Source organism: Camelus bactrianus, chromosome 13 (assembly GCF_048773025.1).
Source record: "Camelus bactrianus isolate YW-2024 breed Bactrian camel chromosome 13, ASM4877302v1, whole genome shotgun sequence".
Lineage (NCBI taxonomy): Eukaryota > Metazoa > Chordata > Mammalia > Artiodactyla > Camelidae > Camelus > Camelus bactrianus.
Genome location: NC_133551.1, coordinates 34,092,604 through 34,669,319, shown reverse-complemented (window position 1 = coordinate 34,669,319; position 576,716 = coordinate 34,092,604). Strand labels below are relative to the sequence as shown.

At 42.3% G+C, this 576,716-nt stretch overlaps 1 protein-coding gene and 2 long non-coding RNA genes across 12 annotated transcripts; 1 reads left to right on the top strand and 2 right to left on the bottom strand.

The window, feature by feature from the left end:
- Positions 1–215,141: 215,141 nt before the first annotated feature.
- NFIA (nuclear factor I A) lies at positions 215,142–565,084 on the top strand. Of its 6 annotated transcripts, none has more exons than XM_074376373.1 (11): positions 215,142–215,162; positions 225,743–226,274; positions 398,235–398,300; positions 445,314–445,388; positions 462,588–462,705; positions 468,692–468,819; positions 490,945–491,073; positions 509,268–509,446; positions 511,719–511,884; positions 528,403–528,494; positions 557,674–565,084. In XM_074376373.1, the coding sequence occupies exons 1-11, from the start codon at positions 215,160–215,162 to the stop codon at positions 557,689–557,691; spliced, it is 1,506 nt and encodes a 501-aa protein (XP_074232474.1). In that variant the 5' UTR covers positions 215,142–215,159; the 3' UTR covers positions 557,692–565,084. The 6 variants fall into 6 exon arrangements, with proteins under 6 accessions (XP_074232474.1, XP_045368625.1, XP_045368608.1 ...); XM_045512652.2 differs by lacking the exon at positions 215,142–215,162 and adding an exon at positions 219,847–220,356 and having other exon boundaries at positions 509,268–509,431; XM_010949816.3 differs by lacking the exon at positions 215,142–215,162 and adding an exon at positions 219,857–220,356.
- LOC123615263 (uncharacterized) lies at positions 549,333–552,864 on the bottom strand. 2 transcript variants are annotated; one of them, XR_006722814.2, is made up of 3 exons: positions 552,263–552,864; positions 550,889–551,071; positions 549,333–550,148 (listed from the first exon to the last, which is right to left on the bottom strand). It is a non-coding gene; the product is annotated as an uncharacterized LOC123615263 (long non-coding RNA). The 2 variants fall into 2 exon arrangements; XR_006722825.2 differs by having other exon boundaries at positions 550,970–551,071.
- Positions 564,852–575,897, bottom strand: LOC123615248 (uncharacterized). 4 transcript variants are annotated; one of them, XR_006722805.2, is made up of 5 exons: positions 575,651–575,897; positions 575,422–575,515; positions 568,655–568,702; positions 568,368–568,491; positions 564,852–567,091 (listed from the first exon to the last, which is right to left on the bottom strand). It is a non-coding gene; the product is annotated as an uncharacterized LOC123615248 (long non-coding RNA). The 4 variants fall into 4 exon arrangements; XR_012511224.1 differs by lacking the exons at positions 575,422–575,515; positions 575,651–575,897 and adding an exon at positions 569,137–569,529 and having other exon boundaries at positions 564,852–565,429; positions 566,878–567,091; XR_006722802.2 differs by having other exon boundaries at positions 575,422–575,897.
- Between the last annotated feature and the right edge of the window lie 819 nt (positions 575,898–576,716).

Sequence of the window (576,716 nt, the reverse complement as noted above, 5' to 3'; positions counted from 1 at the left end):
GCTCAGGGAAACACAATTATTTACAGATAATTTTTAAAAGGTGGAGCCAGATTTCAAATCCAGTTCTGATTCTCAAATTCCAGGCTCAGAAATACATGACCATGATGCATTGCTGGTGAAGATGGAGGGTTCTCAAGAACAATTCTCTTCACCTGACTCCAAATCCTCTGCCCTAATTCCTCCACCACAGCCTCCACAGTAAGAAGACAAGATGGACAACAGTTGAAATTCTTTCTCCCTTTCCAGGGCCCAGCTCCCTGCCCAGCATGGGCCAAACTTCCATGGATATCTGACCTTTGTAAATTGGGTATTCAGAGGTCAAGAAATGTTTTTCTTTTGCACACCTTCTCTTTTTTTTTTTTTTTTAATTGAAGTATAGTCAGTTATAATGTGTCCATTTCTGGTCTACAGCATAATGTTTCAGTCATATATATGCCTACATATACTTGGTTTTGTATTCTTTTCATTATAGATTGCTGTAAGACATTGAATATTGTTCCCTGTACTAGTCAAAAGAAAATTTTTTTAATCTATTTATATATGTAGTGGTTAATATTCACAAATCTCAAACTCCCAATTTATCCCTTCCCAACTGCTTTCCCCCTGATAACCGTAAGACTGTTTAGTATGTCTGTGAGTCTATTTCTGTTTTGTAGATGAGTTCATTAGTGTCTTCTTTTTTCTTTTTTTAGATTCCACATATGAGTGATATCATATGATATTTTTCTTTCTTTTTCCAGCTTATTTCACTTAGAATGATGATCTCGAGGTCCATCCATGTTGCTGCAAATGGCATTATTTTATTCATTTTTATGGCTGAGTAGTATTGCATTGTATAAATATACCAGAGCTTCTTTATCCAGTCATCTGTTGATGGACATTTAGGTTGCTTCCAGGTCTTGGCTATTGTAAATAGTGCTGCTAATGTGAACATTGGGGTGCATGTGTCTTTTTGAATTAGAGTTCCCTCCAGATATATGCCCAGAAGTGGTATTGATGGATCATATGGTAAATTTTTAGTTTTTGAGGAATCTCCATAGTGTTTTCCATAATGGCTGCACCAAATTAAGGCATACTTATTTTTGAACTTCCACTATAGATTTCTGGCAAATCCATGAGTGTGAGCTTTTTGAAAATGCCAAAAGCCTATGAAAATGCTGATCTTGGCCTTGGAAATCCTGGTGGTTGTAATTAGTTAGCAAAAGTAAAGATGACTGACCATATACAGTCAGAATCATAACAAATTGTACTACAGAAACTACAGGTCCCAGGGAGGGCTGGGACCTACAAAGGAAGCTGGACATTTAGAGACATTTTCCGGAAACCAACAGAACTAAGAGGGTGTTCTTCTCACAGGCTTGACACTGGCTTGGTCCAGTTTTCCTTCCCACTTAGACATGGATGCTGAAGAAGACAGAGCAAAGACAGAGATGAGAAACAAAAAAATCTTCCAAGGCCTGAAAAGCAGGTCTCATGGCAGTGGGGATTTTTTTAGGGAGAAGACAAGAAAGGAGCAGTTTGCTTTCACATCATCTTGATTTCTGTGAGCCTCTCACAGCACTCAAAATTGTTCTCGATTATCTTGAAAGTATATTTGTTATTATCAGGAAGGCTCCTTTCAGGAAACAGAATCCCCAAACCGGAAGCAGTTACCATGAGTTGGGCACTGTGTTCTCACCATAAGCCCTCCCCGCAACCCTGTAATTATTGTCCTCACGTTACAGGTGAGACTCAGAGAGGGTTAAGTAACAACCAGGGTCACAGAGCCAGGATGGGGCCCACTGGCTCCCAGGCTGGCCCAGCCCACAGGCAGAGCTCATGCTCACTCGCTGCCCACTGACTTCCCTGGAAGTCATCTTGTCCAAACTTCATCACCCTGTGGAGTTGGCTGGACAGCATCCCCAGTGAGTGGCTTTGCAGTCTGCATTTGAATACCTGCTACCAAATGCATCTCACTATTTCATTTTTTTTTATTGTGGCAAAATATGTATAACATGAAATGTATCATTTTAACCATTTTAAAACATACAATTCAGTAGCATTTAGTACATTCACAAGGTTGTACCCCCATTACCACAATCTGGTTGCAGAAAGTTGTCATCTCCCCAAAAGGAAACCCCCTTACCCATGAAGCAGTCACTCCCCATTCCCCCTCCCCACAGCCACTAATTCACTTTCTGTCTCCATTACCTGCTTATTCTGGGTAATTCATACAGATGAAATTGTACAAAATGGGCCTTTGTGTCTGGCTTCTTTCACTCAGTCTAATACTGTCAAGGTTCATCCATGTATTAGCAGGTATCAGTACTTCATTCCTTTTCGTGGCTGAATAATATTCCAGTGTAATAGATATACCACTTTTATTTATCCATTTGTCCATTGCTGGCCATTTGTGTTATTTCTACTTTTTGGCTGCTGTGAATAGTCTTATTCACATTTTGAACATCTGTCTTCAATTATTTGGGGTGTATACCTAGGGGTAGAATTCCTGCTTCATATGGTAATTCTGCTTAATTTATTGAGGAACTATCAAACTATTTTCCTTAATGGGTGCACCATTTTACATTCATACTAGCAATGTATGAAGTTTCCAATGTCTCCACATCCTAGTGGAGTCTTGTTATTTTCTGTTGTCTTTAATTATAGCCATCCTAGTGAACATGAAGAGGCAAACCTGGTATGCTTTTGATTTGCATTTCCCTAATAATTAATAACACTGTGCATCTTTTCATGTGCTTATAGGACCCCTATATTATATTTTCTTGGATAAATGTCTATTCGAGTCTTTTGCCCACTTTTTAACTGGGCTATTTGTCTTCTTGTTGTTGAGTTATAAGAATTCTTTTCCTATTATGGATACTATACTCTGGATGGATACATGATTTGTAAATGTTTTCTTCCTATTCTGTCTTTTAACTCTTTGCACAGTGTCCTTTTATGCAATAAAGTTTTTAAACTTGTGAAGTCCAACTAACCTAGTTTTTCTTCTGTTGCTCACACTTTTGATGTCATGTCTAACAAGCCATTACCATAGCCAAAGTCATAAAGATTATGCCCAAGTTTTCTTCTAGGAGTTTTATAATTTTAGCTCTCATAATTAGGTTTTGGATCCATTTTGAATTAATTTTTGTATATGATATGAGGGAAGGGTCTGAATTCATTCTTTTACATGTGGATGTCCAGTTGTTCAAGAGGCTGTTCCTTCTCTATTTAATGATCATGGCACCCTTGTCAAAATTCAATTGACTCTCAATTTTATTCCATTGATCTATATCTCTATCTCTATGCCAGTACCACATTATCTTGATTACTGCAACTCACAACTTTTTGAGGCAGCTCTTTTAGCCTTCAGATATTCCCACTCACTTGTTAGAAAATTCTTCCTCACCTTATGTTGAAATATATCTTATGTTACAGCTAATCCCTGATCTCACTTCTGTCCTCTGGGGGTCTCACGATTACCAACAGCAACAATGATCACTAACCTTGTTAGGCTCTCATTATTTTCCAGGTATATTCTAGGTGTTTTACACCTATTGTTTATCACAGTATGTCCTCAAACACTACGGCTACCATCATGACCCTCAGTTTATAGATGAGGAAATGTGTCATAGAGAAGTTAAGGGACTAACCCACTCAGTTACATAGCAAGTTTCAGATCCAGGTTGCAAATCCAGACAGTTCAGCTTTCCAGATCACACTATTAACCTGCAGGGTGGTTGAGCAAACATTCGCTGAGTGCCTCTGGGTCAGTCACTGGGTTAAGAGCTACAAGTACAAAGGTAAATGGGCCCCTTCTCTTGGCCTTCATGGAGTTCATAAATTATTGGAAAAGATACCAGTCAATATAAAGTCTCTTCTAGAGAGCGCTGTAATGCAGGAACACCAAAGATAGACATTCTTCCTGGGGAAGGAGGAAATTTTCCTAAGTTCACAAAATCCCTTGGATCTCCCCACTCCACTCCGCTGTCCAATCTAACCCATGTCCATGGTATCACTGCTAATATAAATACCACTCAACAGACGTTCAGACTCTCTGGACCACTCGTGCTCTCTTGAGCTTCACATGACCCCACACGGACCTGGGACACTGGGAGGGATCATTCTCCAGTTTGGAAGTTGGACATCGGTGTTTGTATTACCATCACCAAAATGATTTCCCCACCCATTTCCTATAGTGCTTGAACTCTTTAATTTTAAACTCTTTCCATTGGTAAAGGTGTTTACTCTTCCAAAGATCAATTATCTATGTCGAAGTAAGCAAGTAGAAAACTACACTTATTGAGGACCTGTCATATACTAGGCATTTTATATAGACTATCTTAATTTAGCCCCAGAACAACACAGTGAGGTAAGCATTATCAGCCCCATTTTACATAGACAGAAACTGAGACTCAGAGTTTAGAGAAAGAAGTGGCACCTAAATAGGTAAGCCTGGGACTGCCTAATCCCCGTGCAGAAATACCTTTGAAAGCTTCCCCGAAAAGGGAACATTTAGTTTATGTGTAACCACTTTCTGGAACTAAGAGCTCATAATCCACATTTGACCTAACCCATCACGGAACGTCTTGGATTGTTAGAAAGTGCTTCTAGCACTGAAAGCATTCTGGAAATGAAATGGGCTGCTTCAGGGAGGCAATGACCGTCTCATCTCAGGACTTTCTCAGCTGCCAAAAGGCCTTTAGTTTATTTTGAATGGAGATTCTCAGTCCCTACTTAGCCAACTCCTTCTCAAGTGCAACACGCCAAAAATGACACTCCACCACCAGAGCAGATCTGAATTCCTAAATCATTCCCTAAAAGCAGAGAGGACAAAACTGATAAGATAAAGCCATGCTCATTTTGCCACTTTTCCCAAAGGCAAGGGCATTGCAGGCAGTGGAGAGTCAGAGGAAAATTAAACTATAAAGAAATATTTGACAATGTTTCCTTAATCGCCGTCTTTATCTGCTGATCCAGCCAAAAGCGAGGGGGCAGAGGTGATCCTTGCTATGCCACAGTGAATAATGCAATCATATTTTTGATACCAAACTACATTTAACTGCCATATAAATCCTGCCTGCCTCCATACCACACCTCATTATCTCACAGGAAATGTACAACTCCTGAAAAGTCAAATGTGGTCAGACCTGTGCTTCCAAAGCTGGGATGGAGACACAAAGCTGAGAGGCAGATGCTTGCTGCCCCAGCTGTCCGGCTTCCTGGGTGCACACCAGGAGACTCACCCCGGTATCCTTGGCACTGGTTTGCTCTGGGACAGTTCACAGCAAAACACACCAACTTTCTCTGATTCAGTTTTTCATCTTTAAAATGGGCATAGAGGCTATCATTATTCCCATTTTGCAAATGAGGAAAGTCAGGTACAGAGAAGTTAGAAAATTGCTCAAGGTCGAAGTGAAACATCTAGCCAAAGAGAATCCAGACATCAAACCCAAGTCTGTCTGTCTTAACTCACAAGCACACTCTTCCGTAAATGAAAAAGCTCTAACACTGGGACTCAGTGGGACCTTGCTGGAACCATTAGGGTCAAAAACCTTTAACAATAGCTTCCACAGTTTGGAGCATCTTATTGTCAACATCTGAACAGCCCAGATTCCCAAAGGAGGAAAAATGTGCAAAGTAAGCACATTTAGAAATGTTCAAGCTTGATTTCGGGGAATGCGATGGGAGGTAGCAGAAATGACTGGTGCAGAGAAGCAGGCAGAGTTCTTCCTCCATCTCTTTGGAGGGCAAGAGGAGGAGGATGCCACTCTGCCTGACTTGGGAAGAAGAAAGGAGCACGCTGGGTCATTTTTGCCCTGTTTCCAGCTACATGAATTGAAAAGCCAAGTCCAGGTTCAATGCATCATTCTTGAGGCGGTGAACAAAATCCCTCTTTGTTCCCCCGTGAAACTTATCTCTGAAGAGCTGCATAACTTCCTGTGAGATACAGCCCTGCAGATGTGCCACAGGAGACCCGCCTGGCTGTGCCGCCATCACTCAAAGTGCAAGAATGGGCACTTTGTGCTGCTGGGCTGAAAATGACACTCACTCCTCTGATCCCCACTGGGGTTCCCAAGTGGACGAAACTTCCTGCTTAGAGGAGGGGCCACGGGGAGTGTGTGTGTGTGTGTGTGTGTGTGTGTGTGTGATTTTGTTTTGTTCCTTTGCGAACTTGTTTAGCTATTTATAGAGCACAAGGAGAAAGCAAGGGGGCAGAGTGTAGCACAGGGTTTTGCAAACTGTATTCCATGGAACCCTTCCAAGGGCGGGAGACCCTGAGGGCTGGAAATAGAGAACGGGGTGGGTGGGAGGGGCAGGCACAGCTCCAGACCTTTATGTCTGCCTCCTGCTTCCCCTGCCAACACCACCAACAATAACCATCACAGCTGTTGTACTTCTAACAATTTGATGTAGTGGGCTAGAGAAGATTTTATTTCAATAAAGACTTTTATGACTAAAAAAGTGTTGGAAAACCACAGTTGCTGTAGATAAATTCTACTCTCAATTCTGCTAAAATGTTGCTCTGTGATTTTGAGTAGTTCTTTTCGACTCTGGTCTCAGTGTCTTCATCTACAGAGCAAGGAAAAACATCAACTCCTCTAATATATTTTAGGTCAAAGGAGGAATTGGTTATAACAAAATAGGCACAGCTTTCCCCTAGAGGAAATGAGAAAAGAAGGAAACTCTCTCTGGAAGATGGCTTAATTTTCAATTAACCTAGGGTAAGAGGCTCTTTCTGACATTCCGATGATGGGCCCGGAACTAAATTAGCACCAACAGACTGTGTACGCAGTACACACAAAGCCCCTGTTGGTGCTACTAAAATTAATGGGCTATTTAAACAGCACTCTTATAAGGGACATTAATTTTCCTCTGTTGGGAAACATGAGCTATCCTAAACTGGCATGTAGGTAATCCAAAAAAGGGAAAAGACAATGAAGTTGGAAAAAAGAAAAGGAGAGGATCAAAAATTTCTGATTGTGTGTGCCTGTGGGAACTACGGATGGTGTAAGCTATGAAAGAATCTATGCAGGATTGTTCAGTTGTCAACCTGGCTAAACTGGGACCTTGGGTTCCCAGAATTCCCTCTCACATGTGATTCTGAGTCTGAGTCAGCCAAAAGAGGAACTTGTATGAGATTTGAGGAGCAGCAGTAGAACAGGGGCCATCACTCTCTGAAAGTCTTATTGGGGCCAGTGACAGACAGAGGGCCCCAGTGGTTTCCAGCTTGTCCTCACTTCTCTACATGGCTAGCTCCTTTTCCTACCTGGGGCTCTGCTCAGCAACCAGAGGTCCCAGGCTCACCATCAGGCACTTGACAGCAGACCCAAATGGGCGGTAGTAACACAGAGATAACAACTTCCCACTGACTTCGTTCACTATGAGTTGCCCCCTCGGAGGTCCTACCCCAGCAGCTGGACATGCTTGACTTGTCAGGTACCCCTGCAAGGTCTAACTTGTCCTTTTGCATCAAAGCTTCAAAAAGATTGGTTAGCAACACATTTCTCAGCTACTTCCACCCTCCTTTTGGACCTTCACTGCATCAGCCCCTTCCACGGTTGCATCAGTCAATCCCTGCTCCAGGCACTCACAGGAGCTCTGCTTTCCTGACTCATCCCTGAGAGGTACAGAGAATTCTGCCTAAAAGTCAGAAACTGCCATAGCATGAAATCCATGATATGTGGCATTGCCTTTAAGACAGCAGCAAGCAGAGGTTGGAAGGGCAAGGAGAGCATTGCTTACAGAGGCTCTAAGAGCAGTGAGTAAACAGGAGGCCAGAGAAGGGGCACACAGCATTACACAGTGGTGAAGCAGCTGGCAAAGCTGTCACTTGTGATGGGAAGACAGAAAATGTTCTGAAAAACTTGTGGATCTGCCTAAAAGCATTTCCAAGTAGGATGTTGAAAGTGTCAATTGGCATCTTTTATCTACAAGCAGCAAGTTGCAGAAAAAGAGATATGAGCTAAAAAGAGAAATGACCAACTTTCAAGGAGAATCTTCTAAATTATATACTCAAATCAGACTGGTATGAGCAAACACCTGTGTGTGTGTGTGTGTGTGTGTGTGTGTGTGTGTGTGTGTGTGTGTGTTACACATATGCAATTTCAGATTTGCTGAGTTAGAAAATAAAGTTAATTTCACATTCCATAGTCTCTACAGCCAGCAAAAGCTTCTTGAATTAAGCACCAGCCTCAGAGTAAAGATTAAATTAAATATGTGGCTGTAAGAAGCTTTATTAAGATCTCAGGAATTTTTAAATCAGTGACTTCTCAGTAAGCAAAAAAGAGTTAAAAATCTTAAGGGTGTCACCCCTAATAGTCATAAGGTAAAGAGCATAGGGTAAAGAGAAGTATTTCTCAAAAAGACTTACTGATATGGATTTTGGACATGAACTGAACTCCAGTAAGATACACAGAGACCCACAAAACTTTTAAGAAACCTGTATTACCAAAAGTACCACCAAGTTGGATAAAAAGGAATAGAAACCATTGAAAATGATAAAAGCCCTCTGGGTGCCAATTTTTTTCCTGGGCAGAAAGTAGGCTTATAATGCTCTCACCTGCAAACACAGACCAGCTCTTACCAAGAGAAAGAAAGAGCTCAGGCATTTCTATCAAAATAGAAGAGAATGAAGAACAAAGGAGAACAGTGGGTTAGAGAACCACACACAGGGAACAGAGCTGAACCCTTGTCAGTGAGCATGCCCTACCACTGAAGCAGGGAGCTCGGACCACATGTGCCCTGCTGGATTTCAGAATTTCTATGGAAATTCTTTACTCTTTACCTTCTAATCTTCCTCTTTTTTGAATGTGTCTCTTGCAATGATCCTTTCTCTGCTTCACCGTTGTATGCTGGATGTGTGAGAGATAAAGAACTTGTTTTTCAATTAATAATTCTCTGATAGTTCAGGAGCAGCTCCCCCTAAGATGCTGCATTAGAGGAACTTCATCTCCATCTAGACCTGATGCAGACAGTGAGATAATGACTTCAAGCCTTTGCCATCATGGAATGAGGCTTTAGGGTGGGAGGTAGGGGGGTTCCTTATCCCGTAATAAGAGGGTGAGTGTAGTTCGTAAGTGGGAAGAATGTAAGTAAGTGTGACCAGAGGATATACTGTAGGGTAGGAGTGGAGGGAGTACAAACGGCCACAAATGCTTTGAAGTTCCTACCATCAAAGCAGAGAGTCGATTTCCCTACCTCTTTCATCCGGGATGGCCATGTGACTTGCTTTGGCAATAGAAGGCAAGAGAAGTGATGCTGTAGGGCTTCATAGGGCTTCTACTCTTACCCTTGTGCATGCAGCACTTCCATTCTCACTCTCTTGGACACTAACACTGACTTTATGAACAAGCCCACAACATGCTGAGAGAGACTATGGAGAAGTAGACGAGATCAGTCATCCCAACCGTTTTAGCCATCCCAGTTGGGACCCAGTTGAGTCCCAGTTGAGTCCTAGATATATGTGAGGCCGTCTAGACCAGCCACTCCCTAGAAAACCAATGAACTAACTTTAAATGCATGAATGAGCCCAGTCATCACACGAATGAACCCAGTCCAAATTGCTAGTCCACAGAATCATGAATAAATAAATGGTTAACTTTGTTAAGTGTCTTGTTGTGCAGCAGTGGAAAGCAGACGAGGTTTCAGGGAAACAAAACCTTAAGATGAAAATCTGGAATTGACTCTTTTGGAGAACAGGGACTAGGGTGAGGCAAGCAAATTATCTGGAATGCAAATATTAAAAAAGCATTCACTCTCAGGGTCATGCAAGTGCCCCCTCAAATTTTGCACTGTACTCATCTCTCTCCCCCAACTCTAGACCCTGGGTTTCCTATATGACTAGGTCAAAAGGCAATAATGATCCAGCTGTCAGTGGTAAAAGCAATACTGCTTATCCACAGTATAAAGTGGAAAAATTGTTACTTAAATGATCACCTGTAGCACCTAGAATCAACTGCCTATGAAAGAGAAGTCCATAAGCGACCGACCAGCTGCTGCCATAGAACGTTTTAGTAATAATAAGGAGTTTAGCAGAAATAAGGAAAATTTTGGGAGAAAATGATGAGTTTAGGGCTTTAAAATCCCAGTTCGAAGTTTGATTAAAGAACCAGAAATCTTCTATGACTACACTAAAAGAAACCATATCTCTTGTAGCTACAGGTAGAGATTTCAGGAAACCAAACCAAAAATCTAATCCTACAGGCAGCTGAATTATAACACAAAATGTATCACAAGCTCACAGGGTCTTGTATTAAAGTTAAGGTATTGAACAGGAAGGGGTAAGACCCTTGAAATAGGAATGATGCATATGAGCAGATTCCAGTGAAGCTGAGGACCTTGAACTCCAATTCTTCAGAGTATTCTTTGCCAATAGAAGCGATATTTCCTAATAGTTTTAGGAGAAATGATGGTGAAGGGAGGGACTGAAAAACATTAAAGAACATGGCTGAAAGTAGAATTGTTTTGCCTAGGAAAGAATACATGAGCAGGAACGTGAAATTTGACTCTAATTATTTGAAGAGCTAGCTACTGCAGAAGGTTTAGATTTGTTTCACCTCACCTATAAGGGCAAATCAAGAACCAATTAGTAGATGTGTATATACTACTGTTTCCTTGTCAGAATTCTTTCCTGGTATTTCTTGATAATGTTTTTATTTCCATCCTAAATGCCAAGGAAACCTGTCGAGAAAATAGGAAAACAGGACAGGTATTATAATTTTCCTGCAAGAAATCCTCCTAATGTTTATGTATGTCAGATCATCCCATGGTGCACTTTAAATACCTTAAAATTTTATCAATCGTGCATCAATAAAGCTGAAAGAACTGAGGAGATCCCTCAAAAAAATCATCTTAACAGCTTAGCATCTCCAATTACACCAAGTATCTTCCATTTTCCCCTTCACATCCATTTTTCACCCTTATCCACCCTGTTTTGTACACTGGAAGGCTGTCTTGTATGGACTATGTCCAAAGATTCCACTGTCCTCTAGCTTTTGGATAGATTTGGCCAACAGTAAGCCATGGCAGGAGAAGAGAAGAAAGAGAATGAGGGCAAGGCATTCATTCAGCTGGCTCCCTCCCTAAAAGGTCATCTTGAATTGTCTGTGTCCCATGACCAGTCAAAGCGGTCTGTTCTACTGATTACTCACAACTGCTTCGTCCTCTCATCCCTTCACCTAAGGGAGACAGCTCTTCCACACTTGCCAGCCTCTGGATACTGAAGTATCTCTTGTATTCTTGTTAAAAGTCCCTTTGTAAATAGACCTTCCTTTACTCATCTCATTGGAATGTGTCCTTTAGTTCCTGTTGGGACACTGATTTATAGACCAGTGGAAGGAGAACGTCTCTTTCCCAATAGTTCTAGCAAAAGTCTCAGGGCTGATGTTCATTGGCTTCCGTGTCATAGCTTTAGTTACATGATCACCACTAACTGTGATAGAAATGCAGTGTTTTGATTAGCCAGACCTAGTTCTTGTATCTATCCCTGCGAGTAAGGTCAGTCCCACTGGAATCACATAGACTGAGAGTTTGAGAAAGATACTTCCCCAAAGCAAAATCTAAGTGAGCACGGATGTTAAAGAAGAAACATCTGACATCTACAAAATCAGGCAAGTCACAAATATTTGGAGTCCCAGTTCACCTGTAACATAATAGTAATACAGTATCTAAATTGGATAAATGGACCAGATTCTCCTTTATGTTTTCTTTTGTCTTTAAAATCTATGGATCTAACTTCAACAATGCACAGTGACAGAACTGAACAAATTTAATTCTATTTCCTGCTCTACCAACAAATATCTCTATGACCTTGGACAAGTCAGCTCTTTTCTAGGCTTCTATTTTTTTATCTGTAAAATGAGAAGGTTAGATTAAATGATCTCTTGGGTGTATTCTAGATGTAAAATCTCTGTGAATCTGTGATTATCTCTCAAGTTCCAGTTCTGTTAGGGTTCTTAGATTGCAAACATACAAACAGGCTCAGTATAACATCAGACTCTGCCTGCCAGAAAAAAAAAAGGAATGTATTAAAGGGATATGAAAAGACAGAGAGTCTAAGGAAAGCATTAAGAGCAAAACTTTGGAAACATAGGAAATCATAGACTATTTGAGAATTTAAGCATTAATGTAGGGTCATCTCTTTAGGCACTGCCTACACAATGAGTGAGCTCCATTTTTCATCCCTCCATCCCACTCAATATTCAAATTCCCAAGTGTAAGCCTGGGAATGGATTAGTGGGAGCTGCCTTCTCATCTTCTGTCTGGGGTTGGCAGAGCACTGCACTGACATTCCCACCAGGACAATACGCCGTGGAAGGGGAATGGTTCCCAGAAGGTAGAAAGGATGATGAGCAAGTAAAAATTACCAACACCCTTTATACTAACCAGCAATGGCATCAGTATTCTCTTTTGCTCATATTTCCAATGTAGCTCTGTATAAATTCCTTTTAAAGTTTTCCTGGAATTACACATGTTGTGCCCAAGTCACAGTCTGAGAATTTCAAAAACATAAATAAATAAAGGCTCAACCTCCAAAATTCAAATGAATTGGCTAGGTCACTAACAGATCTAGGGATTAGAAATGATGATTTGAAAATGAGGTCCACTTCTCAGGAACATTGTGAAGCAAAGACCAATAACTTGGTTTTGTTTCCATTAGACCCTATTATTTTTCAGCCATGGGCAAATGCTCACAAAATGAGATATTACTTGAATATATGAATGCAAAATCAAGAACTGCAGCTGAAAGGTGAATAATTTATAAATGTACAAAATGATACCAGCCCTCCTTCAGCGATTATCAATGTGTATAGATACCAAAAGCACATAATTTCACAGTAATTATCCAATCCCTACCTTGAGGCTTCAATATCAGCGCTGAAAATTATGTACCAGTGATACTTGGAACTTGTAAGGTTTTAGAATGGAGTGAAATTACCACGAATTAGCAACTTGTTGGTATCTTTAATCAGAATTTAAATATTTGGTGTGAAATGGACACGTTACAGGGGACTGCGTGTGTGTTAGCAATATGTATCATATGTGCAGTCACCTTATATTTATAGTTCTGTGTTTGCATGAATCCTGGATCTGTTTTCCTTGCCTTCATAAACATTTACAAAGCTTACATTTTTAATTTCAGATATGTTTCCTTTTTCTAAATGTGCTTAAATCCCATCATGTAGCTAAGATATTTCATTAATAAATTAAAATGAGTTTAAAATCAAGTAGAGGGGGAAACGTGAAGAATTACTGTTGCACTTCACATCCCAGGCTTGAAAGTCGTAGGTGCTTAGCTAGCAGACAGGCCTACTGATGCTTCACAGGACGTAAAGCAGGGCTTGGCACACAACGTACTCAACAAATGAGTCATGAAGAAATGAATGAATAAATATTAACATGGTGCACATGAGTTTTGGGGTAGAGTTAATATTCCCTTTCCAAGTAAGGGAACATCAAGAGATGTTTAGAAGGTACCAAAGGAGATCTAGAAACAAGAGGTATATTTCCAAACTATGGTCTACTCCAGGCCCCTACCATGGCAGTGATTTTTGGCTTAAGCTGTTTGTCATTATGATGAACACTGTGCCTGATCTAACACCTCACCGTGGCATGGAAGTGGAGGAAAGATGGTAAAATGGGAAAGCCTGCCAATACAGGTATGATCCTTCCCTATAGCCTGGACTCCCACCTTCACTCTCTAAAGACACCTCAAATTGAAAGAGAAAAAACAGAGATGAATGAGAGTTTGAGTTCCTTCAGTTCCCCACTCCCCCCACACAGTGGAATCTGTCCACCTTCCCTAAGGAAAGCACAGTCAGCGAAAGCAAGTGTTTCCTAACAACCTACTGTGGATGGACACTGCTTGTGATGGGACATAAAGGTGGATGCAGCATTGTTCCTGCTCTCACTGATGGGTATATGTGTTAAAATTAAAGGAAATTCTAGAAGAAGCAATCACTGGAAGCTAGGTCAATAAAGGCAAGGTCTGCAGACAAATTAAGTCATTAGCCGGATGATAAAGTTTGAGATGGCTTATAAAAGAAGGCAGAGAGAGGAACCACACTTTCGATGAGAACCGCAGACTTAGAGTTAGAAATGGGTTTGGACGCTGGAGACCGGGAAGATCAGTGTGACTCAGGAAACAAAAGCAGGGAAGTAATTGAAAATCAAATCCTGCTCTTTCCCTAAAAGTCAATTGTTTCTAATTTTGACTCCTCATTAAAATAATCCGAGAAGCTTTAAAAAAAAAACAGGCATTTTATGGGCCCCATCTCTAGAGATTGATTTAATTGGTCTGGAGTGAGGGCCAGGTATATTTGTTTTATTTCTTTTTTTTTTTTTTTAAGATCTCTAGGTGATTCTAATGTACAGCCAGCGTTGAAAGCCACTGTTTAGGTCATCAGAATCCACCAGTTGTATGCAACTGGCATCATTTAAAAGAAGGCTATCAATACTCCTAAATATTCTGCAATCCAAGTCCCGAGTCATTGGATGTAATGCAGATAACATTTTGTAAATCTTAAACAAATGTCATTCAACGCCTCACTTTGTATTCTTCTACCAGGAGGCTGAGCAATGGGGCTTGTCGCCACGTAAAAGAAAAGGGTGAGATCCCACCCAAACAGTGGTTCTCTTTGAATAAATATAGTGCCCAGATCCCACGGTCCAGATATTCTGACTTGGTAGTCTGAGATGAAGCTCAAACATCTGTGTTTTCTAAATTCTCCTGGCCACTCTCACATTCAGGTCTACTCCCAGAACAAGACACTGACTTTCTAACTCCCACCGCAGACCAGACCAATTAAATCAGAATTTCATGGGTGAACCAGGCCGAGTGCTCTGTAAACCTCCTCTCATGACCACAACGTGCAGCCAATGTGGTTTATCAGATAAAAATAGGGATTCCAGCATTTCTTACATCATGTCACACGTAGAAATTGACTATTTTTCTAGTATAAGAAAGAAGAAGCAGACTTACAGATATAGACAACAAACTAATGGTGACCAGTGGCGATAGGGCGGGGGGAGGGGCAGTATAGAGATATGGGGCTAAGGGATACAAACTATTAGGTGCAAAATAAACTACAAGGATATATTGAACAAGATGGGGAATATAGCAAATATTTTATAATAACTATAAATGGAGTATAACATTTAAAAATTGTGAATCACCACATTGTACACCTATAACTTATATAATGTTGTACAATCATACTTCAAATAAATAAATAAAAGCTATTGCTAAAGTTAGAAAAAAGGCAATGTGTGGCACACAATGTCTTTTTGTTCATATTATGTCCATAACATGTATTATTTTATTTTTTATATTATTTATTTTATGTATTTATATTATGTAACACTGGTTATACCAGAGGAGAGGTATTGACTGCAACGGGGCAGAGTGGGAAACTTTTCTATATGTTTTCCATTTGCTTTTTCTGTTTGGAGTTTTTATATGAAAATATATTATTTGATAATCTTAAATAATAAAATACACCTGTAAATTTTAAAAAAAGAAGAAATTGACTACCTTTAAGTTACACTAGAATAAATTGGTAGAGACCTAGAGGCTTGGAATATGGATATATGGGGCCTGATTTTAGAAAAATACCTCTTTATGATTACATAATTATGATATAAAATTTTGAAAAATTATAAGTGGTTATAAATGTAGAAGTCATAGAAAACTTCTTAAACTGATTTCAAAAATTATAATGAGAGACTGAAATTTGTGTTTATGACTAAATCTTCATCATCAGATTTTTTATGCTTGAAATAACTACAGGCTGTCTTTGATCAAGATTTTTAAACTAATTACCTCCTCAAATTCTTCTTAATAATCACTATGAAGAAAAAAATTTCATCTTTTACAGTAGAGGATACTAGGGGCAAGGGGCAAAATGGATGAACACGGTCAAAAGGTACAAACTTCCAGCTATGAGAGAAATAAGTTCTGGGATCTAATATACATCATGATGACTATAGTTAATATATTTATATATTTGAAAGTTGCTAAGAGAGTGGATCTGAAAAATTCTTATCACAAGGGGAAAAAATTGTAACTATGCGGGGTGATGGATGTTAACTAAACTTACTATGGTAATCATTTTGCAATAGACACATACATTAAATCATTACGTTGCACATCTTAAACTTGTACAATGTTATGTGCCACTTATATCAATAAAACTAAGGGAAAAGCAAATATTCCTCATATTCTGAAGTGGAGACTATCTTAGATGTTGGCAATGGCACAAAATACAAGCTTTTAAAGCATGTTTTGAGGCTATGCAGCAAGACACATGAAGAAGTTTTTCCTTGAGGTTCGAAAGGTGTTAGTCATGAAAGGAGACATGTAGGGTTAAAGGTTGTGTGTGTAGTCCTCAACAACAGATCCTGAGCAACAAAGGTGCCCATGTGTTCTTGAATAAACCTGTCTTTTTGTGTTTGTGATGTGCACAGCCTTCCAACGCAAACCCCAGAGAGAAAACTCCTATGGCTTGAGTCAAATGAGAATGAAAGAAGTTAAACGGTCTCTACAGATGACATGATCTTAAATGTAGAAAACCTTAAAGATTTCACACACACACACACAGTTAAACAAATAAATTCATCAAAGTTACAGTATACAAAATCAACATGCAAAAATCAGTTGTGTTTTTATACACTAACAATAAATAATCTGAGAAGGAAATTGATAAAACAATCCCATTTACAACAGCATCAATAAGAATAAAATAGTAGTAAACTTAACTAAGGAGGTAAAAAACTTATACACTGAAAACTACAAAACATTACTGAAAGAAATTAAAGTCATAAATAAATGGAAAGAGATTCCAAGTTTATGGATTGGAGACTTTAAACTGTTAAAATATCAACACTACCAGAAGCAATCTACAGATTCAATGCAAGTTCTATTAAAATCCCAATGGAGTTTTTTGCAAAAGTAAAAAAGCAATCCTAAAATTCATATGGAACAAAAAAGGACTCCAAATAGCCAAAACAATGTGGTGCCAGCCTAAGAACAGACATATGGACCAATGGACTAGAACAGACAGCCCTGAAATAAACCTATGCGTATATGGTGAAATGATCTTTGACAAAGTTTCAAACACTACACAAAGGGGAAAGGATAGTCTCCTCAACAAATGGTGCTAGGGCAACTGGACATCTACATGCAAAAGAATGAAGTTGGACCCTTATCTCACACCATATACAAAAATTAACTCAAAATGGATTAAAGTCTTAATGGTCTTACACGTAAGACCTGAAACTATAAAACTCCCAAAAGAAAACACAGGGGAAAGCTTCATACATTGGATGGCAATGATTCCTTAGATGCGACACAAAAGGCAAAAATAGACAAGTGGGACTACATCAAACTGAAAAGCTCCTTGTGCATCAAAGAAAACAATCAAGAATGAAAAGGCAACCTAAAGAGTGGAAGAAAATCTTTGCAAGCCATATATCTTATAAGAGGCTAATATCCAAAATATATCCAAATAGATCCTACCACTTAATAACAAAAAAAGTAACCCAAGTAAAATGGTCAAAGGACTTAAACAGACCAAGAAATACAAGTGGCCAGCAGGTATATGAAAAGATACTCAATGTTACTAATCATTGGGGAAATGCAAATCAAAACTACAGTGAGATAGATATCACTTAACAGTTATTAGGATGGCCATTTTTAAAAAAATAAATAAAAATAACAAGTGCTGGCAAGGATGTGAAGAAATTAGAACTCTTGAGACCTGTAGGTAAGAATGTAAAGTGACACAGCTGCTATAGAAAACAGAATGGAGTTTCCTCAAAAAATTAATAAGACAACCATACGATCCAACAATCCTGTTTCTGGGTACTTATCCAAAAGAATTTCAGTCAGGATCCTATAGAGTTATTTGCACCCCACCCCATGTTCATTGCAGCAATAGTTATAATAGCCAAAAGGTGGAAACAACCCAAAAGTCTCGTCCAAAATGAATAGATAAAAATATATAATATATACATGCAATGAAACATTACTCAGCCTTTAAAAAGAAGGAAATCCTGTCATATTGCTATGGATGAACCTTCAGGACATTATGCTAAGTGAAATAAGCCAGTCACAAAAGGATAAATATTGCATGATTCCACTTATATGAGATGTCTAAAGTAGTCAAGTGCTTAGATGCAGAAGGTAGAATGGGGGTGGCCAGGCGTTAGGGGGAGGATGAAATGGTGAGTTGTGGTTCAATGAGTATAGAGTTTCAGTCATGAATGATGAAAAAGTTCTAGAGATCTGCTGTACAGCAATGAGCATATAGCTAACAATACCATGCACTCAAAAACTGTGAAGAATGTTGATTTCATGTTACATGTTTCTACCACAGAAAAAAACCAAAATTAAAAAAGACAGATATGAACAACAGCTACACTCCATAAGCAGTTAATGATCTAGACACAGATGATCTCCATGGTCCATCCCAGTGGTTTTGAAACTTTTATTGACATTGGAATCATTGTTCACTTAAAATTTTCCCTGTAAACTCAATAAGGAAACTATAAAAGTAGAACTGTTTGTGTTGAGTTGGGTTGGAGGGAAGCGATGCAGATTTTGGACAGCACACACTGTCACTGAGACCTCTGCCTCTTCCTGTCAGCCTGATCCCCAGGTACCCCTGACCTCATCTAAGCTCTCCTCATTTTATAGATAAAGAACCTGAGGCCCTGGGAAGAAAAGGCCCAGGAGTATTCAGTGAGTTGGTGGCATGGCTCTGGCTGGAATCCACATCTCCTGGTTCCTAGCTTGGTGTTCTCGTTAAGCTCCTCGTGACTAACCTGGGAAATATCCAGCTAACCGTAGGAGGCCACAGAAAAGCAGTCGGCTGTGGAGGGAGGGGGGATTTTTATAACTAATCAGCAGTAGACACAGATTTCCAATTTCAACAGTTTTTTATGCCTATTTATTTCCATTATAGAAATAATATCCATTCATTAAAGGAACTTGTGAAATTGCAGAGAAGCAGAGAAAGGAGAAAAAATTATAATCCCACCAATTATATACACAACCATTAACACTTGAATGTGTTTTCTTTCTTTTAATGAGTAGCTTGTTGAGTTTTCATTGAACTGTGCTCATTCAGTATGTGCAGTTTCATATCCTGCTTATTTACAATATTGTAAGCATTTTCAATTTATAAACAATTCTTTCTCTCATATTTATAAAATATTGCTTGGAAGTAGTTGTGCCATGCAGAACATTTCTTCTAGATTTTTCACCATTTCAAATAATGCTAAAGTGGACATATATCTGTGTATATAATGTATATTTAACAACCATTGATCCACCTTGATAGTGTACCAGAGGGAAATTATGGCATTAAAGAATTTGAAGATTTTTAAGATTTTTGGTACCTAGTTCCACATTACTTATAATATGTATTTTCTTAATTATGCACAATTATATAAGCCTTGTTTTAGAATTCTGGAAATAGAAGGAACTCAGAGGCAGACAACTGCTGAAAATCCTGACATTCTCCTTCCCCATCTTTTTGAAAGCATGTACATATACACACAGAGTTACCAAACTCAGACCATTGTGCTTAGGTAGTTTTTGGTAGAATGGTTCATGAGCGTATTTCCATGTCAATAAATAATACTTGAAGACCAAGCAGATTTTATTAATCACAACATTTTATCCCAGTCACACAGCCAAACACACTCCTGTGAGTCAACTCCCAGTGCACTCAAACCCATATCCCTAGACACAGGTAACAGAATACTTGCAGGCCCACCCCTAAGAGCACAACTCTCAAGGAATAACCCTGGTTGTAGTTCTCATGGGAAGCCGCTGAGAAACACTCTAGAATGAACGTAGGCAGTTGCAATAACATTTTCCCAAATTGGCACTCAACTCAGAGTGATGGTCCAGCATGCCAGTTGCCAAGAGCAGCTGTGGGCCCTGAAACTTGGGTCCCTTGCTCTCATGAGAAGAGGTTTCCAAAATCACAGTGGCTAAGGCAGAAGTTTTGGCATCAGAATGTTCCAGCCTCAAGTCATGACTCTACCTCCCACTGGCTGTGTGGCTTGGATTAACTTCCATAATTTCTCTAAACCTCAGTCTCCTCCTACGTAAAATTGAGTGACAGTAGTTGCTGCCTCATAGGTTGAAATGATGATCAGATGAGACAAAGCGTGTAGAGTACTTGGCACCATAGCCTCGCAGACACGCAATCCATTTTAGCTATAGTTATTAAACTATTTGAGGACCTTTGCACCAGCTTGTCTCTGACCCCTCACAGCTTTCTCTTCTCACTCACAAATAGGACTTTCTCTTTCTCCATTTCTCTATTAACAGACAATGCTATTTTAACTGATAATTCCCAAAGACGTCATTCTGGCAATGAATATGGCAGTCCACAATGTGATCATATTTATCTTATCACAAATGGCATTAATAGCTCAAGCTGGTTGAAATTGTCATTAACTATTTTAAATAAATAAGTTTCTTTGGTGCTTACTAGTCCCAGGAGCTTTATATGGCTGTATCCCCTTCAGTCTTTACAAGCCTGTGAACTATTATTATGACCATTTTTCAAGTGAGCAAACGGACATATAGGCAGTTCAAGAAGTTTGTTGAAAGTCTAGATGGTGAAGACTCAGGATCTGAATCGAAGCCTACTGAACTACAAACCCTAAACCCCATTCACGAGGCCAGGGGTCAATAAACTTTTTTCTGTAAAGAGCTGGATAGTCAATATTTTAGGCTTTTCCAAGCCATACGGTCTCCATCATTACTACTCTCCTCTGCCACTGTAACGTGAAAGCAGCCGTAGACAACCCGGAAACACATGAGTGTGCCTATGTGCAATAAAACTTTATCATGGACACTGAGATTTGAATTTCATATCATTTTTCTATGTCACCATATGCTATTCTTCTTTTCGTTTTTTCCCAAACATTTAAAAGGTAAAAACTATTCTTAGCTTGTGGCCCATATAAAAACAGATGGTACAATGTAAGTTCCATCTACAGAGAGAATGTGATGATCAGGTAACATGAGACTCTCCAGGCATATTAGGCTATTTTGAGGTGACCAGGCTCTCCCCTAGGTCTTTGCGTGTTATTCCTTTAGGCTACAAACTCCAGCCGTTGTCCCCCTTCTCAACATCTACCTTTGTCGGTCATACTCCTTGTCATACTTTAAGCCGAACTTCACTGTTACTTCTTGCAGGAAATGCAATCAACCCACCCTACCCCCACCCCCATACTAAGTTTGGTGCCCTTTTTCTGCTCCCGCAGCGCCCCGTACATTCCCGCCAGAGTGTCTACCACACTGGGTTGGAACGGCTGGCTTACCTGCTCCAAGGACAAGTGCCGTGAAAGCAGGCTCCTGTCTTGATTATAATTGTACCTAGTGACTAATACAGTGTTTGGAATATACGAGAGCTCAATAAATGTTGAGAGGAGGGACAGGAGGGAGGGAGGGAAGTAGGGAAGGGGGAAGAGACAAATAACAGATGTCCTTAACCATAAATACAGGCTCTGAATGGGATATGGAGATGCAGGAGAGTAGGGGAGGAGCTGACTCCAAACCATTAGGAAAGAAGTGGAAGAAAAATTGCCCGAAGTGGATGCAGAGATCCTATTTCTGCTTCTCATGAGGGGTAGGTCATGATCTCCTCTACAGATGGTTGCCCATTGTGATGGGACAGTGAAGAAAGGCAGAAACAAGTCTCTCAGGTTTGTCCCATCAAGGCCCAGGCAACAGGTACCAACTTAGACATTCTGGGTGCCCTGTGGATTCCCAAGTCATTTAGGTCGTGCTCTTTGCCAGTGGAGTGTAGACCTGGCAATGGCTCAAAAATCAAAATGGTGTCTTTTAAACATGTTACCTTTTTTATATATTTTTAAAATGTTATAGCAAATAAAAGAATCCAACTGGAGACACAAACAGAAAAGAAATTAAAGGGTCAGAGGTGAGATGGGGAAGTAGCTAGCTAAAAGCCTTCTTCCAGCTTTAAACAAATTTACTCTTTTTAAGAGATTATCAGAGCTTGGATTTGTTCTCCAAAACTCTCCTTTGAAGCTAAGAGTTTAATCATCCCACACCATTAATGCTTCAGATTTGGGATTTTTTCCTTGTCTTGGTCAGGTGCTCTGTGGGAAAGCTTCTCTGAGACAAAAATATAGGGATTAAAAAGCACCAATTTCTCACAGCACTGCTGCTCTTTTCTTCCCCCTCCCCTCACCCAAACTCTCTTGTCCATCAGTGCAGTGCTCCAGGGAACATGCCAACACCTGCTTCTACCAAGAGACTCTTCGGAGGTGCACACACAGATCTGATTGCATGGGTTCAGTCACACCCCAGATCTCTCCCTCATTCACTCCCTGAATGCTTGTATTTGCCAAAAATGATGCCTGTCACTGGAGAGCTGGAGAAGCAGCCAAGAAACGCCCACCATCACACTCACGGCCTTGGCCTCCTTTCCCTGCCCCCTGCTATGTCTCAAAGAGAAGAGGTGCTTCTGGATATGGACTGGCACCAGCTTGTCTCTGACCCCTCACGGCTTTCTCTTCTCACTCACTATTAGGACTTTCTGTCTCCCCATTTCTCTGTTAACAGACAATGCTGTTTTAACTGATAATTCCCAAAACTGTCATTCTGGCAATGAATATGGCAGTCCACGATATCCCCTTAAAGAGGTGTACTACTCTTAAAAAGAAGAGGTGTATTGGGTAGATTCTGCTCAAAAAGGGCGTGAAGCCTTCTCCCTGCCATTTGGGAAATGAATAAAGCTATGGACTTTGTATGGACATGAATTCCAGGCCCAAGTCTGCCACTAACTTGGCTGGTGTCTTTTTCACAAAGCCATTTGACTTCTCTGAGTTCAGATGCATCCTGCGACACACCATCCAGATGCCCTATAGCCATTGGGAGCATTGGAAGTTGACAGTTCTCGGCTGAAAAACCCTCTGGATTTTTTTCTTGGCTGAAACACCCATGTAGCCGAAAGCTGCATTTAATGACTGGTTGGTCACTGCAAAAGTACAAAGGCCTGGCCCCCTTGACCAATTTGGAACAGTTCTGCAGGGCCATCCCAGCTTCCGGGTTCCCTGCAGGATTAGCTACGCCCTTGTCGGGACTGCATGGGGTTTTAACTCTGCCCAGTCCTCCTCCTTTTACTTCCCTGCAGGTGTTGATCCCAACAGCCACCCCATAAAATTCTTGCACACGAATCTCTCCACAAGTCTTACCCAAGACTCAGAGTTTGCCACCCACCTGGGATACTGGTCCTTAGCTTTCCCATTGATCCATGACGGGGCTGTGCTAGACGTCTCCGTTCCTGTCCGTAAACCTGAGTAAAGCCCAAAGGCCCAACTGCCAGGTGTGTGATATAACCATCAGAGGCAGCAGCAGCCGGGTCTCACGTGCCTCTGAATCCAACTGAACTACAGAACCCAGGATACGGCGCTTCAAACGCTATGAAACAAGTGTTCGTGGCAAACAGAGACACTAAATACTAGGGTCTCCGGGTTGGAGCCCTGTCTCTGCCACTCACTTGTGGGATGACTCCAGGTGAGTCTCTCTGCTGGGCCTCATTTTCTTAATCCACAAAGTAGGAGGTTTTGTCATGTTTCTCCCTTCTCCTCATTTTAAATAAATACATGTGCTCTCTGCTTTGAAAAGAAAAAAAAAAGTTGATCTTTGGACACATCAGTCTCTCAATACGAACCAAAATCACACACTAGGTACCTAATTAAGTGTGACTCTGAATGGCGCCCTCTGCAGGCCTGGTCCTTGGAAACCTGTGGTCTGAGGCTGGCTGGCTGACTGTACAGGGCCAGACAGACACAGCCTCCCTGGATCCATCATCCACAAAGGAGAAACCTGCTGCAAGCTCAAGCTTCAGTTTATAAGGTTCTCGTGTATTGGGAATTCTCGTGTATTCTTGACGGGAATGGAAACTAACATATATTGAGTACCCGCTGCGTTCCTATCACTGATTTACATACTTTTATGTAGTTAGTTCATTCAGTTCTAACAACACTCCCTCAAGTTAGGCCATTGCCATCTCCACTTTACAGATGAAGGCTACAGAGGACACGACAAACTAGAGTCACGCGTGGGGAACGTGGAAGGACCAACGCTAGAACCCACCATGGTTCCATCCACGGTGCTAGGAGTGTCTGGTCCTTTGTCTTGTCAGCTAGAGTTGGGCTCCTTGACAGCAGGCCCCATGTTTCTCTTATTGGTCTCCTAAGCACCTGGCACCGTGGCAAGCCTCTGTCATTACTAAATGCATGTTTATAACATGAATTAATTAGACCCCCTGACGTCCCCACTTGCTCTTTCTATTACACTGTCATACAATCAGCCTTGCTTCGTCACCTCTGAATTTTTCTAAAATGATCAATCTTGAGACAGAAGATCAACCCCAAATCATGAAGATGTAGCTTATTACAATCTCCCCACTTACAGGGGGCCACCAGTCATTGGGTCCCTTTGGGATTCTGTACCTGGGTCACTGGCTCCAGCACTGTCTCTTTGCATGAGATTGGCTCGCTTGGGCTGGCCGAGCTAGGGCATCCATTGATTATTCCTAAAAAGCCATTATGTTTCTGAAAGCCGTTACATTTCAAGGTGGTTTAAATACATCCATCTCGTCATTTTTAACCATGCCCACAAAAAGCATCCTAAAGATATTTAATCATTCAATTAGACTAAATGAGGCCAAGGTATACGCTGCTGCCTCAGAGGTTATCATACTTAATAAAACATACTTTATAAACCCCATGAAGGCTGTAATTAAATTTACAAGGAGCCCTCCGCATAACGTGAACAAAGGATGTCTGAATCTCGTGTGGGTGTGTGTTTTGTGAGTGTGTGTGTGTGTGTGTGTGTGTGTGTGTGTGTGTTTTAAAGTCCTGTTCCATAAGGATTATAGCTCCCCTGCTGTTTGGAAAAGATAATTTCACTTGTAACACTAATAACTTGAGCAGGGGAGAAGCTGGCCTGGTGAATGGAATGCACTTCACTGCACATCTTGGCTCAGCTAGAAATCGGAAACAGATGGTCCTTGCGGCTGGTTTCCCACTCGAGCCCGCGCGCTGCCAGCCTGTGGTCTTCAGTGAGCTGCTGCTGGCAGTCTGTGACTTGAACATAGTAGGGCAGTGGCAAAAGAAATCAAATCTCTTCCAATGAGCAGCAAGTTATAATGAAATTTGACAGATCTGACATTCTATACCCAACATCTAGTTAGAATATATTAACCTTTTCGTTTTCTTAAGCGCCTTGCCTAGAAGTTGCGAATATACTTATTAGAAGGTTGGGTTGTAGGCCTTTTTTTTTTTTTTTCTTTTTTTCTCTTTTAACAGAGGGCAGAGGGTTTAGCCCAATCTTGGGTGGCAACTGGTTAACAGAAAACGCAGAGAAAATAAAAGTCAGAGAATCTCTAAATGGCAACGAGGCCCAAGAACGGCCGCTCAGGAGACAACCAGTTCTTTGCAGGGCCTGGTGGGTGAATTTCTGCTGAAAAAAATTATCAATATTTCTCCTGAGAAAAAAAAAAAATACATAACCTAGATCAAAAATCCGGGCCATCTCCGGGCATATCATTAAAATGGATGGGGCTGTCTGGACCCCCTGGCATTTTCTTCAATTCTGCCCTTTTCAGCTTTACAGCATTTGCTTCTGCCATACGGTGAGAAAACCATGCCAGGTGACTTGGGACACTTTTTTTTTTTTTAAGTCACCACACTCATGCCCAGTAATGGTGAGTACCTGTGCAGAAGACTTCACTCCTTTCTTCCAAAAGGGCTAAGTCTCCCACCGGCGACTTTGGCATTTTTCTGGGCTTTGGAGATCTAGGCTGGCCGTGCTTTTGTGTAGATTCTTCCTCTGATTTGGAAGCTTGCGTGTGAGTACACACTCGTTTTCAGTGTTAGACAGTGATGTCCTGAACATCATTTTAGGATTTTCCACCTGATTAAGGCTAGAGAAAGACCTAGGTCTCTTAATAGTCTATAATCCCCTCTTCAATACAGGCTTTTTTTTTTTTTTTAAAGTCTTAGACACCCATTGCCCTAAACTGAACTTCTCTATAGTTTCAGCAACATGGTACATTTCTAATTTCATTATTTCCAGAAGCCCGGTGAGTCAAGGCCATACCGATTTATTAACCCCAACATCCAATGATACAAAAGAAATTGTTAAAAATCTTCTGAGAGCTCACTAATTGGAGCAGGAAAAGCGTGGGCTTTTTTGTCAAACAGACAGAGTCAACTCTGCTAGTCCTGCTTTAGTTTGTGTCCCGAGGCAAGGCGCTTACCTTTTTACCCTGATCTGCACATTGAAAATAATCATACCAACCTCCAGGGGTGTTATGAAAGTTAAACGATTTATCAAACCTGAAAGCACCTTAGAAAGGGTCTGGCACAAAGCAGGTGCTAAGTCCTTCCGTGGCTTAGGAGCAGTACCCGCGTGGTGAAGCGCTGGGGTCATCACTCCCAGGCTGGGATCCTTCTTCCGTCTCTAACTCCAGGCCCCTCAACAAGTTGCTTCAGCTCCTAGAGCCTGTTTCCTTGTTTGTCAAATAGGATTAATGATAGATCCTACCTCATAAGGACCTATCTTAAAAAAAAAAAAAAAGATCTTAGAAGAGCGCCTGGCTAAGAGAAAGTACTCAATGCATGTTAGCTGTTATTATTACACGTTGCATTCAAAATCGAGTTGCTCTTCTCCTAGAGTTTCAAATGTACTCATGGCCCTAGAAACAAAGCTTGCAAAGGAGGAAAAAAAATTGTTGCCTACTTTGCAGAAGTTCCTGTTAAATGAGTGAAGGAAGAATGGAAGGAAGGACATACGTTAATTTAAGACAAATAATAATATAGTCAGTCTATGTGAAATTATCAGTGGATGATACATATAAGGAAGACATCAGGAATTCCAAGTTGTGAGAGGTCACTGAGGACTGGCTTCTTGAAGGAGGGTGTTGACTTGGAAAGGCAAATGTTGTCCTGGAAGGGGCAATGTTTCAAGCCAAGGTAAATGAAAAGGCTGTGTAAATATGAGAAGAATGTAATCACATTTCAAATCGACGAATATGCTGTGCCTTTTCACTATCTATCTTTTCACCATTTGGGGAGCCCCTACCATTTGTCCAGCACTGAGCTTGACCTCAGAGCTCCTGAAACAAACAAGACACAGCCCCTGCCCTCAAGGATCTCAGAGTCTGAGAGGGGAGGATGACTGGGAGGCAGATGGTTCCAGGAGAGGGTGCTAAGAGCTGAAATAAGCAAGGTACAGATTATTATAGAGACCCCTTTTTTGAGGTTCTCCCTCAACAAAGTACTAATAATAACATAATATCAATAACAAAATAATAATTGCTTGAAAACTCATTACATATCAGGAAGTAGTGACTTTATGCATATTTTTGCTATAAACTAACTATACATACATATATATTTAATAACAATTGCTATCTTCATTTTTCTGATTAGGACACAGAGAATCAGAGAGGTTAAGTAACCTAGGGTGGTCACACAGTTAGTAACCAACCAAGGCAGGTTATGGGCAATTGGATTTCAGAAACTGCCTTTCCCACGACTCTACTCTCCAGCCTCTGAAAGTCATTAATATTCCACTTCATTTTGACTTTTAGCAACATATGACAAAACCCAAAACCTCTCCTTGGCATCGTACACCTGTTGGCAGCAGAGTGTTCAAGGCCTTGATCCAAATGCACTGCAGCAAAGACAGATGGGAATCCCCCATCCCCTCTGCTCTCCCAGGTTGTTCCTATTCAACCAAGGTGGGGGCAGGGGGGTAGCTGATTTGGGTAGCATTAGCCATGACAGCCAGAAAGAGGCTGGAAAGTGACTTGTTTTATTATCCCAGAGGCTTCATTTTCTGAGAAAACAATCCCCTTTCTAGGGTTCCCCCAAAGTCCCCCAGACCATATTCCTCATCCATGCCCAGCAGCTTAACCCATCACTTGACTTCATAGCTACGGAGATTCCTACTTCTTATGAAACATGTTCAAAGGAAGTAAGAAAGCCCAAATCCTGCTGGGCTCATTTCTTGATGAGAGTGCTGTTTTTGCCTCAGATTCATTCACGTGCCGTGGGAAGAAGTATTCAAATGACAAGAGTTAAATTCAAAGCATGTAGCCGCTTTCTGTTATATTTTTTTTTCGTGTGACTGAAAGCAAACCATTTACATGTTTGTTTCCAAAAAGGCATCTGTCAGCAATCAAAGGGGAAAAATGCATAAAGCAAATGCAATTGTTTGGAGTAGCATTTCCTGGATCATGTTAAATGCTTGAATTGCTCCCCATTATGCTCACCAAATAATTTCATTTCCCACAATAATTGCAATATTTAACATGTTTTATTTAATCTTGTTTTAAGGCTATTAACAACGGGCCACACTGTGAAAAGACTGATTGCTATATGGAAAAGGAGAGTTTCCACCAGCCTCTCAGAGAACAATGATAAAGTTAAATGCACCTAATTGTTCTGGGTTTAAAACATTATTATCCAATAATATTTCTCATTTCTTTATTCAAAACTACTGTGCCATCTCCTGTAAAATCCTCGCGGGTATTTCCATCATTCACAAAGCGAAATCTGGGCTGCGGTTTACCTCATGCCCCATTCATTCATAAATACTGGGCGTGCATAGGGTGTTCTGAGTCTCAGAAATGCAGCGCCTCGGATAAGAGACACCTCCAACTTCAGAGGCTGCTGCGGGACCAACTCAGAAATTGGACCCACAAATTTGGACCCACAAATCCAAAAATATCCACGTGCCTTTATGCCTTGGGAGAAGGCTGAGGAGACTATAAAGCAAAGAAACTTTGGTTTTGTCTGCTTGTCAGAGGCAAGTAGGAGAGGCTGAAATGGAACAAGAGGTCGATTCAAAGACAGAAATGCCACTTCATTTCTTTTTCCCTTTTATCTTCTTTTCCCCGGTGTACGCTATTTTACATTTATATAGAGTTTTCAACTTGTTTCTCTCTTTATTCCTCTAAATGGTAAGCTGAAGAAAGACTAGGTCATTTTAATGACGCTGCCGTTACACAAGGCAACCACCATTTTGACCGGCAAGCTGTGGGCAAGGTCCTGGCAGAAGGTCCGTTTGCTTGTGGACACTGAAGGTAACTTAGGATTCCCTGTGCTGCCACAGACTCTTTCTGAATAGAGAGGTGATGCCAGCGTAATAAAGACTACAAAGACGCTTCTAAGAGGAACGACAATAACCATATTTGATGATCATTCCCCATACCACTTCCTACCCCCCATATTATTAGAAGAAATGCCATCAAATGAGGGATGAGAAGGAAAATAAATGCCTTATTTATTGTGTTTGTGGTTCAGTCTGTAGAAGCAGTCTGTGCCTCATGCTTTAAATCATAAAACATTTCAGGTGCACCTGGATAAAATTTGCTTTGCTGAAATTATTTTTGTCCAAACAGCTGTTTACCTGATGCTAAGTGGTTAAAAGAACACCAGCTAAGGAAGAGGTCAGAAATAAGAAAGCAAAAAAGCCACCAAATTTAACCTCTTCGGAAAATATCATGTGTCCTGAATAACTTCATCTAAATATTTTTCAGTTGAATCATTATTATTCAGTCAAAAATGTGATGAGAAAAATCCGCTGGATAGTTGGGCTCTAAATGCACACATAGTTCAACTGCCCTGGAAAATACTGTAGATAAATTCTCTCATGCTCCGGAGTACCTGAGTAGGAGACCTGCTGTGTAGAGAATTGTAATATTACTGCTAGTTTCTTGGAGATCAAGAAATCACTCATATTCAAAAAAAAAAAAAAAATGGGATGTGTTTGGTACACTGTTCTTAAAAAGGTATTTCTGCTGTTCCTAATTTCACATGATTAGAAATGATAAAATGTAATACATACAAGACATTCTGCCTACTTCTTCCTTCTTAGTCCTAAAGTCAAATGACTTGAAATTCAGCAGTTACTTGGACTTCTCAGTTAAATAAAAAAATTTAAAACATCATTTACAGTCATTCTTATTGGTAGGTCCATGTTGTGGTTTATTTTTCCAGCTAAAGAGAGGATGTGTGGTTAAAAACCCCTGTGACAGAAGATGGCTTGGTTACAGTAAGGAAAACAGATGCAATTTTCCCCGAATAAGGAAGTACTCATGTCAAGTGTAGCCTGAATTGTGTTAAACTGGATTGATAATGACTGATCAATTTATTTACAAAGAATGGAAAAGCCCAGAATTAATTTTTTGTAAAAAAAGGTACATCTAAAAGGAGAAATGGTGCCTAGCCTAGATTAGAACTTGTGAAATATCAGTAATGTCTTTACTCACAGAAAAACACACATCAAAATACAATACCAAAGCTGAACCAAAAATCAAGGGACTTGAACACCATCCCCTCGTGTTTACGTTCCTTCACCATCAAATCAACTAATTATTTTTTTTTAAATCAGGTAAGGAAGGAGAAATATTTTTCCCTGGGTGTTTTTTTTTTTTTTAACTCCTTTAAAACCTGTTTAGCTGTCCCCAGATTTAGTTTGAGACTTTTCGCTTTGCTTCCAACGAGATGTGTAAGACAAGAAAACTGAGCTAAACACTTTTTAAAATGCACAGCTCACGTTCTTGAGAAAAGTGGCTGTGAAAAACAGATACTGCATCAGACTTAAAGTTGAAGACGCGGGGGGAGTAGGAAGGAAAAAAAAACAGCCCAAAACATCGCATGATAGTCTCTAAACAGTTCCATCTGTCAAGCAGAAATTTTAGGCTAATAGCCTGTGGCGATCTCCCTCCGCAGTCCACTACCTGCCTTTGTCCTATTAAATCTCTTTATTCTCCTTAAAAAAAAAAAAAAAAAGAGGGGGGATTGGTTGTTGGAAGGAAAGGAAAAACCTTGCAGACCAAAATCATCTGAGTGATGAAGCCCTAATTTTAACTGCCTCTCTTTGATGTGTAGCAGTGGGTTCTTGCTTTTTAAAAAGGAGAGAGAGAAGACAGTGCTCGGAGCAGAAGACTTTTCATCTCCACTTCACCTTGCCACTGGGTCTGTGAGAGATTGGTTCATTGTCAAGGAGATTTTTTTTTTTACCCATGATTCCATATGGTATGGACCGGACTACATGTTGCCCCACATGCCACTGCAAATGTTTTCTCAATTAGGTGTCTTATCTCCCGTGAGTTAGCATCAGATGAAGCTTGCTGACAGCGTAATGGCAGGGAAAGCTTCCGACGGTTCCATCAAATGGCAGCTCTGCTACGACATCTCGGCCAGAACTTGGTGGATGGTGAGTTGGCAGCCGGGCTGCTTTTTTTTTTTTTTTTTTCCCCTTTTCTATTTTCCCTCCCTCTTTGACAAAATGTCCCAGACCTCACATTCATCAAATTCACATTTGATTTTTTTCACACTCTTCAGTGAGGCAGCCTCACACTGCTTCCTCTTGCCATCCTCTCTCTGCCACTCTGCGACTTGAGTTCCCAGGAATGCTGGTCCTGGTTTTCCATGGGACAGTGTATAGGAGTTGTTTGGGTTTGGTTTTTTTTTTTTTTTTTAATTTTTTTTTTTAAAGAGTATCAGAAGTTTTAAGGTAGAGTTGGATATTTTAGGCAAGCCGGTCTTGGGGTAAAAAGATACTTGTCCTGGCCCTCAGGTTTTACTCCCTTTTTCTAGCTTTACATCCCCTTTACTTTTGTTTTCAGGGACTGTGGGGTGCCTGGTTTGTCCTTGGCTGTGGTGTTTTCCGAGGACGCGTGCTGGACACTAGGGAGAAGTAAACCCTGGTGGGTTCCGGTCCTGCCCCATTAATTGGGTTGTCTGAAGTCACCTATGAGAGAACTGTGGTCCCCACGCCCTGTTTTCCATCCAGGGACCCACAGCTCTCATCTAACTTCTCCCCATTTGTTTATGTCAGGGCAGGTCTTAAGTCTCTGAGCAACTCTAGCGCTGAGTGGAAGAGACCCACACACGCTATCTTTTCGATATTCTGGGCACAAATAAAGTTTTAGCAAAGTCCCACCATGCGGCCGCAGAACGAGTTAACTCACGTGTCACGGTCAACCAGGCCAGACCACCTTTGACATCTGTGATCTATAAGAGGTGGACGGAGTCGGGAGGATGCACAATGGCTTATTGTCATGGGAGACGCAAGTCCTGTGAGGAAGGGAGTCCTCAAATCATTACCGCCCTCGTTAGGGTGGTGTCCGTTAAGGATTAATTCGTTAGCAGTGCATTTCTAGTTTTCTGTAATTATTATTCTTGCGGCAAGCGTGAATTCTTCCAGGGAGAGAAAAAAAAGTTTGCCGCCAGGACAATGAATGTATTATCCATTCCTAACTGGACCGTGAACTTCAGCTCATTTCACATAGATATCAGTTTAAGAAAAAAAAGAGAGAGAGTGGTGTTGAAGGGGGAGGCTGGCGAATGGAATTACAAGACGGGACATGTCGGTTTCATTGTATGATCTGCGGGCCGAGTCCTCCCTTCCCCTTCCTGGACCAGCGGTGGTATCATTTTGGCAAGTTTTAGGAATTCTGAGGACTGAGAGACTATTACAAGTGAGCTTCCGCAGGATTCTATCCGGCTGCTTCTTGGGGTGCAGTGTGTCCCTCCTAAGGATCTTGAGTTAAGGTGGTTGTGGGTATGTGTGTACATGTGTGTTTTTCACTTGCAGTTGCTTAACCGGACGTTAGAAAGTTTACCAGTGATTTCAGCACAATGTTACTTGCAGCTTTTGGTTAACTGGACTAGCAGCAGACTATTCACTTCGATCCTGAACTTTTATTCAGGGCACTTGTTTTCCCATTAGCGTTTCTGCCAGCAAGAACAAGGTTTGCTTGTATGCTGTGATGTTTTCTATTGCCTCGCCTTCTACAGCTTGCTAAACACTAGAAATGAATGTACTGATTGGTTCAGCTATTATTTTCTAAGCTAAGTTGTAAGTTTGTTTTTTTTTTCAAACTGCACGCTGATGTCATATTCTGGGTGACATTCTACTTCCTTGTATTTCAAGAGCTCATAGATTTTATAGACTGTTACTTTTTATGGCAAATTGTGTCATCTTTTTTTTTCTTTCTTTCTTGCAAAGATCACCAAATGCTCCTCTTTTTCTTAACTTGCAAAACTGTCATTTCTTTTATGTAAAATTTACTTGGAAGTTGCTTTTCATTTAAAATTATTTTACAGATGTTTTACCGCAGGGAAGATAAAATATAAAAGTGGTGGAAACATTTAGCAATACAGTTGACTGAAAATAAACAATGCTGTAAGCTCACAGGCTGCACACTACAGGAAGTTTCTCAACTTCAATACTTCTAGAGCTTTTGCTTTGAAAAGGGGGCGAGACATCAGAGTTCTCTTTCAAGAAGTTGTGGAAGTTACTATAGAGGATAAATCAATTTTTTTAATTCCCCTCCAAGGTGTCCACACACCACAGCATTTTACATCTGTCAGTTACAAATAATTTTGATGTAACTTTCCCGTTCCTGATGGGAAATTGAGGACTTTGGTAAGGGGGAGAGGGTTAATTAAAATTAAAACAAATTTTGCATTTTCTCCTAGCTCTTGTCTTTCCTTGAATAGCATTCATTCCCTCTCCCTCCGCACCCCCACCTCCTCATTACCCCAAACAATTTTCCCCAACCGAAAAAAAAAAAAATTTAGATTTGTCCCTAGCTGATATGCTGCTTTAACCGAAGAACAGTACAAGATCGGAGTTTCACACTAAAGGCAAATAAAGCTTTAAAATTACCTCATGCGTCATCTGGCGGCACAGACTCCGGGCGGCATAGTGGGAACCTCCGGCTTGGTCCTCCCAGCATACAAAGGCAACTCAGTGAATGCCCCCTCCGCCCCGTGGAGGGTCGGCCTCAGCTGCCAGCACCAGGATATGCAATTTTGCTTTTTAATGAATCGTAAACAATTTGTATGGCAAATGAGTTTGTTTGTTTTAGTTTGGGGGCATATGTTGGACCAGGTTGTAGACAGCCATTCCCTACTCCAAAATTTGGGGGGAGAGTGGAGAGAGCCCCGGATCATTTTTAGTTTTCTAAATAATAAAGACCCACTGGAATGAAAGAAACTGGTTAATAAAAGACTGAGAATAACAACCTCTCGCCTCTCCCTCCCTCCCCATCCCCACCCCCTCTCCTAACGCACCCTGGCTTACAGTAGGGTTCTAACTGCACTTTTTGCCAACTAACTGAAGGTCGGTCGGCTAAATTAATCGTGGTTTTTTAAAGTGTAAAATTTAGCTTTGTCTTTAAAAGGCTACTTTTGTTTAAGAAACAAGAGTTTTAAATTGAGAAACACTGAGAAGGGCCTTCTCTTTCTTTCTTTTTTTTTTTTTTTTTTTTTTTTTTTGGTTGAAGCTAATGTTGTCTTGAGAGGCTTGGGTATAAGAAATGCTAAATACACTTTTGATATCAAAATGGAGCAAGAAAAAGGTCTTGACATCCAAAAGTCAGATGAAAACTTTTACTCCAACCCAGGAAGTTGTGAGCAGCTGAGACGTTAACAAGCAACCAGGGTTCGAGCATGTACATTTTAACAGTAATTACCTTTGGCGCTGCCACTTATGAGAAATCTTTTGATATCTGAGCCACTTCTCTAATGCTTTAATCATGCAAATCAAAAAATAGATATTACGTATCAGCTTCATCTAGCTCTGCTGTGACATCTCTATTTGAAACCTTCCGACATAAAACTAAGGAAAAAACCCTTGTGAAATTTTCCTTCACCCCAAAGGAAATGGGAGCACCCTGGATGCCTGTATATGCTTCAAAATATAATTCTGCCCCCTGGAATTACCTCCGTTCCACCCACGTGGCATTAAAATAAAGGCAGGATAAACATTCTCCTTTTCTGAATGATTTACTGATAACAGGGTACTATGGGACTATTTTTATGTGAATTATAAAAGACACTTGTCTTGCTGCTTCAGTCAAATTTAAAAACTCATAGTGACTATGAAGTAAAGGCTATGAAATCATCCTGCAGCTTCCTCGCCCCTTGCTACATTCCCGAGCACCTATTTTGGTAGCATTCTCTTTAGAAATCGCCATACAATTTTTCAATGAAGAACTCTCCATCACTTAATCCAAATTTTTATAACTCAGGTTTTGTATGCCAGGAAAATACTTGGGCAGGAAGGATATGCTATGCCTTATAATGTAAATGCCTTTTAAAATATATCTGTATATAGGGGTGTGTGTGTATATATATACACACACACACACACACACACACAAGGTACTTCTATGAAATTGTGTTCAACAATTCCGAAAAACCTCTCAACTCTAGCCTACTTCCCAAATGACTGGCAGCCCTAACCACTGCAGACCCAAGAACTCGCATTTCATGCAAACCTTTTGTTGGTATTTGCTTGGATTCACCTCTTATGTCGTATTTATCATTGCAATTTTTTAAATGTTAATTCTCAACTGAACGGCTTTTGTCGGTGATCCTTTTCCATAGTTCTTTGAAGGCATTGCCTAGTGAAGAATTTTCTATGCCTTTGCACTAGTCCTTTCATGATGGTGATTAAAATGACTTGGAATTCGCTATAACGGCTATAAGTGAAAAGAATTAAAGTGAGGGAATTCAGTAAATAGTAAATCCTATCATATTCTCAGCATCCAGTATTTTTTTCAAAAGAAAGTGTCCATGATAAATATATTTACACAAGTTCTGTTTCAAGCATTTATATACTTGAGCTTATTTTTAAAACACACAGTTGTCTTATTTTTTAACCACCATTATCAATATGTGTGACTCAATTAATATCCAAGAATATGCATTAACTTCAAAGGTCTGTATGTTCCAAACATTATTTTCTCACAGTATTAGCAATAATCAGTTGAATAAAGTAGTATTTTTTTTCTCCCACATCCATTAAGACATTATCCTTATCATTTTCTTCTTGGTTAGCCTTATACAACATTTTTCAAAGGACCATTTACTGTGCTTTGGAAGAAGCAGATACATTAAGCTATGTTCCTCTTTTTTTTCTTTAAATCAAATTATGATCCAAATGTACTTCATTCAGGAATGTGATTGGTTACTTAAGCTAGCCTATGTATTTCTCCTATCTCTTTTAAAAATCTTGATTTCCTGTTATTACGCTCCTATTTTTCCTGTGAACTCTAGACAGTAAAATAAGTGCTTTGTCCTTACTTATTTTCTAGTTGATTTTCCTTCACCTGTCCTGAATATTGTCAGGAATGTTTCTAATTTAAAACCAAAAGAATCAGGGGCTGATTAGAAGACAGGAAATTGGAGGATTAAACTGTCTGGTTGAACTTCCTTTACTTATCAGCACTCAGTAACTCACACTGGATTACAAACTCAGCAGGACAATTTTTACAAAGCATTGTTCCTTCTGGATGTTTACATATATACAGTGCATGTGCGGGGTGGGGGTGTGCGTGTGTGTGTGTGTGTGTGTGTGTGTGTGTGTGTGTGTGTGTGTAGATACATGTGCGTGCTGTATGTGTCCGTGTGTGCATTCATGAGTATGGAGACAAAACAACCAGCAGCTGGTAGTTATAAGTCGATGCTTTAAAGTGGGATAGTTTTAAACCAAAGGGGCATGAAAGTTCGTTTAAAGACTGTAATCCCGGGATATTCTCGAAACTTTCTTATTAAAACAGTTCTGTGCAGCCAAGCAAATAAGGAGATACTATAAGGGAGAAAGCAAGATGCACTATTTTGGAAATAGGAAATAGATGGCGGCCGACCTTACCTAGCTCATCTCTCCTTCGTTCTGCTCCAAATTCCCAGCACTCATATTACTGAGTAGAGAAGGTGAGTGAGAGGGTTAATCCATAAGGCTTCCAAAGCCACTTTGCGATCCCCTTGGCATAAGCTGAGAAGGGACTCTCTCTTCCTGGGCCTGCAGGTCAGAATGTTCCAGGTGAGTGTGTATTGCGAAATGAGTGTTTGGCAGGGAATGAAATAGCAAATCAGGGCAAGAGGGTCCGGGTTCATCTTAGGCCATTAGATCATTTAAATTTGAAAATAAATAATAAAAACAAACCACTGACCTAGATTTTTACTGTGCCGTGCACATTTGCAGAGCTGTGTTCTAGAAACCATGCTGAGAATTCCTTTTCCTGACCTCACTCTGCTCACCTGCCTTGCCCTCAATAAATCTTTGCTGATTTGGCTTAGGAGAGCTCTGGAATAATATCTAACAGTTTTTCCTGCTCCCGATTGAAATGGTGGATTTTACTGGGAAAAACTGATGGAAAAAATGGAAGAGATGATCTGGCAAAATGAGTTGGTCAGTTAAACCGATAGATCTGGGAGTTGAAGTGTAGGGGCTTGTTCTGGTAGTCCTTCATTCATTCAGATATGTTCTGAGCCCCTGCTAAGGGCCTGGGGCCGAGGTGAGGCGAAAATCAGCAGCTGTTTCTGCCAGGTGCAATCATTCAAGGTTTAAAGGCTCTAGGAAGCCAACCTCTCCATACCTAACTGCAAATTTCATCCTAACAGCAAACAATGGTACAAACTGTCTGCTAGAATCTGTCCTAGTGCTTTACATATTTTTTTTTCATTTAATCATCACCATAAACTGTGAAGTAAGCATTATTGCCCCACTTTACATACAAGGGAACTAAACTTCTGAAAGGTGGCACACTGCCCCAGGATGGGTACACACCAAGAATGAGCTGCTCAAACTGCATGCCCCTTGGCTTCATCGTGGACCACACTTGTCATAAACAAATTAATTCTTCTAGCATTAGAATGTAATGGCATTCAGAACTTTACAAGATGAGGATCATCCATCCATTTGTGTGATGGCATTGTGGGGGCACAAGTTTGTTTGCTAAGAAAATAGTGGCCAAGAAATTACAGTGTGTCAAAAGCAAGAAAGGACACTGGTCTTGGGAGTCCCAGTCCCTGTTCTGGAAGAGTTGTACCAAAAATAGTTCCCATTATGCTGCAGAAATGTTTTGTATCATCACCAACTAAAGAAAGTCACGAGAGACATGAGAGACTCATGCAAAGGAGTCACATTTTCATCAAAAGATGGATGGGTCAGGGAAACCCACGGTGTTGAAGTTCTTGCTGAATATTAGGGACATTATTTCTCTAAGCAATGTAATCTGTATTTAGCAAATATTTCACTTGCAGTTTTAAATAGAACATACCAGTTTTAAAAGGCCATCCTTCCAAAGAAAGGTTTCTGGTGCCTCTCTCTCTCATCTTTAAAAAGCAGAAACACCAACACAGAACAGTATTGCTGTTTAATATTTTTCTTTGCTACAAGAATCACCAATTAAAGGATTGTTCCACCATAGTCTTCTGTAAGAGAAGTTACAGTGTAGGATATATATTGCATAATGGCAAAGATCTTAATATGCTCCCTACAAGTAAACATCTATTTTCCAGACAACTGCTGACTATAAACAATATGTCTCAGCCAGAGCTCTTGAATGGTGCCACATGTTGGACAGATTTTTCTAGTCCTCATAATCCAAGTTTCTTTCGTGATCCTTGATGCGTACAGGCTACTGCCCTGCTGACTGTTGGAAATGGATGATAATTGGGAATAATGACCATGTCAGAGGTGGGGACGCCTCATCCTGGGTGGAGCAGCCCTCCGCAAAGTCGCAGCGCAGGCGGGCTCGAGGGTGGGGAGTCAGTGCTCCTGAACAGAACCAGACATTCGATGAGTGCAGCAGACCCTTCTCACCTCAGCAGGTACCACGTTATGGGTGCCAGCTCCCCATGTGACCCAGGTGTAGACAAGGTCTATACCCATCCTAAGTTGGCCCTGTCTGCCTCCCCCAACCCCCAAGTCGTCCTCATCCACCCTCTCCCTCCCGGATACATGACTCCAGTCCTGCTGATAAAATGCCTTGGCAGCTGGGTTTGATCAGCCCCCTTCCCATGCTGAAAAGATAAACATTGCGGGCTTAATAATTGACTTCACCCGTTCATTTAAGAATCAATTAAAATCATCGTAAATTGCTTTGCTGTGTTTTAAGAAGAACAGTAGCCTGTATTCTCATTTTTTGTAAGCGTGTGAGAAACAACCTAGTAACAGGTGATCAAGTCTGGACTCCCTCCGACTGAAGAGGAGGGAATCCTTGAATGCTTGAAATCCATTGCCCAACACTGGGGTACAGGTGGAGGCAGGACTGTTGGTAGACCTGCCTAAGAAAGGAAGGAACAGGGTGGTGCTGATGTCATTTCTCAACTGAAAAGTCAAGAAAGAACAAAGCTTCACACAGGGGGCCACGCAGACATACTGCTTCAGAGCAGGCAGGTCAGCCTCGCAGAAGACAATGAGGATGTAATAAATTAGTGGGGATAGCAGAGTCTGTGACAAACCAGAGAGAGATACCTATTTACCACTAAACAACAGGGAACACAGCACTGTACTAACCAAACAAAACGCATCCGCTACCTGGGGGCCTAAAGCTATTGAGCAGAGACTGTGGATCAGAAGATAGAGTGGGATTCCAGCATCAAAGTGTTTCATTCCACAGAAAGCAAGGAACTTAAAGGCAAATACCCCTGGGGAAAAGATCACAGCTACATAAACCACAGAAACTCCACTGCAGGTTCGGCCCATTCACATCTGATCTTTTACTCCTGGCGGGCTTTTGTGGGTGGGAGGAGGCAGGCAGAGGACCATGTGAGTATCCAAAATCAGGGAAAGGGCCCTCACGCAGGGAAGGCGGTGAGCAGAAAGGGGAGCTAGGAGATACTGGAGGACGTGGAGGGGACGCAGAGATGAGAACTTGGTGGTTGCACCAGACCTGCCTTGCTGAGCCTCACCTGCCCACCCCAATTCCCTCGACTCTAGCCCCAGATTTCTCAAAGTGGCCTGGGAACCCCTAGGCTCTCGTGGGCTGTGAGTTCCAGAAAAGGATTCTTCACTAGCACACGCGTAGGTCCTCATGCCCTATTTTCTCCACCCAGCAAATCTACCCTCCTGCCAGGCCCAGGACAGATGAAGCCATCCCAGGCTCCCGGAGGTAAAATGAGTCACTTCCCCACCCCTCCCAGCTCCACAGCCCATTGCTCACAGTATTAGGACACTGATGAAATAGTTGGAGTTTTTCTGTCTGCTCTCCAGCCCTACTGTGTGGCTTGGCCCCAAAGTCTCAGTCTTATATTACTTTTTAGCTCCAGGAAAAGAGAGAAAAGGCGCATGGGAAGTATCCCAAGAGAGTGGTTTTGTGCAGCTCAGTCGGCGGCTGCAGGATTGAGAGCAATTAGGACTCGTGGGCCTTCCACGAGTGTACTTCCCATCCCGAGCGCAGGGGATCAGGCAGCGTTTTTGCGGAGATTTGTCCCTGCAGGTGTGTGCACTGCTTGCCATGTGTAGGGACGGGGACCAGCCAGCGCTCCGCCCAACTGTGAGCTAATCCTCAGAAGCCCCAGTGACCCCAACATCATTACCTCTAGGCCCCCAATGGGGAAACTACGTAGAGAAGCCAGTAAGTAGTTGGCGAAATTCTGAAGCCTACCCTGTAGTGACCCCAATATGCCCAGCCTGCCACACTCTGACTCAGGCTCAAAAAAAAAAAAACAAAAACAAACAAACTTGTGATAATTCAATGGGGACAAAGTTTCACTCCATTTTATAAAGGAGAAGGGGGAGCCCCAGAGTCTAAAGCTCCCCCAAAGTCAAAATCATCACCAAGCCCGGGTCCAGGACTTGAGTCTTTGGTGATCCTTCCACTAAACGCCCACTGCACTTACTCAAAGGGGTATGGCGCTGTTTCATTAAAAACAAGGGCCTCCCCTCCCTCACCCTCTGAGAATTAGAGCAGATTTTGGTTGTTTTCCTGTTGTCTGTATTTTTTTTTATTTTTGTGCAAGAAACGTGTATTTTTTATTTATAAAAATGATATCTAACTAAATCATACGCACTAAAGCTATTCATTCCCGTGGATGTCATGAAAATAGACGTAGCACCAGCCACAAACATGCAGGGACATCATGGGAGCCTGGGCTTTGAGGACGTGCATAGTTTCAACGTTGAGTGACACCCACTTATTCATCAACTTCGGTACTTAACTGCTGAGTTGAAGATTTCCTTTCCTCTAATGGGGCATGTGGTCCCTTCCATCCCCAGTGTGGCGTAGCAGTCAAGAGCACAGACTGCGGATTCAGGTGGGCCCGAGTGCATCTTGGCTCTGCTTTGGATGGACTATATGACTGTGGACAGTGACTACAAATTTCTGAATCGAGTTCCTGAAACTTGGAAGTACAATCATCACAGTGCCGTTGTGAGGATTAAATGAAACAATGCGTTTTGCCCACGCCAGAATCCCGGGAGGCATTCTAACACCTTCCTCTTGCTTACTCCACGTATCTAACTCGAGAGATCCCGTCGAATTTACCTCCTAAATAATTTCTAAGTCTTCCCACTTTTCTCCATCTCCACCACCCTCCCCCAGTCCGAGTTACCATCATGTTGGCACATATTGGCCAGTGGTCTCCTAACTCGTCTCGTTGCATGCATCTTTGCCCCCTGTAATTTATCCCTCACACTGAAGGCTAAAGGATCTTTTCAAACACAAGTAATCTGTGATTTCAATGGATTACCCTTGCTCTTAGATTACACAGTTCGGCGTGCTGTTGCCTCCCCAAGCCTGTCGGGGGCCATTCTTCTTCTCCCTAAATGTACTCTAGCAGTGAGTGAACCTTCTTTTAGTGCTTTGAAATCTCCAGAATGTCAGATCTTACAGTCTTCTCCTTTCCCTAGAACACATTCTTCTGTAGTTAACATTTCCACTCCTACCATTCTCGATACAAACATGGCTTTGTCAGGACGCCACCCCTGTCCCCAGACAGGATCTGAGAACGCTGCTGACTGGCTCTCGGAGTCCTCCAAGTCCCAGCAGGGCACTTAGCACTGTTGGCAGTCACAAACATACGAGATTATTTGATTGCTTCTTGTTTCTTCCAAAAGACTGTAGGCTCCATGAAGGATAATGATTTGCTCATCTGTGTTTTCTTGTACCCAGAACAGTGCCTGGCACATAGTAGGTGATAAAACTTCATTCAGTGAGCAAATGAATGGTACAGGGCCCACCATGGTGAGCAGTCTTCATTATTATTATCATAATTAACATTTTACATATACAGAGAGGTATTTAAAAGTAGATATAATATCCTTTCAAGAAAACTCATTTCTCCCTAGCAAAAGGATTAGAGAAATGGAGACTTAAATTAAGAGCTGAGAGCCTCAACCAGGGCTTAATTCCTGGCTGTTTCACATCTTAAGAGTGAAACTTGGCCATGTGATTTCACATCTTTGATTGTTGAGGGTTAAATGAGTTAATGCCATTGATGTGATTAGCATGGTGCTTGGCATACAGTAAATATTTAGTAAATGGTTTATTATTACTATCATTACTGTGGATAATCCCAAATCTTCCTCTAATTGTATGGTCTTTAGAAAGCCCCTTAACCTCTCTGGTTGTCAGCTTTATCACCTGTAGAGTAAGAATGCCAACCTCGAGTGGTTCACAGGGCTGTTTTAATGATCAAATAAATCAGCAGGCGGAAGAGTTTCTCTGAAACTTACAAAGCGCAAAAGACGCGTAAGACACCACTATTGAGAAACCTAAGAAACACAGGTTCTAAATAAACACATTCAACCCAAATTCTCATGCTCTTTTCAATATCTTATCATCACGATAGCCTCTATGGGGAGAATGAGAGTCTGGTTCAACACACCTACTCAACAGTGCCTTCGAGTAGTTGATACCTGAAGGTATGGGCGTGAGAACAGAGACAGTGCCGTTTAAGAACATGCGTTCTAGAGTGACAACGCCCGTGTTGAATCCCGCCTCCAACCACCTCCCAGCAGTGTGACCTCAGGCAAGTTGCTTACTCTGTTCATCTGTAAAGTGGGACAGAGGATAATACCTGCCTCGTAGATGGCTGGAAGGATTAAGTTGTGTAATCTGCGTGAATCACTGAGAACAGCGCCGGACGCATGATACACACATAATAAGCCTCAGCTGTCATTGAGACTGTGATCATTTCTGCTGTTACCATCATCATCACCATCCTGTGATCTCCTGAATGTTGACCTCCTGTTGCTTTACAGGAGATCAGTATTCAGGGGTGCAGGAAGATAGCAAGACCGTTAAACGATATCTAACAGACTCATTCCTCCAAGATGGTATATTTGGATTTAGAGACAAATGTGTTAGATTAACCTGGCCTATCAACTCAGTTCGGGCAACACAAGGACCATGTGGCTCAGACACCTCAGAAACGGAGAGAATTTATGAAAGAACATCCTACTGACAATAGCCTCATCCCATGCTGTGGGAATCACACATTTTGTGATAAAACTTCATGCCAGCAAATGTGCTCCCTTCTCAAGATGTAATTCCATTTCCCAAGAAAATTCAGTGAGAGAGGCCCACAGAAGAATTCCTGTGTCCCTTGAATTCATGCTGAACTACAAGCATGCTTTCTGCCCTTGGAATTTGTCACATGTTCGGTTCAGCCTAACAGCCTTTACTCAATAGTTTCCACAGAGCAGCAGTGACCTCTTATTCCCCTGGGAGAGAGAACCATGGCCTGTGTACAACTACCTCACGAGTTTTATTTATTACTGCAGGCCACAGTGAAAAACAGTAGCAGTGTCTCTTTATCCAAGAAAACTACATTTGGAAACCATAAGAGTATATTCAATATTAATATTAAAAATAATAATAATAGACAACGTGTATTAAGCACATCTGTGTGCCAGCACCTCTACCAACTACTTCACTTGCCTTGTATAAGTTTGTTCCCACAATAGCCCTGTGAAATATTCCCATTTTACAGATTATAAACTGAAATGTTAAGGAACTTACCTAAGTTTAATTCCAAAAGTCAGTAAGTGATTGACCTGGGATTTCAACCCTGGTCTAAAATGCATGTTCTCAACCGCCTGACTGTACTATCTAATTTAATGTGTTGTTACATTAATGTTTGCTGTTTAAACTTCATATCAGCTATTAATCATATTAATATTTTTCAGCATGGAGAATAAGAACCATGGAGCTGGCATTGAGACCCAGGGCTCGAGGTTGTAGCACTAAAGACCTTCTGAAAATTGTAATAATCAAGCCCCTTTAGGTGCATCCTTGGTACTGAGTCAATGGAAAGAATTGGAGAGGTCTTTTTTTTAATTGAGTTATAGTCAGTTTACAATGTTGTGTCAATTTCTGGTGTACAGCAACATTTCTTCAGTCATACATGAATATACATATATTTATTTTCATATTCTTTTTCACTGTGAGCTACTACAAGATATTGAATATATTTCCCTGTGCTATACACTATAAACTTGTTTATCTATTTTATATATATCAGTCAGTATCTGCAAATCTTGAACTCCCAGTTTATCCCTTCCCACACCCCTCCCCCCTGGCAACCACAAGTCTATATTCTATGTCTGTGAGTCTGTTTCTGTTTTATATATAAGTTCATTTTTTTTTTTTTTAGATTCCACATATGAGTGATATCATATGGTATTTTTCTTTCTCTTTCTGGCTTACTTCACTTAGAATGACATTCTCCAGGGACATCCATGTTGCTACAAATGGCATTAAATTGTCATTTTTATGGCTGAGTAGTATTCCATTGTATAAATATACTACAACTTCTTTATCCAGTCATCTGTCGATGGACATTTAGGTTGTTTCCATGTCTTGGTTGTTGTAAATAGTGCCGCTATGAACCTTGGGGTGCAGGTGTCTTTTGTGTGTGTGTGTGCAGGTGTCTTTTTGAATTAGGGTTCCTTCTGGATATATGCCCAGGAGTAGGATTGCTGGGTCATATAAGTCTATTTTTAGTCTTTTGAGGAATTGGAGAGCTCTGCTTTTAAAGGGCTTCTAACTAGAAGTCCCTAATTCAATCCTTCCCAATATTCTGATACTTAAGCTACCAAAGAAGACAAGACTTCTTAAAAGTACTGACAACTGGTTCTAAGAAATTTCCCACTGACATTTCTGGTAGGAAGTTCCACTAGCCACACATCTATGATATTGAATAGAAACATACAATTAGTGGTCCATGAACTGCTCTGCTCCAAAAATAAAATAAAAGTCCCACAGGCACATGGCAATAGTTAGGAAGATCTTTTGTCACTTCCCCTACCTCTTTCTGCTAATTCAAAAACACAAATTCTGCAGCACATGGAGATAGCTGTTCCTCTTTTGCCACTAAAATTTCTGCACTCACTGAGATAATGTAACTACTGCAAAATAATTGAATAGGGATGACAGAGAAGCTGGTGGTGACACAATGCATCCTCAGAAATGTGGTCCCCATTTGTAAAACCCAAAAGACAGGGGAAGAAATGGACGATGCTCCAGGGTCCTTGCATGCTGGGAATTGTAGGTCTATGTATTTCGTTTGCTCTGTATATTAGGGAGTCAGGCATGGGATAAGAAAAAAATTCTTGTTACAGAACAGCAAAATAGCCAAAAGATGCTAATGTGCTGGAAATCAGGCCAGGACATTAATCTGATATACAATAGAGATCTGGGAAGAGGATTTTGGCAGAAGCCAACTGGAGAGCAAGTGGTGCCAGGAGCAATACACGCACCTCATATATAAGAAAAAGCCAGGTCCAGCTAGTTCTCTTCCTATCTGAAGATGGATAAATAAAAAGGAACATACAAAATAGAAAACATTAAATGCTGCTGGGCAAGAGTAAAGGGAGACTCAAAAAGAAAAACATCTGAAAATCATAAAGATAGAAACAGAAGGAAAAACAGAACAATTTGTACTCTAAAACAAGAGAAGAGAGCTATTAGAAAGAAAATATGTGATCAAATAAAAACTAGAGGATAAAATTTTTAAAGAGCTAGACAAAATCACGTGGTAATTCAAGAAAATTAGCAATATTAAGTCTACTGCAAGGCAGATTTAATAGTGTGAAAATTGATCCAGTAATTTCAAGGGCAAACTTTCAATAACTTGCCCAGACACACACAAATCACACTGAGTGTAAAATTTATATGACAGAGACTAACACCTGTCCCCAGAAACCGAAGGTCCAAGTCAAGGATTACAAAGATATTTCCAAATAAAAGAGAACAATTGGACAGGAAGCAATAATCAAAGGCCATAATAGAAGGAAAAACAACTCTCTGAACTAGAGGGGAAAGAAAAGGGAGCACACGTGAGATATTTATAGGCTGAGCCAAATTCACTATATTCCAGGCAAAGATCATGAGAAAGCCATGCCTACCTCGCTCACCTGCTCTTCAGGACAGGAAAAAACATCATCTACAAAAGTGGATGGGAAAGGAGCAAACATTCACTAAATGCCTGATCACATAGAAGAGATTCTAAATTCCATTTAGAATTCAAATTGTTGACCCTGAGAATTAGAACAATATAAACCTAAATCTGGCTGTTGGAAATTAAAAATTAGGTTGAAAAGAGAATAGATACCTTCTCAGTTACTAAGGAAACAAAAAACACACATAACATTCTGTATTTTCAAACCCCCAAAGCAAAAGAAATGGCAAAAAAAAAAAATCAAAATCAAAAAGAAAATAAATTGTGTTGAACAAAATGACAGAAATAACAAAGTCATCTAATGACTTTAAATACATATGATAAAAGGCACACGTTAGGAAACAAAGATTCTCAGACCGGAGTGAAAAAGATAAATCCATCTATCTGCTGCCTCTAAGAGACACACCTAATACAAAAGTGTCCACATTAAAAATAAAAAGAAAGGCAAAGAGTTATTGAATAGGATGAAATTAAACATAGAAGAGACAATATTAATATCTGGCAAAGTAGGCTTCAAGGCAATAGTAATTAAACATGGAAAAATAGATTACTTATTTATGTTTACAAACTGAAGAATCGCATAATGAATCTACAATAGTAATTAATCCCTTCATGCAGCAATTAACGTAATATCAAATGATATAAAGCAAAAATGCTCAGAAAATTAAGGAGAAACTGACAAGAACACAATCTGTGTATGTAATTTTAACGCAGATTTATCCACTTTTTCTAGTTCAATTAGAAAAGCCAGAAATAATAATATGGATATTTTAAACAAATATAATTAATAATATTAAGGCTACTAGATGATGTTGACCTCCTACACACACAGCATATGCCATCTTTAAAAGCATTCGTAAAAGCTCTACAAAAATGTATTATGTCATGCAGGTGTGTGGACACCCACAACAGTAAATTCTAAAAGTAGAAAGTACACAGACTTTCTTGTCTAGCCATATATAATGAAGCTATAAAGTAATATCAAAGAATAGTCAACACCATACTTAATGGCAAAACAAGAAGCATTTCCATTAAGATCAGTAATGTAAACGTGCCCAAAATTATCATTATTTTTTAATGTCCTGGAAGTTCTGACCAACTTAAAAGATATGAAACATAAATACAAGGTATAATTATTGAAGGAAGCTAAAAGCATTATTTTCAGATGACCTGATTAAATATTTAGAAAATCAAAAAAAATGTAAAAAAAGAAAAACGGTTGCAATTAATAAGCTAGAGTACGTAAGTGACGGCCATGAGAGAATTATACAGAACAATGGCAGATGAATGACATAATGGGAAATGACTCCATTGCCAATCGTAACAAAAACAAAATCATGAAACACCTAGAAGTAACCCAGCAAGTAGTATGCTCAACCTGGATGAATAAACTATACATCATTGCTGAGAAGAGTTTAATAAATATATCCCCAGTGTGCGGCTATAACATGCTACATCCTAAAACTGCAAATGTAAAAGTTTTCTCTCAAATTAATTTATAGGTTCAATGCCATACGTGCCAAAATCCTAAAATATTGCAGTAGTTTGTCTGTTGCTTTGTTGGAGTTTATTGGAACTGAAATGTCAGAGAATAAACATTTTTACTTTCGATTTCTATATAAATCTGAGATGATTACTATCTTCTTCATTAGAATGAGGTGTTATTATACCACGTTTCAAGGATAACGTTATCACCAAATAAAATGCATTAAGTTTCTAATGTGGGAGATACTTGACTCATTGAGGATAGGAACTCCTAAGAGGTATCAGAAAAGACTGAGGCCTCAGAAGGAACCAGGATCGTGGAGGAAGTTATTTCATCTTCCCAGGGTTTTTTGTTTTCTTTGGTACCTGGATTATATCGTATTTGTTGGAAATCTGTGACATAAATTTAATTTTCTTTATTTTATGGATAACCTTGTTGAGATGCAAAGAGATTCAGTAATTTCCTGAATGTATGCAGATCACAAATAAGAGGTATGGATGAATTTTTCTCAAACTGGAGAAGCTGCAGGCCTCGATAAGCCAGCAGGAGCACTTCCTCGGTGGGCGCGAGCTCAGTAGGGAATGCTGGACCTCACCCACCACCTTCCCAAGAGCCACATACATCACATCACACGAAGTGGGATCCTTAGCTGGTCAGGTTGGGGTCTGGGCTGGAGTTCAGGCTAGGTTTCAGATCAGGTTGAAGTTAGGCGTACAGTGAGCAGGGCAGTTGAAGCTGGATTTAGGGTAGGGCTAAGGTTTGGGCCCAACTTAGTTTTAGATGCAGGTTTAGACGTAGAGAAAAAACATCACACACTCCTGGACAAAGGAAACAAGCCATTGTATTGGAAGAGGGCTTCATTCAGTGTGGCCAACATGAAGCATGCAGTGGGTGTGACTGATCTGAGAGATCTGCATTGGCAGGAAGCTGAAGATGGTTTGTAAGTGCCAAGGAATTATTTTAAATTTTTAAACGGAAAGTGATATGATGAGATTTATCTTGTGAATAATAGCTCTGGCTACTGTGTGGACAATGGATGGAAAGGAAGTAAGACTGTGGGAACAGAGGCCAGCTGGATACATCTCATACCTTCTCTGACCAACCTCACATCCCACTGTATTTCTCACTCTCTCCTCTGCACAGCCGTAGCAGCCTCCCTGCTGTCCTGCCATCGGGACCATACACACTTGCCTCAGGGCCTTTGCACTTGCTTTTCCCTCTGCCCGGAATGTTTTTCCTCCAGATATCTGGAGTGTATTTCCTTTGAGATGTCTGCTCAAATGCCATGTGACAGGTCCCTTCCCTGACCACCCTAGCTAGATTAGATACTGCCCATACCCAAACATACTTCCTTTCCTACTTACCAATTTTATTTTTCTTCCTTGTATTTTTCACCATTTATTTAGTGTCTGTCCATCTCCACTAAAATAGAAGCTTTAGAAAGTCAGGAATATAGTCTCCTTGACTGCTCTATCTCCTATATCTCGAAAAAATGCCTGGCACATAGTAGATACTTAATAAATATTTGTAGAATAAGTGAATTTTGAAAATATTTATTGAATGATCATGATATGCTGGTACCTTCTAGTAGGGGACACAGACAAGGGAACGGATAATTACAGTTCAATGCAGCAACTAGAATGATAGAGAGTTGCACAGAATGCTAAGAAAGAAGCCAAAAACTGAGTCTGGGACTATCAGAGAACACCTGAGGAGGAGAGGGACCTGAGCTGGACGGTGAAGACCAAATAGAAATTCAGCAAACTGAAGGGGGAACATGGTAGAGAAGTAAATAGAACCTGTAGAAACATCAGGAAAGAAGAGCAGGGAAAGCATCCAATGTGGTCCATCCAATGTAGTTAGAGCAATTTTTCAAGGACTTGGCAAGAGATGGACTGATGGGGTAGTTAGAGGAGGGAGGATGTTAAGGAAATGCTCTTATTTTCAATTGGTGTTTAATCAGCAGTAGTTTCACTGGAAATTTCTGTGCTCCATCCTCTTGTCCTACTCGGTCTTTAAACCAACCAGTCAATTATGAAGTCTCTAAGGAGACTGCTGTGGAAAGAAACAAAGGGTTGAATAATTTTTTTAAATGAACATCCTTCCCATCCAAAAATGTACTTGCTTTGAAAGTGTAACCCTTAAAATGTTGACGTCTTTTTTCTAAAAAGAAGAACACGCTCAGGCTTGGAAAAGTTTCCATCTAGAGAACATTAATGTTCTCTATAGACCTTTTGCCTTTCCTGAAACAAATTGCTCCCTTCGGTTGATCCTCTGGGCACTCGTCACTGTCTACAAAAATATCTCAGTCAATCGGTACTTTTGGAGAAGGGCTGGTCTACTTGATTTTATTTTCTAGGTAGCTGAGAGTTAACCCAAAGGCCCTTTTGGTTTCCACTCTGGAGGCTAAGATTTCTTGTCAGATGTGATAGCATTCTTTCCTGCCTCAACAGGACATCATGCTGAGTCTGTTTAATGCCTGAGGACTTGCAGAGCTCACCCGCATTGTTCTGAGCATAAGTTAATGACTTTAAATTTAGAAACAAGAGGAAATTTACACTGGGAGCTATGTGAGCTGCCAGGCACTGACCTGACGTTTTCAAACACGTTGACCTATATTCTTTCAAATGTAAGTGTGGTTATTCCCATTTTCCAGACAAAAGAACTAAGGCTTCACAGAGTTCATAAATTGCCCCGTATCGTAAAACTTCCCCAAGATGGTCTCAAATCCCATGGTCTTTCCTTTGAACCTGAGTTGGGGACCAAGGCCCTAAAAAGTAGTTCTAAAGAGTTGGGGCTTTCCCTCAACAAACACCCTGAGGCCCCAGATTCAGCCAGGCAGGAGCCAGCAGGTGTGCTTTGAAATATCTTCCCTGTGGTGTTAATATACCAAGTAACACTTTTGAAAGAAAAAAAAAAGGTTTCAGTTGAAGTCCTTATGGTGGCCTCTTATCCTATGACAATAATTAGAAAGCAAGAGAAAAATGAAGACTTCCACTGAATTTAGTTCAGAACAGTCAGGTGTTTATTTTACTTTTGGACGAATTCTCTTGTTACCACAGGTCCTGCGGATAAAAAGGAACCTGCAGTGAGCTAACCTGGAATAAGACAAAGGTGAATTTAGGTTGCAACCATCTCTGGAAGACTTACTAAAGGACTGCAGTCTCTCAGCTGCAGATGGGGCTGGTGCTCTAAATTCTCCACCCCGACTCTGCGGGACCTTGTGTGCTGTGATGCAGTTGTGGATTGAGTGCTCGTTCGCTTCTTCCTTCCTTCCTGCGTTTGTGTACTGAGTGCCTGTGATGGGCTTTGGCATCAGTGAGGAGCGTAGATCTCTCTACCACCACATCATGCCCCTGTCTGAATACCGTTCTTTCCCTTTACCACTGTCTACAGGGACCCGAGGGCGTGCCACACCTCTCCTGTACATCAGCATTCTGAGCAGCTGAAGGTGCCCAAAACTCCGCCTCCTGAAAATGGGGGCAACTACTCCATTTGACCTACTTGCCTGCCTCCCTCTTTCCCTTTGAGTCCCATGGCAGTACAAACTAAATAATCTACCACTCTACCTTGTTCACATTATTTCCTCACTCCTCACTCACAGCTGGGAGGTAGGGATTCACCAACACACTCTATCTGAGGTGCAGAGTGTAAGTTCTTTCTATTCTGAGCTACCATCTCGGTGAAATGCCACCTGTGGGCACGTGTGTCCCTCACCTTGTGAGTGAGGGAGTTTACCACATTATCAGCCTTCTTTCTTGAGTCCTGGTGGAGTCCCAGGGTTGACTGGGTTGAGCAAATGTGAAAGTTTGAGTTGGTTTACTCATGCCCTGACTCATCAGGGAAGAAAAGAGAAGATTCCAAGAAAAAGGAAGAAGCAATTGGAAAACAGAGACTTAAGGCTCCAAATGAACCACTTCACTTTTCAGAGATCCACTCATGCATTCTGTTATCTAAAGCACTTTAAATATTACAGAAGATTGTTCTTGTCTCCCAGTCCCCAGTCCAGGTGCCTAAGTAACCAACCAGCACCTTTCAAATCTAGTGCTTGCTATCTTTGGTGATTTTTATTTTACCTAATCTTAACTTGAAATGTCTTCTCCTGGGCTTTCCCTCTAACTTTGGAAAACAACATTCATTGGATGTGCCACAAGGAGAACTGTTTTCTCCCTTTGGGGATGAAATCCGCATAGGTCACCCAGTGTGTGTGTTTCACGTCTCCAGCAGCCATCTCCAAAGAGCACAGAGAGACAGCACATGCGTCCTCCACAAGCCCCCTGAAATTATTACAAGAATACTTCTGGTTATTTTAGGAGCATCTTTGTTTGGGTACAGATACACCACGTAAGACCTCTAAATGGCTAGAGATTGTGCTGGTCTTTATTATCTTAAGCCAAGTTTTGTCAAAGTATATTCTGTGGAACACTAATTCCTAATTGTGTGAAGATAAAAAAAAAAAATTCTGTGTTTGAATAGATTAGGAGTCTGCCTGACCAGCCAGAGTTACACTTATTTATTGACTGCAGAATTTCACAGTGCTGTTGTGCTTGTGATTCTCCAAGAACAATTTTGTAATATGCAGCACCTCTCTATCTTGCTGTGTGCCCTGGGGCTGTTACTTTACTTTTGATAAGCCTCCAAAATTAGAAGTTTTGACTAGATTATTTCTGGTACCTACCATCTTCCATCCCTTAGGGTCTATGACACCTCTTCCTTGAAACAAAGGTTTCTCCTAGAAATATTGCCTATCACTTCCCACCACTATCGAATAGAAGTCCCTTCCCCGATTCCTGTGTTCCTGTGGTCCAGCAGGACGTGATGGAGGCTGTCTACTGGGGAAGATGCAGAGAGAAACTTTATAATCACTTCCAACTGGGGGAGAGGGAGAGAGAGAGAGAGAGGGAGGGAGGGAGAGAGAGACTGCTTGGAACTGCTACCAATCGTGATAATAATAAAGACTGTGGCTCTTTTTGTTCCTTTCCATCCTTACCACTGTGGCGATGATCTTTATCTGAAATTACAAACATTTTCTGTGACAATTTGCTTCCACCCAGCACATCTGGTATCTGGCCAGAAACTGTAAATTGATGCTCCCCACTCTAGTGTCTGACTTGGGGAAGGGGATGGGAAGATGGGGGGAGCAGAGGAAATGTGGCTGCAGAGACAGACCCCGCTGAGGCATGTAAAATGCATGCTCCCCTAATAGGAAGCAGAGCAGGCTGTGATAGAGACACAGGGACGGAGAGGAGCAGCTCCTCCTCGTCGTGGGGAAGGGGAGGGGGGAGGAGCTTTGGTGCCCAGCCACCAAAGACTCAGGACCCAGCAGGCAGGCCTGGGAGGGTGGAACAGGAGCAGGGTTGCCTGATAAGATAGCGACAGAAAACCAGGAGATAAAGGAAGTCTGGCCCGCAGCAGCTAGTCTAGGAAGCAGGCAAGGGATCAGCTGACATGGACGGTGAAGGGTGGCCGATGCCGGGCAACCAGAGCTCTCAGTACCGGAGGCAGGGCTGTGAGGGGCAGGGTGGCCTGGAGCGGTCGGATGGGAGCACCGTGGCCTTGCCAACTTCCAATCAAGATGTACATCTTTTACTTAAAGGGAAACCAGTGAGGCATTCAGCCCACCAAGCTAGTGGCTGGTTGGCCAAGAAGTATTTAACCTTACAGGTGGACAGATTCTCCAGGAGGAATTTGGCACAGGAAAAATGGCTATTTATATCAAGGCGTGGTTATGGAAAAAGAGATCAGAAGGAATTCCAGCCACCCCTCCCCCACCCCCGCTCTCGTTACTATAGAACTTCACACTGTTAACTAAGAGCTTCCCATACTTTCATTGACTCATTCAACAAGGACTCATGGAAAACCTATCGTGCTCCAAGGCTGGCATGGAAAGGCCACAGACTGAGGACATGTGCCAAGGAACAGGACACTGGCCCTGGTCTTAAGGAACTTTTAGCAATTTCCTCACATGTGTTGACTGGACAAAATTTCTGCCTTGCTTCCTTCCCAGGTTTATTGTAAGAACCTTAGTGGATGTGGAAGCAATGCTGTGAAATACTGAAAACAATACAAACAGAAGGGAAGTATTATCATTATCCATGTAATTTGAAGTTCTGGGAATTTAAGTCTGAGATAACCAAAATTCAGTTCTGCTCCTTTGCTCTGGATTCCTACGTTTTGTAGATTCCTAAACAATCATATTGAGTCCCAGTTAGCATGAATGAAATGAGTCTATGTCTTAAACAATCATTAGGCACCTGATTTTGCCTCCTGTATTTATGCCCTCATTGTAACTAGGGAGGAAGTAGCTAAGGGCGATGTCCTTTAAGTCAACCTGGGACAAAAGGTATTTCTCTGCCCGGCATGGAAATGATGTTAAAAGTGACAGGCAGAGGTTTAGGGGAACTACCACTCTAACCCAGAGACTTTATGCTCCACACTGAAGACCTGCTCATATTCAAAAGGCATTCAGAACAGAGACTGGGAACTCGTGGCCCTGTGTGCCAGGCGGTGGGACCTACCGACAGGTTCAGGAAATGTCACACCTTTGGGTCTGTGCAGCTGCCGTCTACTTCTCCATCCCAGGGAGCCGGCCAAGGGGCCATCAGCACCCTCACCAAGCACACTTTAATTTATTAAAGTATCATGGAAGATTAGTCCTGTCCCAAGGTTACAATTATTGTCACACTTCTAGCCCACTGCCCACTGACCTTGATGATAGGGTTTTGTAATTGCAGTAAAATATACTTGATACATATAACATGAAAATTATCACCTTAACCTTTTTTGAGTGTACAGTTCAGTGGCATTAAGTACATTCACACTATTGTGGCAACCATCAGCACTATCCATCTCTAAAACTTTTTCACCTAAAATTTATATGATTCAGCAATTCTACTCCTGGGTATTTATCCAAAGAAAACAAAAACACTAATTCAGAAAGATATATGCACCCCAGTATTCATAGCCACAATATGGAAGCAGACTAAATGTCCATCAACAGATGAATGGATGAAGAAGATGTGGTAAAAACACACACACACACACACACACACACACATACATGCACAACGGAATATTACCCAGCCATAAAAAAGAGTGAAACTTTGCCATTTGCAACAACATGGATGGACCTGGGGGTGCCTTATACTTTGTAAAATAAGTCAAAGACAAATACTACATGTTTTCACTTATATGTGGAATCTGAAAAATAAAACAAATGAACACTTATAACAAAACAGAAACAGACTCACAGATACAGAGGACAAACTAGTGTGGGGGAGGGGCAAAATAGGTGAAGGGGATTAAGAGATACGGACTACTAGGTATAAAATAAATAAGATACAAGGATGTAATGTACAGCACAGGGAATATAGTCAATATTTTATAACTTTGTATGATGTGTAATCTATAAAAATACCACATTACTGTGTTTTATACTTGAACCTAACATAATATTGTAAGTCAACCATACTTCAATTTAAAAAAACTTCAATCCCATTAAATAAATAGTAACTCCCTGTTCTTCCCTTTCCCCAGGCCCTGGTAACCACCATTTTACTTTCTGCCTTTGTGAATTATGACAATTCTAGGTACCTCATATAAGTAGGATCATAGAATATTTTTCCTTTTGTGTCTTGCTTATTTCACTAAGCGTAATGCTGTCAGGGTTTATCCATGTTGTAGCATGCGACAGAATTTCCTTCCTTTTTGAGGAAGAATAATATTCCATTGCATGTGTATGTCCTAGTTTATCCATTTATCTGTCAGTGGGCATTTGTGTGGTTTACACCTTTTGGCTACTATGAATAATGCTGCTATGAACAAGGATACAGAAATATCTGTTCAATTTCCTCCTTTCAATTATTCTGGGTATTTACCTAGAGGTGGAATTGCTGGATCATATGGTAATTCTATTTTTAATTTTTTATGGACCCACCATAGTGTCTTCTACAGTGGCTACAGCATTTTACAGTCCCAACCGCAATGCACAAGGATTCCGATTTCTCCATAGCCTCGCCAACACTTGTTACTCTCTGTTTTTCTGGATAATGGTCATCCTAATATGTGTGACTGGTTATTTCATGATTTGATTTGCATTTTTCTAACAATTTGTGATGTTGAGGATCTTTTCCTGTTTTTTGAGGATAGATTTTGAAGTAAGACTCTGCTTCTTCTCCAGAATTTCCACCATTCACTGCCACCTCTTTTAAATGAGAAGCAAGTCTCTCTTGCGTTCCTCCTCCAGCTGCTAATAATGTGACTTTCCCCATGTCGTCTCTCACCCTGGGGCACCATCCCTGGACCTGAGCATGGTTTACTCAGGTTAATATCAGTGTGTTTGCCTCCCATGAGTACACCCAGACTAGAGGGGCAATGAAGGCTGGCTCTGTGCTTGGGAAAACTAGCCACTATTTTTAAAGTTACCCCCAATAATCTATTGATGAGTGAACGTGTTTTCAGAGAACCTGGAATCATTTCATTTATTTTTTTCGTTCAGTAGTGTGTACTTGTGACCAGCACTGTCCTAGCCAGTAAGAAGACAAAGGCAATTATGATACAGTCCCTTAGGCTTTTGGAGGGCTTGGTGACAGTTGGGTGACATACCATTCACCCAGAGGAACAAAGACCGCCTCGGAGAGCCATGTGTTATGCATAATTACCCAGCACAACAGCTCTTCATGAAGAAATGATTTTACAAGTCACTCTTTTATTTACTACCTCATTCTTTTCCTATTTTATTTAGGTCATAGTAATCCACACAAATAATATTTTGTCCTTGGACAGTGTCAGCAATGATTGAGAGCATGCACTCTAGAGACAAATGGACCTAGTGTCCAAAAGTATTTCCTGTGTGACTATGAGGAAGTTACTTAAACTCTCTGAGCCTCCGTTTTCTTGTCATTTTTAACAGATATGAGCTTATAGTGCTTAGCACAGTGCGTGGTGTGTAATAAACACTAAAAAATGTTGGCTTTATTATGAGGTAAATGCATCCCCTTGTTCCTTTATTTGTTTTTAATTTTTTAACTTTTTGTTTTTGGCAGGGGAAGGGAGGAGGAAGGTTCTGATTCAAGTTTTGTTGTTGTTTTTTTTTTTTTTTTCCTTCTATGGCTATAGGATCCTCCTAAAAATAAAAAGCCAAGGTCTTCCTGAGCCCCCCTGGAGTGTCTCCATGTATTTCCCATGGGGCCAGGTCTCACTGGGACTATGACATATATTTTCATCAATGTGATTTCAGCAAAATGAATGTTTCCCCCTTAGATACGCAAACCTGAAAAGCAAAGTGATTATCTTGCATAATTCCTGAAAACTTCTTTCCCCCAAGAATCCACTGTGTCAAATTCAGAAAGGGTATGACTTTCTGGTTGTAGCAAACTGAAGACATACTTCAGAGGACGTGAACCTGGCAGGAAGTTAGTGATTCTTAAGGAAACCCCCAATTTGGGACCAGCTTGAGGTCCATTTTCAGTGGGCAGCCTGCTCGCTGTGTGTGCCGACTTGGACCTCAGGTTCCTAAGCAGGTGTCCTTGGTTTAAAATTTAGCAGCTGAGAACTTAACCTGAAACTTTGCCCTGGGTAACTGCTGTGAAACACACCTGTCTGTGTTGGATTTAAAGTTTGGGCTACTTGGGAAAGTTGTCCAAGCCAACTTCCCCCACCACAGCCCAGGAGTTTGGATCAAGGAGGGTGCTGCGTGTCAGCTTCAGTTCTAAGCTGCCCAAGTTTTGCTCTTGGTTATAAAATCGTCCAACTCCAGAACTCACTTCCCCTGGGTTGTGACTTTCATTTGTTAGTGTTCCAAGCTCTAGCCAAAAGAGATACGTAGAAGAAAGTTTGAGATCATTATTCTTAGCCCCGGCAGTTATATTTGGCAGTTTGGGGGATGAAAAGAAGTCCATGGCAGGGAGGCACATCTTCCAATGCCAGCATTGACTCTTCAGAACCTCTACGTGCTACAATTCACTTGTGTCGTCACTAAAATAAAATTTTAAAAAGAGAGAGAGAGAGAAGGAACACACCTCCCCTCCCCTAAAGAGAGCCAGCACCTTGAGTTCAATCAACTAGAGGGCGGGGAACACTGAGTGTCTCCATTTGTAAAATGGTAATAATAACAGTCACCACCTGCTTCCCAGGGCTGGTGTTCCGGTTTGTGTTCCTTTCGGGGAGGGGCTTGAGGTCCTTGAGTCCAAGGTGTGGTGCACAGCATTCTAATTCCCACCGAGGGTGACATATGGAGAGGGAAAGAAAGTGTATAGATACGTATGTTTCTGTTTAAACTCTGTGTGCAGTGCTGACTTTTATCTTATTTTGCCTTTAAGCTAAACTGCATGGGTCACATTTAGAGCATATGTTGTTATCATTCGCCTTTTTTAGCTCAAGAAAATTGAGTGAATAACGGGTATTGTTTTCCTACTTGCCGTGGTTAGAATTGTTGCACATTTCAAAATCTCTGGCTCGACACACAATACAGCAGATTCTTTTATTATTATGCCCAGGGTGAGGGGGCTTCAGTTTGGGTTTCCCCCACCCTATCGTCCATGAATAGTATAGATCCAGTTTTGAAGATTTTGAAATTGGCACAGAATTACTTGACAAGTGAAAAATTCTTTTCACCTTCCTTGAGAAAAAGAACGGACAATGACACCATCTCACTGTTGGCTACCCATATGCCTCTCACTCACAGCCTCTTAATTGGTCTAATGTGCTTTTTCGCTTTTTGCTTTTTTTCCTACAATGAGCTTTCACATTGGTGATCTTACATTTTAAACTCTTGCTGGGGACCCATCAGTGTTTAGTTAAGACAGAACTTGCATTTCTGTCTGCATTTGATTTAAAATAGAAACCAGGTGGTACAAACCCAAAAGGTTGGTGGTGTTCCTTGGATGTAAGACGTGAAATGGGTTTAAGTAACACTGTATTAGTCATGAGGCAGAAACGGACTAATGTTGACATGACTCGAAATTCACATTGTTGAGTAAGTGAATATGTGAGAAGCACTTGCTAAACTAAATGAGTTTTGCAGTTGTATGCACATTTGTGTAATCCTGTTTATTGATGCCTGAAACAATTTGCAAAATAGAAACAAATCCACGAAAAAGAAATATGTTTGGAATTATTTGTTTATATGACAATTTTAAAAAAACACACACACACACAGGAATCCAACTGCCACATTTCATGCACTAAATATACCATATGTGGAAGATTCCCCTCAGAAAATTCGACAGCAACCTTTACCATCTGATGCAGAACAATAAGGAACAACCCTACGTCTTTGATATGCTCTGTCAATTATTTTAAGCACGAGAGTTAGTTTTGTAAATGTTTTTAGCCAGACAGAGTATCAGGATACCTATACTATTGTCTTTCGTGTTTAGAAGCTGATGAAGAAAAACAATTTCTCCTGACATGATATGAATATGGGTAATGACATTGATAGAAAAAAAAAATAGGAAGAGTTGTACATTTTCCTGGGGGAGAAAAGAATCCATGTGTTTTTAAGGAAATGAATATAGGCTTACGATGGGCCAGGCACTGTTCTTAAGTACTTTACAAATACTAATTTGTTTGATCTTTATTACAATTCCTTGATTACTGGGATTATCCCCAGTTGTCAGATGAGGCGACTGGGGCACAGAGAAGTTCAGTAACTTGCTCAGAGTCACGCAGCCAGTAAGTAGAGGAGCCAGGATTCCAAGTCTAGCTCCAGGGTCCGAGCTCGCAGTACCACACTGCTGCCTCTCCGCAGGGTAAAACCTCCACGTTTTAGAGATTTTTTTTTTTTTAAAGAAGATTCCGGTTCCCCGTTTAAGTTGGCACCTAGACAACAGCACTTTATTTCTGGAGCTCAGATGCTAACTCACACAGTCTGCCTCTGGGCCTGCTGGGAGTCCCTGGACCCGAGGGACCCTCCCTCTCGTGCCCACATCCCCAGGCCCCGCGTCTGCGGGCGAACACTTGTTGCCGTCTGACTCACTTAAGAAGTACAAGCAGCCTTAGCCCCACCAGCTGCGCTCCCAGACTGGAGCACTTCTCCAGACTTGAGGTTAATCACCTGCAAATTCCATTAGCTTCATACAGAGTGAAAATAAAGAACAGACGGCTTCACATGGGAGCCTGAAGTCAGGTGCGGCTCCCCCAGGCTGACCGGCAGGTATCCGTTTTTTCCCCCAGCCTCAAAGGAACAGAGCCTTGGATAGGAAGACGGATCAAAGGAGGGCTGTTCCAGAATACCTCTGCTGATGGAACAGCTCTCAGAGGGTGCCCCCTCCACGTACACCCTGACTCCTTTTTTTTTTTTTTTTTTTTCTGGAAAGACGTAGAATTTGGAACTCCTGTTTGTTGTATTCCAGCTGCTATGAGGACAATCCCTAGGAGCACTGGGGGGTACGCTGCTGTGGAGGGTGCTTCATCCTGATGACAGATTTCTCTGCCCACTACACACGATGGCCCAGAGTCTGGTTCAAAACGGCTGCCGTGACTTTGAGGTGGTCCTTACTTGAGGCCGTGGGGTCCTTTTCATAAGGCCTGATGTCGAATGGCTTTCAAACACAAAATCAGAGCCATGTTCCAAAGATCGTTGATGTTTTTCAAAGAAGAACAAAAGTGGACTTGCTAGGACATATTCAAACACAAGCTGTTAGTTTCTCATTAATCTAAGTTGACCAAACAAAAGCTTCGCTGGTAGAATAAAAGAAGTATTATATGGCAGGGTTGAGTACGCTAGCCATTTCCTTAAAAATGCACAGGGCTGTTCGGCTCCTTGTGGGAAGCCTCCCCGTGATCAGGTGAGAGTTCAATTTCCGTTTGACTTTTTAAATGTCATCTGGTCATTGTCTAAACACGCTTTTCCCATTCCCTGAATCCCTGCCCCATGCCATTGGCTGGGTTACTGTTTTGCTTTGAGAATTTTCCCGTGTCTAATTACTTACCTCTCCCTACCCCAGATTAGGGAAAATATTGTCACCGTTAAAAACAGAAGAAAAATGCAATAACCCCATTGCTGGGAACTTGTAAGCTAAGCAACCCCCATCACAACTGGCCCCTTTCTAATCATAGTTTGTGGAGGAATGAAAGATGTAATTGTCTGGAAGGGATGAATATGGGATCCATGCTGGCTTGGGGGTCAAAGGTCATCACATGCAAAGGTCCCTTTCTCTCTGGCACGGCGCCCTTTGTATAGCATAGTTTGGCAGCTCTCTCCTTGCACTTCGGCTACCTGCCAGTGCAGCTGGTACTGTGTCTGGTGCAGACAACAAAGCGTCACTCAGCAACCAGCAGCTCTGCATGGGGCCGCTTTTCTCAGATGACAAAGAAGGATGGGCTATACATTCTGCCATCGCTGCCCATTAAAAGGACTCTTAAATTGCATTACTACAAGTTATTGTTAATTATGTAGTAGTCACTGGAGCTGTAGGCGCTTTCTGGGGAGGGTGATGGGGCTATACGCTGAGGGAAGAAGGAAGTGGGGGAGGGGTGACTGTGTCGAGAAGGGGTACCCAGCGCGAGGATGGGTGGGAGGGAAAAACAACTCCTCTGCCACCTCAGACCCTAGGGGCGTGAACAGGGGAAGCCCTCGGTTTTGACGACCAGCTCTGAAGGTTAGCGATGTTGCTGAGGAAGAAGGAATCCCTCGGCTGAAAGAGTCTCTGATACAGGCAGTTTGGAAATTGTTCTGCCCACCCTCCATTCAAAAAGCCGTATTGGAGTTTTCCAGTGTTTTCATTTAAGAATAATTTTAAGCAATTTATCACTTGGCTGTAATGCATTCGCTCTGGGCTGAAATCAATAAGGGCTGCAATGTGGAGATAAGGCCTGTTTGAAGGTTGGGGAAAGAGGGCCAGAGGTTGCCTATTGTCAAATAGCCAGAAAATTAAAATTACAGTGATGTTTACCCCATTTGGCCATCTGGGGTAGAAATAGAGCTCCATTGGCGTCGCCCAGGTTTTTCGAGGGTGGATTCTTGGAGATATTTTTATTGCAGGGGTCCAGCTCCATCCACACTGTTTTTAGAAATCGAATCAGTACAGCCATGTGCCCCTAACCGAGGAAAAGCCTCTCACTGTTTCCGTTAAATTCTTCTGTAACGTGTCGGGTGGGCATTTGTTTTCTCTCACGCTGTCTTTCTAATGTTTCCTAAAGGCAGTGACTGAGGTTTTGCGACCTGGTCATTCATTTGCTTGTCCCTCCCCAGGGAATAAACACACACATGCATTTTCCAAAAAGGTGGAGCATGGGGCTCTTATCAGTCTTCTTTGGCTTGTTTTGAGGTTTTTGGCCATTGAAATGAGATGACGCCGCTCTCCAAACGTCTGGCAAGTTTTTCACGATGTGTACCAAACTCTAGCAGGGAGAGGATCCCAATTTGATGTAATTTCGTGGCAACAACACAGCGGCACGACTTCTTACTCCTCCCCATCCCCCACGCCTCTCCCTCGCCACCCACCCCCCCCCTTGCCCCCGCACCCCAGCTCCCTCCTGCCAATCCTCTTCAGATTAAAAGAAAATCCAAGGGAAACAGGACACAATGGGGGCAGATGAAAGTCCTCAGTCTTTAGTTTCTGTCTTTCCTTCTTGTGTCTAATTTTCCGCTTCTTGGTAGTTCTGATCTCAGCTATTTGCAATAGTTATATATAATTTAACATTATACAAAAGTATTGTCATATCAAACATCATGAAATGGATTCCAAAAACACCATCTGGTATTTGGGAATGCACTGTGAGTTGGGAACGTGAGAAGAGATATTCTTTGCCACTTTGCTTGGGACCCAGCCATTAGCAGTGTAATTGCCAAGAAAAGGTGACAGGCTCTAGGCTTAAAACAAGTGGGTTCCTCCCCCCTCTCGCCTATTAACTCTTGCGAGTCCTCAACCATATGAAAAAGGACTCTGAGGACAGAGCAATTTAGAACACAAAAACAAAAAACAAAAGAAGGAGGAAGAGAAAAAAGACTGTGGAATCTGATGAAAAATAGAAAGCAGAAGTACCCACTGCCTTGTTGTACTTGTTTTACGGAGAGAGTAGAATCCGAAGAAATAATGTGAGTCAGATACAGGAGGGTGGGGACTGGGGACGGGTTAACTGTGCTTTAAAGTTCTGGGGTTTTTCAGTGGATTTACATGATGAGAGTTTTAGTCCAAAGCTTGTTTCAAAATCCTCATTAGTTTCCTCTAATCCACCTAAAATTATGAAGACCTAGATTGTGAAGGTCGTCTGTGACGAGTCAATCCAATTTCATGGAGGTTTGCACCCACTTCTCTCTACGGAAGAGAAAATGAGTAACTTGGAATTGTGCTCTGTGTCTATAGTTGCGGGGACGGCCACATGAGAGAAACAAAGAAATGCAGAAACTGTCCACTTTTATAGACCTGTACTTGGTTTCACCAATTTGAGATCAGAACAGTTTAAAAAAAATCAATAAATAAAGCACGCCGGGTAACAAGGAAAAGGAGTTATCCTACTGGATGGAAATTAGAGACAGGACTTCTTAGCAGGAGATAAAAATAAGCGAACAGCAGGAAAAAAAAAAAAAAGACAAAAAACACAGCTACTTAAACCTCTCCTTGCTATGTTCAATCTGGCATTCACAACCTGGGTCTGTCTCTGTTTCCAGCTACAAAAATAGTTTACGAGGGTCACGGTCTTTTTTCCCCTCCGTGCAGTGTGTCAGAAGTCGGGATGTGCGACCCAGAACTGCCATTCCATTACACAGAATAAAATGGTATCTGCTGGGTGGATGGAGAGGCTGCCAAAGAAGACACAGTGAAAGCTAACCCTCTCCGTCTAGCTCCTGTTTTTAAATATTTATATCTCTGGCAGACTTTTGGGGGGTAGAGGAAACTGCAGGCTCTTTTGCTATCTGTCATTTCACCCAGGCACAGGAGAGAGAGTCTCACCACTTGATTTTCCTCGAGTTTGGCACCAGGAACAGGCGATGGCATTTCTTCGGGGCGGTGAATTTCTCTTTGTGGAAAAACCGGCCTGGACCAAGGATTTTTACAAGAGCCAACAGCAGCTTTCCATACCCGCCTGGGGCAGGGCCAAGTTCCCATTAGCACTGCTGTTACAGCTCTGGCCTGCCTTGCAATCAGCCAAGCAAGCCTAGGAGGGAAGCCGGCCTGGGCCCGGGGTGCTGGGAAGGGTAAAGCACTGGAAACGGGCACTCTGGCTCCCCAGCTGGCCTCTGTCATTACCTTTCTTCGTGAGCATCCGTCTCCCTCTCCCCACTCCCCAACCCCCTCGATTTCCCTCTCCAAGGAATCAGTCACCCCAGTCAGTCCACCATTACCTCTGCCACCTCCATCAGTTCAGGGCCTGGAACGCTCCGTGAATCTTGTAATGCTGTGGGACAGTCTTGCATTGGGTGAGAGGGTGGTCTTTAGAACCAGGCAGACCTGCATCTTGCCCATGGCCAAGGTACGTGGCCTCTGCCACAAAACAGGGTAGCTCATTTCTAACAGGAACATCTTACGGAGTACGGGAGACAGTTTGTAAAGGATCTAGGACACCACCGGTGACCTAGGGAACACGCAGTATCCTAAGGTTATTGTTAATATTAGCAAGAAATGCATCTGGTTCCATCAGGAAACCTTTAATACTTCCCTCTTTTTCTACCAAGTGTTGTGTTAAGTGCTCAGAATGCAGAGAAAGAAAAGATACAGAAGCCACCCTCAGCAGGCTCTCCATCAGATGAGACTGGTTCATCAACCACAGATTAATTTTAACTTTCTTCCTCTAGTCTCATGCCTTTGATCTCTGAATTTTTACAGTCTTTCTACAGCATCTTTTGGCAAGAACAGTAACCACAATTGTAATAATAGTGACCATCAACTTGACCTTTGCCATGTACCAGGCCTTTTACATACATTAGCTCATTTCATTCTTTAGGTCTATACCCTCAACCATGATTACAAAAGAAAAGCTGGAGAATTGGAAAAACTAAGTAGCCTGCACAGGAACAAACAGCTGGGAATACGTAAGGCTCAGTGAAGAGCAGGAATAATTTCCTTTTGTTTTCTTCATGGGAGAAGTGACCTTGCTCAAGGTTCTCAGATTCTTTTCTGATTCTGACAGTGACTAGCCTGTCATTTGTTTCAGACCTAGGCAGGATGAGCCATAGGGGCATGCAAATTACTTAGTCACCAGATAGTTTTAAGCTTTGGGTGTCCCATAGGCTTTGGGTGTTCTGATAGAAACAAAAATAATCCAAAACAAATTCTCCCCTCAAGGAGAGCAAAGTCCAGAAGAGTAAAGAAGGACGGAGTATAAGAAACTGTGGTATGCAATAAAAGAATGATATGTTCCGTTAGAGAGTTTCAGGATGCGTTGTATCAAGACTCCGTTAACCTCCCGCTAGGACTGGGCTGGAATAGACTATCAGGCAGAGTTTGAGCTCAGGTGATAATGAACGTGCAGAAATAATGAGGAAAGGTGCTCCGGGTGGAGAGAAACATCCGAGCAGAGGCCAAGAGGCAGGAATGGGTCAGAGGTGTGCTGATAAGAGTTCATGGAACTAGACCTGGGGAAAGCTTTTGAAGGCTTGAACTTGGATAGCCAGGACTGAGAGGAGAGGACGGATGTCAGACGAAGCGGTACCTTGCCAGATTTTATGCACTAACTTGTTGCTTAAGAAATTTTCCTTGATGAGGACCACGTATGCTGTTACTTAATAGATATTCCCGAGGAGGAAGACATGTGCTGAGTTGATGGGGAAAAAACAACAAACTAGCACCCAGGGCTCAGTTTTCCTGCTGGTTCCCACGAAACCATTCATTCACGTAAGCATCCAACATTTATTCAGCAGATACTCTGCACCCTATTTGGCACTAAAAATCGAAGATGAGTAAGATATGGTCTATTCCTTTGAGGCATCCACCATCCAGGAGCAGAGGCAAGCACATAAGATAAGAATTCTAAAATGGTACCATGGGGTGGGGGATGGGTATAGCTCAGTGGTAGAGAGAATTCTTAACATGCACAAGGTCCTGGGTTCAATCCCCAGTACCGCCATTAAAAATAAAAATAATAATAATAATAATAATAATAGAAAAAAAGCAAAAAATAAAATGGTGTTGTGGGACAGTGCAATATTGCCAAGCAAGAGGGTGGCCTAGAGGGTGAAGTGCCTACTGTTGCAGGGGCCAGTGAGAGAAGGCAGAAAAGGTCCGCTTAGGGTTGAATTTCATGCTCTTCCTTCAAGTAAAAGCACTTTGTGAATCTAAAAAGCACGGTGCCAATGTTACCTGTCATTTTCTCATTCTTTTTCACAACCACTGAGGTTAAGTCAGCCCAAGAGGAAATGAAGGCTTTATTTTTAGAGCTGGAGGAAAATCTTAAAGATCATAGGATGCACTGGCTTTTAGAATGAACGAGCATGTCTATACGTATATGTGTATGTGTGTGTATGTGAATGCAAACATTGCTATTATATTGACAAATATTGCTTTATAATTTTGGATTGATATCATTTACATATTCAAGTGCCACCAAAAAGAGCAGAGTTTATTCAGATCCACCCCAACATCTGATCTGGAAGTGATGGATGCTATTTGCCCTCATCGCCTCAGTAGCGTCTGCATTTCTGTATTTTGTCTTGAATACGTGGCCATACGAAAGTTCTGACTGCACTGATAAGCAGTCAGAGTGGTAGCATCTGTGGGCGTTTTGTTTGTTTGTTTGCTGTTAACAGCTTTACTCACAACCTCGAGATACTCTTCCTTTCCTCTGAGCCAGAACATTGAAGGCAGTGTAGCGAGACATTTCAGTTTCAAAGCTGAATCCGTAATGACACGTAGGATGGTTCTCTATCTTCTTTGACATAAATACGAAAATCAGACGTGAGGAGCCCAAAACTTACACTGAGGCTGCAGTAGTCTATAAAATGATCCATGGAGATCAGCACGTCTCAAATTCACAAGTGTCTGAATTGAAGTGTTACGCCCTAATAAAAGGATTGGCCTAAGCAACTGACTGGATATTTATCTGGCATGTAGTCGGGGTACCTGTGACCCACTCACACAATTTTAGGTTGAAAGTCTGAATTCCAGAAAGACCACCGCAGAGCTATAATTTATAATCAATGACATATTTATAAGGAATGAAGTTGTATGTACAGACATTTCTGTTAACATTTTGATGGGAATCATTTTTTAAGTATAATTAAATGCATCCACAGAAACTGTTAAAGTTTTCTTCTGAGACTATACAAAAATTAGTAACCTAGCAGCTCCAATAATTCTGTTGGCAGTCTAATATAATATAAATATAAATGTACATATAACAATATAAATATAACATGTACACACACAGACTTAAGTATATTCATGGATTTTTTTTTTATTTGAGGGGTGGTAATTAGGTTAATTTACTTATTTGTTTTAATGGACGTCCTGGGGATTGAACCTAGGACCTCGTGCATGCTAAGCATGTGCTCTACCACTGAGCTATATACCCTTTGCACTTTATGGATTTTTATTTCAGTTTTCAAAATAGTTAAAAATATATTACAAAATGAAATTTGCATCTTGCACTGCCACAACAAAACAATTTAGTTCCATGAAAACAATCTGAAAGCCATTGGCCAGCCTAGATGTCCCCAGTGGACCACATGCAAGGTGATTTAAGGTGGGACACAGACATTGTTATGGCTCTTCCATATATATACTGGCTCTTCCACTTTCCATCATGATATACATTTTATTTTCTTCCTAACTGGTTTAGAACCATATAAAGAAAAACACTAAGTAACTAATAGCACAGGTGAGTATAGAAAAAATATAATAGATAAATGACTGCTGTGTGGCAAACTCTAATCTAATACAGCCCACTTGCCAATCCAAGTGGAGCAATGAAGGACCAAAAAGTTGTTCTTTGGTGGCAGATGAGGACTTGCCCCCATTTATCCTCACTCTTAATTCAGGAAGTCTATCTTTTCCGTGCTGTAAGGGCAAGACTTGCATGCTCAGCCCTTAGGTCTGATGGCTTCATCACCTACATGTGTGGCAAACCGAAAAGACTTACATCTTAATTGACGATCTACAGATAAGCCGAGGCCGGGTGTCTTTAAGGACTTCTTAGTGCTTCCCTGAGTGCATCTGAGTATTTTCGGCTGCTACCTATGGAAAGTAGGCTTAAAATATAAATATAATATAAATATTTTATATATAAATAAAATATAAATTATAAATGGCTCTTATGATTGAAAAGCCCAAAGATAGCATCATCTTCAGTTACGGTTTGATCCAGCAACTCATAGTCACCCAGTTTCTCCATTTGCCTTTCTTGGAATCCTAAGGCAGGGATCTTTCCAAGTTACTTCCTCATTCATATCTAGCGGGACAGAGTTCCAGCATTCCCAAGAAAAATCGAAGAGCTACTCTCTAGATCCGTATGGTCCTATGGCCCATCCTTAAACCAAAACTGTGCTCAGAGGATGGAAGACACTGCTTGAACAGACCCAGTTATGTGTTCCATGCCTAGAGTGCAGCCTGGAACCACTGGGCTCTCCAATAGGCTGTTAGAAGCTGTTGGGATTGAAGACAGGTGAGAATAAAGTCTGGCAAGGCAACCACAAATGTCCTCAGCAGTGGAGAAAAAGTAATGTTACTGGAGTGGAAACCTTTAGATTTGATCTTGGAAAGACTTTGGATATTTCCCAGGATATGTCATCTTCTTCAGAGGTATTTATGAAGTGTTCATATGCGAGGGGAAAAAGTGGTGTACCGCCAGCCACCCCGGGCGTGCGCTCACGGCCAATGTCCACAGGATATCTGTGTGAATGTCTCCTTGCTGAATACCACTTTGGGGAGAGATTTCCCCACTACATTCCAGGCTGGGCCATTGCCCTACTTAAGAATGTTCTTACTAGTGGCTTTTTGTTAATGGGAGTGTGGGGGTACAAAGATAATACAGTCTGGAAACCAAAAAGAAAAGAAAAACAAACCATAGTTTCAATATTTGAAGTTGAGGTTTGAGGTGGAGGGAAATTAAATGGCTCTGGGAGGAAAAGCACTGCCTTCCAATAAAGATGCTGACTCCCCTCCTCGTTTTCCTGTGTGTTTAAGGCTTCCTGCAAAGCACACACTTTAACTCCCTACCACCCTGAGAAAGCAAGCTACCTCAAGGGTAAACCTTCTGCAGCTGAAATTTCCATCCATGGAAGTCAGGCTGCGTTTCAATAGTAGTCCAAAGGATGTGGCTCCCATGCAGGTGAATGTCATCTGACACCTAGGCCAGTGGAGAAGGATTCGAGGAAATATCGGATCTCTTCCAAAGCCCCTTGACCACCTAAGGCATCAGTGGCTGCTTCTGACCCCTTGTAAGTGGAGGATTGAGCACCACATCAACTAAAAGGGGCTATTCACTTTAATTACTTTATCTAAGCCTCACATTGAGCCTGTAGGCTTATTTACCCCATTTCACAGACAGGTAAACAGAGGCTTAATGAAATGAAATGAATGGTTCCCAGTGGTTCTGACCACAGGCTATGGCATGACCTTGAACCAGTCCCTTCTTTCTCAGAATCCCCGCTCCTCTATGAAAGGAAGCCCTTGGCCCTGGAAATGACTTCCCAGCTGCCTCTGGTCTCTGAGGCCTCAGACTGTTTGTGTTAAGCCCTCCTCTTCCAGTCTGTGAGGTCCAAATCCTGGACAGATGTCTCTCACCATATGCTGGGGGTGATTTAACAAGGCCAAATGGGCAGCCCCGTGGTTAGAGGCGCTCTCCATTACATACACGCCGGGTGCTGCTGCCCGCCTGGCTGTCCCAGCCCTGCCTGCTCCTTCTCCGTGGCAGCCGCCTGCAAATGCAGATGCCAAGCAGCGGAAGATATTTTTAAAGCTACAGCATCTGGCTCCTTGGCAGCCTCCGCCCGCTGGTGGGCCGGGTGTTTTGGAGTTGCCTCTGGGCACTTCACATGGTTTGGCATCTGATCCATTGTCTGGGCTGCCTTTTAGAGCAAGGCTTTTATTGTAAGGTGGGGTGGGGGTGGAAGGAGGGTTCCCCTGAAACCAACTTTTGATTATGACCTGAGCCGCCCCCTCCTTGACATCAGTATGTCTCTGGATCTTTCGTCCTGGTGGGGATTTTTTCTGTTTAAAAAAAAAAGTGATGAAAGAATGAAAGAAAGAACATTTCCCCTCTGCCAGAGTGGGTTTGAATAGAAAGCTGTTCAGTAGCTGTGCAGCTGCCCAAACCTTGCCCACCGTGTCCACATTCTGACTCACTCAGAACACGGCTTTCTTGGCATTCAAACTTCCCGCAGGCTGGACTAGTCCCCAGATGTCTCCCCAGAGAGGTGGGGGATTTCTTTTCTTTCTTTTTTGATTCCTCCTGTTTTTGCAAACGATGCTGACGCTTCCTGTCTATATCCAATAGCTATTCGGAGAGGGGAAAATGGGGAAAAAAAAAAAGGACAGTGACACGTAATTCTCCCTGGCAAGCTGTATTAAGTTTTTTCTTTTTCTTAGAAAGGTGCCTTAGAGGGAACACCCGCTCCCCAGCCTGGAAACTCAGGCTTGGGGATTTGGCCCTGATTCAGAAGAACACCAGTTTGAAGATGACTTCACGTGAGGATTTCAGGCCTGGTGACAAGAAAATGATCTCAGTTGGGGCAACAGGCTCCCGTGTGATAGGGCTGGGCAAGGCACCAGGCTGCCCCTCACCCGTGACTTGGCGAGAGCACTGAGTGTGGTCCTTTCTCCAGCCCGCAGGCACAGGGAGTCCCTTGGCTGGGCCACCAGTGGGCAGGGGTGAGTGCTGGGGGCCCAGCTGGGCTGGCCAGAGGGCTGTTTTCAAGTATTTATTGGACATGCTTGTCTCCTTACCTCATTCGGCTGTGTTGGTAAGAGACCCAGGAAACCGGTCCTCACCAAGCAGGGGTCGGCCACCGACGTGGAGGGCTGAGAGGGAGGGGAGTGGAGGGCTGCATTTTCTCCACTCGCAGTCAAGAGGAAGGTGGCAGTGGTCTCATCTGAGGGGTGATAGGGGACATTGCTAACAGTTACTGAGCACTTAGACTCGGCACAGTCCTGTGCTTTACCCATGGTAGCTGGTTAATCCTCCTCACAACCCCAGCAAGGAGATTTCACCATCCCCTCTTTACTGGTGTGGGAACCGGGCACTGATGGGCGAGCTAACTTATCCAAGATCACAAGCTGATACGGGGTGAAAGAAACACTCTAGTTCCAAAACCCACCTTCTTGACCATGAAATAAAGATTGAGACAAATGAAGGCTGACACGTTTTGAAACAGCACTGAAGACCAAGTTCAGCTCGGAGCTGCTGGTTCTTTTTGGTCAACCTTCTCTGGAGTGAAAGGGGATTTATGAAGGGTGTTTTAAGAAGAAGGTGGGAGTGATTCAAAATATACAGCCACTCACTCCTAGGCTTTTCGCTGTGCTTGATGAAGCCTGTCTTCCTTCTTACCCACGTTGGCCAGAGGGTGTGCTGTCACACTGGCCACCAGGAAGGAGCTTCATAAAAACGGGAGGTGTTTGAGCAGCAAGAGCCGCCTCCCGAGGCCCTGGCGTTGGCAGAATTTTGAGTGGTTGCAGGAAATCCAGTTAAAGCGGAGGCTGCTGGAATTCATTCATTCATTCAAAGTAGTTATTCAGTATCTTCTATCAGCACCAGAGAAGGGGGATGAGGGAGTACCAGGTGAGGGAAGGGTTCCACTTAGATGAGGTGGTCAGAAGAGTTTAGTGTGAAAGGTTGAGATCTGAGTAAGATGCTGAGGGAGGTAAGTGATAAGCCATGAAGGTGTCCCGAGGAAGAGAGGGGACAGCCACTGCAAAGGCCCAAGGTGAAGCATGCCAGGTATTCAGGCAACATCAGGGAGGCCCGTGTAGCCAGAACAGCGTGAGTCAGGGGAGAATAGTAAGAGATGAGAGATCAGAGCAGGAGTGGAAGTGGGGGAGATTGTAAACATGATCTATTTAAATAAGCTTCATTCAATGAGATACTCCCAGTGTCCCCGGGGGAAGGAACAAAATATGAGTGACAGGTAGATGGTTCTCCAAGGCTCAGGGAACTAACAAGCCTGAAGGCCACAGGGGAATGCAGTTGGCCCCTACCTTGGCTTGGCATGGCTTGGCTCTCTTATGGTAAATTAAGACCAGACCACAGGAATTGAGGCTTCTATGCAGTGGGAAGATGAACTTGACAACCTCACAGGAATGCCAAAAGGCTCTGGTCAGAAGAAGAAAGTGTGGGGCTTCTTTATGATTTAACACCTGCAACAATGCCTGCCTTGTCTGCTGCAGTGCCAGGAACGCCACCATGTTTAGCTCTTTGGATTCTGAAGGCAATAAATGGAGGTGAGAGGGCACCAAAGGCGAACCCTACCCATTTCAAAATAACTGTCAAATATTGGAATGTGTCTCATCCTCTCTTAACTTGTTTTCTCAATTCTAAGGCCTCTTTTCCAGCATCTTATAACTTCACCCCCTTGGAAATGCCCAGCAAGTATTTTATTTGGTTTCCTGAAATGGTCAGAGCTACTGGGCCCAAAACTCTCACATTCGAAGCTTTTGAGGAGGGTGCCAAGGGTCCCCTCTCTATCTATGGTTATGTCTTAGGCTAAGCATGCACCAGCCCACCAAACCCAAGAAGAGGTACATTTTACTGAGTTGTACATCAGGGCGATAAGCCCTGCTCTGTCACTCAGCAGCTGTGGGACCTCTCTGGGGCTTATCCTACAATATGGATTGTAAGTCCTGCCCAGCAGAGATTTTGTGGGATTCAGACTTAATGCCTACAGGGTACCTGACATAAAGCAAAGCAGAGAGAAAGGAGGGAAGGAATGCACTCACACCTGTGTCTTCATCTGTAAAGGGAAGGTGTTGTCTGAATCATTCACCCGGCAAAAGTTTTGAACACCTTCTCTGTGACAGCTGCTGTGCCAGCACCCAAAAGCCCCAATATCTGATACCCTGTGGGGAAAATGTAAAGATGGAAGTCTGACAGACTCCATGAGGGTCTGGGAGGGCCCAACTGGTCAGTCGCCATCACTCAAAGGTGAATTTCAAGACCACTCTAGGACGAGTTTCTGTCTGACGCTTTTCCCTTCCTGGTTTTCATTCATTGCTTTATTGCTATGATCCTCGCAAGTATTTTAAATAAGCTGTAAAATTATGGTATCAGTTTATAAATGGAAAGTCCACCATGTCTCATTTTGATGACCATTATATGATAGACAAATACGCATTATTCTGTCAACACCGTCTCTTTAGTGCCCAGTTAGCTCCTCCCAGGATTCACCATGAGCTGTGGGTCTCAGAGCTCATCGAGGGGGTACACAGTGTCCACATTGCTAGTGCAACTTACCAGCTACATAACATGTCAGGGATGCAACGTGCTCTCTGATGACTTTTTTAAATAAATTCCTGGTATGAGCATCGATTTTTTAACTTACAACACTAGTGAGGATAAAATTGTGCTTGGGGCTAGACTGCTTCATCATAGCAGCTCTAACCAGCCGTTTTAATGTCCTCTTGGGGAAAAATGTGTTTGTTTACTTATTTATCTACTTGCTTACTTACTGCGTATTTGGTATCAAAAACATTTTCCAAAGTACGTTGCAAGGAACATCAGTTACACAGGAGTTACTCCAAAAAAGGGTTTCATGGTTGAGTAAATTCAACAAAGTGAATCAGGTAACTTGTAAGTTCACAATGGAATTCTGGTTTGCAGCATCCTAAAATGATAAAACCAGTTAGTTGAATAAGTAGGACCTAAACAGGGAGTCATCCTGAAAGCAACTGTGGGTGTTTTATTTTTAATAATCCCTATGAATTTGTATGGTGGGGGTAGTGGTCATTCCCCTGCACTCAGATGAAAATTCAGGCAATCCTGTGACTTTTCTGAACTGCTTAGGCAATGACTCAATTTAGAGATTAGAATGTATCTGTTAATACTCAGTCTTCTGGGCTGGCTCCTGCAGGTGGGTGGCATGCTCCCACATCTTGGGTGTGACTGGTTTTCTCTCTCTCTCTCTCTCCATCTTTTTCCTGAGGCTGCTTAGGCTGACTCTGACCCCTTTGTGGTTGGGGCACACCGAGGGGTCAGGGTGGGGGTGGGGGTTGTTGGAAGAAGGGTGTAGGTAAGTTCCTCCTTGATAGGTACTTTCATAAGATGGCTTTTCGATCTCTGGGCCTGGCAGGGGTGAGAGATGCCTTTTTTGTCATGTGCACTTTCAGAGGGCCTCGGAGGACCCCCTGTTAGGCCCACTCCCCAGCTGCCTCTCCCTTGATCTGATTCTTATCAGCTGCAGCCACTGATGCACATCCCCACTGTCCTTCCTTTGAGGGCCTCTCCCTTGCACGCTGCCCTTGGAAGCAGGACCCCTTTTTAAAGGACCCTGCAGGAAGCAGATGGAAAAGTCAGACGGGGTAACTGAAGGGAGTTTAAGGAAGGAACTGTTTACAATGGAGTGGGCAGGGTAGGACAAGACCAGTAAGAGAGGTGAAGTGCCCTGAAACTGGCAAGAGCAGAGAGCTATTACCACCCCTCACCATAAAGGGACAAGTCAAGGGAAAAGCTGCAGGAGACGGCCACCTAACAGGAGCCTCCACAGCACAACGTTTGCCAGCCTGGCACCCAACAGGGAGGCAGCCGGGGAACAATTACCCTGACCTCTCTCCTCACATTTTCCGACCTCCCATGCTGCCTCCTATTGACCAAATCCCACCAGAAGTCAGAGGGCAGGGAGCCCTGTCAAGGTAGCTGATAGAAACCAGCCTCCTAGGGCACAGAGCAGCGTACTGAACGATGGAGAGCAGATTTAGAGGAGCAAACAGAATACCCATTCGTGACCTCAAGAAAATGCCCTTAGTTACATGGGTTCCACAGCTTCGTGGACTGGCCCCCGCCTGACACTTCTGCTTCGTCTTCGACTGCATTCTCTCTCCCCCTACCCTTTTTTTTTTTTTTTTTTTGAGCTTTAGAACCTGGTTTTATTGAATGCAAAATGCTCAAATGCTACGCATTTTGTACTTTTCTAAACATTCTTCAACTGTCAGCTATTTAGGTTGTTTTTAACTGTTCCAATAATGCTGTAGACACATCCGTAAATCCTTGTCAGCCTCACTGAGTATTTCCTTAAAATAGACTCCCACAAATGGAGATTCTGCTTAAAGAATTGTATGTGTCCATTTGGGCTGCCATAACAAAATACTGTAGATTGGGTGGCTTAAACAACAGAAATTAATTTTCTCACAGTTCTGAAGGCTAGAAGTCCCAGGTCAAGATGCTGGCTGATTCGATTCCTGGAGAGAGCCCTCTTCTGGCTTGTCCGTGGTCACCTTCTCACTGCGTCCTCACGTAGCAGAGAGAGCTCTGGTGTCTCTTCCTCCTCCTGGCAGGGCACCAGCCCTGCTGGATTAGGGCCTCACCCATCCGACTGCATCCTCTCTTCATCTGCCACTCCGGCTATCCCGGACTTCTCTCCATTGCCCTAACCACGGGCTTGTTCCCTGCACCTGGAATGTTCTTTGTCCACCTTCCACTTAGGATATCTTTTTCATTCTTCATGGCTCATTTTAAGCATCACTGGCTCATGGGATCTTTCATTTAAAAACCTGTACTTCTTTTACACATTGTTTTGTGCATTTGGGGTTCATTCATTACTTTCAGTTACAGACAATTCTCTCTTCTCCTCTGGACACAAGCTCCTTGAAGGCAGGGCTGCTTTCTCTGGGAGCCTGACACGCAGCAATTCAGGAAGAGTTCACTGAGCCATCGGCTTCCTCTGCCTGGGCCTCAGTTTCCTTGGTCAGAAAACTGAGGACTTAGTGCAGACGATGTGAAAGGCTTCTTTGAGCTCTCAAATTCCATGAGATGTAAAAGCTATTCCCACAGGTGAGACCCTCTTGACTTCTCTGTCAAGAAATTCCTTCCAAGTTTATACATTAAGCAGGGAGTACAGTAGTGGGGGAAAGGCTAGGAAATCTCAGATTACTTACAAGAGGCAAAAAAAAAAAAAAATAGCATTACAGTGGATGTATACCATTTCGCAAGGAAATGAGCAATCTCTTCTTTGATGGACTATGTGAAAGCTAAACTGGAAGGAATAATTAGATTAAATGGTGATGTAAACTGGAAAGGAAGCATTACTTCCTGCCCTGCACCAAATGTCTTACAGGTGTCAGCGGGACCCACCAGCTTAGTAATTAGGGTGCTTTAACTGTCTCCACTTAACTATGTGCAAGTGATTGAAAACGGGAGCCTCACTGGGGCCCCTGGCCACCAGGAGACCGTTTTGGTGAAACGAGCTTTGTTCTCCAGGACAAGGGGTAAAATAAAAACTAGGATTTATGGTAAATGGATGTTGTAATGGCTTCTCTTTTCCCCCACGTGGCCGAGGGCTCTGCTAGCATGGGCCCCAGGAGCCCTGGGACCCCAAAGAGAGCATACCTGAGGGGCCCCCAAATGTGGAGCTGGAGAGCTGAACTCTGATTGGAGGGTCAGCCAACTTTTGTCAAGACCTGATTCTTCCACTAAGAAAGTGTGCAATTGTGGGAAAGCAAACCAGAATTCCCTGATGCACAAAGGGGACATGGTGACATTCCTGACACATGGAGGGTTCTGGTGTGCAGCGGAGGCACCATCAAATGATGGAAGCACTTCCGCTTTGGAGCCAGCCACCCTTACGTTCCAGCCCAGGCTCAGCCACTTTCAATGTGGGCGACCTCCGGCCAGTGACGTATCCTCTCTGAGCATCGGCTGACTGGTATGAGAGCTTGAGTATATAATACGACCCACATCGCAGGCGCGCTGAGCAGTGTCTGAGTTGGTTCTCTATAACATGGCAGCAATGCCAAAGCTCCAATAAATGGCCCTCCCGTTTCCTAAACATCGGTCTTTTACTTCATTCATTTATTCATTTGGCAAATATGTACTGAGTGCCTACTGTGTGCCTGGACTGGATTATACAGTAGCAAGGCAGCCGTGGTCCCAGCCCTCAGGAGCCTCACTGCCTGCATGAGATCGGGGAGCACAGACTTCAAGTAAACTGACAAGTCTATGCAAGAGAACGCACAGCCCCTGTGAGAGCAGTCAGTGGTGAGGGCTATTTGGATGACAGCTCAAGGAAGGCTGCTCTGAGGAGGTGGCGTTTAAGCAGAGACTTAAAGAATGAGCTGGCGTAACCCAGGGGAAGCGTGGGCAAGGAGTACACCAGGCGATGGGAAGAGTATGTGTGAAGGCTCAGAGGTGGGAACAGGCTTGGACACGAGAGAAGGCCAGGATGGCGAGAGCTTTGTTCACAAGGGAAAGAACGTCGTGCGGTGAGGCTGGCGAGGTGAGCAGAGACCAGCTCAGAGGGAGCTGATTCTACACGCAGGAGGAACAGCTCCCCCCAGACTCCTCGTATGGGGCAGAGTCCCTGCCTGGGTCCCTGGCTCGACGGTCACCAAGGCACCCTGGGAGAGCAAGCGATGCCTCGTCTGGGTGGGAGATCTGTGTCCTAATCTCAGATTTGTCACCTAATCCTTGTAAAGGATATCTTTTAGCTTCATTTCTACACGCCTCAGTTTCCCTCCACCCGAACAAGATACACTTCGGCAAAAATCCTCCAACCTCGAATTCTCAGATTCCAGATTTCAATTTCTTGCCCACTTCCTTGAGTGTTACAAACATTGGGACAGTCACCTCCAGGAACAAAGAGGAGGGAGCATCTGCTCTGTTCAGTCCCGCCCCACTGCCATCCCCGGGGATTCTCAGGAGAGGCACTTAGAAAAGGGAAGCAAACACAAGGGCCCCACAGAGGATGTGCTGTCAGTAAGGTAAACAGCTGTCAGGGACAGCATGACAGTATATGGGGCTCCTGCCAGCCTTTGGGGAGGAGAGAGAAGCATTCTGCTCCCCAGGAGTGGAGCCTGTAATGTGATCCCCCAGGGTGGAGCCTCTCTGAGGACACCTGGAACAAAGAGACCCTCAGATTTTCCACTTGGGCCTGCTCTGTTCTGTAATCATGTTAACTTCTGGTCCAGCGGTCCTTAGACTAGCCAGACCTCTCCCCATATTGGCTGGGTGGGCACAGGCTAAGTCAGGGGAAAAGTGAAGGCAAGAGTCCTGATGGGTCAAATCTTGCAAAAGGGACACAGAGTGCTGAATGGAGGCACTGGCACAGCTTGGCCTCCTATAAGTCTTACCAGATCATGGCTCAGCCCTCCACATCACCTGGGTGGAAGATCACACTACTCCAAGAGATCAGCTAGGATCTAAAACAAATGAGCATCATTCCCCTAGGATTCACGGAGAGCTGCAGTGTGCTAACCCTATGTTAAACCCTGGGGCGACAAAGTCAGAATCTGCCTCTATCTCTGAGAATCAGAGTTTATAGCTTAGGTAGGCAACGAAGGCCAGCTGGCAAGTGGGCCTGTAAAACAGTCAGCCTAACTGCAGCACGGCTCGAACTGTTGTGGTGTAGAAAATGAAGCCGCCAGTAGGGCTGGAGTTGAGGAGGACAATCTGTAGAGGTAGCGGGGCTTAAAAAAGGACAAAGATTCTCGCACAAAGGAAGGAAGAGGATGGTCCCAATGGTGAATTCGATCCACGAAAGCAAGGAAGTGAGAAAGAACACAGAGAATTTGGGAGAAATCAAGGAGCCACTACAAAGTGCCGGAAGCTTGAGAACTCAACACCTAGTCCAGTTTGAGGCCCCAGGCAGTCCCAGGACTTTGACTAAACATACTCTGTTATGGGTTGAATCCTGTCCCCTCGAAAGATATGTTGACATCCCAACCCCCAGTGCGTGTACCTGTGACTTACTGGAAATTGGGCCTCTGCCAATATAATCAAGTTAAAATGAGATCATGGGGTAGACGTAACCCAGCATGACTGGTGTCCTCGTAAGAAAGGGAAAATGCCTTATAAAGACGGAGACACACGGGGAGAACACCTTGTGAAGACGGAGACAGAGATTGGAGGGAGGCCTTGCAAGCCGATGGGCACCAAAGATGGCACCAGCAGCTAGGAAGAGTCAAGGAAGTATTTAGAGGGAGCAGGACCCTCCCAACACTTCAGTTTTGGGCTTCTGGCCTCCAGAACTATATGACAAGACAGTTCGGTTGTTTAAAGCCACCCAGTTTGTGGTACTTGTTACAGCGGCCCTCAGACACTAATGCACACTCGTGTAGTCTCACTGAAGGCGCCACCATCCATCACAGGAACAAGGTGAAGGTGTAAGAAATGACCCCCTAGAAAAGAAGTTTGCACTCCCCAGAAGGAATTACACATAAAGAGACTGGATCCCCACATCCTGGAGAATACTTGGCAGAAAGGAGGTAGCAAGTCCTTTCTGAGAAAGAACAGAGGGGACCGTTTGGTTCATGGGTGAAGGTATAAGCTTTAGAGTCAAAGAGGCCAAGGTTGAGCCCCACTCTGTCCCCTACAGCCTGTGAAACCTTGGCCGAGTCACTTCCCCCTCGGGGCTGTCATCTTTTCAGCTGTAAATGGAGATGCTAACTGAACTGAGCTCATAAAAGCAAATGACTTTTAAAAGAAATAATGCACACCAAGTCCTCAGCACAGAGCCTGGCTCCCACCTCCCCCAGTGTCAAGCATTAGCTTGGGGGCCCCCCAAAGTCACACACTTCTTCTCACAGCTGTGTTTTGTCCCGTCAGCCTTCACAGGCTTCAGCCTCAACCAGAACACCTCCATCCCTCTCCCCTGACCGGAACTCCTCTCAGCCTCAGGGCCCACTCCCACCCCCTCGGCATTTTCCTCCTCTGAAACCCTGTAACCCACAATGGTCTTGGCCATCTGACCCCTCTTTGGCCATCAAACACCAAAAAGCTTGGGGTTTTTTTTTCAATATGCTCTGCCTCCCTCCCTAGTTTGTTACTGCCAATAAAAGCCAAAGAAAGAGAAAAAGAAAGGACATTTACAGTCTTTAGTGCTTACTCGAAGCCAGACCCTGTTCTGAGCACTTTATATTCCTTACCAGTTCATTCAGTTTCACTTAACTTCATTCTCCTGCCACCTCCCTAACCTACATCTCTAACTTCTTTACCTCCTCCTAGAATACACCTGCCACATAGCAGGTGCTCAATAAAAGCTGCTCTATGTGCGAATCCCTTCAGTTCTCCTCTGAGTCAGCAGGAGACAGGAAAAAGCGAGTCTAGGGCTGTGGCCAGCAGATAGGGGAGGGGGTTCTCCTTTTGTAATGGGCTCGGGAGCCCAGAATCTGCACGAACCCCTGCCTAGCACACTTTTATCGACTCTTCTGCCCACACTGCTGATCCCTGCCAAGCTCCCCGCCCAAAGACTAATCTTATTATTGGTAACCTCTTCCCAGCACTGCGCACCGCAGGACAGCCCATTAGGGCCTGATTACTGCTCGTCGCCGCGCGGTGGAGGGTAACTGGATCCCCAGCCCTGTGCTAAATGCTCCATCTGGAGCTTCTCTCCCTGAACACTGATGAGGCCTGCTCCCTCCGCATCCTTAAAGGTCTTCTGAAGGCCGGCTCAGGTTTCTGAAACCTGCTGGTCATGAAGATAGCACCGTGGCCCGAGGTTTCTACCCACAAGAACCAAACAGGATGGCAGAGACCTACTCTCCCCAGGCTCGTTTCTCACCTGCACCCTCTGACAGCACACGTCTTAATTCTCTATCTTCTGGAAGATTTTCTCAACCAATATTTATTGAACAGCAACTCGAGGCCAGGTATTGTTCTGGTCCTGGAGTGAGAGCAGCAAATAGAACAGAAAAAAAAAAAATCTCTGGGGGGAGGGTATAGCTCAGTGGTAAAGTGCAAGCTTAGCATGCACGAGGTCCTGGCTTCAATCCCCAGCGCCTCCGTTAAAATAAATGAGTAAACCTAATTACCCGCCCCCCAGAAAAAAATCTCTGCCTTTCAGAGCTTATGTTCTATCAGAAGGAGAAAAAGGATAAATTTCATTTTGAAAAGGTAAATTCCAGAGATTTTGTATCTCAGTTTGCCAGGGCTGCCATAACAAATGGAGTCGCTTAGATGACAAAAATGTGTGGTCTCAGCTGGAAGCTAGAAGCCTGAGGTTAAGGTGTGTGCGAGCGGGTCCCTTCCTTGGCTTGTAGGCGGCCGCCTTCTCCCTGTGTTTCTTCCATCATCTTCCCTCTCCGTGCAGCTTTATGTGTACTTTTTCTATTTTTCCTTTTTTAAGGACATCAGCCTTGTTGGGTTGGGGCCCATCTGAATGATGTCATTGTAACTTGATTGCCCCTCTAAAGACGCCATCTCCAAAAAGGTCACATCCTGAGGTACCGGTGATTAGGATTCGAACCTACGAGTCTGGGTTGGGGGGGACACAAGTCAGCCCCCGCCAATGCTAGAATAACGTTCTTAGAATTACAACGAAGTCCTAGAACTAGCATTGTAACTTAGTAAGTGCTGTGGAAAAAATAAAGCAGGTAAGAGAGAGAGGAGTGCCAGGGCTTGAGGGAGCGTTATTAAACAGGTGGTCAGGAAGGAACATTCTAGGCAGAAAGAGAAGCCAGAGTAAATGCCCCAAGGCGGGAGCAGGACAGGCAGATTCTGGGAAAACAGAGACTAATGTGGCTAGAACAAAGCAGACGGGATGAGGAGTTGGAGATGGGGTCAGACAGGGCAGGGAGGGTGGGGAAGACTGTGTTCTTCAGCCTTAGCATCAATGGAAATCTCGGGGAGACTGTAAAAGGCGCACGATCTGGTTCTGCTGTAGCATCTGAAGAATTGTTCTCCTGGAAGTTATGGTGTCGGGCAAAGAAATCTGTCTTCACGATCACATTCCACTTTCTGCAGCTTGTGTGGGGCCTGTTGCATCTTTCGCTGCAGTGACCCATTGGCCTGAGACCCTGTTCTCAGGGGCACTAGTGCAGGATTTTTACAAGGCTGCATCTTCCTGTGTCCCCAAGATCCATTTCCTCAGACTCCCTGGACCGGGAACATCACAGGCCTTCTGCCGCGCATACCAAATTGGCCTCCGTGGACCAAAGCGTTTTAACGTTCCCACCACGGGGCTCTTCTTGGCCTCTTGTTTCACATCACACTACAGATGCGAAGAGGAGCGAGCCAACCTCTAAGCTAGCACCAGAGATCATAAACGCTTCAAAAGTGGCCTTCTTAGGGAACAGAAGCCCATAAAAGCTTTTACTAACAAGACAATAAAAGGTGGAAATAGTTATGTTCCCAGACGTGGCCAAGTGGTGTGTCATTAGAGGCAACAATGTTTGCTTCTGAGAGTCATCACCACACTCGGAGGAGTCTGGAAATCCCCTCCCTTCTCCTCCTGACTGAGCATGCTGACTTGGACTGCAACAAGTAGCTGTTTATCTTAAGAATTGCTAACATGGACTGAGGGCCTACAACGTGCCAGGCATGTTGTAAACATGTGCATTTAATCGTCACAGATATTAACTGTAGATGTGAGTATTCCTACTTGACAGATGCAGAAACTGAGCCTCAGACTGGTTACTTTGCCAAAGATCACACAAGTAAGCTAGTGAGTGATGGAGCTGTGTCCTAAACCCAGGTTTGGGTGATTTCAAAGCCTATTCCCCTCACCAAGACATCTTGCTGCTGCCCAGAGACTCAATTTGCGGACTAAATGTCTCCCTTTGATACGTTCCCTCATTTAATATGTATGTGAAATTTTCCTTGTATGTTTCCTCTCTCTGATTAAAAGCTTATCACATTATAAAATTCCAACTAAAAATATTAAAATAGTACCCCATTGTTTCTTCAATATCCATCTCCCATATTACTTCTCTATGAAGCCTTTCCTGATAACCCCATTCCCCCAACAAAAGCTGGATGTATTCTCTCCATACTCTGAAACACTAGTAAAACAAACATAAGTTTGGAATTAAATAGACTTGTGGTCAAAGCCTATCTCTGTGATATTGAACAAGTTATTTACCTCCCCTGAATCTCACTTCCTCATAAATGCAATAGGGATTAAAATGTGCATCAACAGATGACTAGATTTAGAAGCTGTGGCATATTTATACAATGGAATACTACTCAGCCATAAAAAAAAATAAAATAATGCCATTTGCAGCAACATGGATGGACCTGGAGATTGTCATTCTAAGTTAAGTAAGCCAGAAAGGGAAAGAAAAATACCATATAATATCACTTATATTTGGAATCTTAAAAAAAAGCCAAATGAACTTATTTACAAAACAGAAAACAGACTCATAAACATAGAAAACAAACTTACGGTTACTGGGGGCGGGGGAGGGGGTGAGATAGGATAAATTGGGAGTTCGAGATTTGCAGAAACTAACTAATATATATAAAATAGATAAACAATAAATTCATACTGTATAGCACAGGGAACTATATTCAATACCTGGGAGGAACTTATGGTGAAAAAGAATATGAAAACGAATATATGTATGTTCGTGTATGACTGAAGCATTCTGCTGTACACCAGAAATTGACACAACATTGTAAACTAACTATATATATACATATATATATACATATATATATATACATATATATATATAAAATTCATAGCTCATATGGTTTTCATAAGGATTGAAAGAAATGTGTGTAAATAGCTGGCCAATAGTAGTTGCTCATTAAATGTTAAGTACCTTCTCCCACTCTCTTATGACCCTGAGAATATGGTGCCTTATTGAACAACTATTAGTTGCTTGCCTTTGAAAGCATGGTCTGTGTCTTTACCCATTTTTGCAGCCTCCATTATAACAGCTCATAGCTGGTGCTTTAGAAATGTTTATGGAATGGGTTTAAGTTGCAATTTACTAATCTTTCCCGAAAGGAAGTTAGAAAGAATGGGAGGAAGGGAGGGAGGGAGGCAGGAAAGGAAAGGGGGAACATCCCACCAAGGGAATGAGTGGCAGTAAGAGAAGCTACGGATGGCAGCCCACACAGCCAAGAAGGCGGATACGTCACACGGGCGAATTCATCTGTTCTCTAAAGTTGTCAAGAGCTAGCCCCATTAAGAGCCGCATCCCTTTTTATCCACATATACCAAGCACACAAACACTTGCGCCTTTTAATGGCCTGTGTTAGAGCCAGGACCACTGTGAGGAGTATCTCTATAAGCATTAAGAAGTTCCATTTTGTTCCCTTCCCCCCCACCTCACCACAAAAGCCCCAAATAGGCAGGTCATGGCGCCCAACAGGTCAGGGTCAGGTCCCTCTTACTCCGCTCAGCAAAGGAACACCTAGTTCCAGGTGCCAGGCTTTGCTTCCTCTCAATCTGCTGGTAGCGAGGGAGGGAGGGAGGGGAAACTGAGCCCTCTGCTCCCATGCCTCCTAATTCAATTAGAACATGCTGACTTCCCTAGCAGGATTATCGCTGTCCTTCCCCAGCGCCTTTCCCTGTCAGGAAGTCACCAGTGGTGTCCCAGCATTTGCATGTTGGACTCCTCCATAACACAGAAATCAGTTAGTAACCTCAACAACCGAGTGCAGAGTTCATAATTTTTATCTTTAAATTCATCTTGGCCACCACTTTGCTCCCTCCCAAAAAGTGTTTTAACACTAATGAAAACACTCCTTTTTTGCATGAGCATCATTCCAACATTTCATCACCAGTCTCAAGTGTGAGGCGTCGTGGGCCATTTCTAGCAACACCGGGCAGGAAGAGAGAAGGAACAGGCACGTGTTCCACTCATGGGGTGACAGTGTTCCCTAAGCCACACCCCAGTCCATCAGAAACGTGGTGATAAAAGATGAGATAAAGTAGACAATTCATAATTTATGGGGGAAAATTTAATCATATGTAAGCCGAAATTGAGACATGTATCTATAAAAGTATTAGCAGGGGATACTGGAAATCCCACAGAGCCCTCGCTGCAGTCAGAGTGAGCTTCCTAAACCACAGATAGGATTACTTCATGACCTGCTTACAACTCTTCAATTGCTTCCCGTTGCTGTAAGGACCAAGTCCCACCTCCTTAATGCGGGCTGCGAGACCTTGCAGGCTCCCCTCCCTGCCCGCGTTCCCAGTCTCACCTTCCATTTCCACTGTGCCACACACACGCGTGCACATAAACCCACACACACACCTGCTCATGCACACACATACACATGCACACACACACGCCTGCTAACACAAATGCACCAAATCAAGTACACTCACTAGCACACACAGACACATGCACCCAAACACACATGCAAGAACAGGAGCACACACATGCCCAAACAAACACAAGCACACGTGCACACTTTCCCAATACGCCTATTGATCTTTCAGGCCCCAGAGCAGACGTTGCTTCTTCCAGGAAGCCCTCCTAGAAAACTTGAGGGTAGATTAGATGCCTTTCCTATGACTCCCATGTACTTCCCTTTTTTAACCTGTCTACACTGTTTTGTAATCGCTTATTTACCTACCTGGTTCCTCTAACTAGACCACCGGGTAAGGACTCTGTGTGGACTGTCTACTGCTGCAGCCCTGGGGTCTAGGACAGGACCTAGCTCAGTAAATATTTGTCAGATTAAATTTAATTGAAGGGACAGAATTTAACATGACCTGGAAAATCTTAGGCAGGCCTAGCATGTAGTAGGTGTACAATAAATATTTGTCAGATTAAACTGAATTAAACCAAATATGACTTAGATAATCTCAGGAAGGCAAAACTGAGATTGACTGTATTTCAGGAAGCTGATAGCTGGTTACTAGTGTCAAATCCTGTCGGCGTGCGTGATGAAACATGGTGCTCACCAAGGAGGAAGGGCCGTGGTGGGAGAGGGAAAACACTGCCCAGAGGCAAGAGTGGGCTGTTTTCGCCCAGCCCTGCTCAAGGGGAAGTCAGAGGGTGAATCACTGGCTGCTGAAGAGGGGGCTTCGCTGTGGGCAGAGGGTTCACTGGGGTCTCAAGGTGCTTGGCCTCCTTTCCCCAGACTCCATCTTCACCCAACATCCCAGTTTCCCTGCACATCTCCCACAGGGAGACCACACGCTGACCCTAACATGCCTGTCCCGTTGGCAGCTCTGTCTCTCACTGAAAATGAATAGATGGGCCCAGCTCGTGAATGGTCTCCCGGAAGCCGGGCTAGCAGGACTCCGTCCCGAGCCCCGCTCCATTCTGCGTTTCAGAACACATTATCAGGTTTCTCCATGTGCAGAACTGCCCAGCCTGGGCGGTCACTGGTCCCCCCAGAGCACACTGCTCTTTTATTTTTTTTCTGGACACAGTGGGAAGCAAACCTAAGACTTGGGGAACACAGGGCCTTCGGGAAATGACTCTGCCCCAGAAGCTGGCCACCCTGGAGCCGTCAGACAGTGGAGGCCCCGTGGGGGCGCAGGCAACGGCCGGCAGGCTGGTGCTCAGGGGGGTCAGACAGGGGCTGGAGGTATAGTCTTTGGTGGCAGGAACCTGGCATATGGGCCAGGGTATCAGGCAGTCCCAAGCTGTGGGGAGGGGAACAAACATGCATTAAGTAGGAGATTGGGGCAAGACTCCATCCGGGAGCAGATGGGGTGAGGAGCGGACACTAGTAATATCCTAACACCGGCTTCGGTTTGCTGCGAACTGACTTTGTTCCAAGCAATATCCTCGGTTTCTTGATAAACATCTAATTTAATCTTCCAACAGTCCTACGAGCCAGGTACCAACAGCTTCCTCATTTACAGTGAGGAAATCACCCTGGATACAATACTGAGGTTGTCGGTATATTTGCATGACCGATATGCAATTGCCTACATTGGGCTGTCATTTACCTTCTTCAAAAATGGCAATTACATGGGGTCCAACCGGATAGTCGCCATCTCCAGGAGGGTTGGCCCAGGAACTTGGACAGGACTGGTTGTGCTGGTGGGAATGAACAGAGAAGCCGGAAGTGAATTAGAGGAGGGTCAGCATGACACGAGCAGCTGGGACTGGAGGGCACAGTGGCCACGGTATGGGCCATTCCAAGAGTGCCGTTGTCAAGGCCCCGGCAAATCATGGCGGGGTTTCTGGCCGAGGGGTCTGGTCCCACAGACTAGCCAGGTGTTGTTTACCAGGCCAGTCACAAGAGAAGACTGAGCTGCCCCCTTTCCCAACACCCAGAGGCCCAAACAGCCGCTCACGTCTCTGTCAGCCCTGGCCGAGCCTCTTTCTGAGAACAGAAATCAGATCACATGTTGCCTGGAGTCAGATATGTGACCAGACTCCATGCACTGTGCAAGATTTCACCGATGATGAAAATAACTTTCTCCTGCTGCATTTAACATCTGGTGTCACAGATTTTTGCTGAGAGCCATAAAATCACTAAGTTACAGAGAAAACCTCATTGTTGAAAAATACATTTATGGAGGGGCAGGTGGCAGCCGGTTCTGGGCCTGCCTCAGAGTTCAAGGCAGCCCTTTGTGTCCTGGGTGGAGGAGGAACTTCACGAGGCCTGGGGATGGATCAGGGGCAGTGGAAAGATTCACCCGGGCTGGTGACTCCGTCACTGAACAGCTGAGGGAACTTGGCATGGTTCTTTGACCTCTCTGAACTTCTCTGTTCCTATCTACAACAAAAAAGCGAGGATAAAAATAGCCACCCGCCAGGGATACTGTGTGGACGCGATGTGATAGTGCCTGGCCCGGGAGCAAGTGCAGCTTCCTGTCTCTGTCTTTTCTTTTTCATTTTTCCTCTCTGACATTTCCTCTCAGACTCCAGTCTGCCCGTGCACTGCGTCATTTGTCGAAGGTTTGTCCCCATGACGCTCCTTCAAGCTTGGCCCAAGTGGGTCCAGCTGGCCCCCCGTGCTGTAATCGGGATGGAGGCCCTGATGTCCTAGTCTGTCTCTCCCAGGAAGACGGAAGTTCTCTGGGGAAAGAGACCGTGCCCGTCCACCGGCGTCTGGCACACAATAGATGCTCGGAAATTCACTGAATAGAGGTGTGAATGGGATGATGTCAGGAAGAAGCGGGAAGGGAGCAGGTGGTACCCTGATGCCTTCTGTCAGCCAGCACCACCCAGCAAGCTGTTAGACCTGGGGATCCAGGGGTTCGGCGATAAGAGGGGGTGAGCCACAGGGCCCCTCAGCTCAGCTGCTGAGCAGGGGCTGGGACCGGAGGGACCACTCTCTGCGGCAACTCCTTCACTGACAAGGGGGACAGCTTCTGCTTGTCATTCTCACAGCTGCCTTCGAAATTCGCACCAAGTGTCATTTCCCCTGCGTCTAAATGCTGCTGCGGGTGGAGTGTGAGAAGGGAGCATCTCAACGTGGCTGACCTTGGAGCGCACCCCAGTTGGTATAGACGCTTTCTCAGAGCGCATCCCATCTCCTATGTTTCTCTCCCTGCCCACCTCTCTTTCCCCCTCCTCCTCTCTCTCTTTCTCGGCCTCAGTGTACACCTTTCTGTCTCTGAGTACGTGTGCACTGTCTCCCAGGCACTCGACACTCTTTTTTTTTTTAATTTTTTATCGAAGTGTAGTTCATTTACCATGTTAGTCTCAGGTGTAGAGCAAAGTGATTCAGTTCTATATATTATATATAATCTTCTCGGATTCTTTTCCATTATATGTTATTACAAGAAACTGAATATAGTTCCTCATGCTCTACAGTAGGTTCTGGTGTTTCTGTCCTCTCTCTCTGTCCCTCTCTGTTTCTCTGTCGCCCTGCCTCCGTCTCCCCATCTCCCTGTGTGTGTCTCTGTGTGTGGGTGTCTCTCTCTCTGTCTGTCTCCACCCTCCTGCCGCCCCCTCCCTCCCAGCCTCTCCCTACCTGAGCCGCTCCTCCAGCTGTCTAGGGTCCCAAACAGCCCGGCCACTCAGCACATATTTTTAACTCCCACTTACTATCTTTGCCGTCGCCATTTCTGGCTTCAGGCCACAGCAGACAGAATGTGAGAAAGCAAAAACTAATGAGCTTCTTCAAGAGAGGAGAGGGAGCTTCTGTTATTTCACTTAGTCCTCAGAGTTTAACTTCTGGCACTTCCATCACATCTCCAAATGGTAAGTGAAGGTTGTTACTTTTCAGCGTGGTTGGGCTGGTGTAGCACATTTCATCAATTAAAATGCACCCTCGGCGCAAAATCACAACAGGGCCGGCAGGAAGGGTGCTAGTGTGTGAGGAACTTGTTTTTTTTTCCGAAGTTACTTTTGTTCTGTGCGGTTGAGATCTGTTCAAGGCAGCCTTATGCTCCAAACAACAACACCGTTCACGGAAAGCAACGTGGGTGTGATCCAGGGCGACGCCTGGCCCTGAGGGGCTGAGGCCCCTCTGGTGGAGCAGAGGTCTCTGGATTTAGCTCGGGCTCTGCTAAGGCTACCCAACCTATGGGATGACCTGGGTAGGTCACCCAACCTGCCTGGACCCTGCTCCTGAATCACCCATCCCTCACCATAGGCCACAGGAGGAATTCTCTTACTGGAAAGATCTTAAGAAGTGAGAATGAATGAATGAATGAATGAATGAGATAATAGGCTTCACCAACTTCCCTCATTTTCATTCACTCAGCAGGTTCTGATGGGACATTACTGCCTGCCAGGGGCCATGCTGGCCTCAACATTTGGAAACATTAGCTCCAAAGATTTCAGCCTTTCTCTCCATCCTGCCCGCCACACGGGGGATGACCAGAGTCACCATGAAGGATAAGCCCCTCAACCTTCCATTCTTTCTACTTATAATAACTGCGTGAAGGGAGGCACCTTTCAACAAATTACTGCTGTTTCCTGGTTGTCAAAGGAATACCCTTATCATAACTAAATGTAAATTAGTCACAGTCCTTGCTCCCAAAGATCACCACTGTCTTCAAAGGAATGTTATCTCTAGTGTCACCAGAAACAACAAAGAGGACTACTAAAAATAGCTGAGTCCCAGGGAGAAAACCTAAGTTTAATTTCACATGTGGGCTGAGCCCCTGCCTTGCCCAGGGGGCCGACTCAGAGCTGTGAAATTAGTACAGTGGGGTCTGGCCTTTTAGGGCTTGGGGAACACTGATTTATGGGTCACCTTTACCCAAAAGTTTAAAGCCCAAGTCTAAAATCTCTAAACCAAGACTCTAATTTGAGAATGGGCTCCGTATTCAATTGTCCGGGCAAGTGTTTCACCCATCCTGACGTGTCCTGCCCATTCCACTCCCCGCAGCATCGATGCTCTGCCATCACCGCTGCTCACCCCTCCTGCTCTGCCTCCTTCCCAGGGCTCCGCTTGCAGAGCTGTGGCTGCTTGACAGCCTTATTCTTGTGCAGCATCAGAGAGATTCACAGTAACATCCGGGCAGGACGTGAAAGATGAACAAAGCCGGGTGGTGGCCCATGAGCCTCACCTCACACTCTGCAGGCTCCTGTAGCTGCAGCCTCTGATAGCCCGGTAGCGGCTGCTCCTGAGTGCTCTGGACTGGGCAGGAGGTGGACACCCTAGGAGAGCCCCGGAGGGGGTTGCTCAAAATGCCTGTCCCTCACAACACTGAAGGTGAGGGAAGGTGGTAGTCAAACGAATCTGGGAAGTGCTTCTGACTGCATCCCAGTCACAAAGCACGTTAACACATGGAAGGCTCTGAGAAATCCACTGAACTCACTTTACCCCAGCAACTCCCAACCGTCTGACCATGGATGCTAAAACCACTCGGCAACATCCTTGAAAACTCATTATGGGACATCAGTGGCAGTTAATGTTATTGTGTAAGTTATTCCTATTAATATTATGTGAATCTTATAAAAAGAAACATTGAATCTAGTGTTATTAACAACATCCTTCTCTACTCTCACCACGGCCAAAGTCATTATTACTATTGTGTACAAAGTCGCCACCGGTCTGGCCCCTGCTCAGTCCAGCAGCCCCACCTCCCGCCCTCCCCACACTTCAGCCTTCCCAGATTGCTTGACATGCCCCCAGACGCACACGTGCTTTTGATTGCCTTTCACTGACATGCTCATCTACCTTATCTGTGCTTCCAAACTGTCCCCATCCTTTAAGGCGCAGATTTTCTCCTCTGTAGCGCTGTCCCTGAACATCCCAGGAGGAGGACACCCTTTCTTCTTCTTTCCTGATGTTTTGCACATACTTCATCCACTGAGTAGGAGTTTTTGCTTCCACATCTGTCTTCCCTGGCAGACTGGGAACTCCCAGAAGACAGAGACAGTGTCTTATTCATCTTTGCATTCACAGGATTCAATAGAGTGACTGAGTCACAGCTGTTTCCAAATAAAGAGATGAAAATGGACCCGCGTTCAGAGATCAGGCAGAGCTCAGTGAGAGAGACAGATGAGGAGGATGCTCGAAATAGGGGAGATGTCGGCAGCAGTTGGCATTTGGAAGCTTTGGCTGTGATAACCTGGTTTCAGTAAAGTCTTTCAACAGCACTGGCAATTTCCAGTCTTGTGGGTGGTCTGGATGGGGGACTGGAGAACAGGTTCCCAGGGGACTAAACTTCAGACAGAGCACCAGGAGGTCAGGATGAAGTCAGCCCTAGAAAAACCAGGGGAACTCAGATGCGAACCTGAATCATTGAGAACTACTCCCTAGGCTGACTGAGCTAACAGCCCAGAGTCCCTTAAACTCCCCTTAAGTAGGGAGAGGGCTGAATCCAGATTCTGGGGCCAGGCGGAGCCCACAGGTGCAGGTCAAGTGGCTGCACCTGGGGGATTAGAGGACTCCAGGGACAGGATGCCAGGCTGACCATTAAGGCTTCCAGATGCTTCTCTGTACGTGGCCCTGCTAGGGTTTGCTTCTGTCTCTGTGATACAGCCTCAGACTCCCCAACACCGTGAATTTCTACATTCAGAACCCCAGGCCAGAAATGTGGCTTCAACTCTCTTTGAAAATCATTGGGGCCCTAGAGTTTACATCCCAGGATCCAACTCATGGAGTTGTCGTCCAGGGAGCTGTCCGCCACGGCGTGCTCAGAGCCAGGTCGGGAGCCTCCGTACAGACTCAGACAGTAAAAGCCAGCTCTCCAAATGGTGTTTGGATGAAATTAAGGTGGATAGTTAATGAGTGGGATTCTTTCACAAGAAAAGAAAAGTTCATTTTCTCTCCCCCTCCACCCCAGCACCTCCCTCCCCGAGCAATAATCCTTAGACGCACAGCAACTGTTACTGCTCTATTCTGAATCTAGGTCTATGCCCCTGACCTCAGTTGGCCATCCTCACCCTATTTCTTCTCCCAGAGTTGCTCCCTGAAATCCACGTGGTACTTGGGTATCTTAAAAGCAAATCATCTTGAAATGTGAAGAATGCACAGAGATTGGTAACCCCAAAGCCATCTGATTTATTTTGCTTTCTTTAATGTCACAGTCATCCTCTTAGATGAGCAGCACTTCCATTTTACAGATGAAGAAACTGAGGCTAGGAGAGGTTAAATAATTTTCCCAAAATCACAGTTTTCTTCCCTCCAGTTCATTTCCATTCCTGTAGCCAGAGTGATTTTTTTTTTTTTTTTGTGGCCAGGGTTATTGTTCTAAAAAGGAAAAGTGATGTCACTCTTGCTGAAAACCCCTCAATGGCTCCCTACTGTCCTCAAGGCAAATTTTCCCTCCTTAGCCTGGTAAACAAGGCAACTCACACACACACACACACACACACACACACACAAACACACACACACACACAAACACACACACACACACACACACACACACACACACTGTTTATGTCTCAGTCCTATCTTTCCCAAGCCACCCTGACCTTGACCCCCAACCTTAGGCTCCAGAGTCTAGCCACACTGAGTTACATGTTGTTTCCCAAACACACCGCTGGTTCTTTGACATGCTCTCCCAGCTGGCTGTCACTATCTCCCTACTAGAACGAAAGCTCCTTGAGAGAAAGAACTTCGTTCTGCTCACCAATGCTGTAACCACAATGCCTACCACAGTGCTTAGTGCACAGTGGGTCTTCAGTTCTTGCAAACTACTCTCTCACACTCTTCGGGGCCCATCTCATGTGTCACTTCCTCCAAGAAGTCTTCCTGACACCACAGTCAGGTCCCAATCCCCCTTTACCCTTCCCTCAGATCACCACATATTTAGGTCTGTCATAAATCTGATCAGACCCTACTGTGATTTTCTCTGTACTCACTGCCTGACACACACTAGACAGTAAACCTGAGAGCACGATTATGTCGTGTGTATCACCGCGGTACCCACAGAGCCAAATACAGACAGAAGGTGGAAGTCAGAGGGGGGACATATGTCTCTGGAACCAGTGTGTGGAGCCACCACAAAGATGCTACCCTTGAAAATTCTAGAGCAAGATTACCCGAATGGGTGGAGGGAGAGAACACAGATTTATCACCTTAGCTATGGGTACCATTTGCTTTTGCTGAGTCACTGGCCAAAGACAATATCCGGCATTGACAAGCTTAAAATATGAAGGGAGGAATGATCACAAATGAAGTGTTGGGACTGGGGTGTCCACTCACCGATGGCTTTTCTATTTTGATGCCATTCAGCAACCCCTTTCCTCTTGTAGTGTTAGGACCAACATGGTGGAATTAGAAAAGTGACATTGAAAGCATTTAGTATTTGGACAACCTGTACCAGTTAATGTCACTTACGGACGTTTCCAGTCAGCTGTACTCCACCAGCTTTGGACCCAATTAACAATTCTGCCCCCAGATAAGCTGTAAGGTGTGTTTCAGGGTCCGTGAGTGAGCCCATCCTTTTGACCTTCCCACCAGCGTGGTTCTTCTCCAAACTCTGACAGGTTGCCTTCCACAGAGTGGAATTCAGGGCATGTGTGTTGGTGAAATCCTCTCTCCTCCTCCTCTACACCCCAGCTTAAAATTCAATCTTTAGGGTTTAGAAATTCCATGTAATTCAACAAATAATTGTTGGAATTACATCCAATGTCCCTAGACTGTGCCAGGTGATGAGAAGGGACTAGCATTTTCCTGAGCACCTCCTCTGTACCCGGCACAGGGCCATTATCCCGTTTCATCCTCACGCCAGGATGGAGAGGTAGAAATTATCAACTCCGTTTTACCAGAGGGATGACTAAGCCTTCCAAAGGTTTGGGCACGTCTTCAAGGACGTGTCATTGGCAGTTGGTGGCATGGAAATTCAGAACCATGTCTGGAGGGGTGAGTAAATAGCTCACTGGTAGAGCACATGCTTGGCATGCACGAGGTACCGGGTTCAATCCCCAGTACCTCCATTAAAAATAAAACGAAACGAAACAAAACAAAACCATGTCTAATTCCAAAGGCCACACATCCTTTCTACTTCATCTGCTGACCTCCAGCATTTTGTCTTTTGACAAAAAATATTTTATTTTTTACATAAGAGAAACATAATGTATAATAAATTACTTTATATTATATACTATGCTTACCTCAAACGTATAGTATACAATAATATACTTAATACTGTATAGTACATACAAATAATTACATAGTACAATTATTATAAATTATTCCAGATTTATTCTATGTAAATGCACACGTCCCCTTGGGACAGATGCAAAGAGGAGAAAGGAAGGGCAAACATGAATGATGTGAATAACCTGGCGGAGAGTGTGGCACAGATGCTCGGGTTGGGTGAGTTTCAGTGGGTTTCAGTGGGTTTCATTGGGTGCAAGAGTGGGAAGGAAAAGGCTCTAAATATCGACTATGCACTTACTCTAACTTGGCAGGGGCTTTTCATGTGTTTTCTCATCCAATCCTCAAAACAACTCTATGAGGTTGTTAAAGTGAGGAAACTAAGGCTCAGAGAACTAAGTAAATTGCTCAAGTTCACGCAGCAAGGAAATAGCAGAGCCTGGATTCAAGCCTGGGTGACTCTGGCTCCAGGGTCGACTCTCCTTCCTTTGTCCCAGGCTGCATTGTCCCCGGGGCTCTCCACGGGGGCCTTGAGCACAAATAACGTCTAAATAGGAAATGGATGGGGGGAGGGGTGTAGCTGTGCGATGGAATGAAAGGATGCGCCCTGAGGGATTTTGCTTATTTCGCAAATAACCTGGGACTCCTGTCCAACAGGTCAAAGAGCCTCGGGCTAGAAGCCCTGGTTCTCATCTCAGCCCCGCCTGTAACTGAGAACTGGTCACCCAGGAAGTCCTGTAAACTCCTCGGGGTTTGGTTTCCTCTCCTGCAAAATGAGTCTCCTGAGCGAGGTGATGGAAGACCCATGCAGCCCTGAGGGCCTGAGGGTCTTCAAAACGTCACAGCAAATACAAAATTCTCTGCTCCTCAGACCATTACCATCCAAGGATCTGTCCTGAGGAGCCGTGTGTGTCCAGACTGGACTGTCAGCCAGAAGAGTGCTTTTTGCACCATGTTCTCTGTCTATACAGGCCTGAAAGTGTGCTAAACATTGACTGAAGTGTTGATATTTTGCTAAGGGAAGACTCTATGAGCAAGCACCTCGTACAATGCCCTGGGGGTGGGGGAGTCGGTCTCGGGGCTCAAGGAAAGACATGTTTATTCAGTCAACAAACGTTGACCAAGGCCCCACACACAGGGCCTGGCACTGGGCTGGCTCATGGATCCAGGAGCGAAGTGGCAGCCGAAGAAGCGTTACACAAATAATGACACAAATACGGGAGTAACAACCGTTGTGTTCCTTTCTGAGGCTCTCTGGGAGACGCGGCAGGGGGCAGACAGAGAAGTCACGCAGTCAGTTTTGTGTTACTCCAGCTACTATGTGAATCAGAGACGGCCAGATTGGAGGCAGAGGGGCCAGTTAGAAAATCCACTGCAACAGACTGACATCGTTGGGATGTGGAGAGTGAGCGCGGTGGTGTGATGTGAGGGCACCCACCCCGCAGCTGGTGTTGCTGGGCAGGAAGGCGATTGACACTGATCACCACGCACCCGGTGTGCGTGGTTCACCCATCCAGGGAGGCAGGATGCCAAGAGGCACAGGTGTTCCATCCCATCGAAGGCAGCCTCTGCCTCTCCTGATTGCATAAACAGGCCTCCTGCTTTCCTGCCTCCTCAACATCCAGCATGGCCCCCCGGGAGTCCTGGCCTCCCATTCAGGGTGCTCAGACAGGCTGCAGGGGTCTGAGCAGGGGTGAAGGCTCCTTATGGGTATCAGACTCCAGCGGGTCCCGGAAGGACTGTGGGTCCACCCTGTGGGCCCGGCATCCTGTGATCTCCACGTGGTCTGCATCCGCTTGCTGCCATCTGTTTCTCATCGTGGCTGAGCACGAGCTTGTGCGTGTGGTCACCATCGCGCAGAAAAACCACCCTGCCAACAAATGGGAAAATGTTCAATTTCATCCTCTCTCTTTCCCTCTCTCTTTTTAACTGACTTCCAAAACAGACATTGAAAATATAGACCCTTTCTCTCAGGCCTCCCCCAGCCACAAGGAAAATATAACGACACTGAATTCCCCTTGATGTCCGTACTTTATTGAAAGGGTAGGGGACCCCACTGCCCGTGTACAAGGGCCAAACCAAAATAGGATATGTGAGCAAAGTGGTTGCATCCTTTTGCAATCAACTATTATAAAAGTTGGCCATCTCCTGTTGAACAAGAGAACATGGAGTTTCCAACAGGCGCAGTTTTATTTTACATAATTGTAACCATCTCGACATGTCAATTAAGACAGAATGTTACCTTTGGGATGGGATCAATTAGGGCCCTGAAGATTGAATTTGGAATCATGATTAGCCTGTTTTACATTTTGCCTTCATTTTCTAAAATATACAATTGTCTGATTCAGCCCAATTTTTAAAAACATATTGTAAACTTATTTATTTTTTTAAGCCAAAACAGACGTGGGAGGCCTTGCTAGTAACAGGAACCATAGCGAAATGGAGTTTGGGGGTGGTGGGGTTGCTATTTGATTAGAGTCAATTCTTAAATTTCCACAGCAAGAAAATATTGAATGTGGTGTAATGGTTGCTGGGTTTTCTTAAGAACTGAAATCATTACACTCTGGCCGTGATCCAAGTCCTTCCCTTTTTTAGGTTACGATTTGAAACGGTGCAGAACATGCTATAGTGTTGTAGTCATTCATGTAATGTCATTGAATCGAGCTTCTGGAAATAGACAAAGGACTTTGTGTCCCGAAATGTTCTTCTGGTGGAAAATTGATAGCAGCCTGAGATATGCTATTACTGGGTTTGGTTCTGCCTCCAAATTTGTGCTGAGTAAAGTGATTTCATGAGAAAAAGAGATAGAGAGAGAGAGAATGAGAAAATGAGCTTGCAGTTGTGTAGAGAAGCTAAATGCTTAACACAAATGCTGCATGGACAGAAAGCACACATTTTCCAGCAGAGATGTGCTGATTTTTCCAGGGGTCACTAAAATAATGTGAATGTCTTCACTTGCTTCTCTTAAGATGTTGTTGCCCAAATGGAAATGATGGACAGACAAATGGATGACATGAAACCCCCGGGTAATTCTCCCAAGCCCTCCCCTCCCATCCCTGCCCTCTGCAGTGTTTTCCTATTCATTGGCCAGATTCGTCAGGACGATAAGTGAGTCCAGCTTCACCAACCACGGGATGCAGCCTGAATGCAAATCAAGTCTTGGCCTGGATGCTCCAGCCAGGACACATAGTGCTGGGCACAAACCCATGCCCGGCCCATTCTGTGCCCCCCAATTCCTTTCCAAGAGTTGCCATCTTCATCGCTATCATCCCTTGCAAAAGGAAAAATTAGAGCTATCAGTGCATGATGTGAAAGATATGTCAATAAGCCCCCTTTCTACATAAATAGCATATCAAAATATTACTAAATAATGCCATTGACTTTGCCAGCAGGCAGAGGACTCCATCTGGAGATAATATCTTCCAACTGAGAGGCGTCCAAGGTGCCCTTTCCTAGGCAACGGGCAAGTTGACCATTCTGTGGCTAAATCCCGTCCTCTCTGAATACACAGGCTCTCAGCAATCCCCCTCTTCTTTGGTCATGCCCAGACCACCTGCACCTGGATCCGGGAGTCCAACAAAATAATCCTCTTTCCTTGGTGATGGCAACAGCATGATCCTTTTCTGAGCACCCTCCAATAATACCCAAGTATCCTCTAGAGGGACCCGAAGTAGCAGATAGTAGATCCTAATGAGGCACAGAGCTAGCTGGCTGGCTTGGCTGGCCGCACCTGCACTGTCCTCTCAAGTGCGCCTATCAGCCCGGTGACAACAACAAGCTCTCCAAGGCGTCAGGAGTGACACCTTCTGAACCAAGCCTTCTGCACTTCCCCCTCATTCACGAGCCTCTCCCTTCTGTGAATTCCTATGTGATTAGAGACTGAGCCACATAGATTTTCTTTTTACTGTCCTCAGATATTCAGCACATGTCCGCTGAGCATTTATCGTGTGCAAAGGACAGTAAGGCAGCAGAGGTAAACAAAGCATCCACAGAGTCCCGCATCTCCCCATAATCAGTGTGACTCCCCCGCACCGGCTCTGCTGAAGTCTAACTGTCCCGGAGGGTTGTGGGAGGGGCTTGCATTGTTCTCGTGGTGACCCGGTCGCTGGGCTCCTTTGGTAAATGCCATTACTGCCTGGACCTCTGTCCACCTGGTCAGGAAAGAGGTCATTTCTACTTATTTAAAAGTTCTTGCAAAACATTTGTGAGTTCAGTAGATTTTTGGAAGAAATTGCTGGGGGTTGTGGAGGGAAGAGGAGAGAGTAATGCTGCAGCCACACAACATCATGTGAAGCATTAAACATAAAAGGCTGGACCATCTCCCCAGCAGAGCCTTTCAGCATCTCTTCCCCAGCCTTTTCGTAGTTCACTCATCTTTTTCCCACCAGCTCAGCCTCACCCCTTTCTCCTCCTCTCTTCTCTTCCCTCTCAGAAGAAAGAAAATCATTTCTCAAAATAAAGGGATTCACAAACTAAATAGATTCTGAAATTTAATGTCCGCGGTCCCTTCTATTCATGAGCAACCTCAATATCCCATGACTTGAAGTAACTTGTAATAGGGCTAATATAGATTTTTTTTTTATAATGTTGTTTGGAGAATTAAATAAAAATAAAATTTGAGTCCCTCGTCCTGGGAGTCCTTTTGTGAGTTAGCTCACCTTCCCCTCCTCAAGTACAGAGATTTCTAGAATCTAAGAAGTTGCATAGAACTCCAGGGGCACCCTCCTAAAGGTCAAAGCTCTGCTTTTGCAGCCCTGGCCCTCAGGGGGCTCTCTGTTTTCCTTGAAATCCTGAATGATTTGGAAAAGACTTAGGAGTGAGGCTGACCCAACTTCAGAGCTCAGCCCTGCTCGCAGCACTATAACTGCCTGAACATGGGCTGCGGAGGCCCTCGGAGCCTCCCTTTCCTCATTTAGAAAATGAAGAAAATAGTGGAACCAACCTCAGAGGCTGTGAAGATTGAATAAGATGCACGTAAACCTTCCAGAACAACACCTGACAAATAGTAAGTGACCGGTGAACGTTTGCAATGTTTCAATATTCTTTGCCCCAAGATGATGGTGGTCGTTCCCAAAGTCTGGTTGCCCAGCCCAGACCGTGGAGTAAGACCCCTCAGGACACTAAAGCAGGAGGCCTCCCCCTTCGGGATAAGTGTAGCCTTAGAGCAGACCGGGGTGGCAGAAAGCTGGAGACGTTGGATCCAAAACATAGTGCAGTGGATTCCGAGGGCAGCCCTAACAAATTACCATCCACTGGGTGACTTAAAACAACAGAAATGTGTCTGTCACAGTTCTGGAGGCCAGAAGTCTGGAATCAAGGTGTCAGCAGGTCTGGACGCTCTGAGGGACAAATGGTCCCTCTCTCCTAGCTTCTGGCAGCTGCCGACAACCCTTGGTTCTCCTCGGCTAGTAGATACATCACTCCAACCTCTGCTTCCATTTTCACATCCTCTCCACGTGGGTCTGTCTTCTCTTTCTCTTCTAGGGACACTTGTCATTGGATTTAGGCTTGCCCAGATAATCTAGAATTGTCTAATCTCGAGATCCTTAATTACAACTGCAAAGACCCTTTTTTCCAAACAAGATCACACACCCAAGTTCTGAGTAGATATATATTTTGGAGGCCACCACTGAACCCACTATAGAATGTGCCCTCCTATTAAGTGAAAGAGATGAGGTAATATTCAGCAACATCCTCAAAGAACAGATGATCATTAGCAAGGTGACAGCACGTTAACATCCAAACCAATAGAAAATACAGACATTGAAACATGTTAAAACCAGAAGGGCAAAAATGATTCCCTTCTCCCTAGACCAAAAAGCACTTCCTGGGAGGAATCCATGGTCACCTGCTGAAAATTCCAAAAGTCAGAGTCAGGAAGTTTTCCCGGTTTATTTTGAAAAGGCATTTCCAGCCTAACGAGGATTTCTTGATTCTTTCTGCTGCTGGTGTTTCTATTGATTAGAAAGGAAGATCGCAGGCAGGGAAGTGTCAAGGTATCCTTGAAGATGCCAGTGCGCTGTAAGTGCTGAAGCTGAAACATGTCAAACAGGAAGGGAAACAAGCCTCTCCACTACCCTCCCTAAAGACAGCTCCTGCCAAACGAAATAGAATGTTTATATTGTGTGCGCCATGTTTATATATCTTCACATCCTCTTTCCCGGTGAGTGTTTTGCAAATCGATTAAGGTCGTTGCAACTGTGGTTCCTCAATTTCAAGCCCCATTTTCTTTTTTCCAGGTTAACTTCAAGTGAACTTTAAGGTTTTCAGCTTTATTGGAATTTTGTAATGCTCAAAAAGGCACTTTGACAAAAACGTTAGAGGAGCAAGTTAGTGACTTCCTATCTGCGGTATTGTTTGTGAATATAAAGGGAATTTCAAGTCCAAAAAGAGAAAAACCAAATCTGATTGTTGGTTCATATAAATTGTTGTCTTTCCTAAGTATATAGGTAAAGAACAAACACTTAAACGTCACTTACATGTGTTTATCTAATTTTGTATAAACAAGTCATCGAACCCATTCATTCTTTTCAGCAAATCTTACTGAGTACCTACACTGTGGTGTTCATGTACTGTTCAGGGAGTGCAGTGGGACAGCCAGACACATGCCTCGTGTTAGCCAACCAAGGTCGCTCAGACGCCCCTAGATCTCCCACAGTGACGGGGTATTTATTACCCGTCGAGTGTACCCCATGCCGTGGTTGAACCTTCCTAGCATCCGTAGGAAACAGGGGAAAGCAGATACCCGGAACCACCCCAGAAATTCTGATTCAGCTGGTCTACCCTGCACACTGGACCCAGGGACCTGCGACATTAACATGCACCTCAGGTGACTCTGGTGCAAGTTCTTCACAGGTGGTCCACGGACTGTGTTTTGCAAACTGTTTATCCCATTTGAAGGGAGTGCCAATTGTGCTGCTAGACCTGACTTACATTGGCTCAGGGCGTGCACAAGACTGAGCCTCCTGCAGACAAATCACAGATCAAAGGGCTAGAATACATCCTTCAGAAAATCACCCTGGAATTTTCACCCTCTGTCAAACTTCCACCCTTTGGAGTCACACAGAAGGCTTAGTTCATTCTCTTATTAACTGTTTACTGAGAGCTGGTTCTGTGCCATGCATGGTTGTTGGTGCAGAGGCCACAGCACAGAATGAAATGGTCAAAAACCCACCCTTCTTGGATCTTATATTCAAGTGGGAGAATGATCCTCAGTTATCCTCCTCCAGTTTCATGCATCCATCCATTTCACAAACATAGATTGCGCTCGGCATGCTGAAGGGTGTTATGCTTCAGAAATAAACGACAGTCCTACCTTCTAAGCAGCCTGCAGTCTAGAGAGGGAGACAGACAAATACAGCCCTTTAAGACAGGTTATTAAGTGCAAAGATGGAAACGTCTGAGGGTGTTATGAGAACTCAGGAAGGGACAATCAAGGAAAGGTTCCCAGAAAAAGTGACATTAGACCTAAACCTTGAAGGACAAGTAGGTGTTCACAGCAGGCACGAGCACATCCACAGAAGAGGAGGAAACTAAACGGAGCTCAGCGTGCTTCCAGCAAGAGTAGGAGGAGGAGAGAACAGAAGGAGGACGCAGAGCTGGGAGGGGACCCCAAGTATGCACTGGACATCATCCTGAAGGCCATGGGGAGCCACTGAAAGGTGTTAAGAAAAAGTGGGGTAACCTACTCTGATTTGTGTTTTAGAAAGATGTCTCAGGTTCAGTAAAAAGCATGGAATTAGAGGGGAGAGAACAGCAATGTGAGATGAGTTACAAACTTACGACAACAGAACAGGCCAGAATGATAAAGACCTGAACACACAGGGTTGAAGGGAGAGGCAGAGAGTTGAGAGATATTTAAGAAGAGGAAGACATGTGATGACCAATCAGGTGTCAGGAGTATGAAGGCGGAAGACAGACCCTGAAACAGCTGGATGGCAATTACTCTCCCCAGTTTTTTCTTCGTTAACCTTCCCTCAAGATTAATAACCCAGTTTTCAGTTTTCACACCATCCTGGTTCCTCCCAGTCACACTGCTATTCACAATAAGTGAACTGAATTAATAGGGAGCTTGACCATGGTCTCTGTGGGACAACATACTCTAGTTGAAACTACTTAAATACCTCAGTCAAGTTTAAATTATCTTCAGAGCGTCAAATCAACTAGTTAAAAAAAAAAAAAATTGGTAATAATCCAAGGCAGAACATGCAAAAGAAGTGGAAAAGCTCCTTGCTGAGTAACTGAATCTAAAGTTCATACAAACCAAATTATACCCCACGGCCCTCAGAAAATGATGGCAGGCTGAACAGAATCACCACAAGTCCAGAAGAGTGGTTCCCGGAAAGGGTGGGGTGGGGAGGGGGTGTGGGGAGGGCAGGCAAAGTGCTGTTAAAGAGCAAGTGATAGAGGTCTTCCATTATAGTTGTAACGTTTTATTCTTATGCTGACGGCGGGCATGGGTGTTTAGTTCATCCCCTTGTACACTATTTGCTGGGCCTGACATATTTCAGACATGCGCGGGATCGCATTAGGGACCTGGGCACTACGATTGGATCTGGACCAAAATTTCCAGGAGGCCCTCTGGATGACCTTGCTGGCAAGCTTAGGGACTTTAGCAGGTGCCAACTCTTTTCCCACCTGGGTATTGGCAGATTCTTGCGTTATCTGAGGGGATCTTATGTATGGAGAGTGGTACCCATAGCTAGTTGTATTTGATTGCTTCCTGAAATATTAATTACATGTATCTAGTAAATAAAACTTGGGGAAGGAAAAGGAAAAGATGAAAGAGAGGCAACAAAAGTAACGATTTAAGCCAGTAGTTTTTATATTATGTAACTGGAAGCCCTAGACACTCTTTGGAGGAAGACGATTAAGCGACCCACGCTGGGCTTCCCACCCCAGCCGCCCGTCAGTGTTGTCATCTGAATGTGTTCTGGCTTTCCACCCAGCGGATTATGTGAAGGATGAGTTCTACAGTTTACAAAAAAAAAAAAAAAAAACCAATTATTTAGTAAATGATGGATTTTGAAAACTAGACATTTTAATTTCCTCCTTTTGTTTTTCCACAACCAGAACTTAGGCATGACTGGTTCACTATCTGCATACAGACACATATGCATAATGTATTCATACTCACATACACAGCTTATGCACGCACACACCGTACATGCACAATAGTGTCAATGACCAAACGGACCCAGCTAGGAGGCGCAATGTCAAATCACCGAATGCAGAGCCCGCTTTCCCGCTACTCGCCAAAGGGAAGAACTGTTTTTGTTCACGCTGACTTCTCCACGAAGCCTTCTGTGATCACCTGAGACACACTAAGGTCTCACTGAGGGCTGGTCCTGGTACACGTTGAGTTTCTGCTTACAACTCTCCGTCTACTAAGGCCCACCATCACCACTCCAGGACTTGTCAAGTAAGCAAACAAATGAATGAATTAAAAATGAAAGGACAAAATAAGAAACGAACAGATGAATGGCGGAATAATCTGTCTGATCAATTCATTCACAAATAAATCGGGTCCTGCCCTCATTAAAGTTACGGGTCACCCACAACATGGACATATAGGTACATTTCTACACATGTTAATTTCACAGCCGGAATCCACGCCTGACCACATTTTCATGTGCGAACACTTAGACTCAAGGCAAAAGGTTTCTCTTAAACTAACATGATTATCCTTGACAGTAGCAGGATAAACAGACGCATGTCAGAAATTTGTTAATTATCTTTCTGCTGCTAACCGCCGCTGTGTTGATCTGCTTTACCGTGCAAAGGCTTTTTACTGGGAAGCATGTTGGGGGCCTCCTGGGTGGAAATCTGCTAGGATGCAAGCAGAGACCACTTAATGGCATACTTTTCCGTCACTTTTCTTTCATGAACGAATCTGAAGGCCAACAAGTCAGTCCTAGTGGTTTCCTCACTCAATAGAAAGAAAGGAAGACCTACAATTAAAATCCAATTCAGTTATTGTTGGCTGAGCAGAAGGACTGTGCTGGATGGACCTGGTGAAACGCAAAGATATACTCAAGAAGCCGACAGTCTGGGTAGGTTTGCAGACAGTTAATTCGTTTATTTACCTACCTACTATTTACTTAACATATATTATGAGCCAGGCACTTCTGCCGAGCCCCGGTGGTAGACATAAATATACTGGCACATTTCACGCCCAAAGAGCGTTTGCAGTGCAGCAGGTAAGGCAAATATTAAGCAATAAGCACACATACAAATGCAAAATTATAAATGTTGTAAATGTTCTATAGGGAAAGAATGAGAGTCTATGAAGAGAAAAATAGTGGATAACATGCTTTAAAGGGAGGGCGAGTTCAGAGGTGACCTCTCTGAGAAAGTATCATTTGTGCTGCCCCCTCCTTGTGACACTTTTATATTTCATGGTGCAATGTATGTAGCAAGGGCTAACAAGATGCAGAAAGTTCTGTGGGCATTTCCCTGCAGCTAAAGGACTCCTCCAAGAGCAGGCGCCTGGGAGGACGGGCAGAGATTTGATATGTGAAGGGAACTGCATGAACAAAAGAAGGGAAGAAGGAAAGAAAAGTGTGTGCAGGAAACAGCAAGCAGTAGAGGGAAGCTAAGGAACAAGGTACAAGGGGTGACCGAAAAGGACCTGACGGTGGAGGGCCTAGAATGCCAGGCCAAGGAATGTAAACATTCTTCCACAGGCAGGAAGTAGGGAGCCATGGAAGGCTTATGAGCAGGGTAGTGGGAGGCTCAGACTTGTGTTTTCAGAAACTCAGAATGCAGGTGAGTGGGGAGTGGATCGCAGGCAAGGACATTCAAAAGGTGGGCAGGACAGCTTGATCCAGATGAGATTAGTAAAGGCAAACAAAACTGCCGTGGTCTACATGAGAATGCTGAGGGCCTGAAATGGGACAGCAGGTGCAATAAGAAGAAGGTGTGACCAACAGCAGACGTGGGCGAGGTGATCCCTGGCTGGCCTTGGGAAGAGAGAGGGTGGTGTCCACTGTAATGCTAAACTCTTGAGTCTCTAGGACTAGGGAGACGGTGGTGTCACTAACCAGACGGGGAGTTCTCTGCACAGCGGCTCATATCAATTCAGGCGTGTCGCGCCCATGCTGTGAGGGCCATGTCAGAGGCCAGTGGGCTGACTGCGCAGGGCAGCCACAGGCAGGGCTTGGAGCCCCAGGGCCCTGCGTGTGTTCTGTTCAGCCAGTGAGTGATCATGAAGAACTTACTGTAGTCAAGCCTGGGCCTCCCTGAGAACAGGCATGGCCGCACCTAACTTAATATTCTCCAGGATTATTACTGCTAATAACTCTTTATTGGGGAAATCAAATAGCCGTAACTTTTCACTGTTGTTGGAAAAGCTGGAGGGGTGAGTCACATGCTACCCACAGAAGAACTCGGTCCACGCTAGCCACACAGTGAAGTTAAGTTCAAATAAAATGGTTTGGAAGAGTGTTTCATTTCAGAAAGGCTTACCTTCTCTCTTCCTCTTACTGGAAGTGAGTGTTGCCGAGCATTAAAAGACTCCATGTCCTGCCTAGTGTTTAATATAGGGCTCCATTTTTTAATTTAATCTACATGAGATCAATACTAGAATCCGTAAGTAGTAAAAGCAGTTGCAATAAACCTTTACATTCATAACACCGTGTGGTTTATGAAACACTTTGGCCAATGTTGCTCTTTGGATCCTCAGAACAACCCAGGAGTCAGTATGGCTGCCCCTCCTTTCCTTCCAAGAAACTGAGGCTCTGAGAGGTGCCCACGGTCACCTAACTCGAAAGCGTGGAGCAAAGGTTGAGCCTGGAGATGTATCGTATTTGTATCCTACTGTGTATTTATGTAGCATTTGATAGTTTAAAAAGCATCATCGTGATGACGCCTTAGACTTCCCAAGGGCCCTGTTGTTGGCTTTTCGTGACTCCCTCTAAGGCAGAAGGACCAGAGAGGATGAATGACTTGGTGACAGTCATAAGGAGAGTGGCAGAGCCGAGACCCCAGGCCTGGGTTGCCTCTATCCCCTCCCTACTCCATGCAGACCTCCTTCCAGGACCACCAGAGAGCAAAGTGGGTTGATTATCATTATTGGCAGACAACGAGGACTGTCACGGCTCCCTGGAGTTCCCTCTTCTTTACACACCCTTACCCTACAGGTAACACTGAGGAAGATGCCTTAAAATTACTGCTCTTCCCTGCAAATTTTTCAGAGGTTCCAGATTTGACAGCCCCAAATGAAACATCATCACCCATACACCCCACCACCATGTCCATCTCACTCACAGAGGCGACTGAGAGAAACGGCTCTTTGAACTCCAAACCAAGTCAATCCAGCCTGCCGACTGATGCCCACTCCCATGGGTCTGCTCAGTTCATCCCACTGGGCAACGCCAGAGAACACAAAGTCCCCCTGCCCGGCACACAGATCCTGCAGAGTAACCTGAATAAGCTGAGCCACCGTCAGCCATTCTTGCCCCGGCGCCTGTTGTCAATGGGTATCACAAACTGTGCTCCAAAAGCTCTGAAGCACAGGACAGGCTTTTACCAAAGGCTCCTTAATGGAGCCAGAGTGGGAGGGTTACATTTCACGTCACAAGGCAAAATCTCCTCTAACTCATCCTTGGAAATCTCTCTGATTCCCCCAAGTTCCTTTTCCCTAGAGTTGCTGCTACCTCTTTCTTCCCCCTGCACTTCCCCTAGACTCCTCCCCCCACCCCTGGAGCCACTCCCACCACGCCCTGTAGGTCCCTTACTTGTGGAGCAGTTGGCATCTCCATCCACTAATCACACTCAGGAAACCGAAAAATATCCCTTGGAATCCACTCTCTTTAAACATTCAGGAACTCTTGAGCAGAAAGAGAGAGTTAGAGAGAAATTCTTTAAAACTATTGATTTAGTGATTGTTCCTGTCCCCAAAGAAAAACATAATGGCCAACATTTTCTGTCTCAGGTTCTTTGGATACTTTCTCCCTTATTCTCAAAACAGCCCTATAAAGCAAGTATCATGTCCCATTTTACAGATGAGTACACTGAGGCTTAGAGGAGTTAAGCTACTTACCAGCTACAGCTGATGAAGTGCAGACCCAAGTCTATGTGACTCCAGACAGCACGCATCCGTGCCACACTGCACAGAAACAGAAACAGCAGAGGGCTGCTCTCCCCTTTGGGAGCCGCCCTCTCCCCGCAAACTACCCAGCTCAAGCCAGCTGCAGCCCTCCCCCTGCTATGCGCATGTCTCCTCTGGCCAGAGGCAAAAGGAAGCCTGTTACCTTTTCAGCTGATAGACCCACTTCCTGAGCCAGCCCTGGGTGCTAGTGCACATGGCCCAGCTCTCTCTTGCCCCGAGACCTGCTCACCAGCCTCTAGTCACATCTGGAACGTATTTGAAATTACCTCTAACCACAACAGCAAAATAAGTTCTTTTGAGTCGAAGATTGCAAAAGATTAAGCAAGTGGCTCAGGCTGACTTGCTTGAGTTCAGCACAGGAGATCCGTATCCCTACTTCCCCTGCTCTCCCTGGCTCTGCTGGGGCAACTTAACGTGGGAAGTTTGATCTGACTGTTGTCACTTGGGAGCACAGAATCCTTAGCTCTTTTCTGGACTCATGGACTCTACTTGCAAGTGGGGAGCAGTGGGCAGTGGTCTAGAGCTAGTCGTGTTGGAGCACTCAGCTTTGGAACCGAATTGCCCCCAGTGTGAGTCCTCCGTCTGCCACTTACTATGATCTGTGTGACCTTGGTGAATTACCTAAGTGCCCGAAGCCTCGGTTCCCTCCCCCCCCCCCAATAAGAGAGGGCTGGTGAGGAGTAATGAGATAATGCATGCACCCAAAACAAAGTCCTCAGGAAATGTAATCTATCCTTACTCCTATTTCCCACGGCAGCCTCAGCTCTCTCCTGATTCCCTAAACTTGGGGTGGCCATTCGACCTCCAGGCCCCAAGTCTCCTCGCCTGCATTGGCAGATGGGATTCAATCTTCTCTCAGGTCCCTTCCTGCACTGATTATCTACGAAGCAACCTCCATTTTGCATTTTTTTTTTTCCTGCCTGTTGGATATAAAATAAAATCACTCATTCCCAAAACCTTTCGGAAAAAAAAGGACTCCGCTTGGCATGGGCTTTCATTGGAAACAGCACTTCATTTCCAGAATTGGAATAAAAAGCATGTGTTGTTTACTGTTTGTTCAGGTTCAGAGGGAAAGGGAGATGGTAGAGTAGCTTCGCGTGACAGGGAGATCTGGGGCGGGAGGGCAGGTAGAGTTAACGTGTCAAATCCACAATCGGGGGCCCCGGAGGGTCTTCTGTTCTATGGATTTGCCTAGAGAGCATGAAAATGACACAGCAGTATTCCCGAGATATCCATCCTGGAGTGGAACCCTGCAAATCAGAAGCCAGGGAGCGATGGTTGATATTGAGAGGTGCCAAGCAGAGGAAGCAGGGAGGTGATGAAATGACTATTAGCCTGAGATGGGGAGGGGAGGGAGAGAAAGAGAAATAGAATGGTAATCTGGTCTCAGATCAGCCAGGCTCCCGCTTTTGGCCAAGCCAGCAGGCTTTGCCAGCAGCTTCCTAAACGCATCCACCAGCCCCATCCAAGTTCCTGCCAGGAGGCATCATTATAGATGAATCTCTGCCTCGACTCTATTGAGAACACATGAAAGGAAAGGCTTCCTACCCCATCTTCTGAAAGAGTTTTGCCATTTGGACAGATTTTCAGGGTCACTTTCCGACCCATCTTGGGAAGAATAACAACAATCAGACCCCTCCTGACTTACTTGTTTGAGGGAACAAAAACCACACATCTTTATTCACAATATAAACTGGTGCCCAGTCCTAGCTCCTCCAGCTCTCTGAGGCGCCTCTGCTACCCTGTCCCTTGCAGGTCCCCCCTACCCTTTGGCCACTCTTGGAAAGAAACATCCTTCCAGTTAAGCATGTTTGACTAATTAATTTCTTCCATCTGTTCTTCCTCAGGAACTTTGACCATGAAACAAAAGGTTCTGAAATAGATTTGGTTCTTCTATTGATAACCAGGTCACCCGTAACTGACGCAGAGTAGGGTATGGAGGGCTGAAGCAGAGGGTACCTAAGATCTGTGTCGCCTTTCACTTGCCTGACTTTTACACAAACTGCTGATTCATCCAGTAGGTTAAATGCATGGAGACATCTGAAGCTGCATCCGAAAGAATTTCATCTCTGCTTTGCAAGGGAATTTTTCAAACCTAACCCTGTTCAGATCATTGGTGGAAGGAACTGGGGAGGAAGGGCAGTCAATAAACTAGTGAACAATTGTTGAATGAATGAATAAACAATAGGAACTGAGCTACCACCACGAGCCACTTCCTTTAGCAGGTGGCTTAGAGGTTTTTCATCCTCAGAATAAGCTTGTGAGTAGGTAGAATAATGCTGGGGTCATAGATGAGGCAACCACAGCTCAGAGAAGCAAAATAACTTGCCTTGGGTCACCCTGACCTTGAATTAGCTTCAGATGCACACCGCCCTCAGATCTACTCCTACCCAGACGTGCTGGGAAATGTGCATTCTTTGTTGTGAGTATATTTTCCAAGATTCTGAAGACTCAGAGTCTTTAGCAGGACCCCATCGCATCTTCAGAGGTGGGGAAAACAAGTGAACATGACCAGTCTGGGCGGGCTCTCCCTGACAGCTCCGGAGAAGCAAATGTGGCCTTGACGTACAAGCTCCCTTCATTCAGAGAGTCAACATGATTTGAAGTCAAATGCCTTTTATCTGAATTGACAGCAGGTTTCTGATCAAATATTACTGAGTCTGCCTCTAGGTGCAAACGTGGGTGAGCTCCTCTGTTTCCCTCCAGTGAATGCCTTGTGACTCTGGTGCCAGAACCATGTAGTTGGACTCAGCCTAACACAACGTGACAGCGAACCTCCAAAGGAGAAGCCAGCGCCTCTCCGCTGTCTCCCACATTCCCTGTTTTTACAGAGTGCACGTCTCAAACCCAGCGTGCGATGAACTTCTTAATGTGCCAGTTGTTGCCACTTGGAAAGGTCACTCTTACATTTGTAATCTTTGCATCCTGTTCCCAGCCATGGATTTAGGGAATGGAAGAGAAAGGAGCCCAGCGTGAGTGTCTGTCTGGTCCCTCCAATACCATGCTGGAAGGGGCTGAGAGAGGGAGAGGCCCCAGCCAATAGGGGCTGGGGGTGAGGGGTTGAGGGGGCTGAGGGCTGGGCTCGGCACCCCTGAGGTTCGAGTCGGCCCTCAACTGATGTCCAGGCAGTCTGGTGAAGTCAGGACAGATTCTCTCTGGCGCCAGAGCCATGCCCACTCCGGCTCGTAGTCGATTGAGATAACCTTGACAGAGCAAACAATGAACGGCACATCACTTTCCTGAGGATGCTCTGGTACCCGGAAAGATCTCTGCCAAAATCTCATTCCCTTGCCAAGGCTTCCAGGTGTTTCTTTGTGTTTGTGCAGAGAAGTAACATCATTTTTTCCTTCAGTTCAGAAGAGGTGGTCCAAAGTGTTTAAGCGACAGTGGCTGCAACATGTCAGAGTGGGAATTTATTATCTCGGCCCCAATAGGTCTTAATAAGCCTTACACAACTGTTTAGACATTTATTCTATTAACGGCTGTTCATTCTGGTGGCTTCACCTGAATATTCATGATCTTCCTCTCCCCAGAGCTTCAGTATAGCAGCTGTTTGAAACCCGCAGCAAATGTTCAAGAGAGTTCCACAAATATAAACACCCTCAGAGCTGAGTGTTCCAGCCTTGGCCTCCCAAGGGCTAGCCATGAAAACATTGATGTCAAGTGATTTTTGGAGGGCAGCACTGACAGAACTTAAATAGTCCTCCCCCTTAGGGGGACCCCCGCACTCTAACTGGGACATGACCACACGGACAAAGGGTCCAGGGGAGCCCGCCCGCCTCTTTCCTTGTCCACAAGATAACGGCCTCCTTCCTTGCCCCCTCCTATCCTGGGAAGTTCTGAATAAATTCCATCTGGAAGTAAAGCCAGAGCCTCCGGGCGGATGGGACGCGGGTGGGACGTGCCTCACACACTTCAGGGAGTATCTCTGAGCTGGTAGTTTGTGAAAGTGTGGTGGTTTGTGCGCGGAATATTTTTAGCACAAAAATTTCAAAAGAGAAAGAGTTGGCGGTGATTTTCCAAAGGGATGTAACTAGGAAAGACAGGATTCATTTACCGGGAGGGCGACCTGGCATGAAATTTACTGAGCTCGCCCCCTGGAGCATATGTTCTCCTCCTTTGGAGTCAGAACACAAAATAGAAAAAAATTCCAGCCCGTCTTTACGACTGAACAAAGCTCCACTTCGGGCAAGTTGCTTAACCACCTTGTGCCTCAGCTTCTTCATTTATCGCTTTCAGGGGGCAGGGATGTTGTGTCAAAGAAGATGAGTATGTGGCACCGTTTTATAAACCAGTAAGATATGAATGTATTGAAAATAGGACGTTCCTATTGTCCTGAACACACCCAAAGAAGAGTTATAAGAACCAGTCTAAAATCATAAAGCTAAAGGTGAATAAACATATTGTCTAGCCTCTTTGTGGGGTGCCAAGGTCACCTTGAGGTGAGTGAGCACTGCAGGGTGAGCAAGGACGTGGGGCCGTTACACGTGCTGGCTGCTGGAGTAGAAAGAACATAGGTTGGAGAGTCATATTGACCTGGCTTCAAATCCCAGCACTACTGCTGAAATTTGAGCAAATCTCTTAGCTTTTCTGAGCCTCAGTTCCTTCACTTGTAAAACATAAAGAATATCTAACTTAGACTTTTGCCCCAAGGCTTGAGGGAGCAATGCGCAGCACAGTGCCTGGCGCAGCTCCCACCAGACGTGGGTCCCTTCTCTCACCTTCTGCCCCTGTTGCTCAGCTGGCTCACACCCCCAAGCAGGTTTGCCCTCGATCCCTCTTTCCTCAGCTGGGGGGATTTGAGAGCCGGGATCTGGATGGACAAAATAGCCCTGCCTCCAGCCCGTGATTTCTCCAGCCAGAATCTCACCTCTACAAGCTGAGAATCTGAAACCAGGAGCAGGCAGGAGAGAGGATCCAATCCCTTCCTAATTTTTTTAATGGCCTGGAAGGCTCATTCTTTCCTTGGGAATTCTGTGAGCTGGAAGGCGAGGAGAGAGGTTTGAAGGCTTTATTGCAAGTTTATTCCAAGAGGAGGAAATAAACTTCTCAAGGAAGGTGATCATCCTTGGCCACATGCCCTCTTCTGTGCTTCCCCAGATCTTACCGCACGTATTGTCATCCTTGATTTTTCTTAAATCCATCTCCCTCAGTAGATGAATGCTTCTCGACTTTTTTTTTTTTTATAAAAGCCATACTTGGAGTCACATAAAAAGCTCAAGTCTTCCTTTCATGGTCTGTGGAATTCAAAGGAAAAGAAATATCATGATTAAAATAAAATCAATGCAATTATAATATCAACATGTTTTTGCAGGCTTCCTTTGTAATGCAACTCTCCATCCCATGCTTGAAAAAAAGTCCTAATATAATTGAGAAGGCGAGAACCAAACATGCATGGGGGAGGGGATGAATTCATATAACATGTGGGAGATGCTATAACAGGGGATCAGTGCACGTCCTTGGGAGCACATCGGAGGAGGGATTCTGCTGGCTGGGAGAACCGGGGAAAGCTGCAGAGAGAGAGGGGTCACAATTGAGTGGACATTCTCTGGATGGAAAAGACAGAATAAGCATTACAGCACAAGCCACTGCATGGGCAGAGGGCTAAAGGCAGGACAGGGGTGACGTGGCAAGGAAACGGCAGAAAGTTCTTTGTGGCTGAAGTGGTTTAGCGGGGAGCAGGGCAAAGTGGGTTAGGGCCCCTTGTGCTGCGCTGAGGACCTGGGTGAAATCTGATCAGCAAAGGAGGAGCAGCATCATTAGGACTTTATTTTAGACGAAAACTACACGCATGTTTATGATAAAGAAGTGAGCTGGGGAGACCAGAGATAGGGAGAGCCTACGTGACTTATTTAATCCTCCCAATAACCCCAGGAGGGAGCTATTATTTCTCTAGAACAAGGAGTCCATGACTTGCTCTTTTGCTGACAAGTGATGGAGCTGGGACTCAAACCCAGTCCTTCTGATTTCAAGTCTATGATTCCTTTCCCTTCTCATCATAACTCATTAACCCCCACAACCACAAAATGCAGACAATGAGTTGCTTTCCGAGGTTCATAACCTTTCTGTGGGCTTTCAGGGGTTCCTAACTTTTTGTGGGCTGCAGACCCATTTAGCAGTCTGGTTTCAAGCCTAGAAACCTCTTGTCAGAATAACTTTTGAATGCATAAAAGTGCATCACATTACCAAAGATACTAATGACACTGAAACATAGTTGTCAAAATATTTAAGATGGTAACGGAAGTGCTTCTTTATTAATGCATCAAATAGCCAGCTCTATTGGAGGGAGAAATAAATGCCAGAATTTCAAAATAGTGGTCAAATAAATCACATTTCAAGATCTCTTCAACAACTGTTATGCGATATGGAAATACCTATGATTCCTGTTGGTGACATCGTCATGGGCTTTGCAGATGTGAGTGACTTGCTTCTAATCGTAATTAATAAAAATGATGAATTTCAGTTATAAATGAGTGAACATAACGGTGCAATTTTTCTCACCCAATTCATAGATCCCTGACTAGTTTCTGTGGACCTTGGTTCAGAACCTTGAGCAATGTTTCAAATTTGAGATAGCTGCTAAGAGGGATTTCTAAAATATTTGGGATGGGGTCCTTTTTTTTCCAAAAAATTTTAAGAAGCAGAACTTCAGTGATGAAAGAGTTCAAAGCAGAAGGACTCTGATTGATCATTGTAAATTGATTATAATTCAATTTAAAAAATAAATTTAAAGGGGGAGGGTATATAGCTCAGTGGTAGAGCGAATGCTTAGCGTGCACAAGGTCCTGGGTTCAATCCCCAGCACCTCCATCAATAAAATAAATAAATAAGTAAAACCTAATTACCTCCCCCTGCAAAAAGAAACACACACACACACAACACACAAATATGTATATATATGACTGAATCACTGTGCTGTACACCAGAAACTAACACAACATTGTACATCATCTGTACTTTAATTTAAAAAATAAATTTAAAAAAAAAAAAAAAAAACAAAGGATTCTGATTGAAGTGCAGGTTGGAAGGCTTGGAGACTCACCCCCTGGGTCCCCTGGTCACATCCCTCAGGCAACCCTGATGGAGCTAGCCCGCAAGGCATTGCCTCAGAATCCCAGGGCTCCCCAGAAAATACTTTGCTGTGGTTTCACACCATGTGTCAGCAGTGCTCAGCTTTCTCAAGACAGAGATCCAGAAGGCTTTCCAGAAAACACACTGCCAACCCACTCTCAGGGAAGCTGGTTTTAAAGGGAAGTTTCTGAGCCACCATGGCTCTTCAGGAATGTTCCAGAGGTAGCATTGTGCATACACAGGCTGCTCTCAGTGAACAGTAACGGTTTCAAGCTAATAAGGAAATAATCCATTTTCAGCAGATGAAAGAAGGGGGATCAGAGAGGTAACCTGAGCCGAGGGGACTAGCAGTGCCAAAAACTTATAATGGAAACTATCTAAAGAATCCAAGACCCTTTGTTAGATATGAATGATGTCTTTTTTCTGGTGAAAAGTGTATGAAGAACTTGAGAAGAAGGGCCTGAGTGGATTTTATGAAACAACGTCTGTCTGAGGAGGAAGGGCCCGGGGTAAGGTTGCAGCTCCACTGTATCCTTAGGTTACGTAACGCGGAGGGAGTTGAAAGATGGTCAAACCACCACAATATGATGTGCTCTGTCTTTGAACCCTCTCGTCCGGGTTTTAACTGTAAGTTCATACGTGTTTCCTTGAAATACCTCTCTCACTAAGTGTGTGATGAACAGCAGAGATGGAAACAAACTTAATTAAGAAGGAATTCTATAAGGGATAGTACACACACGTGGTGCTCCCCACTCTGAGTGCCAAAATCTTTACTGTAACAGCCAGGAAGCTTCCATCTACTCGAGATACCTACATACAGAAATGCTTTAAAATTTTTAAGGCAGGATTTTTAAAAAAATAGAAAAACTCTAAATGGATTTTGCTGAAAATGTCTAATCCCATTCTGAAATAAGGCCTAGAATTTTGGCTCCACTACCAGAATGCAAAGAATTATAAAATATATACAATAGGCTGTGATATCAGTTTATACTTTCCTTTTATTCATTCATTCACTTATTTATTCAAAAATGACTTATTGAGTGGCCTTTATGATCGATGGACTGAGCTAGTTGCCAGAAATACACTGGAGAACAAGACGTGATCGTTTGTCCTCATAAAGACATATTCTAAAGGGGAGACAGGCATCAAACAGTGCCTATTCAGTTCCTCCAGAGAGAACTGATTCTCAGTCTTGAGTGTGATTAAGAATCACCCAGGAAGCTTGTTAAAAAAATATGTATTACTTGAGGGGCAGGGGGAAGGTATAGCTCAGGTGTACAGCACATGCTTAGCATGCACGAAGTCCTGGATTCAATCCCCAGTATCTCCATCAAAAAATTTTTTAAAATAAAATAAATAAAACTACATATTCCTAATTCTGCAAACCTGCAGTGGGGCTGAGAAGTTCACATTTTTAATCAGCTCCACAGTGAGTCTCATATAGGTGGTTGGAGGACCAGGCTTTGAGGAATGCTGCCACATTGTGTTGTACACCAGAAATGGACACATTCTAACTGATTATATTTCAATTATTTAAAAAAAAAAAAAAAAAGAATGCAGCCACAAATGAGCCCATAGAACAGGCAGCCTTTCCCACCCACCACACTCTCATCCCACACTCTTAACACAGGAACGCCCATGTCTTACTTCAGAGCCCTTATAACAAGCCTGGGTCTTTGTCCCCACACGTTCTTAAAGCTTAGTCTTTGTAAACACTAGGTACTAGGTGTCAATTTATTTCTGGGGAAAACTGCGGTTCCCTCCAACACGCTCAGGGTTTTACTGCAGCTCCCGGTCTCTCTAGCCTCCATTTTTAGGCAGCTACCTTGTTTCTCCTCTCTGTGAGCTTTAGCAGCAGGAGGAGGATCTCATACCCCTCCGGGCAGGAAGAGTCACGTTCTGCTTACAAGGGCCTTGAGTCCTTCCAACACTATGAAATAGCCCACCCCACCCGGCATTATCAAAGGCATGATGGTTTGACTTCCTCATGCCTCATAGCACAAATGCACACACACGCACACGTGCACACACACATGTCCATGTGCACATAAACAGGTTTGCATATACAATCTATCTAAATGAAGTCTGCCATTTCCTTAGTGTCATCAAAAAGTAGTAACTTTCAGACTCTCAGCTATAAACCCAATACAGCTAGTAATACACTCAACAAGTTGACTCCTATCAATTCTATTTTCATACAGACACCACAAAGTGAAGAACTGCAGTCTCCAAATGCAATGACCCTTCCTGTTCCCATAAATCAGTGTTAGGATCATCCCTGACATGACACGATGCCTGAAACATACTGGGACCCAGCCCATAACGGCAACAAATGAAAGCGAGACTAGCTTTTATCTTCCTCCAAAGCACAAATTGTTGTTGCATATAATCTCTGAATCAATTAACTATATCCCAGTGGATTCCAAGCATAATACTTTTTAAAGTTAGTCCTTATATTTCTTATTTCTTCTTAATATGGTAAGACCTTACTAATAAAAAATTAATTGCTTAGGGCTGAGCTGAATTAGTGAGGAGTGTGAATTATAAATTGTCTTTTCAGAGCAGTTTTGTTACTATAAATACAGCTAGATTAAATGAGTGTTGCCAAGTAGAAGGCATGCTGCCCTGCCCTGCTTTAATGAGTAGATAAGAATAATTTGTAATTAGCATACGAAGGCCACTAAATTGCTTTTTTAAACATTCCAAGCATAGGAAGAACATGCTTCCGCAGCACACGTCACAAGTGTTATCTGAAGCTGGCTCTATGAATACTCAGTAAGGGTGTTATAGCAGATTTAAGCACTGGATGTGTTTCTTTGAAGTCCATTTCAAAATTTCCATAATTCTGTGATCAACTGAATGTAACATCTTTTTTTTTTAATTTGGTAAATTCTTTTATGAATTATCATAAGTTCCAGAACTAGTGAAAACCAAATTGATAACTTTAGCTGAATCTAATTACTCTAGTCATTTCCTGATTTTCATAGGGAAGTTAAAATTTAGTATCCCATCTAGAGTGTCATGTTCCTGTAGCATTATTTACAGTAGCCTACGTATGGAAGCAACCGAAGTACCCATCAAAAGGTGACTAGATAAAGAAGATGTGGTCTATACAGACAATGGAATATCACTCAGCCATTAAAAAGAAATGTATAAAATCTTGTCATTTGCAACAACATAATACCTGGAGGATATTATGCTATGTGAAATAAGTGAGACAGAGAAAGAAAATACTGTATGATTTCACATACAGGTGGAATCTTAAAAACAAAACAAATGAACAAACATAACGAAATAGAAACAGACTCATAGACAGAGAGAGCGAACTAGTGGTTGCCAGAGGGGAGGGGCACAGGGGGATGAGTGAAATAAGTGAGGAGATTGAGAGATATCAACTTCCAGTTATTAAATAAATATAATAGGGGTGAAATGTACAGCATAGGGAATGTAATCAATCATATTGTAATAACTGTGCACAGTGATCATTTTGTAATGTATAAAAATATCAATTCACTACATTGTACACCTAAAACTCATACAACATTGTAAGCTAATTATATGTCTTTAGAAAAAAAAGGAAAAGAAAATTGAAATTTTAAAAAGTGTCATGGTCCATGGTTTCAGTTTCTAGCTGAAAAAAAGGAGAAAAGTTCTCTCTAGAGATGGAGAACAGCACAGTCATAAAATTAGGAACTGACATAATGTACTGCTTACTTCCAAAAGCCCTGCATCTTTTTGCATTCACAGCTTTTCTAGACAATAAGTATGGAAAGTTACTATTAATAACACCATATTAAAGAAAGAGAACCCAAGGGTCTGTGAGCTCTTTTAGGATTAAAATTCAGGCCTTCTGAGTCCAGAGTCTACCTGGTATGGAATAGAAGCTTAATGTATATTGGTTTAATGAATGAACAAATTGATCATCAATAAATCAATAAAAATAATTAGGGATCATCCATCTAATGCAGGGAAAGCACTGGTAGGCAAAGGCGAGATAATCATGCAAACACTAAGCATCCTTCAGATACTTCGGAAAACAGGAATCCTATCAGGATACGGAGCCAGGGCTGGCTGCGTCCTTTGCAGAGCCTGGTGCAGAATGAAACCTCAGGGCCTCTTGTTCAAGAAGTGTTAAGAATCTGAAGACCACGACAACAAAGCACTAAACCGAGCCCAGAACCCCTCTAAGAACAGGAGCCCTGTGCGGCTACACAGACCATACACGCCTGAAGCTAGCCCTGCACACAACACTCTACAGCTCCGAGTACTGGCCCTCGGTGGGGATGACAGCATCCTGGAGGCAGCAGTTTGGATGTTGGTGGGTGGGCAGGCTCTCGGATGGTGCAACGCTTGGAGGCCCTGATGGAATGTAGGAGGCGTGGGCCAAAGGGTCTAGAGCTCGTCAGTGTCAGAGAGAGCCCGCACTGTACAGAACCTTCCTGCTTCCCGGAGAACCTTTGAAAGCCCCCACCCAATCTTCACTCAGGTGAAAAGCCTGTTTATAATGATCTGAGCTGGAAAAAAAAAAAAAACCTTTGTTTTACATATCCAGGATGTGACTATTCTATCCATTCTGGAAAGACTGCATGCTGCTCCTTTGGAACTTTGTCACTAAAAACAGTGACTTCCATGACAGCAACACATCATCCAAAGTCATTGTTGCAGAAGTACAAGGATCTGGCCCCTGCCTTGTGTTTCCAGTGGGGGCCCAGCCTTGCTTTTACCTAAAGGAACATGTGTTATTTTATCATACGTGATTTTCCTTTTATATTACAGTTAGAACATTATTTCTTTTCTCTTCTTTACTTTCTTTGTGTATATATATTTTTTACTAAAGTATATACTGTTTACAATGTTGTGTCGATTCTGGTGTACAGCATAATGCTTCAGTCATACATGAACGTACAAATATTTGTTTTCATTCTTTTTGCACCATAAGTGACTACAAGATATTGAATATAGTTCCCTGTGCTATACAGTATGAACATGTTGTTCTTTTTTTTTTTTCTGATTGGTTGGAGGTAGGTTATACCATGAGAGCATTTCATTTTATGTTGGTAAAAACAGATTTCAAAATATTTGTTACATAAAGTGGCTTTGGGTATGAAGGAGCAGAGAACCACAAGCTTAGAGGCATAAGATTACAAAATGTTTCAGCTGGAAGGAATTTGGGGGTTTATCTACTTCATTGACAGATAAGGAAATTGAGGCTGAAACAGATTATATATCTTGCCTAAGGTTACCCAGCTATTGTTGGCAATGCCAGGGTTTGAACCTATGCTAATTTCCAGGACTATATAAAGTAACTAATTCTTTCCTTCTTTCCTTCCTCCCTTCCTGCCTTCCTTCCAACAAACACAACCGAACCCTTACTGTGTGCCAGTCATTGGAGGAGGGTGGTCCTGATGACTTAGAGATGACCAAGACACAGGTCCTGCCCTTAGGAAGACTACAGACTGGCCAGAATACAGGGGTGAGCCCAAATATGGGGCAGCATGCCTTAGAGTAGACTTATGTTCAAAACATTAAAGGGGACAGATGACTGAGTCTTCCCCAGGGAGTTGAAGGCTGCCCAGCCAAGGTAAGATTTGAATCTCGAGGTGGGAGAGAGGCTTTGCTCTGTAGGGATAAGGTAGCTTTCATGCCAAGCAGTTGTGCAGCATGGACAAAGACACGATGGCCAAAACGAGACCATCTGTAATCAGGTGTGGACTGTCCACAGCCCTTAATGTCAAGGAGCACTTTCCAGAAGCATGGGGTTGGTCATCATTTTGCCAAACCTAGCCAAGCAAAGAACCAGCAGAAAGCAGGGCCGACTCAGAAGACTTGGGACTCCCTGAGGTCATCGAGGAGAGAGGAAATGAAGGAGGAAGTTTCTGCGCTGCTCCGTGGGTGACGAGGGCCTGATGTGGCCACTGGCCAGAGGACAAGCCAAGAAAAGAGCTGGTTGGTTGCTGATGTAATTAAGGGGGTCACCTTACTGACTCTCACCTAGCTTGGACCAGACCTCAATACCCAACATCAACTGCTTTAATAAGAGCAAAGGAAAGATTTACAGGACGCGGGTACTTTTCATTAGAGAGGACCAAGGGGAAATACAACGTGCTGGCCCACCAGTGAGGGGTGGCAGCGTGGCTCGCAGCCTGGCAACTGCCAGCCAGACGGGACAGTGAGTAAGAGGAAGTCCAGTGAGACAGGCAGTCCAGTGTCCAGACTCGTGCTTATCAGAAGTGTTAGAAAAGGCTGTCCACAGATGACCAGATCCCCTGCTTCCCTCCTCTTCCTCTCCACGCTGCAAACCCTGCCACCCAGCAACCTAGGACCCAGGCAGAAAGGCTGCCATTCACTGAGCTTGAAAGTAGGCACTGGCTTGGCATTTTTTAGGCATTATCTGTGGTCTTCACCTCGACCCTACAGGGGACGTATCATTTTCTCCCCATTACAAGGGAGGAAACTAAAACGAACGAAGTGACTCTTCTATGATGGGGCTTGGATTAAAATCCAGGTCCCTCTGATCCTTGCATTTAACAATATTCTCTTGGAAACAGGACTTGGCATCTATTTTTTGTCTCGAGGATTTGAGTTGAAGCCACTCTACCCTGCCTAAACTGACCAAATTTTAATGTTTATTAAGCAATTACTATATGTCAGATACCAAAAAAATATTATGCCATTTGGTCTTCACTACCAGCCTAGGGGGTTGCCCTACTGTTATTGTCCCCATTATAGAGATGAGTTAACTGAGGCTGGGAGAGTTCCCAGTTAGCATGTGGCAAAGTGAGACCTGAACACAATATTACCAGATTCCAGATCCCAAGTTCTAATCAGCTGCATCCTAGAGGTTTCTTGAAGAAAGGATAAATGAAAGTTACAGATGGGCAATCTAAGTAGACCTAGGGAAAACTCAAGGAATATTATCCATCTGTTCAAATATCCAACAAATATTTACTGAGCTCTTCCTTCATCTCAAGCATTTTTCTAAGCCTACAGGACACAGTGAAAATCATGGGAATAACATTGTTTGGGGGACAGTTTTGTATAAGTAAGGAACAAATAAGAAAAATGAGAAACGTCCTGAGAGAGAGAAGGACAAGGAAGAAAACAAAATAGTGTGGCGGATGGGTCTACCCTCCATCCAGTGAGCAGGCAGGTGTCGACCTGAGAGTATTGTTTGTAAGTTGAGGCTTCAATGCCAGGAAGGTTCTAGCCATGCCAAAGTCTAGTGGAAAAGGATTCTAAGTGGGTGAAACAGTGAGTGCAGAGACCAGAAAGCAGGAAGGCACTGGGCGCATCCACAGCAGAGAAGGCCACTGTGATCTGAATGTGCGGAGGGAGGCGGGCTGGGGCAAGACGTGGTCTAAAGGAGGAGTGGCCGGCTCTCCTCCCGGCTGCTGAGCTGTCATAGGAATTGGACTTCATTCTAAGTAACAGAGGAAGATCTGGAAGGTTTCAGCATTTTAAATGATTTGCATCTCAAAAACATAATTTTGTCTTTCTCTGCCTGACTGACTTCACTTAATGTGATCATCTCTAGGTCCATCCACGTTGCTGTAAATGGCATTATTTCATTCTTTCTTATGGCTGACATAGTATTGTAAATTAACTAGACGTCAATAAAAAATAAATTTGAAAAAACATGATTTTGGCTGCTGTTTGGAGAAGACAGGAGAAGATTCAGGGAGACAAAAGGGGAGGCCACTGCAGGAGTCCTCCTGGAGCAGGAATGTGGCTGGATTCGGTGTAAACAGGAGACGTAAGGAGGTGGACACATCCCTAATGTGTTCTGAGGGACGAGCTGGCCTCACGTGCCACCTGGCGCTTTCATAAACGGACAGGAGCTGCTACTTTCTTGCCACCCAGGAGGTGCCCTCTGCCCGCGCTCTCATCACATTTAGCCTGGCTTTGGCCAAGTTACACGAGGAAAACTGAAATAACAGAATGGGATGCCATCGTCACTTCTGCTCACCTGGCAAAGGGTTTTATGAAGTCCCACCAAAAACAATGCCTGCCAGGAAGCCGAGCAGCTCCCCTGAGCTCTGCTCACCATGGCCCGGACAGAGAGGAAAACCACTGGCAGAGAGCTCCCTGCTCTTCTGAGCCAGCCCCAGTGATGGTTTGTGTGCTGTGGTCAAAGTGGCAATCACTTCAGAAGAGACAGAAAATGTGATGAACCAGGAGAAACCCCTATCGCCAGGAAGGGTCACCTCATATATTTGAAAGCTACTACGCAGTGCTGGTTTCCTCATGGGACATCAGTGAAAATACGAGGACGGTCTGTCTACTACCAACAGGTTTAAGTTCCCAATCTAGACACCAGGGGAAATCCATCTGAAGGGTAATGAAGAATGTGACAGGGCAGCGTTCCTCTGTGACATGTCCTCAGGAGGGAAGACAGCCGGTGGCGTGCAACTGTCTGCAGGTCTGACTCCAGGAGACAGAAGGTTGGCCCCCAGGTGAACTGTCAAGAGAAAACAAATTGAGGGAACCCCGGAGAAGATGGGCCTTGTGCATAACTGATCTGACAGAGCGCTGCCCACTGCATCACCACAGCTGAAATACGGCCACTCTCCCACGGGGGAGTGCATTTGCTTTTAAGGACACCAGACTCCATCTATTAAGGCAAGTGTTTAAACAGGAAAGACAACACGTCTGTCAGTCTGAGCTAGTGATTCTGGAAACCCACACACCATGTCAGAGCCTCAGAAATAAATATACGTACCTAACTCTAGCCTAAATCAAAAGAAAGTTTATCCATCGAACTCGGGAAGGGAGTAACAAACAGGCTTATGACAACTGCCCCTCCTGACTTTTGGTTGGTTAGTTGTATTCAAAGAAAAAAAAAAAAAGCTGTCTATTCTAGGGAATCTTCACAAAAAGTGGTTCTAGAAGTATTCTCAGCTCCTTGGGTTTGCTTCCTTCCTAAGGGTCGCATAGAAGATGTTCCCCGTTTCATCAACAGATACTTATTTAGTACCTACCATTTGTTCATCCTTCTGCTAGGAACAATATTAAACAAGACAGGATACCATCCCTGCCCTCATGGACTTTAGAATCCAGTCTGTTCTTAGAACTTTCTAGATATTAGGCATGTCTGTGATGAAGGGTTAAATTCAGTTTAATTCAACAAACCTGCACTCAGCTCTTATTCTGAGCAAAGTAATATAAGGACAGTTTAAATATTATCCAGTCAACAAATATTAAGAAAACATGTGTGATTTGGGAGATTAGCTGTATGGGGAGACACGTAGTTGATTTGGATCTAGAAAACTGCCTCAGGGAAGCTGCTGTGTGGGAGCTGTGATAAGACTCATTCCATTGATAACTGTCCATAGATAAACGTTTAAAAATGGTAAATACCACTGAAAAAGAGAAGTGCAGATACAGAACTTTGCCAGGAAGGATGAGGGGATGACCAGTTCTGGGAGTTGGGCAAAGACTATTCTCTGCCTCAATTTCCTAATTCAATCACTCATTCATTTACTCTACAAATAAAACTTGAGTTCTTGCTGCCTTCCACATGCTGCTAGGGTCTGGGATGAAAATCGTACTAGAAAGGAGGAAGATGCCAACTGACTGGAATAGGTACCTTAGCAAATGCCTCCAGGTCAGAAGGAGGCGCCACGGGGAACTGAGGAGGGAACTTCCAAGGTGGCCTGTGATGAGAGGCAGTTAGTAAAAGAAGGTTTTACCAAGTAGCTGAGCTTTCACTGGGTGCAAAAGAAAAGTGAACATCTCAGGAGAAAGAAGAAGGTTGACACCACACTCCAGGCAGAGAAATGAGAGACTCTCCCAAATGAGAGACCCAGAGGGACTTGAGGGCCCACGTGGGAAGCAAAGAAGGAGGCTCAGGGTGGAGGCTGGTCGGGGCTCCTAAAGGTTTCCCAGCGAAATAGGAGGGGAGGTTAACAGCTGAGGGGTGCAGGTAGAGTGGTCTAGGGGGACCGAAATGGCAGGTTATGATCTCAGAGGCTGCTTTGAAAATGTGAGAAGATACTCATAAAGAACAAACTCTAATTCGAAAAGATACATGCACCCCAATGTTCATAGCGGCACTATATACAGTAGCCAAGACATGGAAGCAACCCAAGTGCCCATCAACAGATGACTGGATAAAGAAGCTGTGATTTATCAAATATATATATGTAATGGAATATCATTCAGTGATTAAAAAAAAATGAAATAATGCCATTTGCAGCAACATGGATGAGGGATGAGCCTCGAGATCATCATATTAAGTGAAGTAAGCCAGAAAGAGAAAGAAAAATACCACATGATATCACTTATATGTGGAACCTTAAAAAATGATGCAAATGAACTTATTTATAAACTGGAAATAGACTCCTCATCACCAGCCTCCAGTCTGATGCATGTGGCCGGCTGCACACGGAGGCCTCCTCCAACTCGCAGCCCAGACGGACCCACCCTTGTGGAGGAATCAGGCACGGGCCTTTCCCTCCCGCAGGGTGGGCAGGGGCCGGCCAAGTCAATGACCCCTCCTCCTGTGACCCGATGTCATGACTTTTTTTTCCTAATTGTGGCAAGAATACTGAACATGAGGTCTACCCTCTTAATAAATGTTTAAGTGTAAAATACACGAATATTGACTAGAGGTGCCATGTTGTACAGCAGATCTCTAGAACTTACACATTTTGCTTAACCGAAACTTGCTGCCCTCTGACTAGGAGGTCTCTCTTTCCGCCTCCCCTCAGCCCCGGGCAACTACCATGCCACTCTGTGATTCTGTAAACGTGACTGTTTTTAGATACCTCATAGCAGTGGGATCCTGCAGTATTTGTCTGCAACTGGCATACCTCACTTAGCACCATGTCCTCAAGGTTTCTCCGTGTTGTCCCATATGGCAGGATTTCCTTCTTTTGTAGGGCTGAATAATATTCCACTGTCAGTATAAGCTACATTTTCTTTATGCGTTTATCTGTCGACGGACATCTAGGTGGTTTCTACATCCTGGCTGTTGGGAACAGGGCTGCAATGAACATGGGAGTGTTACTATCTCTTTGAGATCTTGATTTCAATTCTTTTGGATAAATACCCAGACGTAGGATGGCAGGATCATATGGTAGTTCTAGTTTAAATTTTTTGAGGCGCCTCTATACTGTTTTCCATAGCAGCTGCACCATTTTCCCTTCCTATCAACAGCAGACAAGGGTTCCAATTTCCACACATCCTGGCCTGAGTCTCTTTCTGGGTTCTGGAGTAACAATGACTCAGGAGCTTTGCAGGGAAAAGGCCATCGCCTCCTCTTCACTTGCTGCCACAGCAGAGTGCTGAGCTGTCAGTTCTCCTTCCTGGTTTGCCTGCCCGCCTTGCAGATAAAAGCAGAGAAGGAACCGGGATTGGCTGAAGCGGTGAATTCACGGCTCTCTAGAGCGTGTCTAAAAGTGTTTGTCAAAAAAAGAGTTAATGCCCGCTTCTCTGCGGGAAGCTCGAAAGAAATGAGTGTTCTGAAGTGTAGAACATTCGCTTTTACGGTAGGTGGTGTTATTGTTACATGTTCATACAGACAGTGCTAATTAACAATCCTAAAGGCCACATCATTAAATTATTTCTCAGCTTAAAACCCTGCAATGTTTAACACACCCCAGCAATTCAATTATATCTAAAACACCAGCCTGAACGCCACGCATCCATCTGCAGCTGACAAAGTGCAAGTTGCTCTTAAGAGCAGGTGAGGCTTTAAAAAAAAGACAGAAAAACATCTGACAAGCTGTCCCTCTCCCTGGCACACATTCTAAATATTAAAAGCAACAATAATCTTTGAAGAAAATTTAAAGTGGACCTTACCTTTGCCAGACAATGAAATGTGGACTCTACCAATTTTTCTGTATATGCAGCTATGAAGAATCTGGTGAGATTTCCTTAAAGATCTCACCTGAAAAATCGAACCACTGCCCTCAAAATCTAAGGTCTACTGGGTTTCACTGTTTTTCCTCTGGGTCCTGCCACCCATCCTTTGTCATTTCTAACCACGGCAAATTGCATTTTGGGTTTGATCTCGGGGCAGAGTCATGGCTTTGGGCTGGGCTTATCCTTGGTGTGTATCATAGTCAGCACAGAGCACTCTGAAGAGCACACAAAATCTCTTTGTCTCCCGCGTAGTGAAACATCTCAAGTAGAGAGTGCGGTGAGAGAGGGCTCCGATCCAGCTTGAACACACACATGCTCATGTGCACACACACACACCCCGAGCTCTTGCTTTTCCCTGCTGCCCCCAGCCTCGCCGTGGTGAGTCGGTTCTGCTCACAGGTGCAAAGACTTGTTCAGCTGGCCAGGTGGCCGCCAGTCTTCTGGACAAGATTTGGCAGGCAACACCAGGACAGAGCCTTCCGCTTGGAAAGTGCTGGTGCTGAGACCGCATCTGGGAGCAGCACATACATGATTCCACTGGTTTTCACACAAAGAGGGAGACTGTGCCAGTGGCCAGCTGGGCACTTCACTGCAGCCAGAGAAGCAAGAGTGGGAAAGAGACCCACCTGATTCTCCACACGGTCTCCGCGAATGTCCAGTCTCTGTATGAACCATGTCCTCCGTCCTCCTCTCCCTAATACTATCCCAACAGTGCCCTTTAAGGAGGCCCCACTCAGCTCTATGGTGCCAGACTTCTGTATGTCCCCTGCTCCATGGCACCAAGCACAGTGCCTTACACAGAACACACTGTCGATAAAGGTTTTCTGGATGGAGGGATGGAGGGATGGATGGACAGACAGAGATGGATTGGCAATGGATGGATAGATGAATTAATGCACGATGGATGACTAGATGGGTGGAGGGGTGGATGGATGGTTGGATGGAAGAATAAAGCAAGTGAAGATCCTCTAATGCCTCTCGAAAAGAACTGAGTCCTCTTGCTGACAGCCTCAATCTGGACTCTAGATCTCCAGAGAGGTGGTACAGGCTGGTGTTAGCAGGGCCAGCCGTGCACTTGTAGAGCTGCCAGTCCCCATCCCTTCACTCATGGCATACCTCGCTTACCGGACACGGTATTCTTGCCAACACATTTAAGCCCTTTCCTCTCAGTTTTCCCCAGTAGTGCTCCAGGCAGGGACAATTTATTATCAAACAGGATGCAACCAATTTTCTGTCCCAGGGTTAGCATATGGGCTTTGGGGTCTGACAGACCATTGTTTAAATCCTGATTCAATCATTTTCTGACTGTGAGACCTGGAGAAAGCTACTGAAGCTAAGATACCACAAAATTAAGCCTTTTTTAATATATATGTATAAAGGAAGACAGAGAAATGAATTTGTGAGCTTATTGTGTTGATTAACAAGAAAAATTACTCAGCACCTGAAACGTTAGATGCTCAATAAAAGTTAGCCGTTTTTATCCAGACACTATGGGTTATGTCCCTGGTTTCTGGAAAAGGCCCTTCCCTTTCCATCATTGCCAAGTTTATTGCTCAGTTGCACCTCTCTGAAAGTGATGACGGAGAAAAGGCATCACACTGACTTTGGTCTGCTGAAAGTCAGGCTAGATGTGTTCCCACAAGAGGCAGCACCAGTATGGACAGAGGAATCATCATCTGGAACGGTTCAGACAGGCATTGCTTGGAGGAAGAACAGGAAAACGAACGGATCTGGAGCTGAGAAGACGGGTTCTAGTCAAAGCTCCGCCCCCAACCAGCTGGAGAAACATGGAGAGGTCAGCTCTCCCCGACGGTCCTAGAGGTCTTCTGTGAAATAAGGCCACTGGGGTCCATGGATGCTTCAACCCTCAATTTTGGGATTCTAGCTTGTTGACATTTCTTACTCCTTCACTGAAGCCTGTCCTGACCTTTCCCAAGGGAGAATTTATAACACTTGTCTGTGCTGTGCATCTGGAAGTGAGCCCATGTCCTGGTCCTCTTATAATGATGATGATAGCATACACTGGTCATTCCAGCTACAGGACCAGGGGCTGTTCTCGGCTACACACACACAACCATTTAATTTTCCCAACCTTCTCACTATGAAGTAAGTAATATCAAAATTCCATTTTACAAATGAGAAGCTGATGCAAAAAATAAAAGTAACTTGTCCGAGGTCAAACAGCCTTAAGTGCTGGGGCAAGTATTTGAACCCAAGCAGTAAGGACCTGTTGTCTTTGGATAGTAATTGCTTGTCTTGTCATTTAGCATCTCCCTTCCCTCCCCAGGCCTGAGTGGAGAGGCCATGTGGTGCAGTGGCTGGGAAAACGTCTCTGGCCTAGCCGCTCTGTATTTGAGCCCTGGCTCTATGACCTGCTTTGGGTCTCCATTTCCCCAGGCATAAAATGAAGACAGGAGCTGTACTTCCTCCCAGAATTGTTATGAGAATTAAACGAGTTATTCTAAGTAAAGCGCTCAGAGCAGGGTCTGGCACACAGCAGGTGTCACTCAGGCTTTTGCTGTTACTGTGTCTAGGAACCCAATCAAAAGCATCTCCACTCGCCGTGGGTTTCACACATAGTCAGTGCCTTCGTGTTGCCTCAGTTGATTTAACTGAACAGCTCAAGATTGTGGTTGAGCGATTAGGAGCCAAACAGACCAGGTCCAGTCCCAGCTCAACCACAAATTAATTTTGTGATCTGGATGGAGCATTTCAAGTAACTTCTTCTGAGTCTCAGTTTTCTCAGTTTACAAAATGGGAATCCTACACGCTTCCTTGTAAATCTTACAGAACTGTTGTGCTACTCAACTCAACAAGGTGTATGTGTACACAGAGCTTAAGCTATTAGAGGAATGAAAGGGACGTAATTTATTTTAGTCTTGAAGAAACCACCTCCCAGGGGCCCCTGAAAACCTCCCCTTGAGGGTCCTTCTCAACTGACTGCAGAAGCAGAAGAGACAGTTTCCTCCAAAGGGCCCTGTTTGTAGGACTCTTGCTAAGCCAGATAATGTTCTTGCAAAAGCATGTTGCAGAGGGTCCCTTGAGCTAATCAAACTGAAGGAACCACCACTCTGTGTCCAACATAGGGTGAGTCGTGAGTTTTCTGGTATATATGGCTGTTCTCTGAGGCATCCAAAGAATGTTGCCGGCAGTGACAGATAGGTCCACATTTAGTTTGTCGGAAGTTAGGTAAAACACGATGTTACAGACCAGACAGAATTCTGAAGGAGGCGTTCATTGCCCTTGTTATTTCCTGGTAGAGTCGGACACACCTACATTTCAGTGCCAGCTCAGCCACTTACAATCCGCTGACCCACTGAGAGTCTCCCAGACTCTCCTAGGAGAGCTGTAAGGATCAGAGACCCAGCACAGGCGCCCGCACACAGGAGAAGCTCTGTGAATGTAATAGCCATTGTTATCATTTCCCTCTTCAGAGACTCCCAAGGCAGTTGTTTCAGCCTGAATGCAGGGACCTAAGAGCCCCCGAGGTCTGCCTTACCTGTTCCTTCAGCCCACTGCAGACAACACTCCATGGTCTGAAGCTTTCCCGGCTTCTGCCAACAAGCCCTCCTTTGTCCCCCTCTCATCAGATAGGCCAGCTCCTGCTGAGACATGTGCCTTCTAATGTTTTCCCACCCAGGTAACATTTGCTAAAGACACAAACTCACAGCAGCTCTTGAGGACTCTAATTGTGATCATTCATTATCATGTGGCCCCAAACTCCCTTTGGTAGAAAGCGTTCCATCGCTATTATTAAAGTCTTAAAAAAAAAAGTTCTTCTCAGGAACACTCAATCAGTTAGGGCCACAGCCTAAGGTAAAAACCCTCACAGAGTAGAGAACAGAAACAGCATCATGTGGAGGAAAAATCACAGGTTTTTGATTCACAGAGGTCTCTGTCCCTTAGGCAGCTTGTGACCTGAACCCATCTTTGGAATCCGTAAAGGAGAGATGGTGAGGAGATGCAGCTCCTGAGCTGATCATGGTATCTAAAGGGGATGGCATATCAGTTAGCTCCGCTGCCTAAGAAATCTCCCCAGAGCTTAGGGAGCTATAATAACAACCACTTGCTTAACTCGCAAGTCTGTGGGTTTGCACTTTGGGCTGGCTCAGCTGGGCAGTCCTGCTGGGCTCTGCTGGGGTCTTGAGATCTGGGCTCAGAACTCACATGACATCATCCGCACCACATTCAACTGGTCAGAATAAATCCCCCAGCCAGCCCGGATTGGAGGAGGGGGGAAATACGCCACCTCTTGATGAGAGTGGCTTCAAATCATTGTGGCCATATTTGAATTCTATCATAGGTCATAAATATAAAACATCCAGTCCTCAAACTGAGCTTTCTAGCATAGTTTTGGTTCCGAAATTCTTGCGGTGTTATTTTATACGAAACTAAAAAATATATCTGTCAAGCCTTTACAATTCAGCGTTGTGCTAGATGTTGGAGAGGAGGAAAGGATTTAAAATATGTTTATGACACGGTCTCTGCCCTCAAAGCGCTTATAATCTAATTGGGGGGTGGGGGGAGACACGCATACACAGAGATGAATTACAAGACCGGAGTGAAACAGCAGTATCAAGCTGGAGCAGCAGAGGAGAGAGACAGAGACAGAGACAGAAGTGTCTGGAGTCAGGGGGCTTATCAAAGGAGGGAGGACTTAAGCTGGGTCTTGAAAGATGGTGAAAGTTGGCGCAAAGCCCCAAACTGACATGACTCCCTGACCTCCACTTTCTATCCAGTCTTCCCTGCCCGGGGCCCTTCCTTCAGAAAGGACTCCCTGCTCCACAGCTCACATGATGAATCTCTGTCTCGCAGCCACAGAGGGAGGAAGGGAGAGCCTAACCCTCAGAGCCATCAGTCAGAGGGAAGACCTTTCTTGGTGATCATCAAAATGACATAGTGGAAAGACTGTGGGTTTTTTTAGTTCCAAAAGCTGGCAGTGTCTGTTTGTGCATCTCCTCCTAGACTCCATTTCTTCACCTTTTATTTCTGCTGGGGATTGTTCCTACAGCAGTACATGGAACATCCAGAGGATTGGAATATAATGCTTTGGGCACATAGTAAACAATAAATAAAATTCAGTCCCTCTTTCTCACGCTTTTCCATTGCCTCTGCCATTACATCTAACTTAGTTATTAAAGTTTCCATTAAGAGTAGTACTTAGTAAGTATCACAGCATGAGACTTTCACTGTAATAGTTGTACAGCAAAGCTCATCCCAGAAGACCCCAGGAAGGCACCTGGCATGAGAAATGTGCCTAATAAGTATATGTTCTTCCTGCTTGCAGTTCCTGAATCCCGTCCTGCTCTCTCATATCTCCGTGCAAACCACCCATGTTGCTCTTTCTTTCTAGAATAACCACCCCCACCCCCACCCACCCACCTTGCGAAGGAGCTAACCCCATTCCTCTTGGGCGTCTATGTCCTCCTCCAGGAAGACCCCCCTGCCCCTACCTCCCACCCATCCCCACTTTGGCTTAGGGATCTCTCCTACTGCGCCTACAGAAGTGCGGGGAACAGTACAGGACTTCAGAAAATGGTTATTGGATGGCTGGAGGGATGAATAGAAGGATGGTTCACTGAGGTATCCCAAACGGAAATCAATCTGCCAAGCGCTCCTTTCACACCTCTGAGCCTGTACACGGGGCCTCTTGGGACGCATAAATTTCTCAAATCAGAGATGGAAGCTAAACTTTCTATGATTAGGTGGGAGTGAGTGATTAAGGCTCCATCTCATAGAATAATAGACCTGACGCGGAACATTCCTGCTCAGCATGTGCACACTTAATACTCACAGGAAACAGCAGGTGAGCAACATAATTAGAAGGAGATGCATAAACCTGAGGAACAAACGCCATTCCCCGCTGGAAGTTTTCAGGGACAAACTTAAGATAAGGTCCTTGGAGACGAGATTCTTTACCAACTGTCAGATTCAGTAAGCACAAGACCCCAAGCCTGATGTGTTTGGGAGGGAACTGTCTCCGTCCATGGAGACTGAAGCTAGTTGCTCCGAGATCCCTAACAGAAATCATTTTCATCCTGCTTCCGCTAGCAAGGGGACCAGGAGACATCAGCTCGCAGCTTCCTCATCTCTTCTTCTCTCCCGCCCTCCACCAAACCCTTGGTACTCCTCTCTTCCACCTCCTCATTCAATGTTTCCTAAGTGTTTTGAGATCAGAGGAAAAGAAACATTGTTTATTTAGCTTGAAACACCAGGAAACTTTTCTCTGGGGAAAAAAAAAAAAACACTTCATACAAACAAAAAAAACCAAGGCAATTGATTCCAATATTAGAGTAATGAAGAACACACTATCCGAATATAATAAAGCAAAATGTATAACATTAGTGTATGAAATTTTAAAGAAAAGTGTCAAACCAAAGACAATCACTAATCTCGCTTCCATATTTCCTCCCTCTGTTCTTTCCTTCTTTCCTTCTTGATACACACACACACACACACACACACACACACACACACACACACTCTTACTGACTGCATGTGCTGGGCAGTCTGCTAAGCTCCTCATGGTTAGCCCTGAAAAGGGCACAACTGTTTCCCACAACCCGAGGGAGGCTGGGGCGTGTAATACCCAGCCACGGTGCGGTGTGAGGAGTGTGATGAGAGAGGTGGGTCCAGGGTGCAGTGGGGATGCCAAGAAGAAACACCCAAATCAGCCTGATAATCACAGAAGGCTTCCCAGAGGAAAGACATCTAGGGGACAAAGGTGATTTTAAGGACGGGGGCAGGGGTTGCCAGGCAAAAATGGGATGCGGGTTCCATGCAGTGAGAATAGCAGACACAAAGTCAGAGTGATGGATGGGCACTTGCAGAACCACAGGTCACCCACTGTGATTAGAGGAGTCGGGTAGATGAGGCTAAAGAGATGCACAGGAGTCAGATCATGAAACATCTTGTGGGCAAAGCTGGATTTGTACTTGATCCTAAAAGCTATGGGAGCTGTAGAAGGGTAGTAAGCAAGCAATGCTATGATCTATTTCCATTTACCAAAATGGCTTCATCGTGGGGTGGAGGCTGGATGGCAGGGGAATGATGCTAGGGGTAGAAAGACTACCTGGAAAAGTACTGGAGTGAACCTGGTGAGAAATGATGAGGGCCCGACGGACCAAGGCAACGCCCACTGGAAAGGTAGTGGGTCTTTTAGTTTTGGATGGAACTATGTATTTCTGGATAAAACGTCACAGCAAATAACATTGCGGTGACCGGCATTTCCTCTGTGTTCCTTTTATATTTGCTTTCCGTAAGGATCTGGTTGAGGGAAAATGTGCCTTAGCAATCACTGTGCTCAGAGCCCGCGTTCTTGTCCGTTCCCATCACATACCAGCTGGGTAGCTTCGGGTGAGTCACTTGTTCTCTCTGAGACTCAGTTTCCTTGTTAAGAAAACAAGATCATAAAGCTTACCTCCTAACGTTGTGTGATAATTAAGACACAGCAATTTAATATATTATTGTTCAGCCAAGTAAGTCTTAAAAGTGCAGTACATCAACACGTACTGGACCGCATTAGGAATATTTTGGATGCAAAGACAGAAAAGCCAGCCTAAATTGGCTCAAGCTAGGGAAAGGGACATCCTGGAAAGTCTGCGAGCAGGTTTGGCTTCAGATGCAGCTCGCTTCAGGCTCAGATGAGGTCACCAGGACCCAGATCTTGGCTCTGCTGCCCCAGTGATGGCTCTGTTCTCAGGCTCACGTCGTAGTCCCCTTCTCGCTGCTAGCAGCTTCAGACACACCTCGTACCACCCAACCCTGTCTCTTCCAGCAGGTTCTTCCATAAAGCCTGGAACCCTCTCATTGCCCTGAACTGGATCATATGCCCATCCCTGTAACCAGAAGATGGAATTCGTAGATTGATTTATGGGTATGTCACGTGGTCCACCCTGGGGGGCAGCCAAAGGACTAAGGATGAGGAGGGAGAATTCTTTCAAAGCAAAAGTGGAGTCTGTTACCAAAAGCAAAGGGAAGATATAGGAGTGAAAAGGCTCCAAGTGTCTCTTACACACACTTCGCAGTTGTGCACCACTCCAAGCCTCTGGGTGCTAAGCTGTACAGAGAGGAAGCAACCTTGCTGTTGTCACCACTGTCCTGAGTTGGAGCACTGAAGAGACGTAGCCCTTCGTTCCACTTAGGTCATGATCGTAAAATAGTTATTGATTGTTAAGCTTTGAAGTATTCTTCCAGACGCTTTCACAACACGTACGAGCTATTCGGGGATCGCCAGGCTTCCACGTGACTCATTTAAGAGGCACTCCTGGAGATAATAAGAGGCAGAGGGCAAGGGAGAGCTTCTAGCAACAAGAGAGGGCCTAACAGGCAGAAATCAGAGAAAAGAACCTGACAGTAATCAATAGTAATTGTATTTATAAGTGGCATCCTCTTCCGCCTTGGAAAGTACCTTCTAGCCCCTGGGGACTTACCCATCTCTACAAGCTTGAAATCATCTCGCCAATCTTTTGCATCCAGCCTCCTTGTGAGGGGACCCCCGGAGTGAGTTGCCATTCTGCACTCCATCGGAGAGCGTCCAAGGGTCCAAGGGCAGCAAAACACTATATAACCAACAACTGCCCGGCCATCAAGAAGGGGGACCACCAACAGCTGAGAGGCTGGATCCCATTATCTCTCTGACTCTAGAAGAACAGAGAGCAGATGAAGCCTTTCCTGTCCTGGAAGTGGCAACATTCGCAAACAGAATTCCCCCTTGAAGGCTAAACCTCAAAATCAGTTTCCTTTAACTTCATTCCTGGACACGTCTGTAGCTCTCTCCTCTGTCAGAAAGCAAGATTCTTGTGGGCAGCAGCTGTATCTTTTTCAGGTCTTAAGCCAGCACCTCCTTACCACTATGCCTCCTGACCCAGAGTAGGTGTTTCATAAGTGTGTGTTGAATCAATGAATTCACTTTGCCAGGCACTGGCAAATGCAAAGATCTAAAAGACAGCTTGGTCCTCACAGCCTGGTGGCACCAAAAAAAGAGAGAGAATATAATGGACTGGAAACAAGGCAAGGTGTTCTAAGTGCTCCCTAAACATGCCTGGGCCTTTTCTGCTTATGAAGCGTTAAATCAAACCCGTTTTTATTTGATTTTCATGACACCCCGGGGATATTGGCATAACAGATCGGCTCCCCTCATTTTACAGACATGAAATCAGTTACTTGGGATGCAAGAGGTAGAACGTCACACAAGTGACGAGTGACAGAGCCTGGACTGGCTCCGAACCCCGGGTCCGGGCTCTTGCTCTGATGGCTCTGCAGTGCTCCAGGTTGAATGCTGGCGGGGTCAACTCTGAACACCAGAGATGGGGTGGAACTGACTTAACTGTAAAAGATTCGCCTTATATCACTAAAAGAGCCCTCTGTTAGTCTCTCTTCCAATCACCACACTGTATTTGTGTAGCAATTTTATACATAAAAGACTAGGGAGAGGCTTCAAGTGTCTCAAGTCCAGACAAAACATAAAACTAGTCAGCAACTAAGTTGAAACTAGACTCTAAGACTCCTGTGTTACCACTCCCCCTTTTGCCTTCTCCCTGGCCTTGAAAAATTAGAGAATCGTAGAATCTTTGGATCATAAGGATAGAAGAAATCTTTTGCAATGTACCCTCCCACCCCACGCAGACCTCTAGCGAGAACACACCACTCCCCATGCTGAGATACCGGCCTTTCACTCTTGGAAACCCCTATTATTGGTCTTTCTGTCATTAACAGACAGAACTCTGACTCCCAGCCATTTCCACTCGTTGGTTCTGCCCTGGTTCAGTTTTATTCTGTTTTCATGGGTACTTGCCATGCACTAAGCACCCCACAGACAGGCACTATTATTACATCCATTTTGCAAACAAAGAAACGGGGCCTTTGAGAGGTTAGAAAACTTATCCAAAGTCACAGCGGGGAAGCGGCAGCCCAGCTCTGCTGCTTTAAACTACAGTGCTGGCTGCGGCTTGCGCTTAAGGGACACACGAATGAAAACGCTCGCCTGCCTCCAGACAGAGCAGAGAGGACCAGTTTTACAGACACGGCTCCCTCTGCACCACTCTCCTGTTTTACAAGTCAGTAAATGTTCGGGAGCTCCCAATCCAATGTACGGGGTTAATTAATAATATGTAAAAGTTTATAGTTTATACAGTATAATCTCATAAACATTTATTAGTATGCTAATAGAGAGTAATGGCCATGTGAGCATAAAATGAGATGGGGGCTGACATGACAGAGCAAAGAACTGTCAGAAAATTCGTGGTATCATTCCTTACCAGCAAGGGTTTTACAGGGATGAGCTCCCCGCAGATTCGTTTTCCGGGTTGCACCTCTGGATGACGGTGACGGGGTTGAAAGAATGCTGGACTTGGGGTCTGTTGATCTGGATACTAGTCCTGAATCTGTCCGTAAAGAAGGAAAGGGAGTTGACCTTCACTGAAACCTACCCTGCACCAATGCCCCAGGAGGCACCTCCCCAGCAGTTTCTCCAACTGTTCTACCTGGGTGAGCTTAGGCAGTTGCTTGGCACATATTTATTCAATTATGCTGAGTTGCAATGAAATCACTCCCCCTCTCTGGGCTCAGTTTTCTCACTTTGTCTCTGAGATTCCCAGTCTTCTACCAACTCTCCCGAAGATATCAGGCAAGTGACATAAAATTTAAACCATCTCGCTTTTTTGAAGTCTAAGGCAAAGCAGTTTAGTACAAGAGCGACAAGATACCTAGACTCCTGTCCATCGCTGCCCTCGGTGACCAGGGGAAGTCACTTGAGGTAATGTGCTGCGGTCAGTTTCCTCACCAGAAAATAGAGATAATAAAGATGTCAAGAGATGAGAAAGTCATGAACTATGTTGTAGTGTTAGAAACTCATGTGTGTGTCTCCGTGCACAACGATTTACTGAGTACCAACTGTATAAGCAAGCTCTCAGGCTGGGACGCTGGGGACACAGCCCTGACAGAGACTCGATTTCTACATTTATGAAGTTCACAATGTACGTGGGGTGGAGGGTGAAGGGTAAGAAGTAATCCTTAAACAAAGTTGTAAATAAAGTTCTAGAGGAAGAGAAAGAACAATTCACTTCACTTGGATGGGATTTTTTTCAGGGGATTTTTTTCATTAAAGAATGTTTCATTACATTTTTAACTTAGCCATGAAAGATGAGCAGACAATTTTGCCACTTGACTTTTTTTTTTAACCTAACATTATGTTTACAATGCATTTAGATTTTATTATAACTACTATATATTTTCTTTTAACTACTGTACAGCATTTTATTTTATGAAACCCCAGTATATTTTATTTGCCTACTAAGGGACAATTAAGCCATTACTGTTTTACACTATTAGGTTGACTGTCCCTGTCCATGCTTCTGTTATGTTTGAGATCTTCCGTTACACTGGACAATTACAAGTGAAGTGACTGGTGTACGTTCCTTAGCAGGTATTGCTAAACGGCTCCCCAAAGGACATGGGCAAATTAATACAATTATGCAAGATATAAAATCACATAAGCAATGTTATGTATTATTTGTGGAGACACTTAAATATAGTAAAAGTGCTTTGGGAATAGTTATATACCAGACTCATTATGGTGCTTATCTTGGGGTGGCGGTGGGGGGGTACCTTTGCAAATGTCACCCTCTCTTAAAGCTGGGTGATGGGCATATGAGTTTCTGGTAAACAGCTTCTTTACTTTGCTGGATGGAAGTCTGAAGTCGTTCATAGTTAATTCTGTTTAAATTAGAAGACCCATATCAAGCTGGGAGATGGGGAGGAATGGGCTTTCCAGATTGAGGAAATGACAGCACCGGGAGCACAGAATAACACAAGCATAACCTGTCCCAGGAGTGGCACAGGGCACTGCTGGGACTGGAGTGAAGGATGCTGGGTTAGGGAGGAGAACGGGAAAGGTCGGTGGGAACAAGCCACCCAAGATATCTGGACATGTTCTGACACCAATGGGGAACCACTGAAGCTTTGTGAGGCCACTTGGCCCATGTGCTTCTTGCGGGCCTCTGGCCTGATCTGGGCAGTTCCACATGTGCCCACTGCCCACCCCTCCTCCTCACGCATCTCCTGACCTCCAGCAAGATGCTGCGGCCTGAGCTAGAGAGCCGGGCGGTCAGGAGGCTGGGGCCCCTCCAATGGCAGCCTTTCGAGATGAGTCAGTGCAGAGCTGCGAATGTGGAACATGCACATTGTCTCATGCACAGGTGTGAGAATTGGAGGAGCTCTGAGCCAGAGCCGCCCTAAGCTCGATGAGAGTTCAAACAATCCCCAGAGCCAGCGAGAAGAAAATTGTCTCATAAAACTTCCCATTGATTTTAGTTGGATCCTTATAAATTCCCGTGGGGCCAGATTGCTTTTAGCATGATTAATACCCCTGCCTTCCCCGAGGCACGTTCGTTCTCTCTCTGTCTCCCCCTCTAACACACACACACAGCCACGCACACACACACACAGCCTCACCCGCACACGCTCTGGGTCCCACACACTCAGGCATCCTCTCCGTCAGTGACGTGAGCACACACACACACACACACATCTCTGCCTGAGCGCTTTGCACATTCCTTCCACACACGGTTAAATGTTTCCCTTGTCAGGAAACTTCGAGTTGGTTTCCTTTTGTAATGTGTTTTTCACACTTATCTCAAATCTGGCTAGGCTTTGCCTTATGACCAAAATTTTCCCTTGAAAACACCCCGAGTTCACTTCACCCCAAGCACGGGCCTGCATCAATCATGGGGCCCGATGACTGGTGGGCCGGCCCCACGCACCAAAACAAGTCCTTCAGCAGCCAATGCTCGGCCCAGAGGGGGCTCCCCAGGGTTCACCTGGGGACAAGACGTCTCGGGGAGTCCCCCACCCATGGGGGTGCAGACCTGGGGCCAGAGGCTGGAGGGGGCTTCTCAGGTTTATAAAGGAGCCGACACAGCCCTCTGCTGTGTTCAGGGAAACCCTGGGAACTGGGGGCGGGAGGGGTGGTAGGGGGAACAGGGTTACCTGGCACTCCCTGCATCGCCGAGCAAACTCCAAACGAACTTACATGCGGAAAGTGGTCCCCGAGGATACAGCTTCCCAGCAGACGTCAGCCTTCAGGACTTGTTATTTCAGTGGGGAAATAAATGTGTGTAATAAGAAGGGAAAACATCCGTAATCACTCTTTTTCAAAGGCACAGGGCTTAGCAGAGACGTTAGCTCACGTTTCCCACCATCAGGAAAATCCGCTTGTCAATCAAGGACCATCTGCTGCCGGGGACCACATGCCGCCGCTCCTCCATCGAGCCTTCTCCATCCATGTGGCTCCCCATCCTCTCTTCCAATGCTCAGTCTTAACCAAAACCTATCCAAAAAAGGCAGATTGCAGCTGGTAAGAAAGCACTTTGGAGAAGGCCAAGCTGTCCAGAATGATGTGGGGGCGCCTGAGCAGTAGGGACCTATGGCCGAGAAGCTCGGTGGGCAGACCACTTGATGGAGCTGTTTAGAAAGGGGGCTTCATCCATCTCACGGCACTTTGGGAGACTCGGGATTCTAAGCTCCGTCTCAGGCCTTCACCTACCACTTGGGTGGCCGTGACCTCTCCATCTCAGCTCTCCTACAGCTCATCACAAACGCCTGTGTCCTTAGTGACCATCCCTTATGCAGAGATCCTTGCTCCCTGGATGGAGTTTATGGAATTTGAAAGCACAAACTTGATCTCATTCTTCCTTCATCCCCACAGCTCCTAGCACAGCAATTAGCATACAGTAAATGCCTAATGAATTGTTTGATACGCTGAAATGCTTTGGAAAGGGGGTGTGTGCAAAAAGATGGTTCTGGGATGTTGACTCTGTCTGGAAGTTTCCTATAAAGCACACAGTTCAGATGGGGTTGTGTCATTGAGCTAACCCGCCACCGCAGTAGCTCAGATACAAACATGGTGACCCAGGGTGGACCCTCTCTGTTCACAGTGGTACCCCGTGGATGCAATGGAACATCTCCAGGTCTTTACTGCACTAGCTCTTTTGCAAAGCAGAGTGGTTAAGAGCAGGGGCTATGGGCATCATGCTGCTTTCTGCTCAAATCCTAGCCTTACCTCTTACCAAATGAGTGACCTTGGGCCTCATCTGTGTCATTGCTAAAATGGGATATGAAGAGTCTGTGCCTCATAGGGTTGTGAATTTATATGAATATATATGAATATATTTGAATAGGAACTGGCATATTTATGTAACGATAAATATTTACTGGAGCCAGGCACTGCTCTAATTGCTGGAAAAAAAAAAAAGGCAAGAAATTAAAAACAACAGACAGAAAAAATCCATATCCTCAGGGAGCTAGCTAATAGTTTAGTGGGGGTATCACCCTAAACAAATCGTAGCAACCCTCATAATTTGTTTATTTTTATATTTCTACAGCATCACCCTTTGTCTCCCCTACTGGCCTGTATCTCCAGGCCTGGCAAAGTTCCAGGCCCACGGTGGGTATTCAGTCAACAGCTTCTGAATGGACAATGAGTAGATGAGTCCATAATTGTAAAATGGCCATATTTATGTCAATCTCAAAAGCACATTAGGCAACATGTATTGAGCCGTGGTCCAGGGGCTTGCCTTAACTGAGGATTCAGGCCTCACAACAAACCTACCAGGCCAGAACTATTATCACCGCCATTATACAGATGGGGAAACTGAGACAGATAGAAGTTAGAATCCCTGCTCAAGCCCACCACCTAGATGAGAGTTCATGCTCATCTGCCCATGCCATCCTGCCTCTCAGTAGAACAGAATAGGCCAGGCCTTTTTTTTTTTCTGAAGTTTAGTCAGTTTACAATGCTGTGTCAGTTTCTGGTGTACAGCATAATGTCCCACTCATACATAGACATACACATACTAGTTTTCATATTCTTTTTTCATTATAGGTTACTATAGGATATTGAATATAGTTCCCTGTGCTGTACAGTAGAAGCTTTTCGTTTTGAGATTTAAAGATACTAACTATTATGTAGAAAATAGATAAACAACAACAGAATAGGCCAGCTTTTTTAAATGCACAGTGGATACTCTTTCCATGGCTGGGAGGACGTCAGCCAGCACTTGGATGACTGGGGCCACTTAATTCACCTGCCTGGCCTTGGTCCCACCCCATTTGCACAAAGCCACCAGTGATGATCACCCTTAGTGGCAGTGCTGACCGAGTCAGTCACCTGGTCCCGTCCCTGCCTGAACACCGCCCCCCCCCATCACCACCATCACTGAGCATTCCTGTTGCCTCTAAAATATTCTTCAAAAATTTTTTTTTATTGTTATGCACTGTAAGGAATACATTTCACATGGTAACCCAGTACATACAAATGTGCGTACGTAAAACTGAAATAAAAGTTTCCCTAGACAGCACCCGGCCCTCTTGTAGGCCGTGTGTCGTGCTGGGTATTTTCAGTCCCTCTTCCAGGTCCCCCCTTACCTGTTCCACTCTGACCTGCTCTGGCTTCAAGGTCTGTCTTGGCTGCTTAGTGGCTGGGGTGAACGCAGGCAAGTTATTTTACCTCTCAAAGCCTCAGTTTCCTTCTCCGGTAAAAACGGGGGTGACAGTGATAACGCGCAGCTCATACAGGATGAAATGGGATGGTACGTAAATTCTTAGAGTGTGCCCGGCTTATAGTAGCACGCCAAGAAATGCTTCCTACAGGTGTGATTACTTTGAGTAGACACAACAGTAAACGTGCATTCATTTTTGTTAAGGTGCTTTAGTGCCTGGCTCTGATTTAGTGAGAAGGCCTCAGACAGAGGAAGTGTGTCCACTGTCTTGTAGCCACATGATTAAAATGCCTGTTTTAGAAGCAAAGCCACCTACATGTTGTTTGAGGCCATTTTTAAAACAGATTCAGATCAATTGCCACCCAGATCCCAACTGTCCCCGCCCACACGTTGGAAGACAGCTTTTCAACTGAAGCAGTTTCATCTCTGGCAGCGTCTCCCTGCGCCCAGAGTCAGAAACGTTAGCCCGTGACACCCCTAACAGACTTACCTAATGATGCGTTTCAGGTGGCGGGGGAGGGAGGCACCCGTAAGCCGGGTCTCCCGGGTGAGACTGGGCTTTTGCATGAGCACAAGCAATGGCTTTTTATTCTCCGGAATTTGGGATTATTCCCAAAAGGCAGATACCCAGGTTGACAGCCAAGTCCTGAAAGGTGCCAAGGCAGTGTATCAGGGAAAAAGAAAAATCCCAGGTTATAAGTCACTTGGAAGGCCGTTTAATTATAAAATGTGTGAAGCTGAGTTTTAAATGTGAAGGTTCATACGGGCTGTTTCCTAGGACCCTTTGAAGAGTGTTAACTCGTGATCGTTCTAGGAAATTTATGAAGGTCCCAAGCCCAGAGCTATATGTTATTTCCTAGGCTCCTCAATAATTCCCAGTTACAAGGAGCAGGTATTCACTATTCAGACATTCCAATGCAAGCATCAAACGTTTATTTCAATAGTCTGATCACCGCAAACTCCTCTAACTTTGGAAAGTGTTCAGCGTTCTTCAAATAATATTTAAACAACACCCTTCTACCACCCACCTCCCTCCCTACAGCCCAATAATGTGAATTTTCTTCCTATCTACACACACACACACACATTTCCACTTTGAAAAGATAATTATTGCTGACAGAAACTGCCTGGCACAAGATACATTGGTACAGGAGATTAGCCACTAAGCGTCCCAAAGAACCCCACCCTAACCGAAAGCCGACTCCCTCCAGTCCCAGTGGTGAGGATGGGATGACAGTCTTACTGCCTCTCACCTTCTCTCCACCTGTCACCCCGGCAGATCAAGGGAAAGGGTCAGGAAGGGTTGGTACCAGACGGTACCAGAGGCCACCTTTCTGTAAAGCCCCATGCAAGTTTCCAGTCTACAAATAGTCTGGGGGCAGAGCAGCCTGGGGGAAGGGAGAACAGACACCAAAGATGAATAGATGTTTGTCCCCACCCTCGACCTGGTCACCAAGCAGTAAGGGACACAACCGACACACCAGCAATTGCAAGCAGCGTGGTGCCTGTTGGGTCAGAATTCTGAGCAGCCTCAAGACCCCGGTTTGGGAGAGCTGGCCCGGTGGTGGGGTCAGTGTTTAACAACCAGCTCTCCAGGGCAGAAGAAGCTCAAATCTGTAGTTCTTGCCAATTGCTATGGTGTAAATACTCCCACTATGATCAATTACAAGCTACCCAAATGACATCACAGAACAGAGGATTAACGGTGGGGAGTGTAGCTTGGTGGTAGGGTACTTGCTGAGTACGCATGAGGTCCTGGGCTCGAGCCCCAGTACCTCCATTAAAAAAAAAGTAAATGAGTGAATGAAACCTAATTACATCCCCCACCAAAAAAAAAAAAAAAAAAAAACAGACAGTTGAGGAAAGACGCATGGTGGCACATGAGTACATAGTATTCCCACCACACAGGAACAACAGTTCTAATGACCACGGGGGTATAGATCTTAATAAATGTGAGCTGCCCAATCTCAGACTTCTGTGGTGCATGGGAAAATGGAATAAAATAACTTGGGAGCGATGAATTTTGAGTACTTACAAACTCTATTTTAAGTATTGTGTATTTGCTAATTCAGATCTTTTTTTTTATTGGAGTTTAGTCGATTTACAACATTGTGCTAGTTTGAGGTGTACAGCACAGTGACTCAGATATACATCTACATATATTGCTTTACATAGCCTCTTCCACTGTGGTTTATTACAGGATATTGAGTATAGTTCCCTGTGCTACACAGCAGGACCTTGTTGTTTATCAGCTTTATGTATTGTAGTTTATATCTGCTAACCCCAAACTCCTAATTTATCCCTCCCCCATCTCTCTTTCCCCTTTGGCAACCATAAGTTTGTTTCCTATGTCAGTGAATCTGTTTCTTTTTCATAAACAAGATTATTTGTGTCATATTTTAGATTCCACATACAAGTGATATCATATGGTGTTTGTCTCTCTCTGTCCGACTTCTCTTAGTATGATCATCTCTAGGTCCATCCATGTTGCTGCAAATGGGAAATTGAGATCATTTAAATTTCAGTAGTGGCTGTGTTTAACAACCAGCTCACAAAATTCCTGCAACTTTTAACAGTTGGCTTTTAAGGGTGGTTGCATCCAGGGCACCGCTGGATGGACCTCACTGGGACAGAGGGCAGACCAGGGCCCCAGGGCCAGGGCAGGGGTTCAAGAGGCCAGATGTGAGCCAAGCACTTGCCTGAAGCCATCTGGAGTGCAAGAGCCAGAGGTGCAGGCCAAGCCAGCATTTGCAGGGAGCCGAGCGCCAGGCACAGAGGAGACAAAGCACCAAGAGAGGACCAAAGGAGCCGGAGGCCAGCTCCACAAAGAAGGTGCCGAGCAGAGCTGATCTGGGGCCAAGCCTTGGTCAGAGAGAGAACACAGAGAACAGGGCAGGCACAAGAGAGGAAGTTTGGGGGCTGAGAGACTGCGCAGCTCCCGTCCGTTAATGAATACTCCTGATAATTGTCCACATGCACTTGGTAATCACTGTGGGGAACGACTTCACACAGACAAGGTGCTGGTCTAAAGGCTTTGCCTGCTTTAGCCCGCGACTGATAGACCCATTTCACAGATGGGGCGGGCAGCCCGACTTCAGAGCCTGTGGTGCTGCCACCTGCTACACAACGCAGGTGCACGCGTGTGTTGGGCTGGTTTAAAATACTTGGCGGAGAACAAGACAGTTCCAAAGCGGGATAGGTCCGTATTTCCCAGACTGTGCGCCAACAGTTTGCCTATGGGGGAGGGGAAGGGTTAAGTTAAGCAGAGGCTGATCTTACTTTTTGGTGACCCCAATACACTGACTGTGAGGACACTGGTGGGAAATACAGATGTAGTCCCTGCCCTCCTAGAGCTCCAGTCTTTTTCTACCCTTTTTCAATTGTAGTATTGTCAGTTTACAATGTTATGTTAATTTCTGGTGTGTAGCAGAGTGATTCAGTTATATATATATAACTTGCTGCCCGCGTCCACTTTCTCTAAACACAGCGACTTTGGTTCCCTTTGCTCCCAGGCCAGTGACTGCCAATCAGCCCAACCCCTGCCCTACGCCGGCCCCAGGCCCAGCCTACAGCCCAGCCAGGGCAGAGCCCTGGGTCCTTGCCTCAGAGGGGAGACGCTAGCCTGTGAGCTCCTTCAGGTTTTACCAAAAATTTTTTCCGGAGGACCTAGCACAGTGCCTGGCACAATAAATACGGGCTGAACAGAACACCGAGGCTGCCGGAGCAGAGGGAGGGCATTACCCCTGTTCCATATTTATTAGGCCTTCTCATTTCATGATTCACTGCATGGGACACGGGCCAGCCGCCTCTCTTCCCTTAGGAAGTGGCCTTCTAACTCAGAATGACACAGGATCTCACAGTTCCCCCGCCGGGAGCCACAAAGACCTCACAAATGTCTCAGGCTGGCTGGAAGCGTTATACTGGGTCTCAAGTAGTGTTTTGTCTGCAGCTTGTCTTTGAATGGCAGGGACACGTGAGGAAGAGCTATCAGGAAGGGCCAGGATCTCGCAGGCAGGGCTTTGGGGAAGTTCGGGACCAGGTCTCCCCCACTGACCGGGGAAAGTTTCCATGAATTCATTTTCCTCTCACCCTTCGTGATGCTCAGTTTGCTAACTCAGATGAGGGGAGAGGTCTGTTTTCAATTAGGGCTTCTCGAAAAAGTGTTTTTAAATAGCCTGTAAAAATAATCCAATAGAGGCCAGAGAGGTGGGAGCTGTTGTCATCATCCTGTTTGGAAAATGTCACTCAGAATGCACCCAAAAGCAAGAGAAGGAGGTTGTGACACCTTCAAAAATTGAATTTGTGAAATGAACCTGCCGGATTAGTTGTCCCCTTTTGTGCCAGCTTTAACGTGTCCTCCACCAGGGAAATCCGAGGCCCTGGATGATTAGCCGGTTTGGATCACGTTACCCTGTTTGGCTCTGCAGAAATCACACTTTTCATTTTGTCTTTAATCCTAAAGGTCACCGGGAAAGTTGGCCTCAAACACAAATGATACTTTGTGGTCTTACTTTCAGACAATTATCAACTCATAAATCTTGGTCAGACAGTAATGAGGGTGCGAGAAATAATGGAATTCTGTCCAGACGAGCTGTGGTGGAGAGAGGAGAGGCCAGAGGGTAGAAGAAAGTCGGAGGGAGGGGGTCCAGGGCCCAGGAGCCACAGAGTCTCTGTTGATTCCCGTTTGTCCTTGTCGAATTGCTGCATTCAAAGGTTCAGATGGATGTGAGTGAGGCCATTAAAGTTGGTGAAGGTCCAGGAGAAGCTCAGAAAATAGAGGGTAAAATCTAAATAAGAGATTAGGTCTATTGGTGGCCGCTAGAAAAGAGAGAGAATGCGAAGGCAGCCAGGGGCTGGGATGCTGGGAGTCCCAGTTTAGCCAGTTTCCATGCTGTGTGGCCCTGGGAGAACCATTTAACCTCTTGGGAGTTGAGACTGGGGCTGCCGGCTCCTCCTACATCACAAGACTGATCATAAGGATCACGTGAAATAATACACTGAAACAAACACTAAATCCTCAGAAGAGACCATATTCTTAAGTTTGTTAGCTCCACTTAATAAGTCAACAATAATTTGGAGAAAATCCTGTAGGCTCCATATTCCAAACATGTCTAGAACTTCTCTGCTTCTTACCAGCTCCCCTGCTCCCATCTCAGTCCAGTCCAGCCTCACCTTTTCCCTGGCTTATGAGAATAGTCCCCAGTCATCTTTCTTTCCATGAGCGTCCCCTCCTCCAGAATTCATTCTTTATCCAGCATCTAGTCATGAGCTCTCAAGTACATCATGTTACTCTTCTGATCCAAATCCTCCAGTGGTCCCCCACTTCGCATGAGTGTCTTGGTGGGGAAAACCTTTCCCCCTCCATTTCCTGTGAGTTCCTTGGTGGGGAAGGAGAGGAACTTTTGTACCACTCGCCTTCATAACCAGCCCGGCTTGCACCCATGAGAATCCCCTGCAAGAACCTACTGAGCTGGCAGCACCCGTAACAGAATGGGAAGGAATCAAATTCGGCTTGAAATTACCAGCATTTTTGTTTTCAACACCAAGCATTGCCAGTCAACTCATGTCTTATGCCGTCATGGCACGTTAGAGTATTTTTCCATATGCGGTGTCATTTCACCCTTAGCCCAACAGGGTCGGTGTTTCTGTTGTCTTTGTACTATAGACAAAGAAGCAGATTATACAGGGAGTCCTTGGCCAAGCCCTGTCTTACACCTTCTTCGAGCTGTAAGTGAATTTAGCTTGGCTGGTATGAACAATGACAACAAACCTTCCCTGCCTGGCATCCTGCTGCGTGGATGTCTGTCTGTCTTGCTTCCTCTGTCCCCCACTTACAGTGAAGGTGATTTGGGTGCCATGACCATGTCAGACCTCCAAGGGTCTGGCCCAGTTCTGGGAACAGGGTGGTTTTGCAATAGTAGCAGAGGGTGAAGTACGAAGTCAGTCAGCAAATGACTGAGTCAATAGAAGCCTTGTGAAGAAAGAAACCAAAGGGATGCTGAGAAAGGGGGTAGCGTGGATGAGGGCGGTCTACTTTGGGAAGAGTTCACATTTAGGCTGAGATCTCATGGATGACTATTTGCTCCCTGGTGAAGGAATCGGCAGGACAGAGATGACTAGCAGCTGCTCCCTGGAAGCTTACTACGTGTAGGAGCAAAGATTGCGTGCATCCTGAGAACAGCACTTCTGAAAAAGAAAATGGGAAGCGGGGGTGGGAATGGAGCCACACATGCTCAGTCTTTTCTTTTATTCAAGGAACATTTATTGAGCATCTACAATGTGCCAGGCTGCTCTAGGCACAAGGGCTGTGAACACAATTCATGGAGCGTGTATTCTAACAGAAGAGACACAGACAATTTAAAATATAAGGTGTTAGGTACTGAGAAGTACTCCAAATATAAACTAAATAGGATAAGAAGGGGACAGAGAATGAGAGATGCAGGGGTCGTGAGAAAGGCTGACAATTAGGTAGGATCAGGAGACCCACACTCCTGAAATGACGTTCCTGCAGAGGCCCAACTGAGGGGAGAGGAGAGGGTTAGCAAACATTTTAGCCACAGCAACAGCAAATGCAAATGCTCTGACGCAAAACTACCTTGCCACATTCCGGAAGAGTTCCAGGAATAGCAGGCAGCCCAGTAAGGCTGGAGAGGGTTGGGCACGGGAAGAAGAGAAGGAAGAGGGGAACACCGGCAGGTGTTACCAGGAGCAAGATCACAAAGTGCCTTATCCCTCCAGCAGGAGCTTGGATTTGGATTTTACTCTGTGCACGGACAAGCCATTGCCTGTTTTTGATCAAGGGAGTGGTATGACCTGATTTATTTTTAAAATATCATCCTGGCTGCTGGGTGGTGAGTGGCTTGCCAGAGACTAGAATAGAAGTCAGGAGAGAGACGACACCGAGTGGTCGGGGTGAGAGATGATGGCGTGAGAGACTCTGATTCAGGTGCGGCCTGAACAACCAGGTTGATGGCATTGCCACCACCTTAGAGGGGAAAGCAGCGGAGGCCCAGGGGGTGGAGGACAGTGTGTGATGCTTGGCGGAGAGAAGAGAGCAGAGCAAGATGGTCGTGCTCCTTCCTTCCCTTGGTCGCTCCAATCAGGTCAGCCAGTCAGTCTTCGGGAAGGAGGACAAGAAGTGTGGACCCCTCCTTTCTCCTCCTGGAGAGATGAGGGGAAATTTCATCAGAGGCCTGTAAGGAAAAGCTTATAAATGCTCACCCTAAAACTCCATTTTGTTTTCAGTTTAATTCACCTGGGGAAAGGAGTAGAAAAAAAGGGGTAAAGAAGAGACAGAGAAACATGTCAACAACTAATAAAATGTCAACTGTTGGAAGTGCTGGGAGGAACTTTGTCTTACTTCCCTGTTACTATTACCTATTACTGTGTCCGGCACAAAAGCATTTGTTGAATTGGATTGTCACACAAAGGAGGAATGAGGGATAAAAGATAATTCTGAATGAGGGGGTCAAAGAATTCTTGGAAGAGGATTTAAAGTCTTAATTGAAATCTAAGTTTGTTGTTTCAATTGATAGCATTACTCAAACATTCAGTAATATTATGGTCCTGGTACTATGTAGACCTGCTTGGACAAATGAGGCTCTGCTCAAAGATCTTGGAAGCTGAGAGTACACCAGCCCAGAATAAGTTGAGACCTCAGACAAAGTTTATAAAAACTAATACCACAGTAGAAAGTTATTAATTATAGACTGTGGTTTTCTGTCTCTCCTCCACCAATTTACTTGTTGTGTGTCCTTGGGCAAGTTACTTACCTCTCTATGCTTCAATGTCCTTATCTACATAACGGAAATTTTAATAGTAACCATCTCATAAACTTGTTGTACAAATTAAGTGTGTTAATATGCATAACATACATATACTTAGAATAAATGCCGGGCACATGGGAGAGATACACCACTCCTACTGCTACTGCTGGTAGTAACTGCTACCAGGACCACTTTAAGAACAGGTCTAACAAAGTTAAGTGTCATGCAGTTTTATCCATTCCAAGATGTACATTCCTGAAAATGCTTTTTTTTAAAACAGGAGGGTATAAAGGGTAAATATTAAGAATAAATGATAAATAGAAATATACCAGGCAATAATTAAGTATTCTATTCCATTAGAGCTATTTTTTAAAAGCTAAGAAAAACACACATCCTTGTTTTTCCTCTTGTACCCATGAACTTTGAAGATTCTTTCTCATCTATTTGACTGTTTTCTAATGGTATCCAAGAAGGAAGTTTTCAGAATAAAACTAGGGCCTTATAAAATGAATGCCTTACAGGCAAAACAAGCACCGGGGAGGCTGTGGCGCCCTCAGCGGTGCTGATGGGAATGTACCTACAGTGACACCGCTGCTTTGGAGCACAGTTTGGCGGTTCCCCAAAAAGTTATCCTAGATTTGCCATATGAGCCAGCAACTCCACTTCTAAGTGTCTAGCCAAGAAAATTAAAACATATGTTTGGATGAAATGTATGCATGAATGTTGCTGCAGTTGTTATGCATGACAGTCAAAAAAAGTCCATCAGTCAGTGAACGGTAAATGAAAGTTGGTATATTGACATGACAGAATATTACTCAGCCATCAAAAAGAATGGAGTACTGATACTTCCTACAACATCATGTTAAGTGAAGGAAACTAGGCACAGAAGGCCACATCGTACACGATTTCATTTATACAAAAACTCCAGAATAGAGAAACCCACAGAGGTAGCACGTAGATTAGTGACAAGCAGCGGGTAGGAAGGCGAAGTGAGTGACTTCTAATGGTTACAGGGTTTCCTTGAGGGGGTGATGAAGACGTTCTGGAGTTAGAGAATGCATATAGCTGCACCACTTTGTGAATATGCTGAAAACCACTGAACTATATATACTTTAAAAGGTTGAATTTTTTTAATTAAAATAAAAGGTTGAATTTTATGTTCTGTGATTATATCTCAAAGAAATTAATAGATGAGAGTTGCTATGCATGTCCCTATTTGAAAAGGATTTTTATATCATTATCTAGGATTTAAAGGCTGTGAGATTATTTAATAAGACAATATACGTAAAGCAGCTGACACAAGGAAGATGCTCGATAAGCCTGAAGGGATTCCGTCATTCTGAATGAGGACAGGGTCATGGAGTCGAGTCCCGTGGGCCACCAGTCTCCACACAGCTCAAGGACCGAGCACATGTGCTCCACCCTGCTGGTGGCAAGGTGGAATCACACAGCAGGGAGAACTGGGCATAGGGGTGGGGGAGACACGGCTGGATTGGGCTTTACCACTAACTCAGCCTGTGATCTTAGTCTGTGACCTTAGTCCGTGACTTCCTTGCTGTGTCTCAGTTTCCCACACGCTAAATGATAGTTTTCAAAAACTTTTCTCCTACCTCCCAGGATTATGAGAATCAAGTGAAATCAAGTATCTGAGTTGACTTTGCAAAGTTGATGTAGGAGCTTATTACCTACAAACTAAGCATCTCCTTGATGGGAAAGGCACCTTACAGAATGATAGCTAACATTTTGTAGAGGGCTCACTCTGTGCTCAGCACCGCTCTAAGTGCTTTTCCAAGAATTAATTAACTCGCCTAATCCCTACAACAATCTTTTAAAGCCTGAATTATTACTATCTCTGTTTTTCAAGTGAGGAACTGAGTACAAGGAGATTAAGTAATTTCCCAAAGTCATGTGACCAGTAAGAGGCAGAACTGGGACTCAGACCCAAGTGCCCTGGCACCAGAGCTGGCGCTTTCCACCTCTAGCAGTGTTGAGTGTATCTCCATTTTACAGACGAGGAAACTCATGAGACCACATGCATAAGACGGTGGGAGGCAACACCATGTGCCGAGCCATTCCTCAGGCTTCCCTGTGCTCTCTGACCGCAGCCCCATGTTACTGTTGGGGAAACTCAAAGCACTTAATCAACATAATTGACTTACCTAAAATCACCAGCTTAGAAAGTCATAAAGCCAGGATTTGAGCCCACTTCTTTCCGACACCAAAAGCTCTGCTCCTTCCACACCCCATGTCTGGGTTGAATTTGCCCTGATGCCAATAATAACCCACACACACAGTGTGATGATGTGGTACGCTTTTGCCAATGGGTTTGAAGTCTCATCTGGATATAAAAGGGGCATTTTTTGCCTCTCAGACCAGAGATGCTGGTCCACTGGCAACATTTCTTTTAGCCACTGAGCCGGGACAAGCCCGTGACATGATGAGTTACACATCACAGAAAGACAAAACCCTTAATGACGATGCTGGCAGAGTCAGCCCTGGTGGAACTAGGAGCAGGTGGTGCTGAAATTAAAGAGTAACGGGAAAGCAGGGAAATTGTGGCATACTTCATTTGGACTGATAGGCAATTTTTGGTCCACTCCCATGGAAATCACTTGGGGATAACCTAGCGGTTATTAAAGGCACAAGGCTTGTGGAAAGACCCATTTGTTACTGAGTCCCTGCACCAGAGTTCCGGCTTTGCAAAATGTCGACATCACAGAGTCTGATTTAAGCCTAACACAAGAGGCCACAGTAAATCCTGTCACTTAGTAAAAAGCAAGGGAAGACAGCATCTTCCGAGAGATATTAGGGGGCAGCGACATGCAGGTGCCCAGAAATGTCTAAATATGGAAAATAGACTGAAGCGACAGTTACTTGTGTTTTCCAGAAATGAAGGCTTCCTATAATGAAATTGCAAACCTTAGATTCTGCAGTGGGAGCCACAGGGCCGCAGTGCCACTCCCTGAGCATCCCCTTAACCTCCTGAGTCTCTCCATCGGTCCCCTTGTGACATCACCCCTATGCAAAATCTGCCAGGGACACCGACAGTTACAGACTCAGATGTCTTGTCCATTTCAGTCAATGGCAACCCTGTCGCTCCACTGTATGGGCCGTAAGCCTGGGAGCCTCCCTTGGCTCCTGTCTCTTCTCACAGTCCACATCCAATACAACAGGAAAGTCTATTACTTCTACCTCCTAAATGTGCCCAGAATCCAACCACTCCCCTCGCTTTCACCCTAATCCAGGCTGCCACCATCTCTCATCTGAGTAAGGCAACAGCTTCCTAACTAGTTCCTGCTTTCATTTCTGCCACTCTACAGTTTTTCCTCAACACTGCAGTTAGCAAGATTTTATTAAAACTTAAACAAATTATGTCATGTCTGTGTTTACACCCTCCAGTGGCTCTCCATCTCAATAAAAGCGCAAGCTCATGTTCTTACACTGGCCCGCAACACCTTCTTCATGGTGTGTCCTTCGTTACCTTCCTCACCTTGGATCTTAACTCCTCTCCCCCTGACTCTGTACCCGCTCCCTCGGCTTCATGCTGTTCTTCAGATGGCCCAGGAGTTGTGGGCCACAGAAGCAGAGCCCGCCAGGGCTACGAATGGGCAGAGCATCTGATGCACCTCCAGAAGGTCCCATCACATCTCACGATTTGTCTGGAGGAGATGGAGAGCAAGGATCTGGGAAATTTGGAGAGAGCAGGAGTTGAGCACAAGTGCAGGTCTCAGCAGTACGGAAAGGAGACAATGAATGTGCCGGTCTCCTATCGGCTCTCCATTAAACTTCCAGTCCCTTCACTCAGTGCCCGAAGCCCATCCTGCTCTCTCACTACCTTCCAGTTCTGGCCGCCACACCCTCCTGGGCCCCTTCTGTTCCCCTGACTCGGTACCAGGCTACTATGAGTTACCCAGACCAGTCATGCTGTTCTACACTTGAGAACCCTCACGTTTGCTGTTTCCTCTGTGCAAAACCCCTACCCTCTCCTTCTTCATCCACTCCCTCAACCTTCAGAAATCAGCTTGGATCAAGGCAGAGCCTTCCTCCCTCTCCCCATGCCTCCCTCGCCGCCAGTCCACACACCCGCACACACACATTCCATGTGACCTCAGATACCCCTCCTCTCTGCACCCACAGTGCCACACACTCACGCCTACCACAGCGCTTTGCCTCTGTATTGTAATGACCGATTTGTCTCATCCCCGCAGGATCACACGTTCTTTGTTGGCAGGGACCAATTCTTGTGCATTTCTGCATCCCCAGCATGTAACACAGGGCCTGGCACATGGTAGGTGACCTCTCAGCTTCTGGCACATGCACCGAATGAATGGAGGAGGGAGAGTGGGTGTCCTATTGATACGGAGCTGGTCTGACGGCAGGGATAGAGCAAGCCCCAGTCACAGGCCTGGCGGTCTCAGTCAAACCGTGAGCACTTAGGAGGCTGGAAAAGACAAAACGGGGGCTGGTCTTACAGGAGGTAGGACATGGACAGGTCATCAGAGTGGATACTTGTGTACAGGAAGAAGTCAGGGAGTCAGACACCAGACTAGAAGAGAAGAGGTGGGGTTGGTCTCAAAAGCCAGACAAAAAAGCCCAGGTTAGGGATGATGTCTGACAGCCCATGCTGCTGCTGAGCTAGGAGGAGCTGTGGTGGATGGAAAGAAAGCCAAACACTCCTGCTGATGAGAACCGAAGGGTGCAGGGATCCTGGATGCTCCTTCCATTGTGCGGTTTCCATGGTATCTTGGTCCGTCTTCATCCTCCAAACCCATGGCAGGACCAACGGGGCCATCCCTTGGCAGAAGCTAAAACAGGTACCGTTGTATTTCCACATTTAGCCTTGACAGCTTTGTCCCTCTTTTCACCACTTCCTCTCCCAAAAGTACAGACAAAAAAAAATTCAATCACCACATTCACATTTAGCAAAGTCCTTGAGTCAGATGGCTTGAGTTTAAAGCCCAGCTGTGCCACGTGCCCTCTACGTGATCTTCAGGGTTCCCTTCTATAAAGTGGGGGTGATGCTAATAGTGCCTACCTCACAGGGTTACGTGAGGATGAAATGAGATGCATAAAAAGCATTTAGCGTGGTGCCCGGTGTACAGTACTCAGCGAACGTTCCTACCTATTGTAATCCGTGCTGTGCTGTTATTTACGGCCCTGGAGTTATGAACAACAGATGATGGAGCCAGACCATAGCGTTCCAATTCCGTCTCCACCTCTCACTAGCCCTGGGACCTCGGACGAGTTACTTACTTCAGGCACTTGCTTCAGTGTCCTCATCCGTACAATGCAGATAATAACAGACTCACCTCAGGGGGCTGTTAGGAGATTGAAAGTGGTCAATAGTTGTAAAGCTTTTAAGGGGGAGGGTACAGCTCACTGGTACAGTGTGTGCCTCTCATGCACAAGGTACTGGGTTCAATCCCCAGTACCTCCATTAAATATAAATAAATAAATAAAAACCTAATTACCCCCCAAAATAAAAATATATATATAATTTAAAAAATAGTTGTAAAGCATTTAGAACAGTGTCTGGGTGACACAAGAGCTATCTAAGTATTTGTAGAATAAGTACGTTATTACTATTAAGAACCAGTGACTTACTGTGTGGCCCCCACCTGAGACACAGCAGGGCCTCAGTATCTGAGGATGTGAAACCCTGAATATGGAGGACCAACTGTATTCATTGCACTACAGCATTTTACATAAGGGACTTGAGCATCCTCAGAGTTTGGTACCTGCAGGGGCTCCTGGAACCAGTTCCCCTCGGCTTTCGAGGGACAACTGTACCTGCATTTCTTCAAAAGGCCCAAAGGGAGAGCCTCCCTATGTCAATGGCCAAAAGCGATGGCTGTGGGTGAAGGTTATACTGGGGCTCCCTGACGTCTCGCAAACTGGACCCTGTGAGTGCCAGCCCTTTCTCTCTACTATGCTTCTGGGTTCACAAGGCCCAAATCAAGGCCCCAGGCCTGCTGGGAAGGTCCCCTGAGTCCTGACAACATATGACAAAGTGGTGGGAGGGAGTGGAGTGCCCGCTGAAAACGGCTGACCTGGTGGACTGGCTGCTGCCACAGGATCTATTTCCCAGCGTCTCGGAAGTTGCTGACTTCAGCCTTTCCAGAGTAAAGCACCGTCCACGGTCAGAGACAGCACCGAGGCGAACACGCAGCACAGCCGTAAATCTGAGAGCCATATTATTTAAGAGGCCTGACTTTCTTGTGTTGCGATATTAAAGCAAATCTGCCTTCTGCTCGTAAATCAGCAGGGCTATTTCCGTCCTCAGCCACTCCGCTCAGCCGTCTCGAGATGCACACAGCATGCATTTCACTCACTCGGGAGGTGCAGGTTGAGAAAAGTAAAGGAAGATTCGTATTTACCCCCTCCCCAAAACTGTCCTCATGACTCTGCAGGCACTCTCCTTCCCTGTCCTGTGAGCTTAGGTTCCCAGCATCCTCTGGTGAATCACAAAAAAACATAGCATGACCCCTGGAGATTGGCATAGCACATTACCCTCACAGCATCCTGGGTGGATGGAGTGGGTGCTGTTAATCCCAGTTTAGAGATCATGCAACTGAGTATCAAAGATACTAAGTGACTCTCCTGAGATCACACAGATAATGAAGCAGGGGAGCCTGAGCTGACTCATATCCCCTGACTCCTGGTCCAGTGCTCTTTTTATGGCATTAAATGTCTCATCATGAATTTCTTGACGTGCATAAAGGAAAGATGTGCAGGGGCTTGCCTGGGGAAAAAAAAAATGAGGTCAGCTCAAAATTTTAAATGAATGTTAATCGAGAGTCTGCTATGTGCCAGGTACTTTCCAACACATCGGCACACTTTATCACGACACTGAACTTTCTGTGGCTTCCCTTCACCCAGAACGTAGCCCAGGTCCTTAGCACCATATACAAAGGCTCTCTTGATTTTGGCCCTGACTATTGCTTTGGATTCATCTCCTCCCAGTGCAGGTCACAACCTTTCATTCATCTTTCTGTCCTCCAGGAAGTCTGCTCTGACCCACCTCCGCCCCGACCCCATCCCCTGGCTGGGTTAAGCTCTGTTCGCTCTCACGCCAGCACTTTCCACACTACATCACCAGGCTCGGTTTACTCCTCTGCCTCCCCCTCTGACTGTGACCCCCTTAAAGGCAGAGATATTGCATGGTTCTGGGGAAAACAGTAGGTGCTCAACCAGTGTTCCTGGACTGAATCCTCACTCCCATCCAATCCCGTGAACATCATTATCCTCGTTTTACAGTGAGGAAATGGAAGTTCAGACACGCTGCAGAACTGTGCACTGTCAGCCTTTAAGAGGGTCCCCAGCTCCTGAATGGGACTGAAACTCAGGCTTCTAGCCCACGCCCTCACCTCTGTCCCCTCCCCGCCTTGTTCAGTCTTGAACCTTCCATTGATTTCTGCTTTTCCAGCCTGAGTTAGTGCCCTGAATTCGCCCTGCCGTTCAGTGCCATCAAGGCAGAAGGGAGAAGGAGTGTGTCCTGGTTTCTCTCCCACCCCAGTTGGCATGCCTCAACCATCTCTTGAGGAGGGACCCTGGTGGGTCATCCCTGAAGGGACGTTGTCCTCAGAGGTTGAAGACAGAAGGAAGAATATTCATATTAATTCACACACACAGAGCGCTCACTCTGCCTCAGGCACCCCCCCCAATAACTAGACCTATCAGAAAGGAGAGAAGACTGTTGGCCATGCCTGGAGGGATTCCTCTCAGGGCAGGACAGGCACCTGGCAGGAATGCTACAGGCAGAGACAGAAGCATTTGGAGGGGCTGGGGTGACCTAAGGTGACTCCCATAAACTCTGAATCTGGAGCCTCGGGCCCGTAGGCCTTGGGCCACTGTTTCTCCTACCCTCCCTCCCCCAACCCCTCCTGACTTTTCCAAGCACTATAAAAAGCAAAGGCTTTGGAAATGTAATGAAACTAATTTTGTGAAAGATTCTAAAATGTTCCATAAGTATGGCTCTAAGTGATTTTGTTTCCAATACTTGCTGGCAGAAAAATATTACCCCTGCATTTCAATGCAGAGGAAAGACGCAGGCTGTGTTTGGCCAAATTCATTTATTTAAGTTATTTCCTAAAATGAGTGTAATTTGCAAATCACTAGGATTATTTTCTCCCAGTGCAGGTTAATGCCTTATCCATGGCCCCTGAAAGGGACACTTCTTGCAAAAAGAGTTATTAGTTTTTTATTTAGAATGTACTGTATGGGTGATTTGTGGGTGTAACAAACCTGAATAATTTAAAGTAGTCTTTATTTGCTGAGAACTGCAGGTTTGTTTTTTTTTTTTTTTGTAAGTAGATTTTAAATCTTTAAACTTTCAGAGATTAAGAAAGATTGGCCAGGGATTTATTTGTAGCAGGAATTTCTTTTTCTTAGGCTTGTGTCTTTCCCAGCACACATTCTTCTTTCCTGCCTCCATCCAGAATCCTGTAATGTCAGCTCTGGAAGAGACGGTAGATGGCCATCATTTAGGGCAGGGGTTTTCAGACTTCTTTTATGGCCAAATACTTGATGCAAAGAAAGTTGTAACCCCACTAGCAATAAAACAAGGAAAACCAGAGTTATTCTGGGAGGGGACCCTTTCTCAGGTTCCCCCTCCACCCTGGTGCAAAGCCTCACAGAACCCCTGCGGAATACAGTTTGAAAACCAAGACCCCTCATTTTACAGTAAGAAGACTGAGAGCGGAGGGTGAGAAATGACTTACCCAAGGTCACTCAGCAAGTACGAGAGAGAACAAGGGCTAGAACCATGTCTCCTGATCCGCCAGCTTTAGCTGCTTCTTGCACGTGTTTTTGCCATTTTAACATAGGTCTATCAACCATCTTTCAAACTCCCACCTCTTGAGGGCAGCATAAAGAGACAGGAACACAGCCCAGAATCGCCCTCACTCATGTTAGTGAGGTAGTGATTGTCGTCCCAGGCCACGGGCCCCGGGCATCCTCAGGACATGCCAGCATTTAGCAGCCAGACTCCGTCTCCAGCAAGGCTGGGTGAGCTTGTCATTTCTAAGCAGGGCACGTTTTTCTGCGGTCCCCTTTCCAAAGAGCAAATGGTGACAGCAGCCGGGAATGCAGAGTCAGCAGAAGGGAAGTCGCTTTGCCTGCAGAGGCCTTGCAGCGACCCGCACCCTTTGCCTCTCTCCTCATTCTGCCTGGAAACCCAGATCTTTTTTTTCCTGGGATCTGGGGTACCCCTGTGCCAGCCAATATCCACCAAAGGCCTCGTCTCAGTCCCATTCCTCACACAGATTCCATACGGAACCAAGGGCAGTTTTTGTTTGTTTTTGTGCTTTTACTTCCAAGGAGAAAAGCACCATGTTACATAAGAGGTCTTTTGTTTGGCTAAAGACCTTGATGAGTTTAGGTCCGAATTCAGTGGGCAAAGTCTTAAGAGAGCTCAACTTCACCGCATGAGGAAAGGGACAAGTTTGTTTTGTTTTGTTTACTAGAAGTGATGGAGTGGACAGGAGAGGGGACAGGAGAGGGATGGGGTAGGGGTGCGGGATTCTGCCACCTGGCAGGAGGCTGGAGTCCAGTTTGCCAAACTGATGATAGGGACTTTAAAAGCAAAAATCCCTAACATGAAATTTTAAGTTATCTGTGGTGTTATTTTCAATACCTTGCAGTAACTTATGGTAAAAAAGAATATGAAAATGAATATATGTGTGTTCATGTATGACTGAAGCATTGTGCTGTACACCAGAAATTGACACAATATTGTAAACTGACTCTAGCTCAATAAAATATATATATTTTGTGTATATATATATATATAAAATAAATAAATAAAAATAAGTTATCTGTTTGAAGCAATCAAAATCCTTCCTACACCTCTGCTTTCAGGAAAATCTTATATACATTCAAATGCCTTGTTGTGGGTGGCTTTCCTGGCGGAATTCAGGAGGAAGAGCCGAGTTCATATTTCAGTTGGAGAGGTGAAGAACCAGACGCAGGAGCAGGGCAGCGAGAAAATCCCCAGAGAAGGCGAATGAATTAAAACCGGAGCTCAAAGCCAGAGCTGACCACCAGAACAGAAGACTCTGGGCAGGGCTCTGTCATCTTGGGGAGAGTTTAGTACCTCCACACTCCACGAAATGGCCATCTGAGTCTGTCTCCTTTTCATTTTAATGGATGGGGAGACACCAACTGATGTTCAATTTATATATCCCCTGGCCAGAGCATCTAACACTGTGGAAACACAGATTTTGCCCATGCTATCAGGGGACTGGGTGAGTTAAGATGTAGTAACAGTCGTTAATTCAGGCTGGTAACATTTGCTGACTCTAGCTGCAAACTAGACATATTGAGAGTAACTTACTTTCTTTCTTTCTTTCTTTCTTTCTTTCTTTCTTTCTTTCTTTCTTTCTTTCTTTCTTTCTTTCTTTCTTTCTTTCTTTCTTTCTTTCTTTCTGTTTGGTGTATTTGTGCCTGCTTGGGTGTGAATCTACCAGAAATGCTTTAGTCCCAACTGCACAAGCTCTCACGGGGCCATGTGTAATTAGTGAAGTCACAAGGTCAAGGAAGAATGATTATTTCACTCCTAAGCAAAAAGCATAAAGGAGGCTCCCAGAATATTTAGCTTTTTGCGGATAGTAGTGATCAAAAACAACAACAGTAACAAACGTTCTCGTTCTCTGAAAAAGATCATCTGAGGTGTTGGAAAGTCCTAGAGACAGACACAGGTCACTGCTGAGGGTGAGGCCTAAATTAGGTCCAATTCAAAAGATAAGGGAAAATATGGGGGGAAATGCACACCCAGCAATTTTGGGAAAGGACCTTGGTTTCATCTCCAATATCCTCGAAGTTGGGAGAGAAAAGACTTTTCTGGGGAGAAGACCTCAGGGGAGAGGGAAAGCGGGGCTGGCAGGGGGCTGGGATGGGGGGGAGGTGCAGGTTTTCCTGGAAGATCAAAGGAACGGGCATGTTTAACCAAGCAGGTTGGTCCCCAAAGGGCGGCTACTTTGGAACATCCCAATCATGATTTTTTTAAATTTTATATTGAAGTAAGTCAATTATGTTGTGTCAATTTCTGGTGTGCAGCACAATGTCCCAGTCATGCATATACACACATATATTTGTTTTCTTTTTTTTTTTCCATTAAAGGTTATTACAAGATTTTGAACATAGTTCCCTTTATCCCTTTGTTTCCCAAGGTTTCTTTCACTTCCCACTACAGCGCATCTCTAACTTGCTGCATCTCTAGCCGGGCAGCCCAGGGTGGAGGCCAGAGTACTCACTTTGGCTCCAGAGGTTTGGATCCAAACCTCAATTCCACCCTTCTCTGATCATACGACCATGAACAGGTCAGTCAGCTACCCAAGCCTCAGCTGGGGCATTATTAAATCGTGAGGTTTCAAGTGCTTTCTCTTTTAAGGAGCAGAACCCTTTCTTTAAGTAAAGCCATATTCAGAAGCTCTGTATACAAAAGAGATCAAAGCAGAGTTGGTGGGAAGGAAGTAAAGGTGACCGGGGCAGTCCCTAAGTCACCAGCAGACACAGTGCTGCAGGGGCACCAGTCACCTAGCAGGTTGTGCAATGGAGCAGAACTCACCTTAAAGCTCCACAGAGCACAGTCCAAAAAAAAAAAAAAAAAAAAAATCACAGGACAGTATCAGGCCCTTCCAGTTCCAACAGACGATGGGAACATGCCTACTCCAAAATAGACCTGTCACAGGGCAAAACCCATTTGCCGCTTTTGCCCCAACTCAGCCTGGTTGCCTACCCACCCCTCCTCCAAGGAGACTGGAGGCTGGGGAATTTCGAATGAAAGAAGAGGCTAAAGAGGAGAAGAGTGGAAAGAAAAAACAAAACAAAACAAAACAAAAGAGCACCCATATAAGCACTTGGTTGTGTACACCTGGATCTAACTGTAAAACACTGCAGGGGCACATTGCCATCATGAACAGGATGAATCTTGACTCGGAGTCTGGAGATCTGATTTCTCGGGTCAGTTCTGCCTCTTCGTAGTTGCGCAACCTCTGACAACCCACCTGTGGAATGGGAGAGACATGGATGCCTGCCACACATGTCTCTTTTGAGGAACAGAAGAGAAATATGTGTGAAAATACATGTAAACGGCGATGTGTATGGAATATAAGATATTATTATTGTATTATTATTTTCAGTGTATCTTCCTAGAGGTGCTGTGAGTATTTTTTATCCCACCAAATCTCCAACTAGGATTCTGTTGATGTTTCGGGAATTCTGCCAACTACGGAATCACGCTTCCATTTTTTAATAAATTCAAACACTTTAAAACTATGATTCAGTGTGGTAAAAGAAAACTACAGGATGCCCAGAGAACATTCAGGAGCGGGAGGCACTGCCTGGGATTGGGGGAGCGGGGAAGATTTGCTGGAGGAAGTCGTGTTTGGGGCCTAAAGGAGGCAGGAGAGGGGGGCAGTCAAGGGAACAGCATGAGTGGAGACCCTACCACAGAAAAATACATGGAGCATTTAAACAAGTGGAGGAAAGAAGGCCAGTGTGGCTGGAGAGAGAGGACCACGGCAAGAGTCTTGGAATGAGGTTAGGGAGCTAGGCAGGCAGGAGCCAGACCAGGCTTTTATCACCAAGCTAAACCTGACATAGGATTCAGAAAATTTTGCTTCTCATTTTTCTCTCATTAGCATTTTCCTTCCTTTGGACACTAGTCGGGATGAGAAATAAAAATGTCGAAATATGGAGGCATGCTGGCCGGCCTGACCGAGCACAGCTGTAGGGCAGGCGTTACACCGGAATAACTGGGAGCAGCAGCACACGGCGAGTCCGGGCACACTGGGATGTTGCAGGAGCGTTCGTTGCATGAACGAATGGCTGAAAGGATAAATGAGTGACCTGCAGGTTAACCATTCATTTCTCCACAATTCTACCAAAAGAACTGGAAACTAATTCGTTAGGCTCTCAGCCACGGGCTAGACCTTCACCCACGGAGAGCAACCCACCCTGTCCCATCCCCCCAACAGCAGAAGACAGACTCCGGGGCCTCAGTTTTTGTCTTTCATTTTAATTCGCTTTCATACGTCATGCAATCAAACACCTATAAAGATTTTCTAAATTCGAAGAAGCCTTTAAAATCATGTTGTCTGAAGCCTTCAACCTCCCCCCTTAGATCCCAACCTAAATCTCTTCAGCCTCTCTCCCTCCCTCCGGATCTGCGCTCTCTTCTAACAGCTCCTCCTGCAGTGGGCATCTTTTTGCCTCTCAAACAACTGGAAGTGTTAAAATGATTCTTCCTTAAGGAGAAACCTACCTCCCTGAAGCACCCATTCGTGACCCTTAGTTCTCCTGCTCCTTTGAAGATATACTGATTAAGTCTACTTCCTTTTTCAAATAAGAGCCTCTCAGAAATTTCTTTCCTCCTTTTGCTCCACGGAAATCATATGTCAGTTTTCTATCAGAAAATTGGAGCTCTGTTCCCACTGAAGATTCTAACATTCCAGGGTCATGGGCACGAAACACAGCACTTGCAGGTGGTGTCCCCTTGTCCTTACTGTGTGCCCTAGGTCTTCATGTAGGGAGTGCAGTAAAATAAACCTCAGGACCTTTGGCAGCTAAGGCTAAGGTTTGAGTTCAGTTTGAAGTCTCCAGTGAAATATGTTGGGTGGCTTGACCTCTGACACTTGTGAATCTTAGCTCACACAGTAAAACTATCATGACTCATTCAACCCAACTGGAGGGAGTTATTGGCAGGTTGCAGGGTAGCAGGGATGACTTAAGGCGTTGCTTTTTGAGAAAGGAAACTTGCATGAATGAAGACTGACTGATCTGTTAACCCCCAGAGAAGGTGTTACATATAGGTCAAACCTGAGTTCATTGCCAGGGCAGCCGTGCTGAAGGGCTCTGGCTATAAATTCACCTCATTTCAGCATTTATAATAATGGGTTTAAGAACTTTGAAGAGTGTCCAAAATAACTTAATGAAGCTTATTTTTGTTTTATGGGTCGGCTTACAATAGGGCCATGATCTTTACTTTTTTTTTTTTTATGACCAACCACTCACTACACAGGACAATTTCTTGTCCTTACCGTCAGGTATGATCCTCTGCACTCTCTCAAGTGGATACACGGAGCAAAAAAGAAAGGTTCCATGACCCCCAGAAGGCTTGGGTCAACCGTGTGACATACTATGGCACTACTCTCTGGGCCACCATTTGCTAAATGAATCCACTTGACTTTAATTATAACCCAGATGTAATCTTTTATAGCTTAATGATTTGTTCTCGAAGGCCCTCTGATGAACTATAAACAGTTCCCTAGGATCCAGTGAAAATAGTTTTTATTTCTCATTTCTGTTTCTAACTAATTGTTGAGCAATTAGATTGAACCTTGATCGGTGTCAGTCCCTGCAAAATTGCACCATGGCAGAGTCTTAATAATGATCAGTGTCACCGCAAAATTAAGATGCTCTGGAAAAAAAGATGAAAAGTATTTGGAGGGCAAATTCTTCTTAATTTATTCAATTAAAAATGTAATAATAGTTTGTCCTGAAACAACACCTATTACCTAAGCTAATTAGGTCTTTCGGCACCCCGGTGAATGAGACAGATACAGACAGATACGGGAAGATGCTAAGGTTACGTGGCTGACTGGTGGCTCATGGAATAGGAGGCCATGGCAGAACTCAGCAGGGGACCCCTCTTGCTAACTATCCTAGCCCAGAGCCAACAGTCACAATCTAAATTAAACACCCCTAGCCCAAGAGAGTCACAGAGATGTCACGATCATACCAGAAAAAATTACACCCGGGGCTTGCCTCAAAACACCAAACTTGCATCAAAGGAAAGGCATAACACTCCTCTCCGCACCACCACCCACCTCCTCCCTTGGAAAAATGACGGCAGTGCCATTTCTAATTCAGTGTTATGCTGGGAAGGTTGCAAATTAATTACAATTATGCCTTCTTTGTGCCAAGTGATAATTTACTGCAATTAATTATCCAAAGATCTACTGCTGTCAATTACGCTACTTGCTCTTGAGGAGGGAGGAGCTATTTGTGAGCCTCTGAAATCTGTAACCAAGTTATGTTTTGCCCTTTCTATTTCCCATTTCCAATTAAGCTATTATCATTTGTTTTCATTATGCCAAACACAATGGAAAAACTAACACTGTTACTCTAACCTTTTTCTTAATCTAAACATTATCTAGACTTTCATTGAGTCAACATGCCTATTGTTACACCTGCGAGGCGTACGTAGAGGGAGGCGTACTTCAGAATTAATGAGCGCAGCTGCGGTCTCTCTTACATTCAGCACTTGTGAAATAGACCTCTTTAAAGTGCCATTATCACAATATTGATAGAGTTATTTATAGCATTGCAAACGCTCCCAGTCATAACAGAGGACTTGTTATCCACAGCGAGTTCATGCTGCTGTCATCCCCTGGCCTCCATCCAGCGCTGGAGAGCAGGCACCAGGTGGACCATCTTTCAGAAATTAGCTCTGAAAGACCTCCAAAAAACTTTTGCTCAAAGTGAATCTGATCATGCAGAGTAGTTCAAGTGATGGAGTGACTACCTGTAGGAAACAGAGCAAGTGGGCCTGAGCCCAGGCATTTAAGGCATGTCACCTATGACCTGACCCAGTACAGTTCTGCTGGGAAATGGAAACTCAAGGTGCAAGGTTCGTGCTATTTCTTCTTCTGTCAGTCAGAGAGAGGTCTGTGCAGAAGGTCAGTGTCAGGAGAAATTGTCCGCCTCCATACCCTTGCTTGTGCACGCCCATTCAATAGAGGAATGACTACCTCTTTTTTTCTGTGAATGGAACTTTTTACTTGCACCTTTTCCTCCCATTAGACTTTAAGCTGTTTGTGGATTAAGCGCACACCTTATTTATGTTCTTATTAGCACAGTAGGAAAATACTCTACTCCGTCATGAGCACTGTAAACTTATTTAAGAATCCTTTGTCACACATCAGCCCTGTGTTGAGCACAGCACAGGTCCTATAAAGCACAGACAGATATATACATACATGTCTCATCGTTTTCTCTCTGAGGAATGTCATAGTCTAGGACAGGGGTTCTTGACCTCTTTTGGAAGCTATAAGATCCTCTGTTGATCTGCTGAAGTGAACACTTTGAGATATCTGTGCAGAGAAAGCGAGATGTCATTAGAATAGATGCCAGGGCCAGGGCTCTTATGACAGAGGCTGCCTCCGAAACCATCTGTCAGCACAAGGGTGAGGGGCTGAACTCAGATGTCCAGACCTTTTTACAGGATCAGGGGATGCCCTCCAGCTGTCCTTGGATGCTGGCGGTGGGGCTGAGAGAGAGGACAGGCAGTGACTTACAAGGCCTCTGCAAAGTAGGTGACAGCCTGTCCAGGATCCTCTGAGAAAAGTGACAGGCTTCTCTGCAGACGATGGACTGATTCTCTGACACCTGTCAGGGTGCCCATGTGGCTGGGACATCTCTAGATACTGCACCCAGTTTTAGGGGGTCACAACATTATAAAGCCCATCCTGGGACACCCCCCACCCACACCCCCAACCCATGACTAGAGGCAATGAATGGATCAATTGCAAGAATTGTGTGTTGGTTGAACTTAAAAGTCCTAAGGGCAAGGGCATGCTCTGGCCTGGGATAAAAAAGCTGTTAATCAGCCTTCCTCCCAGAAGCACATTCTCTCTAAACTGATAGGGCCTGGCTCGCTTGAATAGTTAGGGCCAGCCAGTCATACCATATTTTTGTAAGTGTGTGTTTGGATTTGATTTCCTTTTCCTATCTGTATTCTGATCAAATCCACCCACCGCACCCACCGGCCCCCACCCCCCGCCCAGTCTCACTCCTTGCAAGTGATGAAGACAAGCACATGCAGATCAACGCTGCCAAGCGAACAGGTCAGTCCCTTTGCCAGCCTCCACCACGGGGCCAGGGAGAAAAGAAACCCAGCTGAACGGGAGCGATAAGCCCTAATGCATAATCCTCCCCACCCACCCAGCCACATCTGAGCTTGCAAACAGGCATTCAAAAGTGACCCGGGCTCCGAGGGTTTTCGCAGTGCTGGGTTCTCCCCAGCCAAGCCCTGCCCTGAGTTCCATTCCACAGACACCCAGTCTCTTGCCTGCACAGCCATCCTAAAGGGAGACAGGGCAGGTGCCCATCCCATGCGAGTAGCCTGTTACGTATCTCAGGGCACAAGGCCAAGCAGTTGCATACATCCTGGAGAACTTCCCCCTGAACCCCACTGCCTGCATTTGTTGGTGCTAAAGGGGATTGTTGCCCTTGCAGAGGGCAGCTGGGGATGGCTGCCACCGGCAGCCTGGGCACACAGTATTCACCAAGTGCTTCTCTGAGAGGCAGCCCCTGCTGTAGGCAGAGCCTGGGGAGGTAGGAAGCCCAAGATTCTAAGTCCTAGCTCTGCCGTATTATTGTCACTTTTCCCTCCAAGTCTTAGCTTCCTTAGCCAAAGGGAGGGGTCAGCCTGAATGAGAGGGTGCAGCCTCAGCCACCCTCTGGGACCTGGCAGGTCACACAGACGACAATGAGCGAGATAGGGAGTGTTCACAACCGAGTGGACAGAGAAAGCCTGCACCACCTATAAAGGCACTTTTCTTCTAAAATTTCAAAATGTGCTTGAATGGCAAAACATGTCTGCAATCGAAATTCACCCTGGGACTGTTAGCTCTGGCTACTGGCGACAACCAAAGTGAAACGATGCTGTTGGTATTTCAGTACTTACTTTATTTAGTGGCCCTTCATTTCAGAAGTACTTAGGATGTTTTGAATAAAGTTGGTGAAATTAAATAGATTTCAAATATGAAATTTAGCTGAGCCTCCCTTGGCCATTACTGGTTCTGCTGCTGCCTTTGACATCCGCCCCTTCTGCCTGGGGCCCCTGGGAGCAACCCATGTGCGAAGGAGCCGGTCCGGGTGGGCTCGGAGCTCTCCCACGGGGACCAGCCCCTGAAGGCAACTTTCAGGACCTCTGCCTCCGGGCAGCTCCTCTGCTCTGTCCCAGAGCTCCTGACTGTGCAGGTTTTATTTCTCTCCTGTCCGCCCAGGAGAAATAGCCCTGCCTGCAGCCCACCCTTCCTCTGCGTGTGTCAGGCAGGAGGAAGGGGTGTGGAGTTCCACTCAAAGCTAGCTCTGCTTAGGGAGCATTGGTGGTGATATTCTTCTGTTTCTGCCAGTCCCATGTCCAGCCTTTGTGTCTGTGCGGAGGGGAGGAAGAAAGTTCCCCTGCTCCGTGTTCCTCTGGCTACACCCGAGCTTGCCTCTCTCACTGCACTTTCATACCGCGTTACTATGCTTTCGTCGTTCATGTGTCTGTTTCTCCCGCTAAAGCTGTAAGCTCCTTGAAGGCATTTCTGTGTCCCCAGTACCGAGCACAATGTCTGACATATGGTAGACCCAACTCATTTTTTTCTATTATTCCTTTCTTCTTGTTTATTGCAAGGATATTGCATTGACATAAACAAAATGTTTAAAGATAGGGCATTCTGGGCTTGGGGGAACATAAACGTAATAACCATAATTTATAATTATTTGTATTTGTGTTTGATGTCTGTCTTCTCCACTCTAGTGCATTGCCAGCACCTAGCACAGTCCCTCACGTAGAGTATGTGCTAAATAAATATTTTCTGAATGAATGAATGAATGAGGGGAGGAAAAGCACTTTGCAGAGCTTCTATTTCTGTCAGCCTCCCTGGACAAATTGCTTGGGCTTCCTTGTTTTCTCAAACTCACCTACCAGACTCCCCCCTCTTAAGGAACGTGTTGATACTTTATATCTTTGTGTTGGTTGAGGGTCTGGCAATCTTGAAAGAATCCCCTACGCCGAGCTCATGAACATACATGATAAACCAGACTGACAGTTAAATCAGAAAGGCTTTTCATAATTTAATTAAGCTCCCTTAAATGTAGACATTAGTCAAGGACAACTTTATTGATTGAGTCTAATTGCATATATTTTCTTACACTTTTACTGAAGCCTATTTTTCAAGTCACTGGAAAGACTGCTCCCATTTCTGAAAGGGAATATGCCAAAGCAATGTTTTAATTCATTACCTTTTGGACATACTGTCATCCCCTGGCTAGCACCAATCTGTTACAGAATGTGATAGTGTAATTACTTATAGGACTCCCAGTCCACCTTTTTACAAGAGTTCACTACTAGAAAATTCTGAAGCTCTGTCTGCCTTTCATTCATTTAGTCAATCAGTCATTCAACAAACATTTACTGAGACTCAATTATGTGCTAGAAATACAGAGATGAATAGTACACAAAACTACTCTCCAGAAATACCCAGTTTGATGGGGGAGGCAGATGAATAAATAGTTAATTTAGTGTAATGTTTCCAATGAACTAAGAGCTCTGTATAAGATACCGGGTAGCCCAAAGGAGGACGGGGTGATTCATGCAGGAGAAATCAGCTTCACAGAGTCACATGTGAGCTGGGTTGGAAAGGGAATCGGAGTGCTTTAGGCACTATAATAAAGGCACCCCAATAAAGTGGGGTAAGGGCATTCCAGGCAATGTAACCACCAGAGCAGATACATGCACAAAAGCAAGTGAGGAGTAGCTAACGCACTGAGCGTCTCAGGTGGAGAAGCAGGTCACACTAGGGAAGGAGCCAGAGACCACAAAGAAAAGGCTATCTGAGGACTTCAGGCACAGTCAGCTCTGCACTTCAGAAAGATGATCCCAGCAGCTGCATAGAAAATGGACCCCAGGACAGTAGACTTCATGCTTCCTGCTGAAGCCAGTCCTGTCCACCGCCTCCTGCCCCAGCTTTCAGCGGACCAGCAGTGAGTGTCCTTGCCTCTTCTGATGTCTAGAGGCTACCTATAGGCCTTGATTCCTGGTCCCTTTCTCCATCTTCAAAGCCAGCGGCATTGACTGTCTCTGACCACTTTTCCATCCTCACCTCTCTGACTCTCCTCTTCAACCTCCCTCTTCCACTTTTAAGGACTTTGTTTATTACACTGGATCTACCTGGATAATCCAGGATCACCTTCCCATCTTAAAGTCAGCTGATTAGCAACCTTAATTCCTTCTGCAACCTTAATTCCCCTTTGCCCTGTCAGGTGACGTATTCACAGGTTCCAGGCATTGTGACATGGACATCTTTGAGGGGCCATTATTCTGCCACTGCATGGAGGGAGCATGCAGGTTGAGACCGAATTGAGGCATTTTGAGGAGGAAAGCATCGTATTGTGATAGAAAGAGCAGTTTCCACTGTGGCTTTGAAGTTAGAGACCTGGGTTAAATTAACCAATCCATGTGTCTGCCATGAATTTGAACATGTCCGTTGATACCTCTGAGCCTCAGTATCTTCCTCTATCAAGTGGGGATAAAAATAACTAACTCCCAGGAAAACTGAGAGAATAAAATATTTGTACATAATGACAGGCATATGCAGAATAGATAAACAAGATTATTCTGTATAGCACAGAGAAATATATACAAGATCTTGTGGTAGCTCACAGTGAAAAAAAATGGAACAATGAATGTATGTACGTTCATGTATAACTGAAAACTTGTGCTCTACACTGGAATTTGACACAACATTGTAAAAGGACTATAACTCAGTAAAATAATGTTAAAAATTAAATTAAATTAAATTAAAGAAGAAGAGCTTGGCCAAGAACAAGCACTCTGTGAATGAGGAGGAGCGGAATGCTGGTTTCGGCTACACCATTGGGAGCTGGCAGAGGAGCAAAAGGAAATAGAAAAAGCAGAATCCATGCCACAAAGAGCCCAGAATGTCAAATATTGACCATGAAATGCTCTCAAAGATGCTGACCAGAACAATACTGAATGGCTTGAACGTTCACCAAGCAAACCTGAGTGTCAGATGAATTAGAATGAGCAGCTTTGGCATGCAGAGTCCCGAAGGACAGGTAGGCTAGCCCCCCCTCATAGTTAGAGTTCCCATGTTAAGCCAATAAGCAGAAAATAAATCCCCCAATTCTGCTGCTGCCCATGGCGGACAGCATGCTGCCCTCTAAGCCCTCAGTTCATGTTTGCACATGATTTTAATTCTGCCCTAACTTCTGATTCATAGATTTCCAATTTATCCAACATCTGGAACTCTCAGGGCACTGGAACACCACTCTAGGAGCCTGCTACTGTGGGCCTCGATAAACATTTGTTGATCAAAAGCCGCAAATGTGGGGAAAAGAAGGTTTGGAAACTAAAACCAGGTCTTTTGAAGTGGAGCAGAATTTGAAGAATTTAACTGTGACATATTGAAAAACATATTTTGCAAGGGAGCAACTGGGGACAATCATCAACTGAGAATAGCAAAAACATCCAGGAGAGAAAAAAGGAAAATCTAGAATCTTTGTGCATGTGAAGGGAATGTTTTGGACTTATTTTCCCTTTTGTCACAATCATGTGTGTGTGCGTGTGCGCACACATATACACACACACATAACCTGATTCAGCGCCTAATTACAATCATCAAGCATAACCCTGAACATCCAGAAAGCTTCTTCGTAGCACCTATGACTATTACACCATCCAATATCCCTAACTAATACTTGCCAATCAACAAGAAAAATCTGTTTCATAAACTTTTTCTGCAATCCACAATATACTTGGTTGGTATTTCTAGTTAGTTAGTTAGCTAGTGTGATATAAATTGATACATTTCCGATACTAAAAATAATATGTTTAAAGTAACTGTTTTCCTCCTGATTATAGGACAACCAATGAACAATGGGCTTATTGCACTGATCTCTGCCAATAATATGAATCGTGTTAGGACATATGCAGTGAGCTCCAAATGTGTCGACTTTGGCTTCCTGATTTAGAGTGCCCATCAAAAGCCTTCATCATAGACCAATGTCATTGTGTCTCCAGAAGTTTCCTTTTAAAATGCAGATTTGTTCTTGAGCAATGAGCAAGGGAGGCGGAACCAATATTTGTAGAGCTCCTCCCTGAGCTAGCCATTCGTGGACATGATCTCGCTCAGTCCCCACAGCAACCCTGTGGACGGGCAATTATGAGTCCCATTTTATAGACGGGAGTGTGAACCTTGAAGAGTTTAATATCTTGCCAAAGGTCTTTCCGCCAGTAAGTGGCAGAACCAGTTAGATCCAGTTTTCTCAGCTATCAGTGGCTCTAGCTTAACTTCCAGCTGCCAAGACAACTGGAAGAGGACCACAAAGCTGAGACAAAAGTCACTAATGAACTAGAACAGGTGCTGAACCCTACAGGGTGGGGCCTGAAAGGAAGTCATCCTCACTCTTTGACACAATGTTAAAGAAAACCTCACTGAACTAGGAATTCCTGATTTGTGCAACTCTAAAAAGAAGCCAAGAAGGATTTCAGCCAATAAATCAATCCCTGGATAGAAGCTGAAAGCATGGCAGGTAATAGTAACAACCACAATCATGATAATATTCATTCAGTACTTAATATATGCCAGGCTTTCTCCTAAGCACCTCTGCAATACAAACTCTTTCAATTCTGCATCCTCGCTGTGAGGTTGGCACCATTGTCATCCCATTTTTTGGATGAGGAAGTAGAGACACAATGGGGCCACAAGGTAAGTGGCAGTCCGGTTTCAACACTCAAGCTCTTATCCACTAAACCTCATTGCTTCCGTAAGGGGGGCTCTGAGTCAACCATGCTAATACAAGAGGGTCTTTTATCTGCAGAAATAATGACACTTGCATGTTTCTAAACTTTGCAATTTATTAAAAGAACATATTCATTATCATTCATTCATTATTCATTATCTCAACTGATTCTCTTAAAGGAGCCTGAAAATATATGTATGTATATATATATTTTATCCATACGGTGTGAGTTTGTTGTTCATTTAACAAATTTGTATGGGGTGAGCATTTGTTTTGAGCAAGCATTAAAGACAGAGAAGTAATCAAAAAGCATCTCATCCTTGCCTTTATGGAGTTTACAATATAGTGGATAAGAAATCCCTTAATAAAGAATCACATGAGTATGTAATTACAAGTGGTGCTAAGAGCTTTGAATGAAAAGTACTGGGAATTACGAGAACATATAATAAAAGATGACCTAGTCAGGCATTCAAAGACTTGCTGATAGATCTAGTCTGGAAGACATCCCTGAAGAAGTTAATTTGAGCTAACTTCTTAGAACAATTGAGGCTTGATTTGCATTTTACCATATCAGTAAGGACTTCCGCCCTATTCAAATTGCAAGCACTTTTCATACACCTTACTTTTTCCTATTTTTCCCTATCAATTGTCATCTTCTAATTCCAATTTATTTATTTATTATGTTTCTTTTTGGTCTGAGTACTCCCACCCCTACAACTCAAAAGCAAGTTCTAAGAGGGTTGTGAATCAGTTGCATTCACTCGCATCTTTGGCTCATACAGACACTCAATAAATACAACAAAGAAACTAACTGAAGGGGATTGGGGCTGAAGGAACCAGAAATAGGTGTTGGGGGTGGGGGGTACTTTTCAGTAGAGAGATCCCTCTTTCAAAGGTCCTGGGGCAGGAGGGCGTGTCGAGTTTTGAAGAAACTTAATTAAGCCCATAGGGCAAGTAAAGAACAGAGCAATGGAGAAAGTGGCAGGAAATGAGGTGGAAAGGAATATTAGAACACGTTATGAGGAAATGGAAATTCAGAGTGAACGATCCCCAGAATGGAGCCATACGTGTATTTCAGGGTAGATCTAGCCTGCTTTGTCATCGCTTAGAATTCTCTCAGAGGAGTGGAGAGCTACCTGCCCCTCAGACAAAAATGGCCAAGCTTAAGAGGACAACAGGGAGCAGCAGAATACTCAGATTGGGCGAATATTTAATAGATTGTTAAAATTACCCATTGACCATGCTTGGGGCAGAGACGTTTGATGGCTGTGGTTGATTTACAAGTAGCTGGGTATTAATGTGCAGGATGTCAAAGTGCATGAATTGTGTAGAGTTTCCTAATTCTGGTTTGTTAAAACATGATATTAAAAATGTGGTACCCTAGATCATCACTGTCTCAGCTAGAGGTAATCGATACCATGGCACGTAGCCAGCCTCACTGGAGGAAAGAGAATGTTTCGGGAGGCCGGCAACGCCAAACACTCTAGGACCCACTGATGGATTCCCACCTGCCCGCCCCACAGCACCTTTGGCCTCTTACGGGCAGGAGCAAAGTCTTCCTTAGGACAAGATGGTGGATGGTGGACTCCTTTATGTCCCTCCACCTGGCTCAGAAGAGAGAGGTTTGTGTCTTTTAATTAAAACAGACCTTTGTCAAACTAGTGTTTTGACTCGAAGCTCATTTAATACAGACTCCCAAATTATGCCTAACATGTGGTCAGACTCATGAAACCCTGTGACACACTATTACAGGAGGTGCTTTGGGCTTGCTTCTGTCAAACAAATTAAATGCCTGCACTTCATACACTTCACGAGGCCAAATTAAACACTCGTCAAAGGGGAGCTGCCTTTTAGCGTGCAGTGCCTGCAGCCTTCTTGACACCAGCGAGCTTTCTCAACAAATCCCAGACTGTCTGCACGGGATACGTGACGACGGCATTTTATCTCCTAGGCAGTCGTTTCAAAGATTTAGGTCTTCCAGAAAAGGAGGAGTCTTGTCCCAGCTACTCTGAAATTCTCGCTAGTACATGAAAGACCTTAGCCACCACAGATAGTTCATTCTTGCAAATAAACATTGCCATAGGTGTCCACTATCCATTTTTTTGTCCAGAAGGTAATTTATAGTAAATTGAATGGGATCACCATTCCAGAAACCCTTCCCAAAATGCATGGCTGAAGGCCTCTGAGGACAGCTATTTGCAAATCAAGCTATGGTAACTTACTTTGTGACTCAGTGTTCTGACATGGTCACTGCCAATTCTTTGGTTGCTAAAAACTAGAGCCATCCGGGACCCCATTTAGATGACAATGTAGATAAAACCTAACATAAGCTTGCCTGGTTGTGGCTTTGCCAGCCAGCTGTTGACCTGGGAAGTGCTTTAAGGAAGTAGAACCTTGCTCTAAGTCATTTCCTGACCTTCCCCAGTCTTTATATTCATTCAGGAACCTTATGTGTCGAAGGCTAAAAGAGACCTGAAAGAACATTTGGCCAAGTAATTCTCAAAAACAAGTCAGCTAATCCCAAACTCCCAAACAAAACTTTTCATAAGGATTTGTAGATACACACTACTATCTATAAAAAAGGTAAACAGAAAGGTTCTACTCTGTAGCACAGGGAACTACATTCAGTATCTTGTAATAGCCCATAATGAAAAAGAAGATGAAAAGGAATATATATATATTGAATCACTATGCTGTACAGTAGCAATTGACATAACATTGTAAATCGACTATGCTTCAATTAAATAAATAAATAAAAGTCAGCTAAACAGCTACATCAGAATTGCCTGAGGTGCTTATTAGAAATACAGTTTTCTAGATCCCAGCCAGATCTACTGAAACAGAAGCTCTGGTTGTGGAGTCTAAAGATCCATGTTAGTAATAATTTCCTCAAGGGGTTTTGGTCTATAAACACCACATTTGAGAGCCACAGAATTCTGTTCTATCCCTCAACCCCGTAGTCAGAATGACAAATAAGCCCTCGTGGCAGATGACCCTTTATATAGAGATGTGATACACAGTCCCCCTGATCTTTTTTACTATTATTTATGAACGGAGAAAAGCCTCAGGTTTTCAACACTAATATCACATCTTCATCCTATTATGAGTTTGGTAGGGCACTGCGTCATAAGGAAGAATAATTCAGCACTGAAGTCAGTACACAAAAGTTTCAGATCGGTGAGTGGGTGATAGTGGCTGGAGGTACAGACGAGGTCACGGTCAACATCAAGTCCCTGATACATCCAGCTGGAGTAAGACTCCCGTAAGTAGCTGCTCTAATAGGAAAGAAGTCCAAGACCATCAGTGGAGGGGGCCAACCAAAGCTGGGTGAGGGCCCAAACTAAGCACGTTCCATGTATTAAATCACTTCATACCCGACAGTGGCCCTTTCACATAGGCATGGTTAATAACACTATTTTAACAAGTGAGGAAACTGAAGCACAGAGTGGTTAAGTATCTTGCCCAAGGTCACACAGATAGTGAGCGCCTGAACTGGGCTTCATATCCAGGCAGGGTAGCTCTAGAATCCACATTTTTCATCACTAAACCACCCTGCTTCCTCGGAAGACTGATGGTAAGGCGTACGATCTAGTCAACAGGGGAAGTGGAACGCTCAGTGGGCAGGACAGTCAGAAGCCTGAGTGGAGCACAGGTCTGCCTACTAGTCAAAAAAAAAAAAAAGAAAGAAAAGGAAAGAAAGCTGCCTTTGGTGAGCACTGGGACACTTCAGGCAAACTGAATCCTAGACCGCACAGCAGCAAGACTAATTCCAACCAACCTCACCCCAGGGACGGTGCAGGGCTCCTTCTGTTGTCCCTGCTCTAGAAGGGACTGGCTCAGGGAAGAAAGGTGTTTGGAACTGCCTTACATCGAGGGGTGCCATAACAATCTGCCCTAGATGGCTACAACAACAGAAACATGCTTTCTTGTAGTTGTGGAGGCAGGAAGTCTGAGATCAGGGTGCCGGCGTGGTGGGGTTCTGGTAAGAGCTCTCTGTCTGGCTTGCAGACGGCCTCTTTCTCCCTGAGGGCTCACATGGCCCCTCCTTGGTGACTGTGCATGAACAGAGACATGCACAGGCACCAAGATGCTTCTCCTTTTAAAAAGGCACCAGTCCTATCACATCAGGACCCCACACTCATGAGCTCATCGAAACTAAGTTACCTCCTCATCACCGTATCTCCAAATAGTCCCATTAGAGGGAAGAGGGGTTAGGGCTTCAACATACGAATTTTGGGAAGGACACAGTCAGTCCACAGCAAGCATTTGGATACTGTGGGAGAAGGCCGTTCCAACACCAGCAACGACCGTACTGCTTCCTGCGTGGAGAGTCTCCTGTGTGCCGGAGGTCAGGGACGTGGAGGACTTCAGAGTTCGTGAGTGGCCGAGCCAGGCTCCGGCTCTGCTGAGTCTCTGAATCCCTATGCCAGAAACGACACTCTGGACAGTGGGTCCCCTTGAAAGTCTGAATAAAGTTATGAACCCTCTGCTTAGAAAAAAACACACACAAACACAAAATTTTGCAGATAATTTTAAGGGGCCTCCCAGCAATCTAGAGGTTAAAGTAAGCGGAAGCTTAGGATGAACATGGTTTTCCTTTTCCTGGAGAATCAGCATCTCAAGCGGCCCTATTGCAGAGTGAAGCAACTTTGGCATGAACGTCTACACCACAGCACGTGCGTCAAAGAAACTTCCCTGTTACACAGGCTGCACTGGGCTAAGCTCCAGGGCACCAGGCGTCCCCCCCCATCTCTTTTTCTGGGAACAGTTGTGATGGGGGAAGAGGAAAATGGCTGTCTAAGAGGTACCAGAGGAGCCAGCGGAGGTCACCAGAGCAGGAGGCTAGAACAGAGATGCAGCCAGGGCCAGCAGACGACCCGGCATAACAGGAGGGGAGCGCTCAGCTCTCATCCGCAGGGGCCGTCCCCTCCACCCTGGCAGCTTCCGTTCACCTTCTCCATGAGGAATGTGGGTTCAGTCAGTAGGGACACACCTTCATTTTTTTTAAAGCAAAAAATCTAGACTTTTATGTAAAATCTTCCCATTTCCAAATATCGACCCTTCAAAGACATATGGCTTCAGAATTTCATCTTTTATGACCCTTAGTTTCCCCATCAGTAACATGAGGATTATAGTAAGATGAGTCTCCTAGGGTTTTTTAGAAGATCAAATGAAATAAAGTATATAAAAATGCTTTATAAGCTATAAAGTGCTATATAGGTGTTAACAGAGAAACCCATAAAAAGCAAGTTCTCTCCAGAGGTAGCGATGGTGTACTTAATAGCGGGGCGTCACACACCCACAGAATTTGAGCAACAGCAAAAGGGATCTTTTTTAAATGCAAATCAGATTATATTCTCTCTGGTTTAAACTCTCTGATGGCTTCCCCGCCCACGGGAAATAAAATCAAAGCTATGTGCCATCTGGGTACCACTGACCTGTCTGACCTGATCCCCAGCCTCGCCTCACTTAGCATGCCCTGGGCTTGCTTCTATTCCTCAGCCACAACCAGTGTGGTGTCCTCTTAGGGCCTTGGTGCTAGACAGCTCCTCGGCTGGAACGCTCTGCCCTTGACCTTCTGAACAGTAGTCTGATCATTCAGCTCTCAGATCAACATCCCCTTCTGAGAGAGGCGCCCCTATCCAGAAGGGCCACCTTACCACGCTCAGCAACAGCACTTGACTTTGTTCTCAGTGTAGCCCTTCTCACTGTCTGACATAGTTCTTGATTTTTACTGGCTGGCTTACTGAACAAGTATGTCCTCCCAGGAACTAAGCTCCAATTAGAAGGGTCCAATCAGTCTCCTCCACCACTGTATCCACCAGCTTCTGAATCAGGTCTGGTACATGGTTGGAATTATAAATATGCATTGAAAGAACAGAGTCTTACAATTAGTATTACAGTAGAAATTTTAGCAGAAGAGCAGAAAACACTTTGGACTGGACCGATGCAGTTTCCTGTGTCTCACCCAGATGCACTGAACCAGAATCTCTACGAATGTGGTCCAACTATCTGGATTTGTAGTAAACACCTGAGGTGGGTGGTTCTGTGGTAGGTGACCTCAGAACACATTTTTTTCAAAACACTGGATTTACAAGCCAAAGACTGCGTTCTGGATCCTATTTATTTTGCAAGGTTTCATGAGGCCAAAATATCTAATGGTAGGTAAATTCTTTGCCTACGCCAGACTTGGAGAAACACAGGCCCAAAGAACCATTCTTTCCTTGCCCTCCTGTCTGGGACAGAAGCTCGTGTGCCCCGAGGCAGCTCCTTCCTCGCACGGACCTGAGCACGTTCTGTGCCTTGTGCCACGTGGCACGGCTTCAAGGATGAAAGACGACTACACCAGCTCCTTTTAGCATTTCTAGCTCGTTAGCTATTCTTAGGCCATGGCAACCTGGATATACTTAAGTCTGTCCATGCCATTTTTAGAGTGTAGATTTTTATAAATTAATGAAACATTCCACTATGGTCTGTTCAGTGTAGTTACACAATATGAATATTATTTTTTAATGACTCTAGTTTGAGGGTCAAACATTGAGGAATTTGGGTTTTTTTCCTCAGCTCACCAAAAATGAAGCAGACTTCTGTAGAAAGAATCATCTGCAGAACTGCACAAAAGACTGATGAAGAAACTGAAAAAGCCGAGGTATCAGTCTCCAAAGAAGAGAAAAATAGTAATAACTGAGCTCTGTGATTGCTGCCTCGGGGTCAAGCAGCCTCACACACTGTCTCAGTCCATACGCACGACCCTGTAAGGAAGGGGCAGGATTCTCCTGCTTGACAGATGAGAATTGTCAAGGCATTAGTCACCTGCCCCAAATGGGATAATTGCACAGTTGGTTTAAGAGCCCAGGCAGCTGGCTACCCCAGGGCCGTGTACTTATCTGCTGACTTCCCCACAGTGAAAGGCTCTTCTCTGACACCACAGCAATCGGTCTGCACTGGCTCTTCATTTTCTGGGTTTCACTCTAACCAACCAATTCCCTTTCTCACGGATACCTTCTCGTCCTAGATACAATACCATCCATTATGCCACCATCAAGCTCCATTTGCTTTTCCAGCTTCTCCTCTTGAAGGTGCTTTTGCATAGATCTCATCCCATCCATTATGCGCTCATTTTGTAATTGAAGTCTTTGGATTTTGGTGGAGGGAGGGCTCCTTGCTGATGCCTGTAACTCCCTTGAAGGATCAACTAAAACGCCTAGATGTTTTTCCAGTCTACCGATACGAAGCTAGGCTTGTATACTTGTGCCATTGATTTTTTTTTTAATCCAAATTCAGAACTTTGCCTATGTCTCTGTGGGATTTCATCTTGTGGTTTTGGACCAGTGTTGTAGCTTGTCAAAATTATTTTAAATCTTGATTCTATCATCTGCGGTACTAGCTATTCCTCCCAGCTTTCTGTCATCTGCAGATTTTTATTAAATGAAACATCTATTCATTGTGCAAATAATTGATAGAAACGTTGAACTGCACAAAGCCAAGCATAGACAGTATGACAGGAGGGATTTTTTCTTTTAATGAATATAGTACCAGGCTGAGCGTGAGGATGAGAATTTAGTCACTAGAACTGACCCCGGATGCACTATTGAAGAGTGTTGGCCCATCTTTCTCCTGATTTTCTCCATAATGCCACATTCTGACAGATGTACTAGTGTCACGATCGCCACTTTTGAGGTGCCTTTTCATAGACTTCCTTGGTGTCTGTAATTCATTGCCTTGATAGTCAACAAATATTTATTGACTACTAATGGAGTAAAATTATCTGTGCATATGTGCAGGAGTTACAGAACTGAGGAAAATAAACAATTAAGTTGATCACCAGGATAAATAAATGCTATTTGAGGATAGATGATACAGGAGGAAAAGACGGAGACACATTCACATGATGGCTAAGAGATCAAGAAAGGCATTCTAAAGCAAGTGTGCCTGGGTTAAATTTGAAAGTCCAGTATATACTGGCAGGACAAGGAGTTGGAGGTGGAGAGGTTGTCATGAGCTAAGGTCATAAAGCCCCTAAGCCATCTTAGAAGGCTGGGTTTTATATTAATAACATTAAAGGTTTTCATTTAAGACTCTGTGCATGAAGTCTTCCCCATAAACTTCACCTTTCTCTGACGTCTCCTGCCTTGAAAATCTTACAGCAGTTTTTCTCCACCCCAGGGCAGGTTGCCCCTTAACCATATACTCTTATATTTTTACCTCATTAATGTGCACATGTATCTTTCATCCCTCAATTCATGGAAGGACATTGGAGACTCAACTATGCTCACGTTCCCATTCTGTCCACAGTTCTAAGCACCAAGATGGTAGTGACCAAATTCTTGATGAACTGGATAGAGGTAACAGCAATGAATGGCACGCAATAGCAGTGAGAGATCAGAGGGGAGGGTGAGACCCAAGAAAAAAATGGCACATAGTGAGGGGGCCTGGAGGACTGGATGGAAACTCCATGAAGGCAGGGGTCATATTTGTGAGGTTCCCTCTTTGTGCCAAGTGACCAGTGGAGTGCCAAGTTTTCCTTTTTGGTAAAATAGACAAATGAAATGTGTTGCACTCGTCTCAGAAGCACCATAAGTCATACTTAACTATTTGCATGTTCAGTCCTACTTTCTAAGGACAGAATGTGCCTTTGTTAAGGTTCCTGAGCATGAGCTGGTGTTGATTTGATGCACGATTTCTTTACACACGTCAAGAAATACGGTAAGCTTTTGGAGGGTATGCCAAGCTCACACACAAGCCAGTCTGATGACTTTATGTTGTCTGATAAGCTAGGACACATAGACAACAGATGGAAAATAGATTGGAACTTCCGTGTTAGTCGAGAATGGCTGGCTAAGCTCTGTGGGAAAATGAGGCTCAATTTATGGGTGATGTCTGTTGGCCACGGGTGAAGTATGTGGTGACTGGAAACCACAAGGGCTATTCAGATGCCACCCCTGATAGGCATCACCTTTGATGTGACTTTCTTAAAGAGTTTTGGCACAATCTAAATGCTCAGCATCATCCTTCACCTTATAAACTGTGTGCGTGTGACTCTAGCCTTTTCTTTAAACTTTTTGCTATGAAATAAAACATATCTAAATAACATATTGCTCCAAAACCCACTACTAAACAAAAATACATAAGATATACATACACAGTTCAACAATTTGTCCATAGTGAGTATATGTGATACCACCACTCAGGTCAAGACATAGAACGTGATCAATCTCTTACAAACTCCCCTTTCATTCTCCCTCCCGGAGAGTACCCACCATTAGCCTGATTTTTAAAGATATCACTTCCTTGCTCTCATTTACAGTTTTATCACCCAAGTATGTATCTCTAAGGAACACAGTTTAGTTGTGCTTTGTTTCCTTTTCTTTTTGGTATTTTCTCTAAATCAAACCACATACTGTACTTTGTTTTGTAGTTTTTAATCAATATTATGTTTGTGACCTTGATCGCTTTTGCTGCAGGTAGCTGTAGCTCATTTATTTTTCACTACTGTATAGTATTAAAAAGTGGGAGTATACACAAATTTTATTTATCCAACCTACAAGTGATGGATATTTAAATTGTTACCAATTTTTAAGTAGTTTGAATGATGTTGCTGTGAACTTTCTTATACACATTTCTCGGAGCTCACATTTCTGTTGGATCTTTGCCTGGAGAGCAATTGTTGGGTCATAAGGGATTCGTGTGTTCAGCACTAGCAGATAATGTCAAACTGTTTTTCATAGTAGTTGCATCAATGTCACTTCCACTAGCATCGTATGAGTATGTCCACTGTCCCATGTTCTCACCAACAGTTGGTTTCGTAGTTTATTAATTTTAGCCCTTCTGATTTGTGTGATATTTTATCGTGGTTTTAATTTTTATTCCCTGATGACTAATGGGCATATTTTATATATATTTTAAGCATTAGGATATCCTTCTTTGTGAGGTGCCTGTTCAGCCCCATGTGCCAGATCTTTCCATGTTCTTTTTTAAATTATAGGAGTTATTTTTTATCTGCTCTGGATACAAGCCTTTGTCAGTTACACCTGTTACAAATATCTTCCCCTATTTGGTAGCTTTCTTTCCACTCTCTTAATGCTGTCTTCAGAGGAAAAGAAGTTTTTACTTTTATGTAGTTCATTATTATTCAGTTCTTCTCTTTAAAGTTTATGCTTTATTTTGTCCAATTTAAGAAGATGTTCCCTAGTGCAAGGTTGTAAAGATATGCTACTGTACCTTCTAGAGGCCTGGCTGTTTTATCTTTCACTTTTCCAGTTACAGCCACCTGGAATTCATGTGGTTTGTTGGTTGGTTGGTTTGGTGCAGAGAAATAAGTCATTTCACTTTTTCCTTAAGGATAGCCAACTGACCTGGTTTTGAAAAAGACTGCTCTGCAGCAATATCTCTGTTTTGAATCAAGTGTCCACGTGTGCATGGGTCTCCTTCTGGAATCCCTATTTTATCCTGATTCAGGTGGCAATGCTGTACCAGTTTCTGCAGCTTCGTGTGCAGTGGAGCAAATCCTCCCACTGTTCTTCATCAAGTGTCTTGGCTATTGGCACTAACGTATACGTGTAGAATAATCCTCTCAAGTTCCATTTTAAAGATCTTGTTGGGATTTTAACTGGGAATACATGAATCTACAGGTAATTTTGGAAAGAAATAACACATTTATAATACTAATTATAAATGTATAATACTAATACAATTAGGAACATGGTAGAGCCCTCCTTTTATTTAGGCATTTTTGTATAACATGATTGTTTTCTTGAGGTTTGTCCAGAGTATCTGAGAGTTTTGATGTTATTGAAAAGAACATCTTTTTTCAATTGTTTTAATTGTTTGAGACTGGTATATAGAAGTGTAATGTTTTTGTATATTGACCTTGTATCCTGTAATCTGCAGAACTCATGGTTAATTCCAATAATTCATAGATGTTTTGGATTTTCTACACACCCAGTCATAGTATACAGGTAATGAGGGTTCATTACTTCCTTTCCAGTCCTTATACATGTTATTTCTCTTGTTGCCTTGCCATACAAGCTGGGATCAGTACAATACTGAATAGAAATAGTGACAGAAGTCATCCTTATGTCGTTCCCAATCTCAAAGGTTTTGTCATTTTACCATTAAGTGTGCTGTTTGCTGCTGGGTTTTGGTAGCTACTATGTTCCTGATCAAGGAAGTTTCTTTGTATTCCTAAATGTCAAGGGCTTTTATTAATCATAAGTGGATGCTGAATTTTATCAGACGCTTTTTTTGTATATATTTAAGTGATCACATAATTTGTCTCCCTTATTCAGTTAATGTGGCATATTTGTTGAGCTCTGTATATCAAACCAAACGAATGCCTGGAATAAACCCAAATTGGTCACAATTTACTATATTACTAGAATATATTGCTAAATTTTCTTTGCTAATCCTTTGTTCAGAATGTTTACATATGTCTTCATAACGGAGAGTAGCATATAATTGTATAAACTGTCCTCATCAAGTTTTGGTGTGAAGGTTATGCTGAGCTAATAATCAAATAGGTAATGTTCTTCCTTCTTCTAGTCTCTGGAAGAGTTTTTGGGAAGACTGGCAATATTTCTTCTTCAAAGTTTGGGTAAAATTTACTGGGAAAGCCATCTAGTTCTAGATTTTCTTTACCAAATGGCTTTTAAGTATGGATTCAATTTCTCTAATAATTATCAAGTTACTCACACCTTCTCTTTTGACTTTTATCCATTTTGAAAGTTGTGTTTTTTAGGGAATTGTCTATTTCATCCAATCTTTCAAATATATTTGCCTAAGGTTATTCATACTATCCTTTTATCAAGTTTTTTTAATGTGTGTAGTATCTGTAATCATGTCCCCTTTTCCATTTGTGACATTGGTTATTTGTGTTTACCGCTTTCTTTTTTCCCCCTTAGTCAGCCTGTTGAGGGATTTATCAACTTTATTAGCTTTTTCAGATTAACTTTTGGATTTGTTCATCTTTTCTCCTCTATGTTTTTTTTTTTCTATTTCATTTGTTTCTGCTCTTATCTTTATTATTTCCTGCCTTATATTTTATTTGAGTTTAATTTTCAGCTTTATCTTTAAATTATTATTATTATTTTAACAGACTTTATTTTTTTAGAGTAATTTCAGGTTTACAGCAGAATTGAGCAGAAAATAGAGTTTGCACATAGCCCTCCCCACCCACACATACATGTCTTTAAATTGTTTTAGAAAAGATGATTAGCTCATTGATTTTCAGCCTTTCTCCTTTTGTAACATATGCATTTGAAACTATAGATTTCCCTCTGCTCATGGCTTTAGTTGTATCTCACAAGTCTTGATATATATTTTTTCATTATTTTTTGGTTTAAGTTATTTTCTAAGTTCCATTGTCATTTATTCTTTGAACTGTGAGACTATAGAACTATGTTTATCAATTTCCAGATATTTGGGGATTTTCCAGCTATCTTTTTGTTACTGATTTCTAACTTACTAGCATGGAGGGAATTCTTTTTTTTAAGTTTTTGATACTTTCTTTATGGTGAAGTTTTGCATGTGCTTAGAAAAAAATGTGTATTTTGCCATTATTGGTTGTTTTATTCTACACATGTCCATTAAATCAAATATGATCATACTGCTGTTCCAATCCTCTATATTCTTACTGATTTTTAGTCTGCAGGTTCTGTTAGATATGGAGAGTGATTATTAAAATTTCCCATTATGATTACAAGTTAGTCTATTTCCCTTTTTAGTCTTATCAATCCTTGCTTTATATATTTTTTGTGCCTGTTATTGGGAACATACAAATTTCCTGTGAAATAAATCTTTCATCCATGTAAAGCGTCTCACTTCATCTCTAGTAATGTTTTGTAAGCACCTACAGTGCACAGCTGAACAGTCTATGTTTGGCTAGTACTTGTCTTTGGTATATTTTTCCTCTCCTTTGCTTCAGTGTTTCTGTACTTGTATGCTTAGGTATGTCTTTTCTAAATATGTTAAGCATTGTAATGTAAAGTTTGTGTCTTATAACTCCTACACCTGGAATCCCTGTGGGTCTGTTTCTGTCGCCTGTTGGTTTAGTTAGTTTTCATCCCTGTCACTTGGTCCCCTCTTATGCCTGCTGATTTTCTTTTCATATTACATGATGGTCATTGTATTTGAGAATGTGTTTATAGACTTAACTTGAGGACTAGGATGCGGTTACCTTCCCCAGTGAGGATTTACACTTATCTCTGCCCTCAAGCCACAGTCACTTCAGTTCAACTCAAAGATGACTCAGAACTTGTCTGGGTCTCTGCTGGACCTCTCTATTTTTGGTTCGCCCATACTTTCAGAGCTCATCCCTTTCTAGGGTCGTACCCAGGACTCCCAACCTGGTCAAGTCCTGGTTTCCATCTCTCTCTCCCATGTTCCAGCCCTCAGCCACCGTCTCTAGAGCTGAGATCCCCCTGGTGGAAAAGTAAGCCCAGATGCTCAGCTTACCTGCTGGGCCTCACTCTCCTGCAGATCCTAGCCAGGCCATTCTTCACGACCTCGTTAGTTCTCCAGTGCCTTAAATCTGATATTTTTATATTTTCCTCAGTTTTTCGTATTGTCCTCAGAGAGATGATCGATCCACTTACCTTACCCGCCATTATTAGACAGACGGACATGCCTGCTCCACTTGTTTGACTTTTTAATGGAAATAGTAATTTATGTCATTTTTTTATTATGCTTTCTTATTAGGAAAGTTACACATTTCCACTGTCAAAAATTTAGAAAATACAAACATAAGGAGAAAATAAAAATTGCTCATAATTTCACAGTTCTGAAATGTATTTTCTATTTGTCCTTTTTCTATGCATATATACAAACATTTTTAACAAAAATGAGATCACACTGTACTTATTTTTAATAGAACTTATTCATTTAATATATCACAACAGCTTGCTAGCTTTATAGTATTCTAGTGTATATATATACCGTAATTCATTTAAAAATTTTCTAGAATTGGAGATCAAAATTTTCCCAATTATTTATCATGCTATAACCACTATCACAAACATTATCTCATCAAATATTCTAACAGTTCATGATTATTTCTTTAGGATAAATTCCTAAAAGGGGAGTATATATTCCTCATACCTAAAAGATACAGGGCATTATATTCATTGCCAGGTTGTCCCCCAGAAGAGTATCATCTGTGTACACTTCTACCAACAGTGTTTGAGAGCAATATTGTCCAGCTCCTAAAATCAGATGAGAACTTCTGAGCCATTATTTCCTTACCAACATACGTGAGATTTATCATTTAAAATAAACAAAAAGCATTCTAAATATTCTCTGTCTTGCTTTTGCCATCACTGTGACTTTCATTTCTTCCTTGGTACATAAAATAAGCCACCAGCTTGGGGATTGGAGAGATTTAGGGGCTTAGCATTGGAGACCAAACATTTCCTCTAGGCAGGGGTGCGGGGCATATAAATGCTGGTTTACTGTTGGTTGGCTGAGGATCACCAGGGATGACCACTGACTTCCAGCCCTCCAGTGGCTAAAGCAGGGCACCTCCTTCTGGTTGGTACTCATTCGCTCTATTAAAAAGCTGACAAAGCAAATGAGTAGAGAACTTTTTTTTCTGGTAACTCAGAAATTAGCATAATACCTAAGCAACACTCTCACACAGACAGACTTTGGTTTGAATTCCCCTGTACTAACAAAGTCCAAACTCCTTAACAGAACTTTTGAGATCTGACCTGTTCCCACCCTCTCCCACCTACACTTCCTTCTTCCTGACCTCTCACCTTAGCCAGCAATACTGACCTCCTTTAAGTTTCCAGATAGAGCCACGCTTTCTCTCTTTTTCTCCCCTACACCAGGGATATAGAGTCCTTTGCATGAAATATCCTTCTTCTATACACTGTCAGCCCCAGTTTATCCCGCAAAGTTCAGCTCAGAGGTCGTCTCTTCAAGGAAATCTCCCATGGCTCCCGCAGCCTGGCACAGGAGTGACTCCTGTCTCACAGCACTTCACCTTAACCTCTGTCACAGCCTGGCACTCTACACTGTGCCCTCTGTTTACCTGTCAGTGTCGCCTTAAGGACTTGTGATGTCAGGGACTGTACCTTAGCTCTCTTTATACTCCAAGCACTGCACCTGGAAAATATGCTCCTTAAATTTAAGTCTTTTCTTCCCTTGTAGATGTTCTTTCATTCCTTCCCCAAATCCAGGACTTTGTTTTTATTAAAGAAAATACAACCTAAAAAAATCTCATCCCCACTAGTTAATAGTGGGATGTAGTTGCATAACAGTCTAGAATGATAAAACTGGGAGGGACGTAAGTAATCATAAGCCACGTTCTCTATTTTTACGGCAAAGGAACTGGATTTCAGGGAGTGGAGTGACTTGTCCAAGATCATACTGCAAATTCATGGCCAAACTAGAATGAGAATACCAATCTTTTGATTTCTAGACCAATACGCTTCCCGCTAAGTCAAAGATCTTAAGAGCAGCATCCCAAAGGAGATAATGCTTAACTCACAGAAAAGGATCTCTGCTGGTGGGATTTCAGATGCTATGGCCTCCATACTAGGGAAATAGCTGATGTCTCTCATTTTATGTCACGTATGTCCAACCAAAGTGAGCAAAGAGAAACTCTACAGTATTAACACACAGGAAAAAAACCATGGTACACCGTATATTTAATAAAGAGGATTTCGTTCTATGTTCATTATTGTGTTAGTCTTTTTGAAGGTGAAGAAATAGAAACAGTAAGCCACACATGCTTTTTAAACTAAGTATTGATATAATCAAAGCTGAGCTTCAAAGATTTGCTTTGCTTGGCTTATCTACTGTTCTAACACTACCCTACGGAAAATAGCAGATATCTGTTTCTGAAATGTATTATGACTTAAGTTGATAAGCTAAAATGAATTGTGTTGTTTTAGTTTTATTTCTAAATGGAATTTATTTATTTATTTCTAAATAAAATTAGAACATAAAATAGTAAATATTAGGCCCTGGCTTAGCCCACGGGGCGCTGTACTATAGAGGTGAACAACATGAGCTCTGGAGCCAAACTAAGTTTGAGCCGGGGACTTCTAACTCACTTTGAGCACTTTTGTGCCTGGGCGTTCTCACCTGGAGAATGGGGATGTTAACAGTACACATTTCAGATGGCTGTTTTGAGGATTAAATGAGATAATACCTGTAAAGTGCTTAGAACAATGCCAGGCACGTGGTAAGGCTTAGAATTAGTCATTACAGCAGGGGCTCTGCAAATCAATGTAAGGTGGAAATAATCCAAAGATCCATCTGGGAGTGGAGGCGAACTACTACTGCCCCAAAATACAAAGCTCCTGCTATTGGCATTATTTTAGGGAATGGAACATATCCCCATTAACTCCCTAAAGAAAAGTTGATAAAATACAAGAATGAAATGTTAGCCCGTAACTATTCGTAATTTCTGGATTTCCACAAAGCAGTTCTTCCGAATCGTAATTAAGGGTTTGAAAGTCAAATGATTTAAGTGCTAGTTTTAATTACCGCTTGGTGAACTTTAGTGTGTTAGAATTGTCACAACTTTCCTTAAGGATTACTCTGAAGCCAGGCAGTACAGTGGGAAATTATTAACTCCTACTTTGGTACAGCAATTATCTGCATTACAAGGTTTATGCAATTAGCTGTTTAAGATGTCATTATATTTTGCCATCTGGTACACAGGAGTTTATGCATATGAACAGGCACGTGCTGAAGTGATTTTCACTATATGACTTGTTCTCAACCCAAGTCATCTCTCTAATGAGGGGAAGTTATCGTGCACCGTACATTAGTGGCAGGTGCACACTATCAAGCTTCATTTTCATCGGAGACCTTCGTTTTTTCCATTTTAAAGTATTCTGCACAAGTGCTGGAAAATTAATTAGTCGTCTGCCATTGCACAACGCCTGCAGACATGTTCCTTAGCAGTTAGAGGGGGGCACAGCTTCACTTAGGGGCCACTCCTCCTCCTCCCCCAGACGTCTGCAAGGAACCCTCGTTCGGTTAAAAAAAAAAAAAAAAGGCAGGGCGTGAACGGCGGCAGGAGACTGCCTCTCGGGAGCAGGGAAGGGGCCCCTCTCGGGAGCAGGGAAGGGGCTCCTCGCGGCGGGGTCCGCACCCCCTACCCCGGCTTTCCACCCAAGGGTGAGCGCGCCGGGCGGGGGTGGGAGCGGCGCTGCGCCCCCGAGACCGCGGCCCGCCACCGCTGTCCCCGCGCGGGTCCCGAGCGACGCGCATTGGAAGGGCGCCCTCTGCCGTCCGCTCGCGGCCGCCGGGTAAGAGGAGAGGTGTGCAGCAGCCGGCGTAACTTCTCACCAGGTTCGCGCGCTGAAAGCCCGGCTCTCCCGAGGGGCTTGCAACGCTGCGCACGCGCTGTGCCGGGACCCCGCAGTCGGGCGCGCTCGGGCCGGGCAAGGACCGAGCCCCCAGCCCCCGGCCTCCGCTCCCAGGCCGGACGCCCGCGCAGCCACGGCTCGCGTGCAGGCCCCGCGGGCGGCGTCCTCCGCGGCCTTAGCTTGGAGGGGTCGGGGGAGGGGGAGGCGGTAGCGGGGCGGGGCCCTGGGCTCCGAAGGCCGGAAGGAGAGAAAGCCCTGGTCTGGACGGCTGCGGGGCGCGGGGCGTTGCGGGGCCCTGGCACCTGCCCCGTGAGGTGGCCTCCGCCGCCCGCCCTGGGGCCTTTGTGGGTTGGTTCCGTCTGAATCGCCGCGGGGTCCAGGCGTCCCGGAAAGGCGCGCGGGCACCTCACCGAGGCCGGCCCCACGCTGCTATTGAAACGTGACACTGACGAACGAGCCGGGCCCGCGGCTTTCTTTGGGAGGGTTGGGAGTCGCCCATCGCGAGGAATGTGGCTCCCGGGTTCCCGAGGAAACGTTCTGCCCCCACGGTTGCTACCGTCCCGCGGCTCCCCCCGACACCTCCCAACACGCACGTGTTTCCTCTTTCCCAGTCCGCGTGCCAGGAGGCGCTCCTAAGTTCCGCTCCGAGAGCTGGGGAGGGAAGGGACCTTCTGAACACGGGGAAGCGTGGCTTTGAGGGGGCTGAGGCAAGAAGGGAGTCCTTGAGCCTTTTGTTTGGGGGCTCTGATTGCAGAGGAGACTTGCCTTTTATATTTGCTGCCTGAGGGAGCCGTCAGGGGGACCAAGGTTGAAGAACCTGGCTGAACCTGACTTCCCATCCCCCATCCCCTTTGTCGCGTTTATGCACCAGCCCTTGTCTGGGGGGCGGGGGGAGCAGGGAGAGAGGAGTGTTTAGAAACACCCGACAGATATTTCTAGATAGAGGACAATGTGAAGCACTGAACCAGGCACCAGCAGTTACTGAGAATGAATGTAGGAATTTACAAGTTGATTAGAGAGATTAAAATTTTAAAAAGGAATAAATTGGTGTGATTAAATATTCAAACGGTGCAGCCAGGCTGTGTGTACAAATGAAGAGTGGGTAAAATTAGAATTGGCTTACTGGAGCCTCAGAACTTCTGTACCTGGGCATCCCTGCAAGTGGATTGCAGGTCAGAGGTGATTGTGTCAGCTCAGCACAGGAAACAGATACTTAATAAAGTTTGAGATGATGGTGCCAAGAAAAAGAGCCAGTCATTTGTGTTGGGAAAGAAAGTTGGACAAGTAAATTATAGCCAGACTGAGAAGGCTGAGGGGCCTGGAATTGAGTGGATAATGTAGGAAAGCATGTGCTTTGGGGCCAGACTAGGTCTAAATCTCATCTATGCCTCTTTCAAATTGTAATCAGGAGTCTTTTTTCCCGTCTGTGAAATGGGTAATTATGCCTCAGCGCCGTGCGGATGACACAGGGTCATATGAGACAGTATGTCCTTGGCCCTAATACATTCAGTGTCAGTACTACCCCTTCTCCTCTTTTACTGTTTCAAGTGTTCCCATGATCTCTAGGCTTCTTCAACGCATCTTTAAAAGTTATTTAAATAAATATGTGGCTATGCCCCTCTTGCTTAAATTCAGGCAGCTCTGCTGCCTCCAGACACTCAGAAGTCTATGCTCTACTGCTATCTTTTATAGCATCTAAATTATTTGAAAACACTGAGTTTTTACTATAAGCTTCTATGGTCATCGACTCTCTGAGCAACTGTCCTATCTGTCCATCTGATGCCAATTATATGTGACGTGGGTTTATTAGACCCTCACCAATGGCTCTGGCTGAAAACATTCTCCATGAACAGGAGCGGGGTTCAGCTTGTCAGAAAACCCTGACACTTGTCTGTTGTAAAGAGCCATTTCATTTTATTAAATGTCTGCCTTCCTAGAGCTGAGCCTACACAGAACAACCTCTGCCTGTAATTGACTTGGGGAGCTACTCACATTCAGAAGTTCTGAGGATGAGACTTTGGAAGGTCAAGGCTCTGATTCAACACAGGTGATGTGAAGAATACTGAGTTTCAACGTGGTCTGTGGATCAGATCCCCACTCTGTCCTTTTATTACTAAAAAGAGCCCTGGATTGCTGCTCACTGTTGGGGAAAGGTTTCAAAAGAAGTAGCTAAGATCTCCAGATATACACCCATACACACCCTTACACCAACCAGTATGTTTCCATGACACAGAAGTACAATTACCCAACGGAGAATAAAACAAATGTCTTCAAAGTAGAATGTCGTCTCTTATGCGTATGTGTGTGACTGTAGAAAGAGGACAAAAGCTATAGCTCTCACCTTTCCTAGTGTCTTCTCCATTCATTAATTTATAGGACTATACCTGAAGATAATGAAGTGAGTAATTAAAGTTCTAGGATGAAGATAGTAATTTTTGAAGAGAATTATGTTATGAACACATCGGCTGTTTTTTGAACACCGACCCCATCACTTTATTATGACAGAACTAAGGCATGGACCTAGGAAGTGGGAGAGTCAGAAGTTTCTACCCTAAAGTTTAGAAAGTAAACCCCAGGAGAAATACTCCTGTATTTTTCCGTATCTCTGCTAGCACCCAGAACAGTGTGAAACACATAAAATAAATTCCACAAATATGTGTTAGTCTCAAATTTTTCCTTCACAAAGCCCTCTTATCTAATTACCAACTGGTCCACAAAAGCTGACAATCCAAAGCCATCTGATCTTAAATTTGATAACTTTATGGTATTAGTTACACAGTGGGGTTTTCCTGTTAATGAATCTCCTGTGGTATCTGTTTCAAAATGAAAATCTATTACATTATTAGAAACACTCTCAGTGTCCGGAAGCTGCATAGAAGTGAAATGCAGTTAAAGTCTGTGCTCTTGACATTGAATTGGCAGCAGAAGCATCAAGGCTGGACCCAGTAAAAGAAAGACAAAGTGGGATGCGCATATTTACATCCCATACCCCTATCCAGAGCCTTCTTTAACCTCCCTTTTGATATGGTTAGTTATTCTCAAGTGTGAAAAGGAGGTGTTCTGGGTAGGAATGATGGTTTGATTTGATACTTAGGTAAGAACTATTGAGTAATTGCTACACAATGGAAAAACAAAGGCACTGAAAGGAGTATAATTTTCCTGCCGGAATAATCCAGTCTTTTCATCATAAACCATTACTATTGTATGGACACAGACCAGCAAAAATATTGAGTGTGCAAAAAGACATAAATAATTTTTGTAACCAAATCAACAGAGCACTATCACTGTAGCTCAGATGCCTGGCATCTGCTGTATTATACCAAACTTGGCAATAGCTACATTATATCAAACTTTTCAATGCAATAGTATTTGTTAGAATGAAATTGGGTTGGTGCGGTTATTAAATAAAGATGCTGTTATATTTATAAAAGTATAAATCAACTCATTCTTTGGCTTCTTCACCCCGACCCCTTCTTCTACCATCAGTATTTCCTTAGGAAACTTTGTAATATGCTGCCATTCCTAAAGGCTATAAATACCATCCTTTACCACACCTTCAACATGGCAAAACCACCGAAGTATCCACTTCTCCAGGTGACTTTCCCAGGAACATGTGGCCCAGAGCTAGTTGGGTCTATGCTAAGTTGTGGTGCAAGAAGGCACCTGGATGCGTAGTCAGAAGATCTGGGCTCTCCATGACCTGGCTCCACCACTTCTCCGTAGGACTTCAAGTGACCAACCCTCTGATCTCCCTGAACCAAGCTTTTCTCTTCTGTGAAGTGTTATGAGAATTACATGAAACCTCATATGTAAAATTCCTAATACAGTAACCAAGCACATAGTAGGTATTTAATAAATTGATGTTAAAGGTAGATTCTGAAATATAGATCTGGGGCTGCTAAAATAGGAAAATTACTTTAAAGGAAAAAAAAGTACCAACGAGAGCTTGTATCCCCATGTCTTTATTTCCTCATCTCCAAAATGGGGATAATATACACCATGTAAGGTGATAAAGATTAAGTTAGGTAATACAGCGATAGTAAGTGATCCAAAGTATAATGTGTTATTATTTGTCTATGAGAAGAGAATTAGCTGGAGAGAGCAGATATCAAAACTTCCACTAACAGGTCCTTCTATGCTAATCAGACACTCAAACCTCTCTGGCTCTCTCTCTCCCCTCTTCTAAGGCCCTAATCTTCAAAAAACAGAAAGCAGCTAGACAAAGTCTTATAAGTTAGATTTCTTGGGATAAAAAACGGTTTTTTCATGTTAGAAACTGATGGAAGCTACATCTAGGAGGCACCTATAGTTTCTCATCTACATCATCTCTGTTAATTCTCTCAAGGACCCTGTTAGACATGTACCGCTATTCCCCTTTCAAAGGATGAAGAAACCGAGACTCAGAAAGACCGACTAACTTGTCCAAGGCCACACGGCCACAGCTCTCAGTGAAACACGCTGCCCTCCACGAGACTACGCTGCAGGAGGGACTTCTTTGGTCCTCAAATCCCCCAATTCCTGTCTTTACTACCCGGACTCCCCACTCCCCCAGAATTCATTCTCAGTGCCCTCACGACTCTTTCTGCTGCCAACAGACCCATAGCTCTGGGGCTCAGAACTCAAACTCAGGAACTGAGAGATGGCTCTGGACAAAACAGGGCTGTCTCCCTTTCTCCCTCCTGCTAGCTGGAGCTCGCCTGTAGGTGGCGCCCTGACTCGCTCGGGGGAACTTGAAGGGCGAGGACGCGGCTCACCAGCTGCCTCCCCTCAAGGCCAGTTTAAGTAGTCCCTTGGCTGAAGCTCAGCACAGGAACCCTGGTAATGTGGACGTGCCCCCCTGCCCGGTCTCTCTTCCTCTCCCCGCCCCACCACTCCCCCCTCCACCCCCTCCCTCCCCCCTCTGGTGGCGCGGTTCGGGAGCGGTCGGCCAGCGCTTCCTCGGAGGTCGGGCTCGGGAGCGGATCTCCAAGCGCTCTAGGCCGAGCCCGGCGCTCCGGGGCGGTGCTCCGACCCCAGAGCCTCGGCCTGCCCTCTCCCCCGCCCGCGCTCCCTCCCCGCACCCCCTGGTGCCGCAGCTGTAGCAGGGGTGGAGGGATGGGGGAGACTGTGACCCGTGAATGCTGGGCCGGGCGGGGCAGCTTTAAAAACTTCTGAAAGGTCATGTTCAAAGCCTCCGAGGACCGAACTTGGGCAGGATGGCGGTTTCCACGGAGGGGCCTACAAGGGGGCGGAGGGTGCACCTGCAGGGCCGGGAGCGCGCTGCCTGAGAAGAGGGTCCCGGTACCCGCGAGCCCTGAAGTCCAGGCCCCGCACTCGCCACCTGGCCTCGGCCTCCTCCGCCCCAAGCCCTCGCCCCCTCGGGGGGAGCCCGCGGCCCCTCCCGGGACCTTGGCTTTCATCCTCCCGGCGGGACAGCAGCGGGGCGGGGTGGTAGCCTCTCTGGGCGGCGCGTTCCCCGCGGGGGTCTTCCTTCCCTCCGGCCCCTCCCTAGGAACTCGAGATTTCGCAGCAAAATTGAATTCCTGGATTTTAATTCCAATCCACCCGGGTGGGAGACGGCTGAGGAAGTGGGCATCGCGATGCAGGAAACGTTCCCATTTCGCCTCCTACCCCTATAAAAATCACCGGGGAGGGTGAGAAGGAAGGGAAAGCGGGAGGAGGGGCCGAGCTGAGGGAGGGGAGGGGGCGAGGGTCGCACAGTGGCTGATCAGATAGTGATCCTGGCCTCGCCTGGAGTCGTCGCTGTCGCTGTGGGCCCTGGTTGTGCCATCTGCGGGCAGATGGGGAGGGGCCGCCGCTGGCCAGGGCCGCTCTTCGACAGACTGGGAGCCGACGCCGTCACTCGCGGGGCCGAGAGAGGACTAAAGGGATTTTCATTAGTAGGGCATTATGAGGATCATCAGGCTCCAAAGTCCTTCCTATAGAGGCTCTTGAATGAATTAGGTAAATGATTTGCTCCATTGGTAGTTTCTGAAGAAGACATTTTCTCAGATCTGAAATTGAGCGCTTTAGGCGGGGAGCAAATGCGCGGACGCTCCTCCTAGGACGGTGCCCAGTCCAGTGGCCTCTCTGGGTGTGAATTGCTGAGTGAGTTAGTGAAGACTCGTGGGGAAAGGTGGACGAACAAAGCTGTGTGGTTTAGCTAAGGAAGAAAAGGCGCTACTGAAAATAGAATAATTTAAAAATAAACTACGTAGTTTATTATTTGCTCAGAGTCCTTTTCCTTGATTTGAGAAAGTAAAATACGTGAGTTGGGGTTTTTTTTCAATTAGCGTTTATTACACTTTCTCAAAGGCCTTGAAAGAATTATTTTAGTAAATTTCAAGAACAATAGTGGTTGGCTTTACAGACAGCAAAAATGTGGCGAACAGATCGGTGGACTCCAGGAGAATTTAGTTGCAACATTAACTTCTAAATTTAGTGTCAACTTTATGTATTTTTTAAAAATAGAGAGGTGTTTTTTATTAACTCATACTTCAGGAGGTAGGGAACACTGAGAAGGAAAGAGACCGAAGGAAAAATTGAGCAAGGAAAACAAAAAGAGAGACGAGATTAGCTGTTAACAGTCTGGTCTTAAACGAGTCCCACGTCGGCATCCTAATGCACCGCACATTTCTGGTAGTGTTAACTTTATCCAGAATATTGGTCGGCCTGGTCTCTAAGTGCTTCCTACGAAACAACAGGCTTAAGCAAAACGTGTTCCCTTTTGTGAAGGTCTAGCACTTGCTTAATGAAGTTGCCCCAGCGGAAAAAGGGATCCTCCTGCTGCCGGTTTCGCTGTTGAAAAGTCAGCAGGTGCGGGCAGCATCCGAGACGCTAGGGCAGGGACCTGGGGGTCCAGAGATGGCCCCGATGGCCCGTCGGCAGGGTGTCCTGAGTACCTGGCCCTGGCATTTTAGGAGACAAGACCTGGCATGTTGAAACTGTCCATCTGATGATGTTAGCTAAAAGATCGAATTTCCTACAACCTACAAGGCAGCACAGCACTCCCCCTATACAGGGTGAAAACAACGTTTTTATCCCTTAAGACCAAAATGTAACATTTAAAACAGGTTGAAAGCATGGTCAAGGGCTCAAAGGCAAGTTTGTCTTCCACACAAGGCAAGTGCAGGTTATCAGGGTAAAAAGCAAGAAACTTTGTAAAAGTTGGAATCACCATTCAAAGAGATAGTTTAAGGTGCTTCAAAATAGCCTGGTAACGGCAAGAGAACCAGAAGTATTTGGGGGTGTATTTGTGTTTGTGAAGGAGAGTACAGACTTGTTGTGCTGTTGTTTGAATGATTTGATTTACAAAAAGCAGTCCTAATTCTCAAGAAGCTAGAAGGCTATACTTTCTGGGCAAAATACTCTTCATGACTTCCCCCTCAGAGTTATGGGGTCTAAGACCTTTGTAAGTTCTCGTGACCTGAGAAATCACACAACTAGCCAACTTTGCAACTCTTCTCTTGAGTTCATATACAAAACACACAAACCTTGACTGCAAAATAATTTATGTATTTTTTTTCTCCAAGAAAGAAACCACAGGGAGACTTTCTGGAGATGAGGGCTGTGTTAGAGCCCGTTCCTTAGCAGTGGGGCAGGGGTCAGACAACAGACTGGCACAAACACATATCTTTGCCTAACTTGGCACCCACATTCCCACTGTGGGTGACCGCACTGCTAGCTGAAGAATGAGAGCTTATCCACCTCCAGGGTGTGAGGACCAAGGCTTGATGCAGGGTCCAAATATATGCCCACAAAACACAAAAGGGGGGCTTAAGTCTGGGTGTTGGGAAGGGCTACCCCAAAGAAGAAGTAAGGGACTTCCAGCAAGCAGTGAGAAAGAGCCCAGAGGTCTGCAACCTGTCAGCTCCATGACTTCCCACCAGCCCTACAATATCATTGCTGTGGTTCCAGAGTTGGAAACTGCAGTTTTTAATTGGGGCTAGGTCGAGCCTCCCCCCTTCCTCTTCTTCAGCCCCTCTCTGTAAGCGGATTTGCTTTTCCATGCATCGCTGGCAAGTCGCTTTTAGGAAACCTGGCCTCTGCGAAATGTTTTAAACATGGTAATATATTGCAGTCTTATTAAGTCCCCCTCCAGAAGTGCGTGAAAGGGGCTCTGTTTTCCTGAAGGATCCAGGAACTATCTGAGCAAAGGCTGGCCCAAGGAAGGCTGGGGTTGACTTCACATCCACTCACAGGAAGGCAGCATGTTTTGTTTTTGGTTTTGTTGTTTGGTTTTTAACGCCCAGGAGATTTTAAATTCACACTATACTCCCCGGGAAAGGGAAAAAAGCATTGAACTTGTTCCCTTCATTACAAAACATCCTAGAAGTCTGTCTGAGAGTAGAGGCTACTGAGTTGGTGGAACCACCAATTAATATGGAGAACTAGGCCACCTGGGCCAAGTTACTGGGGCAAGAAGACACAGAGAGGAGGGGACAAAAGTCTCTCACAGGTCTCCACTATAAAGCGGGGCATGGAGAGCAGAGAGCCCCTTCTAAAGTTCTGTTGTGCTGGGCATCTGATCTTCCTTCCAGGACAGCTCGCCGGGGAGTCCGGTGGGTTTCAGCTTCTACCTTTAAAGTAAGGGTTGGTTCTGCTGCATTCCCCCCTCCTTCCCCTAGGGATGTGCCCAACCGGCATGGCGCAGGGTCAGCCCGGAGCCAGAGGGCGGCTCCTGCCGCCGGCCGGCCGCTGTGCACAGTGGCCTCGGCCAGCCGCCTCGCGGTCATGACCTTGTCGGGCAGCTCCTGCGACTCCCGCGCGGTCCCTCCACCCGCCCTTGTCCCCACCCCTCTCAGGGCCTGGAGTGGAGGATCCCTGGCCTGTCGTCTGGGTCAGTGATGATAGAGGGTAGACTTGAATTTATTTACTCTCAAATTCCCCCAGTACCTCTGCACCTGGGAAAGTCCGCGGGGACCGTGATGAGAGAAGTCCTCGCAGGCACTCCTCGGAAGTCTCCGCAGGCTCCGGGAGGCCAGGCGCCCGCGGCTTCCCAAGTTGCTGCGGGCGGGAGGAATGAAACTCCAAGGTTCCCACCTTTGGCTTCTGGAATTTTTAAAACTATATAGCTATCTTGGGTTTCCTTTTGATGCCTTGCTGCGCTGTTTTCGGAGGGGTGTGCCCGTGTGATGGTGATGGAGAGGGTGGCAGTCCCCTCAAGCGAAAAGGAAGAAGGCAAGCAGGTGGCGTGGAAGGCAGCACACCCTCTTCTATTGATTTATTTATTTAGGAGATAGTGTTCATCAGATTGACAAGTGGAGTCGAGCGCTCACACTAGCGCTTGGAACATTAAACTTTTCTTCCTGCGCTTTCAGCAAGACCTTGTCTGGCTAATGGAGAACTGAACCCGGTGCCTGCAGCCCCCTCAACTTGGGGTTGGACGTCACCCTGGGCATCCCAGGTCTGCCAGCCCTCCCTAGGACAGTCTCCTCCCCGGCCCTGATAGAAGAGTTGGTGCACCTGGGGCCTCAGGTGCCGCAGAAGGAAAGAAGTGGGACCTTACTTCCCCACAAGCAGTGACCTAAGCCTGCCAGCGCCCACCCCGTTCTGGAAACACCTAATCTCCACTTCCTCTATAAAGCTTAACTGCAGCTCGCCTCCAATCCCAAACTGCAAACACTAGCGGGATTGCTCCCTTAAGCGTTCCGCGCCCGTGACCCTCCCTAAAGCCTGGTTCAAGTCCACGCTCTGCAGGGCATTAAGAGAAGAGAGAAAGTCAGGATGTCACTTTTCCCCTTTAAACTAATTACGACACAAAGGGAGCACGCCAGAGATTTGCGATTGTTTTGACTCCATAATTCAATGACAGAGACTAGGCCTGAGGTAACAAATTGTGTAGGAAAGAAAATGTCACAACTGGAACAGGCAGGAACTGATTCCTTGGAAACTTCTCTGCAAAGAAAACCTTGGCTTCCTCCCACCTGGATAGTCCAGATACATATTAATAAATATCCCCTCAACATTCAGAGCCCTTTATTCCACATGTGCATTGATCTGGTCAAGTGGAGAATTCTCCGGTTTCATAACTATTGAATGTATGGGGATGGAGGTTCGGTAGAGAATGTTCTGGCCTATTCTTAATAACAATAAAGACTGCTGAGCTCCTTGCTTTAAGCTGACATCATAAAAGCCAGATAAAATAAAGTGCTTAGAGGCCTTAGTTGAAATCCAGGAGCAGTTCAAAAATCCCTGTATTATATCTGGCCTTGCTTTCCCTGTGTTTATATTGGAGTAATAATAACCTCTAACATTTATTGAGCTGTTTGTTACATGTGCTGTGCTCTGTTCCAAGCACTTTAATATAACTCACTTATCCTGACAACAGCCCTACAAATTGGTTGCTATTATAATCCCCATTAAATAAGTGGGAAACTGAGGCACAGCTAAAGTAAGTAATTTGTCTACGATTACTTGGCTAGTGCATGTCAAAACCAGCTAGGGATTTGGTTCTAGCACACACACTCCTGGCCACTTACCACACAGATAAGAGGGATGTCCAACAGTGGTCTCTGCCTGTGACCCTGCTTGGAGTTGTTTTCTGAAAAAGTAGACAGAGAGTAGTAATTAATCCCATTAACTCAGTCAATCTCGATAGCCAGTCTGGCCCAGAAGAACTGTTCTTACCCACTAAAAACTTTTCTCTGAATCATCCACGTAATTTAATTCATTTCACAAACAGGTTATAAATGAGAACATTGAAAATTGTTCCAATCCCAAAATCCTTTTGGCTGATCTTTGAAAATAGTCTCTACCCCCAAAAACATAATTACAAGATTACGTTGTCATTCCCAAAGAGCACTCATTATATGCTATATATACTTCAGAGCTGGGGCAATAGCAGCTCCTAATACAGACACAGTCTTTACTGTTAAGGACTCAGGCATACTGGGCTCACCACTCTCATCATCATCAGTTTAAACAGATGCCACCTGAAGAATGTGACCTCTTTTTCTCTCTGCATTAAAACCTCCTCCCTCCCCCCCATCATCTTTCCCTCCTAGATGGTATCATGGCCTGTCAGTGCAAAAAAAGACCTAAGGAAGCATAACATTTACCTTCTGCGATTTTACAGATGAGAAAAGAGGGCCATGGAAGAAGAGACCTGCGGAAACTTACAGACTATCCCAATGCCTGGGATACAGGACTCCACACCCAGTTCAGTCTTTCTCCCAACCCAAACTGACCTTAGGATTTGTGAAGATATTTAGACTAAGAGCCCACTTGAAAAAAGAGTTTTAACAACCTTTTTTTGACCCAAGGTATATAAAGAAGGGGCTGTCTTACGCCTTTCTTCCTTTCAGATGTGTTCCTGGAATGTCTTCACCAGATGTTTACCCAAGAAATTACAGTGGCAGAATCCTCAACATGTGCCTGCATTTTCAAAGCAGCATTTTAGATCTGAGCCCAATTAACTATTTTATTTTCTTTCTTTTATTAAAAAAAAAAGAAGGGGGGGGAGGATTTTAGTTTTCCCTGCAAGGGATCGGAGTCTTTGCAGAGTCTGCGTTAACGTCACTCACTTTCACTCTGGGACGTGCTAGTCTCGCAGTCTAGTTTTGTTCAGACTTTATTTTGCTCTAAGCTGAATTACAAGCCGCTTGTCCAGGCTGCAAAAGATAGGAGTAGAGGTTGGGGGTGAGGGGCTCTTTTGCTCTTTTTTTTTTTTCCCCTTCATGTACATGAAGTAATCTGGAATCATTCCACTCGGCCCTGCGCGCGCGCACACGCACACGCACACACATGTGCCATGCATGTGTGGGCGCCTATGGACCTGTGTAGACGAGCATTTGTGATTTAAAGTGACAGGACCAAGAGCCGGAGTGAAGCAGTGAATTATTTTGCGTGATAAATCAGCCTGATCGTCTCCACACGGTACTGGCATTATTCACCCGAGTGCTCGGCGGTTACGGCAGACGTGCACTGCGGCAAAAACCGCCTTGGAACCGCTAGTTTTGTGGCCACTGCGGCGGCGGCGGCGGCGTGGGGGCGCGAGCACGGATTGATTTTTCAAGATCTCGTCTCCGTCAGTGAGGGTCGCCAAACCGAATCGAGTTGACTCCAGAAGCCTTACTGGATGCATACGGATTGGGTTTTGTACCTGAGATCGTTAAAATACTTTTATTATTTATTTATTTATTTATTTATTTATTTATTTATTTATTTATTTATTTATTTATTTAGAGGAGCCCAGCTGTTGGTGCAGGATGGGAGAGAGACCTTTCTTCTGTTTTATTTTCCTTTTACGTTAAAAAAAAAAATGAAAATGGCTACCACGGCTTCCTGAGCACTGGGGAGGCCAGACTTTTGCCGACGGGGAGATGATGCTTGGGCTCCTTTCTTCCCTCTGTCCCTTCCTCCCTCCCTCGCCCCCATCCTCCTCCAGCCAGCCCTGCGACAGCCCAGGGAGAAAAATGGTCATGGGCACTTGTGCGGGTCATTTGTCCTCACTCTCGCTCTTTTCTTTGGACAAACAGTTACCTTTTTGTTTTTTTCCTTCATTTTACAAACTGATCCTTTTCATCTGGTTTCAAATTTTTAATAAAAATGTGCCCGGAACAAGTTGGATTCGCCTTCTGCTCACCCAGCACCGCAGCGATTCAGCAGCAGCGGGGGTGGGGGTGGGGGCAGCCGCCTTACCCGATCTGTAGCGCGCACCTAGGGCAGACTCAACTCAGAGGTCACACACACCTTTTGGGAGGGGGATGGGAGGGGGAGCTAATTAACAAATTAGTTGCCAGATGTGTATAATGCCTTCGAGTTTTTAAAAAACACATTCAGAATTTCACTTTCACGTGTTCACGATTGTATCGCTCCTCTGTAGAGCCGAGCATATGGATTATACCAGACTAACCATTTACATTTAAAACGTAGTATTCCCGAAGGCTTGGGAGACTACTTTGGAGTCCCGCTTTGTTTGCAGGATAAAACCTGAGTGTCTTTCGAGAGGGTAGGAAAACTTTTCCATCCGTGAAGGTGGCATTGACATATTTATCCCAGATTTTTACTTCTCCAGAAACTGCCTACAAAGCTATGGTGGTATTTGCCAAATTGGGACGATAATTGCTGTGTCGACGTGTGAGTAATGACACAGTGTTGCATGATAATAATTTCAGCGACTGTGTTTTTGTTTATGGTGATGTAACTTTCCCAAAGTTTGTTTGTAGCTTTAAAGGGTTTAAGTGCAGAGCAGATTGCAAGGGAGAAGCTGCCCCAAGGAAAGTGAGCGTGATTCAGCCCTTTGTTTCGGATCTGCACTCTCCAACTTTATCTGCAGTTCCAACCTGTAGGTCCCAGGAGCAGGGGTGGAGGGAAGAGGCCAAGCTGATGACTTGGCTTTACCTGATAAAGTCTGCCTGAAGTGTCCATGACATGGAAGAATACTCCTGTTCAAGACAAAAAAGACGGGGGAAAATAAAAAAGCCAGTGGCAGCAGTGCTGTGAAAATCCAGCTCAGTTAAACGTGAGCATATAACATAGTTGAAATACAGCTTTTTAATGAGTGTGTCTCAAGTAGTAAGAATGAGTGCAAATGAATTCAAAACTAACCACCACATTTGCTCCAACATTTCAAACATACTGAGTCTGTCATGTGTTCATGCTGCTGTTTCACAGTCCATGATGTGTAGACAGTGCACACATTCCACGTCATAATGATTTGGAGATAGATGTGTATTTTAATTCAGTCCTTAGAGTAGAGACAAATGAAAGCAGGTTATACATCCAGGTCCACAGAAGGGCGGCCTACCAACTCAGAGGGAACCCACGGTCTCCCAGCCAGCAACACCCTCACTGTCCTTTTTCTCTTGAAGACCAGGATTCCAGGGCCCCAGAATTGGGCATGAATCTGATTTGTAACTATAAAATGATATACCAAAATGTATTAATTCACACATGGATATATGAAAACTAACAAATAAAGAAGTCTTTGTTGGCCATTAGGCAGGGCTGTAAATGGGAAATGCTTCCCTCAAGTTTATCTGACTTAATACTGGTTTTTGTTTTTTTTTTTTTTTTGGTGATATCTTCTGTGTAACCATGATTTGCCATTTATAGAGACCCTATTCAGGCAGGGGAGTTAGCTTTTTAAAACATTTGTGGTATCAAAGTTTTTTTAAAGGGGAAAAAATTTCACAAACTAAAGCTTTCTTATTATAGGAAAAGTTTAGTCAAATTCTTAATGTGTGGCTGCTTTATAACTAAAGTGACTAGGCATTTCACTTGATGATATTAATAAATATCTGAACACTATAAAGATTAATTATGGTTTTTTTAAAGTTAATTGACCATGTTTTTATTTTCAAAGTAACGAAGTCTGATAGTGAAAAACTTAAGATTTTCTCATATTGGGATTCTGGGATTGCTCTATTAATGAAGTGTTTTTTTGATTTTCAGTTTAGGATTGTGTTAAACTTCCATATCACAAGGTGTGGGAATATAGAAAGGTTTTTTTGTTTGTTGGGTTTTTTGTTTTTGTTTTGTTTCATTCTGTTTTTACTTTAAAGTTAATTCGGTTATTTTATCTACAGTCCATGGAAGTCTGTTATGATTGTACCTGGCATACTCATTAAGACAAATAGTTAAGTAATGTTATATAATACATTTTTTAAAGAAAAACTAAAGCAAAGGATTTGAGCAAATTGAGACAACTGGAGTAGTCAAGTAACAATATCAAAACAATACATGCACTTGTAAAACTATATGTTTGAGTCATTATTTACACTCAAATTTACAAAAGGAAAAGGAGGAGGAGGAGTTTTATAAGCCTCTCCAATTAATATTCAGCTTACGAAATAACAGGTGTTTGTATCACTGTTTTTATCCACTGGAAAAAAAACTCCTCGTCATGCTACGCTCACAGACAAAAAAAAAACTTCAAGTAGTGTTTTAAATAGCACCCAATATTGACATTGCAATGAGTCTTTCAATTACATGTAATATAAAATCCAAGCATATTCTCAAATTTTGACTTTGAGAAACTAAACTGAGCATGCATCACTATATTTTTAACCCCCTTTGAAGCAAGTATCATACATATTATATTTTCAGGATTTACTCAAATATACTGCTACATAAGGATGTAGGATTTACTGCAATCTGATATTCAAATAGAGACTTTCAAAAGTTAGTCATACTAACATAAGACATGGATTTGGAGGCAGAGCAGTGAGGTAGGATGTGCCTCTTCATTTGCTACAATGTCACGTGTCATATGTATTTACTGACCTGCAGAAGGTATTCTGCTCTGGCCTTCTGGCAAATAAGGTAAACCAGCCTTGCCTAGAGTCACCTGCCTCTTTGAGATCAGATCATCACTTACTTGTCCCATATCCCCAGAATGTAATGTAGTGCCAGCTACTGCAGCATCCAGTAAATGTTTTCCAGACTTGAATTTATTTGCTAGTTCCATTTTTTTTCTTAATTTTTGACAGTGAGTGTAAATTTTGGAAGTGGAAAGGGCTAGTAGAAATACTTTGGCAGAAAATCAGTTGGGAAAATTTTGTTTCTATCTGCTATTTCATGACAAATTAAAATATATTTGATTTATTGTCAACTTTATAGCTCTTGGGAAGGCTAGCAAACTAATAGGAATAATGTTAAAACCAGAAACACTTACCATTCTTTGGCTTCTTTCTTGAGAGAGCACTTCTTTTTTCAGTATACCAAAAACGTACCGTGTGCCATACAAACTTTAATTTTTCGGCTCTCAGCCTGGCCCTGCTTGCAACAAGCTGGCCATTTTAAGCATCCTCGCCAGACTAAAGCACTCTTTATAATTGGTTCTCCTTGCTCTCATTTTGGTTTTCTTTCCTTGGTAAACACAAAGTAAAAAACCATGCCAAACTGCCAAAATTTATTGAAGGCAAATGTCATTCTTTCCAGCATTATTTTACTAAACAAAGCATGAGTGATAGAATGCATCTTAATATCTGCAGTAAACCGAGGCATTATTCTTTCATACTAAAACTCAGAGTATTTTCCCAAACAACTCGTTTCTGCATTCGTGTGATCTAAGATAGAAACCAACTTCTTTTCTTCACCCATTAAAAATAATGGCCTTCAGGGATCATTCATTGTTTTCATAGATATACAATCTGCTGATGCAGCACAACTTACAACTTTCATAGTAAAGAAAATATGAGGTATATTAAAAAGGAAAACAGCATCAGTGTGTATTTTTATGATTTTATAATACTATATTATTTATATAAAGACTATTATATAAAGTCAGAACTAAACTATTTGCATCTCAATTGAGGAAAACTCCCACTTAATTAAATATGGATTTTCTTAAGTTTTCTCATAAAATATAAGGTATTATATTAATACATGATATTTAATTTTTTTAACATTGCAGATAAAGGGATAATAATCTCCTATCAGAACTTCTTTTAAAATTACTTAATGTCATGGTTCTAAAGAATTAATTGGCAAACTAATGAACTGAAGAGCTTAATACATTCCCAACCATAGTGAGTCGTTTTCACAGTTAAGGGGAAATGGTTGCCACATATTTTTCAGTATAAGGAGAAGTACAGTACAGCATTATTTACCAAGGTGAAATAAGCTTGATCTAATTGTCTTTTGTTCCAGTTAGGCTCTGGGACACCTTGACTAATTTTCCCACTTTCAAAGCAAAAGGAAAAAAAAATGAGATAATGGAGCAGAGGAAGAATGGGTAACTTGCTTTGAACCCCTGAAATCCATTCTCTACATTGTTGTCAGAGTGATTTTTCTAAACAAAAACTGATCTTGTTACTACCTTCTTTAAGCCCTCAGTGGCTGGCTTGCCATTCATGTCAGGATAAAGTCTAAAATCTTAAAAGTTGGTCACTAGGCCCGAAGTGTTCTGACCACATTTACCCTTTCACCCTCCTCTTGGTAGCTGCTCTCCCACTAGCTTGCAGTCCATTTTATTTCTTCTTTCAGCTATTTCCATAGCCTGCCTCTTCCTGACTCCCATTCCTATTGGATAACTTATCTTTGAGGGGAACAACAACAACAACCACAACCATGCTGTAACATTCACAAAGCATTTCCAAACTGAATGAATGAAGAGATGAATAGATGTACTCATATGCTAAGGAAAATATGCAGAATAAGAGACCCTTAGAATTTCAAAGGACCTTGGAAATCAACTAGTTCAAAGACATCATTTTTCAGGAGCAAACTGAGAATGGTCCTGTAAATTCAAGTGGCTTTAAAGATTACACAGTTAATAGGAGAACTGAAACTAGAATCCAAGATTCCTGGTGTTTATGAAAGCAATTCTGTAAATGAAGTAAGTCATTAATGAATTTGTTCAATTATTTTTTTTCTCCAAAGATAAACTAAAATTACTATTTCCTTCTCAAAAAATTACAAATAGAATTACTATATGATTCAGCAATTCTACTTCTGGGCATATATCTAAAATATTGAAAGCAGGGACTCAGATTTGTGTACACCATGTTCATAGCAGCATTATTCACAACAGCAAAAAAGTGAAGCCACCCAAGTTTCCATCAGTGGATGAATGGATAAATAAAATGTGGTATATACATACAGTGGAATATTATTCAGCCTGGATCAGGAAGGAAAATCTGGTATATGCTACAATATAAATGAATTCTGAAGACATTATGCTGAGCAAAATAAGCCATTCACAAAAGGACAAATACTGAATGATTCTACTTATATAATGTACCTAGAGTAGTCAAATTCACAGAAGCAGAAAGTAAAATGGTGGTGGCTAGGATCTGGAGGGAGAAGGGAATGGGAAGTTATTGTTTAATGGACACACAGTTTCAGTTAGGGATGATGAAAAAGTCCTAGAGATGGATAGTGATAACAGTTGCACAACAACGTCTAGAGATGGATAGTGATAGCAGTTGCACAACAACATGAATATACTTAATGCCACTGAACTGTACATTTAAAAATGGTTAAAATGGTCAATGTTATGTATATTTTTCCACAATTAAAAAAAAAGCCATTTCCCTAAGGGATCTACCGGTATAGTGTTAGATTGTGCCTTATCTCCCTACCATGACCCACCCAGGCATTTTTTTCCTGTAATTTTCTTGGTTGACTCATAATCCTGATTCTTAGCCTATTAACTGGGCTTTGAGGCAAGCCACCCATTTGTTACTGCTTGAGTATCCAACACAATAACAGCAACCCCAATTCTATAAATTCTTTGCTGGAGTTCCCTTTGTTGATCCCGTTTTGAGTCCCCTTATCAAAGAGAGAGTTCAAGGGAGGCTGGAAATCTAAAGGATGGGGCTGGAAAGGACAGTCCGAACTCAAGGTCTGTGCCTACTGGGTTTTCCAGTTCCTGTTTCCCTCCTCTCTACACTAGTTTTTGGGGAGTGGGATGTGATCTTAGGAATATTAAAATGAGTGTGAAACACCCCAGGGTCAAAGGGTTCAGCCTTAACTGGTTCTCTGCTTCGTTTGTTGCTGATGTTCTGGGCCTATAGACACTGATGTCAAACCAAGGACCCTCTAACTCAGCAGTACTGAGGGCACGAGGATCCCCAGCCCAGGTCACTCCAGCCATAGCCGGGGAGCTCCTAAAACAGTCCTTGTAGAAGATGCCGTCCTGCCCACTCCCTCTGTCCTCCTGCTGGCTGAAATCTCACCCAGGGACTGAGGACATGGTTCAGTGCATCATAGTGCAGATTGTTCTCTTCATGACAACCTGGTCTGTGTGTGTGTGCGCACGTGGCAGTGGTGGTGATCGTGGTGGTGAGGGGTTATGTGTTAAAACTGTGCAGGCCTCAGAATGTCTGTGTTGCTTTTGAACAACCATTCTTGAATTTGAATTTTATAATTACATGAATAGTGTGTATTTTGTACGTTTTTATCTTTTGTTTTTTAAGTTGATTGCAAGGTAGCTCAAAGTCAAAATTGCAAGTCAACTCTAGAGAAGTACATGGGCTCTCATTGCATGTATTTCGGATACACATCTTGGCCTTGAGTTTACCTTATTTCTATCTTAATAGTCTCTCCCTCTCTCATACACACACACACACACACACACACACACACACACACACACACATACACAACTAGTGTGTGTGCATGTGTATAGATATAGAGATAAATATAGATACACACACACACACATCTCCACTCCAAAACGTTTTTGAATAGAGGCAGGATAAATACAGCCACTAAATATGCATGTTCTTTATTCTGTGCTGTGTTATAAACAACTGTGGGTGGTATAGGCCTTCACAGAACAGCAACCTGCTTTTTCATACAGTTTCACATTCATGATTTCATTGACTGCTCCCAACACCCCAAGAAGTAAGCTGGGCTGGTGATATTGACATTTTACAGAGAAGGAAGCCGGAGGGAGAGGTTCAACAGCCCGAGGCCACAAAGCACAGAGAACAGAGACCCAGATCAGCTCCCAGCTTTTCACATCAAGCTGCAGTTCTAAACTGTTGCTCTCATCCCGACCCTCATTTATTCTTCCTGAAAATTATCCTTGAACTGTCTGAACACGTTTGGGTAAATCTTCCAGGTACCAACCTGGATTTTCTAGCCGTCCCTCCAATTTAGATTATGAAACATTTTCTTCCTCCGATCAGATTCTCTAACAGTATTTCTTCACTTCCTCAGGCCTCTGTTCAACTTTGATACCAGAGATAGTTATTCACTCCTTTCTCATTCCTGCAAAATATCCTTTGCATGATGTAATGAAACTGGCACTGCACTGGGGATTAATTCTTTACCAGCTGTGTGGCCATGAGCTAGCTACTTCATTCTACTAGTTGCAGTTTTATCATCTGTAAAATGTGGCGTTTGGAGACTTCTGAGCTCCATTTCTGCCCTCTTTCTGTGGACTGGGAACTCACACTTTGCTAACTTCACTTTACTCATGACACGGATTTCCTCTGCCTGGTTGCCCTAGCGGCTCAGTTGTGTGACATCAGCTTTGGTCTTCAGGAATTTCTGCAGTTGATTGTGGTCCAAGACAAGAAGGATGGGTCTAGGGGTGGGGGGAATGAGGAGTTGTTATTCAGTGGGTGTTGAGTTTCAGCTATGCGAGATGAATAAATTCTAGAGATCTGCAATACAACACGGTGCCTACAGTTAACAATACAGTATTGAACCCTTTAAGATGTTCTTACCACAAATAAAAGGTGGGTGGGGAGGGTATAGCTCAGTGGGAGAGTGCTTGCTTAGCATGCATGAGGTCCTGAGTTCAATCCCCAGTACCTCCAATAAATAAATAAATAAACCTAATTATCTTCTCCCCCACCCTCAAAACAACAAAGAAACAAAAACAAAACAAAACAAAAAGTGGGTGTGGAGGGCACAAGGAAACTCTGAGAGGTGTTGGATGTGTCTATTACCTTGATTGTGGGTACCAGGGATAAGCTTACATATGTCCAAACTCATCAAATTGTATGCATTAAATATGTGCAGTTCTTTGTATATCAATTATAATACCTCAATAAAGCTGTTTTCAAAAAAAAAAAAAAAAAACCAACCAGGATGGGTCCAAGTGTTTGCCTTTGATTACGATTAGAGCCGCCCACTAACCGTTAAAATGGTACTTAAAAAAAACTGAAGCTTGAACTCTTCCCTAAGTCAGACCTCATAGCTGGAGCTTGGGGGAGGAATGCTAAATGAATTGAATTCTATTCAACCGCTCACTAAGTGAACGACCTTGAGTAACCCCTATAGAACCTTAGTTATCTCATTTGTGTGATGAGAGTGATAATGGCTGACCACCCTATTCAGAAGGAAAGTTAAAAGTGAGACCCTGTGTGGAAGGCCTGCCCGAGCAAGCTCAATGTCCTACTATTTTTCTGCTTACAAATTTCCACCTAGTGATAATGCCATGTCTTGTATCAGCCACATTCCTGGCCCTGTATTCCAGCAGAGGGCAAGAATGGGAAGCTAACCATCTGTTCATCTGTCCATTTGCACGTGAATTTTCCCAACAGTGATTGAGGATCTACTATGGCCCTGTGCTTGTAGGAATACAAGGAGGAATGAAGTCATTGCACTTTGAAGGAGCTCATAGTCCAGCAGACATACAACGTGAAGAGAGCTGTCCTAGAGAGGAGCAGAGGATGCTAAGGAGCACGCGGGGGACTGATGGATTCTGCCAGGGGAGTTGGAAAGTAGCTTTAAACCAGTTCTTGAAAAAACCTCATTGTTTTTAGGAAAAAACAGCAAAACAGCACACAAACAAGGGAAGAGAGGGATGAACACGTATGGTTTGTTCAGAAAGTAATGTAAAGAGAAAAGTGAGTCATTTAGTGAGGTTGGGATGCAGGGGGTAGCAGAGAGAGTTTAGGTGAGAGGAGAATCTGGAAAAGGGGGCTGAGAATAAAATCAAGTGTAATCTGTACAAAGTTGGGGAAAAACCACAACATTTTAGAGAGAAAAAAATCCAAAAGTACCATGAAACTGTTTTATAATCTTGATCATTAGTTATAGTAAAAGATAGGCTGCTGTATCGGAGACAAAACATAGCAGGTTTTTTTTCTTATTCTTTCTACATTTTTCTTTCTTTCTTTAAAAAAAAAAGCCCAGTATTTTATCCTTGTTTTTTGGGGGGGAGGGGAACTAGGTTTCTTTCTCTCTTTATATATATATATATTTATTTTTAATGGAGGTGCTGGGGATTGAACCCAGGACCATGTGCATGCTAAGCACACACTCTACCACTGAGCTATACCCTCCCCCACTAAAACACAACAGTTTAAATATGATCTAGTCTGGAGAAGCAGCTCTACTCCATGAGGTCATTTAGGGACCCAGGCTCCTCCCATCTTGCTGCTCCCTTGTCTCCCAGCGCATTGTCCTGGTCTTCGTCACTGAAGTTAGGTCTCTAACATGGCCTCATTGCAGCCTTTGGAAAGGCCACAAGTTGACAACAAATTTCTTTTAAGCAAGTGACATGGATTTTGGACTCAGCAATACTGCTCTTATTCTACTGAGAACGTAATCATGTGCCACACCTATCTGCAGGGAAGCCTGAGAAATACAGGTTCTAAACTATTCATCAATGTATCAACAAATAGAGAACAGATTGAGGGGGGACAATAGTCTGCCACAACCTGCTTATTTGGGAGCCTCACTAAGTCCTAGATTTAAATTTACTTCTAGTATTTATCATTTATATTGCCATATTGGTCCTCTAAATGCCAGTGTTGATTACTTAGCCTAAAAAGCACTCTGATGATCTAGGATTGCCCATGCAAATCAAGAAAATATGAAGTATATCCCTGGGTGTTCAACATTCCACTTAATTCAGAAATTTAAAATTACTAGAAAAAATTGTAATTTTGAATTATGTTTCTAATTCTATAAGACTCTGATGTTCTAGTCTCCCTATCAATGCCCTGCAAGAAGATTAAGTTTTTATTTGGATCAACAAAGCAGAATTCCTGGAATAGCCTACTATTTTCAAGGCATAAAGCCAGCCTAGGTGGAAACATGAGGCTCTCAATGGGGCTGACAACTCAAAATCACCCTATTTGATGTGCGGCTGATTTTCAGTGGCAGGTTGGGGTTGAAGTTACTGGAATACAAATCTAAGGGTGGGAAGAGCCAATATAGAGCAGACAATCTATGTGAGCTATTGTTATTGTTACTGTTATTGTTTTAAAATTAAGGGGGGAGGGTATAGCTCAGTGGTAGAGTGTGTGCTTAGCATACGCGAGGTCCTGGGTTTAATCCCCAGTACCTCCATTTAAAAATTATTTAATATTGGTAGGTTTAAGTGATATAGAAGTGGCAGTTTGTGGGAGTGAGAAGAGCCTCTTTCACTAATAGATCTTATCATACACCATGTGAATATTTTGACTTTGGGGAGAGTCTGGAAAAACTGCACTCCTAAATTGCCCCTGCTGATCAAAGTCCCTGAAAACGAATGTCAATGGTTCATCTCCCTGGCTTCCTCACCTCCCTCCCACCCTCTACTCTTCCCTCCCTTTCTCTCCCTTGCTCATTCATTCCTGCTATGCTGTAGTTCAAGGCTTCATCTTCTCTCACCTTTTTCTAAGTGCTGTCTTTACCTCTATTGCTAGAATAATCTTTCTAATTTGCAAATCTTACTTTGTATATCTTTTGGTTAAATACCTTTGATATCTCCCCAGCCCCCCAAGTAAAAGTTTAAACAACTCACAAGGCTGTCCACCACCTTGCCTCAGTCTTGCTTTCTATCTTCATCTCTAGTACCTGTTACACCAGCTAATACTAGCTAGAGCAACTAGCCACAACTGAATCCCTCCCCATTCTCTGGCCCATTGCATACACTGACATCACCCTGCTTTCCGGACAGGGGTGCCCTGCCCGTTGCTAGTCCACCTGACAAATGCATACTTTTGGCCCAACATAGATGTAATTTCCTCTTTTTTTAGCTTTTTAGCAGTACATCCAGACAAAATCAGTCATTCTATCATCTGTAGTCCTACTGCTTTTTATACATACCTAAGTTGCACAGAGCATTTAATCACATTACATTTTTATTACCTTTGTGTCTTGTTCTGCCATTGGACTGAAAGCTTTTTGGAGGCAGGGATAATGTCTTATTCTCTGCATTCCCAGTTCTTAGCACACTCAATGTGCCTAGAACTTGGTTCATATTAAACAGTGATAGTATTATTATTATAGTGACCGTATATTGACCACACATAATGTACTAGGTAATTTACATACATTATCTGCAAATGTCCTATTTTTCAGATGAGGAATCTAAAGTTAACAGAGGTTAAATAATCTGCCTGGAGTCACATAGTAGGACCAACATTAGCACCTAAGTCGGACTCCAAAGGTGGATATACAAAAGGTCACTCTGGAAATAGTGCTAACCTACCACATTAGACTAAGTTAATGGACTACAGACATTGTACACAAAACTCACTGTTACCAGCTACTGACAGGGGCTGGCTTGCTTAGCATTGGCTATTACTCAGACCACGGCATTTACAGAGCAGTGCAATACAAATTGATATGACTTGTGTATTTCAAAGGCCCTTAGCTCTTGACAAAACAGATCTCCATTCTTACAATCAGTTGATGTCCTGTTTTACTGGTGTTATGTAACAATCTCAAAGTCACACAGTCTAGCACCAGCTGAACTAGGCCTAGAACTTTTTTGGTTACTTAAAAAAATTATTTTTTCTTTTTACTTAAGCCACTACATCCCACCAAGTATAATTCTAGGGTGAAAGTAGTTGCCAAGTGGAAATGTATGCTCAGTGGAGGAGGCCAGGATTAAATGCCACAGACCTTCTAGAGCCAAACACTGTCTGAATCTACCAAAGGCAGACCAGAACAGCAAAGCTTGCCTAACACCAAGGATAGCCACAGGACTGTACCTCCCAGTAATGCTGCATCAGTTAGCTAGTTGTAAAGTGCAAGTCTAAAGCCAAAAATGTGGTTCAAAACAAAATAGGAGGTTTCTCTAACCTCTAATTTAACTATGCAGGGTCCTGTTATTAATTAATTAGGTAGCTTCACCAAGGACAGTTAAGAAAATCACACAACTGCCAGGATGCTTCCTATTCCTCTTGACTTCTTATTGGATAATTTTTATCAAGTGAGCTAAGCACACATTTTCCCTTAACTCAGTTATTCAGCAAAAAACGTCCTAAGCTACTTAACTGAGGCAAAGCAAACACATTAAAAAAAACAAAAACAAAAACAAACACAACAACCAGAAATAGCTCGTTGTGATGCTCTCCATTTAAAGAGATACTCCCCCCCAAAACTACCACTGCACCAATAGCCAGTTTGTTGTTTAAAATAAACACATAAAACATTGACATTGAAATATTCTGAGCACATGATCTTAAAGAGTCTGGATTAATAAAATAAAATGAATCAGTGAGATGAAGGACTTAATGTTCAAATAACTGTTTGAATCCCCCCCCCCCCTTTAAATGTTGAAACTCTTATAGCAGCTCTTCTTTTGGGGGAATGTGAGATGGAGGGGTGCATTAAACTTTGTGGAACCCAGGTTTTGTAAGGATATTGACAATTAGGTGCTTGCAATTAAATTAGAATTTCACTGTATCTCCTGCTTTAAAGGAACAGCTTTAATTTTGAAGGAGCCCACCTAACAATTTTATGTTCAGCCATCTGCAGACAGTAGAGCCAATGCCTTTTTCTTTCTGAACCTAGAGTTGAAGCTTTATTTCACTGCAAATTCTGTGACATTTTGCACTCTCTTGATTTAATGAACCAATGAGGATCTTTTAACTCTTGATCTACACCAGTGCAAATAAAGGTTAAATCTCTCACTAACCATCATGAACTAGCCTAATAACTCACGAGAGGCTATGGAAAAAGAAACCGAGAAAGCAGGTGTGCAGACTTGATTCAAACGTGCAAAACCCGCACAACCGCAGGCAAAGGTACTATATCCTCACGTCTCCCTAGTACTGGCTTCGAGGTACGCGAGCGGGGGAACTCCTACTGCGCCAAAAACACCATCCTGCGAGCGGGGCCTAGTAACACAGAGGCTTTTCTTCCGAACGGTGTCCCGACCGGAGCTTGCGCTGAATGCTGGGGCTCCTATTGGCCATACGCCGTGGGGGAGGAGGGGACTGGCCGGGAGAGCAACGGGAGGAGGGGAGAAAGGGGCAAGGCCTTTTCCCTGCCCCCTCCCGGCCCCCTCTGCAGGCAGCCACCGGCGCCTCGTGCGTGGTTACTATGCAAATTGCAGCGATTGCGGAAATAAACAAGGGGGTAGGGAGAGGAGAGAGGGACTGCGAATCGATTGCAACTTCTGCAAAGTCTCGTACAATCCAAAGCACACAAGGCAAAACCAGAGAGAATCTGAGAACCAGCCAGCCCGGGTTGGATCGCTTTCAAAAGAGGAGAGAGAGACAGTGAGAAAGTCAGAGAGCGCGCATTGAAATTGCAAAAGCCTCCTGATTTGGAGTAGAAAAAAAAAAAAAAATCTCCAAGAAGCCTGCAATTGGCCAACAGCTTTTAAAAAAATCTCTTCCGGGTTTTCAACGGTTCCAAGTTTATATAGATATCTTTTTTTTTTAATGCACAAAAAAAGGGACAACAAATGAAGCAATTCGTCTGAACAGTTTAAAGTTTCTCACGTACTCTTTTTACATTGCAATGGTACGTGGTACATCTTAAACTTTCTATTTTACGTTTATACGATATGCGTTTTATAAACAACTATAAGGGTAGAATGATTTTGTTTAATGGTTAAGACTTTAAAATTTCTCTAGCTTGCATATGCATTGAAATGATTGCTGGCTAAATGTCTATTGTGATGGTTTTGTTTTAAAGATGTAGCTTTATGGATGGTTTTTTTTTTTTTTTTTTTTTGCTGTGTGCATCAGGGACCGGGTTCCCTATTTTTTTTCCCCGAGACTTGAAAAAAATTGCTGAGCTTGACAGATTTTTTTCCTCCTAGCGCTTGCTCGGTTCCAGAAAGGGGAAAAAAAATCCTGTACGTGCTCTGTTCTGTAAAAAGACGTCTGGCCTTAGCAGTCAACCTAACCCGAAAAGAAACGTCTGGACCCGGAGAATAATTGACGATTCGATCAGCTAATCAATGGGACAACATAGGAGATTGACAAAAGCTTTATCCAATCATAAGGAAGCTTGGGTGTACAATGGTTCGCAATAGCCAGAGGGGGCGGGGCAGAGAAGATCTGAAGTTCTCTGCCGCTCTGAAGGGGATGGTGTGGTTCAAGCTGTCAAAGCTACAGGCTCTTCCGGATTTAGCAAGCACAATAGGAAAGTGTTTTCAAGTTCAAGAGAAAAAAAAAAACTAATTGGGTTTTATTTTATTTTTCGCGTGAATCGTATGCTTTCTTCATTGCCTTTTGGAAAAGTTTTTTTTTTTAAATTCTGCTAGAGAATCTTTTAACTTTGCATGAATTATTATTTTTAAATCCGGGAAGTTGTTAACGGTTGTGGAAGGTGAGGTTCAACTTTTAAAAATGTGTGGCTTAAAAACTGTGGGACTGTAGTGAGCTTTGGGAAATAATGTATTGCATACTTAGCGTTGCAAAACTTCTCACTCTGATTATCTTAGAAACTTTGGCTTTTCAGGTACTTTGAAGGAATAGGCAAAGCCTCTCTTCTTGAACTCTGAACAAGAGTTTTAAGGAAAAGAGAATGTTTCACAGGTGGACTGGCAGCTGTTTTATACATTTGAAAGGAAGAGGGGAAGAACGAGAGTGTTTTTCTTGACTTTTCTCGAATTCTGCTGTTCAAATATACGGTCAGTAGCGAATAGGATATTGAGACTGGCCAAGTTCACATTTCTTCTTGTTACCACAATAACCCCTGTAGAGGGTGTGTGTGGAAGATTGCTGACTTGCTAACTCTTAGCTGGAGTCTGGCCTCTTGGACAAGTCTTTGACACCAATCCAGTGGAAACCAACTGCAGTAGCTTGTCTTGGAGACAGTAGCTGGCAGCTTCTGACTAAAATATATCCATCTCTTCCTTCCCTCTGAGCAGTGTAGACACCTAATTCTGTTGGGAAGTGAATGGAAAATAATATGGGCTCTTTCCCATCTTTGGATTAAATTCCCATCGAGCTATTTCCCAAGGCTTTAGGCCTTCTAATCAAATCTGGCCTGGGCATTTGATGTAAGAATCTGCTTGGATGCTCAGTTCAGCAACATGATTCAATTTAGGAAGATACGCATGTAAGAAAAATCTGCACCCATGTGACTGCAGGTCAAAAAACTAGAGAAGAAAAATGTTATAAAATGCTAGTGATAAAGTTAGTCTTGGGAAGAGCTATAGCAAATGGCATTGTCACTTATGAACCCCAATTTTGTCTTCACTGCTTTGGGCATTAAAATCTAAATCACATTAATAAGATTTTCCTATTAAGTAACCACCGAAATGAGAGGTATTTGAGATGTACATATAAGTGAAACCTTATTGACGTAATTTATATATCTAAGAGGATTTCACTGAAACTGGCAAGGTAACATTTCTGCAAATAAAACACAGCAAATGCAAGGCTGGGCTCTGTGCCAGGAAGAATATGGATAGCAGAGAGCATGACAGCAGCCTCCTTTGCGCAGAGACAATCCCATTTCAAGGCAGCCTCCTAGCACTTGCAAAATAAATGATTGGACTGGTTATTTCCAATAAGGGGTTTATCCTTCCTAACAATGGGTCATTTATATGATTGCAGTAAACTAGTTTTCGTAGTTCACCTGTGTTTCCTCCACTGTCCTTTTCTTTCTTCTGTATGCCCTCCATCCCTGCTCTCTTTCAAGTGTCTTAGTATCTCTGTGAACTCTGGACAAGGATTTACTTTTTCAACTTGGGAAGAGGGGAGAGAGTTGGAAATGTTTTTTACCCCCAGACTGCCCTTTGAGGAACATCTGTTTCTTTGTGTGTGTGTTTAAATTTATGCCTGTTGGAGAGAAAGTTACCAGAAGCCTCTCTGTAACTGTAACTCTTCTACTGTATTTTTCTCAGTCCTGTTTCCAAAGGCTGTAGTTGGAACTGTGCTTTGTAGTGTTTCCCCCACCTCCCCGCCACCCCCCCTCCTCACGCGGGGGAGGGAGCGGGAGCTGGCGGAGATAGGAGAGAAAGCTGGAGCGGATGTGAAGGGCTTTGGTGCTGAACTTGGATCCAGCCCCTGCCTAGAGGGCGCAAACAATCGTCCCATATCCAAAAGTCTTACGAAGGGCGCCAAAAGTTACTTAAGATAATATTGCTAACCGCAAAAGCTGGAAATCGCGGGCACATCCACTGCTGCAACAAAAGAAGTTTTTAAAGTAGAAATATCAGCATTAAATTACTTTCCCCCATTTTTTTTAAACAAGGGCGACGTGCCAGTCCTTTTTTTTCTTTCCTTCTTTAAATCCTTTTTCTTTTTCGTAAGATTTAATTAAAAGTAAGAATCTTTGCTGTTTTGGGAAGAAGCAGATGTGAATTCTATTTTTTAATACACCAAAAGAAAGATTTTAATCTGCTCTGGAAGAGAGCTTCCCAAGAGTACACACTCGGAACAATAACTTCTCACTGTGCCTCAGTTACATGTTGGAACTGTCAGCCAGAAACTTCTATCGAGGAAACTTGGAGCGCGTTGAAGTTATAGATCCCAGCAAAGGTTTTCGTGGCCAGGGATGTTGTCTCTAACTCGGCTTGGCTTTTAGGGCGTTTCTCCTTTACTAAAGTCCAACAAGAACTAAGGAAAAGCTGTTGTTTAGTTTGGAAAAATGGGGCTCTCTCATTTAAGGTTTAAATCATTACTTCCTCTCACCCCATAATAAATAACAGAGATGTCCAAGGGTATTTAGAAGCGGGGCGTGTGAAAATGGTCTCTTGAGAATTCAGGAATTATTTTGGCAATAAAGTAACAGGAGAACAAGCATAAAGTAATGTAGAAAGATGCAGAATATTTCAGAGGATTTTATTTTGTTTTCTCCAGTAGCCTATTTCTCGCCCCTTACTTTAAAAAAAGGGGAGGGGGTTGCGTGCGTGGGGGAGAGTCTGAATGAGAGTGGCCTTAACATGCCACCTCACTCTCACCTGCAGAGTGGGCATTCCTACAGGAATTTCCTCTTTTTAGAGGCTCTCTAGCTGTGTAACCTCTACCAAGGTGCAGATTCCCCTGTCTGTGTGCCAGAGTCTTTCAACGTGATACACTCATCTTTCCTTTTGGAATTTTGAGAAGGTTTAGAAAATGCAGCAGGCTGCAAACTAGACTGAGGGAGATGAGGATGAAGTGATGGGATGGGGGTTTGGAGGAAGGAGGTACACTTTTCCCCCCCCAGCAGTGAGGAGAACCTAAAGAGAAAATATGAGGTTAAAAAAAACTGGAAAAGCAGGCTTATTGGCAACTTGCCAAACCCTAAAAACCACCCCCCTTTTCTGCCAAAACAATACTTTAGCAAACCTAAAATAATTGCAGGAAGCTCTTTTCCATTTTAAGAACTATTACCTGGGGGAGGGAAAAAGAGGGGATTCTTAAAAGGCACCCTTCCAGAGGTGTCCCAGGAACAGGGACGGTAATGATAGCCTATGTCCAGTTCTGGGCACGCGTTTGTGGACCAGAATATCTCCCTTCCCTAAGGGGACAGCCCTTTCGCATTTTTTTTCTCCTCCTAAAAAGAAAAAGATGTCACAGCTAAACCACTGTTGTTTCTGAACGTGATAGAACTTTTTCTATGGCGTCTGTGTTCAAACCCACTAGTTTCATAGTCCTGGGAGGGAGAACGCTCATTAATCTCCGCCTCCCTTCCTCCAGACAACCCCCCCAGCCCCCAAATCCGGTGAATCTTCCTTGTGAAAATTTCCCCCACCACCCCCGCTTCAGGAGGCCACAGGACTGAAGCTGCACAAAGTTTGCAGAATTTTGTGCATAATTACCTCTGCCGACGATCTATTCCCACAGAAAGCTTCGTTGGAGAGATTACAATGCTCTGAGGCGTACCGCGTTTCAGAAGGGAAAAAAAAGTTACCTAGGAGGTCTGATTTTTTAAAAAATTTGCATACATGCAAATTTGCCCCCTGACCTTCTCCGCGGTTCTCTTCGTACCCACGCAGGGAACCGAGGGGTGCAGGGCAACCTCGCAAAGTTGCCCAAGTCCTCCACCGAGGTCCGCGAAGGTCTGCGGCGGGGATTGGGGGATGGGGACGAGGAAAAGTAGTTTTGTTTGCTTAAGCACATCCTGTGGCAGCCTATAGCTGCCCGGGAGTACAGACTGTAACTGCTCCTCACTGCGTTACCCAGTAATGCGCTGAGCGGGGACGGGGGGGCGGGGGTGCCGAGCGAGCGAGCGAGCCAGCCAGGGAGCTAGAGAGGGAGCGAGCGAGGAGCGAGCGCGAGCGGCCGCGGAGGCTCGGGACCCGGCTGGCCGCGCGGCGCCGCAGCCGCCCCCTCCCCCACGCACCCCCCCCCCGCCCCGGCGGCGGCGCGAGCGGGCGGCGGCCGTGCGGTGCGGTGCAGAGCGGAGGCGGAGGCGGGCGCGCGGGTAGCTCGCGGGCACCGGGCCGGCGGGCGCGGGAGCGGGAAAGGGTGCGCTATGCCTTTAACGCCCGCGTACAGTAGACATGTATAGTGGAGTGTAGGGAAACTCTAGGCGGGGTTAAAGTTCAGCTCATGGAGCGGCAATAGCGCTGGCTGGCTGCAGTTGAGCCGAGTTGGAAATGTGAACGCAAGAAGCAGGCTTGATTTTTTTTTCTCCCTCCTTCTCTCTCTCTCCTCCTCTCTCCCTCTTTCTCCTTTCTCACCCGCACTCACGCACACCTCCAAACCGCACACCCAGACGCACACGCACACCCCACCGCCCGGCAGTGATGTATTCTCCGCTCTGTCTCACCCAGGTAAGCAGCTGTTTGGATGCGGAGAGGCTGGGGGGGTTGGGTTGGCGGGGGCAGACCTGCGGCCGGGCCGGGGGTGCCCGGGACCCCCGCGCTGGCGGGGTCCGGGGCATGGGTCCTGGGGTGTGCCCGTGTCTGCGCGTGTTTGTGTGTGTGCGCGTGAGCTCGTGGAAGGGGGGGCGGAGAAATACAGCTTTAAGAAAGTAACTTTGTTTCCATGCGGGTGCATTCCTCTTGTACGGCCATTTGTGTGGGCACATGGCTAATGGCGCCCTCTTATTAATGCGTTAATTAATATCGGGGCGATTGACTGCGGAACGGCGGTGTTTTCGGACGCCCCGCACGTGTTTCAGCGGGGTTGCAGCCCATGACACGCTGAAATCTGGACTCAGCGTTTCTGCAGTCGCGAGGCCGGTTTCTGTAGTTCCGCGGCGCCCGTGGAGGGGGCCGCGGACGGAGTCCCCGCACAGCCCGCACGCTCGGGGCCGCTGCACCCCCGGCTGCAGGAGAACTCGGGTCCCCTCGCCCACGACCCGCCCGCCGAGCCCGCGCCGCGGCAGCCTCCCCAAACTCTTACTTTTGTTTATTGTTTGTCAGCCTTTGGGGTCCGGCCGCGGGAGGAACGCTGGCTAGCGCCCCGGGCCCCGGCCGGGACAGCGCCCCTCGGACGCGGGCCGGCGGCGGCGAGCCGGCCCCGGGGCTCCGCGGCTCGGGGCCGTGTGGCCGCGCGTCCCCCCGCGCCGGCCGTGTGGAGCCTGCGTCCTCGCCGCCCGTCGCCGGCTCGCTTTCCCCAGTGAAAGTTTCGGTGCCGGGACGAGCCCACGGTGCGCAGGGCGGCGAGCGGCGGAGGCCGCGGGCTGCCGGCCGGGGCGCGCCCGGCGGAGTTGGGCTCCCGGCCGCGAGCCCGAGCGGCGGCCCGGCCCGGACGCGGCTCCTCCCCGCCACCGCAGCCTCCCGCCGCCGCCGCCGCCGCCGCGCAACTCGGGCCGCTCCGCGCGCAGGACGGGGGCAACTTTTCCCCTCCGACTCAACTCGGAGCGTGGGTCTCTCTTGCCCCCAGCAACCCCGCCTTTCCATGCCCTGTCTTCCCATCCCTCCCTTGTCTGCACCACCCCTAGGCAAAATATTGCTACTTCACGGCAACAAATCTGGTCTCTTTTGAATATATTATTTATTTTCTTTGACTAAAAGACAAGAAGTCAAAGTGATTTTGCGCTAAAAAATTTTTTTTTTTAAAAAGAAAAAAGTGTGAGCCTTCAGACTGTTTTGGTACATTGCGATCTGACCATTAATCACCCACATGAAGTTTGTATGCTTCATATAAAAATGTTAATTCACCACTCCCTTAAACCTGCTACCACTTCTTGCCTTCATTTAGCAGGAGATAACGGTTTAACTGGAATACTTTCTGGAAGGCTAAAAAGTATCAAGAGTTTCTTCTCTCTAGATTCTGGATTTATTTCCCACATGACATTCCTTCTTACTGCAGTATCTAACAGTAACATACTGGCTATTTGATCTCAGAAGACTCTTAAATGCATCTTTTATGTTAAAATGGTCTGGGATTTAGGCCTAGCATTAATAATGGATAGCAGTTGCTTTTAGTTATTGTAAAAGTTTTAAATTTTTTTCCTAACAAACTTCCAAAGTTCCTATTTTAGTAACTTGTGGAAGTATGGAATGAAACTTTTCCAACCACTTTTGGCAAGGTTCACAATTGCATATGGATAAGATGCAAAGTGTAAGATAATTTGAATGAGTTATGACTACAGTGAAAATGCTGAGATTCAAAGGCTGAAGTTCTAGCTGGCAAAAGTTTGCAACACATAGAACTGGTTGATAATACCAGTGTGCTGCAGTAGTGGGGAGGGACCTTAACAGACACATTAGCCTCTTCAGTTAGCTCTCAGTAGAGAAGTTTATATTTTGGGGTGGTGCATATATGAGGATACCTATATATCCATGCAGGCCCAGGACATAGTCAGGTATTTAACAAAGTCGGATTCTCTTGGTTCATAAGCTATTATCAATTAAGAAGTTTTTTTTTTTTTAATATAGTTGGCAGTGTGATGAATACATTCAGTAGGCCTTCTTCTGGAAACACCACTAAGAGAAACGGTTACTTAGTGTAACAGTTTGTGAAAAAAATGTACACTAAATAGTGAATGAGAGCCATATATTTTATGAGTTCTTCTTTTAAAAATTGATTTACAATTTATTTAACTTGCTGGAATATTTATAAAGCTTTAGAGCCAGTTTTAAAAAGAAAAACTTAGGTAGTTTATTGGTCATTAAAGAAAGAACGGTAAAGCAGTGATAAAAAGTACTCTGAATGGAAAGAATAAACTCCATATATGTGTATGCAGTTTTATAAAACTTTATCAGGAAAATGCCAGACATCTATTTTAATCCATGTGGGCATATCATAACCAAATCATGTACCTGGCTGTGAGATGATAACAGTAGAAATTTATAGGTGAACCTTTGCAAGAAGTAGTTCCAGAAGTATCAGCATTCCGTAGTTCTGAAACTTGGCTTACTTACAAACACATCAACGTTGAAGATGCTGATTCAAAGTCCTACCGTGTTTGAAACAGGTTTTCAGGTTTGTTTTTATTGGTGGCCTGTAACTTTCTCATCGAGTACATACGTAAAATATTCTTTGTATTCTCCTGAATATTTTGAAATATTATGTAGCTTATAGTGATATGTGCAGCAACATAATTTATAAAGGCATAGGATTTTTTTTAAAAAGCTCATTTATGCTGTGCTTGGACATTTCCTGCAAGTTAATGATATTCTTTAGTTTTGATGTTCTGGAGTATTTCTAATTGTGCATTGAGAATAATAACTAGCACTTTAATGGTTCATGTAAGTAAGAGTTACACAAAACGTTGTGCACTTTTATTGGCACATTCTTAAAACCTTTGGGGAATAATAACTTATAAATACTTTTGATGCAAAATTGGGGATTTAGATTATTCTTAGTGATTAGTTGACATAGTTGGCCTCATTTAAGGATTTTTATGATGAGATATATGGGCATTTGGTTGGCAGGTAAACAAAATCCTTTTGAACACGAATGAACGCAGTTCCCAGTTCTCTGAGAACCATATTGGGAGTATCTTCGAACACTTAAATGACACATTAGGAGAGTTATTTTAACTGTTTATTATCATTAACAAAGCTTTTTAAATAAGACAGCATTTTGACATAAATATGAATTGTTAGGATCTCAGTTATTCTTCACATTATAAAATGGGGCTGAGACTTTAAAATGAAATCCTCCTTTGGTGAAAGCTCACTTTGTAGTTAAGGTAGACTCCAGGCGTTTTTACATAATTCCACGGAGCCTGGTCCCTAGCATGTCCTGTGTATGTAAGAAAATCAGTCAATGTGAACGACTGTTTCAAACCCCAAATTTATGTGTTTTATAGCATTTCAAGGATGAGCTCAGAATTTAGTAATGTTTAAATGCTTTGCTGTTTGGCATATACCTTACTAGATAAACTGTGACTTGAAAAATTCTCCCCCCACCCCATTTCTCGCTTCTAAAGTATAGCAATGGGAAAGATTCTCAAACACCAGACTTTAAAAATGCTAATAGTTTGTGGTAAAGGATAATAGAATTCTTGTATTTTTCTCTGTTTTCTCTCCAGTTAAAGAATGCACACATGTTAGGAAACTCTTTTGGGGTCTTTTATTGAAAAAGAGCAGTTTTCAAAGCTCAACTTGAAATACAGAGCCTGAAATTTGTTCAGAGAGAAAAAAAATAAATGTCAATTATTGAAATGATTTATTATGTATTATATTAACATAAACTTTAAAAAACCCATTGTATGTAGTGTTTAGATGATTGATTATAATTTACAATATTTTAACAGGCTTGGTTGTTAAAATATTTCACCAATTTTAAGCACTCAGTTTACATTTGAACATTAAAAATTAATAATTGCTTTAATAGTAGTAATATTTTGGACATTACAATTACTCGTGCCTCCAAAGTATAAATTTAGATGGATATTAGAAACCGAGAAAGAATGCGTTTTAGAATATTTGTCTGTCCAACACCCTTTGAAAAAAAGTCATCAAATATCTCTTTGGTTTTCTTATCCTCATTTATTTGAAAGTAAATAATTTATCTTTTAGGGGGATTGTATGGTGGAGAGAAGTTATGTAAGATTAGTGTGGGTTGGTTAATCAAAAGTTAGATGGACTCAGAAAGGTTTGTGGAGGTTACTGTTTAATTTTTCCTTAATTTTATATTTCTGTTTCCTAAGAAAATGTCAAGTAAAAGAATCAAACATTTTTAATAAAACAGTAAGAAAAATTTAAATGTTTTAAATTCAATTTTACTTTTAAATTACTTGAATTTTAAGAAGCAACCATGAGGGTTTTCCTGGAGTCTCATAAACATTGAATATACCAGGTTTCCTGTTTCCCTGTGAGAAAAAGCCTGAAATACTATTTTAAAAATTTAAATAATTATTCTGTTTTTTAGGGATGATTATTATTGAAGGTATTTCACAATCATGTCAGTAAATTAAATGTATTTAGTTGCAACAGTGTTGTCACAGTGACGCATTCTGTTTACTATCTGGCTTGTATGCTTTTCTTTGTTTTTTCTTTTTTTTCCTTTTTGTTTCATTTTTATAGTATAAGCAATTATGTCTTAGACATAGATCTTTTATTTTAATCTGATGAATATCAAATTCATCTCTTCTTTTGTATACGGACCTGCCACATTTTTCTAAGTTTTTGACGAAAAAGATTTGTGTGCAACTGTCACACTTAAAAAGGAATTCAGATGTTACCAAAATGACTAAGAAACAGATCAGAGCCTACATGCAATATTTTTAGAGGGGAAAGTCTTTGTTTTCATTGATCGTGGAGATGATTTTTGCTCCTAGACTTCCATAAACATTGACTGGCATCTAAATGTTTAGGATTTGCCAATCTGGCGGCCGAGCCCTGGCTGTACTACAAGTAGTGAGGTCAAGGCTGGAGCAAAATTAGATATGCGTTCCTTGAAATAGGGTTAAGATTGTATGTTGTTATAACCATTTTGATAAACTTCACTTCCTAACTAAAGGATTTGGGATGTAGGCCTGACAGTAGAACGTGTTACACTTCGGTGAACATACCAAAACAGTTTTTAATTTTTAACAGTTTTCTTCTTTGATATTGTGAGACGTGATACTGATAGTTTTTCCCCCATCAGACTTCCCATAGGGATCCCATGTATGATTTTGGTAACATAATGCTTGAATCAAATTTCAAGTGAAATAAGGTTTTTTTTTCTTTTTTTTTTTAAGGTGACCATCTGAAGAAATGTTGCTTCCTTTTGTTTTCATTACAGTTACATTTTTGTTTTTATTCATTTCCCCAGGATGAGTTTCATCCTTTCATCGAAGCACTTCTGCCCCACGTCCGAGCCTTCGCCTACACATGGTTCAACCTGCAGGCCCGAAAACGAAAATACTTCAAAAAACATGAAAAGCGTATGTCAAAAGAAGAAGAGAGAGCCGTGAAGGATGAGTTGCTAAGTGAAAAACCAGAGGTCAAGCAGAAGTGGGCATCTCGACTTCTGGCCAAGTTGCGGAAAGATATCCGACCCGAGTACCGAGAGGATTTTGTTCTTACAGTTACAGGGAAAAAGCCTCCGTGTTGTGTTCTTTCCAACCCTGACCAGAAAGGCAAGATGCGAAGAATTGACTGCCTCCGCCAGGCAGATAAAGTCTGGAGGTTGGACCTTGTTATGGTGATTTTATTTAAAGGTATTCCGCTGGAAAGTACTGATGGCGAGCGCCTTGTAAAGTCCCCGCAGTGCTCTAACCCAGGGCTCTGTGTCCAGCCCCATCACATAGGGGTTTCTGTTAAGGAACTCGATTTATATTTGGCATACTTTGTGCATGCAGCAGGTAAGTGCGATGGGGACAAGTCGTCCCACTTGCTGGCGTGGGTTTCTTTCCTGACGACCTCTGTCTATGCTGGGACATTCTGGGACGCCCGACGGCAGGCCGCGTCCCCGCCGACAGTGTGCTGTCAAAGGTAGACCAATGGCAGAGGAGCCAGACACTCCAGTGTTGGAGGGTCCACCTTCATTCAGGTGGAAAAGCATAGCTTTGAGAGAATTCTCGCCAAGTTCAGTTCTTTTGGCAAGCCGTGTTATCAAAGGTGTTGGTAGTCAGTTATGGCATATGTTTAAATCTCATTTTTTGATGAGGGCTGAGAAAAGCTGTGTAAAAACCTTCGTAATAAAGAGCATATTTGAACTGGCAGGTGATCTAGTTAAAAGGCATTTAGTTTGGTAGTGAGGCAATATTTTTAGTTGCTTTTCTTTTGGGAGTGTTTTAACCTACTGGGGTCACTTGAACCCTCTGCTAATTAAGAAGAGGTTGGAGGTAAGATTGCTATCAAATTGCTGATCATTTATGAAGGAAAAAAAGTCACATTAATACGCAAACTTAGTGGCTTTCATTAGGAATACTTGGCACTGTTTAAGAAAGCTAAGGGAAAAAGAAACCAATTCTTTAAGTAATTGATGGAGAAGCTAATCTTAAAAGTAACCAAACCTGTATGGTTTGACACATGAACACATTGAGAAATCAGTATTGATAATTGATTTAGTGAGTTGCTTTGATTCATAATGAAATTATTGTTCCAAGGCGGTTTTCAAGGCATGTTTTACCTGTTCATATTACAGCATGTAGAGTAGCATTCAGGATAATAATATTGAGGGCTGGATGAAATAGTGCATTTTCACTTTGTTCCTTTCGCCTTGTTTTAGACAAAATGCTCATTGTGTGATGTGAAAGCTCAGGTCTTGTGTAACTTGCTGACTTTTTATATGTACATACTGGTCTCGCTGGATTACCTTCATAGCAGTTACTTGAGCCAGATGGAAGAAAGAAGGTGGTGGCGTCCTACCAGTAGGTTGTTTTGGGGGTTCACGTATGTATGTATTTTTTCACAAAGGAAAGAAAAGATGCTACCTGTAAAAGCGACTCTGTATTGTTTGGCAAAACATTTTTAATTTTAAAAATGTGAGCTGTTTTTTTCAAAGCAGCCAGCCGATAGCCTGTTCTCTATTATTATTCTCAATATATGTTTTAGGAAGAGAACTTTTGTTATCCATCTGTCCTTACATAAGAAACTGGAGAAATTTACTTTGCAAGCACGTCACATCATCATTTGCATTCTGTTGGCAGGGGATAGATGAGTATTTTAGAGGATGTGATCTGTAAGTGTTTCAAATATTTGGGTTTTTGAAAATGTATACTTAATTATAAGAAGCGCCTGTTGCTTTAGCCAGTTATGGGCAGCGAAAAGGAAAAGGCCACATCTTTCTCAAATGACCTCTAAACAAGAACAGGTGGCCCTTTCTTAACCCCCTGTTGACCATATTGTTGTTACTTCATTTTGTCTATTGAAAAAGCAGGGTTACAATTTTTTAAAAATTTATTTGCATATATAAGTGGAGATTCTGCTGGGGCAAGGTGCAGAAAAAGTGTGAGTGTCAGAGGGGCTTTCAGGGAGTGCTCTTTGAAAATCTTGTGTTTAATCTCTTCAGTATTTGGAGAAGTAAACAATTCATAAGCGATAGTAAATGCTCTAATGGACCAACGTAGAAAATTGCAGGTGCCAATGGGTGATGCCCATCGTGGTATATGCTTCCTTAAGGGGAAACATGGAAATGAAATACCTGTTACCGTTAATCAGTGTGAGCAGCATCCCTTCTAAGCTTTAACTGTGAACCTCTCCGTCAGATTCCCCGAGATGGAGGCTTTCTCACTCTTGCGGCCGTTTCATCCAGGATGTTCTCTTTCGCTGTTGGGTTTGTGCCTGTGCTGGGACTCCTCATCCTAGAGGCATCACGGTTGCTGGTGGTTTCAGTGACCTGAATGGTGATGTTGGTAAAATGGCAGGGAGAAGGTTGCTGAGCAGAGTGAGCATCCTTATTGCTTATGAAAGATTTATTGACAGCACCGTGGATCAGACTACCTTTCGGTTTGGTTTTCGTGCGTCTCCCAGAATCCCTCGGTCGCCTGAACCCCGGCCAAGTGCAGGCCATTGGCTCTGCCCGCGCAGCCCTGGCCGCCTGTGCGCACGGGTCCGGATCTGAGGGGACGTGCGCAGGGCCTTTTGTCTGAAAATATTCCAGATTTGATTTAAGAGATTCGGAGACCTGTTATTTGTGGAAGGGAAGCTGCCAATACAAATAGGAGGTAGATCGGTCCACTCACATACAACTGATTTGACAAGCATCTGTTATAATACTGAAGATTTGTAAACACTAAACAATGTTTTTACCTCCTTAAAAGTTTTGAGAACTTGCCAATATTGGCAGGAGGCAGAGACTCTGAAACGTGCTTGGAGAAACATGCCAAAACCATCGCGGCCGTTTCACCTATAGCCTTTTTTTTTTCCTCTCTCCCTTCTCTTTCTTTCAAATGTTTTTTTTTTTTTTTTCCTTCTGAAATGCCTTTTCCCCCTCCCTTGATGGCCATAGAAAGATCTTTTTTTCTTTCTGAGAATGCATACAATAATTACTGCTTCATGCCTCGGCCTCTTCTTTGGAAGGAAGTTGAAATCTTAGAACACACATGTAAATATGGGAAGCTAATGCAGAATCAATCCTTCTTTAAAAGCAGAGGTGATTTATTCTAAGACTTATTGAGACGCTAAAATACAATACATAAACTGCATTCCTTTTCTTTCCCCCCTGTAAATCCAGGGGCATTAGAACTGTGTGAATTTTGTGGCTGATAAACAGTACCCAGTGTAATGGAATCGGAGTGATTCCATAAGCCTGAGAATTTCATCTCGTTAAAAGTATAAAAGAGTAAAACCATTTTATGCCCTGAATTTGGTCTCTGTTGGAGCCGTCCTTCCCCTGGATCATAGGACAACTTGGAGATATTATGGTATTGCGGCAAATGGTTTTCTTTGTGGGCGTGTAACAGTAAAGCTAATTTATGGCCAGTCTTTACCAGATGATCTGTATCAGAATCTACAATATACCCGGCACGTGGCAAGGTCACAATTTAAGTTGTTAAGGTCATAACCTTAGCCACCAGGCATTTGACCTTTTAGATAAAGTTAACCTTTGTTCATTAGTAGGCACTCAACCGAGAACTTTCTGGAGAGTTTTTTTTTTTTAAACTGCTTCTGTATAACTTCTGGTAATGTAATCAGATTCTAGAAAGATTCTCAGTTGAGTTAGTTAAATTTTGTAAGAGGTTAGACTTTTTAAGGGCTCATCTCTCGGAGAGAGGTATGTTGCTGTATCTAGGCCATAAAATGACAGTGTCACAATTTACTTTTCATAGTTATTATCTGCTGGGGGGTAAGAATGAATGCTGAGGCAGCTGTGTAGAGACATTTAAAAACCAAAATTAAACAAATAGAATTATGTTTAATTCAACTTTGCTAATTTTCAAGTGGCCTTAGGCCCAGAAGCTAAATCACAGTGAGCATCTTCACTTTTTTGCAGATGAAAAAATTTCTAAGGTCGGAAATATTTTCAGTGGCCTTAAAATTCACTTTGAAAGACTAATAAGTGACCAGAATTTGTCAGGTAGTTGCTGGAATTGTCAATTAGCCAGTGAGAGAGTGAATTGAACGTGTCCTAATGGTAGCAGTAGTAGTTTAGTTTTAAGGTACAAAGTGAACATTTTTGCAGTATTGTTTTAGTATAGTAGTTACTGTACGTGATTACCTCCACACTCCTCCTGTTACCGCCTTTACCTAGTGTTGCTTGGACCCTGGATAGTAAAGGTCCTGTCACTTACTGAAAGAGCTGTGGCAGTGTCTGGGAAGTCTGGTACCTGTCCTGGAACCCCGACGGGGGTATTACTGATTACCACATTACCTGTGCCATATTGTTCACTTAATTACGCTGTCCTGAACGCTCAGTTTAAATTATTTACGTTACTGCTGGTTTTGCTCTAAGAGGCCATGTATTATTCCGTTTCAACAAAGAGAAAGAGAGACAGACTCCCATTCAGGTGCATTTTAGTTTTATTTTGGCTTTGTGATTGCCATTCCTTCATACAGTAATAGAGAAAGCCGTGATATGCAGATAGACCAGATGGTCATGTTGACAGATTGAGAATTCACTTCCTACTGCTTCAGAGCAGGTGTAAGATGAAGAGTGTCTGTGTCTGAGCGTGTGTGCGCTTCGTGTGCATGTGTGCGCACACCCAGGCTGCACACAGAGTGCTGTTTAGAGCAATGGGAATGATTTCTTTTTTTTTTTTTTAAGCTGGTGCTTTAAATACAGCGTAACTATCTGTGTAAAGTTATCAGTGCATTCAGAAAAATAATTGTAAAAATTTTAAGTGAGTAATATTAGATTATTACAGTTTGTAATTTTATGCCAAATTAGTTCTGATAATTTTTAAATGTTTAGGTAACTTACCAAGTTAGTTTGTGGCAACAGTACGTATCTGAAATATATTCAGTATGCTGTTAACAAGCATTTGTGTGTACGTGTGTTTACACACAATTCTAAGACTATACATTATGCAATTAAACTTCTTCAGTACCTTAATCAACTCTCTAGTAGAAAGTTGTGCAGTTAGCACCTGTGATTTATAGTAGTAAACTGTATTTGGAAAAAGCAGGGGTAAGACTAACATATAGTGATATTTAATGAAGAGAGCAAGTACCGCCCTTTCTCAAATTCTGACTCTAACCTTAAACTAAACTGAAGGTGGATTTTGTGGCTGATTGATCTACTGTAACTTTTTGGTATATATGCACACCGTTTTAGAAAATTTCACTGATCTTTCCATTCATCTTTGAATTCTCTGAAGGAGACATAGCATTAACAGTCAACAAACTTGAGATTAAATACGGCTTTTACATCCTTGAGTGTTTTCTGTGTAACTGGGATTGTAACAATGTCCTCTGTTTAGAATGTAGTAGCAATATCCTTTATCTAGAATGTAGTGAAAAAGAGGGAAATTGAAAGGCCGAGAGTGTACAGGAACAGAGAGAAAGGGTTGTTCTGGAGTGAACCTATGAAAGGAGGTCAGCTCATTTATGGCTCAGAGGTTTGAGTGTTGGTAAGAAATTTCCCAATGCTGCTGGCTTGGATTTGCCTTGTCTTCTTTTCCACCCAGTGATGGATAGCATTAATTTAAACCTATTTAGGGCTAGTGTGGGAGAAACCACAGTCTTTGTTGTGGTCACTGCTGTACACAGTAGGACTGGGTGTTCTACTTGGTTAAGGCCTCAAGCTGCTTCCAGAGGATGCAGAGCAGCCTGTTTGTTTTTTAAAATTTGCACAGAAGCAGCAACAATTCTAATTGCTCACAAATGTTAATATAGATTATTGAAAACAATTCTGAGGTTAGAATAGAAGAAAAAACATGAAATACAGATTGCATTCAGTGAATGTGCTAAAAACCATTTTATTATCATTTCAGCAATAATTTCCCCATGGCTGTTTAGAGATTAGACCTTGCTTTTAAATATATTATAAACTGTAAATCCTTGGGAGATGGGGCCAGGGGAGGGAAGAAGTCAGGTGGAGGAGGAGAATGAATGAACTAGCATGTTTTGTTAAGAGAAACAGAAAACCGTGAACTTAATCACAAATGGAGATGCTCTAAAAAGTGTTTTGGTTGAAGTAATGACTAAAAGGATCCTGAGCAGCAAGATATCAAGTGGAGCATTTATAATCCATCTCCCAGTAATATTTGCATTCCTTGTTTCAGACTTAGAGACTGTTGGGGGCTTTTGGAGGTTGTATTCAAATTTTTAGAAAGAAAAGTTTTGCAAAAACTCTCTGTCGTGCTTTGGTGTCCAGCGAGGGACACTGTGGCATGGGTAAACTTGGAAAATGGGCTAGCGAGATGTTTATCATTATCATTTTGCTTTTTAAAGGGTAACTTACAGTATTGTCAACATTTTGGCCATCGCCCACTAAGGCAACTGTAAGGTAGAAATGATTGATCCAAACTTTAAGGTCCCCAAACTTATCAGAATTCTCTAGCTGCTGCTAAGACAGAAATGACTTCTTCCCTAGGCTTTTCCCAAAATATTAGAAAACAAAGCTTCATGTTTTGTGATGGTAATTCAGCAGGGTGAAAGTGTACATTATCTACTGGAATTAGTCCTCCGATTGATATTCCAGTGAAACAGACCTGGCTTATGAGCCAAAGGAATGAGCCCGCAAATGACAAGTTGCAGCGACTTCATGGCAGAGGATACTTTTGCTGTTCTATTTGTAAAAGACACTAAATGAGATAAGATTGAGAGCAGTAAGCTCATTTGTGTTATGTATTTTGGTGAGTGTTGTTCTGTGATATACTGCTAATCTCAAACTCAGAGACGATTAGGACGATCTTAATAACTGGAGATTGAAGTGGAATAACTCTAATTTTTTTTTTGAGAATTTTAAACTTATTTCTCTTCATGTCTTTCACATATTTTCCTAGTGGTAAATATTTTGGACCTAGATCAATTGAGAGTAGAGAGAAGGAGACGAATGGAAAAAAGGCAGGCAGGCAGGCAGGCAGACAACTTTTAGTGAGTGTCTGTTTTGCAGCAAGCACAGTACTAAGTTCTGCCATACATTGTAGCTTTCTTTTTACTTTTTATTTCTTTTCTTTTCTTTTTTTTTTTTAACTTCACAGAAGTACTGTAAATAAGTAATGCACTGTCCATTTGTGCAGGTGAAAATCAAGTCTCAGAGGTGCCAAGTGACTTGTGCAGAGCATGGTTAAACCCAGGCCTCCTGAATCCAAATCCTTTGCTCTTAAAGATAAAATTCAGATCCATTCTATATCCCTCTTTATAGCCTGTTGTCTGGGGTAGGATGTCATTTAAATGGTATCACACACCTACCTTGAATCAAAAGGGGAAATAAGTCAAAATCCGGACTCTTCCCACGGAGATATTTTACTGTGGAGTTTGGTTTCTAGCCACATAACGAAGCCACACTTGGTTACGAGAGGGAGACATGGTCTCATGCTTTTTAGTGTTGGGGTCAAAATCTGGAATGACTTGTTCTTTTTTGTTTTCAGAATGTTGAAGTTTAGTGAATAGAAGCATTATAACATAGGTTTAAGAACTTTTTGGGGGGAAGGATAAGAGAAAGATGAATTGGTTCTAGGTGCTTTAGCAAGCCATTGAGAATTAAAGCAAGCATTATTTTAAAAATCAGAATTGCATGTCATATTTTGGTAGGTAGATTTTTGTACATTTTTATATGCACAAGAGATAATATATTTCTAACTTCTCTTGATGATTAGATTTAAAATTTTTAAATTTACTTTGCTCCAAAAAGATGCTTTGACCATGGCCTATGTATAATTATTTAAAAGAAAGCAAAAATGGAATTTTATTAGTTAAAAAATTGTTTTTTAACTTAAAAGACAAAGGAAGAAAATTGAAAATAGGGACAAGTTTCATCCTAATGCCCTTAAATGACTGATTTATTGATGGATTTATTTAATACCCCTTTAAACTTAGGCAAGATTACGTCTTAATGACTTCAGTGCAGGAGTTCAAAGCCTCACTCAACATGCATTGTATCATTGTAAATAGAAAAAAAGACCAGTAATTATAATTTAAATTACATTAATTCATTTCTATATTAATTCTTCTTATCTTTATTTTTAAAAATATGCTGCTGAACCAAACTTATGTTGAATAAAATAGAAATATAACTTTATTTTTAAGTGTCTCTTTAGAAATGCTAATAAGTCTAAAAGTTAAAGTGTGGAGTACCAGCCACCCTAGAAAGGGAAAACTAAGGTGTGTAATAAATGTAATTTAATTGGAAACAAAAGAAGATTGCAGTAAAAAACTAGGACTCACATCCCGTGGTCCTCTCCCTCAGGTTCAGTACTGCCTACCTTTCGATGTCTGGGGAGTGTTTACAGTGGTCCCAATAGCTGTGAGTTTCCAAGGAGAAATGATTTTCAGAACATTTATATTCATGTAAATATTTATATTCATGTAATACTTTTTTTGAAATGCTCTCTGGGTTAAAAAAGGTGAGATGAAGCAAAAGTAGCAATAAAACATATTTTTAAAATGAATAATATTTAAAAATTGGTGTGTGTGTCTCTGTAGCATCTGCCATTGTCAGGCTGTTGTCTTTGTTGCTATGGCTGGGGTGATTTTGTTTCCTGTTGTAGTTTTGCCAGCCCCGTGATTGGACAGTGCAACATGTTCACGCTGTTGGGGAAGACACATCTGTGGTGAGTCATATAGCTTTATCTGAGTGGTAATTTTGGGTAGAGAAAGGTATTTATCAGTGGATAATAGGAACTATGATGCTACAACATTAATTTTCAAAATTAGGGACATATTACTTATGATAGGAAACTCAGAACTGGCTCTTGTGTGTTATGTGCCTACCTCTTCCCTCTTCCCCTGTTCTGTGTATTTTAATTTTAAAGGGGTGAGTTACTTGATTTTAAGCTCCTGTGCAAAGTGAATATTGTACTTCCGGGACTCCACCATTGTCACTTTCAGACATTCCGTTGCCTTTCAAAGAAGCTGACGTTGCACGTCCTTAGGTTGACAAATTCTCATCAACTTTTGTGAAAATTTTGGCTGCAGAAGGAGTCAAGTCAAAAGAGGGCCACAGACAGATGGATTTCAGTGTTGAGATGACATCAAGCCCTTCTTGTGGCATTTTTAAACATTCCAAATGAATGAGGAATGGAAACGCTTAAAGAGCTCACTGTAGAATGAGTAATTAAGATACTGTGCATCTGCATATACACTTTGGTAGCATTCTATTCAACAGAGCTGGATGGGCTCAGATATAATAGCAGATTAACAATGAAAATCATAAACGTCTTCTATGCTGAATATAATTCATAAATAACATTAGATATTAAAAATGTTGTTGACAGAAAACAGCGTATACCTGAGAATGTATTTTTGGCATTAAGTAGTTCGAAGTTACAGATGAGTGGGTTATAAACGTTTAAAATGAAGCGAGGATTCTGGATCCGAATTTGGCAAAAGCTTTCTTTGTGTGTCTGTGGCAAGGTTTTTGTGTGGATGCGTTTTATATAAAAATTACTGAGTTGCTAAAGTTTCTGATTGATTCATCTGGTTGGCTTTTTATCCCCTTCTTTTAAATGGTGGAGGTTCTCTTTGGGAGAGTAGTTTCAAGTAACTTCTGAGAATGAAGTCTTTGTAACTTGATACTGTTCAACAGCGTAACTATTGTTGTGTGTTCCTGTCAGGGAAAGATAGTCATTGCAATACTTTTATTGTATGGCCTCTTAATATGTGACAAGGACTTTTATTAAGAATTCTTTTTTCTCTTAAATGTACTTTTAGAAATCCCTTACCCTCCTGACCATTCAGGGATTACAGTGGTTTTTAAGAAGGTTCAAATGAATTTTTATTATTTTCTCAGCTCATTTACAGCCCAGACAAAAGTCTTACTTTTAAAAAAAGGTTTGGAATCACATGTTTTAGATTTTCTGTGAAATAAGGTGGGACTAGGAATTAACAGAAAAGTGCCACCCCATCAGGCCCAGGATGAGTGCAGTCCTTAGAGAACGAGGATCTTGCAGCCTGAAATGTTAGGATTGGAAAACGAATTGTTCTAAAGATATTTGCCCCTCATCTCAGAAAAGACAGCAAACATGCAAAATGGATAAATGTAATCCTTTGTACTTTGACCACTTACATTTTTAACTACAGTGACTCTGATTTCTCTAGAAAGGTCAGAGGTTTCAGACAGAAAGCTTTGTGATTCTTCAAAGAGAGACACTTTCAATTTTGCCGTATAAAGACTGATTATGCCCAGCTTTTTACTTGATTTGCAGTTGGGCCTTGGAGGTGCTGGGGTCGGGGCGATGCTGAGTAAGTGGAGTCGGGTCATGAGACAGCAGAACTGGAGGGAAACAGACAGACTGGAGAGGAACTGAGATCACACTCAGAGGTTCGCATGTTTGGCCCTTTGTCCCCAGTCACCTTTCTAACAGTGACGGAGAAGCTGTCCCTGTAACCGTGCAAGTCTTGCTTTGTGCTGGAGCATTCTGTGGCAGCTTCTTTTAAACACTGGGCCCTTCGAGGAGTTTACAGAGTTCACAAATGGGGGCCATTTCTTAGGGTTGGCTCTGTTGGTTTTCTGAATTGTAGATATGGGTTTCTTCGGTTTTATGTGGGTTTCTTTGTTTCTGTTCTGTTTCCTTTTTGGACTTCTCCAGGTTTGGGAGAATTTTTCATGTTGGGTGGTGGAGGTGGTGGCTACTAGAGATGGTAGAAGGCTTTTGTTGTGGTTTACTTCTGTTATTCAGGAAACAGAGGTTCAGAGAGTGTTGGTAACTCACCCAAGGTCACCACCAGTGGTGAGTCGCAGAGCCAGGATGAGAGCCAGACCCGCCAGACCCCAGGCAAGCGGCGTTAACCTCTATGGTATTTAAGTTGGCTCTTATAGATTATTTTATTAGCTCTTCATATAAACCTTACCCTCGAGGTAGGGGAGCTTTTATAATTGCCTTTATGCTGGTGAGGAGACAGGCGTGTCCATGGGACATGGTTAGGAAGTGGTGAGGGCCGGTGACTGGGTCCAACACTTCTGTGGCCTGTTTTTGTCTCTCAGGTGTTCCCCAAGGTACCAGACTCCCTAAGCTGCACCTTGGAATTTATGGATGGGTTTAAAAGTGTTCTCTGAAAGTCCACAGTAGTGCTGAAATCTATTGTTTTCTATGAAGTTTAAAAAGTAATGAGCAACTAGACCTTGTTCTGGATTGTTAATAGATTCAGAATTTCATACTTGAAGGAAGCTTAGGGGAAACATTTATTTTACAGGTGAGGAAGCTAAGTCCATGCACCCCAGGAGCTCTGGAGATAGAAAATTCTCGTACAAAGTGGGGAGTAGTTGTGGCCCCTTGTTACCATGTGCATCAGGGATGCTCTTTGGTTGACGTTGACCTAGAAGATGTATCTTGGTTGCTTTTATTGACAGGTTGCACCATGTTGTGTGGCGACTTAGCTCAGCAAACATGTTTTGAGCACTCACTACCTATTAGGCACTGTGCTGCATACCAGAGACAAACAGGTGAAGAAAATGCCATGAGATGAGTTGACGCCGTCTTAGATGAAATTTCTTCAGAAACAGATTTTAAGGCTTTTGACGTTTTAAAATTAGGATTCTTCCAACTAACAGCCCATGTGAAGTTTTAAACATTTGCAGAACTGGTTGTTGATAACTGCCTTTTGACTGGGCAATTGGTGTATGTGGAGGAATTCTATCATTTGATGATACGTCCACTATGTGTTAATTTTTTGTTTTCTTATGTCAAAAGTATCTACGTAAATGGAAAGAAAATCCAAGCAGACACAGACCAGGGCACAGGTGGTTTCTATTATTAATAGTTCACCGTAGCATGTTTTCTCTAAAGAAAGCTGGTGGTGCACAAAAGAAGTTTGACTTCTTTTCTTAAGGACATCCTTTGAGTAATCCTGCAGCGTAAAACGGAGTCACAGGCAAACTAAACAGCAGGAGAACTGAGGGAGTGACAGACAGACACGCAGGGAAGGCCTCGAGAGCAAGCCGTGGTGAATTCATTTGGCAGCTGGTAGTGGCTCCTAAAACTCAGCCAAGTCCCAGCAGCAGAGCCGCTTCAGTTCCCCTACTTCGCTCCATCCCCGGAGCAAGCTAGCCATCTTGAGACTTGGACACGGAAGTGGATTTTAAGTCATCCGAGGTCTCAGGCCGCTCTGCCTTTCTTTCTCTTGTGAAAAGCAGACAGGTAGGTGTGACATTCAGTCAGAAAGCATGGCCCTGAGTGAGTGTGCTGGTGTGGTAACGGGACAGCTGTGACGGGGACAGAAAGGAGAACCGTGGCTTGTCCGAAAAGTGAAATGCAGGCAACCGCAGAGGTGACCCGGTGGTCCCACATAGTGGACATTTCTTGGTCCCTATTATATCTGCTTGTTGTTTAATCTGAAAATGAAATCTGTTTTTTTGCAGCCACTAGTATGTGTGTTTTTCTTTGGACAGAGCACAGAAGAAATGATTTGTTCTGTCATTATTTTCAAAAGGCAGAAAATGTGTGTGTGTGTAACGTGGAGAACGGCCTGGGATTGTCATAGAAACTCATCCTGAACACTGTAAATAAAAATGGTTGGGGATTAGTCACAGTGGCATGTGGGACATCATGGAACTCAAGACAGATTTCTTTGTTTTCCAGTCAGTACGAGAACTTGGTAGAGTTCCTGGGATGCTAGCAGCTCAGTTCCTCCGGGGAAAACCATGTTGACTTCAGATTAAATAAGCCACTTGGATACAAATATCCAGATTTACCTGATGATTTTAGCAATATCTGATGTTCCCTTTACTTTAAGAGTGTCTTGGTTCCAAATAATGAAAGTTTAACAAGTTTAAAAATGTCTCCGTTTTCACTACTAATCTCTAGAATCACCCTGCCTTTCTCTTCCTTCCTTGCCCACACCAGGCCCATTACTTACTTGTAATCCTGAGTAGCGTTTTTACAGATCTGGTCTTCATTCTGTTTTTTTTTTCAGTCTTCCATTTTTTTCTTCATGAAATACAAATAAAACTGAACATGTTAATGTAAACAATCTTTAAGACTGCTATACATTTTAAATTATATATATTCAGGTTAGAATTATGAGTCTATAATTATGAGTCAATATAACACCCCTTTTCTACTTTCAGTCTGTTATTTAGAGGGAAATTGTTTCAGGGGATTCTCATTGCCTAAATTTGACATCTGGAAAAAAGGATTGCTTGTTTTTAGATTTGGAATGAATCCCCAGTTGCAGAGTCCCACCTAGGTGATAGTTCAATAAACTGATGTCTTAGCCTTGAACCCTTGAACTTTTGAAGGTAGGAGTTGAACTCTGTGAGGGGATTTCAGGACTTAAGGAACTTAGTGTTATAGAGTGACTTGTGCTTCTGACAAGGCCCCTTTCACTTAATAATGCTGTGCATTATTGAAGGTTCTTATTTGTTATCAAGACAATAAATGCAGTGTTTAAGTAAGGGCAAGGTGTATTGACACAAACGTGGGGTAATTAGCATGAGTAAGTTACCTTTCTGGACTGAGTGACCCAGTGAACATAACTAATCTTGAGACTGGAGACAGCACATGCAAAAAAACAGGTGAGAATTTTGGTGCATGGACAATATAGGGGCAATAGGCAAAATATATCGTATATTCATTCATCCATTCATTCATTTCTTTGTATTACTCCTCCACTCGCACGTCCTCACCCACCTTCCACTGGCTAGTGCTACTTCAGCCTTTCACCCCAGCGTTGGGCTAACGGCTCCGTCCCTATGTCCCTATAGCGTCCTGGTAGCACTGTCTTACTGTACTCACCCTTAGCACTTCCTGTGTCATTATAAAGTGATCTGTCTCCCAAATTGGGCTGTGATTTCTTTACGAACAGGGACTGGATCATACTTGTTTTTGTGTTCCCTGCATGGGGTGCGTAGGGCCTGGCACTTAGTATGTGCTCAATATCTTTGTTAATGGAGAACCTGGGTTGAACAAAACAAAAAATGGGAGCAGGTTATAGTCTGAGTTTAAAAACTAGGTAACATAGTATTTGGGTGTTCACCTCGAGACTGAATTTAAGCCCAAGCATTTTTTGATCAGAATGATTTTCTTTTCTTACTTTATTGTGTTATCTGATTCTGGTTCTTCACCAAAATCCAAAGATTCATGTTAACCTAAAGGAGTTATTGACATGTGAATAATCTTAATTCTGAAAAAAAAGCTTTGGGGATGCTAGATTTATTTATAGAAAATTATGTAGGCTATTTGTTTTTCCATCTAAGATCCTGGTCTTGGCTTTTATCTGAACTGTTTACCCAGAAAAGATGATTTGAAGGTGATAGACTAATCTAGCCATTGCTCCACCTTACCTGTGGAAGTCATCTTTATACGAACAGCCATTTATCGAGTACCTACTGTGTGCTCGGTATCTGCTGGGAAGGAAAAGAACGGCTTTTCCTTTTATGCTGTTGAATTTGCAAAGAGTACAATCTTGATTAAAAAAGGAACCCTCTCCTCATATGGACACACTTTTTTTTGATTTTGAATCACGCACTGTCCTGCTCTGCAGGAAGAGGGTCCGTCAATCATATCCTTATCTCTGGTGAACATTTGCAGGTTTGTCCGTCCTCACTGCATAGGGCAGATTTTGGCGTGGTTACTTACTCTAAGCTAGGAGAGGCCAGGGCAGTAGTGGTAGAAAAGTTAAAAGAGCAGAATTAAGGAGCCCAGCCCAGTTAGATATGGTGAACTCATACGTTTCCGCCTCCTAGTCAGTGCTTTACTCTCATTAAAGCTGCTAGACCGATTTCATTAGCTCCAAAATGCACCAGCATATGTAAATCTTCTTTGTTTAATTGGAGACCTATTGATTGTAGGTAACATAAGCCTCTCCAAGGGAAACAGAACCCAACTGAAGATAAGAGTTTCTTCCCCCCAACACATACGGCATTCACGATTTTATTTCTCTAGGCATGTTCATTATCAAAACCATTCCACTGCAGACTTTCCCAGAAAGTGTTTCCGTCTGGCTCTGTTTTCATATCTAAAAGCTCCTACTGGTTTCAGCAAAGGATAATGGAAGGATTTTGACAGAATATACAGTTTTCTTTCTTTTTTTTTTTTTAACTGTAACTTTAAGAATAATGAGAAAGAAAAACTTATAAAATCATATGAAAAATAATTTGCTTTAAAGAGACTAAGTCGTCTTTTGTGTTTTCATAGACTGCTCAAAGGGACTGAATTTTGGCCCTCTTCTTTGGTGAACCATCAGCAGCAATATTCCAGTAAAGAATGAAAACTAGAATGTAATTTTTCACCTTACATTCTAGTTGGATCTCAGAGTTGCAAAGAGGATAGTGTACCAGCCTGCACTTTGTAAAGTGATACAAACTATGGGATTTTCCCAGTGTGCTTCCTAGGATGGGGACATCTTATAGATGTTTAAACTAATGAGAAAACTTACATTTAGTTCTATATCTTCCTGCAGTTCCACTTTATTTCTGAAGTGTAAGATTCAGGTCAAGGTCAAGGTGTAGCTAGTTGCTTATAAGGAAATAAGAATCTTGAGAAGGAGAAATATCAGTTCAGATGTTGTAGTCATACAATAACTCAAACATTATTTTTAAATGACAAAAAATTAGGTACTGGAGAGGTAAATATCTCTATTTTCCCTTCCTTAAAATTGTACCGAAGTTATGTTTAACATTAAGAACTTGAATTAGGAAGCAGTCTCACTGCTGTATTTCTTAAGAGTATTATTGATCTCTGAATGAAATATTTAATTACTGAAATTAGAGCACCTTGGAAAAAAATTGGTTAGTTTCTAATTTTATAAAGTAGTTGATGCTCTAGCAATGCATGCATGGCCTTCCTGTAATGTTCATCTGTTCCCTGTGTGGCTGGTTGAACACTTCTCAGGTAGGAAGGAGGGTATGTTTAGATGGCAGAGAGTGGAGAGATCTTGACTGGTAGGGAGTAACTTTATATCAGCCACTATAATGCTTATCAGTGAAATTCTAACTCATTTAATTATTACTTAATTCTCTGATTATATTTTTGGATCTGAGAGAAGATGATCATCGTCATTCTGGAAAAGTATGGCTGGACAGATGTTACTATTGTAATTTCTTAATTCAGGACACCTGGGAAGGTGTTTTATTAAAGTAGAACACCTTTTTTTTTTTTTTTTTTTTTTTTTTTTTTTTTTTTAAAGAAGAATGTATCTGTGTACCTACAAAAATGGATGTGGTGAAACCCTGACTGGACTTGTGATGAAATAGGGAACTCTCCAGTTCAGCTCTGGTCATCTCTGAGTACTGCATGCACTCATGTTCAGTCAGGTTTCTTAAAAAATTTCTTTTGGAGATTTCGCATAGAAACTCAGGTCTATAGCCAGATTTTGAATATTACCATTGGAAGGAAGCTTTGTACTCATCTATCGTTTCCTCTCTCCCAAACCACAAAAATCCCACCTTGTTGATTTCTTCTCATATATATATGATAACGATGTGTGTGTGTGTGTGTGGTGTATGTGTGTGTATGAGAGAGTGCCTAGCTATTTACAACAAGCCTGTTTCATCCTTTCTTAGTCCCTTCCCAGGAATAGAAATTTCTTTGAAACCAAGCATAATCAGAAAATGAAATTGAACGTTAGAAGACTGAATGATGCATTTTAAGCTGAACAGAAATGTGGATTATCTGCTGTTTGAATTTGTCCATACTGGAGTTGAGTTACCTCGTATACCACTGCATCCTCCCTTTTTAAATGGGAAGCTGAGATTAAATTTAAAATACAGATTATTCACACCAATCAAGTAAAAAGGAAGATTTCCCCCTCTAGTTTGGCTATTCATATATTTTCCAGGGGGGGTAAAGGCATTATTAAAATAATTTGCAATAGAAATTCAAATATATTTCTTTTAAACCTTTTGAAGCCTATTGCTGAAAGGTTCTAGGATATTGTGAAAAATCCTTTTGTTTTAATAAACATTACTGGGTTGGTTTCTTATTGATTTTCACTTTATTTTTCAGTGTAAGACTATATGTAAATTATGACACATAATAATGAAGTGAAAACCTATGTACCTAATACATAACCCAAGAAAGAAAACGTTACCAGTACCTTGTGCCCTAAAAGTATCATCCTGAAATCCCCCCCATTAGCATGAGTATTATGTTTATCATTCCCCTCCTATAAATGTTTTTTAATCACATACATGTATACTAAATATATTGCTCAATTTTGCTTGTTACTAAGTTTTATCAAAATTATATATACATACATGCTTCTGGAGATTGCATTTTCACTCAACATCATGTTTCTAATGTTACTGCATATACAATTAACCCTTGAACAGTATGGGTTTGAGCTGCACTGGTCCACTTACCTGCAGAATTTTTAAAAAGTGCTAGAGCACCACATGATCCAACACTGGTTGAATTCGAGGTTGTGGAACTGTGGACACGGAGGGCTGACTGTGAAGTTTTATGCAGATTTTCAGCTGCGTGGGGGTCAGTGCCCCCAGCCCCCATGTTGTTCAAAGGTCAACTGTACTGTAATTTCTTCTTCTTTCATCTTGTATAATATGCCATTGTGTGATGGCTCTATGGGGGTGTTTCCAGTTTCTTGTTATTAGCAAGTGTTATGAATAGTAGCATGTCTTCTGGAGCGTGTGTATGAGAGTTTCTTTCAGGTATATGCTTAGGAGTAGAATTGCTGAATCATAGGGCATGTAAGTGTTATATTTTTTAAAAAGATAATCTTATTTTATTTTATTAAGTAGTTGTACCTATTTATACTCTCACTAATAGTAGCTGTTTACAAAAGATTCTGTTGATATACATCCTCTCCAACGCTTGCCATGCCAAATTTTTTAATTTTTTGCCATTCTGGTGGCTATAAAATAATATTTCATTGTGGTCTTAATCTGCATTTCTAATTTGGTTAGTAATGGAATTAAATTTTTTTTGTGTATCTGTTAGCCACTATCTTTCCTTTTCTGTGAAATAAATGGTCAGATCTTTTACTCATTTTGCTATTGTCGCTTATTTTCTTTTTCTTTTTCATTTGTAGGAGTTCTTCATATATCCTAGTTTTTACTCCTTTGTGTTACATGTTTGCAACTATCTTTTCATAGTTTGTGGCTTGTCTTTCATTTTCTTTAATCTTTGATGAACAAAAATTCTTAATTTTAATATAAATTTTATTACTCCTTTGCTTTACAGTTAGTGCTTTTCTATCTTGTTTAAGATATCCTTCTTTACTCTGAGTTTAGAAATATATGGTAGTTTTTATACATCTTTAAAGGTTTAGCTCACATTTAAGTTTGTATTCCACTTGGAATTTATTTTTGTGTATGGTGTGAGGTAGGGATCCAATTTCATTTTTTTTTTTCTCTATGAATAACGGTTTTCACTCTTGTCATTTGTTAAATAGTTTCTCTAGTCCCAAATGATCTTCAGTGTCATCTCTGTCATTTATTAAGTTTTCACATTTGTGTGAGTCTCTTTCTAAACTCTCTGTTCTATTCCAGTGATCAGTTTGTCTACTCTGTGTCAAGACCATGTTGTTTCACCTGCTAAGCCCTTATAGTTAGTTCTGATATCTGATAAGGCAAATCCTTTACACCTTTTCTTAAAGAATGTTTTACTTATTCTTGACCCTTCACTCACTTATATATACTTTAGAATCGTTTTGTCAAGTTTTATGGAAAATCCTGTTGGGATTGTGTTTAGAAATGTATGGAGTCTATAGATGACAGATGAATTTGAGGAGAATTGGTATCTTTTTGCTGTCACATCTTACTACATCTATGAACATGGTATGTCTCTCCATTGATTTACATCTTATCTTTCAATAAATTGAATTATTTTTCACCCAGGTCTTAAGTTTTTTGTGAAAGTGCTTTTGTTAATTGTGTTTTTAAAAATATGTATTTTCTGTGTTTCTAGTGTAGAAATATAGTTAATTTTTGAATAGTGATCTTATATCTACCTATATTTACATATTTTTCGGCCAATAATTTGTCTAAGTTATTTTGTGTTTACTGTGTCCATAATCACAGATTTTCATTTATGCTGTTACAATCTTATGCTTTTATTTTCCGTACCCTTCTCACTACACTGGCTACCTCCAATTCAGTGATTAATTAACTTGTGACGGTGGACATCCTTGACTTTTTTCCTGGGTTTCCTATTTATTTTTTATTAATGAGTGAAACTGAGTTAATGCCTTACTCTTTAAATATTACATTTGCTGATCACATTTTAATCAGAGAAAGGTCACACAAGACCTTGCCTAGTTTTGTTAATTTTTCCCCAGTTTTTCTTATTAGGTTTGTTGAATTGAAACTTCAAATTCTCCTGGCAGATTAGTTCATGCCAATGAAATAGTATAAATTATTGAGTGAGTGATGTTTTGAAGAATGCTGTCACCTAAAACTTCGAAACGATAGGCTCACTTGTATATACGAATCATTTTATATGTTTCAGTGAAGACAAATATTATATTTTGTATTGACTTGAGATTCTTTGATACTGTAGCATGTGAATCAGCTTCTTAAATTTTGACGAGCTATAGAATCCTTAAGTGTCATTTTTCACAATTTAAAATGCCTGATTTGGATGGGTTTATGTTTTCCCTTTTCCTCATGCAATTTTTGTTAAGACTTGAACAGATTACTCCTAATCTTGTGAGCAGACTGCAGGAAGACAACTATTAAAAGTAGAAAGCTATTAAGCAGTCAGGGGTTTATTATGCTTTAGTGTTTTGTTTAAGTCTGTTCTTAATTGGCTGATTAATGTACGTGAAGTCCTTTTCCCCCCTCCATCTCTACAGATGGCAAATGGTAGGTCCCAACTGTCATTGTTCGCAAAAAAGGTTATGGTTCAAAGTCAAAGATTCAGAGATACGACAATAATCAATCATAGGAACTTGTCTCAGAGTGCCCAGCCAGGCAAAAGTTAGGCAGAGTAGTAATATTTACTCAGAATCCTTTAGGAGCTTTTTTTTTTTTTCTTTGGTTTGTTCTTGATTTTATTTAGAAAAGATTATTTAATTAATAGAAACGTCTCTCTGAATTTAGTGTCCAGCAGTTAAATAAATATGAAAAATATGAAAAAGAATAGTAAACAAGTTTTCTGTTGGTTATCAAGTATGGCTGGAATTTAGGTCTATAGTTTAAAAATGAGCATAATAGAGAAAGTAACATTCTTAATATATTGAGATTAACAGAACACTTCTAAAGGAATACCTTTTTTCCATTTTCACGTGAAGATGATTTATCATGGTTAACTTCCTTTTTTTAGGGGGAAGAATAGAATTATGTTCTCATATCGATCCATAAAGAGGATTTGCATTTTATTCATACTATAAAAGTACCTTTAATGGATACATTGTGGTAATTGAATCTATACTGTGTATCACTATCAAAGTATCTTTTTAATTATTTTATGTTATATAATTCAGTAACTAAATTGAAGTCATGGGGAAGGAGATGACTGTATTACATCTTTTAAGTATAATGTATAGCCTTTAATATCCTTAAAGTGGATGGCAGTTAAGGACATTTTTAGTTGAATGCAAAAGAAAGAGAGAGGGAGGGAGAGAGAAAGAGAGAGGGGAGAGAGAGAGAGGATTCCATTACATTCAGCACAGTATGAAACTAAGTCAAAGGAGTTTTGTTAATTAAATTCAATTGCCATCCATTAGACCAGTGGAATGAGATGGCTCTGCCAGGACGCTGACACAGCACAGGTATGCAATTTGGCTAAATGGCCATTTCTAAACCATGGCACACATTTCGCTACTTGTTCACTTTTTTTTTTTTAAGTGAGAGTTTTCACTCTTAAAAAGTCAAAGAGTAACCAGTGCTCGCTGAAGGGTAAAGGTATCATTTTTATGCAGTCTATTGAGAAGCAATTAGTTTGTTGACTTGGAAATGTGCAGTTCACAGGGAGACGATTTGGGAGAAAATGGTTTTTTTTAAAATTATACAGTATCTGCAGGCAAGCATACTAACATGTATAACGTGTCAATGTAGGCACATGTATGCGTTTTAAAATTTAGTTGTCTTTTAATATAAACCTATTTGACTCAAAATTATTCCTTGAATTTTTAAAAACATCCTTGATTTATAAGCTTGATTATAACTATAATCAAGGTATATAATTGGGGGAAGTTATAATAATTATGGGAATTATGAAATGAAATTTAGGTGGTTGGTAAATGTATCTACATTTTGGCATAAATCACTACTTTTAGAGGCTTTATATGTCAGACTGATAAGTTTCTTACCATGGTGAAATGACAAGAATACCACTCAGGCACTGGCTGACACATAATTTTGACAGCCAGCAAGATTGCAGTGTTGCTGAGTGCACAGATTTCCACTTCCTGCCAAGATTAAAATTGGCAAAAACCAAAAAGGATATTAGGGATTGTCACTTTAAGAAGAAATAACATGTTAACGTTCTGCATGCGCCTGAGAGATAGAAAGGTGCTCTCTTGAACTGTAGTCTGTTGGATTCTGCAAGTTTGCAATCAATGGAAGAGTCTGCTTCATGTGAGCATCAAAAATCAAAATAAGTTGGGGTTTTCTGACATTTGTGGTAATAAAGCTCATTATAGTCTCACTTAATGGGACGTTTTCATTTTTCTCCTGTATAAGAATTCTTCACAAAAAGTATAAGCTAAGTTTCCCAACAGCGCCTAAAGAACAAAGGCCTACTTCAGGTTCGTGAATTTGAAGACAGAAGGCCTTACTTCCTGAATGCTCTGATTTTTTTCCTGTTCGAGCAGATGGTTTTTCTTTTTATAAGTTGCCAGATCTTTTCCTATAACAAGAAATGCTGTTTATTGAGAACCTACTATGTGTGCTGGGTTCTGTACTAGGCCTTCGAATCTTCTATATTTTTTTCTTGTTTAGGAGTTTTTGTTTCAATCTAGGTGTAAAAATGAAGAAAAAAAAAGATATCCTATGTTGTGAAAGAGTCAGACTCTGAAATCTGCTTATACTTTGCTATTTACAGTAAGTACTTTTGAAACAGCTGTACACGTTCAAATGAAAGTAGCAGTGTGGAGTGGGAAATGTGGGAGCATTCATTTGTGAAGACTATGCATTTCTCCAGCTTTATGGCCAACAGAAAAGGAGATTGTTGTGCGTTCTATTAAATACTGCCAGTATGATTAATTTAAAGGGTTACATTTTATTGAACCCTGGTGTAGATGTTCTTTGTCAACCCACATTCACAGCTAGTTAGAGTGTGTGTAGCATTTATCAAAACTTTCTGGAGCCCCTCTCACCTCATTAGCATCTGAATCTCTATTCAGCAGTTAATGTCCGTTACTGCTAGAGTGCTCAATTCTTGTTTTCAATAAGCCAGTTGTAAAATGTCAGACTGTCACTTACAATATAAAAAACCAAAAATGATGGTATTTGTAAAAATGTTATCACCTCATAAAAACAAATTGTAAAGACATGAAAGTGATCTTGCTATGCTGGGCTTTCAGAAGGGAGTAAGTACAGCTACTTTAAATACCAGTAGTGTAGATTCCCACACTTTTCTACCAATGGAGAGGTTTACACAAGCATAATTTAAGTTACAATTACACTAATTAACATCTCATTTGCATAAATTGTTGAAGTCAAAACAACAAAGAATTTTCTAAGAAGCTTAATCCTATTTGTCCAAAATAGAAAGATTTTTTTTTTTTTTAAAAAGCCATGCTCTAAAAATTGGCAGCTTGAGTATGTCTTTAATATGTTGAGCTGTGCCATTTAAAAAATAAATGCTTTGTACTTGTTTAAGAATATATTTATCTATCCTTTTTGGAATCTTTCATTTTTAGTATGCTTTAAAAAGAAAACTCAGTACATTCTGGTTCCTAAATCAGTGATGACAAGAGATTAAAATCAAGGTACAGTATCATTTATATGTAGTAGTGTAGCGTTAGGTGTGTGATGAAGTGTGTGTGTGTGTGTGTGTGTGTGTGTGTGTGTGTGTGTACAGGAGTTTGTAAAGTGTCTCTGTAGTTTATCCATGGTCAGTTAAATTTTTAAGTCCTGGCTGGTCTCTTTCACACTGTCCAGGTGTTCTCAGTGTCTTGTATTTGCCTTTTTGTTGCTGTAAATTAAGGGTATGTTAAAGATCGTTTTACCCAGGCCTTCTTCATGTGTGATAATTCACACCTCTAGTCAGAAAACTTGTTCTTTAATGACCACCCAAACACATTTGGCTTCCTGGGGGGTGACTTCGTACCATAAACTGTCTTCTTCTCTAAGACTCATTTAAAATTAGGGACATGTTTGCATACAGTGGATTAATGAAGTTTTCATACTAACCCACAAAACTGCTGTACTTTCCTCTGTAGGTCTAACATTTATTTCATGTGCAATTATTGTAACCAATGAGTTTGCATGAAGTACATTGTGCATATAAGGAAATAAATGTCACCAGCAAGGTTTAGGATTTTTTATTGTTAATTTGTATAGTAATTTGGGGTTGAGGAATTAAAATTAGGCCGCCTAGTTAGTATTTCCAGTGCCTTATTAGCCCTAAAATTGTGACAAGATCAGGAATAAGATTAGATTGAAAGTTTCACTTTAAAACTGTATGTCTGGAAAGCATTTCGTTTATAATATATAGTTTATTCTTATTTATTTTTTATAGTCTTACTTTACATATGTTCTTTAATTTGGTCTTACAATGTCAAGTTCATAAATTACGGTCTTAGAAATAATTAGTTAATTTACAAATAGGTATTGAATGTTAACAGCACCTGAGCCATTGTGCTAGGTTTGGTGAGGGATGTAAGCTTATACACACACACACACACACACACACACACACACAATGTAGTCCTTGTGTGAAACATACGTCCATCTTGGGGCTATGTAAATAAATAAATGCCAAATGAGAACGTGTTTTGCAGAAATGTGGAAGAAAATTCATGAAGAATTGGGACAGTCTAGAAGCCTTTTGTGTAGAACTAGATTTGAGCTGTGAATTGAAGGGTTGTTTGGAATGAGTTGGCAAGGAGGGGTGATGATCGGGATTAGTGGGGAGAGGACCTGGAGAGCAAGGCAAAGAAAGGCGTGAGTGAACGTGCAGAAGGGCTCTGCAGGGCTCCAGGTCAGGTAAGGGGGCAAGTTTGGTTGCAGTGGGGCTTTGCCTAGGGGAGGGCATTTAGTGCCCTTGTAGGGTTTTTGAACCAGGGGTGTGACATGTTTCACAAAGTGTTTTGGCAAGATTAATCATGAGGCTTAATGCAGGGAGCCTTGAAAAAGGAGGATAGAGTAAGTCTAGGGACAGTGAGCTTTTTTAGTTGTCTCAGCACAAAAATATAAATCATGGTGGTTTTTATTTCCTGTCCCCTGAGTTGTATAATGAACTAAGTAAATGAAATGGCAAGGGTACTTTTGAAAAAAAAAAAAACAAAACAAATGATTTCTGATTCTGGGTGGTGCTTAAAAGTTAAAAAGATACTTCTATATGATAAAATATCTTATTTCTATTTATTTTTAATAGTGATTAATTCTCTCTATATATTTAGAAAGATGGATATGGAAAAAATGAACATTATTTCCTTTCTCCTTTCAAAGAAAAATGATCTCCAGATTATTTTCCCATCTATTTTTTAAGAAGTTGATTTTCAGAGAACACATTTCTGATTCTTTTGAGCATGGCCAAATTGTTTCATTGTCAATATTTGATCTTTCTTGGAAGTCGAGGGCATGTCAGTTACTCGGGAGAATGTTCTAGACTTTTCTGCTTATCTTTTAAAGGCCTATCTTTGATAAAGTTGGACATGGTGTGTACATGGTGACTTTTATCATTCTTTTTGTCACTTTTCTATGTTTACCTTGTTCATAGTATGTAATCTGAGAGTGCCTTCGAGAGACTAGAAGAGATTTGACCTCAGACACCACATTTTGGGTATTTTCATTTAACTGGGAGAAAATTGGGTATTATATGCAGCCAGGAAGGTAGGATGCATTGGCATTGCTAGAAGTACTCATCTTAAATATTCAAGGAATATGTATCAGTCATTTACTAGAAGTAAGGTAACATGGTGTATGTTGATAGAAGAATAGTGAAAAACCGAGAAGTTGTCCTTCCCTTCAGGTGCTCAGAGGTTGGCAGAGGAAAAGGCAGAGCACTTCAGTGCTGTGTTTTATGTAGAGCACAAAGGACCCACGTGGCCCCGGAGAGGAAGTACAGGCACACCTTGGAGATAATGTGGGTTCGGTCTCGGACCACCGGAGCCAAGGGAATATCACAGTAAAGGGAGTCACCGGGAGTTTTTGCTTTCCCAGTGCATACAGAAGTTATGTTTGCCCTATACTGTAGTCTGTTAAGTGTGCGGCACTGCTGTGTCTTAAAGAACAGTGTACACACTTTAATTAAAAAATACTTTACTGCTAAAAAAATGCTAATGATCACCTGATAGGCAGGGTTGCCACAAACCTTCAGTTCGTAAAACACACAGTATCCGTGAAGCATAATAAAGCGAAGCCGGGAAAACACCGCGTGCCTGTGTGGGTTCCGAGTTGAGAAGGAGAAGGGCTTCGGTGAAGGACAGGACACTGCAGCGGGGCCTTGTAGGTGGCGAGGGACACGGAGGGACCCAGCGCGCAGCCGGGCACGGGGGCGCGGGTTCCGGACATGGCACGTGGTTGGGGTGGAGCCCGGGGTGCCGGGTGTATGCGGCCTCTTCACTTCTGTCCGGTTCACTCCGCAAGCAGGGGGCGAGGCTGCCCCCAGGGGCTCACCAGCGGCTCCCTGGACGGAGTGGGAAGAGCTTGTCCCCTCGCCCCGCCTCAGAGAGGGAGAGGGGCCACACGTGGTTCCTCTGATCCACGGTCCCTTGACGTGGTTAAGAGTTTTGGTTCAAGTGCTTATTGAAAATTTCACATTCCTTTAACTAAAGTCTGAAAATTCTGAACTTCTAAGAAGGTGGTGAAGGCCGTAGATCTCTCTGCCCTTTCCCTTCGTTCACTTGCAGCCGGATTCTGCCTTTCCCCCCAGGGTGATCTGAGGAAAGTTGGCCCTGTCTTCTGTCTTCTCTTGGGTCACAGAGTCCCCTCTTTTCCTCCCCCAAGAGAGTCTGATGCTGGTTAACTCTCCTTCCAGGGCTGCCCAGTTACTACAGAGGTCAGTGGTTATAAATGCAAGGCCAGAATTAGAGTGCCCATAGTAGTGCTGGAGAATCCTTATAATGCTGGGGGATCCTTCAGTTATCAGTGGAATTGTCTGATGGACTTGAGGAAGCTTTGTATGTAGTGAAAGCAAGACCCTGAGTTAATTAAAGTAACTTCACAGTACACATCTACCACTGCCAGTGCGGCTATAAATAATCGCAAAGTTAAGGATTTTTAGTAACTGCAAATGGATATTAGAAAGTTTAGATGACCTTCATGAAGAAACAAAGTTGGCTCTGGAACTCTGCCTAGCAGGAATGAGGTTTTGTGAATTTGATAAACACTGCTGGTTGTTAAGGCATCTTCCGATAGGTGAAAAGTGGTTTTTTGATGTGGTGCTGCCTGGCATGCATCTTCTCTATGGTCTATTATCTTGTGGGAATGACATTCGTTAAGTTGGTATCTGTGTGCATCCCACCCAAATCAAGAATGTTTCATCAGCAAAGTGAATTACCATATAGTCATCAGCCTCTAGAAATAAATTATCAGCCATGACTACAGTGGGTGAGGCTGTTTGTTTATCAGATCACTGGAGAACAGAGTAAAGTGAGTTTCATATTTTCCTGAGCCTTGGATTCTCATTTTAGACATCTGTTCGGAAGCTTTCGAAGCCGTGGAGTATTCTAAATGAGCGTTTCGTCAAATGGATGAAGGGAGACTTGGTTTTCCATTGTTAGGTGAAACCTAATTAAAAATTAAATAATGACCTTGTGTTGGCTTGTAAATTCCTTATTTCCTGCATGTGTGAGTGTATTTGGTTAGAACGCTCCATTTTAAAATGTGCTTCTTTTTTTTTTTAAATGACAAGAAATACTTTGAAAATACAGTTTGCTTTTGGAATTACTGTAGAGGAGCGAAGGATAGTCTTTTGTTGAGAGTGAGGGGGTTGGAAAGTGTTAGAAGCATGTAGCTTTAGGAACTGTATTTTCTATGACTATAGCAGGGTTAGTTTAATTGTTCTGTCTCACCCTCTGCAGCATGATTGCACCCAGTGGCAGTTAACAGAGGCACCACTCTTTGTGTTATATTAGGAATTCTTTATAAACTTAATAAATGAAAGCGTTTTCTCTTACAGGCCTGATTCTCTAGTGGACTTCTGGTGAAATTATGTGGCTACCTTCCATTAATGTTAATGGAGGTTATGGATATAAATCCCTCCTTAGTGATGGAAGAATGAGCCCCAGAGAAAAGATGATTGTAATGAATCATTGGATTGTGATACAGGATTCACTTGGTCTCCCAAATACCATTTTTTTTTTCCTCTTAAAAGTTTAAAGTCTTATTTTTAGGAACTAGTCTCTCTCCATTCTAATCCTTTGTTGTCAAGTCAGCAATAATGTTAAGAACAGAAAAAAAAATGGGTTCATGGGTAGGCATAATTTTTGTGTTATGTAATGATATAGCATATATATATATATATATATATCTTTGTGATTTCCTTTTACTTAATATTATTTGGTAGACATAATGTGAATGTTTTAAGAGGTCATAATATTCTTCACTAAGAAGAGTTGCTTAATAATTCATTATCCTGACAGATGCAGTTTATCATTTAGGTATTAAGGCTCTCAGATATATTTACTGAGTACCTACTGTATATAAGGCTCTGAGCTTAATGCATATGGCATAGTCCTTACCTCAGACTGCCTATCATTTTATGGTAAAAGTTGACCCCAGTCCCTAAGGCACCTTCCCATGGGCCACAAGCTATGAAACTTACCCTGATGAAAGAAAGGGAAAGAAATTCAGAATCAGTATCAGCGTGACTTCTGGGAGTCTGATTGGAGAAAATGACTCTATATGTAATGAGGTTTTCAGTCAGTATTGTTCTAGGCAGGTCATTTATTCAGCTAACTGCTGTTGGCGGCCCTCTGTGTCCAGACACTGGGCTAGGCGCTGGAATGCCTTGTGAGCAAGGCAGATCAAGCCGTGTGCTCGTGGAGTTTATAGTCTGGGAGTGGGTAAACAAGATAATTCCTAAATGTGATAAATCTCTCAAGGAAACAGATATGGTGATAGAGAATAAGTGAAAGGCCTGCTTTAGATGGGATTGTGGAGGATCAGACCAGGCCCACCTGAGCTTCCAGGCAGAGCGATGATCTAGTGCAAAGTGGGTGGGAGAACTTGGTTGGGGATGAATGTGTGTGTGTGTGTGTGTCTCCCTGGGACTGAAGAAAGGAAGGCCATTGTGGTTGGCTAGTGATGTGTGAGGGAAGAGCTGTCTAGAGAGGGATAACTGACTTCTTCCAGAAAGGAAGTGCCCCCAGATCACATAGGAAGCCAGCAGTAGTGAAGGCAGCATTTGACACCAGGTCGGTCTGACTCCAGACTACCCTGGTGTACTTCCACATGCTGTAAGCACCAGGCGGTAATTGGGAAAGTGCCAAGGACTAGTAGAAGAAGTAGCTACTACAGGCATTCGGACAAGAGGACGGTCACTTTGATCTAGGAGATAGCTCAGAATTCTCTTTAAAAAAAAAAGTACAGAATGTGAAAGATATTGTAGGTTTTTCCCTCCTGTGATATAATAAGGAAATTATTTGGGCCAATTTTCAGATAAATTGTTATGATCTCCAGCTGAAAGAAATAATGTACATAAACCTTTTTTAAATTAGGTAATCTTTTCCCATGAAATCTTAAATATTTGTGCATATAATTTGGTCATTTTTGCTTTTATGTTGGTATTTTTCCCCCTAGTGACACTTACAAAATCTTGCTTACCCAACTCCCAAAGTCCACACCACCAGTAAACTCTCCAGTCTCTGTTCCTGTGCCAAGTGTTCTTCCTTTGTTACCAGGTCCACATAATTAATGGCTTTATCATATGAGGTAATTCAGTTACTCAGCAAAAAAAATGATACACACTTTTAGAAATAGCTCTAGAAAGTAAACTTGAACCTAAAACCTGTTTAGTGAGAGGAAATTTCTGTTTGTCTTTAATTAAGAGAAACTGTATGGAAATGTAAGCTAAGAATGCATTAATCAGAGAAGTTGGCATTGCACTGTGTTCTTCATTTTTATTTGGCATAGATTGCATGGGTGCTCATTGAATAATTTGGCTGAAATAACTCTGGTGATATTTCTTGCTAAATTTTTGCATCTATTCAGACTAAAACTCTGGAAAGTTGGAAAAAATTCAATCTTTAGGTTTGAAGGTTTGAGCCGTTTATTGTAACTGAAAATCTTTTGTGGAAACGTATATGCGTTATAATGTTTGCTTGCCTCGTTGTTAGGTAAGAAATGTCTATTATGAAAGTATATACAGCTTCAATGAAAAATTGGTCCTCATAAAGCAGATGTATAGCTGGTAAGTAGATATTTGTGCTTAATGCCTTTGAATTTTAACAGCTTTGCCCCTGCTCATCTTGTCTGTGAACTTGTCAACTTTGATATTGTTTTAAAAATAAAGATTTGAAGGAAAAAGTGTACATATTTAGAGGATTGGTAGGGTATACTCACATCTCAAAGGGAACCTGATCTTTGGAGATAGCATGTTTGGGTCGGCAAGGCCAGGAAAAGGAATTTCCCCTTCCACTTTAATTTTTTGGTTCATGTGGATCAAACCAGGATTCTTTGGCCCAAATCAGGTGGCGTATACTTGGCCATAGGTTTGGTTCAGGCTCCGTAATATTTGTAATTATATGACAAGATTGAATTAACTTAATTGTAGAATTTTACATAGTATCTGTACTAACATCCTAATAAAGTGATATGAAATTCAATAAGTAATGCCAAGTGGGACAGTGCTCCACTCACATAAGCTTACTAAACTTGATGTATTCTTATGGCGTTTCTCCAGAATGTAGAAGAAACACATTTATCTAGGTGATTAGTATTCTTTCTGTCTGCCAGATTTAAGGATTGTTTGGAAATATTGTTAGAATCAAAGTCAACGTTTGTTGCTACACAGGGTTGGGCATTCCAGGCAAACTCCGGTCGTCTTTAATGGTGTTACTCTCATGTCCACTTACTTCACATCTGCCGTGACAGTGACAGTTTTCAGTAACACAGAGCTGCCATCAAAAGACTGATAAGCTTGTAAGTGAAGCCTTTGGGGAAAGAAAAAAGTCATTTCTGGACCCATCTCAAAGGACAACTATTGAAAACATCTTTAAAAGTGATCACGCTTCCTCACAGTTACCTTGTACAGTTCAGGTTTTTGAAATTATTAACAACCTGTAGTTAAATCCATTTCAAGCTGAAAAGTGACTCTTACACAAGCTACTTTTTAAACACTGTAGCTGGTTCTACACTAATAGACAGTGAAAACATCAGAAATTAATAGTCAAAGAAAGTTCTAGGGCAGAAGATGCTTTTAAGTTTGTAACTGCCCAAATCAGATTTAAAACTTGAACATGGCGATGCTTTGCATTTTGTGATGTCTAATTAGTGCCTTGTAATATATTTTGTTAACAGTCTCTACTAGCTATAGCATCAGGTCCAGGTTAAAAAATCTCAAATAAATTTATAATATTGACAAATCGCAAGGTCTTACATTGACCTCCAGGACATTAGGAAATCAAATTTAAAGCGTTGCATTGTCTGTTACTCAATGGAGTGGACTGAGGACAGCGTGTGACTTGTGTACTGGGAATGATGCAATAGCTAAATATTCTAGTGTGAGTTAAGGTTGATTAAATGATCATCTTTAACTCTGCTTTTCCCGGAGCTTTTTTGAACTCTGGTTTTTCAGGTGATAGTCTACACAGCATTGCGTTGCTCTTTTTAAAAAGTGTTCTGTTTGTGACAAGAAGACATAAAAGCTCTCTTTGGATTTTGGATGGAAATTACCAAACTTAACGCTCAGACTGTGAAAGTACAATGCGTTATCACAAACTGACCCTCCTCCCCCCAAAAATTCTAGGAGTAAAATATATAAGAAAGAAACCAGAAATTGATCTACATCTACAAAGTTATAGATTTAAAAAAAAAGAATTTTAAAGGTTTTTCTTCTGGAATTAATTTTCTGTGAAAACGAAGACATTTTTCTACTCATCTGGAATCAGTTTTTACTCCATTAGCAGGAAATGGTGAGTATACATTCAACACAAATAGAGTTCGCTTTATGAGGCAAAGAATTTGCACTCCATAAGTAGATATGTATAATAAAAGGCTCTTTCTGCTATTCTTAAATAGCATTGTGAAGGAAATTATAGCAGTAGATACCATCATTCAGGTAACTTTCAATGGTGTGATTTTTCCCCCCTGCCATAAATCCAAAGAAAGGAGAATTTTTAGTGTAACCTGTTGGGAAATATTTTAACACAGCCTTTAGTATAATGGTAAAATGAAATGTTCGCTAGCTGGGCCTTGGTGGTGATAGCATGTGGGGCTGGGGCAGGACTCTCTTTTCCATTTTCTTTTGATCTTAAAGTTACATAACTGTGCATTCGGCTCAACTTGTGCTATTGCAGCAGGAAGATGTGTAGGTGGAAAGATATTCTCAAGGAGGCTAAAGCTACCTTCCCTGACAAGAAGAAATTCAAGTGAACAAATAAAAATAGATTCAAAGAATCACAGAATGTTATAGCTGTAAGGGACCCGAGGTTTCATTTAACACCAATTTAAACTTCAAGGTACCAGATAAAATTCATATTCTGGGCATATGAATGGGACTCTGTATGTAAAAGTTAAATTTATTAATGTGTCCACTTGTTTACCATGATGTATTAGTGGCTTTTTAAAAAATATTTCTAATGGGGGCATTCTGTGTTGTCACTTCTTTTTATTTGTCTGGATGCTTGGATATGCCTGTTGGTCTACTACTGTCCTCACATGTGCAAACATACAAGGGAAAATGGCAATCCAGGATTGTAAAACGGAGAAAGAGTTATAGTGCAATAAGACTGGATTAATTGTGCTTTGGGCAGTCAAGCTGCCATAAGGGTCATATTTTAAAGTTTTAGACTACTTCGCGTGTATCCCAGAGTTTGTACAGGATTGTGGAGTGTCTCATTAGACATACAATCTGCCTGCAATTCCGACCTGACATACAAAATCGATGTCATTGAACTGGCATCTAGAAAGCGTTGGTAGCACTACAGATTTTATCACTCATTCCAAACATAGGAATTGCAAAACACCTTTCTTTAAATGTTTTCTCTTCATGGTGCAACTGGGGAGGGCCAAATTCCAGCCTTAAATAAATTTTCAACCTGACGGGGTGACAGAAATGACAGAGGAATAAAATTTTTGGTCAAGAAACCGAGGCCTAGACTGTATCTGGAATTAGACCGTGGCTTTGCGACTGTGCTTGCCGGGGCCCGTGTTCTGCTCAGTACACCCATCCTGGTAGCCAGGAGGAAGTGGAGAGTTCCACCTTTGGTTTCTTTTTCTAGAGAGATTCTCCTGGGACTCCTAGACGCTAATCAGTATTCTTTTGTTGATGATAATCTACTTAAATGATACGCTATCATCAGAATCCCTTGATGGAATTATCTTTGCTTGTTGCACAGTTCTTCCATCCTGGCTTCTAAACGTGTTTTTCTTTCTCTTAAATTATTTTTCTAATGGAAACTACATATAACTATGCAGGACAGAATGCATAGTTGTGGCAGGAAACCCACGTAGTAGGGCTGGTTTTGATACACAGTCCACCCTACTGGCAACTCCTTTGTAGGCAGCTTCATACGATAGTGCAGAGGGTATAGAAAGAAACCTCTGCTGTGATTTCTTTGGTTTATATACTTTGCATTGAAATTGTACTTTTTTTTTTTTTTGGTTGGAATTTATCTGAGATGATTAGAGACATTTTGCAGAGTACTCAAATATAGGTGAAAGAATTTCAAGTTTGCTCATTTTGGCATAATTTTAAAACAAAAGTGTTACTGTTGGATCTGGGCATGTGATGGGTGAATGAGTGTTTCAATGAAATGACATAAGTCTGTATAATTTGGAGGGTAATGAAGCCTTAGAACAAGAATAAATCTGGAGCGATGGAAAGGCTCCATATCCTAGATGAATGCATGCTTCCTCTTAGGAGTCTGAAAAATAAAATTAAATTTTTATTTATATGAATCCACTGGGGTAAAAAGCTACATGGACTGGATTTATGATATATTTTAGAACAGGAATATTAGCCTTAACCTCTTTCTTCACATTGCATATGATATTTAATCCATCATCTTTGTTTTAAACAAACAATACGCAAGCTGTTGCTGGCACTGGTATAAAGCTGATGGTCCATCTGGAGAGCAGGAATACAGATCAGGAAAATAAGAGAATTGAAATTGGGTGCAAGGGCAGATTTGCATGTGCAAAACCTTTCTGTTTTACCAGCTTCTTATCAAATTATTTAATACGAGGCAAAACAGATCCCTTTTTCTTGAGTCTGAGTGCCTTCCTTGAAGAAGAGTTGCTTCAGTGCTGAAAGGACAGTCGGGATTCGAGAGACAGTAACGTACTAAGCCATTCCTGTTGCCTTTCTTAGCGTGGGAGAGCCCCGGTGGGGATTTAGTTCTTCTTCTAGCCCTATGACCTCTGGCCAGTCATTTTAGCTCCTTGGCCTTCAGTGTCCTTTGATCCAACTGAATTCAGCAACCGTTTATTGAGGCAACTGTGAGAATGTTCCCTGAGCCAACCATTATGTGTGGCGTAAGACTGGGCCCTACTCTCAAGAGGCTTAAGGTCTTGCAGTGGAGACAGACATTCCAACCGAACCGCGGAGAGTGCGTGTTGTACATGAAACACGGGCTCACAAAGGAAGGAGAGATTCCTTCTGTTTGGAACAGACAGGACGATTTGTATTAGGAACCCTTCATAAGGATTTTCCACTTTGACAGGCGAGGAGCGGCCATTCCAGGTATCAGAATGGTGAGCAGTTCAGAACAAATGATCCCCAGAGTTCAGATGATGCCCAGAGTTCTCTCCTGTTCCACATTAGTGTAGTGTTATCAATGTAAAATTCCTTGAATAGCTTTCCACTGATGAGTGATTCGCTGAAGAGTGTTTGTTGTCATGGTGGAAAGAAAATAATAATGAAAAAAAACCCCAATGATTTCCTTTAGTTATAAAATTGGGGCTGGATGGGAGCAGGCAGCCAGTTTTGTTTTGTTTTATTTTATTTATTTATTTTTTTCATTTTAATCATTGTTCCGCTTGAAAAATCCACCTGCGTGAAGAGGGGCAGACACTTGCGTAGAGGCCCCGGGCCTTCCCTCCAGGGTGGCAGCGGATAGAAGCCCCGCACCCTGGCCGGCGTCCACGAGAGGAGGGGGTCCAGGTGGCCGCGCCCCGACGTGTGTGTGCGGCGAGGCTGCCGGGCGCGGGGAGCTGGCGCCTCCCGGAGCAGCTGGGGCCCTGGGCCGCACCCCCTGCTTGGCTTCTCCCCGCGACGGGAGGGAGGCGTGGAGCCCCGGGCTTCTCTTCCTTTTTTAACTTTTCATTTCGTCTCTAACGGTTTTGAGTGGCGTATGAGGATTTCTTGACAAAAGAAAGAGCCCCTCTTTTTAAACTATTCAAACAAAGGCGCTTGTGTATACCCACCGGCTTAGGAATAGAACTGGAAGCCCCCCCCCCCATCTTTTGTTGTTGTTTATGAACGGCCAATAATTTATTCACGTGTGACATTTGAGCTGGCATTTTTTCCCTTCCCTCCTAAGACGACTGTAGCTTCCGCTGTTGTCCTGTCCTGAAGCCAAGTCAGAACGGCCCTTTGCTCTTGTCCTCATTGGTGGCTGTATTTTCCCCTCTTGCCTTTTTCATTTAGACCTTACGGTGTGTCCTAGCCCTCCGACTGTTTTGAAAGGCTTTGATTAAAATATGCTGATAAAAGGATTTGATAACCACGTTAGGAACGACAGGGCTATCTGGAGAAGACCGAAGGATTTGGCAGCCTCACAAATTCTATTCAGAGCACACAAAGAGATCCTGGAACGTTTTATAGCGACTCGTGTTTGGGGAATGGTATGAACTCAGGTTACCTGCAGAATATGGTGTCATATGGAAACATTTAAGAGCTTATGGAAAATTCTTTGAAATGAAGTGGAATGAGCCAGCAAGCATATAATACCTAAGAAGAAAAATAAGAGCATTCATTCTGATTTTCAGGTGGCTGCTCAAGGAGGGAGAAGGACGCAAGTAAATCATTTTCAACCTCCTACACACAATGTAGAAGGTATCACCTAGGAACCAAAGCCTAGACTTGAAAGGATTTTAGAGGCCATCACGTCTAGCGGCCCTCCTCTGTAAGAAGCTCCGCTGTGGTGCCCCCCACAGCCTCTGCTTAAATACTTCCAGAGGAAAGGAGGGAGTCGGGGTGTGCAGGTGAAGGTTGCAGGCACTCATGCTGAGTACCTAATATCTGCTGGATCCTGTAGTGGGCACTTTCTCACCACCTCGTTTGACTTATGTGTGAGTTTTACAACCTCCAGCTTCCAGATGAGGAAACTAAGTTATATAAATGTGAGGCGACTAGCCTTCGCTCATGTGTCTAGCTCAAGGCAAAACTGAAATTAGAACCTAGTCCCGTCCTCTGGCACCGAACTAACCTGCCTCTTGGGTTGAAGAAGAGCTTCCTTTCTCACAAGGCAGCCCTCTTCCGTCTTAATGCACATTGTTTGAAAACGCTGGCTTTTATTTAGCTGAAACCTGCCTCTTATTAACATCTCTCCTTGGTTCCACCTCAGGAACATCATGGAGTTGATGGAATTTCTTTCTTCATCCAGGTACGTTAACAACCACTGCTGCCGATGTGGTTTCTGCCATCTTGTACATAGTTGGTTGTTTTTTTTTTAACAAACACACACACACACAGATGCGTGTCCTCTTGCTGACTGCAATCACCTTCCAACATATGGAGTTCTTTTTGAACTAGAAGTCTAGACTCAGAGAATATGAATTTTGGCAGATACCTTGGTTTCATTCTACCCTGCCTGATTCTTCAACCAGTTGTTAGTACGCCATCATTCAAGCCATTAATAAAACTAGTAAGCAGGACAAACAGGCTAGGTTAACCTGTGGTCTGTGTACTAGTTCCTGAAATTGCACGCAGAGTTTAGATGAGCTGTGAATTTTTCTGGGGAAGAGGGTTGGTAATGATTGTCAAGTTTTCAAAGGAACCCATTATCTTAAAAAGTTGAGAACTAATCAAAGTAGAGATCTTCCTCCAGGCTGAATTAACTAACCTCTTCAAGGAGGGCTTCCCAAGTGACCGTAAATTCACATAAGCATCATGTAAACCATATTACTTCGCTCAGGAGACATGGTAAATGGTCTCATCAGATGCCTGGCTAAAATTAAAGTTTGCAGTGTTAAAGAGTTTGCATTTATTTTTCATTTTTATTTGTTTCCAGTGATAAACCTAAGTTTTTTTTATTTTAACATTTTTTATTGATTTATAATCATTTTACAATGTTGTGTCAAATTCCAGTGTTCAGCACAATTTTTCAGTCATACATGGTCATATACACACCCACTGTCACATTAAACCTGAGTATTAATCACCAAAACCTCACCCTTTACTCTGCAGGAACCTTGAAAACAGGTGGGATATTGAGGGATATCCTGTCTGCTCCCGCCACTTACCTGCTGTGGAGCAGGTGCTGGCGTCCTGGGTATCCTGGGAGCTCCCCAACGGCAGGGGCCCCGGCATGACCTTGACCCCCCAGCACTGACCCCAGCGTCTGGCACATCCTAGACTCTGGAGGTTTCTGAATTGAATGGAATGATTGAGGTGAAACTGCCTGCTACTTAGTGTTTCAGTTTTGGGTTGTTTATTTTAGTCAACCTTATTTCATGTGCCTTTATTTTGGGTGAATGGTATAAAAATGCAATTGTACCGAGCACCTAATTAATTTAATAAATAATGAAGAGGAAGAATAATGGACCATAATGAGTTGTGATCCACAGGGAAGTGAAGAGCCCAGTTAAAAATGATGAGCTTTATTATGTGTGAAATAAAAAATATGTAGCCGAAGGGAAAGTGTTGACTAACATAACCCCCTCATATGTTGTTGTTTAAAATGGGCATTGGCCTGCATGAAATGGAAATGGATAGTTTTCTATACATAAAAAGAGAGTTTTAAACATCTAGACCTTAGGGAGGTTAGTTAATACAATCCCTTATACTTCATAGATAAGGGAGCTCAGGTCCTGATAGTAAAGTGACTTTCCTAAGGTCACAAACTCAAAACAGGAGTGCTCTTTCCACCACTGTTTGGTAGTGCCTGCCTACCTCGTGCTTTTTTTTTTTTTTTTTAATCTTCTAAATGTTAAAAGGACATTTCTAGATAATGTGAAGTAGCCCAGTTGCCCCAGGAGTAGTTAAGTATATGCAGATCCATGTTATCTTGTGGAGTAACAGCAAACATCCACACAACTTGGTTTTAAAGGACGTTTCCTTTGCAAGTGAAATATACCCACAGGAAAACGACAGTCATGTTTTTCATGTGAAGTTGTGAGTTCTCTTGTATTTCACATTGGGGACATCTTCCAAAGGGAGTTTAGAAAGAGGGAATATGTCAAAGACATCTAATAAAGCTAGGGATGTTGAGAGACATTCAGAGCCCAGCTGTACCTACTTACAGACTGTCTCTTGGGGACCCCATTAGAGTTAGAATCTTGGCTTGGTAGACAAGGGAATGGACCCAGTGTAATGGTTCTTAAAGTGTTATGATGAGCCTTCCTTGACTCTTCTCCAAAAAGTCAAAGTCAGTGTCTTTGATTCAAGCATAATTGTCTTTTCTCACCAGCCTGGATGCTAAGCTTTTCTTCTGCTCCTAGAATGACTTATTCAGTAGTTACTTCTACTTTGTAATAAAATGGTTCTGGTTGTTGAGGTAGGAAGAAGAAGACAGACCAACCCATTTTCCAGCTTGCTTGGGCTACATTAAAGTTGTCTTTCAGACTGCTAGTAAAATAAGAAAGATTTGTGGTTTTTACGGCATCCAAGATGCCAAATGTACGCTGAAGACAGATGTTCCCTTACTCCTTTAGAGTAATGGACAAGGATACATACCCATTGCCCTGTGACTTTCAGATCTCCTGTAACCTTAAACAAAATGGGCGAAGTTGCTGCTTGTACCCAAGGGAAGAGAAAGTTAATGAATAGAAAAGACAGAATTTACTTAGGAAAACAGTGGAATTAAGCTCTGGACAAAGCATGCATCAGTGATGCATAACATTTTTGTTAATTGGGTCTTAACAGGTTTCTGACTCACGTGGTAATCATTGTAGAAGTGGGTCATACTAGACCATGCCAGTGGCATATCCCGCAGCTACAGGAACACTTCCCTACTTGTGCCCGTACACCTGAGTTTCTGGAGCCGCACGTTTCTATAGCTTAATTTAGGTTCCACATACACTTCAGTGGTTAAACCTGAGCTAGACTCAAAGAGTTTGTTTCCATTAAGAAAATGAATCTTTTATGTGGACCAAGGTCAGGTTAGTTAATTTGTTTGCTTTTATTGGAATAACTTTTCCCATTCCAATTCATCACTTAATTTTAAGTGGTTCTACTAAAATACCATTAAAGTCCCTTACATTTCTCACAGACAAGGGCTATGACAGACTCATGCAATCTTTTTTTTTTTTTTTTCTCCAAGGTACAAAGGTAGCTTTTCCGGTCATCAACCTAGTCTTCCTTGCCTGTAATTTCCCAACAATGAGGGAACATTTTATATAATAGCAGTGTGAACTCTAATTGCAAACAGACCAAATGGAGTTTTCATGAGCAACAAGATTAATTAAAATGTAAAAATGCACTCAATTGTGATAAACATTTCTTTTAAAAAACAATATGACTTTTTCCCCCTAAATGTTCCTTTTTCTGCCCACTTTACTCTCTCCCCTACTGATGCATTTTCCAGCAACTCAACGTCGACTCCTTTGCTAGTAAAGTAACAAAATGTGATGTTACCGTCCTAATTAGTGGTGACAAAAGATCAATTAATGTTATAATTAAAAACAGTGTCTAGATCTGTTGTTTGTGGTGAACAAATGTGACAATTACTTTGTTCACTGACATAGATGTGTTGAATTTCCTGCCTAGATTTTTAAGGGGATGCATTTTAGTGCTGATGTGCACATTTAACTGTGGACAGTAGGGACCAGGCAAGCATAGTAGGGAAAGAATAGGGCCCCTAATGTCTAAGCTAGAGCCATATTTTAACATACTTGACACCTTTCCTTGGTGCCTGGTGCTATATCAGCAGCTTGTACTCACTGAGTCTGGAGCCTCAAGCTTTTAATATTTTATCACTAAATGCTTAAGTGTTTATGTTGCAAAAAGAAAAGGAAAGAAAGATTCCCACTCGGACTCTCAGACACATGAACAGGGCAACAATATATGATAACTATGTCATCGGTGACTTGGGTTCCATGTATAGCAATCATTTTTAAGTTACTGGGGCAGAAGAGCGAGTAGGTGATTTTTGCAAATCTAGTTGGATTTTCTTCTGATACAGAGCAAGCTGTTTTTCATACATTGGAGCCTGGGAAAGCTATGTTACTGTAGAAGGAGTAACCGTATCTCTTTTTCTGAGTTGTTGCCAAGCAGATGTAGACTTTTGGAATGTGCCCAGAAAACTTCTACAGCTGATACATTGGTGACTGGTTCCTACTTCTGGCTTTACTGGCACCTATTTAAATAGCAGAGGAACACATTTTGTGCTGGTAGGTCACAACATTATACATTTCTTCAGAAGCAATTGACTATAGGTGAGCCAGCTGATAGGAAGTAAACCCAACATGTTTTTCGAGAATTACAATGCAGATAGGACCAGCTTTGGTTGTATCCTTTTGGATACACACATAAAACCAAGAAAACTGGTCTAAAAACTTCCCTGAGAGATTCACGCTGAATGTCAAATAAGGAGATCACTTACTCTCATAAAACGGGTCATGCTCAGTGGCCCTACCTGATCAGCACTTGGTTTGATTTTAAATTCTTAGGTTAGCAGCTTCCAACATCATGGCTTGGTAATCTTTCCACAGTATTGCTGTTGTAAAGTTGTTAGACGTGGGGAACTAACAACATTGTCCCAAATTCACAAATTTATCCAAAAATGAGCCTTTTCTGTAACATCAGAGCAAAACAACAAAGGTCAATACCGTAATCTCAGGTAACTCGGTAGCAGCTGAAATGCTGTAAACCTCAGAGGTAGCGTGCCTGTGGCGTGGATGGAGAACGGAGGAAGCTAGTTGAACCCATTGACTAAGTCTGTTGCTGGCTAAAAAAGACAGTTAAACAAGGAGAGAAGGGAGGAACAAAGAAACTAAAATCTGTTCCTCTTTTAGAAAGAGTTGGGAGCTGAGGAGTAACACAACACGTTAGATGTATGTTAAAAACTTACAACAAATCATAGCTCATACTGAAGGATTACTGAAGTTGAGCACAGGGCTGAGGGTATAGATGTCAGATTCTCTTACACAATAGTGAGTCTTTTGTTTCAGAGTTCACTCTTGGCAAGAAACTCCTTACCACTGCGTTAATTTCCTGTCGATCTTTCATTCAGCAACAGAACTAGAGATGGAGAGCAGACACCCCCCACCCTAGGCTTTTTAAGATGGTGCTTTGTGTAGATTAAAAAGAAGAAAGAAAAAAGAACAAACTTTTTCCAAACAAGATGTCCATGTGCTTTCTTTAAGATCCCGTGTGTGTGCTTAAAATGGTCCTTAGAAAAAGCCCTCTCCATAATTTTGAACCTCTTCTTTTTCTAAAGACTTTTATAGCCATTTTTTTCCCCTTCTCAGCATGTGAACAAATGTGTAACTCGAATAGATGTTACTTTGCTATTTACTTAGACTGTTTTAAAAGGCTAGCTGTGTGGAGGAATGAAGAAGGAAGGGAGGCGGGAGTGGCTGGGGATCATTTGTTCTGTGTTGACCTAATAGTGCAGTTCTTAAAAAATAATAAATATTTATATGTGATCTTAATTTTTAATGAGTCTCATAAACTGGCTGGTATGGTAAAGTGTATGAAAAGCTGTATATATTAAACTACGCATATTGTAAATATGTGCATACATACACTGAATGTTTTAGGAGGCAAAGGACATTATTGGTCGTGTTCACTGTTGTTTTCCTAGTGTCTAGAATAGTGCTTGACACATAACTGGCACTCAATAAATACTTGTTGAGTTAAAAAAAAAAAGAATGCAAATAGGCAGCATTGTATAGTAGGATAGCATTGGATTAGAATTCAGAAGACTTCCGGCACTACTGTTAACAAAGTTAACGTTGCTTAATTTCTTCATGGAGTCACTTAATTTCTTTGTTCCTACATTTCTTAAAAACTGGAAATAATAGTACCTGCCCTCCTTGCCTTTGTGTTTTTGTTTTTGTTTTTAAATAATGACTAAATGGTATCTTAGGGGTACAAAAGTCCTTTGGAAACTACAGGGTGCGTTTAAGATATGTGTGTGTGTGTGTGTGTGTGTGTGTGTGTGTGTGTGTGTGTGTATACGTACAAAAAATCCTTTATCTCTTGCTTCTCAATTTCTTTTCTTAGGAAAATCAGATTATTTAAATCCCATTATGCACAGCTCTCCTCTGTTCTTCCTAAGCCTCTGTATTCCATTACCTTCAGTAAATCAGAAAAAGGTGGTGAGTCAGGCTAGAGTGGAAAGCAAGGTCTGCTGTTCTCTGATGTCTGTTTTACTCTGCAGAACTCTGAACTCTCAGCTGCATGTCTCTCATGAAGTTTCTTACCTGTTTCCACTATGCAAGATGTAACATATGATATGGAGTCTCTTAGATAGTTCAAGATCCTTCGGTGGCCAAGTTAAAATATTTATTAGTCGTTAATGTTGTAGATTGATAATCGTGAATTTAACCTGGAGTCTGCCTCAGATGAGTATCACGGAATTATTTTTAAAGGTATTTTTTTAAAAAGTACATGCATGTGTTAATAACATGTCCTGAAGCCACACACCTGGAAGGGAAAAGGTTAGAAACTAAAAAGTAAGTAGAATGGTATTAGTGAAGAGAAAAGAGATCCCATTTTCGAAACTCTTCAAGGCTTTACACTCATTCTCTACAGTTACTTTTTGGATTTGGATTCTTAAGTTTGAGTACTGAGTAACACTATAGGGTGGCCCTTCTTATCAACACATTGCCTTAAATTAGGAAGAACATGTGTAAGGCCGCAGTAGACTCGAATAGCATTGTAGACCTTTAGATTTGGAAGTAGACTGTAATACCATCGTAGAATAGATTTTAAAAGTCCAGCTACTCTCACTGGGTTCTTTGAAGAACTGAGGCCCACGTAACCCAGGCCTGGAAGCTTTTGGAAGGTCACGTGACCAGTTACTTTAGCTTCAGGACCTTAGCCGAAGTCTTCAGATTTCCAGATGCCTGCTCTTCCTTCCTTTTACCCAACTGTTTAATTTTCATAAAACTAAAACAGTGGGATAAACCCTACTTAGAAGAGCCTTCCAAAATATTGTAAAGGTTGAATGCTTTGGCATTACATGTGCTAATAACAGTCACTCAGGTTTGCTGAACCAGAAGCCTAACTTTCAGGTTAATGAGAGTGATATCTAATGTGCCATCATTGGCCCGACATGTCCATAGATCACACATTTTAAACCTGAAAGAATATAAGTAATCCTGCCCCCACCTCCTTTAAACGACAGGGGTTATTGACAACCCTCCACTGTCACTTGCATCCATGTGGCTTAAAATATATGCTGCCTATTGAAAGACTTGTTCAACTTAAACTCGGGAGATAAATTACACCATGTAATATGCCCGCGTTCGTCCATGCATTCTTTTTGGAAATTTGATCTTATTTATGTCTGCTTTTAACAGATAGACTAGGTTAAGTTATGTTAAACATGTTGTACTGAGGCTTGATTCACCGTGCTGCCGCCTGGCTTTCTTCCTTGATTAGCTTTAATCAAACTCTCCGCATTCCATGACCTTAATAAAGCTATTTTTCCTGACAAGTGAAGACTGTCTTAACAAGCACAGCTCATCTGTGCTGAAACTAAGGCTGAGTTAAGATGGGGTTTAGGTCCTCATTAAAGTCCACAGCATGGAGTATAAGAGGAAATGATGAAACGGTGCTCCCTGAAACATCTCTTCTTTAAATTTAATTAGACAAATTATACGCAAACCAGTAGATGCCCTGGGAAGGCAATCAACATTAGGGCTAATAAAAAGCTTGAATAGTGTAAAAGGGCTGGGGGGAGGTGCTGGAGAACCTTTCTAACACTTATGAGAGGTAAATTAACACCAATAGCTAAACATAGAAACTAGATGAATTTCAATATTGATTTAGAAATTAATTTTATGGTGCTGTTCTAAGTGCAAAAATGCAGTTTATACTTAAATCTTTTAAAGTTTGGCATGTGCATGCATATGCACCAAGTGTTTTATGATTGCTTTGTATATTAAGTATACATACATATACACTTTATATATGAAATATTTTATACACTGGGAGACAATTATGGTCCGACTTTGGAGTTTTTGAGAGACGTGGGTTCAGATTCTAAAAAGTTTCCCTATTTGCTTTGTGTGTGTGTGTGTGTGCAAGTTACTTAAGCTCTGTGAAATCCTATTTTATCACCTATAAAATAGGCAAAATAATTCTTTTCCTGAAAGTCTTCATAAGAATTAAATGAAATCTAATTGGATTATACATATAGAAAGTTTGGCATAATACCTGGCACATAATAGATGCTCAAAAATAGGTGCCCACATTTAAAAGAAACTTCTGTTAGTTAAGAGTGGTTTCAGGTGAGCTATTTTATAAATATGTGGGAATCGAATTATGAATGTAAATTCTTTACACATAGTCTTACGGCTCATTTTAAGGGAAAGCGCTAGAGGACAGAAGCTCATAGATTTTGGAAAGAATGGTGACTCAAGCATAATAAGTGAACTGTTTGGAGCCTAGAGTAGGCAAATGGAGAGGCGCTTCAGAAAGTGGAAACATGTATTCAGTGCTGTGTGCTAAGCACCTTGTGTACCTTGTTATCTCATTTAATATATTTGAAGACAGCTCTGCAAGGTAGGTGTTACCGACCTAATTTTACGGAAAAGGAAAAAGAGTTTCAGAAAGATGAAGGGAGTCGTGTGTTACCGTGGTGGAAGTGAGTTCTTGCTCCGGGGGCAGCAGAATGGAAAACTAGTGAAGATGTGTGTATCACTTTTAAAATCAGATTTGCCGTGTAACCTGCTGCGATACACAGTTCTCTCTTTTCATCCTTGGGTGAATTCTCAATTCACTTACTTTGTGTTGGGTTTAGCCATCAGTTCCATTGGTTGTGGACTGTGGCTCTCGGCCCTGGCCGCCCTTTCAGCATCCCCTGCGACGGATCGGGCATTGGTGTTTTCTGAAGCTCCCCTGGCGACTCCAGGTGGGCGCCCAGGGCGTTCAGATGTGTCTTCCTCATCAGGCTTGGGTGTTTTGGTGTCCCCAGCTTTAGGACTGTCGGCAGTGATTTGTCAGAGTCAATTAGGCTCCTCTTGCTTGTTTAGAGGAAGAAATATGGAAGGCCTGAAACCTTCTCCAGTTGTGATAGATGTTGCGTACACATTAACTAGCAGGTAAAAATTAAATGTTCTCTTCTCATTGTGAGCTCATTTTCTCTTTTTTTTTTTCTGATTGAAAAAGGCAGAATTAAATGGAGTGAAGATTACGGCAGAAAAAAAAAAAAAAAAAGAAAAGTGATTATGGCAACATTTCCCCCTCGAAAACAAAAGTGTGAGAGCATCCTTTCCTTTATTTTTAGTAAAAGAAAAATGATTTATAAAAGACACCAGCCTTTACGCCTGCTCCCATAGAGGTGGAAAGAGCCTCTGTGGTCAGACTGGTCTGTGGTCGAACCTGGGCTCTCGCTTTCTAATGAGGCATTAGTCATTTTAAACTCTCAGCATCTCAGTTTCCTAACCTGTAAAATAGAACTAATTCTTAACTCATTTAGCTACTCTGAGGATGAAACGAAGAAAAACAATTTGCAGAGGCTGGCCCCGAGCCTGAGCTGGGTGGCTCGTGGCGTCAGGGGACGCAAGTGTCTTTGGATCCTGGTCGGGTTGGGGGTTTTCCAAGAAGGCTGTGCGAGGCTTGTGGGTTCTGCAGAGCAACAAGGCCTGCGGCTGACTCCTACCTGGGGATGCTGCACTGAAAGACACCTTTTTCTTTCATCGAAGAGATTCCTGGGTATCTCTTTTACAGACCAGGAAGTCAGGAAAAAGTTAGGGTACTTCCCTGAAAGCGAGTCTGGGATGTTGGCAGCTGATGGGAGTCAGCTCTTCTCTAACTTGATATTTCGTAATATTCTCTCTCCTTTCAGTTCTGAGTCACTGGTGCCTGCCCTGGTGGCACTGCTCATGAACTCAGCCGGTTACTGGGAAGTGATCTCGTCTTTCCTCTTGCCTTGAGGCACAGCCACCTCTAAATTACCCCAAACGGATGTATCTCATTCTTCTTTAAAAGACTGTGTAATGAGCTTAACGATGAAGAAGTTCATTCTAATTTCTAACGTCGATAAGCATCAGGTTAAGCATATTTCTGCTCTTGCGTCTTCCAGAGAGATATCAAATGGTTTTCATACCTCTTACTTTACAAAGAAGACTGTGCTCTCTGCTAATGGGTTTGATTTGCAGGAAGTGTTGAGAACTCAGTGGAAAAGTAGCTCTCCCTGCACCTGCGTGACCTGGTGGAAATCCAGGCGTCAGGCTCCACCAAACTAAAGGACAACCAATAGTTGGTGATAGGAATGTCCAGAGAGGCGGAAGCCTTGGGACCACTCACTCCCTAAGCTTCAAATCCTTACATGACCCTGAGACAGCCAGGCAGTGGGGCTGCAAGGCTGAGATAAGTACTGAAAATTGGCCAGGGTACTTTTTTTCTTTTAAAAACACAGCTCCTTTCTTTACACTTTTCTGTACCTCTGCCCTGAAGGCTACACAGCCTGTTACAAACTGATAGCTAAGTAAATATAATCAACATTCTTTACTACTGCCTACAGAAAAGACCTAAGTAATTTACTGGCCTCCAGGATGTTGGTAAATATCTGGCTAGTTGTCTTGTTTGTTTGTTTTTGGTGTGGGTTTTTTTGGGGTGGATGGGTGGAGGAAGGCCAGTGTACAGGATCTAAAGTTATATGATAAAAATACACATTTTGTTCTCCAGAATAAGAAATACTTCATGGCAGACCTGCATGGGTCCATGGCTGATGACAAATTGTCTTGTCTAAATGTGCAGGTGCCTCCCCCACCCCCGTGGCTTTATGTATTTCCTGTAGGGAAAAATACTATTTATAAAGTAGCCGGGATAAGGAGAATCCAGTGATGAAAAGGGTAAGACGTTTTCAGACTGTTTTGGAAAGGAGCATGGGAAAGATCCTTCCAAAAGGCCATACCTCTGGGCATCCTGGCAAAGCTGGGGACAGAATTGGTAAGAAAGAAATGAAAATGGGATGAAAACCCTGAGGCGTGGAATGGGGCACCCTGAATGTAGAATGAGAGACTGCATTATACAAAGGAGGAAATGTAGTTTGACAGCAGTCCATGTGAAAACAGTCTAAGAGTGTAAGTTGACCACAAGATTAATCGAGGCCAGCAGCGTGACAGTGCCATTCCCAAAGCTGAGGCTGTGTTGGGCTGTGGTTTGACCACAGCTGGAATTTTTTTTTGCCCAGTTGCAGGCACAGAATGTTTAAGAGGAACGCCAACAAAGTGGAGACCCGGATGTGAACGGGTCAGGAAGCCACCGCATAGGAGGGGCAGGTGTGGAACGCGTGACTCTGAAGTCCGGAGAAGAGATTCCTTAGAATGACCTTAAGGACAAACTGAAGTATTTGTGTCCTGTAGGGTATTCTCTGTTGCTCTAGGAGACGGCGGTAGGGGTTAGGGCTTTCTCTGGAGCCTCACAGACACATGCCCCAAGAAAAAACGGAGACAAAAAACCTGGGGTAACATCTTGTGCTGCCTGACCCATTTTTCCAGCAAATCTGCTCATCTTCCTGTGCTTCAAAATGAGTGGCTGTCACCATTCTTCACCCTGTCATCCAGACCAGAAGCTGGGCATCATCTTTCACTCACCCTTTTCCCTTGGGGGTGCGGGTGGGCAGGGAACCACTGCTTGTAAAGTCAGCACCCAGGGTCCTGGGCTTCAGTTTATCTCCAATAACTTAATTGCTAATAGCTCTTGATAGGGAGGCAGTACAGTTAAACTCGATACTTTCTAAGGAGTTTTGAGCTATTTAGCTCTAAGCGATGCCAAAGGAAAAGAATACTGGCTACTTGCAGGAAAGGAAAAAATTCTGTATCCTTTTTTGGGGGCCAAGTTTAAGTTCCGTGTGGCTCAGCACATTGACATTGTATGTGACCCTCAATTCCTTCTGTTTCCTGATCTGCTTGTCTTGCCCTGTGACACTTCCACACCAAAATAGTTTCATTAATACTGCGATCATGCACAGGAGATAGTAGCTAACTGATGTAATTAATGAGTGTGGCAAAGGCTCTTGGTCTATTGCATGTGCAACTGTTTTTCCTGGTGGGAAGATACACTTTCTGCTGACATAATAGATCTGCAGAAATACTCGATCGCCAGATAATCTGCTGGGTGGTGGTGAGGTGTTTGTGGTGATTCCATTTACTTAGGCAGAATGGTGGGATCTGTTACTCTGTTCTCCCAAAATGCAACCGGCTGAAGGTGCTAATTGTTCAACAGTTGGCACAGGAGAGAAGGCAATGCAGTTTTGGGCCTTGGTGAGGTTCTTTCCCTTTTCTTTTCTTTTCTTCTTCTTCTTTTTTTTTTAATCTGTGCTTTTGGCATGCTAATGAATGCGCTTAGTCTCTGCAAGAAATTTCCGTTTAAGAAAGAATTTAAAAACACGAAGTGCTCAATCCATATCTCCTAAACAACTAAAAAGACTGCAATTTCAAATGAGAAATTATGTTGCGGAGAAGAAAAAAATTGTTTATTATGGCTCAAAATTTTAATCACCCAAGGGCTGTAAAGTTAAAAATAGACAATTCTGCCTTCTGTTTATGGTAAACTTGGCTGAGTCCCGGCAAATTTCAAAGCTGAACATACTGTATGTTATTTTTGCTTAATTTTAGATTCCACATTTTTAAATTATTTCTTACAAGAAGCATATTTCAGGACATAAACTTAGCCTGAAGAACGGTATTCTTGATTTCTGCCCATATTGAAACTCCTTTGAAAATAGTAAACTCTGGTTTTGGGATTTTCCTGTTCCCAAGAGTCCAAATGGGTACCTTTCTAAGTCTTTTACATTATGAATGAACACAGAACTATGAAACTGTAAAGGTTACTTTCTGCTGTCTGGCTCCTGACTTGTAATTTTAGTTTTCTTAACAGTGTAACTTGATGCAAAAACGCGAACTCTCACAAGGGGTCTCACGGAGGGAGGGGCACTCTGTCTTACCTTTAGTGTTTCAGACGTGGGGACCAAAGACACAGAGGCTCTTGGGTGTGTGGAAGGTGTCTGCACATCTGCTGGACCCACGAGGGCGCCCAGGACAGAACCTCCCAGCTACGGGACAGTGCAGCATCTTCCGGCAGCGTCTTCCGACCCGCTCACACCTGCCCAGAGAGCCTCTCCTGTGGGGGCTGTTTGGCTCAAGAGCAAGTAGGATTGTTGACTCAGCCCTCTTCATGCCTCCTGAGAGAGGAGGCACACCTGGCTTCATCTCTTTACAAAACTCATGTTGATTCTTGACCCTGAGCTCATCCAGGGTGCTCTGCTGGGCCTTTTCTCCCAGAGTTTTTACAACAAGCCCTTGGGGTGGCAAGAAATCTAGGGAGGGGATTTTTTTTTTAACCCATTGCTCAATGTGGCAGCGGAGACTCGAACATTCCCCAGAGAGTGAATGGCATGCTTGGTAAATATTTGCCAAATATTGTTGGGTGAACAACTGTTTTCTGAAGATCAGGATTTCTGGGATGGCCCTGACAGAGGTGTGTTTGTAATTGTCTGGATCATAGCTGCCACTAAAGAATTCTTACTGCGTGCGAAGACACACATCCGAATACTTCTTGTATGTTACTGCTAATCTTCCCAAGAACCCATTGTATAGAAGGGAAGACTGGGCATTACTAAGTTAGGAACTTGCCGTTGGACATTCAGCTGTGTAGAATCTGTACTTATTAAGTATAAAATTACCACTGATTCCATGTTCTGTCCGTAGGCCATATCACCATGATTGAAAAAGGTTCTGAGAGCAAGACCCACACTTTGACATCATTCGTCTGAGAGGCCAAAGGCTATGTCACAACGTTCCTTAAGGTGCTCACGCCCTTCCTGAATCATGTGAGAACCTCCCATTCAGAACCTGTTTACCCTTAGTTTGCACATAGTTTTAATAAAGTTGGTTACCTCTTTGTCATGTACACAGCAGATTCATTCATTCAGTGGTTATTTTCTGAATTCCTATGACATGTTGTATATTCTTTTAGATATAGAGAGCAAAAAAGACAGAATTCCTGCCCTTAGAGATTACGTTGCAGATTTATACACCAGTCGTTCTCAAAGTGTGGTCCCCAAGTCAGCCTCATCAGCCTCACGTGGGGCCTTGTTAGAAATTCAAATCCTTGGTTGCCACTCCAGAACCACTGAATCAAAACTTGGAAGTCCCAGTTATCATTTTTTTGTTTTGTTTTTTGTTTTTGTTTTTAAATAAGCAACCATTCCAGAAGGCTTAAAACAACATTTTTGTGTTCCTGAGACAGGCAGCTCTGTGCAAAACTTTTGTCTCTAGATTTATCCTGACGTGTGTGTGTGTGTGTGTGTGTGTTTGTGTTGAGGTCCAACCTCATGGTGGCAGTCAGTGATGGGCCCTTTTCCGGGCAGAGGCACTGGGACACTTATCCATAAGAATATGAGCCCTGGGGTCACATGGAGCCAGACTCAGATGCTTTCTTTGCTGAGTATCAGCCACGTGAACTCAGGAGAGTCATGAAACCTCTAAGCCTTGGTTTTCTCGTTGTGGCAAAGAAGGCGCTCGTGATGGGACCGTACGTAGCACAGCCACTTGATACAGAGAGCATGCCCAGAGCTAATTCCAAGTGTTTCCCTGCCTGGGATCTAGCACTTGGCTTGGCACAGGGTAGGTGCTCAGGAAATGTTCTTTGAGAAAATGCATGGATGTTTATTTTTCCTTTGTGTTAGCCACTAGCGCAGAAGGCCTGCAGCTGTTTAATTCCTGCCCTTTGTCCACCTGTAGCAGAAGAAGCCAGAATGATGAGAGCCAGTGTCAGAGCGTACCTGACATGCAAGGTCCTTTTGGAAATGTGTGTTGACCTGCCTCGGTTTAGCCGCTGCTGTTCCTCAATCCTCACCGGTCTAAGTGTCCTGTTGCCTTTCCCTCCAGCCCATAACTTTGGGATATTTCAACTGCCTGTGAAATTTCATTTAATTAAGGGGCTTCCATATCTGCTTGGAGATATTTTATTCTCAAGACGCTGGTGGTGTTAATGGTAAATCTGAGAGCACCAAACCTCTGCCTGTTTTGTGCCATTTCAGCACTAAGCCGAGGAGAAAAACTCTCAAGGAAATTAATGCTTCCCGCAAGCACGGTAGGAACACGGAGCTAACTAACGTGTTGCCATAGAACCTGGTTTCACTGACTTTCTGAGTTTTTGTTCTGCCTTTTTTATTACACGTCACATTGTATGGCTGAAACCAGAAGTGCACAGTTACAGAGAGGATGTTTTCTCAAAATCTGCAGAGTCTGGCCCATCAGATAACCTTTCAGGAGAAACATTACCCACCGGAGACTTGGTTGTTATTCACAAATAGATTATCTTTTATCTCCAGACTTTCATTAGTTCCCTGACTATTAATGAGCACCTACTATGTGCCAAGCATTGTTCTAGAGCTGGGAATACAGCGGTGGACAAACAGGACAAAACCTCCTGCCCACCAGCTAACTCGCTACTTTCTTTTTTGCGCACGGGGCTGTGTCGAGGTGCCTCTGGAGTAGCAAGTCCCGCGGTGTCCAAGCCTGGGGTGGGCTGGCCGTGGCAGGGTTGCTCGGGTGTGAATTCCCTGGATATTCGATAACTGCTCACGTTGAGTCGTATAAGCAAGTTGAACCATTTGTAACATTTTGCACCTGTTTTAAGTTTGATGTGTGAGGTTATGGTCACTATCACTGTCACTGCTTCTCTGCTCTGGCACATCACAGTGCCTGGATTTGTGGGGTGACTTAAGCGCTGATTTAATTCACCTCTTCTTCCTATTCCTGCCAGCCCTGGGTTTTCGTTTTCCTCGGCTGCTGTGACAAATCACCATAAATGAATGGTTTAAACCAACACACATTTATTTCCTTGGAGTTCTGGAGGTGGGAAGTCTCAAAACCAGTCTGGTATCAGCAGGGCTGGTCCCTCCTGGAAGCTCCAGGGAGAACCCGTTCCTCACCGCCTCCAACCTCTCGAGGCTGGTGTGGCATTCCTCTGCTCCTAGCTGTGTCACTCCGATCTCTGCTTCCTTTTCCTGGGTCTCTGATCCTCCTGCCTCTCTCGTGTAAGGAACCTTGTGATTACCTGGATAATGCAGGCTAAGCTCCCCACCTCAAGATCCTTAACTTAATCGCATCTGCAAAATCCCTTCTGCCATGTTCACAGGATCTGGAATTAGGATGTAGCCATTTAGGGGTGGGAGTGAGAGGGGTCATCATTGTTCAGATGTCCGCACCCTGTCAGAGGTTCCAGTGTCCCTGGGTTCATTGACTACTAAGCAAGTTATGTTGAGTAGTCTCTTCCATTCTGTGAAACCCAACCCAACAAAGCACACTCGAAAATGCAAATGTTGCTAACTTGGCAGAATCAATTATACTTGCTTAACTACCTGAAAACCTCCTTAATCATTCCTATTTCCTCTACAAGACTCAGCTCAAAACCCCCTCCCCCAGGAAGCCTTCCTAGGTTACCCTGGGCTTGTTTGATGCTCTTCATTTGTGGCACCCCGTGTGTAAGTGACTATATGACCACACCTTTCTTGTTATAATTGTGTGGATTTACTTGTAGCCCACTGCCCCCATATCCTCTCTCCTCCCTGCTCAATGGTGTGCTCTTTACAGGAAGGTACTGCCCCGATGGGCACACAGAAGATATTTGATTAAAGTTTCCCTTTTGATGAATGAATTCTCTTCTCTCAGACTTTCAAAAAATTTTTGTTTTATGTGTGTTTCACTTCATTTCATTTAACAAGGTGTTCACTAGCAGTGTGGCGGCCAGGCTGGGTTCAGGAAAGACTGGCATCATTTGATTTGTCTAAATTTGCGTGTCCCGTGGTCAGGACACCTGACTGGGCTGTGCGTTGGTGGGTCTTGTGGACATTTCTTTTCAAGGGAGTGTAACCTTGAAGCTATGCACCGTTCTTTCCTGTGTCACCATAAATCTACCATAAACCAGGTGGGTTCTGAATATTTGGGAATAATGATGTAAATTCACTGAGTGAATCTTTAATTTCTAAAGTTCTTTTCAGTCACCAAAGAACAGATTCTGTGGCCTGGGAACTTTTAGTGTTACCCTGATGGAGTCAGGTCTCTGGTAATTGAGATATTTTACTTTATTTCTATTTTCCAAGGTAGAATCTTGCTGCATGGGAAAATCTGAGTCCTATACGGTTGTTGTTGGAAAACCACGTTGTCCTCTTTTGTAGTATTCAGGCTGATTTTTTTTTCTTTGTACATGGACCGTGGGCTTTCTGTGTTGTTGGAAAGCATGTAATTTTCACTTGTTTTTTTCACCTAGTGGTGCTTAATGATACCATGCGAATTTTTATGGTCCCAGCTGCACTGAAGTGTGTGCCCTGAAATTTCAGTTGGATTAAGAACATACCTTGGTGTGAGGGCTGAAATTGGAGAAATGGGAGAACACAGGGTTGGATCTATATGTGTTGCAATTAATATTGATGAGTGGGCAAAAGTCCAACATTATCCTAGGGGGCTTGGCTAATGTTCATTGTAAACCAGTGCGAGTGAGTCCTTCTCCTGCAGGTGTGAATAGTTTAATTTAGTAGGTGGATTAGGAAAAGCAAGGGGTGTTTTCTTGTGTTCCAGTGTACATTACACGTTGGGCACGAACCAGCTGCACAAGGTACAGCTCGTCACTGAGAGGTGGAACCAGGTGTCCCGAGGCGTTGCTAACCCACCTCGGTATCTCCAGGGTCTAGCATCAGGCCTGGTATGTAGTAGGCACTCATTAGCATTTGTGAAATGAATAGAAGAAGGGAGGAATGGTCGCTGTTGCAAAGCCCCTTAAAAAGACTGGCCCCTGCTCACCTCCCTAGCTTTCTTACCACCTCCCACCTTCTGGCCAGAGTGTACTGTTTGTAGCTTGTTAAATATTCCACCTTCTTTCTTGCCTTTGGACCTCTTTATTTTTCATTCCCTCTGCCTCTCATCGCACACCTTCTCTTTCCCCTTTGTCTAATTCCTGCTGGTTCTTTATGACTTAGCACCTTCTAGAAGACTTTTAGGAGACATCATTGCTGGTATCTGATGGAAGGCCTGGTTCATTTATCATATCTCTGTGAACATTTGGATGGCAACAGGGAACCACTGACTAGTGGAACTGTTGAAATCCGTGTCTGAGTCTTTTCAGGAGAATGTGCAACACTGTCGCAGGCTGGAATCATTTGGATTGCATCTCCCAAACTCTACTTCATTGGCCCTTTCCATTTAGGAACGCGCAAAGCATGGCTGTGTAATCAACAGGAAGAGAAGCGGTCAAGTTAGCAGCCGATCCCCCTGTGTTTACCGGGCATCAGTTTCAGGGTACAACGGACCACGAAGGAGAACCACTGATGAATCACCTACAGTATGACTGATACCAGAGGGTCTCAGTAGGCACAAAGAAACTGAGAAATTAACCCGTCCCCTTTCTGATGCAGTTTAGAGAAATTTGGTGCACTTTAGAGGCTCAGCCAACATTTGCTGAGGATGGAAGAATAAATGAATCAAGTTACTTTTTTTTCCCTTTTTGGGCTTTATAATAAGACTAAGAAAAAATCCTTAGGTGGTCTCTTCCACTCCACTGCTTTTTGCACATGTAGCCTCAGTCTATACTTAGTGCTTTTGCTAAGACTGACTCATCTTGTTGCTGATTGCCTTCGCGATATGAGACTCCAGTATCCATGGGAATGGTGTAAGGCTGTATTGCTTTCATGCTTAGAAGAATGTGCCTGGAAGGGCCAGCTGTTGGTACCAACACTAACTAACTCTGGAGAGCTCTGGGGCCATCTCACCCTCACGTTCTTAAGCCAGTGTGGAAAACAGTGTAATCTCTTGGGAAACTAGTCATGTTTTGTGACAGACACATGTGATTCAAATCTTGTGTCTGCTGCTGACAGGCTGTGTGACTTTGGACAAGTTGTTTAACCTCTCTGAGTTTCTCCCTCTCTGTTTTTCTCTGTTTTGTAAAATGGGGCCAGGGAGGGGGGAACCATATTAACTCCTGGGGTTGTTTGACAATTAGAAATGATTTTGTAAGCGTCCTAGTCTATATTCGATGCTCAGTGAATGGTATATGTTATCATGGCTGCTGTTACTGCTGAGAACCAGGTCGGCTATTGATCCTCCAGAGTTTCAGAGAGGGCAAGGTTAGCGGGAACCACCAAGATCAGGACGGGACAGCTGAGTTGGATTTAAACATTCTCTGTGTGTCTGTGATGGAAATCTTTTTTTTCCCTCTGTGGAGAATTCAGGTCAGTTTAAGAAGGGACCTCAGCATGTCTTCCTTACATTCTGGGTGTTTCAGAGATGACTAGGAATTGGGACTAGTTACTAAGGAAGAACTTAAAAAAAAAAACAGAAGTTAGGAGACAGGGCGGTGTAGAGGTAAGAGCACTGACCCCTGTTCCCGGGGCCCAGCTCCGTATTCTCTGCTAAGCCCTTTTGCTTGCTGTGGTCTCTATCTCTTCCGTCTCTTTGCTGGGAGCCCAGCACGCTGGACCAGACAACGAGCCTGGCCCCCTCGTCTGTTTCCTCCCCCAGGAAGATGCTTCTTCCTCACTGGGCGTTAGCGTGGGTGGCCCCAGCGGGGCTGGTTTTATTGCACCAGAGAGTGTCAGCAGAGACATGGCTGGACGTTGGAGTATCCTTTGTGATTTGACATTTTGGGGAATCCTTTTATGGTACAATATACCTGGCCCAGCAGTCTTCCAGCTCAGAAATTCTGCGAGTGGAAACTCTTTGAATAAATGTAAACCAAGAAGGCATCTTCAGGGCACAGTTTAAACTTCTCATCTGGCTCAGGTCTAGCAGCTGCTTATCCCGCTGGACTTCTCCAGGGTATTGATAATGCTCGTCTTTGTACGGGGCATGAATTTCCCAGCTTCCTGGGACCAGCAACAACAGAAATCCCCCCAACAAACCCCAGGGCGTCTGGAGCGCCTGCTTTCTTCTCGAAGAGCTGATCGAACACTCTTCTGTGGGCTCAAGAGCTATCAGCAGTATTGAACAATTAGACTAGAAGGAAGGGCTGTGAACAGTTGTTCCCTAAAGGCTTGGAAATTAACAAAGGCCATATGAGTAAGGCGGGGAGGAGGGGGTGAAGAGCATGGGGGCTGGGAGGCACAATTCAGGAGTGGCCAAGGGGACTGGAGGGGTTTGTTTCCCGGATGGTTTTCAAAGGAGAGAGATTCATGCGGTTTGCTGTGGGGCTCACACCGGGCAAAACCAGCTGAAGCTCTTTTTGGCCCAACAGTTACTTTCTTGGGCACATTCCTTTTAGGCTAACAAAGTGTCTTCCTTCCTTTTTCATGGTCATCAATAGCAAGAGCTTAAGGGCTTTTTGCTTCCCAGGGTTCAGGGTAGGGTGGAGAGAAGGACACGCATGCGAGCAGATTGACATTTTACAGGTTTTCGTGAATTCTGTCACAGACAGGGAGAAGCGTCCAGCGCGTAGGAAAGGCTCAGGTTTTCATTTTTGTCTGGGGGGTGATTGATTTCTTTCTTTCAAGGGGCTGATAGAGGAGGTCAGAGTCTTAGAAAGAGAGGAAGCCAGGGAAAAGGAGAAAAGAGAGAATGAGATTTATGACCTTCTGGATCCCCGCTTTTATGTCGCGTAACCATTCCCAATACTGGAAGTTCATGACACCCTGAGAAACAGCCCTGGAACTCAGAGCAGTGATCTGCATGCAAAGGCAAAATTAAACAGCCCAGCAGCTGCTTTGATTGAGAGTGACACGCCGCCCTGTTCTGGATCCCGAGGTTGGTCCTCTCCGCACAGATTCTGGTGTTTCACGGAGTTACGAGGCAGACCACCCAGGGCCACTCACGTTATTCTGAGGATGGTTGACGATGGTGCTTAGCGAGGAATTATTTCAACAATGGGACTTTTCCATTATTCTTTCTGTAATCAGCCCTCTGCACCCAGCACATGGAAACCTTCGCATCTGTCACCAAGAATACTAAACTAATAAGGTGCTGCTCAGGTAGCCCTCGCCCGGGTCCCATCCCCTGAGATAACAACTGAAGATCTTAAAGAGTGTGTGGATCTTCCATTTTTATTCCATGTGGCCCCTTAGGTAACATGACCCAATGTGGGCATTCAGTGACCCTGCTTACACTTGGATTACTCGGTACAAAGCAAATTTATGGTTGTTTATTCTCTCCTCCTATCAGCTATTAGTGCCTAATCATATGGTCTATCGATCATGAGATTAATCGCCTGCTCAAAGAGGCAGCAGGTCTTGTGGAATGCTGCACTGCGCCAGACTGAACTTCAACCTTTTATACAAACTGGAGGAGTCAAAATCATCATTCACTGCCTGAAGCCCCTGGTCCCTGGGCCTCCTGAACCCCAGGAGGTAAATCCCTGCTTTTTCAAACAGTGTACTTTGCACTTCCTTTCCTGTGTAAAACTTCACCTCGTTGATTCAGGCGGGCACTTGTAAATAAAATCCTTTGTAAGGCATCCTATAAATAATGACCTAAGCCGAAAATATGTGGGCGCTATTATACAAAGCCCCACAGTGCTGCCGTAATTAAAGGTCTGTCAGTGTATCTATTAGAAAGTCTCGTTTTGGAAGATTTATAACTGGACCATTAAAGTTTTCTTGGGCTAAGACTTTCCAGGAGTGTCATGATCTGAGACCTTTTTCCCTCCCTTTTTGTGGAAAGGGTGTGTGTATTTTTTTAAGATATAAATAATAAAGCCGAGAAACATTATCCCATAGTGGTCTATGCCTTCAAAGGTTGGACACTTTAAGATTTGAGTACTGCACCCCCTAAAAGTAGCTTCTGTTCACCTCCTCTGAGTCTTCACTGCAGTTGATGAGAACAGAGAATCGTTGTTGCGTTCCTGCTGTTTTGTAGTGTTCGCTTCCTGGTCTGTGTCTCCTACTCAGAGGAGAGTGAGGGCAGGGATCTTAAGTCGTCTGTCTTTCTAGCCCTGCTTCTCCCAGAGAGCCCTACCCCAGTGTAAGCTGGGTTTGTTCAGTAACTACCTTTGAGGATGGGCATCAGGCAACTTCCTTTCCAGTCCTGATGCCCTCATTTAAGGTGGGGAGTGAATTCAGGCAGTGAATGTAGGCAGGTCTCTTTCCTTCTCTGAAAACAAGTGACCCAACCAGTGGAATGGATGTGTTGTGTTTAGGGCTGGTGAATCAGTGTTCAGAGAGTTAAACGCTGCCAGCGTTTACCAATTTTTTAATGCCCGTGCAAATCCTTTATGAAAGCAACAAGCGAAATACAGGATGGGACACATGTTTTTTGTGTTTTTACTACTACTATTATTATTATTTTTGCTGCTAGATCAGCTTAACTAGTAGTCATTTGTTTTATTTTAAATAGCTTTAAATTATTTTAAAAGAGCAAATATTTATAATTCAATTTTAATAAATTCAATTCAGAGTTATCTTCAGACGCTTGAATCTGAATGCCTTTAGGTAGAGCCTGGGCTTGCTGGTTTGTCGTCACCCCGGCTGTTCCCTGTTGTGTTATTGTATTAGCAACCTGCTCTGTCCGTTCGCCTGCATGGTCCGGAAGAGTTTATGATTCCTTGTAGTTACAGGCCTATAATGCGATCTTTCGTTGTTACAGTAAGGGTCTAAAGTCTGAGATTCAGGGTAGCTGGGGATGCCTCTGACTGCGATTTTAGTGCTCTAACTTCCAATTCTTTTATCAACGAGAACCTCAACTATTATTTTTTACTTCATTTTTTGAAAACTTTTGTCTTCCAGACAAACTGCATTGGTTAATCATTCATTTGCTGTCCCTTTTTTAAAGCAAACGGACATCTATAACCGAGCACACAGATACAGTTGAGCGTATGGAACAGTTTTTGTGTAATGAGCTGGGTGATGTTTTAGCCAGCTCACGCAGTTCTGTGGATAAGCATGTAGCTTCTACTTGAGGTTCTGATAACGGGAGAATAGCTCCTAGATCGTCCTGCCTTTTTAGACACAGGAGGGGCCCGAGGGCTCTGGGTGGGTGCTTAGCGTATTCTTCCATGAGTTTCTTGGCTAACCTTGTCCTCAGAGCTTCAGGGACGTTGTTTGCCTCCATATTCAGGCCATGTCTTAACTGTCTCATCTCTCAGCTTAGAGAAGTCTTTATAAAACCTGGCGTTTAGATACCATAAGAGAAAAACAGCTTCCTAATGTGAGTTTGCCTCAAAGCCTTCATTTACACTTCCCCCCTTTAGTCAAGAGCATTTTGGAAGACTTGTTAGAAGGAAAGGGAGATGGTTTTATACTTGACTCTCAAGCTAAGGAGAATCCTTCCTTTTATCTCAAATGAGGCGGTTGTTGGATATTGACAGTTGAGAATTTAAAAGTGCACATTCGATGGGGGAGGGAAATAGCTCAGCCGTAGAGCGCATGCTTAGCATGCATGAGGTCCTGGATTCAATCCCTAGTACCTCCATTAAAAAAAAATAATAATAAAAGCACACATGTAAATAGAGCAAATTAAACATCTTTAGCATGGAAGTAATCTGCATATAAGCCGGTCTTGAGGCTTGACTTTTGGCCCTTAAGTAGTCCTCATCATGTAAAAGTTAAGAGGCTTTTGAAGACAGCAACCTGGTTTAACTAGATCACACATGGCTACTAAGAGCTTAGGCTCTGGGTTTCCACTAATTTAGGTTTAGGTCTGTCTTGGTTCCTTATCAGTTCTCACCTTGGAGGGGTTACTTAAATCTCCATAAGCCTCAGTTTTCTCCTCTGTAAAAAGGGGATAATAATAGCTTGTGGTGAGGAGTAAATGAGTAATTCATGCAAAGGATTTATCCTGTTGGTCACAGAACAAACAATTCTAACTCTCATTATTAGCAAAGACATAATTGAAATTTATTTCTGAGCTTTGAGTTGTTCTTTTTGGGAGTTTAAAGATAGGCTTTCTTGAGAGTGTTCGTATCTGCTGGATCACCTACCTCCATTTCCAGGAAATTGTGTGTTTCAGTATTTCACATGTGCTGCTTTCAGTTTTTCAGGCAACAAATGACGTTCGACTTTAAAAATCTGAAGTTGAAATCTCCCTTACATTTTCTTTTCCCTCCAGATCAATCCAAATTAAAGTTTCATTGCACCAGTTTCATGGACCCTTATTAGCATTAATTATTGTTGGTGTGCTGGTGAAAGTCCTAAAGTGAGTGCATTAAGAACAAAAACCCTTGAGAGAACTGTAAACCCTCGTGGACTTAGCTGGAAGGGACCTAAGCAATCGTCTCCTCTAAGCCCCATTTTACAGATAAGGAAAGTGTATTTTTCCAGGTAAAATGGGTTTGGAACAGGGACTGTCCTACCTGCTGGCTTTTTACTTTGTCCCCTCACTGGAGTCTGCACTCACTTACCATGGTATGATTATGTTCTTATTGTGGGACTTGTATGCGTTTATTAGAGGCCATTGAGATGTAGCCTTGGGCATTGCTTCTGTGGCAGAGGCACGGGGCAGTAATCATTATTAATGCATTCCATTATTTGGGAGAGCATTTTACTGACTACAGAGAATTCATCGCGTTGATCTATTGTGCCACGTTTATATTATACCAGGTAGTTCAAAATGATATTCTCTAAACTGGGAGGCTGAAAAATTGTCCAGTCTTGGCAGTGGTCCCATCAGCAAGGCCTTCTTTTTACTACTGAAAATACATAGTTCTGTTGAAAGAAACCTTTTGACTGGTCCCCAGTGCCCTGAATGTGCTTAAATCCCTCACTACTGATCTCGGAGGATTACTACCGCTATCATTGTTCTAAAACAAACTTCCTTTCGGACGATAACAGCAGCGGTAAGTCAGATGTTGAAGAAAGTACCAGCTTAACTTCAGTTTGCTTTAAAAGGGTTTCCTCTTTAATTGACAAGTGTCATGTGTAATAGAGCATGGCCACTCACATAGAGCCCCGTGGGCCGGACTTCCCGCTGGGGCTGGAGTTCTTAATGAACGTGCACGTGAATACACTGAGGCAGAAAAATTAAAGTGCCCCAACTGTGGGCTATTCATTCTGTTCACTCTGGCCAGCGCGGTGATCAGCACAGCCACCCCGATGGCCAGACAGACCCGCATCGGTCATGTGGCTGTTTGGTAGCTGTGAGCTAGGGTGACTGTGGTCTTTCCTAGTGACATTTGGAAAAACAGCACCGATTTAAGTGTCATATCCAAGGAATAAATAGTTATATATTTTGTTTTGGGTTTTTTTTTTTTTAAACATAAAGATAATAAGCTATTTTTGGCACATGCAAACCTTTCCACAGAGTGGTGGTTTTGTTGAGCGCTGGACCACTTGCTAATAACATTTATAAGTTCCCTCACTTAGCAGTTCCCTTTTCCTTCCCTTCACTCCCCAAAAGAGAACAGAGCTGATTTTTTTCAGAGGTGGTGTTTACAACAGTTCAACACACTCGAACAAGCACTTAGAATAATGTCAATAGAGGAAGGGAAAAAAGGGGCGTATTATTATCAAATTAAGTAATGGATGGGCAGTGATATTTTATTTATTAAAGCTCGTCTGAGTACCACTGGAAACAGAGTACGCTGGTTCTGAAGTGCACAGATTAGAAAGGAATGTTGAGTTTGGAAACGTGGCAGCCTGCAGCACTGTGTATGGTTTAAATTAAACCTTTTTTTGGAAAGCAGAATTGCTCTAGGCCACATTTAAGGGAAAAGCTACAGCAGAGTGAGCTGGCTGTGGTTTTTCTTTTACTCTGTAACCGGCCCACTTTCCCTTGTTTTAACACAGAAAAAAGACTTTGGACTCCTTCAGACCAACCACATAGCTTCTCTGCTGACCACAAAAAGGAAGCTTGGCGTAGAAGCCATAGGATTAATACCCACTGTCTCTTAACCCAACAGAGTGTGAAAACTTTTATAAGAGATTTCTCTGGGCAGGCTGACACTGTGGTTGGACTAGAAACATTTTAAATCAAGAACAACTTTGAACTGCATTATGCCACAGCGCTCTGTGAAGTGTTACGTGCGATCTCACTGTTAAAAGTTATTTACACGCGTCCCCAGGTTTCAGAGGGATAAACCACTAACAGCTTTGTGTAGCTTGATAAAGAAATACAAGGAGAATTAAAGATAGGCCTACGCCAAATTATCTCAGAGTAGGTGGATCACAGTCCATCTGATTTTATTGTTCCTAAGCAAATGGAGACAATTGGCTCTTGGTGGAAAAGCCTTTTAATCTTTGAAAATAATAAGATTAAGGCTGTGGATTCTATTAAATCACTTGATTCATCACATTATTTTTCAACCAGGTGAGAGATCTTCCTTTTAAGAGGTGTACATCTTTCTAAAATGATGATTTTTGCGTTGCAGAGGTGTGATTTCACATGGGGACCCGCTCAGGGGTTGCCAGTGGTGGTTGCTGTGTCCTGAGTGTTCATTTTAATGATTGGAATTTTACCACCCTGGTTAACTAATCATGCGTTTGCCCAAAGCAACTCTGAAATTACCAAAACAAACAAACGAACAAAAAGAAAACAAAACAAAAAAACCCTCTTGTGTGTTTGTTTTTATATTTACTCATCCGAATGCCTAGGATTGGTGTATTTTGAAAGAAATCATTTGCATTCACGTTTTGCCACACTGAAGGAAACAGCTTTCCACAGGTGCACTGGGTCTCCATTCTGGTTTCTGTTAATCTCAGTCCAAAGGACTGATTTGAAAAGTCGAAGGGAGAAACGTGCATACACTTTGCAGAACTGCTGTCTCCGCGCTAACCACTGAGTTAATTCTTGGTTGACTGGGTGTCGCGAGAGGGGTTTCTTTGCTGTCATTAGAGAAACTGGTCCTGTGTAACGCTTCCTGCGTGTGAAGAAATGCAGTTGTCACCTTGCCTAGACCATTAAAGGCAGAATTGAAATACTTCCAGTTGTGAGGAGCCTTGCGTTCATTGTGGTTATTTTCCCAGGTGTCTCAGGAGCAGCTGTTTTGCGCTTTCCTGAACTTCATAGTTGAAGAATGTGAGAAAGAAATGGTGTCCTTTCTGGGTAGAGTGTTTTAGCCACCCTGGGGTAGTTGCATAGCATCTTGATCTCCTTTCATCTGGGTGGAATTATACTGTAACTAATTGAATCCATTGATCACTGTCTTGTTTTTTTCCCATCTTCTTCTCAGAGGATTCATTTCATAGGGGTCTATACATCAGTCAAGAAAATGACTACCGAGGAATTACCAAGACTGATAATAAAGGTAACTTAACCTAGTACAATACTTTTTTTTTTAAAGGCAGAACACTCGTAAGTGTCTTTTACCTGGGGAGAGTTAACTTCTTAATTAGGTGATGTTGGGAAGCAAGTCAAAATAGGATACTGACCAGTATTTGCAGAGAGGGGGAGAAAAGAGGGGAGAAAAGGCATTGATCTTGGAACTGGATGACCTGGTTTCAGGCCTGTCTTTGCCAGGGCTTTTCAGACTTTGATGTGTGGATGAGTCGACCTGGGAGATTGTTAAACTGCAGATTTCCTGCAAGATTCTAACAGGTTTACCAGGATGTCCGTCCTGAGACCCTCAGACCACACTCCGATCCCTTAGAGCGCTTAACTAACTTTGCTGTTTTGGATGCACCATTTAACAACACTGTGTCCCACTGTCCTAATCTCTACAATAGGGATTTTAATCTTTGCTCTCCCTACCTCATCAGGTTGTTATGAGAATCAAAGGAGATAAGGTAGATGAACTTTTAAAAGGCTACATAAGACACCAAGGATCTTTGTTTACAGATAAAGACATTCTTTGAATACCTTTCCTCACATCGGTGAGAGCTGCTCTGTGGTGGGAGGTACCCTGAACTGGGAGAGGGGGACTGGAATCCTTCCTTCCCTGCAGTCTACTCTGTGCTGCCTTTGGGTCTAATCCCTTCACCCTCCTGGTCCCTCGTGGTCTCATATTTAAAAGAGGGCTCGACCTGGATGAGTGATCTGAGTGTGGCCACAGGACCAGCAGCATCAGCATCACTTGGAAACTTGCTGGGAACGCGGATTTCCAGTCTCAGTTGGGTGCCATCTCCTGTCTCATAGGCAGAGAAGAATTGGGAGTTCTCCAGGGTGTTCACTGGGCACGTAGAAGGGAGAAATGAACACCCAGGGGTTTAAGCCTCGCCTCCCTGGAAGTCAGAACAGATGAAAACTGCCTTGGCCTACACCTTCCTAGCCAGTTCCAGCTTTGGGGCTGCTTTAGTGGCCCGTGAAAGCTGATCGAGAGGGAGCAGAATGTGCAGACCCGAGAGGTTCCTGGCCACCCTCCTCTTTTCTCTCCTCCTCCCCTGATGGTTGTCATTGTAACTCAGCACCAACTCACATTTCTCAGACTTCGCAAGCACATTCACAAGGGTGATCACAGTCTGTGTCAGGTAGATTGGCGTGAGATGGGAACAGAGTAAATAATGTTTTCCTTAAAGTCTTTTACAGTCAGATCACATCCCTGCAATTTTGGGGGTTTTGTTTGGTTTTACATTTGGGGATACATCTGAAAATTAGAGAAAAAAAAAGCACGGTGGCCTCCATTTGTACAAAGTAGATTTTATCAAGTTCAAGCACTGAAGCTCATGATCTTTACTCAGAAGAGACTCTCAGTGAAGCCTGGCAACTTTTACACAAGTCTGATTTTTGTTTTTACTCCACAGCAGCAAATAAAATCATAATGGGCAGCTGCTTGAGTCTGGAAAGTGGAAACAAGCAAGAGGTGTTAGTTGGCACCTGAGCACTGAGAGAAGACTTGGAGACACTGTCAAAAGTGGAGCAGATAGGAGGTTGAGATGGAAAGTAGCCTGAGACCTGTCTATGTATATGTAGATATACACATGCATACATATAATGTATATGTGTGTGCAGTGTAAGAATATATGTGTATACAGTGCATGCATGAGTATGTGTGTGCATAGATAGAAGAATAAATGTGTTATACAAGTGTATCGATACATATAATACATGCATATTTATTTCTATATATGCACATGCACACACACACACATTTTCCTATATAGTAATATTCCTAAATAGTTCTTTGGGTATTTACTGTAGTGGGACACTTTCATGTAACTCACATTCTGAATGGTACCTTCTGGAAAAGATCAAATTATGTTTCTGAATGGAAGAATATTAGTTACAAATTATAGAAGATGTCTCTTCAAAATGAGTTAATGTAGAAAGCAAACAGTCCTTAGAGTGATAAACGTGAGTACTCGGCCAGTTCATGAAGTCATTGACGTCTGCAGTTTCGAAGGCCCTTGTAGATATCATTTTATCCTGGGGTTCAGATTTTCTTCAAACAGAGATCTTTTCTTCAGAACCACATTCATGTGGAAAGTAAATATATGTATACATTTTAAGTTGAAAAAGTGGGGGGCCGGTACTGGATCTCTGTTGGCTTTGGTCCTGTTCTGTCTTCTGGAAGCAGCTCCCATTGGAATCAACCCCTAGGGCAAAGAATCACCTGGAAAACTTGTTACATGCAAATGGTGATTCTGTAAGTCTGGGGCAGGGCCTGAGGCTCTGCATTTTTAATAAAACCCCCAAGGTGTTAAACACACACTGACCACAATTTGAGTAGCGAGACCCTGGGGGGACCTGTGTAGACAGCTTGAAATCCTTTTCATTTTAGTTCAACCTCTTCATTTCAGTCTGAGTGAAAAGAAAGACTTGGACATAATAATGAGTTGCTGAAAGCCACAGGCCGAGTCAGGGTCTTCTGCTTCCTGGCAGGCCCTCTGTCCTGCCTGGGAGGGACGGCCATGCCCCGGCCCTTTCGGCTGGGCGACGTGCCCCAGTACCACATTTCATGGGCACCATCAGGGCCCCGCACAAATTCAGTTCACCTGGACGGATGCTGCAGGACCGCGTTCTCTTCCAGCCTGCTGTCTGGCCCACGGAAAGACAGTACTCTGAATCCGACCCCATTTAGGGTGGAACATTCTGATTAGCCAGCAAGGGCCTTTAGGCCGGTGGCTGTGGTGTCTGCTGCCACAGCAGAATGGATAAGCAGTTCTCAGCTCCCCCCCCAACACAATCCATAAAACTCTTTCAACCTTTCTTTCCTTTTTTTTTTTTTTCATGATGTCTAGTGTTTGCAAATGGAAAATGGCCGAGGAAAAACGGAGTGAAGGTTTATATAAAATATTTATACCTTAAAGATCTTTTATCTTGTGTCATTCAAGAGATAGAGAAGTGAAAAATGTATTGGGAGCACATTACCAGGAGCACATTATAAATTTAAATCTCAGATTGAATAATACCAGCTGCTAATGTGTAGAGCTTTGGAAACAAGTCACTTTTGAATCTTGAGAATTTACGGTACCAGGTCAGTTACACTTAAGAAGGAAGTGCCTTTTGAAAAAGAATCCTGTCCCGGAATCGAGACTGATACTAATGGATATTAAAAATCAAGTATTTGGTATGATATTCATGTTGGAATGTAGTTACATAGGAATGAGATGTAGGATCTGAGAGGTTTATTGAATGTTTCTCAAAAAAGTCAGCTATTTTTGGTCTGTTCTTTGTGAAGCAGTGTAACTTGTGGTTCATAGTATATGTCTTGAAGTCAGAAAGACTTCAATTCAGATCATCTGTCCACTGTTAGCTGTATGATTTTAGAGCAGTTATTTTCTCTGAGACTCACTTTATTTATTTTTAAAATAAATGTGATAGTACCTACCTAGTATATTGGTGTTTTTTTTTTTTTTAAGGATTAAGTGGCATAGTCTTTGTAGAGCACTTAGCCCATTCCTAGACTCGTAAAGTCCCCGTAAATAGCATTATTATCATTGTTATCACCATCATATTGTCTTTAGCCCTAACTAGTAGTATGTTGCTCTCCAGGGACATGGTGTTTTTCTCCCCTCTGTGTAGGTGTGCTGTGAAAGGAAAACCAAAATTAGTGTGCCTGCTGAAAAAGTTAGTAGTAAGAAAATGAAAATACACTCTCCTAAGTGAGACAGACCATGACTATCTATGTATGCCAGATATCTGGATTCTAGGTGGCAAAAAAGGAATATTTTGTTGGTTATAGTGGAACTTTGGTTTTACAGTGCATAGTATATATTTTTGTGTGCTGTATGCTAGGGTCTTACGTTGGAATTCCTGCAGCAGCAGGAGTGAAGCGGGCTGTGGACAGAGGGCCCAAGTCCCACTGAAGGCCGGTGAGGCCCGTGGAAAGGCCCCTTAGCTCGAGCTGATTGGTGCTGAGTGAAAACCTGGGCCCAGTGTCCCAGTTATGATGATGATGATTTTTTTAAGAATCCGGAAATCCAGATTTTTATATGACTCAAAAGACCGTTTTAAATAATGGCAGCTGTGTCTTGAGAGTGCCGTTGGCTGCAAGAAACAAAAAACTGTGGTTTCAACAGATTTATTTTTCTTACGTAATGATAGATTGAGAGGCAGTGGCCATTGTAGGTTTACTTGCACACTGATGCCAACAAGAATCCAGGCGCTCTCCAGTTTTCTGCCCTGACAGGCTTTATTTGCTGACTTATTTTTGGTAACTCTGGTCGTGTGATGGTTGCGATGTGCATATTTGAGGGAGGGTGATGGTGATGGTGGGTGAGGGGTCCTGCCAGCCTCATGTTATCAGGGCAGGAAAAACTACCCCAGAAACCACACAGGTGGCGCCTCCTGATTCACTGGGTGGAACTGGATGGCTCGCTACAGGGAGACGCAGGGAAATGAGTGTGCAGCTCGCCAGGCCCTGCAGTGGGCAGTGACGAGGAGGTGGCAGGGGGCTGTGGTGGCTGCCGGGGACCAGGGCGGCTGCAGCAACCAGCTCAACAAGAAACCCTGCTGCAGGGCCTGGAGACCCGGCAACCTGCATCGTGTATCAGACATCTCCAGATGTGAGCTCAGTGTAAAGGAAAGGCATCATTTAGGGGAGGGACCGTGCTTTCTTTTGTAATTGAATGGTTTTGCGTTGTATGAGATGGGTCATCGCCCACAGTGAGCAAACTGCTGAGGGAACATTACAAGAGTGTATTTCATTTTTGGAAAAGTTGATTTAGAGTTCTAGTAGAGAAGTTAGAAAAGAACATGCCATTTAGTGTTATTTCTGTAGCACCACATTACAGTAAAATATGTAAATTTCCCTGTATATATATTTTTAAATTTATGGGTAAACTGCATTTTCCTTTAATTGTTTTTATTCTAAAATAAACACATGCTTTATAAATCATTCCAATCTGATTTTGATAACCTTGGAAAGAAATCTTTTCTGGCTTTTTATTTATCTGTATATTTGATGTAAACACTGGGAAGCTCTTCCAGAATGCTTTATAAGAGCAGACATTCTAGACTGACTAAAGGCGTGTCTTGCACTAGTGTGGATACAGTTGAGGTGCTGCCAAACCTGGTGTACACTGAGTTCGTTAAACTCAAGAAATATGGAAGTTTGAAGAACTCTTACTCACAGGTAAGCAAGTTCACACTAAGGGAAACCGTATCTGTTTGACTCCAGCCAGTCGACTCGTTTGTAATATTTTTGCTTACACTTTTTGCAGCTTTACTGCTGAATTAGCTGTTCTTTAATGTCCTTGACAAATTCAGGAAGCCACCGTGTGTACATAAATTGAGAGGAAACATCTCTGCCAGTTTGATCCTGATCATTTCTTCTCAGGGTTATAAAGTTCGGGTTTTCATGTTTCTCATGTTAATTAAAAAAGAAAAGGAAAGGAAAGGAAAAAAAAACCCAAACAAAACAAGTCCAGACTGTCTGGAGGGTTGCTCTCATTGTAGGCGGGTATTGTAGAGTTTAGGGACTATGAATTGGCCACCTACTGAGGACCTTTACAGCATTCATGCAATTCCAGTGTATAATCACTTTGTCAGGCCCAGCGAGTCAGTGAAATCTCTGATAATACTGGGATAATTAAATATTTCAGTACCCGTAAGCTCTAAGATAAAAGGCAAAACTGTGTTTTATTAGGAAAACTATGCTGAGACAATCTCTTCGAATTATTTAAGGGGGTAAATAGATAGGAGAACCAATCCACTACTCTAAATAATCTATTTAAGATTAAAAATAAAAATATTGTCCAGATGCTGTAGCAAAATCTGCTTTAGAGTTGTAATGAGGTACTATTTTAGAGACAAGGTAAAGAATAGGTGACTTATTTGTATGGGAAATGCAGTGTATTTGTGTTTAGTATGTACCTATAATGTGAGAGATTCTATGCCAGAACATTACACTTCATACCTTCAGTCCTCATAGCAATCATAAATTGGGTATTGTGACCTCTGTTTCTTTGGTGGGGACACCAAGGCTCTGGGTACTCCAGGTGACTTTCTTGGGGTATATAGTCAGGACATTTTGAGGTGAGCTTTGAGCCCAGCTCTGTCTGTATTCTATATTCATTCTCTTCCCCCTACATCCAAAGTTCCACCAAATAGCAGATAGAGTTAAATGTGGGTTAATGTACTTAGCAAAGGAGCAGTCCAAACTACTTATAGGATATGAGCCCTTGTACTAATTACAGCTCAGGAAGGAAGCCTGGGAGCCACCGTGCAGGCTGTCACTCAGCCTGACTGCCGACCATCCCTGAAAGTCAGTCAGTCCAGGTGTATTTGTTGAGTACTTACTTTGCGTGGAGATGGAAAGAAAATGTTCTTGCCCTTGACAAACTCACATCTCTTTTCTCCTGTGACTTTTCTAACATTGCCATAATGAGAAAAGTTCCTTGTAAAAGCTCTTTAAACAACACATCAATCTGTATACAAGAAGGAGAGAGAAGGGTATCCTCCTTTTGTGCTAGGTACTGGTTTGGAGTGTGTTTTGGATGGAGACTAGAAGTTTACTTTGATCTAAAGGAGGCATTTTCTTTGTAGAGTCATTATGATATTATTTCCTAGCTATTAAAATTTGCCATCTTGATGCTTGGTTATTCACTGAAAGAAATGAAATATTTATTAAGGTCACATCACTGTACAGAGGGAGCCATGGAGTGATTTTTATGCCATGCTTTTTGGTAGCAACGTTTCTGCCGGGCTGCATCAACGTCTGTAGATTTTATTGATTATAATTAAGTCGGTCTGCATTGTCTCTGAGAATTTACATGGGTTTAAAAATCAATCCTTCATGTATTCATTTGAAGTAGTTTGAAAAAGGATCTTAGGAGAAGGGACAAATCTGCAACTGTTCATCCTGTTATTTCTGAGAGTAGAAATGGTGTTATTTCCCATGAAAACATTTGCAGGTTTTAGGTGTTATGATCCGTTTAGTTTTCCTTTAATTTCATTTCCTCCACCTCCAATCTTTCAAAAGCATGTCACAGCTTATCCTTGTCTCCAGTAGATTTCTGGGCGTGCCTGGAAAACCCCCCAGCTCAGATCCTAGAGGTTATTTAAATTCCATCGTTGGATGCGCTCCACATATGCAGATTTTGATGTAAAAATAAGATTATGAAGATTTCATGTCAATGGATACCTTGCATTTACATGATGGATCAAAGGACTACGGGAAGGCTGTTGGGAGACCTGGGATTGGGGGTGGTGGGGAACACTGTCAGGGCTTTTTACTAAAGGATTTCTTTGTTTCCCTATGTATAAGCCAAGTTTGACAAACACATTTATGTGAAATATTAAGGCACGTATGATTATACACGCGTGTGGAATTAACTCATTCTGATATATGTCAGGTCTCAACCAATAGTGCAGATACCAACTGCAAGACTTTTAGCCACTGTTACTTTTGTGGAAGTGTGAGAATTGACTTACATTTACATTATTTTTCTACAGCAGCTAATTTCAGGTACCACTGCTTCTGCTTACGTAGATGCTGATCTCCCGTGTGTGCGTGTTTCTTACGGGTATATATTGAGAGATATAGCTGGGAAGACGATAGTTTTTTGACACCAAAAATACTGAATTAAATTGCACTTTTATTTTTTTATCTTGAAGATTAAATAAAAATAAAAGAGCATTATTTAGAACATAAACTCAAAACCAAATACGCAGTGGGCGAGCCTTAAAAAAAATTTTTTTTTTCCTTTTTTGAGAACCCTTTAAGGAATCGTTTTGGTTTCCCAAACTGGAGATATGTGGGGATTATGGACATTAATATTTTCCATGGCCATGATTCTTGAAGATGGTCAGTGAAAACTTCTCTTATTATATTTCTTTAAAATGACATTGTATTTGTGGCACCCCTGGACTGTTTCATGTCCTCTGGGATGGATGTTACACACCTCTTTTCTAGGGGTTGAAAAATTAAGCCCTGGCTATAGCAGTTTTGGTATTTTCTCTAAGCTTTGATCACAGTTTTTTGAAAGCTCAATTATCAATGGCTGTTAAATTTTTTTCTTTTAACCCACTTATCAGCATTTTCTTTTTCTGCAGCAAGACTAGCTTCCTTTGCTTATGGAAGGCCCCGTGTTTGTTTAGAAAACAAAGTCTTTCTTATCCTAATTTCTGCTGGGACAAGATGCAGCTACATGAAACAGCAGAGCTGGGATGCTTTTGCTCTTCGTATCAGGTCTGCTCTGCATATCAGGCCTCGGCTTCAGGGAAGCACAAATGAACAAAATAGCAACTTGTTACACTTCGCCCTGACTCTGTTTAAGAGGATCTTTTATTTACAAAATTGAGTCGATTCCTCCTTAAAGGGAGAAAGGAAAAAGGTAATTTTAGTGGCTCTTGAAAGCTTTTAGATAAATACTCCCAAGTTTTTCCCCCAAGCTTAAAAAGCAACATAGATAGTCTGAAGCCTGTTTTTTCCAGCTGTGTAACAAGCACAGAATCCAGGATTCTAAATATTTATCTCCCCAGCACCGCCTCCCCTCCCCAAAACTGTTCTGTGTTCCAGTCAAACCTGACTACTTGCTGTGTGTTTCTAGGACATTTTCCACACTGTGCTGTCAGTCTGTCCCTCCAGGAGTGCACTTCTTTTTGCTCTCGCATCTCTGTCCATCCTCAGTTTGCACTTTAAATGCCAGTTGTTCCTTGAAGACTTCACAGACTCCCTGATGGATCGTGGTTATTCTGGAAAGGGGTCCACGCTTTCCAATGCAGTTACCTTACCTGCCTGGTGTTTGGGCTCCGTATTCTTATTTTTCTGCCATGCATTTTAGGTATTTGCATACTTAATAGTGTTCAGTGGTCAACAGACATTTATTAAATGCCTGCTTTGCCAGATGTATATTACTTACTGGAGAAACCAAAGGTTTAAAACATGGCCTGTGATGTCAATACCTCTTGGTCTTTTCTCTCCCCAATTTGGCTCTGAATTCCCAAAGGATAGAAATAGTTTTAGGGTTCTTTGGTATCCTCTGCGAGTCCTGGCTTCTTGCACATAGTAGCTGCTCAGTTAATGTCCACTGCGTCACATTGGTTGGCTAAACCAGTTTTCTTCTGATTATATTCGAACAGGAAAGATTAGCCCCCCTCTTTGGGGTCAGAATGAAAGTAATGTTATTTATGCCGTTTGCAATTACATTCTAATTTTTTTTGGTGGCATTTAAAGGAAGATTTTCCCACTACCTCTGCCACGTACTCTTTGGGGATTTGCTGTTTTTCTTGGAAGATGTTGGTGACAGCATGGGTCAGGTGATCAGAATTTTATTGGGTACCAGTGGGCACTCTGTTGGCCTCCTCGTCCGGCCCCATAGGGCTGCCCCCATATCTGTCCTCATGCACAGACAGCTGACTGACTACAGCTTCTGGCCACTATCAGCTGTAGCTTTCATCAGGTTCCCAGAGGCGATCATGACCCCGGAGAGGTTAAGTGAATGAGTAAGTTCACACTTGTCTCCCTGAAGAATCCAAAATGCAGGTGGCATTGGACAGGTTCACAGATGCTCTGATCCATGGCAGTGTCCCCAAATTTCTTTTCACCTAGATGGGGGAGGAGGAATGCTGGTAAATATGGGTACAGAGTAAAACTGGGGGTGACCTCCAAGAAGCTGCAGGGCTCCTGGGCAACTTATGGCCAAGACCTACATGATTAGGAGAGTTCCAGAAGCCCAGCTGGCCAGAGAATGGTCCTGGTCGCAGCATTTGGCATTTTCCCTGTACTCTAGCCAGCACAGGATTTCTGGACGTTTAGCACTGTAACCTAATGGAACTCTTGCCTCGGAATATGCCCCCCCCACCCCCAAACCATGTTGCCAACTAAATGACCAGGATAACTGTCAATAACATTTTGACATTTCCAGCAAAATGGTGTTCTTCATTGAGTGTAGTAGGAAGTATTTCTTTACTCTGGTGCTTTAGACGATGGTCTGAGCAGAACAGAAGTTGTTGTCACTGCTGCCTCTTTAACGGCTGGACACTTATCACCAGGCCGTGCCAGCATCAGCGATGGTACACCACAAAGGTGTTCAGTCTAGATAAGCCTCTAAAGAAGCAGACTTTGTTGTTGTTGTTGTTTTTAAAATAGCCACTGGACTCTCAGTTTCATGAGAGAGAGAGAAGAAGCATTCTTTTCTAAGTAGAAAAAACAGAAAGTTTATAGAAAATTATGCCTAGGTTGCTATCACAGTGTTTGCCTTTGCTCTGTGACGTACGTACGTGCGTGTGTGCATGTGCGTGCGTGTGTCTGCATGCATGTACACAAGGCTGCTAGTTTGCATACTCAGTATAAGACCTTTGAATGGATACCAGATTGCCTCTGTAACCTTGGAGGGTTTATTTACTCTCTCAGTTCCTTTTATTCTCAATCTTTCATCAGACACTGTTTATTATGTTCTCTGAAACTGTTAAATAGAAGGGACTGTGGAAAAAAATTCCAAAATGCTAAATTTATTCCAGGCTGAAAGTAGTACAATAGGATGATGCTGTTTAGCCCAGTTACTAGGAAATAAGGAGCCAAGCAGTGGAAATGTGATATATTCTAGAGGGCATTTCTTAGAAGAAAAAAACATGCTTGATGTTCGGCCTAGACTGACATCATTCATTGTATTTTTATTTTAAGCATAATTTGGAAATATGTTTAAAGTAAGTATGGTGGTATTTCTTGTCTGGTATTTCTTGTCTGGATAATAAGAGATAAATGTTATCTGTAAGGCTGACTACACTGAATCATTAAAGCCCCATCACTGTTAAAACACTGACTATAGGATTTGGGAGGAGGGGGAGTTCCTTATTTAGGAAAGATTTTTTGGTAGATCTTCCTTAAAGAAATGAGGGAAGTGCTCTGCTGATCTACTCGGAGTCAGAATAAGAAAACGCACCTGGCCAAGAACACCATGGGGGGTGGGTGTGACCGTGCGCTTTTGTTGGGGAAGGATAGCACTGGGAAGGTTCGACCCCTGACTCTAAGCCCTCAGGACCTGGGTGCCCTCGTGGAGCAGCGGCATTTGATCCTCACGATGTGGGGGACCTCGTGCTCACCCCTGAGGGGTTTCCAGGGCTGGGCGCAGTGGGTCATTTCAAAGGATTTACCTTAGCAGCTTTGTCACTGAGTGCACAGAGAGGGGTTTCTGTGATGGTTCCAAACTTAGAATAAATGCTAGGGAAGCATCCATGGAGCTCCAAGGACTTCAACCTGCAGGGGAGAAAAGCCGTAATTTATGGATCTCTCTAGAAATTATGGTTAGGTTCTTTTCCCTCTGAACCCAGTCTTCCTTAGTCATGTGACCGGAATTCAATTATCAGTGCCATAAATAATCTTGTGAATGGAAGCAGTGTGTTTGGCAGTGAATTTCTGCTTCCCAAAGAGAAAGGGAACCTTCCGAAGTGATCAGAACTAACACCGTGCTAGCCGTGATTCGGGAGGCGAGTGGCCACAGAGGCCCAGGCCTGGGTCCCTGAGGACAGCGGGTCTTACGTGAGTCAGATCTGTGCTGGTGACGTTTGGCATGAAGGTTGGATGTGTTTTCTTTAATGCATATTTAAAGCGGGCTGTATTTAGAAGTTTATTTATAATTGGTTTCAGGATAGAGCCAGCCTGCTGATGCATAGCGAGCCGATCTTTTGGTTCCATTAGCGTCTCTGAAATACGTAGCACGGGGCTGAGTTCAGCGTACGAGCTCTTTCAGCCGCTGTTGGAGATGGGGCAGCCCGTGTTGGATGGCTCTTGCTGAAAAACCAGCAGGGACCCCCTTCGTTTTTCCGTCTTGCCCCATGCCTGTTCTAGACCAGGGGAGGTCAGCTTTTTATAGTCAGAGGCATGTATGCCTTTGGAAATAGCCATTCCCCTGCCTGTCCTCAGCTAGTAACAATTTATGTCCTGAAGATAGCAAAGAGTGCTGATTTAATTCATTTTACAACCAGTGTCCTTTCATGGGAGCGAGCAGGCTGGTAAAATTGTTTCAGGAACCAGAACATTTTTCTTGGTTATTTATAACATAACTTGACCATCCAGCTACACAGGGCTTCGTTCAATTGAGAAAGTCTATTGAATCCAAAAATAATAATCCTTTCTATTTGTCTAGTTTCAGTTTTAGGAGGAACTTCACATCCATTCTCTCGTGTGATTTTTCTGACAACTCCATGAGGTGGAGAGGGCAGGGACTTTTACCTCCACGTCCCCCGTGAGGAACCTGAAACCCAAGTGCTTGGAAGTGCTGCCCGGGTTTCACAACCAGTAAATGAGTGGGACGCGAGCCCCCTAGATTTTATTCTGGCTCAAAGGCCAGCGCTCTTTCCACTGTTTGTTTTGATACCCTTGGAAGGTTCGTTGCTCGTCTAGGAAAGAAAAATTGGCAGCTCTTGCTGAGGAACATGGAAATCTGCTGGGAGAGACAGATCCAAGAGAGCTGTACTGGGTCAGAAGTAAAATGAGAGGAGACCAACGGGGTCCAGGGCCTTGGTTCACTCCCTGCCCTGGTCCACCCCCTGTGTGATGGTGGACCAGTCATTTCACGTCTCCGTGCCTGAGAATCCACTTTGAATCTGTCCCAAAACGAGCATCTCTCAAATGCCGTAGCCATCCTGTAAGTCCACGGTGAAGGTGACAGAGAGGCGGTTTCTGTGAGGGGTCCTCGGGTGACGCGCACTGTACGTAGGAAAAGGGGTATCACATCATTGCGCATGTTTTTAGTACTTGAGGTTGAGGTGTGCCGTGGAGAAGCCATCATTTTCCCTCTCTAGGGCCCTGAGATCTACCCTCAGGGGAAGAGTAAGGGATTGCTTCGTGGCCCTCAGCCAGCTCCTGACTCTTCCTGACTCGCCTTTGTTTCCTTTCTTTCTCTGCCTGGCCAGGACTGTGGAGAGGTTCCCAAGCGTTCCCTGTGATGCAAGGGCAAGCCGAGGGGGGGGGGGAGGGACATCGGGTGACAGCTGGATAGCCCCGCCCGCCACTTTCCAGCCTTGTGACCTTGGACAAGCGACTTGACTTCTCTCAGCCTTGTTTTCCCTTCTGTCCAGCAGGGATCAGGGTGCTATCTAAGGGGCTTAGGACTAGGAGAGCTGATGGACGCACAGTGACCGGCACTCAGCTTGCTCTCAGTAGATACTGTTCTGTGTTAGGGAAAAGTGAACAGAGATTGAGGCTAAGTTAGGGCAGAGCTGATGAGAGAAGTCGATGGAGAGAGGGTGGCTTTGGGATGCGGCCGTCTTCTCCACTGGAAACACTATTGGTTATATTGTCTCTCAGCCTTCATGTTGTCTCTCATATTTTCCCCTCTCAGATGTGAGGTGTCTTAAAGGAAAAGACAACCTAGGAGTTGGGGGGGTCATGCAGGTGGAGAGGCCCGCGGCTCACCGTCCTTGCAGACGTCCTGCTTGGGCCTCTTCCCAGCCTTCTTCAGTTCTGACACACACGCACCCTCAGCAGGCCAGGGTCGTTTGCAAAGCTGTAGGGGGGCTTCACCAGGCAGCGTTACCTGCCCTGAAAGCAACGCACATGCCTACAGACTTCACGAAGCAGACGGGTTCTTTCATTTTCCACGTTGAAAGATGAGATGGACTTTTGAAAGAATGGGTGGGGGGATTCCACCCTCGGTTGTGACTCCAGTGCAAGGACAGAGGTGTGGTACCCAGGGCTGTAGAAGAATTTGTACTCGTGGTTTCATCTGGCTGGCGGTGGGATGGGGGGAGGAAAAAAGGAAGTGAGTGAATGAAGCCGCTACCGTGGGGTCCAAAGCTAGTGAGCAGCCAGGCATCTGCCATTCACACTGAAAACTGAGAAGAAGGGGAGGAGCGTATTTCTGCCTTTGATCCCCCACGACAAAGTGGAAAGGCAGATAGGTTTGCGTCGATACCTCCGAGTACCTGTGATGTGCCAGGCACTGCGGGAGGTGCCTGGGGTGTGAGGAGGAAAGACACCTCTCGTCCTTGGAAGGCTCACTTCAGCCACAAGCAATGGGGCTGAAGTCATGCTGTGAATTGTAAAAGTTAGGATTTGGGGATGAACTTTGGAGAAGACACTGACGGGGATGACTTGCTTTTTCGCGGGGCACCGGGGCATGTGGTGAGACGCACCCTCTGTGGCTGGAACAGGTTTAAGGATTGACATTCTTGAAAGTGTGGCCTCCTCCCCAGTAGCGGTGGCAAGGGTTTCAAAAAATAGATCTCAAGACTTGGCATTCATTGGGTGTTAACACAGCAGTCCCCAAAACATCATTCGTTGTTGACTTTTAAACTAAGCCTTTCTGCGTTGATGTTTATTATTATTTCAAGATTCTGAGAAATGCCATATAACTGCAGATGGGGAAAACTCTTACTGCGTTCACTTCCCCACCATTGTAACTGTGAGAAGTGGGTACCTGCTATACTTAGTCATGGTTTTTCTAAATCCATGTGATAACCTTATTTCCTCCCCCTCCTTCCCCCTCCCCAAAAAGACAGTGTTAAAAACCAACCTATGTGATAGAAAGAAAGTTCTGGTAGCAGCTCACGTGTGTTTACTGTCACAGGACAGTCTTTGTAAGTCAGTTATTTCATGGGTAAGTGCATCTTCTTGCGATTACCTTCTGTCACGTGTCTGCTTCCTTCTTGGATTACAGTTGTATAGTCAGTCATCTCCTCACCTATTCATTCAACAATTTATGACACCTACTACGTGCCATGCACGCATCAGGAGTGTTCCTGTCATCAGGGAGTGCCCGGTCTAATGAAGAGACAGAAAAGCAAATAGAATGAAAGTTGATCGGTGATAGACTGAAATGCAGAGTGTTCAGGGCTATCTTTCTGAGGGAAACTCTAAGCTGAGTTTCAGAGGATGAGAGGAAATTACGAGGCAACAGCTTGTTTGGGGGAGGAGATCGAAGGAGTTGCACACGTAAGGAAAAGTGGAAAGGATGCGAAGAACAGGGTGAGTTCCAGGCATGGTGCCTGGTTCCGCCTGGGGCCTGTGAACGCCTTATGCACCTTTCTGAGGCCGTGGCTGACGGCCGTGTCCCCAGAGCGGAAAGCTACGTGGAGGCTGGGGTAGGGCCAGCACAAAGTCATGGTACCCTTTCCAAGGTGCAAATGTCTTTCCCTTGTTAAATTTTGCTATCGCTTTTTTCTTGTAAGTATTACTGTTTTAAGTCGGGTCATAAACTTTGCAGGACGAGGAGGGGCAGGCATGAATTAGTGAAGGTAGAGGCCTTTAAGTCTACTTATAAACGTCATTCTACCAAGTTCCTCCTCTCACCTCAATAGATATTTAATAGGAGAGAGAGAAAATTGTGGATTTTTCTCCCTTCTAATCGCTGACTTCCATTTTTTAAAAGCTATTTTCATATAAAATGTGTTGTTATTAAAAGCAACTTATTTCTAACTGTAAATAGATACTATCTGCAGTATAGAAAATCTAGAAGACATTACACAGATGAATAATAAAATTAATTCTGCTTTTTTTTCAAGTTTTTTCCCCTATTCTTTCCTTCTATGCATTTTTAAATATAGGATCACACTGCAATGAAATAACTTTTAAAAGTCCATTTATTCAAGAGATATTTGTATTATTATGTTTCAGTGGTCAAACAAACCTTTTAAATCCTCTGTAGGGAACTCTGATAATTATTGGGAATACCGAAACTGGAAAAGTAGAAGTAACTGTTTTTCTTCCCTACGTACAGTTAGTTCTTTGTATTTATAAAAAAAAGTTCAAAAGAAGCTTATGAGGAGTTAGTTTGAAAATAACTTCAAATGCATGTTATTGGGTCAAGTTATTCCAGTCTCCTATACCTTCTGTGTATATCTTACACAGTATTTAGTGAATTCATGATGGCAATAATAACAACCCTGATTTTAAAAAGCAGTAATTGTGTAGCACCATTTACCTAGTGACGTTATGTGCATTATCCCATTTAATTCTTAAAACTTACTATCGTTGTCACTGATTCTGAAGACAAGACTATTGAGTCACGGAGAAAATTACCCTGTGCCATGACCCTCAGGTACGCTCTGAATCACTGAAGAAGGTTACAGTATATGTAGTATGGTGTTTATAGGAAGAATGTTTTCTGTCCTCTGTGTGTGTGTTTCGGAAAGCCATGCATTATGTACAGATCTCTCTTGATTTTTAAGCTAGTCAGACTACCCTGCCCATAATCCCCTTCCTCAAATCTGAGCCATCCTGAACAAAGAGGAGCTTTAATAAACCATTCTGTTATTGGTTCTGTAAGACCTTGACATTTGCAAACTTTATTTTTTGTCTTTTGTCCCACACAGTAGCCACTCTTGCAAATCAACCTTGGGAAGTTAGCATTCTTAATGAAGATCTATAGGAGACTTTCGCCTCAGACTGTAAATCAGCTCCTTCAAGGCACCATTCATCTCTTCCTTTGAGCGCATGAATTGGTATATGGCACCTTACAAGAGCTCATTTATCTTACGTGGGTTCCTAGCTATTCCCTCTGCCCACTTCCCCTAGATCGCCAGAGATCAAGGTAGATGTGCAGTAGAGGATGGCTTTGTACTTTGAAAGTTGCCAAGGTCGGCCGAGGTGCCCGTGGCATTGACTTACAGACAGCTGGTCCTGAGTATCACCCATAACTTTTAGGGTGATATTGCCCACACCAGCTAAGGAGTTAGTTTGCTAGAGTGTTCGAATTACTCTGGGTTAATTAAAGGTGGCTAGGGGATAGACAAAACAGTAGGAGGGAAAGTTTGTGGCTGTAACTTACCATTAAAGAATGTCTTCCTCTCTAGCACTTGTCCGCATCATATTGGCATCCTTTTGGCCTCACAGTGAATTCCGTGCTGATGATAATGAAGAACTTTTATGTACCTAGGCTATGTGCTAGGTGCTTTTTACAAATGCCCTACTTTTCCCTTACTGTCCCACCATGACATCGGAGCCATTATCCTCATTTCTTATACGAGGAGCTGGTCATCACTGAGGGTTAAATAACTTGCTGACAAATGCTCAACCAGAAGGGCAGAATCAGGATTCAAAACCAAGCATCTCCAACATTTGCCTCTGTGACCATCCTCTGTCAGGGCTGCAGCTTTACTGGAATCACCCACTGTTTGCAGGATGCTACACACTGTACATAACATTCTAGTAACAAATTAATCAAGGCAGGATACCAGCGTGAGGTGATGGTTACCAGGGGACTCCGAGGCCACGCTTCCATTGCCTGTAGCGCTGATGCTGGTTTCTGTAGTTTGGGTTTCCTCACAAGCAGACACAGAGACAAAGGTTTGGGTGCAAGTAGTTTATTGGGAGGTGATCCCAGGAGTACGGGGCGAGAGTAAGTCCAATCAGAGGGGCCTTAATGAGCAGATGATCGCTGTGAGCAGTCGGGCCCCAGTCCCGGGGTCCTGCGCTGAGAGACATGCCTCATACTTCACTGAGGGCCAACTCTGGTCCTTCATTGGTTGAGGGGTGCTCCTGGGTACATTAATTCTCCTGCACTTCCAGCCTGCCCCACTCTGCCCTGTGCACAGAAGAAGGCCCGAGGCAGAGGGACTTGGGAGTTTGTGTTTGAGACTGGACAGCACGTGCACCCCAGCTGCATGTGACCTCCAGGCTGGGGTGGGCAGCGTGTGGGAAGGGCAGCAGTATTTCTGCTCCATTTGCTTTTGAAGCCAGCGTTTGTGCTGATAAAGATACGTCTAGACTGGGGACCCTGACTAGAGGGCTGACACCTCGTATCAGCCAAGCCAGGCAGCAGGGAAGGCAGTGAAGCTGAGGTTGGCCCTAAGGGAGGAACACAAGAATTGGAGTTGGGCAGTCTCAGGCTTTGGTCCCAGTTTGGCCCCTTATCCACTGTGTGTTAGCAAATCACTTAATTTCTCTGGGCCTCAGTTTTCTCATCTGTAAAGTGGACATAGCGGCCTTACAGTGTCCACCAAAGCCTTTGTAAGTTATAAGGCAGCATGCCGCCTCCATGTGGTTCCCAGGGGCGCTCCTGGCTGAGGCATCGGATGGAGTGCTGAGTGCCAGTGGGACCTGGAGCACAGCTGTTGGCTGGCTGTGCGGCCATCCTGACACCCAGGACGCCAGTCCTTAAACTTCCTGACTCTTTGGAAGTCAAAGGTCTGTGAATTCAAACCTTGTCTAGGCCCCACCTTCTCAGGGTGGTTTCTGGCCAACTGAGAATTGGTAACCCTGCCTCTGCACCGCAGTGAGATTGTGTTTCCAACAGCTCCCTGTGGAATTCCAATTTTTTTTTTTTTTCTGGTGGAAGTTAATTTGGATTTGCAACCCCACAGACCAAGGCCTGGTTCTTCTAACGGCCCATCAGCCTTTGCAGAAGATGTCAGAGGCTTTCCTCTCTCACACTCTCGGTTTGGTTCCTGCCCAAAGGCCGATTCTTCCACAGGTGTCTGATGTCAAAGGAATCAGGACTCTCCCCACATGTGAATTTGGCTCTAACATGGGCAAGAAGTGCATGGATTGCTGGAAGCACGTTTCGTTATCCATCCATCAGCACCCCCTGGGCTCCTCGGGGGTCCCCCTCCAGGAGGAGGACACATGGCCCTGATCATCCCCCTCACATCCAGCGCCGAGCCCAGGACTGCCGTCCCTTGACCCCACCCACCCAGTCAGCCCTGGCTGGAAGGCCATCACTCAAGAGGGAACATTAAAAAACCCACACCTCTGACTCATGCTCTGATTCTGCGGCCTAGAGAGGCCAAGACGCCGTACGGAGCTTTTAGGGGCCATCACCATGGAGCCTCTTTATGGCCGAGCAAGAGCCTTAAATGATAATGGGAAACCTCACTATTGATTGGCTGACTCTTAATTCTTCCTCTTTGGGTTTTGAAGTAGAAGCGATGGTCCAGAATATTTATATTACTCGTTGGATATATTAAATTAAACATACGAGAGTCCTGAAGCCATTTAAAATGAGGTTGCAGCGCGGGTGAATAGGACTTTATTATCAAAAGAGGGGATGGTAGCTTTTAGTTGTGGCTTCGCTGGAAAGTATATTGATGATAAGAATGGCTCAGCAGAGGTCTTGGGACTCTCAAAAGGGGCTCACAGTGCGCTTCCTTTGAAGAAAGTTCTTCAGGCCCATCCTCTGTAAGCTCCCGGGGCTGTGGTGTGATGGGGGGTGTGGTGACGGAGACTTAACTTCTGTCTGGGCTGACAGTAAGCCCCACTGACATCTTGGCAAAAGCTGTTATTGGCGGTAGAGGACTCATGCGTGAGTCCTCATGAGAAAATGTCCTCTGGCTCCAAGAAGCCACATGAAGTACAACCTTACTGTAGAGTGTGTGACTTAGAGTCTTGATTTCTCGCTTTCATCCTAAACCCAATGGAAATTAGAATGGATGAAAGGATGGGTGAATTCTGTTAAATGACTGGTCAGGCATATTAGGGCTACGATTTTTGTTCTGAAAGATTTTTGACCCCTGGAAAAAATTCAGAGCCCCTGGCAGTGAAATGGTTAACACGACTGCCTCTCTTACAGGTTTCCCCAGATATGCTTACTTGGTGTACAATGGATAATTGTTAGCTCTTGTTGTGCAGATGCTGTTGCAGATGGAGTCCTGTACCTGCATGCATAGCAAATGAATTAGACTGGCAATCCCCTTTATAAAGCATAAATATGTAATTTGTTCAGCTGTTGTAATTAAATATGTATGTGTGAAACAGCCACCATTCAGGTCATTAATGATGCGCCATGCCAAATTAGAGCTTACAGACAGTAATGTACATTGTTGTGCAATGAGGGAATTGCAAATAACATAGCTAAGCCTTTCCTAGTAAAGTGATGCATTCAGCAGCTTTAGAAGGAATATTTACATTTGTAACATTATTTTTATTTAGAAGGTACTTTTTTGTTCGATGTGAAAGTCTGTAAGATGGAATTACTTTTATCACCAGTTTAGTTTTAATAATGTTTTAACATTTTATCTTACAGATGCCACAGACTTTATTAAACATGCTGCTTGGTGATAAGTCTTAAGTATCATAGTTACATACAAAACAGCAGTTACCCCTGTTTTTCTGCATAGTTATGACAGAATGGATGTATCATAGCACCTTGGAATGTCTTGATTATTTCATTGCATTAAAAAAAAACCCCTCATAATATTTCAACTCTATTCCCCACTGATGGATAAAGAAATTCCTCTGACAGTAAACAATATTATTTCCATAGAAATTGAGCTGAGAAAAATGCAGTTATCAAAATATAAACAAATGAAGGTGGTAAATTTGCCTTTTGCGCTTTAATTCCCAATGAGTTACTTGTGAATCCAAGGAATTTCCTAAGAAAAGTGTCAGCCATGGGTCAGAATGGTTGTTTTCTAAAATTTTAAGACTCAAAGTTGGTGAAGTTAATGCACTTGGGAAAATTATTGTTCTGTCCTTTTTCTCCTTGGTTTCATGTTACAGTCTTTAGAATACCTGAAGCTGCAATTTAAATATATTGAAACTATTTTTATTTTAAATTCTTTCTGCACTTGTATTTTGGTTGCCTACTGACAATCTATTTTTAACCTGCATGTTGTTTTGACGGTTGGTACTGAGACCATAAGAGCTAACCATCTTGACCTTTCTGTCCACCAGGGCAGCAGGAGGAAGCGTCTCAGAGTTAATTCTGTCTTGTTCACAGCTGGGAACAGAACATTCCTCTGTGATCCGCTTGCCCATGATTCGCTGGGATCTCTTGGAAGTCAAACTTGATACTATAAGTCCTGGGCTTCTGAGGTTGAAGACAGATCAACCTTACTGAAACATTTGGTTAAGAATTAGATTAGACAAGATCTGTGTAGTTGTTAAAGTTTCACAAAGAGTTGAAAATGGAATTATTTGGTACATTATCTTAGTTTTGCAAAAAATTCAAATTTGGAAATTTCTTTAAGCCTAAGATCAATGAAAATTCAGGACCTAGAAGAATGTTCAAAGTTAGAACTCTAAATTCTGTATGGATGTAAACTCTTCTTTATTTTCACCAGACAGTAAATGTTTCAATTAAGCAAATGTGTGTTTTAGTTGAAACAGATGAAACCATAACATAACATAGTGGCTTTCTTTACCTAAATTATTGTTCCATAATATCAAAAATTTTACTTAAAAACTCTTATCTCATATTCTTTGATTTTTTTCTGTCCCATTTTCTGTATAACTTTCTGTTCAACTAAATAGAAATGTTTTGTTAGCAACATTAAGGAAAAGTTTGAGTCAAGCATTCTTGTTTATGAAATAGAAATATTATGTGGATGACAATGATTTAAAAATATGATGACTTATCTTGGTTGTATTCAAACTGCCCTGAATACTGAAAGCTATGAAAAGACTTTGCCCTGCCAGCTACTTGCTTAGCATAAACTATGAATTCATAACTTTTCTGAAAGATTTTTCTCAAGATCCTCTTCTTATTCAGTTTCTTTATCCCAGTTAGAGATCTTAATCTTTTGATGGGCAGGTGCTTTCATTTCTCCCTGTTTCAAAACTATAGTACTGGTAAGATAGCATAATGTATGTTTTGGTTTTTGGAGAGAGAATTTGAAGGATGCACTGCTTTATTTAAAATATCCTATTGCGGCTATCAGAGGTAATTTGTCTCCTAAGTGATTTCCTTGCAGGAATTTCAAAGATGCTTAAATTCATCAAACGATGATGATTGAGGGATTTAGTGATAGGATAGCTAGGGGTGAGAACCGGGATGTGTGCAGGAGCCACTGGACCTGAGAAATGCCCGTGGTTTGGTAAGGCGGGGCAGTGCGGAAAGGGCAGAGGCCCTCCTGAGGTAGCTCCAAGGGGCAGACACTTGTTTTGCAGTAGTGGTAGCAGGTATACGGGTGGTTTGGCTCATTCAGGCCCCTCTCTCTGGAGGAACACATGTAAAACCATCAGCATGTCTATTGGTCTTGGATTGACTGTGGCAAGGGTGTGCAGTAAAGAACTTAACCATCACTGAAAGGGTGGGAACCCCCCAGTGGCCAGTGGCCAGTGGCCAGGTGCTTTATGATAACACCACAGGCAGGCCTGGCCAATCGGATGCGATCTTTTGCTGGCAGTTGCTCCTTTGGCCACCACTGCAGTAAACACTTTCCCTTGGATGTTGGTTTTCTGTTGTGTCTGGCAGCCACACAGGGCTGCTTGAACTTTAGCCAGAGGCAAATATTTATACATCAGACTGTGCAGTGTTCAACTGGTCAGGCCTGAGCGGGAGAGTGAGGGACCTCCGTGCCTCTTCGTGCCTTTCTGCCAGAGAGGATGCGTCCCTCTGTCCCCCACCCCCTGCACCGTGTGACACGCGTAGTGGGACCATCCTGCGGGTCCCCGCAGCTCGGCCGCACGTGCTTCCTTCCCAGACGTACCCGGGCGCGACCTCGGGATGTGCTTTGGGACGGGCGGACGTCCTGACATCTCTGCCTGCTCCTTTAATTCCTCTTGGAAAGTTTACAGTTAATATTTTCCCTGGAACATTGTCAAGCTTTTGACAGAGCCTGAGTGTATGCCGAACTGTGAAATCGAGCCGGAGAAGCAAGTCGCGAGAAATCTGTTTCTACTCAAATCCGTAAGGTTTCGTGAAAAACACAAACACAAAAACAAAAACCTTCAGCGGGGGGAGGTGGGGAGCGGGGCTCGCCGGCCCGGCCCGGCCCGGCCCCTCGCGGTGCGGGCTCGGCCGCCATTTTAAGAAGCCGGCGGAGGGCGACGCTGGCTCCTTACATGGCGGCTGTATTTACTCGGCCGCAGCCAATGGCGCCGCCCAGCCCGGCCACGTGACGCGCCACGAGGGCACGCTCAGCCATTTCCTCCTCGCTGGAAAACTTGCTACCTCCACAGAGCACTTTACCTTGCTTTGCATGCCAAGTGTTCCTGCAGAATGTGTCTAGCAGACTGGCATTTGTCCATAAAGTTATTTTAGTAGGTAAAAAGTCTCTGAGCACTTGAGCTTTGTGCATTCTTTATGTAAAATGGATTTCCCTGCTTGGCCAGAGGCCAAGGGTACAGCACACTCGCTGGGTGAGAAGAGAGCTTCTCTTGCTGAGAAACTGGTGGACCGACACACTCTAATTTTTTGGCTTCTGACCAAACAAGCGCGAGGGATGCCAAAATTCAACAAAATAACACATTATTGTGTGATAGGAGCCGTGCTCGAAGAGAGCAGGAACTCAGAGGAACTTCATACGGCAGCCCCCCCCCCCCTTCTTTTTTTTAAAGCGTTGTCACTTTGGGGAGCTTTCTTTGGAAAACGGGAGGAAGATGGCAAAGTGCAACCTAGAGAGTAAGGTATAATTTGCCCGTAAACACGAAGGAAGGAACTGAAAGAAAACAGAGGAGTTTAAAATTGCTTTTATGAACTTTCCCCAGACATTAACAGGCAGTTCTCTGACTTGACTTGAATTCTTTTAACCCTGTAGGCTCACTGTCTGTGTCTCAGCTGAACGATGGGCTACTTAATATTCAAATAAGAATTAACGTGAGATTTAAGCACATAAAGAGACTTAAATCTAAAGATAACTGCAAATTCCAAATACGGAATCTTGGCAGGCTTATTAGGAACAAGAGGAAACTTTGTACGTTTACATGTTGTGTTATGTTTTTGCCCCCTGACGTCTGACTTCGAGTGAAGTCGGCTGTTAACAGCTTGTGTGGTGTTTGCAAGTCATGTATGCTCTCTGTGCCTCAGTTTCCACAAATGTACAAAGAAGACAGGGAAGATAGTTAAAGATCCTTTTGTGCTCTAAGGGTGCTGGAAGTGGATTTTGAATAAACAGCTGGCACAAGTATGAAACACATCTTCAGTTTTTGTATGGAAAAGGGAAAAAGGGAATCTCCCTCGTTTAAGCCGCCACCATCCTTCCTGGGACGACTTCTGTAATCCTGGGTGTTCTACCTTCTTCCATGCTTGCTCCTTCACACAGCAGCCAGAATGTCTCTAAAGAATTAAATTAGTTTTTTAAATATTATTGTCCCTCTGCTCAAAAACCTCTCATGGTTTCCCATGGATTTAGAATAAAATCCAAACTTGTTGCCATGGCCTACAGATACTGCCTAGTCTCTCCACGGACTCCTTGGATGCCTTACTGGCCTCCTTTTGATTTTTGGAACCGGCCAACCTCTTCCATCCTCACTGTCTGCTTAGGAGGCACTTCCCTCAGCGCTTGCTGCGGCTGGCTTCTCACCGTTCAGCTCCGAGTTCCAGTGACACCTCTGCAGAGCAGCATTCTATCTGAAGGCAGCCTTCCCATTGCTGTTTTTCATAGCACTTTTAGCAGTCTGAAATGGTCTTGTTGATTTATTTGATTACTCATTTTAGACTTGTTTTCAGTCCCACAGTGATAGGAATCATATTAACCATTCTGTTTTCTACTTTTTGTACCACGTGTAGGCACACTGGGAGTGAAATGTTGGGCGAGTTAGAGTACTCGAAAATACACACGTCATTTACCTTAGATTTCACAGAAGAACCCTGTATTTTATTACTTATACTAAGAAAACTTTTATTATAAAATGCCTTGTTAGAGTAATGCTTTCAGATGTCTACGGCGAGTCAGTAGAACATGATGTTTGAGAGAGGACAAAGCACTGGCCCTTCAGTGGCCTGTCCTTGAATCTTGGCTCTGCCGTTGACCAGTGATGTGAACTGAAGCAGCAGATTCAGGTACTCTGCACCTCAGTTTCCTCCTCTGTAAAGCAGAGTTCAAAATAGTTCCCTCTAATCATAGGATTATTGTAAAGATGAAACGCGATAGCATATGTAAAACTCTCAGCGCAAAAGCACTGACTGTTACTACTATTGTTCCTTCTGCTGCTGTGAATAGCAGTGTGACAGGCTGGGCACTGGCAGCAGGAGTGCAGCTGTGGTAAGGGACAGTCCTCTCCATGGAGGAAGTCCGTGGAAGAGGCATCTGTGTAAATTACCTGTTGTAGGTGAATTACCTCCCATACATCGTGCCAAGAGTCTAAGGATACGTGAACAGAGCACTAACGAACACAGAAAGGGGAGCAACTACCTGCCAGCAGGCAGCAGAGGTGCCCTGGGGGAAGGAGCATGGAGCCAGATTAAGTTGCCCTTTAGGTAAAATATGTTCCTTAGAGATAATAATAAAATAATGGCGGCTAATGCCTATGTAATTCTTTCACTAATGCACAAGATTCTTAAGTGTTTTACATATATTATCTCATTTAATCTTCTTAGTGTCCATGTGAAGCAGTACAATTATCCCCATTTTACAGAGGAAGAAGCGGACCCAAAGAGAGGTTAAGTGGCTTGCTCGGGGTGGCACAGCTCCTAAATGTCCGTCCTGGGATGTCATGCATGCTTGCTGTGAGGACATGAAGGCTGATCCTGCTTCGTCACTGGGCATCCACTGTGCTCCACTCCGCTTTCATAATGTGTGAAAGCATGTGAATCAGCTCTAACAGATTCTGTAAAGAGCCGGTTTCACCCTGTTACCCCTGTTGCCTTATTGGTAAGATGTCAGCTGTAACAGCATCCACCAACCTTCCCGGGCGATTACGAGAGTTAAATGAGATAATTCAGGTACAGCGTTCACCATATTGCTTAGCATATGGAAAGCAGTGAGCAAATGTGCGCCATAACTAGTGTTGTTATATATTTAGCCACATGGAAATGAGGTCTGGGGTCCCCTGTGACCGGCCTGAGCCCTTCTTCTTCTGGGAGCCTCCGTGGTGGCACAGCCACCTCCAAAAGGAGCGAGTTCCCGGCCGCTGAAATGGCCCACGACCCAGGTTGCTAGCGTCGTCCCTCAGCTGCCTCTCCAACTGCCATGGCTGCCTTAGGAATTTAAAAATTACTCTTCCCGTTTTATATTTCAGCTCAGAAATCGATGCATCTGTGAGGCAGTTTGTTTTCCCGGGGAAGTGTCAGGAGCCCCGCTGGTGGTTTGGAGACGCGCTCCGTTTAGACTCAATATTGCCACCCACTCCCTGCGCCGCGGCAGAGAGCAGCCTCAGACGGCTGTGTTCCTTCCCCTCCCACACTGGGTGCCGCAGCCCGGCCGGGCCTTCAGGACTCTGCTCATCTGCTGGAGGCGGACGTACTGACTGCCCGCAGCTTGCTTCTGTTTCTTCCTCCCAGGGTGCACATTTTAGAAAAGCCCCTAGTGTGTCCTTGCCTCCAGGACCTCGGAACTGCACAGGTGCCCCTGTTTCACGCAGTTGTGTTCTGTACCTGCTAAAAACCAGGGCAAGCCTCATCATCCCGCAGTTCCCCTTGTCCCCTTGTCGCAGTGGGTCTCTGGGGGAGTGGACCTGCCCTTCTGTGATAGGGGTGAGGCTGTCCTCCTGGGCGGAGGTCCAGCAGTCTCTCTCTCTCTCTCTGCTTCCAGGCTCTGTGTTCCTGAGGTGGTGGGCCTGGCCTGGCTCGTTGTTCAACTGGGACAGAGGTGGCTTATCCTGAAAATCTTCTTACAGAGCCATCTTTAGATTTCAAGAAGGAAGAACACAGTCCCCCAAAGCACCAAGAGTTACAACATATAAATAGCTTTGCTGAGGGGAACAAAAGTGCCTATTGTGCGCTGGACTGCAAGGCGAGATGTATACTGGGAACTAAGAACAAGATGCTAGAGATTTCTTTTCTTTTCTTTCTTTTTTTATCTTGGCTTGAAAAATTTGTTTTTTCCCCATATGAATTGTACATTCACTCTTGGGTCTTGAAACAGAATAATTTAATAATGTGGGTTCGAATCCTGGCCCTGCCACCTGGCACTGTTTGATTTTAGGCAAAGTATTTAACTCTGTGCTGCTGCTGCTGCTGGTGTTACTGAGGTGAATTTTGTAATTAATCTTCTAGGGCATTTATGGTGGACAGAAATCTGTTCTTCTAAGTTAGTCATCAGTCATTTAGTGTACCTGAAAATTTCCTTCTTTAACAGTTAGGGCCAACTTTAGTCATTGTTTTTACTATTAACTGTTGCTACCATAACATGGCTAGTTTGTGTTTTTTCCAAGTTAAATAGTTGCGGTCATAATCATTGGTGCCTGAGTTGATATTCAAAGCCCTGTATGTGTGATTCCATCCGGGGACACATTACTTCACTTAGGTATAGTCGGTGTTTCTTCGTCTGTAGAATAAGGATAGTAATACCGCCGTTACAGGCTCGTCATGAAGATGACACACGATATGCGTAATAAGAAGATGGTCCGCTCGGTGCCTGTCATAAATCTGGGGGCATCGTGGCTAGTCAGGCAGTGAGACTACTAAGGAGCCAAACAGATTATCTGTGATCATTTCAAAGTCCTCGAGCCCGGGGGTGTATGTAGGCAAGGTGAGGGGTCAAGGAGGTGGGTGGTCTTCTGTGACCAGGAGAAAGCAGGTGAAGGGCAGGCAAGGTGAAGATGAGGGGGATTTGGAAGCCAAGGCAGACAAAGCAGGGGTCCTGAAGACTTGGTGTGGAGCTGGGCCTGCCCTTCAGGCCACAGCTCCTGGAGTTCTGCCTTTCTGTCTGTGCTCTGTCTTGGGAGCACCTGGCTTTAGGACTTGGTGTTCAGGTGTGGAGAGAAGGTTCTCAGTGTAGCCCAAAGATATGCCATAAGTCGCTTCCCCTGTTTTCAAATGAATACCAGTGAATCAATTTGCCTGTATTAAGAAAGACTTGCTTGTCTTACATATAAAGAGGGCTGGCCAACAGGAGTGCCAGCAGTGTGGGGTCCCCGGCACTCATTAAATACTTGCTGATGGATTGATTTGGTTTGGATCACATTGGAGTTCACGTCTACTATCAGGATAAGGGAAGATGTCCTATATGGCTATTTCTGATTATAATGCTATTGAGTCTTGGTAATATTGGTAGGATTTATTGAAAGTTGCTGTGTGTCAGGCAGTGTTCTAAGCCTCCATGTCAGTTACTCCATTTAATCCTCACAGCACCCTCTGAGTGAGGTACCATTATTCGTCCTGTTTTCTGAGTGGACAGTTGGTACCAGTCAGATGATTCCAGAGCCATCGTCTTAATCATCCCAAGGGTCCCCAGTCAGAATAGTTCCATCTTCGTGGTGCTTTGGACTAATGAATTCTCACCCCAGCACCACGAGGTTAAGGGAATTCCTTTGTTTGCCAGATAGTTACTATTTCTGTGCTACCAGAATTGGGCTAGGCATGGGTTGGAATAAGGAATTACTCCAGGAGGCCAAGTCATTTTCCTGAGTAGGGCTTCTGTCAGAACTGTAATTTAAAGTTCCAAGTTCATGGCTTCCAGTCTTGTGCTTGTAAAACAGACTCACATAACTGCATCTTTTTTTTATGGTTACATCACAGGAATATTTTGCATTTATTCAGACACAAGTAGGGCAGAGTGGTAGCTAATCTGTCTCAGGATTTGTTGCAAATTTTATCATTTACACAGTTTGTGATGTAACTGATTGGGTCTGACTTGGGCCAGCTACTGAAACAAACAAAATGTTTTCTGACCTTTAGTTCGAAGTTTGGAATCAGAATATGTGTGAAATCAGGACCCAGGAATACGAGTTGGATAATATACTTAAAGTATAGGCTCTGTTTGGTTGCCCTTGCATCAAGGATTTTAGTTCCGAGACTTAGACTTGGATTTCTTGTAAGAAGGCACTCCTTGCCTTCCCTTCCCTGTGGCAGGCTTTATATCATTTTTGGTACTGAGCACCAAAATCTTCTGGCAGTTTTTTAATTGAGGTTTTCTAGTTTTAATGGTCTGATACTATAAAAAGCCAGCTTTGTGCCAGAATTTTTCCAAGACCAGACATGGGCTTTGACACCACAATAAATTAAAGATAAATAAATAAAGAAACATGGCAGTAAAAATGTGGGAAGCTTTTTTTTGTTTTAATTTTTTTTTTTAAACTAGCAAGTGAGGCCTGCTTGTAAATTTCAGGCATGTTTTCTCAGTACTTCAGCCCAGTGTTACAGTGCTTAGCTACATGAATCTGTTACTGGGTAACTCCAGAAAGAATGTTAGACCAAACCATTAGGAGATTGGCGATTTTTTTTTTTCCCCTTTGAGCATTATTGAAATTTGACAACATTCTCATAGTCTCTGCTTTCATTTAAGGATTTGGCTGTCAAAAATAGGGGTAAGCGAAAGGGACCAAGAGAAAGTAATGACCAAATGAATAGTAGTGTTTAAAGTCGCAAGTTGCTACGATACAGGCTTCACCGTGACCTGGATGGATGAGGGCTAAACAGGATTTGCTTTCCGCAGAATCTGGGTGCCTGTTCCGCCAATTCTGTTTGCCTGCAGCCTGCCTTGCTGGCCTCCTTTTCCCAGCACCGCTCATTTCGGTTCTGAGAAACAGCTTCCTCCCATTACAGGCACCAATTCAATTAGGCAGGAGAGAGTGCTGAAGGTTTTTGACGCCATCGGCTTCTGGTGTGGAGACAGAAGCTCTGTTTGGGAGGACTTTGGGAGAGTGTTGCGATGTGCATCTTTGTGGATTCTGATCCCTTCTCAATGTGTGATTTTCAGATCAGTTTCTCTCCCTTCTCTCCGTTGATCTGTCTCCTCCCTCCCTCCTCTTTTCCCTCTCTCTCCCTCACTCTTGCTCTCTCTTCTGTAACACAAAATGGGGGTGATGGCACTGACCAAATCCAAGACCTGCCTTGCTTCCCAAATACAGCTCAGTCATTAGGAAGCCATTAGTCTTTCAGTCACTAAGTAGGGATAACCCTCTTCTGAGTGTGTGAGTTTGGAATTTAGTTTGCCCCTGCAAAGACCTGTTTCCTTTTTTCTAAACTGTGTCTTAAAATTTACAAAAAAGGACTGAACAAGCTTTGAAGCCTCGTAAAAATAACCCAACAGAAAACTTCCTTCTCTTTCTATAGTCTACTAAACTTTGTCTAATTTTAGGCCACCATGTGGAACTAAGCCTTTATTGAGGTTTGAAATGTCAAAATAAGGAGGGATTTGTGTATATTTTCACTTTTGACTTCATTTACTGGAAGTGCTGAAGCACCAAGGGTGGGAGGTGGTTTTGGAAGTATTTCTGATCTCAAGAGGAAGTTCCATTAGTCATCCATGGTGACGTCACATTTGGTATTCTAAGGAGGCGTGGGCAGTTTCCACCATGCATCCTGGCCTTTGACTGCATACTGGGCCCTAACCTGGATTTCAAAATTTGAACATTTCTGTTGCTCACACTTCAGAATGTTAATACCCAAGATTCTTACGATCTTCTGTTAAATACTTTTCAGATTAGCCTCATGTATAGTTTAAAATTGGCAGGTGCTGTCAGAATCCTATGATATGGGAAACCTCTGGCTGTTAACCATTGGGTATGTCCCCCCCCAGACCTACCAGTGTTGGCCATGTATTTGGTTTGGACCAATTTATAAAATGTTCACGTGCTTGGGAAAAATTTTTTTTTATCTCTGCTACTCAGAATAGTTGAGCAGAAAAGTATAAGGAAAGAAGTTTTTCTGTGACTTCCAGTGTGTCTCTTGTGGTCACTGAGCGCTATGAGAAGGGTCTTTTTCATTTCCAACTTCTCCACTCTTAGAAGTCTCTTAGGTAGAATTACGTCTGGTGACAGCCGGCACTTACTCTGTCTAGTGTTCTTCTCTCTCCTCCATGACTCCGTCCCATCCCCATCCAGAGGAAGACAGAGTAGCTTCTGAATGAGATGTAACAGAAATAAGTGTGTTCTAATAGATGTCAAAATTAATAATTCCTTCTCTCTCCACAAAAGGTGCAGTAGGAGCTTTTCAGTGTTATTCTGCAAGTGTTTTCTCTGTTAACGGGGTAGAAAAGAGATGATAAAGGACCATCATCTGTAGTCAGCTGTATTTTGCTTCTGTCAAAGATGATACCCAGATATTCCTACATTTCCTGGACAAGTTGCAAATTCGAGATATCCCAGAAACAGGTTTAATGCATTTATTATTTTATGATCTGCCCACTTTTCCCTGTAAAAATTTCCCCATTAATGTCCTTGTTGCCAAAAGGCTAACATCCCACTCTCATAGGACTGATGATTGTAGGACAGATTCTTAGGAGTATGTCTCCTTGTGCTTGCGTTTTCATTTAGGGCTTTGTCTGCATGCATCCAAAGTCGGCTTAACTTTTTAACCCAATTAACTGATTGGCCCGATGAATTTAATTAAAAGAGGGGAAGTGCTTGTGCAGAGAGGACCAGCATTAGTGTAATGTGGTAGTTAAAATTAACAAGACTGATTTGATTTGATAATTAATTAGATAATCTGATTAACAGAATAATTTAGTATCAGAGACCTGGGTTCAAATCCATATGAGCTAGGTGACCTTATCGTAAGCATTTTAAGTGTCATTTCCCCCCACTTACCAAAAGGTCTTAGTAGCACATACATACCTCATAAGGGTGCCGTGAGAATTGGTGAAATCAGTCATGTGAAGTGCTTAGCACAACACTTGGCTCAAAGTCACTGGTGGACAAAAGTACCTTTTGTTATGTTCCAGGATTTTTAGATACGGGTCCTCGGAAAGACACCGTGTCTCAAATGGCTGTCAGATTTCTTTCTGAGTGAACAGAGTCACTTTTTCTGGAGACATCAGTAGCACAAGCATCATATGGTCTCTGAATTTTCTCCACCTTTTTTTTGCATTTGAGGCATTCCTCTTTTTCTTATTCACATCAACTTTAGGTCATAATAATAGGCCCTGTATTTTAAAAAATAACATTTAATAATTTCGATACAACTCATTTAATTTTCATGGTGACCCTGTAAGGTGGAGATTAGGTCACAGAGATGAAGAACTGCGGAGATGGCAGGAAAGGCGGTGACCTTGACTCTGTTGGCTCATTTGGTAGGTGCAGGAGCCCTGTGTTCAGGTTCTGGGTGGTAAGTGGCAAAGCAGATCTGAGTTTGGTGCCCTTTGCACCCCACCATGCTGGCTACTTCTCTTTTTAATTAAAAATGCCCTATTCCTGGCCTCTTATTGACAAGTTGCTCAGAGCTCTTAATTTCTAGGGTTCTCAAAACTGTTTAATGAGTATCTCTGGATTAAATCCAGATACTCTGACGATATGCAGCTCCTTACAGCTTCAAAGACATCTAAGCAAGTACAGCATAGAATCCATATCAGTTTCCCATCGATTTCCCCTTTTTAAAGTCTTGGCTCTTTTTCTGTAGCCCTCCGAGAAATCAATTCTGTAAACCTCTGTTTCTTTCTGTCACCGCCTCTTGTCACATATGCTCCTCTGACTGTAGCTGCCACATGTAAAACCATGGTAGCTAGGAATCGATACTGAAATAGTTTCAATTAATTTCTCTTTGTTCTGCAGTACGGGCTTTACAGGTTCTAGGCATGCATTTAGACTTTCCTTTCTCTTCTATTACATGGAATGGTAATTTTGTTCAACTGAGATTCCATTGTCAAGACTGCTCTGATCACAGGGCCTTCTGCAGTCGTGAATATATACCCCTGTTAGTTAATATTATCTTAGCCACGTAAGAAAATGACCAGGACACACAACTTGTATGTGAAACGCACCTCGAAGGACTATAAATCTTTCACTTAAATCTTGATTTTCTTGAATCCTTTGTATTTCAAGTTCTAACCTGCCATTTACTCCCACAAACAGTTTTGTTCTCCTGACCTTTCTTCCATACTCTCCTCTGTACCTCTGCCTTTTTCTTATTTTTGGTTATATTATGTCACTAAATGTTAAGAAATTAAAAAAATATATTGCCTTATCTATATTATCTGTACTTAAACATTTTACTTTTGTATTAGATTTATGAATTCTTTTATTCCCTGACAGGTTTAGCCTATTCAAAGGTGGTGCTTATTTTCTGTGAATGTTCTGTAATTTGCCATTCTATGAAAGACTTAGTGAACATTTACATTTAATTAGCAGCAGTTTTTTTTTTTTAGAACCATAAGATACATCTCTTTTAAATGCTATTTCTTTACAATATTACTTCAGAGACTAGAAATTCATTTGCAGTTTTTATTAACCTAGTTTTAGTTGTCAGAAAAAATACACGTATAAATAAAGCAGAGTGAAATACTCTAACAGTTTTTAATGAGCCTGGTTTTTCTTACAGAGTAACTGAATTTTTCTGTAACAGAGACTTGATCTTTCTGGATAGATTTTGCTTTATTTGTCCAGAAGTGGATTCCAATTTTGCTAATATTAATTTGAAGTGTATTTAAAACTCTCTAGCTCACACTTTTATAAACTTTTAATTTGACAAAGAAAATGTTAAATTTTCTTTGGGGGTGTGTTTGTTCTTTTGTGTGTAGGTGCTATTGGTGGGTTTAAGAGAAATTTAATGGTATCTTTTGAGAAAGTTGTAGCTGTACTGAAAGTCTAGGGTTGGGAATCAATACCTAACACTTGATTTGGACAAGAAATTTGTATAAATTTTATAGAGGATTTTAGCAGGGCCAAAAAAATGTACGTTCCCCAAGGCAGTATTCAGTACTATGTGGTAAGCTCCTAGGTCTGCAGACTGTGGGACTGTTACTCAAGTTAAAGGACCCTTCACTTGAACTAGTTAAAAGCTAGTTTGAGATAAATTTGGAAAATATCTAGAATTGAGAATATATATGCCTTTGGTTTTCTCTGTTGCTATTGAAGATACAATTTATTGCGTTCTTAGTGTAGAGCAAATTTTATAGGCAATATGATTGGCCAGTGGTATTTTATTTCAGAGCTGATGCTAATATATAGGAGATTACGGTATTTGTTGTTTGTTTTATCAGCGTGCTTATTTTTTTAGGGGTAGCTGTATGCAGAATGCGTATTTGCTGTCCAAACGAGTTAATGGGCTTACAACTGGAGGGTGTAAATTCTAGTATCTGTATTTCCCAGCTTGCAGCAGTGTTGTCTGAAGCCTGAAACGGCTGATGTTAATCTTCAGTTTGTTTTGTTGCTTTCCAAAAATTAAGCTGAAGTAAAATAAAATGTGATGTAAATCAGTTTCTCGGCTTAATAATAACAATACTAATAGTAAAATATAAAGTGAAATTTCCTGTATGTCAGAACTGTTTACAAACTTTAAAGGAGTGTGTGTGTGTGTGTGTGTGTGTGTGTGTGTGTGCGTGTGCGCGTGCGCATGTGTGTGTTCAGTTGAATAGGGGAAGCAGTAAATTGCTGGCTTTTAATCAAATTGATGAATTTTGAATTTCTACTTCAGTGGTAGTTCTGCCTTTAATTCATTTGGCTGATTTGATAGCGGTATTTGGAATGCAAGGAAGAGATAAGGATTTGGACGTTGTAGTTATAATATCCCAGAAGAATTTCATTGCTTATTGGCTAGAAACTCAGAGTTCCCACAGAGTTGTAGATGGTGCGATTTGGCATGTACTTTTACTTACCCTCATTCTCCACAGTCAAAGATTTATAGCTCAGAAGGAGTCTGTAGGTAGAGAAGGATTTAAAGAATGGCTGTCTTAATATTGCGTGGTTTGGCTAAGAAACCTTATTATTCTGTGTATTGTGCATCCTAGACTTGCCTAGAAACAGCAGACTTCGACTATTCCCACTTCAAGTGGAATAAATAGGCAGAGCCGGGCCAGGAAAAGCCAATGAAGGAGCCACAAGGCAATTCATTAACCCATTTGAAGACATTTTCAGGCAACTTGTTAAGCTTCAAAGGTCAAAGTGACCAACATTGAATTCATCACGGGAAAAAATTCTGGTAGCAGAACAGAGTTAGCCAACTTGACCTTTAATACTTAACAAGTTGTCTTAAAATGTTTTTATTCAATCTGGACACTTTGCTAACGTGATTCATCTTCTAATCTATGTAAATGTGACTTTTAAGTCCTATTGGATTTTACGTAAGGGCTTAATGCGATGGACTTTGGAGCAGGTAGCCCAGAGTTTGTGACGGCTGTGCCCTGCTGTGTGTCCTGTCCCAGTCACAGGGCGGGTGACCCCTGCAAGGAGGACGTAGTGAGAAACTTCCAGGGTCTCTGACTGAGAAATCACACAAAATCAGTGGCTGTGCTGTTGTGAATCTTCTCTGGCTGGAAGCTGAGCACGGGCTGTGGGCTTTTTCACCTTTTGAGTGTCTCTGCCCGCCGCACCGTCCCCTCTCTCGGGGTTGCAGCAGTGGCCCCTGCAGGCAGGTCCCCGAGCCAGGGCGCGGGGCGCGGGGCGCGGCGGGGAGGCCGCGCCGCGTGGCATGGCGGGGTGATGCTGGCCGGGCACTTTCCAGGCATGCTAGCACCTAGCGCACAAGCGGAGAACTTTGCTTCTGCCAACTGTGACTTCAGAACCCAGGTCTGTTCCTGAACCTGGACGCCCAGCTGTCAGTGTGTCGCCATATGTCACCAGCACATGGCACCCTAATTAAAATTTCAAATCGCATGCATGTGTGTTTGCTGGCTGGCTGGCGTAAAAGGCAGAGACCTCGGCACCCCAGCCGGCCCCCTCCCCCACCGCTCGGAGGTATTATGTGTGCCATCCGTAGGCACGGCCTTTCCCCGCTAAAAACCCATCACTCACTCCTTCTCTCATCTCCCTTTTTGAAGGAAGAATAGACCCTCTTTTAAGGGAGGAGGAAGGGTGTGAGAAAACGTGTCTGGTGCCCTCACTGTATTTCTAAAGACCAGAGAAAAGGTCCCTGTCTTACCAGTGGCTTGTACAGAGGACTTCTCCGTCTTTACCTCTCTTTTCTCAATGGAAAGCTAGTGAATATTACTATCCCTTAAACAGAGTATAAAAATTTTTAACAAGGCTTAGTATTATGATAAATTACTTATACTTCAGGGTTAGACACTGTGAGCTGGTGCTGATAAGTACATGGGTTTCTTTTGTGCTGTCCTCTCTGTTGTGCGTAGACGTAGCTCTTTGTGTGTTTACATTTGACATTTAAAAAAAGGATTCGATTGATCCCTTCTGGAAAACAGTAACAATGAAATTCTATGGAAGTAGGTCCTGCTGTTCAAAGCTGCCAAGGCAGACCGCTGGTTGGGGAGATCATCTATTAATAGCTGCCCTTTATTGATCACTTACAGGATGCTAAGGAGAATGCAAATCAGTTCACCTCTGTCCCCTCATTTAATGCTCATACCACGCCTACTCTGCTGCACCTGCTAGCGTCCTCATTTCAGAGATGTGTGTGCTGTGGCTTACTTGTGAAGCTTTCCCAAGGTAACACGCCCAGTGTGTGATAGGAATGAGATCTGAACCCAGATCTGTTTGACTGGAGACTGGCTGTATTATACTGCTTCCTGTCTGGGAAGGTAATGCAAGTTTTTTTTCTGGTTCTTTCTAATCCTAGCTTTTAAGGTGTGGGGTGTAACCTCCAAAGTGTATGATTGTGTGTGTCTAGTCTTAGTAAGTTTAGCTGACATGTTCAGAAAGTTGAGCAAGTCTTCATACAGTTCATTTCACATCAACCCCTAGTCGCCATTTGCAGTGTTGACAAGCCAGGGGTATTATTTTCAACTATAGCCAGGTTGGGATCATAGTGTCCTGTGGTGAAATATGCCTGTGGTCTGTTTAAATCTTCGATGAGCTCCAGTATGGAGCTCTGTGAGGACGTGATTGCCAGCGACGTCACCACTCAGGCTTACGTGGCTGATCAGACACATGTCGTGAGATGTATCTCATCGATTTATTTATTACTGACTTATGGTTGACGATGAGGCCACTCATCCACAGAAGCAGGAGTGCTTGTGGTTTTCTTCCTCACTACCTAGGAGACCCGTGAGCGCGAAAGGAGGGAGCATGGTCATTAGTGTGGATGCTGGAGCCTGACTGCAGGGTCAGGTCCCAGCTTCCCCTTTGACTTGCACTGGAATGTCATGCAAGCCTCTTGACCTCTTTGTGCCTCAATTTCCTCATTTTTATAAGAGGGATAATAATATTATGAGTTAATCCGTGCAAAACACTTTAGAACATTGCTCCTGGAACATTGGAGGCACTCAGTAATGTTAGTGAAAATTAGTCATCACATTTAACACTTTACAGGGAAAAAGAAATTATTTTCTAGGAAGATGAATTGATGCATTTTAGAGAAAATTCTAACATTAAAACATTGACCTTTTAAAAGCATCTAACTAAATAAAATGAGTCACCCCCTTGATTGGCTCTGCCAATCAGCAGTCGTTGGTGGAGCTTCTGCGATGAAATGGTGCATGGAATCTCCAAAATAAAAAAATACTTTCACAGAACTTAAAAAGATAGCAGTCACGTTGGGTAGACGTAGCCACTTACTTACATTTCAGCAAGTGCTCTGGAGTATTTACGGATGTGGTACAGTACGGTGTCACAACTACATGATTGAATGTGTACTCATTCCTAAGGAGGGACAGAAAAGATGAAGAAAAGCTGAACGAGCCAACCAAAACAATGCCCAGAAAATGTTAATAATCTATATGATGCTCAGAGTGATATTTCTAACGGCGTTCATAGCAGTAGTAGAAGCCAGCAGTGCGCACGTAAGTATCTGCTCGTATGGTTCTAGGCAAGCTATTTACATACTTAGCAAAGTTATGAAATTCTATCATCTCTAATCTTTTCAGCCACAAATTATTCATTTCTTGTAAAGCTCCTCATGTATTCCACAGGGCTGCCGAAGCATAGCAACGTGTGAGGGAGACAACAACGCCTCCCTCTACATTTTGTTTAAAAATAGGAAATTCTGATGAGAATCTGAAACACAAGCCAAGATACGTATTAAGATTTCACATACTTTGTCAGATTTAGCTTTTTTTTTTTCAACCCCAAGTATCATATGAAAGAATCAATATCCTTTACTCTATCTGTGGAAAATGTAACGACTGTTGATAATTTTTGTAAGGGTCATTGTACTCCTTTGAATCTACACATCCTCTCCCCTACAGCATCACGGCCTTGAGATAAAACTGGCTAATGACCCATGAACCGACCTGTTTTCTTTCTTTCATTGAGCTTTAAAATATAACGCTCTCCCCGGTGTTCAAAGAGATATATTTGTTTGAGCCTTTGTGTATATTATGTGTCATTAAGAAAATTATAAAGAACTTGATGAAAGCTTAAGGCAAACTCTTAAAATAGTTTGTCATGTCAAATGCCTGTCTCCTTTGAGCTAAAAATAAAAAAAAAAAAGAAAAGAAAAAGTGTAAGGGCCATTAGGAGGAGAGCAGGTAGTAAAAGCCTGTTTAATGTAACATCAATTGTGGAGAAAATATTAGGCACAATTACATAAGGATTGCATGAGAGGGAGCACCTTGAGAAGCATAATTTAATTAACATGAATTTATGAGGGAGAGGTCCTGTGCCACCAGACAGAGGGGAGGCAGCGGCGGTGTGCTCGCATTCACAAGAGCATTTTAATGAGTTTCCACACGAAGTATTGCAGGTAAAAGATTTGTAGCAGGTGGGCATAGAAATGTAGCTCAAAACAAAAAACTGTCGAATGGCTACAGTGGCAGTTTCCGAATTAAGAGTATTCAGTGAACTACGAGGATGCAGGTATTTCTTAACGATGATTTTAGTGAACAGCTATCATAGGCGAGATAACCCTTTTCTCTTTTTAAAAACTCAGATTCCAGCGCGTTCTTTAGTTGGTCAGTGAATGTCTGAGTGTAGTCCTGGCCTGACTTGTCTCCCGTCTTGCACCTGTGTTAGATCACACCTCATCCAGTGCTGTCAACTCAGTGACTTCCTGAAATTCCAGAAGGACAGGTGCCAGGGGTGACTTCAGACTGAGATTTTGCCTCTGTGGGGTTTGTTTCCTGTTTCTGGTCAGAGGGAATTAGGATGTTATCTCCCTATAATGTGGTTGTGGTCATAAACTTTATCAGAATTCTTTTACATAAAGTCCAAGTAAGTGAAAGGGAAGGAAAACACTATGGTGAAATAGGGGGAGGAGGCATGACCTTAACCTTGGTCAGAACATGTTCCCCGGGAAACCACATGTATATGTAAGATTTGTATGGAAGGTTTTTTTTTAAAAAAAGTTGACAAGAGAATAATTTGTTGTTTAAGGATTTATTTGTATCTTTTCCCAGGAGGTGTGCTTTGGGGATTCATAGCAAGTAATTCTGTTAATCTTTTCCTAGATATTCCAACAGGCCAGGTGGTTAAAGAAGATAATACGTAGCAGGGCTGCGGAAGAGGCATAAGTTATTACATAGTAATATAAGTATTTATGGTATCCATGGCTAACTTTTAAAATGGCAGTTATAAATATCTGTAAGTCTATGTGCAGCTGTTACTGATTATTGTGGCACTAATGTGTAAAGAACATGTTTTTCTGTTTTGTTTTATTTTCCACCCTTAGATTTTGTTTATAAAACAAAACTTTTATATTTGCAGAGGAGGGGAATTAGCAGGGTGTAAATTAAAGACAAAAAAAAAAATCCACAATAGGGGAGAGTATTTAAAATGTCTTGCAGGGAGTGGAAGAAAGAGTTTTGCTTAAAAATTTCACCATATGCTAACTATACACAGCACTTCAAGTTTATTTATTGTTAAAGCCTCATGTAAATCACGTCATTCTGAAAGTCATGGAAACTGCACATTTGTGCATTAAACTATGTAAACAACAAAAACTGGCCATCCATCCAATTGTTGCTTCACTTATTTTGAATTATAGTGCAATTTTGTGGAGGGTGAAGTGGGGATTGCACAATACAGCGATTTCCTGTAACACCTACGTTTTTGCTGATCTAGCAAGGTCTGTTGGTATGAGAGCTTAACCTTTATTTTATTTCAAAATGTGTTTTTTATTCTGAGTGCCATTGGTGCCTACGGTTTCACTTTTCTCCACGAACCGCATGTTAGAGCCTGCCCCAAGTAAATGAAGGAGTCAAGTGGTAGAAAAGACCTTGTAGGCAGGCGAATTCCACACCAGAATGAGTTCAAGACTACTTCGAACCTATCAGTAACATTATTAATAGGGAGAAAATGCGAATACTAACACTTTAAGTGCTCAAGTGTACACGTCAAAATTAAAGCATAAAGTTACACGGGACTGCTCACCAGCCTGCCTTATTTATAAAACAGATATATCCTTTGCACATAACTCATACTGTTCCCCTTTGTCTGTGCCTGCTCTTCCTCTGCCTGTTGGACCCCCCACCCCCCCAGCATCCTTCAAGCTCCCTCCAGTCTTTGGTGGAATCAGGCAGGAAATACACGTTTCTTCTTCTGCCCCGCCCCCTTGGTTAGCCCTCTCCCTCGTCCTTTTACTCATCGCGCGTGGTTTAGGTCGCCTTATGGTAGTTAGGTCTGGTGTGCATTTGTACTTCGTTGTATGTGAGTCGGTTCTCCACGCGGGGATCTGTTTTCTTAGTGCTTGAGAAAGCTCTCTGTAGCAGTGGATGCTCAATAACGATGGTTGGGACTGAATTAAGGGAAAAAAATGAGAGAAACCTACTTCAGTAGGAGCCCGGCCATAAAGTAGTGACAATGCACTTAGGGAAGTCTGTACATCTCCAGTGTCGGGGGCAGTTCCCCGGCCCCAGCTGGACTGTGTGAGTCTGACCCCATGTTTCAGGGTAGATTCAGGTGTTTCTGTTGTGGTCTGTGGATACTCATTTTTGACCAAAGAAATTGCTTCTTTACAAATTCTGTAAGTTCCTCTTCTGTATATTCTGAAGGACTTTTTTGGGGGGGTAAGGGGTGGTTACTAACTGCCTAGCAGTTTATGAAATGATGAACTGGAACAGGGTCCTATCTCCAGCCAGATTGTTCTCATCAAAGTGATCTCCCCTTTTTCTGTGGCCTCCTTGAAGTGGACCTAGTCTGGAAGAACCTCTGATTAGTTTATTGTCTTAAGATTTTTATCTACTTAGCCATCATCAGCTCAAAGGACCAAACTTAAAGGTAGGTGGTGATCGGTGAACTGGAGCCAGTTAGTTGATGGACTGGAAGTTATTCAGGCTTGAATTGATTCACACCTCATTCCTATGAGGTTGTTCTGGGCCACCAAAACTTTGTATATAGTCAGCCTGATCCATGCATCTCTTCACATTTCAAGTATGCATGTAAATGACCCTGAAGGTAGCCCCTGATAAAAGACATAGCAGGAGGACCTATCTTTAAAAAAAAATGCTTTTACTATGTAATCCTAGATGGTTTGGTAAGTGAGTGTCCTTTTGTTTGTATCCATCTTCATGCCTTCATTGTAAAGACAATGAGGCAAAAATGCACTAAAACTTGGTTTAATTTCTAGTTGTGGCTGTTTGACGTGTCTCTGCCTTAGCCTGCCGTACGGCCCCGTGGGGTGGTTGTGGTTACTGAAGATAGTGAATCTCTCTGGAGACTGGAGGTTTACCTTCACTTTAGTAGAAAAACAGACTCAGCTGCTATTCTTACCTGCTGGGGATGGTGAGTTGAGAAAAACTCCATCCTGTGATTCTGTTATTGTGTGGGCAACCCTGACTTGTATGTACTGGATGATACTGAAGACATTTAGGTAGAACTTTTCTCTCTCAGAGCTCACTCATCCGTTTACTCAATGACTGTTTACTTTGTACCCACTCATCTAGGCACTGGGGTTGTATTAGCTCGAACATGATTTTCTCAATTGAAACGGCTTACTGTAGTAATAGGACACACTGATTGATTTAAAGTCAGTTGCCAATTATACATGTATTTTGCTGTTGATTCAGTTAGGTCCTAAGGGCTCCCCTTTGAAGAAATACTATTTTTTGAATTTCATATATATATATATATATTTTAAAACTCTTTTGTTGTGGAATCAAAGGCATGCAACATAAATGTACAGGTCCGAGAATTTTTATCATGAGAACCACCTGATGCAGCCACTGCTCAGTCAAGAAACAACACTGCCTGCAACCCAGAAGCCAGTGTGTGCTTTTCTGGATCACAACTCCCTCCTAAAGATGATCACTTGACCCTTAGGGAATCACTTCCTTGCTTGCCTCTTTCTTCCATAGTCTGTCTTAATTTGCTCAATTCTATGTCATGAGATTAAGCTGTGTGGTTTCATGTGGCTGTAATTTGTTTACTTTAAAAAAACTATAGTATATTCACACAGTGGAAACTTGTACAGCAATGAAGGAATACTATTATCACCCCCATTTTACAGATGAGGAAACTGAAGCACGAAGTGGTGACTCAGTTTACCCAAGATCATACTGCTAGTAAGTAAGTTATAAAACTGGGATTGGAACCTAGCTCGTCTCAACCTCTGAACCTGTACCCTCAGTGTTATACTAAGTTGTCTAAGACTTCAGCACGACTTAGCCTGAATGATGTATAGTATTTCAATTTCTCTGCAGATTTATTTAACAGATTTTGTTAAAGCTTAGCTTTCAGAAATGAGGCTTTCTCATAGACATTGTGGTGATATAAAAATATAGACATTTTTAGAATGATGCAAATTTACAGCCCCTGAAGATCATCTAGTCACTGAATTCTTCATTTTAAAACTTTGAAAAGCAGAAGGTCAGAAAGTTGTGTGTCTGGGTGGAGTTCAAACACTTGGTTATCAAAAGAGGCAGGACCAGGAGGTTTGTTGAATTGAGCTGATGGGAACTCCGGTGGTTTGGTGTTTATTCCATGTTTCAGTGTTGACACCAGTCTTTTGGTCAACACACTGAATCTTATGCAATTGGATGCACAGTTTCTTGCTGAGAAGCTTTCAAGGTTTGGTATCAGCCATTGCCAGGAAGAAAAGCTACAGCTACTGCCTTGGCAGCTAGCGTGGCATCAGATTAGACCAAGTTTACTGTGTTGACGAGACAGAAAACTGGTTGACCTTCTGTGGGCTTTAAACTGTAACCAGTGACTGGCATGTTATCTCTCTCAGTCATAAGCACGATTAGAAGTCAGTGTGAAGATTTCCCCCCCCCCCCCCCCCAGTTTTGGTAATTCTTGTCACTGTGACCTCAGAGACACATATTGCCTCCTTTCCCGTGTATCCTCTGAACAGATGGAATTTCTCCTATTTTGGACATTACCAAAAAACATTTAAAAGATGCAAGTGTATCCTAGATAAATATAAGTTAATTAGGTACTAACTTTTGAAAAGAACCAAAGATAGTCACGGAGCCATCCTTTCCCTATTTGTCTTTCAGCACTGTTATTTTCTGCCCATCATTACACACCCGAATGCACCTCATTCATTGCAACACACACACACACACACACACACACACACTCACCATTGTACTATAGTTTGCAAGCCTTTGCATTGGCACCAACATCCCTGTTGTTCTGAAGAGCTGTCACATGAATGAGTGAATTCTTTATAGCTTCAGGTATATAGCTAGGATTAATGTGTGGGCATCAGAGGTAGACAGAAGTCAAGTCAGTATGAAGAAGGTCGTAATCATCATCCAAGATGTCCAGCAGTGGACTGGACTTGTAGAGAGGCTAGAGATCCCACATCTGGGAGGGGTGGTTCTGCTGAGGTGGTTCAAAGATTTTTAGCTGAGATGGATTGGGAAATTGGATGAGAAGACCTTCAAAGTTCTGTACTTTTTTTTTTTTTTTAAAGATTTTGAAATTGAATTTAGTGAAATGTTTTGGGGAACACCTGGTGTTTTTCTTTGACCAGTTTATTTTTCTCAGATTGAAGTAGATACTCACTGGGAAGTTATTCCTGAGTAATGAACAGTAGACCCATTTCACATATATCCGTACTTGTTCTTTCCCCTGGTTTTCAAATTTAAAAACAAGACTGTAAGACAATGTGAAACTGTTTAGCCAGAAACTGTTGTATATGATTATCTTTCTTTTCTCTTTCTTTTCTTTTCCTTCCTTTTTAACTTCATGATTTTGTGCCAGAAGATTTATGAATTCCACTTAACGTGGAATCCTCCCTCCCCAGCCTGGTAGCTGTCATTAAAAAGAGAGTTGGGTGCTCAGGGGGTGTGTAGCCTTCAGCTGATAGTCGGAAGTGTGGCAGGAGTCCTGGGAAATCTGTAGCTGGGAGCATTCATCTTTGACCACAGAAGCACTGTTAAGATGCACCCAGATGGAATTCCTGCGAGCCTCTCTTCTGTGAAGTGGGACTTTTATGGCCCCAACAGCAAAGCAATTCATGAACGAAAAGCCTTCTCTGGTGTCATCATCGCTGATGTTCACTGTTTCTGCCTCCCTCTGCTTTTGTTTCACAGGGGACTTTTATTTATTCGTAAACACATCTTAAAAAGATTAGAACATACGTCCATGTTAATAACATCCCTTGAGTTACCATTTTGCGGGGAGATTTGCCCATTTCACTTTGGTGTTTGTATGCGGGGTTTTGCTGAGGATAACAAACAATTGAAGGAAGCTTCACTCAGCATGGCTGGATGATGGTGTGCCTTGTCAATGCACGGAACTTTTTTTTTTCTTTCTTTTTTTTTTTTTGACTCAGCTTCTCTTGAATGGATAAGGTAAGGGACTGTCTGCAATGTGTGAAATACTTTTTAAAAAGTGGGAACTCCCAGTGGAGCCACATTGCAGCGGGAGTAGGTCAAGTGCTTCCTTTCTTTAATATTTAGCTGAGAGAGACCACTTAGCTCCTCTGAAGCCTTCCCTTTGACTGATCATCCCTCTCTTTTTTTCTGTTCACAACATTATGATCAACCTCTTCTGGTATCACAATAAGACCTTGCATCTGAAAACCCTGCTGCAAGCAAGTGCTGACCAATTCGTCATTCTTGCTGCCATTCTCTGCCGGCCTCTGCATCTGGGTTCATGCCAGGCTGAGAATGAGCTTGGCAGAGGAAGGAGAAATAAAGAGTGGTTTAAGAGTGTGAAGAGGAAAAGAAAATTCTGGTGGTTTTCTGTCTTTGTGTTTGTTTTGTTTTTTAGTTTTGAAAATTCCCAAACTCCCACTTTTTTTTTTTTTTTTAAATTTGGAAGGAAGCATATATGTCTTTGGGGTCAAGAGGACCTGAGTTCGGAACTGTGCTTTGTGACCTTAGACAAACTGCTGAGTCTTTCCAAGGTCCAGTTTGCTGTCTGTGAAATAAGAATAATAGTATATCATGTTATGAGGTTTAAATAAGGCATTGCATGGAAGGTCTACAGCACGGAGCAAGAGGCTTGTTACTATTCCTGTATGAACAAAGCTGTCGCAGTACTTGTTCCCATTGGTAATTTTCATAAAATACATATTAAGCTCTATTATTGGATATGATTTAAGATTTTTAATAAACATGTCTAAGAGTTTAAGATTTAAGGCTTTAAAAAGGGTTCAGACAGGATTGGTTTCTTGGTGATTAAGCAGCGGGCAGTTGTAAGATACTTATTTTATGACATGTTTAGGAGAAAGTACTGACTGAAGCTCGTAATAGTAACAGCCCCTCTAATTAGAGGATGAGAGAGAGCAGTCATTCCCAGTGCTGTCTGGGAAGAGGGTGGGTTTCCGGCTGCACTGGAGCAGCCCTGGGGAAAAGGCTCCCAAAGAATTCTGAAATTGAGGGAGCTTGGAAACTGAAAAATGCCAGTTCTTTTTCTCTGTCAGAAGTCGATCTGTTGCATTCTAATGATATTAAGTAGAAGTTGATTTTTCAAAGGGAAAGAGATACTTCAGAGAATTGAACTGTCTGTCAGATTTACATGTTTCTCTTCGAAGAAACAGAAATCTGTTTTTTTCTGTAAGAGCAGTTATTTGTGTCTAGATTTGCTCTAGATTACTTATTTTTTAAAGATTCGGTTTTCTACATCGTCTCTTTGAGGGCAGGGATCAGAGAGCCTCAAAGTATGCATCACAGTATGCACCTAGACTCAAAATTAACATTCATATCTTTACTTTGAAAGACTTTTAATATAAAAATAATGTGAGTTTAGTATAGATCACTTAGAAAATAGAAAAATAGAAGGAAGAGAAATCATACATAGTTCCACCATCTAAGAATAATTGTCATTACAATCTTGGTGCATTTCTTCCTGGATTTTTTTCCGTTAGTGTAGAGCCCTATGGAAGATATTCATGAAGATGAAAAATATGGAAGATCCTCAAAGATCTTCTCATGCTGAGGCCAGGTGTTGTGGGACAGAAACTGATGATAGCCAGGCAAAGTGTGTAGACATAATTATAAGGATGACAGAATCACAGGGGAGGGTGTAATACCCTTGGCTTCCTCAGCTCAAGGTGCCCTCATCTCTGCAGTAGGCAATGTGGTTTTCCTCAAGTGGAATAAGATTGTAAAGGCAAGGCAGGCAAGCTCGAAAGAAATCTTTAGTTTAAAACTAGGGTAGGTACCAAGGGCAATAAAAAATGAATTTTGGGGGGAGGGTCTAGCTCAGTGGTAGCGCACATGCTTAGCATGCATGAGGTCTTGGGTTCAATCCCCAGTACCTCCATTAAAAATTTTTTAAAAATGAGTTTTACTGTGCTTTGGTGTTCCTGTATTCAGAAAAAAAAAATGTTAGTTTCAACAAGTCCAAATTTTGAAGGTAACTTTTTTCCCTTGAACACTTCCCATTAGGAATTAAATTATTATCAGTAACTTCAAATGTGGAGGGGGAGATATAAACATGAGAGAACTGAGAATTGTTAGCACATACAGACTTTTGCAGCATCTGTCACAGTCCTGAATCGTGATGATTTTTATTGAATTGTACCTTTCTTTACAAAAGCTCTCTAGTCTGGCCCATGCATCCCTGACTTTTCTCAAGCTGAGTCATACTTCATTCTGTTTTATATATATATAAACACACACACATATGTATATGTATATAACTGCATTATTGGACAAATGCTGGAAGAATGGATATGGCATTGGGAAATGTGCAATATTTCCAGAGATCACTTGTGTTGAGAGATGATTTCATTGTAATCCTTCCTGATTGGACATCTCAAACCTGTTATTCTCATCTGCAAAGTGAATGTCTTTATACCTTGTCCCCTGGCTCTCTTGTCTCCATCTGCATGCAGTGCTCAGGTGGACTTCTTTACCAAAGAGAAGAGCATAATATTCTTCGAGTTTGCCTAGCTCTTTGGCATTTAAACAAGCTAGAGAGATGCATAAATTTAGCAAAGGATTGGGGCCAAAGTGATGGCTGAACTGGCATCATTTCACATTTTTCATGCTCTGTATTTATAGCAATAAATTTCAAGCAAGGAAATAGATTGCAAGGAGTATGCTGTATTAGGAGGGAAGTTTGTATACTTCTGTGGCTTACTGGTGTCTTAGTATAACCTTCTTCCCACTTCCCTGGTTGAGTGAGCGGAAATGGATAAGTTCAGATTGTTCTCCATGTGTCTGGCCAATGAAAGGATAGGCTTTTTTTTTTTTTAAACTAAACTGAGCTCCCAGAACTATTGCTTGGCTGCCCCTAATCTCTGTCTCTCTCTCTCTGTCTCTGTCTCTCTTTCTCTCTCTCTCACACACAAACACACACACACACACATACATTCTAAGAGCCTGAAGATCTCATGGTTGCTGCCACCATAGCTACTAAGTTCTAGGCTTTGCAATAAATTGCATGTGTTAACTTCAAATACAAACAGTACCCAATTCTTTAATGAGAAGATTACAATGGTACAATAAAATTGTGTTTCCCAGTCATTGAGATCTTATGAAGATTTCATAGTACTGAGAAAATTTTGCTTCCATGGTTGTCTTGCTTTTTAAATCAGTGGTGGGTTACAGTTCAGAAGTGACTTGCCCACGTGCTGTTTATTTAGTATCAATAATATTTAAGGGATGGTGATAAATAGTAACACCTTATTTTTTTTTACAGATATATACCAAGCTAAGTGCTTTTGTGGATTAATCTCATTTAATTCTCTCAACAGCCTTTTAAGTCTTATATTGTAGTCATTCCCATTTTATAAAAAAAAGAAAACCAATTTTTTGGAGAGCTTAAATAACCTCTTTTAGAATCTAGGTCGTAAATATCTAGAATAAATAAGTGGTACCAGGAAATATTCCCCTCAACTAAATATGCTTTCTCCCACATATTCCATCAATTAGAGATTTTTGGAAAAGGGGCCTGCTTTTAAAAAAAAGGGAAAACCCTGGTGGAGGTTTTAGTCTTCATTAATCATACACAGTTAGGGGGTGAATTTGAGTGAATAAGCCGGTTGTGGGATTTGTAGTTGTAGGATAGTGGGGTTGTTTGTTTGTGAGAGCTGTAAAGGTGGGGTGGGGGGTGATGGCTAACGAAAGTTTGTTTTTAGAAAAGGGACAACCAGCAGGCTGGCTTTCTGTGCTCGAGGGCACAGGATGGAGCAGAACGTCAAAGACAGATTCCACCTACTGCTAATGTTACACCTTTTGCCCCAATAAAAAGTTTCTTATGTGTCACCTTTGAGACACGCACCAAAGCTTATTGTTCTGTAGAGCTACCAAATAAATTATGTTTACTTCGAGGGCAGTGAAATATGAATCTAGAAAAATGTTTTAGATTTAGAAAGCATGACTTTTGAAATCTAAATGTTTATTATCCAGTAAGGACTGTGAGCCCATGAGTAGGTCCTGAATTATCTTCATCTTGGCATCCAGAGTGCCTGGGACAGGGTCTGACAGATAACATGGTAAGGACTCTGTAAAGCTTTTTAAAAAATATACATTTTATTTATGTATCATCATATTATTTAATTATTTTATTTCAGCGGGATGTGGGGCTGGGGGAGGTAATCAGGTTTATTTATTTTTAGAGGAGGTACTGGAGATTGAACCCAAGACCTCATGCATGCTCAGCATCCACTCTGCCACTTGAGGTACACCCTCCCCCCATAAAGCTTTTTGAATAAATGAATCAGCGAAGGAATGGATGAACAAAATACAGGGGTTTTTTTTCTATCATCTGCTAATAAGCGTCTACCTATGATTTTAAAGAACCTCATTTTAATAACATTAAAAAGAGGATATGTAACATAGTTTTATTAACAATATTTATTCATATGTATTGTAATTGAACTTATTGATATAAGAGAACATTGTATTTGGTTCATAAAAAAAGAAAATTCACAACTCAGTGTAGCTGGGACCACACCTCCGGACACAGACACTCCATTCAGAGGTGCAGACCCCCACCGTGCTCGGCTTTGGGCTGCAGCCTGGACTGAGGTTGGGCAGTGGGGAGAAGGGAACCCTGTGGTTCAACCACTTGGGAGAATTGAAAGTCAACCATACTAATTTTCAGCTTGGTAGCTGCATTTGCTTCTTCCTCAAGTGTGCCGTCTTCCCTGGCCGTCTTCACACGGTGACCTGCTCCTTCTCGGTGACCTGGCAGAGGTATGTGGGGCGCTCCCCACAGCTCCCCTCTAACAGCTCCTTTGCCGGCTGCACTGCCCTCCCCCTTGACTGGGCTCTGCTCTCCGCACTCAGGGAGTTGGATCAATTGCAAAGAATGCAAAAGAAGAGATAGACAGACAAAAATCAAGAACGTGTGGTCTGAGGATAGCAATAACGAAATGTTACATTTAACCTGGCCTGGGTTCGGCTGGATGGAAATATTTGCAGCACGAGAGAAAATCCCTGGCTCCTCCAACTGTTTCACATGCTCTGATTCAGACCCTTAGAAATTTCTGGTGGGCAGTTGGTACTTGAGTCCTCCAGTGTATCCATCTTGATGCTCCAGACTTGGATACCGTTTGAGTTAGAGGCCCCGCCTGCCTGCTACAGGTGACGTGTCTCAGCATCAGAAGGAGAGGAAGGTTGCAGAGATGCATGTTCCCATGGGACAGGCTGCAAAGCCAAATCTCGCAGGATGAGCTAGTGGATATAACCGTGTTCATTCTCTTTTTCCTGTGTTTTTTAATCTGTGGTTTTTTTTCTTTTTCCATTTTCATCTCAACTTGATGATACGTCACTTAAATTTGCACTAGCACCTGGGCAGACTTTCCTCCCCACCTTAAACCAGAGTTAGAAGAACCTCAGGTCTAAGTGATCTCAGTTTACTGTTTTCCTTGGATAAAATGCCCTCGATACCACATAACTGTATGTTGAATATTTGTTATTGCTTGAGTACAGTTTCTTGGAACGGACCTCAGGGGTTTCATAAAGGGGTAGTAAAATCCACCCCTTCCCTTTAGCACTTACCGGCAACCTTGCAGTTTGGGTGGCTTGAAATCTGGTCAGAGTGCACGTTACTCAACTTCTCCTGGTGACTCCTGCTCTCAGGCTGCACGCAGATGACGCCCCCGCCCCCTGCCCATCTCCCAGCGAGAGGCCTGCTGACGCAGCAGGCACATGCAGGGACTTGGTTATCCTTCTCATGACTAGCAGGGAAGGATGGATGCCAGCAAAGTAAGAATCAAACTCTTAACCTGCCTGACTTAAAAAAAACACACCAAGGCCTTTTGTTGGAAGTATGGGAGTTTGGAGGTGCCCCCCAGTCAAACCCAGATCTGCAGGTGGTCAGCCGTTAATGGGCAGCTACTTTCTACAGGTGTGTGGGGGGCATCATTTCATGACCCTGCCTGGACCTGAATGGATAGTCCATTAAAAGATACAAATTCACGGATCGCATCAGAGAGGATTCCAACTTGTGGTCAGAAGAGGGTCTACTTTTGTGTTCTGCTAGGGTTTGTCAGTATATTCCTTGCTGGAAGTTGCTTGTCCAGTTTGGATTAAACCACTTAAGTTAGGTGGAACTTCACCCTCAGCCTTGCAAGTAAAAAAGGAAAATCCTTAGGTTAATAATAAATTGCATCTGCATATCAGTTAACAGCTTGCAAACTACCCCACATATTATCTTATTTGCGCTTTATAATTGTTCCCTGAGGACTAATGGCCATATTATTATTATTACCATTATTATCAACATCACCTTCCATTTCATAGATGATAAAATTGAGGTTCTGAGAATTTAAGAGATTTTCCCCCAAATTACTAACCTGTTATTTCTGAATCTGAGTATATGCCGAGGTCTCTGTCCCCAGATCCTGTGTTTTTGCCTTTGAAGTATACTGTTGCTAAGCCTCACTTTCTGAGGACCTCCCTGTCCTTTATTATCTCACACTTGGCATCTAGCAGAATAAAAGATATCTTAGAAATGGGTATTTTATTTAATACTTCCAGAGCCAATATAGGAATTGACAGTGAAGTTATGTACTTTGCTTGCTAAAATCAGCACAATTTGCAAAACAGGCCTTATCTCTCATAAGCTCCCTTAGGTCCCTAAAACTTAACTGCTATGTTATTATAGTGACGTTTACGTAGCACTGCAAAGATTGAGACACGCTTTTTCCCTTCCCAAACACCCGGCAGTACTGTGACGTGTCTGGAGCCTTGAACAGAAGATACGGGCCTGTGGTGAAATAGTCTATTAAAATTTAGATGTTTTTCCATGAATATAATTCTTTTAAAACTGGAAAAAAAAAGTATCTAAACAGAATTTGTATCATTGCTTTAAAATGTGTGTTTAATGAAGAGAACTAAAAAGTACATTTAATGGGTTGTTCAACATTGACAAACTGTTAAAAATGATTATACTGCAGTTTGAGGTATAAAATCCTTTATATCACTTATACAGATATTTCCGTTGTATATAACATAGCTGGAAAATTCTGATGGGGCCATGTCCATGCAATTACTGGTTGTGCAATGCTGTCAATTTTTGATAAGCATATTCCAAGTCTTCCTGTTCTGAAAACATAAAAATTAAAGTCACTCACTGTTGAAGACAAAAGACTGTAAATATTTTTTTAGGAGTTAGCATCACTAGATACGTTGAGAACTAGGTGAAAAATCAAAAGACCAGATCAAAAATCAGAAGATTAACCCCCGTGGTGAAAATTCAGTTCCTCTGGAGCTGACGAAGGTAAAGTCTTTCCCCATGATGACCCTGAACATGGAAGGCTTTTAAAGTTCGCCTCATCATTACTGTAGGTGTAACTTATGCAAGTTGATGAGATAAGCCAGCTCCCCATCTATTAGGCTACAACTGAATAAGGATGAGAACATCTGACCTATCAGTGACTTCTTTTTATATTGCCCGTGCAAATCAGGTCACTAGGAAATCGCTGTTTATTAACTTACTTCAGTAACATGATGTTCTGAAGTATTTCAAGGCTTGTTCATCCCTTTTCCACGTGACTCGGAATCCGATTCTGCCCTCTGCTCTGCTGAGGTCGTTCTGACTCAAACAGGTCAACTTAGTGGGAGGCCACAAGGACGCAGGCTTAGGGACACGTGGTCATCACTCACGTCTCTCGCTTTGGTTAAATAAGCCCCTGATGTACTTGATGGTTTATTTGCCAGGAACTCGATACTTTCCCCCAGTTGCTGATGCTGCCGAGTGCAGGGAGAAGTATGGATGGCTAAGAACTTTGTGTGGTGCTGGCATGCTCTCCTAGTGAGACTTGGCACAGTTAAACCTTGTGATAGTAGTTTCTTGGTTCATTTTCCATTCACTCCATCAGAAAGTTTGAGCATCACTGTATGCACTTCTCAGTGATAAATAGTTCACATTTCTAGAAGGGCTGTGAGGTTTGGGTAGTAATCCAGTGCCGTCATCGTATAATCTTTTCTGGGAGATGCATCTACGTAACTTCAATAGCTTATAACTTCTTGGGACGCCTAGTGCAGAACTGGGGGTTCCTGCCACCCCCCAAACCTCTAAATCATATGTATATATATATGAACAAATATTAAAGTGAGTATAGGACTTTCAAAGAAAGGCATCTCCTTCTTTTTCTGGTGGCAGGTAGATGGAATGTCATGGTGGAATATAAAAGTTGTTCCAAGTTGGCTCCTAAAACTTGAAAAAGTTTCACTGTTTCAGCGGAACTGAATGGTTAGTTTAGTTTTTGAAAAACTGATTAGTTCAACAAGACCTGACTGATTGCTCAGGCAAACTAATTGCCTCTAAGATAAAAGTTTAGAATAATTATTTATGTCCAATCTTTGGTATCGCTGTGTAGCAATAATCTTTACTGCCCTATTTTGTTTAATTGTCTGTGTATATATTCTCTACCAAGAAGGCTGATTAAACTTTGAAAATGGCTTGAGTCTATTGTAGCTTGAGTCTATATTAAGGTGCACAATTATGCCTGGAAGAGAACTGTAAGTAATCACAAAGCTTGTGACTGGGACAAGTGCTCTGTATATTTTTTTCTTTTTAGCTTTCCTTTAGCTGTGTTCTAAGAGCTATCCAGGAGTACCAGTTTAGGTTAATAATCCATGACAAAGCTAAAGTCAGGAAGGGATGGTCCCAGAGGACCTGAGTTGGATCTTGCTGGGAAAAGCTCAAGATTGGGAAAGAGAACTTTGGAGGCATAGGTCAAAGGAGGATATGAAATATTTGCTCCACAACCCCGTACATGACTAACCTTTATTTTGGAGAGGAAAGGTTTCTCAGACTTACTGGGTTAGAATTAGAATAAACCTGACTTCAGTGGTTTATAAGCTTATAAATGTAACAGAATAAAGATCTGACGCTGTATTCAGTCTGGGCTCTGCCACGTAAGAACTTAGGGACTTCAGGCATGCTGCTTATTTATCTGTTAGCCTCAATTTCTTCAGCTCTACAAAGGGCAATGATAATGTCTATATTGTGGCATGGTTACTAAGAAGAAAGGAGGTAATGTTTAAAAGTGTTTAACACAGTTGCTCACACATCAAAGATACCTCATAAATGTTGGTTTCCTTCTTGTTCAGCTAAAGCTTAAGGAGAAAGCTGGTGGGGATGTTTATGTCTTTCATTATGTCAGTAGCATTTGCCAAACATATTTACTTAGTTGTTGCTAAGTCATATGAAACAGAGAGCCGCGTCTCTGTAGATGCAGAGACATATTTTATAGTTGAGCTACCACTCCCTTTTTTGGTAATTGTGGATTCTTACTTTGCCTCTGTGTCTCTGAAGATCTTATAATTTTAAAATACGTTTATAAGCTCTTCTGGGGGGTGGATGATCTTTCTGATTGGAATGAGTGGTTGTCAGCTCCATTCATGTACTGGCTTTAGCATATCTGAGAATCCCCTGAATTGAGAGTGATGTGTATTTGTGAGTGTGTATATTTTCTTGGGAAGAAGGGTTGTGGCTTTCATCTTCTCCGAGAGAGCTAGCGGACCCCAGCAGTTTAATATTGATCTTGATGATGACTTTCTAGCTTACATTTTTTGGTCCAAGAATATAAATGTTGCTATTGATATTTGTTGAAGATTTACCGTTTGCTGGGCTAAGCTCATTATGTTTTATCCCACTGCAAACTGGCCCTTTGTGAGCATCAGGTCCACAGGGCCATTTCAGAGCACTTGGGAATAGGAAGCCCAGGCACAGTTGGCCTTAACAGGGTAGAAGAGCACAGCCAGGGATGGACAAGTCATTCCGATGCGCACTTTGCACAGTTTTCCCCAAAATGTAAATACTGTGATTCAGTAATAGTCCTGTGTGTTTATACCATCTATTAAAGATATTAGAGGTTTCTTAAAGCATTAAAAAGGTGTGATATTAAGATGGTCATTCCACAATTCATGGTGTGTGGAATACACCTTAGACCACAAGCCTCAGTTTTGGGGTTTTTTATTTATTTTCTTTGTAGGTATGAAGACCGCCATCTCCAGAAAGATTGGCTCCACCTGTTCTTCATCCCCTCATGAGTGTGGGGAGGGGGGTGCTCTATGGAAAATTCAGGTTGGTTGGAAAACCCACAGCAGGAAGCCTTTTGCCTTGAAGTGTACCGGTTACATCTGGGAAAATTAGGAAAAACACATTTTGCCAGATAGCTGGACACTGGCCAGTTTAAGGAAATCTTCAATACAGGGTCTTAGCAAATTCTTAGTTTGCTGTTGAATTGACCCATCATGATATGGACATTCTTGAGAATGATCTTGAAATGAGCTTGAAATGATCAAAACTTGTGAGTTGGAGGTAGGGTTGTGATTGCCTTGATTAGAATTGTTACCAGACATCTCCTGAAATAGCCCTTTTGTACCTGGGGTTTGTTCACGTCTATTGTGTTATAAATATCGTTAACAATACAATCATAGCACCACTGAAAAGTCAGTTTTAATGGTGTTTGCCATCTCGGCCAGCTGGTTACTTTTTGTTCTGAGCACAGTTCGTCTGCCTGGTAGAATTCTTTCATATTTTATGCAGGCTTATTGGTTCTTGTAGACTTGCCCTCCGACTTCTTCATTCACTTTATCCACCCAGTGTATAAATATTGAACAACTATTATGTGCAAGACACTATTCTGTGTTCCAAGAATTGTTCCATTGCTTTAAAGAATACACATCTGGGTATTGTTCTGGAGAATTATTAGCCGTGTTTTATCCAGAGGAATAGATCAGAGAGAATAAGGAAATTCAGTAATTTTGTCGGCATTGAAGCACCAAAAATGATGAGTATTACATAGAAATACATTCCGGGGCTGTTCGTTTTCCTGACCACATCACATGGTCCTCTACAGTTTTACAGGCAACATGCATTACAAAGTGTTTGTAACAGAACTGCCATTTTTCTAAAGCCATCTTTAGAAGATTTTTCAAAGGATTTTGAATTTTTAGGGGATTTAGAAGGATTTTACTTCATTTTGGCTGGAAATTCGGTGTCTCCATTGAAACTTGGAAACCAAGCCAGACATCTTTGGGTTCTTGTTCACCGTTTAGACTGTCAGAGAACATCCAAGTGAAAAAGTCAACTTTGTCCTAATTCTGTGTATTCATTATATTGTGTTCGTTTTAAATTTCCACTGAATGTGACTGACTTTACTTGCTTCTTATGAACTCTGTTACAAATAAGTTACTTAGAAAACCATTGAGGAAGGAATAAACCTGAGCCTAATAATCATAAACTTTTCAACTAGGAGTGTTAACTGAATTGTTCATCGTTGGGCAAAGTCGCTTCGTCTTCCTTGCTCTTGGTCTACTTCTCGAAAGGTTTTAAATTTTAAGAGTCTTCATTCTACCTGATTTTTCTATAAGACAATTACATGATCGTAATCTAATAGCAGTCTCTGTCTTCTGTGTCTCTGAACTTTTCTTCCTTTGTAGCATTTGGGAATTTAGCACAATTCAGCAGTGGTGATTAGCACTAGCCTACACACACAATTCAGTAACATTTCTAAACCACATGGATTGAATTGCATAGGAGTGATTTAAATGCCTGGACCACAAGTGCTTTGTGTCATAATATCTTTTTAAAAGAAAAACAAAAGCCTACTTCTGTCTATTACTACAGGATTTATCTGCCATCATCATAATTTGCATTCTACATCCCAGTAAAAAGAAAATAAAATCACGAAGGGAAAACTGTTATTAAAATTTTTGTTATTTTGGGGTTTAGCCTTCCGAATAGATGTATATATTTTAAAAAATCCTTTCTAAAAATTTAATGCTATATCACGAACACCTTTTTCTGTCATTATATATTCTCCTCCAGCATCGTCTTAATGGCTGTATTATATTTTGTAATATGAATAGGCTATTATTTGTAAAATCAATTCTGCATTGGATACTGAGTTTGTAAGTTTTTGCTGTTTTAATTAATGTGGCAGTTAATATCCACATAACACATTCACGATTATGGATTTATAGATCATCTTTTAAAATGGCAATATTAACTTGTGATTTAGAAACACTTTTTAGGCAAAACTAAAGTGATATAGAATTGATCAGTTCCTCCATGTGTACTTCTTATTGCTTGTACACTTTGTAAACTAATTATTTTTCAAACTACTAACCTCAATTATTTAAAAACTATTTTTAAACATTTATTAGCGATACAGTGTTGGCATGTTACATGAGTAACCTGGTTAGGAAGTGTATAGTTATCTTATGTCTAAGGAAATACCAGTGATCTCACAGTATTTTCACTACTAGAACAAAGTGTAATAACTTTTATTTGGGGGTGGCAGGTCAACTAGGGCATATTCCACTGGCATTTTCCACTAATAATAATGGGGGAATTTTTATGCCACTGTCTCCCTCGTGATGGAAAGTGAAGAATTTCTTGGGTCTTAAGGAAGAAGAGGGATCACAAAGTCCACAAAATTAGTTTATATATTTTTAAGTCTTTCACTTTCTGGGGTTTTAACTGTGTGTGTGTGTGTGTGTGTGTGTGTGATTCCCCTGCCTTAATGCCTCTGTATTATATATTTTTAAGTCTTTCACTTTCTGGGGTTTTAACTGTGTGTGTGTGTGTGTGTGTGTGTGTGTGTGATTCCCCTGCCTTAATGCCTCTGTATCCATCATAGAATGTCTTAAATACCATTGGAATACTTTCCCCCGTCCCCTCCAATTTGTGGGTTTGCGGACTAGTCCAGCAGCAGGCTTTGGAGAAGTTACTTGCTACCTTATTATAACATACTTAAACTCAATAGCAATTCAGGCCTTACTGGGTATTTACCTAATTTACTGTGGCAATGCGGTATTTAGACCACTGATTAAGTGAAGTCTGTCAGTATAGTTAAAAGAAATTAGAGACACTATCATTGCTAAATCACTTTACAATTCAAAGAAGAATTGTAAACATATGAATCCATTTAATTATAATAGTGCCAATTATAAGAGAAATTGTAACGCTGAGAACAGTGGCTTTTATGTAATCATAATAATGGCATGTATTTATCTTGGTTTGGCAAGTTAGGCTTTTCTTTAATACTTGGCTTTGCCTAAATAGAATGTGGTTTGCTGAAACCCACAATAACCCCCACACCCTCCAATTTGTTATTGCAGAAAATACTGAACCATAATCATGCGGTATGAATGATTAATGTATGCATGGGTTAGTAAGTATCTTTGAGGTTTAAAAAGTGTTTTTATTTACATTCTTATGCTGGCTGAAGGTATGAAACAAATAAATACAAATCCACATGTGTTAAATACTCCCGTCCCTTTTTGTACAAAAATTTGCAGCGTGAGCACAGTCATAGCCTTTTCATTGTTTTCTGCGCTTTTTGTTTTTGTTTACCCAAAGCATATCTTTTAATTATATTTCAACTGTAGTGTTTGATAAGTAATCCATTTTTCAATTTGCTAAGTACTTTAAGATATAGCTTTCCCCCGATACAGAAATAATAAATTTAATAATGTGTAAAGATTGGCAAATTTAATTTATAATGTGTTCAAAATAATACCTATTAGAGTCACACTTATTTCTAGAAGAGCATATGTAAAAAGATTACTCACATTCTTTGTTGAATAAGATTACTATTATCATGGAGGAAGAGGTGCTATCTAGTGGTATAAACAAAATTACTGTGGAATTGGAACATTTCTACACTTTAATCTCAGGGCTTTTATTTATTTCTGCTTCCTGCTTTCAGAAAGATAATTTGCAACAGTTCCACACTGTGCATTTGTAGAAGTGGAGGGAAATCCTACTTTCCTAAGAAAAGAAGGAAGGAATTTAAGTTTAAAGAGGGCTCTGATAAGAAACTTACTTTTAAAAACTCAGAGAAGTCTTTATTTTAAGAAAGAAATAGCCCTTCCAAGAACACATGGAATTCATTGTAAAAGCTATAGGTTATAAAGAACATCAGAAATCCAAACTGCTGACTTTTTTGTAAGACACGGCCCCCAAAAGTAAAGATAAACAAATAGTAGATTAGAAAAATTGGCATCTGGAAGGGGTTAATATTTTTATTACTTGAAATTTGATATAAAATTGTGGGCAACCCATGACACGGTTTGGAGTACTTGATTATTCTTTTCTCAATAAATAAGAGTGGCACACAGTTAATTTCAGCACTGTAATTGAGCAATGCATTCTGGGAAGTTGAAAAGCACTGTAAGATGAGGAAATGTTTTAGGGACTAATCATGAGAAGAAAGGAGCCTTTCATAGCCCGTGTGATGCTGTTGTCAGAGCTAAAGGCAGATAATGATTCGGTAATAATGGCACATTGTGAATATTTAAGCTGAAAAGATTTGGGCAAAATGAACAGACATTGTTGGTTTGTTAAAACTGAACAGTTGGTCTCTGGGCTTCAAAAGCACTCTGAACTCGGTACAACATTTTTATTCAACATTTTCCCTAAAACAAGACACTTTTTTGAAAGTTATATCAAACACCGTCACTATAGGAAGTTTTAAAATGATCAACTTGTTTAATGTTTACTCTAAAACTTGATCGTATGGACTCTTTTTTGTTGTTGTTGTTAACAGAGAAGTTTAAAAGTTTCATGTGTTTCTTCCATGCTTTTAAATTTATCTGGCAGAAGCTATACCTTCAAAGAACATTCTCATAGCAATGATGTAAAATATTAGATATAAAACCAAGAGTGTCAGATTGCAAAGAAAGTGAAGTCATTTGCATTCTGTTTCTAGGGTTTCCAGTACACCCTTAAGAGTCTTGCAGCTGGGTTTCTGTGTACCTTGTCTTTTCTCCTCATTAGTCTATTTTCAACCTGTTTGTTTGTGTTCTGGAAACATCTGTTAAATGCAGATTTATACAGCTCTAGTTTCCCATTTTGGGGTGAATGTTACCAGAAGCTTAAGATTTGAGTCCTCACAGCCTTCTTTTAACTTATATCGAGAAGAGAACTGGACCCCAAGCCAAGAGCAGTACATTTTAAAACTTACTAACTTTAATGATGGGTTTTTAGAATTGGTAGCAACTCTGGGAAAAACCTGGGAAAAAGCTAGATCCTGTTTTGCTTAAGTATAGGTAACACACTATTACCTATACTTTAAAAAAGCATTATGTAAAGCATTATTGAAATAATGCTGCTTAAATATTTAAAGTCTGATTCAATTACGAAAGAAGATTTTTTTTAGTATCAGTTTTAGGACAGAACTCAACCTTTATATATGTAAGATATGTATATCTCTAGCGAGGTTTCATTTATTATATATATGTTACAATGACATAAATAATTCCAAGTCTGGTATTTCTTTTATAAATATACTTTTCATGTGCAGTTTTACACAAAGACTGAAATGAAACAGATTTCTGAGGCTATACAAATGTTTTTTGTTGAGTAAAAAAGATTACTTATTAAAAATGGCTTCACAATTTATGCCAAAATAACTTTTTTGGGGGGGTTTATTCTCAGATTTTTTTGAAGGAAAAAAATGTTGCCGTATGTTTACACTAGCATTCATTTTTACCCATATGCTTTAAATCTGTGTATTTGTTTAACCAAATATATTGTTTATTTTTAGAACTGTTTTTCTTTTTTACTGGAATTTTTAAACAGCAGCTCTTTTAAAATTAAGTTAAATAAAATTACACTATTTAAAGGACATTTTCTTCGGGAGTTTGAACCACGAAATAAATTCTTTATTACCATTAGGTGAGACTGGTCTTCGGGCAGGAAATAGGCAGAGTCCAAAAGCAAAAATAAAACAGAACAAATGTTTACCAGGAAAATGAACTGTGATCCAAACAGATTCTTGTATCACTTTTCTAAAGTGGCTTTTATGAAAGGTACTCCATGCAGTTGTGAGCAGAAGAGCCTTTCCCTGTACTTCTGCAAAAACATAATTTGAATTTGGATGCTCTACCTGTACAAATTTGTACTTCTTCAAGTTTGATAGTGGGAATTGAGGCTATAAAATAAAATTGTTATTTACTTGGAAGCTCCGTAACATTTAACTTATTTTTGGAACATGAGGTAAACATTTCAAATTGTATTTTTTTTAATGTTTTAATGCTTTTATAATCCCTTTTTGATTTTTTCTTAGATTCCACATAATTTCAGAATTGTTCTAATTTTGTTGTTGTTGGTTTTTTTTTTTTTTGGTCTGAGAGTGTGGATTTCTCATTTGATATTAAGCAGTCATTTGGTTTAGAATGACAGTTATTATCCCCCACTCCATCCTCTGTATTTCTATTTATTCAAATTCATGGACAACTCTATGGCCATAATCAAGAGAATAAGGGATGCTAAACTCTCTTGACATTTACTCTGAGGTTTTCTGAGGATAATCCACTAAACTTTCATCAGAGGAACCTTCCAGAAAAATCACCCTTAAATTTTGTTGTAAATAATTTAAAGCCCATATTCAGAAACCAGTCTGTCTGAAAACTGGCCTCTCCACTTACAAAGTGTTGGTTGGTTCTCGCCTAATAAGAAGAGCAGGGCTTGGGGTAGAGCTCTTGTGGGGAGGAGGGCTTGTCACTGTTGATAGAATTGAATTTTGTTTGCTGAGGTATGAAACGGCAAGGTCAGTTAGAATTTCAATTAGTTTTTAAAAAAGATTTTGAGTTAGTTTATGGTCTTGAATTCAGCTATTCAATTTCATTTTAAACAATTTTACTTAAATCTAACATTTAAAAACCTCAAGTTTATACTAACCAAAATATAGTTTTCAATATTTGTATCTTATGCTTCATAGAAAAAAAGGTTTTGGGGTTTGTTTTTTTTTTTTGGTGAAATATACTTAAAATATAAATGCATAGTTCTGTCTCTCTTGAAGAGTCACAATGCACATTAATATATTAAAGGGCCTGAGAGCTTTGTTTAACCTAGCGGTTCCCAAATTTGTTTGTCAGTGGAAACTTTTTGTTGCTTGTAAGCCCTAGGAACCCTCCAAAACACACTTTGAGAAATTATGCCCTCCGTCTTTATTTCTGCCTTTAAGTGAAGAAACTTAGGATTTTGGTCTCTTTTGGTGTAAAAATCATCTTTCTGCTGACCCTTCTGCTCAAGGGGAGCCCTTAATAATGAATTATGTTCTAGTCTCCATTTGGGTACCAAGTGCCCCCTGGAGGGGGACTTGATGTCAGAAGCAATACTACTTGATTCGGTTGTCTCCCCCCACCCCCCAACTCGTCCATCCAATCCATTGCAATTTACTTTAAGTACTTCAGACTGTGTCCTTGGAAGACAGATTTGCCTGGAGCTATTCCAAGTTGGCAAAGGGATGTTCTAATAAAGCTCTAAGTGGTACTACTTGCTGATCAAGAGGAGAGGGGAAGGGTGGTGACAGTGTGATGCTACGAAGGTCATTTCATATGGCTCTAAAGTCCATTTTTAAAAGGTCTCCTTTCCTTTCACCCCATAATTTTGAGCATTGCAAAGATTTGTTAATGAAGCTCTCTTTTATTGTTATGCCTACCAAGAAGCAGACTTTTAAAAAATACTGTTTTCAAGATTCCTGACCTAGAAGTCCATTGTACACTTCTGCTTTAATTTGCCCCATTCCTCAAAAAATGTTTTTAATCACTTCCATTTTAAAAAAAAAAAAATTCAGAAAGTCCATCAGAAGGAAATTGACTTGAAGGTTTTAACCTAAAACTCAATCTGTGCTCAGTGTAAAACCGTTATCTGAATTTTTATGTACTTGGTATCTTTTTGCATGGGAAAGAGATGGAGCAACTAGAGCAGGAAATTTTATTTTTTATTACCAAAAATGAAGTTTGCTGTTTTCATCTGGTTGACATCTTTAGTATTTGCTGAATGTGCACAAATGATTCTTTTTCTACCATGATATATGTTTGCATCTAAGAGATTTTAGATTTGTTAATGCCTGAGCTTTCATTAGTATGAGAGATGTGTTTAATCAGTGTTAGAGCTGTTACTGAGCTAAAAATCTTGACAAACAAACAAACAAACAAAAAACTACCTAATACAACACCAACTCTATAATCTTCTTACCACGTAGACTATAGTAATTCCGGAGGATTTAACACAGTTTATTAGATAAATGACTTGCAGTTTTAAGAGACCATAAACATACACTGAAAAGTCATTATCAGTGAAACAGGATCTTGATAATAATTCATATAATCTAATTAGTTAAGTATCAGTTGTTGATACTTTTAAGATACCCTGTAAACTAAGAGGAAATGTTGGGCACCCAGCAAACATGTGTGATAGAAGAAAATCCAGCTCCAGCAGGAAAATAGTATTTGTGGAATATTTACTGTAGAACTATGGTAGCGTTACAGAGATCAGTGACCAGCTGCGGTTATCAAACCTTAAGTTTGCCTCATGCTATCGACATTAGGCAGCCACTTGGTAAAGCCCAGAAAGTAACATGTGCCTCGACAGTTAGCACTTAGAGACTGTGTTTTAACAAGTCTCCAGATATGTATTTACATGATAGACCATACTAACACCTTTTAGTGTTATCTGTCAATCAAGATTTAATAATGTTCCTTGATAAAATGTATCTGGTGTTCATTTCCATTAGGTTGGCCTACTTATTTTGTACTTTTATGTGTTCACTAGGAATCCATGGTTGCCTGACCTCTTGGCAGCCTTCCGTAAACGTCGCATTAACCCTGCTTCCTAGGCATTGCAAGGGTCATTTTAACCCCCAGGAAACTGCAAGGTCCAAATAATTGAGTCCAAAACGCTTGAGAAGGGATCTGTAAAGTCTCTTCCCCACAAAAAGAAATGCTTCAGTTGATGCTTTTGGCAAGCACCCCCTCCCATCTTTTTATTTTTATTTTTGGTAAGAGGATTTCACATCAGACAGATATTATTAAAAGATTTTATTTAACACTCAGATGCGTTTTGTTCTAAAACGAATGCTTGTTCAAGAGTCTGAGAAGGCTTCATGGGAAGAGCAAAGCAATCTAAGCCATATGTATTGGGCAGGTTGCCAGTTGTTTGCCAATATGCCCAAGCCACCTGGCTGTGCATTCAGCCAAGTGTGCCATTCCGACCAGCCAGCTTTAGCCTCCCGGCTGCTTTTCAGTGCTTAGGCAACTCCAGAGGCCTGGGAGCTACACTTCATTTCTCCCGTGCCAATAGATTTCCCTCAGACAAACCGCACGGCTACACTGACCGGTAACTCACAAACGCCCATTTTGCATGAGCTCTCCTTTTGTTTAAAACACCATTCACTCGTGTTGAGCTGGTGCCATAAGATGAGTCTGGAGATAGCAGACTGAAACCTTTACCCATATGCCATACACAGACACTTTGACTGACAAGCAGCATTTTATTCCCCAGCCTGTAGCGATAGGGTGGTATGATTCTGGTTTGCTGAGATTTGGGTTGACTTTATTTGCCATTGGTTTCAATTTTTATTTTGGGTGCTTCTAACTTTTAAATGTGGGGAAATGTTTGTTCATTTGGTTTCTCCCTTTTTGTTTAGTTTAGACACTGGGTGTGCTGTTGCATAATGTATGTATCAAGCCTGATTTCATAATCTTGGGCAATCTAGGCCAGGAATTGTGTGGGACGGGCAACCTTAAAACTGTTTGAAGGACTCTTGAAGACTGAGCTGTTCTTTGCCAAAGTCACAGTAGAGAGAGTTTTACTCCTAAAAGGTGGTATTCTTTCTTGCCCCAGATCAAAGAATTATATAATCTGTCTTGCTTCCCTTTTTGCCTTGGCTCCCAAGAAACTCAGAGATAATTTAATACTTAACCTCAATAAATAGTTCAGCCTAGGTTTCTACCCCCATAACTTCTCTTCTTTAACCCCTGTTGTTTTTGATTGTATTTTTTTTTCTTTCATGGCCTTAAGTTGGCATGTGGATGTATGTCTGCATTTAATGTACATTTGTGAACCATCTCAAATCATTTTGGGAAAGTAGGTGTGATAATGGATACATTAACATAAATTCAGTGTAGAAACTTAAGCCTGTTCCTAATTAAAATCTTTAAATGGACTTTCCTGGTGTAATTGCAGGTGTCTCAGATTAATCCTCCCATGTTTTAGATAAAGGGAGCTGTGATGATTTGGACCTAGAACTTTCATTATTATAAATCTCCACGCTAGCCTTTGGACTGGCCAGTTTATCATTTTCCATCCGTGTTGTGGTCTGTACGTCCTTAGCTGATGCCATTTCCCTCTTCCTGGCTCAATGACCACTATCTCTCAGATCTTGAAGATCTGTTTTGGCTTGGCTCCAATTTAATCAGTCTGAATGGATCCTATTGAGTAACTTGACTCATTCACCCTGCTGAAGAGAGTCTGAATACACTATTTCTGAGAGTTTAAAAAAAACTATTATAATGTTCTTTTTGATTAGGATTGTCAGTCATTTCAGGAAAAACATGTGATCTGTGTGTGTGTGTGTGTGTATTTCGGGGGCCCATTTTTCATTCCATTAATAAGACCCATTCGGATCGTAACATTTTGGCCAAAGTCCTGGGACACACTCAACAAAGCCCCGAGAAGGTGGAGCTGCACCAGCTCACAAGATGGATAGACAGAGCTGGGGGAAGTGTCCCAGCGGGCTTTTGCAGTCTGTCAGAGGAGCTGCAGCTGTAACCACCCATCTGTGCATCCTTGGCTTGGACTAGGCTTCAGTATTGAACACTTACCCTGAAGAAAGATGTTCAAAAGGAATGGAAGGCTTGGTTCAAATAATAATGACCAAAATGTGACAGGTCTAATGTTTGAAGAGGAAAACTATTATTTTCCACAAACTGTAAGGCTTAGCCTATTGCCGTTTCTAAAAAAAAAATCTGCAGTGTTCATTACATTGCTTGTTTTTCTGGATACTGCTAGAAAGAAATACTGGGCTTTCAGTTTATTTTTTTGTGTGTACATGAAGATTTTCAGCATAACGTTAAATCCAAAAGAATCTCGACAACCGTATTCATTGTATTTTCCATGATTTTTGTTTTATCCTTTTGAGTTAAGCTTTCTACATCAGGTAGCCATCGCTCATATCTTGGCTCCTGACCGTTTATTATCTCCTCATTCATTTTGAAATACAAATTTCAATGATTCTGCACAAAGAAAAGGCTGTTAATTACTTGTACTTTTAAAGTTCTTTGTTAGAACCATAAAAGAACCTTATGAGAACCCACTAATAACCAAGAATGCAAATATCCTCAGAATAATACAAAAATTCTCCCCCTCTTTTTGATATAAGAAAATGATATATATAATTTAATTTATGTTATTTATGTATATGTTTGATATTGGCAGATCAATATAAGTTCATCCAAATTGTCTAAAAAATAAGTCATTCATGGGGTTGGAGTGAAGAAAAAAACAATAAGATTCTTCCCTTTATTGGAAATTTCATATTTATGTATACCATATATGTGGTATATATATTTCATATATATATGTATTAATTAGATTGAATTAAAGAGCATATCACTTAAAAGCTATTCTTGAAAAAATAAACTACTATGCCATTTCCCCCCAGTATAGCCCTCAAACCAATTACTCAACCATTTATTAGGGAAATAAATATCTTTTGTATTTATGCTCAAGAATCTGTGATGCATTTACAGTGCGGTGAAATTTATATCCCATCGCTTACATATTTTCTTATACTCAGGACCCCGCCAAACCTCACTGCTGCCCTAGACAAGATCCTTGGGCAGTGTTTTTAAAATTCCCTTTGTTTGATTTCACTCAACTAGATGAGCTTATCAAGCAAAGATGGAGTGTTAAATCAGGCAGCATCTCACTGAGAAATCATTGATGGATTTATTTCTTGAATGCATACTACACTTGGTGCTAAAAGCCCCTTCGTTGCCCTGTGGAAGATTCAAGTATGATTCAGTCAGGAGCCATGTGTCTTTCCTTCCTCTCCAGCATTCATTTATTAGCTTTTCAATCTAAGTTTTTGGGAAAAATGCTTAAATGTTGAATTTTCGATTAAAAGCTAGGATACAGGTGCAAAGTACATTAGTGAAAGTCATATTGGGCAAAAAAGGTTGGATAAAATTCAACACTGATTTCAAACCATTAAAAACTTTCTGATAACCAGTAACAAAGGAGAACATTATCCTTAATGTGATAAAATGATCTGTGTCATATCAACAGAAGTAATCATCCTGAATTATGCAATATTAGAGTCATCCTCACCAAAATTAGGAACAAGACAAAGATGACTGTTATCCCTGCTGTTATTTAATGTTCTCCTAGAAGTTATGGCCAATGTTATAATACATGAATCAGAATTAAGAAAAGAGGAGACAAAATTATCACTATTTGCAAATAATAGAATTCTCTACTTAGACAAAGGGTTCAATCAAAACCATGTGGAATTAATAAGAAAATTTAGCAGAATATCTGATTGAAAGATAAATACCCCCAAGCAATAAATTTTCATCACACAGTCATCTCCAGTGAGAGGCTATGGTGGAAAAAAGATCTCATTCAAAAAGTAAAAAAAGCACCAAATATCTAAGAATAACTTTAAAGTAATTTGTCAGTGACTTGATGAAAAGGCCTGCTCTGAAGTTGGTGTTTGGAATTACTAGAGCTGTAGAAATGGGAAAGAGTGGCGTCTAAAGGGCTCATCCTTTACACATTTCTGTCAGGTTGCAGCCTGGAAGTTACAGTTTACTCCTCTTTCATTGTGCCTCCTATCTGATCAGCCACCAAGTTCTGCCAAGTCGGCCTTCTTACTAGCATGCAAATCAATTCCCATCTTACCCCAAGCTTCCTTTAGTTTTAGATCCTTATTATTTCTCACCTAGACTATCTCAGTAGCCCCCCTCTTTGCTCTCATTCTTTCCCTATCATCCGTATACTACTGCCAGAGGGATCTCTTCAAAAAGAGAATTATTCCTCCTTTACTGCCATCCCTTCAATGGCCCCCATCACCTGCTGTATAAATTCTGCATTTCCCAGCATTCCATGCCCCAGCATTCTTTACCATCTGGCCCCTCCTCCCTCACACTTCTGGTGTTATTACCACCACCCCACCACCCACACTTGGATACACCTTGCTCCAGCTCTCTGATCTGGCTTTGCTGAAATGCTTGTAGCTTACCAAGGTTCTGTGCTTTATCAGTACTGCAGTGTCAGTGTGGTGCATTGCACATTCCAGTTTCTCTACTGAGAATGCTCTCCATCCAAATGGCTCCACAGCCTGGAACACTCCAGGTCCTCTTGCAACACTCAATGTAAGCACTGTATCGTTTGAAAGACTACTGCAGAAGCTTTCTTGCAAAGTTACTTATTTTCCCTGTTCTGTTAGCATCTTCAAATACTTCTTTCCTTTTAGCTCTTGCACTGTACTGTAGCCATTAGTAAACCTTCAACAGAGTAGGAGCTCATTGCATCTCTAACATCCAGCTCAGTGTCTAAAACATAAGTGCTCAATAGTATTTGTTGCCATCAAAAAAACCTCTAAGTTTGAAGTTCATGCAGTTCTATGTTTCTGAGATAATTTTATAGTTATGGAATTGTTGTCTGGGACAACTACTTTAAAATTTCATAGTTTTTTGGCATTTTGGAACTAAACAATGACTGGACGTAACACATAAGTACACATATTTTTTATGTCACAGCTAAAGTTTGACAGATCTTTAATGTTTTTTCAGGAATAAATAATGAAGTTTTATGAATCCGGCTATAATTTGTGTTTATGTTGTCACTGCTAATCATTTCTTTATTAGATGTCTAGGCTAAGGTCATTAGCTTATTTGCTGACATTTACAATCATATGTTTCATTTAAACTAATAAATGACACAAAATCATAGATATGTAAAATTGGGACCCATCCAAAATATTTATTCAGATTCTTTTATATGCTTAGGACTGAATGTGGTGTTACCACATTTCAGAAAGGTATAAAACAGCTCAGACTTTAAGAAGGTCGTCTAGAAGAAAAGACTTGCTTGCGTAACAGCCAGACCAAGATAAAAACAAGAGTGTTTCATCCTGAGATAGCAAGTGTCATCACCCCCATCCTATAGTAAAGGAAACTGAGTTTCAAAGAAGTTCGGTGACTTTACTGGCATTACAGACCCAGCTCTTAATGATGGGCTTGAGGCTGGGGCCTAGGTTTTCAGTCTCTGATGGAGGGCTCAAAACAGAGCTTAATATGGGAATTTGATAAATTTGGAAAATGTAAACCAAGGCCACAAAGCTCAAGAAACAGAATAGCGGTTCATGAGTTTTCTCATTGTTTCCCCCTATTTTACTTATGCCGTTATAGAAGTAAATGTTGAGTAGGTTACATCTGAATACTGAAGGCTGGCATTTGGGTGGCTCGGGTATTTTGTAGGCAATCCAGACACACTGAGTAATCTAAGTTCACAGATATTCCTCTGAGTGATGGGACGAGACCATTTTAAGTAAAAGGGAAATTAAGCCATATATATTATATATGTACATATTTATGTAAAGCATAGTAGAGCAATATTACATCAAAATTTTATTGCCATGAGTTTGGGATGACATCTTATAAGTGGTAAAGCCACAAGTGAGTTATGCGGGTCATCTCAACTAAATGCCAATAAAATGTTTTTACTGTACCGCATCATCCGGTATTCTGCCTATGCTACAAATTTAAAAGAGAACCAGTTTTAGAAATTTCCAGAGTTGTAAAAGTTTTTATTGGCACTATATTTCAAACTTGCTGGCCTGTAAATATTAGTTCCATTAATTGTGGCAAAAATTAGTGCACGGGGAGTTAAAAAAAAATTCATGATAGGGGTCTTTTCTTAGAACATGTTTCTTTCTCATTTAGTTCCCTTTTTTTCAGGTTTAAGTATAAACACGATCTTCTCTCTTCTCTTTTTGTGTAAATCTTTTTCTCATTTCAAAAGCTTCCTCAAGCCCCATCTCCAAAGAGCTCTCCACAGGTACTTCATGTCATCCCTAAGTTTGATCTCATTTTTCTGAATGCTTTCTTTTACTTAATGCCCATAAATTCATTGGCAAATGCTTTTATTGCTTTTACCACTCTTTTAGTTGCAGTTTATTGTTAAACTATTAATTTAAAGTTTATCATTATTAAGCTTTTAATTAAGTGTATGCTGTCTTTTGCCAAATAAATTCTAAGCTCCTGGAGAGTGTATTCAATGCTTTGTGTTGTCCCTGGCCTCCAGGACAGTACTTTTGTTTATTTATTTGTTTGTATTGCCCTTCCTTTTTTTCCCTTCCCTCCTTTCCTTCCACAGACATTGATTGAGTGCCTACCATTTATTTTCATGTCTAAGGTATGCATTGGATATTGAAGATGAAAGGCTGCCTGGAAAAAAGCTTATGGAAATGATCCTCAGGCTGTGGTGTGCATAATGCCTTAAGGAGAATTGTTAAGGAAGTTTATTTCCAAGCCTTACACCCAGAGATTCAGGGCTGGGAACCAAAGATCTGTACTTCTAAACACCAGGTGACTCAGATGCAGGGAGGCCACAGACTCTGAGAAACCCCAGTTGTAGGTGAGGAGAGACCACACTGTAAGTTGATCATCGTACTGCTCTGCTATTTAAAAAGTCCTGTGACAGCAACACGCTCCAGGTGCTTAAGGAGCCCAGTGGAGGGGCACCTGTTGAAACTGGAGAGGCCAGAGGAGTGATGTAATAGTTGGCACTTAATACTTGCTCTGTGAATAAATGAATGAATATTTGAATTTAGAATTGGACTGAAGTGGTTGAAATCCTGGGGCACTGTGACCCTGAGCAAATTCCTTACCTTCTCTGAGCCTGAGCAGAGTGACCGTAGGTCAGAGTATCCTCGGTGCTGGTTCCATTAAATTGGTTTCAATGGCTGCTTGGTGTACTTTATTATTTTCTACCGAGAAGCCACAGGTGGATGCACAGAGGGCTGTGAATGATCTTGAAACTCTTTAACTTTTTTTTTTTTAATTTTAAACAATGTGAACAGAAGGAGAGTCTGCCTTGGCTCCCTGAACTTGTAAGGAACTGTTTTCACAGGGGCCCAATATAAAAAAGTAGATCCTCAGACCATAACCCTCGTTTTGTGGTTTGAACGCTTGATGCTGCTCTGTCCTCCCATCGTGTGGGTACATGTCTGCTGCCTCTGGTCTCTGGGAGCGGGAATGTCGGTTCTCTTCTTTGTCTCTCTACACACCTATCATGCTACTTTGCCCTTAGTAATCCTTCCAGAAATCCTGGCATTTGAATGAATGAATCCCTCAGAGAGGCCCCAGTAGCTTGAGTCCCAGCAATCCATGCAGGATCTAACCATTTTGGAAAAAAAAAAAAATCTGTGCTTTTTAGATTATCATAAAACCGACCGTATTCCCACCTTTCTAGCTGTGCTGTTTTAATGGTCAGAGATCTGATCACTTACATGTCTTTCAAGAAACCAAATAATGTATTTTGACCCCTGGCCCTTCCAGAATGGGATTTTTAATAAAAGACAAGAAGAAGCACATTTTGCTTATAATGTTTTTGCCTTTTTTTGTTTTTAAAGATGACCACAACTGAGTTATTCTCTGGAAACACAGCTGTAATAGTGACAACCATACTAGCTTTCTACACGTGTGAAGGCTGTGACATCTGTCTTTGGTCTCCCTGGCTTCATGTTTCAGTCTTTCCCTCTCCCTGGTGGTCCTGTCTTGAACCAAGTCAAGCCTTTATACCCTTTTAAGACTCCTCTCTCGAGAAAGCAGCTCTTCCTACAAAAGGAAGTTAACTGCATGTGATACAGAGCATGGCAGGCAGAAGAGGTGGGGTCTGTTGAGTGCATAAAGGCAGGAACCTACTACACCACAAGCAATTTTAAAAAGGGGGGGGGAGAGTAGATTTATCAGCTTTGTAATTTCATTCGTAAGAAAGTGAGAGGACTGAGTTTCTCCCCACTCAGTTGAAGACTGCTTTGCTGTTACGTGGACTCACTATTTCCCTAGGTCAGTGTCTGACAGTGTTGATTACAGATCAGTGGGGACTGATGTTCTTTCAGTCAAATGGTTTCTGAACTTCCCTTCCCTGAGCCCCTTCCTATGACAGAACACTGGGGCCGCTTAACTCTGAGTCACACGTATTAAAAACACCCTGAAATGGGCAATTAGTCTGCATCCAGTTCAGGGAATACCTATCATTTCAGAGAATATCCATTAAAAAAAAAAAAAAAAAGGTAGGGAAGAGGGTGTAGAGAAGTACTTTTTTCTAGACCAGTGTGAACATGGGAACAGCCAGTCTGTTTAGAACTGGCAAACGCAGTTGCCATTGGAGAGAGCTCCTCAGCTAAATGCATGTGAAGAGGAGGGTGTGTCCTGAGTGTGTGGCTAGTTAGGGTCCCAAAACATCTGGCGCGAGATATCCTTAAACCAGATAGCAGGCAGTGTGTCCTCTGTGATGGTCAGGCAGGTGTCCTATGTAGTTTTTACATGGTTTCTTTTGTCACGATACACTTGATCACATCCATACCAAAAATGGGGACCCTCACCTACAAAAATGTTATATTATATAGACATTTTAACATGTATAGAAATAAAAAGGCCCGAAGTTGTAGGACTAACACATGCCTTCCAAGCTACACCTGGTTTACTAGTCTAACTTGGATACATTTTTAACTATTACTGGAAAGGAGTTTTCCTAGAAAGGACTTCTTTCTTGTCTCTGATCATTCAGTTTATTTTGTGACTTCTTTCTTTTTCCTGTTGTCAGTTAGTTTTAAATGACTCCGTGGAGTCATCTGTTGTACTGATGTGTGAAAGGCACAACTAAGAACTATGTGTCTTTAAGTCTCCGGGCAGATATAGTCCATTCCTCTAATTATGTCCAGCCAAAGAGCTCTGGCCGTCTTGCTCTTGCGTTTCATCAATGAGAAAACTTTAAGAAAATTAATCTTTGAAAAAAAGAAAACAAAATAAATAACTGTGAAACCATAGCCAATGATGTCTTCATGTTTTTATCCCAGTGCCTAAGGTGTTGAATCATTGTTGCATGGATGAGTTAATATATATCTAGAATCTTTGTTCTCAATTCCAGTCTACTGTAAATTCCCAGAGGGCAGGGGTTTTTTGTCTCCTGTGTTCACTGTTGTGTTCACAGTGCCCAGAACGCTGCGCGGTACCTAGTATATGTGCCTCTTCTCTCCATTCTCAGTGCTGAATGAATGAATGAGCCCAAAGCATTTCTTAATCCTCAAAACAGTCAATGACCCCGTAATTTCTAATTCATGTTATTCAGAATCTCTAACGTAGCCATGTTTCAAGTAAAAGCATTCTCGTAATTCTGCAAAATATACACTTAATTTTATAATTTCCAAGTAGTTTTATTAAACCGAAGATAATAAGAGAACTTCATCTTTCTTGGGTTATATCAGCAATAGAAGAATTAACTATTTTTCCAGTTAACTGATAAATATATACTTAAGACTCTATGGTGGGCAAAATATTGTGCAAAAGTATATTAGAAATGAAATTTAGAAAATCACAAACTAGTTTTTCTCCCCATGAGCAGAACAGGTAAAAGCCAACACATAAACTAACAAGACTCATTGTTTGATATTTTTTTAAGCAACAAAGTCAACAAGAGATAAACCAGATTGCTTTTCTACAAGTTTTTTTTTTTTTTCACTTTTCTATCACTGTCTTCAGATATAAATATCAGAATGTGGAATATTCTTTTTCCCACCTTCTCATTTCCATTCTGGCGTATGCTCTAGGAGCTTGGTTTACCCTTCCCAGTCTGCTGAGCCTCAGCTTTCCCAGGTGTAAAATTGGCCTGACACTGCTCATCTACTAGCAAGGGGGGTAGGAGACTTAATTAGCAAACAGCTGGAAAAGCCCTCGAGAGAGCTCTGTGAGTCAGGATGGAAGTGCGTTGTTATTAATCATTATTATTATTGTTATTATTTTTAAATGGCTCAGAGCCATCTCTAAATTTAGTAGTAAAATGAATGCACCTAATAATTCTTTCCATGTACATGATCTGTGGTCATGCATTTCACAAATTAAATGGCAGAATACTTGTAGGATATGATTATAATGATCCAAGTAAATGATGCTCAACCAATTCAAAATTATGTGATTAAGACCCCAAGGAGCTAGAGCAAGCACTTTGCTTTGTTACCTTTTGGCTTCTCGAATAACCCATTTTGTGTTAATTTATGTGAAAGGAAAAAATAGCTTTTTAAAAAATTACTAACTTGGACTTTTCTGTGTAATTAGTTGGGAATTTGGGAGTGGGTGGGCCGCTCCCTAATTCCCAAATACATCTATCTGTGACACCTTGTTCGTACTATACAGACAAGCTGTTCCAAATATGATTGGCTTAACTTCTTATCAGTTACTGAGTCAAGTTTAATGTGTGAACTTTAGAAGTCAGAGATCTTCAAACACCATCTGAAAAGAGCATCACTTGTCTTGTTTTTCTGACTGTTCCCTGGGCTCCTCCTGTACCCTTCGGTCAAGAAACGCTTTTGGATCTGAGTAGGGTGATGGTGCAGGTGGGTGGCCAGTCGGCTTCCACTGCAGACTGTATGCCTTTAGCTTGAATTATCTCGGGCAGACATCATGGCAAGCTGCAGTGCCAAACTCAGAGGCTCAAGCCTGAGAAGACCTAAGGTTGGCAGCCCACTAAGTTGGGGAGGAGAGAAGAAAAAGGAAATTCTATCTCTTCTGGTGCTTTTCCCCTCTTGGTCTCCCCACAGAAAATCAATAGCACGGTCGATAGTTGGTTTTGAGTTGTTCACTACGTGCTAGAGTTTTTCTGATGTAAACCTTTGGTGTCTGGGCTTCAGACCTTATAATGTGTCGGGGAAGGTCTGATCGCTGCCACAGCCCTCCTGGGTTACATTTTATTCCCCGTGACAGCCTTTGTAATGCGAGAGGGGAAGTACAGATCAATTTTTACACCATTTAGTTGTGGGGGGGAAATTTTTTTTTCCCTGTGAATTGATTCTTGTTTTAAAAATTTCCCCCACTTATATAGCTTTTTCTTCTAAACAGCAAAAGTTAATAAAAAGAGGCCTTTTGATTAAAGACTATTTTAAAATGAAAAGCAACTCAATCCTTGCTCTGAGTTGTTAAGACCCAGTTTTATCGAGTTCAGAATTTCTCAGATTCCTTTTGCATGACTTGGAGTGACACTTTTAATTTTAAATGTATCCATTTGGGAAAACCTTCCTTAGCAATAGTTTGGAATGGTGACATCAGGAAGAAAGTGGCCCAGTGTCAGCTATAATGCTTGTGTGGTTTTAATGCAGCTTTTGGTTTCTTTGAAACTCCATGGTAGCTTTTATGGATATTGAATAATTATGAAAAATGAAGAGTCATTATAAATGATGGCTATTAAAAAGTTTTAATTTTCATTTGAGTCATTTCTATTAAATCTCTTGCTGTTGGGGTTAGCAAACCATTACATTTTCTCTTCTGAAAATAATATTTTGTTGCTTACCTATTTTTTTCCTTCATTCTAATATTTATTCTTCTTCATCCTAGTCAGTCTTGCCAGAATTACCCTTGAGAAGCTGTAAGGTAACTTCTAGTGCCATGAATACAAGATGAAAGAGTTGTGTTCGTAAGATATCTTCAAATTTTGAAAGATACGTTTCTAAACGGAATGAAAACATTTCTGTAAAATTATGTTGAACCAGCATCCTAACAGAGGTGCAAATGCTGTGTCTTTAAACTGCTAAATCAATTTATTTGAAATAATTGTCAAATATTTGAACAATGGTATTTAAGCAAGAACACTAGAATCAGGCGTCTTATTCTCAGACAGTGTTAGATATCCATCATGCTGTACTAATTGAAAGGATTTGGTATAATCTCATAAAGAAACCGGCAAACTCTGGGCTTTCCTCTCTAGTAAAAATATATCATTCATGTCTTCCATTACCGTGCTATAATTATGGTAAGTGAAGCAGAACGGAATCGATAGAGCAATTTATCAATGCATTCCAAACTATTCTAGCACCGTTTACGTCATCCACTGCAGATACTGTCATTCAATACAGAGACATCTAATAGTATCAAGACTTTAGACTGGTCCATTTCAGCATAATGTTTTCCTATGTACTTTTCTAATCTGGGTCATGGCTTAATTAATTGTTTCACTCTGCATGATATTATGTGAAGTAAATTATTTCCTGAATTGAGTTTCAGTAGAAATTGAAAAACTTAGTCTTCAAGTATACAAACCACTGCAGTATTATAGAGAGCGTAAATAGCGCATAGATTTAGCTTTTCGGGTGTTGTTTTGAATTATATCACCATTAAATTGAGAATACAAACCAGGTGTCCATCGTGTCCCAAGATACATTAAAATTGAAATAACAAATATTTGGCCAGGTATATTATTTAATGACTCCAAATTTTTGTCTTTTAACGTTGTAAGATTCAAAATTCTTCAGGCTTTATCATCATATTTATGATTTAACCATAATAGTAGATTGATAGAAACATTAGTTCATTTGGATTTTTTTCATAAAACCATAAACAATATGGTCTTTTTGCCATAAACCAACCCCACATACAATTTGATTTAAAATATTCATACATTGAAGGGAAGATACTAAACTGTATGTTAATGTTACTTATTTCAGTATGGAAAAGATATTTCAGATTATTAGATTGTCATTTCCCCTTTCCATATGGTGGTAAAATTATCATCCAATGTCATTTAGTTAAATCGGCCTTCTACAAAACTATATAAATCTGGTAAAGATGCCTGAGTCACACCAATGCAAAATTATTTTTATTTCAGATTTGTAGCCATCAAGAAATGTTTTTAAGGACAGAACTTATTTTTGGTTGAGTCGGAAACATTAAAATTTATGGAGAAAGAGTGAGGTTGACTATAACAGCATTGTCAGAAAACATTTATAACTCTTGGTTTTCGAAAAATGGCATTACATACAAGTTATTACCTTTGTTTTCTTTTAGACTAGTTCTTAAGATCACATTTGTTCCTGTTTTTTAGGTAATTTCCTTACCTTAGGAAGAGGTCAGCCCTATATAGCTCCTTAAGGTAGTTTCCACGAGCTCAAAGAACATTTCGTGGGATACAGTCTGACATTTTGGGATCGTTTCCTAGAATTGGACTCCGTGGAGAGTGATGACAGCCTCTCTCCCTTCTATCCTGTATCTTGAATTTGAGTGGGTTCGTGAGTGTTTTGATGTAAATGGTGGCTGTGTGTGTGGCCACCTCTTCCCTTCTTTGTGCCTTCTTCCCCTTTGCTATTCCCTGATGTCCCTCCAGGATAGATTGTCAAGAATTCGTCTGCTAAACGGTTAAGGAGTCAGCCTTTGAGCTGCTTCAGTGCTGTGCATCCAAGTTGAGAAAATCAGGATGGCATTTACCTCGGTGAAGATGTTGTGAGTTGTCTGGTTGGCAAGATTCGTGGAGGGTTACTCTACCTGATCACACTGCACTGTTGAATGTGCACTATTTTTAACTAGCCTCCTGTTTGAACGGTGTCAGCAAATGCTGAGAGCTTGCCAGACAGATCCTCAAAATGGTTGCCAAGCTGTAAGATGGCTGCCAAGGTCTGAGCACAACGAGCAGGTTCAAAATGGTGACCAACTTCACAGGATTTGCTGGTCAGATTTCCCCCACTACCGCCCCCTATGCCCAACACACCACCACCGCCCAAAAAGGAAGGGAAAAAAGCCCGAAGATGCAAGACTTGGCATCAGCTCTTTGGCACGAGTGGTTGTAGTGCCATCCAGGGATTCAAGTAGTCACCGTGTGCTCCTTGTCTCTCACGTGCCTGGCAGAAGACTCTTCAGGGGACAACGTGAGGTGACACCACCACGGTAGAATAGCATGGCCCTTTTCTCCACTGATCTCACATGCACCCGATAATTCTTTAGAAAGGGGTCGGGGGAGGGAAGACGAGACAAGGCAGTCCTTTCAAAGAGCTTTCTAACTGAGATCCAAGAGCATGAACCAAGGCTTGGGGCTGTGCCTTTTTGTACTGCCTGCCTAAAGTGGCACAAACTTTATACACAACAGGTTTGAGATTTATTTTAGTTTTGCATTTGTTTACTGAAGTTTATAGCAATTGCTTTCTGGCAGTTGTGCTACTTAGCAGATTGAAATAAAATCATAAGGGTGAATTAAAACATACTGCTGTTAGTGCTGATTAGAATTTTAGCTTAGTGTAAATACCGGATGCAGGGTCCAACTTTTCAGACACTTGGCATGAGCTCAATAGGGATCTCCAGGCTACACAGGAGACAGTGTGTGTGTGCTTGGATGCTTTTAAAATTCTTGGATAGGTGGAGCATACGACTTCTGCTGGCATGTTAGCTCATTGTGCTGGCTGCATAATGTGCTTGGGTTCCAAGGTAGATAGAGAAGCTGGGGGAATCGTAATAAGGGAGAGTAGTTTGAACTTACAAAACAAAACCTGGAAAAAAGGATTTTAATTAGACCCTGTGAAGTTTTTACTGCGTGTTTTGGTTATTAGATATAAATAATCAGCACTAAACGAAGTTGAAGAACTGTAGGGTTGGTGGTATTTTGAGGAATGATCTAATAGTGGATATATTTCTACAACTTGTTAAAATTTTTCTCTGTGTGACAGTTTTAAAAATATGCTTGGTGAATTAACTTCTCCAGGGCAGTCAGTGTACTCAGGGAAATTCCTTCAATAGGTCTTCTGTTTAATATTCTCTCTGGGCTAGGTTTTATATGCTGATTAAAAACTGAATTCCTGAAGATGATTTTTAATTGATAAAGCATTGTATTTAATGCTTAAGTAGCAATTCAAAAAAGCTGGTTGTTTTGAAGGTGGTGGTGGTTTGTGTGCTGTCACTCGGTAGTGGAATCGGGGAGTGATGATGTTGTAGGAATATAGTTTATATAGTTCGAGCTTTTGGCAGTCTGTAGTTTTCAGATCTGCTCAGTCATGGAACCCTTAGGTGGTGAGATGCACACCTGATGTCTCCCCATTTGTAAGAAGTAGCCAAGAAATGTGACTTTTCTGTTCTTTTTTACTGATACCCTTTTGCTGTTCAGTCGGCAATAGTTGTAGCAGAGATTTCTGTAAGTGCCTTTCCAATCTTTTCTCTCATAGTAGGCAATTGTCAGCCAAGGCTCAATCATTCAATAGGTGAAACCAAATGTTATTGACAGAGCTGAAATTCGAACTCTGCATCCTTCAGTGTAAAAGATCAATGCCCATTAAGACGCTTCAGCTCTGGAAATTTCAACACTGGGCTACATAGGCTTTTAGAGGTTAGCTGGGCAAATATGTGATGTGAAAGTTGCATGGCAGATCCCTTAATACACATTTGCAGAGTACAGTGTAACGCTGTATAATATTACAAATGTGAAGTAGTTTAATCAAAGCATTGTTTGCTAATTCTTAGACATCTTACTATGGGTTAGTGACAGGAACTTGAATAAAACCTTTCTTTCTAAATGAAAAATCAGGAGTTCATGCCTCTTTACAATAAATCATAGTACATTTTTAATCTTCACATTAGGAATGTGTGAGTAGTACTGGTTATTACCAGTCAATTTTTTTCCATTCTTTTCTATCATATATTATTTATTGACAGTTTATTTAGGTGAATAATATTGTTGTAGCAAAAGTAAAAATTAAATACTTACAAAATGTGCTATTTTTACTTTGTTTATAATGTATTATATCCATGAATATGTATGTAAGCAAGTAGAATTTTTTCAAATTGCCTGGAACATGAGATAATTCTAAATTTTATAGTATAAAATGCCAATCAGGCAATGTTTTGGAAGGTAGAATAAAGCAGAGTTTTGCAAATTCACAAAAGAATTCAGCATTCTTGCTTATATGAAGATCACAGTCCTTTTCAGTATTTTTCAGAGAAACTTTATTTTATTTATTTTTTTTTGCCATTGTTAGACATAGTCCATATTTTCCATTCGTAAATTGCAAAGTCATTTCTTCAGGAAAATTTTTCTGTTAGTCCTTCCAAAGTGAGCATTTTAATTTAAAAGGATTGTTTATGTTTTAAATTTCTGTAGGGGGGGAATCTGGCATTTTACCCTTTTCTACATAGCGTACGTGGGTGATTAGTACATGGGGTGGCTGTGTGTGCTTGTTCTGCCCACGAACGTATAGAGCTGTGAAACTGACTTTCTATATAGTAGCTTTCTGCATAGGGCAACCCAAACAGCTGTTACTCCTTTTTATAGCTTCTTTAATCTATGTGCCAACAAGTCAGTTTACAAAATCTGTTTTGTTGATGACTGCTGCGATAATAATTGTGGTGTTTTGTGGCTTGGCAAAAGGCTGGGGTCTCCTCTGAGAACTCTTGCCAAAGGCTTTGAAGGGGTTGAGGTGGATTCACTGCCAAAATGAGTCACCACTCTCTATTTTATTTAGTGTCCTTCTGCCAAGGCCTTAGACACTTTCTGTTTTCATTCTTTTGTAGGCTTTCCTCCCCACATTGTGGTTTTCTTCACAGCCAGAGGCCTGGGTCTGCCAGGATAGGTGAGAGAGGCTGGCCACCCTTCACGGAGCGCCAGCATGCAGGGGAGCTGGAGCTGGAGGGGTGGGGGTTTAGCGATTGTGCTCCTTGAATGAATGTGAGTTTAATTATACAGTTATGAATTCTGAATAAAATAATGGATAATCTGGTACGCTCTGGTCACCTGGATTTGGGTCAGAAATTCTCAGAAGGGTAGTTATTATTTACTTTAAAAGTAGCATTCGAATAATGTGACAGTGTTTGAGTGCTTTTCATAATTGATTCTTTCAAAACCTTAGATGATTCAAGCGTTCTGGCTATGGGCCCAAATCTTGAATTTTTTTCCTCAAACAATAGAGTGCCATCCCCTTCCTTTTAAATGCCATAATATTTTGCTGCAGAGGAACTATTTTATACACACTCCTAATAGTTTTCAAGGAGTAATCCTGAAAAATTTTTTTCTACCTGTCTAGATTTAAATTGTCCCTGGTAAGTGGACTCAGAGATATGAATTGCTAGTCCATTGTCTAATACATGTTAGAGATTTAAATGCTTTTTTCTTCACTAAATACTTTGAATGGATTGAAATAAGTTGGATTAAATGGCCTCTTGCTAGGTTCTTCCAACTCAGATACACATTATGCCTATAGAAAGATGACTGGGATAAATTTGAACCTTCAAAATGTAAGCAAAAATGGCATTTCATACATTAATATGAAGAGGACTGAATTGGACCTTTGATGACTTTGACCTCATAAATTCAGATGGCTTTTTCTTAACTAAAGTGGTAACACAACACTCAATGCTAATAAACTATATGTGCAGAATTAAATTGGGAGGTGTGATTTTGACTTTGTTAAGTACCCATTCATTGTGTTAGGTCTTTAAACATGGTCTACACAGTAAAAGTTCATTATAACATCCCCTGAAAACATTTCCATAAATATAAAGTATAGTTTTCAAAGTTCAAATTCCTAACTGTGGGACACCAAAATATTTTCCATATATTGTGGTTCAAGCTTTTGTTCCTCAGGGAAAAAAAAATTGCCATAAAATGAATTCATTTAACACTTTGTTTACAAAATAAATGCTATTAATAATTGATTATTATTCCTTATAAATATTTCAGTTAGAAAATGTATAATTAGATGAAGAATCTGAGATAATATTAGGATAAAAATTGATCTAGTCACATCCTACAAAGGTCATGGGTTAGCGTTCAGACAACTTAATATGTGTGAAAGCCCTTTAAACTGTAAAATATTATATAAAATCATTACATTTTTATTTCTTTTTTGTTTTCTTAAACTTTGGATTATCAGACTCTTCTCTCCACATACCTACTTTATGATTTTCATTTAAAATAGCAAGAATAAGTGAACAGAAACAGTTACTAAAAACCTGTAGTCACTTTGTGATATAAATTTATTCGGAATTTAAATACTTAAGAGTTCACGGCAAGATTCCAAGACAGAAATTCTTTTGGATGATCTATAAACCACTCAATCCCTGGTTAATGCTCAAACCATGTGAAAAGTTCCAGGTGAAGTTCACTTTGAGTCTGAACCCCATAAACTGGGTGAAGTCCTGTAAACCCTGTGAGAACCCCAAAGAATCAAAATAACTAAACCTGGTGCATATAATTAAAACCCACTGTTTTCTAATGGCCGCTTTAATGTGCCCCAAACTGGGAAGCGAACTTTGCACTTGGAAATGAGCTGCTTTATTTTGGAGGGTATGACTCATAAGCTGCTTAGTACTTAGGTATAGTTATCCTATTGTGAAGCTCTAATAATAATGCTGTTTCAGAAGAGGAACAGGAACCTCCTTACATGTCTTAATATTCTCAGGATCTCTCATAAAGTCAGCAAGACATAAATAGAGTAGTAGTAATGGTTGTCATTTTAGTAGTGGTATTAATAGTGGAGACCTTCATCAACATTATGTGGAAAGACTAATGTTATCTTGAATTTATCCTGAAACTTTGGACCACATACTTAAAATAAGGCTCTTGGCATATCCTTTATTTTGACAGTGTGAGTAGATAGGAGGTAAGTATTATCGGTCCTTTTATGCAAAAAGGAAGAAGAATCACTGATCAGTGAAGTCACTTGGCTTCCAGTTAGTTGCGTGTCTTCAGGTACAGGTGGATTAACCTTGCAGGGTATTGCTCTCCTCTTCTGAAAAACAAGGAGACTGAAACTAAAATGACTTCTAAGGTTCCTTTCAACTCTTGAAAAAACCTGGAAGTGCTATTGCTTTCGGTTTAGAAAACCTACCCCCAGAAACGGCAGTCTTTGTGTCATTGTTCATTTTGTCCCTTTGGAAGATGAGGGGACTGGTCCATAGAGGACACATTATAAATCCCTGGCCTGACTTTGCTTATTAATCACCATCATCGAAGTACGATCCTAGTTACCACACACAGAGTGCTCACCCTGCCTTCGACAGCGTGTCCTGGGCCCTCTCCACGAATTAGCTCACCAGTCCTTCCGTAGTTCTGCATTCGTAGCCTTAGTGTCTTAGCATACCAGTGATTTTATTAAGTTCACTACGTTTTGTAGGACCATTTTTACAGGCCAGTGTCCTTGAGTGTTCAAGAATCCTGAGGTCATTCCCTTTGCCTGTAAATGTTGGCAGTTAACCAAAATGAGGACTCTCTCTTTCAATCTCGTAACCATTTTGCTTTTTTGACTATTGGCCTTAGGAGGTGTTTTGTCAAGATTAAGTCATTTTCATACATTCGCCTGTGGATTCATCCATCCATCTATTCACTTGCGTACACACACGTAGCCTATTGCACACTGGAGAAAGCTAGAGGAATCAGACATGCTTCTTCTCTTCAAGTGCTTACAACTTCCAAAGTTACAGATCCACCACGAAAAGAGGGTCAAGACACAGCTTAAGTTCATCACCTAAACGGCACCGGTGAATATTTTCAGATGAGCAAAGTGTGGCGCAGCCACTGAGTGAAGTGTGCGCTTTACAGACTCCGATGTCTGAAGAACTGGGCTTGTAGAATGGGTGTGCTTAGCTCGGTGCTAGGTGCTAAAGGAAGTAAACAGTCGCTGAAATGGTCCTCTGGCTAGCAGGAACAGTATCTTTGAAGCCGTCACTCCATACACGAGGCTCTGTCTGCTGTAGGTCAGCTCATGAAAGCTACGTTCTGGGTTTTTGTTCATGTCATGCAGACCTTGTGACAGGTGTTCCAGCTGCCAGCCTGGCACAGTCCATTGGGGGGGGGGTGCTGCAATTGCCCTCGGTGCCAGCCTTAATGGGTGGGGGAAGAAGGCAGCGTGGTGGGTGAGGGGAGGTGAGAGGACGCCCTCAGGCCGTTCCTGACATCTGGTCACCACTGCTGTTTCACTGCAGTGTGTGTTTGGTGCCTACAAATGTTGGACCGTTGAGTTGTGTTTGCTGCCACCATTGGATTCCTTGCAGCTGTCATTATTTCACAGCTGGGCAATGATTTTAACTTGGAAAAGGGGTATTTATCTCAGGGCCAGAAACAGTTCACTGCCAACATGACCCTGAGAACTTTCTTACGTTTATTAAATGAGAGAATAAGTATCCTCGTGACCTCCTTTAGTCAGTAAGTGTTTCCTGGTTTTGAACTTTTTGTTTTTTTGCTAGAGTGTTATCTTTCATCATTATTTCTGAACCCATAAAGGATTAAATTTCCTCTTCAAGAGTTTCACATATTTCTTTTATATATACAGGCTGATAAGTAAACACTGATCTGAGGAAGTTCTGACAAGTCTTATTCAGCCAGCATTCACCAGGCCCTTATCTGTCAGCCACTTGAACAAGGTGCAGGAAAAATAAAGGCCTGACCTCAACTAGCTCTCGCTACAGCGAGAGAGACACACAACTCTACACAACTAACCATAACACTGGGCAGATGGTGTGAGTGAAAATGAAGTAAAATGAGTAACAGTGTGGGTCCCATTGTGATCTGGGTGCACGCTGATGCAAACTCGTGCTTTTAACTAAAAGCTTGGGTGGGACGGATTTGAGAAAACTTCATGCACAAAACTTCTCCATGCGCAAATTAGACAGCCCCACCTAATATTAAGGCACTCTTGCCAGGAGGATTTCCGGCTGTCTAGAATCCCCAAACTTGAGTTTGCCCGACAACTGAATTAAAAGTAGCTCCCTCTCCTCGTGATCTTTTGTTCCTGCGAGAGTGGCATCTTCCTAGGGCTGGTATTCTTTTGGTCAGAGCAGAACTGTAGCCTGTTGTCAAGTTGCACAGGAAAGCTCAGAAACAATTAATGAAGGGGATTTAAATATGCATTTAAAACCAGTCACCTGTTGGGGGAGGGTGTAGCTCAACCAGTAGAGCACATGCTTAGCACGCACCAGGTCCTGAGTTCAATCCCTGGCACCTCCTCTAAAAATAAATAAGTAAACTTAATTACCTCCCCCCTGCCAAAATAAATAAATAAATAAATAAACAAACAAATAAAACCAGTCACCAAGTCTTTCTTTGCAGAAGATGCACATACTGCAGTCCTAACTTAAATACCAACTTAAACAAGAAAACTTGACTTTAGGTGTGCTACATAAATATTTAATGATTATTTCCGGGGTGTTACAAGACACTTTTAAACCATTTAATTATAAAGATATTAGTAACTAAACAATTGCCAATTAAAACCTCCCCCCTCCCACTTCCACGTTTCTCTGTGCATACTCACTCTAAATGCTCATGGAGAGATGGCATTAAGGCTTTAATCTGACCTTAGTGATTTTACAGATATAAAGGTAGCATTTCATGGTCCCTGAAGTGATATATTATTGGAAGAGCATTCATATAATTTTGTTTTAATTGATTCTGACTCTTAAGTATGCAACCAATCTGTGTACATCTCCTTTTAATTATTTATCTGAGCTGTGAGAGAGAAGAGGGTTATCATTTGGTGGTCCATTCAAATACCTTCAAAGGAAGGCATCCATCTTTCATATGACAGACATGCTGAAAGGGGTAAAACAATATATTTTATTTAATAATTTCAACTGATATTCTTTATGGTGCAAGCCGTTTAAAAGCACAACTTATACAGGATGCTCAGTAAGTATTTTTTGATTAGAAGAAATGGCCACAAGAATTAAATTTATGTAATTGAGGAAAAAGGCTAAAACATAAGAATATGATAAATAAATGAACAGATTCTTTTCAGAAGGAAACCAAATGTTATAGTTAAGATGAACAATGAAGTAATCCCACTGTAGGAAAATTAATTCAGCCAACACATTTATTAAGTGTCTTCTGTATGCTTATTATGGGAAGTGTGAAAGGGGACGTGGAGGAAATGTCTCAAAAATGAATAATATTCATTACTATGTTCCTGTTGACGGGTTTGAGTACACAACATATACGAGTGAAATAGTGAATTCAAGGAAAGTTGAATTGGAATGAAGGGTGAAATTATCATGGATAGATACCTACTAGCAGAGGCAGAAAAAAATAACACTTCTTTTTCTAGGAAAATATTTATAAATTATATTTGGTTAGCACAAATATACAGAAAGCATATGGAAGTTTTCAGTCTATTTTTATAGAGTTTGTAAGTTGCTGGATAAAATGTACAGGTTCTTGTCCTAATCCTTTATGTTGGAAATGATTGTTTTTTTAATTGGATTGCTTCTTTGGAAGAAAGACAAAGAGTACATTGCTAACAGCTTCTGGAGGCCATTTTCAATATTTGTAATAATATAAGTGCTAGAAATGCACTTCCATTTATATGCAAAGGCAATAATGCCTTCTGTAAGCACAGAGTCTCCGTAAGACTTTTATAATATTGTCTATTTAAATGCAAGCAGACAAAAATTATTTTTAACTTCAGATTAGAGGACCAACTCCATCTTTCTCCTTTGCAACTTTCTGACCACTCTTTCAGATTCTGCTCCCCACAGCACTTTCAAAGTCTCTTTTTGTTTTGCTTAAAAAAAAAAAGGAATGTTTATTTCTCCAAGTAACACATCAGTTCTATAGGACCTGGGCAATGTGTGTCATAAATATAATTTCTATATGATTGGCTCGATTTTTCACTTACAGCTAAGATGTCTGCTAAAGCCCAATGCTTGGGAATGTTTGTGTTGAGAGGTGACTTAGAATTTATTCTCTTACTCTTAAGAGTACCTCTGATAATACGGATTTAACAGCTCAATTATTGTGTTCTATTGTCTCTATATAGGTATATACATGAAGCAGACTTAGAAGTTAAATGACCTATATCATATGTTTCTTTTCATGATTTGAGTTTAAACTTGACAATGTTATATACATGACCAGACAAAAATTGAAATTAGAAGAAAACTATGGGTCAGTTTAGTGCCTATAGAAATGTACTTTAGGATATTGAAATATCCCATAGAGCATTATGAGAATAAAATGGCTCTTTATCTCTTTTCTAAAGCCAAGTCACGACTTTTGCTTTCATAACATGCCATTGGAAAAGACATTATACAAATATTTTATAAAATCGTACCTTGAAAATTTTTTTCCTGCAGGCAAGGAAGTATGTTTAAAGTTATGGACATTACTAGAGGATGATATAATTGTATTCAGTATAGAAAAACTCATTGAAAAATCTGTGTGCATTTGGTTCACTTGAGCTGCAGGTTGATGAAACCTGTTTCACTTCTGGATACCCCGTAAGTTCCGGACGCCTCTTTCTGTCTTTCCTATGTCTGGGAAATCTGCACACAACAGAGAGAGGTTGGAAAAGACGGAGAGCTTTCATTTCCCTTATTTTCACTTTTGTTCCATCCCTCTGTGCTTGTTCTTTGTTTAAATAAACTTTTGTGGTATGTCTTTCACACATCATTGCTCCTTGCTTCAAAGGCTTCCTTTAATAACTTAGCCCTGGCTCACTATCTTTTTGCATATGAAATTGATTTAACTAAAAGTGTGTCTTTGTGTGTGTGTGTGTGTGTATGCACGTCAACACGCAGACACACGTCTGTACAAATAAAAATTTCACTGGAAAGGAAAGTCTGTGATCTCTGGTTTACTTTAAACACAGACGGATAGACAGACAGACAGACACACACACACACAACTTGTTGAAGTGAGAAAGCCTAAGCTTGGGGTCAGTCTATTTTTGAGATCCAGATTTTTCTCTTAATGCTGTCTCAGTTTCCTCAGCCTGAGATAAAGACAATAATATTCACTTTGCAGAAGTTGCTGGGAAAGTCACACACGTGTAAGTAACTTAGCTCACAGTGCTGGCCGTTATTATTATTTTCAGGCAGCTGGTAAATGCTTGCTGTTACCATCACCATCACCATATATGAGCATAAGTGACATATTTATTGGGGGGCTGATAATAAGCAAACTGATAGTAAGCAGAAGGTTGATGTTAAGGTTTTTTGTTGCTGAAAAATTGATCTTAAGTACAGTCACATGAAAAGTGATAGTTATATTAACATGAAAATAATAAAATATTTTTAAAAGACAGAATTATCTATGTGACTTTCAGTTGTCAAATCAACTTATGTTAAAATGGAAATTAAAAGTTTTAATGTTTTTAATTTTTTGAAAAATGTTTCACTAGTCACAAATTTAAATAAAAAAGAAGTAATGATAAACTGACATTTGTACAAAATAACAAAATAGAAAGTTCATTTAGAATTTGAAAATACTATATGAGGAGCTAAGCTGTCCAATTATTTTTCTTGTTCTTTCACTACATTCAGATCAATTTAAATATTGTTTCCTATAGTAGGTGGGTAGAGATACCAATTCAGTTACCATTATACATACAGTAACTCTGAGATGTTCTAGCTATTTCTTACATTATTAGAGTTTAGAGCTATACCAGGATGCTGGGACAGATATCTTTTTCAATCTTGTGTCCCACCATCAAATGTGATGTATCAAACATCAGTGCCTTCTCATAACATCCAGTCAACGACCATTTGAATTTTGTTTTCCTTGGGTAGATGCTCACAGTGGAAACTCTGTGTTAACCAGCTTGCAAGATGAATCTACTAAGACTTTTTCTTTTCTTTGTAACATCCCAACTGATACCTGGAGTCGAATGCTGATGGCCAGCAGTTCCTTTGCTAGCACATCGTTTTTTAAGCACTTTTGTTTTCACTAGTTGTATGTTTACCAAAAGTTAGTTGCATTATTCCCAGACCTGTGTATACTAGTATTATTGGCATTGTTACTATATAATTTAAATTTATGTGATCTGATGACATACAACTTCAAAATGGGAAAGTTTTACTTATGTGAAAATAAGCCAGTGCTTTGGAAAGACTTACTAGAGGTGACTTACAAAAACTTCTGTCAGATTAAGTGTGGGTGAGATGTCTCAAGCATAAAGAGAAATTTGTAAAAATATAAAAGGACCCTGTTCCCAGATTATTTTAGAAGTATCTTCAGATTCTCCCTTCACTTAAAAAAAAAAAATGAAAATCTTACATGATACGTTATAGGTGTGGTTTATTTAATATACTGCAATTAACAGACATTAAAGTTAAGGCCTTAGCTCTGTATGAAAAGATTGGCCAACAAATGTACATTTATGTCTTTAAAGTTAAAATGTTTAAGGGGTATATGTCTCACAAAAATTATTTTTATCTATTTTTTAAACTAACCAATCAACTACTGGCCCCAACAATACTGGATAAGGATGCTTCTACTCTGTTCTTGTTCATAATCTTTTCAGAGGTTTAGAGATGTTCTGTTTTTTCCTGATAAGATAAAGCAGAGGGAATTGGCAGATGGGATTCATATCTTGGGATATGAGACTTGTAAAGGATCAAGACCTGAAATTATTATGTGGGAGTTGATATGCTGAGGTTGGTCTAGTTATGGAGTTCCATTAAAGAAAAAATAATTCAGCATGTCCAGGAGAGGTTCCGGATTGTCTGATTATAGACTTTGGATGGTAGCTTAGTAGACAACATGGCGGTCTAGCTGGCAGAAGGTGAGTGTCCCAGAAGTTGAGTAGAACCTAGATAGAGTACACAGGCAGGTGACACTAAGCCGGGCCGGTGGTTGGTTAAGGTGGAGTTTACCTGTTGGACAACATGGCACAGATTGCTGGTACCAAAATCGAAGCACAAGGTCAGGGGCTAGGGGACACCTTAATGCTGAGGCCCATGGTGAAGCTGAGCTTCTCAGAGCCCCTCCTGTCTCCTGAGGATGGATGTGCAACCAGATTGGGACTGTTATGCAGTTGGACATCAAATGGCTTACCTGGGCGTAGTAGAGAGCCAGGTGAGGACTTCAGGTGTTCAAATAGGGAAGAAAATAAAATAGCTCTGTGTCTGTCTTCGTGAAGACAAAACCAGGAGGCGAAGGACTGAGAGTTTTCCCACAGAAACTGCTGTTTTTGAAAGGACCATGGAAGACGCATCAGCCTCCAGTGTTAGACTAACTGTATCTAAATCAGGTAAACTCTTTGTCTTTCACTGTTGTTGCTGTTGTCTGTCTTGGCACCTGCCATTGCCTGGCACCGAAAAAAGCAATGAAAGATTGTTGGCTAACTTGACCTGCCTGGATGGCATTTGTAATTGACATTCATCCATTATTAAAGCAAGTATAGGCATTATTATTATTTTAAAAAATATCTAGTTGCTATTTTTGTAAATGTGGAGGTCTGTCTGGCTGTTTGGTTTCTGCTGGTGGTGGTGCTGTGGTGTTTTACAGTGGGGGCATACCTGTAGCTCAGCTAAGGTGTTTGAGTCAGACTTTATAAGCATAAACGTACTTTGCATGGGTTTATTTCATATGTATCAACTTACGTCATCTGTGGCACTGAAAGTGAGACTGTAGTTCCCAGAGCGCCGGGACAGTTCATTCAAAGGCTAGCCCACCTATGTTTATAGTAGTTCTCTGTAATATAATTATAACTAATTTCCACTGTTGTTTTTGGAGAAAACTGGAGACTATAATTATGTGTTAGCACTTTTTAAACAGCTCCCTTCATTGTCATATTATTTTAAATGGGCTCTGTTTTAAAATAACCTTTCATGTTTTGATTGCAAGAATATAGCTTACATGGGTCTGTAGTTAGCAAAATACAAGGATCTAGGAAATGACAGAGCATCAACACCGCTCTAGAAGTATTCTTTAAACATTTCTAGCACTGCCCTAGGTTTAAAGGGGAGGGCAAGGGGGAAGCAGAAATGCCTTGTCCTTTAACAGTTGATCAGTCCTGTTGGCTAGGCAGGGTATCACACGAATAGCTAAGCCCCCATGTGGAAAAAAAAGTCCGTAGTCGTTGTACAAATGTAAAAATGCTACACTCGAAGCCCATTGTGTTTCATTTTTGTGGTCCCCTCATAGGAGTCTCGGAGCAGAATTAGAATAAAGTCCCATCTTCCAGAATTAAGGGCAGCAACACCATTTTATCTCTTGACAAATGTTGCCCATATCATCCCCAAATGGCAGATATGCATATAGTTAGTCATCTGGACACACCCTTCCTCTGCTCCATTTCATTGCCATATTAGTAATAGAATTTTAGTGTTGATTTAAAAGACAGTCTGCCTTAAAGCAGATTGCATAGTTTGCACACTGTGAATTGTAATTAAAGTGTAAGGGGTGCTTATTATGTCAACAACTGGCATGAGAACCCCTGAGCAGCAGGTGACCCAGAGCATGTGACGTTTGTGACAGCTAGGATCCCCTTTTCACTGGCTTAGCAATCTGAAAGTCCAAATTGAAAGAGGCCCAGAGGCTGTATATTTCATCAGATCCCAGGGGAAGTGCAGGATACAGCTTCCTTCTGTTTTCCTGGGAGGTCGCCAGAAAGTTTGTAGAGCTCTGTTTCTGTCAGAGGCTCAAAAGAGAAAAGAAAAAGCACACACAAAACAAAACAAAACACCATACACACCACAAAACCATCCACCAATCACCCCCAGGACCATAAATTTGACATTTCCCACAGTCTCTCTGAGACCACAGTGTTGCTACATCAGCAGAATAGCGCTCGCTTTGAAAGGTTTGAAAGGAAGGCTCCGTGTTCTAGCATTTAAGAAATGTTTAATCTTCCATATGCGGTGACTGTTTTGATACAAACCTAGGAAAAATTATCAAGTACGGATATCATATGATTTGCTTGAAAGTACTTCTGCATTTTGCATTTCACTCTCCTCCCCGTCTAGCATGGGGCAGAAGTCCAAATTTAGAAAGACGAAACCACACGAATAAGAAAGGAAAGTGACCAGGGAGACATGCCATATGCATTTCACCTCTGACGGTGATGGGTGAACGATTTGAAATGTGGTCACACGAAAGGTCTGCTTTTTCAGGAGGCTCAGATCCTTTCAAAAGTAGATTTTTATAGTATTTGATAGTGGGTGTAGACCCCCATTAAGGTTTTGGTTTGGGTGGAGGTTTTGGTCTTTAGTCATCTTGGAATCTGACTGGCAGTTGCCGGGGTGAGTGGAGAAGCTGTATCTTTTCTTCACTCACATTGGATGATAAGCTTCTTACTGTCAGGGAGTTTCCATATCACAAAAATGGACGCTATGGGACTTCATTGCTTAACTTGGGTAACACAGATCTTTTGGAAGTTGATTTTTATTTGGGACTCAAGCTTCCTTTTGAACTGATGTGGCAGTTGCTGGTCTGCTCTCAGGAAGACCAAATTTAACCCCAGTAGGAAGTATTTCTAGCCCTTTAGGTACCTGGCATACTTTTTAGTCCCTAAGCGTTATTAAATTTAAATGAAAAAATAAGAATTCTCTTGAACCCAGACTCCACTTTTTCTGTGTGTTTTATTTTGGGGGCGAGAAAGGAGGGTTAACAAGTCACTTGTTTGTATGCTTGTGCGTGACTGCGTGTGTGCTTTTACGCTAGCCTGGGAAGAGAACCACAAGGCTTGAGAGAAAAAGATGCACCGTTTTTATAAATTTGGGAATAAAATAAAACCTTCCATCTTCAGGGCTGCATTCAAAATTGTCATTAAGGGTCTGCTGGTTACTTTTTAAATTATAGTCCATCTATTTTCACAAATTTGCAAATAATAATTTCTTTTTATTTATACTTTTTAAGGGCAGTTCCTTTATTCAGCCAGAGAGAAATCCAATATCCTTAGCAGAATTGTACCTGTTATCCAGAGAGATGAGAGAAGAATAGATTGAGTCGGCGGGGGTTGTGGTGGAAGTTTGTCTGTCTTTGCTACCTAAGTTTATTAACTAATCACCAGTTTCTGTAGCAATATAAGCATAGGGTGCAGAGGTTAAAAAACTGTCCCTCGTCATGAATTTTCCAGTTTTTACTTAGCTCCTCAGTGAAGCTTTTAATTTTTTTCCTCTCATTATGTTATGTGAATCCTACTTCCTTAATCTTTATTCTTAGTTCATCATCCTTTATCATGTTTCCTTATCTGCCTTCAAAGTCTGTATTGTATTGTTTCATCATCTGTACAAAATTACATCACTTTGTGAATATTCTACACATAGTCTGTTAATATATAGCACTTTATATAAGGTGAATGTATAGAAGATAAGCTATTTTCAGAACTTTTGGCTTATTTTAGAAACTGCATTCTCAACTTGAGGCCAGGTTAAAAAATAAAAACTTAAGGGTATCTGAGATTGTGCCTACATCAGGCCAAATCTAAAAGCTAAAGACGATGTGGCAAACAGGCCACAGTTCCTATCAGAATTGGTCTTCAGCCTGACATTTTCAACACAGTTTCAATATCTATCTTCTGAAACGCATGCTAGAATGAAAACCTAGAAGGAATTTTTTTATATTTTATTTTCAGTGATTGAAGTATAACTTCTGATGTCCTTTTTTAGATTGTTGTTTAAGGGACTGCTGGTCTTGACAGAGGCTTTACTGATACACTAGTCCAAACATGGTTCTGGCCCTCCTTCACATGCTTAGTAAAGTGTTCTTGCTTTCTGATACACATCAAGGAGTCTTCAGTAATTATGCAACTAGAAATCTGTCATCACATACTGCAGGAATTTTCTAGAGAAAGGGCCTAAAAGAATTCATATTAAACAAAATTTGTTCGCTTCACCTTACTCTTTCTACTACATATGATAGGAAATGCTTTTAAAGACTTTGGTTCCCAATATATTTGCCAATAATTGTCAGAATTGTCTCATGATTTGAGTAATCTGCTTCCCTTTTAAATTCTAATTTTTCATTGGTTTATGCTTCAAATATTAAATTATGTAATAGGATTATTGCGGGCACTAGACAAGCCATTTGCCCATCTCTGATAAAGGAAGGGAAATCTCTCCCTTGTGTGTAGCCATTGCAGGAATTTTAGCCTTAATTGAAAAACCCAACTTGTCTTCTAACTGTACTTGGTTTTTGCTGGGAGATGAAAAATATATAGGCCTTCTCTGGGATAGCCCTTGCTTTAAAGTCCTTCCCAGATGAGCCCCTTTGCTCTATTCTTCTATTCAAGGTCACTTATTGAGCATTTACTATGTGCCAGCGTTTCTTTAGGTAAGCAGGAGCTTGCACCCTCAGGGGCTGACAACTCGTGGGGACGCAGAGGGGGATCCACCAGACGGAGAAATGAGGTAGAAGCTGAGCCCTGTTCTTAGTAACCAGGCCGGAGGAAGCCAGAGGAAGGATGGGTTAAGTCTGCCAAGAGGAAGGGGAAGGAGCCCGTCTTCATCCTCTTCTGCACTGAATTACCTTCTAAATTCAGGACCGGGATCTGTGCTGTATGAGTATGACTCACAGGCGTGGGGAAAGAACGCAGTTACTCTCTGTGCCTAGATGGGGTGTTGACAAAAACAGAGGGTACGAGCAAAGCCAGAGCTGTACAAATTGACTGAGATCTTCTTCAAATATTTGATAGAAAGCTTTGGGTCAAATGTTACAGTTTTAATTAATGCATTTGAATGGCAGCTGAGGGTTAATACACCCAGTGGGCAATTGTCCTAGTTATCAACGTCTTGTTGCTGTACAGTTGAGAATAGTAGTATGGGTTGCTTTGTGCAAGACCACTGGGTTAATTAAAACTTGCAGTAGTCTGTCATTCATTCCTCAGGCAGAGGAACTTTTGAGTTTGCGATAGATCATCCTGCGTTGCAGTTTTGCTCTTTAAATTGAGCTCAGGTTGAGCCTCCGGAAAAAAAAAATCAAGAAAACAGAAGAGGTGAGTTTTTTAACTAACGGATCAATCAAGGCAGAGGGCCAGTTTGAACCACTCAAGCCTTGGGCATCTTTCACAGAGATGCTCTGTGTTCACTTTCGGTGTTCTGTCCTACTTGGCTTTGCTTCTAAGGACATGATGTCTGTTTTCCATTAATTTCGCAGAAAGTATTTATACCCATTTATTTTCTCAAGAAACTTTTCAAGCAGATCTTGCAGCGTGGTGAGGGCCCGTGTTTCTCTCTGCGTTGGTGCCGTCCTGTTCTGTGGGCTGGCTTGCTGCAGAGGGTGACCGGCAGCGCCCAGGCGGGCCAGCTCACTGCAGCGTCGATGGGGGGAGCCCAGGGCTCCTGAGATTGCCGTTCACCGCTCTGTCTCCAGGGCTCAACAAGACTGCTGGGCACACAGTAGGTGCTCAATACACATTTGCTGGCTTTATCTGTGGCATGATATGCTGACTAAATGATTAGAGTCTATGATTACGGAATTTCAGTTGCGTTTGCATTTGCCTGGTTGCTCAATTTGTCATATTTGAATCAGCCTATGTCAACGCTTCCCAAATTATTTCAGCTTTATCAATGACATCTGAAGTTTACACTGACTCTTTTGCAATCGTTAGTTTCTTGGGAGGTGCAGTTTTTAGGAAAAAATGATTTAGACTTCAAGAATTTAGGAATTTGGGGGGAACACTCGAGCTCATTTACTTTAATGGCCTTAAAGATGGGGGAAATGAGACCCAGGTTTACGGAGCTTTTAACAATCGATTCTGGATCCCAGATTTCCTAATTCTGAACCTCGTGTTCTTTCTTTTTTTTTGGATTTTAAGCCAAATACCTTAAAGCTTTTCTTCTCTGTTGCTCTCACTTTTGATCTCTCATTTGTGAATACTCTCTTTGGACCAAACAGGGAATAATAAAGTTCTCCAGGAGAGGCGAGCTCAGAGGTGAATTTCACATGGAAACGTTACAGGCCTGCTGCAAGGTGCAGCCAACAACAACAAAAAAAAAAGCGAGCTGGCGATCTGCCTTCCATGCAAAGGTTATTTTCCTTATTACAACAAAACTAATTAGTGGATTTTCTAATGTAAGAAAATGTTGCTGTTCGTAAAAGTTTCCTCTGTGCCAGAAAGCAGATGGTGGCAGTGAACAGTGTTTTTCTTTTGCCAGGTTTTGTATATGCTTTCTAAACCTGCAAGAGATTTTGCTTTTCCAGATTCAGATTTCTGATCTTTTTTATTTTTAAACAGAAATAGAAACTTATATTTAAATGTACTTGCATCATGTGGTCTGTTTGACATATCATGGTTACTTGAAAATGTTGAGTAACATTTGATGTTCTGTATGAATTTCTTCTCTTGGGACTTTTTTTTATGTTGTTCTATACTTCGTCTCCTTTCGGAAATCCAGAGGCCATGCCTTGAGAGTGCAACAGTAGGGAGTTTCGATGGGGTTATGAAAAGCAGCGTATGAGGTTTTCTATATGTGGAAATCTTTTTTATATTTTGTTTTGTTTCGCTTCCAATTACTGTGTAAATACCAGCTTTTCTCAGTAAGGTTCCTCAGAGCCTGCCTCTTTTCCTGGTGATGTCAGGGTTTGTCTACAGTTTTGAATAATTCATTCCCCTGTCTACTGCCGGTGGGATGTTACTCTCTTCCTGTTAATTTAAAACTTTCTTTTTGCCTAATTTTTTTTTAAATGAAATTCCTTCCCAGTATGTTTATTTAAAGTCTCCCTGGTGAAGTCTAAGCGTGTCAGTACAATACCAACATGGCAGCGTTAAAACAAAGCGCTTTCTGATTTTAAGACCAGTTGGGAGAATGCTTGACTGCAGTAGTGTAGGTGGGAAACTGTTGTGTATGATAAAGACTTAGGACTGTGCTGACTGAGACTTTAGAAAATTTCCCCTTTCTGCGGGACTTCCACTGAGAGGAGAAAAGGAAATCATTAAATCGTTAGATGAGTTGTTTAAAGTATAGAATAGAAGTGGAAAACCAGCCCAGTTATCTTTTTTTTTTTTTTTTTTTTTTTGGAGATCATTTGGGTAGACATAACAAGAAAGAATTGCCCTAAAGATACTAAATGGAAAAGAACTATGAAAATTCCATGCTGTTTTTGGAGGTGATAGCCAGATTCAAAGGAGATAACAGAGGGCCTTCGTCCCTTCTTTTGTGTCTTTCCCACGTTAAGCTTTGCTGCTGTTGTTCCATCCGTCCCTCAATACAAGCCTGGTAATTCAGAGACACTATGCAGGCTCTTTCTTCACACTTACTTCCGGACAAACTCTGATTTTTTTTTTTCACTTGTAACTTTTCCCATGTCTGTTGCAAATAAAATTTCCCATCTCTATTGAAGAATTGCTATTTCTGACCATTGTTCAAATGATGCTTCTCCTTTTGTTACTGCGTGCTTTTTTCTTCCTGTTTGCTCTTTCTTCTTTTTCTTTGTCCCCCCCCCCCCACTTCTTTGCTTTTAATCTTCTTTTCTAACAACCAAAAAAATAAAATAGGACAGGGTATGGAAGGGCCATAGAGAGATTTCAACCAGAAATGATTTAGTCACTGTTTATTCTTTGCTTATCTTAATACTGTAAATCTGAAAAGACAGAGGTGATACTGAAATCACTCTGAACCACAGGTTAGGGCCTTGGCTGGATGAATGCTGCAGAGGTTTTAACATCGCTCCCTGGAGCCCAGCAAGGACGGGGTGTAGGCGTGAAGGGGTGATAACGGGGCGTGATCCCAGGTAGAACTGCCGGGTTTTATTTCACACGCTGGTGCTCCCGCTTCCCTGTGAACTTGCACTTGCCCGAAGGCTTCCACCGTGACCAGAGAGTTATCATTTTCGTTAAATAGAAAACAAACAGATAAGCCATTTCCTATTTGTAGAAATCTCTGCCTCCTCTCTCCTCCCCTTCTAGACATAGGAAAGTGTTCTCATTTAGAGAAACTCCATGTTACCATCACTAGTGGGGGTTGGGGTGGGGTGGGGGCAAGTAGCTACTCTTAAAAAAACAAGCACTGTACACTTTAATAAATGGTACACAGTTGAATGAGTGGAATTCTTAGTCAACGTCATGAGCTACCTCAGAACTGAATACCTTGCACACAGTAGGTGATCACTAAATGCTCGATGAACTGATATAAGCTTCGTCCCCTGAGAATTTCTAATTACTCGCCATCCTTTAGAGTAATAATGATTCTTGAAAAGTGCATCAAAACAAAGCCCCAGTCACCTGCTTAGACCTTTTGGTGAGGAGCAGCTGTTGAAATAGTTCCTCTGTTAGAAACTTTCCAGAGAAGACATGACTTTTTTAGATCAAAGCAAATCCAGGTGACAAATAAGGAACTTTAAGCGCATCCTGAAGATAGTTCATTTGGCTAATCCTCCACGAACTATTACTAGGCATTGTATGAAGACAGTTTAATTTTAGGATTATTACTAAGCAAATTACTTTTCCATACTGAGTTAGACTGAAATGGAAAATACTTACCCCCCCCCAACATAACCACAGAAGAGACTGTAGACTGCATCCTAAAATGAAAATGAAAATGACGGATAAAGAAAACTTTAGGTGAAGGTGATGGTACCAGATTGGGCATAAGTGGGTAGGACCCCATGATCTGTGGTGGATTTCTGAAAGCTTTTCTGGATTCAGAGCTACATAAATGAATTCATGCGTTTTAATTATCTGTTTTTTTTTTTTAATGTAGGGTGTTGGCAGTTTTCTCATTTGTATCAACTCACACATTTTTGAAATTTTATAATCTAGTATCATTTTGGTTATAGATTAAAGTTCACTGACTAATCTTTTTTAGCATGTTTAACGGCTCCTTGATATAAAGATACAAGGAACTTGATGGTTTCCAAGTGTGGTTCAAACATCTGAAGCACTTGAGATTAGCACCATGTGAAGAAATTTTAAAATATTGTACTGCAATTAATTTTAAATAACTTAGCACTGCATATGTCAGGGAGAAAGCCATGATAGAATCCAAATGGAAACTCCTAAAAGTGAAGTGATTCAGTACACTTAAGTCATTTTATCCATCATGAAGACACAGAATACATGACTATTTCTACCTGCAGAAGGCTTGGGTGAATTTCTGTAGAATCAGCTACCCCTTGAACTTTACTGTGATGTTATGGAGAGTCTGAGGACTATTTTTTGGTTGACCGAATTATAGCTCCTTATATTCATGCATATTTGTTAAAAGTTCAGAAGTCAAGTTATTAGAGAAAAGTTATTGTCCATGTGGAAATTGAAAGCACATTATTAAAAATACATTTTTATATTATATATTGTAACAACACAGGGATTAGGGACACCACACAGTCAAAAATCCCTATCTAGTTTATAGTTGCCACTCAGTGTACACGGTTCCTCTGTATCTATAGTTCATCATCCACGGGTTCAACCAACTGTGGATTGTGTAGTACCGCAGTGTTTACTGTTGAAAAAACTCCGTATATACAGTGGACTTGCACAGTTCAAACCTGTGTTGTTCAAGGGCCAACTGTATATATAAATATATAATATATACATATGTATTAGAGAAGGTATAGCTAAAGGTTTTTTTTAAAAAGTATTGTCTGCAATCCTAGGACCTAAATCTAAACTCTACAGATCCTAAGTCTAAATTCTTTAAGGATACCTAATTCAGTAGCCCCTAAAACACTTCTGGCATTCTGGGTTACATGATGGACTAAGAAGTAAAGAGAAAATACCATTTATTGGCTTCTGTAGTCAGAATTGGCCAAGTCACTGAAGATAAACATTTATAGTTCTTAGTAGCATATTTGTGGTCATTTATAAGGTAAAGAGGAGACAGTCTTTGACTTATAATGACTACTGAACTCATGTTATTTATAAGTGTACGTATGATCAGCAGCTAATATCACCCCGTCCCTTTTGATGAAATGTGGGTCGCAGCCTTGAATGTAGCCAGAAGACCAACAACTGGATTGCTAGTGATCTGTTTCACGCTAGAACTCTAGAGTGGGAAAGAACCTTGACAGGATCCAGAACCCCCCTCATTCTGGTCCTGAATCAAGGACCAGAGAGCCAAGCCTATGAATCCCACAGGGTCTGTTCTCACCACATGGGATATACCACCAGCCAGTCATGCAGTCTCCCCAAAGCCAGAAAATTCACCCAGAAACATCTGTTGACATCTCCCAAGAGAGGACCTATTGTATTTCATGGCCCCAAAAGAGCTGTTTTTGCACCTTCCGATTTCAGTTCCACATCAACAAATATCTATTAGTACCTATGTATTCCAGATACTGTGCTGCGTAGAGTAAAAATAATGAGGCAAGAAATAAAAGTAAGTAGTCAATGTGATTCTTCAACCAGTTTATACACTTTAGAAAATCTGCTTCCATGCAGTGCACAGTTAGAGTTATAGCTCCTATAATTTACAAGGCATTTTAAATCATGCCATTCAGCTCTCATAATCTTGGAGTCGGGCATTTGGAAGATGAGTAAATTGAAGTTCAGAGAAGTGAAGGGGCTTGCCCAGTTCCACACAGTGAATATAAATGACCAAGGAAGGACTCAAACCCAGGTTGTCCAATGCCAAATCCTTTGTTTTTCATTGTACCATAGCTACCTGTGTTAAACTGCCATTTCTGCTAAAAGGACACCTGGCCAGATTATGAGTAACATGAATGAAATTACTTCTAAGGAGGAAAAATCTGATTTTTAAAGACCACTTTGATATTTTTACACCATTCCCAACAATGATGATTATGTGAAAATACAGCCCTGTTTTTTTCACTTGAAAGGACTCTGCCTACACTTTGTCTACGTCTTACTAGAAAAGTTACTCCCAGCCGTTCCCACCAACAGTCAGCATCCAGGCGACTGTAAGTTCTGTTACAAGGCTACAGTTATGGTACAGGACTGACTGCTGCCGACAGCAAGAGAATAAAAGCCATTACAAATGTGCACAAAAACGTGTTGCTGTACATGAATTTCACTGGGAGCCAGGACTTAATCAAGAGGGGACGCCACAGAGTCTCAATTTTATGGCCATAATCCTGACTGAGAGCTCCTTGAGGGCAGAGACTTGCCTTTTAAAATTTGGTATCTCCAGGTGCATGGGGTGACAGGGAGATAGATGCATGGATGAGTGCCATGAGTGAATGAATGGGTGGAGCAGGCCCACAGACGAGGTAATTAAAAGGAGGCAGTGCTGTTTCAGGGGAGCGAACCAGTATCATTTCCTCCTTTGGTTAGGAGTCGCAGTATGAACGTCGCTAACAGGGCAGAATCCCAGGCTTGTCCAGAATCTCCAGTTCTCTCTCACCACTGGTGGAACTCACGGGCACGCTGACAGTGCTATTTTCTCAGATGCTTCAGGGGAAAAAAACAAAAAAAAAACCAAAAACCCAGAAGAAGGGAAAAAAAAAAGAAAGAAACAAACCCCCAAAACTTCCTGATTTACCTGACCACAGACACCCTTAACCTCCTCATTAAGGTGCCTGCACTTTTTAGGCACATGGTTACAATGCCATGTTCGTCTTCTTCTTTGACAGCATTATTTTCTGGTTATGGCAGTGACAGGGTCCGGTGATTTATTTGTGAGAATTTGGCCATGTAGTCAGTGGATTGAAATCTCTTCCACCATACTTTCTCCCTGCCTCCCATCACCCCCCCACTGCCCCTGCCACCGATTCTTAATTCCCTTTCCTCCTTTTTTCTTTTCCAAGCAAGAAAATGTCACAGTAAACCCCACCACCTTGTCATCTAAAGTTCCATGGGAGCCTTAGCTCTGGGGGTCTTCTTCTTGAGGCCTTCACCTTACTTTTAGACAGTTGTCATTATCTTTGTCTAAAGGTCATAGCTAAATTGAATAAAAGGAAAGCTGTGTTTTCCTGTCGATGCACAAAGGCAGTATTGACTTCCCTAATCCAGTTTGCTGAGGGGTGAGAGAATTAAATTAGATATCTAAGCACAGAAATTGAGAGCCTTTGAAAACACAGATAAGGAGACAAGACTGTATTTTCCCCTTTCCCGGGAGCTCTGGGCTCAAGATTTTGCAGGTGTGTCATCTGATCCATGGCTTGCATCGATCAAAACTGTGCCAATGCATATTTAATTAGCAGGGGGACCCTGGATGCATTAGAGCCATCATCCCCATATTGAATGGACTGTCAGACTTTCTGCACACTTCTCCACCCCCACCCTCCCCCCATCCCGTGCCCCCTCCCTTGCCTCCTTGTTTGGGAAGCTTCTGCATTTTGTCTGAGCAGCTAAAAAGTTTCTTTGTTTTTAGCTGCTGATGCATACAGCACCACTGAGGAGAATACAAACAAGTAGAGTCCTAAAGTGTTTATTTTGTCTAGGAAGACAGGCTCAACCAATTTGATGCCTTTGGTTAAGATTTTCAAACCCTGTAGAAAACCGACCAGAAAAATGAAAAGAAATACGCTATTCAACTCTTCATGTATAGATTTTTTTTTTAAAGACGTCAGTTGTATTAGGATTAAAAAAAAGAGGATCCCAGGATAAATACTTCAATAGCAAAATAAATAAATACTTTTCTATTATGATAGAAAAATATTTTCTTTTAAAAACTCCCTGGTTTTGATCATTAGGGCATGTTAGCAAATGTTTAATTTATCAATCCAAATTGTATGGTAAAATTCACCATTTTGTCCTGAGTCCATCATGCCATTAGGCAATTCAATGAATGTAGAAAAATGATTTAAGATAGAAGGTGGGCCAAAAGTTAGGGTTGGTTGTATTTTTTTAAGTTTCAGAGATTTCATAGGCGTGTCTATTGGTGAGGATTCTTAAAGTGATGGGAGGCTTGGAGTTCTGCCTCAGACAGGTTATTTCATGGGATTACGGTCACCGCTGATTTTCACACAGGTTACAAAGCCTGAGTACCCAGACAGAGTGCAGTCTGATAAACAGATGTAATGCACCAAGTCTGGTTAGAATGAAGAGCAACAGACTGTGAGCACATATTTAGGACTCATTTAAACTCATCAGCATACTCTAGCTCATAGTTCTCTGTCTCTAGTCTACTTTCGAGGTAGCTTCTTGCTGGTACAGTAACAGGGAATTTTTTTTTTTTCTTTCTTTGCTACAATTTGCTGTGGAGACTCATGGGAAATTCATTTGCATACATCTTGTTACAAAGACTGACTACTTCCTGGCTTAGACAAAGTGTTGCCTGATAAACAGACTTAACACACAAATGTCTGTCTGGAATAAACAACGGCAAGCTGAGATTTACATTTCCATTATCAGAGGTAATCTCTTTCCCAGTATATGGGAATTAAGAACCTTTATTTTAAAGCCAGGGCTGTGATGCTGATGTTTTAGACCAGAATCATGTCACGTGTGATTTTTTTAAAAGAAATAAAACATGTATATGGATGGGAAGATTTTTGCAGAGGTAAATGTACATTTCTTTTGGGGGGACCATCTAGTTTCAAAACAGGTTTTTCTTGCATTATTTTATTTGATGCACACAACAGTTCTATTCAATTAGGCAAAACAGTCATTAGTGTCCCCATTTTACAGATGAAAAAACTGAGATCCAGAGCAGTTAAATTATATAGCTGCTTTTATTTTTTAGGACTTCGTCTTTGTATCATTTCTTACCCTTTTCAATAGTGAAATATGAATGCATATTCATACTAACTGAACTTACATAGCATGATTAGTCTCAACAGAGGTCTTTTTATTACTTTAATAAATTTTTCTACAGATGTCCAGGTACATGAAAATAATGGATATAGACTATAAATAATGCATCATTTTCATTTGACACATTTGCTTTTATAGCATGAAAGTATACAGGGAAAGTTTTTACTTCCAGTTATGTAGATGACTATAAGTAATCTTCAAGTACATTTTCTTTTGTTTAAGAACCCCAAGGATTTACTGTTAGAATGAATTTTGTTGGTGGAAAAAAGTGACTCAAAAGGGAAATTGAGCCCAGTCCTGATATGCAGTAATGTTTTAGTCATGGCTTTTTAGGCAGGTCTTTGTTTACACATGAGTGGGTGGGAAACCAAGTTGACTTAATAATGTTGAGTTCTGAATTGATCAACAGGTCACCATCACATGTTAACACAGCTCCTGTTATGAGAAAAACTAAATTTGAAGTGGTTACCTCAACCTTTTAGTTTATTTTAGTCATAGATCCTTGTCAAAGAAAATAGGAGAAATTATAAATTTAGTCAAAGTATCGTGCTGGTATTATCTTTTATAATCACCACTCTCTTGCCATTGACTTTCATTTATAACTTCACTGAAAAAGCTTGATCATGACTTGAAATCAGGCTCATACAAAGGCTGAAGGTTTAAAGAATGAGTCATTTTGTCTTTACTTGCAGAGTGACTGAATTGGTCATTTCCAAAGCTTAGAAATGATCCCCCCGCAGTGTCATAACACAGCAATGGTGACACCATTTTCCTTTTTTCTCAGCGCGTTAAAGCTGCTGTATCATTCCACAACCTCCCTGCGCACGTAGAAAAATGACACGTTTATGAGTAGGTGATAAGACAGTTGAATCACTCCTCAACCTAAACAGTCCTGACTACACAGATGGGCCTGGAATACCAGCTTTAATGCCAAAAAATCTAATTCCTGCAAATTTATTATTTCCCAAATTCTTCCTCAGAAAGGCATTAAAAAAAAAAGTTTCAAGAAGGAAAAGGGTAGTAACTTAGATTATGCAACACTTTTAGATCCGGCCCTGAAAATGCCACCCGCGGGAGTGGCTCAGGGGTGACCCCTGGCGCAGCTGGCAGCCCCCAGGGCGGTCTGGTGGGGCCCGGCCAAGTCACTGCTGCCCGAACACGGCCTTCCCGCTCCCGCTCCGTCTGAATACGGATTAGAGGAGACGAGGACTAACGTGTGCAGACTAGCCTGGTCCTTTTGGAATCGGGCTTTTCCCCCTGCCCCGCCTCCCCATCTCCCTTCCGGTAAAGAAGGATTTGCTGTGCATACCTTGATGACTGCGGTTACCAAGCACACACGCAACTCGAGCTTTACTGGGAGAGTTAACACAGATCAAATTTGGCATTTGAAATACGGTAAAGATAAGACTTGCCATGTAAAGAACTGTGGAGCGTTTCCGTTTCCAAAACTAAGAAAACTTTGATAGTATGACTCACTTCAGAATTTTTTTTTTAAAAAGTAGGGTATTGTATGTTAATTTTTCAGTAAGTAGTCCACAGTTGCCTACATTAATTGACATCAAATATTGGTTTGGTGATTCACTGAGCTTAAAGGATTTTATCCAGTCTCTGAAAATGCTGGTGATAATTGAGTATTTTTGGTGGTCCAGGTTTAATGATGGTATTACAAGTTTCTGTTTGTTCTTTGCCAGATGGATAACGTTATATGTAGCGGATGGTATTGTATTCATCAGTGTTTACTCGTAAGCTGCAAATTGTATATACATCTGTGCACGTGTGCAGTGACAGTCTATATTCTCCAAGATTTTAAAAATCTTTCTCACACCTCAGTTTTTAAGGTCATGATGATACTGGGGAAAAAAATAGACGATATTCCTAAAGATTATTAAGTATTATAATAATATTTCTTTTGTAACTGCAGCTGTGAGACTAATAAGCAAAATGTGACTATCTTAGCCATTTTTCTAGACTTCCTTACTGTAATAAACATCTGATGATACTGAAGGACCAAAATAGAGTAATTCTAAGCTTTATACTACCAATCGGATGTAGAATCATATAGCATCATGGATGTAGAAATATAAATCTTAGATTTTTTGGCTTGACTCTTTTGCAAACTGCTCATCTTCCCAAACCTCCATAAGAAAAAAAAATCTCCCTAAATTTTGAACATCTTTAAGGGCTACCATCCTAGAGGGTAACTGTTTATTATATTCAGAATATAATCACCCTGTTCTTTAAGATTTTCTTTTACCCCAGGAATGTTCCTAACTCTTCATTTATTTTCAGGAGAGGAGTGTTCCTTCCTGGCTTTGCCTTTCTTTTTCACTCTGTAAACAACTGCATCTCTCTTAGGCAGCATTTTCACTTTCTTTCACTTGTTTCCGGATGCCTTCTGATGTCTTCATATCACCTTGTAATTTGGGAGGTTTAAAACTGGACACAAAGTTCTGACAGAGGCTTTTCAGACTTCATCTTTAGCCAAATCAATATGCCAGTAGGGAGGTTGAACTTAGGCGAAATTATTTTTCTAGCAGAACCAGAATTTGTACCCTTATGGTCCATAGACTTTTGTTGATGCCGTGTGGACGGAATAGGAGCCACCCTGGTTTGTGTCGGGGTGGGAAGGGTGCCTCCCTGCTGCGGGCTGCTCTCCCGTCCCGTTGTCAGCTATTCAGGGCAGCAGGCGTTAGGATTTGGGGGCCCTTTTCGGGCATCCGAGTATGGCAGGGTTCTCTTATCTTTGTATTTTTTGAATCTGTGAGATATTTCTGCCATCCATCATTTTAGCCCGCACACACTTCTGGGGGGGCCTTTTATGTGTCTGACACCATCCTCAGCTCTTATTATTCTGAGGAGCCTCTTGTGGTGTGTCGGCCAGGGGATCAGAGGAGGTGATTGTCTGCAACTTCTAAACACTGTGCAAAATTTCCCACCCACGAGCCAAAGGGATGGGCCTGCCTCCCTCTCTCTCTTCTCTCTCTCTTCCCTTCTCTCCCCCGCTTTCCATCTCTCACGTCAGGCCCCACGAATGGGGGTAGATATCAAGCAGAAATAAAGAACTTTTCTGCCCTCCTTTTTCATTTTACAAGTCCCAGTCCGCTTTTAGGTGTGAACTTGGTAGGTTTTTCCGTCACTGGCAGTGGTTCGATGTTAAAAAGTTGTTAAAAACAACAAGTGAAAATTCATCTCTTTAATTCAGCAGCTGTCAAAACCCCGGCTAGGGCCAGGGACCCTGGAAGGTACTGGGGATAAGACCAGAGTTAGGAAGTAATTCTTTTCTTGCAGAGCACAAATTCTCATAGGAGGTGATTGAAAAGTACCTTAGGACTTGGTACAGCATAATGCAAGTCACACTGTAAGAGACATAGGGTCAATGAAAGAAGGGCCAGAGAGGAAGAAGTTTAATTCTGGGTCGAGCACAAGGGAGATTTAACAACATCCATCTCTGCTTCATGCCCAGAGAACATTGGAAGTGCTGTCTCTGTTTCTGCCTGATCCGTTTCACCGTATTGACATGTTTTTGTCATTCTTTGCCATCCCCAAGGGGGTATTCTCTGAGGTCCCATGCTAAAGGGTGCTGAGCAGAATTGAGGTTAGGGGAACTGGATATGTGGATAAGTAGCAAAGCCAGTACGAGGTTCCTGTTCCTGCTTTGCACAAGCTTATGGAAGCAGAGGCCAGCATGCAGGCATTAGGATTTATTTTATTCCTTTCCCCAGTGATTATATTGATAGTGAAATATCTTTGTCTGAGTACTCCAGCAATATAGCTGTAGGCGCCATAAAAATGCATAGATAGATGGCTACCAGTTCAATTAAGAGGTCTCAATCCAGCCTCCTATATGAAAACCTTGTCTATTTTAGGTTTAAATTTCTGCTCATAAAATTTTTAGAAACCAAAAGAAAAATTGCTTCTCAAGGTTAGGTTGAAGTCTAAGGTTCCTTAAACAAAAAGCAAATCCCTAGACAGAGAAAAGAAATTGATAACCCTAATGTACTTTCTCACAATAACATTTCCAACTGCATCATTTAAAGACATTTTAAATAATATTCTCTTTATTGGAATATACAAATCTTCTGGCTTTCAACCAAGGAACCAGAGAAAGGCAATGCTATGGGGGGGCTCAGGTCCTAGAAGGGTGTCCAGTTCTAGGCAGGTGGGTGTTTTTCCTGGGGCCTCTTTCAGGTGGTGGGAATTAACTGACCATGTGATAACTGTCCCCAAAAGTAAGATGTAAAGTTACCCTGGCTTCTGACAGGTCTCTACCAAGTATGTAAAAGAAAAAAGGAAATTAATTGTTAACCTTCATGATGGTGTTTTTTTAATGCAAATGCTTAAGAAAGAGATCTTTCATTTGCATCAATTATGTAAGGGTGGAAATTTGTAATTCTGGTTGTCTGATTGGCTCCATACTTAGCAGCATCGGTGACCTTTTGCAATACCAGAGCAAGTGTACGTGCCTCCTCAGCACTGGGACCGGGTAATTTTGTTCCTCGTTGATTCAAAAAAGAAACGGCATTAAATGGCCCATGGTAGAAAATAATGCTTGAAGTTTTTTAATCATTTAACTTTTCTTGTAGATCTTTGACTTTGCCTATCCGTTAAGAGGATGGTGTATTTAAGTATGCAATCCTCGGGTCAGTAACAGTGTCTCCAGCTTTTGAATAAAACTGGAGAAATTAAATTCCGTTTTCAGTTTGGCTAGATGCCTCCTCCAGTGTTTGTATCTGAGCTTTCACAAGAGAGCTGCGGCCCCTTTCAGACCAACTCTGAGCTATTTTCCTGTCGCTCAGTCGTTTGCTGTTTGCTTGCTTCTTTTTCTGTGGCTTGGAATTTTAAACTTTCTTTGAACATACCTAGAGCCATCTTTTGTTGCTGTTCGTGTTTTCTATAATTATGCTATCTTTCTGTAAATATAGGGTGGCGAAGCAAATGTAAAAGAAAATTTAAAAGAGCAAAGAAGTCCACTTTTAGATTATTAAAACAATTTTTTTGATCTCTCATTATTTTTACCTTAATATTAATAGGTAAACAACAGAAAAATAATTGGCTATGGTATATTTAAATTAATTGAGATAAAAATTTTTTTTTATCTGTTCACAAAGAAGCGATTCATCATAAAGATATTACACCTAGAAAAAGAACATCAGCCAAGCTATCATATGGAAAGTTGGGTTTGCTAGTCTGGTTCCAAAGAAAATGTTCTGTTTGGCAAAATTTTTATGTATCTATTTTGGGACATGATCAGGAAGAATTTTAACTTTCCCTAAAACAAACTTAGATATTGTCTTTAATTTTAATTGTGGATATTAATGGCTTAAAATTTTCCAGTACAAAAATAATGAAAGAGTATGCCTTTCTCCTAAAACATGTTGAATTACTTCTAAGAATATTTAATTTGTAATTTTTAATGGCAAAATTAAAGGATATTCTCCTAGAAAAAGGGAAGGTAATTATGCCATGTTTTAAAATCATTTGCTATAAAAGTAATATTAAGTAATATTAATTTATGGAGTTAAAATTTAAAATATGGTCCAATATAAATTTGCATTCCAATTTTCAGTGCAAACCTTGTATTTAACTTTGTGGTTCATTCTGAAGGATTTTCTAAAGTTTTTTTTTTTTTTTTTTTTTGATTTATAATGCTTTTTGTTTGTGTCTTTACTATGGCTGTCATTACATTATGATAAAAGCTATCATTTTGCCAGACTTGAATAAAAATTTAAGTTTTCACATCTTTTGCTATTTGAACTTTTGAATCAGCTTAAACTGTTTGTTAGAGTCACCAGCTTAAGAGCATCTGAAAATTTAAAAATAGACGTTTTAAAATAGTACTTCCCAATAATTAAAATCTTCATTTGCCTAAAAGCAGGGAGTCTTTCTAAAGTAATAAATTAGTGCTTCTCGACCTAGGGTCACTGGTAGTGCTACTTCTTTTTGCAATATCTCCAAGAAGGAGGATGGAAAAGCTACAACTCTGTTGAAACAGAAGTAATATTTTTCAGTTTAATCCCAGTTAAGTGTCATGACCTTTTTGGTCTTGCACTGAACTTCTTGCTGAAATGTGGTCAAATTTCAGACAGCCTGTCCTAACCCTATGAAGTCAAGGTAAAGTTTGGATCCAGGTTTTCCACAAATACAGAGGTTTTCTGAAAATTTTTTGGGTTTGTTTTCCGATAATGTTATATACTGTTTCAAGTCACAGAAAATGCTTTACATAAAAAATTCTCTCCTCGAAATATTTTGCCTGATGTTTGTCTCCTCTTCCCCCGACCATGTCTGCTTACTTCCAATTCTGTGAAATTTTTTGATCTAACTTAATTTTATCTCATTTTAAAATTAAATGTTATTTTATTTTACATGATCCCGTTTAAAGTTGAATGAATTTTTTTTTAGTTTAAAAATGATTGTATTTTTAAACTAAAATAATAAATGAAATCCAATAAAGGTGTACAGGAACCTACTTTTGCTCACTTTAGGATCCTTCGGGGTCTCCCAAATGTGTCAGTACTGGAGAAAGATAATACTTAGAAACCAGGCGAGAGGTGTACCTTTCAGAAAGACGTCTTGTGAGTGATCCTGTTATTTTAAGTAAACGCGCTACAGTATTAGAATTCTAGTATTTAATGCTGTTAGCCCGCCTAGTCTGTTGCTGTAATACAGAGCTAAATATCAACAGAACTTGTTTCTGTTGTTTGGGTTGCTTTTATATACCAGCTTCAAAATATGTTTTGACACTTTATTATGTTCTGAATCAAGCTTCAGATGTGTGTAATGAAGGATGAAGTCTTTATCAGGCTCTCGTGTATAAATAATGGAGAAGCGCAGTTTGGAAATGGTCTCTCTGTAAGAGGATGGTTTCTGAAGAGTTTCGAGTTATGATCTGGCACCAGCCAAGCGCCGCTGGAGGTGTAAACAGAACCGAGAGTCCTCTCTGAAGGCGCGGGTTGCTGCTTTTCTCCCCACCTTCTTTTCTCTCTCCTTTTTTCCATCACCGTGTCATTTCTGTAACGTTCTCGTTCCTAGTTTACATGCTGAACCTTTTGAGAAAGTCTGGCACCTCTGATCCACTTTCCCTCACAGACCCTGTAATTTTTGGCTGTATTTTTTATGTTTTTCAGATTCAAGTCAATCTGAAAGTCCCAGCCAGCCAAGTGACGCTGACATTAAGGACCAGCCAGAAAATGGTAAGTTTAGTTTGGGACTCTGGTTGCTGCTTTGAGAGTTCACAGTAGCCAGCACCCAGCCAAGTACACGGATTTCGAGGTCTGCCCTGTGGGCGGCCCCCAGTAGGAACAACTTTGAGGACTCAAGTTTTCTGGGTCATTCTGGCAGCCCCAGACCCTTCCCCTCCACCACAAACCCTGGAAGAACCTTAGTTCCCCAGAAAGTTGATCACTATGAGAGATGGCGTTGATTAACCAGATCAGAATCTTTTACAGAGTAAGTGAGGAGCCAACGCCTTTTCATTTTAGTTCCTTTTAAGGTGGCAAGTGACCCATGATCTTCTTCACTAGTGACTTAAGGTTATTGACGGTTAAGTATTTGTGAGGTCTTTATCGAAGCCTTTTCGAAGCCTGTGCTAATTGCTTTAAGAAAATGACCTCTGCCTTTGAAGGCTTTTCCACGTTAAATTGTCTAAAATAAAAACAGTAAGGGTACATGACAGCATTAAATTCATCAATTGCATAAATGTATAAACTTTCTGTTGTAGAAACTTGGTTAACGTAGAATGCACACTTTACATATGAATATGATAGTATCCACTAAAATATTAAATGTGTGGTGCATTCCAACTATGGAAAAGGTTATCACAGGTTAGAATTTATCATTGACTGAAACCATCAGTTTCAGTAAAAACCGAGACTTGAACCAGCAGTATCCATTATATGCTAAACATCGTATTATGTATTTTCACAGATACCATCTCATAAAATTCCAAAGTGCTCCTTCTTGGTGATAGAACTGAAGACTAATGAGAACTTGACCTTGAGGGACCTTTGAGGGGAATTTGACACTGTGATTAAAAGCTCAGGCTGTCGTGTCAGATCTGCGTTCAAATTCTGCCTCTACTATTTCTTACCTTTACAATTTTGAATAGATTATTTAACCTCTCAGAGTCTTTGTTTGTTCTGCATCTAAGAAGTAGTGTGGTAATACTATTACCTACATGTTGAAGAATTAAGTAAGATAGTATGTACAACATACTTACCGTGGTATCTTCCATAGACTTTATACTAAAAAAAAGTTGGCTGTTGTTCAGTATTCCTTGTATTATTTTTCTAGTCAATGTAATCCCATCATTCTTTGTTTTTCACTTCCTTAGACTGACCTCATTCCTCAGGGCTCTCTTCTTTCTGTTGTTCTTTATATCTTTCCGTTTTAATCTCCAGGATCTTTTGGAAGAGATAGGTAAACTGAATTATGTTGGTGTTGGGGGGAGGAGGATTGAGTTTACCACATTAGATATTCCTATCACTGATTTCTCGGAATTTGTGTCACTTCCCGAGCCTGGGGAATTCTCCATAGCGTTGCTGGCCTCCCGCATTAAATATAGACGCTCTGGCTACCCCTCTCCTCATCCTGGTATTTTGGTGGTATTTTCCTCATCAAAGTTGTTTTTTTTTGAATCAGGCATTAAAAAAAGAGAGCGCGCGCGAGAGCGAGAGACCTCTGTAGGCTTGTTTTTAGTGTCATAAACAGCTACGTCTTACTTTTTGTTGACATTTTCAAGAGTGATATTTATAGACTCGTTTCATTCTTTATTTCCCACTTGACTTATAGGTGATGCCTTGTATGTTTCGTTTTTTTTTTTTTCATACGTTGTATTTATATAAAATCTGCCTAAAGTTGCGTCCAGAGATACTGGTTTTATTCTCACTTTTCAGACCCGGTGGGCTGCCGGGGTACGTGGCTGGCGGATTTCGGTCTGGCCGGCCCTCTCGCAGGCCTGCGAGTCATCTGTCTTCATAAAATGGCCGACAAGCTGTTCACATGCAAATATGAATTGAGAGCATGAGGGGCCTGGCGTGCCTTCCCGGAGCTGCCTGTAATACCGATCCTGTGCCTTTCCCATTCCAAAAAGCAACCAGGATTGAGCCTGGATTTTTCGGCCAAAGGCATGGAAATACTAGCCAAGTTCATTTTTAACCCCAGATTACTCGGTGATTCCTCAAGGATTCACGGTACTATTTGGGAAGGATCATGTGAATTCAAAGAAGGAAAGTATCAACACCCAGGAGAAAAAGTAATACATTCCTGTGCTTCAAATTTCTGTTTATTTCGGAGGAAAAGAGATAGAAGTTGCTTCGTCTTAGACAGTTCCAACTGGAGCTCAGACCAGAGGAACAGCAGCCTATTCGGTTTCCCCTTTCTGTCTTTTGTCCATCTCAGATAAAGTTATCTGAGGAAAAATGATTTTTTTCCCTCTTCCCTAAGGACATAAAATCCCTAAGGGGAAATAAATGAAGACTTCAAGACTAGGTATTGACATGCATTAGATGACTTGCTGGGGTTGCTTTGACCAAGAGTATTCTTTCGTTTTCATTGCCCCAGGTTATGGAAGATGAGTTCTTGAAAGGTTCTGGCTTATTTGTTCGTTGTTTCATTTTTGTTTTTAAAGAGGGAACTCTTCTAAATGTATCAACAAAACTTAAGAACTTTGAAATCTTGGTGGATGAAGAAGTGACAGACTCTGGTCCTCAAAATAAAGTGGGAACCCATTATTCCTTCTTTATGTATATATTCGAGGGGAAATAATATTCTTTTTATCCTAGCTCTTGAGGAGCAAGGTAATGGGAAACGAATGGTATTTTCCTAGTAAACCATGGAGAATGAATAGACAAATGGTAACATGCTGTTTCTTCCAAAACCATAAACGAGGCCATGTAACTTTACCTAAAGTGGATGCAGCTGTTTCTTCCCTGTCCAACTAGTCTGGTTTTTTTCTGTGGAATTTTTGCTTTCTTTTCTTGTACTCCCTGAAGACTCAACTGTAAAAGAAAACAAATCTTTGTCCAATTAGAGTATTAGATGGGAATTTTGAAGGAATTATCTGAAGCCCAGAGATAAAATATCAGAATCTCTGCAATTCAAAATTGGTATAACATAATGAGTGATTAAAAACCCTGCTCCTGGAGTCAAACAGACCTGAGTTCAAATGCAGTAATAGCTGGGTGTTAATAACTGGGGAATAAGCGATGGCCCCAGTCTCAGTATTTTATCGGTAAAATAGGAACACTAAAAGAGCCTACCGCAGGAGTATGAGAATGAGAATATGCATATGAAACGGCACAGTGCCGAGTTCATAGTAAGCACTTAAAGAAAGGGAACCATTGCTAATGAGACACACATATTCAAGAGATCAGAAGCTGGGGAGGCTTGGAGTGGACATTTTTGAGAGCTGTCTACTCTGTTCTGAAATGTTAGACCCCAGTCTCTTCAGTCAGTTCATCAGCCCGACAGTGGCACGTCTGTTTCACTGTTGAGTTCTATTCTTCACATTCTGTTTGCCTCCCAGAAGTTGAGAACTGCAAGTGATTCGGAGATGCTAGCACCTTCAGAATGAATGCTCAAGAAGAAGGTTATTCTGGGAAGAAGGGACTCTACCCAGATATCTTTAGTTTGGGCTGAGGTCTTCCTTGGCAGAAACCAAATAGAACCTGGCTTATTAAAAACTATAAGCGGATTCAGGATAGGATTTATGACAAATTCCATATGCCTTGAACTTGACACATATCTCATATTTATTAAAATTAATAAGCAGATAAATATACTGTCACTAGCCCCAAGTATTTTTTGAGTATTTGCTTACTACTGATTTACCAAGAGGTTTTTAAGAAAAAAAAAGCAACCAACCAACCAACCAAACAAACAAACAAAAAACCCTGGAGAAGCTGAAAATCTAACTTGGGTGCGGGGAAGGTCATTCACAGACATATGGACATACACAGATATGACTAACAGTGCCAGGAAACCAAACTCGGGGCTACGCTAATGGCCACAGAAGGTCAAATTGTACCCCCATGCCTGGCCCACCTCAATGAGCAGGTGTGACATATGAAATACCATCATGTTCGTTTACACGTGGCTATCATAGGAAATGGAATCCCAACAAAGTTCTCAGTTCTGACTGGTCTCATGCATTTAATCCTTTTGCATATTACTGAACCCCTTTCTGGCTTTTTAGGAGCTCCTGAAGGGTTTAAGCCTAATTTGTTAGACCTTGGCTTAAAACATCTACTCAAACCACCTTTGTGAATTTCCAGGAGGTCCTTTGGCTACTGTTAAAAGTATTAATGGAGCAGAATATTAGCAATGCCTACTTGATACTTCCAGGGCCTGTGAACAGTGCTCCCAAGCTTGCATCATGTGGTGCATCAGGTCAGGCATTAATGAGGGAAGAGCGCGTGTGCTAGCCCTCCTGCTTATTTCAGGGCACACCTCTGGGGGGCCACACAGAGCCAGCGTCTGAGAGCAGAGCACAGTCCAACACGGCACTCTGAAGGCACACTTCCCCCTGGGACTCCCTGTGAATGCACCCTTAGCTAAAAAAAGAAAAGAAAATGTGGGGTTCCCTTGCCAGAAAAAGAAAAGCTGTGTTCACATGTTTTTTGTTTGTTTGTTTGTTTGTTGTTATTTTTCCTATTTACTGTCTCTCGTCACCTGCACAGGCTGCTAATAATCATAAGCTCATCCGACTGGGTTTTAAAATGTGATATTTACAACAGGAAATCAGAGTTGGGGTTTAGATTATTTTCTTAGGTTTAATCATATTTGCTCTTCCTCATTTATTTGGTTAGTTGCACATATGTTGGTGGCATCGACCCTCAGACGGGCCTTTGCAATCAGTGGAAGGCCATTAATCATGATGCTTGCCCCAGATTTTGAAAATCTGTAGCTCTCCCTGCCAATCTGAAAATCACCCAGGAGTGCTGGTTGAATCTAGCGTTCACGTGCAGCATCTTCATTTATGTCGTTCCCGCGTTGCACCAGCAAACCAGGTGTCATTGCTGGATGTTGCTGGATGAACAAGGAATGCACTTTTCTTCAGTCACAACTGTCAGTATCTCGTTAGTTATCAGTGAACACATTTCTGTGAGCATTTTGAATATGTCAGAACTTATGAAATAACTTTCAAGGCTATACTGACTTTCTGACTTAAGATTTATACGTAACATTTACTCTGTAAGTTGGGGTGAGATAAGAGAACTATAAATTTCTGTTTCTCTTTTGGACATTCTTTCATCTGATAATATTCTCATAATAAAAAGTGTAGGCCCTCTGCTTTAACTTTTTTCCCCTACTTCCTCAACTATGTGGTAGATATATTGCAGTATTATATTACAATATTAGTGCATAATTGTAAGGCAAAATAAAATTCATAATTCTAAACAGTAAAAATTGTTTCTAATGACTGGATGGACTGCTGCTTTAGGAACTGTTTTGATTCCTGTATCATTTTAGTTGGGTCATTTTAGGAATTTTGGAGGCAGCACAGCCTTACAGTTCACATTTTATTGGGAAAGCAGGAACATTCTAGCACCATTGACTTGTAAATACAACTTGTCGATATTCCATAATTGGCGTGACTTTCTTTTACAATTACCTAGCACAGTTATTCTCCGTAGTGTCCTTCCCCCAAAACCCTGCAGGGACAGAGACAGAAGAGTGACCACCAAAATAGCAACAATAACAATAATGACCAATATTCTAAATATTGTGAAGGTCCCAATTCAGGGAGACATTAAAACCTGATGCCTTCTGGTTTCCAGATCTGTGTAATTAAATTCTGACTGATGAGTTTTCAGCAATGCGATGGAACTGGTGCCTCTCCTCTGAGAGACCGGGGAACCAGAATTTGGGTTTAATCTACAATGTCAGTCTGAGACCAGGTGAATTGTGCTTTCTTAAAAATTGTTAGCAGATGTGACCCCTCACTGTCTGCAGAGGCTCTTTAGAAATGCGTCCAGACAAAGGAAATTCTTGGATCTTGCCTTTTGAAAGATGAGGTACCAGGTGAGGCTGGGGGCCTCCCCACATGCCTGCTGCAGTGTGGAGCAGGCTGGGCTTTACCACAGGACCCAGGGTAGCTAAGGAGCCTTTTCAACTGAAAAAATAGGGAGGAAATTTGTAGTGGTTTTAAAGAAGTCGTTTTACCTCGCACATTATGGGTATTTTATTGTCTACATACAGAGGATAACTAGCTGAATAGACTTTAAGTGGTTGGCTAGTAGCCAAAATAGGAAATGTTGTAGACGTCTGTTCCCCTGATTTCCAGATTCTAAAACGAACTGGCTGGGCGGTCTGTTTCATACACACACCCCGCCTCCTCCCCTCCGCCAGTCCCTCAAGTACAAATAGGTACAGGTGAAGGAAGAAATAAAGGGGTTTCTCTCTGGTCCTCCTGTTCGTTTGTGCCCGGGACTCTTGTCCCAGGAGAGACAACCATTGGATGCAACACTGCAAGTAGGAAAGCCTTTTTTAAGTGTTTGTTTATAATTTATATGGAACTGTGTAAATATATCCGTAGATCTCGATTCTAAACATATGAAGCAATGCAATTCATGTGGTATTTGAACTGGGGCTCGGAAAAGAAATCAAATGAGGCGCCATCATCAAATCACAGTACAGCTGGAGAAGGTATGGTAGAAGGAACACCTGGGGTTTGGCCGCAGTGCCATCTGCTGTTGTTCTCTGTTCCCTCTAGTCTAAGCCTGGAATGGCGCCGATAAGACCCTCTGGCAGAGGCGTCCTTAGAAGCACCTGCAGTGTACTCCTGACGGTCACTCTCACGTGCCTCTCCATCACTGAAAAATTCGCGAGGTGAGGTGTCAGGGAGGCTCATTTGGGTCAGGAGTCACGTGTGAGCTTTCCCTGCCACAAATAATAGGGTCTGATTTGACACTTGAGTGTGGATTTGTTGATTTAAAGCCTGTAACATTATTTTGGGGAGAGGATTATCCATTTGTGGATCATACTAGTAAACTGAATGCAATATAAATAATTTATTTGGGGATTCAGAGTCGCTAATCCAGATTGATTAGTTGTCTGCTGGAAAAATTCATGTGGCCACAAGGATTTTTGGCACCTTTTCTCCCTACAGCTTCCTCATTCTTTTCCTCTTCTTCAGGTTTTACTCAGCTCCAGGCAACTCTGTTCCCTTGGCACCGCCTTGTCGTTAAGGAAATCTCCTGGGCCATCGCAAACAGAGGTGGTGGTGGGGGTCACATTCACTTGCAGCTGACCCTGCCCCATCACAGTTGTTAATTTCTGTACTCGGTTGATTTTAACCCAAAGGGAGCAGGGGAGTCTCATATGTCTTATCCACAGGCATCGTATGGCGAATATCCAAAGAGAGAAGTGTAAAGGATGTTGTGGGGAGGCCCAGCAAAATAGGGATAGGCGTCCAACAATCTCTCCATGAAGGAAAGTCAGTGTTTTCTTAGATCTCTGTAGGTATTTTGCAACCAGAAAGCTTCTCAGCAAGCAGCATTTGTAAACTCAAGAGATGAATAAGGAGAAGCCAAATCACAGCTTCCGAATAGGTCAGATCAGCAAAGGAGAGCTGCCATGATAAGGCTGACACTGAGCATCGGTTAAGGGCAAATCAGTTGTCCAGGTCACTTAAAGACTTGTATGTACCTCAATTTTCTCAGAAGTAATTTAGCAGATAGTTATTAAGAATGTACTGGAGTGCTCACTTCGGCAGCACACATACTAAAATGTGCCGGGTACCTTTGGACTGTGTACTGGATGCATTGAGGGAATACAGTCATGGTGCAGACATCCTGTCCTGGAGGACCTGATAGTCTGGTAAGGGGGAAAAGGCCTCGTTCATTCACTCGTTCAACAAATGTTTATCAAGCGCATTCCGAGAACCAGATACTACACTGAGCAAAACAAAGTCTCTGCCCTTACGGTGCTCACTTACTGGTGGGAGGAAAAGAGAATAAACTATTTATATAAATATAATACCAATATATATGACTTACCAAGTGGCTTTAAATATTATGAAGAAAAGTAAATCAAGATAAGGGATCAACCATGAAGGATATGGAAACTATTTTGCAGAAGGAGGTCAGGGTAGGCCTTGCTAGTCTGTTGACATTTGAGTTGAGACTTGTCAAAGGAGAAAAAGAGAATTATGCAGATATTCAGGACTTTTGCTCTAGAAAGAGGGAGGAGTAAACATAAAGGCCCTGAGGCATGTTTGAGAAACAGTCAGAGGGTCAGTGTGGCTTAAAGGATGTGAATGAAAGAGGAGCGATTGGAGATGGGGTAGCAAGAAGCCAAATGACACTTGTAGGCCAAGGAAGGGACTTGGCAAATCCTGGATAAACTGTGATATGCTCTACAGAGGAATGCGGACACCGAGTCCAGCCATTTCTTGATGCGGGCATGCCCTGAGCCCCTGCGCTGCGTTGTCAGAGAAAGAGACTCTCGTCTGCCATGGCAATATCTTTTAGCATCCCTGGAGGTTTTCTCTTACGTGAGTATTACTGACAGAGGACCCACCTCCATGGGATATTTGGCTTCACGTGCCCTCTCATGCAAACAGTTCTTTTCTCGTTTATGAAAGTCTAAACGGCGAGGGGAGGGAGGGGGCTGCTGCTGAACCCTTACCTCGGGCCGCCACCTAGATGGCGATCCACGGGTCTCAAGTGCATTACCTCGAAGCTTGACTTTTCCCCCAGTAGTTGGCAGATTTAGCAAACAGAAATACAAGATGCCAAGTAAAATTGGAATTGCAGATCAACAACAAGTAATTTTTTTTTCAAGTACAACTATACAAAAAAAGGATTCACTGTTTATCTGAAGCAAGTCCTGTATTTTATCTGGTCGCAGGTCCTAAACCCCTGCACACTCCCATGGACGTTCCATGGGCAACAGTAACAGCAGTAGAGTCGAAGGCTTGGTTCATCTGTGGTGATTTCAGCGATCACAAAGGGCTAAACCACTGGAATTTAACCCACTGGAAAGGAGACCCGGGAAGAGCACCACGAAGTTCTAGTGACTTGACTGCTTAAATTCCATTCCTCCCGCATCTGCTGGTACCTAGCCCCGTCGTTGTCTTGACCAATAAGCCACTTGTATGGCACAGTCAACAGATACAATGCTGTAGCTGAGACCCACTCAACCTGTATAAGCCAGTGTGTAAGTTTAATTAGTGGGGTATGAATTGAGTAGGGCACTGGGACGGTGCATGAGTCACCTCTTCAAAGGGAGTGTATCTTGTCACGAGATGCAGGTGTTGGCACACCGTTCGCCTCGTGAAAGATGGTGAAAGCAGAACATCAGTCAAATAACAGCGCACTGGAAAGTTCCACATCCGTTGGTGACATAGAGAAAAGACATTTAGGTTGACTTGAAAAGAGAAGATCCTTTCTCTTTTTTTAATGCTGTTTGGGGACACTAAATATATATGTTTTCATTTGGGATAGAAGACCGATTTGCTAGATGACGACAAATCTTGTCTGAATATCTTGTAAGAACATGGTGTGATCTTTGTACCCTCCCACTTGAAGAAAGGGTAATGTTCACAGATTCAAGGAAAACAGTTTTGGAAAGGAGGGTTAAACTCTGCTGGGCTTGAGAGACAGATGATGGCGAAACTAACGAATTTGGTGGTAATAATCGTGCCCATAGCTCACATTCGTTGTGGACTTCCTCCGTGCGGGTGTGTTAGTTTGGGTCCTCCAAGAAGAAGTGTTTCCTCGTTTATAAGGTGGGATGTCATCACCTTCCCAGGAAATGTTTTAGTTGCTGTCATGTTTTGAGCTTTAACAATGTTAGTTCCTGTTTTCCCTTGGGTTGCTCTCTTATCTAAGATGGTCGTCTCCTCCTTTATTTCCCATCTCATCCTCCCAGGTGTCTGCCTCAGCCTTGCTCCGGCACCCACAGGCTCAACTATGTCCTCAGAACTGACAGAGCTGTTACTGTGCAGATTCCATGTGTGAACGTACATCTGTGGACGTGTGTATATATAAAGTGCCTGGAACGTGCAGTGACCTATAGGAGACACACAAGAAAGTGTAGCCTGCCTTCTCCTTCATGCACCTCCTTGCCTCATGCACATGAACTCTGTGCTAAAGACCAATCTAGAATGTGTCTTTGTCTTGTTTTAAATTTTGGAGGTAAAATTACATTTTTGCAGAAAAATTACGTTCCTATTTTTCTTATGAATATTCTTCACTCTTTTTACCACAGTCTCAAGCATTGTTAGTCTGTGGCTCCACAATGGATATTTTTAAAACAATGGGCTAAATTTTCATTTTCATTTTCTGCTGGAGGTGGAGTGTATAAAATGAAATTAGTTGTAAGGTATTTATATCAGACGCCATTGTGTTTGTTGGATGGCATAAAACCATTATGATTGCCAATAAATTTGAAAGTATTTCAATTGCAAAAGAGGTAGGAATGTAGTTTTATTGAAAACATAAAATGTTTATTTCCAGTCCCCATTTTTTGTGCAGTACAATGGAAATTTGCTCCTCATCCCTTTGATTTGAGATTTCTGAATTATTTAAGAGTCCCTTAATTCTCCATTTCAAGTGAGCAAGACAAAGTTCATTAGGATATCTGATTCCTAGCATGTCCCCCATTCACAGATCATGTTAACTCCATAGAGAGGTTTATCTTCTTGTAAGATTGCAAATGCTGTCCAAACTGAAAGCTTTTCAATCTAATGCATTCTTACAGCTTAGGGCTCTAAGTAAGATCCTGAACCATAGAGAGGGGAACAGTGAGGCACCTTGTTGTCAGAGCATCAGCCAGTTCTAAAGGTAGCAGTGCCCAGAACATGCATGCCCCTTGAGGTCTAGTGGATTTGCAAATTGATATCATGAAATATATGTAAGTAAAACTCAGCGCACGCCAGCACATGCTCTTCACCAATGGTTGCCAACTGGTGGTCCTTGAAGGGGACCCAAAGAAAAAAATCTTAAATTATTTGTTTTTTGTCCCTAGAAAGTAGAAACTGCTGCTTGACAATTTTAGCTTTTGACTGTTCGTGAGCTCACTGGCTGTCTTACACTCACACGGACTCTAGCAGTTATAATTTGGGTTCATTTAATAAGAGGTGTGGGGGGCGGAGTTGAATTATCCATTATTTAGTAAAGATGGTAAGTTAAATACTTTGATAAATAGGCTCCATGAGAGGAAAATATTACAAGATGCCCTTAATGGTGAAAAGGTGCAGAAGCCTCTGCTGTAGGCCAGCGGTTAATCATAGACTCTCACCTTCTCTTTTGGAAGGAGAGAAAAGCAGGTACCAGTGAGAGCAGGTAAAAACCAGTTGTCCCAGGAGCCACCCATCATCTCCATGATGTATCCCTCCGTTCACTCTTTCAACAGAGGTTGTTGAACTCACCGCTGTCTGAGCAGAACTGCTAATGTGGGGCAATGGAGAAAGCAGCTCAGGGTAGGAGCCTCGGGCTGCTCTTAGCTACATAAGTTAACCCAGGAAATCGTACTTTTACAGGATCTTAACAAAGTTTGGGCAGCCTCATCATTCGTAATTGTGTAGCACACTTGAGATCCGGGTACATATCTCTTTCTGTATGGATTCTGTGCATCAATCAGAGAGGTAAGAAAACCAACCTTGGTTGAATAACAGCGTGTGCCAGACACTTTGAATTGTGTGGCTGTGTTGTCTTACTTTGGCCTAATCTAAGAGGTAGAGGATGCGGAAAAGGAGGTTCAGGGAGGTTGAGGCACATGCCCGTGGTCAGTAACGCGTGAGGTGCAGAGGAAATACCGCCTTGTCTTCCTGGGGGCGGGCTCTGACTTTAAACAGGTCATGGAGAGGGAGGTGCTTTGAAATGTTGTGGAATGCTTTACACTCAACAGCCATAATAATCTCAAGTAACTGGTATTATTAGTACTGTAATTGTGTGATTTCAGTGTGTTTTCTCCATGTCCTGTGCCCTCTTCCCAGGGAAATTGTAAACTTAAGGTTAGAGAATGACGGTTGTGATGATACACTTATGGTGGTAGTGGTGGTGGTGAATTAGTTAAAACTAGATAACTCATCAGGTTTTTTTTGACTGAACATCAATAAATGAAAACAGTAATATGTCACCATACGCTGAAATAAGTGATAAGGGAGTCTGCAGAATTCCACGTTTCCCCAGGGACACTTTTATGGACCGTGGGTGACATGTGACCGTCTGACGTAGGGACCAAATGAGGGAGATGGCATTTTATTAATAACAAATTCATTATTATGTTTTAGAAGGTGCAAAAATAAATATAAATAGAAGCCCCAGTGTCTTCTTTGGGGTACCCCTAATGTGTGTTTTGGGAGACCACTATTCTAAACTGTAGAGAGTAGACTGCCCTTGAGGGCAGAAGCCAACGCCCAAACATAGTGTCTGACAATCTAAGTACTTTTCAAATGAATGAGTGAGCGAGCAAATGAGTGCATGAATGTATCTTGCCCTCGGGAATCTGAAGTCTTTTTTCCCCTTATCCTTATCTTGCCCCTCTCTCCATTCATCTCCCTACTGGTAACCACTAGTTTGTTCTCTATAGCTGTGAAAACGTCTTTTTTGTTTTGTTTTGTTTTGTTGTTTTTTGCTGAGCTCTATCTGACATACAACACTGTGTATGTTGGAAGTGTACAACATCTTGATTTGATACATTTACATTGCAGTGTGATTGCCATTGTAGCATTAGCTGACCCCTCAATCACATCACATGATTGTCATTTCCTAATGTTGGGGATAATTAAGATCTAGTCTCTTAGGAAGTTTAATGTTTCTAGTACAGTTTTGCTGTCTGTAATCACTGTACTGCACATTAGGTCTTTAGGACTTACTTGTCTACTAGTTGCAGGTGTTCACCCTGAAATAATAATGTCTCTCCCGTTCTCCCTCCCCACCCCTGGTAACCACCATTTTAGTTTATAGTCTGTTAAGGGATAAATCACATATATTTAGAAGTAATTCCTCCTCTTTCCAATCCGTCCTTTGTTAATCACACATGCTTACCTAGTATGTGTGCTAATCCTTGTGTTAGGCAGTGGGACCATAGAGAGAAATGAGATGCAGACCCAGTGCTCATCAAGGGCACAGCCTAGCGAGGGAGATGGCTATTTAAATAGATATTTGCCATAATCTGTGATTGGGGTCTTCTGAAGGTATTTGGGTGGTGTTTGGAGCCCATGATGGAACTAGGTACAAATAATAAAAGCTATGCAAGAGGCAGCAGTAGTTAAGTTATAGGTGTTTGTAGAAGAGCTTTATTAGATGTTTGATCTAAATATTGAAGTGTGTGTATGTTCCTCGATATTTCCTCTGACCTCCTTGCCCCTTAGAATGAGCTCCAAACCTCCATTCCACACTCTTGAGGAAATCTAAATTTCACCCCCAGATTTCTGCACGTTTCTGGAAGGGCTTTTGGGCTAAAGTTCCCTTCAGTCTCTGGCTTCCTGCACCTGCTGAGTCAGTTAAATCGATAGATCCTCTCGCAAGCCGCAGTGCTCTCTTCCACGCCTTGTGCTCAGAGGTTGGGGTCAGCCCCTTCTGCATACTTCTGTACTGCGCACACACAGCACTTACGTGAGTAGCTGGCACTGGTGAAGTTGTGTGGTGACCGGGTTGGGGAGGGAGCACTGAGATTGTGTCTCAGATCACCCAGACCGCTTCACACTGATTTTGGACAACCCTTCTTAAAAATGCTTAGGTGGCTGTGCCGTGTCCCCACTGCCCCCTCTCTTCTCCCTGAGCTGCTCCTTGCTCTTGTTTAGTTCTAAATGCAGAGGAGTTTCACGCTATCTTATTACTTCCTTGCATTTTGGACATTGATGTTCTTGGGGGAAGGGGGCCCCCTATATTAATAAGAAATGTACCACCAGTGTGTTTTCCTCATCAGTGAATTCTGGTACTCTTGATAATCTGATACGTGGGATCGGTAGCTTCTATATGTGTGGGAGGGAAGATGCAAACCTCTTTATTAATAAAGCAAAAAGAGCATTTGACCCACCACATAAGGCTCAGTGTGGCCAAGGCATTGTGTTTCTGAATAGTTTCTTAGACGCTGTGGTCCTATCACGTTTAATTCATCCAGCAGTGTTTCCCTTGGAGTGGAGCTTGCTGACTGACTGGCTGACAGATAGAAAGCATCCATAAATGAGAGAAGGAGACGAAATTACAATGTGACTTTGTTGGCATCCACCTTTCGAACCGAGGCCTTCCCCACTTTACTCTAATTCAATTTAGTAGATGTTGGATGGAAACTAATACAGTTAAAAAGAACTTCATATAATCTCACTAACATTCTTTGAACACGATACTCAAGGTTTCCTGGTCAAGGATATTTGCATTTGCATTTACAGAACAGTTAGAGGCAGAATTCGGTGCGTGTGAAAAGTCCTTGCTTTGAGAATGACATTCCCAAGCTGTCAAAGTCTGATGCACTCAAAGCTAAAACCGGAATTGCCTCTCATTCTGTAAACATTGAAGAAGAGGCTTAGCGTGGTACCAGTGAATTTGCTAGCCAAGGAGGTAGCCTACTGGCTTGGGATCAGCAAAAAAACCAAACAAACAAAAAGGCTATTTGTTGTGTTTAAATTGTCATAAAATTCAAGCTTAAGGGATGCAGTGAGAAAGTATTACAAGCAGTCATCATCCAACATTTTCCTGCCGGCCACTCAGCCACTTGGACACTATTTGCATCATTTAGGGTATAAGCAAAATACATGAATCTCTGTTGCTTGACTGTTCTTATCTCCAACTTCTTGATGTTTATTTACAGTGAACCACAGAAATATTCACGCTAAATCTTCACATATTATATTCATCCATTCAACCAGTATTTATTTATTAAACATCTGCTGTGTGCCTGACACAGTTCCAGGCATTAGTTACAGGAGCGATGAAGCCCAGGGCAGTAGAGAGATGTGCCCCGGATAACACACGGGTTAGCGGTAGAACCGAGACCCTGAAGGTCCAGTCCCCTGTCCAGCGTTCTTTCTACTGTCTTACTGCTCTGCTTTTCTTAGGCTCATGCTTCACCCAGAAAGTAAACTGAAATCAAATAGTTCCTCGAAAGGCTATTGAAATCATTCTCTTAATTTGCCAACAAGGTGTAAAGTTTATGTGAAAGTCATTTGTTTCGAATTTTGAATCAAACTATCACAGTTTTAACATGACATTTATTTGGGAGATATCCTGAATAACGTCTGCCAAGGCCACCGTGTTTATAAAGCATATTGGATGCTCCATGAAGGCGAGGACCGTTTACCCCCTTCTCACTCACCATTTTCCCCTTAGCACGGTGCCGACCGTGTTGCGTGTGTCCACACGTATCTGTCGCATGTGCAGAGCCTAGTGCCTTAGGTGTCCCTGTTGTCTGGTGTGGTGTGTGTGCAGCACGGGCTCTTCACAGACGTCTGCTGCTGCTAAGATTATACATGGCGTTAGCCATGTTCAGCAGGCCTCTGCATGTCATTCCTGGCCCACCTCCTCCTGTATTCAGTGCTTAGATGGCCATCAAGCAGCTTGCAGTTTTGCTTGCCCGGAGGTCCGCAGGCTGCAGACACAGCAAGGTGGTTTTGTGGCAAGGTGGGAAGTTTGCAGGGAGGAAGGGTTTCCTCTGGGACTTGGATGGGGCTAGCACCGTTTCAGTCTCCACGGTCCATGGTCCTCTCCATTCTCCACCACCACCGTCCTCATCTGCGCACAGCTGTCAGCTTTCCTAAGTGTGGCACTCAGACAGAAAATCTTGTATGGAACAGAGCTAGGCATAACTAGTCACAGCGAGGTGAATGCATGTTACCTGGCAAAGCTGACTTTGACATGAAGGGATCGTTGCAGGGAGAGGTTGAGCAGAGCAAAGCAAAGTAAGAAGAAAATAGAAATGCGTCCTGTGTGAGCATTTAAGCAAGTACATGTGTGAAAAGAAAGACCAGTTCATATGACTTTAACAAGCATCTTAAACTCTGCTTTATGGAAAAGCATAAATATAAGACATGGTCTCTCTCTTGTTCACTCTTCTTTTTCATGATCTTGTAGGGTAAAGAAGTTATGTAAAATTTGAAGAAATGGTAGTTTTTGAGTTTGATAGTTTTTCTTATCGGAGGAAGCTGGTGTTTGGAAGGAAGAGTGAAGTCCTCTGATTTGAGCTTTGACAGGTGCGTGTGTGGAAGGAAGAGGGGTGGGAGACCCTTGACGTTGTCACCTACCTGTGAAATGTTTTTTAAAACATTCAGACGCGGACCTCTTCACCTATGAACTGTAACTGTCCTTGGGAAATGTACTTAACCTCTCTGTGCCACAGCTTCTTGATCTGTGAAATGGGACTAGTGATTGTTGCCTTTCTCTCCCAAGGGTTTAATAAGGATGTAAGGGGATAATGTATCTGGAAGCACTTTATAAGCAGTCAATCCAAGTATAAAATGAGCTGTCATGATAATTTCAGGTCATTAGGGATTCCTTCATTTCCATCCCTGGTCCCCTGAAAAATACCAGTAGGCTACAGAGTATATTCCACACATTTTTTTCTTTCAACCCAACAGTTCTTAGTTTTCAAGCGAATATGATTACAGAGCTATCGTGTGGGAAATGAAGATTCCTCTCTGTGGGCAGTATATTTTACCATTTGGCGCCTGACTTCCCCCCTATGCCTACTGAAAGGCATTCTTTCTGCATTTCCTGTGATACCATTTTTACCCTCCATTCTGAACTAAACTGGAATTCTAAATTTTTCAAAGATAATTTTTAAAAAAGAAAGCATCCCAAATTATCTCATATAGTCCAAACAAATGCACAAGTTGAAACTCACAATTTCTAATGATATTCCAGCTGGTCCAGAAATCTCCTGAGCAATCGTTAACCTGTGTTAGTCTGTCGGTGTTTGACTTCAAATTGACTCGTTTATTGACTCTTAAGCTCCCTGGAATCCCCAGATTTTTTTTCTTACTTGCATTGAATATATTCACCCTAGTGACCTTTAGATCCACTTTCAGTTGGCTTTTACTTAAATTCTTCTTTTTCTGGGACAGTCAACTCAGAAGCAAGATAGACTCTAACCCTGTGTGTTGTTTTGGCAAATAGATCTCACTGGGTGGTGAGAGTTACAGGGTTGTTTCCAGTAATTCTTATGTGTATTTTGTGGTCTTAAAAGGAAATATTAGTGTCCTCCTTCTTAAGCCACTGGTCCTAAAGATCTGTCAAGCATAGACTTTAAATTCCCTGACAAATTACCTCTAAGGAGTGGAAAGAAGTTTTGAGCACCTAATTCCGATTTTTTATGTCTGCTTTTGAGCTTCTCTCTCTCCCCCCTCATAACCCCTGACCACCAAATACTCTTCAAGACATTGAAGCTTATTGTAAAAAAGACAATAATACATTTCCTTGAAAAAAGACATCCCGGATACATTGGGGGGGCTAGGTTACGTTTGCCTTTTCATGCATTTTTCTGGTTGAACTGAAATCTCTCACCTCTCCTTCTCGGGAAAATCTTTGACTCTGCCTGTGTAGGATAAGCATGGTTCAGCCATTCCCAAGACTCTTTTTTTTTCTTTCTATGTAGTACCTACCAAGGAGGCTCTTACTTATAATCTGACATGTATGACATAAATCGGTGGAGAAGAGCCTCCTTTGTTAAATGGTTCATTCACTTCACTGGCCTGAGGAAACGTATATGAACCACAATGAATCACAACAATTACTAGTTTAATTCCTTTCTTACCCTGTATTCATTTAAAAGGTTTGCTCTCTAAATGTAGGACCTGTAGATAAAAGGTTTCTCTCAAAATCACGCTCTTTTCAAGATGTTTTCATTAGTTGGTATTCGTTTAAGTGGGTTCTACTCTGCATACCATTAAAGGTGTGCATAAATGTTTTTATTGGTTTCTTCCCTATCTTCCACTTTTATATTTCCTCCATAAGAGGCAATGCCATTAACCTTAGCAGTGCTGAGTGTGATTGTCTTTCGATCAGCCCCATCATTGCAAACCACTGATCCATAGCTTACATTACTTAAACCACTGGTTCCTAAACAGAAAAATAGCCCCATTACCTTCCTTGGAATGGCAATAGGCTGTCTGAAAAATCCTTTCAAGAAGAAGAGTGAGCAAAAGTACTCCCTCGTTCCTTTGGGAGTAGTCCTTTCTTTGATAGAAATGTTGTAGCGATAGAACCTGAGTTTCCTATTTTAACTCTACGTGAAACATTTATTGAGTGCCTGCTGTGTTCAGGGTGCTGTTTAAGATACAGGGGTGATGCCAAGATTCTTGAATGCAGTCCTTTAAGATACATACTCTTTTTCCTGCAGGTGAGAGACATGTGTGCTCCTAATAATAATGCCAGGTAACAATGCTAAGTGCTCGAAGAGTGAAGCAGACAGAGTGCTCTGAGGATGGACAAGAGGGACTGCTTTAATTCAGACTTTACAGACAGGGAGCAGAAAGTTAGATTTCACCCAGAAGAGAAGAAAAGGGAGGAGGAAAGAGGAAGGAGCATGTTCAAATCAGTGAAACAGCCACCAAAATCATTGTGTGGTCTGAAAGTTTATGGTGAGCTTTGAAAATAGCCACAGAGTCTAGTTTGACTTGTGCAGAGTAAGATGAGGGGGAACAGGAAGGCATAGTGTCTACAAGGGTGCTATGGTTTTAGCCTTCCCTTTTAGGCTCTCCTTGGGGTATAAATCCAAGATGCTACCAGTCCACACATGTTGGTGGGCTCACTGTCTTTAGAGTTTGTCTTAATCCCAACCCGTCACTCACCCAATCAGTGTTGGAGAAGGCATTGAATTAGGAACCCAGATAACTGCATTCCATTCCTGGCCCAGCCATTAAGTAGCTCTTGGATACATAACAGTTCCTCTCTGAGCCTTGATTTACTCTTCTGTGGATTGGCGATGTGATAGTACCTAAATCGTGGTTGTTAGGAGTCCTAAATGAGATCAGGCACAAAAAGTGTTTAGCATAGGTCTCCATTCCATCAGTGGAAGCTACAAATTTGAAATTATATTTTGATACTTCATTGTCCATCTTAAATGAACTGGACTTTATTTTAGTTATTGATAATTTATAACACCCTGAGGGGGGCGGGGGGAAGCCCTCAGTTCAACGTGGCTGCATTAATTTGGAAATAAGATCCAGTTTATCTCCTTCACAATAAAAATCACTCTAAGAAAAGTGTTCACTTGTGTTGGTCAAGCAGGTGTATTGAAAATTTTGAGACCTGAAGCTTATAAAATTGTACTTTCATGCATATCTAAAATAATCATATAATAGAGCTCTTTTCCATTGCTTGACAGTTGTTCTCAAGTGTTCTGGGAAGATGGGCTTCTTTAGTTACATACAAGTGCAGAGTGCAGAGGTTTTCCTTCGCTAACAGAGTCTCATCCTGTATCAGAAGGCTCCACAGATCCCTCAGATCACTGTCAGCATTTACTGCTGATACAGCAGTTTTGCATCTGGATCTTTTCATTGATTACTATTTTACCTCCCTTTTCAACCTTTTGAACTTCCCTATGAACTTGGAAAAGACACAAGTGTTTGAAAGCTTGACCTAGGTCTATCTTAGGCCATAGAGAAGAGAGTTTTAACTTATGTTCCCCAAATGGGGCCACTACCTCTTTCATTTTTCTTTCTGATTTAATCTCTACATCTGTAGGAGGAAAGTTTTCACTTAAGCACAACCTTTAAGAAAAGCGTTTTCGTTAAAGGGAAATCTTAACGGGGAGAACTAAAGATAGCGAATTTGAAGAAAATGTCTGGCAACGCAGGCTTCTGCAAGTTTGAAGCTCTTGGTGAAATCTCAAACAGTCGGAATGGAAAATTACCCAGTCTGTTTCCTCAAGATAGACTTGTTTGTACAGCTACTCAGAGTTTAAATGGCAGAACAGTAGGTACACACGCTGTACTTGTAAGCTGTGTTTGTATTACAATGCTGTGTTTTTAACCTCCTTTTAGTTTGGAACACAAGCTGGTTAATGTCTTAGTTCTTTGCTTCCTGGATTATGAGTGAATAGCGTGGTTGTATTGAGTAACCAGAAAGGAACAAACAGGCGAATGACTTCACTAAGAATATTTCTCTCTTGCCTGTTAGGTTTTTACTTCTGTTTTGTATGAAGAATATTTTAAAATTAGATATTGAGTCTCACTCTCATGAGATCAAAGAATTTTCAAATATCTGAGGGTTCTTGAGTGTATCCTTGTTTTGTGGAGTCCTGTTAAAGGTCTGAGTCTTAAAAAACTTGAATCCATGAGCAGACATGGTCCTCTCAATGAGCAAATGAGCGATGGATGACTTAAAAATAATTTTTTTCCTTATTCATTATGGCTCTCTCCACAGTTATCACCATGCTTAGTAGTAAAATATAATTCATCTCTGATCATATTTTATATGCTATGGGCAATAGCACTGATAGCTAACATTTGTATTATACCCCGGAGATTTACAGAACACTTTCCTATGCATTATCTCATGGGGAATTTTATGGATCTTCTTCTAAGTATAATTACATGATATTCAAGTAGATCTAAACACATTTCACTTGAGTCTGAGTAATAAGTGTATTGAATTTTTAAAATATTGACACCTGTCTGAAATTTTTGAGAAAAAGGCATTTTAGAAATTAGATTCCAAGAACTCTGAATCCACATTTGTATTAAGTAAAGTAATATTAAAGAAAATGTCATTACAGTGTGATATAGCTATTTCTTTATTTTGGTAGTTAGCCTGCAGGCATTGAACTTGCTAAATAAGTCTCTACAATGAATGATCCAGGGCAGCCAATTTTATTTCTGTTTCATATAATAGTTCTTTCTCATGAAAATACACTAGCAAAATTGTCATCTTTACAGATGTGTGTGTATAGTTTGTACACATATGATTTGTATATATATGAACATTCACTTTGTTATAAAGATTGGAAGGCTTACAAAGAATAACTATAGTAAAACGGAAAATAAAAACAAGTGAAAGAATGAGGATAGGGAAATACGTAAAGTAGGAAGGGAATATCAGAGAAAAAAATGTGAACCCGGGTTCTACTGTGCTGTTCTACTTAGTTAATAGCACTGAGCCGTAAGTTTGGTTCTGAACTCCCTGGCAGCCAAAGGGAAAAGAGAAATTCATATGATTGTTTATGTGATTCTCATTGCCTGTGAGGTGATACATACCAGTTCCTCAAGGGAAGGAAGATTTTCCCGGCACTTAGTTTTAATAATTTTTTTGTATGTAGAAGTTCAACAGGAAGACACTGAGGGATACAGTGGCATTTGGTGTTATTAAAGTGGATGCAATAGAGGATTTGGTAAGATAGCTTCTTTTAGGGTCCACTAACTGGAAGCTGAGAAACTAATTCAAATGTCCAACTCAGTGAAAACTGTTTGGGATGATCCATGACAGAACTTGCTTCTCATCCATCAGAAAATTTATAAAAGCTAGAGAAATTTACATTGTGATCTTTCTAAACTGTGGAAGTAGGTAGATCTCACGGTCTTCACATGGCTTTAAACATTTCTTGCAGCTATACTTTTGATTAAAGTTCTCATTGATGTATTTTAAGAACTGATTATTTGCTTTAAGACTGGATCCTTATCCTTTACAGAGTAAACAAGCAGAGTTTGCCTCACAAGGTGGGAACTGTAGCTCCTTCAGAAGACACTTGCATGGGTGTGTGGAAAACAGGTGTCTGCCATTGTGGTTATTTTTAAAGTATTTTTTAAAATTATCAAGTATCTCCCTGGTTATTTGAAGATGCCATTAGCAGCAGAACAAGTCTATTGTTGGTTAAAGAGGAACAAGACTCAGAATGCAGGGCCTTTTGAGAGAGTCAGCACATGCTGATATAATTCTTCTCCAAATAGAAATGATTGATATCAGATTCTTGTCTGTAAGCACTCTCCCCGAGTGGAAAGAACTCTGGGTTCTTCGAGGGGAGTGACAGGGTAGGTTCTGTCCGAGCCAGGTCACCTACAAAAGCAAATGCCAGTGCTGCCTCGTAAGGTGCTTGTTGGCAGTTCTCAGCCACCGCTGGCCTGGCGACCTTTCCTTTGAGTTTCATCCAGAGCGCTCATCTGGGAGAGAACTTTGCCACCTACAATATTACGTGGAGACACCACTGTTGCTTAGGACCGAAAGGGTAATTTACACATGGGATAAAACAGTAGGTGTGACGATGTGTGTTTTGACAACTGCCGTTTCCTCATGCAGTGATCAGAGTTTCTCTTTTGACTCCGTTCATTCATTGCAGAAAGGTGTGGGCTGGTACTCGGGATGGGGAATTCTAGAAAAGTCTTCGCTCATAGTGGAAACCACATGGAGCACGGTAACGTTAACCACTTACTGAGCTGTGGACCCTGACGTTGTACTGTTAAGCATAACAGTACAAAAAGAGGGTTTTGTTCCCCATACACCTAATTTCTGGCTACAGTTAGTTTTTAGTGTGTAACTTCAGATTTATTTCATCAGAGAGCAACTGGGAGGTCCCAAGACAGTGACTAAGTGGGAATATGCAGCAATGACGGGCGAAAGCTTAGTTTCTAAGAATCTCGATTTTGTGGAAATCCCCCTTAGACTAATGATGGGAGGGAAAACATGTGGTGTGTGTTTGGCAGATCATTCCCCAACAGGATGTTTCATTTTTTGTGTTTAGTCTTCGTCCATAGTAACAATTATAATGAATGCATCAAAAATAAAGCATGCAGACCTTGTGACCTATCTTGTAATCAGCACAAATTAGTTTGGGGGCAGGAAAATCCAGCTGCATATTCGTTTTATTAGATGTTCCCAAACATTTTATTGCAGTATTTTGGAAAAAACAGCCACAAACAAATCTAAGTCTTCAATGTGTTTCCTATTCAATATGTATTTTGTTTTTGAAGGATAATTAAATTGTATGTTTATAATTCCTTTGTTCCTAATTCATCCAAATGCTGTCTTTTGGGAAAATAGATTCAGTGTAAGGAGATTATTCCTTTTCCCGACAACCTGTTCCTAGATAGCCCGCTGCTCTCCCTCCAAATGTTCTCCAAACTTTAAAAATGCTTTTAAAAGTTTAAACCATTACTTTTCACTTGGTTCTTTTTTTTTTAAACTGTTTTCACTTATGTATTTAGTTTACAATATCATTTTTTAATCAAAGTATAGTTGATGCACAATATTATATGTTACAAGTATACAATATAGCTTATAATTTTTAAAGGTTATACTTCATTTAGAGTTATAAAATATTGGCTATCTACTTTTCAGTTGGTTCTAAAGACAGTGATTGAAATACAGGTTTTTTTTTTTTTTTCCAAAATGATCAGATTTGCTACTGTTAATTGAGTGACCATAATGAGCTGAGCACTGTATAGGCTTTTTATCTTACTTAATCCTTTTTTTATCTTGTTTTTTTTTTTTTTTTTTTTTGACAGGGGAGGTAGTTAGGTTTATCTATTATTTTTTTTTTTTTAATTTAATGGAGGTACTGGGAATTGAACCCATGACCTCGTGCATGCTAAGCATGCGCTCTGCCACCGAGCTATACCTGTCCCCCTTACTCAATCCTCTTTTTATTGATGAGGAGACTGAGGCTCAGAAAGTTTAAATACATTGCACAGGTCACATGGCTACTAAGTGGCAGAATGGAACCATTCCTTCCTTTGACATTGAACACACACTTACTGAGACTCACTTTGTGCCAGGTGCCTGTCCAGTGACACAGGATGTATCAGCGAACAAAGCACCGAAAACCCCTGCCCCTCCAGGAGCTGACATTCTAGGTGATGGAGACAGGGACTTAAAATAGAAATCAGAAAAATGTGTAGTGTGTCAGCTGGTGAGAAGTGGAGAAAAACTAAGAAAAGAAGTGGGGTAGGGAGTCAGGAGTAGTCTGAGTTTTAAAGAAGATGGACATACACACACATTACTGAGAAGTTCACATTTGAACAAAGATGAGGAGGAGGTGAGGGAATGGGACAGGCAGCTGTCTGGGGGAGACTGGTGCAGATGGGATGAAGGGGGTGAGGAGGAGAGAGACTCAGGTAAAGGGCTAGGGATGAGGGCAGCTCATTTAGGACAGTGGTTGTCAAACTTTGGCAGCCTCGCAGTCAGTTGGAAGACTGTTGCTGAAACGCACATTACTGGGCACCCCCACCCCAGAGTTTCTCATTCAGAAGTTTGCGCTTCCAACAAGGTTCCATGTGATGCTGCTGCTGCTGGTGGTCCAGGCATCCCACTTTGAGATGTACCGAGGCTGTTGTCAGACTTTTACTCCCAGTGCATGGATGCCATGGGCAGGATTTGAACGTAGGAGAGACAGAATCTCTGAGCACTATAGAGTCAACTGTAGGAGTCAAGGGCAGAAGAGGGAAAGCCAATCAGGGCACTACCTCAGCAATCCAGATAAGAGAGCATGGTGACATCATTAAGCTAAGTTATCTCTCTTCTGAGTTTATTTGAGCTTGACCTCGAAAGCAAAAGGATACGAAGCATTTGTTATGTTTAACCTAAATTTCTTTTGGTTAAATCTTTAGCCAAAATGAGTGTATGAATTCCTTTTCAAAGAGCTGCCGGTCTGGAAGTTTGTGAAATAGATGGAAAAGACAGGGAGTTCAGAATTGTGCTACTTTCCTGATAGAGCTGACAAGGATGTGCCCAGGAGCACAGGACTTTGTGGAGTGGTCCTTGGGGAGGTAGCTAGGATGGTTGGTGGGAGAGAACCCAAAGCTGACCTTTAGCTTTCTGACCCTCTGTCTACAAGCTGATCCTTGGTAGGATTGGAGAGGTGAAAGTTTCCAGCATCCTAAGAAATACTGTTTGTAGTGAATACCACCATTCCCTGAGACACTCAGATCCTATGAGGAATAATAAAGAAAGAAGAGAGAACTGAAACAAGGCACTGCCATTGCTTCCTTCCTGATGTGCAACGGGAAGGAAGCAGTGTGGGGAAAGAAAGCTGGACTTGGAGTCACCAGTCTCCGATGAGTAACTGCATCGGTGCCCAGGTCTCTTCATCTCATCTGAAAATGGGACTAATGGTGGCACTTGTCTCACAGCAGGGGGTCGGGGGGGTCCTTATCAAATGTTCACCATAGCAGTCATTATTATCACTATGAAATTTAAGTGGATTTCTTGGCCTTTCAAGCCTGACACTTCTTGGTCCCTTACCCAGATCCCCACCACACACAGAAATAGTACAGGGTAAAGGAAGTCAGGGCAAAGGGGAAACAGCGGAGATGCTGCGGATGTTGAAATGCAGGGTGGGCATGGGACAGTGCGGAGCAGTAACGCCTTTGAAGGAGCGGGGTGGGGAGAAAGCAGGCGGAAAGTGGAGGTAGGATGGAGAACCAGAAGGAGAGAGACTGAGATAGAGCAGAGGCAATGTGAAAAGGGGAGGGAGGGTATGAGAACGAGTGGTAACGTGGGAAGAACCAGAAGTTCTTGGGAATGGCTAGCAGGACCACGGGGAACTCTGTGGCAGCTCACTTCAGTGGCCCAACAGTCCGGGTGTTCCTTAGCGAGCCGCCGTTACTCACAGGGGCTGGCCCTGCAGAAGCTGCTGCACTTCCGAGGGGCAGCAGAAAACAACAAGAGAAGTATCAAGGGGTCACAAGTTAGACGTCAGAGACTCTGCTTAGCTGTGGTGCCTGTGATGTGGAGACTCGTGAGATCTGACATCCATGCGGACCTTTTAGGCAGATAATCTGAGAACCCAGACACTTGTTACAAGTCCCTGTGTGAGCACTGGAGGACCAGGATGCCTTCCTCTGCACATCCTGGGGCCAAACCCAGTGAGACCTGCTCCTCCAACAGGATGGAGACGTAAAGGACAGCCGTCATCTCTTCGGAGGGGGGCCTGCCCTCTCGTTTAATCCTCAGATGGGCAGGATTCATTCCATTTCGCAGAGGAAGATGCTGAGGCTCGGGTTGGAAGGGGTGTGGCTGGAGTTCAAACCCGGAGTCGGCTCCCGAGGACTGCCTTCCTGTTAGCAAGAAATTGTCTCTGAGTGTTTTCAGGGACTCCTGAGTCAGCCTCTTTGCTTCTCTCACTTCTGTGGCTCTGCCTGCCTGCCTTTGGGCCATTCCACCTCTCATCCAAGCCCTGGAATTGTTCTTGGCTAGAAGAAACTGCAGGCCTGAGTGTTGAGTGTCTCTGTTCCCTCGGCCGCTGTTTCTCTTACACCCACCACTTCTTGACCACTTACCATTATTACCAGGTTACCCACCAAAGGACGTTGGCCTCGAATCACCGAGTTTATGGAGATTCTGCGCCCGCACCACCCACGCTCACACATGTGTCCTGCTCGCATTTTGCCCGGGGAGCCCTAGAGGAGTCGTTTCATAGCGTCAGCAAGTGTTGTCTGTTCTGTCACATCAGGGTGCACACAGCCAAGCCCCGCCTGCCTGCTCACCAACCAGCGCAGGACTCTTAGGATGCAGAAAAGTCACTGTGTTGGGAGATGAGGATTTGCATATACTAATTACTGTATATAAAATAGAGAAACAACAAGGTCCTACTGTATATAGCACAGGGAACTACATTCGATACCTTGTAACAGCCTAGAATGAAAAAGAGAAAAAAGAATATATATGTGTATAATTGAATCACTATGCTGTACACCAGAAACTAACACAACATCGTAAACTGACTATACTTCAATTAAAAAAAAAAGAGTCACCCTGTGTCAGAGTTGAGGAACCACCCTTCCCCAGTGGGTCTTTCTCTGGGCGAACCTTCTCCAATTCATCTTGCCTTCATCCACCACATCGAACGCAGTACAGTGAATGTGGAAGGAGTCCAGAAAGCACTGGGTTGATTAGTGAAGAGCAGATCACCCATTTTAGACTAAAGCAGTGTCTTTAGGGAAAAAAAAACAAACTTCCGATGGGGTGGCATGAATATGGAAGGATTTAGGCTATAGTCACCAGACCACAATCCAATACCAGAAAATGTGATTTTCTTTTTAAACCATAATGAAAATCAGTCACCTGGATAAGAATGCTGAGTGATCAAAGTGAATGAGCCAGTAATCTATAAAGAATCATCTCCAGGACCCACGTAGGATCGTGTTTCCTTTTTGTGTTTTTATGAAGTTGCCTCAGAGGGACACCACTGGGGGTGTCTCTCCAACATGGTGAGGTTGGCAACTGAGTCACCCATTTGCGACAGTTAAATTTTTAGGAACCTCTAGCAAATCCATTTGCAGGCATCTTTTAAAGACTCCAGATTTTCTTGAGCCTTGTGTGGTGATAACTGATGCATCTGAAGTGGACCTGGGAGCTATTCTTTGTCAAGAGTTAGAAAATATAGGCAGTCTTGTCTTCCCTGTGAGTGTAAGTTGTTGTTGTTGTTCTTCTTATTATTATGTCAGCATAAACTGCTCCCTGGGGAGCTGAGATACAGCATCGCAGAGAGAATGCGCCTGGCTGTGGAAATGGGCAGTAGGAGTACGACGATATTATCTCGTGGTAATGAATTTACCTTTATGACAGATCATTATCCCCTCCTGCAGCTGAACCGGGTGAAGGACAAGTCTGGCAGAATAACCTGGTGGTACTCGGGGTTTACTGGCTTTGAATGTTTAAGCTGGAAAAATGCAGTAGCAGCGCGGTTATCTCTGTGTGAATGTTGCAGAGGGGAACAGAGACGAAGGAAGTCACATTTTCTTTCTGGTAATGGTAGGAAGCAGGTGGTAGTGACAATCTTTAACAAAACAATGAATGCAGTTTCTCATACACTTTGCCATTTTAGTGCTCGAGTCAAAGGATTCAGTGAATGGGAAATAAATCCGTAGCACATCATCATCATCACTAACAATAAAAATTACTTGAGGTCTCATCGAGTGGTACCCTATGGGAAAGAACAAAGATTCATTTTTAAAACGAATGAGATGCAGCTCCTGTCCCAGGTGTTATAATTCGAGGTCATGCTTTAAAGGCTGTATGTAACGTGGAACTGGCTTACGTTAGTGAGCTGTGGGGGGTGGTAAGTTGTGGTTCTGCATAGAGGCAAGCTGTGACATCCTGCACGAGGTGTCTCTGCGGGAAGAGTGGGCTTGGAATCATTTAGGTTTATGTCCTTGCTTTGTCCTTTACTTACCACGTGACCTCAAGCAAATCACCTAAACTTTCTTAGTTTTTTCACGAAGGAAAAGTCAACATCTGACTCTCAAATTTTTTAAAAATATTCCATTTATTTTTTAAAAATTTATTGCTTTTGTTTAGTTTGTGTGTGTGTGTGTGTGTGTTTGGGGGGGTAATTATGTTTATTTGTTTATTTATTTTTAATGGAGGTACTGGGGATTGAGCCCAGGGCCTCACGTGTGCTAAGCACACATTCTACCCCTGAGTTCTACCCTCCCCCCTCAAACTGTTTTCTGCTTGATGTCAAGAACCTAGTAAGTATGCAGTAAATGAACGACCTTTGTTGGTGTTCCTGCTATTGTTATTGCTGGGATTGTCTTGACTCAGGAGCCCTGATGGGACACTGTGTGCCGTATTCCAAGTAGGACCCACACGAATTATTGGGAACGATTGAGAATCAGTGTTGAGGTGAAGCTCCTCAGACCAACATTTCTACAGGGGCCATAGGAAGCCCATCCCACTCCTGGGTAATCGATGCTGCAGGGCACAGCTCTCAGACCATTTCCCGTCTGTGTGGTCACTAGAAGAGGGACCAAGTGTCCATTATCTCTTTGTGAATAGATACTCTACAGAGTTTTCCCCATCTTCCTCCTCGTTCCCCTGAGTTTCCTTGTAAAGGCCTTCACTGCTTTCGTCTGAGCTCCGGTACCCTGTACACTGTTCATTATGCGTCAGCTGTGTAGAGGGGCTTCGTCAGGCTGGAATGTGAAGAGACGGCTGATTTGTGTCCCCTGGACTCACTCCCATGAGCCTCAGAGTCTTGAGCTCCTTTTTCCGGATCAGCACCTGTGATCTTCCATTTGGGGTGAGATGTCGCTACCCCCCCTGCATGCGCTGAAAAAGCTCCCTGGCCCCTGAGTCTTCACAGGATTCTTCCTTATTTAAATCTTTTCATGTGTCTGGGTGTGTTCTCTCTCCTGTCTTCCTGGGTGTTTGTTTGTCTGTTTGTTTGTTTTAAAATCTTCCTTTCAACCATGAGAGAGAAAGAAGGGGAAATGCATGTGGAAGTTTATGTACGTATCTGAAGACGTGGGGACGGGCCCTTTGCAGTTCAGGGAGCGGAAGAAAACCTCCAAGACCTAGGAATTTAGGTGAATGTTTCCTTCTTTTCTGTTTTTTTTTTTTTTTTTTTTTTTTTGGAATGATTGCATGGACAGAAGCAGTTGCTTCCTTTTTACTTTTTAATAAAATCTGTTTTTAAACTCATTTGCTTTGGACACAGAAGAACGCCTAGAATTTTCCGGTGCCTGAGACGTCTTACCAAGTAACACCCAGTTGGAGTTGCTCAGTCAGGATGTGTCTCAGATGAAAGGTTAATCCATTCTGTGCTTCCTTGTGGTTTGAAAATCTCTTCAGCGGGCTGGGCTGGTGGGCACAGTCCCTGGTAGTATATACAGAGGTGGTCCCAGGCTCGATCGAGTCTGTCGTGGCGGGATGAGACCGTGGTGCCGCAGAGGGGAAAGAGCCCTGGAGGTGGAGGGGCGCAGCCTCCTTCCAGCGAAAGCTGCCGCGTTCCCCTTGTCTTGGATCATCTTCCTGCAGGCGTAATACTCATCAGTGCTTTAACCAAGCTCAAACGGAGCAGGTGGCGCGAGTGCTTTGGGGATACTGGGGATAAGCAGAGGCTTTCCCCCTTGCCACAGTGCCCGAGGGGGAAGCATCTTCCTGCCCTGGGGGTATGGGGAGTAATAAAGGGGAGAGTTAGGGATGCTAAATATCATGTAATGCTCTGGACAGTCCCGCCTAATGAAGAACTAACTTTCCTAAAATGCCAGTAGTGTCCCTATGAAGGAAGGGCCTGCCAGACTGTTCAGACTCATCCTTCTGGAATCGCCTGTGAAGGACTAGGTGCCTAGACATAGCATCAGCTTAATGTTAGGAACTGGCGGCCACTGCGTTGGTCTCCCAGGTCTACGGGTACTAAGCTGGGGTCTATGCGTTATTTCACTTAATCGTTACACCAGCAAGAGAATGAGAAGCTGAGGCTCATGGTGGTTGCCTAGCTCGCCTGAGCAGAGCAGGGCTGGGATGTGCGTGCGTGTCTGCCTCGGCTCTGTCCTGGGCTGCCTGCCTCTCAGATGGGTCCTCTCGCCCAGTGGGGAATAGAGGGTGCCCACTTCTGTCTAGAGGTTGGCTGCCATCAAGGTGTGGAGAGCCGTGTGTTAACCTGTTCTGTGTGGGAGCACGTGCATTCTTTGTATCACTGGCAACCCAAGAAATACAAGATAATGATAAGCCTGGCTGCGCAGACTTGTGGGTACACAGTTACAGCACAACTGTGGCTACACAGTTGGCCTGCACTTCGAGTGTTGGGAAACCGAGTTCATGGAGGGGAACTACAGCCAAGCAAGAAGTGTATAATCTCTCTCATCTTTTCTCGACATCAGACCTTTGTAAATGCAGTGTCCACACCCCTTAATGGGCTCTCAGGTGAAAACACAGCTATGAGCATTGCTCCAAGGTTGTTCTTTATTAGGATTCTTTATTACCTACCTTGATTGGCAAAGCCAATTTAGAACATGAGTTCTAGAACTGTGGTTCTTAGTGGCATTCTGTAATTCACTGCTGACTCCCTTCCCAACATTTTGACTTGAAAAAAGTTCAAATTGGAATTTCTTTAAGACTTATTCAATGTCTCAATTGGTAGAGGGGGGAGAAAACTTGTAACTTTTTAAATAATTCTGTCCCCCAAGTGACAGTTAAGTCATAGCTTCCACTATTAAGTTGGTATAGCTTTAAGCTTACACATATGAACAAAAATACAGTGAATTAAGTTGTAGTCAAGAGTGGATCAAAAGCATACATTTGGGGAAGAGGTAGGAGGGAAGTTGTGTCAAAGCGTACAAATTGTTTTGAGAGATCGTGGTTTTAGTGGTACTGATATGGAAGAAATAACCTTCCCACAGGGTTGTTTGGTGAGGGACACTTCCCTTTGACGGTAAAGCTGGAGTTTCAGTTTGGGTAGAATCCACTGGGTCCATCCAGTGGATCTGCAGTGAGATCTACAGATCCGGGGTTTGTATGCATACTGATGACAGTGGTGGTTCTCATAGTCTCACCGTCATCTGCTGAGCCCTTTCTCAGTGCTGGGGCCTCTGGAGGAGACACTCTTATGCATGCAGTTAGGGCCAGTGTGTGGTTGAGAGCATGGCTTCTTCAGTTAGATTGCTCGACCTGAAATCTCTGCTCTGTCCATGATGGTCTGTGTGACCTTTAGTTCAGCTGACGCTCTCTGCCTCAGTTGCCTCAACCGTAAGTTGAGAACATAAGAGTACCCCCCCTCATGGCGCTTTAGAGATTACAAGAAAATAACACATGAAAAGCTGAGAAGAAGAGCTGTCACAGAGTGAGCATTAGCTGTCACCACGCCATTGTTATCCTTGAACCCACAAAGACGCCGAGTCACCTCCTCCCCTTCATGGCGCTAACCCTGTGGGCGCCTGGGGGCTGTACAGGCCATCACTGCCCTTCCAGGAAGCTTTCTTTACCACCACCACCCCCAGACTAGTCTCCCTCCCCTGTGCTCTCAGAGTCTGCTCCTACTAGCAGGGCCCATAGCACATTGTCTTGTAACCCTCCCTATAGGCCTGCCCACCCCCCTCACTGACCAGACAGAAAGGACCTGAAGGTCAAAGCTGTGCACCCCAGTGCCTACCAGAGTGCCTGGAGCAAACAGGTATTCAACAAATGTTGTCTGGATAAAATTAATGAAAGTTTAATTAGCTTATTCAAGGTCACAAAGCTAGTAACTCAGTGAGAACTATGTCTCACTTATAAAAAGAAATAATAAGCTATAGACAACATTCCTCGAACAATAATGCACTAAATGATGATTTGAAACTGACCATTACTTCCAGGATAGTGTCCAAATATATTGAGAGTCTCCAAATTTTGGCCCTATCATCCTTTCAGGCTTTGATCTAGCTGTAATACTTGCTGTTTCCCCTGCTTCCAACACACACACTTGGCTCCCTAGCCATTGGGGTACCCTTGGTGATCCCCATGAGATGAATCACCTACACTCTCGTCTTCTCTCAGACAGTTGTCAGTATTTATTGAGCCTACAATGTACAGGCCTGTGATGCTCTAAGGATACAGAAATGAAATCAAAAGGTGCTGACATTTGAACTGGGTCTTGCAGGAGTGAATCAAGCCTTCTTCCTAGTTCTTCTCTGAAAAGTGTTTTCGTGAGACTGAGGGATATGTTAACTATTTGTTCCAAGTTCATCATTTATACTTAGCTCATCGGTTGGCATCAACAGGTTTGTTGAATGAACCAATCAGACTGTAGAGAAGACTTTACGTTTGTAATGAAAGCACCTTAAAAAATAAAGCAAAACTGTGTTTAGATTCTCCCTAACCTTTCTGATGGTAGTAGGAACCTCAGAAATTGGCCACTGACTTACTGATTTTGTCAGACGATGTAAGAGAGCAGAATGCTGTCGGCTTCACCAGCTGTGTCCAGAAGGGCTCCATGTTCGAATTAGCCACAGATCGTGTCCCTCGTGGCATTTGCTAATGGTGACTCTGAAGACCCGAAACGCCCACGTTAGCGAAAAATATTTTACTTGGTGCCCCTGACAGTTTACATCTGAAAAAAAAAAAGTGCTTTTCTCTGTGTGAGTTTTTGAGGGAGTTAACTGAATTAAACGCACATCCACGTATTTACATGTAGGCATGCAGGTGCGCAGGGCTCCCACCTGGCCGGCGACTGCCCGACAACCTGGGGAGATTGCACATCTCTCCTAGTGTTAGGGATAGGAATGGGGCCAACGGAGTGCCCCTTGGTGATCACAGAGCCGGATTTCTATTGTCACCTGGCACCGGGTAGCTGCCCTTGGCTCTTACTTTTGGAAAAATGACAGGTATTTGATAAAGTATCAGAATGATTAGAGAGAAAAAAAAAAAAAAAACATAGAGCCAGAGGAGCTGGCCTCCTTCAGAACAAACAGTGAGACAAGGACACTCGTTGGCATTCCTGGTTGGTTGACAGCATGTAGCCTGTTGTTGCTTAGTTTTGTTTCCTGTTTATTTTTGGAGTGTGGTTGGTTTGGTGTTAGCAATGGGGACTTGGGTCATTTTGGACCCATGTCTCTTGATTTCACCTGCAGCCTTCCTCTGAGAGCAGAGAACAGGATGAATGTTTAGTTTCAAGCTTTGCATGTCGTTTCACATTTCTATAGAGTCTGCAGACTTGAGGTACAATGATGCTGTCGTGAACAAACAAAATACTGTTTGTGGGATTCCTGGGAGTTTATTAACAGTGAACGTATTTTCTTAGCAGCAGGAGGAGATCAGAGAGGTTCAGCCAACATGTTCACATACACATACAGACCAATGAGCCACTATTTGAAATGAAGACTCTTCCAGAAAGACCAAAATGTATGTTTTACATTTGTGGACCATATATATGAGAGACCTCCGCCCCTAAACAAAACAAAATATACTATTTCCAATATAATTAATTTTTAAAAATCAAGTTCTAATTATGATATCTGAAGTAGATACTTGAGCAAGAATGGGGGGCAGAGGGCAAGACTGAGGAGGACAGGAAATTTCAAAAGAATTATAAGCATCAAGTCCCTGGCTTGTAAGAGTATGCAGCTAATTATGGAGACAGTCAGCTAGTTCACTAGTGAGCAGAATTACGCAGTATCAAATACCTAATGAGATTTGTGAGACAGTGTTTATACACCAGAGTATTTTTCACCAAGGGACCAAATGACTCCCCCCCCCAACCTTGAGGGGAGTTCAAAATGTTTCAGGGCATTTTTGGTTGTCGTAAGGAGTGGATGTTGCTGGCATTCAGTGGTGGCGGCCAGGGATGCTAAGTGCCCTGTAGCGTACAGGATAACTCTGGACCTTGGAAGGAATCCCCCTCGAAGTGCTGATAAACTTGCGGAGAAACTGCAGAAATTCCAAGCAGAACTCAGTGCTCTACTTAGCTACAGCCAAGCCTGAGATGTACCCAGGCAACTCTCTGAGTCATACTAAGGTTCTGCCCCCTAAAATCAAGGAAATAGCCTGCATCATAAAGGGCTTCGGTGATCAAAGTCAGTAAAGGGTAACATGTCCGTCATTCTTCTGCCTAAGAGGGCAAATTCTTTTAGCATTGATTTAAAGCTGCAAGGAATCAAGACCCTTCCTTTAATGGTGCTTTCTGATGGCTCTCCATCTATACTGAAGTAATGACCTGAAGTGTGGACACCCTGGACTGTGGGTAGTTTATTTCTTAAGATATGTCTACATTTGATGTTAACATTGCTTATTTTGAATGCGTTTTAATACGAGCCAAAGTATTTTAATATTTTAAAGAGTTTGAATAGTTTTCATTTGAGAAATACTGAAAAACACAATTAGATTTCTAAGTACCTGTTTTCTAGAACATGCAGCTTGCCTTTAGCTACCAATAAGAATTTTCAGCAAACCAAATTCTTTAAAAGGATAAAATGTAACTGGCCGAAAAAAAGCATACCATTTTTATTTTCTCTTTCTCTAAATACTCCTGTATATTGTTTATTGAAAAATTGGGTAAAATTTGATCTGCCAAAAAAAAAAAAAATGACCTAGGGTTCACGTATTGGTTGAGTATCTATAGTTGTTACCCCAAAAATATGAAATCAAAATTTGTAGCCCCATATCTAGGATAGTGCTTGGCCTGTGGAGATGGTTAATGTGCCTTTAAAGAATAGATCTATATTTAAAATAATTTTAGGAATTATAAATATATTTTTAAAAATAATATGAATAAATATATTTATATATAAATATGGGAATCAGATTCCTAAAATTTACACTCAATTTACTTAAAACAATTGGGAGACCAACTACTGTTTTATGTCACTTTAGAAAAACCTAAGAAATACCAGAGGATTCAATTTTAATGATGTTTTGTGTTACTTGCTTTGGAAAGTAATTTTATTTTTATTCAAAAATTCATTCAAATGAAATTATATCATCATTTTATTTACATGCACAACTTTTACATGGATATTTACATTATTTACTCTTCCACATCAAAAGAACATAATTATTTCTGTTTTTCCTTTTAAAAATATTCTATCTGATTCAAGATCTAAGATACGCAGTATAGTCTTTTTTTTTTTTTAATACATTCTATGTTCTTTGCTCAGCACCTTAAGTGCATTATCTCATTATTCCTAGCAACAAACTTATAAGCATTCATGCCATTTTACAGCTGAGCAGACTGAGGCTTAGGACATTCAAGATTCTAATTTCTGTAATACTGTCCCTCCTGCCACATGATATGTAAATGATGCCTTGAAAATATAATTTTTGAAGGACAAGATGAATGAACACATTGCCATAGTGGTCCCTTTACAAGAGAAAAGACAAATACATTACAGGTTCACCCTGATTTATATTTAGCCTAGAATATTTTGTTTCTCTGATCACATCCAAGCAAAAACTAGGAAACTGAACATGTTTGATAATTACTTATTTTAAATTAGGCATATAACTAACTTAAATGCAAAAGTAAGTCTGGAGAAGCTTGAAAAGTAAGGCAGAATTAGCTTCCTTTTAAGCGAACTTTCATAAGCAATGGTAATAACTCGTTAAGAAGAATGGACACTGGCAGGTTTGAATCCTTGGTTGCAAGCTGACACTTTGAGGGAATGTTCTCAGCAAAACACTCACTTCAGGGGAAATTAGGTCAGGCTTCTGGAACATTTATCATGTATACCTGTCACCAGCAAGACCCAGTCCTTAAAGTGAGCTGAGATCACAAGCAGGGATCCCTCCTGCTCTGAGTTGCAAAGGACACTCTAAACCGATAGTTGTACAACTATGTGAGCTTGGCAGGGACTCCCGTAAAACTGAAGCCAACGCCCATATAGTTGCTGTGGGAATTGAATTCCTTAATACTCTGTTTATAGAATTTTGAAACGGCAAATGGATTTGGTCTGTTCCGAAAAACAATCTGTCCCCTGGCTTGTTTGGAATAACATCTAGAGTTGCTATAGAAGGACGTGGGCAGACGACCCGTGTCTGCTTGGGAAGTCAGTCTCACCAGCCTCTGCTTGTCTCATACCGCACAGCCAGGTTGGTTTTTGCCCAACTCACGGTATTATTTGCATAAAGGAAAGGCCGCCTTCTACTGAAGCTGAAAAGTTGCTAATTTGATATAGAAACTAGAGTCATTAGCAAAATCCAGAGCACTGGAAGGTAAGACAGAGTCTACGGTAAAACCAAAACAACATAAATGAGTCATAACCCAATGTCCTTTCAGTAATCGTGGGGCATCGCTCTGGTGGTTTCAGAGCAATGTCAGCAAGTATGGGGATCCTCCATGGGAGCTGGAGACTGCGTCTGCATCTGTTCATGTGCCTTTCAGCTCAATGAATGTCATTCATTTAGGGTCTTGTGGATGGAAATGATCACATTCACCACAAATCTCTTTATCTACTAGGTTCAATTACCTTATCTTTGAAAGGAAGTAATTACTCATCCTTTTCATAAATTCTTGTTGGGTAAACACATCTAAAGACGTAAGAAAAATTGCTAATTTAAATGGGAAATTGGTTGGAGGAAAAGGTGTTATTTATTAAATGTGTGTGTAGGAATCTACCTTTACCTCTCAAGAATAAAAAGAATACATGGATAAGAATAAATATTTCCTTTTTGTGTTCATTTGTCTTACATACAGTGAGGACCCACCATGTGCTAATCAGTGTACAAATGGTGGAATAAAAAGATGTGGGACAGAACTCTCATTTGGGGTGTGTGTGTGTGTGTATGTGTGACAGATCCTTAAACAAAAAAGAATGATAGCCAGTGTGAAATGTCACAATAGAGGTTATTTTAAAACTCAGGAGAGGAACTCAAGAACTTAAAGAAATTTTGTCTGTGAAAAGTAGCTTATGAAACAAAGTTTTGCTTTTAACTGTATCCTTAAGATGGGCCTGTTAACAAGTGAAAACCCAGAAGATGTGAGGGGCTGAAGAGGGAGAGTGGGTGTGGAAGAAATCTACCAATGATTTCTTGGTGGAAGAATTAAAAAAAAAAACTTTCATTATCACACTCTATTAAGCCAGGACCAGGAAACAATTTCTAATCAGCACTCTGATCTGGGCAGAGATTGTGCAGTCTTTTGTACCAGGCCTCAGATCTGTGTTCTCTATTCACACATGCTCACTTCCAGCTGTTGTCATTGAAATCCCACATAATCTTTCAAGGTCAAAGGGCAGTCACCCATGGCTGCTGCAGTTAAAAGGTTATGCTGATTTCTGTTGTCAAATATTGGCCCTTTTCTCTTCCAATCACTCCCATTCTCCTTTTTTTAACAAGAAAAATCCAGCCTAGAATTGTATTACATGACTTTAAAGTCTTAAAAGTGTTCCCCCATTGTGCTTACACGACATGGCCTGAACAGTCTAATTCATTCTGTTATATTTCACAAAGAATTTTCTGGTGCTTCTAAAATACTTTGTGTTTGTGCTAAGCCAGCAAACTTCAAAGTCTAGTGGCCTACACGATTTGTGGCATGCCGTAGGATCTGCAGACATGGATAATATAGATCCTATAATTTAATAAACGCTGTGAATTACGGCATCAGGAACTAAGTAATTGCTGGGTGAGTAAGAATTGCACAAAGCAAATGACGTTAAAAAAGATGGAAGCTCTTTGTATTTTGTGGTTCTCAACATTAACTAATTTTATTATATATTTGGAAAACTACATGTACCTATTTGTAATTTTTTTTTCTTTTTGTAGCGTTGGAAAAGTCATTGTAAGGATTTTTTAAAGAAATATACTGCTTCAGTTCATCAATGATTTTCTTTCCATGCTTGGGTGAACCAGTCAGTGTTGAGTGTCTTAAAATTAGCACATGGCCCCTGCTCATCTTCTTTCCTTGTCATTGCATGTGTCTGCAGGTGGTTTAACAAGCAAGGCTCTCTGTAAATGGTTTCACAGCCATGTGAATTAAACCTAAAAAGGAAGAACAGGATGATGGGCATTAAGGTTTTTTTTTTTTGCTGTTTTACATCCACAAACTAGGGTAGCCCTCGGGTGAGCCAGTTTCATGTCTGTTTCATTTAAGGTAATCAGTTTCTGATGTATTCAGAGAATACATTTCCTTATTTTTTCTCCAGTATATGGAAGAGTTCATAAGCAGAAACTGAAGCTATCACAAATAGTTTGATCCATTTGCAGATTAATAGTTGTTGCTGTCCCAATTTAGAGAAACCTTTGATACAGAACATAAAAACAATAAGATTGCTTAAAAATCCTTTTTAGTTCAAAACCAGGTTAATTTAAAACTACTTTTAAGTTTATGATGCATTAAGAAATAACACCGTTAATTTTAAAAATACTTATGAAATATGGATCTTATTATGCTAACTATACTGGAACTTACTTTTTCTAAAATGAAGCAAAATTTTCTTTAAAGAAAGAAAATCTTTTAAAGCAAGTGTTTCTCTGTTCCTGTACAAAACTAGTTTGTAGTTGGGTCCACTTGCAAAATACCTACTTCTGCTCATTATAGGTCTAATAAATGTATGATTCTAAATGTTTTGGGGCAACAGGGAAATTAATTTGCTGACATAACAAAACTGAAGGGAAGAATATTTAGCCTGGAGGAGAGAAAATTAGGGGCTGAGGGACTGTCTTCAAATATTCAAAAGGTAGCAAAACTAGATTTATTCTGCCTGTTTCAGAGGATAAGTGAGGTGAAGTTATGGGAAGGCAAGCATATTAAATGAATTATTTTTAAAAAATCAAACCTCATAATCTTATTAGTCTAAAAGTCTTGATGACAAAATGATGGTTACACCATTACTATATGATTTTTAAGATCCCTTCATTTCCAGTTCATTCTGTAATGTCATGCGTCTGATATCTCTAAACATACAAATAAGTGCAAACCTTTTTTCACTTTGTATTTAGATGTTCTGATATCCAACATAGTTCTTCAATTAAGTGCTTAATCACTTGTAACTCAAACTCATAAACCCTCTTTATGTGAAGTCAAGGCATCAAATTTACTTTAATGAAATACTACTCTTCCCTTACTGGCTGCAGGCATTGGTAAAAAGTTGTGATAAGGCCTTTGAGTTAGATTGGATAATCAAGTCTCTGGTGTTATATATAATTTATATTGTAATATGTATTAATTATATATATATGGGAATAAAATGCCATAAAATTTATTACATACAGAGAACTAAACAAGCCTGTGTTCTAATCCTAATTCTGCCACTAGCTGTGTGACCTTAGGCAAGTCACTTAACCTCTTTGAACTTAAGCTTCCTTTTCTGTAAAATCAGAATATTGCCAACTACATAGTTGCAGGAAGAATTAGAGCTAATATGTCTAAAGAGCTTAGCAGAGTGCCAAACACATAGTAAATACTGGATAAATGAAACCTATAGTTTTGATGAAAATTAATACTACCTAGGTTGTTCTATGGATAAATTTTTTCAGATAGGCAGCATAATTTCACAGTACCTGTTACCGGCTTGATCCCTTTTCCTAATGTAAATATTTTAAAGTGATTGCAATTAAAGATGTTGAGTATCCTTGAGTCTTGACCTTAGAAGTGTTAATTAGCTCAAAGACTTCAGATTCTACCTTCTCTCCAGGACACTGGTACATAAACCAAAAAGGGAGAGAGAGAAAAAGAAGCAGAATAGCGTACAACAGCTGCCAAAGCAAACGGTGTCCTTGTCAAATTATTTGTGAAATCATGAGTTAAACGATAGTAAGGAAATTTGTTTATTGCAGGAACTGTCAGAGGCTTTAATGTGTAAATGTTCTTTGTCATTCTTCAAGGGTGGGTGTGATAGCTCCTTCTGAACTTATTTTATTTACTATGTAAATCTTTATCTTATTTGTATCTGTTATCTTTGTTTTTAAATTGTTTGTGGTGGGGCATTTTCGAGGACTAGTCTACAAAACACGGTTTGGGAAGCACTGGTATGAGCCCAGATACAGAGGATGGAACATATCAGTGTTTGGAGAATAGCAGGTCGTACATCTTGGCTGCAGAGAGTGTATGTTTGGGTGTTGTTGGGACTACTACCCGAAACGCTGAGCAGTAGACCAGATTTTGAAGGGCATTAAGTACCTAGCCAAGAAGTCTAAGCTTAATTCTCAAAGAAACCATGAAATGCTGACGGCTTTATTATCAGACGAAAGACACCAGCCATCCATGCATTCTCTTCCTACTGTGCTAGCAGATTAAAGTGCAGAGAAGATACCTCGCAGGCATCACACGTTTCTGTGCCTACAGGGGCCTTACAGAACATGTGAATAAATGAAATACAATTAAGAATATTGGGAGGGTAGTACATTTGTAAGCTCATACTCAGTTTTAAAAACTTCATATGCCAAAAAAAAAAAAAAAAAAAAAGAAAAATTAGTACTCTGCTAGCCAGGCAAAATGTGTTTGCAAACTAGAATTGTCCATGGGCTGCTAATTTGCAGTACTGACGTTGGTTAGGGTAACTGCTAGGCTCCTATAACAAAGACCGAAAAGTAAGATGGTTAAAGTACATTAAAATCCCTTTTCCTTTTTGTAACTGTTCCAGATGAGCTGGCTAAATTGCTGGGGTGGTTCTGCTCCACAGTGTCATTCAGGGTCCCAGGTTTCTCTGTCTTACTGCTCTGCCATTCCATGGGCACTGTCTTTGTCTGCAGGCCAGAATATTAGAATTTGGGCTTAATGAATCAGTAGAAATATACCCTGAACCCACTTAAAAAAAAAAAAACAAAAACCTGTTTTCTAAGATATTCCAAAATGAAAGTATAGAAGTAACATACGACTTGAGGCAAGCTACTAATGACTTACCTTGCACTTTAGGGGGCCACCACGTAGGGGTATCTGGAGTCACTCATCTGAGTCACTGAATAAATACCGATTACACGCCCACGCCAGGGATTGTGCCGGGCCCTGTGGGCAGAGTGTAAGGCCAGGGGACACAGCCTGCTCTTGCAGGGTTTGTTGTAGGAGTGCGGAAGGAGGAGCGGGAAACGAGTCACTGTCGAGTCAAGTAGAATGAGGTGTGACATAAGGCAAGTTGAGGAGAAATTCTCCTGAACTCGACAGTATTGACTGAGCACAGCTGGAAAGTGTGTGCTGGAGGGGGTGGGGGGGTGGAGCCACCACCCTCCCCTCCATGCTCCTGCCGAGAGGGCAGGTCACTGAGGGAGAAAGGAAACTCCAGGGAGGAGCGGTGAGGTGATGAGTAAGCTTTCCTTTAGGAACATGAGAACGTGAGTTCTGTGACAGCAGTGTCCTCAGGATGCAGCCCAGGGCCTGCACTGAGTGAGGCAGCCCCAAGTACGCGTGCAAGAGAGATGGTGTGACGATGGGGAGCTCTTTTCCCTTTGAGTAGCCCAGACTCACACTCACGAAAAGACCCAGCCACTGGCCTGTCTCTTACTAGTGATGGAACTGGATCTACCAAGGAAGAATAGACTAGAGACATGGTCGTCCCTCTGTATCCGTGGACACTGGTCCAGGAACCCCGTGGGTACCAGACTCCACGGAGGCTCAAGTCCCTTGTATGAAATGGTACTTTTGGCCCCCAGTACCCACCAGCTCTGCATCCCCGATACGGAGGGCAGACCTTGTGTCCTTTTTGGTGAAGTGACCTGTGTATCGCAGTTTGCCTACATCCATTAGCCAGATGAGGTTTGATAATTTAGAGCTGAGAGCCCTTTGCTGTTCCAACAGGACAAACAAAATACCACCCTATGTATAAACTTTCTTCCTCAGATACATGAACTCTGTTTCATGGGCATTCAAACTTTCCTTAAAGGCCAGTCTTCCAGGTGGCCTGTCCCAGCGACTTCTTCTGTTAGGTTCCACAGGGCTACCTGTGTCTGCAAATCGAACTTTTTTCCTTTCTCGCCTGTTAAGAGGTAGGTAGATGTTCGCTCCCTTCACGAGATGACATGTGCTTCCCATATAATGGCATTTCCATAATAACTGCTGGTATCATCGAGGTAAAGAGAGCTGCTTTTTCTAACCACCCACAAAGGAATTTAGCTTTTCATATTTCTGCCTCTGCTAAAAAGCCTAGTTTGTCCCCACTCTGAGAATGACTGACTCCGGTAAACTGAAATCTGGACTCTATTTGGGAATTCATGGAATGGGACTTCAGTGAGTGAATTGTTTTGGTCATTTGATCTTAAATGAAAAAGGATCTGCTCCTTACTTCAATCTCCTGTACAACTGCTCCTGAGTAGTCGTTCAGAATTGGAGAGGGGGTCAGGCTGTCACACGATCTGGCTTTTCACCCAAGACTTACTTAGCAAAAGTGTATGTTTTGCACTCATTTCTGAGAGGCCCTATTCAAAGTGTAAATCTTGGGATCTTACAGGAGTGTTTAATCAGTTTTCCATCTGAAGATCTTTTAATGCCAACATCTTGAATTCGGAATAACATACTTAAATTTGCTTTTTTAATTGTCTTTTCCACTTTTTCTCTCATCTTGCAATAAAGTAGAACACCCAGATTAGTGTTATTTCCCTGAAAGTCTTTGTATGATTTGGGTTGTTAATGAAGTCTAAATATCAATCTGCTCAGGTTTGCTTAGTAATTACGTTAGCTGTGTCATTTTTTCCATCGTTTCTTAGGTTTTATTTCTCGTTGCTTTCTTCTTCTAGAGTTCATCAGTGGGTTTCCAAATAATTGGTGAAGGAACAAAACCAGTTTCATAGTCATTTGAAGTTACGTGGAGTGTTTACACAGACCTTTCCTTAGAAACATGTTCTAAACATGAAGTAGTCAAGGCGATCCGATAATCTCATGACGCTGTGAAGGGATAGTTGCTTCAGGATTTGTGAAATCACTTAACTCTTTATTTTTATTTTTCTGGTTTGATACATTTCATGCATTTCATTACACAAATTACGCATATTCCATTAAAATAAGCTTTAGGAGGCAGGTTGCTGGAAAGGGAAGGAGAATCCACTTTTTATTTTTGCAATGACTTTCAGGATGACACAAGATCCTTGTTTAAGGGTAGGACTAGACTTTTTTTTTTTTTTTTTTTGGCCCCTTATGGCCATTAAATAATGCTACCTTTAACTCTGTCTTTATTTGGTCTCCCAAAATATGATCCATAATCACAACAGGATAACCCTAGACATTTCTCAGCAGAAAACCTAATGGCACCTTCCCTGTTGGAAGCTTTGTCCAAATAGTTTGTCCATCTGGTCTTTGCCCTGTTTATTTTAGAGGGACTATTTGGATAATTCATTTTAGTAGTTTTCAGATGCACATTGGTTTGATTTTAGTTCAAGCTGTATTGCAAGAGGTGAGAGAGGAAAAGAGACAGGAATAAGAAGTTCTGTCAACGTTTTTATAAAAAAGGAAAGTCAACACACTGAGCCGAGTGTGGGTTGTGCTCACTCAGGGGCACCTCTGGAGTCCCTCCTGCACACCAGCACTGTGCTAGGACCTGGGGGGCTGGAGACACGGAAGATGCGCTCTCTCCCCTCAGGGGGCTCACAGTCTAGTATGAGAAAAAAGGTGAACTTACACTTCAGTGTGCTGAGTCCCAGGTCATAGCTCAGGTTGCCAGGTCAATATTGAGAAAATGGAAAAAGAGTGTTCACCAGCTGTGGGGGTAACCAGGGAAGGTTTCTGATAGAGATGACAACAAAGCTGAGATCTAAAGGCCAGGTAGGAGTTGGCCAAGCAAAGAATATGAAGGACAAGGCAGTTCAGAAGAGGGAGCAGTGTCAGGGGAAAGGTGAGCTGGAGCCAGGGAGGAAGGACCATGTGTTCCCTTAGGCCAAGAGGTGGGGGTGGAAGTGAGAGACCAGAGATCAGGAATGAGCCTGGAGAGGAAAACAGAGGCTGTAGGGTGGTCGTATGCCAAGTGGAGACATTTGCACTGTACCCTAAACTCTCTGTGGGGCTCTTGCAAGGTTTTTGACAGGGCAGTGAGCTCTGAACACATTGGGTTTATCTCAGATTTCCCAACACCTCATTATTTTCTACCTCAGGGCCTTTGCACATGCCAGTACCTCTGCCTGAAGAGCTCTTCCCTCTTCTTTTTCTGGCTGTCTCCTTAGTATCTTTCAGATGTCAGCTCTTAAGAGAGACCTTCCCTGACACCCCTTTCTAAGGCTTTTCCTATTTGTTTCCTTTACATTATTTATATCATTTATAATTTTAAAATAATTTATTTCTTTTATACTTTCAGCTGTGTCTAATCCTAGAAGGTAGGGACTATATCTCAAACTCCTGGCCCAGTGCCTGGTACACAGGATGTGCTCAAGAAGTACTCGTGGAATAAATGAGTGAATCATCACGTTTGCCTGTTAGGGAGACAGCTCTGGCTATAGACCGGAGAGTGGACTACACTGATGACAGAGAATGTGGGAGGTTGTCCCATCGTACCAGTGAGAATTGGGAAAAGCCAGAGCCACAGTCATAAGGGGGAGATGAAGATACACATGGAGCAAAGAAACAGTAAGAAATGGAATCAGTGGCGGTTAGTTGGATGTGGGTGCTTGTAGGAGGTGAGAGTCGGGGATGACACCAAAACCTACAAAACGAGATGAATGGTGGATGGTTCATTGAAGCAAGGGATTCAAAAGAGTAACAACAGTTCTCAAGAAGAGAAAGAACTCAACTTTGGACATGTTGGGTCTGAGGATACCCACAGGCTATCTGGATAGAAATATCTAATAAACATTTTGATTTATGGGTTTGGAATCCAGGAGAGAGAGCTTGGCAAAAGATAAGGATTTGAGAGTCATTGGCCATAGATTCATTCATCCACTCATGCAACAAATAGGCACCTACTGACTGCTTTGTCCCAGGTATTAAGTACAAGGTGAACAAAGCAAGATTATTCTAATTTTCACAAATATCACAATCAAGCCTGGTATCCAATATCATGGAAATAAAGAAAATGACTCAGGAGGTATGTATATAGGGAGAGGTGAGCACAAACGCTGGAGAACACCAACATGTCAGAGGTGGACAAAAGAGAAAAAGGACAGTCGGAAGAGAGTGATGGTTTGGATGGATGAACGCAGGGGTTTCCCCCTCCCAAGTCCCTGCACCGAACTAAAACTAAGTTTTCAAAACAGATCGGCTGCTTTTTCTGGTGGCAAGATTAAAGTACGTGTGTTCACGTTCACTCTGTTCAGAAATTCATGTTAAGTCGCCCTTAAAATAAGGAATTTTAAACGTTGGAACTGAAACAAGTAGCAGCCCGCAAGCGAGTGACGCAGACAGAGCTGAGCCAGGGCTGCAGATCAGCCCAGATCTTCCCACTCAACTCTGAAGTTCCTTGCTATTGTTGACTGGGTTTTAAGTCAAACTTACCATATATTGTGGTTGGATTTCCTTTGTTATGGTCTGTGGGATAAATGTGATGTTAATGTCACAGTGAAAAGAGATAATATGCGCTGTTTTGCCAAGACTTCTTTAGAGAATCTCTGTTTATTTATTTATTTTTACTTCTCAATTCTTTGAACCAAGGAGGCAACACCTCAGGCGCTTACCATGTAAAACTCAACTAAATACCTGGGTGTGGGTTGTTTTAAGAGGTGAAATTTCTTGGGCACTTCTTCAAATGAATTTTGCCTTTTTAAAAAAAAAATTGTGGTGCATATACACGATTCTTCATTTTTCCTTTTTTTAATTGAGGTATAATTGACATAAACATTGTTAGTTTCAGGCATACAACAACCCCTTACCGCACATAGTGCCACTTTATTTCAAATAAGCAAGTTAAGATTATCGCATATTCTAAAAATTAGAGTCGCTTTATCTAAAATATCATAGATTGTGTGTTTGATATAAAAAATTAACTGAAAATTGTCTTTTAATTTTCAGCCAAAAAAATCTTTCTTATGCAAAAGTCCAATGTAACCAAAAGAGAAAGAATAATTTGTAGGTCCATTTGTAATTCTCCAAAACATGGTGATTTTTTTGCATGTGTTTATGTGCATGATGCTTAACAGATATATTGGTACATAAACTATGTCATAGGTAAACTTGCTTCCCCTTAGTAGTGGGGAAGATCTAGCTTTTATCAATAGCATAAATCTTATTTATGGATTGTTTGTTATATATTCAAATTAGTCCATTTTCATACATTGCATTTCTTACAAGTATGTTTCTTATTTCAAAGAACAGTTATTTAAAAAAAAAAAAATCCCTTCGGTCACCAACTCACTACAACCTTTGACCCTAATTTTAAAGCAGGTGATAACATTAGCCCTACAGATACATCTCTCAACCAGATTCAACCTGTGAGACTCAGAATCAGAAAACCTTGGAGGCAGAGAGGGAAATGACATTCCAGAAATTATGTATTCCTTGCCATTTATAAATATGTTCCTGAATATACCGTAAGAATTAATAGGTGGTTGATAATAGATATAGTATCAGATATCCTCAAGGAAATTAATTATATCCAGCAAAAATAAAGCAGATACAGAATTCAAAGAATAAGTTATTTTGAACCATTGATTTATTATCTTTTCTCAAAAAAAAAAAAAAGTTTCAACTGACCCATCCACAAAAAAACTCCTGTCTTGAAGCAAATATAAATTTTTATTTGTGCTCAGAAGAATTTGTTTTTTTGCTTCAAGGGTTGGGGCTTGTCTTTTGTAGTCTGGCTTTTTAAAGATTCACCCTATGGTATCTCTAGAAATGAAGGGAACACCTTTAAATCTTCTTTGATTTGAATGAATGGACAGCTAATCCTGATCAGATGTTTCTTTAGAGAATAATGTTTAAAAACTGTTATGGAATTTAGCCATCCTGGCTGATTGGTAGGTAGGCCTGTTGTGAAGGTCTCAGAGGTCAGCCAAGGTAACCATTTATTTTAAATCGTCTTTTGTTTCAGATTTCCTGTTGAACTTTTTTTAAAGCATTTCAAAAATCACCCAGTTGTTGTATCATTGCTTTCCATAACCTCCAGATTCAAAGATTCAAACCAAAAAACCATGTACATAACTGAATGACTGTACCCTCCCACGTCAGCTCTAGCTAGAGCGGAATATGAAATTAGATTTCACATTTTTAATCACAATGAAACTAATGTTTAGAATCCTGTTGTCAGATGTCTTCTATTTATGACACTTTGTTTCTTTTGTTTTTTGTTTTCCCAGGACATTTGGGCTTCCAGGACAGTTTTGTCACATCAGGTGTTTTTAGTGTGACTGAGCTAGTCAGAGTGTCACAGAGTAAGTATAATTTTGCTTTCATTTGGTACAGATTTGCCTTGGGTTTGTTGCTTACCTTTTGCCTAGGCCTCCTAGAGACATAAATAGCTTTCACAATCTCCTTTACAGACTCGCATTGGAAGAATTTTGCCACGTAGACTGTTTGACAGCCAAGAATTTAAATCAGGAAAAATTAAATATCATTTTAATGTGAGACGTAGGGAAAGAACTGAAATCCTGAGTGTCTCACATGTTCCCTCGTTTATAGTGTGAACCTGGTTTTTTTAAAAAAAATCCTGAGGCTTCCTGGATTACTGGGGAAATTCTGCATTTTACACAAATTTGGTTTTGACCTTTAAAGAATGCTAATGCCCTCAGCACAAGGGACACCAGGCAACTTGAGCATTACCAGCTTGTCAATGATCACCAACAACAGTGAACTGAGAGTACCTGTCACCACCCTGTGCCATTGTCAAAGGGTCATCGATTGTATTTTTGCTATGACATAATTGAGACAGTCCAAGGAGAAGGTATAGGATTCCCCCCTCCGCTCTCCCTCCCCCACGTAGACACACACACGCACACACACACTGTTACCTTCCCACAAAAAATCTTTGTCTTTATTTAGAAGCATACCTGTAGTACACCTGAAACTAACATAATATCATACATCAACTACACTTCAAAAAATAATAATAATTTTCATCATGGTTCAAACAACTTTGCAGCCCCTTGAAAAGATCATAGACCTTAGACATTGTGCCTATGGTGCTTAATGGATTCAAATAAAAGCTTCTGGCTAACATTAAAAAAAAAAAAACAAACATATCTACAATGTTTGTGCTGTTCTAGGTCTCAATATCAAGGGAAAAAGACACCAAATATTAAAATTTTATTTTTTATCCTCCTCCTATTTCAAAAATACCACCTCTACATAAAATTTGCATTGTTTGAATTGGTTTCAAGCTGCATCAAATCCTTTGTGAAATGAAGTGGAGTAAAAATAAATATCTTTTATTTCAAGTTCATACCCTCCGTTCACTGCAATACACTCTTGCAAGATTGACTGAGTGAGTAAGCAAGTCAATTTCATGACAAGATGTCAGATCAAGCAAGCCAAGCCATGCTGATCTCACAGGCTGAGGTTCTGTCTGTTCTTATTTCTTAAGAATCCAGAAGGTGGGATACAAGTGAAGGCAGGGGATCTGGGAGGAGAAGGGGAGAGACTCTGACAGGCACTGTACTAGATTTTCATGCATGTTACATAAAATTAATCCCTGCAGTAAACATGCTAGGCAAGAAATCATTCTCATTTTCACAAATGAGTTAAATTGAAGCGCTAGCTAAGTCATTTATCCAAAGTCAAACAGGGGGGAAATGGTTAAGCTAAGTAAGTCTGTGTAATGCTGGAATCTGTACTCTTGGACCGGCACAAGGGAACTCAAAGAAATCCACAGCCTGAGCCTAGACAGAGAAGACAGCAGGAAGGTGGCTCTGGGTGTTAGAATTCCAGAATCAGGGACCCTAGGTGGATGCTGGGGTGCTCTACTGTAGAGGCGTCGGAACCCTAAAGAATGAGGCGATACAAGCAGCAAGTTACGACCTGGAATGGAGCAGTTACTGCCGCGGTATGAAGTGTGCCTAAAGCGCCAACCGATGAGCTAGAGACTAGCTTGCCTTTTGAACTTGGAGGGTACATGCCGCCCGGGGAACAGCCGATGAGCCAGTTATTTGCCATAGACAGCTAACAGTGCGTGTGTATGTATAGTTTTTACTTGTTAAGATTTTTAAACAGGGATCGTAATCCCACATTTTAATGTAATAATAATAGTAATATAGAGTGTATGTGTAAGAGCATAACTGTCCCAGAGCGTCACTGGGATGTACATTCATTCATAGAAGCCTCACTGGGGTCTAAACAGAGTGAAAAGAAAACACTTTTAAGATTGATGCACGAGACCTTTTTATTCTACCCTGGCTGCTGTAATGTTTACGTTTAGTCTTCGTTACCGTCAGTGTCCTGGGGCCTGGAGGTTTGTATGTGAAGGCCCACACTCCCCGGAATCGCATCCTTCTTCCACTCTCTCTGTGTCCCTTTAAGGTCTTATATCCCAAGGCTTATCAGTTCCAAGCTTGACTAGACTTCCATTCAGTCCACCACAGCCTGGTTGCCAAGGGAATTCTCAACCTGCCTTCAAGATCGCCCGGGGGGTATGGCCGGACCACACATGGCATCCGCAGAGGGACCTGGTTTGTTTCCTGTCCCCGTTTAGAGGTCTGTGTTGCTGATGTTCGGCATCATGAGCGTCCTCCGGCTCTTGCATGCTTTCCGATTCTGCACACTGCTTTGTAATCGCTCTAGGACTCACTCACACATGGCCTCGTGCTGACTGAAACTGTTTGGCAAGAGTGGGACTGGGCTGTGTCAGCTAAACCGTGGCTTCAGGCCAAACTGCCGTCCGGAGCCCCCTCCCTCCTGCAGATCTGTAATCCAGGTTTGTCAGGGTCTGTGTCCCAAGATTGCCTTGGCCGCCAGGGTAGGGGGGAGGACGCCCCCTGCCCCCACCAGCTCACGTTTCCTCCCTTCCCCCCTCCATCTTTCTGAAAGACTTAACACTCAGGCCACGTGATGGAGTCAATGTCCTTAACCATTTCTTTCCACGCTGCCTCCTTCCCCACATTGGAAGAGCTAAGCATCCATTTTGGAGGTACGGTGGACACTTCTCCCTGATAAGTGGAGCTGGGGTGCATTCTGCAGCCTTGACATAGAAATAAGGCACCTAAGTTGATTCAATGCATGATGTTAGTCTTGGTAGGAGCACGATGCAACACTAACATGAAAAATTACAGTGGCCGGCATTTATCACGCATACACTGTATACCAGGCATTATGCTAGGCACATTGTAAGTGTTCTCTCGTTCAGTCCTCCCATGGTTGCTGTTATTGATGGTCAAAGTTAAGAAATTTGGTCTTTTCACTTTGTTTCCCTCAGCTAGCTGACTGCAGACGTTTTTGTCATGACCTCTCCTGTAACTGCGTTATAGAACTAAACAATCTGAAGTTCGGTGCTTTCATTCAATTATCATTTCCTGTTAGAGCTGACACACTTTTTGATTATTAAGTTATGCATTCAAGAAAGGGTAAAACGATTTTCAGGTAATCCAAAGCCAATGAAATAATTACAATTTTTTTCTGGATTTGTTTTTAAGTTTGATTTTTTTTAACGAGTAGACTTTATTTTTTAGAGAAATTTAGGTTTATAGTTTTAGATTAACAGAAAGTACAGAATGTCAATATTACCTTCTCTCCCCGTCACCCCACTCAATAGTTGCTCCTATTATTAACATCTTTTGTTAGTGTGGTACATTTCTTACAGTTGAGGAGCTGATAGTGATACATTATTATTGACTGAAGTCTGTAGTTTACATTAGGGTTCATTCTTTGCATTGTAAGTTCTGTGTGTTTTCACAGAGGTGTCCATTATTACAGTATCATATGGAATAGCCTCACTTCCTTAAAAATCACCTGTGCTCTAACTAGTCATCTTCCTATTCCCTCAACCAGTGATCTTTTTACTTGTTCTATAGTTTAGTCTTTTACCTGAATGTTTCTAATGGCCTCGGTGCCTTAGAATTTCTTCCACTGCGTTACAGATTTCTTCTTAACGTCCTCCTATCTCAGCCCCGCCTAGTCCCCCCAGTCACACCTGTGACCACGTAGGTGGCCCAGAAATTTCACACGAATGATGGCCTTAGCTTGAAATTTTTCCCTCTTTCTGGATCTTCCGAATTCAGTTTTTAAATTTGCTAATATAAGTATTTACTTTCCCCAGGTTTCCAGTTAGTTTCTGTTCTTAGTTTTCCTCCTTTTAAATTTAATAGAAGAGGGAGATGCTATTTCAGTATTTCCTCCTGAGGATTCACTGAAATAACTTATGTGCTAAGTTTGTTGTTACAATTGTGTTACTACAGGGTAACAGTGGCAGAGAAGCTCAAGAGAAAGCTGCTGGCTTAACCTCACACGTTCAGAGGTGAGGGCTGAGGCGACAAGGTTGCTTGACATTAATTTATCCTGCTCAGATGCACGGGGCTATTGGCATCAGGGGCTCCTGCTGTGTCTCCCACCAATTCCCGTCTCACCCTTGCCTCCTGCCTACCTACCATTTAATTTTTTTTTTTTTTTTTTTTTGCATCATCTAGAGTCCATGAAAGGCGAAAAAGGAGAGTGGTCTCTCTTAGCAGCAGAGGGAGTACCATAGCGTAAACGTATGTGTCTGCCTGTGCTCCTCCTGTCTTTCTTCCCCTGTGCTGGGACCATCTGAAAGTCGTTCCAGTTATTTATTACTTTGTTCCGGGGGAGAGAGAGCGAAATACAGAGCCCTAGATACAGGGCCAGAGAGAAAGAGAGAAGTCTTCCCTGCTCTGGGGGAGGGGGTTTACAAGTGCTAACAATGAGGTTCAGAATCACGAAAGTTGTTTTAGCATAATACTGTGAGGAGAGAGACAGGAACCATCTGTTGAAATGGCTCCTACGTGATGCTGCATTTTCAAACAAAGCCTTCTAGGAGCATTTTCAGATGGGCCCCTTTCCCGTGAAGTCGCTCTCCTGGCTTCCCAGAGAGCTCGCTCTCCTGGCTGCTAAAGGATGCTGCCTAGATGGCTCTCTGTCAGCACCCACCCTTGTTTATTTTGCACCAGTGTTTTCCTCAAAGTGCGTACTTCGAGGCTGTCAAATACCCCTCCTGGTATGAACCCAGAAAAATCCCCCCCCCCCCAAAAAAAATCCACTACTTCTGCCCATTTCCTTCTAAAGTGCTGACTCTTTGACTTGAAGTTGGTGGAGTGACTCTGAAACCTTAAATACTTCACTGGGAAAGAGGAAAACCGCAAATACACACAGGCCATTGTGACTCCGGCCTGGCGGGCTCTAATTTTCTAGCTAGCGGTTTGTACACCCGAGCCGGCTGCAAGGGTTAAGTAAACTTCGTGGCTGGGGATGACTTCATGGCCCTGGAATTTTGAAAAGCCAGGGTTCTCAGTGCACTGTGGCCAGCCTTAGAGTCTTTGGGTGTGAAAACCACTCTCAGTTACCCAGACTGATTTTGGGTTCCTGGTGCGTTGCTGCAGAATCTATTAAAATCCAGCAGCTGAATTGTCCTGGCTCTGCCACAAAGTGAGGCTGCCGGGTGGCTACAGGATTCCCGAGTTGTTTGTCAATGGAGAGTGGGAGTGAATGGAGCCCAGCATAGCCTCAGCCTGGCATGAGGTGGCACCCTAGTGGCTGTTTGCTGCCTTAGAAGTATGCGCGCTTCGTGTATTCTCACACCGGAAGCAACCTGAAGACCCAAGTTGCAGTTCATTTTTGAACTTCATTTTTAGGTCTCCAGGTCCTTTGTGGGCCTTGGGGGACCTATTTCCACACCCTTGGATTTTCAGGCCAGCAGTTTAGTGGGAACTATTGGCTGTGCTCTAACCAGACACGATGGGGCTCCTAGAACAGAACTAACTCAGCTCCAAGGTGCAATAAGGAGACCAAGAAGCTCTTTGTTAGGAGCGAGCCCAAGCTTGAAAGTGACAAAATGCTCTTGCAAAGAAGGACTCACGAGGAAAGTGGTCGAGGCTGAGAGATCCCGGGTGTCCCAGTCCTTTGGGGTGCCATTTAGATAGTTGCGGGACTTAGATCTTTGTTAATGTGGAAGAGATCGCAAACTTGCGTTTCTGAACCAGTGGCCTGATGGTTCACCTCGGATAGTGGCGTGGAGATTATTTTTCAAAATAAGGTTACGTTCTTGACCGAACTCTTCTTTCGAAAGAAACCATTTGGGCTTGAGCATTAAAGGAAGAAACAAAAAGATTATAATTAAAAAAATAGACTGCAGCCCTACATGAACAGTGGCTGTGACCTTGCCTTCTGTTTGCCATTACACAATTCAATGGCAGTCCACTCAAACTCTGCTCTCGATCAATATCCTATTAAAGCAGCACAAAAAGTCTCCATAAACTTAGTGGTTAGCTATGTTTATAAATGGAACTCGGCATAATTAGATGGTCAATAGTGGGCTCCAGTAGTAATTTTAAAATGAACATCACACATTTTCTGTCTGGGGAAGTCAGCGGCACCTCTGCCAGCGAGAGGGTATGGTGTGTGGTAGACAAAACAGTAGGAATCCCTCTACAAAAAAAAATCATAATGCCTGGCTCCAAAATGCAGCTTTGCCAGAGAAATCTGTCACGTTGTGGACTAGGACGTACTGATTGGCCCTGTGTATTCTTTCACTTTGCCTGTCTAAGCCACCTTATTCTAAATATATTATGACATTGCAGATGTTTTATTTTCTAGTTTTAATCAACCCCTCAGAGAGAGAAAATAATAAATACTGCCATACTCTTAGGAAGAAAAATATCAGTCTGGCTGGCTTCAGTTAGTGGGTTTCCTCTACTATAATTCAATAAATTTTCAAAATAAATACCGAAATTGAATTAGTTCAGAAGGATGTTCTGTTATATAATTTTTTTCTTTTAATTTTCTTGACATATTTGGGGTGAATATTTGGGCAGTAAAGCTGGCAACAAATGGAATGAACTGGCAGCAGTAGGAAATGCTCGTCAAACTACTGTTTCTTCTGAATCCCGGCTCCCAGTATGTGTGGCCAAACGTGACATTTTTTCCGTCCTCTTCTCGTCACCCACTAGAGAAAGAGCCACGGAAAGTAAAAGGTGTCCCCACGCTTACCTGTCAGTTGAAATGTGCGTATGCCTTGTGTCTGGCGAGTGCGCTGGCAGTGGTGTTTTGACCACCATGTCTGCTGCAATTGGAGCTACGGTCAGAACGAGCTTACGACGTCAGGAGAACCATTAGTCAATGCTGTGCATGAAGGTCCCGCCCTTTCTGTTTCTCCTACAGCCTCCCTGGTTAGAGCTGGCAGTGAGGGTTCTCATGGCAAGATTTAGATGGCCTCTGGTTTTCTTTTCTTAGCTGAATCCCCTGCTGAATTTACCAGACAGTGAACATTTTTATGTTCATTTTTTTATGTAAAGATTTGACTCAGAGAGAAGAAAACCATATAACACCTTGATGTACATACTCTTTTGTTGTCATGATCTCTTTTTATATATTCATCTGTTTCTCATCTTTTCTGGATAATTCTTTCTGTGTATAATATATAAACTCTATATCTAAGATGGCATCATGGTGTCATAAAACAGTTCAGGAAATAGACTTGGGCATCCGGCTCTGCCATGACTTCAGGCAATATTTAACCCCTCTCAGCTGTGTTCTCCTGACTGATAACCATCATTTATTTGATCAGCAGAGATTTCTTAAATATCAGTTGTGTGCTGGATCTAAGTCTGAGTGCTGGAGATAGAAACAGCTTGCAGGAGTGTTTCAAGGGTGAAGGGAGAATGTGTCAAGTGTCTGGCATGTAGTAGGTGCTCAACCCTGGGAATTACTGTGATTACTACTGAGCAAAGCCTCCATCCCTCATCTTTGACTGAGAGCTGATCCTTGAGCTGACCACGCTATCAGCAAGTTTATTAAAAATGTGTCTGTGTCTCTATGTGCTGAGTGTGTGTGTGTGTGTGTGTGTGTGTGTATACATTAAGAAGGACTGATTTTAGAATTCAGGCCCTAAAAAATCAGTTTACTAGAAGGACCATTCCAGTGGCCCCTTCAGAGTTAGTAGTTCCGATAGAATAAGAGTGTGCCAATACTAGATCTAATTCATCTGCTTTAGGAAGCCAGAAAATTCTTATTCCTCAAGTTTGCAGCTAAAGCCTATGCTTCTGCATCTTTCTGGAAATTTCTCTTCCACAGTATCTAATGGGTAACAAGATGTTTTAAAATTCTCACTTCAACACTGACACGTTAACAACTTTTTAAGTGGCCAGCCACACAGTGGTTATTTTTTCAGAGGTTTTTTTGTTTTAAGTTTTTAGTTCTAGAGTATTTGAAATTGTTTTCTTTCTCTTAAATTATAGACATAAAAATTCCATCATGCTGAAGGTCATTACTGCCAATGTGGTTTTTAGTAAATCTTTATTTATGTACTCATAAGCCTCAATTTTTAAAGAACAGATATTCATACCCAATAGGTAGCACTGGGAAACTAAAAGACATTTTTTGGGGGGGGTGGGTTTCCAAAAACCTGACAGAAATCCTGTCCTGCCCCACAGTAATACTGCAGATATTACTGAGATTCTGGCTGGAATATATTGTCCTAGCTAAGTCTTGCGGGTTACAAAGACTATTGCTGATGACCCTGTAGGCATGTGTAGGACGAGAATGGTAGGGTTCACACTCAGCAAAGCCACATATTAGGTCAACTACTAGAAGAGAGTTAATCCAGTATGTGATTGATATGAGTGCAAATTAGCACCCAGGATTTTTCAATATACGGGGGAGGAAGAAAATCAAACAGTTCTTGGTGAAATTAATGAGAACTGTTACTGTAGACAACTGGATTTGTAGGTTGTTGGGATGGGACTCTGTTGACACAGTTTGGTTTCCTACTAGCTCATGGTCCGATAGTCCCAGCGCACTCTTGGTTAAGGGGCTTCAGGGTAGAAGCCCTTCCCCAGTTTATAGATCACTGTGGTGAAAAGACCTCTTAGGCCATCAAATCCATCCTCTGTCAGGGAAGACTTAATCCCATGGCTGAAGCTGTATCAGATACTAAACGGGTACCACTTTTGACCTCAACCAAACGCTAAGACGAGATGATGCTGTAAAATGCAGAAAATCAATTTCAGTCTCAAAGGCATAAGCCACTAATGCAGGAGGTCCGTTGGCACTGCTCACCCCGCCGTGGGTTGCTCTGCTGGACCAGGTGTCAGGCCCTTCATCCAGTGACACTCTGCCTGACACTCGAAACTCTAAAGACCTATGAAAACAAAGAAGTGAGAAGGAGGATGCTGAAATAGACTTTTGGCCAGTTAAGTGATTGGTGATAAATTTTTTTTCTATTTAAATCATATTGAATTCATCTCCCCAGTAACCCATGATGAAGGAAAGACTAGAAATGTGTTTTCATCTGTTTCTTCAGGCAGGTGTCTACAGACGTCTGTCACAGGGTTAGCTGTGTGATCCTAATGGTCTTACTTACCCTCACAGCTCACTTTCTCACTTGTAAATAAGAATAATAGAAATACGCATTCCATGTCCCCACGCAAGGATGAAATGAGGTAATTCAGGTAGAACACCTGTCCCATTGACAGGCACATACTAAATGCTCGATAAATATAGTGAATATAAATATATATAAATATATATTTAATATCTAACATATCTAATAAATAAATATAAATACTTAGTTCTTTGCCATTTTTCATTAATAAGCTCGTATCATCTTGGTTCAATACAGTAAATTTTTGCTGCATGTGTAATATGTGAAGCATTCTTCACTGTGTGCTGAGGAGAATACAGAAGTAAGGAGACAGTTCCTTCCTTTATGGAGTAGATATGTAAGTTTATTGAGATCCAGGACTGGGCTTTATGGCAATAAAGTGCCGGAATGAATGCACTTTATTTACAAGTTGAACTCACAATAACTATCTATCAGAGATAAACCATCTTCAAAGGTCAGAGTGGGGAGAAAGAGGGTATCAGTGAATGGTTCCTACTTTAGTAAAAGGAAAGCATTTTTTAGAAATAAAAATTCTTCTATTTACCTCCTCTGCCACCAGAAACACGCATTTTCCTCACCCTGTGTCCTCCAAACGTGAGTGTGTGAAGATGTTAGCAGATGCCTTTGACGGGGTTAAAAATTCTGCTGGCTTTTCGCACCTAATACTACATTTCATGAAAAGCGTTGCTTCAGTCTTCTAGTAACAGGGGAGTTCATTTTCACATAGAGGGAAACCCTTGCTTTAGTTCAGTGCCTTTCTTTTGTGTCCCATTCTGGAAAAACATACTCCTAGCCTGCCTGCATTGGGTCAGACCTTTCAGAAAGGAAGGGCGGGAAAGGAGATCAGCACACGGTTTACAGACCAGAAATCTGCTTGGCAAAGGAGTCGCCGAAGACCGTGGCATAGAAGCAGCAGAGAAAGTACCTTTAGGATTGATTTCCATTCAAGTCAGACTGACTGCAGTGTGGTCATTTTTCTAACCCATAACTGCTCACGCTGCAGCAGTCTGCTATCTGCAGGGTGTCTGAGTTATAGCAGTCTATGTCCCTGTTCCCTCTTACACAAATTACTTACACTGGTTTCTTTTTCCATGCAAATTCATCAGTTTTACAGCCCCTCATAGCCACAGTCAGGAAACTCTGGCTGAGAGCACAAATTGATAAAATGAGTTAATTTTACTATACTTATTTTTTTCTTTCTAAAAGCCCTCTCTCATAGGCAGTGTTCAGGAAGCATATTATGGTAAAAGGAAGATAACAAAGGAGTTGAATTTTCTTGCCGTAAATTACCTTCCAAGTTAATTCCCTTTAACGATGATTCCAGATTTGCTTGAGTTTTCGTAGCATTGTGCATTTACAACTGCGCCTTTGATAGAAAGAAGAACAAGTATTTTCCCATGTTCACTCCTTTTGTGCCAGTGACATGGACTTTCTTACAAGATCTTTGCCACTAGAATGCAGAACAACACTAAATTGTGCTGGCCCCATAGAGCTGTGTGCTGCTGTTGGACTCCCTCCTCCCCGCCTCCACCCCCTGCCCGGTCTTAAAGTACAAGTTCCCGAAGTCTCAGTGCATGTGTGAGATTATGTAAGCTGGAGAGAAACAGACCTCTCTCCCTCTTTTTTTTTAAATAGTTATTTTACTAGTTGGAAATGGGGTAGTAAACCCTGATAATCTTTCTGTTGGGGGGGGGGTCCCTATTCCATTATTCCATCTTCTTTAGTTGCCATGCAAATTTGAGGAAGGGGCAGCTATGACTGTTAACCTCTAAAATGTAAGCCTCACGAGGGCCAGGGTGTTTGTACATCTTGTCCACTGATGGCTCTCAAGCATCAGGGGCAGCGCCTGGCACATTAAAGTTGCTCCATAAATATTTATTGGATTCCACTGGACGCAGCCTCTTAGAGACTGGGTGCCGTTAACCTGAGGCTGGCCACACAGGTCATTTAGTTCATGCTCCCCGCTGATTCCCTTTGCACCCGTTGTAAACTCAGTGTGCTGTCATCTCCCAGGCAGAGCAGTTTGAAATTTTGGATAGAAATTTTTTTTTTCCATCATCCTCTTTCCAACAATGCAAGCCCGAGCAGGTTGTCTCTGGTGGATGGCAGAAGTTCAATAACCACAACCTTATCCAACTACTAATGTGTACAGAAGAGCAGGTCATTAAGAGGGTTGGCTACTAAAGTAACCCCTTTTTTCCAATAGCCCACATTACTGTAATGATTCCTTAATAGCAAACCATTTATTAAGAAATGACACAAAGACTACATTCTACTCATGACAGGAAAAGAAGGGCGGGCGGAGGGGGATGAATGACTTAGAAGTACCATCTTAAGAGACATCTTAAGTTAACCTTTTGAGAAAAACTCCTCAGTGGAACCAAGTCCACAAAGACTTCAAGTTGGAGTGGTCACAGAACTGCTTAAGAAAGGCAGGGAGCCAGTTCTCACTACTGACGTGTAATTACAGGGTTCTAAGTGTCATTCTTGCGTTGCTTAAGGTTTGGAGGAGGAGGTGCAAATGGAGAAGGTAACTGTTTACTCTTCTTCAAAACATATTTATGGATCATCAGCTGTTTGGGAACATGTGAGAGGCTGTGGGATCTGCAGGGTTAGAGGCCATCTGGTATAACCCTTTGACTTCACAGTCTGGGAAAGGTGCTAAACCTCCTCGTGGCTCAGTCATTCCTTCCTCCAGGTGTTCAAGGATGAGGTCCTTAAAGCTCTTAGCCTGGATCTGTCCATCAGTGATGCTTAAGAAATGTTAGTCCTCGTTGTTGTGATGGTGATGGCCGTTGCAGTGATGGTGGTGGTGGTGGTGAGTTTTCATTTTTATCATAATTGTTATTAGAATTATGAGGTCCAAAGAGTTTAAGTGACTTAACCAAATTCCACAGGTGGTTATTGGCAGGGCTGGACTCTAAACACTCTCTCCCAGGCCCTGGCCAGCATTTTTTCTAAGCCCTGGGACGGCTATCTTTACAGAGCTCAAATTGCAGTAAATCTAGCTGGGTAGGAAATCTTATGTCTGAGATCACTAAAGAATGATAAAGCCTATGATAAAGTACAAAGGGAGAAAAATCAGGTCTCACTGTCTACGGCACAGACAGGAAGTGTTGTGGTTGGTCCCCTCCTTTCTTGACATCCCTACCTTGGATTGGCGGTGGCTAAGTAATCTCTGTAACACACCAGCAGGCAGTTAGTCATAGCCTCAGAAGCCCAACGTGACAACCTAGGCAGGCACTGGACAAGTCATTTAACCCTTGACAACTTTTATTTCCCTAATTTGCAAAAGGGACGTAATACCATTATTAGCCCAGAGGCACATTTTGCTATGTACATCTTTTTGATATTTAATATCCATTAGAATAATGTGATCATTTGCTTATTTATGCCCTTTCACAGTGTATAATTAGAAACATATCTTTCGTACCTGTTTACTATCCTGGAAGAGGTGACAGATGCACATTGTGAAAATTCTGTTGTCTTCCTTGACAGTGTGGTTTAGGCCTCCGTTCCCTCTCACCAGGGCTCCTGAATTAACTACCAACTGATTTCCCCACCCCCAGGGTCTCAGTCCCCTTTCATGCATTCCGTATGCTGTCGTCATATTAACATTCCTCAGATTCAGCAGTGCTCACCCCCCTACTCAGTAGCCGTCCTTTGGGGGGAGGGTATAGCTCAAGTGGTAGAGCGCATGCTTAGCATGCACGAGGTCCTGGGTTCAATCCCCAGAACTTCCTCTGAAAATAAACAAGCCTGATTACCTCCCCCCTGCCAAAAAAAAAAAATATATATATATATATATATATATATATATATATATATGTGTGTGTATATATATATGTGTGTGTGTATATATATATGTGTGTGTATTCTACACACACATATATATATATATAAAATAAATAAAACATTAAAAAAAAAAGAAAGAAAGAAACTGTCCTGGACTCCGCAGATCTCTCACTTCCCTCATACCCCCAGGCTTACATACATACTCTGTCATTTGCTTAGAAACTCTCTCCTCTTTTCTTTCTGTGCCCCTTTAAATCCTAACCAGCCTTGAAGGCTCAGCTTAAGCACCCACTCTTCCTGGAGTCAACCCTTTTTCTGATCCCACAAGCCTGTGGGATCTATTACTCCTTTGAACTTTCCTAACACATTCTTTGCATTTCTCCTGTGAGATTGAACACACGCAGCATTGCATTAGATATTCAGGTATTACTTTATGATTCTGCAAGACTGTAAACCCTACGGGGACAGAAGTCCTGTATACCTTTTTATCATCTCAAGTTGAAGGCCAATATTGTATGTGAAAGTCAGGGTGCTGCGCTGGAAAAAGCACAGGTTTTGAGGTCAGACGTCCTTGGATTTTAACCCTGGCTCTCCCCCTTTCTCTCCATTCTGTGATCGAGGACGAATGATTTAATCTCATTCCGGGGCTTAGTTCTCCTTACCTCGAAGATGTACTTTCCTGAAAAGATTGTTTTGAGGCTTAAGTTAGATATAACAAATAAAGTGCTTTTTAAAACACGGCTCCACAGGACTGAGAAAAGCCTGCTGAAGCCCGCCTTTTGGGTTCTTAGTTACCTATTGAGGCTTCTTCCTGTTCTCCAGATTTGAGCCACTGGGCATACCCAACCCACTGCTAGGACTCTTTGCTATGACGCCTACCCTCAGATAGGAGGCTTCCCCTTTGGCTGTCACAGCATCCCTGAACCCAAATCCACTCCTCTAAGCTGACATTCGCACGAAACGTACACGCAGACAGTCCCGGGCGGTGTTTCCTAGCAGACTCTTTTGAAGGCGGCAGAATTTGGATCTGTGTGTTCTTAGGATTATTTAACCCAGGTGTGAAACCCATTCTCACATCAGGAATTCAGTGGGGTTTTAAAATTCAAGACACACAATCAGCTTGCCAAGCCCTAGTGTGACTCACCAGAAAGCCAGCAGACATGGTGGGAAGCATCCCACGCTGGCTGCCAGGCCAGATCTGCTGCTGAGGTCGCAGTGCCAGTGGACTAGGTGGCTCATGGGAAGGAAGTGCACGGGCAAGCTAAGGAGCGTTTCTGTGAGCGTGATTATTTTTTTATTCTCTCTGAGAGGTGGGCTCCCCGCATGCACACATGTATTTTTCTTCCTTCGCCTATTCTGGCTCCCTGGATATTTAAAAAATATAAGCAAGGTGAAAGGCATTTTCCAGGGTAAAGCACGATAAAGCGCTCAACGTAAGAGCAGCTGGATGTTCACCACTAGGCCAAAGGCCGCAGACTTCTCTCAGTCCAGCCAAGTCCATCTCCTCGCGTCTTGCTGTGTCTTCCCTTCCAAGAGGGAGGGTGGGGTCATGCAGTTTCCATCGTGTTCCATCCCGAAACTTGTGAAGAAAATCTAAAGCCAGACCCATGACACCGGCTAGCCTTTCCCTTTCCTCTCGTTGACGAGAGGTGTGACTCTGAGCTCCATGAAGGCACAGACATTAGGACTAATTATATGCCAGGCTGCTAAGAGGGATAATGGTCGATCCAGGCCCACAGTTGACCCATGGCCTGTTTCATACATTAGGTGTTATGAAATCAAAGGGGGAAATTAGGCTAATAAACTTAATATAAAAAGTTAGGGAACAACTAGCAAAATTATTAATGAGAACTCTGTTTACACTGACTGTCAAGCCAAACCGTTTGTTTTTGAAGTAAAGGCCTTCATCAGAGCCCATGAGTGAGAGATGTGTTTGAATTTCAAAAGGTATATGTGAATTTCAGAGTCTTCTCTTTCTTAGCAGTGACTGTTTTTATATAGTGATGGCTGTGATTAAGGTTCAGACAACTGAGTGTTTGTTTTAGACATTGCTGTGTCCCCGCATACTTTTTCTTGATTCCTCAGTTTTATGATGGTTTCACAATTCGCCCAGTTTCCCAAGCAGTCATCCTGGGAATTAGCCCATGCCCCTCCTCTTCCATTATTACCACACGCAAGAAGTCAATACATTTTCTCAATTCTCACTCCCAAATAGCTATCACCAGGCTCCTCCTTTCTATCCCTTGAATTTAGACCACACCCCCATCTTCTCTTATTTAAATGACTCCACTGGCCTCCATGGTTTTACTGATAATACTCTTCAACTGCCACCACTCCCCAAACCATACCTACCCTCTTGACAGGTGGTGTGTCTCGCTTATAAATGCAAATTTGATGATAGCATTCCTACACTTTGTTGATTCTCCTTTGATGAACAATCAGTTCCATTTTACCAATGCTTACTGACTGCCTCCTGGTGTCAGATGCCGGTGATGTAACCCCAGCAGTCCCCAGTTATAGTGGAGTGTGATAAGTGCTTTAGTAGCTTATAAACTTGGGAATATATAGTGGAGTGTGATAAGTGCTTTAGTAGCTTATAAACTTGGGAATATATAGTGGAGTGTGATAAGTGCTTTAGTAGCTTATAAACTTGGGAATCTGCTGAATGCAAATTCATGTGCCTCGAACCTATGTGACCCTTCGTGACCTGACTTTAAATCTCCTACTTCCCCCATATGTTGTATACTACATCATACCACGTTATCAGAAATCCAGTCCACATTTCATGTTCTCTTACCTTTATAAATGCTGTTCCCTCACCATTATAAATGCTGTTCCCTCTACCTAGAATACCTCCATCCCTCTCAGTTGGGTAATTCCTACATGTCCTTTTAACATTCTTCCCAGACATCACATTTGCCGAGGCCTTTTTACTCCCTTGAACCTCTTATCCCTCAGCTGGGCTAGGTAACCGCTTCTGTGCGGCATATCAATTTAGGAATAACTCTAGCAAAGGGCTTATCAGACTGTATTGAAATTAACCTGTCAGCCTAACCCTTGAGAGCTGCTTCAGGGTAGGGACCATGTCATTCATCTAAGTGCCTTCCTTACACAGCACAATTTTTGGCACTAGCAGACTCTCAGTAATCATTTGTTGGAAGAATGAAAGTCCCTGGTTCATGATTTTTCTAATTATCCTTTCTTCTTATGGAGATGAGCCTCTACTTAATTTATTTAGATATCCACTTATATGGGCTTAAAACTCTCAAACTAATGCCTCACTGCAGTAAAATATGCATCTGTTGCTCCCCCCTTTGTATAGTCTTTCAAAAGAGCAGATTATTTACACTTATATAGTTGCACCACTAATTTTACCCAGAATTATTTCCTAAGATTGATAGATGTTATTTATTCATTCAAAAATATTTATTAAGCTCCTCCTGTAAACAAGGTCTCTCCAGAGGCTCCAGGACATAAAAAGTACAGAGAATCACATCTCGTGCAAAGGTCAGCTCTGAAAATCACATGTAGTTAAAGTTATTTTTAACCATCCCTTAAATCAGAGGCCGGCAAATCCTTCTATATAACTGTTTTCTGCTTTGTGAACCATATGGTCCCTGTCACAGCTGCTTGTCTCTGCTCCCGTAGTAGTGTGGAAGCAGAGACAAGATGTAAATGAAGGGGTGTGGCTACTCGAGTACAACTTTACCTACAAAAACTATGGCTCAGGGACCGTGATTTGAGAACCCTGACTTAAATTAGAAGGTGGGAAAAATTTTAAAGCGATGATGTATGCAGGGTGCTGAGGTGCTTTGGAGTAAGGAGAAATCACACATTTCTCATCGTAAGAAATTGGGATTAGGTAGCCTAGAAAGATGAATTTGCAGTTCAGAACTAATTCTAAAATACAGATGAATGGAAGCTGTCGGGATCAGATAAAGTTGGAAAATCCCGGGGAGTGTTCTGGTTGGTCATTCAAGAAAAGTTTCAGACCAAAAGGTGGAGGTCTTTTTTGCCTCAAGCATCCAGGAATGTTGCAGCCTTGGTGACAATTTACCATTACAAAAAAGAGAAACCATGAAAGGTGCATTATTTTAAAATATGTCCTTCTGATGTAGGTGATTTTTATTGTCAATATTGTTTTAAGGTCAGAGTTCGTTACTGGGTATTTTGGAGAAACTTGCCACATAAATTGGAAAATGAAACGTGTTTAATGCAACTCTGAAATATGCTCTCACTGTTCTTTTATTCACAGAACTTAACCTGATGTTTCTTCTTCTTCTTCTTCTTTTAATTCCAGCACCAATAGCTGCAGGAACTGGCCCAAATTTTTCTCTCTCAGATTTAGAAAGTTCTTCATACTACAGCATGAGTCCGGGAGCAATGAGGAGGTCTTTACCCAGCACATCCTCTACCAGGTAATTGATGGGTGGCTCTTAAAGAGGTCATGCTGCGTAGTTATACACCTTGACTAACCCTGGGCCTGTTAGACACTTAGCAGTGTGCCTATAGTAGCAGAAGACACTTAGAAGTGGGTTCAGCCCCAACAGATTTTCAGTCTCACTGGAGAGAGAAAGCAAACACACATGCAGCATGCATATGTGTATACACACACACACACACACACCCCAGTCAGTAAAAAATTGTGTGACACAGGCTGAAAATAGTTAAAGAAAGCTTTATCCAAAAAGAATGACTTGTGCTGAGCCGTAAGCTGTAAGCGGTGGTGAGGGCTGGCGAGATGGAAGGTGAAGGCATGGCATTCTGGGCGGGGTGAAGACACGAGCAAAGGCCGGAGAAGGATAGGTGATGAACACAGCATGTTCTCCGGAAATTAAGGGCAAAGCTCTACTAGGGGAAAGGGTGTGTGTTTTGGCTTGTTTTGCAGAAAGTTGACACTGGTGACATCAGCCCAGTCCGCATGCCCACAGCAGACATTAATTACCACTTAGTCCCAGCTCTTTTCCTACTGAGCCCTAAAAGGTCTCAAAATCCAGTCTACTGGAGGTGCCCTGAGAGATGAAACCTACTTGCTATCCTGGTATGAGGCTATAAAAGCGACTGCAGTCCGACAGCAGCGTGGGGCCAGATCAGAAACACTGCTGCATGGGAGACCTTTAAAAAAGCAAAGCTCAAAGAACACAACCAGATAATGATTCCAGGGTTCTTGATTCCCTTGAGGTCACAAAGCCAAAATCAAAATGAAGCATTTTGCAAGATCGTGTTGTCTCTAGATAACCTGTACCAGAGGGGAAAGGATTAGGCATTAAACCCACAGTATTCTTTTACAAATTGGCTTTAGCACTGGACTGTGACAACAAAGAAAAGAATGGTGCAGAACAATCTTTAATGTTTGTGTACTTTGCAGAAAAACGTTTGACGAAGGTATATTCCTCCTAAAGCAAGTGCCGGAGTTTTAGGATTTCAAACAATGGCCAGATGATAGAAATTTTCCTTGGGAGAGACTCATTCTTACCTTGACTTCATATGTTTTAACTATCATTACTTTAAAAAAAAAACCAGCTTAGTCATCATCAATACCTTGAAGACAGTTAAAGAAATACGGTCATTCCCTAAACATAACCACCAAATCCTACCATCATCTTTCACGTTGTTTAAACGTTCCCCTTAGTTCACTGTGGCATCAGCTCCTCCAGGAAGAAAAAAAAAGTTTCCAGTCGAAAAAAGCAAACAAACAAAAAAAACCACCAAAAAAACCCATTTATAATAAAAAGAACAAGACCGTGAAAACACATTTGGGTGTTAATACATTTTGAAGATTTTGAGTGTTTGCTGATGGAAGAAACACTGTCACTACACTCAGTCAGCATGAAAAAGCTTTACAAGTACTTGTGGTCAGTGATTAATATAAAAGTTGGTGGGCTGTTTGTTTTTCATACGTGTGCTGCTCATGTGCCATGGACATCCCAAACATCTTCTCGACTTCTCCAGCTGTTTTGTTGTTTTTTTGGTCATGACTCTCTATGTGGAAATGTGGTTTTTAATGTTATTTAAAAGGCTCGTGTCATTCCCATATTCCGCACATAACTAACCCTGATAAGGAGCTAATTATAAACAGCATCAGAAGTTAATAACCTGGTAATATGTTTGTTTTGCTCTCATTAGGCTCTCCTAAGATGATTCTTTTAAAATTATTCTTTAAATCTATAGACCCAGCAGAATTAGCTGTGTACAGTTTAGGAAATGTGCCCAGAAGACTACCCCCGATTTACATATAGAAAAGTTCATCCACCAATCAATATTTGTTCATGCTGTGCCAATATTAATTGGTCACCTGCTTTGTGGCAGGCACTGTATTAGGTGCTTTGCATGCCTGATAGGAGTTAATATTACGATACAGCCTTGTAACAGTGGGTCAGCCCAGAGCTCAGAGAAGTTAAGCAACTCACCCAGGGTCACAGACCAAGTAAATAGCAGAGTCTACACTCAGACTCAGGTCTGTTGGAACTTTAAAACCATGCTATTTTCACACTGACTCCTCTGAGGAATGGGGCTCACTCTTTCAGTAAGGAAACAACAGAACAGGAAGCCCCCAGAAAGGAAAATCAGGCATCTCTACTTTTCCCGGACACTTAGCATTTGCAATCTTGAATGATTATTATTATCTTTGATGTCTGTACTGGTCCTGCCTCCCCATCTCTACGTCCCTTAGAGGACAGTGTCTAGCTCTTCCAGCTCAGCTACAAATATTTATTAAGTCCCAGGGATATTGTCCTAGGCACTGTGGAAGTAAAGTCAGGTAATAGGAGCTTTGAAATCTCTCAGTAGAGACTGACAAGAAAACGGGAATTTTCAGTTCAGATAGTAGGAACGCTCAGGAAAGAGGCATTTTACAGTTTTGTGGATTCTAGGCTTTGCACATAGTAGGAATTCAGCAAATATTTGGAATGAAGGTCATGGTCTTACCTTAATTTCTGGGTTGAATTGCTAGGAACAAAAGAACAAATTCCACACACAAGAAGAGATGGTGTATCACTGCTCAGAGGGGTATTTGTCCTCCCTCTTGTGTACAGATCTTTACTGGTACTTTTCCTGTGTTCTTCAAATGTTTCTGGGAGAATAGAATCAGTGTGTTAGAAAGTCAACAGCAAGAAACCAAAATTAATGACCGACTCATTTCTAAATGTTAAAAAATAAAGAAGATTGATAGGCATTAACTGTAGGTTCTGTCCCTTCATAGTAAACACCTCCAAAATCATAGAAGGGGTAGTGTAAAAATTGGGATAAAATGTACTTTTTTATCCCAAAGAACTTCATCAAGATAAACCAACTGTCAAGTCTGTGAAGTCCGTAAACTTTGTGTTGGAAGCCCTCCACCCGCCCCTCCTGGCACCTCTTTCTTCACTCCTGGATCTTTCTCTCTCCTCCAGCCTGGGTCTCCATCCTGGGAACATGGGTCCTGCATCAACCCCTGACAATCCTTGCTTTCAGACTCAGAGGTCAGCTAATAACATCTACAGACCCTTCCACCTTTAGGATTTAATAACTGTAGGGGGATTTGCACTTTATTAGAGGACACTGGGGAAATCGAAAGCTTGAGAAACTCAGAAAAATATCAATAATAGGAGAATGATGGGCGATTTGTTGGCCTTTTGGGTGGGATCTCATTGGGCAAACCCTTGTCGTGAGTACTCACATGACTGTTTCTAAATCTAGAGCCCAATTCAGCAGTTTTTGAGCATCTGCTGTTAGGCAGACACTGTGATAGGCACTAGAGATTTAAAACAAAGCAGCCAATAGTGTCTTTCCCCACAGAGCTCACAGTCCTATCAGAATATGTGGGTCTTGCCTTTCATTTGCCCGGAAACATAAGGGAAACATTTAGTTTGTTCCCAATTTGTATTCTCCCAACTTCCCCAATTATTTTAAGTGGCTTTCAATTTAAAAGCACCACAGGTAATATTAAATACAGAAAGAGAGTCCAGAAACCATTTGAAAAGATGAGAGAAATTGTTCTATCAGGAACATGAACCAAGAGTTAGGCCTTACATTTAGCCCTGAGATTCCTGGTTGCCAAGGCGAGAAGGGGAAGCACTCATAAAAGGAAACAATTGAAATTCATTTACAGAAACCGTATTTTTTTCTGGTTTCATGTATTAGGAGAAGTTTTTTGTGTATATCCTTTTATAAAAGACTTCTGTTAGATGTAGTTTTACATAAAACACAGAAAAGTTCTTTGAGTGGCTCTTTTTCATTGAACAAAGACAAGCAAAGAACATTAAATAAGCTATTAAAGGCTCTTCCTTTGGGTGCTAAGCTAGCATGCTCCAAATACGTTGCTTTCCTGTGGTCTGGCTCTAATGACAATTAGAACTTAGAGGCCAAGAAGCCTGGACTAGAATTTTGTGCCTTAAATTGGGCCCTCCACATTTTTTCACTTGGATTGCTACAGTAGCCTCTTCGCTCTCTCCCTGCCTCTAGGTTCCATCCCCTTCTTTTCCCTGTGCTTTTCAAAAACCATCATCTGTACAACTACCAGAGTGACCTTTCTGGGTTTTTTTGTGGTTGTTTTCTTTTGGCAGGGTGAGGTAATCTGGTTTATTCATCTATTTATTTGATGGAGGTGCTGGGGCTTGAGCCCAGGACCTTGTGCATGCTAGGCATGCACTCTACCCCTGAGCTAGGCCCCACCCCGCCAAGAGTGACCTTTCTGAAACACGATGCTGGTGTCACTCCCCATTTAGACTTTTTCAGGGAGTCTCCACCGCTTGTAGGATGAAGTCCAGACACACAGTGTCTTCCGTACCCTCCGCCCCCTTCTTTTGCTGTGCCCCGCCTCCCACTTCAGCCGCAGCAAACACCTGGCAGTTCTCTGCCTGTCACACTCCACTCGTGGTGCTGTTTCTGCCTGATAATGTACCTTCCTCCTGGAGTGGTGTTCAAAATAGCCGGTGACCCGTGTGACATGAGCATACCAGTTAGGACAGACCCTGTCCTGCCCCGGTGCTGAGTCCTGGAATGCCCCTGATGGGCCACACCTTAACCCTTTAGGTTCTGGATCATAAGGCTGTCCTGGGGCAAAGATGAGGTGGCAAGGTTGGGGGAAACTTAAGGGGCTTAAGACCATGGCACTTTGCCAGTTGGTAAAGAAGTCATTCAACATTTTCAAATCCAGAATGGCCGCCTGAGTGGAGCAACAGCCTGCCTCTTGTCTTGTCCTTCTTTCTGCCCTGTCTCCTGACACTCCCTCTTACAGGCAGCTCAGGAACCGTCTCCTCTGGGAAGCCTTTCGTGACCTCCCCAGTGTTTCGTTTCCTTCCTCGATCGAGGAACCCACTGTAACGTCTGTGTGGTTCCATCATCATACCTATGTTTCTCTTTTGCATGATTTTGTTCACCTCTCTGTCTTCAACCACGGGCTCGTAAACCCCGCAGAGACAGGGGATTATGTCTGATTCATTTCAGTGTCCCAGCGTTAGGCATGGCACTCGGCATGTGGGGGAGGTGCACAGTGAATGTTTGATGAATGAACACATGTTAAAATTCTGTGCCCTGACATGTGAGGAAGGGATCTCCCAACAAGGCACGAAGTCCGCCCCTACTGGTATGTTAGTGACGATCAGTGAGCACAGTTAGAACGACGTTCGCAACGTGTAGCATTTCGTGACTCCTGCAGACTCAGGTTGGGAGAAAAATATTCAGACCTTTAACTGAAGGAAATGGAACACATTCCGGATATTTCTCAACCATACCTCTCCAAAACTAAACACTCCACACCCCGACGGCATAGAACTTTGTTTTGGTTGTTTCTGTGTAGAGGAAGGGCATAAAAGTCACGGGGTTACTCTTTTTTCCATGTGCCCTGTTCTGACAAGGAAGTGTACTCCTTGCTTCTGTTTTTATCTCCTTTGCTCACTGTTTTATCTCTAGTGCCTAGATCAGTACCTGGCCTGTTGTCACTGTGCAAGAAATATTTTTTTCAGTGAACAGATGTAAGTGGGAAAAAAACAAATGGCAACCCAGGCTCTCCTTCGAGGGCCATGTGCCCTGATTTCTCCCCTTCCTGGGGAGAAGGGGCTGAATGGATGTGTGGGGACACTGCTGATTGCTACGCCCAGCCACCACCTGAGGAGATACAAACTGTACCCGCTCTTCCAGGTGGAGGCAGGGGCAGGAGCCAGCCACCAGTTCCTCAGAGGAACAAGGAACAGGATGTGGCGGCGGCAGCAACTTGAGTGACAATAAAAATCAAACCCAGACGCTTGGAGCAACTCAGACCCAAGATTTTGTTCCACATCCAGTGACTCACCCGACTGAGCAGGAGCCTAGAGAGAGTCCTAGAACGCCGCCGAGTTGTCCAGTTGCTTCCTCCCTTGGCTTGCTGTCAGCCAGGAGAAAGGTGGTTTGGATGGCTTTTAAACACGTACCCGTTTGTCATTCCAGCTCCACAAAGCGCCTCAAGTCTGTGGAGGATGAAATGGACAGTCCTGGTGAAGAGCCATTTTACACGGGCCAAGGGCGCTCCCCGGGGAGCGGGAGTCAGTCCAGCGGGTGGCATGAAGTGGAGCCAGGTAAGCAGGGCAGGCGGCCAGGCGGCAGCCACCGTGCCGTCTAGGATGTGCGTGCGCGCCCATGCCGGGGGTGAAGGGAGGGGGCCAGCTCAGAGCCGTGGACTTTCTGACTTTTTCCCTGTGAACACGTGTTTCTATCTGACAGCTGCTCTTAAGAAAGGGAGGCAGCACAAGGCTGCCATTCAGCTGAGATGAAAGATGGTGAGAATGGTGTGTAGGATTTCCTCCTCTTACACATTTTCACCTGCACTGCAGTCCAGCGTTCTGTTGACCTTTGCTTTTGTTTTATACGAGCTGCCTTTTGGGTTTGGTTTTTTTTGAATTACCTTTTAATAATCAAAATAAGGGGAAGGTATAGCTCAGTGGTAGTGTGTGTGCTTAGCATGCACAAGGTCCTGAGTTCAATCCCCAGTACCTCCATTAAAAAAAAAATTAAAATAAATAAATACACAAATAAACTTAATTACCTTCCCCTAAAACAAACAAACAATAATCAAAATAAAAATCTATCAACTCCTTCGACTGCATTGATAACATTAGAAAGGGAGAATGGGTTCCCTGTGCGGTGGCTTGTACGTGCATCTTTATTAAAGGAAGAGACTTTTAAATATGCTTTCCTATTACTGGATTTCATCATGATTCTTTTTTCTATTTAAAAGGAATAGCTATCTTTATGTCCATCTTTAGTGAACTAAGCAAATGATGGCTACTCTAACCCCCTGGGGTAGTCTAGTCTTGGTTCTGGAGTCTTGAGTAATGTGAATGATTCTGGTAGCAGAAGCTTTTTGAAACTTTTCTTGATGTCTAACCTCCACACGAGCAAGCGGGAATCTCCTTTAGTGCCTTCCTCAATATGCAGAGTCAAATGATGTAGAGAACAGAGTGAGCTTTGGAAAAGACAGGCAGAGTGTAATCCGGGCTCCAGCTCCTGCTGGCTGTGTGATTATGGGCAAATTGCCTAACCTCTCTGAGACTGAGTGTCCCCAGTTTTATAATTTGTCAATAATAATAGCTATTTCGGTGCTCTTGAGAATTAAACGAGGTAACAGACGTAACTCATCTGGGAGTTCTACCTAGCACAGTAAATTTGAAAAAAAAAAAAATTTCTGACCATTCCCTCTACTCTGTGCCTCAGAGTAATTCTCTGCAAGAACAGACAAGCCCCAAGAAAATCTCTGACCCTCTTCATCTTCAGATCCTAACTCCTTTCTTTCCTCTTTAACATATCAAAAGAGAACCTCGGAGGGTGTGACTATAAAGGAAGTAGCAACAAGGGAGATTTTGAGGAGTGATAGAACGGTTCTGTATTCTGACTGTGGTGATGGGTACAGGAATCCATCCATGTGTTAACGTTCCTAGAAATGGATGCCTTCCACTCCTGAACCCCCAGGCACTTTCACTGTATGATAATTAAAAACAAAACAAAACCCCAGTCCCCGCTGACTAAGTCCTTCATCTAAAATGCAGAACTTTCACTTTGCCTTCCTTCTACCTAATCTTCTCATCCAACTCATTCATTCATCCACTCACGCCTTCCAGGAGAACTTTCTCTGGAAGAGGCATTTTGCCTGGTTCTGGGAACTCAAGGATGCATGGAAAGGTTATGGCTCCTGCTTTCAAGGAATTCACAGTTGGGGGTGGGAAACAGACACATAAGAAGATCATTATGTGGTGATGTGGGAGATGCAAAGATGGGGATTTAGCCTCCAGTGCCGCCGTTTTGTAATTATTACCAACACAGCACTCAAGGAGTGGAGGATCTTCTACAAAGGCCACACATCAGCTTCACGCCACACTTACATTCATGTCAGTTCACTAGAAGTGGCTCAGAAATACATTTCACTAAATGAAAATGAACATGCTGACCATTCGTGCTGCCAACTGCACCATCAGCGCGACCTGAGGATAGCGCCAGTGAGAAGTTTATGTGCTGTGAAAACATTAAAAGAGCTAAAACTTCTTTGAACCCTTTTTAAAAGGCCAGTTAGAGTTCTGGCCAGTTTACCTGCTTCGGTGAGAATCAGAATCAAAATACATAGGTTTGGGACCTCGTACTTGAGTGTGGTCCTGACGCAGTTTTACACCAACTGAGGCTGCTATATTGTGTTGGTGTCCCTGAAGCATCTCCACCATGAGACGGTTCTCTGCATCCTTGTTTTCTTTGGGCATACTTGGGGACAGTGGGGATAGGTTGAATGCAGAGTCCTTTGACCTAGTGACTCCTTTATGCAGAGCAATTCTGTTCCTCTCTGCATGTTATGATTCAAATGATCATAAATTTTAACATCTGAATACCTATATCCTTTGTGGTCATAAAATAACCAAAGTTTAATGGCTAAATCCTTTTCGGGAGGAGATATATATGGCCATTTACTATATACTATACACACATACACACACACACACATATGTACTATTGACACATAGTATATTATACTATATATACATATATGTATGTATAGTATAACTGTGGGGTGGTTCTCTAAGGGAAAAAATTCTATTTTTAGAGCAATCCCCCACAATTTACTCTATTTCTGGACTGATTCTCCATTCTCTATCTCTATTTCATTACAGAAAACTGCAGTTTCATGGTATATGTGTTTGGGGGGAGCAGTGGATAAATTTACATTTGGCCATATTCAGCGTAGAAAGTCATAATTGAAACAGGGCCTGAGGGGACATTAAAACTCAACTGAAGGATGTTGTACATGTTCGTGGTGACTTTGGTGTCATTAACTCACACCAGCCATTTTAAATGGATAATTTATGCTGCCAGATGGTCCTTTTTGGGGATTTTCCATCTAGCCCAATCCCCTTTTTGGCACAGAGAACACCCTTATGTTGTTCCCACACTGATCTGGGCCTGCATAGCTTTTCCCCAGGGGTACAGTTCATTGAGTAGGAGGCTTTTAGTGGCTCACGCATGTAAATTACCTTCAGAGCACGTTGGGAGTTATGTGTATCTGAAGGCACCGCAGCCTCTCGGTTGCCTACATTTGGGATAATTCCCTCCAGCAGATACGAAAGGATCCTTTGTTTGTGCCTCAGATGTGACCCAGGAAGCAAGGCCTGCACTTACTCCTCACTGAGAGAGCTTTGCATCTGTTTACCTGCCCTCGTAGGCTTTTTCGGGACTCCCCGGCCAAAAGAGGGCCGAAGGTTGCCAGAGGAGACAAATTTCCTGGAGCAACAGGAAAGCTTTAGAAAGTAAAACAAACCAGACATGCAGTAAATTACTTGGGCTCTTTCAAATGTCTTTTGTAGTATCCTGTTCCCCATTAGTTTATCTCAGCACTTTTAGTGCACAGCACTTACTATCTGGGAAGAAGGGGCATAGGAGATTAAAGATGATGTTAGTTTAAAAACATCAGACAACCTCGAGCTGACTTCTGCTTCTCTTACAATGCCGCGTTTGTTCCCTCCACCTAGTGTCCTTCCCCAGTTATCTCAAAACTGGGTTAGATTCGAAGCTTTGAAGCTAATCATGCACTGATGAAACGCATCCTATGAAATTCTATCAAGCGAAAATGCACATACCATCAGCTCTTGTTTATCCGTACAAGTGAAAAATTGCAGAGAAACCAATAATGCAAATAAATAGGAAGGACACCAACAGGCCGGCGCCTACACTGGGTCAGTGTACGGTGCTTTCGTAAATACAGTGAAGACTATAGCTGCTATTGTTTGAGGACCTCCTGTGTACCAGCTTTTTTTTTTTTTAATTGCCCTAAATTATGCAAGTAGAATGAGCTCGCCTCTGTAGCATTATAAAAGGTTAGGTGACTTGCCCAGGGCCACACGGATAGTAAACCTGTGGATCCCATATCCAAATTGCAACCTAAATCTGATTTCAGAGTATAAGTTTTGTCTCCTGTACCCAGTGACTTCTTTTACTGTCAACATTTATGCTTGTATTTTAAGGTCCCATGTCCTGGGCTTGTATTGAAATTTAAAACATCATAATAAAAAATTAACAATTACTCATCAGAAAGATCTGAAACATCCCGCACTTTCTTTATCCCGAACCCTTGTCATGCACCCAGGCCAAGGAAGGAGTGTGGGCTTATTAAATACACATAGGACACACTATGTGAACAGACAGTATTAACTGTCAACAAAGTGAAGTGTCTATCACTTTTTGCCCATAAAAGCAAATAATCCTCAGCATTCAGAGCTTTGTTCAAACAATACCTCGTCAGAGAGGCTTCTGGGGAGCAAAGATAGCTGCTGTTTCTCTTCCATCGGCCTGTAACGCATACCCCTGCTCTCCTTCCTTCATACCACTGTCTCCTGTCATCATCTGTGCTCTGCATCTAGAATGTACCCTCCGTGAGTGCGGGGCTCAGGCTGTCTTTCCCACTGCTGAACCCCCAGCATCTGTGACACTGTCTGGCACATAATAGGTACTCAATAAATATTGACTGAGTGAATGAATGTGGCCTGTAAAGCAGGGAATTTGGGTGCTTTCCATAAATCTGAAAGCAGAATTTGCCACCAGTAATTCTCTCAGAATGGATGTTTACTATATTCTCAATCTGTAGGCTGTTATTCAGTCAAATCCAATTATTAACAAGTAGTAAGCAAAACAATTGTGAAGGCTAGACCACGGGCCCTACTGACAAGTGATAGTATATCAGATTTTATTACAAGTGTCCCTCCCTCGCCTGAAAGGGTATTCCTTTAAGCAAATCAAACCTTTTGTTAAAGATAATACTTTAGTGTTTTTTAAGATAATATCGTTTTCTTTAAAAAAAAAAAAAAGGTAGTTCGTTATCACAAGCTCTACATCGAGAATCCCAATAGTGAATCTTTTGTTGAATGTTTTATGTAAACTTCCTGATGTATATCTGAAAATTTTCTGATTTCTATATGAAATTTCCTCTTATACAAGCATAAGGAACACTCATGAGATGCTATGAGATCTAATCTTGCTACTCAAAGTGTGCTCCGAGGACCAGCAATATGGCATCAGCTGGGAGCTTATTGGAAATACAGAATCTCGGGGGGGAGGGTATAGCTCAGTGGCAGTGTGGGCTTAGCATGCACAAGTCCTAGGTTCAATCCCCAGTACCTCCATTAAAATAAATAAATGAACCTAATTATCAGCACCCTCTGCCAAAAAAAAAAAAAAAAAAAAATACAGACTCTCAGGTCCTACCCAGACCTACAGACTTTTAACAAGATCTCTGGGTGATGTTTATTCACGTTAGGGATTGAAAAACACCGATGTAGGCTCCTGCCTTGACTGTTCCTTCGTGTGGGCTCTCACCACTCCATCCTTGCCTTGTCTGCAGGCAACCTGAACTTTCAATGTCGTGCTCCCCAACCTTTCTCCCTGCTTTAAGTAGAAAAGCCCTTAATGCTCTATCGGATAGTTAGAAATCTAAACTACTTACACTCAGATCAGAGAAGATGGTACCCTCACGCAGTGATTCACACAATGTTTAGATACCTCTGGACGAGAAAGAAAATTTTCTCATCTCTCTCATCTTCCAACCAGTGTAATTCAAGTCACGTCATTGAATTTTACTAAGTATAGAGTAGACACACTGATGACCCCATCCAGTCCCTATCTTCAGGGCAATCCAGATTTCCTCAGTTGTCAGTCAGATGGGAAGTGTTGCTTCTGCCCCATCTCTGTCACAAAGTTAGGACAATCCGTGATAAACTTGAACTTCGATTCCAAGTGCCAAAGCCCTTTGTTAAAAGTAAGTTTTTCTAATTGTGTGAGATACCACTAGGATTATTGAGGGAGACAGACCTTACCCAGCTATTGGTGGTTGAAAGCTGGTGGGGTTAAGTGCTGTAGGGGTAAGAGAAGAAAGTTGTTCAATCTGACTGTAGAATTAGGGACACTGTCCTCAACAGGAGGCAATGAAACTGGGTCTCCATTGGAACCCAAATGAGAAACGTTCACACACTTGAAAATGAGACATAATGTCTCTCAGCCTTTCAATCAGTATATATAAATTTAAGTGTTCTTCATATAGGTTTCTTGCTAAGTGGCACGGCAGCTTTGTGGCTGTCTAGTGAAAATTTTCAGGCTGTCTGTGCCCCCAGAATTGACTCATCTAAGAGTCCAGTGGGCTTCATGGATTACTGAGTTACGTCCTCCGTGTGAGACCACACCTGCATTGAGCGTATACATGTCAGTCAGTTGCAGCACAGGTGACAAAGATAATTTTTATTGTGAAAAAAACATGAAATGATAGGACTTTTTCATTTCCTGGAATTTCATGAAATTTAGTTCTGTGTTTGAAAACAGGAGCCTCTTGCTCCTTAAATTTTCTCCTGTAGAAAAATATTCAAAATTCTAGCATGCCTTCAATTCTTTTGTGATTGTAAAACCTTATTAACAGGCACAGTTGCATTAGCCAAGATGCCAGAAGTTCTAAACAGCTCAGTGAAAAGGTGAGTCAAATTTGGTTAAGTAGTAAGTTTAGTTTTAGTTCTTTTCTTAAAACCTTTCAGAGATGGGTGTCTTCCCAAAGACTTACAGTCCTCATTTTTGAAGGTCGAAATCAAGCACTGAAGTAGCATGCTGTCTCTTCTTATCACAATTATTAAGTCAAGAAATACATTTTTAAAGGCATTTGTGGGAGAATATTTAGTAAACATCCAATCAACCAGCAGCCCAGGACATTTAGAGCCAGAGTTCAGTGTCACAACTGCTAGGAGCACAGTTGGATTTTGCCGACTTATGTTAGTTTGTTGCATTTTTCAATACTCCATATTACGTTCACTTGGATTTCCAGCTCTGCTGGTCCTAATTTGACCACCATTCATCGGTTGTAAGAGTTGGGGAAGTTTACCAACTTAACCTTATAGTGGAGACACATAGGAAGAGGCCTATTATCAACGCCGAGAGAAAGGCAGCAGACTGGTAACAATAGTACATTGATCACGGACGCTTGGCCGCACTGGCACGTATTAGGGAGAGTGATGAAATCTCCCACAACCTCCCGCCGTAACAGGAATAGTCGCTGTTACAGAACACCGCCATTGGATCAATGTTCTGGCTTTTCTTCTGCATTTCTGGAGCAGTGGGAAATTGTCATTAAGCGACAGCATTGTCTCCCATGGTCTCTTTAGTATTGGCACCTGCTCATTAGAGGCTCGTGCACCAGGGAGCCCCAGCACACTGACAAGGGGCTGCTCCTTAGTGACCCTCCTTTAGCAGAGAAATCTCATCCAAATAAGGGGTTATGACAGGAACAGGGGAGCTTTATTACAAAAGGAGCACTCTCAACTACTCTTCAAAAATGTCCGTATCTTCTTTATCAAGGCTATTTTTTTTAAGTCAAAAAAGAAGGCTAAAACAACCTGTTCCAGTTGGAGTCTACAAGGTTACCTAGTAGAAAAGAAATACTCCCCTCACATATGTGTACATACGCTGTCTCCACGTGGATGTGTGTTTGTCTGATCCATGTACATGGTAAAGCACGGTCTGAAAAAATGACTGTTGCATTCCTGAAGCCTGCTGCAGCACCTGGCACATGGTGACCATTCAATCACGATGTGTTGAATAAGTAAAGAAATGATCAGGCGGGGACCACACGTGTCTCATATTGTCCTTTGAGGAGGACAAAGCGCTGAGGGAGCAGAGCGCTGCAGACATTTGTGGACGGGATGAGGACAGCCCCACTGGCCTCCAGGAACCCAGATGCTCGATTTGGTGAATACGGAAGCTCCCAGGAAAACAGATGCTGCATTTCAGCTGGTCTTGGCTGAGTAAATACATCACCCAAGTCTCCAGATTTTTTTATTTAGTGTTTGAAAATGAAGCTGTGTAAATATTCCAGAGGGAAGAAAGGGGAGAACGTGTATCTTCTGCCTTAGGTTTGCATACGAAGTCTTCCTCCCTCCCCTGTTCCTGTCACCCGCCTTCCGCACTGTCCCCGTGGCTTAGGAAGCAGAGTGCTGGCTCATCGTGTGGCCTCATTTAGCACGTTGTAGGGAGGACCTTGAAGGCCAGTTTCATTCCAGCCACGACAAGCTTTGGAGGCTTGCTAGGGAGGGAGAAAATAAGAGAGAAATAGTGTGTATTATAAAGAGAAGAAAGTACAGATGAAGAAAAAAAGCCTCCAATTCTTGTCCTCCGTCATGAACAAGCCTGAGATTTTTAGCAGACTCCTTCTCCAAATTTTCATTTCCTCATGTGTAAACATTGGATTCCCTGCAACAGCCTGGCCTTCCTACCTCATAGCTTTAAAGAGTCAAATGAGATGATAATAGAAACAGGAGCTACCACTTATTAAGCACCAGCTGTGTTCAAGCTACTGTGTGTGGCCCTCGACATAGGAGTGTTTTTAACATACGTAAAGTATACTTATAAACTTCATACAAATCTTGGCTACCCTTTTTTTTCCAAATTCTGAAGTACTATGTGAGTTTAAGGTATTGTGAAATTAAATTGAAAACCTATTACACGTGTCTGTGTCTGTTATATATACAAAGCACTGTGCAAGGTGGTAGAGGGCATATGAAAACAGACAAGACAAACCTTCCAGCCCAGTGAAGGAAGGAGGGGTAACTGGTTAAACCAGCGCCCAGTTCTAGGAGGTGTCGAGGGGGCCAAGCAGCACGTGGGCCAGGAGCCGGTTCGCTAGCGCAGACCCTCATCCTCCACTGTAACTGTGTGAAAGAGCAGGTCCATCAGCCATCCCGTTATTAAAGGAGCATCAGTGAACGCTGGTCCCTGTTCCTTCCCTTTCGTGCTGTCAGACTCTTTTCTTTCTTTATCTCTAAGAAGCAGGTAGAATGCTGATGGGCTAGGAATCCCTCAGGAAGTGCACAGGGCATTGCCCTCCTACTCCAGCAAAGGATGTATCTTTCCACATCTGTGGACGTAACCCTTTCCTAAAACAGTGTTCTGACTTGTAGATAATGAAATTGGGCAGAATCTAAGCAAATGGTTACTTAGAGGAAATAAAATTATTCTGAATTGAGATTAAATTCACTAAAGGTAAAAACAACCAGAAAATATACTTGAAAGAAGAGAAACACAAGAGAGAGAATCAGACTTACCTAAGAATTTCCTGTGTTGATTTTCCTAGATTTAGTGCATTTTATTTATCTACTAAATATTAATAAATATTTGTAGAACTCAAACAGAAGGTAGTTTTAACTTCGATATAAAGAGAAAAAATACTTCTTTAAATAATGTTCTTACTTCCTCTTTCTATTCTATGAACACAGTGTAGATATTTCCTAGGCATAAATAATATCACATGCTGATTAACAATAAAAGATAAATTTACTTGGATTTTGTCATTGGAATGCTGCTGAAAATTTGTGTTTTATTAAGGAGAGCTAATATTTACTGAGCACTTACTGCGGGCCATACATTGTTCTAAGCTATCTATATACATTTTTATAAATGTAGCTATATATGTATAGATATAATGTGTGTATTTACATATATATTCAACTTGTAAAAATGATTCCGATCACTAATAATACTATTTGCAGACTTCCTTCCCTCTCTTGTCTGTTTCTGTTTTTTTCTGACTGATGATTCTATTTAAAAGGTAAATAATCAAGAATAACACTGCCAGTTTATATGGGAATACAGTTCTATTTTTGGCCATCAGTGTTTTTAATAAAATCATTTTTTAATACTCCAGAATTAAACGGCTTTCTATGGGGCATGCGGGAGAGAAGGAAGAGAGAAGTCCTTAAGTGCACGCGGGTCTCAGGAGTAATAGCTTTTCCGCCCGTGCTGTGCCACAGTTTCTGACGTGGCGGTACACATCCCAATTGCCTTCCTGCCGGGCAGAGGATTACAATAATGCCTATTTATCCAACTCTATCCACCCACGGATTTCAAATACATCATAATCTCATCAATTAATCAAAGACATGGCACCCATTTCGAGATGATGGGTGAATTACATCCTAGCAGATTACGAGAAATGCGCACACCGACGTAGTAAATCAGGGACTGTTTCCTGATGGGTTCCTGAACAACACACCGAGTACTAAAACGGAGAGGGTTCTCTCCAGCACTGAATTACAAAGTAATAGGAGAAAACTTTAGGAATAAAAGAGTCATTTTATTTCGAAGCATCTCTTAAACTCGATGAACTATTAAACCATGATGGAATAACTTGAACCCACTTAAATACAATTATTCAACTTGCCTCTTCAGAGTAAAATATTAATGATCTCCCTTTCAGAACAATTAAAACCTTTTGGATTTTTAAACACTGGGTGGCTTTGGTTCCTGGTTCTCTGGTCTGTCTGGAGTGAGGAACTCTTGTGCGGTGTTCCAGCGCCTTCAGCCCCTGTGGAGAACGGCTTCACAGACAGCTGTGGATGTTCATTTGGATGATACTCCAGCTCTTCCGGATTTTAATGTGACGCAAACATCTTATTGTCCTTCATTCTGAAGAAACTTTCCAACCTCTAGGGATTCTCCACTTTACATCTAATGAGAAGTAACATATTTCCATTTGCATCGTTGGAAACGCCCTCAAGTGATTAGAAATTCACGGAATGGCAACCCAATATCCATTTCTAATCTGAAGCATCCTCTGCAGGACCAGATTATTCTGCAGCGTTAGCTATCCCAACCCAGACATCCTTTCCCTGTGATTAGCTTCCAAGATGAATGGATTTGAGGATGTCATGATTACTCAGGACTCCATGCCAGTCAGAATTTGCCATCTGCCTTTCAGCCATTTCGTGAACCTGAGAGAAGAAACAGTTTATCAAAATGGCTGTGCAACGTGTCTCGTGTTTTAGCATTCTTCAGGGACTCACATAAGCAGTACTTCATGTTCTAATGTTAAAATACACATATGAGGATTAAAAGTAGTATGGGACGCACTGGAGTGCTTTTCAGGGCCCGCTATTCTTTGATATTTATCACTTCAGAGCAGTGACACCTGCTTCTAATTTTCAGAGTTCTTTTTTCCAGGGGGTGATTTCTTGATTTTTTTTTTTCTTTAGTAAAGAAATCATATCCTCAAAAGACTTAACTGGTCATTTTCCTCCTTTTGATGTGCTTGATATTTTTATGAGTTTGTCCATTGGCACTGAAGCCTTAACATGGCTTTTGTTTAAAAAAAAATCTTTGTAACACATAATTATTATATTGGGTCATATAAATTTATATCCTGGCCACACATTTGGAGACTTTTGCAGAGATATAATTTGTTGTAAATGTCATTATCTGCCCCTTGGACTAATAGATGGTTGTCATAAGTTGACCAAAGCCAGAAAAATAAACTCTCCCTTGTGGGAGAGGTTCAGCAACTTACATTCAACACACAAATCTGGCTGTTTCTCACATTCAGTTGTGGCAGTTGTGATTTGAGGGTTGGTAAGTGGAAGGAAAAAAAAAGAGAGGAACCTAGTTTTGTCTATTTAGACACATGTGGAAATAGTCCTTTGGTTTGGGGGTAGCCAGCCTACTTGTAGGGTCCGAGGTGGTGTGCCTTTTTGTTTTTGTCTTGTGTAAAGACTTTTTCCTAATAGGCCCTGGGTAAAGTTGTGTCCTAGTAGAAAAAGCTGCAGACGATGGTATCTTGCTGGCAGCCCATTCTGACTGGCCTGTGAGGAGCTGTCTATATAAAATTGGATCCTTGTGCTGGGTTCCAAAAAAAGGTGTGAATATGAAGGGGAAGTGTTAAATCATGACTCCAGAGAAAATGTCGGCCTGAGCAGTTTTTAGTTTCCGTGAAAACCAAACTTTAAGATTTGGACAAATCAGACGAGGAGAAAAAAGGGTGAATCATTAACTCCAATATGAAAGTGTTATGGTGATCAAGTTTCACCAAACTTGCATAAGACACTCGATAAGGCTATGACTGAATGGAACTAATTCATTTACTTAACTGATAGAAGAAAACTTTGCCAAGCAATTTACCCTTCATGTTAGATGAGTAATTTTTAATAAAATATTTCCAAGATATGAAGACAGTTAAGAAAACAGCACGGTTTTTAATCACTGCTCTCAGGGGTAAATGGATCTATCATTATGTTGTCACAAAGAATGACAGTGAGCGGAGGCACTGCTAACTCCTCTCAGGTAAGTGTTCAACGTTACGCCAGACGCCGACTGGCTGAGTGTAGCGTTCATCAGAAGTGCACTGCACACAGAATGCCTTTTCTCATGTGTCAGCTTGCTTCAGAAAATGACTCGTGGAGTCGTGCAGAGTTAGTTCCTTTTCATTTTATATTTTCATTTGTTTTATAGTGTTTTTTCTTAACACCTTTATTGCGGTGTGATTCCTGCACAGTAAATTACACATATTTCAGATGTACAATTTGATGAATTTTGATAGATGTATACACCAATGAAACCATTACCACAATCAGAATAGCTAACATTTCTATCACTCCCCAAGAGGTGCAAATTTCAAATTCCCAATTTATCCCTTCCCTCTTTAACCTCTGGTAACCATAAGTTTGTTCTCTGTGTCTGTGAGTCTGTTTCTGTTTTGTAGAAAAGTTCATTTGTGTCCTTTTTTTTGGATTCCACATTTAAGCAATATCATATGGTATTTTTCTTTATGGCTTACTTCACGTAGAATGACAATCTCCAGTTCCATCCATGTTGCTGCAGATGACATTATTTTATTCTTTTTTATGGCTGAGTAGTGTTCCATTGTATATATACCACATCTTCTTTATCCAGTCATCTGTTGATGGACATCTGGGTTGTTTCCATGTCTTCGCTGTTATAAACAGTGCTGCTGTGAACATTGGGGTGCATGTGTTTTTTTGAATTATATTTTCCTCCGGATATATGCCCTGGAGTAGGATTGCTGGATCATATGGTAAGTCTATGTTTAGTTTTTTGAGGAATCTCCATACTGTTTCCATAGTGGCTGCACCAAATTACATTCCTAATAACAGTGTAGGAAGGTTCCTTTTTCTCCACACCCTCTCCAGTATTTATCATTTGTGGACTTTTTAATGATGGCCATTCTAACTAGTGTGAGGTGATACCTCATTATAGTTTTGATTTGCATTCCTCTAACAATTAGTGACACTGAGCATCTTTTAATGTGCTTGTTGGCCATCTGGATAATTGTGTGGGCCTTTTGCATCCACAAAGCTGCATTTGAGGTTAGTGGTTCATTTTGTTTTGCCAAATAGCTGAATAACAAACATACTTGAAGTATTTTTGAGCTTTGAAATGACCTATTGGCTCATCTCTCTGAAATGAAGGCATGACTCTTTTACAGAAGTTTTCTTATAAGGAAAAAACCAGAAAAAGTTTTCTGCATTAAATAAGAGCTCAAGAGAGAACCTCTTTCTGTAAAAGGGTTCATATTAAAATGATGAAATGTGTTGCCCCCTTCCAGCATCCACAGGCATCGCTTTTAAAAAAAACAAAATCCCTCTCCTTTTGCTCTGTACCTTCTTGCCTGAACTGTGAACTACTGCATAGTTACAAAGTGGTACCCGCTCAGTTCATCACACGGCTCTAACCTCCCACTTTCTCACTGACTCAAAGGCCTTTGAAGGCAAAGAATGGGGTTATTGAAGGATGGAAGGCAGATTTCACTAAGTAACAGGTGGAGGTCAAAGCAGTTTATTTGTGGGGATGAACAGAGTGCAGAGATGAAAAATCAAATGCTTTGCCATAATAAGGTTTAGCAAGAAAATGCTGACTACACTAAGCTGAGATTCTAGCTGACAGAACCTTTTCTAGTGTTCATTACTTGATTTCACAGTTCAAGCAATTTGAAGAGACCTAAAATTATATTTCTTTTTTCCCCCAAGAAATGCTCCCATCAGTTTCAGATTTTGCTTTAAATAAAGTGGTGGGTGCTCTGCCTGTATCCAAGGAATCCATTAGGACTCATGGATTCCAGTGCAGGCATATCCCAAGCTTGGAACATCACAAACTACGCATCTCCTACAAATTAAATTCTACCAATAGGAACCTTAAACGCCAAGCTTTCAACCATGTTTTAACTGACAAAAGTGAACGTATTTTAATAAGCACTTCACTTTACATCATCTAAATGAATTTGTAGGTGGAGAAAAGTACTGTAAGGATATTTACCAACCTTGAGCATTGGGTTGCCCCCAGCTTGTTGGAGATAAAGAGGAAAGAGCTTTTTTGTTTTTTCCCCTTTGTACAATTCTGTATTTGTATAGTGCATACGTTTTGCTTTTGCAACTTAAAAGAGGGCTAAACATGCTGAAAAAAATAATGAAAGTAAGATTTACCTCATGTTCTACAGCAGGAACAAATAAATTATTTTGTGGCATATAGACTGCAGCTGTCCAACAGAACTTTCTTCAATGATGCAAATGTTCTAAATATGCACTGTCCAGTACTGTAACGACTAGCCAGATATGGCTACTGAGCACTTGGAATTGGCTCTGCTGAGCAACTGAATTTTTAAATTCATCTAATTTTAATTAATTTAAATTTAAGTAACCACATGTGGCTAGTAGCTACCATATTGGACAGGGCAGATATAAACCGAACATATGTATGATTGAGTTTTTTACTTTTCATCTGGGTATCTAGGCAGAATGAATAAAACATTGTGCTATATTATACTGTATTTGTTTTGCATGCAAAGAAAATAATTTGGTTTTCTCAGTAGTGTCATCTTCATTCTCAGTCCTCTGTGGATGTGTGTAATTGCTATGCCAAAGTCAATCCTTCCCCTGAACACAGGGGAGATTGAGATGGTTAGGGGGAAGGTGGGATGGGGAAGGGACTCTCCAACTCCTAAGTATACGGAGCATGAAATGCAATTTTAAAATTTTATTCCTGACACTAGGGTGTCTGTATTTACCCTGGAAGGAGAGGAAATCCCCTAAAAAGTCAGGAGACTTGATTGTTGGCCCAGGAACCAGATTTTTTCATATGACATTTTCCTGTGTCTATACTTGACTCTCTCTGGTTGTAAATTTTCACTCACAAATGAACATTTGGAATACATTAGAGAACACATCATTTCTTTTCTTCTGAATAATCCATATAATTTTGACTCCATTCTCCCATTTTTTTTTAAAGAAATTGAAGAAATCGCTTGTGTCCAAGCCTTTTAAATTACCTGAACTTCTTTATGACGTGGTAATTCTTTGGGGGGTCCTTTTAGCTCGTTTCAAATGGTTGCATATAGAGTAAGAAGGATAAACCTCAGAAGCTGTATTAACTTTCCTTTTATTCTCTCCATCTTAAAAATGACTTTAAAACATTTTTTTATTCACTGAAAAAGGTTAAAAGTCGAAATAGTCTGAATGTTTTACCTTTTTTTTCTTATTGTTGAGTGTGTTAATCATAATAAATTACATTAGAATGATCCCTAATGGATTTTATCATCAGGACAAAAGTCTAAGATGAGTACAGTATCGTGAACTGCCTCCCCCTGTCGCACAGCGTGTATTGAGACCCGCAGGAACAGAATGGTCCTTTAACTGTGGGATTAATCTATCCAATCATAGCCTTTATTTAGCATCCCGGTTGGAGATGATCTCATCATCAGGTTTAGCTGAAATGGCCCTAGAACGGTCCTGTTCTCGCCCGGGGGGCTGCTAGAGAGTGGGGCATCACGTAGCATCTGGAAGAGATGAGTCTGAGCACAAATTCGCTGGTGGTAGATGACTTGCAGAATGTAGTATTGGGACTCCGCGTTCATCCTGTGCTGGAGAAACGGCGCCGAAATGTATGCTGACACCACGACAGTCTGACAGACATGACTGGCGCATCCATTCCCCTCACTTAGACTGGGGTGGGGTGGGGGCTTCAAAGGCCCGAATGCAGACAGAACAGCCAGGATAGCAGTGAGCTCATCACTTAGGCTGAAGGCGAGTATTTACGTACCATGACAAAGCTCTGTTTTAAACCAGCTCATTGTGTAAACAGGGGGAACTTTTTTCAGAAGTGGGCATCCTGGCGGAGTAGTACACTGAAAGGAGGAAGAGCTGCGGCTCGCTGGCGTCAAATCTTGGCTCCTCCGCGGAGTAACTGTGTGGCCTCTCACCTGCTCCAGGACTTTGCTCCCTCGTTACCCTCTCTGAGGCATTGCTTTCTGCCCACCTGCTGGACATTCCCACCAGCAGGCCAGCTCGCTGTACTGTCTCCCATCTTCAGAAAGCTCTGCTTTGTTTCCTTCCATCCCCTATAGCTACTCCCCTAATTGTCGGGCTCCCTCTGCAGACTCATTTCATGAAAGCGTCGACCACACCCACAGTCCCTGTTTCTTAACCTCCCATCAGTTTTGTGAGCTTCTGTTTGCAGGAGGGTATAGAGAGAGCAACTTGAATGGGCAAGAGGCCTACTGTAATATTAAATGTGTGTATTTACTCTTTTACAGTTTAAGATCTTTAAGTCATTAGCTATTAGAAGACTTCCAAGTCTGTGCGATACTTATCTTTTGGAGGTTCTGTGTTAGAATTGCTGATAATACACTCAGTATGTTTAATAAATTCCTAACTGATTCCTACTAAGGCCAAGAAAAACCTTTGGTATATAGGACAAGATTGTTCTTAGTACTATACTTGAGAGTCTTTTTTATTTTTTACATAATTCTTCTTTTGCAGCTGATAATAACCTTTCTTTGAATTTTTCCTTTGGGTAACCATATTAGAAACTTCAACTATAAATACATTTTTTTCACTTAAATAGGACACTGTTATTGTAGGATACAAGGGAAACTACATGAGGGAGTGTGATATTTTGCAAAATATACAAGCTTTGGAACCAGAGAGACGTGGGTCGGAAATGCCACTTCATAGCTGTATGACCGTGAGCAAGTTGCTTGACATCCTCAATATCTAGTTTCTGTGACATTAAGTTATAGGTTGGCTGGATAATAATCCCTTCCTATCTGAGATGAAAATGTAAGGGTTTAAGATTATTTGTTAAGTACATGGCACACAGTAGGTCCTCCATAATTTATGGCTTTTCTTATTTTCAGTCTGTGTTTTGGAAACGATCAGTATGTAGAAATTTGAAGACCATCTCTTTAGTGGCCTCCTGGCTCTCTTGAGGCCACTAAGTGGATGAAGACTTCCAATAGCATTGACATTTGGTCTAAGAGTTGTCCTGGTAAAGCAGTAAAGATAGGCCGTGGGGAATTCTATCATGACAGTGAACAAGAGAATGTCTGAAGTCAAACATGAACAGCTGAACTTAAATGGCATTTTGTGGTCCTCTCTAACCTGCGTATATATTGGATTTTAAAATGAAAGTGCAGAGTTTGCTGGTTTCCAGAGTTTCTCCCGAACAGATTGTGACTATAAATGAATGGTAGTGAAACTAACCTTTCTGATCTTGACTTTGCTACTTTGAAGAAAGAAACGTACCCCAGTTAAATCTTCTCTGACAACTTGAATTACATCAACCAAACTCCTACGACAGACGCGATAAGGTCTGCTGTCCTGAGCAGCATTAACCAGGGGTCATTTTCACAGGACAGTGGGTTTTTGAATAAGTCCCCTAACACAGTAAGCACTAACCCTGACTTGTCACCTCCTCTTTGAAAATCCAGCATGTTGGTTTCATTGTCACTGGAATAATTATGGCTTATTGTGATCTCTCCCTTCTTCTCCCCTTCCCATTAATATTGTAGCTCCATTGACTCTTAGAAATATCCCCTTAAAGACGCTTTCTCAAGCAAAGAACAGCATCGTACTTTCTTCCCATTCCTGTAGGATTTGCTTCAAAATTGTCACTGTAAAGTTCTTGGTCAAAGTGTTTGGCAAATATAATTTGGGAGAGAGGGGGAGTTGAAATTAATGATGATTTTTTTCCTTGTGTATTCTTTCTGTTACATCAGGTTGCAGCAAAAAGACACCCCCCAAACCCTTGATTTGTTATAGAAGACCCCAAGAATTATTTTTGAGTTTTTTTTAATATCATTCAATCTCTTTTTATTACTGATATTCCTTGAAAGAATCAGGAGGCAATAGAAATTTTCAGAAGTGTTTATGCCATTGGAAATTGCTGCTTATCAGCCTCTTGTCTAAGAAAGTGTCTTACCATTTTCTCTGGGTTAGTGTAGGCAAATGGAAAATCTCACAACCTAGGATAGATTTGCTAAAAATAATAGAAACTTCTAGAATTCTAGAGATTAATTCTAGTGCACAAGAGGCATCTTTAATACACACATTCCTAGCATAAATGATAATCTTGAGCATCGTGTTAGTTTGTATTGCTGTATAACAAATTACCACAAACTTAGCTTAAAACAACACACATTTATTATCTCAGTTTCATGAGTCAAGAGTCCTGGCACAGCTTAGCTGGTGCCTCTGCTCAGGGTCTCACAAGGCTGCAGTCAGAATTTTGTCCAGGCTACATTCCTTTCTGGAGCTCTGAGTTTTCTTGCACACTCTTGTGATTGTTGGTAGAAATTAGTTTCTTGTAGCTTTAAGATTAAGGTCCCAGCTTTCTTAAAGCTGTCAGTCAGCCACAGCCCAGCTTAGGCCCTAGAGGCCCCTGCTGTTCCTCTTTTACAACATGGCAGCTTACTTCTTCAAAGCCAGGAGGAGAATCACTCTGACTAGCAATCCTTCTGTGGAAGGACCACACCTGATTAGGTCAGGCCCACCCAGGATAACAGCCCTTTACTTAATTCAAAGTCACCTGATTAAGAACCTTAATTGCATTCACAAAAGTTCCTTCCCCTTTTCCATATAACAACCTACTCACAAGAATGACATCCATTTTATTCACAGGTACTGCCCACATTCAAGGGGAGGGGATTATACAAAGTATGTACCCCAGAGGCCAGGAACCTAGCGACTGTCTTAGAATTCTGACTACCACAAATATTAATGATGAGGCTAACAGAATCTTTGTGAATGCTGTATTTGGCCTGTACTTTCAAGGTTCTCACTCACAACTGCCTCCAGGGATCAGGGTCACTGAATGATTAGAATTTCATGCATGTTTGCCTGTGTCCACCTATTTGAAATGACTCAGATAGCTTTAAAAAAATGGCTAAGTGGAGAGAAATTCAGAAAGTCTAATGGTTAGAAAACCAACAACAAGCCAAAGTGCTTCTTGAAATTCATCTCCTATTCTGTTTATCATCATAGAGTTTTTTTACAGCAATCAACAGGTGGGAATGTCCCATTGAAACAAAACATTATGCTAAATTTCTGCTTCTCATTCTAGAGAGTTCTTTATTTTTACATGTTGAAAAGAATTTTGAAGCAATATTTTGTTTGTTCCAGAAAAATGGGTAGCATTACTTTATAATCTTTTTTTTAAAAAATCTGATACTTCTAAAAAATACAGTGAAATGGAAGTTTTGATTAATTAAGAGGAAGCCAGTCAGTCATTAATCTGTGCAGTAATTGTGTAACAGTTGTGCACAGCTATTTGGAAAAAGAAATTTTGACAAGGAGTTAATTTTTAAAATAACATACAGAAACCAAATTTGGTTTCAAAAATAAAAGCAAAGATTCATGTTCTCTCACTTTTAACATAAAGCAGTTGACTAGCATGTGGAAATTTCCTCTGGTCAATTAAGTGTATGAAGCAAATTAGCCAAAGCATAATTATGCATATGGTGAAAATATTAAAGTATATAGTAAAGAAACATGCTCAGTACGAGTCTTTACAAATTGAAAACACAAAGTAATTTTGAGATTCATGACAGCCTTGAGGTTCATGCTACTTGACTGTGATAAATTTAGAAGATTATACAAAGTTTGACTTGTTCTTGTATGCCGACAGTATTTCTTTTCTCTTTAACCCTTTCAAAGAGGATTTGAATTTTGCTCATTTTGAACCCATTTACCAGCTTGATCACTTTGACGCTTATTGCCTACATTTAACTTACACTTCCCCCTTTTAAAAGAGGAAATGATGGGTTTAAATCTTGTCAACATTTCTGCAGTATGGCATGGGTTGGAAAACATGAACTTTTCAAAGAAGTGACAACTCTTCCTTGAGTCCAACCATTTGCTTTCTTTAATAAGATTAGTTCAGATAACACATTTCATCATCAATTCCATCATCTGAAAAAAATTCTGCCATCTTAAAAGTTTTGACATTTTCACTTTCTATTCTATTTCTGTTGCATGACACATAATTCAGGCATTTGACTGAGTTTAGATCAGTGGACTAGCTAGAAGCCTAAAAATTTGTTTGCGCAGAAGAGGTTTGAGTGAATTAGGAGATATGTCTACATTTGGGAGCTTTTTATTTCTTCCCTTTCACATTTTAATTTGAAATCTCTTCTTTGATATAATTACATTGATGATACCTTAGGTTAGGTTACTTGCAATGAATGTTTGAATGTTGATCCAAAATCTCAGTACATTCTAATGATGTTAGGACATTGGCATGGTGTGACTTTGGTTACTGATTCAGCGAGCAAACAAATATAGCTAAAGTCACTTAGTGACTTGTTTCTAACTCAGATCACATAGATACTGATCTAGAACGGATCTGATCTGGATTTGTCAAGTTCCTGTGAAATCACACACCTCTTCGTGTTGTCCTTACGTCTGACTATGCAAATGTGCTTACCGATGTGCAATTTGTTTCTTTCTTGGGGTCAAAATCCCAAGTTTTACTCTGTCCAAGGAGCTGTTAGTAAAACCACAGATAAAGCCAAGAACTGTACATGTAATTTACATATCTTTTGATGTGTTCTAGAGCCTTTATTAGACAGCCTGAAAGTAGAGGAGGGCAAAGCAGACCTGGTGTCTGTCCTCAGAGAATCCGCAGTCACACTCAAAGGTTGTCTTGTAGAAAATCATTGAGGAAGTCTGTGGTCAGAAATAACAAAGATATGTATAGATATAGTCCAAACTACCTAAATTTCTGAGCGGATCTCTACCTGCAAAGTGCTTGGAATAGTGTGTGACACTTAGCAGCTACTTAATAACAGTTGCATGCTGATATTATTATTTTTATTACTTATGTTTCCAGTTCGTCCAAATAATTCTCTGGTCATAGACAGAATATAACACGTGTGTGTGTGTGTGTGTGTGTGTGTGTGTGTGTGTGTACATATATATATATACACATATAAGTAAAATGAGATTTGATTCTTTTGACATGAATTTAGACCAGATTTATGCTGCCAGCTTAAGAGAGCCCAGATTTGTCCTGTGATGTGGAGACTAGGAGTCATTTCCTTTATTTTTATATCCAAGTTTTCATTGTTTTAATTGGCACCCTACCAAACTGATAGATGCCTCCAGTTGTGTGTGTCAGTGTGGTTGCTGAGAACATTACACATGAGGTAATTACAAGGGACCACTTTCCCATTATTTTCTTCCCAAAGCATTTCGTATGCTGGAAATGCTATGAAAATCTTAGGCTCTAGTAAAAATACTATTTTTAAAAACAAGCTTTTATTGTATTTGCTTAACATAAAAATAATATATGTTCAGCATAGGAAAAACAAGCAGAAAGCGGCAATGAAAATCACTCGAATCCAACACGCAGAGAGAACTACTATTCTAGTTTATGCATATTTCTTTCCAGTTCTTTCTCTGTACATAGAAATACATTTTAAAATGGCACCATAGTGTCATATCCTATTTTGTAATTGCTTTCCGTGTCTTTATTCCATGTCATTAAATATCTTCCCGTTGTCATTATTCTTGTACAGTATTTTTTTACATTGGTTATACCTTACCTAACCGTTTAAGGTTTATTTAATGTTTTACCTTTTCTTTTTTTTTCTATTATAAATTATTCATTGGATGAGCAACTGAGTTACCATTGGCGAGGGTTTTTTAAATGTTAAAATAGCTAAATTATGTAAAATGCAGAGAAAGTGCCTTGGTACTGAAGTAAGGTAACTGGTGGGGTGAGATGATTGCACATGAAGTCTTCGTGTGCTTCTGTTGCCTTCTTTACGAAGGGTCCCAGAGGCTACAGGCCCAGACAACAACTTTCAGGACACACTGGGAAAGTGGCACTCTCTAGTTAAAGAAGATCAGTAACCCCAAAATGGACTGTGACTTAGCAGAGTACATTGAAATCAATCATATGCTGACATCACGGGACCATTCCATCACCTGTTTGTTTCTATGACAAATTCAAACCGATTCAAAACACATTTTCCATTTACAGGTAGATTTCTTTTTTCAGTTCTTTTAAGTTTCGTCTTTCAGGTTGCATAAGCTGTCGTTCCTTGCATTAAAGTGTGCTTATCAATCCATCCTTCCTGCCAGGAATGCCATCTCCAACCACACTGAAGAAGTCGGAGAAGTCTGGTTTCAGCAGCCCCTCCCCTTCGCAGACCTCTTCCCTGGGAACGGCATTCACACAGCATCACCGACCTGTCATTACAGGACCCAGAGGTGAGCGGCCCCACACGTATCCCTGGTTGTGTTTAGATCGGGACCTTGGGACCAGAGTGGCAGAATGTGAGACAGTGAGGACTCCCCCGTAGTGCTCCTGAAGGCAGTAAGTGTTCCCATTTCTTATCCTTGGGGACTGCTTTGGAATTGTAGGGACCTGAGAGATTTGGCATCAAACCCTGATCCTTTCTTGTTTCTTTGCCGGGAGGATGTTGCCAAGAGGTGGAGGTAATTTGAATGAAAGCAAAATCAAATCTGTCCCCCAAGTTGTACGAGAAGAGCACAGGTGCTCATGCGTGTGTGTGTGTGTGTGTGTGTGTGTGTGTGTGTGTGTGTGTGTGTCAGGGTTGTTTATGTTTGTGTAGTCAGTTACCTGTTTTCAGGCAATAGCTCGTTTTCCTTCTCTCGTCCCTACTGATTCCCTTTCCTTGAAACCTGATTTCAATATGTGGCATTTCGTGTTGAGGTTGTTCTGCATCACCATGTTGAGAGCCGCCTTCATTCACTCCTTTTGAAGTAGTAGATCGTTTGTCTGGCTTTCATTGCAGTGCTTTCATTATTTTTGTCTCGTGTGCTTTTAAGTTTATTATTAAAATGTGTCCATAAGAAATATGATTTGTATTTCACATTAAAGACAAGCTTTAAGCCTCAAGAGAATGTCAGCAAATCACTTGACTTGATCTTATTGCGAGATGAAAATATTTATTAGTTTGTTTATGAAACTCCCACAGTAGGAGTATGAATAATTGTAACCATGTTTGCTTTCTTCCGTCAGATTTTCGCTTAGGTAGGTTTGTGATCTACCAGCTGGTATCGTAAAACATCCTAGAAAGTTATGATCTGTTGTCTACTTTGACGTACGCCTGGGGAAACCGATATTTCTTGCATTAATCTCAGTGTTAGTCCCACAAATCTAAATCCTGTGTGCATCTCGGGGAAATATGGCCGTGGAGAGAGCTGGCCGGTCAGCGCACACGTGCAGAAATCACATTGAAGAAAATAAGTATTTGGATTATTGTGTGAAGCAATCTCTGTAGCAACAATTGTGAAATTTTACTTGCTCCAAAATTTACTTTAAACGTCTTGTGATGATTGACAGAACTTTCTCAAGATCCTGAATTATTTCACTTGGGTTTGAGCATGTGTGTGGTACAATCAGAGAGGCTATATATGTATTTTTTTTCTAATTTGAAAACCTTGCGTCTGAATGGGATTATACAAGTCCCAGAATGCGTCTCTTTAAATGGGGCAGCGTGATGACATTATCCTCATAGTCCACATCCATTAAACATTGAAACCATGGTGGGAAGTAAAGAGACACGAAGCTCTTTTAGTCAGAAGATTTTTCGTCTCAAGGAGATAAAGGCATGTGATGTTTCTCATCTTTTTATGGTCAAGTTAACATATTCTAAATGCTAAGTGAATGTTAAAAGCAGACATTTCTGCAGGGACTCAGAGGAGGAAACGAGGCCAGTTCATTCTTTCATTCAACAAGGGATCACTGAGTGCCTGTTGCTGTACAGACGCTGGGAATTCAGTGGTTCCTGACCTCACAGAGCGTATAGTCCAGTGCAGGAATGTAAGCGTTTAGAAGACGATGTGGAATGTGCTGTTTCTTATCACCTTATATCAAATAAGGAGGCTTCAAAGTGTAGATAATGATGAAGTCAAAAGTTGCTTACGTGCAATTTAAAAAAAATTAAAAATAACACAACATTGGAAATCAACTATACTTCAATTTAAAAAAAAATTTTTTTTTAAAGTGGCTTACATGAATGGAGGGCATTCCAAGTAAAGGACAGGATCATGGTGCAGCGTGGTAAGAAGGACTAGGAAGCACAATTTGCTCACAGTCAGGACAGTTGGTTAAGCTGCCTCTTTTCCTTTCCACTTACCTTCTGAATTTTTTAATGTCCTCACCAATAAAATGGGGACAGGAGTACTCTTGAGTGAATTTTTTTCTCCCTACCTCATATTCTGATACAGAAATGACAATAAAACAGTATTTGTAGACTCTTTGAGGAGCATAAAACAGTGCGCCTGTGTCATCGTTTATTCTATAAATGCTGAGTGCTTTCTATGTGTCTTCCCTTAAAAACTGTAGTTCCAGAAATTATTAAAATGACCCTAGCACTGTCATGATTGGGAGCTTCTTCATGGTAGACAATCAGTCACGTTTGCTAAAATGACCCACGCCGGGTTGAACCAGAGGGGACCTCCGTAGCCTATAGAACAGTGAGTTTTGGCCTCCTGTTCATACTCACGAAATTGTTTCTGAGGAGAAGAGGAAGATGCCCAAGTTAAGAATTACGAAATACCAAAGATTCTTAGTTTTCGCCAGAATTCAAGATGGCTCCCAGCATCCTGAGTTCTCCTTTCTGGGAAGTCCACTCAGGTACCCGTTCTTGCATCCTGCCCACCTTGGTGGTCTGATGAAGGGAAGTGGAGAAACTGAGGTGAAATACTTCAGTGGCATCTTTGTGGTCAGAGTCACCAAGTCGAGACAGGCTCACGTAAGACTCTCAGGCTAAGGCATTGCTAAAGGCCGGTACCCAGGTGCTTGCTATTTAAGACGTGCTTGCTGCTCTAGGTATCGTTTTCCCTCATACTCATCTCTGAGCCAGTTGGAAAGCTGATGCCTGGAATGACATCACATCTGGGACTAAGAGTTAATGTTTTAGGAAGATGAGGCCAGATTTAAAGAGGGAGAGTCTGACCAAGGGAGCCGGCTTGGAATAAATGTGACATGTGGACATAAAGGAGAATTCACCTCATATATTCCATTTATTGTAAGGCGTTACCCCAATCCGAAACGGCGTATCATTAGAGAATGCAGGCAGATGATCAAACTTCAAAAGGGCTGGGAAGAAGAGAAAGGTGTGTCCTTTATCAGGGTCTTGGGGCCCTGGGGAGGCTGTTTACTGCACTCTTGTTCAGAGTCACACGGTACAGTCCTCTGGGCAGCACCCAGGTTGCAAGACTTCTGCTGTCTTCCTTAAAACTCCTTACATTTCCTCGTAGGGGCGCCTGACTAGACAGACACCAGTGGGTAAGCGGTAGCTGTGTCGGCTGCCCCGGTGTGCCCGGGCCAGGGGGGTGGTGTTCTAACAGCTACAGCAAAGCAGGGTCACCTCACTGAAAACCCAATGGCCCTGCTTTTGACTGCAGAAATTAGCTGTGTTTGGAAATGTGGTGGCCACCTTTTGCAATGGGAACCTCTCTTTGATGATTACAAGAAATAGGGCCTTGGAGGGAGGCAGCACAGCACAGCACAGTGGTGAGTGTAAAAACTCGGGAGTTGAATGGACTGGCATTTGTTGGTCAGTGTGCATGTCTCATCCCTCTGCTAAAATGAAACCTCTAAGAGGAAGGATCTTCAATGCACACTTCTTGGTATCTTCATTGTGTCTCATCCAGTGGGTTTTATGCTCAAAAATTGCTTGAATGAGTAAAAAGTACTTAAGCTGCACATTCAAGGTACACAAGAGACATTCTGCTCTGAAACTAATAGGCTGCCCTTGCCGCAGAAGAACTAAGGGTGATAAATGTGTAATCATTTCTATAATACTTTGTCATAAGGAATGTCCAAGTTAAGGAAGAACCATGCATGGCCTTTCATCCAAAGAAAGCTTTTGCAAGATTATGTAAGTAAGGCTTTGCTATTAAAAGCTATGGTTTTTCTTAGTTTATGCTGCTCTAATCACTTTCCCATTTACCTTGTGAAGGTAGAGACGTGTGATTTCTTTAAATAAATCTCCTCTCTGATATTGGCTTTCCTTGTGGCTTTGATAAATCTTTTAACCTTGTGGCCTCAGTTTGGCCATCTGTATGATGGAGATATTACTTTGCTACCTACGTAGTTAAAATTAGGTGAAGGGGTTAAAGTATTGTGGAATGTCCTAGGGAGTGGGAATGATACTAAGGTTCAGTCAAGGCATTTGTACATCATTATACATGATTACAGTTACTGTGTTTAATCATGACAATTTATCTTATTCATGATAATAGGGGAAAAAAATCTTTTTTCTTCCTTTCTCCTTTTTAAGAGTTGTAGGTTTGCATGGTGATTTAAAAGGGCCTAGCTCCTTTTGAGAATTATTTGGAGTACTCATCAGCAGTGTTTTAGAATTCCTTGAAAGATTTTCTTCTTGAAACTGATGTTTCTGGCCAAAGTCTTTGCTGTTTTCAGAAACAAGAAGATAATGAATAACACTTACTTAATTTAAATGCTCAGTGCTAGGTAAAGCACCTCTGTGCCTTAGGGATTGAGAAACATGGAGGGGCCTGCACTGTACACATTAGGAAGCAGAGGTTGAGAGTAATTGGCAAATAAGCATTGACTGAGGTTCATCTAGAGCCATAAAATTTCAGAACAGTGCTCTGGGAATCTTACTTTATTCTGTGTATCCACTAGGAATGCGTTTGGCTGCAAGTAACTGAAAATCTGACTAAGCAGGTTCTATTTTTCTCATATAAAAACAAATATGTGGGGGGTGGGTATCGCTCAGTGGTGGAGCACATGCTTAGCATGCACGAGGTCCTGGGTTCAATCCCCAGTACCTCCATGAGATGAATAAGTAAATAAACCTAGTTACCCACCTCCCCACCAAAAAATCCAAATATGTGATTTAGGACTGTCAGAGAGGCACCTAAATGTCATCAAAGATTGAGATTTCTTCTCCTATCCATGCCTTAGTGGGTTGTTTTCCTCCTTGTGCTATGATCTCATGGTTACAGTGTAGCCACTGCGTTCCTGCCATACATCTGCATTCCAAGCAGAAAGAAGGGAAAGGACAAGGGCAATAAATACCTGCCAGCTCATTCTGCCAGCTTGTATAGAATCTTACGCAGCATGATCAGAACTATGCCATATGATCACCTCTAGCTGCAAGGGAGGCTGGAAAATCGAGGGGGGGGTTGTTTGTTTGTTTTGTTTTGTTTTAGCCGAGCATATTGCCACTCTGTATAAAATTAGGGCTTTGTAAGTAGGTAAATACTGGAAAAATGTGCCGGATAGCAGTTAGCAACCTGTTTCCCATTACTCTCACAAGCGGGAAATCCGAGCTGGTCAGAGCCAAGGCTGGAAATCTAGTCTCCAAGGCTGTGCCTTTTCCACCATATCAGCAGTTTCTACCTTTTTCTCCTCCACTTGGAGAAATCAACTGCGCTTATTTAAACAATTAGTTTGTTTTCACCACTTTTATGAGCCAAGGACATAACATGGCCATTTAGATCTTTTGATAAACATGACATAACCCATGTTATCACACTTAGTTTTTTTTTTTTTTAATAACAACCATAAACAGATCACTGGATCTTTTTTATGAGCCCATGAATCCTTGCTACTGGTAAATGCAGGGTTTCTGGTAGGTGCAAGTCACTTTAGAAACAACTTTTGAAATCAGTTTGGCTTTTTTTTAATATCAGAATCAGCTTGCCAACTCCCATTAGTGTCTGGGGACCCATTAAGTTTTTCCACAAGTATTTGTCAAACACTTGCCGAATAGCATGAACAAGAGAAGCTTGGATTCTGGCCTCAGAGTGCTTACCTTCTGGTGGATGGCAGACAAGAAAGCCAGTAGTTGTCTTACTGGGATGAGGAAACACCGGGTACTTTCAGGGACAAGGCGGTCCTGATAAGGAACTACTGGGGCCTTTGGCACTGAGTGAGTCCAAACAAGCATGACTTACCCCCCCGTTCTCAGCGTACTTTCTGGTTGTAAGCGTGCAAAGCAAAGCCACAGCAAACAGCCATGCTTTTAGATCGCTAAGTCCTGAGGAATTCATACGTACAAAATGTGAGGACAAGGTTGAAGCCCCTCTTCCTGACGGGTCAAAAAGTATATCTACATGAAGGGAGTTTAGAAGTCAAATTGCCCCGATTCTGAAAACATGCATAAGAGGTACTAAAACAATAGCCATATAAACCAGGGATTTATTGTGCAGCTCTCAAAGACTCCTGCCAGTTTCTGTTCAGGCGTTTACATGCTCTGTAAACCACTCCGAGTCTGTGATCCTCGTGGCCCAAACAGGGATCCTGCTCTTAGTGATGAAACATCTGAGGGTCTGAAGTTAACAATATGTCCCAGTTGGGCCAAGAAAAATATACTGCAGAGAATTATGAGAATTAAGATAACTTCTCAGGAAGTTGAGGTCACCAGGAAAGGTCGGAAGAGTGTAGATTCATAGACAATAGTAGAGGAGGAAGGAAAGAGGGGTAAAATAGGAAGGTGGCAGTAATCGCTAGATGGCAGGGCCCGTTAGAGCAGGGACCACCTCTTTATTCCTCCTCCTGATGTCCTGGGTCCCTCAGCCTGTGCCTGGCATGGGCCAAGAAAAGCACTCAATAAATATTTGTTGAATAAATGAAAGTGAGTGCGTGGATTTGACCGAAGACAATCAGAAAGTTTGGGAATGTTAGGGAGTTCTTTCCATCCCCCGTGTGGAATAATAATATAATAGTCAAGCGCGTGTATTTGGCAACATTTAGGGAGATGCATAGCATAGTGAGTAAGTGCTGGATACACCTTTGCTTGGTTTTAATTAAGAGCTTCTGTGTTAACGGGTGTTAAGAGAAATGCCGAGCTGAAAATGATTTGATCTCCTTTTTATGGACTATTTACCGCAGTATTATAAAATTTTCTATCCAAACTGAGGACCCTGAAGAGGGACAATCTCCTGGTGCTTCATCACTGTCGTGTCCATGGCTCCCTTCCTTAGCACAGACCCCCATGCCTAAGAGGTGGGTTTGTTTCGCTTTCTTGTATCATATGGGCAAACGTCTTTGCCTCTTAGGAAAGCTTTTTAACTTAGTTGTAGAACAGGCTGGTGCTCCTTTCGGTGGAGCTGAATCTAATTTGTCTCTCCTGGTTTAGTGCAATTGAATCATCTCAGGAAAATGAGAAGCAATTAAGAACCTGTTGCTAACAAGGTGCTGAAATAATCTGCCAGCAGACTCAAGGTGTTTATTTATTATGGGAGCGTGTCATTTGAGAAAACATTACGTTGTCTTTCTACAATCAGAGTTGCCAGAATTGACTTTCAGATGCAGGCATCGCAGACCTAACAAGTACCACCTTTGAGAAGCACTAAAAAGGGAAAGAGGGCTTGGGAAGGCTGGTCGGCGTTTGCTCAAGTGCTGGTGCCCAGCCTAATGGGAAACCTTGTCGATGAGCTTTGAAGGGACTGGATGGCAAAGAGGAAAAGCAGCTTTTTAGCAAAGGCCCTTTAAGTCCCAGTTCAGGAAATTATTAAATTCATTAGCCAGATACTTAACAACCAGCTATGACTGCCCAGCTGAAGGAAAAAAACAGTGCCAGCAAATGTTTTAAAACTACAACTAAACAAAAGTCAGGAAGCGTGTAATTAAAACTGTACCTTTATTGTATTGTAAAGAGTTTCACTGTGACATGGAAAATATTTAAAGGAGAAGGCTGTTGAGCTAATTTGTCTGCAAGTGAACTGCTTAGTGGAGAAGTATCCTAAATTAACTGTAAGGCCACCCACCGAGCGAGCCTCATAAAGGGCCATGGCTGCTCAGCTTGGTTTTGTGTAACCGTTCAATAATTACTAGATAAATGCATAACTAAAAGCTCTATTACACTAATAATTTGTACTGAGATAGATGTGTGGGACACCCTGCTGGGTTAATTTGTCATCCCCGCAGCAAACTTCTAAAGAGAGCTCTTCTGCAGTGGAATCTGTTAATATGTTGTCCCAAGGAGGACAGGTTAGAGCAGGAAGACCAATTGGCTCCTTAATCTCTTAAAGGGGCAAAATGCACCAGGGTGAGTGCCTGAGAGAAGAATGGGGTGATAGGTGATCAACCACGTGGACCCAGATTTAAACTCATCTGGACAAAAACAGCTGCTCTCTTTTGGAATTCCTTGCCCCTTTCTCTCTCTAACCCTCTCCATCTCTCCATCCATCCCTCTCTCCCTCCACCCGCCCTCCCCGGCCCCCACCATAAATCCATGTATGCAGACACAGTGAAGGCACTGGTTCTGAGCAAGATTTCCTTGAAATCCTGGCATTGATAAGACTTCCAGTATAGTATCACTTGTACTGTAAATCACATCATCAGATAAATCCCGAGCAGGTCTTTCTGATTTAGCTTAATATAACATTGATGCCACATTGAGATACATTCTTTATTCTCCTTTTTTCAGAGTAGAATAAAAAGTCAGTATTGGACTTGTATCTCCTCTTTATGTGGAATGTTTTCTATCACACACACACACACAGAGGCTGTTTTAAATATGAAGCTCACACTGAAGCCTTAGTGCAGGGTTTTCAGCCTCCCCTATTGACAGAACCATAAATCATGTTAAAGTTAAGTGAATTACTGTAGCATGGAACTGTAGCTTTAACAATGTTTATGGAGTATCAGCTTATCATCCGTGTAGGCAAAGGGGGTGAGCACTGATATTCAAAATAGGAATGTTCAGTCCCATTAATGTGGTTGCAGAACCACGAGAGTCAGCCCGCTTCACGCTGCATCCTTTGTATGACTGGAACTAGTGTATGTAGTCACTCACGTGCAGTGGAATGTTTTTTAAAATGTGTATTTCCGCAGTAAGGTTACATTTGCCATTTCCTCGTACTAAATGGCAGTTGCCTTTTTCCCCCTCAAACAATTCATTTTTCTTACGTACAAAACACATGTGAGGAACATCAGGGTTGTCAGGTTGGATTCTAGTCATAAGGGACCTGGGAGGGAAAAATCGTGACAGGAAAGAGACCATCTAACCTCTGAAAAATAACTCAAACGGGAGCAGCAGAGTGCGGTGAAAAGGGCACGGTCTGTGGAGTCAGCCGGCTTAGAATTCAGATCCTCGCCGGCCACTTGGGATCTGAATAAGCTTGTGCAAGTCACCTACCCATCCTCCACTGGCCTCTGTTTTCCCACCTGTACAGAACTTTAAGATGCTAACAGGAGGAGGAAGTGACCTATGGAAAGCCGTGGTATGTGGCTAGTATGTTACTAAATGTTAACTATCCCAGATTCCCCCATCCCCATGTCCTTATGTTTTTATGTGTGGTCCTCTTGAAAGAATTCTCACTTCCCTCATTCCTCACTCCCCACCCCCAGTTCTCTTGCTCATCTGCTCTTGTGGGTCCAGAAGGAGTATGTGTTTCTCCTCTCTGGGAGGAGCCTCATGATCTAGAAGAGAGGGGGGCCTCAGGGAAGTGAGCCAGCCTGGGTACCCATCCCATCACTCTTGTGTGGTTGGAAGAACAGGGGAGTGTCCCCAGTGGGGCAGGTGAGGCCCCTCCAATGATGATTAGCCTTGTAGCCCCAGTGAAGGCCTGGCTTTGGCTTGTCTTCGTTCAGGCATGGCTCTTGTTAAAGCGATCAGCACCTTTGCGATTTACCAGTCCATTCAGCAAATAATTTTTGAGAACGTGTCATCTGCCAGGCACTGTGCTGGGCCCCAATGAACAAACCAGAGAAGCCAGTCCTGCCCCTGCAACGTAGTAGAACAGAAGAACAGGCAAATAATTATTACCAGGATGAGATTCATGAGAGGGGAACTGAAGAAAGGGACAATACAGCACAGATATGTAAAGTATTTGTGGGGATTTGAATTTATTTGTTCAGTTTGTGTGGGTCTCTCCTGTTGGCATGCAATGTGAATTTAGAAAGCTTCGGTATCCCTGAGGGATATCTCTGTATCTCCCTGAATCCCCAAATTCTTGAATACCATAATAAGAGTTACTGATTTGTGGCATATCCAGTAATGAACAGGAGATATGATAATAAGCACTCTTTCAAGTAAAATATTCTTATGAGTGAAAGAACCCAACCAGACTGCTTCACCACCCCTCCAGTTTCCCCAAAAGAAAATACTGGATTGTTTCATGTAACGGAAAAGTTAAAGGGTTTATGGCTTCAGGTAGTGCTAGATCCAGATGTTCAGGTGATACCTTCAGAAATCTGTGTCTTTCTCTTTTCTGGCTCTGCTGTCCTTTGTGTGAACTTCATTCGTAGGTTAAATCTCCTCACTAATGATGTGAGCAGCTCCAGGCTTATTTCCCACCAATTTAACAATCCTAAGGGAAGGAGAACAGGTTTCTCACAGGAGATCTAGGAAGGGTCCCACTTCTGGATGCTGATGGCTCTGATTGGCCTGGTTTGGGTCATTTGCTCGCTTTTAAAATACGCTTTATGTCTAAAAGATCATGGAGTTTCTTGTGGGTGTGGCCTGGGTTACATGCCCACCCCCAGAGCTGGGGGGAAGGTTAAGTCTACACTAAGACTGGGGTGGAGGGAAGGCTACTTATCCAAGGAAACATTAGAGTGCTGTTCCCAGAAGGACTGATGGGCAGGCAAAACTAAAAGCTGTCCAGTACGGGAGAAAGGAGTGCGGGGCACGGGCTCAGCTCTGCCACCAGCCAAGCGACTTAGTCCTGCAGGTCAGGCTTGCAGAGCACAGGTCAAATACAGTTCTTAGAAAAGTGACTCTTAGTCCATGGACCGTGGGCTTCCAGGTCCATGAAAACAGTTGAGAACAGCTCAACTCTTGACTCCCGGTTATCTCGTATTGCCACGGTGCATTGTATGATCCTGATTATTTTCACGTCTTAATTTAATCTAAAAACACAACTCTAAGGATAGTAAACAGCCCAGGGTCGAGCATACTGTCTGGCACACTGTAGACTCTGTGACGGCTTAAGCAGTTTGTGCATGAATGTGGTTTATTCAGAGAAGAGGTCCTGTCAGGACCCAGAGGCTGGGGCTCCATCTCACAGAGTTTCAACTAGCATGTTCACTCAAGGTTTTTAAAACCCTAAATATCCCAGCCTTCCCATTCCCAGAGTCAGGCTACCTGACTGAGTCCAGATATACCCCAGAACTTAATATCCCAGAAACATTCAAAAAATAATTTCTTTTAAAAGCTGCACACTCCCTTGTTTCAGATATTTTAGATCTCAGTGTTATTACCTCTGGGTCAGTTGCACTGAGTTATTTGTGAATGTAATCCCAGAGACTAAATTTCACTGGAATTTAAGCTGGATGAGCCTCAGCGGCTGTTGAGTTCGAACTGCTCATCTTGCCCTTGAGAGAACTACAGGGGAGAGAAAGTTGCCTGCATGTAAAGCCAGGCAGTGACAGAGGCAAAACCCAAGTCTCTTTATAGAATTAGAAACTTTTCCTAAAAAGTACCCCATATCTTCTAAAAAACTTTTTAAGCAAAAACACTGGCTCTCTGCTAAGCAACTCCCATCACTAAGATGGCGGGCTGTGCAAGTCCATTCCATCCGGGTTTGGGAGACCGTGAAGAGGCCATGCTCAGAATCCTGTTAGGTCAGAAACATGCCTGGGTAGCAGCGGGGTACATGGTAAAGGGGGAGGGCAAGATGGGCACTCAGGGATTGTAGGTCTAAGGAAAAAATGGAGTCTGGAGAGAGACTATGCCAGAATTGTAAGTCTCCAGGTTAAATCTCAGATTTAAGCAGAGGTGGGGATTCAAAGTATCTTCCATCACAAAAGGGCCTTTACAGTCACTGTTTCTATGGGACCTATGGCGGCTACCTCAGGATCGCTTCTATTGTTGCTTTGGTTTTGCATTTTACTGTTTATGAAACTTTTTTCAAGACCCTCATGTCATGTGCAGTCTAACAGCTCATACTCTTTTATCAGGATTTATGTCCTCATTTGCCTGAGACGGGTGGGCAACAGCTTCCTTTCCCCCGTGTATTCTGCAATTTGGACAGATCCCCAGCACATGGGAGCAAATTCCAGTGTATTCATTTCTCATCCCCATTCCCATCCTTACCTATCATAGTATTACAAATAAAAGAAGCTATTTATTGATGATTGCTTAACCCCGTGGGCAGGATCTGCTCCACGTGCCTTAGATACATTGGCTCATTTAATCCTCAGAACAAATCTGTGAGGTATTGGCCCCATTATACAGATGGTAAACTGCAAGAAGCTTGGGAACTTGAAACACAGCTGGTAAATGATGGAGCTAGAATTTAAATCCATGTCTATCTGACTCCAGAGCTCCATGGTCCTTATACTTCTCTACTTTTCTGACTGTATGTTTAACTTGACATGATATACACACAGATGTAGGAAACCAGCACATCCCCGAGGCATGTTAAGTAATGGTGAAGAGGGACAGTCAAAAGAGTGACAGTGCATGGCTAGTCAGTGGAGATACGGAAGGCAAGCAGATTGCTTTGGAGACCTTCAGAAAGGGAAGGCTTCAGCAGAAGGCCAGCTGGTAGGGAGGAAGTGGAAGGAACAGTGATTGGCTGGTGCTGGTTCACAAGCAGAGCTTTGCAAGTGTTTGGAGACTGAACAGGACTTATGTGGGTCTGCACCAGGACCCAGCAAAGTACGGCCCACCAGCCAGATTTAGCCGTCTGCCTGTTTTTTTAAATAAAATTTTACTGGAACAGGGCCACATTCATTTGTTTGTGTAGTATCGATGGCTACTTCTGTAGTAGCAGAGTCCAGCAGTTGCAGCAAAAACCAGGAGGCCAGCAAAGCCTAAACTATAGCCTCTCTGGCTTTTACAGAAAATGTTTGTAAATCCATGAACTAGGTTATAAACCAGGGCCTTTGTGTAAGAAAGGTTTTTAAGTAGCCAAAAATAATCTAAATTAAAATTTTAAAAGATCCTCACCTGCCTCCCACCCCCACCCAGCTCTCAATTTTTTTTTTTTTTTGTCTGTTTTTCCAAAAGATATTTGGAAGATCCCTTAATTCAAGTGGAATAGAACACATCAGCTATCTTGGAAATCTACTGTGGTGTAAAGTCACTTACATGGGTGGCATGAACATAAAAATACTGGTGTTTCGCAAGTCATCGTGCAATGCCATGTATTTCTCTCGTTTGACATACTCAGGTTCTTTTGCAGGCATCTCACCGATGTTAAAGTTGTGTACTCCATGTTTTGAAAATCTTGGTTTGCCTTGAGTCAAAGGTTTGTTATTTGGAAAAGGCGCCACATCCTAAAGGCTTGAAAACCATTGCCAAGTCCTTGTCCCTTGTGTCTCTATTAAAAGAAATCCCATAACTCCAAACTTCTAGGCTTTCATAAATGGCAGGTCTGACTCATGTGTGATTTATAAATTATAACTGTGGACCATTAAGATAGATTTCTCAGCTTTAGGGAGGCTATCATGGTGTTATATGTGGTTTTGAATTTCTGAAGGAGCAAACTACATAATAGTTGACAACCCAAACAATTCAGGTTCCATTTGCCCTTCTGGAAGGCTTTTTTTTAAGTGCAGTTTTTTTTTTTGTTTTTTTGTTTTTTTTTTTTTTGCTTCCACTTCCTCCTCCTTTTAGAGCTCTGCCTTATTAAAAATCTTTACTTCTAAATATGAGTAGTCAGGAGTTCTTAATGCCACCTTGTATGGAAGTGGTTATTTTTGTCTAAAGAATATCTTACCCCTGAAGACAGATGAGTAGCTTTTTCTTCTAGCGGTGCTAACGGAGAGAAACAGTTTGGAATCTCACCTGTTGCCGCTGACTTAGTGTCGATTAATGGTTAAGACTGGAGTTTTGCAAATGCCAGGGCTTGGGAGTGATGCTTCACTCTGTGAGGGAAGAAGGCTGTTTGCAACACTGTCTTAAGAACACTCTGCACCTGAAGGAGGATTAGATTTTATCGGTTGCACTGTTCTCTTGATGGCTTATCTTGGGAGCCTCCCATAGAAGACAGAGTAGGATCTAAGGGCCCAGTGCCCAAAAGCAAAAGCTAACATGAAAAAGGGCCTAGTCCCTGTGCAGTCTGGGAGAGTCTGCAGAAGAAATAAAGCATGTACAAGAAATAAAGCAATTCAGGCAATGTCGGGGCTAAATAGAAGAGCATATTTCAGCCATAACATTTTGGTTTGAGAAAAAAATGCAGAAGGGTTATTAGAATTCTTGGAGGTTGAGTTTGGGCAAAACTGCTGGGAAGGGTAGAGAGAGATGGCTTTCTTAGATCTCTTCTTCTTCCTAAAACTTAGAATGAAATGCAAGATTCCAGAGCTATCAGGCCATCTCCCCAGTGTCATCCTCTTTGAGCTAGAATATGTGTGTACACAGCCCCCTCCCTGTAGTGGCCTCTCAGACCCAAGAATCGGTTGTGGACCATGTAAGGCTCTCAGCATACACAATGATACAGCAATGACCTTGACCTTCTCCTTCCCCAGGAGGGAAGGAGGAGGAAGGATTTTTTAAGTTAAAAAATACATATTCAAGCATGTTGAACTTTTTACTTTTTCTCTTTCAAGCTAAAACCGAGTGAGTCTTTTAAATAATTGGGGGGGAGGGGGGGTGTCACAAACAAGTAAACCAACCTGCCTGACCTGCTTTCTTGTTTTTAAGTATCCAGTAATATGATCATTTTGCAATAAATAACTGGGCCTACACCCTTTGGGAAATTCTGGGTCTCTGCTTCTTTCACTGTGGCTACTCTGTTTAGAATGTGTAGGCAGTGCCATTCCAGCCAAAGAACCCTGATCAAATTTCCTTCCTTCCCATCTTACTTGTATTCTTTGTGAAAAGCCCAAGCAGTTGTTTGGAACAAGTCTGGCCTCTGGTTAAAGTTTAAACTAGCAGTGAGATACATCCAGGAGAGTGGAGTGTCTCTGACACTTTCTGCTGCTCCTGGCCTAGGGGAGGACTACAAGTATTAGAGCCCAGAAGCAGCCAATTTTGTAGTGCCTCTGAATACACAAAATTGTATTAACATCAACATGGATACAGATGGATGCTCTGCAATAAACTGTAACCACTTGAGAAAAGCCTTTATTGACTCTCAAGTAAATAATGCACATTTTAAAGGATCTAAATATGCATTTACATAATGTGCTATAATTTTTTATTGTGTCAACTACTCACACACACACACATCCATAAGAGATGTTTTTCTCCGTCAAAAATTTGGACTCACACCATTCTCTGTGCATTACATTAGCACCATGCCAGCTTCACAATGATAGTTTCGCTTCTGTAGGGCCTGATTGGACCATCTCAAAATACATTAAATGAATTTCACTGATTGAATAGCTGATTGATTGATTTAATGCCAGTGACCTTTTCTAAAATAATTGGAGGCTACCTGGACAAAAACTTAGGCCCACTAAACATCCAATCCAAGATAAAGGAAAGAAAACAAGAAAGAGAGAAGAAGGAAGACCATATTCAAACACTGATGAGATCTTAAGTCTGAGCTTCAGAACAACAGAAGAAGCGGATGCTGTCTCATTGTCCAGGACAAGGGTACTGCTAGCAGGTTACCCAGAGAAATTGCATGTATTTCATACTATGTAACAGAGCTGTGTGATGTCTGCAACACAACTGTTTTCTGTTCGAAGAAATTAAAGCCCAGGGACTTGAAGGATTTATACCCAGTTCGACAGTGGACTAATGGCTGAACCAGACAGTCCAAGGCCTGAGAAAGTGAGGGTTGTGAAGGATGACCCTTTGAAATGCAGACTCAGCAGTTGTCTCATTTGAATCTACAGGCTCAATGACTTCCTGGTATTAATTAAGAAGTAATTGATTCTCATAAATCAGTCATTGTAAAATTAACTGCATATAGTGCCATGTGTTCTGAGGTTTACATTAAAATACACTCTATGACACACGGAAAAGGTGAATATATTGTTTTCAGTTAAATGTAATGAAGAAACTAAGGTCTAAATTTAAGCTGTTGGTGGGGAGGGTATAGCTCTGTGGTAGAGTGCACGCCTAGCATGCATGAGGTCCTGGGTTCCATCCCCAGTACCACCATCAAAGAAATAAATAAATAAACCTAATTAGCCTCCCCCCCCCCAAAAGGAGAAAAATGTAAGCTGTTAATGATTTTCTTTTACGTATTTAACAACAACAAAAAGAGGGCAAGGCTGTTTATTAACAATTAAAGGAGGGGTTTCATGATCCTGTTGAATTACTTCCTCTATTAGGTTTCTTTAATTTTTATCTGCCCAATCTTTGCTCAAGTGAATTTTTTCCCTTGGGCAGAATTCTCAATTTCATAATCTAACAAACCGTTCATCACTTTCCACTGAACGCTTGAGACATCGCCACTTTATCCCGAAGGCCTGCTTCCTGGGGCCCTTGACAGTGGAGTGGCCACCTTGGTGTTTGACCTGCTGCAAGAGTGTGTCATGTTATGCTGAGTGCACTCCCCGCCTCATCCGGGAAATGCCACATTCCATCTCTGACTGAAAACTGTTTGGTCAAGTGCAGGGCACCTGGTCAGAGTTTCTTGCTACCAGCAAAGACAACTGTACCTTATTAGATAAAAAAATTTCTTTGGTTCTTTAACGCCAACAGCACAATTTGTAGAGTAAGAGATGACCAGAGCCATTTAACTTTTTAGCTGTGGATTTGAACTCAGGCAATAATGGATTCCAAGATTTATCATTCATCGTATGAAGTCCTAAGTTTTACCAGTTTTCCTAGATGCTGCCTGGCGTTTTGCCAGGTTAAAAAAAAATTTAGATTTATATTTATTGGTATGGTTACTTTATTAATTTCTGTACCATTCATATAGTCAGTCATTCATTGTACCGTCAACAAATGCATATCGAGTGCCAGACGCTGTTCTGGGATATGACAGCGAATCATTAACTGGATAGGAAAGTTATTTACAAAATGGAGAAGAGAGAAAAACAAGTATGAGGGGTGGAAGGTGGCAAGAATTCTGGTTTGAAGAGGTGATGTTCAGGATGCCCTCCATTATATGACTGAAGACAAAACTTTGTGTTGTCTCAGTGTTGTGTCCCCAGCCCACAGTAGGAGCCTAGGAAGATTTGGGGATAGATGAAAGGTTACATGAATGAAAGGTCCCATCAGGTCACCTGCAAGGTATGAACTGGATGGTTGCTTCCCCTCCAACCCCCCATTTCTACTCTTTAAAAATTGCAGATGCCCTTCTGAACCTCAGAGTCCTCGCCGTTCCAATTAGTAGTCAGAAAATGCCCCAGACCTAAAGTTATCCTGCTAGGGGACCAAGAACCCATGCCCAGGGGTCCCTAGGGATGCATCGGTTTCAGCAGTCCTCAGCCATGCTGAGGGGACAGTGGTAGGAAGTGAGGCCAGTCTTGTCAGTTGCCCTTCAGTTTTCTGTGTCACTCTCCGTATTAGGAAAGTCTTATTCTCCAAATATTTGGATATTCCTTTGTTTTCTCTTTGCAGCGTCTCCTTGAGGTTAAAGATTTAAACTACAAAAAGCAAGGAAAGAGAAATACTCTCACCTGCTTTGATTTGGGAGCTGTTTCCGGCCCTCACTGAGAAGTGAGAGCTGCTGTCTTGACGTTACTTGCTTGGAGTGCCTTCCCTTCCCACGTGCCCCTCCTGCCCTCCAGCAGGCTTCACCAGCCACCCTTCCAGTGTCAGGGCAGAAGTTCTCTCAGGAAAAACTATTCAGCGCCTCTCATACGTTTTTTAATCTAATGCTGTCTTCTTCCTGTATCACTGAAATTTAGCAAGGTTCAAGTACAGGGCAGTGAGAGTTATCTGAGTCCATCATCAGTTTGTACACGCAGAGGGCCAGCAGTTTAGCAGGGGTCACTGCCTGCCTCCTCAGCCTGTGGGTTCCCCTACTCTAATTAACACCTATGCATTCCTGAGTTTGCCTTTGAAATGGCAAAAAAGAAAAAAAGACAACATAAACCTTCTGTATAAAGTGAGGCACCCACATTGCATTGGGTTCATTAAGTGATCATTTACTACAGACTTCAAAAAAAACTTCATCCTGAATTAGTCCCTAGAAATTTCCTTGAGAGGGGTATAAGAGCTTTAACAATGAATTATTGTCTACGGATAGCTCAGCATGAAAGCGGGTCCATATGTGCAAACTGGAATTTGTCATATGTAATGTCAGTTAAATCAGGTCTAATCTACCAAATACATTTTTTATTGCTTGCTTCATTAAAAAGGCTCTTAAGGTAATGAATAATCTTCAGCTTCACCAAGGATTATTAATGCCTATATAACTCATGTCCACTGAAAATAGAAAGACAGCTTGAAACTCTACCCGAATTTAACCTCCATGTTTGTCTTAGAGCTTCAAGGAAGAAAATCTATCAGACCCACCCAGTGTTCAGTCCTGCCATGTCAGCGGTTACTATGAATTGGGTCAGAAGAAGATATTTAAAAAAGAAGTTGAATCCGGCGTAAAAGCTGTGGCAAAGCAGGTCTTTCTCTTTTTGACTCTGAGGTTTTCTTTTCCTCCAGCAAGTCCACACGCGACACCATCGACTCTTCATTTTCCGACATCACCCATCATCCAGCAGCCTGGGCCTTACTTCTCCCACCCGGCCATCCGCTATCACCCTCAGGAGACGCTCAAAGAGTTTGTCCAACTTGTCTGCCCTGATGCTGGTCAGCAGGCTGGACAGGTGGGGTTCCTCAATGTAAGGAAACTTCTTTTTTTTTTTTTTTTTCCAATTTCTTTAGAAATTTTAACTGAATGTAAAAATAGCAAGAGGAGACCTTATGACCATGTGATGCTGTGCTCTGATGTTGTGCTGACTGACTGCAGGCAAATGTCATATTTATTCTAGATTGTGGGAAAGTTAACTTACTCTAAGAGTGACTGGCCAGGGTTTAAAAACAGTGTTTGTGTTAACTTCGCAACTGTCAAGATTATAGATACAAATCATCTCAAGGGTGAACTACATAACCTTCTGAGGTCTGTGGGCTGATAATTCCACCTCATGCGTACAGACCCCAGGGCTCATACAGTTAACAAAATAGAAAGACCAAATAATTTTAATGGTTTGGGGTGGTAGGCAGAGGTAGGGGAGGAAGGGGCACAGATGTTTCAGATCAACCAAGTTGAGATTTTTTTAAAATAGCCTTCTAACACTTTAGATCAAGTTGACCAGTACTTGAACTCAAGATGCTCAAAGTACAGTTTATTATAGTTTGTTATTTCTGCAAGTAGTTATCTTTCCCACTTATCTTTGTAGAAAGCTAAACAGTATTCAATAGCTTTAAGTGAATGTTTTCATTTTTCCCTCAAACCAACCAAGTCACAATATGCAATAATATTCCTAACGTAAAAGTAGTTTTTTAAAAATCACAAATTTTATATCAAATATAGCACCAAATGTTTACAATGGATAGCTGGATCCCAAGGTCAATAATAATAACAATAAATTGTGAATAATGAGCAGCGTAAAGCCAAGTGAGATTTTCTCCTAATAACTGCACGTGAAGCCACAGATTAGCGCTAATGATTGTTGCCTAATTTAGAATATTGTATCACATTGCCCATCACTGATTTTCTTCCCTTGAAGGAACTACCTGATTCTGCATATCTGAGACAGAACAGGCAGCTTTGACTAATGTCTGGTGATGTGTTAGCAGATACATTTCTGTCTAGACAACAAATCAATATGGTGCCTTTTTTCTTTGTGCTTCTGTATTCATTTGTGTGGCTTATTCTAAAGCGTTCACTTATGGACTTCTAGCCCACTCAGAAATAACACACAGGCAAGTTTGTTGGCAAGGATATGCAGCATTCCGACTGTCAGATGAGACTGTCTTTAAGGAACAATACTAAATATATAAGTGACTATTGCTGAGGCAGTGAGAGAAACTTCCTTTGCAAATTATTAAGCTTAAGCTTAAAAGCCTGGAACAACAGCATCTCCTTTAACTAAATTTTGATTCAGGGCTGTAGCCTAAATTTGAGCTGTTATTGTTGGTTGAATGGTGTCACTGAAGTCTGGAGGCAGGAAGGCCACTGGGGAAACCAAGAAAAAACTGAAATGATCACCAGCATCAAGCAACTGACGTTTAAATTTCTACCTTTATTTTTTTAATAGTCCTGACATCATCCTGTGTAACTGTCAAATGCCCAGTTTTGCATTTTGATCAAAACTTTATAGGGTTTAAGGCAGGGCTCTTCATGGGACTGTTTCAAAACACTCAAAAAGAAATGGATTTTATTGCTTTCTTCAGAGGGAAACTTTCCTTTTGTTCAAGAGCTGTTACTTGGTTGTTCGAACATCAGGCAGCCAAATAAATATGACTCTTACGGCATATGCTTATATAATTTAAATCAGAATTAGAAGTGATATTTTTCCTCAGCAGAATTTTGACAGCTGAATTCTGAAGTTTCTGTGCCTGATGTTATACAATATGTGAAAGAAATTTTTTATGTTCACTTAACATATTTATTAAATGTTATATAATATCAACTTTGAAGAGTGAAAATAAAATATTTTTTATCTCAAATGCATATTTGGGGAAACTTCAGTAAACCCATATAAATAGATATGATGGAGTAATTCTACAGTCTATGAAACACTCAGATATTAATTAGTATTTAATAATCAGGAAAATGATGACAAAGGTAACAGCTAATACAGAATCGAAACATTCCAAGCTAAAGTTGGCAGGTCATTTTACAGAACTAGATGCAAAGAAGGCCAAAGCAATTCAAGAGATGCGTTCAGGATGCATTGAGCATGTGTGCCCGACACTGTACTTTCGTGGAATGCCTTAAGAACAACCCACCATTCTTCATCCATGTGCTCTTACGGAAGAATTAAGTGGCTAGAATACTTAGTGATTTACATGAAAGGTGCCTAACAAGTCTTGTTTTCAGAAGCAGCTAATGGTTCCTATCTGTTACTTCTCTCTCCCGTCTGTTTTGTTTTGTTCCCACCCTCGCAGCCCAATGGGAGTAGCCAAGGCAAAGTGCACAACCCATTCCTTCCCACCCCAATGTTGCCACCGCCGCCGCCACCACCGATGGCCAGGCCTGTGCCTCTGCCGGTGCCAGACACAAAGCCTCCGACCACGTCAACAGAAGGAGGCGCAGCCTCCCCCACCTCACCAAGTAAGTATGGCCGAGACGAGGCGCCGGTCACCTGTAAAGCTCTGTGCACTTCAGTCCAAACCTAAGCTTGGCCCCTCACTGCATAGGCTTTAGTGGCAGGCATGATCCCCAGTGCTGGCTGCAGCATGAGTTTGTAGAACCAAGACCAGATCACAGCAAATAGCCCTCTAGGGTACTACCGACTCCGCCAGGTGTGGAAATGACTGGCTGTTTGGGCGGATGAAATGGTGTGACCACACGCCCAGGACTGAAATCAAGATTTGAGTTAGTACATTTTGCCTATTCTTTGAGTGGCTTTGAATGCTAGCCTTGTGATCATCAAACAGCAGCTACTAGTGTGAATTCTTATTAGCAAAAAGGTCCCCATACTTTTGTGGAGCCCTGCCTTCCTGTAACTTTCAGTCCAAGAGAAATGCATTTGTTGAACTACACAGGTTATCCACCTCATCCATCAAATAGGAAAAAAAAGTTTAGATCAAAGTAACAGTTCAAAGGTGTGTACGTTGAACATTTGCCAAGCGTAAGAGCCTGGCAGAAGGTCAGTGCTGGTAGCCGTGGCAGTTGCATGGCTCAGCTTGGCAGAGGGAAGAGACGGAAGGTGGAATTGGAAAGGAAGAGAAAAGAACTCTTGGCTCTTCTCTGAATAGTCTGGGGACATGTGATCAGACAGTACAGGATTTCAAAACCTCTTTGGATGATGGGAATCATTACTTAATGAATTAGAGGGAGAAGAATTCTCCTGATATTTCCTGGTATTTTAAAAGATGACAAGGGAATAGAAACAGCTTGAAGACATAAATCTGGTTTTTATTAGTACCTGAAACAATGACAAAGAGAATGACGGCTGGAGGCAGAGTTCCCAGGTGACGGATGGACTAGCTAACCTCGACAGGGGTGTGATGATCACCTTCTCTAAAGCTTTACGGAGGGATCGAAGCACGGGAAAGGATGGGAACTGGGACAGTGACTCTAAGGAGAGGAGGCCTTCAAGACGGTGAGGCTGGACACAAGGACTCTGCTGAGGACGAGATGAACATACAGCAGGAGCAAACTGTTAAGATCGACAACTTGCGCAGCAATTATAGAAGCTGAATGGAGGGGAGCACAGGAAGAGAGATTTCATAGACAGAAGCTTTGGGTTTGGACAACCCCATTTGGTTGAGTGTAGTGAAGGAGGATTCAGACCTCTCGGTACTGGGATCGTACGTAGTGGCATTGGGTACGGGAGGGAAAGGGCCAAAGAGAAAAATCAGCCTTTGTTGCTACTGTGTTCATTAGATTTAATTTTAGGGACACTGAATCCCAAATGTCTGGAGTCCCTCACGGGTGTGGACGAACTTTGGGTCATCTAGTGTGTATTCATTTTGATAGTACATGCAGAAGCGAGTGGTGCTGTATGTGGATTCTGGTTTTATAGCAAAAAGATTGAGAGCCCAGGAGCAATTTTGGGGAGGCTTACTTCTCTTGGTAAGAGGTGGTTCAACACCTTTCAACAGAGGAGAAAACCCTGAGTGTCTAGTGTCATAGGAAGCAAACTAGACTGGCTCTGAGGATCTGGGGAGCTCAGCTTAGAAAAGAAGCTTCTGAGAAACACATGCTTATAGGCATGTCCTGCTTATTGTGTATTCATGTAACATCTTCCAACGAGTCAGAGACGTAACCATCCCCAAACTATTTAAATCCAGTCACTGGGGATATTGGCTGACACGTTGGCAGTTCACATGCTTATTGTGCCCCGTGCCTGCCTCTGGGTACCACTTTTCTGTTCATCGTCTCTCTGTATGTACGGGATATGGGCACAGCCCTTAAAAAGCCTTGTTTAATGTTCTTCCTGTTCTATGTAAACATATCCTCACCTCCGCTGTCAATGTTACCACGTGCAGCTGTTGAAGTCTGAAGGTTAGGGGCTCAAATCCCCACCTTTCAGATCACTAGCTGTGTTTCTCTTCCAGTCCCAGTTTCCTCATCTGTAGAATGTGGGCGATAATACAGAGCTGGGAGGATTATGTGAAATCAGCCATGATAAGCACCACCACCAAATAAACCGGAGGGTTTTATTACCTGCCAAAACCCTTACCTAGTAGAAGCCTCAGGCTTGGCTAGTGGTATGTCTGTAGGACACGTGGAAGCTACTCAACCCCTCTATCAGGCTGATGCCTTTGGGTCCATACCCTGGACTCCACTCCATGAATGGAATCTAATGCCTTGTGTAAGAACACACCCTTCCTCCTCTTGTGCCCAGCCTCGAGCATTCTTTCAGCATCATGGGAAGAAGTGTGGAGGAGGTCTTGACAGATTCCGTTCATGTGGTTGCATGTTCACACAGTGTTCAGCACAGTGTTTACAGAGTTTTAGAAAAAAAAGTTTCAGGAGCGGGGGCCCAATGTTTGATATAGGCAATTTGATACTTTCTGAATCCTAGGATTCTAGGAATATAGACAAAACAAATGTTCTACTGATGGCATAGAAAGATTTTTATGATCATAAATTTTAGCCCTTGTTTCCGGTCTTTTCTGGGATCTGCTGAATTCACAGTATTATGTTGTTTCACCACAGTATAGTGCCTGACCATCTTCTACTTTATTATTAAGACAGTGATCATCTGGGAAACCTGTAATTTATAGCATAGGAGAAGCCTTTCAAATTAAAAACCTCAAAGCCCACTGGTGCACATTGGGAAGAGATTTAAGGACCGCCCCCCTCCCAAATAATCATTTCCCAAGCCCTGATTTCTGAACCATTTGATAAATACAAGAAAAAAAATCAGGTGGAAGACCAGGCTAAATTCTATTAGAGAATTTATTTTTTAACTACAGGCAAAAGTGCTTCCTAATGCTAAAACACAGACACACCAACCCAGTCCCTGGCGGTGCAGGACCACCGACCACCGCAGGCCTTCCTGTGTGGGGCAGAGGGGTCTTGCCTTCCTATGTAGAGTTGATGGAAGTCCAGATGGCTGTGTGCTCCCTGCCAGCACCTGTGTCCTTCAGAGAAAGAGGCGAGGAAGGGGTGGGACAAGTCACGTGCATTTTCCACATCCAATCGCTACAGTAAGTGAGGGAGTGGAGAGAGGCCAAGAGTGTATGGGAGGGAAAAGATATCAAGAGTGAAGTAGCTCCCCCCTTCCTAACATTCATCCTTGATGACTACCTTCTTCCATTCATTTATTCATCCTTCTTCCATCGAGCATCTGTCATGTGCCAAGAACTGTGTTAGCTGCTGCTTGGGTACAAGCGCTGCCCTAAAGAATGTGGGATTTATTGAGAGAGACAGCAGGGAAACGGGTCATTCACATGGACAGCACCGGGACAGAGGCGTGCATAGGGGCCACAGGAGGACACGGGAGGGAGTTTGGTCCACGCGCGGGGCCTCAGGTAAGGTTTTGTTGGAGAGGGTGACTTCTAAGCTACTTAGTAGGAATATCAGCCTGGTGTTTTTGAATCTGAGAGAGAAGGTAGAACCTCCCTTCAGAAACCAGCTCATGGGTGGAAGGAGGGAGTGTCCAAAATTGGATTACTGCTGGCTAAAAATTTAGAGCAGAAGTATTGTTTCCTAAATGATGAGCTTTCCTAGAAATTAAAACCACAGGATGGTTGGGTCCTGTTTATCTTTGTCAGTTTATTAGAGCTCAACTTCAGCAAGAAGGAACATCATAGCAGGGCATTAAGTACAGATGTTCAACATCCCAACAGTATGCCTGAAATTGGGACTTTTTTAAAAAAAACACCAATGGTATAACCGAGGACAGCCTTTTCTTGTGAGGGGTTTAAGATGGCTTGCGATAAAATAAGATTTTAAAAGTAAAAGAAGGAAATCATGCCCAGGGCCTCCTATGTTACCAGCTTTTCTGAGCCTGGACTTCCTTGGCTATTAATGGGATTGGTGCTAACTGCTCTATGCACTCTCATAGGCAGGTTGTCAGGATCAACTGGGGTGACAAATGTGCTGTGCTGTTGAAAGTCCAAGACATCATTTTTAATATGCTCTTATAATGAAATACAAATGGATGCCAGCCTAAAGCAGAGTATGTATTTTTAAACTAATCAGTTGCCTCTGGCACCAATATGCAACTTTGCAGCAAACTGGGCGAAGGTAGATTTGCGGGGGGTGGAATTTGCCTATAAAATAAATGCATTTTAATGGGAAAAATCCTTACCAAAGCCCCAAAAAACAGAGTAATGAGGGTGGAATGAACAGTTCTGCTCTTTCTCAAGGAGAACGTTCATATTGTTGATGCATTTGGAGAAAGACTGATCTACCAGATCTCCTTGGGCTAATACGACAAAGAGAAGGAATAGCCGGTGGGAGTAATTCACAGTGGGTGGATCCCATGCCCACTGATTAACTACCTTTGTGGGTTTGGGTGCCCAGTGAGAGAAGATCACTTCTTTCATTCATTCAGTAAATAGTTATTGACCATCCACTATGTGCCAGGCAATGTTCTAGATGCTAGGGTTCTGCAGGAAGTGAAAGAGAGAAAAATCCCTACTCTTGTGGAGCTTTTATTTTAGAGAGGGAAGAAAGATAATAAATAACAATGTGTGTAATAGCAGCCAGAAGGACGTACACGGGGATTTGTGAGTGCCACGTAGGAAAAGGAGCACCGAGCGGTTGGGATTAGTTGGGGTGGGGCGCAACTTCAGTGGGCGAGCGGAGAGGGCCTGTGTGAGAAGGGGAAATGTGAACCAAGATCTGACGGCAGTGAGAGGGTGAGCCGTGAGGCTGCAGGGGAAGAGCTTTCCAAGCGGCGGGATCGGCCAGTCCCACCTGGCGTGTTGAGGCCCAGAGGCCGGGTGGTGAGAACAGAGTGAGTGGGCGGGTGAAAGCCAGGCGAGGCCAGCTCAGAAGGGGGGTGCGGGCGAGCATGAAGGAGGCTAGGAGCCGGGCCCCAGGGGGGGGCGGCCAGCGCTGGAGGTCCTTCCAGGCCCGTGGCAGGGCTTAGGCGTTTGCTCCGAGTGCGATGGGGGAGCAGAGGAGGGACAGTACCTAGGGTTTAACCGACACCCTCTGAAGGCTTTGTTGAAAATAGATTTTGGGGGTGGGGGCAAGAATTAAAGCAAGGAGACCAGCTAAAAGGTTTTTTTTAAAAAACCAATAAATATATTGTTTTCTTCATGTCAGCCACTCTTCTAGGCAAAAGGGATCCCAAAGTGAACAAAACAGACAATCCCCTTCCCTGGTGGGGCTTACACTCTAGAGGGAGGGGACAAACAATAATCCAAGTATAAGTAAATTAGTAAGTTAGGGACCAGTAAGTGCAATGGAGAAAACGACCACAGAGGTGGCACTGCGTTGCAGTAATCCAGGCAGGAGCTGGGAACGACCTGTACCGATATGGGGGCAGTAGGGGTGGTGAGAAATATTTGAAAGGTAAAGCTGATAGGATTTACTGACACATTCGATGTGGATTGAGGGGGAAAAAAAAACCCTAGAGAAATCAGCAGTGACTCGTAGGTTTTTGACCTGAGCAGCTGGAAGGATGGAGTTGCCATGAACTGAGAGGGGAAATGGCAGGAAGAGCAGTCCTGGGCAAGGGGTGGGGATCAGAAGTTTGGTTTGACCAAGTTATGTTTGGAGACGCCTATTAGGTATCTTACTGGTGAGACGAATTATCGTAACATCCCACCTACTGCTGTTCTTTGCAGTGCACTGAGTTTTTCCACGAGCACCATCTCATTAATTGCGGAGGGGCTCCTTTTCAAATATGTAATAAAATGAACAGATATTCCTAAGAAACCTGAGGACAGCAGCTCAAGAATAGGAGAAATCGCTCATTATGTTTGGGTCTATTTTTGGTATAATTCAAAATGCACTATTTTTCCTAATTGCATTGGAAGATTCAATTTTTATATAATAGGTTGGCACCAAGATCATACTATAAAAATGTATAAATTTTCCAGAAAAGAAATTGAAGGTTGGCATCATAGCCTAGAATTATAATGAAAAGGAAAAAACACTTTTGAATTGTGATGGAAGATAAAACATGCATATTTTCCTTTTTTAAATTAATTAGGAACACAAAAACTCAACTTAAAAATGCATAAAAAACTTATAAACAATTTTCTCCATCCCTTCTTAGCCATGAACTTTTTTTTATTAAACTAGAATTCTGTTAAATTAGAAGCATGTAATAACAAGTTTCTTTTATTATTTATTTTTATATCTCTGATGAATCGTGTGTATATATTATATGAATGAGTATGAACCTGTTAACCAAGAATGTAATGATCATCTATGCCTGGGATTGAAATTTCCTAGCATAATAATGAAGATATGTTCAGTGCTTTTGGGTTAGATAAGCTCTTTTACACATGTATATTATCTCATTCTGTCTTCCTAAGACTCCTGTGAAGTCAGGATTTTATGGACAAGGAAATTGAGATTAGAAAGTGGAGGTTACTTTCCCAAGATGATAATCCCATGGCAGCTTGGTGCTAGCCCCTATTGTAACTAAACTGCAAAGCAATGTGACTTGATTTCTGGTTACCAGAGAGCCACACCTGCCTACTCCTGTCTGCAATTAATACAACAAATTATTGAGCTTTTACTAATGCTTCAGACACTTTAAAAAATGTTTTATATGTATTATCTTGTTTTAATCCTCACATTGATGCTATCACGTAGATACTTCAAAAACGAAATACCCTAATTGAGGAAGACAAGACGTGAAGAGATAGGGAACTTTCTCAAGGTCACTCATGCAGGTGCAGCAGCGTCATGACTCACACCCAGCCACCTTGATTGAACCTGTAGTTCAGACACTTGGCCGCAGCCTCCTATGGGGAGATATGCTTCAGTGCAGTGTCCACATGTTTGCAGTGAAGACCCTCTGGGAGACATATAGAGGAAGATATTAGTTGCTACTTATACTTTAGTGTGGATTGGTTCTGTGGATTGCTGAGAGTAACTCTTGTTAGCAGAGAAAAGAAAAGAGAAGATTTGGAGGGAGATAAAACAAAAATAGCAAAAAAAGTGAAAAAAAAAAAAAAGGTGCTATTGCTGAAGGCAGATTTCTTTTATTCCCCCGGGCTCTCCAGAGCTTGGACTGTTGATGAATGTTTAGAAGAATTACTTTTTGAGTTTTCACCCAACCAATGACAGCTCTTTTTTTTACCAACACTTTTTTTTTAAGTGTATAACACATTGTTTTAATCAGTAATTAAGTTTAGAGCAAGTCAGTGAACGATATGTCATATTTACACAGTTTTTAAACAACATAAGGACTGTGTTTCCTCTTTCAAAGAAGAACCAGTGCATAATGATGAGAGAATTTTTTTTAAAAAAGTTTGTGGCTTCCTTTCACAAAACAGTTTTTCATTAATGATGCCTGGACTATTCCATTAGTCTTTAAACTTTTTTAAAAAATTTACATTCAATGAAATTCACTCTAGTGTACAGTTCCACGAGTTTTTATAACGTCACAGAATCTTGAAGCCAATACCACACACAGGACACAATTCCTAAGAACTCCCTCCTCATTCTCATCTACTCTTTAGTTAATGTCTGATGTCACTTCGTGCCAGGGAACTTATTTCACTTTGATCTTTCTATTTCCATATGGATTTTAATTCTTCTACCAGCATGGTCTTATCCTTGTTAAATTTTAATTTTTTATGTTCTTCTGAATTAGAGACCCATGTAAGTATAGTGTTTTAGTATATGATAATAGTGGCACTTCATATTGGAAGAAGGAAAGAGATTATTCAATGAAGTGTGTTGGGATGACTGAATACTGCCCAGAAAAAATAAAATTCCTTACACCAAAATAAATTTCAGGTGGAGAAGAAAAAAAAGTAATGTTGTCTTAAAATATCACGAGAAAATATAGGACGACTTTTATTTGGAATATTGGAACTAAAAAGGCCTTTCAAATAATACCAAAACAGGAGAATCCATGAAAGGAAAACTAATAAATTCTACTCTAAAAGTATTAAAAATTTATGCATTGGAAAAAAACACCATAAACAAAGTCAAAAGACAGTGATAAAGTGGGGAAGATATTTGCAACACATGTGGCAAAGGGCTAAATTATCTGCTGTATAGGTTTTTAAAGTCAGTAAGAAAAAGACTGTCAATCCATTGTTTGTCCATTACATTCATCTAGGTTCTCATAACCCATTCAGGTCTTATTTTTGTCTCAGTTTTTAATTTTTTCAGATGACTGAAATGACAGCTAAGTTTTAAGATTTTCTTTGTAAGGCGATATATGATGATGTAGGAAATGAAAGATATAGAAAAGTATAAAAAAGAATATTATGTTTTTCTATAATCACCCATTGTTAACATGTTGATCTGGTTTTCACCCATTCTTTTTCAGTGCATGTTTGGTTGTATATTTGTGTGTATATATACACACAGAGACATATAAAATGATTGTGACCTACTGAATATAATACTTTGTATGTTATTTTCTTAACTAATATTTATACCTTTTCATACTTCATAAAAAAGGGCTAGGAAATGTGATTTTAAATAATTTTTACTTATTCTCCAACCATAGAAGATTAACCTTTGTCCCGACCTATAGAATATGTTCCAGCATATGGTCAAACATCATATATTAATGAATAATTTCATTAGGATAGATTTCTTGAATTGAAATTACTAGTATAAACAGTATGAATATTCCTCTTGGTGCACATTACCAAATTTATTTTCAGAAAAGCTGTGTCAGCTTACACCCTTATAGATTATTTACAAGTCTGATCATAACCTTAATCTTTGAGAGGTTTGAGAATTTTTTTTTTAATTGGTGGAAGGCAGATATCTTGGAGTGTAACACCATTAATCAGATTTGGAATCAGTAGTCCCTGATTGGATGATTTTTCTCCAGCTGTTTTAATACTCAGTGCAGTGGAATTCTAGAGATTTCTCATCTCATTGTCTAAGCCTCTGCTTACGGATCACTCCCTGATTGCTTCTGTGGAGAGGGTGGCCTGTTAGACATTGTGGTGGTGAAGCCTTAGTTAAAGGGCTATGAATATTAGAGTGAATAGTATTTGTTTTAACATTTTTTTATTGAGTTGTAGTCATTTTACAATGTTGTATCAAATTCCAGTGTAGAGCACAATTTTTCAGTTACACATGAACATACATACGTTCATTGTCACATTCTCTTTCTCTGTGAGCCACCACAAGATCCTGTATGTATTTCCCTGTGCTACACAGTACAATCTTGTGAGTGAATAATATTTATTATGCTAGACTCTTTGTATGTGGAGGCTCAGAGAGGTTAACTGGCTTGCCAAGGTTACATTTCTTGTAAGAGATTGAATGGATTCAATCCAGGATTTTCTGATTCTAAAATTCATTTTCTGTTGACTACATTGCGCTGCTGTAAAACTAAAAATATTATTTGGGGTTTTCCAGTTCTATTTGTCTTTACTTAAGATTAAAAATTACTGGAAGGTATTTTAAAATCACTCATAGTCCCACTCTTCAGAGAGAATCACTTTCTGTGCATATTTTCCAGTCACTTTCTGTGCATATCTTGAACGTAATTGATCATAATATATGTGTGTGTGCATCTATGTGTGTATGTATATACATATATACGTAAACTAATTTTATTCATTTTATTTCATAGTATAAGCATGTCATTTTAACATATATTTAATGGCTACAATATTTCAACATATTGATGAAACACTCACTTTATCAGTTGGTTCCAATTGTTGTGCTTATAAGTCATGCTGTAATGAACATCTTAGAGCATAAATCTTGATATGTACTTTTAAGTATTTGTTTGGAATAAAGTCCCAGAATTAGGCTTCCAAAGTTACACCACCTTTGCAGAGGCTGCAGAAGCCTTTCAAGAGGGGAGGGATCCAATATATTAACCTGAGTTTCTTTTTTTTTTAGTAAACGCCAGCTGAATCCAGGGTTTACTCCCTGTGACTCTTCAATATAACTCTCCCCTGTGCCTACATGTATACGTTGTTGCTTCTGATCAATAAACATGTTCTATCAGTTGAACAACAGACAACATCACATGAAAATAAATGACATAGCATTTGGAATAGTCTTTATTATAAACTTAAATGAACTGAAACAAGGCTGTATTCCTATCCTTTAAAGTTATTATGAAAAAGAGACTATTATAGGCAGTTTAAGTCGACTGTACAGGAAACACTCATTGTACAGGGCCTCTTTATCACAAAGATTTTGGTAACACGTCAAAACACCTCCGGTTTACAAGTTGTTCTGATCCTCTTCTCTCTGTGTGGATTGTCTCGTACTTTCCTTTCTTCAACTTTTATCCCAAACCATGATGTAGCTTGAGCCCTTACCCCTATGAAGATCCCTAACACAAGCAGAAGGACCAGCAGAGCAAAGCCGTCTGCCTAAATTGATTCTTTTCATGATTTTTGTGAACTCTTGGCACATTAAACATTTCATGCAAATCGTTACCATACATGGTAAGTAATGCTCATATATTAAAGTTCGAATTCATTAGCTTTTCAGGAAGGAAGCTTGTGGGCATGTTATTCTGTAGTAATTTACTAGCGATAAGTAGGCTTTAACTTCATGCCCTGAAGGCCGTGTTTTTTTTTTGTTGGTGATGGTAACTTGTTTGTAGAAACAAAAGATTAGCAGAGATCACAGAACGAGGTAACTGACTGCACAGACGTGATCAAAATAATGGAAGTGCAGTGTGGTTATCTTCTAGATTCCAAACATCTGGGCAAAAACTGTAACATCCATTCAATCATGTGGGAATTTCTAAATCTCTGAGTACTGGGTCACATGTCAGCAAAGGCTGTACGCATTTCCTTGGCTGTATAATGAGATTAATAATGCTAACCCAGGCCCTGTAAACTTGTCAATACTGATAGATTTCTTCGAAAGGAAAACCGCTCCAATTTCCTCCAGCATTTTGTTGTTGTTGTTGTGATCTGGCAAGAAATAATGCTGTTCAGTTTCCCAAACGAGTTCAATTGTAATGGGTTTCATTTAGAAACCAGCCAATCTATTTTCTAAGAGTTTCCACATTTTTCGTTTTAGAAATGGAAAGTTTTCTCCCAGGGCTTTTTAAAAAACAATAACATGTGATAGTGCAGTTAAGAAAAGATTCCAGAAACGACTTAAGTTAAGTATTTAGTCATCTCACTGCTTCAGCTTGCAGCTGAATGCCTTCTCATGCACCATCAGGTGTCACTGATAAACATTTAATAAAACTGCAGTTTGAAGACACAGGGATCTGTTCAAGTCTGAGTTCCTAAACTTGTTTGGATTACTTCTGTCCAGCAATCTAGCCCATTCCTGGGCAGGTGTTGAGTCGCACAGTAAGTCTATCTGAAGGAAACTGAATTTGTGACCAGTATTTTTAAAGGGAAATCCCCACATATAAATATGTCTCAGTTTCTCAACACAAGGGAACACATCAAGCGCATATTGACTTTGAGCTGTGAGGCGAAAGGTTTAGTGTTAGGAGGTCTACCTGTGACGGTGTTTAGAATGGAAATTTGGTATCTTTGTTGATTTTATAAATTATTTCTTCCTCTTAAAAGAAAAAATAAATTCAGTAGACTTTTTCTCCTCCATTTTCAAACATTCTCGTGTCTGATCCTTACATTTTTATCTTCCCTGATCATATGGCAGTGTCCTTTGCAACGTCCCGTCTTCTCTCCTTTCCCTCCATGACTGTCGCCCCCGTCCCCCACCTCTATTCCTTTGCTTGTACTGCTTCCTCTGTGACCCCCAATCCATCTGAACTTGTCAACGGCACGCCTTTTACAGCCTGTCACGAACGCCATCTCCATCTCTTCTATAAAACTTTTCCTGTTCTCCAGCCAGGTGTCACTTTTCTGTCCTTTAACACCCCTCAGATTTTTATTTATATTACTTGTAGGCGCTCATTTTCTGCACTCATCTCTCCCCACTAGACCCTAACATTTCTAGGATAGTGATGTGTCTTGCTCACCATCTTATCTCCCATGATGCTCAGCACAGAGCCTGGCACAGAGCAGGTGCTGAGACAGACAGAGAGGGAGAGACTATGGATATCTCTCTCTTTGACGCACTGCAGCGGTTAGACTTGGTGCAGTTTAAGGGAATGAAGGATTGGTATTCCCTCCTTTTATGTCATGGGAGTCTCTGAGGAAACAACACGAAGCTCATGTCTGCCAGGGTTTAGGGGACTTCACTGCTTCCTGTGTCTGGAAGTAAGTTCAGAACGTCAAAGCTCACTAGCTCTCTAACATCCCCTTCTCTGGCAAGGTGCCTCACTGGGTCACTTGCTCCCAGCCTGGCAGAGGAGCCGGCCACCACCCCACTCAGGCTGCTTCAGCCTCCCGGTGGGCGCTTGCTCTGTGGACACTGGAGGGGCTCCATCCAAAGAGCAGGTCTCTTTTCACCCCAGGCTCTATACAGAAACCTATCGAAACTTTCTCCCTGTTCTGTTTTTCAGTGATTACACACATTTCAGGGGTTGCTAAATTTGAACCCGATCTGGAATCTGGCTGCCTACTTTCAAAGCAAGCCGATGCGCTCACGTTTTCTAGACTGTCAGATTGGAGTGGTTTTATCGATAACGGTTTCTATCTTAAAGAAACATCTACTGACAGTGGTACAAATATTTTAATATCTTGGCTTTTAGTCATATTTTTTTCCAAAAATAGGAACGCTCCAAGCATCTTTGTTCAGAACAGTTTGACCACTTTCTTTACCCCATGATGAGGAATGATTGTTGGGTGAAGGCTACCACAGACTAGAAACTGATTCACCTGGAAATGTCACTATTCCTTTATCCAGACACATCCCTTATTCCTTCTCATTCTGGAAACAAACGAACAACAAACAAAAAGCCAGAGACCTTGGGAACAATACAAGGTAGAATTCTCTTTGGCTTGCAGGCAGGCAGTACATCCCTTTCAGAGGACTTAGCGGCTCTCTCCCAGGGAACGCCTGCAGAGTTGCAAAGAGCAGTGCTACTGGGGGACCCCTGCCATTCTCCATGCCCATCCCACAGCCCCTCTGGAGACAGAGTCCAGCATCCTCAGAGGCCTCTTGCTTATAAAGAAGGAACCGTTCTCTGACCATTTTTCCAGTTGATCATACTGAGGAGGGGATTGTACTGACTAAGCGAAGGATCATAGAATTAGCAATGCATATGATACAAAGTGAGTGACGCAGAGGAAAGGCATTCTCTGGATATGGGATCAAATTCTGATTTGGGATTTTGATACTTACCGCTGTGGCTAAGGCCAAACTAAGACTCTTGGATAATCTGAAGAAATACATTAGAAAGAGAAAACATATGATCAGATTAGCTCAAACAAGAGCTGGTGGAAGCTTCTTGCAGAAATGTTCTTCCGCAATGTTAGGAAAATGGTCCATGGTCACATCGCTCATGTAGGTAACATGGCCGCTGAAAAAAAAGCAAACACTGTTTCAGAAGCAGGCAAATAATCAATAGTTTGGTTTCTAATAGTCATGTTTGCCATGAGGACTCTTACAATGGTATTATATAAGCAAACTGATTTCCCTGTTGACTTTATCAGAAAGTCATCAAATGCCCCTGAATCTTCCCTCTAGAATCATGAAAACTGCCTACAGTAATCTTCCCAGAAAGCTGTTTTCTGGATTTCATCATTTCCTGAAACTCCTCCCATAGCATGCGATTATTGCTGTTGTAAGCAGGCAGAAATTATAATTAAGAAAGATATGAATGTGATATAATAGCCTAGTAAACACAGTTGTATATAATTAATTACCACATTGCCCCCTCTACTTGATTTTATATTCATGTTGAAAGCTCTTAACTGTGCGTGTGTAATTGATTCACCATGGTAAATGTGGTTGTTTAATAAAAAGTTTCAACTGAGGTTTTTGTTCAACAGGATAACTCCCTCATTCCACTGTTTCTTTGGGGAAATCAAATTCAACTAATGTCATATCATCTCTGGGACTACATCCTGTTATAGGTGAACACACTCTCTGCCTCTTGTAGCTACAATAATGGAAGATGAGTCAGACTTTCTTTCTTCCTTCCCTTGTTTTTCCTGTGTCCTTGATTTTTCCCAGAATCAACTTTCTATAGAATAAATTTCCCTGGGCACTTTTTGTTCCATTCGATGGCTTGGGTACTCAGAGATCCCCAGATTTTTGTAGTTGTAATATCCTTTTTTTAAAAAATGCAAACACATCACCACCTCTCTCAGCATTGGTCTCTTTTTTAAAAACCAGTATAAGATTTGAAGCCGTTTTAGTAGCCTATGAGAGCATTAAAGGCCTTCTGGGATGTTTCAAAACTAAGACCGAAAGGTTTGTCTCATGACTGAAGAAGGGACAATGCCCAGGGGTTAGTCTCGTGGTAATTTTGAGTGGCTAAGTTATTTGTATGCTAACCTGTCTTTCAAAATGGCAAACTTATGTCTGGCAAAAATAGAGAATGGGATGTAATACAGACCTTTCCTGATTTAAGGCTACGTATGGTCAACAGAGAACCATCTTCACACACACACACACACACACACACACACACACACACACACGCCATGTATCCTAGGATCAATCAGCGTACTTGTTTCTGATGTCACCAGTGTGCTAAAAATGTCATAGGAAACCCTGCTGTGTGTCTGCAATGACCAGTGCAGGCATCGCACTCTGTTCTACCAGGACCAGCAAACCAAGACCTCATGGTCCAGCTTCTATCATCTTAGAACCTTAGCTTATTCTTCATGTCTCTTTGTTCCTTTTCAACCTACCTACCTATTCAAGTGTAAAAGAACACTTTTTTCCCTCCTAACTGCTAACAGGTTGAACAGGTTATTTTATCTCCTAGCTTCCTCCTTATCTCTCCCACATCCTCTTTGTGCCCTGAGAGCAGGTAAATTCACTACCAGGTAACTTGTAGTCCATCATTTTCAATATGTAACTTTCTGTTGAGACTTCTGAAAGCGTATCAAAGTAGAGCCATGGGCTGAATGAACCAATTAATAAAGAGTATTTTACTGAGCTTTTTAAAAAAGTAGATTTCCCCCATAGCAGTGAGTGAGTGAGAGGCACATCCAGAGTGACTGAATGCAGGGGCATTTCTCCGGTCTGTGCAGGTTGGTCTGACATAAGATGGGCTGGGGAAGAGACCAGCAGGTTCACATTGCTACACAGTACAGCACATCATACATTTAGAACATTTTCTAGAAAGCTCTTATTGGACAAAGTCTACAAAAATGAATACTACCACAGCAAAAGGCTTCTTATTCACAGACATCAGAGAACCCTCATGTTCATCCTCTGTTCCATCCTGGTTTAACACAGCCACACCACGTGACCATCACAGCTATGTGGGGGTGACTTAGCTCTTACCAAGGGTGACCAGTAGGACTTGCACCAGATTGGTGGAAATGTTACCTCTAGATGTGCTTAATGAGGGGAACAGAAAGTCTGAGCAGTTTTCTGTAAAACAAAGTCAAAGAAGAACCGATGATGTCAAGAAAGAAAAAAAAATGTGGCAAAAGAATTTGGTATTATTCCCTCAGTTATCTGTGTTTTTTAAAAATCGCAAATCCTTTTCATCTTTTAGATGGTGTGTGACTTGAGTTAGTCCAAAAATTGAGGCCTTTTACAAGTATTGATGAGAAATTTGAAGTTAAGCAATAGTCTATCCAAAAAGTCTAGTAAGAAGAAAATGTGTATAAATCCTTGGAGTTTGTGGTAAAGAAGTGAACTGAAGGACACCAAGAAACAAAATATTCAGATACATAAGCCAATGAAACACTGAAACCACAGCATTTTTTCTCACTAAAGTGGAGTGCATGAAGCTCTTAAATATAATTATAAAAACCAACAGCAAAACTTTCATGTACTTGTAAGAAGGATGGTAGACTGAGGTGTGGTACCTGAGGTTCCAGGTTCACACGGGGTCTTGAGGGTTTGTGCCTGAACGGAAGGGTTCTGGGGGGGGAGACTACAAATGTTAATACTATAAGCACATTTTGTACCTCATAAAATTCTAGACATTCCACCGAGCCCGTAAAGACAGCTTGTTCCAAACGGTTTCCCACCACCTTTCCGGAGAACCCAATTCCTTCTACAAAGACTCCTCTCCCATATTTAGAGAAAGGGGCACAGGAACGTTTCATGATTTTTAGGAGGGTAATAGCATGAAAAGCAAGGTTGTAAAATGAGCTGCTTTCCTCCCCTTTCTACCTAATTTCTTTCTCCTGTGCTTTTAAAGACGGGGATAACTCTTTCTGACCCCAAAGCTCATGTTTAACTCAGAAAGTATACTTTGCCAGTGTCCTGCATGTTCTAATTCATATGATGGAAGGAGAAAAGAGCTCACGTGAGCACCAGTGTGACCTCGTTTTACTCCAACAGTCTTTGGAAGCCAACCCTCCTTCCCTTTTTGACTGTCTAAAAATGCCCCTGCTAGCCAGATCCCTCTGCTAGCTACAGCGTTTGCACATTTCCTTGTTAATCAGCTGTGTAGGCTCGGAGACTGTGTGTTTTGGTGTTGTTTGTGTGTGCAATCTCGTGCTGCTTCCTGAACGCATGTGTCCCTTCCCTTCACAGCCTACTCGACACCCAGCACCTCCCCCGCAAACCGATTCGTCAGTGTTGGACCACGGGATCCAAGCTTTGTAAATATCCCTCAACAGACACAGGTGGGCCGCTCTCATCTTTTCTGTATGTGGTGCAGCTTGTTTTATCCATCAGGTGCATTGCAACTCGTCTTCCGGCACAACAGGCTGCATTCCCCAGCCCCTGTTCGGTCCCCTTTCTTGCTGACCCCAACCTGCCCTGGCCCTTCAGCCACATTTCCATGTGTTCTCAGAAATCGTCGAAAACAGTGCCTGCGATTTTTGCTTCTCGCGTTGAGGGGGTAGAAGAGGAGGGCTTCTGTGCCAGAACTGCTTTTGCTGTGGGAAGAGACTGTCTCCAGGGCTAGACGGTGTGTGCTCCCTCTTTTAGGAAGGCATGCCTCTCTTCGTGCAAGCAAACAGAAGTAGGCCCCCGTGGAACCTGGAAAGACCGCCCGGCAGCCGGCGACATCAGAGAGCAAGCTGGGAAGGCGGGGGCCTGCCACTGTCCAGTACTTGTTATAGGGTCCCCGGAACCTGGCAGACTTCCTAAGAGAAAGGAAAAGAAAGGATTCCTGAGCCCTGTTAAGCTGCTGGTGTTGGTGCAGAGATAGGACGTGTTTGTTACTGGCTGCGCTGGCCCGGTGGGGTGGGAGGGGAAGGTATGTGAATATAATGTCATATTTTGAGGTAGATGATTGAAAAAAGACAATGCCAGGACATCTAGAGCTTGTTTTTCAATAGATAGTTGTGTTTTTGTGCTAGTAGAGGTCAAGGAGAAAGAATGTCTTTTAAAAGTTTTGGAATGGCTGCTGTTAATTGAGAAACAGGGAAAGACTTTTTGGAATTCAAAGGTAGTAGATATAAAGATACTTAGAGATTTGTGAACTAGAGTTGGATGCAGGTTTTGGAAGAAACTACTCTCTGATTTCCTAATTAGAACGTGACTGTATATTATCATAATTGACATAAAGAAAGTATTTTCTCTTTGAGGTTCTCAACACGGTGTCTGAAAAAAATTCTCTGAGTTATTTTGTGCATATGTCTGGGTGTGTAATCTCCAGATGCCTAATTTATAACTATTCATCTTTGTTTGTAACACTGTGAGCAGGTGCTTATGAACGAGATAGATTTGCTTTCCTGGGTCCATTTGCTTTCTCTGTGAAGGGTTTTAGTTTATTGCTGTGTTGACAGCGCTGGGTTAAACTGCATTGCATCTGAAGCCTTCCTTACACTGAAGCAGGGTCACAGAAAGTACAGCCTCAGAGGAGGCAGCTGGGTGGAGAGGGGCAGCAGAGAGGGGAGGGAGAAGGTTAACTCTTGAACTTCCCACTTCTGCTGTTTCTTCTGAAACTGGCAGGTACCTGGCGTCTGGGATTAACATCTCCTGTTCAGTACCTCCCATAGAATTCTTCAAGTTTATTGCTTATTTTCCCATACCTTCAAATACTTGTGAATCTGAAATTGAGTAATTACCTTGAAAGCATTAAAATAAAAGAACATTTCATTTTGTACTTTTGGCTCGAGGGATCAGGTTCAATGAGAAAGGGAGAACTGGGGATAGTGGCTTTATATTGGATGGTTGCTTTTCTCAGAGCACCAGTGGGCTCAGCTTACCCCATTAAGAACCTCAAAATTGCAGTTTGGAAATGTCCCGTTTGTATTTTCCATAGTATTTGTATCTAGGCTGTGATTCACAGCACTGAAATTGTACCCTGCATTCCATTCAATTTGTTTCTCTATAATCAAAACATGCTCTAGTCCAGTATGGCTTTGTTTCGCAAATGCCTTATCTAACCCAGAAACTGAGTCTTCATGATGCTGACCACAAAAATTCAATTCTTAAAAATCCAGATTTTCTACGCATCTGGATGGATGATGTCATGTGGACCCAGTATTGGCATCTGGAACTGAATTTGGGGAGTTTCCATTAACTATTTGGCATCATAGGGACAGCAGCTTAAATGTCTCTTATCACAGTGACACCTGCCACATTTGGCTTGAAGAAAGCCGTCCCCAATTGTCTTATGAGAAGCTGTGCTAATGGAGTTATCATTTTTTCCCAAGAAAACATCCTGAGATAAAAATTATGTGCTCTAAATATTTTAATTCAAGGTGTATATATATATATATGTGTGTGTGTGTGTGTGTGTGTGTGTGTATATATGTGTGTATATATATATATAAACTCTTTTTAAAAAAGAAGAACTACTTTCTGGAACCACTTAAGGTGGTAGGCTTGTATAGATATAGATAATAAAAATAATTTGTTTAAATAATCTTTTTGAGAGGACATCAGAAGAGGAAAACATTTTTACGGGAATTTTTTAAGACATAATTTGAACATGGCCTGCAGATTAGTAATTTCCTAGGCAAGCTTGCATTTTTCTATAGAAATATTTTTGTTAATAAGGCATGAAATGTGTATTAATCAAATTATGGGAAAAGTTTTCTGGGAAAACAAAAATTTTTTCTACCTTTAAAGAAATAAGAATTGAAGAGTCACCCAGGCAGATACTTGAGCTTTAAAAATGCAGACGAGGTATAGTGCACGTAAATCCACAAACAAGTGCAAAATAATATGGGCTCCCTTTCTCCCAAAGAAATTTCTTCAAATACTTGAAGCATCAATGTATAGGATACGGATTAGATATGGTCTCTGGTTTTTTTCCATCAGATAAAAGTTGAACTAATGCATAGACATTTGAAGTAGGCAGCTTTCAGCTTATCATAAGACCTTTCTTTAAAAAAAAATTCTTTGATTATATATAGTCTCTACTTATTGAGCACTTTCTGTGTACAAGGTAGCTTAGGTACGTTATCCAGCGAATCTTGACAGCCACCCAGTAGGGTGTATGTAGTTGTCTCCACTTTATAGATGTGAACCCTGAGGTCTCAAGAGACTGCTACTTCTCCCAAGGCCGTACAGTGGTGAGGAGTGGGGCATGAATGCACCCCCAGTTCTGCCTGTGCTCTCCAACCCGGGTCCCCTGCTGCCTGCTGATGAGCCAGGGAACACCTTTCCCTGCCGATATTCAGGCAGAGACAGATGCTCAGCTCTCAGGAGTATCACTGGCATAGTCCCTGGTTTTAAATCTGAAATTGCATCAAAATCTCATCACTAGTATATACCCCAAAGAACTGAAAGCCAGGCCTTGAAGAGATATTTGTACACCCACATTCTTATTTTGGCTATTATTCACAGTAGCCAAAGATGGAAACAACCCAAGTGTCCACTGACAGATAAATGGATAAACAAAATGGGGTAGATACATTTTATTATGTATATGCCATTTTAATGTGGTATAATACATACTATTCAGCCTTAAAAAGTAAGGGAATTCTGCAATATGCCAGAACATAGATGAACTTTGAAAACATTCTGCAAAGTGCAATACGCCAGTCACAAAAGGACAAATACTGGACCGCTCCACTTACGTGAGGTACCAAGTGTAGTCAAACTCATGGAGACAAAGTAGAATGGTAGTTACCAGAGGCTGAGGAGAGGGTGGACTAGAGAGTTATTGTTCAGTGGTATAGAGTTTCAGTTTTATAAGATGAAAAAAGCTCTGAAGATGGGTGGTGGTGATGGTTGCACAGCAATGTGAATGCTCTGAACACCACTAAACTGTCCACTTAAAAATGATGAAGATGGTAAATTTCATGCCATGTGTATTTCACCACAATTTTTTAAATGTAATCATTAGATAAACCCTAACAGCCCTTTCACCTCTCAAGAGCCTAAAATTCTATAAAACCGCCAGGAAAAGTGGACTGTTTATCAGCAGAATCTACTGTTACTGTGTGCTGACTTCTCCAAAAGCACTGGCTTTCATGTCCGGCACAGAGTGGGTAGTCAGCGGGTAGGGGGTTGAATCTAAATGATTCATAAGGAAGTTTAGAAATAATGACTTTTTCTTATTACAGTCATGATACATATTAATTGTGGAAAATACAGATGGGAAAAATAATAAAAATCACTTGTAGTCCTACTGTTAACATTTCTGCATCCATCCATCCAGGCTGTTTCTGTGCACACCAATATATTGCAAAAACGAGATCATATTATATACATTGTTTGGTAACCTGCTGTTTCTTCCTCTTAACAATATATTATGGCCTTCTTTCCATGTAAATTGGAAAAATTGAATATTGGCTTTTATTGCACCTATTCATCATCTGTAATGATTGGTAGGGAAGGATAACATGGATAATTGAAAGCCATTTTTCCTCCTCCTTCCCTTCCAGTCTATTTTTTTTCCTCCAGAGAATTCCTCCCTTCACTGAGACAGAATTGCCTTCTCTTTAGCCTTGCCTTGAACTAGTTTTCTTTCAAACTGCCCTCCGAGTGCATTGTGTGTCTTCCCCCAGCTTTTGGCTCTGTCCGAACATTCCTGCCGAGTGATCTGTCCCGTTCATCTGCCTCACTGCCTGCTACCTCTGCTACGGTCATGCTGTGCCTCTCATTTTCCTTCTCCTCCTCCGTTTCGTGACCCATCGTTAACGTGGGGGTGGCCACCTCCTTACAGCCTTTAGAACGCCTGTCTGTTCTGAGAAACCACGACCACTCTCCCACCCTAAATCTCTTATTTTTGAATACTTTCCCATGACAGTTGATGTTAACATATAGAAAAGTGTCTGGGGCATAGAGCTTTTACTTCACTTTGGACACTATTAATGTCCTCTGCACATCCACAAAATGACATAAGAGAGCTCACGCCATCGTCTCAAGTAGCAGAAAGCCAATGGCCATTTCAATTACATCCCATGATTTAATCTGATCCCTGAAAACATGAGCCATTAAGAAGAGGCATTTATTTAGAGGAAAAGAGTTAATATTTCATCATCAGGTAATAAATAGAAATACCAATTCCCACACAGAAGTACTGAGCAAAGAACTCATTTTCATTCATGTTCTAGTTTCATCAGAATGTTCAAATAAAATGCTTAACCTGCAGAACACCAATGAGGACTAATTCTTTAAAATGAAAAATGAGTGCAAACAATATTAAAAACAGGCATTTCTTCCTTGCCACCCAAATCTATCACTGTTCTGCATCAACAGAATTGTGGTATCTGAAATGCTATTTAAAACCGAATTACCATTTGGGTTATTAGAAGAATCGCTGGGCATGGCATGGGCCTGATTTGTTGACGAAAAGGCACAGGTGCTGTAACCTTTGCTTAATAAATCATTTAGCTGCCTGACTTGCAAGCAGTGTGACTGCCTTTGCCTCATGAAATTTACAAATGTATGCACAAGCCACACACTGCACCGTGCTGGAAACCTGCTGATCTGAAGAGGTCCCTGCAGAGCTCAGTTGTGGGCATGGCACCCGTTGTCCGCCTCGGGTGAGGGTGCACAAGGAACGCGGGGAGGTGGTGGATATGGAGAGTGTTTGGATCTGTTGCCATTCCGTGTGTCACATTCCTGAAGCTCTGCCTGAGAAACGTGGGCAAAGCTCGGGCAATCTGCAAAACTTCCGAAAGTTCCTCTCATCAATCACTCACCATTTCTGACTACATTCCCTACGCCTACAGAATGCTGGGAATAACAATTCTCCTCAAGTTGTTCAAAGTCTAATAGAGGAAACAGATGTGAAAAATAATAGCAATGACAATAACAAGATTAATAATGCAATGTGATGCTGGTTACAGTAAGGATTTGCCCAAGAGGCTTCGAGACCACAGAGTTGGGTGTAAGAACTTTCCAAAGAGTGGAAGCGGCAGCAAAGGCTGGGTAGTTTTTCTGTCCTTGTCTAACTTTGATCTGATAATATGATTCTGGTTCCTATACATTTTACCTTTTTTTTTTCTACTTTTAATTTTGGCCATGAGCCGGTCGATAAGGCTTTAGCCCATCTTAAGAAGAGAGACACGTTGAGTTCTGTCTTCTCTGGACCAAGCAGATAAAATTAAAATCCTTTCCCACTGCTGGCATATCAGCCAGAACTCCCCTCAGCCCTCATTTCCAAGAAACACCCCTCCTTGTGTAATGTTCTCACCAAGCGCACTTGAGATTACACTGCAATTAGCTGAAGCCATTCCCTGCCTCCTCCCTACCCTGACCCCAGCTGCCTGCCTGTAGGAGGTTAGGTACCACACAGAAGTTCAAGGAGCAACTGGAGAGTGGCAAAGGGAAGAAACTCAGATTTCCTTAGAGAGAGAATATATATATATATATATCTCCTCCCCCATCTAGTTAGAGTTGGCTCTGAGCATTTTTGTTACAAGCCCATGCAGCGAAAAACTCCCAAGATTGGAGAGGAATGGCAGATAAAATTCCACTGACTCCTAACTTTCGAAAAAAGTTAATTGGCCAAATGGGCATTCTGTATTAGGCTCCGAAGCATGCCAGGTTCAGTGCCCGCACTCGCTCCAAGCCTCAGAGCCTTCTAAGCTTGATGCTACTATTCCTGTTTTACGGATGAGGAAACTGAAGTTTCAGAGAGTACACTTGTCCCATGGCAGGATTTGCACCGGTCTGTCTCCAGACCTTCTCTCTTTCCCAGATACGATCTGCATCCTTCACTGTTTCATAATGAAAGGTTACCGGCCACTTTCTCTTTATGGTCTGCAATTGACGCATCCTCTTAACATCAAGGAGTAGGACCGATGCTGCACTGGGTTCTTCTGAAGACCTGACCTAGTTTCCTATTTGTTCCTGCATCTGTGAAGTCAAGACTGAGCTCATTCTCTCATCCTGCCTGGGAAAAAGACCTTTACTAATGATATTAGTCCACATCTGTGAGAACAGCCAGCCTCTGCCCAGAGCCCCAGCAGCAGAGCAGCTGACACTGTGAGCCTTCCTTTCAGATCTTGGTTGGAGCTTTACTTCATCACTTAGTAGTATGTGTGCTTCATTTTGGGGTAATTTTTAAATTTTTTCTTGGTAAATCAGTTTTTCTAGTCTGGTTTATTAATGGTAAAATGGTAAGAACTGAATTTATTTACCTCTTATGGTTATCTTTAGTCTTAAATTCTGTTAGTGTAGAGAAGATACATGCTTGACACCTGTTGAACGCTCAGCAAATTATTGCATTTGTTGCTTGGTTGATAACTACACTCTTATATTTAAACAGTGTTTCCTGGACTACAAAAGTATTTTCTCATTTGATCTTCAGAGCAACCCTCTGAAGTAGACAAAGCCATTATTATTGTTATACCCATTACACAGGTTCAAAAACTGAGGTTTAAAGAGAGGGAAGTGACTTCCCCAGAACCCAACCACAGAGCCAGGGGTTGGTAGAGCCAGGACACAAACCCGCTTCCAATTCCAGAGCCCACACCACTCCCTTCAGTGTGCCCCATCAGAGAAGGACTTGATCAGTCAACACGTCCTCACATGCTGCTGTGTGGGTGCGGGCAGAACCTCCCTGCCAAACACGGGATCTAAAGTAGTAACCATCCAACCAATTAGGACAAGAACCTCCACAAGATCATAATCTCGTGGATTCTTCCATTGCATCTGCCCTAAAGGCACTCCCAAAGCCTCATTCAGCTGGGCACATCCATTCTTGCCCTGCACACCGTTTCTCCTCGGAAGCCAACGTGTGCGCCAATGAAGAAGTGACTTCCCAAGGGGAAGCCATGTCCCTGAGGGTGGTAAGGACTGCGACAGTTGTTACTCCCAGAATCTGCAGGGAAAGGCGACACCTGGTCATTTTTTCTCTTACTTTCTTGGCTCCTGCCATCGGTGTTAAATAGGCAGCACCACTTGGCAGAGATGAGTTACCCCTGAAGTCTGTTCCCTCCTGCTGTGGGCAGGAGTGACTCCTCCTAGCTTCCCAGCTCCCGCGTCAGCCTGTGAGTTCTTGACATGTTCTCTTCACAGACACTTGGCCGCCAACTCACGGACAGGCTATAAGACACTCTTAAAGTAAACTTCTCAATAAACAGAACCTTTGTCTTTCAAGTTTTAATTTGGTGGCACGTTTTAGTCGTCCTCAGCCACAAGGAGCTGGCCGGAGCAAGAGCCTCTGTTCTAGGTCCTGGTCTCCTTCTTCTCCCTCAGTTCTTGTACTTCAGAGAGCCCATCATTTTTGCCGCATGTCTTGGTTTGGTTTTAGCCTTTTTGTTTGTTTGTCTTTTGCCTGGCTCCAAAAAAATTGGGAAAAGCTTCTTTGTTGAAGCGAATTGGTGATTGTTGAAAGAATTAAGGTGCCTACATGGGATCTGGCACACAGTAGATTCTCAGTAAATAGTGGTTCCTTTCTTGCTTGCTTCTTTTCCAGTATTAAAATAAGATCAGTAGAGAAGGGGAAGATAAGAGGGAGATTTCATAGGAGATTTTAGGTTTCACAGAAGAAGGGAAAGGACTAAACATCTGTTTGTATTCACTTAGCCCTTGGGATTGTTGGGAAAGTGGGATAGAAAATGAAATAAGGCAAAGATTGAAAAAAGAAGCTGTGAATGGGTGTAAAGAACTGAGAGGAGTTTGATCAGCATTAGGTGATGGCCTTGCAGTGAAGTCAGAAAACCATAGTGTCAGTTGCAGAACTACCATCAAAATGGATCCTGATAATGATGTTTCTGATCAGTGGAAGTTTCAGGACACTAAGGGAAATGCACCTGGCACTCAGCATGATTTCTTTGAGGGAACAAGAACAAATTCATGAACTGGAGAATAGGCTAGACCTGTTTTCACATCCTGGCTGTGCCATTTATCTGAATGATCTTGAACATGTTACCCTTTAAAATTCTGTTTCCTCATCTATGAAATGAAAACAGTAATAGTATCTACCTCACAGAATAAAACCCAATTAAGTGTGGCTTAAGCCAATCAAGTGTTTTTTGTTCTTACACAGGAAGGAATCTTGTCAGTGAGTAGTTGTTGGCGTTGTTTCAAGCTGCTACATGATGCCAGCAGAAACTTTGCTCTTCCTAACATTCTGCTCCACTGTCCTTAGCATCCACATGCAGGTGCTTCTGGTTGCAAAATGGCTGCTGCAGCTCCAGACATCATACCCATATCATTCCCTGTTATTCCTCTTACATCAGGCAACAAAGATCCTGCCGTACTCCTTCCCTGTTTCCTGTTGGCAAATTTCTGTTTAGGTCTCATTGACTAAAACTGGTCACATTTTAATCTTTCGCTGCAAAGGATGCCAGGAAAGCCAACACAAAATTAATGTTTGGCTAAGATCATAATTCATTACCCAGGGCTGCTCACATTGTCCTCCCTAAACAAAACTGCCCCCGGAAAGAAGGGGCAACAGGTAATGGGTAGACTGTTAGCAGTATCTGCCATCTTCCTTTTTCCCATTCCCTGGTAGGTTTCATTTCACACACTTTTCAACTCGTTGTCGCACTTGACTCCTTTCATCTCTTGCTGCTTGTCTTCCAGTGCCTTTCCTGCACACTCACTCCCTGTGTGTCTAGGGGGCGTGTATGCTGTGTGTGTGTGTGTGTGTGTGTGTGTGTGTGTGTGTGTGTGTGTGTGTGTGTGAATGTGTAGTGATCATCTCATTTCAGCCCTCTGTTGGAGTCCAGGATTTGGGCAGAAGTATGGGAGTGTTGTGCAGACCAGCTCCCACAGAGCTGGGTCAGGGTTCTCCTGGTAAACGAGGACTCTGAAAGGGCTGCGTTGAAGGACATGTGCCTTTGTAATTGAAGGGGAACTCTGGGAAACAGTGCCCTCCGTGTGCCCTCCCAGGTGCTTATCAAACAGTCAGCAGTGGGTTCTGGGTTTCTCTTTTATGACTTGGAACCAGATGCTTCCTTTGCAAAAGAAAAGAGCCTGGTTTTGCTGAGCTTGAGTCAACAGAGTTCAGAGAACAGGAAAATGAGTGGATTGGCCCCGCTGCATGAACTCTGAGGAGAGAAGGCAATACAGGTGGGGTTCCCACTTTCCACAAAGCCCCTGCATGTGAAAAATCCCAGGCCGGAGAGGAATTTGCTTTACCAAACGTTTCTGTACTCTAAATAATGACTCCATGTTAGGAGAGGTTCCTTGCAGACGCAGGCTTTCCCAGGCCTTCTAATGAGTTTAAGACCTTGAAGGATCTACCAACACACAGTTTGAAGGCCAGGGCCTACTGTCTACTGTGAGATTCTCAAAGATCTCACGTGAGTTCTCAATGACTCTTCTGGCTGCTTTTCCCACACCCACTTGTTTACCTTCCTGTTTGTTTATTGAGGATGAAGGCACATTCTTTTATCAGTGGCATTTGGGGGGTAGAGCCTTTCAAAGGAGCCTATTCATTGAGTCACATTCCGCAGAGCAGGCCTCCCCCAAAATATTTGCATGAGAATTTTTCCTCGGGCTTCACATTGCTTCCTTTACAGCAGAGATGAAATAACTTAGCACTTCTAATTGGCTTTTCACTTTCCAAATGCTTTACACATTAACTAATGAATCACATGAGCTTGTGATAAGCTGGATCCCTGGGTTGGAGCTGGGACACCGGGTTAGGACAGGCTGTCCTAGCCCTGTGTTCCTCGCCCTCCCCCTCCCCCCAACCCCCCAGAGTCTGAATGTGTTGGTCTCATGGCGCAGCCCAGGCAGGGACATCCTCAGGAACCTTGGGTCCCCAGGCGCTGCCTTAAGGATGTGGGGAGTGCTGAGTGCTGCCTTCCAAGGCTGGAAAGGCTGCTTGCCTTGAGCAGTTAAGGGAAACTTGAAGCCAGTCTTCACGGCACACAGCTTTCTGCCCGTCTCAAGCGAAATCCCCTTTCCACGGGTCTGTGGCCAGGTGTGTCTGTGTGCTGGGGAAGGGGTGGGACTGGGCAGCTGGAAGGACAACACACTAGAGAGGTCTGAGAAGGAAGCTGGCCATAGTACATCCTGGAGGAGTAAAAGGAGCACTGGATGAGAAGTCTAAATACCTGGATTCCTAGCTCACCTCTCCCACTCACCAGCCATGTGGTTGTCCTTAGCGAGAAGAAGAAAGCAGAATTTCCTGAGCGCTTACTGTATCCCGGACACCACACTCGGGGGGAAGCGGCCTACCGATACCTGGGACCCAGTCCCTGCCATCCATTGCCCATAGACTCCTAAGGAGAAAAGGAAAGAAGTGACAGTAAGTCTGATAAGGGAGACAGTTGAAGTGTGTGTAACCCACAGGCAGCACAGAGAGTGGGTCGCTGACCCTGGGGAGAGGCTGGGAATTCATGGGAGACGTTCTAGAGGAGATTTCACATGAGCCAGTTTCGAAGGAGACAGACAGACTTCCATTCCAGGAGAGGGGAACAGCACGTGCAAAGAAACAGCGGTGTGTGTTGGGAGAGCTCTGCTCTGTTCTGGTACGTTGGTTAATACAAAGTAAATGACAGAGAATGTTGAGTAACAAGGCTGGGAAGTTAGACAGGGTCTAGTCATGAGTACACGCGTGCCTTTATACAGTGGTGAGGCACTTGGACTTTATTCTGCGGGAGATGAGAAGCAGGGGAGGGGCACAGGGGGGTCTCTGCATGTGAAGGAACCTGAACCTAGCTTGGTTTAACACTCGTGAGGTATGAGATTTTACAGGTCGTAGCAGCACTGAGGCTGAAAGTCAGGAGGTTCTCTCCTCTCCTGGGCACTATAACATAGTAGAGAAAATACAAGCTTTGGAGACAGACTTGCTTTTGATTTGTCTCAGGGCATTACTGATATGGATTAAATTGTACCCCCTTACCAGTTTCATATGTTGAAGCTCGAACCCTCAGTGTTATAGTGTTTGGAGATGAAGCCTTTGGAAGGTAATTAGGTTTAGATGTGGGTGAGGCCCTCGTGGTGGGATTAGTGCCCTTAGAAGAAAAGACTCCAGGGAGCTTGCTCTGTCTCTGCCATGTGAGGACTTGGCAAGAAGGCAGCCGTCTGCAAGCCAGGAATAGGACCCCCAAATCAATTGGAACCTTCATCTTGGACTTCCCAGCCTCCAAAACTGTGAGATGATAAATTTCTGTTGTTTAAGCCACCCAGTCTATGGTATTTTGTTATGGTAGCCTGAACTGACTTCTGCAGTGACCCTGGGTTAATTTTTAGCCTTTCTGACCCTTAGATGTCAGATTTATAAAATTATAAATTAATTTCTGCCTTCCACTTAGAGCATTGGGAAAATTCAATATGGTTAGAATGTGAAGCCCCCAGCCCACTACGCTGGCACAGGGAAAGCTGACGTGTGCTGCTGCCTTTTCACTCCTTAGCATTGAACCTCACCAGACGTGAGGCAGGATGCGTCTCCTCCATCTTTGGGACCAGAGAGCTGTGATTGCCAGTAGAGACATAGAAATGTTAATTAAAGTGGTGAGAACCCCAGGTAATCTGGTAATTTTCCCCCTGAGCTAAGTCATCCCTCCCCCCATCCTCCCATGTCCGTTTTCCATAAGTCGTGCATTAATCCTCTCATTAGCTAGTGGAATGATATTTATTTATTAAGAACATACTTAGCACACTCCCAAGGAGCAAGTTAAAGCTCAGCTAACAGCTGCAGTTTCTGGTTGTGAGGAAAAATACGCTGAGGGATGCATACGGAGAGTTTCTGTGTATGTTATAATTTCATATTAAAAAACTATTAAACGTTATGCTGGATGAGGGAGAGAAGGAAAAAAATCCCATCGCGAAAACAAGTTATGAACCTGGGAGCACAGTTTCTGAATGTTTATTTTGTCAGATCCACAGCTGACATGATTAGTTCTAATAGGGTGGTGATCCTCATTGAATTGCAGATGGGTGTGAGTGACTGAAATACCGCCGGGACTTAAATAAGTGGTGCATACTGTATCACTTAGGCTGCATCCTTTAGCCAAGTCGAAGGCTTCTTTCGCTCCATCCATTCCCAACACAGGCACGCACACACATAACATGCACACCGCACACCACAGCACACGCATGCATCTATCCATTCCAGAAGCTCCGTGTCGAGCATTAATTCCGCATCTAGAACAATGCCTTCTTGCCTTGCCTGACTTCTCCCCTTTGCCCTCTGCCACCCAAGTGCAACCCCAGCCCCCAACACTCTCCATTGCAGATAATGGTGTCTCAGATCCGTCTGCTCTGCTGCTCCATCAGGACCCAGATCAATTTATTGACTCCCTCAGAGTGGCTGGTACAGTAATTGTTACAAGTGAAGAATAGAAAGTGAGAATGTGTCCACATGAAAATTAAAAATGACGTTTTGTTCTTTCCTGCCCCCTTCCTTTTTGCCTCATAGATCTTTATGTGTTTACACAGTGGAGAGCACTTTACTTAAGTTAATCAGCTCCTGCTACATTATTAATTGTGACAGTCAGGGTGCTACAGGACAGGAAGAGTATTATGGGAAACATTGATCTCACTCAGATGGTGTGGACCTGAGCAGGTTTGATATTCCCCCCCCCCCCCCCACCGCTTGGGGGTCCCATCAAATCACATTTCCCTGATTGACAACATGGAAGGCCTCCCATCAATACCATTGATTCTGTGGAAGAGGACAGGAGACATTTTTAAGCTGGAGATAGATGAATTATGGTGGTGGCAAAGAGAACATTTCAGGAATCTTTCCGTTTAGAAACTTAAACTGGAAACTAAGGTACTGTTATCATCCCAAACACAAGCCTAATTTATATTCTCAGAAAAATGCTACTATTAGAAGGAACTTAACCATCAGTGAGAAGCAGAGTTCGTTGAAGCCAGCAATGAACTTGAGGATATGATGGATGTTTTCAAAAGGCCATCCACGAATTTTTTGTGGGAAATTTTTGGTTAAGTGCACATCTTTGAAAGACATTTCATTAAAGTTCAACTTTCATGGCTTATACCTGTAGACCCTAACATAAATCCTGTGTGAATGGACCAAAGCGAGTGGGTGTCATTTGTGACCTGGAAATAAAAGGTCAGCCATTGGATTTATAGCTTTTTTAGTGAAAAGAACATAAAGATTCCTGCCAACTGAAGTCAATCCATATTTTAATGTTTCCTAGTTAAGATTATAAAATCAAGGGATTAGGATCACGCTGTTCAGTGAAGGTCGGAAATTAAATGTGATGGGCTAAGTGTCATTCCCATGGGGCAGAAGTTAATATTTCAGAAACCATTTCTACCACTGGCAGTCAAGAAATGAGTTGTCCATGGTCATTAACCAACTTAAGGGGAAATCCCACCATCATCACCAAATTTAACGATGATTATTACACTAATCAACTATATTGTTAAATTACTCTGCTGCTTTCCTGAAATGTCCCCAAACAGTGATAGTGGATTGATTGCTGTCAAGTAGTTCTTATACACAGTTGCGAACAAGTCATGACGGGGGATCATGGATGAAGGCTGATTTGTGGGAAAAGAAGTCGTGGCTCTTTTATGGATAAGAGAGAGAACACAGGACCTTACATATCATATACCATTCTTCTAAGACCAAGAATCAGCGACACTACAGACCCGTCACTAAGTATGATTCACCAGGACAAGTTTTCTAAATAGAAAAAAAAGGGGGGGGGGACTGTGCATTTCATTTTAGTATCTTTTTTTTCTGTTCCATATTTTTGCCATCTTTTTCTTTTCCTTTAAGGTCCTTTCCTTCCTCAGACTTTTAGAGCTCTGGATCCCAACTCAGGATTTTTATTAAGAGAGAAGGAAGGTTATTTAAATGTGTTTGTAGGATGACTCAAGACACATGTACCCCCGTACCATTTTCAAACCCATTTTAAGATGCCAGTATTTTTCGAAGTTATAGAAATACAGAATACTGAAGCTGGTGATTTTCTTAAAAGATTTTCTACTCCAGGCTCCATTGTTTTCAGCTATGACTTGAGGTACATTTTAGAATAAAGTGTGTGTAATTTTCATAAGGCAGCACCTCCAAACAAGAGGGCCGAAGCCCAGGGAGTGGAAACAACTTACCAGGCCACAGCTTATCAGGGGCAGAGCAGCACTGAGAGGCAGGCTGTCTGACACCAGGGAGGGAAGGGACTGGTAGTTTAATACGTGGCTTAGGATACAGGTGCACGGCTTCTATTTTACAAAGGTGTTTTACAAAAACTCCGTATCCATTAGACTGACCCAGGTGCATTGAAATCGTGAGGAACAAACGCATATAACTTAAAAGCTCATCTTGCAGAATTTATCTTCACGTACTGCCAGGAGTATTGTGTGGGTGTGGGCGTGGGTGGGTGTGCGTGGTGGGGGAGGTGGGTTGGGTGGGTGTTAAACCTGTCCTTCTGCCTGTGCTCCTGCTTTTGGTGGCATATTTCTCTAACTTCTGTCCTTCACAGTGCAGACAAAGGTTAAAACTCCCATCAACTTTCAGAGGCAAACACTTTAAAGTGCTTCTACGGGAGGCAGGGAGTAGGGAGGACCTTTGATTTAAAGTTCAACATTTACATTTGTAATTCTGACTAATTTCTGTGTTCGCATTAATTAAATTGAAATTGTTTAATTAGAATAAAACTAAAATTGATCATTAAGATTAATTTAACTTGATAGGCTTTGTGTGCCTTTCTAGACAAATATTATGAAATATAGTGATAATGAAGCAGTGAGAGGTATAATTTCACATCTTATAATGATTTTCATATCTGCCAGTTGTTCTGTCTGATATCTGGATAGCTCTGAATGTTGCTATTTGCTACGTCATTACCATTCAGCTGGGGCCTTGCTGTTCTCTCTCACTTGGCCTCTTCCCAAATAAAGATGTACCAAATTCTCTTCAACCCTCCCTCCTAATAACATCATCCCCCCCTTCCCCCCAAGCCCACCATGTTCCAGGAAGGCCATTTGCTTGGCTTTCCCCCTGGGCCTTACATCACAATGACCTTTGTAAACCAAGAACTGCAGAATGACACTCCTTATGGGATTCACCATTGCTCCTCAGTTCTGGGGTCAGTGCTGTCAAATCTGGACTATCCCTTCACACCCCTTCCCAGCTGCTTGCTTGGAATAAGAACCAGGCACAGAAGTAAGCTCCACAGTAAGATGAAGGATTGTAACCACTGAGTAACTCTTATGGGAGTGGGAGAGAGAAGGCAGCTTCTCCAAGTACCCAGTTTGCATCCAGGAAATAGCTCACCCTCTTCATCCTATGCCTTCCATCTAACTGCATCCAGCAAACATGTTTCCAGATTTTGTGCTCTCTGTTTCTTAAGGAAAATCAGAAGGATGAGACTACTGTTTTGCCGTAAGATTCAGCATAAATGGAATAACGTTAAATCTGCATCTAGCTACCAACTCATTAGTGAATGTAAAACTTCTTGAACTGTCAGGTCAACTATCAAATTATTTTGTCTTCCTAAGAACAAAAAGCTGCATGGAGAAATTAAATCCTCAGGAAAGTCAGCAAACCACTGAAGTTTCAAAATTCGCCCATCCACCATTTTGCCAGAGTTACTTTAAAAAAAAATAAGTTATGTTTGATAAACAAAGGCAGTTATGTGTAATCTGTTTCCTACAGCAGCCCTTAATGTAGAAGTCCAGAGGACAGTGGAGAAAGAGTCAAAATTAGATAGATGTTTATGAGAAAGAAAGAAGAGAAACAAAAGTATGACAAAAGAAAGAACACATGATTCTCAGTAATTTGGGATTGAGTGACTAATGGTGTAGTTGAAACTCTCTCATATGCAAATTAGTATCTTTCTGCAGATTGGTTGATCATTCCTGGCCAAAGGCTAAGAAACATTTAGGGTTGTAAGTCTTGATTTCATTCAGTCATTGTAAGTAAACTGCTGCCCTCAAAGAAACGAATTTTATGGTTCATTTCTACAGAATACCATCTAAGTGGATTCTACTTTTATTCATGTCTTTATCCAATAGAAGAAACTTACTATGTTCATAGCAAAGGGTTTTATTTGGAAGCATATTCACATTTAATTTGATTTTTTAAAGTTCTTAATGTTTCTAGCATTTGAGCTTGGGTAAGTTCAAGGGATTGAGAGAAAAGAGGATGTAGCCAGCATACTCTTGCTGTTACTGTATTTATCCAAGAAAAGCGACCGCCCATTATTGCATTAGGCCAAGAAGCTACAGGCACTAGCCTGTAGAGATGAGGTTTCTGTCTTCCCCATGTCAGAAAAGAATATACACACACACACACACAAGGCATCACCCTAGTTTAACAGCTTAGTTTAACTTAAGTTAAAAGACAAAACACATTCATAGTTTCATACATCATTTCATTTCATCCTCACAACCACCATGCTGGGAAGGTATCCTTAATTAGAGGCACAGACTGAGACCAGATCATCCATGGACTCAGTCCTTCCCCCCTGCGCCAGGTCATTTCTTCTCTGAACCCCCAGAGCAGCACTTACTTTTGAACTATTTCTCTGACTTTATCGCCTATCATTGCAGGGAGGCAGCCGCTGAGGCTGGGTCCTGGGAATGCCACGGGCAACCCTCAGTCTTGCCGGGTATGCTCACCTGCCAGGAAACAACTGCTCCAGGGCAGAGATGCTACAGAGTACCTCTCGGGTGTTGCAGCGTTGCTTTATTATTGCTGGACCCACCTTCTTGCTAAACTCAAATTCAGAGAGAAAGTGAGGGCAGAGTCCCTAGTGCTGTTTATCTGGCTCCCCTTCCATTTTTGTCTACAAAGACCATCCCTGCTTTCTTGGAACTCCTAGACCCTTGCTTATTAGCAGGGAGGTTGAGTCTCAGCCAGGAAGCCAGCTCTCTCCAGGTTGGTTTCTATGAGCATCTCAGAACCCCTACTTCAACTCCTCCTGGTTCTAAACCAGAAATAGCCATTTCTTCCTCTCTAGTGTAACTCTATTGGTTGGAAAATCCCTGAGCTCTTTTTGACCTCAGAAATCCCTTTGGTTTTTTCATCAACATGATACGGAGTCCCTTCTGGGTTGGGGACATTTATCTTCATGACACTTTTTACACTGCATTTTTCAAGTCAGAAAAGCAGTTTAGGCAAACCCTAGTTTTTATATTTGAAGAGAATAAATATACATCGGCCATTTCCCACAAAAAGTTGAAAATGATTGCAGAGAAGTCCGAAATCGTGATTATGGAATTCTCGAATCTGTGCCTAGAATCTTTTTAACTGAAATGTTAACTCTAAAGCCTTATCAGAAAATTAAAAAGGTCCAGTTCTCTTGGCCGAGCCTTGTCTCCCTTTCTCCCTTTCTTTGACTTTATAGTAGATCCGAGGAAACTTTTAATACTAGCTAAACCTCCATGTTGCCTGGCTTCTGATCTAAAATGCCTGAGAAAGCAGTACAGATTCCCACTGCAAAACATTCCTTCCCCAAGCCTAGGAAACTAGCATCCTGAGGCCGGCAGAGTTCAGAGGGAGCGCGTGTAAATGAGGCTCAGTTATAAACTCCTGAGGAGTGTTTTATTTAGTTTAAACCTGAACTTGAACTCGTAAACGTGTTCCTGGAGAACAACGCAGAAAGCTGCCACGGTAGGACAGGAAGCCGTATTTCAGTTCAGACAATTCACTTCTTTAAAAGAAAGCAAAGTCTTCAAGTATTTTTTTTTTAACTGAACCACCTTTAGGATGGCACAAGGTGGCATCCCTGCAAGGGTTCTGTGATCGCAGAATCAGAGTGAAGGTAATACCTGTCATTTGAATTTGCCACCATCCCTGCAAAAGGAGCAATAGGATCTCCTCGCCATATGGTGATTTAACAAGAGAAAAGGATATTTAAAGACCCAGTGAACATATAACTGTCATCCAATCTGTAATTGGTTTCATTAAAATATAATAAAGTGATAGTAGAGGTGTGGAACTGTTCCACATTAGCAGTGTGTGTGTGTGTGTGTGTGTGTGTGTGTGTGTGTGTGTGTGAGTTCTGAGTTTGTTCCTAAATCTGAGTTACTAGGAGAGCACCACCGAGTAGCATTCATCTGAACGCAGAGCAAGTGATGTAGTTCACGTGCTCGATTTTTTATAAGACATATTTGTAAATGTGTCTTTAGTAATCTTTGCTTATGAGATCACCATCTTTAAAGTCATTGCTAAAAAGGTAAAAGTGAGCTGCACTGAATTAAATTTTCTGGGTTGGAATGATACTATCTCTCCTCAAGAAGCATAGATTCCTGACAGGGAAGCCAAGGAGCTCTGATCCCATATATTATGTTTATGTCTAAATCGTTGATAAGACCCTTGACGGAGACTGTTAATGCCCTGGGATTTCACTTTTGCACAGCTCCCCACCCCAGCCCTACCGAGAAGCTTTCCACTCACCTCCCCTGGAAATATGCGGGAAGAGTCTAATTGTTTGTAGTAGTGAATATTGCTTAGTTGTAAATTTAATCTACAAATTTAGAAGGAAATAAATCTGAACATAAAAAGCATTTGCTGTTTCAGCATTAAAAAAAAAAAAAAAGTACTGTCATTTGAAACTGCCAACTCCCCCATGTGGGTTTGTTTTGCAAGTCACGTCTTAACAAAGACAACTTTTGTTGCCATAAAACCCTAAATCCTACCACATTTTTCAGAAGGAGGAGGAAAGCATTGTTTGCTGGTCTCTGGTTTGTGCTTTCGGGGATGTCACAGAAGAGCTTTGACTGGGCTCAGGGCAACCATGCCATTTTTATCCAGGGCAGTTGGCTCCGATGAAACCCTGACCCCATCCCATGACGTCTAGATCACAACAATGTCTCCCAGAATAATGCTGCTTACATTTGAGGCCAGTGTTTCAAAGTTTTATCTCTATGTTTGCTATTTCCTCCCCCAAATAATATAAATAATATTATAATAACTGGCATACTGAGGCTGGCTAAGTAAAGTGGGGTCCCTGAAGTCACACAGACTAAACTTTAGGTCTCAACTTTTTCCGTGATTAAGCTCACTCCACCCTCAGTGAGGGAGATGAACAGTTTTATTGCTGTCAATATCACATCTACACAGTGAAGAAGGAAAAGATGACTCCTGGGCCTGTAAAGTTGAAAAGCAGGTGTTCCTGGAGGGTGAAAGTATGAGGATGGGATCTTTGTCGTGTAATCAGAGCAGCCTGAGTCACAGGGCAGCCGGTGACGGAGCTGAGACTCGAACCCGGGCCCCGACTCACAGTCCGATGCCGAGCTGCATCTCAGTCTGCGCTGGCTCTCTTCTCTCCTGAGCCTGAGAACTGAGATGCTGCAGCCGCCTCCACATTCTGTCCGGAGTCCGCCTCTGCGCCTCCTCATTTCTCTGGCTCACTGCTGAAGCCTCCGTCCCAGCTGCCAGCCGGGCCGGCTGTGTTTGCAGTTGAGTGTGCCCTCTTCCTTCCTTTCTTCATCCATGAATGGAGTAGGGGGACTGCTGGTTTGCACAGCCTTTGAGAGAGTAGAGGTCTGCCCTCATTCCTGACAGGGCTCAAACACAGGTGGAGAGGGAGCGGGAGAGACAGGCTGGAGGGGCAGGAGGAGGCAGGAGACAGGACTGGAACAGACAAGGAGAGAGGACCCTGGACAGTGAACAGAGGAGGATGAAAGGGGTGAGAAGCAAAGACCTGTGCTCGGACCAAGCAAGGAGGCAGCAGCAGGGGTTGGGATGTGCACAGGTGGCCAGTGCCATCCAGCGCCTAAAGGGCTCCTTGGCTGAAAAGGTTCGTTTGGGAGTTTGTTTCTGGCAAATAGCAGATCTTCTGTCATTCTCTTGCAAGATGTCTCTGGGAGGGTTTTTTAAATCACTGGACTTTTCATGTTATTTTCCCTTACTCGACTTTATCTGCCTGCACAATCGGAATGTTAAATTGACGTGATAGATTGACTGTGAACCTGAGTCATGTTTGGGAAGAGCTGCTCAGCTTTGGGGGAAGAGCCAGGAGTGGGAAGCACTCAGTGGCCTGATTATTGTAATGCGGCCACGCTTTGCTGAGCCCCGACCTCCACTCTCACGCCTCTCCTTTTAAACCAGAAAGGTTACCTCCCTGGGCCACCGTTGGGCCAGCCCTAAGTGTGACGGTCTGCACTTGTTAGACAACAGGCATTTAATTAAAATTGGAATCTGATGTGTAGAAAACATACTTTTTTTCATTTCATAGCCCCCCAGGAAGTCACATTCTCTTCCTGCCCTGCTCCTGCTCCTCCACGCTCCCCGCCGCCAAAAATAAAGAAAAGAAAAGAAAGACAGACTTGGGGAAAGATTATTTTAATGTTAAAAATCAGAAATTACAAAGGGCCAGGCTGCCTTCTTTATTTTTGCCTTTGGGGCAGACATGTAGCCCGTAATAAAGCCTGTATTGTATCTTCAGACCAGAACTAGCTTCTTTTTTTTTTTTTTTTTTATGGCTAATTTCCCATATGGAAAAGGGGTCGTCTCATTTCAGAGCATGAAAACACAGCATTTGATGGATCTGTAACTCTAAAATCTTTCATCTTACTTTTGTACAGTAGAAGGGGTTGCCTGATGCCTTCTGATATTTGGTTGGACTTAGTGGAATCAAAAAAGTTAAAAAGAACAAGTAATAGACAACAGGGCCTTAGGTGAAAAAAATCAGTGGCAAAACACCGTTGTCATCTCATTTTCCGTGGCCGAGCCGCCCGGTGCACCGTCTCGGCTCCACCCAGAACATTTGGCAGTGCCATCACGGCCAAATAGGTAGGAACTCTGGACGATTTCATCGGGTCCTTGTCCTCTTAATCCCCACGCTGCACCTCAGATCTCAAAAGCAGCTTCCGTGGTGCGGGCTCACTTTAATGGATAGAATCTATTTTTCATGAAAAAGCAGGAAATAAGCTGTCTCTTTCATAAAAAGATTTACAAAATGTAATCATTGTTGAAATATTCCCTTTGAACTGCCGTGTCCACGGGGGTCTCCGGCTCCCAGAGTCGTGCTTCATTAGAACCCCCTCACAAGCGACTCCAGAAGGGCAGGTACACTGGTGGTGCCCGGCTTTGATGTCTTGAATGAATGAAAGAAAAGCACAATAAAAAAGAGCTGTTGATCAAGCATAAAATACTCTTTAAGCTGACAGAATGGCAGCGTTAACACACTCTAAGCTGCTTTTCGTTTTTCCCTTTTTTCCTCACATTTTCCTGTGCTTTGTGTACAGTGGGGGTTTGTATTTTATAAGAAGTCTCTGATCTATGTAGTATGCCATTCACTAACAAAAACCAAAATAGGATTGTTTCTGTCCGACTTGGTTGCCTGACTGCTCCCTCCCGCCCCACCCCATCCCCTCTCCCCCTCGCCCCCAGCTTCCAAGGCGTGCAGTTCAGCCTTGCAAGGCAAGGGCCCAAATGCCTTTCATAAACTTGAGCCAGTTCCTTTTGAGCGGTTGGTTTCGCTGCTCTGATTTTAATACCACAATTAAAGACAGATTTTTATTTTCTCAAGAACTTTCTCTTGCAACTGGAGAAATGGAACTAAAGCAGCTACTACTTTTAACAAAGAAATTATATCATGAAGTAAGAGAACGTCACCTTGGTGAGCGATTCCTTTCCAGAGGCACTGGTCCTCCGTAGGCCTCACATGGACCTTAAGGCCTGTACACACTTTACAGTTAGAGAAGCTGTCGACTCTGGCTTGCTGGGGTTCCCTACTCCTCTCGCTCTCCAGGCATTCAGGCCCCACAAAAACTGATAAAGCTGTCATCTCTATTTCTCGTAGTCGAAAACTGAGACCTAGGAGTGCTAACTTACCAAAGATCATTGAGTGCATAACAGTGTACTAGTGAAACGGTGGGATTCTGTAAACTCCGACCCCAGTGCTCTTGCTCTTACCGCTGTCCATCCAGCCCTCCGGGAAGTCTGCAGGGCACACGGAAGTGGGCCAGAGCGCAGTTCTTAATTCAGAAGTCTTTGGTTTCACGAGGTGAAAGATGACTTGATTTAAAAAAAAAAAAAGGGAGACCAAAAAAGAAAGAATTTACTTGGTGGTGAGGCAGACACTTGGGCAAGTTGGAATACGGTGAAAGCGTCAGACTTTGGAACAACAGTCGGAATAATTGGATTGTGTATGCACTCTCAAGGTTTGGAGGTGCTGGATGGCTTATTGGGTAAAAAGATTAGTGTTTTCCCGTCTTGAGGTTTGAACCAAACAGAGGTCTTGGCTGGGAGCAACACGGTCACTCTCCAGGGAGTGGTGGTTTGGACAACTCTTCTGTGCTCGTAGTAAGTAGGCAACGGTCCATGTTACAAAACTATTGCACATGCTACAGACGCAATTGGCCACAGTTGGCCCGTCACAATAGCTCTTCAATCGGAACTGCTCCAGGCGGCTTGTGGAGACCTGTGTCTCCCTGCGGGGAGCACTTGTCACTTGGAGAGACCTGGACATGCGGCGTGAGCATGAATGGGACACAGCCATGCCAGTAGTCATCCATCTCACTACCTTGTTGGAGGAACAGACACTAGGCTCTGGGAACCTTCGAGACACCTCGTTTCTTCCTTCCTTTATTCAACAGTATTTATTAAGCCACCAGGCAAGACACTGGGGCTGCCACATGCAAGAAGATAGTCCATTTTCTTGGGGAGAAAACAGGTAATTACAGTTCAGTGACTGTGACAGAGGTAGACCCCAGGACTAAAGACCTGCAGAAAGACCCCTGGGAAGAAGGGACTGCTAATCTGAGACCACAAGGACCAGTGAGTGTTAGCCAAGCCAAGGAGAGGGGGACAGCCTGTGCCAAGGCCCAGCAGGGAGAAAGCATTTGGCTTTGGGAGATCTGGAAGAACTTTAACAGCACAAGTGTTGAATACAAGCAGTGAAAAGATAAGGCCACAAAGGTAAGCGGGGCCAATCATGGCCCATTAATGTTTTAATAGTTTCCTGTACAATAAACAACTCTTGGTTTAGCATTATTGAAAACTGGCTTTCTTTAATTAACAAAATCAGCCAAGAAAAATGACTGCAGAGATCAAAGCCCGTGGCTGGCAATACCAATAATTGACACCTGGGTACAGCATGGCCCCTTTGTCAGAAGAAACCGGTGTCAGAAACTGCTGTCCCTCATGTCATGCAGAATGTCCCTCCCGGTAGTCCTCTGGGGGCCCGAGGACAGAGACCTCGCTTACCTGGAGTCACAAAGCTAGTCAGTGGGAGAAGTGGGACTCGGTTCTGGGTCCGTCGGACATTGGATGCTCAGCCTCATCTGTCGACATCAGTTTTTAAAGATCCGACTGTGAGAAAAGCCAGGTAGCTGGTATTTTGAAGGATACAGAAGTCTAAAACCAGAGCCTTCTTTTTGCAGGACAACTTCACGAGAGCAGGGACCATGTTTGTTGTCCTCGTTACATCCGCAGAGCCTGGCACACAGAGCACACCATAGGATGCTAGGGCTTGCTAAGTGAGTGAAGAAATGCTCCCGAGTGGTGGATTCTAATGTGGGAAGCTCAGAGGCCCTGTCCCTCTCCATGGTATTGGAAGGGGGTTGGGGGAGGCTACTAGGCTTCTAGCTAACTTGCCAAAGACAACTCATTTGGGCTAAACAGTGGGCTCTAGCTCGTCCAAACAAGAGCAGGAAGCCAAAAATGACTGACTGGATTAGGGTGACCCAGCAGAGATAGCATCTCCTCAAGAGAGAAGTCAAAACGTTGACCGCAACTCTTGCAGTATTGGTTGGCAACATCCTCTCTGGGGGCTGATGGAGTAGGAAGGAGAGGGGAGTGGGGCCTGCTGGCTGAGTGGGGGCAGAGGCCTCCCTGTATTTGCCTGTTTCTGTGTTCTGTGCGGGAATGTCCTTAAATAACCCACCTTGCCTGGAGAAGAAAATGGAGTGTCACACCCAGTTCTGGATTCCACATTAACAACCTCCTTCCGCAGTGTTCAACTTTGCCCTTGAGGCCTTTTGTTTAACTTTTTAATTTGAAAAACAGATTCTGCCGCGTCACAGTCTGTTCCGCCCTCCCCACTCCCCCCCAGCACCCTCGCCTTTTTTTTTTTTTGGTTAAAGTAAAATACAGCTATCTCAAACAGACTTGTATTTCCTTTTGTTTCTTAAATATACATCCTGCCCTCTTAGTGGAAAGAGTATATTAAAAGCTTTTTGAAAAAGTTGTTATTCGCACTAGCATGTTCGTTGTTAAGGAAGACTGTTGAGTCTTCTTCATCAGCCTTGTCTTAAACACCCCCGTGACCAAATTTTGGGGAAATAGCCTCAATTTCCTAATTGCTCTCCCTGCGACTTAGGAAAGGAAAGAGTTGGCCACTGCCAGAGGTACCACCGCAGGCTTCCTGCTTAGGATGCAGCCGGAGAGATATTGTTTATGGTTCATAAAACCTGACTACCGTGAGTATTCCAGAATCCTGGCAGAATGGGATTCGAACTTTCACGGAGCCGTAAATTAAGGGGCGGGAAGTGTGATAAAACTCCTTAGAGAACGATGAGGGGAAAAAAAAGTCGCACTGCAATGGTTAAATGAAATTTTATAAGCACATTCAGTGTGGAGCTGTTTTGCATTACATGAGTTGAATACCTTAGAGACGCCACATCTGCAGGCACTTTATTAAATCCTTAGTCAGCACTTTCCAACCTGATGAGATTACTTCTTCATTGACTGGAGAAAGGAAAGCTGAGCTCTGGTCCTGGACTGCAGATTTCTTTTGATGTTTCACCTTGAGCACTGAGAGAGGACAATTACCCCCCTTCCGGCACACCCCACCCCCACCCTCCCAACAATTCCCAAACTGTAGAAATTGTGAACGTAACAGACTAATTTTACTGAACTCGAACCTTTGTGGGAGTGTGGATTTATGGACCTCCAAAACAACCGTGGCTGAGAGTTCCCAAGGAGAAAACAGATCAAAGCTCTGTGTTTACTTCCTTAATGTAAATGTACCAAGATAACATCGTCCTATATTCTACTGTAATATTGGAACTCCCTGCAGATAAGGGACAGAGACTCCTTTGTAGTCCATCTGGATACAGTAGGTTAGATTAAAGGGCTATACAATATGAAGGCAGAAAATATAGGAAATGTAAGCTTATATCAGTAAATATCTGAGGATAATTTTTTGACTCCCCATAAATGAATTTCGTTTAATGTAGCAACGTTTTCCCAGTGATTTGCTCCTCAACCACAATTTAACAATCTCAGATTTCTTTCATATTTTTCTTGTATGACCCAAGAAGACAATGCCCAGAATTATTCATCAAGTAAAATGTTTTGAAATTTGGACCGTTTGTATAACAGATTTTATAAGAAAATATCACAAGAGAAAAAAAAAAGGGCTTTTCCAAATATTATCTTGTCCATTTGACGTTATTCATAGTTCATGGAAGTTTTTAGAAAGCGAGTGGCTTACACACATGTGGCTGTCATGCTCATCATAACAGAATTAGGGGCTTCTTCAGCTACAAACCATGCAGTGATATGGATGGGTGAATTTTTTTTTTTTTTTTAGTATTATCATTGTTTATCTGCCATCTCTAGGAATAAATGATTTAATCAGAGTCCTCATTCCAAAAAAAAAAAAATTCCCTGTGTAGTTCCCCTAACCAGCTGACTTCCCATCCTGGAAAGCCTTGGTCAAGTAGCTGGGTTAATTGTCATGAAGATTAGTGCTATGTTGAAATAAGGACTAATGGTCAAATTACAGGAGTGAAAAAGTTTAAGAATAGGTTTTGGTTTGGGCCTGAAAGGGTTAATTGAGCTTTTTTCACGGGTTATTAAAGACCCCCAACCCAGGCCTTCAGGAGTCATATTGACACCCCACCCCAGGACAACTCGCTCCTCTAGTGACATGTTGCTGGTCAGAGCACAATAGCCTTCTGTGTCTGCAAATCATTGCTAAAATCATCTCAAGGAAAAAAAAAGTTTGAAAGCTTTAACGTTAGACAAAAGCCCAAGAGCTGCAGTGCGCAGCTCAAAAACCCAGAGTCAGCAACTTCTATTGATTAAAAACTAACCTTTAAAGTAACTCTGAGAGTGTGTGGTTAGCATTTAAATTTAAACATGTCATGAGTTGATTTGTGTTACTGAATACCAACTCAGAAGGAGTAACATTCACATCGCATTTTTTTTTCTAATTCCCTTAAGCAGCTAAAGTATTTCATGAAATGTCAATAGGGCAAAAAGAAAAGGGGGGGGGCAATGCTGGGCCTTGTAGTTTTCTTTCCCATGCAAATATTCACACACACACCCCCCCGCAAAAAAAAGAAAAGTGTGGAGAGTGAAACACAATAATTAGTCCTTTGTCTAACTTTCCCAAGTGCCCAAGAAAGACAGATTAATTAAATATACAACAGTGTTGGTTTTTGGAGTGGGGGTCTTGCTTGCTGTGTAGGTCATAAATTAGGCAGAATAAATACTTCAATGTGTTTGCAGTGGGCCTGCTACGTCAGAGCCACTGGAAGGTTGGTGGGAGGAGAGCGGAGGGTTTCTTGCTAATGATAGTCACGTCTGGGTCTGTCTGGTTGCTCGTAGCAACCAGACATGATGTAACACCAGGATGAACTTGAACTTGGGGGACTTGAAAAGAGAACAATAGACCAGAGCAATCAATAAAGCCTATTTCAGTGAAGGATTACAGAGCTGCTCTGGGGTAACCTTGTCGGCAAGGCACACACTGAATAGTAAGATGTGTGAAGAAACTTTTTCCCCCCCTTTTTTGCTTTTTAAGAGGAGTGTAGAAGCACTGCAGATTTTTGTAGTGCACTGAGGTTGTGTCCAGCAAGTGTGGCGTGGAAAACTGCTCCCCCTGCTGACTCACTGGGTCCCAGGCGCTCGCTTCTAGAACGACAGCGACGCAGTGTCAGATTTAAGAAGCCTGGAATTTCACAACTGACTTCGAAAGTGTGAGAACAGACATTGCGAGCGTTCTTTGCCGCACCCAGAGTTCCAGGCTGTTTCGTTAGAGAGCACGGCTCTGCCTCGGATCCGGGATCCGAGTCAGCTGTGCGAGAGGCTGACTAGAAACACGGTTCCGAGTCCGCTTCCCTCTCCCCCCACCCCACCTCTTCTTTCTTTTGTCCGGTTTGATTTGGGCCTTGTGTATTTGCCAGGATGATTTCCTTTCAGGACACAAGAGGCTTTATTGTGTTCCTCAAAGCATGTGGTCAAAGAATAACATCTAAAAGTAGACAGGATGAGTAGTTTTTCGGTTCAGGCTTAGGTTTTTTGTTTTTTTTTTTTCCCCGAGTCCTCTGGAAATCAAAGGTAGCTTGTGTGACCAGGAAATCTTATCCCAGCCTCCATGTAACCCTCACTTGGCCATTCATCCCTGGGACCAAACGAGTCCTTGCCTTACATACCTCATTGAATCTCTTGGACATGGACGAGCCTTCATCTGGCTGAATCCACCCAAATGTAATCCTTTCTGATGCTGTCAGCTCAGAGATTTCAGAACCATTCTCTTCTGCTAGAGGCTGATGATTTTAATGTGAATAATGATAAATGTGGTGAATTTGACAGGGTGTCTCTGGAGAAACATTGGCAAAAGCCACGTACTTTTTTAATTTTACCTGAGAAACTGACTCTGATGTTAGACCCATAATTGGTCACTTATTTTAGCTAAAAGAGAAAAAAGGGCCAGTGAATAAAGTGATCTATCACCAGACTGTTGCCCAAAGCTAATCACTTAAGGATTTATGAGAAGAAAAGGTAACTGGTCACTGGGCCAAGCAAGTACATGGAAGGCTCTAAATAAATGTCGAATGAGCAAAAGCATGAACAAGGGCTATGTAGATGGCCTCATTTTTTTCCTTTGGACCTCACGGTAGCTAGTAAGGTGAAATCTTGGTACTTGATTATTCTATGTCATTTTGGAAAACAATATTTTAGAAATACCAAGCTGACAGGAACATTTTACGTCATAAAATCTACCTCATGCACATTGAGTGTAAGAGAGATGCTGTGACTTGTCCAGAGTCCCCCAGGACTCTTGGTGCAGCAGTTTTTCTCCTTCAGCTCTGCTTACTCTTACATCACTGCTGATCACCTGTGGAGAGAATGTTGCAGTGACAGGAGATGTTGTGAAACTCATCAGAGAAGACATTTATCACCACACAAAACCTCTCCCCTCACCCATTCTCCATTCACTCAACTCTTGTTGAGATGCTTCTATTCCAGGCACTGTGCTAGGTGCTGATGATTTAATACAAAAAAAAAAACAAAACAGGTGATCATCAACTACCCTTCAATAAAAAAATTTTAAAAAGAGAAAAACACCAGGTGATCAACCTTCCTGCTGCCCTCACCAGACTGCAAAACCCGTATACGTATTTCAAATGGACATTAATGCTTTATTTTGTAAGACACGCTCAGAACATTGGCAAACTCCAACAAAGAAGGTGAATTTCAATTCCAGAGATGTAAGATCAGTTTCGGCATCTCATGATTTACTGTTTGTCATTCCTTTACTTTCCCCAGCGATTCCCCCCTTCTCCCCCAACGTGGATCTTGATCTCACAGTTGGAAGGGCAACTTTTAAAGTACGTTATTTTCCAAATTGTACCTCTAATTGCACTTTTCCTTTTGTCTTCCAGTCCTGGTACCTGGGATAAAAGTCGCAGCGTCCCACCATCCACCAGACAGACCACCTGACCCCTTCTCAACTCTGTAACATGGACGCATCCTCAACCCAGCGCGGTTACAACTTCACTGTCACTGGAAGGGGAGAATCAAATCAACTTGTACATGGAAACAGCGAGCATTATGGTCCAACAGCAAAGGCCATAACCTTTTGGGATTTTTTTTTTTAATACTTTAGGGACAGTTGTAATTTTCTCATATGGTGCTGGAAATGGTTGGGCTTTGTAACATTTGAAGTGTTTCCGTGGTAGCGTGAGCATTAGGTGATGCGGCTGGAGAAGGTCTACCCTTGCTCACTGACTTCCCGTTGTAACACACTTTCCTTACAGAGCCTGGCTGTTTCACAGTATTTCATGAATTTACCCACACAGGTGTGAGCCTCCTTGAGCAATCAGGAGGCACATGGAGAACTAAATCTTTTGTAGTAGCTGAGATCTGCAATATATAACTTACGGGACAGTCAAAGGGCAATGTTTTTCTGTAACATATTGGAAAAAGAAAATGCAGTTATGTTCCTTTTTTATTTTTTTCTTTTAGTTTGGTTGGTTCAGCAGTCAGCAGTTAAATATATCACGTGGCCCGCAAGGACAGTGAATCCACTCACGTTGCAGAACAATTCCGAAAATGGCATACTACTACTACTATTCAGTTTTTTAAAAGTTTTGAAATGCTGCACTTACATTCAAAAAAAAAACATTTTTTCAACAATTTCAACAATGACACACAAATTCACTTGGAAATGGGGACGATGGTCTGTTTTGACAGAAACTGACAGGAATCAATCAAAACAATCGAATTTTGAATTGAGTAAAGTGCAATTTCATTGGATAGCTAAATATCTTTGTAAGATAGAGATTGTTGAAAATTCTATTTTTGTTTTTCAAGTCCTTCCACCCCAGGACTCTAAATTATTGGGGTAAAAAACAGCCTTGCAAGAAAAAGGGGAGCTATTTTTGCTTTTTATGTTTTTTATTGTTAAACTTGTATCCCTTTAAAAACTGAAGGAAAATTTAAAAAAAAAAAACAAACAAATCTAATGGTGCTTTTACCACAATATGTTAACTACATTAAATGCTAATTAATTATTTTCTGTTATCAAAGCACATAACTAAAATGAAATCATGGTATCTGTTAATTTTATAAGCTAGAAGTCACAATAATGGATTATGCCAATTCTGAAAATTTTTACATGTATCCGGCAACATAGGATTTATCAGTTATCAGACACTTCATTGTACCAGAGATTGTCCAGAAATTTTAAAGACCTTTGCGCCCCTGACCTGGGCTATGGGAAAATAATATTAATAATAATAATAATGAAACCAATACTGACACAAATGCTGGTGCCCATTCAGATCAAGGGTACCTGTTAGGGAAAAAAAAAAAAGTTTGCACCCCCAAATGTCCTGTATCTTATGTAAAAAAAAAAAAAAAAAAAAAAAAAAAAAACCACAAAAAGCAAACAAAAAAACAACAAAAAAAGTGCAAGTGATTTTTCTACCAGACAGCGAAGCACCCCTTTGCTTCCCATGCAACTTCAAGAAGGTTTCCTATACTATACATATATATACGTTCTGGTTGGCAAGCCCTGCTGATCAGAGAAAGTCTCTGCATGTTCTAGTGTTAGTAACTAATTTTTATATAGTTAACGTAGGATAAAGTAGAGTGCATTAAGACACAATATTGTAATCCCTACTCTAGGCACTTGCCTTTAAACTATGTTTTTCAGCCCTTCAGAAGGGTTCTACTACTGTCCTATACAATCAAGTAACTGAAATTCTTGGGAAGACACTTTGCTCCTCATCTTTCTCCCCCCGAAACAATGTTGTTTTGTTTTGTTTTTTTTCCTTAATTTGCACGAAAACAAAAAATTCCATATCAATGTGCCTTGCCCTGGATAGCGATTATTTGTGGAATTGTTGCACATGCTCCTCTATTGAAAGGGGTTTTTCCCTAGTCAAGCATTTGGAGACACTTTTTGTAAATGTGACTTTTATGTCAGCCATCGTCAGTTTCAACATCTAGAACTAAATAGAGAGTTAGTTGTTCCGCAGATAGGAATAGTCTTTATTGTCCTCTGTGGTCAGTGGCAGTGCTATTCTGAGATCTATAGATGCTTAGAATATCAGTATTTTGGATGTTGCTGCATTTTACGATTTATTTGGAGTCTTCCTTTATTCCCCCCTCCCCCAGATATATGAAAATATGCAATACCTGCTTATATCGTGTAGAAAAGCTTAGCGATGATTAATTTTTCTTTTATTTTTTTTATTTGACCAAAGTCGGTGCTGCACTTGACGCAGTGTGTTTTAGGTGTCTGTCTTTGTACTTTTTTTTTGTGATTTTTGAATGCACGTGCGCAGGAAGGGCTCCTCTTAGAGAAGCAGTCAAACTGTGAAGCACTAAGCTGACCCTGCTTCAAGCAATTTTGTTTTTACAACTGTTCCTTTCACAAGCAAGCCTTAAAAAAAAAAAAAAAAAAAAGACAACTTCCCTTTTCTTCAGCTCCCACACCCCATTTTTCTTAGCAGACTGCAGTCAATCCACATTCAATACAAAGTATATAATGCCCATTTTTATATGCACGTTTTTAAACTTCCAAGTTCTGAAAATTGTTTACTGGTTCTCTCTATTTAAGGAAAAAAAAATAAAATAAAACATTTTGGATTTTCATATGTGTCTGATAAGTGGTTGAATAGTCGTTTGGCGCTGTTGTATGGTGTGATTGTCAGTATATGGTGTCACTTCCTCTAGCCAGCCAGCATACTTTGCCTTCCCCTATAGCACTTAGCTGGGCATTACTTTATTATGACATATGTGCACTAAAAAAAGAAAAAAGAAAAAAAAAAAAAAAGAAAAAAAATAGCAGCTTTCAGTGCTTCACAGTGAAGGGAAAAAAGCCTAGACAAACATTTTGTCAGAACCTTGCGATAAGCCAAGGTATTACCAGTAAATTGGTTGTATATACGATAAAATTGCACCCTTTTTTTAAAACAAAACAAACTAAGCAATAGTTTGGGCAGTTTTAGTTGTTTTTAGTGAGCATGTTGTAGTCATGACTGCAAAGAGAGAGATTAACTGCCCACTCAGAAGATATGTAATTTGTATTGTTGTATAGTTTTATTGATTACACTGATTTATTCTACCCTATTTTATAATGCAGGACTTTTGTAATGTTGTTTAAATGAGGAAAAAATTTCTGTCAAATTAGCCTAGTGAAATTTCTGATTGTTCATTATAAAGGCAGCGTTCATAGAATGGCTTTTCTTTCTTTCCCACCCCTCCCTCCCTTTGGGAACTGGATTTAAGTTTAAAACTTTCCTGTTTCCTTTTTTTTTTTTTTGTAAGTATTTAAATACAGTTATTTTTTTTTCTCTCAATGGTATAGCATATTCCTATGCTTGAGAAGTATAGGTCTACTGAAAAACCATTGTAAATGGACGTTACAGGTATGCTGTATTTTTGAAGGTATTTTGTTGTATTAAGTTGATAAAGCTAAAATTAGGGAACTCTGAACAGATTTGCAGGAAAAAAAATGTTTTAAAGGCTTTAAAACATTAGGGAGGCAGTCTAGGGTGATAACGAACAGGGGTTAAGTATTAAACACACTAAGTTATATTTTTGTTCATGTTTCATTGTCCAGAAAGCAGCAGGAAACTGTAGTTCAGTTGTGATCAAGCAGGAAAAAAAGAAACACCAACAATACGAGTGTTTAACCTTTTTAGACTCGAAGTCAAGCGAAGATGTGTAAGGAAGACTTTGCTACCCGGGGTGTGTAGACTGACAGACGGAGGCCGTCCGTGTTTGAAGGCCCAGCCCTTGATTCTGAGACACGTTTGAACTTTCTCCTCTCCCATCAAATGGCATTAACAATACTGGCAAAGATAAGTCCCTCAGATAACTCTCCATTTTCTTCCCCCTTTGGGAACTGAAGTCAGAGGCACAAACACTAAATCATATCATTTTTCTGTATACTTCTTTTTTCTGGCCTGTCCCCCTGCCACTAAAACGCTCCTTGTCTGATCACTCGTGGGCAGAGGCCCTCTCCCCAGTGCCACTCTCTCCATCCCAGGGCCTTTTTCTTTCCTTTGAGATTCGAACTAACTGTTCTGTTTCTTCGCCCCCTGGCATGACAGTTACTCAGTGTCAGCCCCCCCCTCAAACCCCCACCCCGCAGTCAGGCCTGGGCTCCGGGCACCCGAGGTCCCCTTCCCAAAGCTTGTAGGCATCACACTCTGACAGTCGAAGTGTAAAGGAACCCAAATGTCCCAGGGGCATGGGATTCAGGGAGCCCACCGCAAGATGCAAGACCCATCTCAAAAAGTTTGTCCCTCACTTTGCAAACCCTTATCCTCATAGGCTTTGAACTCTGTAGTTACGGTGTCATAAAGTATTTATGAAATCTGGATTAAGAAAAAAAAATTTTTTTCCTCATGATATTTTTCTTGGGGGGAGGGGTTTCTAAGAATGGTGCTTCATGCCCTTGGCATCATGTCTCTGGAAATACCTTTTTGTCCCTAGTTGGTGGTGGTCTCCCTCTCTCTCTTCTCTTTCTCTCTTTCTTTCCTTCTTTCTTCTTTTCCTGGTAGCAGGCCTCCACAGAACAAGTTTAAAACACAACTGGCATGGTAATGTAAGGAGAGCTTCAGTGGCACCTCACCCCCCACCCCCCGAGATCTGTCGTAAGTCACAGACAGTCTCATGAGGCTGCCCGGCCCGCCGGCGCAGCTTCCGTTCAAATCCGCTTCCAAGGCCAATTTCGTCCTGAAGTCAATGCATGTATTTACTGTTTGACAGTAAACCCCGCTCTGCCTTTTCCACGTCCAAGGCTGTGCATTCGTCTAATTAGTGTCGTGTATGTTTTCCTTTTATTTTTTCCAATAAAAAAAGCAGTGGGATGAAAATTGCTTTGATATATAGCAGGTAACATTGAAGCTATTCCATAGCACTTAACTGTAGTGAATACTGTGTCACCAATTCTGAAATCAATTTAATGTTTAATGCAAATCCATTACATGGTGCTATTACAGGCTGACAAAATGATTTACACAAATGTGACAACTTGGGCTCAATTCACTCTGCTTTCCAACAGTGTAAATGCATAGCAGTGTTTATCTGCATGAGAACTATGCACTAATCTATCCGAAGAAAAAAAAAACTATATCAACTTTGGTATCTTCTTTCCGTTTACTTCAATCCTTGCCTTTTTGGTCATTGTTATAATGCCAGCTTTAGGACAGAAAGAATTATAAGAAAACCAGCATAATACCTGATATATTAAAATGTAGTGCCTGTGAAATCTGTATTATATTGCTCTTCTGAAGTAAGATTTTTCTACACCGGTAGCCTTCGCTGTCTGTCAGTCAGGACCTTCTGGTATAGGTGATGTAAAATAACCGTACAATATTAATGCATGCGATTCCATAATGCTTAGTGAACTGTATGAATATTACTCAAAATTATGTTAGTCTTTTTTTCTGACTTGGTTCTTGTCAACTAGGTTTAAAGGTATTTCACTGAGGAACGCAAATTCTGTCTTTCTTGATTTCGGCTGTTTTCAGTATTTTGGAGGTATACATTTACTTAAATTCAGTATTACTTGTGTTTTTGTTTTCGTTTTTGTTTTTTGTTTTCTTTTTCTAGGGGACAAGCATGGGTGTTTGATTTCAGAAATCAGTCCCTGGCAAGACTTTTGTCTCAAAACGACCATTTAAATTTCAAGAACTCTGCTCCGAAGACACTGAGAACCTTTCCAAGTGAGGGGCGTTTTCCTTCACCCTCGACTGAAGCTTTGCTGACCCTCTAGCGTTTTCTTAATGGACAGTGTTCAGCCAGGTACCCATGCTTGATCTGTCTTCACACCAGACTTCCTCATAGTAAAAGAGAAAAAAAAATGAAAAAAAAATCTTTACAAAATCACGTGGCTATTTAGTTTCATGCACAGTTGCAATATTTTCTTCAAAGATAAAACTCTGTACAAACTTTGGGCCCGATTCATAAGAAAAAGAAATTGGCTATTAACACGGGATTTTTTAAATATAATTTTAGGGGGTTCTAAATTTGAAATTACTTGCTTCCCAAATTAAATGTTTCATCTCATTTTCTTTTCCTAAGCCAGCGTCATTTGCCTTTTCTGCCCCACAGGGTGACATAATCAAATTAAGGGGGATGGGGAAATGGGGAGCAGATACCAGAAATGCTCAGAAAGATAAGGGGGACCACCTGTGCTTGAGCATGACAACGGGGAGGCAGCAGCTTGCGGGGGGCAGGACCTCGCCTGTGTGCCAGGCATCCTGAGTTCCCCCGCTGTGGGAAATGCTGATGCTACTTAATTCAAAAAACACAATTTCCAAAGTATGGACCACGAGAGGATATAGTGGAAGTACCGCCTCTAATCCAAGCGGAGCGCCTTCGCGGTGGAACGTGCTCCCTGGGGCGTGCGATGTGAACTTGCGTTTCTCCGTAGTTGTGTCAAGGACAGATGGGGCTCCAATGAATTGGGCTGTTTTTCCTGCTGTTTTTATGCCCAGCTTCTTGAAATGACAGTAGCTTTGTCCCCTCTTTTGATTCTCTTTGTGTTGTTCTTATCTTTTTACTTTTTACTTTTTTCTTTTTTTTAGTAATAGTCTATAAATTAGCACTTTTTAAAAAACATCTCAACCGAAGGTCGCAAGGCCAATGGCTGCGTTGCGGTGGAGGTTGAGAGAGCTGCTCTTCCCCCTTGGTCTCGGACCGGCCTCTCTGCCCTGCGAAGGCGCTTGGTCGTGTCACTGCTGAGGCACTAACCGGCCCTGGAGCTGGAGCGTCATCAGATTCTAGGAGATCCTAAAGGGAGACTCAAAGGCGAATGCACAGCCCCCTCCCCTACAACCCTGACCTCTTATCAGGGGCTCTTCCCACCACCCTTGGAAATCTGTCTCCTCAAGATACCTCCGTTTTTTATTTTTGGGGCTTTTTTTCTTTCTTTTTTTTTCATTTCGAATCGTTGGGGGAGGGGATTAAACACGTCCAGGGCTGAGAGATCTGTTGTGAAACTGAACACCCCCCGTGTTAATACGTTGGTTTGACCCTTGTTTTTTATGAGCCGGGCCCGCTGTGCCTCTAGTGTACTTGTATTGACTCTCATAGTTACCCTTTTAGTTTTACTGTGTTCTGTGAAAATTTGTAATTGGTTGAGAATCACTGTGGGCGTCCATTCTTATTCAACTAAATCTCCACAGGTTTTTTGAGCTGGTGTGGATTAGTTTAACTCTTGTATTCAACCATTAGTGCTACCACCTTCTCACATTACAATACAATTACTGGAAGCAAGTACTGCATTTCCTATGCAACAAAAAAAGGAAAAATAAAAAATTGCTAATGCTATGGAAGCTGTGTCATCATTTGCTTTGAATCACGCCCGGGTTGGGGTGTTCCAGTGACAGTTATGGGCGTGGATCGGCGTTTCCCCTGAAGACAGCCGTCTTTCTGCACCGTGAAGTTTGTGTTATCCTTGATGGATGTCAGACATGTAGATAGTGCCCCTCACAGAGTTCTGATGGGCAGTGTTCGCTTTTTTACCTACTTCAACAAATGCAAAACTTCACACTCACATAGTGCTTACTGTGTGCCTGATGCTGTTCTCAGTGCTTCAGGTGTTGTAGCAGGTTAGGGTCCAATCAGAAACCAGGAAAAGTGTCCAATAGGCTTTCCAGCAGAAGAGTCACCACCCTGGAGTTGGGGAAACAAAAGTGTCCAGAACCTAGGAGCTCCAAGGAGGACCCCACACAGCTGGTATTTGGATCTTTACTGACAAGGGTCACTGTGAGGGTGGGGGGCACCACATAGCTCAGACTCAGACCTCTGAGAGGCTGGTGGAGGGGAGTGCTTGGGGGGGATGGCAGCTGGTGCCAGGACCGCCGAGGAAGACACAGCCAACACAGCCAACAGTACTTCTGAGCAGACAAGGCAGGACCAGTGCTGGGAGAGTTGCAGGGAGCTGGAGGCTGTGGGTGCATCATGCTCTGTGGCTGACCAGTCGTGGGCAGGACCTGAGACCAGACGGAAGTCCCTTCTCTCCCTCCCCTCCTACTCCTAGCCTCCTGCCAGCCTCTCTCATTGGCTAAATCTAACCAGAGCCATCTGGCAATGGAGTCTGGAAAATGTCGTGAGAAAACTACCAGCCCCACAGAACAGCATATAGAAGGGTGGCCTTGGAGACCAGAGACAGTAAGTAAATAAACACATATCTTAATCCATTTGCTCCTCACAAGCACCCTGTGAGATCTGTATGATTGCCAATCCCCCTTTTACAGATGAGGAAATTGAGGCAGAGAGAGACTTAATAACTTACCTAAGGTCATATAAGAAAAAAAATGGCCAGGTAGGGTTCAAACCCAAGAAGTCTGGCTCCAACTTCCATCCTATAATCACTACAATAGATTGACTCAATTATTTATTCAATAAATAGTTTTTGAGTACCTATTATGTGCCAGAGACTATGCCAGGGGCTGGGAATAGTAAGTAAGTAAAGACTAGGCAGCTCTTCTTAGGAAGTGTACAGCCTAGTGGGCAAAAATAAGCATTAATTCAAACAAACAGCAGCAAAGGTCAGCATGTAGTTGTGACAAGTGCTATAAAGCAACTGAGACTGGTAAGACAGAATTAACAAAGGGGCAAAGGGGATGAGCAAGGGGCAGAATGTTCCGGGCAGAAGGAGCAGCACGTACAAAGAGCCCGTGGTAGCCCTAAGAGGCACTTAAAGAAGTCCCGTTTGGAGGAAGATGAGAAAAGAAGAGGAAATATGGTATCAGATGAAGCTTCACATTTAGGTCAAGATATTGCAGGGCCTTGCCGGCATATTAAGGACTTTTGTCCTACCTGCTCAGAGCATCATAAAACATGTATCCGTCAGATGAGGCTAGATCTATGCTGTGACACAAATGGGTCCAAAAGCAGCAGCAGCTTACAATAAACAATGAAGGTTCACATTTTATTTTGCATGCCTGTTAAGGATTACCTGGGGCTTCTATACAGAATCTCCTCACTCTAGGACCCAGGGCAAAAAGCAGCTACCATCTGGACCATTGCTGGATATGTCAGCATAGGGGAAAGGAGCATGGTGAGACACACGCTGGCTTTGAACAATTCCGCCTGGAACTGACGCCACTTGCACTCACATTTCATCAGCCAGAGTGCATCACGTGGTTCAGCAGGACCAGGAAGGACAATCCTCCCTCAGGGAAGACCAGAGCGCACCACTGCAGATTGGTTTGAGGAGAGGAGGGAGGGATGTGCAGTGTGGAGAATGGGCTGAGTGGAGGAGGCCGGCGAGAACACTACTGCAGCAACCAGAGAGAGGACGGACCCCTGGCCTGTGGCGCCCGTGGTGGACTGGAAGAGAAGTGGGCAGATCAGAGAGATTAATAAGGATGTTAATAGCTACTGTGTATTGACCTTTTTTATGTGCTAAGTGCTATAGGTGCTTTATCCCATTAAAGCTAATATTGTCTCTCTTACTGCAGCTTTTCAAAAGGTACAGTTAGTCCTCAAAACACATTTCTGATTTGGGTGAACAGATCAATTTCCCCAGTATGTCCCTTAAAGTCTAAGTTAGAATCAGTTACTACCTTTCAGTTACTACTGTGGCCAATAGCAGGCACTTTGGTCTTTAATTATTTGGAGTTAAGAACTTGGAATTAAAGTCAGTTACCACCGGTCCTTCACTGACACACCCTATGACAGACTGTGTGTAGGTACCAGGCGGTGTGGAGATCAAAGGCACGGGGGCAGACGCAGGACTGCCTGGGTTGAATCTTGGCTCTGTATTTCAATAGCTCTGTGGTGTTGGTGAGTGCCTCAGTTTTCCCACTGGTAAGATGGGAAGAAGAATAATGGCCCCTAACCGCCTCACAAGGCTGCTGTGAATATCTGATGAGTTAACATTTGTAAAGCAGGTAGCAGTGGCCTGGCCCATTGTTAACGCTATGTGAATGCTGTGACCAAAAAGACAAGTGATTCCAAAATGTAGAGCTAAGGCATTCTTCCAGCACATTGATGGCATGTCTTCTTCCTTTTCATTTCCAGGCCTTTATGTGGGTGAATTTTGAAAAAACTTTCATCTAACACCTGCCTCCACTAAGTAGGAAGAAGTAGCATTTAAAATATACTTGAAGGGTCTGAGGACAGACAACTTGGGTTTAAATCTCAGTTTCTCATTTTATTTGTTCTGTGATATTAGGAGCCTCAGTTTTCCTGTCTGTAAAATGGGCAAAAGGATAGGACCTACCTCATAAGATCATTATGGAAGTTAAATGAACTAACGCACGTAGAGCACCCAGCACAGTATCAACCACGTAACAACTATTATTATTTGCAGCCTTGGATTGGTGCCTCCTAAGGAGAGGAACCTGGACATTGGGAGGGCAATATTGTACAGTGGAAAGAAGCCTGGGCTTGAAACGAGAGAGGACTTGTAGTGAGTTGCACATTCACCATCTATGCACCATACGATATTAAACAAGTCATTACACCTCTCTCTGAGTCTCCATGGAGACAGAGGCCCGGATGAGCCAATGAGTACGGATGGCGAGCACGTGCAGGGAAGCCCAGTTCCCAGTGTCAGGCACTGGGCTACGCTGACTACAACCCAGCCGGAGTCGAGGCCCACCTGGCTCTGCTCCCTATTTCCCTCAACAGTGTGAACTGCCAGGGAAATCCATTCTCATCGGGCAGGGAGGTTGGCCAAGAGAAGTGGTGCTGGTTGTTGTTTTAATCCTTCAAGTTCTGGCTCTCTGGTAAACAAACAAAAACATAACAACAACAACAACAACAAAAACATGGCTAAAGTATAGAGGTTTTACTGGCCTTTAGGGGAAAACAGGGCTTCCCTTGACCTATGAGGAATGAATGAGCTTCTAGTCATCCCTGAGACACAGAAGCCCATCCCATACTCACTTTCCACCTGGTACATTCAGTTTGGATTTCAAGTTCATTACAGGGAGCCTGTTAAAACAAACAAAAGTTACATTTATTTCTACTGTCACATTTAAAATTTTTTCCATTGTGGAAAAATACTATTATGTACAAAATAGAAAGACTTGAGTAACGCATTCCCTTGTACCTAGTATCCATCACTTACAGTTAACTCCTACCCGCTCCATATTCCACCCACTTCTTGACCACCCCCGGATTATTTTGAAGCAAATCTCATGTATCATATATTTCACCCATAAATATTCCAGAGTCCATCTCTAAAAGACAAAGCAGCTTTTATAACATATATTCACAATACCATTTCACACCCCCAAATATTAACATCTCCTTAATATCGTCAATAACCAGTGTTGAAATACTCCCAACTGTAGTACGATTTTTCTTAATAATTTGGCCAAATAAGGATCCAAATAAAGTCCATACACTAAGTGGTTTGTATGTACCTTAAATATATAAATCTATAGGATTCCTTCTCCTTCTCTTTCATTTTCTTGCAATTATTTGCTGAAGAAACTGGGCCATTTGTCCTGAAGAGTTTTTCAGAGTCTCAGTCTTGTGGATTGCATCCACGTGACATAAGTATGTTCCAACTCTAAACTAGAAGCATATTCTCGACCTCGGAAGTGGATCCGATGGGTTGCAGTGCCAAGGTTGCCTCACACACTGTTATGGGATGGACCAAGGAACTCATCTTGGGTGTATGCCCCTACTCAGGGAGCTGTGGCCAAAATAACTGGGCCAAAGTGAAAGATGGCCCCTGTTCTCCACCAACTCCATCCCTCGCTGGTTTTTTTTCTCTGACAGTGAGAGTGGAGGCAAATGAGGGTCTACCTGGATGGAAAAGAACACTGTCTCCTTTGCTACCTATTGCTGACAAAAAAAAAAAAAAAAAAAAGAGAGAGAGGGAAGAAAAAAAAGAAGAGAAAAGAGAAGAGAAGACAAGAAAAGAAAGACAGCTTCTACCTTTAAGAAGAACAAGATGAATAATTCTGGTTAAAAGGCAGCTAAAAGTCTTTCTGTTCTTGCCTCTTTCTACTATGGGCATCCTCTTCCCTCGCAAATGTATGCCCTTGAGACAGAAGTCAGTCCCAGGCAGGGAGGGGGGCTTCCGATCAGCTCTAGGGAGCAGAGGGGCTGGATTCTTAGGGCCACAAGATCACTTCATTGAGCGCGTCTGCCACTTCCACTTGTACCATCACTGATTCTGAACACTGGCCTGGGCCACACTCTGGTCCATGACACACAAAATCTCATTGTGTCAAGCCCTTGCAAGAATTATTGAGTATCTTCCCTGTGCCAGAACTTGGGGCTGGAGAAGGACATGAATCTGAGATCACCGCCAGAGAAATAGAGTCTAGCAGAGGAAACAGACATGAAAACTGAATAACTGCACCTTGGTCCTGTGAGAACCAGGAAGGCATCACGTGCCAGGTAATCTGGGACCAGCTATGCCCAAGGGAGAAGGAGCCACAAGGAGGAGATGCACAATCTAGACCTTCGAGGATGAAGAAGAGTTCAAGAGCCTGGCTAGAAGATATAAACAGCGGTAGTGATAAAAATAGTAAGAACAGCTAACACGTCCTGGGTGAGCCCTTACTTCATCACACACATCTCTGAGGGCTTTACATGCACTCTCACATATAACCCAACCCTATGAAGGAGAGGCAACTGTTATTCCCATTTTACAGACAAGGAGACTGAGTCACAGAGCATTTCAGTAACTTTTCTTACATATAATAACTTCCTGTGTGTGACTTTAAAATGCACTCAGGGGCTTAAGGGTGGAGCACATTTCTAAATCACAATTAGTTCCAAATGTCAGTCTGGTTCACTGCCCTCTTCCTGGTGCCTAGAACAGTACTTGGTACACAAAAGGTACTTTGTTCCATGATGAGATCAGCAACAGTTGGATCATTCAGCTTTACTTGCACCTCCTGATCTGCTCTTCATCCTTCTCCAAGCTGCTCTCTGCTCAGGAGGTGGACCGTGTGACCTCATCCTTGACCTCACGTTTTCAGTGGGGACCAGCCAGTCAGAAGCCCTGAGGGTAAGGAGGACAGTGATGTCAGGGCATTTATTTCCCTGGCTGTCTCCCTAAGCCCCCACTGGCTGGTGGCATTCTTCAACAGAAGGTCACAGCCCCTCTCGAGATGGTCCTAATTTCTCCTTTTAGATTCTGATAACTACTCCCTCTCCTCATGCCTTTAGGCTCGGGACAGTAAGAGCTTTGGGTACCGCTCTGTCCTTTGTAATTTCTCTACATCTTACTCAGACCTTTGTAAATAGCTTCTTTATTAACCTCTTGCAAATGATCTTGAGTTGAATTTGCCATCTGTTTCCTGCTAGAACCTGGACTGATAGAGTGGTCAAGCCAGAGCAGGCTTCCAGAATCTTCTTTCTCCTAAACTCCAGCAGAGGCTCAGATTTATTCACATGATGGCTGTCAAAACCATAAATTTCCCCATCTTAGTTTATCCTAGACTCAGAAGGCTGGACTCAACCTTCAAAGGTCACGCAAGTCCATTTCCATGCCTCGGGCGAGGAATCCAGCCCCCACCGCCATCCCCGACTGCTCCTGTCAGAGGGAAGTATATCTTACTTTGAAGAGCTCCAGGTAAGGAGCCAACATAACTCACTCCAGTGTCTTCATACTCCCTGCCTGATAAATCTCCCTCCTGTCTAACACGAACCCTTCCCGTTAACAGGTGAAGCTCGCTTCCTGTGTCTGCTCCTCGCAAGAGATGCACAAAAGATCCTTCATTCTTTGAAAATAGGCATTAAATCATCTTTACCTCCTTTCTCTAGCTCTGAAGTGCAGATCAATGAAAGCAGATCATCTGCCCACGCTGGTCCCACGTCGTTGTGGGGGAACCTGCGCTGCAGTGAGCACTTACAGTCGTGAGCTCTAGAAGGATGGCTGGGGTTGGGAGGAGAAGACGGAGCCCAAACCTCCCCTGGAGGACGGCTGCCTGGGGTCCTGCCAGGAGCCCTGGGAAATTCTTCCTCCACTTTGACTTACTGATCTCCTTGGCCGTCTGTCCTCTGGCTTGTTGTCCTCACCCTGAATTCCTTAGGGGGCTAGTTTGCTGGTGGTCACCAGCCCTGACTAAAGCTGCTGCTCTGGAGACAGCTCTGGAGACACCTCTGCTTCCTCCCCTCAGACTCCACCCGACGGGGCTCACGCTGGGCTCGAACCGAGCCAGCCAGCCACCAGGAACAGCAGTGCACCCGGGATCTGACAGCCCTCAGAGCCCACGAACCACTGGTTTCAGATAAATTGTCTTTCGAATTTTCCTTCTTTAAAAAAAATTCTTATTTTATTTATGTATTGTTTTTGTTTGGGGGGAAGTAATTAGGTTTATTTATTTGCTTATTTATTCTAACAGAGGTACTGGGGATTGAACCCAAGACCTGGTGCATGCTAAGAATGCACTCTACCACTGAGCTATACCCTCCCCCCCATCACATTTTCTTTCAAAAGTTTCAAAATTCTCCTCCCCGAAACCTCACTTGAAAAATCCCAATTTCTCACTATGCCGTATACCAGAAACGAACACAACATTGTAAAGAGAATATATGTCAATAAAAAATAAATAAACGAACATAAAAATCCCAATGGCATATTTTAGACCATTTACCTAGATCTTGAAAGTGTTCTCCGACCTGACACACTTTGTTTGCTCTCACTCCTAGACTGGGAAACGCATTCACACAGGGCCTTTGCCGCATTCCCACAAAAGCACGCACGACTGATAAAAGGGGCCTTCCTTACTGTTCCTACATCAATTAGACGTCCAGCTGTGAAACTCCAGTCAGCACAAGAGTAGGTGCTTGGCTTGTGTCACTGCGTCATCCCGTTTAATCGCTAATCCTCCCCGTAACCCAGCAAGGCAGGTGTTATTAATCCCACTTTAAAAAGTGAAGAGACTGTAAGACACAGAAAGATGAAAAAGTCACCCAGCTTGTAAGTGTGAAACACAAGGGTTCACATCTGAACCCTGAGAGGGGTGTGAAATCTATTTAGACAAAGAGAAATGCTAGCAACTAACACTATGGGATATTTATACCCAAAAGGTGCTCATAATTAGGACTTGTACGTGCCTTATAACCCTAAAGTTCTTTCAAAATAATCAAAGAGAGATCTGAATTGTTTTGGCACCACTTGAGTGTGCTAAATTTTTAAAACAGTTCTTGTCCGTTGAAAATAAATGGTCAGTACCGTGAGTTTACGAGGGGCTGAGTTGGGAGCATGGCTCACTCACATGTCACTCAAGAGGACACACCAGCACATCTACCACACAGGGCGAGAGGAGTCCTGATCCTCCCAACGGATCAGTCCTTCAAAAGCTCTCTAGAAGTCAGATCAGGGCAAACCCTCGACCACAGCACAGAAATCTGGGTATTTGCCAACAGCAGGGCAAGAGGAAGTCAGAGAGCCACACTCCGGCCCACTGCCCCTTGAGTGACCTGAGCCTCATGGTCTCCTGGGATGGAAAATACACAGGACCTGGACTCAGGGTCCAGTCTGGAGCTGAGAGGTCATGCACTGATACCTGGCCCAGCAGGCCTGGGTCTGCCTTTCTCCTCTGACACTTTTACATCCTGGTTCGCCTCACATCTCTGCGCCTCAGCAGTCCTCATTTGTAAAAGATGTGTGTGTGTGTGTGTGTGTGTGTGTGTGTGTGTGTGTCGGGTGGCTCTCACAGGGAGATAAAACTCCTTGTTACACAAAGGAAGGTCATATGAAGATTGACAATTGGATTTTAAGGGCTGAGAGAAATGGAGCAGAGACAGTGTGCCTGAGTCTGCCTCTGCCTAGGGGAAAGGTGTCACCAGGCTCCTCCGTCCCTCCCCCTACAGTCTAAAAACCCAGCCTGCTGGGTCCAGAAAGCACAAGAAGTGTCCCCTGCCCTGTGGTACATCTGGCTCACTTCTACTGAGATATTCATTGGCCAAGCCCAGAGGTCCCTTCAGGAAGTACCTCCAGGCCAACCTGGGCCTCAGGCTATTTGGCCAAGGCTTTGGAGCTGGGATGCACAGAGACCAGCCCCCTCTGCACCACAGGCAGCATCTCTCCCTCTGAATGGCTCTGTGCAGGTGACCCCAGTGTCACAGAACATTCCCAACTCCCACCTGGGCAGGTTCTGTCAAAAGGCCGCTTTCGCCCCCTCCACCTCCTCAGCTTCCTGCCTTATTGAGGCTGGATTCCCAACAAATTCGTTCGGTGGAGGGTTTTTTCCTGGGTGCCTAGCAAATGTTTCTTGACGTTGAAACATACAAAATGGTAATGTCTCTCTGAGGTAAGAGAATTCAGTACATGGAGGCTCTGCTAGCTTCTTGGGATGGGAGAAGCAAAACTAGCTTCCTTATTTCTAGATTATTATAATAATGAGAGCAAACCTCAAACTGGTGTCTCCATAAATTGGCCTGCATTCACGATGACCAAGTGCCAACAATGTGCCAAGGGGTTCTTTTCCAACTATCTCCTCTGAACAAAAGGTAATAAAATAACCTGTGCTTAGATAAACAAGATTATACTGTATAGCACAGGGAAACATATACAGGATCTTATGGTAGCTCACAGAGAAAAAAAAGTGACAATGGATATATATATATACATATATATATGTTTGTGTATAACTGAAAAATTGTGCTCTACACTGGAATTTGACACATTATAAAACGATTATAAATCAATTAAAAAATGTTAAAAAAAAAATAACCTGTGCTTTAGAGCAGAGATGCCACAGAGATACTGAGGACACATGCTCCATTCTGCTCCCTGGGGCCACTCGTTGTTTGTCATCCCCTCCCCCTCAAAAAGAGATACCTGTAAATGAAGCTGGAAGTGAACTGGTTGCTATGAACCGAGCCCACAACCAAAGCCAAGCCCTGGCTCTTACACAACAAGCTCAAGGGGCACTGCTCTCCTTGGCCAGTGTCACAGATTTTCTGAAGAGACCAACTGTTTTCCTCCCTTGTCCAGGGAGGAAATGATACACGAGCTCTAGGGAAAGAAAGGCAAAAAGAGTTTTAGAAGAAAGAGGTGGCGCTGAGTGTTTGCCCACCTGGTGTCCCTGTTGGTTCGGAAAGATGGGGGGAGGGGAGGCAGAGAAATACACAGAAGCAAGTCCTGAGGGAGGAGGGGGCACAAGGTGCAAGTGGCAACCCTGCGCCGCCCTGATGGAGACATGGACGTTGGGAGCGTGGGTCTGTGGGCCGTCCACAAAAGGCCACCTGGGGAGGCCAGGGATGCCCAGCAGAGATGTCCATGAACGGGCCCACAGGAGTGAGAGAAGACGAGGCGCCCTCCTTGTAAATCCCTCATACAGGGCCTACCCAGCAGCCAGAGGTGCCCCCAGACAGAGCCGCCCCCAGGCATTGGCTGCGATGAGAGGTGAGGCCGAGGGGGCCGCAGCGTCTCTGGCAACATAAGAACAAGATGCAGGAGAGACAGGAGCATGCCCCCCCTTTTCCCACTGCTGTCCAGCCGCGGCTGTCTCTGCCCCTTGCATTGAGCCAACTCCGGAGACGGGGAGGGGAGAAACTGGAAATGATTTTGAGCTGGATGTGGGCCCGATCATTCTAAATTTGACAGGAATCGCTGATTGGTCTGAATTTACCCAAAAGCATCTAGATTGAGTTGCCTGCCAAAGACAGCTTAGAAGCTGAGAATCACAAACGAAAGAGAGTTACCATTTTTTTTTTTTTTTTTTTTTTTTACTCACCCAAATGAAGACTGTGAGATGGCAGGCACTCTGCAGCTGTCAGTCACCGTAAGTCAAGGGTACCCTGGCCTGGAACACGGAGGCGGACTCCCTGCTTGGGGTGGGAGAAGAAAAAAATCTCATTGTTTTGACTTTTGTGTAGCAGCAAAGACAAACTGCAAATAATATCTGACCAAGTTGTAAATGTAATTGTAAATGTAAAAATAATAAAGATAGTAACAGCTGCTACCAAAACTGAGCACCGCGTGCCAGCCATTTGCCAATGTTGTTTTACTTAAACCAACGAAAATCCTGCCTGCGTCACAACAGAGAGGTTGCTCCACATGACTGAGGTGGGAGGGAGGACCGGCCACCCAATCGTGCTTTCCCAGTAAGTCCTGTAGCTCAGGGGCCCTGTCAGCTAAGATGAGGAGGAAAAGGTCACGCCTGGAGACCAGGTGCGCGGAGGTGTAAGATTCCTGACTTGGGTACCGTCCCATCTCCTTACTCTGCTCTTCTGACCTCAGTACTCTGGCTCCCAATTGAGGTAGACAGACCAAGGGTCAGGGCTTCGATGTGGCAAGTGAGGCAATTTCTAGCATGCAAGATTGAAGAAGGTGCCAAAACAACTCAGTAATCATGATAATATGTTAGTGCAAATTTTTTTTTAGTAAAAATTAATGCAAAAATATTCAGGACAAACAAAATATCAACATTTGAAATAAAGACAGAGTCACAATGACTGCTTTTTCTTTTTGTGTCAGGCTGCAGTATGGCTCAGCATTGACCCTAAAAAGAAGAAAGAAAACTGTCTTTATTCACAAGCCATATGGTTGCGAGGAAAATTCAAAGAATCTACAGGAAAACTTTCCTTCAACCTGTAAGTGAGACCAGCAGATGTGTTTGTCTGCTCAGGCTGCTATGACATAATACCATTATTTCTCCCAGTTCTGGGGGCTGGTAAGTTAAAAATCAAGGTGCCAGCAAGGGAGGTTTCATTTTTGAGGCCTCTTTTCTTGGCTCCTAGGTGGCCACCTCCCCTCTGGGTACTCATGTGACTCCTTCTTTATGCAGGTTTAGAAGGAGAGAGAGAAAGCAAATTCTCAGCTGCCTCTTCTCCTAAGGCACTAAGCCCATCCTGAGGGGTCCTGAACCTCCCAGCACCCTGTGCATTTCCTACCCGCCTCCCATTAATATTGGCATTTTTCCCTTTATGTATCTGTCTTTATCTCTAGACTCAGAGTCGGAAACACTTCTGGATCCTCAGTGCTGGGTAAAGAAAAGGTGCTCCACAAACAAGCTGCTGAACTGTTGGC

What these genes read in the sequence shown, in the direction of transcription:
- NFIA (XM_010949816.3), top strand. Translation starts at nt 220,330, where the DNA reads ATGTATTCTCCGCTCTGTCTCACCCAG. An exon ending in CCCAGCACATCCTCTACCAG is followed by an intron (nt 462,706 to 468,691) that starts GTAATTGATGGG and finishes TTGTCATTCCAG; the next exon opens with CTCCACAAAGCGCCTCAAGT. An exon ending in GTGGCATGAAGTGGAGCCAG is followed by an intron (nt 468,820 to 490,944) that starts GTAAGCAGGGCA and finishes CCTTCCTGCCAG; the next exon opens with GAATGCCATCTCCAACCACA.